This window comes from Urocitellus parryii, chromosome 6 (genome assembly GCF_045843805.1).
Source record: "Urocitellus parryii isolate mUroPar1 chromosome 6, mUroPar1.hap1, whole genome shotgun sequence".
NCBI lineage: Eukaryota > Metazoa > Chordata > Mammalia > Rodentia > Sciuridae > Urocitellus > Urocitellus parryii.
The window spans coordinates 119,539,416-120,109,213 of record NC_135536.1 but is presented as its reverse complement, the minus strand read 5'-3'; the positions used below and the strand labels follow the sequence as shown (position 1 = coordinate 120,109,213).

Sequence of the window (569,798 nt, the reverse complement as noted above, 5' to 3'; positions counted from 1 at the left end):
CTCCAATCCATTCCCTCTCCCCTGCACTTTGGGGGTCAGGTGTCCTCCTGGATTCCGCGGCCCCTGGGACTCACCCTGACACTACAGTAATCCCATGGCGTGGTCAGCGTCAGCCCTGCCTCCCTCCCAGGCTGTTCCTCAAGAGCCTGGCTCAGGCCTGAGTCCTGTTGGCAGTCCAGGACCCTGAAAAAGGACACAGAGTCTATCAGGAAGATGGCAGAATTGCTGGGCACGGTGGTGCAGGCCTGTAATCCCAGTAGCTCAGGAGGCTGAGGCAGGAGGATTGTGAGTTCAAAGCCAGCCTCAGCAAAAGTGAGGTACTAAGCAACTCAGTGGGATCCTGTCTCTAATAAAATACAAAATAGGGCTGGGGATGTGGCTCAGTGGTCAAGTTCCCCTGAGTTCAAACACCAGTACCCCCCCCCCCAAAAAAAGAAAGATGGCAGAATTAAAAGCAAGGGAAATTACCTTGTGCTGGAAAAGAGCATCCTCCTGATTCTTGGAGAGATCAGCAGTTGTCAAAAAAAGTGTTAAAGTAGGGTGGTGGCACAGTAATTCTGTACTTGGGAGGCTAAGGCTGAAGGAGAACAAGTTTGAGGCCAGTCTGGGCAACTTAGTGAGATCTTGTCTCAAAATAAATTTATTTATTTATTTGGTACCAGGGGTGCTAAACCACTGATCCATATCCCCAGCCCTTTCTTTTTTATATTTTATTTAGAGACAGGATATTGCTGGGTTGCTTAGAGCCTCAATAAGCTGCTGAGGCTGGCTTTGAACTTGTGATCCTCCTGCCTCAGCCTCTTGAGTCACTGGGATTATAGGCATGCGCTACCGTGCCTGGTTCAAAAGGGCTGGGCTTGCATCTCAGTGTTACAGTGCTTGCTTAGCCCGTGTGAGGCTGTGGGCCCTATCTCCAGCACTGTACACTAAAAAAGGTATTAATGTGGCAGCATCCAACCAACCCACTCTCAAGATGTCACCAGAAGATCTGCCACAGGGAGGCTTTCAAAGCAAAGGACAAGAGTAGCTGTTGTGAGCAGCTTGGGTCACCAGCAGCTAGTTACAGAGTGGAAGGAACTTCAGGCCCGTGCCCATGTCTACAACCCTGTGAGGCAGGTATTACAGCCCCATTTTACAGATGAAGAACCCGAGGCTCAGAGAGGTTGAAGAAACTTCCTGAGGGTCAAACAGTAGTCAAGATGCACTGAAATGGGAACCCAAATCTGCCTGGCACTGTGCAAGACACTGGGGCTCCCAGAGCTTAGAGCTTTTAGAAGCTCAGAGGTCATTCTTGTCTTTTGCCACGTGATGAACCAGAGGGCATCACATGATTTGTAATCTGCAGGACAGGAGCAGGGGCCCGTTGACCAACAGCCGCCCTCCTAGCCAGGCCCAGCTTGCTGAGCTGTGACACCTTCTTTGCCAAATTCCCTTTGCTTCAGCTCTTGAGCCAGAGCTACTCCAACATGTCACAGTACGCTGAGTCCAGGCCAGAGGGGCACAGCAAGCCGCAGCCACTGGCCAGCACTCACCTCTGCTGTGGACTTCTACTCCAGGGAAGAACCACAGGAAAGGGAGAAAGCAGCATCATCTCTGTCCCTGGTCTTCGTCTACTCCCATGGCAGCTCTAGGGCCACGTAAAGTCAACAGGGAATGCTCTGGCAGGGTTTTGCCTCACAGCAACTTGTGAACGCCCCAAGAAATCAGTGTGTGTGTGTGTGTGTGTGTGTGTGTGTGTGTGTGTGGTGTATGCGCACACTTGTGCTCTGGGGATTGAACCCAGGGATGCTTTAACTACTAAGTTACACCCCCAGCCCTTTTTATTTTTTTATTTTGAGACAGTGTCTCACTACGTTGTTTACAGCTTCACTAAGTTGCTGAGGGTGGCCTCAAAATTGAGATCCTCCTCCTTTGTCCTCCCAAGTCACTGGGATTACAGGAGTGTGCCACTGTGCCTGGAAAGAGATCAGCTGTGGCCTTCACATGGTGTTAGAGCTGCCACAGGAATATACAGACCAGGGACAGGTGGCCCCTGCCTCCCCAACATCCACACGTCACAGCGTAAGAGGTGCAGGCAGAAGAAGCTGCTCACCTTTCTGTGGATGTCTGAAAACCTCATAGTGACGGAAACTTTTAAAGGGGGATTTTAAAAGAATAAGAATACCAGAATTAGCTTTTTTATTTTTGTGATTTATGAAAGTGATTTTCATGCAGTAGTTTAAACACTGAGATGTAAAATTGACCCACTTCCAGAAAATGTGAACAGGGAATTTTGAATTACCTCCCTGACTTAGAGTCAGGCGTCAAACCATTGAAAACAAACAGGAATGGCAGGGGGACGGGGCAGGACAGCACTGCGGCAGGGGAGCAGCTGGGGGTCGGGAGGGCTGCCTGGGCTCCAGAGAAGTCTGTGCAGGAAGAGGAGATGTGTGCAGGGAGGGAAGGAGCCCTGTGAGGGACACCCTGGGGAGAGCGGGTGGGACAGGAGAGCCTCAAGGTCAGGCTGGGTTGAACTTTATCTTTAGAGAAAGAACTGCCAGCAGAGGAGTGACCAGGGTGACCAGGGAGGGGCCAGAGCAGGGGCAGGGTCTAGAGAGATCACAGGGTTCACAGGAGCTTCACAGGGGCAGGAGGATGAAGGCCACGGGCAGCTGGGACATCAGAGAGACCGGACTGGTCATGGCACCCTCTGGATGGGGAGTGAGGGGAAGGGAAGTGGCAGAGGGAGGAGAAGCCACCAAGGCCAGTCTGCAGTGTCTCAGACGGAAAGCATGCCACTCTTTCCTCTGCTGTGTTGGTTTTTTGTTTTTTTGTTTTTGTTTTTGGTGGCACTGGGAATCGACCCAGACTCTGGTTACGCAATGCTCTAATGCTGAGCTGCAGCTCTAGCCCCAGCCTCCAGGGCAGTTCTTTCTACAAACTTACCTACCCTCCTTCCTGGCGGAGGGTGGGGGCCAGGCCTGTCTTATCCCGTCCCTCTGCAGGTCCTGGGGTGGGTCCTGAGGGCCTGGAGTGCACGAGATGGAGGTAAAAGCTGAGGCTTTCACAGCTCCCCCGAGGGCTGTAGCCCAGAGTTACGGCCTGTGGCAGCTGGGGGCTGGAGGAGATGGGCCCGAGCACTCCCTGGGAGGCTTGCTGCCCTGGAAATGGCTTCTCTGCTCATCCACCCTTTCAGAGAGTCCAGCCTGGGGACCCCGGGGAGCTGTCTGGAGCTCTCCCAGAAGGGAAGAGGGCCTGGGTACCAATTGCTGTCTCCTGCAGGGAACAGAAGGCTGGTAACAATAATGGCTCCCATTAACTCATTCCCATGGTGACGGGTGTTCTTCATGGTCTCCCCTCCTCATCAGAGAGGGTGATATTTTCCCTGCTTTGCAAGGAAGTAAACTGAGGCACCACCGAATGATTAAGCAATTTGCCCATGTACACACAGCTAACTAGTCATTGTAGGAATTAAACCCAGGTCTCTCTGGGTGAGGGGCCATGCTGGATGTGGTCAATCAAACCTGGTGCCATCAGGAAAGCCAGAGATAAAAATCAGGACTCCAGCTCTGTAACCCTGCAGCCACCTCCAGAACCAGCCCCCAGGCTCAGCCTTGCCACTGGCACCTCAAGAGCTAGACCCATGACCAGGGTGCCACCCGACATGCTAAACCTGGGAGCAAGGACAGTAAGGCTCAGAGCCATAGTTCAGGTGGCAGCCCCAGGGAGCTGGCTGGAGGCACACAGCCTTGGCCCAAAGTCCACCCAGGATGGGGAGCTGTAGGCCTTTGTTAAAGGGAACAACTTAGCCCTCCCCGGCTGTGGGCCAGGCCTCCAACCCAAAGCTTGGTTTTTCAGGTCAAGTCATACAGACCAGGGGATTGAAAGAAGCTGCTCACAGACCCTGTGTGGTTTGAAGCTAGTGGCCTGGAATTCTCTTTGTTTTGGAGGGTGCTGGTTCCATCCACCCGACCTGCGTCAGGAACTCCTTCTCAAGCTCCCCCAGGGCAGCGTCTGACTGCAGCCACTGTCAGCAGACCAAGGCTCCTGTCCTGTTGCCATTTGCTGGTCTCTAAAGAGTTAAGGCCCTCCGTTCCCGGAACTGTTGAGAACCCCAGTGAGAGAGAACCAAACCCTCAATACGTTGTACCCACCCAACACTTGTGTAGGTTTGCTTAACAAAGACACCCCAAAATTCTAGGGGCTGAACAAGTCAAACCGAATTTTGAATGGACATCTCAGGGTTGGAGAGAAGTCTGGTCCCCTGCCTCCCACCCAATCAGGTGCTTACCCAGGGTGTGCCACAGCCTGGCACCTGCATTCTTAGCCCAGCCCCCTTTCTGCCTTGCTCTGTGGCTCCAAGCAAGTCCGTGGAGCTGCTTCTTCCCTCTGCACAACAGGAATAATAACTCCTGTGCACCCGCCCCTGAGAGGGTGGCTGGGATGACTAATGACATAATGGAAGGGAAAGCCCTCTGAGAACGTTTCAAGGGAGACACGAACCGAAGGCATCCTTATAAATAATAGATGCCCGGGGTGCTTTCCTGCCAGTGCACATTCAGCACTTCTGGGGCAGATGCCCAGGAGATGTGCGGTTATTTCATTTGTTGCCACTGATAGTTTGGTATGGGGAGGACGGTAGTGGGAGGGATATGTGCCCTGCCCCTTCCAGAACGGCAGGCCCTGAGCTCATCCCACCATACACTCCCATTTGTTCCCCTGTAAACAGTACCTTGAAGTCACCCAGAGCCAGGCAAGAGAGCACGATTGTTCCCCACACAGGAGGCCCATTACCTGCCTTCATCTCCCTTTTCCAATACTGGCCGAAACCTACAAATCCCCCATATTAACCAACGTGTAGAAAATCATAACTATTCTGAAGTTTTTTCTCTACTGCTAAAAAGTTTGGTATTATCTCCTGGTGAATATTTAATTTAATTATCGAAAGAAAATGATGGAACATTTGCTGCTAATTTATGGCAAGCTACCAAAGAGACAGCACTGACATAATTTTATGCAGAGCCCCAGGCTGCAGCACAGGGGAGTAGGCTGCCTATTCATCCTGAAACAAGCAAATGAAATTGACTACCCCGGAGATCAATCAAGTCATTAAACACTGTGATGAATGTGGCAGAATTCTTCAGTGCCTGAGATTTACAGGGCACCTTTCACCGAGCACTCCAGGAGCCTCCGCAACATCAATTTAGACCCCATAACTAGGAGGACTCACTTCCACCTTCACTGCTTAAAGAAGGGGCGGGGGCCATGTGAGGTGGCCCACACCCGTAATCCTAGCTGCTCTGGAGGCTGAGACAGGAGGATTCCAAGTCTGAGGCCAGCCTGGGCAACTGAGCAGGTCCTTCCCTGTATACCCCAGTTACATACTGGGGGTGTAGCTAGTAGTAGAGCACTTGTCTATCATCGAGAAGGCCCTGAGTTCAATCCCCAGTATGGGCCATACTCAGCGCCCCAAGAGGGAGCCAACATCAGGCCTGGACCCACAATGCAGTGCAAAGACAGCTACTTCCTGAGTAAGGAGTGGCTCAGAATGGAGAGGGTCAAAGTAGAAGGGGACTCGGAACGAGGGTCCAACACCTGCACTTCCCAGAGAAAGAACTTGAGTTGGTCATGCTTTTAGGAACTTCTGTGCTTTGCCATGCTGGGCCTTCTGCCTGGGATGCATTTTCATCTGGTTGATTTTGACAGCCATTCTGGCTGTGGCTATGCTGCTACACCTTGGTCCCTAAACTTCAGCCCACCCCAGCTCAGCTGGAATAGGAAGTCGTCTGTGCTTCCATAGAGGACTCAGGATGTGGCATGTGGTTGGCAGCAGATTTATCAGGTGCTGTAAGCTATACAGGCTTTAGTTCCCTGTCTGCCAGGTGGGAATCAACACTACACATTGTTAAAGCCATGATATTAAATGAGAGCTTTATATAAAGGGCTGAGCACAGCATCTTGGGCATAAAAAGCTCTAAAAAATGATTATTATTCCCTCCATCCACCCAGGCTGTATGAGATCTGCCTGCACATTCACAAGTTAAGGCTTAAAGATTACCTAGTTCAAGTCACCATTTCACACATGAAGAGAATGAAACCTGAAAAGAGACGGAAGGAGGCCAGGGTGCCTCTGAGGCAGTACAAGAGGCAGGATGAGAACCCAAGTGTCCTGGTGACCAGCTCAAGGCTCCCATGAAGCCCCACACTGGGAAAGGATCATGAGCTCACAGAGAGCCCTCAGAAGGGAGCAGCAACCTGCCTTGATCCACATGACCCGTTATGGGTGGTGAAGGAGGTGAAGCCGGGGCCGGGCAGCCTCCAAGGACCTCTTCTCACACTGCAGATGCCACACAAGTGCGTGCCAGTAAATCCTAAGTCCACCACTGCTCCTTGCTTCTAGTGACAAGCTTGCTGCTTTGAGGCAATGCACACCAAACAGTGGAGCCCTGGAGAAGCTGGGGTGTGGAGAGACAGCCAGGGATGGGGAAAAGGCCAAATCCCCCAGAGCTGGAGACCAGTGGGGGCCCACAGCTCCTCCAGCACCTCTGGTCATTACCCCTTAGGCCCACTTCTTCATCTACAGAGTAGGGGTGGTGACACTTTGGAGATCTTTTTTTTTTTTTTTTTTTTTAATAAAGGCACATAATATACCCAACACATAGGGAATTCCTAGTAAGTAACATTTGCTAAAAATTTTGGTTTGTTCCAATTCTACTACCTGCTCCGTGCCCTGAAGAAAACTGCTTCCTTGCCTCAGTACCTGATCTGAATATTTCCTCTTCTCCACCCACCACTGGGATTCCAGTCATAAAAGTGCTTTGTACACTAAGGATTATCTGGAAGTCTTTTTCATTTGGGCTCCCTGCAAAAATTAAAGAACCCGAGGGCCACATGAAATTGAAGCAGTGTATCATCCTCTGTGGACTTTTCACAAGGTTATCAGCCAAGCCTCTGGCTACCAAATCCATCTGTGACCATCAATAGGGTTCTCTAGGTTCCCCAGGTTCTTCAACCCACCTTTCCATAGACCACAACAAAACCTCTAGTCAAAGTCAGTGTGAAAAGCAGCCAAGCCGACCATCCCTTTCAGAGGGAGAACATAAAGTGCATTTATGGCTGGGCTTCCAGCCTCCAGCCCAGCCCAGACACACCCATGCTCTAGAGGGAGAGCCCTGCTCTCTGTAAACCTCACCCACAACGCTGGACCCACTTCCACGGGTTCCAGAGGCCCATCTGTAGCCCAAGAGGTTTTAGTCAAACCCATTCAGGACATAAGCTAAAGGATTCCTGCGAGAGCCTCCTAGGTGTGCCTCTACCTTCTCCTCCTTCACCATTGTCCTGAGTATACCACCGGGGTAGGTACTCCTCTAGATGAGTCCACCAGGTGACCAGCACACTGGTTTCATTAAAGAGGTTTGTGGCATAAAAGTTAACTAGTGAGATCAAAATAAAACACACAGACTCAATTACCTTTTTCTATGACCAGGTCCGAGACAGCTCTCACCTCTCTGGCTCACACCTCGAACCACCCGGTAGGGCAGCAAGGCTTACTCAGGGCTAGCAGGAGAGAGAGAGAGAGAGCACGCCAGGGAGTGGCCTTTTATTGGGGAACAAGAAATTCAGGGGAGAATTCCATCCAATGAAGGTCGAGGGGGGCAGCATTCGAAGGTCAGGGTCAGTGATTGGCCTCAGGGTCAGTGGTCAGTCACACCCCCACACGGACAGGCTCTCGAAAGTTCCGACACAGTTTGGCCAGAGCGCCTCACACCCAATCCGGGAGGTGCCCAATCACGTGCGAGAATGGCTTCCCACAGATGAGGTTAAGGGCCTTCTCAAAAACTGTCAATGGCTCCCTATTGCCAGGGAGTGCTTCTTAAGACTTGCTCAGGTGGCAAGGCCTCAGAAAGCTTGCAGCTCTTTGTGGAACACTCACTATACTGACATATTTAACTCTGCCATGCAAACAAGGATCTAGCAGAAGGTATTTTTAAGTATTCCACAAAGTCACCCATATGTCCATAAGACAAAACAAGAGCTGTGAAGGGCCAGGGCCTGCTGACCTTTGTTAATATCAGCTGCCCTTTGTCCATTCACTTTGTGATCTGCTCACACTCCAAAGGAGACAAGGGGTAGCAGAGTTTAAAATTATGCAAGACTTAAGATGGGTACATTTTGATGAACTTTTCTTAAAAATCAGGGAAAGATGTCTGTGGTATGACTTTCGTTTTACCATCACTGGTCCTGCTTCTGAAATGCAGTGTACCTTGAGGACAAAATCTGAGAAACACTGATCTATGAGGAAAAATGCCTCCTCAGCCTGTCAGTCAATGTCCTCTACAAACTGGTCTCAACCATCACTCCCAACCAACACCCGATTGCCACATTTCTGCCCTTCACTGCCTTGAGTACCATGTGAGCGCTCAGTTAAGTTTCCACTTCTACTCACTCCCCTGCATTCTTCCATCCATGAGGAAGGGCCATGCCCACCCACAAAGGGAGCGCTCTCTGTATGTACTGTTCACACCGAGGACCTGCAGGAACGGACAGTTTGATTTCCAATAAAACAGAGAAAAAGTGCCTCAAATTGCACCTTCTGGGATATATGAATTTCAATAATTTGCTCCCCCCCATGACTGACTTTAAAAAAACAACAACTTTATTTTGATTATCTATTTTTATGTGGTGCTGAGGATCTAACCCAGTGCCTCAAACATGCTAGGAACATGCTAGCCAAGCACTTACCACTGAGCTACAACCACAGCCCCCCATGACTGACTTTTTAAATTTTTCTTAATTGTCAATTGATCTTTTATTTTATTTACTTATTTATATGTGGTGCTGAGGATTGAACTCAGGGCTTCACACATGCCAGGCAGGCACTCTACCACTGAGCCACAAGCCCAGCCCCCCATGACTGACTTTTGAAGATACAATCTAACTGGGCACTGAGAAAACTTTCAAGTTGCATGAAATCCTGCTGGTGAGACCATCCCAGAACACTGTCTCTCCTTTTCTACCAGGGTCCCAAATGTACTCCGCACACTTGGCAGAAAGCACTGGTGCTCTTTACCTGAGGTTACCATGCAGCAAGTCTCCCTGTCCCTTGAGAGGAGGTGAGGGAGAATCACACCCTAACAAAATCACCACAATGGAGCCAGACTTCCTGGTTCACATTCTGGGTCATTTTTAGGCTGTCTGAATTTGGGTGAGTTATATAATCTCTCTGAGCCCCAGCTTCCTCATCTGTAAAACAGAGTAGTCATAGCATCTAACTTATACAGTGCTACTGAGGATGAAGGAGCAGCACATGTGTGAAGAGCCAGAACAGCACCTGGCACATGGCAACCATTACAAAGCTTTGTAGTGCATGGTGATGTTTCAGTTAGTGACAGATGGCATGTATGACAGGGTATCATAAGATTACAACAGAGCCGAAAAATCCCTATCACATGCGATACCACAGTACAACATGCTACTCATGTGTTTGGGTGATGCTGGTGGAAAGAAATCTATTGTGCTGCACAGTATAAAAGCTACACATGTGGTGACATACACTAGGTGTGTGCTAGGCTAGGGCATCTAGGTGTGTGAGTGCACGCTAGCAGAGTCACACAAAGATGAATCAACACCACCTTTCTCAGAACTTACCCCTTCATTAGGTGACACGACTGTTCTTAATGCTCTGATGATGATAATGAACTGTATGCAGTAAATGCTGGTTCACTGAACAGCTGCTTGGGGCTGGGCTGGACAGGGCAGCCATGACAACAGTGAGCAACAGGGAGAGGGACCGAGCAGCTCAACTTGCAGGCATGGAACCAGCCAAAGGCACCGCCCAGGATGCTCCTCCCTGAGCCAGCACACCTTCTACTGGGGCTGCTTCTTAACTGTCATGTTTCCCATCTCTCCTGCTCCCTGATGACAGTTCTCTTTATTCTATTTGCCAGTCAACTCCTGGTCTTTCTATGACTTCATATAGCTGTCCACGTTTTTCTGCAGACCTGGCCAAAGGCTCACCTGCCCCTGTCCTTATACCTGCACTCCACTAGCTTGTAGCCCCTGCCACACCAGGTTTGGGCTGTGCCCCAGGGCAGCAGAGAGTGCCAGAGGTGACCACACAGGCTGGTTCCCGGGCCTGGCTGCTTTCTCAAGAGCGCGAAGGAGGCCACCAGGAGCGCAGAGGAAAGAGCAAAGCATTCTCTGAGCAGGATTTTAAACATTTATAATAATATCAAACTATCTGTTTGCATAAGAGGTCATGCTTTCAAAGCAGCCCCTCCTCCACTTGTCCTCCTTTACAGACATAAGTCATAAAAACTGAAAAAATCTTAAAATGAATTGGAAAATTAAATTTATCTTAAGCCGACTAAATACTTAAATCTGACCTTGTTGAATGTATTTTCAACAAGGTCAGATTTAAGTCAGGTCTGCTTTTGTCACATTAGCAATGGTTTCTGAAGACTGGGATGTGTTTAGGGTAATATTCCTGCTTTGTAGCCAGCTTTTAAACTCTGGGTTTACCAACCTCATTCCCTTCTCCTATGAGATACGTCCTTCCATAATTACATTATATTGATCAGGCTGGTGGGAACTTTCATGTTTAGAATCTGCCTGAAACAAAGCACTCCACGAACAAGACAGGTGAAGGAAAAATGGTAAGTGGACTTTCACTCCCTTTCTTCTCTTTCTTTAAGAAGTTGCACATGTCTCTGATAGTAGCTTTAAAGCTGTAGTTAAGGCTTTATTACAGATTTTATTACAGAATTAGAAAATTTCAAAAAATAATTATTTGGAACTACACATAATTAAAAAGAAATATAATAATAGTCCCATAAAAAGCATCTGGCTGCTGTTAAATTTTTTCATCAAATTGTAAATTTCTGTGATTTCAGTTGAATACTCTGACATAGCGTTCCTTCTCGACACATGAGCATGATTCATTTTTTCTTTAATAGTTCGGTCATTTCAGGAACCACCTGCAAAAACAAATAAACAAAAAAAGCAGTAATAAGCAATTAGAGCCTTCACTGTGACAGAGCCCCAGCTCTTGGCAGCTCGTGGAGGCCACCAAAAAAGGTCCAACACTCATTACCCTAGGTACATGTATGACGACATGAATGGTGTGACTACTTTGTGTACAACCAGAGACAGAAAAATTGTGCTCCATTTGTGTACTATGAACTGAAATGCATTCTGCTGTCATATATAACAAATTAGAACAAATTAAAAAATTAATTTTAAAAAATTTTAAAAGGAGTACAACACTGAGTATCAAGTGCCACTCCCCACTCACCGCGGGAGAGTACAAACCCCTGAGCTGGCAACGCCCAGGGCCCACACACTCATGCCTAGGAGCCTTTCTGACACAACCACAACCACAGTGCTGTTCTAATTTAAAAAAATTTTTTTGGCTGGGAATTGAACCCAGGGGCACGCTACCACTGAACTACATCTCCAGCCCTTTTATTATTATTATTATTTTTTGCTTTGTTGCTGAGGTTGGTGTCAAACTTACAATTCTCCTGCCTCAGCCTCCTGAATAGCTGAGATTATAGGGGAAACTCTGGATCTGGTGTATTTTTTACCTTCTTGTTTTTCCCCACATTCTTCCTACCCTTACTTCATTCACCACTTCCCTTCAAAGTCCACACCAAAGTCACCATCTTAGTCAGGACTCCTGCCAATATCCTCTAGCACTTACTCGCTCATTGTTCATTTATTCATTCATACTTATTTCCTAAACATTTCAGTTGCTTTCTGAGCACATTACTATCATGTGGCACATAAATAAATGCACACCTGTAATCCCAGCAACTCCGGAGGCTGAGTCAGAGGATTGTAAAATCAATGCCAGCCTCAGCAACTTAGCAAGGCTCTGGGCAACCTAGCAAGACCCTGTCTCAAGATAAAAAATAAAAATGGGCTGGGGGTGTGGCTCAATGGTAAAATGCCCCTGGGTTAATAGAAATTACAGCAAAGGGAAACTGAGTTGATTCCTATTTTTAAAATTATTAATTACTAATCCTTAGTCTTGGCAGTTCAGTAACTACTAGCACTCCCAGTCTGGAGCTGCTTTGTGATGGCTTGGACAACAGAGCGAACTGTACATGGGAACTGCAGGGGAATGCCACACAGACATTCTGAACACCAGCCCAGCCACTTGTGTAAAATATCAATTACCCAGTCTTGCAAGGGGCTGTCGGCTGCCCTAGCTCACAAAGATCCCAGTTGAACTTGCCACTGATGAATATAGCCTCTCAATTATTTAAGAGAGCTACATTTCCATTAGGTGGAAATAATGTGTTCGTACAAAATTTATTAAGGAAATTGTCGACATGTTGTTTCTTCCGAATGTCACTTTGTCTCCAGCCTATTAAAAGGCCCATGTTTACCATGGAGCCAGCAGGCATTTGCTCAGGGGTGGCATTAAGTGCTGGCACCGCTTCTCCTGGCTTTCCTCAGTGGAGGGACCATGAGCTCATGCCAGTCACACAGATGACATGCTAACTGAGCCTCATGTGGGATCAATGTTTTTCGCAAAAAAATAGGCTAGAGCCCAACTTATTTCCCCAGGAGGTGAAACATTAATTTGGATTAGAATACACATTTTTTTTGTTGTTGTTGTTCTGGGGACTGAACTCAGGGGCATTTGACCACTGAGCCATATCCCCAGCCATATTTTTTATTTATTTAGAGACAGGGTCTCACTGAGTTGCTTAGTGCCTTGCTATTACTGAGGCTGGTTTTGAACTCATGATCCTCCTGCCTCAGCCTCCTAAGTCGATAGAATTACAGATGTGTGCTGAACACAGGTAGAATACACAATTTTTAAAGACCTTATAGAGGGGCTGGGGTTGTGGCTCAGAGGTAGAGTATGTTTGAGGCACTGGGTTCAATCCTCAGCACCACATAAAAATAAAATAAAGGTATTGTGTCCACCTATAACTAAAAAATAAATTTAAAAAAAAGAGAGAGAAAGACCTTATAGAATGTCCCACCACCACATTCCCCACGTTACACTTTTTAAATTATACCAACCTCAAATTTTCCAAGGATAACAAACAATGCCTTATTTAGGGAAAAGAAATATTTTAACTTAGGTTCACTGAGTGTCTAATGCACTGGGCATCTGAAAGTCTAGATTCTTTTTCCTTTTTTATTTTTATTTTTTAATATTACAGAGGCAGGTCACTACTCACTAAAATCAAAGAGGCAACTTAATTTAAGTTTATTCAATGGGGACTGAATAGACCCTTCAACAGAGGACAAATGGATATCCATAAGCAAAAAGAATAAAACTGGGCCCTAACCTCACATCATATAAAAAAAAAAGTTAAAATGGACCAATAATCTAAACATTTGAGCTAAAGCTTTAAATCTCTTTGAAGAAAGCATAGGGTAAATAGTCATTACCTTTGATTTGGCAATGGATCCTTAAATGTACTGTAAAAGTACAAGCAACAAAAGAAAAAATAGCTAACTTGAACATTGTCAAAATGAGAACTATACATTCAACAACTGAAAAAATCTATTAAACGAGAGAAAATATTTGAAAATCACATATCTGGTAATGATTTAGTATTCAGAAAATATAAAGAGCTCCTTCAAGTCAACAACAAAAAAAAGATATACCCAACTAAATAATGGGTAAAGGACTCGGGGATGTAGCTCAAGTGCAAGGCCCTGGGTTTGATCCTTAGTACTGGGGGAGGCGGGGAGGTGGGGACCTTAGACATTTCTTCAAAGACATATAAATGGCCAATAAGCGTAACATCATTAGACATTTGGGAAATGTAAATCAAAACTACAACTTGAGATATTACTTCACACCTACTAGGATGGCTATAATCTAAAAATAGAAAATAACAAGTGTTGGTAAAGATGTAGCAAAACTGGAACAGCTGTACACTGCTAGTAGTAAAGTAATGTGAAATGGTGTAATCTCTATGGTAGGCAAATCAGAGGTCCTTCAAAAAGTTAAACATAGTTGGGAGCATGGTGACACACACGTATAATTCCAGCAACTTGGAAGGCTGAGATAGGAGGATGGCAAGTTTGAGGCCAGCCTGGGCAACTTAGTAAGATCCTCTCTCGGAAAAAAAAAAAATCCACAAAAAAACAAAAACCCCACAAAAACCCTAAACATAGAATTACCCTATGATCCAGCAATTCTACTCCTAGAGATACACCCAAGGGAACTGAAAACAGGCACTTGAACAGAAACTTTTCACTACATCAGATCAGGAAAAAGTTTCTTAGATATAATTGTTGGAGTGCAGGTGACCCCCCCCAAAAAAAATAGATGAGTTGGACTTCATCAAAGTTTAAAATGTTTATGTCATAAAGAATGTGAGGACAACTCAACAAATGGGAGAAATGCTTATGTTTAGAAATCATTTAGCTGATAAGGAACTTGTTTCCAGCATATGTAAAGAACCCTTACAACTCAAGAACAAAAGGACAATGCAATTTAAAAATGGGCAAAGAATCTGAATAGAAATTTCTACAAAGAAAACAAACCAAGTGGCCTATAAGCACAGGAAAAGAAGTTCAACATCACTAGCCAAGAGAGAAAAGGAGCTCAAAACTACAGTGAGATACCACTTCTCTCTCTCTCTTCCTCTCTCTCTCTCATTCACACACATACACACACACACACACATACACAGCTACAATCAAAAAGACAGACAATAATAAGTGTTGGCAAGTATATGGGGAAAAATGGAGTTTTTGTATATATTTTATTGGAATGTAAAATGGCAGAACCATTCTCAAAAGAGTTTGGCAGTTAATATACAGTTACCATGTGTGACCCAGCAATTCTATTTCTTCTATACATATACCCCAAAGGAAAAAATGCATGCACAAAATCTTATACACAAATGTTTATAGCAGCATTATCCATAATAGCCAAAAGTAGAAACAACTGAAATATCCACCAAATGATGAATGGACAAAATGTGGCATATCCATATGATGGATATTATTTGGCAAAAAAAAGAAATTACTGACACATGCTAGCACACAGACAAACCTTGAAAACTTATGTGAAGTGAAAGAAGTCAGCCAAAAAAGGCCACATAGTATATGATGCCATTTATATGAAATGTCTAGGACTGGCAAATCTACAGAGACAGAAAGTAAATTAATGGTTGCCCAGAATTAGGGAGATTATGGGAATAGGTATTGTGGGTATGGGATTTCTTTTCAGTGTGATAAAAAATGCACTGGAATTAGATAGTAGTTTGCATAACTCTGTGAATATACTAAAAACCACTCATTCATTTTTAAAAAGTGAATCTTATAGCATGTGAATTATATCTCTGTAAAGCTGTTATATTAAAAGCAAAGTCAGGTAGTACACTATGCCCCCTCACTCTAACTCCTTTTATATTATTTTTATTGAGCACCTACTATGTACCTGGATGGAAGAGAATATAATCAGGTAGGCTAATATTTATCACAGACTGTATTGGGTACTATATAATCTCATTTAATCTTTCTTACAATCTTTAAGGTGGGCAGTGTAGTATCTGTGTTACAAAGGAGGAAACTGACATTTAGTGAGATTAACTAACCTGGCCAAGATCATTTATCTAGTATGAAGACCAACAGAGAATTTGAATTGAAGCTCTTAATCTCTGTATCATATACTTCTCATATTTTATGAAGGGGTGTGAAACCTGTCCTTTCTAATTCCTGATTATTGAAGGGTGAAGTAAAACAGTAAATACAAAAGAATAAAATATTATGCATACTAATTTTTATTCTTTATATGGTTACATTTGGTGAGCTAAATATCACCTCGGAAATTATTAGTCTAATAACTGTTAATTATTAATTATTAGTCTAATACTTGTTACATATGATAGTCTGCAATTTAAAATTTTTACACAAAATTAACTCTAGATCCTCTTTGGCTGGGCTTGGTTGTGTGTGCCTGTAATCCCAGTGACTTGGGAGGTTGAGGCAGGAGGATCATAATTTTGCACCAATGTCAGTAATTTAGACAGACAGTTTCAAAACAAAGTTTAAAAGGACAGAGTAGTAGAGTATGCTTGGGTTCAATTCCCAATACCGCCAAGAAAAAGAAGCACATACCTGGCTGGTTTTATTTGTGTAGTAGTAAATGAGACTCTGTACTTAAAACAGTATTTTAATATGTTCATAGTCATTAACTTGTTTTTTTTTTTCCAACCTCCATTTTAAGGGCTGAGTAATTTCTCTACCTTTGTATTAATCCAAAACATCTTAACTGCATTTCAGAACTTCTGAGGGTCAGGGATGTGGCTCAGTGGTAGACCTTGCTTAGCATGAGGCCCTGGGTTCAATCCCCAGTACCACAAAACAAAAATAGAAAGAACTTCTGAGCAGCATGGGGTGGTTGCTGCCTTCATACCATGCTAGCCAAACCCAAATAAGGTGCTGTCTTGGTCCCAACAGTCTCTCTCTAGTCAAATGTGGGTCTCTTACGACACCAAAAAGAGCTTGAAAAGAGCTTGAGAACCTGAGGTTGGAAATCCAGTTGTGGAAAGTTTCAAGGTCCCTGTTCACTTTGCTGTCTTAGGACTTTCTTTCATTTGAGATATCTGAGTTCACAGACTTTCTCTTTCCCTTTTCTCTCTCTCCTGCTAAAACTGAGGGCTGCTTTTAATGCAGGAGGCAGGGTCCAGTGCCATTCCCTCAACAACTGCTAAAAATACGCTCCTGCCCCAAGGCAGATATCCATCCACTGGATGAACACTGATAATTTCCAACTGTTAGACACTTCATCTATTTATCATGTAAGCCCCCCACGAGAGCTGCAATACATAGTGCACTGGCACACAGAAAAACACCTTTAAATAAGCAAAATCACTTACAAATGTATTGAAATATCCTCTTGTAGAAAACAAAAGGCAACCATAGCAGATGCCTATTTGCAAACATGTCAATATGGTACATGGTCAGGGTTTAGAAAATTTCATTTCACTTTTAAATAATAGAAATATTTACCCCTCTATTCACACCGTAGTAAGAACTAAATTCTTGCTACTTGAACAAATAGCTTAATGATTAAAGTATCTTTTTCTTGTGGGAAAGCAAATAGAGAGGTGATGACAGGGTAAGAGGAAAGCTCAGAAGTGAAGAGAGTGAGGAGCGGGAAGGAAGTGCTCTCCCTAAGCTTGTTACATGTGGAAGGTTTTACCCTCAAACACAGCAAGCAAAGCACTCCTGATATGCTGGCCTCAAGCGCCTGCTCTTCCCCTGAAAGGCTCCACCACTCTCAGCAACCCTGAGTGAGTGGCCCTGATGGTCTTTCTTCAGGGTGGCTGCCAAATACAATTCGAGGTGATGGCGACTCCAGTCACTTTGAGTTGTGTGCTAAGTGAGATGCCGAGAGCCATGCGGATATTCTAAAGACAATTTGGACTCCTTAAGGGGACAGTTATAGTGCCCTATATTAACAACACATATTTATTTGGGCAACTTAACTTTAAGTAGAGGAAAAAACTGTGTGATATATTAATAGTATGTACATAAACACACAGTCTTTGTTTAATAGCTTCATCCCTCACCAACTCTAAGAGATTCTTAGATGACAATCTAGACAACAGTAATTTCTCTCAAGTCCATCTTACCTTAAATAAATCTGCAACTATTCCATAATCCGCTACTTGGAAAATTGGAGCTTCTGGGTCTTTGTTGATAGCCACAATTGTCTATGAAATAAAAACAAAGCACTTGGTTTTTATCAAGAAAACATACCACACAGATTGGTGGTTCTATTTTTCACTTCCCTCTTACAACATACTAACATTCTTAAAATGTCTATCAAATAATATGAATTTGATACTTCTATGCCAATATTATAAATGTATTAGAAGTTTCTGGGTTGCATGATAGTAAAATTATCTCATACTCACCACTAGTTTGTCTCAATATAAAGAGTTTAAAAGTCACTGTTTTTAAAAAAAGTTTCAAGTTGTTCATGGACCTTTATTTTATTCATTTATTCATATGTGATGCTGAGAATCGAACCCAGTGCCTGACACATGCAAGGAAAGCGCTCTACCACTGAGCCACAATCCCAGGCCTAAAATCAATATTTATTTACAAAGTTCTTTTTGTGTGAAAAATAGTGTTTGGTTTTGGGTTAAAAAAGGGTAGAAAGTGTACACCCAAATTCACAGCCATTGTAGTTCAAACTATTGTGTCCTCCATATAGTCTGTCCCATTCATTACTTTAAATTATTATCATGGGTCTGTTATGAGAATAAAAAGCTAGTCTTGGGGCTGGGGTTGTGGCTCAATGGTAGAGTGTTTGCCTTGCATGCATGAGGTACTGGATCCGATCCTCAGCATCACATAAATGTAAAAATATTAAGAAAAAAAAAGCTAACTATCTTGTCAACCTGTTATTAAAGGAGAATTTTAAAAAATTAAGTCCTTATGTATGCAAAAAATAAATGTCATAAAACAAGCAAATTGCTGTATCTCTTACAAACTTGTCAAACACTTCTCACACTTCTTATAAATGTATTCTTAAAAATGAAAGGTGATGTGAGATTATTAACAGTGAAGTAAGAAGAAGTAATTCAACAGCTGGGGATATAACTCAGTTGGTAGGGTGCTTGCCTTGCATGTACAAGGCCCTGGGTTCAATCCCCAGCACTGTAAACAAACAAAAAACAAACAAACAAACAAAAAAAGTAGTAGTAATTTGGTATTCCCCATGGATCCTTCCAAGACCACTGCAAGTTTTTAAAATTAGAGTTCTGAATCAAATATGGTATTATTTTAATAGATATCAGAATAATTCAAATCTCTAGAAGTAAAGCTTTAACCTATTAGTGCACCTTGAAAACCACTAGTATCAATATATTAAGTATTTTGATATAGTCTGACCTAAAATACAGGCTACATGTAATTCCCTAAGCAGGGATCCTCAAAGGGATGGGCAGAATATGCCAGAATATCTGAGACTGAAGCATAGGATAGTCCAGGCAATGGCTAATCAAGAGATAATGGTGTTTCAGATAAATCTCAAATTCAAAGTCATAAGGACAAATACTTAAAATCACAGGCACTGATTTTCACTTAAGTGTTTCTCTTCTGGGAATGTATAGCCAGCTTCACAGCTATAAGCAGAGATTTATTTAATTAGTAATGGCTAACGATTCTCCTGGAAGTCACCTACTCAAAAAACTCCACAGTTTAATCATCTGAAAGCTTTTTAATCCCACTAAACAAAAGTTATTCTAAATGAGCACTTAATTGTGTAAAAGAATCACTATGGTGACTTAAGGAAAAAGATGTGGGTTGCTTATCATTTTTCAGATTACTAAAATGATATTGCTGAATTATCAACTGTAAACAACTATGATAAAGTCTTGCTTGTGTCTAAGAGCTTTCAACAGTTCCTTATAAATTCAAGCTCTTCTTCCTAACAGTTTTTAAATGCACATATCATATTCAACCATATTATTATGTATATAGTTAAAAGTGCTTTTATTACATTGACCCATTTGATGTAACAGTCAAATCTCGAATTCTTTCAAGTAAACCATGATGATAATTAAAATTGCAGCTTATATTAGACAATGCGACTGCTAGATTTAAGCCATTCTAATACCCCATTTTAGAACCTAATCAAAATAACAACTAGAAATCATCTGTCTCCCACAAAAGAAAGTGACAACAGGGACTGTCTTTGTCATTTAACTATCCCTAGCATCTATTACAAGGAATACAGTTAATAAATATTTGTTGACTGGATGGAAACAAAGTCTTAGCTGAACTTTATTCTCATGAATTGTCCCCCAACATGGGTCTCCTTACTTCATCTGTTCTCTATTTGTTTTGCATATACTATTGTTTGTTTATTTCACAATCTAGCCCTGTTGGCATGGGAAGAGAATTTTTACCAGGATCTTCTTGGCATGTAGAATTTTTATTTTAGGGAAACAGAATTCTAGATCTGTCTGAACTGGTCTACCTGAAGATATATTTTATAGCTGCTGGTATAGAATTTTTTTTTAAATGCATAAATCACATTTTTCCCTATTGGCACTGATGTTTTCAGAGCTTAGTAAAGAAACCTGCCATCCAACTGTGAAATCTGACTGGTTTTGGACCAATTCATTTAGAAGCTACAAAGAGGTAGTGCATGCATTTCTTCAAGTCAGAAGTTAAGCCTGTTAAAAGTTTTATTATCTTTTATATCAAGCTTCCATCTGAATGGATAAATGCAGTAGTGTCAGAGGCATCTCCGACTTCATGAAAGATAAGTTCATAATTCAAACTGTACATTGTTATGCATGAATTAATGTGTCATATTCTGAAATATATGTTCACAGAGTCATTACACAGGACTTTCAGAAGTAGTCCATGCAGTGAGTTAAAATCAAGTGTTCTGTCTCACAGCACACTTTTGGTAATTACTGAGGTATTAAAATAGCCAGACACTCCAACCCAAAGCGTGCCAGTCACATTGTTTGGTAATAAACCAGAAGAGGGACTCTCCTGACATATGAGAGTAGAACAATTAGGGGACAGACTGAAGGGACAAAGAGAGATTCAGGGATGATGACTTCACAAACCACTGAGATGGCCAGAACCTCATCAGGCTATTGAAGCCTAATGTTTTCTACACACAGAACCTCAGAGCTGAGGGCTGGGGATATAGCTCAGTTGGCAGAGTGCTTGCCTTGCATGCACAAGGCCCTGGGTTCGATCCTCAGCACCAAAAAAAAAAGAAAAAAAAAAAAAGAATGTCAGAGCTGAAGAGGATGCTCGTGGCCATCACCTGACACTTGTGTTCTGAGGCCCAGACAGGACATGCCATGTAGGAAGCTAGTGGTGGAGCCACCACTGGGGCCAGGCACCCCCATGACATAGCACTGACGGTCCTGCCAGCAGAACATCTTCAGGCGGTAAACAGTGGCTTCTATTTCGTTCAGTCCCAGCTTAAGTGAATATGAAGGGTTTAACTATACACACTGAAACTACACGGAAATGCAGTGAAACCTAAACATGGGTCTGAGGATGTGGCTCAGTGGCAGAGCGCTTGCCTGGCGTGCAGTAGGCTGTGGGTTTAATCCCCAGACCCAGAAGGAAAAAAAAAGTGAAAATTTTTTCTCAAAGCACCATAGTTATTATGTACAATTACCTTGCTGTCTTTCATCCCAGCTAAATGTTGGATAGCTCCAGATATTCCAACAGCAATATACAGCTCCTGAAGCAAGAGACCATATTATTAATGCATATTTATATTATACCATACCTCCCAAAGTGTTTGTCATGAGAAATTTTTAGGCAAAAGATACATTAAGTAAAATAGATGCAATATGCATTACTTAAATTATGCTTTCCCTTTTCCCTAATCTTAACCCAGTTCTTTTTTTCCAATGAATTCCTATAGCAGTGGTGGTATAATAATAGATTCATGAATAATAAGAATTGTTAAGCATTTACTATGTACCAAACACTGTGCTAAGCATCTTACAGCAACTGTCTCAATCTCACAAAAATCTTCTTGTTACCTGTGGCACTCATTTAGATATTACAGCGCAGCATAGGTGCTGAATCGTCCCATCCACAGTATGTACACATTGTATATTAACATATGCATGCTATATTCAAATATATTAAAATAGGTTTTGATTTAGCTGTCTGCCTTCTCTGAGAGTATTTGTGAAAATGGTAATTAGGTTAGCCTATCCCAAAAAACCAAATGCTGAATGTTTCCTTTGATTTAAGGAGGCTGATTCATAGTGGGGTAGGGAGGGGGAGCATGGGAGGAACAGACGAACTCTAGATAGGGCAGGAAGGGAGGGGGCATGGGGTTAGAAATGATGGTGGAATGTGATGGAAATGATGGTGGAATGTGATGGACATTATTATCCAAAGTACATGGATGAAGACACGAATTGATGTGAATATGCTTTGTATATAACCAGAGATATGAAAAATTGTGCTCTATATGTGTAATAAGAATTGTAATACCTTCTGCTGCCATTTATAAATAAATAAGTAAAAAAAGAAAATGGTAATTAGGAAATATTTATTAAACTTCATATTTAGGAAGAGTAGAAATACAAATCAGTGTCAAGAGGTTACACACACACACACACAAACACACACACACACACACACACACACACACACACACACACACAAAATTTCCCAGAACAAAAAAAAAATAACATTTCTCAAAGACATGGGCTGAAAATTTTCAGCACCTAACTAAAGGGACCCCATATCATAGTTTCTCAGTAAATGTTGATGATATTTACACCTCTCCCTGAGCTTCTTCCCCTAATATTTAGAAGAGAAAGATGACTGACTACTGTTCTATCCCCTTATTTAAAACTTTTAAAGTATGTATGTTTGAAAATTAAACTCACTACCATCACGGAAAACTGATTTAACAAGTGCTTAATTAAAGAACTTAGCTGTTGCATTCCACCTACTAGGTATGATTAAAGGTCTTGCTGAAAACATTTCCCATACATAAACTGAACCAACAAGCCCCAGCTTGGGTAGAAGGTGCACCTACCACGTAGCCAGACTGACACTATAGTTTTGTCACAACTGACATTAAGGCTTTCATCAAGATGGACAACATGAAGAAAGTCCTGAGGTGGCTCTGTCCTACTTAGTTTTATTACAGGACAGATAATTCCAAGCCAAACAGTGTCATGTGGTCCCAGCTTGTGTTCTGCACCCCTTGTGATCTAATTTAACAACTTCTCACTCCAAAACAAGAGAGCATTTCAATTAGGCTCTGGGAATAATGCTAAAGACTCCTAACATCATGATTTTTATAGCACCCGAGTGTGTATGGCCAATTCCCCATGCTGAGTCTTAGTTTTCCTAACTGTGAACAGAGGAGGAATGGTCCTGGCATTGGTGCTCTTCCAAAAGCCCCCAAGATACTCTACAGAGCATCCAAAGCTGAGGATCGCTAGGAGAGAAGACCCCTCAGCTCTCCAGCAGCTTGAATCCTGTGACTCAGTCCAGCATATTGGTAGTATAATCCTGGGCCTTCTCTTTAAAGGCATAAAATGCCCAAATGCTTCCAGAGCAGCTGGATACCTCTATATAACATAGAAAAAAAAATTAATATAGTCCCCAAAGTAAGTTATTCATCTAAAAAATGAGCTGAGCTTGTTTTCTGATTCAACTTGTTTTACAGTTACCCTCAAAAGCCTGAAGCAATGTGGTTTAAAGAGGCTGTCTCAGGGTGGGGAGGTCCCTGCAGAAAGTAAAATGTAGGGGTAAAAAGCTAACATAGGTTTCTTGTCTCTATCTTGAACCTACCCAGTGTGTCAATCATGCCCTGAGCAACTGGACAACGCAATAAGGCCCTGTCACTACACTGTCTCCTCAGACTCAGGGCAGTCGAATGAATGATAAACAAGTTTCTTTGAATATGCACCACTATTTTCTATTTCAGATATACAGGTAACTTCAATTGATGATTTTAAGGTCATTTCAATTTATTCTGACCAGGATTTCATTCATAAAGGGACACTCATTAAATTGTTAATCAAAATACATTTAATAAAATTCATGTCCAAGAAAATCAAGCCGACAGATTTTAGTATAATGATTTTTAAAGCAAGTTATTTAGACAGATAGAAAGGGCCTCACTAACCACTCGTCTAGGTATGCTCTTAAAGCAAGCACTGGAGAAGATCAATAGTCCTATAAATAGCCCTATAAATGAATCTTCTGACATATATGTCGGCATTAAAATGCAGCAAGTCTTAAAAGCTCCAATTCCATCATGAAATGCTAATAAAAATGTTGATTCACTCTGGCAGTAAACACAAACATAGTATAAATGTCTGCTTTAAACTTCTTGTCCCCCTCTCCCACAAAAATGAATTCCATTGACTTTAACTATAAATGTGCTAAAGAAATAACAGATTCCAGACCAAAGCCAAGTAAAGACAGGTGCCCGGGGCCATATCTACCTTTTTTTTTTTTTTTTTGACCAGCACAAATAGCCCAAAAGGACTTCATTTCACTGTCTGGCAAACATGGTTCTGGGAATAAAAACAAAAGCACTGAAACAAGAAGCCAGCAGGGATTTGGGCCGCTGCACTGGGGCTCTGACAGCTCTCTCAGGCAGGAAGGGAGGCTTTCTTCTTCCTCTTTAAAAACACGTACAGGCAATTAGACTAATATCCTAGATGCTTCCTCATGGTTCAGAAAGCATTTCTGTATTTCAATAATAATAATTAGTATGTACAAAATTCTCTACAGATGCTAATTTATGGAGCACTTCAGATTCTGCTTCACAACATAACAAGGCAATCCCTGCCCTGAGGCACCTTCCTTCTAAATCAGTAAAATAATCAGGAGAGAAAATGAGCAAAGATGTTCCAAAGAAGAACAGCAATTAAAGGTTCAAAAAGAGGAGGGATTAAAGAAAAGAACAGACACCAAAAGAAGGGGTAGTCTTGGAGATAGTCCTCGATGCTTTAGCAAAGGCAGGAAGGAAATCCAGGAGAGCAGGACAGATCCACCCACATGGCTGGGAGCAGTGCTGGCTGGTCACTGTGTAGTACCAGAATGGGGACCCTTGGAAGAAGCCAAGCCACCTGACGGGAAGAGGACTGCAGGGCACCATGAAATGCAGAGAAGAAACAGCACTCACCCAACACAGAGCACTGGCAAAAGAGAGCACAGATCCCCCTTCCTTTGCCAAAACCTGAAAAATACCATGGACTCTTCCAAAGAACTCGGGGCTGAGGTCTTACAATGGACTGAGCCACAGGACTTAGAAACTGCTACGTCTGATGTGGTTTTTAACAGGTTTGCCAGAGGAATATATTGCTGTGGTTAAAAACCAGGCTCTGCAGTCTCATGGCTTAAGTTCAAATTCCAGCTCTGCCAACTAATAATCAATCATTTAACATCTCATCCCCCCTTGCCATCTGAAAAACTGGGATTATAATAATTCCTACTTTGGGGGTTACTATTAAGGCTTCAGTGCTCACAGAATTATCTAGTTTCCTAAAATACTGGTGTGCCTCTCATGGATTAAGGTTTATTCAAATATTATTAATTCCCTCAGCCCACTGGGTGGTGGAGAGGGGTCCTAGGGTAGTCCCTGGATGACCACGAACAGTTGAGCAGGTTGTACACTGAACAACTCTAGAGGGAGGCACTATTCTAAACACTTACTGACCTGCATTTTTATTACAATAACTTTCCAACAGATGGCAGTACAATGATTTGAGAATGGGGTATGCTGTACACTTAAACAAAGTAATTACTGAATGGACTACTAGAAATGCTAGGCAGCCAGAATCCCCTTGAGGTACAAATATTATAATTTTCTAAGTGTGCTATGAAAGGGGAACAGTCAGTGGTGCTGGTGAGCTGATTTTATTGTTAATTAACATTCTTTTGTACTTAACAGTTAATAAAGGATAACAAATTTTCAGTCCCCTGTCCTCAAGAAGCTTACAGTCGAACAACACAGGCCAAGCATGGTCATAATAAAGGAAAATAGCAAAGAAGGGTGACAGGGCTCTGGTCTCTTGTGTAACCCCTCACTTGCACTTGCCTCTGGGGAGTGGGAAGGGTTTGAAGAGCAAGAAGCAGATCAGGGGGTGAAATATGTACCCTTTGCCAAACAGGACCCTGCTCTTGCCATCTACTCTCTGCTCCCTCGGGCTTTTCAAAAGGCTTTTTAAAGGTCCTACTTGTATGACAAAACTTCATGCCTGAGAATCAAAAAGGCGACCAGATTGAAATCTTAATACTTTTACAGAAATCTAACAATGGCTGATTCAGCAGTTAGAGAACGATGGTAGATGATTAGGTTTTGGCTCCACTCCTGCTTTACCCAACCTTGGGCAGGAAACCTGGATTCTAAGGGGTATTACCTGAGCCCTGCTTCAGTTCAGTGCTGAAACCATGGGGAAAGACATCCCTTAGCTGCACATTGTAATTTTAGTCCAATTTACTGTTAAGCCCCAAACAGATATTCAACATAAGTATCTTATAAGACACATATTTAATTTAAAATTTTAGTAGTCACATTAAGATAAAACTAATTCTAATGTAATCTCAGTTCAGATTTAACCACAAATCAAGTGCCCTCAAACCATATATGGCTTAGTGGTTACCAAGTTGGAGAGCACTAATCTAAAATAATCATAGAACATAAGCTCTACTAGGGTGCTATGGCCTAACAGCAGATCTAGAGACAGAATGGCTTGCACTGGCTCAGAAATCCATCTATAGATTGTTTTCAACTCAGCGAGGGTGGAACGAGAGGAAAATCAATGGTGTGGCAGAGCTGCAGATGAGGATCAGAGACAGGAGGCCCGAGCCAAAGAGCAGCCAGGGGACAGAGTCACCGACAGATAATGCAAATCCCTCACCCCTGTAGGGAAACCAACAGTGGCTGAAAACTAGGGTATAGGAAGTTTTATATTTTGAAAAGCAACACTCCAAGCACCAAATTCTTCTCTCTGGTAAATTGTACATTTTTTTTCTTAAAACTCTATAAGGACTTGAAAATTTTATCCTCAAAACCCCACAACTCTCAAAATAAGCACCTAAAGTATTTGAGTTGAAAAATTAAAACAGAAATTAAAAAATATTGTGGATGTGTAACCGACGTGATTCTGCAATCTGCATTTGGGGTAAAATTAGGAGTTCATAACCCACTTCAATCTAATGTATGAAATATGATATGTCATGAGCTTTGTAATGTTGTGAACAACCAATAAAAAAAAATAATAATAAAAAAAAAGAAATTAAAAAATAGTTGGAACAAAGCACCAAACATGGCAGAGTGTGTCACAACCTATGGGATGCAGCTCACATGATACTTAGAAACACATTTATATAACCATAGATGCACACGAAAAAACAGGAGGGCAAAAACTTGGTGGGCTACATTGGAACCTCTATTCAAATTCCTAGGCAGAACTGGCATAAGATGTTGGAGTAAATTTCTTAATAAATCTCTTAATAATTTCCATGCAGAAATACACACTCCAGATTCAGGTACCAAGACACACACATAGTAAAAAAAAATAAAAATAAATAAAGTTGAAATCATGAGTTTATGACAGACAAACTCATAAATTCACTTCTCTAGAACTGGAACAGTATTCTGCCTGCAGCAACTTCAGATCCTCTTTACTAATGGAGAGAATTAAACATTAACTTTTTGTTTATATGAAACATGGGGATGCTTGGAGTGGTTAAATCTGGAGCATTCGGAGCAGGAAAACCAAGTTAATATTGCTTCCTCTTTAAAAACTAAGGTTTTTAATTTCTTTTCTACCAACAGTCTCCCTTTCTAGATAGAGTTGGGCAAGAAATGTGAAAAACTGCATCTCTTTAAATGAAAAATTTTAAAACTTCTTACTGAAGTTAAGAGGTCCAATGTTGCTGGGTGCAGTGGCATGTTTGTAGTCTCAGTAACTCAGGAGGCTGAGGCAGGAGGATAAGTTAAAGGCCAGCCTCAGTAATTTAGCTAGACCTATCTCAAAATAAAAGTTAAAAAGAACTGGGGATGTAGCTCAATGGTAGCACACTCCTGGGTTCAATCCCCAGTACTGGAGGTGGGAGGGAGGGAGGGAGGGAGGAAGGAAGGGAGGGAGGGAGGTTGATGGCTATATGATTAAAAACAATATCCCTAAACTGTTTCAGATAGAACAAGAGTTCTAAAGAACAAAACACTTTCTCAGCCTTCTTTACTCAATAGACTCTAGGCATAACCTTAAATAGCAACTGTTACAGCTAAACATAATACATATAACACAGGATAAATGCCAGGTTAGGAGTTAAATGAATTTATCATAGCAAATAATGAATGCCTTTGAGCAGATTGACTGAACTCTATTTTCTAATTACTGAGAGCCTCCTGTGCATTAATCTTGCTATATTTCATCCTGCTGCTCATTTAAAAGACCAAACTATTTCCTCTGTTTGCCAAATTGTGTTTAAGACTCTTCTTTTTGGAAGAGGCCCCACAAGAGAGTACAATTCTCCATGGCTCTGTTCTCAGAACAGCCCTCTGCCGTGTTATGAGACTCTCAGGCACGATTCTGGCTAAATCACATTCTTGATTTGAAGCTGAAATTATGTCCCAACCATCAGACAAAATGTTCCTGCAGAGATGGGCTCATGTTTTATCACAATTCAAAACAGCTTACCAATCACCACAACTGCATACACTGCCCATGATTTGCCAGTAACCACACTGTATTTTAGATATATTATCTCACTTAACTACAACATCTTTATAGGGCAGAAATTATATGCATTTACTAGAAGACAGCAGTGGCTCAGGCAGGCTTGCTAAGTGTTCCAAGGGTATATATCTAGTGAAAGGCAGGCTTTTACTCCAGCCTTTATTAAGGTATTTTTGAAAAAAAAAATGGAAAGCATACGATGTACAATTTAATATATGTATATGTTGTGAAAGATTACCACAAAAAAGCTAATTAACATACTCATCACCTCACAGTTACCTATTGTTTTTCTTTTTTGGCAGTAAGAACATAAGATTTAATCTCTTAGTGCCCAGGGCAAGGCTCAGGGATAGTCAAGCATGCATAAGGCCCTGGGTTCTATCCTCAGCACCACACACACACAAAAAGATTTACTCTCTTGGCAAATTTCAAGGATTTGATCCAGCATTATTTGCTATGGTCACCATTCTGTACATTCAATCCCCAGAATTTATTCATCCTGCACAACTGAAACTTTCACCAACATTTCCCATTTCCCTCACCCCTTGGCAACCACCATGCTTTTTTTAACATATTCTTTTTATAACTTTATTTGTTTTTATGTGGTACTGAGGATTGAACCCAGTGACTCACCTGTGCTAGGCAAGCATTCTGCCACTGAGCTACAGCCCCCGCCCCCACCATGCTCCTCTCTTAAAAGGCACTTGTTAACTTCAGTCCTTTGATTCTATGTTCAGCATTTTTTCTACTATACCACACAATGTGGACAGCACTGCCTTCACTGATGTCACCAGTCTATTAAAACTCCAACAAATATATCTATATTAGATGGAAAAAAACTCTAAGATGAGATCAGATGAATAGCCAAATTACACATTTGCATATGTTAAAAAAATAGTACTGTCAATTTTAGCTAATTTTAGCTTTAACCCTGTGCTACTAGAAGTACTAGTCTGTACATCATTTCTAGGCTCCTTACCAGAAATATTGACTTGAGCAACACCCTTTAGCTTTATTTTCTAACAATGATTACATGTCAGTGAGAAGGCCTCTAGTGCAGATGTGCACCAGCTCCAAGGATACCAAGGAGACTGACTCACAGAAGGGGCAAAACTGAAATTATTTCTTGATTTAAAAAAAACATATATATTTTTGTTGTTGTAGTTGGACACAATATATATTTTTTATTAATTTATTTTTATGTGGTGCTGAGGATCAAACCCAGGGCCTCACATGTGCTAGGTGAGCGCTCTACTGCTAGCTATAACCCAGCCCCTATTTCTTGATTTTATAGTTGATAATGCTTGTTAGTTTTAATTTATGAGGCCTGTACTGAAAACTAGCTTATACTTTTTGGTTAAAATTTTGGATCTGGCTTTCAATGAAGTCAATAACTGGTTTCAAATAACTGTTAAAAAGAAATGTTGGGGCTGGGGTTGTGGCTCATGGCAGAGGGCTTGGCTTGCCTCATGCATATGAGGCCCTGAGTTTGATCCTCAGCACCACATAAAATAAACAAAATAAAGATTTTTTTAAAAAAAGAAATGTCAGGAAGCAAAGCCAGAAGATTTAGTTGGGAGAAGAAATGGTAGTCCTCACCTAGCCCCTGAAGATTTTTTACATAAGTGGACATTTCATGGCACAGCAGATGGACTGGTGCTTATTACTCGGAGAATATGTAGTTTGGACTTTTTGGTCTAAGGTTCTCTGAAACTGTAAATTCATCCGTAGATATAAATTCCTCCATATTCTTTTTACCAGCCCATCTTTTTTCCTAAGTAGAGGGAATCAAGTTAATATCTTTTTCACAACTAGCCTAATTATAAATATGCCAAAAGCAGACGGCAGTTTATACCACTATTGCGCCACTACCACGTATTTTATCATGTACCTATTTTTTGTTCAAAATGTTAATTTAACAACCCATTTGTTCAAATACAAAGTTAATTATTTTAGTTGTAGATGGACACAATACCTTTATTTTAAGTGGTGCTGAGGATGGAACCCAGTGCCTTCCTCAGTGGTGAGGACTCTACCACTGAGCTACAACCCCAGCCCCAAAGTTCAAATTTTTTAAAACATGAACATTGACTATATTGTGAAATGCAATTCAAAACTTAAATGTAAACCAGAAAAAATGAAATTTCAGCCCTTAAATTTTTCATACTGTTTTTTAATTGCAGATTTCAATTACACAGAATGTTCTGGATCTGAAACAAGTTTTTCTTAAGTGAATATTTTCTCATTAAAATGTAATTTTAATATTTAATTGATTTGCATTTACCTAATTAGCTTCTACAATAATTCTCAAATTTTTCATTATATGAAAATATACTTCAAATATATCTGAAAGTATACTTGGTCAAATATATTCAGATAGATAATTCATACTGAAAAACTTGGGTATATGACATCAAAATACTTTGATATATAAACAAGTCTATTACAAAAGTTGCATTTTAACAAATTATATACAAAGTTCACTTTGATATCAAATTTTAATCATTAAGATTCTTAACTGATCAAAGTCAAAATATGTTAAATTGTACATATTTATATTGGATTTTAGAACTGTGAGGAACCTTTGTGAGTATCTACATATTATCTCTTTATCAATAAAAAAATCGAGGCCACAGGAAACAGCTAGCATTAGAACTCAGGTTTCCCAACCATCACCACTTGGTAAGTGGGAAGAAGCTCATGAGAGTCATAAACAAACCAGAGAAAAATATCAAAAGCTTATACACAGAATTATCATTTGACCCAGCAATTCTACTTCTAGGTCTATCCCCGAAAAAACTGGCAACAGAGACTCAAATAATTAGACATTTGTATGAGTGTTCATAGCAGCATTATTTATGATGGCCAAGAGGTAAAAATAAAACAACCCAAGTATCCATCATCAGATGAATGACTAAACAAAATGTTCGTGAATTATTAGACTATTCTTCAGCCATAAAAAGATATGAAATTCTGATACATGGTACAACATAGTTGAAATCTGAAAATAAGTTAAATTAAATGTCAGTCACAAAAGGACAAATATTGGGGCTGGGGCTATAGCTCAGTAGCAGAGCATTTGCCTAGCATATATGAGGCACTGGGTTCGATCCTTAGTACCACATAAAAATAAATATTTTTTATGCCTTTATTTTAAAAATATTTTTAAATTATTAATGGACCTTTATATTATTTGCTTATTTATATGTGGTTCTGGGAATTGAATGCAGTGCCTCACACATATGAGGTAAGTGCTCTACAGCTGAGCTACAACTCCAGTCCCTATACCTCTATTTTATTTGTTTATTCCTTTATGTGGTGCCAGGGATCTAACCCAGTTCCTCACACATACTAGGCAAGTGCTCTACCACTGAGCCAAAACTCCAGCCCCAATAAATAATTTTTTTAAAAAACTATGATTCTACTTATATGAAATAACTAGAGTAGGCAACTTCACAGAGACAGAAAGTAGATTAGCAATTAAAAGAGGTTGAGTTAGACAGTAATAAAGAATTATTTATTGGTTAATGGATAGAGAGTTTTTGTTGGGGTGATGAAAATTTTTGGAAACAGTGATGATAGTTGCATAACACTGGGAAGATAATTAGTGTTACTGAACTGGACATTTAAAATGGTTAAAATGGCAAATTTTATATTATGCTTTCCCACAATGAAAAGCCATTAGAAAATGATCACTTTGACAGAAACCATCACAAAATTTTCTACTTTAAGAAAATTCTAGAATCTTGAGATTTTTTGATAATCATCAAAAATAAAAAGTTCACATATATTAACAGGGAATTATAACAGATATGCTATTTATGGGAATCCTCTGTACTATCTTCATAATTTGCCTATAAATCTAAAATTGTTCTAAAAATAGTTATTTTTTTAAAGCAACTTGAGTTGTGAAGTTCAGCCCAAGTTATACAAAACTTCCTTTAAGCACCTTCTGAAGTTTTAAGAATTGGAATAGAGCTGATAGTATAGAAAAAGGTAATGCCAGTCGAAAAATAATAAATTTACTCTGCATCCAACCTAACTGAAAATCCTCTAAAGCAATCTCACTGTAAGGAAATGGAATACATTCCCCTACCCCAAATATCATTTTCCAAATTCTCTTTCACACTAAGTTTGGTTAACATTAACATAGAGTTAAACTAAGTTATTAATATACTCTTTAATAATCTTAGTACTCTTCTCTTTGGCTCTGAAGTGAATACAAGTATTGAATCACATATGCCAAATGACGAATTATCCATTGAATAAACATTTCCATTTGGTACAGCATCTTAGGTTCTTTGACATTCATAGGCATTTCTATCATACCTTGAAGCTATACATGAGAAAATAAATTAGTTTTTGTATAAAAGAACCAAAGTTACATGGTGTTGGTTTCTCAGAACAGAAATTTAGAATAGTTTTATTCCTTTTAAGTTACCACACCGAGATAGCTACAACATAGACTTGCTCTCTACTCTTATCGATTTCCATGCCAGTTGTTAAATTAGATTGACTATCTATAAGACAAGTCAATTTATCATATCAGTGGCATGCTTTTAGCAGTTAACAGTATATATGTTAAAAAAAGAATAGAATCTCTGAAACTTCTAAAACTTTTAACTTTATATAATGAAATGGTAATGGATTAAAAAAAAACTTCAATGATATTAGTCCCCTGGAATAAATTTTTAGCAAAAGCAATCTAATAAAAATTAGCTGAGAAAACAAACCAAAGACATAGTTAGAACTTCTAATTTTTGGCAATTAAATTGCACAACCAAATAACTTACACATCCTAGCCACAGTTTATAAATTCTACAACTTCTCCTTTGTCATTTTAAGCTTCACCGTAAGGGCTTTGATCATCCAGGCCATGTAATTACCTTTAAGAAGCATGCTTAGGGTGTTTTCTGGACAGCAGGTCCATACAGCATTTCTCTTTGTCCTCTTGGGAATAGAACATCAATTGCTTTCAGCTAAATGCACTCACATATGAATATTTTAGTACAATTTAATGCTTCTATACCAACCCCAAAGGAACAGAGCATCAATTTGTGAACACAGTTCTCTTGGAGTTAAAAGCCAAGCTAGATAATGCAGTATGAAAGAGGTTGTCAATCTTCAGCTTTTTAGCAAGTTAGAGGACAGCTCATAAATTCAGTCCCAGTTGTATACAAATAACTCTATAAAGTTTGTTTCTATGAAGACTTCTCAACACTAGCAAGCTTTCAAAAGAAAACTTTCAAAAGAAAACAACAAAATTTATTGTTTTGGTAAATTCTCCCAAAACTATTTGTTCATCTGGTAACTATAAACTGACTCCATTCACTTAATCTCAGAATTATAAATGAACAGCTGGTCTGTTGGTAAAACACCAAAATACAGGCAAAGTAATCTATCCCCACTAAGAAGTTGCACCAACTGTAAGAACGCATTTCCCTGGCATCAGATAACAGGTTCTTTAATGGTTGCAATATGCTTATATGTTTTGATGGTTAGAAGGTAATGTTAGCATTGTCAACAAAGCTAAAAGAAAGCAATCCAGAAATAAATATAAAACAGGAACTACCACCAAAAATCCTGAGCCTTTAAAAAGCTATACTAATTAAATTCTAGTCATAAAATAAATCTGAAACTCTTAAGCTCAACAAATATTAATGTGCTAACAAAATCCAGTGAAAATGTCAAACATCAGTTACAGAAATAATTCAACGCTTGTTCACAATTTCAAAAGAAAAAAATAATCTCTTATTAACAAAAGAGAATTTGTAATAGTAACTAAAAATCGACAACGTATAACATATACAACATACCAGGCACAGTTTTAAGTGTATGTATATATGTATGTATATGTGTGTGTGTATATGTATGTATGTATGTATATAAGTGTGTATATATGTATACACATGTACTAATTTAATATTTACTGTATGAAAAGGGGACTATTATCATCACCATTGTACAGCTGTGAAAACTGGTATAGAGAGGTTAAGTGATTTGTCCAAGGTCAAACAGTATACAAATTGCAACGCAAAAGTGCAGAATCCAGGCAACCTGGCAAGAAAATCTGGACTCTTAACCATCTTTAACCATTTATGTGACACTGCCTTGTTGTGGGAATTTTTCTAATCTGATACAGGGTTATCTACCAAAAAGAGACAGTAACTATCAATTATATTCCTACATATCTATATATCTATATAACAAAAGTAGGAATCAGCCTGAGTACATATTTAAGCTGCTTATGAATCTGAGTGAGACTATCCAGTCTATTCAGCAGCTGTATCTCAGCTACTTTCCAGGTAAGATCATATCTTATGCTCCAATGTAACTACAAGCAAAAGCAACACAAAGAAACATCCATTTTGAGATTTTTTTTTCATCTCATCACTTGGTCTAACAATGCTTCACAGTCATTTATTTCTGCAGTTTCAGGAGCCCAGAGGAGGAAACTATCTATCTTTCCTTTGAATCTGATGAGAGCCCCTTTTCTAGCTTACTCCCATACACCTTGAAACTACTGAACAACAAATGGGATTACAGACCCCTGTCTCACCTCTCATCATCAAATCTCATATGGGCAATTCTTCTATCAGTATGCTTTCATCTTAAAAAATGGCTTTATAAGTAAATTATGGTCACAGGTAGAAGACCAAATGTTACAAAGATACAACTCTCTCAAAATTAACCTTTACGTCCAATGTTCCTCATTTAACTTTTTGCTATCTGAATATTTGTTACAAAATATATGGATATTAGCTAGTAGTTATTTGCATTTACCATCTCTCTTTAACATTTTCTCATTATTTACACTCTAGTGCACGTTGGAGCAGTGTACAAGAAATATCTGATAATGTATGGTAATCTGTCCAAAACACACAAACCAATGAATTTAGTAAGTGTTAAATAACTAAGCATCTGATATTTTAAATGCTTTATATTATGCAGAAAATCTTGAGATTTTTATATCAGGTATTTAAGAAGATTTTGAAACTTAGGGAAAATTATTTAAGGTTTTGCTTGGACTAGGAATTAGTTATTAATACTCGATTTTTAAGGTAATAAAATATAGATTTGGATACTTTGAAGCTTTATTGTTTACAAAATTTCTGGAATAGACTAAATTTGGGTAATAAGTTATATCTATGTTTCCTTTTTTTGAAAATCCAAGCAAGATAATTTTATTATGAATAAGAGAAAATTAAGACTCAAGCAAAGTACACTCTCAAGAGAATGAGTGGGTCGTCTCTGAGCAGAAAACAGCAAAGGAAATAGCGCTGCTTCCAAATTTATTGTTGTTTTATATTTTCCTTGAAAGTTGGGGTCCATTTTATGCAATCTTCACCAATCAGATTCTCATCTCCTCCCTCATGTTGGACTGGGGAGTTTTTAACCATAGTTGGTCCTCTCCAGAATTGTCATGGTGACCATCCTGTTCAGGGGAACTTTATCCACAAGCCAATCCTATGTTAACATGGGTATTGGGGTCAGTGACTGGACCAACTTTAGTTTACCTGTGCTACTAAAGAAAATTTCCTTCTGAAATACATTGAGAAACATGACTATATATCCTAACTTTACAGTGACCTCAGTAGATCCTGTCAGGAGTAAGCTCCATTGATCTTTTCTTCTTGACATATTTCTTAATTGGATCCCTTGGCTTCAACCTATTTATTGTCGGGGTTTGTATACCTGCTGTTCTGCAAGTTACTTCATTGTTCATTAAAGACAATTCAGAGAAACCCTATGATCCTGCTATGTTGTTGGTTCACGTTTCACAGCTCATTACTAAGTCTACTACCTAACAGCAATTGAATGAAAGGTGTGAGTTTAGGAGCTGTGTCCATTGCTAATGTGATACATTAAGTCAATTTATTTCTTTTAACTTTAGTTTCATCTTTGAGGTAAAATAAAGGGTTTTACTTTGATCCTAAGTTTGCTTAAATTTTCAATTAATTCTTATCTTACATCTAGTGGGGGGAAAAGCCCTTCTACATCCTATAGGGACATGAACTAAAAGAAAATGTGTACAATACATACAATCAACAAAATATTTTTAGCTAGACATAATTAGAGAAATGAAAATCAAAACTTCTCTAAGATTTCATCTCACTCCAGTCAGAATGGCAGCTATTAAGAATACAAACAACAATAAGTGTTGGCTAGGATGTGGGAGAAAAGGCACACTCATACATTGCTGGTGGGACTGCAAATTGGTGCAGCCAATATGGAAAGCAATATGGAGAATCCTTGGAAAACTGGGAATGGAACCACCATTTGACTCAGCTATCCCACTCCTCAGTCTATACCCAAAGGCCTTAAAAACAGCATACTACAGAGACACAACCACATCAGTGTTTATAGCAGCACAATCACAATAGCTAAACTGTGGAACCAACCTAGATGCCCTTCAGTAGATGAATGGATAAAGAAAATGTGGTACATTATACACAATGGAATATTATTCAGCAATAAAAGAGAATAAAATCATGGCATTTGCAGGAAAATGGATGGATCTGGAGAATATAATGCTAAGTGAAATTAGCCAATCCCAAAAAACAAATGATTTCTCTGATTTAAGGATGCTGATTCATAATATGCTGCAGGGGCGGAGATTAAATGAACTCTAGATAGAACAAAGGGGAAAAGGGAAAGGAGGGGAAGGGAAGGGGAATAAGGGTAGGAAAGACAGTGGAATGAAATGGTCTTCATTACCCTAAGTACATATATAAAGACACAAAGGGTGTGACTCTACTTTGTGTACAAGCAGAGATATGAAAAATTGTGCTCTATATATGTAATATGAATTGTAATACATTCTGTTGTCATATATAACAAATTAAAATTTAAAAAAAAACAAACTTCCAAGAATTGATAAGAAAAGTACAAACAATTCACTAGAAAAATGGCAGAAGATATGCATATGAAATATCCCAGGGATAGGACCATAAATGAACATTTAGCATATGAAGACACCTCACTAGCAATTAGGAAAGAGCACATAAAAAGCATAGTGAGATTTAATGGTTATCAGACTAACAAGACATCTTTAAAATGTGGTAAAATATGACAAAATTTACCATTCTGATCATTTTAAAGTCTACAATTCTAGATCATTAATTTATATTCACCTTACATAATTATCACCACCATCCATCTCCAGAACAGGATGAAAACAAAGGTGACTTAAAATTGTTGATAAATGTAAATTGGTATAACCACTTCAGAAACAATGTGTCAGATTCTAGTAAAGATTCCAGAAGATTCCCTAAAACTGCACAATTTCCTTCATTGGAATTTCTCTAGTTAAATACATACAAGAAGACACATGTAAGAGTCTTCATGGTAACATTATTTGGAAGAAATTATAAACTATCAAAATAAATACCCACTAATAAGAAAATGGGTAAAATGTGATATATTCATATGATGGAATACCAGATGTCAATGAAATACAAGGGAAAAAATGCCACCTGCATTAACAGATGAATCTCATACAAAAATTGACTAAAATAAGAGAAAACAACACACACTACTACCAACATAAAGTTTTAATGCTCCCCAACTTTTTTCATCATAGCACACAGAAAACAACATCTGTATGGTACACTGTGGCAGAGGAATAAGGCTGGTCTACTGTTCTGAAGGCCAAGAGAATCATCATCTGGCCCTCTATCATCCCCAGTATTCAAGTTGGAAAGCTCAGTTACATACTATTTAGGGGTCTGTAGAAACATAGTAAAAGCAAAAACTAAATGTAGTGGAATAATCATCATCAAGTGTAAGATACTTGTTACTATTGAGGGTAGGGAAGGATAAGCATTTAAGGAAGAAGATCTGACTTTCAACTGTATTATAATATTGCTTTTAAGTTTGGTGGTAGAAACATAATATTCACTGTTGTATTTCTACATGATTTTACATATTTATATAAATTCATATGTAAAAATTTTAATGAAAAGGAATTTAGTAAATGTAAACTACTTTTTCAAGGGTACTTTGAAAGGAAAAGAGACTGCTGGCTAAACAGGGGGTTCTCTTTCTGAGGTTACAAAAGAGGAGCCAGTAGAGGAGGGGAGACACTGAACCCAGAGGGAATGGGTAACAAATGGGACACTGTCCCAAAGAAGGAAGAAAATGATGGCTCCTGAAGACAGGGGGAGAGATTAGCATCAAACAAAGAAAGGATCATGCAGTTCTTTAACACATATGGATAGCATGGGTTTTTGTTTTGTGTCATTTCTGCTTTTATAGAGAGTATAGTAAGTTTATTTGTGAAGTAGAAGAAAAAGTCAATGTCTGACAAAAAGTGAATGATGATTAAAAAAGTGTTTTAAAATTTGGTGACATCTTAAGATAATATAGTATATTAAAGTATAATGTAGTATATTTAAGATAATGCAGTATATTAAAGAACAAAACCAAAATTCAGTTCAAGTAGACATATTTATGCAGAACTACCTGAGGTTATGCAATTCACCAATTTTTTTCTGGACAAGTGTTCTACATGCTAGTCATTCTGCAGAGACTCACTCCCTCAGAAAAATGAGAAAGGGAGAAAGAGCTGTGCCAGTAGCATAATACATATACCACCCAATCTCACTTCTTCCTGATAAAATTTCATTTGAAGAAGGGCCCTACAATTAAATTGACAGTCTGTAATTTTGCCCTAGCACAAGTCTAAACAGAAGACACACATACACAAATGCACAAATTTCTGCCCTTCATGAAAATGCACTTAATATTAGGCAACTGGCCCACATTCAGAGACATTATAAAACAGTCCTATGAAACTACTGTCCTATTTATAGTAAAGGTATTGTTGAGGATGTCAATCAATAGTGTCCTCTTTATGAGGACTCAAGGGATACATAGCTCTTTGATCTTGATACCAATCCAAATGATACTTCCCATGTGTAACAGTTTGTTTTTACCTTTGGGACACTGTTAATCAGGGCACTGATCTTGTTTCTCAATAGAAATTGGCTTCTAGAAAACCTAATGCCAAATTTGCAGCCCACATATAGCAAATGGACAGGACCACATATAATTTATTTAAAATATCTCCTCTAAGCCAGGCATGGTGGTGCATGCCTGTAATCCCAACAGCTTGGGAGGCTGAGGCAGGGGGATCGCAAGTTCAAACCAGCCTCAGCAACTTAGTGCGTCCATATGCAATTTAGGAAGACCCAGTCTCAAAATAAAAATCAAAAAAGGGATGGGGATATGACTCAATGGTTAAGTGCCCCTGGGTTCAGTTCCTGGTATAAAAAACAAACAAACAACAAGAAAAAAAAAACCTCTTGCCTAGTTTCAATACATCTTTTCTCAAGACCATTCAAACTGTCACCCACCACCAAGAAATAAAGGCAGAGTCTGGCTGCCATAAGTAGAGATGTGGGGAATAAGACAAGAACACTGAGAAACTCTTGAGGTCTAGGTACAGAGGATCTGCTAAAAAGTAAGGCTAAATAGGAACTGAGATCATCCCCTCACAAGAACTAAACCACAAAGGGATATGACAACATTCAAAACTTGACTCTAAAGTAGATCTATATTGGGGGGTGGGGGTACTGTAACTAATATTATTAGGCTAATAGATAAAATTGAAATATAAAATATAGAAAACAGTAATTTGAAAATGAACTGACAAAACTGGCACATAAAATATAATTACTGTGGATGTATAAGAGAATATTTTTGAGGTATTCACGGGTAAAGTGCCACTTTATTACTATTGTCAAAGTTCAGGAAAAATATATGTATATGCACATATGTGCACATACGTACACACACACACACACACACACACACACCACTGTAATATTTTGTAATTTCATTTTTTTTTGTTTAAAGATATTTCTTTCTTCTTCTTCTTCCTTCTCACTTCTCCCTTCTCCCTTCTCCCTTCTCCCTCTCCTTCTCCTTCGTACCAGGGGATTGAACCTAGGGCACTTAGCCATTGAATCACATCCCCGGTCCTTTTTATTTTTTTCATTTTTGAGACAGGGTCTTGTTAAGTTGCTTAGGGCCTTGCTAAGTTGCTGAGGTTGGATTTGAACTCGAGATCCTCCTACCTCAGCCTCCCAAGCCACTGAGATTACAGGTATGAGCCACCATACCTGGCTTGAAGTTACTTCTGAATAAAAAGTTAAATTAAAAAACAAGAAGAATCTTTTCATAATAATAAGATCTGAACTAGTAAATTCCAATTACTAGATCTGAATTATTAGAGGAAGCATGACTCCATAAGAATAGTATCCATAAGATACTAAAAAACTGTTTCATATATATGTGCCAAATAATCTTTCATATGTGTAAATTATTGTGAATGACAAAGCATTTAAAAGTCTAAAATCATAATATATTTTGAATATTACATATTTTCTCACATAAATAAAAATGAAAGTAAAATTATTATTTTTGAGAGGGTAACAACTCTGACTTTATGTGCTCCCTTACTTGAAGTAGAGAACTATTTACTACTTACCATCAGAACAGTGTTTATGTTTTTCCAAAGCCATTACAAAACAGCAACAAAACACAAAATAAAAGTTATCCTCAAAATAAAGTTGAAAGTGAGTAGAAAAGAAATCAAGTTTTACAAGATTCAAAAGACAGCCAGGCATGGAGGTGCACACCTCTAATACCAGGGACTTGGGAGACTGATACAGGAGAATAACAAATTCAAGGCCATCCTAAGCAACTTAGTGAGCTGCTGTCTCAAACAAAAGAGGCAGGGAGCTGAGAATGTTGCTCAGTAGTAACAATCCAGGTTCAATCCCAAATACTGGGGGAAGGGGAGATTCAAAAGGCTTCGTGATAGGGAAAACAGATCCAAATTAAATATGGATAAATGAAAACACTGTATTCAGCTTTACCTACAAAGAAACACGGCATTAGTACTAGATGAGAGAGATGTGGTTTATTAGTAGGCAATTCAAATGGGAAGAGATTTCTGGATGTTCACCAGTGTAATTCTTGCCAATATGGAATATGGCTGCCAAACCCCTAATGTAACATTAAAGAGCATTAATTAAGATATTATTAAGGGGATAATAATACAATCTGTATTAGTCAGAGCACATGGGGAAGTAATGCATTCATTTCTAGGACTCAGGACTCCTGCTTATCGACCTGAGGGAACAGCTCATACTGGACTTACCCTTCTGCTAAAACAATATAAAACCTGTTTAAAATTAGATAGATAGCAACTGCTTAGATACATTGGAGATCAACCCAGATAGGTAGCATCTGAGAAGCCAGAACTCTAAATGAGAGGGAGACATATTGAAATGAGTCTAGATTGCTCCTCTTTTCAGTTGGGGCATTTGCAGATCCTCCAAAGGGATAAAAGCCCAATCAGAAAGCAGGTATTCAGATAAAAATCTATAATCTTATTAATTGAGAAAAACACAGAGAAGACAGGATTTGTAGGAGCTATTTAAGCTGAAAATGAGGAAAAAGTTCCAAAAAGGAGAGGACAAATTTTGGATATCTATGTCACTCAAAACTCTGGCTGCCCCCTGCATTAAGCATATATGATGTGGACTCTAAGCCACCAGTTAGGACTAAAAGAACTGAACAAAGAAGACAGAGGTTGGAGTTAGAGTTCAGGCCCATTAACTGTCCACTCAAACAAAAAAAAATATCCTCAATAAAATTATAGTCCATAAATTCTACAACACATTATTCAATATCTCTACAATTTAACCCTTCAATATTAAATAATAATTCTAAAAAGATGGTCTAGATAGCCCTGTGAGCCCAAGATCTTACGGAGGGTCTGCAACTAGTTTCACAATAACACATATATACCCTTTTTTCTCTCATTCTCCCACAAGTATATAATGGAGTTTTTCAGAGGCTACCTGACTTTTGAGGAATTCACTATTCTGATGGCTAATAGAATACATCCATCTATATTTTTATGTTTCCTAAAAATTTTTAAGGTAGGACACTTTAGGTATAAATATATGTGTGCTTAGGGATTAACTCAGTTTGTTGTCAGTATAATCCAGCAATTTGTTCACTTAAGAGTTATAACTTATTAAGTTCTACTATTTCATTATTATTCAATGTCAGTATTTAAAATCCCAATGATTTCCTTGCACCTGCAAAGAAATGCAAGAAGCAGCATGCTTTGTTGTCTTAAATGGAAATAACGCTTACAATTTTTAAAACTTCAAGATATTTAAAATTTTCCTCTAAAACTATTATTTTAGATTTTGATAATATTTACACTAAAATAAACACAACTCACTTTTTCAACCCTCAGCTGCAATATCCATGTCTAAAAATGCTGAAAAAGATGAAACTGAAAAGAGTTCTCTAACTTATGGAAAAGAGGAATCTACCCTAAAAATGACTGTGTAAAATTATAAAGAAACAAAAATGAGTTATATTTCTCTTAGCTTTCTAGATGGTAATAATTTACTGTATCTTAGATACGGAAAGCAACAGCCATGTTAACAATCATTCAGAATTTAAAGTAAAATAAACTAGATTTTATTTGAACCTAGATGTGACATTGAAAAGCAGTTTATTTAACTTTCCAAACTTGAAAAAGTCACTGAAGCATCTTAAGTTATCAATTTTTCATTGCCCAAAGAAGATTAATAAAGGTAACTATCAATATAAGTAAAGATTAAGAAAAGGGACTTTGCTGTATATCTGTTTGATAAAAATTAGCAAAAGAAACTATGGCTCTGACACATTCCAATGTATAGTAACTTGCTCAGTAAGAGAGTTAGCTATAAACATCAATACTAAGTCAACATCATCTATAGATTGTACTGGTGCCTAACAGACAAATCTACAGACGTGATTGGGTTTGCTGCTCTACGTGCATTTATCCAGCACTACCACCAACTAATCACTGAAGAATAGATTTTTTTTTCAGTGTTGGGAATGGAACCAGGACTTCACACATGCTAGGCAAGTGTTCTACTGCTGTGCTACATCCACAGTCCTGAGGAATTATTTTATGTGAATAATGTGAATGCTTGGTAACAAACACAAGTGATGCTGAAATACTTAACATATTAAACAACTTTTTTGACTCTCATGGTATATACTGGAAAAAACTACACTGATATTTGTACTGATGATGTGAAAACAATGGTGGGCCAAACTGCTGCAGCCTCAGCATGAACAAAGGCAGTGGCACCAACTGGCTAGTCATCCTCATTATATTCTTCATGGCCACTTATTCCGTTGTTTAAAAAAAAAAAAAAAAAGAAGAAGAAGCCATTTCACTTAAGAATGTCCTTGATAAATGAAGCAGTAAGAATTATTAATTTCACTAAGTCTTGATCTCTGATTACTCATATCTTTAATATTCTGGGTGACAAATTGTGAAATACGCAGAGGGCACTTGTGCTGCATACCAAAGCACAATGACAGTCTTGAGGAACAACACTCATGATGGCTTGAGTTGTAAGCAAAACTAGCCACTTTGTCATGAAACACCATTTTTACTTCAAAGAACAACTGGTACACATTTGTGGTTTTGGCAGGCATTTTATTGAAAATAAAATAAACGTCAATTCTGAGAAAACAACTGAAAGTATTTCTTCTCAAGAACAAAATTTGAGCTTTTAAGTGAGAATCAAAATTAAAAAAAAAAGCTTGTATCCATGATTATGAACCTCAAAGACTCATCTGATGAGTTAATGAATGTGGGGGCTTTGGAGGGTGGGGGTGGGGGTGGGGTACCAGGGATTGAACTCAGGGCACTCAATCACTGAGCCACATCCCCAGCCCTTTTTTATATTTTATTTAGAGACAGGGTCTCACTGAGTTGGCTTAGAACCTCGCTTTTGTTGAGGCTGGCTTTGAACTCGCCATCCTTCTGCCTCAGCCTCCTGAGCCACTAAGGCTATAGGCAGGTGTCACTGTGCCCAGCTAATGTGGGGGTTTTTTAAATATTTTTTTTAGGTGTTGATGGAATTTTATTTTATTCATTTATTTATATGCCATGCTGAGAATTGAACTCAGTGCCTCACACATGCTAGGCAAGTGCTCTACCACTGAGCCACAATCCCAGACCTGTTTTTTTTTATATAATAATAAATGTGTTAACATTTGGAAGATATGAATAATTCAGTAAATCATCATTTTCTAAATGAACAATGTATAAAGTCACAAAATAGTAAAAGACTCATTCAAAGTGTAAGACACACCAGTGGATTTCAATGTAAGAGTATGAAAAGTACACTGATGTGGTGTCAGATTCTATACTACAAATAAACTTTAGGAAACTAATATATATCAAGTTTGGATACAATAAGTAAAGAATATTCATGATTATCTAAAAATGGTATCAAAATATTTCTTCTTTTTGTAAAGATCTATCTGTGTGATGCTAGATTTTCCTCATACTTTTCAAACCAATATATAATACCACCGGAAGCAGAAATGAGAATTAAGCCAGAAATCAAGCCAAAAATATAAAATGGTAGTACTATTCTCATTAAAGATGTTATTTATGTAACAAACACTTTTATTATTTTCAAATAAGTTAGAAAATATTTAAATTTTTCTGTTTTAATTTAATACAATAAATATTGATAGATATGATACACATCAACAAATGCCATACACAACCCAAAAATAAGGGGTCCTGTACATATGATGAAACAGGAAAAGTTGTTAAATATAATCACAAAAGAAACCAGTCCTCAAATTACTGAGATTTAGAATTAGCATATGTGGACTTTAAAGCAGCTATCTATGGTCAAGCATCTAAGGGAAAAGATATTTATAATGATTACCCAAAAGAAATATCAGCAGAGAAATAAAAAATTTAAAAACAACCAATAAAAAACCTAGAACTTAAAGAGAAACATACTCCACACACATCATAATCAAACTTCTAAAAGTGAAAGATAAAAGAAAATCTTGAAAGCAACAAAGAACTACATAGAGAAGAATAATACACATGATGAATGAATTCTCATTAGGAAAAAAATAAAACACCAGAAGATAATGGAACAATGTGTTCCAAATACTAGGGAAAAATCCACCTGAAAGTCTATGTCTAGGAAAATGTCTTTGAAGTAGGAAGTTGTAATAAAGATATATTCAGATTAATGAAAACAGAGTTTATTACTGTCATACCGGTACTACAAGAAATGGGGAAGTTCCTCAGACTGGAAGGAAATGATATAAGAAGGAAACTCATTTTCAGATGGAATTAAGACTACCAGAATGGTAAATATGTGGTAATAAATATAAAAAGTATCTTCTCCTATCTTAATTTCTTGAAAATACACAGAATGTTTAATATAAAAACTAGTATTGGGCTGGGGATGTGGTTCAAGCGGTAGCGCGCTCGCCTGGCATGCGTGCGGCTGGGGTTCGATCCTCAGCACCACATACAAACAAAGATGTTGTGTCAACCAAAAACTGAAAAATAAATATTGAAATTCATATTCTCTCTCTCTCTCTCTCTCTCTCTCTCTCTCTCTCTCTCTCTCTCTCTCTCTCTCTCTTTAAAAAAAAAACTAGTATTAGTAGGCTAGGGTTATGGCTCAGTGGTAGAGCACCTGACTAGCATGCATGAGGCACTAGGTTCGATTCTTAGCACCATATATAAATAAATACAAGGTGCAACAACAACTAAAAAAAAAAATTAAAGGGCTAGGGTTATGGCTCAGTGGCAGAGCATTTACATAGCACATATGAGGAGGCACTGTGTTCAATCCTCAGCATGACATAAAAATAAATAAAGGTATTGTGTCTATCTATAACTAAAAATTTATTTTTAAAAAAAGTAAAAAGAAAAAAAACTGGTTTGGGGAAAGAACTGTCAGAAAAGAAAGAATAATCCTAAAGGCTCATGAAGACCCAGAAGTAGTTCACATTCCTAGTAGAAACAGTGGAATGCCTCATAATTAATGGGACATTATGCAGAGTACTCTAAGGGACTGGCTCAGCAGAAAGGAAAAGTTAGTCATAGATTAAAGGCAGTTGCTCTGCTCAAACATAATGAAGCTCAAAGGCAAAATTTAAAAGGATCAAACTGCTTCAAGTAACTTCAACTGCATCTCAGCTCAAGAATGTGTACAGAAATACAAAAATGTCCAGCATTCTCCAAAGTAGAATGCACAATGTCTGGCATCCAAGAAAAAATTTACAGGCATGAAAAGGTGCAGTAAAATATGACTCATAATAAAAATTCAACTGACATCTATCCCAAAATGAAAAAGATGAGAGAACTGGCAAAGTGGTATATGAAAATTATAACAAGATTCTGAATGTTCAAGAAAGTAAAGATTGAAAATGTTAGGCAGAGATAAAAAGACCAAATCAAACTTCTAGAGATTAAAAACTATAATGTCTGAGATTAATATATATAGTAATATATATAATATATATATTAATTTTGATGTTTCAAATAAAGTCAACTTTAAGACAAAGATAAAGAGATAAAGAGAGGAATACATAATGACAAATGGATCCATATTATCAGGAGGACAATAATCATGAATATACAAATGCCCAATAATAAGAGTTTCAAAATACATCAAGCAAGAACTAGTAGAATTAAAGTAAGAAACAAAAATTTCACAATCATGATTGGAGATTTTAATACCTTCTCCCAGTCATCTATGGTATAACTAGACAAAAATAATTCAATAGGACATATAAGATATATAGTAGTCATCAGGAAACATTTTCTGGAAAGGGTTAGATAATAAATACTTTGGGTTCTGTAGTTCTAGAATCTCTGTCATAACTACCCAACTTTTCTGTTGTACAGCTAAGGCAGCCACAGAAAAATAAGGACATGAATGATCATGGCTATATACTTCAACAAACTTCATGTACAAAAACAGGTAGCAGTCCAAATTTGGCCTGTTGACTAATATTCACAGAACATCACACCTGACAAGCGCAAAATACACATTCTTTCTAAGAGCACACATTATGTTCACCAAAATAGTGCCTATGTTGGGACATAAAATAAATCTAAATAAATTTTAAGACTAAAACATAGTAAGAGCTATTCTCTGAATACTATGAAATTAAATTTGAAATCCATAACAGAAAGATATCTAGGAAAAAACTACAAATATCTAGAAAGCAAATTTTTCTAAATTAGAAAATACTTTGAGGGGCTGGGGTTGTGGCTCAGTGGTAGAGTGCTCGCCTAGCATGCATGAGACAACTGGGTTTGATCCTCAGAACCACATAAATGTAAAATAAAGATATTGTGTCCACTAAATCCTAAAAAGTAAATATTAAAAAAATACTTTGAGATGAACAACACAGCAAAATTTGGGAAATGCAGCTAAAGGGGTGCTTAGAGAAAAGTAGGCAGCTTTATTATTTACATTTAAAAGCAAGAAAAATACAAAATTAATAGAAGCATAGTAAACACAAATTATAAGGAAGAAATAAAAAATATAAATCAATAAAATGGAAAATGGGTAAAGAATGGAAAACAATTAACAAGCATGGAAGTTGGTTCATTGTTGGTATAACTGTTCTGGAAAAACTGGCAATTCCTCAGAAGGTTAAACATTAAGTTACCATATGATTCATCAATTTCATTCCTAGGTATATAAATAAGAGAAATGAAAACATGTGCACACAAATGTGTACATGAATGTTCACAGTAACATTATTTATAATAGTTAAGAAGTATAACAACACAGATGTCCACCAAGTGATGAATGGATAAATAAAATGATACAAAGAAATACTGTCAATAAAAAAGAATGCTACATAGATGAATCTTCAAAACATCATACTAAATAGGAAGAAAATGCAAAAAAACACAAATATTCTGATTTCATATAAAATAAAAAACTTCAAATAAATAAAATATTCTGACTTCATATATAAAAAGCAAATCTGTATGCACAGAAAGTAGATTAGCAAATTGCCCAGAGTAGGGGAGTTGGAAAGAAAATATGTATGGAGTTTCTTTTTGTTGTTGTTGTTGTTGTAAATGGATACAATATCTTTATTTATTTATTTTTATGTGGTGCTGAGGATCAAACCCAGTGCCTCACACTTGCTAGGCATGTACTCTACCACTGAGCTACAACCCCAGCGCCTGGAGTTTCTTTTTGAAGTAATGAAAATGATCTGAAACTGAGGTATACCACTCCAGGAATACAAAAAAAAAAAAAAAAAAAAAACCACTAAATTTAAACACTTTATATGGGTGAACTGTATAATATGTGAATTACATTTCAATAAAGGTATTATTTTTTTATATTTATTTTTTAGTTTTTGGTGGACACAACATCTTTATTTTATTTTTATGTGGTGCTGAGGATTGAACCCAGTGCCCTGCGCATGCCAGGCGAGTGCGCTACCGCTTGAGCCACATCCCCAGCCCCAAATATTTTTTTTAAAAAAAGGTTTGTTCTGTTCTTGAAAGTCTTCTGGAAATTTGAGATTATTAAAAAAAAAATAGAATTAAAAAAAAAAAGATACACACAAAATATCCATACCTAACTCCAGAGTTAATAAATCAGAATTCTCTGGGGAGTGTATGACTTACATTAAAGTCTTCAATGTATTTAATATATATATTTTCCTTATCAAAAAATTTAATAATTCTATATTCATAAGAGCAATGTTGAATAAAGCTTATTCTATGAGTTAATTCCATACAAAAAAGGATGCTATCAGTTACTCCCTGCCCTCTGTTATTAAACAACCACAAAAGCTCGTTTTCTGACAAAATAAGTAAAAGTTTGTCACCTCAACTCTGAATTTCTTGTAGAAGTATTTTTTATTAGGAGAGCTGATGATCCTTTATTCAGGCCTGAAGATGTCTACTTATGTAAGACTGGACAAGCAAGATTTCCACAAAAAAATATATGTGTGCCACACCTAATTAAATGCCATGGAAGGCTCAAGCTCATCTGCTCAATAAATCCACTCTCACAGCCAGACTAATGTAGTGTGACAAGCAAGCAGGTCACATGGTGTTTTGACTTAATTTATGAATAGTTTTAGTGCCTGTATTAAGTTTTGAGATCTTACCTGACTTCAAATGAGCTGAATAACAAAAAGAAGCCAAAAGAAGAAAGACGCTTCACTGGACTTTATCAAAATTAAAATAAACTCAGGATACATGTCTGCCAAATAATTTGTACACTTTATGTAAAGAACTCTTAAAAAGAAACACTAAGAAACAAGTAGCCCAATTTTAAAGGGCAAAAGACTTAAGCAGATAGTTCAAAACAAACTTCAAAGATAAGCCTTTAAAAACTATGTTATTTTGAAATTTTCAGTGAATAGGGCACTGAGATATATTTTTTAAATGGATATGATTTAATATCTTGTTTTGAAGTAATAAAAAACACATTTTGCGGGCTGGGGCTGGGGCTCAGCAGCAGAATGCTTGCCTAGCACGTATGAGGTACAGGGTTTGGTCCCTAGCACAACATAAAAAAAAAGTAAACAAAAATAAAGGTCTAAAAATGTTTTTAAAAAACCACACACTTTGCTTTTAATTACATAAAACACATTTTCTCATGCAATAAAGGTTTAAACTGGCTGAAAATAAGATTCACTAAAAACTGTTATTACCTAATAAATGTGAGCAGTCATTAGATATTATCTGTGAATTTTGAAATCAAAATTTCCTACTGTGCAAGTTTTGGGAAGATTTAACTCAAGAAGTAACATTCTAGTATCACTTATCTACATGAATCAGAATTTTGCTACAAATGTAGAAATAAACTAGGTGTTCAAGAAGATATAAGACAAAAATTGTCTTATATAAGATATAAGACAAAAATTGTCATTCACAGCTCCCAATTGCAAAATCCCTGGCTTCATTAAAAGAGGTTATAATTTTTACTGATTGATTTTATACTCTAAAGGCTTTCTGGCAAACAATATGAATTTACAAAGTCAAGTTAATAATAAAATAATGATGGGAATATAGCTCTTGCCTAGCAATGCGCAAAGCCTTAAGTTGAATTCTCAGCACTGTATATATACACACAAAAAGTAACAACAATAACAATAATAAAATGCTACTTTTGTAAGTTTCATAGTTAATGTTATGATATGATTTCATTTAATGAAATGTTCTGCTGGTCTGAAAAATTTGAAAAATAATTCTGGTTTAAAAACTACTAAACATTTTATTGAGATCAAGAAATCTGCAGCCCTTGTAGGAAGGAGACATCCACACTGGGCATGGCAAACTGCTCTGAAACATTTAGTAAGGTATAAATCACTGAGATTATTGTTCAACAAATACATTCAGTGCTTATCCCCACAGAATTCTGCATGGCATATTTTATGGCAATACTTACTGGTGCTACTATTTTTCCTGTCTGACCAACTTGCATGTCATTGGGAACAAAGCCAGCATCAACAGCAGCACGGGAAGCACCAACTAAGGAGGGAAAAAGGGTAATTTTTTTTCAAGCTTTATTATTTACCTAGTGATATATTCAACAATTGCAAACAAAGACATTAATAAGTTAGAAACATCTATTATAAAGGACCTACTTTTGAGAAAATCCCTGTCATGAGAATTCTAAATACTAATAGTACATTTTCCAAGAAAATACCTTCTACTTAATACACACAAATTTCAGATTTTGAATTTGACTTCTTTTGCTTGCTTTATCAAAAAGGCATTCATAAAACCTACATTATAATTCTATAGGATGTCACTATATAATGCTCCTTTAAAGAGTAATAACTTTAATAAGTAATAACTTCACAACTTTTGAATAAAGGTACTAAAATATTAATATCTCTTATGACCAGATGAAGAATTCTATATAACACAAGATAAAAGTTTAACCAATGCTTGCTCTCAAATAAGCAAATAAAAATTTAACTGGTTTTCTATCCTTATTCAATAGGAGTCAACAAGGAAACTTATCCTTAGAGTAAAACCACTCCTTCCCTCTGCAAGAATCAAGGATGAACCTCAGGCCTCTTCATCACTGGCTAGAGAGGACAAGAGGGAGCAATAGACAATATAACTCACTACCCCCATCACTCTCAGGCTCACCACCACTCTCTCTCTCTAGAGTCAGCCAGGTCTAATCACATCCTGCCCTTTACTTAAGACATCCTGCAAGAAGCCCCAGACTAGCCCAAGACCTTCATAATTCCTACACTGATCCTTGTAGCACTTTTCAAGCTCCCTAATCTGCAGGCATCTTTTATTCCTCCTCAATTCTAGGAACCCAGAACTGTGATTTCTGAAACTCATCCCGGTATCAGCAAGCCAAAATTCTTTTTTTTTTTTTCCTGTTCTAACTAAAACATACATATTCCCTGAGGACACCAACTTCCCTGCAATCCTCTCCAGCTGAGATAGCTTTGTCTGCCACCACCTTCATAACACTGGGCCTGGAGATGGGACTTAGAAAATTCTTCCTCTTTCCACCATAAAAGCCTTCAGCTGTGAAGCTCATGTCATCAGATTATGCCACCCTTTACTACTGTGTCATTGTCTATCAACCCGTAGGTCAATCTCCTTCATTTTACAATGACTATTCTGGTAATTATTATCCTCTGCAACCATCTCGATTTCACTGATTTTCTGCATTGGTTTCCTGTTTTCAATTTCACCCATTTATACTCTAATTTTTATTTATTATTTGTTTCTGCCTACTTTGGATTTGATTTGCTCTTCTTTTTCTTGTTTCCAAAGGTAGAAGCTCTGATGAGTGATTTTTTTAGCTTCTAATATTTGCATTCAGTACTATAAAAGACCCTCTCAGGACTACTTAGTCACATTTTGATGCCTTCATTTTTACTTAGTTCAAAATATTTAAAAATATCTCTGGATATTTCTTCATTTATTCCTGTGTTACTTAAAAGTGTGTTCTTCCACCTTCAGGTATTGAGGATTTCCCAACTAATAACTTCTGTTATTAATTTTTAGTTAAAATTCACTGTAGATTGAGAACAGACATGGTGTGGTCTCTATTCTTAAATTTGTTAAGGTGAGATTTACAGCTCAGAATGATCTATATGAACTTGAGAAGAGTGTGTTGTTGGATGAATCTGCAGATAACAATTATATCCAGATGATAGATGGAATTGAATTCAACTGTGCCCTTAACTGATTTTCTTGCCAACTAGCTTTGTCCATTTCTGAAAACAGGCTGAAGGTTGAAGTCTCCAACATCTATTTCTCCTTAAATTCTATCAGTTGAGGGGGTTTGTCCTTTTGATTTTTTTTTTTTTTTTTTTACTAAGGATTGAACCCAGGTCCTCATATATGCTTAAGCAAGCATGCTGCCAAGCACTCTACTACTGAGCTACATCCCCAGGCCTTTTTTAAAATTTTATTTTGAGACAGAATTTCATTTGCTAAGTTGCCCAGACTGGCTTCAAACTTGAGATTTTCATGCCTCGGCCTCCAAATTAGCAGGGGTTACATGTATGCAACACCAGGCCCAGCTTAAATGCATTTTTAAAAAATATTTATTTTTAATTGCAGTTGGACACAAGACCTTTATTTTATTTTTATGTGGTGCCGAGGATCTAATCCAGCACCCCACATGTACTAGGCAAGTGCTCTACCGTAGACACCACAGCCCCAGCCCCCTTTCTTAGCTCTTAATCTTACAGTGTCTATGGCTTAGTTTTGGTAATGCCTTTTTTTTTTTAATTGACATCCACTCCCTGATTTTATCCAATCTGTTGGCTTTAAATACCATCAAAATGTCACCAATTCCCAAATTTATAACACCAGCCCAAATTTCTCCAATGAACTTCACATTCCTATACCAAATGATTAACTGACATCTCTACATGTCTGTCTTAGACATCTCAAAATTTGATATGCCCAAAACTGAACTCATGATCTCTCTTTCTGGAAACTCTTCCACTTGTGGTTTCCCCATCTCAGCTAATCGCAACTAACTACAGCCTATTAACATCTAGGATACTTTCTCTCATAATCCAAATCTGATCTGTTGGGAAACCCTGATGGCTCTACCTTCAAGTATATATATCCAAACTAGCTATTTCTCCTCATATCTACTGCCATTATTCTGGTCCAGTAGCCTATCAGTATCTCTCACCTCCTAATTTGATCTCTCTGTTACTACATTCATCCCTCTACACCTTATTCTCAAAATTGCAGCTGAAGTGATCCTTTTAAAATGTATTTGGGGCTGGGGCTGGGGCTGTAGCTCAGTGGTAGAATGCCTGCCTTGCACGTGTAAGGCACTGGGTTTGATACTCAGCATCACATTAAAAATAAATAAATAAATAAAGATAAAATTTTTAAAGAAAAAAAAATTTAAATACATTTGCTCATGGTCACTCTTCTACTCAAACCTTCCAATAGTTCCCCATTTTATTCAGAGAAAAGCAACCTCCTTACAATGGCCTATGATGGCCCTGAGTGATCTAGCCCCACTATCACCTCCCAATCTTATATCCTATTACTTTCTCTTTTGCATTTTAAATTCCAACTCTGGACTCCTTGCTACTCACCAAACAGGTTAGATTTTTCCTACCTTTAACAGGCTTTTTACATGTTACTGGTCCTCTACCTAAACTATCTCCCTCAGAAGTGCTCATAGCTACAACCCCAGCCCACATATTCACTTCTTAATCCCCAGAATTTGTCAATCTTAAGTAGGTGGCAGCAGGTAAGATATAAAGTTCAGGATCTTGGGACAAGGAGCTTATCCTGGATTATCTAGGTGGGCCCAAGATGTACATGTACACTAATAACAGGGATGTAGATAAAGACCCAGATGCATAGAGAAAGTGATATGAAGACAGAAGCAGAGATTGGAGTGATGTTGCCAGAAGCCCAGGAATACTGGGGCAATGACCAGAAGCTGGAAAATAAGAAATTATCTACCCCAGAAAAAAGAGAGTCTCTATGGGGGAGTATGGCCTTGACAATACCTTGATTTCAACATACTCCTGGCCTCCAGAACAATGAGAGAACAACTTTGTTATTTTAAGCCATCAAGTTTGCAGTAATTTGTTACAGTAGCCAGAAGAAACTAATACAGGGTATGTCTTATCCAAATAGAGACCTAATTTCCACAAGGGCAGATACTTTTATTTATTTTGTTCACTGCTATTTTCTTAGGTCCTAAAATAGTGCCAGCCTTATGGCAAACATTTAATAAATATTTGTTCAATGCAACAATGAATGAAATAAACATCCTCAAACACCAAACTGGTTATAAAGAATCAGAATTAAAGCAATTATTATTTTGATGGGTATGTATATTACATAAGGAAAGCATAGAAAAACTGTAAATTATCCATGAAATCCTTAAAATTTGAGAAAGACAGATTTTTTTATAAAATAAGGTAAATTCATATGGTAATTGTATAATTTAAAACTAATGAAATATTTTAGATTTTTCGAAAAAAATTCCATCTCATTGATGTACTTTTAATAAGTCTTTCTTTTCTGTAAATAATTAATGATAATTCTGAAACAACTTTAAATGTTCTTCTATTTGTGTATTAGACTACCCAAAAGATGAAATAACAAGAAATTCCTGAATCTGTATCAGGCACTGAAAGTGACCTTTCAGTATTTTAAAAGTGAAAAACAAATAAATGAACTAGTAAGATTTGGCAAATGTAAGAATAAAAGTACTAGGACATCCTCTTCTCACTGAATTCTAGATCATTTATTGGAAGGCCTAAGAAAAACTATTTCAGAGAAAAAAACCTGAAAACCACAGAAAATAAAATAGCTTGCATCTGTGAGTCACTTATACGTAAATGAGTAATAAAGAAAAATGTTTCCAACAAAAAGGCAATATCATTCTACTGAAAATAACTTTACCTGCAGCATGAAGTTGATCTGCCAAGTCATACAATAGCTTAAAATTTTCTCCACTCTTCAAACCCCGACCTCATTTAAAAAAAGAATAAAAAAATACAGTAAACATAAACTCTGTTCCATAAAAATTTCGATATTTTTGCATACCTGAATAAATTTTAAAATTATATAATTGCTATATTATGCAAACCATGTCCTCTGTAAAACCTTTTCTGCCTTCTATGACACTGATATATTTCTCCTACAAAGTATTCAATGCTGCTACAACTAATTAGCTAGTTAAGCAACAGAGTAATCTCCAATATCTATTCTTCCCACTAGAAAGAAAACTCTTCAACTTCAGGTTCCATATCTGTCTAGGTTACTACTATATTTGCAGTATTTGATAAAATTCAGTATGTAGTATTCAATAAATATATTCTGAGTGACTGAATGAGGTTATTTGGATGGAAGTCACCCACTAAACTTTAAACTCTTTGAGAGTAAGAACACTTTGCCATGTCATTTTTATTTCTCCAGGCATTTTCTACAAGCCTGGCATAGAACAAATACTTCATAAACATTCCCTGAATATGTAAATAGGTCAAATATATCTTTTTCAAAAAATTAAATTTTTCTTCTCAATGTCACTTGCAATAGAAAGGTATCTGGGAGACTAATTATTTTGTTTGATGTTTAATTTGTAAAGATTTTAAAATCACAGTAGTTATGGCTGGGGTTATGACTCAGTGGTAGAGCACTTTCCTAGCATGTGTGAGGCACTGGGTTCGATCCTCAACACCACATATAAATAAATAAAAAATTAAGGTACATCAACGAACTAAAAAATATTTTTAAAAACTCCTTATTTTTTCAAAATGTCAGGCTATAAAATGTTTTTTTTTAAAAAAGGAGCATAATATACAAAAAGAAGCAAGTCTTGTGCAATATTAAGTTTTGATATTAAACATGAAGAACCTTTCAAAGTGTTATAACAAAGACCTAAACAACCCTGGAAGTCCTTTGAAAGCAGAATGAAGGAGCAGCATTATATGCAAAATGGCAATGAGGGTCCAACAGTTTTTCTATGATTCAGAAGCCAATCATGCACTGCAGAATAACATGGAAGTCTATCAGTAAGACAAAGTATTAAGTGGCAAAGTTAGAGATGAGATTTGTACCATGCTCCCCCTGGTGCCAATGACATAGATGTGCAACAGAAAATCCAAATTGTGTATTAAGCTCATAGTTTTATTTTCCTAATTGGTAAAATGGGAACAATACTTGCAATATCAGCTTCTTACATTTAGAGGGAAAAAAAACCTGCTCTGCTTTAAAATAACTACTTTAAAAAATTAAAATATTGCAAAGTTTAGTCATCTTCTAAGATTAATATTGTACTTACCACCAGACACCACTACTTTGGCACCAGTTAGCTCTGGTCGATCACTTTTCGTTAACTTCTGGTCAAGCCACTCTGACATTCCCACTGGCGAAGTACTTGATGCTACATACATTGATACATATGATAAAAAAAAAACTGATAATAATTTCAAGTCCTAAAATAATTATTTTTAAGAGAAACACAAATATATAATTCCATGAAATTTAAGTTTATTAATTACTCTGAATTTTTTGTGTTCTTAAATTTCATTTTATTTGATTATGAAAAGTCTTAAGAGGATAAGATTCTAGGCTTTGCCTCATTAGCTATAAGAAAAATCATTTAATTCTCTGAGTCAATCTATAAAAATCAGAAAAATCTCTCTATGGGGTTCAAATAAGATGCTATCTATGATAAAATGCACCTCCATGTATTTGCCATTATTACATTATTCTATTATATTGAATCATTCAAATATTATAATTAGAAATAGTGAAAAGAAAGTAAAAAGTCATAGGGCTCATCAGTGGAGCACTTGCCTAGCATGTGCGACCGCTGGGTTCAATCTTCAGAAGAAAGAAAGAAAGGAAGAAAGGAAGAAAGAAAGAGTAAAAAGTCCTAACATCAATGTAACAGATTAATCTTGATAGACCTCCTCTTTCACTCTCTTGATCTACCAAAGCACTATTTTAGTACCAAACATGATGTGAAAAAAACATAATTGTTTCTTATTTTTGTATAACCTTGGGAATATCATTTAGATATAACTTTTAAGAACTCTGCATTAGCAATTTAACCAGAAGTCATCTCTTATCTAATGGAATCTATGAACTAAAAAAAAGGAAAAAAAATAGTTTCCTATGAGGTTGGAAATGTAGCTCAGTGATAGAATGTAGGCCATGAGGCCCTGGATTGAATTGGGGTTGGGGGGAATCACTCACCCTTTTCTGAACTGGCACTACCTCCACTTGTTGCTGCAGCTTCAAAAGATGTTCCTCGGACAGAAAACACCTTCACTTTCTCATCACACTTCACTGTACATAAAGCATTTCCTGAAACACACAAATTATTTTTTTGAAAGCAATCACAAAAGGTAAAACACAAATATTCCTTCCAGGCTCAGAATTTACTTCAGAAAGAAAAGTCAATAAATATATATGGACCAGTTGTTTTCTATCTCTAATAAGTAGAGGAAAAAGAGGACTATAAGACTGAAGAGGGCTGGGGTTGTAGTTCAGCAGAAGAGCGCTCTCCTAGCACGTGCAAGGCCCTGGGTTCAATCCTCAGCACCACATAAAAATAAATAAATAAATAAATAAAGGCATTGTGTTCAACTACACCTAAAAAAAAAAAAAAAAAAAAGGACTGAAGAAATAGCTGGGCATGGTGGCACATGCCTGTAATCCCAGTGACTTGGGAGGCTGAGGCACAAGGATTGCAAATTCAAGACCAGCCTCAGCAATTTACTGAGGCCCTCAGCTACTTAGTGATACTTTATCTCAAAAAAGAGTGAAAAAATGTATCAGTGGATATCAGTACAACTCCTAATGTCTTTAAAAATAGGACAGGTGCTGAGAGCCTGGAAGCAAGAAATTGAAACACTGGAATAGTCACACTAAGAATATAAACAAACAGGAGGGGCTGGGGTTATGGCTCAGCAGAAGAGCGCTCGCTTAATGTGTGTGAGGCCCTGAGTTCAATCCTCAGCACCACATTAAAATAAATTTAAAAATAAAGGTATAATACCTTTGTGTCCAACTACAACTAAAATATAAATATAATTTTTAAAAAGAATATGAACAAAAAGAAATATTGAACAAAGCTTCTTTCTCTTAAAAACACACATTCAGTAACTTAAAAATATGAGCTGAAACAACTTAATGAGATTGTAGCTGCTATGCACGCTGAAGGAGGATATATATATATAAAACACTTTAGAACATAAAAAACAAGTTCAGATGGACCAAGATTTTAAAAGGATTTAAGACATTTCTTATGGATTAACAATCACATTTAGAATTACCTAAACAATGATCAAATATTTGCCCTCAAATGTTACTAAAGATGAAAGGTCTGATTTGAGAACTGACCATTTACACAGAAACATACAAGTTTGATCAGATGGAACAAAGAGTTCTCCGTCTTCTCCAACCCCACCAGAGACCAGTGTGCTCAGTAAAAGATCAATCAACTAAACAGGCACTGAAATGAATTTCTTAATGTACATGGAAATGGAGTAGGAAAAGCAAAGAAGATTGAGAATGCTATTAAAAAAAAAAGTTTTGCTTTCTCAGATGTCACTTATAAAATAAATTGAATCTAATTCTTATTGACTACTGGGAAAAAATCTCATTCTGCAAACTGAATGGGCAGGCACTGGGATCTCAGAGAAAATGCCATGTCATGAGCCAGCAGCAATGCTAGACTAAGACGATCCATTTAAAGCATAGTATGGCTTTAGAACACATCTTCAAGACTTGTTTATACTTTTTAACTGAAATTTAACATGTTGATTAATTATCTTTCTTGGGAACTCACCTGCATAAATAGTTCTCACAAATGTGTCAGGTGACTTGATTGCAATGATGTCAGAAATTGGGGCAACATCAAGTTTTGCTGCTATTCTGGGCAGAAGGTTCTAAAAGGAAAATGAGCTGTGAGTTACACACATACATACTGGTGGATGGCTATAAATTATGAGCAATGACATCTTCCAAATATATATTCAGTAGAAATTTAAATCAAATATTTCATATTTTACATGCATATTTGCATATACTACATTGTCAAGCACAGCTTTTTGGATAGACTTTGAAAGCAAGTGACTGTCTACCTTTACTCTAACTGGAGTTGTATGCATTTTACAGCCGTAAGTCAACTAAATTCAGTATGTTAAATTATGACTATTTGCTTTAATAAATATCGAAGTGTGACAGTTACGGATCACTGAATTTAGAAAAATTTAGAAGAATCAAATTTTCAAATACTTGAAAAGACTATTCTTGGATTTATTTACTAATGGATATGAGAGAAAATATTTCAGCAGACATTTCACCTGTTTTTGAAGTTATGATTTCATAAAAAGATCAAAACGAACCTGAACCAAGTAGCCTATGTATTATATATAAAAAAGAACAACAAAACACAAGTATATATCTGGAATTAATTAACATCTCTGGAATTAATACATGTGCTAATTTTTCTCTCACTGGTTAGGATCTTTGTGAAAGTCATGATCTCTCCAGGCCTCAGTATCTTCATCTCATAACGAAGATAATCTCTACACTTCTACTTTAAAGCTCTATGACCTAAAGCTCTAAAACAAAAGTTAGTTAATGAAGAATGAATCCAGTACTTTCTGGATTCAAGGTTCTTTTGTGTATGTAATTTTTTTAAGTGAGATGCTATGATTTGATTATACAAATAGAAAAGCTGAACCATACACTGATTTCCCCCAAATACCTTAGTTCTTACTCCTGAACTTGGTACAATACTGCACCGAGTGGGCACAATCTCAATATCATCATTCAAGTTCCTCTCTGTTCTCTAACAAATCTCCCAGTACTGTCCTGTAATTACTACTTTACTCTGCCTCCTTTCACATGCATGTAAAATTACACTATATTAAATGGCCCTAACATGAATTTTATTTTAGAATAATTTTAATATATGGTTTATATTATCCTTAAATAGATTTATGGGGCTGTGCCTTCTATTTCTCATGTTCCTCTCCCATATCTAACAAGTGGTTCTCTATAAACTGATGATAACAAGGATTGACAGAATGAGTTAATTTCCCTCCTGCTATTTTTCCAATATGAGAGGTTTTCTAATTTCCATTTTATCATTACCTATATTACACAGTAACTTTCTTACAACTGTAAAAAAAAAAAAAAAAGCTACTGAGAAGTATCTTAATTTGTAAAACCTCAATGAGAAAAAAATTAAGATCTCACAGAAAAAAAAAGAGTTTGGGAAAACAATTAAAGTGCCATTAAATGTAGTTCTAATTTGGTTAAATGAAAGGTTTTAGAAGACATCTACTTTATTTTTTTCATTTTTTAATATTTATTTTTTAGTTATAGGTGGACACAATATTTTTATTTTATTTTTATGTGGTGCTGAGGATCAAACCCAATGCCTCATGCATGCCTCACTAAGTTGCTAGGGCTGGCTTTGAACTCATGATCCTCCTGCCTCAGCCTCCTGAGCAGCTAGGATGACAGGAATGCACCACTGTGCCTAGCTAGACTATACATCTTTTAAAGTTTTAGAACTTTCTTAATTGCTTGAAATGCAATATCTTTTGTACTTTAAATGTTCTTTGTTTAAAAAAAAATCATCCTGGTGCTTAAAATCATGTTTTTCTGGGTCTGTCTTCTATCTAAATACCTGAGAGTGGATGGAATATGGATAAAACTATCTCTTTTTTAAAAGTACACTGACTTTTGATAGTGTAGGTTTGACCACATGGCTCCTGAGAAGAAAAAAGTGTTCTTTCCTTAAACAAAAAAATGAGATCCTAAAAATTCCAGCATACCAATATAAAAGTGTATCACCTTAAAGCCATAGTTGGTGTTATAATTTTGATCTTAAATGTCCCACAAAGACATCTGCTGAAGGCTTAGTCATCAGCCTGTGGCAGTATTGTGAGGTGGGAGAACCTTTAAGAGGAAAATTGTTGGGGTTGTGCCCTTGAAAAACATATTGGAACCCCTACCTGTCCTTCTTTATCTTTTTAAATCCTAGCTGGCAGTTCTGTCCCACAGTGTGCTCCCCACCAAAATGTTCAGCACTATGACAGGCCCAAAGGGACTGGGTCAACAATCAGAGACTGAAATCTCTGAAACCATAAGCCAAAAAAATCATTCTTCCTTTTAAGTTGATTTTCTCAAGTATTTTGTCACAGCAATAGAAAACTAACAGTTGGTAAAGGAACATAACCGATCTATTTAGCTTCTTCTAATGGACTCTTTTCTCCTTCCAAGCCCATTCACAGTCTGTGGTATCAGCTTCTATTATGTGATCCTTATTCTCAAAACTCCCACCTGTCACAACACACTAGTCAAAGCCAGAGGATTAAAAACTAGCTACCAAGACACAAAAAAACACCCTTGCTTGGTCTATTTTGTAGGTAAACTGTCATCACAGAAACTCAAGATTTATAAAGTTATTTAAATCATCCAACATAGAAACAATACTCTCAGAGATAGAATGGTCCACAGAGATCTTTTCACCCATCAGGTAGGGGCAGGGGAAGTGTTAAAATGTGTAATAGCAAGTTTTGGCAACTTAACTATATATATATATAGTTAAGTGTGTGTGTGTATATATATATATACACACACACACACACACACATACATATGTATATATGTGTATGTGTATGTATGTGTATACACACACACACACACACACACACTAAAATACAGAGTTCTTAACCCACCTATTTCACTTCTAGAACTCTATTCTAAATAAATACCAGTGCATGTATTCAAAGATGATTGCACAGAGATGTTTCCTTGCAGCAAAGTCTGTAAATGCAAAGGACCCCCAAAAATCTAAGTATTCTTGGTTAAATATGGAATATTGATACAGCCACTTAAAAAAAAACCCATACACATTATGAGCTTATATTTTCAAGACATACTCTTAAGTTAAAACTACTAATCACAAAATACTTGGTGCTTTATTATCCATTTTAGAAACAGAACTATACCTGAACATGTACAATTTTTAAATCTATAGAAAGAGACCTAAAACAATGCATAATGCATAATTGCTAACAGTTATACTTCTAAAGAGGGAAGGATGAATTGGGAATAAGAAGATGGGACTCTCAAGCTTGGTGCTGCAGCACACAACTGTAATCCCAATTACTCAGGAGGCTAAGGCATGAACATCACAAGTTTGAGGCCAGCCTCAACAATTTAACAAGGCCCTAAGCAATTTAGAGAGACTCTGTCTCAAAACAAAAAAAGATTGGGGATATAGCTCATGGTAAAGTACCCCTGGATGGTTCAATCCTGCTATCAAAAAAAAAAAGGAAGGTGGGACTTCATACCTTCCTTTCCATACTGCTATCCTATGTGCACCCTTTCTATGAATGTATTTGTGTATAACTTACTATTTTTTTAAGATTATAAACTATAGTTTAATGAAGATAGAATAAAAGAAAAGGGAGCTAAGATGATACGTGGCCAGAGAGAACAACAAAAATCCATGAACAAATTCTTGTTCTTCTGCTCCTCCCTCCCTTCCTCCTCCTCCTGTTTTTTTTGTTTTGTTTTGTTTTGTTTTTCCCCCTCATAAAGATGAAGTCTTGCTACATTGCCCAGACTGGCCTGAAAGTTTAATCTTTCTGCTTAAGCCTCCCAAGTAGATGGGATTACAGACACACATCACCATACCCTGCTCTAAATATCCATCAGTCACACAAGTAAACCACTTTTTAAGATAGGTTACTAACAGGAATCTGCCTAGTGCCCATTAACAGATGAATGGATAAAGAAAATTTGATATATACATATACACATGGAGTTTTATTCAACTTTAAAGAAAAATAAAAGTATGTCATTTGTAGGAAAATGGAAACAACTTAAAAGCATTATGTTCAGCAAAATAAGCAAAATTCAGGAGTCAAGTGTCTTATTTTCTCTCATATGTAGATGCTAGAGAGGAAAAAAGAAAAGAAGTGGGGGTGTCTTATGAAAAGCGAAGGAAGATCAATAAAGTAGAGGAAAGGGACCAGGGGGAGGGAGAAGGGAAAGGAAAGGGGAAATATTGTGTGCATGTGTGCATATATAACAACAAATCCCACCATTATGTACAACTAAAATGCACCAAAACTAAATAAGGAACTTGGCATGGTGGCACATTCCTTTAATCCCAGCAACTCTGGAGGCTGAGAAAGGAGGATTACAAATTCGAAGACAATCTCAGCCAATTAGCAAGACTAAGCAACTTAGTGAGACCCTGTCTCAAAATAAAAAATAAAAAGGGCTGAGACTGTAGTTCCGTGGCTGAGCACTCCCGAGTTCAATCCCTGGTACCAAAATATATGTTGAAAAAAAGATGGGTCACTAATAGAAACAACACACACATTCACACACACACACACACACACACACACACACACACACAGAAATGAACTGTTTTTCAACTATTTTAAAACAAAAATAATTTAACAATGGCCTTAATAGAGTTTTCTCCAAGGCAAAATTTAAAATCGTAGAGTAGCATTCTCATATGACAAAATCTTGAGAGAACAAAAGAGACCTCTGTGACAAAATTTGAAAATATGTAAATGGCATTTTAACAGAAAATTTGACAAAAATTTTGAAAGAATAAAGTGTAGCAAAAGTACCCCATTAATGTGGATAAATCTGGATCACCTGTCTAAACAAAGTCTGTTGTACATTTTTTTAAAATATTTTTTAGTTGTCAATGGACCTTTAAATTATTTATTTATATGCAGTGCTGAGAATAGAACCCAGTGCCTCACACATGCTAGGCAAGCACTATACCACTAAGCCAAAACCCCAGCCCCTGTTATACATTTTTAACACAATGAAATCTAACTCTTTCAAGTAGGTGACATGAGACTCCACATTCCCAGTCTTCTCACCTTTCCAAAGGCAGATGCTCCAGCACAGATGTGTGTGTAATTGAATTGCTTCTGAGTTGCCAAAATCAATGGTGTTAGTTCCTCTGAGAATTAAACACATTTGATAAAAAAGCATCTCATAATATTTTCACATTCATATAATCAAGCATAACTCACACTTTTCCAATGCAAAACCTCACCTGGAAGGAGGCCTTTGTAAGCATCATGCTGAGCCACCAGAACTTTTGCTACACCTGCTACTTTACAGAGATCTTGTGCCACCTGTGATTAAAAGATAAGTTTCTAATCATCCATCTATCAGAAATATCCAAATATAGGCACCATCAACAGCATAAAATTTTAACAGTTAACTACAAAAATCATTCCTATGAAAAGGGACACTTAGGAATAAAACAAATGTTGTTGTTTTATTTTTTTTAATCCTTAAACAAAGAAAATCTTCTGCCAACTGATCTAAGTATTCACCTTACATAGACTTTTTTTAAAAAATATTTTTAGTTGTAAATGGACATGATACCTTTATTTTATTTATTTATTTTTATGTGATGCTGAGGATCAAACCCAGTGCCTCACACATGTTAGGCAAGTGTTCTAACACTGAGTCACAATCCCAGCCCCAACTTCTATCAACAAAGAATTTCAACAAAAATTCTACCTTGAAAAACAAAAGTACTAATTGATAAACCAAAATCAACATTGCTCTCTCTCATATTAATAACGTAGTCAATACATTTTAGAATTAGGGTTTCCTAAAGGTGAAAAACAAGTCTTAAACATCTTACTTTAAAATTCACTGCATTTTACTGGATATTAAAATTAATAAGATGAAAAACAAGACTTAAACATCTTACTTTAAAATTCACTGCATCTTACTGGATATTAAAATTAATAATGCTGAGCAACAAATAAAATCTTATAATACAGCCTACTGTCAACTGCTGAGTTCTGCCCACATACATATATTTATCTATAATAAAACATTTGTCATATTTTCTTTTTTAATTTTTCATTTTTCCTCTTTGGAATCAAGATAGGTTTCTAAGGAAGCTTTTTGGCACTCAGATTTTCTATATATAGAAGGCAATCAGAATTCTCCCTTTTAGTATCTTTAATACAGCAGGATCAGTTTCTGTTTATCAGAGTCATACCAGACATATTACCATCTGTTTATATACCTCCAAGATGATTCAGGGATCCACTGATGAGTGGGCAAAAAAGGCTGTGCCCCCTTCCCACTCTCAATGGTCCAACAATATTCAATGAAGAAAGAATGCAACACAAAAGTCCACCTTCTGAAAGTACACTATCTTGTACAGGAGGCCCATTATTATGGATGCATCTGTATTTAGCTTCTCTAATTTTAAGAGAATTTCTAATTACAAAACCAAGTTAATTCCAAAGTAGCTATAGCTCCCTAGAAATAAAATTGGGACAGAGTTTTCCTATCAAATCTTCTCTCTCCCTTCCTCCCTTCCTTCCTTCCTTCCTTCCTTTCACCCAGGATGTTTTCCCACTGAGCCACATCTCCAGCCCTTTTTAAAAATTTTTTATTTAGAGACAGGGTCACACTGAGTTGCTTAGTGCCTTACTAAATTGCTGAGGCTGGCTTTGAACTTGCAAACCTCCTGCCTCGGCCTCCCAAGCTGCTGCACCACCATGCCTGGCTCAAATCTTTCTTTCTTTGGGTGGTGGGGGCAGGTACTGGGAATTGAACCCAGGGGCTCTCTATCACTGAACTGCATCCCCAGTCCTTTTTATTTTTATTTTGAAACAGGGTCTTGCTAAGTTGCTGAGGATCTCAAACTTGAGATCCTCCTACCTCAGCCTTCCAAGTCATTGGGATTACACATCTGACCTATCTTTTATCTTCTGGCACCTCACAAAAGAATCATTTTCTATTTATGATAAATAGCAAAAAAAAAAAAAACAATACAAAGTTGAAATTTGCCTACATTATTCATAGGCATTTGTTGTTTTCTTTAAGATTAGAACATGACATAACACTGTAACTAAGTAGATATCATTTCAAATATTGTTAAGACAATATTAGAATAATATTTAAAATTATAGCAAGACAAATCCAAAATTTGTATGTATATGAAAATTGAGTAAACAAAAAAGATAGTTCAGCCATATTGTCAGATGTTGTGGTTAATATCAACTATATAAGATTCAATAAATGTTAATAGTTATTAGGTAATGAGTCCACATTAACCCTAAACCTGCTAGGATATGTTCTTTGAAAATACCAATTTCATATAAGGAATTACACTAGCATTCAGAACCTGAATTATCACATGCCCTGCATTGATAGTTTAGTAAAAAAAATAAAATAAAATCGCCTAAGAAAAAACATACCCTGTCCAGATTTACTCTTCTAAGAGGTTCAAACTCTCAATCATCTACTTGGCTACTCCTTTAGAATATGAGAGGACTCAAATGGCATGAGCATACTGAAGTACTCATTTTCACAGCAGCTCAGTGCACAGACCCTGCAACCCACATTACAGCATCTTTCCTGAGGGTTGGTTTTCAAAGTTTTCATTATCTTATTTATAACAATGACAAGAACATTTTTTAGTACCAGCTATAATTTGGTAAGAATAATACATTTGAATTCTCCTACCAATTAAAAATTAACACCCATGATACTTTGTCGAGATTTACCACTTTCAGGAATTAGAAGCAATTAGTAAGTATATTCATCAACACAAAAAGGGATTGGCTATTAACCTTTAAGGGGACTCAAATATTATCATTCTACTTGGTACCTGATGGCATATGATGATGCCAGTGGAACTAAATCAAGTATTCTACCTCATTCCAAAAGATAAAATGCTTAGTGAGCAAACCTTTTAGTTCCTTTTTCACACACAGTAATGGTTGTGACACTGGCCATTTAATGGGGATTAGAGCCCAGTTTGGGTTATAGTCCTCAGCATAATTCTCTGTTGCCATCTTTTCCTGTCTCTTGATGGAGATTATATTTGCTATGGCTGACCTTAAAAATTTCTCACCTTGTCACATTTGGTTCCAGCTACTAAGCAAGACACTTCACCTCCAAGATGTTTGGCTGCAGTGATGGTATTTAAGGTAATAGGTGCTAGCGAGTCATCTGCATGCTCAGCTATTACCAGGGTACTCTGAAATCGGAGCAATGAAGCCTAAAAAGGGGGGAAAAGAAAAAAGTTATTCATAGGGTTTTTTTTTTACTCTAATTGTTAAGTTTCTGTGCTTTAAATAAAACTATTCTGTACTTAATACTCTGTAAATGTATTTCTGAAATACATTTATATCAATAGTAAAAATTGGGTTGTGTCTATCATTGTAATAATATTCTCACCTAATAAAAACTGAAATGCAGATAAGTTCTTTTTTATTTTTAGTTGTAGATGAACACAATATTTTTTATTGATTGATTGATTGTATGGTCTGAGGATCAAACCACACATGCAAGTCAAGCACTCCAGCACTAAGCTACAACTCCAGCCCCCCGGATGAGTTTTCTATTGCTAGAAAATGTTTAAAAATTATTTCAAACAATTTTGCCACTAGCCTATGTTCAATGTGTAACTGTTATATATACCTAAATTTAGAATCCTTAGATGGAAAATGTTAATCATCAGAGTAGGAACTGGTCAAATTCTACCACCAATTACACACTAAGGAGCACTATACTAAAGAGTATAATAAGTTCAGAAATAAAGGGTTTGAAAACAACTACTAAAGTTGATTCTTTTTTTTTTTTTTTTTTTTTGTACCAAGGATTGAACCCAGGGGCACTTAGCCACTGAGCTACATCTCCAGCCCTATCTATTTATTTACTTATTTGTTTGTTTATTTGTTTATTTATTATTTAGAGACAGGGTCTCACTAAGTTGCTTAGGGCCTCTTTAAGTTGTTGAAAATTGTTTTGAACTTGTGATCTTCCTGCCTCAGACTCCCAAATTGCTGGGGTTGTAGGTATGTGCTACCACATTTTGCACTAAAGTTGATTCTTATTGCTTTTAGCAAAAAACATTCAATACTAAAATTATAAAGGAAATCTATTTTTAAAATATGACAATAGCCAGGCATGGTGGTGCACACTATAATCCCAGCAGCTCAGGAAACTAAGGTAGGAGGATCGTGAATTCAAAGCCAGCCTCAGCAACTTAGTGAGGCACTAAGCAACTCAGTGAGACCCTGTCTCTAAATTAAAAATACAAAAAAGGATTGAGTGTGGTTCAGTGGTTATGTGCCTCTGAGTTCAATCCCCGATACCCAAAAAAAAGAAAGAAAGAAAAGAAAAAAAATGACAATAAACAGCAATTTTACTGGAATTTTAACTGCTCAAATATGCCTCTGAATTAAAAAGAAATACTTGTAGATAGTAACCCCCATGCTCAAAGATTTCACAAGAAATAAGACTTATGCATGTACATTATACAATAGAAGAATTTTTCAAATAATGAAGAGAAACAAAATGAAGTATGCTGATCATGAAATACAGTCAAGGGAAGGAAAGGAAAGAAGTTTAGGTGTTTCTGTCATGTGAAAAGATGAGGAAGGTCAGCACTACAAGCTTTAGAACTACCCTTGTGGAAAATGGCATTATGAAATGAGAAAATGGAACTGAGAATCAAATGGCATGGTTGTGTGGTTTAATTCAGCAAAAATTTTCAGCTCTGGAGTTGGAATAAAGAAAGCATAGTAAGGGCTGGGGTTGTGGCTCAGTGGTGGAGGGCTTGCCTAGCATGTGGGTGAGACAATGGGTTCAATCCCCAGCACCACATAAAAAATACTAAATAAAGGTATTGTGTCCATCTCCAACTAAAAAATTTTTTAAAAAAAGAAAGCATAGTATGAAATTTACTCAAAGCTAGAAACTTACAAGGAGGGTCTGAAGGCAAGCCAGAAATAAGACAATGGATAATACTGGTTACACAACTAATATGCAGTTTTCATAAAATTATGCTTTTTTCATTTATTATATTATAAATATCAATTGCTATGTTATCATATTCTTCACCTTTTTTGTTATCATAGTACATAGGCTTACCAGTGTAAGATCTGGATTATTCACAATATTTTATTATTATAAGTAATGCAGAGAAGACAATCCTCTTAATTAAATGTTTGTACTCAACCTCAACAGATGAAATTTCCTTCTGATGTAGAATGGCCCTTCCTCTGACTGGAACTTGGCCAGTTTACTTATTCTGGAAACTTTTATTTCCTAAGCCAGATTCTGTCCAACCTGCAGCAAGATGGATACCTAATTTCCCTAAACTACTTATCCCTACCACCTCATCCCCAGCTTTCTACACTTGCTTTACCCCCAAAGAACCAAGATCACGGCTTAGGGCCTGAGACCCTAGGACATGCAACAAGAGGTAGAAATGCTTCAGGGGTCACACTACCCTGAGGATGGAAGAAGAAAGAAGACATCATAGCAGGATGCAGTCACTACATTGTGGTACCAGTAGATGTCTTTTCTTATCTTTTTCTCACCTTATTGTTTACTCAAAGGTAGCAAGAAAAGGACAGAAAATGAGAATTGCTTACTGCCAAATCAAGTTCCTGTTTATAGAACGTTTTTCATTTTTTACAAATAAAAAATTTCTAGTAAGAAAAGAGGCAGCTCAAATTAAAAATTAGAAATCTACGGGGCTGGGGACGTGTCTCAAGTGGTAGTGAGCTTGCCTGGCATTCGCGGGGTACTGAGTTTGATCCTCACCACATAAAAATAAAATAAAGATGTTGTGTCCACCTAAAACTAAAAAATAAATATTTTTTTAAATAAATTAGAAATCTTTATGCACATCTCAAGATTCCTTTCTTGCTGGGTGCAGTGGGACACACCTGTAATCCCAGCAACTCAAGAGGCTGAGGCAGGAGGATCACAAGTTCCAGGTCAGCCTCAGCAACTTAGCAAGGCCCTGTCTCAAAATAAAAAATAAAAAGGACTGGGGCGGTGGCTCAGTAGTAAAGTGCCCCTGGGTTCAATTCCTAGTACCTTGCCCCCCCACAATTCCTTTCTTAAGACAAATTCCCAGAAATAGCTGATTAAGAAGAATAGGCAAGCTTTCAAGGCTTTTTATAAAGACTGATACAAATGGTTTGTCAATACTCTTGTATTAGCCAGGCCTGTAATCCCAGCACACAGGAGGCTGAGGCAAGAGGATCATAAGTTTGAGGCCAGCCTGGGCAACTTAGTGACACCCTACCTCAAAAATAAATTAAAAACTGGGCTGGGGTTATGGCTCAGCGGTAGAGTGCTTGCTGAGCATGTGCAAGACTTTAGGTTCAATCCTCAGCACCATATAAAAATAGTAAGTAAAATAAAGGTATTGTGTCCAACTACAACTAAAAAATTAAAATTAGTTAATTAATTAATTAAAAATGTCAACAGTGGAGCTCAATGGTAAAGTGACCCAGTGCAGGGATTAGGGGGTGTTTGCCAATTCATAAGAATTCACAATTTCTAGAATGGAAAGAAGTTCTTGGAAAGCAAATACCATACCTGTTCATTTTTCTAGGCTCAACATCTAATACAATGTTACTTTTAAAATTTACATCTGAAGAATTAATTATATTTTTTTCTCTTTTAATCAGAAGAGCACAATATAAAAGTCTTTCTAATTAAGAACCAATAACATAATTTATGATTTGATTATTTCATAAGAATTGCTAGTAACTATTACCAATATATATCAGACATCATATTTTTTATTATGCATCACACATCATTTACCATAAAAATTATGAGATTTCCATCACCATTTGAAGAATAAATCCAAGATTTGGTGGCAGAAGGCCCATATTTGCTGAAAATTATAGTTCTATAATAAAATAAGTTGGTTAGTTCTCATAAGGAAGTGTGAGACTTTTTTAAACTTCCAGTGAGAGTTGCATATGCTTTTTAAAAGATTGTTCAAAATTCAATTTCTAAGTAAACAACAAAATAATATAGTTGAGAACCCTTTCACATCAGGCACAGTGGCATATGCCTATAATCTCAATGATTCAAGAGGGTGAGTCAGGAGGATCACAAGTTTGAGGCCAGCTTCAGCAACTTAGCAAGACCCTGTCTCAAACAAAAAATAAAAAAGGAATGGGGATGTAGCTTGGTGGTAAAGCATCCCTGGGTTCAATCCCCAGCAACAAAACAAAACAAAAAGCCAACCCTCAGTTCATCTAGCAGATCAGATTTTTACTAAAAAACCTACATACATCAAAAGGGCATGCTATATAATCAGTAGACTTTTTTATTTTTATTTTTATTTATTTATTTTGTGTGTGTGTGTGTGTGTGTGTGTGAGAGAGAGAGAGAGAGAGAGAGAAAGAGGGAGGGAGGGAGAGAGAGGGAGAGAGAGAGAGAGAGAGAGAGAGAGAGAGAGAGAGAATGTGTGTGTCTGTGTTGTTTTCTTTTTGGTACCAGAAATTCAACCCAAAGGCATTCATCAACTGATTCCCATGCCCACCCCTTTTTTTATATTTTTATTTAGAGACAGGGTCCCTTTGAGTTTCTTAGGGTCTCATTAATTTGATGATGCTGGCTTATAACTCATTCTCTTCATGAGTCCTGAGATTTTTAAATGTAGGGGAAGCAGTATCTCAAATCCAGAACAAAAATCTGAAATCCAGAACTTCAGCTGAGCTCTCCATAGGTCTCAGAATAAACCCCTCAGTTGACTTCTTTACAATTTAAAAAATATTAAGCTTCCTTCTAAGTCAGTGTTTTTCCTTTCTGTCCTCAGATCTTAATTATGTGGCTAAATTCAGCAGTTAGCTGTTGTATGGAGCCTAATGATCTTTAAAATGTTAGTACTCAATCTGAAGCCTAATTTCCTCATATGAAATGGTGGAGGATGAACTAGATCATAAGTTTTCAAACTACCCTTCATAGAAGAGTTCCTGGAAGGCACCTCAGGAACCACCACACAGGTTAAGTTGGGATCAGACAATCAGGGCTGCTAGAACACACCCCTCAGCTTTGTTTTAACCAGATGTATTAAATTAACAATTATAGAGCACTGTACAAAGTAGTTTTACTTTACAGGTAGTATCTTATTTAAAACACATAAAAACTTTATGATGCAAGTACTATACCCTGACTTTACAGAGGAGGAAACTGAACTTTTGTGTGGTTACATATCTAGGAAGCATATTCTAACTCCAGGTAGTTTGACTCCAGTGTTTGGGTTCTTAATTATTAGCTCACATCAAAGTACCACCATTTATAGCTGTTTTAAATATGAGACCTATAAGATTTCACTTGGCAAATATGTTCCTGCTTTTTTAAAAAATATTTTTTAGTTATACACGGACACAATATCTTTATTTTGTTTATTTGCTTTTTATTTATGTGGTGCTGAGGATCGAACCCAGGGTCTCACACATGCAAGGTGAGCACTCTACTGCTGAGTCACAACCCCACCCCTATTCCTGCTCTAACAACAACAACAAAAAATAGCACTGGCCAGGCACGGTGGCATAAGCCTGTAATCCCAGCAACTCTGGAGGCTGAGGCAGGATGATCACAAGTTCGAGGCCAGCCTCACAATTTAGCAAGACCCTGTCTCAAAATAAAAAGGGCTGTGAATGTAGCTCAGTGGTAAAGTGCCCCTGGGTTCAATTTCTACTACCAAAAAGAAAAAATAAAATAAAAATAACAATAAAAAGAAGAAAGGAAAATATCAGGTAATATTTCTATCTAATAATCTTCTGTCACTCCAAAATCCTATTTTAAGTACGAGAGTAGTACAGAATAAAGAGTCAACAAGTACAATTCATTACTGAAAAAGCTGTAAAGCAAAATTATTTTTCATTTTATTATTTTATGACCCACTGCCTCTCTATACTTTAGGACCCTCTTAGTTATGGGAGGCCAGGGGCAGTGGCACATGCCTGTAATCCTAGTGACATGGTAGACTGACACAGGAGGGTTGCAAATTCAAAGCCAGCCTCAGCAATTTAGCAAGGCTGTAGGTAACTTAGTGAGACCCTGTCTCAAAATAAGAAATAAAAAGGGCTGGGGATGTGGCTCAGTGGTAAAACACCCTGGTTCAATTCCTAGTACCAAAACAAACAAACAATGGTTACAGGAGGAAAGACAGCCAAATTCTTAAACTTCAGAGATAACTACTGAAATACTTAACAATGTGACTGCCCAGAAAAGGAATCCCAATCTCTTCAAAACAGTGCTTATTAAATTAAAATATATTAAAGCAGGTCAGTGACATCCATAAATTTTTGGTCACTGGCCTTACTGGAATCCACAAAACTTGCCTTAGCAATATCACTATGCCTTCTTTGTCAGCATTCTCACCCTCCATGTCAACTATTTCAAATATCCTGATGTTTTTCGAGCTGCCAACCATAATGCACCTACTTTAAGAGGGCCTCACCTCCTCCTTCTCAATGAACCTAAAGCCACAGCAGAACCTGCTTCTCCTCCTGACAGAACACAGTGATTCCTGACCCTGCCCTATTACAATGGAAACAGGAGGGTCCTCCCTTCCTCCTGGGTCTTAATCCCTTCACCTGGGCTCTAGATACCATTCTTACAAATCTACTCAGATGTCTTTCTGCAATTCCCACTCAGCATTGTAGTGTTTCCAATCTTGCCCTTACCTCTCCTTCCTTCTCATCAACTTTAAAACATGTTTGAGGCTCTCCCAATTTTAAAGAACTCCTGTATTAAAGCCACTGCCCCACATTCCACTCTAGCCACTACCTTCTCTAATCCCTCATGTTTCATCATGCCTCAATTACTTGCATCTGGTTCCCGCCCCTCACTAAAAGTACCAACACTTTTCAAGCTTTACCTTACTTGTTCTCACTAATGTTTTAAATTATTGACTATTTCCTTCTGCAATCCATGGCTTAATTTACCACCTATATGAGAATGACTTCCATATTTTGCACATCTGTGTATATCTCCAGTTCAAATCTCTTTCCTAAGTGCTACAGACCTATAATTGGTTACATCTGCACATCTAAGTGCTCACTCTGCCCGTCTCATCAAAACATTTTCCAACTCAGCAAATCCCAACCTTACCTCATCTTTCCCCCATGTTCCTCCAGCCCCTCCCCATAATTCCTCTCTTCCAACTTCTTCAAGGGATGCACCACTCTCTACCAAGCTGTCCAAACCATGATCTCAACCCCCACATATGATCAGCCTCTGAAATCATAATAATTCTTCCTGCTAAATGGAGCATCTTCCATATTCATTAGTCCTTTCCATCATCAATACCAATATGCCATTATTCCTCTATTATTCTGAAAGTTTCCAAACCCAATTTTGCCCCCCTCCAATCCATTTCTCTATTCGTAATACAAATATAATATGTTATTCCCCTGCTGAAAATACTTCAGTTGTTTCCTGTCCCCTGAGCATATGGTAAACTAGACTCCTCAGGTTGATTTACCAGGCATTGATTTTGTGGCCTGATCTACCTCCCTAACCATACATACTTCACTCGTTTACACCTTATTTTCAGCTACCTAAACTCAACCCTGCTCTCTCTGACTTCAAGTCTTCCAACATATTATTCCCTCTGCCTAGAGGGCCTCTTACCTTGTTACCTGATTAGCCTTTAATTAGTTATTCTTAAGTTTTCTGCTTAAAGTACAATTCCTCCTAAAAGCCTTCATATGACTGCAGTGGTAAAGAGCACAGACTCTGTTATCCTGCCCAGGTCTCAATCTCATCTCTACCATCGCTTCTCTTTACCTCAGTTTCCTATAAAATGGGAATATGATGATCTCACATAATTGTTGTGAGGATTAAATTAGTAAATGTAAAGATTTTAGAATAATGCCAGGAAATATTAAATGCTTATTAAACGTTAGCTACATATAAAGCTTTTTTTGGATCTCCTACAACTAGTTATCTGTAGGAGTGCCTTCATTATAGCACTTACACAATTGCACTATACTCATTTGATGAACTTATCTTCCCCATCTAATATTGACTATAGGGTCATGTTTGATTTTTCTAATATTAACACAAGCCTCTACTTAAGTATCCAGTACAGAGCAGATGTCTAATTAATGAACAGAACATCTTTCTAAAATTTTCTTCACTAAAATAATGGGAAGGAATGCCAGTGATTGAGGGGAGATATTTGCAAAAGACATTCAACAGAGGACTGCTATCTAACTAAAATATACAAAGAACTCTTAAAACTCAACAGTAAGAAACAACTTGATTTTAAAATGGGCAAAGTAGGGCTGGAGATGTAGCTCATAATAGAGCAACTGTTTTGCATGCACAAGGCCCTGGTTTCAATCGCCAAAAAAAGGGGCAAAGGAAGTGAAAAGACACCTCACCAAAGATATACAGATGGCTGGTAAGCATATGAAAGATGCTCAACATCATATGTCATTACAGAATTGCAGATTAAAACAATGAGACTACTATACACCTATTAAAATGGCAGAAATAGGGGCTGGGGTTGTGGCTCAGCAGTAGAGCACTCCCCCTAGCACATGCAAGACACTGGGTTCCATCCTCAGCACCATATAAAAAAATAAAAACAAATAAAAAAATAAGGGTATTGGGGCTGGGGATGTGGCTCAAGCGGTAACGTGCTCACCTGGCATGAGCCTGAGCACCACATAAAATAAAATACAGATGTTGTGTCCACCGAAAACTGAAAAATAAATATTAAAAAATTTTCCCTCTCTCTCTCTCTCTCTTTAAAAAAAAATAAAGATATTGTACCCAACTATAATGAAAAAAAATTTTTTTTAAATGGCAAAAATCCAAAACACTGAACACCAAATGCTGTCAAGTATGTGGAACGGAAGCAACTCTCATAAATTTCTATAGGAATGAAAAATGGTATAGCCACTTTGGAAGATAGTTTGGTACTTTCTTATACAACTAAACATACTCTTGACGTACAATCTAACAATTACACTCCTTGGGACTTATCCCAAATGAGTTGAAAATTTATGTCCACACAAAAATCTGCACACATTCATTTATAACTACCAAAAATAGAAAGGAACCGAGATGTTTTTAATAGGGGAAAAAAAACTATGGTACATTTATACTACAGAATATTATTCAAGTCATGAAAAGACATGGAAGAACCTTAAATGCATACTGCTTAGTGAAAGAAGCCAGTCTCAAAAGACTACAAAAGAATGAACCCTAATGTAAACTACAGGCTTTGCATAACAATAATGTCAATGTAAGTTCATAGCTATGACAAATGTACAACTCTGATGCTATATATTGACAGTGGGGGTGGTAGTGGGTGTGTGGGTCAAGAATATATGAGAATTCTCTGAACTTTGATCAGATTTTGCTGTCAACCTGAAACTTCTTTAAGAAATAATCTACTTTTAAAAACACGTTGGTGATAGCTGAGCATGGTGGCACATGCCTGAAATTCAAAAACTCAGTAGGCTGAGGCAAGATAATCACAACTTAGAGGTCAACCTCTGCAACTTACCAAGACCCCCAGCATCTTAGCAAGACTTTGTCTCAAAATAAAAAATAAAAAGTTCTTTTGAGACTAGCTTTTTTCACTAAGCAGAATGCATTTAAGGTTCTTCCGTGTAGCTTAGTGGTAAAGTGCCCCTGAATTCAATCCCCAGTACAAAAATTAAAAAAAAAAAAAAACTTTATTGTTTTAAGAACATTATTTTTATAATTTTACTCTATAAATTGAGCTGTAAAAAGCAATTTTAAGACTCTAACTCAGCCATACTTCAACACTACTCCTTTGAACCACAGAGAATAACTAAAATTACTTAATTTTTTGAAAAATGATTATAGTTAGTACAACCGTATACACAGAAGTAAGAAATTGATTCATTATATACTGTGGATGCTTATAAATGTTTGTCACCACCTTTCAGTTATCTTCCTTTTGTATGTAGCAGGGTAAGTGCTTAGAGAAAATTCTTGAGACCTACAACGATCAAGGAATACCACTGGGCAGTGAGAGAAGCTGAACTGCACTACTGTCAAAACAAAGACTGCAGCTGATCCCAAGGGATTGCTGAAGCTGGGATGCGCCCTCAGAGATGGTAATTGAAACAGGAGAGGTCGGATATTTTCCTTTTCATATTATGTCTAGTTATTCTAGAACTATTTTTTCCTAATTTCCAGGGTTGCTTCAATGTGTTTCATATTACTTTAGATAGAATCCACATGGGTATAAGTTTTTAATTTTGAATAACCAAACTAATGGGCTTTCTTTTTTTTCCTACTTCAACAGAAGTAGAAATGATACCGTATTTAAAAAAGTAAAATACATATCTAATAAGAACACATATGAGGAGCTGGGGTTGTGGTTCAGTGGTACAGTGCTTGCCTAGCATATGTGAGGCACTGGGCTCAATCCTCAGTACCGCATAAAAAATAAATAAAGATATTGTGTCCATCTACAACTTAAAAAAATACATATGATATGAACAGAACCAAAACAATGATAAAGTGATTTAAGATAGACAAAATTCAAAAAACAAAATGACATTTTTAATCTAAAGAAAATCCTTCACCCTTACTATTACTTTATCTTACAATAAACAGTTTGAAGGACCTTAATTTACAAAGTACTTTCTTTTATTTAAATTTATTTTTATTAGTTCTAATCAGTTATACATGACAGCAGAAAGCTCTTGGATTCATTGTACACAAATGGAGCACAATCTTTCACTTCTCTGGTTGTACATGAAGTAGAGTCACACCATTCATGCAATCATATGTGTACCTAGGGTAATGATGTCCATCTCATTCTACCATCTTTCCTACCCTCATAAGCCCTCCCCCTCCTTCCCTCTGCCCAATCCAAAGGTTCCTCCATTCCTCCCAGGGCCTACAAAGTACTTTCACAGAGATGCTTTACTTTTTCCAGCTTCCTAACAAAATTGACTCTCTCCCTATCTTATGCTCCCCAAATGCCATATTCATTCTTACTCAATACTGACCACACTCAATATGTTTATTATCTGTCTTCAATCTATTTGCAGCACAAGGGCAGGGACAAGTGACTTGTTCTCCACTGTGATCTCAGTACCTACCTTTGAGCCTGGCCCATAGCTGGTATTCAATGAATGCTTAGAGACTACATAAAAAGTTTTCCTAAATAATCAAAAACTAAAAAGCAATTATTCCTATATCATTGATAACCATCTACACACACTTAAGGGCACCTCAGCAGTACATAAACTTGTTAAATCACTAAAACAGACACCCCATTTGCTTTTGGAGAATTATTTAGACTACTAAATAGACTTGGTTCCAAATAGCAAAATGTGAAAATTTTTCTTCTGTTTACCAGCTGCATACCTTTTTAAAATTGATGGGCCTTTACGTGATAGCATACTTCTTGAGGTTAGGGTTTAAAGAGGTCATAATTCTCTCTGCACCCTTTCAGAGACAAACCACTTAAAAATAACACCCATAGACACCAATTCTATTGCCTCACCTCCCTTCTTCTGTTTTACTAACAGCACCCTGGCTTTCAGTTGTAACACAACACTGAATCTGACCTCTTCAAAGTCACCAAGAACCATACTAAAGTCAAGTCTAATGAATACATTTGGCCCTTCTCTTATTTAACCTCAATAGTTCTTGACACAGTTTTTACTTCTACAGTTCTTTAGAGTTCTTCCTGTGACTTTAACTGCATGCTCATGCAATTAACTACCACAGATGCTGGAAGAAGAAAAAACAGCTGGAGTCCAATTCCCTACTTCACCCTGACAAACCCATTCATAACCTAAGCAGCTAGAATAATTTTAGCTTACTTCCCAGCAACGATCTTTGAAAACTAAGTGGGATGAGGGACTAGGATGGGGGAGGTGGAGGAAGGTTTTTTTGCTTCTTAATTTAAAAAAAAAAACAGTTATAAGCTATAAAATCTTTCAAAGTTCTTCTCAAAAGAATAAATCATATAATTAAAGTCACCTATCCCTATTTTAACATTTCATAATAATAAAATGTATATTGCATTTCTATACTTAAACTAAATACTTTAACCTCCTTAGTAATAAAATATAGCACCTTTAATCATAACTAGAAACATCATATGACATTGATTACAATATTAAAAACATAGTCAATTTACTTCATTTTAAAATCAGACAAGACTCTTAGACACATTGGCAGGCAGCATAATTTTACTAAATTCACCTTATGCAATAAATTTTCTTTTAGAGCCACACCAAAATTGGCTCTCTTTCTTCTTTTAAAAGAAATTAAAATTTGCATGTGAATTAGAGTTAAATCTCATTCATCAATGTTAAACAGTAGACTCTGAAAACTATCATGTTCCTTTTCACGAGTTTCACAGCTTTTCAATAATGATAGATATTCCTTCCCATCTGCCTAAGGACACTCAAACGACCCTGCAAGTATTGCTTCCCTCTCCACAGAATATTTATTTTTTACTTTTTGGCATCTTTTTATTAGTCATCAAATCCACTTAAAAATAAATCAACAAAATATAAATTTAGATTAGTCACCCTGCAAGAATATTAGTGACTAATTGTAGCTGGGCATGGTGGTGCACACCTGTAATCCCAGAGACCTGGGCAGCTGAGGCAGGAGAATCACAAGTTTGAGACCAACCTGGACAACTTAGCAAGGTCCTGCCTCAACATAAAAAATAAAAAGGTCTGGGAATATAGCTCAGTGGCAGAGACCCTGGATTCAATCCCTAGTACTACCAAAAAAAAGAAGTTAACTAATTGCAATTTCAATTGTCTGCCTCTCCATTTTCTCCTTAGTGTGTTCTCCAGCTCTATATTATAGATGTAATAACCACCTTTGTTAACAACTGACTTTGGGGATCCCTCCCCAAGACGAAGGACATTGCTTGGTAGCACAAATCAATCAAAACTGGAAACAGAATATAGATACTAAACAAAAGTCATTTAACTTACATTCTAAAAGTTTAATAATTTTTCTTTTTTAATTTATTGAAAAATTATAGTATTAAAAAACCAAGCTTCTAGAACTCATAAAAGAATTCAGCAAAGTAGCAGGATATAAAATTAACACCCATAAATCAACTGCATTCCTACACACCAATAATGAATCAGCTGAAAGAGAAGTTAGGAAAACTCTCCCATTCACGATACCCTCAAAAAAATATAATACTTGGAAATAAATCTAACAAAAGAGGTGAGACACCTTTATAATGAAAGCTACAGAATACTAAAGAAAGAAATTCAAGAAGAACTTAAAAGATGGCAAGATCTCCCATGTTCTTGGATAGGCAGAATTAATATTGTAAAAATGGCCATACCACCAAAAGCGCTCACTATACAGATTGAATGCAATTTCCTTTCTTTTCTTTTTCTTTTTTTGAGAGAGAGAGAAGAGAGAGAGAAGAGAGAGAGAGAGAGAGAGAGAGAGAGAGAGAGAGAGAGAGAGAGAATTTTTTAATATTTATTTTTCAGTTTTTCGGTGGACACAACATCTTTATGTGGTGCTAAGGATCGAACCCAGCGCCCCAAGCATGCCAGGTGAGTGCGTTACAGCTTGAGTCACATCCCCAGCCCTGAATGCAATTCTATTAAAGTTCCAATGATGTTCCTCATAAAAATAGAAAAAGCAATCATGAAATTCATTTGGAAAAATAAGAGGCCCAGAATAATCAAAGCAATCCTCAGCAAGATAAGTGAAGCAGGAGCATCACAATACCAGACCTTCAATTATACTATAGAGTTCCAGTAACAAAAACAGCATGGTATTGGCACCAAAAGAGATATGAAGACCAACGGTATAAAACAGAGGACACAGAGACAAATTCATGTACATACAGTTATCTCATACTAGACAAAGGTGTCATAAACATACTTTGGAGAAAAGATAGCCTCTCAACAAATGGTTCTGAGAAAACTGAAAATCCATATGTGGCAGAATGAAATTTAACCCCTATGTTTAATCCTCAGCATCAGATAAAAATAAATAAATAAAATAAAGGTATTGTATTCATCTACAACTAAAAATATTTTTTAAAAATCACAGGGCTGAGGTTGTGGCTTGGTGGTAGAGTGTTCACCTAGCATGTATGAGGCAAGAGGTTCAATCCTCAGCACCACATAAAAAAAATAAATGAATAAAATAAAGGTATTGTGTCCATCTATAACTAAAAAAAAGAGCTTAAAAAATAAATCAAATTGAACTTATATTATTTTCACAATGTAATAATCCCACTTTGAGGATCAAAATAAATACAGGTAAAAAGAGATGATAACTTACTAAATAAGAATTCCTGAATCCCTAAATATACAAATAAGCAAGAAGGGACTGTTACTCAGAATAGAATACTAACTAATAAATGTAAACAGTGGAATTAGAAAAATCACCATTTTGCATCACAGCAATAATTTCTCAAGCAAGATTCATCAACAAATCCTAAGACTAGTAGGTGATATTCATGAGAGTTACATAGTTTCAATGTATCTCCCCACCTAGTAAAATTACAGAGAAGCTGTTATTTACTTGACAGTGGAGAAACTTGGCAAACAACTTGCTACCTAAGTGACTAAAGTTAACATCACCAGTAATGGGACAAACTAACGCCAAGTGCCTCTTAATATGATGCACTGAGACAGAATGTTACTTTAGTGACATCCCTGCCAAGAGTACATGGCCAGAGTCTAATCATGAGGGAAATACCAAACAAAATGAAGTTGGGGGCTGGGGTTGTAGCTCAGTGGTAGAGCACTTGCCTAACACTTGTGAAGCACTGGGTTCGATCCTCAGGACCACATAAAAATAAATAAACAAAATAAAGGTACTGTGTCCATCTACAACTAAAAATATACATTTTTTAAAAAAACTAAGTTGGGTAACAGTCTACAAAATAGAAGACCTGTACTCTTCAAAAATGTCAATGTCATCAAAGTCAAAGAAAGGCTGGAGAAATTTTCTAACAAAGACTAAAGGGACAAGAAAACCACATGCAAGATATCTGGACCATACCTTAGACCATAAAAACAAAAATTGCTAAACAATATAAACAAGGTTGGCAAAATATGAATGTAGATGAGAACATTGTATCACTGTTACCTTTCTGATTTTTCCAATTATACTATGGTTATGAAACTGAAACCTTTGTTCTTTTGATATACCCTCTGAATCACTTAGGAGGAAAGGGTATATCTGCATTATAATTTCAAGTACTTTGGAAAAATAATAAGTTATATTATTTAATAATTATTAATAATTCCTGTCAATATATTTCCTGTATATATATATATATATATATATATATATATATATCAAGAGAAAGCAAATGTGCCAAACTGTTAATCACTAGTGAACCTAGAAAGGGAATTCTGAGAATTCTTTCTACTATTCTTGCAAGTTTTCTCCAATTTTGAAATTACTTAAAAATTTAAAAAGCTAAATGTGTTATGTGTATCTAGATGTCTGTATTAGAAGAGTTTCCACCATTTTTATATGCTTGAAATTCTAATCTAAAATATTCTTAATCAGTTTAGAGCAACTATTCTACTATTTGACTCCAAATTTTAAAAATAAGTCAAGGTCAAAGTCCTTGGCAAGCCACAAAAAAGGTTTGGAAATACTGTCTATGTATACTGGCCAACTGTGTAGGATATTAAGAATTACTTAAACTAATCATTCCACTTTTTATTAGCTCTCCAAAACTACTGAGTCCTAAATTCCCTCACAATTATGCCACAAGCGCAATCTGCCCACAAAACTGCCTTCCAACTCCTACAGAGAGGTATTTTACAACTCTGGCTCTGGTTCTTGGAATTTTCCCCAAACATGACATTTACTTCTGTCTAGATCTTTAAGGGGGTTAAAAAAAAAAAAAAAGACTCCTGAGGGAAAAACAGGACTCTGAGGTGAAAGATGTGAGTTGCTTGAACTTTTTGGAAGAGGTCAGGACTTTATGAAAGGAATAAGTACAAGGAAAAAAACTGTCTATAGACACCCCAAAAAGACCACCAGCTATGGAAAAATCTCAGTGGTACATGGGAAAATACATATACACTAAAAAAAAAAAAAGTGTGTGTGTGTGTGTGAAAGTTGCACAACATCAGGACATTTTTTAACCCAAAGTTAGCAATCTCTTTTACTGGTGATTGAACCCAAGGCCATGGACACGTTAGACAAGTGCTCTACCAAGGAGACACAGGCCCTTTATATTTTGAGACAAGGTTTCTTTAAATTGCCTAGGCTGGCATGGAACTTGGGGGTCTTTCTGCCCCAGTCTCCCAAGTAAGTAGGATGACAAGCGTCCTAGCGAGTTTAGCAACCTGGCTTCTCATTTAACCTAAATGTAAATTAGAAAACCCACAGAATCCACAATATAAATTGACCTGTAGTTTGTCAGTCTCCAATTACTGTTCTCCCACAGCATTAGGGCAAAAATATACTTCCTGTCAGTCCCTGACACAACAACAACAACAACAAAAAAAGACATGATGCAGCTGGGGTTGTAGCTCAGTGGTAGAGCGCTTGCCTAGCATGCGTGAGGCCCTGGGTTCGAACCTCCGCGCCACATAAAAATAAAGTATTGTGTCCATCCACAACAACAACAAAAAAGAAATGATGCAAACTCATGATTTGTCACTACCGAAAACATCAAAAACATACCACTATCCTTGACAGTTCCCTAGCTATTTCTACAACCTGGTTTAAAAGACACCTGCTTCTTCAAGGGGCTGGAGATGTGGCTCAGCGGTAGCGCGCTCGCCTGGCATGCGTGCGGCCCGGGTTCGATCCTCAGCACCACATACCAACAAAGATGTTGTGTCCGCCGAGAACTAAAAAATAAATATTAAAAATTCTCTCTCCTCTCTCACTCTCTCTTAAAAAAAAATGCTTTCTTTAAAAAAAATAAAATTAGTCAAAGCCATCAAACTGATCCACGGGCTTTGCACACACGATCACCTCGACTCAGCGCTGGCCCATTAGGCAGAAAGCAGAGCAGCGTGGCATTCCCCCCCCCCGCCCTCCCCCAAGCCCTTGACCACGAGTGGGTCAGAGCAGCCAGTAAGCGCCAAGTGAGTATGCTTCCAGAAATGTCGGGTTCCGGGCGGACCCGAGTTTTAAACTTTCTCCAGAGGGCGTTCCCCAGAGCGACATCTTGCTCCCTTGGATCAAGATTCACCGGGGAGGCAGCTGCAGGTGTGGAGAACGTGGCCAAGAAAGCCAAGTCCGGGCCAGAAAGGTGAGGAAGTGAGCAAGGGGAGGGCGGCTGGGGAACAGCAGGAACAGCAGCAGCAGCAGCAGAGCAATGCAGGCTCACTATTTGATCAGCCTGACGCCCGATCTTTGCTCCAAGCCTGAGGCCCCGGAGAAGTCAAGGGCAGTCCCTGGGCCTGGCCTGGGCCTGTCGGAGCTGTAGGAGCCGGTGACCTTCGCCAAGACCCTCACAGGGACGGCAGATTGAGGCCGGACAGTCATCAGCTCGGCCCTCCCCGACCGGACTCACCGCCCGCCGGAGCTGCCCTGGAGCCGCCACCCGAAACATAGTCTCTGCTCTAGTGGGCCAAGCTGTCACCTCGGCCTCAGCAACCTCAAGCCCCGCGAAGCTGCACCGCCTCCGCCAATCACCCTAACACTCGCGAGACGCGCGAACGAGAACGCACGCCCTCCGCTAGGAAATCGAGCTTGAGGCTCCCGCCTGCCCATTGGGCTGTCGCGCAGCCAATGGAGGCGGAGGAAAGTTAGGGGCTGGGCTCCGAGTGGGGCAAAGGTGAGGTAGTTGGCTGGGAGGGTGCGGGGGAGTTCCGGCGCCGGGCTGCCCAGGCGGAGCCTAGGAGGTGCTTGGGACCGAGGCTCAGACGGTCTCCCAGCCCTAAAATGGGCAAAGTTTTTAGGATGAACCGGCCAACTTCGCAGTTCCTTCCTGGCTTCCCTGCTCTCCGGATGAAGGCCACCCTTGCGCCACTCATTCTTTTGCCCACTCATTTATTCACAGTATCGGTGCTGCACTTGTGCCGAACACTTTCCCAGGCGAGGGGAACATAATAAAAAGATTCTTAAGGTATTGTCCTGTCCTGGGGGCCTTAGGAATTCTGGAGAAAACATAAGCATATTACTATTATGGGAAGAGGGGTTCACCGAACTGATTATATATGAGCTGGATTCTAGGAGATGCACATAGACACAACAGGGTAGGGAGATGGTGCAAGGACAAGGCGGAATGCCCTGTGCACGCCTGCAGGAGGCAGAGCGGCTGGTGAGGCGGCTGGAGCTGCCCAGGCAGAGAAAGGCTTTGAACTCCAAGCCCGCCTTGGCCCTCTTTTCTCCACTCTGCTGTTGCTGGGCAGTGCCTCCCACATCTTGACTTCAATACCAGTGACTACAAAATCTCCATATCCATCCGCCTTCTGGGATGTCTCCTCAGATGTCCCTCTACACCTCTAAACCTTTCCCAACCTCACAAACTTATCTTTATTTCGTCTTTAAAACCCAGCTCAAGTAGCATCCTTGATCCTCCTGCATGAATTAATCTTTTATTCTTCACTCTCCTGGTCCTAGGAACAAAGCGAGAACCCATCTTAAACATAAATCTGTACAGGAGCAATAGAATAAGGCCGTGGACCCCCCCTTCCCCCCACAAGTAGCTGTGGGAAGAGCCTTTTAATATTCCATTTATCATTGCATTTGCCTTCCAACCCAGTTTCTGGACTCAAATCCAAGTCTTATGGAAGTGGAAGAAAGAGAGAAGGATACTTTTAAGTTGAAAGAAAGAGAAAGCCCTGGTTTGGGGGGAGGGGTGGAGAAAGAAAGAAAGATTTTATTTAAAACTATGTTTTTAAAAATTGAGATATGAATTAACCTTCTTCTCTGTCTCCCCACCCATGACAAAGCAAAACACAAAAGGGGAGAGAAGCTTCCACACCCCTACCCCACCGGGCAGCTTTGGCACTTCCCAGGCTCCAGTGAATCAGCAGCAGCAGCCTTGCCCAGCAGAGGCACAATGCCCATGGGACTTGATGGTTCCGGGCAGAGCAGGACAGAGCAAAGGAAGAGACAGAAAATAGCTAAAGTCTGTAACAACTGACCAAACTTGCTCTGGGCACACATGAGATGCTCCCCAGGGACCTTGGAAGGGTATGGAATGTGCGTGCAGGTCAAGTACCAGAGAAATGTGTGTATGAAAATATTGATGTTAGAGGATTTTCCCCATAGATGTTTACGTGTGTGTTTTCTCACTCAGTTATGTGCTGTCTTGGTGGAAGGATGCATAGTTTCCATTAGCTGCCTCTTATTTGTGGCTGTTCAGCGAGCATTTGTAGAAATGTTTGTCCAGACGGAAAAGAAGAAAGAGAGCTGGAAGAGTTGCCACAGCCAGCCTTTGAAGACGGGCTTCACCCAGGCAATTTTAGGAGCAGCTCCTCTAGGACTCTTGCTGGAAATTGAAGAGGAAGGTTATTGGGAAAAACTATAACCCCAGCTGCTGCAGTTATTTGGGGATCACCACCACTGGTGCTCATTGTCTCCTTCCTCGTCATCCATTCTGAATGCCCTTCTCTCTGCTAGTATCTCCACCGGGTTCTGGTTTACCTGATGCCTTGTACTCTGGAGATTTGTGGTCCCTTGATGACCACCAGGCACTTCTCAAACTAGGATTGCTACACTTCACTTGCCTCTCTGTTGTCATGATTGGGCAAGAGAGTGCTAAAAGTGAATCCATCTTGGCCAAGATGTTGATGACTCTTCTTGACTTCTGGTTCCTGAACATAGGGTTCACAAAGTGCCCAGGTGGCATCTATAGCTTGTAGCTCAAGAGGACTCTTGCTGGGTCATCTGGTGGACGATTCCTCCTTTGGATACAAAGACCTTTAGCCCAGCAGGTCCCAAAGTCAGAGCATCATCTTTGATTCAAGATGTACATGGCACCAGGTGCCATGGCTCATGTCTGTAATCCCAGCAGCTTGGAAGGGTGAGGCAAGAGGATCGATATTTCAAAGCCAGTCTCAGCAAAAGTGAGGTGCTAAACAACTCAGTGAAACCCTGTTCCTAAATAAAATACAAAATAGGACTGGGGATATGTCTCAGTGGCCAAGTGCCCCCAAGTTCAATCCCCAGTACCCCCCCCCCAAAAAAATGTACATGGTATCCTCATCCTTGTAAAGTACTGACTCCAAGCCACTGCCACAATTGGGTTCTCAGCAGGCCATTCCAATACCTACCTCAGAATATCTACTTAGGTGCCAGGAATATCTAAATGGTAGAATGCTTAGGGAATCCTAGACTCATTTCTGCACCACCATTGCAGTAAATTGTTATGTGAGATCCAGTGCTGGTAAATATATACTTGACTCTCTCTCAGTGATACTAAGGTTCTGTGAGCAGGAAAATTAAACAGTACCTAGAATATATGTCAATCCCCATCAGGATGAATCATGGCTCTTCCAAGGTGGAAGGGGTTCAGTATATTCAACTTTCCTCCATAGGGCCAGTTGGTCTAGAGTGGGGTTCAATCAGCAGCAGTAGTTAGATTAGCCTCTATAAGTGGCAGCCCATGCTGTTAGGGAGACTGTCTCTGCCACTGTATGTGCCCTTAGTGTCTGCACTAGGTGGCTGATAACAAAGGCTAGCCAAGATCAAGTGGCCAGGACATTTTTGTCTTCTTGACTTCTTGGTACCTCTTCCATGGCGGCTTTATGGTGGGTGTTAACATTCAACCTCATGCTTCTATCCCAGGTCTCCTTGTCCTCAGTCTTCAAATCTTTCTGCTTCTAGGCCCCTAGCTAGCCAAGGAGGCCTTTCATCACTGTCCCTGAGCTCATATGCATTGTAAACTTGGGGCACCTCTCTGTCCACACAAAGTGGATGATCAAGTGCCCCTCCTGAAGCCCTGCCCATTCAAATGTTTTCCTTCACCATTCTCTTTCAACCCTGCCTTTATGTGAGGCTACAGAGCACTTGCCCTCCATTTTCAATTTGAAATCCCATTCTGAGCAGAACCCCCATAAGCCACATATGGGATTTTTCCTCCTCTTGTCAGCTGGTTGTAATGTATTGTGCATATAGCCATAAGTGGGAACTTGGGGAGAGGGGCTGGTATAGCAGCGGTCATGGGGTCTAGGATGCCAGCTCATGAACATGTGTGTGCCCTCTGGTCCTGGTTGTGCTCAGTCGCAGATGTACCAGTTCCATCCTACCCTGGATTGTTGCTGCCTGTCTGATATTATGATCTGGGTTTAACGGAACCCAGATTATTACAGATAATACCTGACATGTGGTCACTTGATTTCCCATAAGCAGACCCAATAGCACACAAGCACAACATTTTTTTCTTCAAAAGAACATAAATCTCTGCTGCAGATGGCATGACCTAGCTCTAATCCCATGGGGGCCTGTGTTGTAGTTTACCAGGCAGAGCTTGCCATAAACTCTACACAACACCTTTTTATGCCACTGATAACACTATTCAAACACAAATGGCCAAGTAGCAGGACTGCCTGCACTGTAGTCTGGACCTGCTGTAAACCTCTTCTGCTCTGAGCTCCACTTACAGCTAGTGGCCTTTCATGTCACCTGGCATATGGTCTAGGGCAGTATTTGTAGGTGGCATATACTGTGTCCAGAACCCAAAGAAACTTATCGGGCATTATGCTTCCTTCTTTTTTTCCCCAGTTTTTAAAAGGAGGATTTATTTAACAAGTTTCACTTGGTACAATACATCTAAATGGAACTTGTAACACAAGGAAAGATTTAAATCAAAGCCTCAGAATATCATTACAAACGACATGACCAAACTCCTAAGTATTGGTATTACAGATCAAAATTGTCTTAGATCTTAAAATAAAATGAAAGTGTACACTCACATGCCTTCCAGGATATTAAATCAAAAGCTAGAATTAATAAACATGTCAAATATTTTTACTTTGAGTCACAGACACAGCTCCTATATTTGAGTTTTACAGAAGACCATGTTTCTCAACACACAGCTAAAGTTTTCAATGTATTGTGGTATAAGGCCAACATTTTTTAAAAATATTTTTTTAGTTGTCAATGGACCTTTATTTTATTTATATGTGGTACTGAGAATCGAACCCAGGGCCTCACACATACTAGGCAAGCACTCTACCACTGAGCTACAAACCCTGCCCTAAGAGCAACATTCAACATAAGTGAAACTGCTTTAACCTAAATATGCTTGCTGCTTAGATATACTCCTACAACATTACTAACTTGAGGAAAGCTGGAAGTTGTTCTAACAGTTATGATCTTTGCTATTACATCCTAGATGAATGTTTCAGTGTTCAAAACTAATGAAAACTTAAAAGTTTTAAAACAATCTTGACTTCCACTTTACAGTAAGCATGAATCACAAGTGTGTAATGCGAAACTGTCAAACCTTAACTTTGTTTGTTTTCTTTAAAGAGGAGAAAGAAAGTTGACCAAGAGTGATCAGAATCATTTTATTTCCCACTTACCAATCATACTGGATATTCTAGACATCCCTCCCATTCTCTTCAGCTCCCATAAATGCACAGCTTTTATTTCTGTAGTAGCTGTTCAGTGCTCTTTCTCTCCCTACGCAAGGTTCGACTGATAGTCACTGGAGTTTTCTGCAGAACTTGGTCATGGCCACTCATACTACTCTGACCACCATAGCCACCTTATAAACACCATTCACCTGCTGGCTAGCAGGACCCCCATAGCTAGACTGATTGGATAAGACCATTCCTCCCATCATTTAGCTACCATAAGCACCACCACTTGCCCCTGCTCTAGAATTCAAAAAGACTTCTGCATATCTGTGTTGCATATTAGCTTTATCTTTTGCCATAACTGCCACAGCATCTTAATGAGTAGCAAATTCAACATCTGCCTCACCAGTTACTCTGCCATCTGGTCCAATTTCAATGTGTACCCTCATGGAGTTAAGAGGTGAGATAAAAATTGTAAATATCATTCTCAGTGGCTCTGTAAGGCAAACCCCTCATATGTACACAATGCCCTGTGGTTCTCTAGAAAAATGATCAGACATTCCTGAGAAGCAGTAACTGATGTCTCTTCCAAATCTATTAGACCCCATATTATAGCCACCATAGTCATCATAGCCTCCCTACCCTCCGCCACAGGCATATTGCCTCATCGTCTCAAAACCAGCTCCTCACCAATGCTATTATACCCTCTGCCAGCTCCTGGGCTATCATAAGGACCTAGAAGCTGAATAGCCATGAGCTCTCAAGGGGTATCATAGTGGGTTTGACTTCAACTTTGTTATTCTGAAAAGTACCTGTGCCCTATCCTTTCCTTGTGTTTCTTTAAGGTCTTTTCAGCTATCTCCTGTGATATGCTTCTTCTTTATTTATTCAGAGGTGCTTTACCACTAAGTCACATCACCAGTCCTTTTTATTTTTTAATTTTGAGACAGGGTCTCACTAAGTTGCTTAGGGCTTCTCTTAAGTTTCTGAGGCTTGCCTCAAACTTGTGATCCTTCCGCCTCAGCCTCCCCAGTCACTGGGATTCCAGTCATATACCACCATGCCCAATTTAATTTGTCTTTTTCTTTGGATGGGATATTCTGGCATGCCCCAATTCTGGACCCCTAAACATCTTATTTATATAACAGGTCCATAACATTTATAGGATTTATCTCCCACCCTATGAAATACATGTGACAGTCCAAGACCTCTGGTGTGCGAGCCACTTTTTGCCCATCAGACGGAGCGTGATGTCAGCCATGTAATGGATCATTGTGATGTTCTGTACTGTGTCCAGATGGTCCAGATCTCTTTAGGCCATGTTATGACAGATGCTGAAAGTTGATAATGGCCCTGGGGCAAAGCTGTAAATGTATACTGTTTTTGTTCCATGTGAATGCACACTAGTTTGGATCCACTTTTCTCACAGGGATAGAAAATAACCCATTTGCCAAATCATTGCCCACATAAAATGTACTTGAGACCATGTTCACCTGCTATAGTAAGGATAGTAAAGATACCAGAATTGGTGTGGTGGCTGCCACACAGCTACCACTTGTGTGAGATTGTGTACTTTACAGGTCTACTGTCATGTTCCAGCTTTAGTCTGATTTCTGCAGGAACAACACTGGTGAATTAAATGGGAAATGATCCTTAAAGTTCAAATACTTGAAGTTCATCTCATTGTTTGCTGTCAAGGAGGTCCTCCAGCTTTTATACATGGCTCTCAATTACCTGTTAATCATTCCTAGGCTTTTGTATTATTTTCCTAGGGCATCCTTGTGGAGGTTAGCAGTTGCCACCCGATGCCATTGTCCTTGTAGTTACTATCTCACCCGTATTTCTCAAATGTCCAGTATATTCCCTTTCGTGAGCATTCCATCTCAAACCAATAAAGTTATAACAATTGGACCACCACCTTATGCTAGAAGCTGTGGTCCAGATACCAGCCGTGATGGAGTCCTTGGTGCCCATCTGGCAAAGAGTAATATAGTTCCCAAACCCATCTTATCACTTGCCCTTCCAGACTGCTCATGTACTCTTGCTTCTTTTGGAAGCAGACTTTGAGACAAATTTAGATACAAGATAATTATTAAGGTATGCCCTTAGGATCCACCCTTGTGTGAGAAATGTGATGAAAGCAGAACTGGGCAGAGGGAGAAGCTGGGCCCATACACAGGCCTGAACAATAATCCAATGGAACATGAATTATTCTGTTATTGAGTGGCACAAAGTATTGTGCAGTGATGCCGAAAGAATATATGTGTACATTAACAAACTAACCACTTACCACACATTCCCAACTTTCAGGACAGCAGCCATCAGAAAAATTGGAAAATTTTAAGTAGAACATGTTATCTTATATGAGACATTTAAAATAGATTATCTCATTATATCAGAATTTCTTCATAAATGTAAAGAATAAAGATGAAGATGGCTGGGCATGGTGGCACATGCCTGTAATCCCAGTGACTCTGGAGGCTGAGATAGGAGCATCACAAGTTCAAGGCCAGCCTCAGCAATTTAGCAAGGCCCTAAGCAACTTAGCAAGACATGGTCTCAAAATAAAAAATAAAACAGTCTGGGGTGGGGGCTAGGGCTGTAGCTTAGTGGTAGAATACCTGCCTGGCACATGTGAGGCACTGGGATACTCAGCACCACATAAAAATAAATAAATAAAGATACTGTGTCCATCTACAACTAAAAAAAATAAATAATTTAAAAAAAAAAAGGTCTGGGGATATGGCTCAGTAATATGGTGCCCCTGGGTTCAATCCCCAGTACCAAAAAAAGAAAAAAGAAAAGAAAATGCAACCAAAGTAGGTTTCCAAGCACCTCATCTGTTCAACAAGGAGAATCATTTTACTAATAGTGAGCTGATAAAACTGTTTGAATATAAGCAGCTGAAAAAAAATGTGTCCTGAGAAAATTAACTTGTTTAATACTAGGAAGTTTTATGTGAGAAGAGGGGAGGACATGGGAACAACGTCTATCACCAATTGTAAAGCAAGCAAATTATTTCAAGCAGTTTTCCTTGGCTTTGGATGAGTTCACAGATATTACCAATTCTACTCAATATTAGTTGAGTAGAATTACTGTCTATATAACTGTTATTATTTGAATACTGTTTATTCAAAGATTCTAAGGCCAAGCTTAAAGTGATTGTAGGCTTGGCCTTTGTGAGGAGTCTGAATGGAATGATGCGATACTTTCAAATAAGTTGAGACAACACTGAGTCAGTGTAACCTGAAGAGGGAAATCGGCTAAGATATACTACCAACAGATGGTGCCAATAATATGTATGGAGTAGAAAAGGACAACTTTGAAAGCTTGTGAAAACATAAGGTGTGTAAAGCCTACAGTTATTCATCATGTTCATCACCAGGTACTATGCTGAAAATATCTTGAATCTATTGTGTGTTATTGTGTCACGGGGTCAATGGTGGACACTTCATTCACTCTCATGGACAATTGTCAGTTCTCTGAATTTTGGTCAGAAATAGAAGCTGAATATTCCGACTGTCCTAACACACATGAGTTGGATGGCTTAGCAGTAGCCCTAGATTGAAATTATACTCAGGTGTTTATAGCAGCTTACTTTATCATACCTGAAAATTGGAAAAAATCTAAATACCTGTTAACTGATCAATAAATCTATGGTCTGTTGTATTACATTGTATAACATAAAAAAGTCCATGCTCCTGATCCATGCAACAATATGGATGGATCTCAGAAGCACTATGGTAACAAGCCAGACTACAAAGACATACAACTCCATTTCTATGACACTCTTAAAACTGGAGGGACAGAAAGCAGACCAGTGGTTGCCACGAGCTGGCGTGAAAGGAAGGGATTGATGGCAAATGGGCATAAGGGAACTTTGTAGAGAGATAAAAATGTTCTACATCATGATTTTGGTACATCAACAGCTGTGTACCTTTATCAAAACTCCACAGACTGCTCGTTTAAAAATTAATGAATGTTATTAGATGTAATAAGTTTCATTTCAATAAAACTGACTAAAACACAGTCACGCGAACACACATCAGGTCACCAGTTTGAAACCTCTGCTTATATGACTTACAACCAGAATGTAGAGAGAAGTATAAATGTAAGTATTTTATTTTTAAGTCTGACCCAGATCCTACATTCACTCCACTGGCAAATCCTGTTAGCTCTAGCTTTCTGCTTCTACCAGGACCAAGCCACCATCCCCTGTCACTGGGACGACGACAGGAGCCTCTTAACTAGGCACTGAGCCTCAGCCTTACCTTCTCAGGCGATATGCTTCAAAACAAATAATTATCCTCTTAAAACATAAATCACCTTACACCATCTCCTCTCAAAACCCTCCCATTGTGCTGGGGGCCGAGGCGGGGGTGGGGGGGGGTGGGGGGGGTGGGGGATCCCAAGCTCCTTCCAGGGCTTCAAATCCCAGCTTGATCTGGCCCCTGGCTTTCCAATGGATCTCCTCTCACTCATCCTCCAATGCATAAGCATGATTCTGCCTTGGGGCCTTTGCATTTGCTATTCCTTCTGTTTGGAATGCGTTTCCTCCTGGTCTTCTCTGTGGCTGGCTCCCACTCTTCCTTCAGGTCTCAGCTTAGCTACTACCTCCTAGGAGAGGAGGCTTTACCACTTTATCTAATCTCTTCCCTATTTTGTCCATTTCTTTATTATGCTTTATTTTTCAAGGCAAGGACTTTGTTCTGCTCACTGTTGTAGACGTGGCTCCTAAAACACTATGTGGCACATGGCACAGGTAAGTACTCAGTGTGTCCTTGTGAATGAGCAAATGAATGCATGCGTAAACTGAGGGGCATTTCACCTGAGAAGCCTTCTCTGACTGCCTGGCCTGCACTTATCTCTCCTTCTTCCTCATTCCTCTGGCGTTTGCTGTTTTTGTTTGTTTGATTGTTTTCATCAATAGCTGTCTTGAGATATAATTCACACACCCTACAATTCACTAATTTAATATATGCAAATCAATGCTTATTCATATATTGTACAATCCATTGTATAATCCATCACAGCTTTTGAGTACTTGCATCAACTAAAAAGAAACCTCATACCTTCGAGCTATCACACCCCGTGGCCGTAGCCCCGTCCCCTTCCCAACAGAGTATTGATGTGGATCTAGAGAAACTGGTACCCATCACATTGCTGGTAGGAACCTTCATAAATGGTACAGCTGGCTTGGTAAATAGTCCAGCAGTTCCTCAAAATGCTGAACACTGAGTTGTCATATGACTCAGCAATTCCATCCCTAAGTATTTGCCTAAGAGAAATGAAAATGTATGACCCATTAAAAACTTGTACATGGGAGCTGGGACCATAACTCAGTGTCAGAGCCCTTCCTTAACATTTGCAAGGCCCTAGGTTTGAGCCCCACATGTAAAAAAAAAATGTGTACATGAATATTCATACAGCATTATTCATAATAGCCAGAAAAGTAAGATAACCCAAATGTCCATAAATTGATAAACTGAAAAAGAAAATGTGGTACATCCATACCATGTAATATCATTCATTAATAAATTCAGGTACTGGCACATGGTACAGCTAAGATGAACCCTGAAAACATTATGGTAGATGAAAGAAAGTAGTCACAAGAGACCACATACTGTGTTGCATGATCCATTCATGTGAATTGTCCAGAATAGGCAAATCCATGAGGTGGAAAGTACAACAGTGTTGCTTGGGGCTGAGACCAGGGAGAGAGGAATGGAAAACGACTGCTTACAGGTATGGGCTTTCTTTCAGAGACCATGAAAATGTACCCAAATTAATTGTGGTTATAGTGGCACAGCTCTGAGAATATGCAAAACAAGCAAACAAAAACCCCTTGAATCGTGCACTTTAAATGGGTAAATTTCAGTTCCGGTGGTGCACATCTGTAATCCCAGCTAATAGAAAGGCTGAGGCAGGAGGATTACAAGTTTGAGCCCTGCTTGGACAACTTAGTGAGACCCTGTCTCAAAATAAAAAATAAAAAGGGGTGGAGATATAGCTCAGCGGTGGAGTGCCTTTGGCTTCAATTCCCAGTACCAAATAAGTAAGTTTTTAAAAAGTACATATATATATATATATATATATATATATATATATATATATATTGCATCCTTGTGAATTTTATATTATGAAACACATGCAAACACTGTGAGAATGAAGAAAGGTTTTAAGTCCTCTCATTTATTTTCCATCCTTAAAAAAAATTAAAATTATTTGAAAAGCCAGTAATTTAAGTAGTCATCTGACAAAGATCTTGTAGCCATCTCACATGCTGATCTCCACTCACCAGTGCTTCAGGGCTCCGTGAACAAGAGCCACTGGGACACACTCAGCCTCCTTCAGTTCTTGGTGCCATCCATCTGGATGGCTCCAGTTCCACTTCCTGTGGCTGCTGCAGAAGTTCTGGATAGGAAGGAGGCTCAGGGATTTGTCTGGAAGCTCTGTTTGCACAGCAGAGCCAGCGTCTTTACTGAATGTTTGGAAGCTGGTGGAGATGAGACCCCAGAGTACTGCATCTGGGTGGTCCCCCTGCACCATTTCAGTGTGGGCTGGGGAGAAACAGGCCCATATTCCTGAAACCTGCTTCAGATTTTCCATGCTCCTTGGTGTTCTCAAACAAGCAATTATCTTGCAAGACATTTTGCCTTTCTACGTACAGCACGTGGAAATGGACCTACCTTCTTAGCAATGTCTGCCAAGGATTTCTTTCTTTGTGCTAAAAACACTCACAGATGATTCTGACCGTGCTGCTTTCAGATTCTCTTTTCAACGTATCTGTTCCTTCCCATGTGTTGTCATTTCTCTACTTGAAAATCATGACCATGAAACCTCGAACATTTCTGGGTTATGCAAACCGCTTCCCTTGGTATATTTTTAATAATCGCTACTCTTATTATTACCAGATGTTGAAATTCCAGACGATAACAGAGTGACAGACTTAAGGGAAAGATTATTTGAGCAAGAGAAATGTGATGATTTTTGTTCTCTGAGAGACAACAGGTGTGGGATCTGGGTTTGAATCCATTTTCTTTTATTTCGGGGTTTAACTGAGATGTTTCACACAAGCATCTTTGTTGCACGGATCCTGAGTCCTCCTTGGTAGATGAGGGAGGCCAGTGCCTTCCTCATGGGGAAGAAACATGTGGGATTCTATGAGGAAGGCAAAATTAGCAGCTTGAAACAACATTCACTACCTTATGTCATTTCTGGGGTTCAGGAATCATTGAGTAGCTGAGCTGGGTGGTTCTGGGGCTCAGGGTCTCTCATGAAGCTGCATTCAAAGCAGTGGCCAGGGCTATGGTCTCTGGAGACTGAAATGGGACTGTAAGATTCTCTTCTAGGTTCACTTGTGGCTATGGGCAGGAGGCTGCTGTTGCTCACCAAGAACCTCTTTATAGGGCTTCTCTCCGAAGTAGTGGAGGAGGGGGCTTCAGCCTTCTCTCACCTAAACTCAGTAATGAGATGCCAACACCGTTGCCACATTCTGTTGATCAATCACATTATTCAGTGTTGGCACAGTGTAGAAGATAACTACCCTCGGGGGAAATGGCAGGAATCAGGGATCACTAGGGGCCACTTTGGAACCTGGCTACCACCCATTTTTAAGGCCCACTTCAAGGATAGCTGGATAGCATTAATTCAACAACCATTTACTGGGCACTTATTGTGTGTAAGGCCTCTTCTAGGTCCAGGAATGTAGATATAGTCCTTGCCCTCAAGGGCTTTCACTCTAGAGGTTCATCGTAGGTATTCCAGAAAGAGAAATTTTCTCCCCAAGAGAAAGAAAAAAAAATCTTCCTAAAGGGAGTTCTTGGTAATTAAAGGCACAGCCATGATCCAAGTGCTTGGGAAAGTAGGGAACCCCTGCCAACCCCAGATGTGATCATTAAAGTTAGAGAACTCTGAAATTTTGGGCTTAGAAGCTGAGAATGTGTACTAAGGATCCCAGTGAAGTGACAACAACCATTATAATTGTCTGGGAGAAAAAGATGTACTAAGTAGGCTGTTGTAGTCCACAGTTGTGCAAGGGTGGTTTTTCCAAAACTGTTCTTTCAGACACTGGCTGCACCTAGAAGCATACTAACAAATAAGCTTTGAAACTCCTGAGCTCCTAAGTTCAATGTGAACACAGCTAAGGTGAGACCTCTATCTGAAAAGGACCTGTTCACTTTGTTAACTTCACTTTCAACATAAAGTCCATATAAACATGCACGTACTATATAAAAAGGTGACCTTGAATTTAAAATCTTCTAGAATGTACTTTGACTTTTCCCAGTTTGTTCCAATTAGTGAGATTTTACTTTCCTGATACTTTACTTGTGCTAAAATATTCATATTTCAGACTCTTAGAGGAGACATATATGATTCATGGGATTAATGGCAGAGGGATTTGCCTACATTATCAAATTAACCTTGCTTCTTGCTCGCCTTCCTAATGCTGAAGGGAAGTCTGAGATTTATCTATAAATATTGAAGTCTTATTCTGGGCTTAATAAAACATGCATATCTTTCCAATATACCCATGGACAGAAATGGATACCAGAACTTTCTCTGATGCTGAAGAGCCTTGCAAGTGCCCAAGAGATATCAGCCCAAGTTCCACTGGACGGCTGTCTTTCCCGCTAATGCCCTTGGCTGGCCTTTTGAGGGCACCTGGAGCCTTCGTGGTTTGGTAGGTCTTTGCTGAGTTTGCTCTCCTCTTCTAGTGCTATGGAGGGTGAAGGGGAGATGTCATCTCTTTTCTCATGGATTCCATGAAAGACACTTGTCCCAGAGTCTTTTCCTCCCTGAGAAAGGGCAGGAATCATATCTGCTTATTCATAGCTCTGCTCTCAGTGTTCAGAAAAGAGATTTCAAGGACTCTCCTTAGGAGTCTATCCCAGTGGTTCCCAAATTCAGCCCAGATGAAGCCTTCAGGAGAGCCTGAATTCTAAAATAGTGTGAGTCAGTGCACTTCTATAGTATGACAGTACCACATTTTTTTTTAACGATTTAGGGTTCATTTTTTCATTTTGTTTAGTTGTAGGTGAACATTTATTTATTTATTTTTATGTGGTGCTGAGGATCAAACCCAGTGTCTCAAATGTGCTAGGCGAGCACTCTACCACTGAGCCCCAGCCCCAGCCCCAACCCCTCTTCTGTTTATTTTTATTTCCCTTTTTGTTTTAGATATTATAAGTAAAATTTCAGTGTATAGCTGTGTGGTTAAATCTTTACATCTATGTAGTAGACACACATAAGTACTTCCTTGGGATAATTTTTAGCAGAAGTTTTGTTGGGTCAAAGAGATTCATGTGAAGACTTTGGCAAATTTGGTCAAACTGCTTTCAGGATGCTAGACAGTTTGACACTCCCTCCAATAGGCTGTCAGAGGACCAATTTTCTTATACTGTGCCAAAACTGGGAATTTTCAGATTTTCTTTTTTTTTTCTAAACTTTTGCTAATGTGAGAAACCAAACATGGCAATTCATGGGGCTTTAATTGGCTTTTCTTTGATTATTAATGTAGTAGACACACATAAAGTGGGCCCCCAATGAGTCATGCCCTTGTATAATACCCTCCCCTTAAATGCCTGTGACTTGTTTCTAATGAGTAGAATATGGCAAAAGTGAAGTGAAAGGAATTTGCAAATATAATTAAGGTCCCCAATCAGTTAACATTGAATTAATCAAAAGGGAGATTTTCCTAGGTGGGCCTTACCTAATCAGGCAAGCTCTTCCAAAGAACTCAGACACTCAAGCAGTAGAATCTCTCTTCCCCACCCCAACCCTTCCTCCCTTCCTGCCTTCCTCACTACTTCCCCCTTCTCCCTCTCCCTACCTTTGAAGAAGCAAACTATCATGAAATGAAGCTGAAAAAAAAAAAAAAAAAGATTCTGTCACCAATCTGAAGGAGCTTGGGGCTTGGGATCCTTCCCATCAAGGCTCCATATGAGAATGAACTTGGCTGCCCTGGACCTCAGGCTGGATCTGAGCACACTCAGCAGCCAGGCTCAGCATTCTGACTTACAGAGTCTATGAGATAGTGAATGCATGTAGTTTTAAGTCACAATTTGCAGAGATTTGTAATGCAGAATAAATATCTAATACCACTTACAAGACTACAATTTTCCATGTGTTATTGATCAGATTTTTTTTCTTCTTTCCAGCTCATTTTTTGTTAAGGGGGATGCTGGGGATTGAACCTGGGGCCTTGCACATGCCAGGCAAGTGCTCTACCACTGAGCTACATGCCACACCCCCCCCTTTTATAAGGATTTAATTTTTATTTTATTATTTATTTGTTTATTTATTTATTTTTATGTGGTGCTGAGGATCAAACCCAGGGCCTCACCCATGCCAGGTAAGTGCTCTACCACTGAGCCACAACCTCAGCTCCTGTTTTTTTTTGTTGTTGTTGTTGTTATTGTTAATGTTCATAATTTTCTTATTGGTATTTGAATTTTTAACATAGTGAGTTTTTTTTAAGGGTCTCATTGCCTTAGTCTATCATCAACAACAAATAGCTATTGCAAGCCCCTGTGTCTCTCCAACCAGGGCTGTCTTTTGTGGTACCACTTGGAAGACCCATTTTCATCCTGAGGTTATAGGAGAGTTATGTGCATTTTTACCTAGTACCTCTGTGGCTTTATCATTACTTTGAATCTTTAATTCATGTGAAGCAGATGTTGGTCAATGGTGGGTGCAGGGAAGTCCAACTTTAATTTTCTTCAAATGTATCAACAGTATCTGCCAGGCTGGAGAGGTAGCTAGATCAGGGGCAGAGCACTTGCCTGGCATGTGAGAGGCCCTGGATTCCATCCCCAGACTGGAAAAAGAAACAAACACACACCAAAAAATCATCCACTTTTCCAGTTAATTACTAGGAAATCAAAAGCCTATTTTTGCCATTTGAATCTGCTACCTTAAATTTATCAGGTCTGCTTTGCTGTCAAACTATTTTCATTATTAGAACTTCACAATGAATTTGAATATCTCAAGGGGAAAATCACCTTTCATTTCTCTTCTTTTATAAACATCCCTTACTATTTTCACACATTTTTTCTTTCACCTTGTCTTTGGAATTATTTTGTAAAATTCCATTGGCAATTTAATTTTATTTGTGCTACACTGGTTTATACTTATAGATTTATGCTTTTGTAGGTTATTTGGGGGAGAAGCAACCCCACCCTTCTAAAGAATGTGGCACGATTGTGTATTTGCTTTCCTTTATGTAGCTTTAGTCAAGATTGTTTTATTCATGAAGACTTACACCTTTCTTGTGGAATTGATAACAGAATTTTAAATATTTTCATTTGGAATATACTAATTCTAGTTTATTTTTTATAATTGTTTATGCTAAGCTATAGGAAATATATTTACTTTTTATACACTTATGCAACCATAAGTGGGCCACGTTTGGAAAGCATCCATGACAAGATTTTTCCTAGAGAACCAGTCTTAAATTTTGTAGTTGTAGATGGACAGAATGGCTTTATTTTATTTATTTTTATGTGGTGCTAAGGATGGAACCCAGAGCCTCACACATACTAGGCAAGTTCTCTGCCACTGAAATACAGCCCCAGCTCCCCAGCCCTTTTCCATATTTTATTTTGAGACAGGGTCTTACTAAGTTGCTTAGGGCCTTGCTTTTGCTGAGGTTAGCTTTAAATTAGAAATCTTCCTGCCTCAGCCTCCCCGAGCCACTGAGATTACAGGCATGCATCACTATGTCCGGCTAAGTTCTTAAATATTTATCGGTATTCACTGGTTTGTGCCTTTGCTCATTAGTCTAACTCAATTGGGAATCCCAAATTCCTTGTCAGTGATTGGGCAGAAGTAAGCTAATTTGGGCCAAGGGAACAGAAAAGAGTTTTTTGATGAGGAGAGGGTTCTGCAAAGATACCAGCTTCTTCTCTCACAGACAAAGAGACATATGCACCTAGATATTTTGGTAGTCATTTTGCAAGCACAAATAAGAACAGAATGAATGAAGCTGAGACTGTGGACAGTAAAGCAGAGGAACTAAGAATTGATGACATGGTTGTCCCCCCAACTCCAGGGCTGCTCCTAGCTCTGTGCTTGTTTGAGCAAGCTCATTTTCTGCTTATGCCAGTTTTAGCTGGGCTTTCTTTTACCCCAAAGCACTCATCTGACATGTGCAGTCTGATGCACGCAGTCCAGCCAGTGCCCAGCACGAAGTGGTTGCAGGGAACAAACATAACAGCACTTTCCTTTTCCCTCCCTGCTGAACAGGACATTTGTACATTCTGCCCTTGGCTACCAACCCTCTCCCTCTACACTTATAAGCCACTTCTGATGCTTTTTCAACCTTAAAGGCACAGATCAAGAAGCCTGTTTAGTGTGAGGAGGTCTCCCCCACACCCAGCTGTCTGAGCCTCACCATTCATTGCCTGTGCTGAGTCTGGGTCTCCTTCCCATTCTTCACACACCGCTTGGTTCTTGCCTACCCAGCCTCCAGCAACCCTTTGACTCTCGTGATGTTCAGTGGGTATTTGGTGATGAACCTCCCGGCCATCAATCTCTTCTCCTTCTTGCACTTTGCAAGATGTGGGTGCTGACATTTAGCAGAATGAGATTCCTACAACAACCAGAGGAACATTATTACTTTGTTCTGAAGGTCTTTACAAGTGTGAGGCATGTCCAAAGCAGCCATAAATAATTTATATTGTCCATAACTCAAGCTGATCAAAATAGACCTCATCGCAGTGATGTGGCAAAATCTGGTACAAGCTGCTTTTCTGCTGCCTCCAAACCGATTACACATTCAGAGCAGATGACAATCTGACTGGATTCTCTCCTGCAGAGGACTAATGCCCCATCCCAATCACATTAATCACAATCTGCCCATGATCAGACCTGGGATAATCCCATCGGACAGGAGGTGACAACCCAGATTCTATTATCTCATGTTATTATCTATTTTTGGAATTTACTGGTAAATCAAACCTCCACAAGATGTTTTTCAGTGAAAGAGAATCCATCGTAGTTCTTTTGAAAAATTGCTGCTTCGGCTAGTGCCAAACATTATGAAATTTACATCTCCTGTTTCGTTACAAGATAATGAATAAGCAAATGGGACAAGAATTTATGGTCCTTGTTATGAGAAAAAACCCACACATATTTAATTTCTTACAAATGTATATTGGAAAGAATAGAAGACATCTTTTAAAACCTTTAAAAGGACAATAACTTTATGATGAGATAGTCTCATGTTGAAGATGATATGATCAATCAATCTTCATTTATTTTAGCATCATATGGGCAAACATCCATGATGGGCAAAGAGACTCAAACAAGCCCCCAAAGTCTGCAAAACCTAAATCCACATACATTTATGCAGGATGAAGGAGCTTAGAACAATATTCCGTTTTCTTGCTGGGGAAATTAATTGAAAAACAAGCATCATTAGCACCAAGTCAGACTGAGCTCTGACAGCGTACAGTTCCTCTAGTTTGGATGTAGATACTGTTAAAGGACAAACAGGGCCCTAACCCTAAACCTGGCTCATTTGGCAAGATGCTGGCCACTCTGCACAATCACTGTCCAATCCTGGTTTAGTGCATCCATTCCTTTTGGATCTCAATCTCTCCCTTCTTTCTTACCTCCACTTCCTTCTCATTTTACCCAGTACCTGGATCTTGGCAAGGGGAGAGGTGCTTCTAGAAGAAAACAGAACACTAAAAGGCAGGCAGGCCTAGAGGCAGCAGGCCGGCTAAAAAGAGCCAAAAAGCTCCAGAGCCCTGGGCAAGCAGAGCTGGCTGTGTTCCCCCTTCTGGAAAGAGGGGGGAAATGCAACTTTCCCCAAAGCCAACAGGCACCCCTCCTCCCCACAGCCCACTCCTCTCCCAGGATCTAGGACTGGGGAGGCAGTTCCTGCAGCTACCTTCAGTGATTTGGGAGGAAACAAAGACTCTCCGTGTATTTTTTTTTTAAGGGTTCATTTGTTTCTTCTTTCTGTAAGACTCCATGTGGTACTTTTATCTGCCTCTCACATCGGTCCCCTCACCACTGACTTGCCCAAGGACAAGAGCACTGTGGCTATGGGCTTATTCGTTTTAATATAGAATAACCTGGGCAACCTTGGCCTGTGTCTGCCCACTATGAAAAAAACAACAGACAAAATCATGTCCATTTGGACAGATGCAAGGACCACCAGTTCATAACTCATCTCCTGAACTGATGTGGGGTGTGGGTTTGGGTCTCCATCCTCTTACTAATTGTATTGGTATGAGTTATTGGTTTATTGACTTAGGAGCTGCTAAGATTTAGAACCTTCCTCAATACTTCTTTCACAGAAATGTAACCTGTGCAGTCACATGGGCCCTGTGCTTCAGAAAGACCCCCTTGTTGGTTTAACATTGCCATTGCTGTGTTGGGGCTGAAAGAATCTCCAAAGTGTCTCTCAGTTTCCTGGTTCCAGAATTCTAGAAGGAAATAAGAAGAAGGAGAAGGGCAGGGTAAAGGATGGGAAGATTGACTCAGCAAACAGATAAAATAATAAAAGTTGGTATGTTTTGGGTCATCTGTCCTGTTTTTGAAATTTTCTTCCAGCCCCTGATTCCCTGGCTGAGAACTTTCCTGTCTTCTTTTCCCCTATGGGTCTTGTTTTGAGGCTAGGAGCTGCCATTAGTGGCCGGTGAATGACCACCTGCTTTCCACCAGGCCCCCCACCCCCACCTGCTGGGATCTTTGTACACTAAATCTTCTTTGGGGGGAATTGTGAACAGTTCATTTTTTTCTTTTTAGTTGTGTTTATTTATTTATTTTTATGTGGTGCTGAACATCAAACCCAGTGTCTCACACATGCTAGGCAAGTGCTCCACCATTGAGCCACACCCCCAGCCCTTGTGAACAGTTTTAGGCAGTAGTGGTGGAGTGAGGGAGGTTGGGGAAGAAAGAATCCAGGGAGACGTCTCTGTGCTCCTGAAACCTTTCTAGGAGGAGGGTCATAGCTGGTGTTAGTTTTGGAGCTTGTGCAGCGATCCCAATAAGGATAGGGTACTCTGAAGCTAGGAGGCAAAGAACCAGGGCAGGGCCAGATTGAAGGTGCCCTGTGGCTGTGCAGGGCAGGTATGCTTTTCTCCCACCCTAGTGCTAGACTTCTGGGGGTGGTTGTGACCCAGGAGACCCACATGGAGGGACCATGAAACTGGTTTTACAGCCATAGAGAAGTGAAGGTGTGAGTGATAAAGCCACACTCAAGTGGGTCATTAGTGGCCCAGTGATTTAAAAACCAAGGAAGCCAGCACGGTGGTACACACCTATAATCCAAGCAGCTCAGGAAGCTGAGGCAGGAGGGTTGTGAGTTCAAAGCCAGCCTCAGCAACTTAGTGAGGCCCCAAGCAACTCAGGGAGACTCTGTCTCTAAATAAAATATTAAAAAGGTGGGGGCTGGGGATGTGGCTCAGTGGTTAAGTGCCCCTGGGTTCAATCCCCAGTATCAAAAAAAAAAAAAAAAGAAAAGAAAAGAAAGAAAGAAAAAAAGAAAAAGAAAGAGAGAGAGAGAGAGAGAGAGAGAGAGAGAGAGAGAGAGAGAGAGAAGGGGCATCCAGACAGACCTGAGTTCACTGCCAGCTCTGACTTGCCCTGTGGCTGTGGCCCTGTAACTTTCCCTCTAGCCTCAGTTCCCCCTGGAACAAATGGTTTTAACACAACCTACCTGGTGACACTGCTGGAAAGCCTAAGCAGTTAACAACACAGGCTTTGCACTGGTGGATGCAGAACAAATATTGTCCTTCACTTGGCTTCCTGGCATGGAAGAGGCCACCTTCTGCCAAAGGCTCCTTCTGGTCTCAGAGGACTGGGTTTCCTGGTCAGGAAGGGGATCTTTCTCTGGGCAAGAGAGGGTTAAAGGCTGAGTCTAGGATTTTGCTTGGAGCTGCCTCCTCCTGGCCACTGGCACCCCTGATTGATTTACTTGCTCCTGGCAGGGTGAGCAAGACCTGTGGTGGGAGCCTGACCTGGGCCAGGGGTCCCCAGGGGGAAGCCACCTGATGGGGTGTACTTCCTTTTTCTATACCCAACACACACTGTAGAGACTATGTTCACATACACAGACATTACCTATGAATCAAGCTCATACTCAGAGCACACACGGCATCCCCCATCCTCATAGCAAGCACACATCAAATACACAAAGGAATCTCAGCTGACTTTATAAGTCCACTCACTTATAAAGACTTCTCCAACAAGCCCAGACCCACACAGGCACCAGGCACTGGAAAGAGGATCCCAACACACACACACACACACACACACACACACACACACACACACACCCCACAGCCATAATGATAACCATTAGAGTGAACGTGTTTCAAGCACTTACTATGTGCCAGGTAGTATTCCAAGGTTTTTCCAGTAGTTAAATTTTTACACAGGAGACATTGCTACTCTTATACCCCATATCGTAGATTAGGAAACTGAGGGCAGGAGAATTAAAATGAGATGCCTGACGTTACACAAGTGGCCTGGGGCAGCTCCGCGTGCAGAGATACTCTCTCTTATCCTCTTTCCCCATTTATTTGTGGAATGCAAATGTAGCATTCTCTCTACCCCTGACGCACTCTGCACACATTCATAGCTGTTCGGGGATCTAGTGGCCAGAGATGCAAGAAACTGTTGACAGAGCCTTTGGTAGGCAGTGACAAAGAAACAGACCAGTAGGACTAAGACGTTCCAAAGGTGGAGGCGGTGGTCGCAAACCTGCCCGGAAGATCCAAGAACGTTCACTGTGAGGTGGAGCTTCACTGAGTGGTGGTCCTAGTGAGCCCTCAGGGCCTAGCCCGGCTTTCTACAAAGCCTCTCCCTGCGCTCTGGGCTGCACCCATTTCCGGGGAGCAGCTGGGATCTTAAACCCACCAGCCTCTGTTTCTTAATAGATTGGCAGCCGCGCGCGCTTGACTCGGTTTTTGGGCTGACACACCCGCGGAGATCAGGGCTTGGGTCTGGGATTCCGGTGGACACTCTATCTCTAGGCGCTCACCCGCGCCCCACCCAGGCACGTACAGGTTCTCGATATGCCTTTTAATGGGAAAACAACAGACACCATGGTCGGACAAATGTTATTTATAATTCATGAACCGGTTTATGAACCCTTTCAAACAAAACCTACAGAGATTTTTTTTTAAAAGAAAAAAATATGCCTGGATTCTTCTTAGAATTCAGGGATTTTCTAAGGACTGACAAACCACTGTGTAGATAGTAAATTACCCCGCGAGCAATATTTTTTCCTCTGCTTATTGATGTTGCAGTTGGTTTATGAAAAATCAGAGTTTGTAAAAATCACTGTATTCTGGAAGTAGGACACACATTGGACCCCAGCAGTTTTCCTAGAAGGAGCTATGCAATTTGAGTGGGGAAAGAATAGCGGAGGTTTGATGTCAAATTGAAAACAAACAAACAAAAAGCAAAAAGACAAGAAAAAAGAAGAAGAAAGAAAGCCAGGAGGAAAAGGAGGAGAAAAAGAACGAGAAGAAATAGGAGAAGCCACGAATGATGCAAGGATCAAATTAGGACCCGTCCCCAGAGTTTTTGGATTCTTCTTCATTCTAGCGCTACCCACCTCCAACTTGTTTTTCTACAGGCAACTCGAGTGGTGAAGTCTCAAAAGAGTTGACACAAGTGGTCATTCCCTAACCTCTCTCTCTAGTTTGGATCCTGAGAACAAAAGCACACGAGAAAAGAAAGGTGACCAATTGGACGATGATGTTCACCTCCAAACGGTTCCCCTTTTCCCCAGGTCACTCGTCTCTACAGGGGATTTTTCTTCTTCTTTTTTAATTTATAAAAGAAAGAAGCTTCTAAAGGAGAGTCGGACCCATCTATCACCAGGTATCCATCACCTCGCTGGGGCCGATTGGGGAAACCGCCCAGCAAGCCCGAGAGGAAGCTCAGAGCTGCAGCTTGGCGCTGACGCAGGGTCCAGCTGGGATTGCCGGATCGGGGCGGGAGACCAGATCCCGGTAGATTTGAGGGGAGGGGGCTGCGCTCCATTGTTCACTAGGAGCCAATCAGGTTTGGCCTCTTCTTCCCAGCCAATCTCCCTTCACCCCCTCCTTCTACCCTAACCCACCCCGCCCATCAACCCCCTGGTCCCCATCACCTCCCCCTCATCCCTAGCGATTCTGGGGAAGCTTGGTGACGCCACAGGTCCCGCCCTCAGCTCCGGCCCGGGGCGAGTGCGTGCTGACGTCATGCTGCGTGCGGGCCGGTGCGGAGTCGTTCCTTCAACTCCGCGGGGCAGGAGGAGTTAGTTAGCAAAGAACCGAGGCTGGGCGCACGACCCTCATCCTTCTGCCCCTGGTCGCACACTTTGCGCACATCTCTTTCTGCATGGTGGATATTATTTTTCATTATCCTTTTCTGGGTGCTATGGGGGATCATTCCAAGAGTAAGTCTTTCTCTCTGTGTGGGTGTGTATGAGTGTGCTTAATATGCAATATTTCTAATGCAGAAGAATGTTTAGTGGATTCTACAAGTGGATTCTATTTGACAGGGTGCTTGAGGGGAAAAAAATAAAACGAGTGCATTTCTCCTATAGGACTGCTCATCCTTTGAAATCTGTTGTTTTGCTTTATAATTAAATACTGTTTCTCGAGCCAGATAGGCTGACCTCAGGGTGTGAATTCTGCTTCTGTTTTGCGCTAAAGCAATCCGATTTGATTTAGGGATGTGGGGTTTTTGTTTGTTTGTTTCCTTGTCTTTGGGACTCTCAAAGCTGGAAAGATTTATCTCGCTTGATCTGAGATATTTAAATTAAGACATGTCAGAAGAATGAGCAGGGACTCCACTGAAAGCTGATGTGTCTCTGTTGGGATAGGAGGGAGTCGCAGTGAATGGGAATGTGCTGGCGGAAATGCCGGGACATCACCGTTAAGTATTGATGTCGCGTCTTTGGTGCTGAACTATGTATTCACTCTCGTCTCACCCCAGAGCTTAGTTACAAGATATACTGATTCAACGACCGTGTTCAATGAATGTGATAGCGAAAGTATTTGGAGAGGGAGACGAAAAGCCTTCACAAAATCAGAATATTTTGTTTTTTCGTTTCCAATTTTCTGGACCATTAGAAAGCTCGTCTTTTCCTTGCGCTCACAATTCTTGAAAGAGTGAAAGAACGAGCGGATTGGGTTGGGGCTGGAGTGGCCGAGGACGGCCGGGGTCCGGGCAGCCAGGCCTGACGCGGGCCCTGCGCCCTTCCCCGGCAGAGAAGCCCGGGACCGCCATGTGCGTGGGCTGCGGGAGTCAGATCCACGACCAGTTTATCCTTCGGGTGTCGCCCGACCTCGAGTGGCATGCCGCCTGCCTCAAGTGCGCCGAGTGCAGCCAGTACCTAGATGAGACGTGCACGTGCTTCGTGAGAGACGGGAAGACCTACTGCAAGCGGGACTACGTAAGGTGAGGCTGGAGGGAGTTCGGGATTCCGGTACCGCCTGCTAGGGCCGGGCCCAGGCCTGGGATGGCAACCCGCCCCCCTGCTCCCACCAGGCCCGGGAGACGGCTGTCCCAACCCCGGTGCGTCGGCGCAACTCCGGGCCCAGGACCCCTGCGGGCAAGTCCCCCGCAGTCCCCAGTGAGCCACAGAGCATCTGGGGAGAGAGTCTCCCGGACCCCATAGCGGCGTGGGAGGTGAGGCCGGCTGCAGGCTCCACGCTGACGCAGCTGGTGCCTTGGGCCCCCAGGCTGTTCGGCATCAAGTGCGCCAAGTGCCAGGTGGGCTTCAGCAGCAGCGACCTGGTGATGCGGGCGCGGGACAGCGTGTACCACATAGAGTGCTTCCGCTGCTCCGTGTGCAGCCGCCAGCTGCTGCCTGGAGATGAGTTCTCGCTGAGGGAGCACGAACTGCTCTGCCGCGCAGATCACGGCCTCCTGCTTGAGCGCGCTGCGGCCGGCAGCCCGCGCAGCCCCGGTCCTCTCCCGGGAGCCCGCGGCCTGCATCTGCCAGGTAAGCCGTGCGCTCGGGCTGCGCCTCCCGCCTGCGTCGGTGTCAGTGGTGTGTGTGTGTGTTTTGGGGGTGCTATGCTCCTGACCCGAAGTGATCAGTTCCGTGAGGTTCCGTCTGCTGTGTCTGTTTTTCCGTATGAATGCGGAACTGTGTGCTGAGAGCCAGGCTGTGTGTTCTTCTGTGTCAGGCAGACATTGCATGTATGAATTTGGGGAATTGTGAATTGTGTTCTCCGTGACTGGGAACATGTGGGACACACTGCTAGGAGAAGCAGAAAGTGAATGCCAACAGGGGATTTTAAATGGTGCCTGTCGGAGGGACTTGTATTTGGAATTTCTTCCAGGAATATGTGTTATTGTCGGAAAGGAAAGATAGGTTTGCCTGGGGGTGTATATGTAAGTAATACAGCTCCCAACTGGGAGCTGGGAAGGCACTCAGCCAGTCAGGAGCCCACCGAAGGCCAACCATCCAACAAAGAGGTTTCTGTAATTTGTATTTTGAGGCCCAATTTGATGCACAACTTAGTCAAATGCTTCTTGGGGAGAGAGTATAAGGGCACAGCAGACTCCTGTATCAAAGAAAGCCCTCACTAGGATATTCTGTGTGCTAATCAGGAGCTGCCTAGAAACGGGATATTAATGTAACCATAGGCAGGCCGAGAAAGTGAGAAAGCTTGGGACCCCGGCCTCAGCTAGCCAGTGGCATTATAGCACAGATATTTAGATCAGGTTGAGCCTCTGGGTGCTGTGTGGCTTTGCAACACTCCTCCCCTCTCTGGATCTTTATTTCCTCCCTATAGAAAGAGGAAATTGGGCTGGATGAGTTATTTGTAAATATTTATCTGGACCTAGAAATGCCTAGGGGAACATTAATCAATACAGCGTGTATCCTTCAGTGTATATACCAGGTTTGGATAGGACTGTGGTACAAAATGAAGCAGATATTGAGTGCAACCCTGTCTGGGATCTGGAAGGGGCTCCCCTTTGTTTGTGGCGGGCTGTCTGCTGCAGGCTGCAGGAATCGGGCTATTTCCCAGGAATTGGGAGAACCCGAGGTTAATTGAGAGTGCCAGCGTTTTCCGCCCGCTGGGCCAGGGGAGTCTGGAGCCTTGGGAGAAGGGTCCTAGGGCTCAAAGGCCCCAAGGCAGGCAGGAAGGAACTGTGTAGGGCCCTAGAGGCCGGTCCTTGCCCCAGGCCTGGTTTTTGAGACGCGTGGCGTAGGCCTGACGGAATGGGCTCTGAACGAGGAGGTAGGGCCCTCACAGGACCCCAGGAGTGGGAGATCATCCCTCGATCCCAAAGTCGCGCCTCACCCGGGGTACGCTAGTTTCCCTTCTCCCGCCAGAGTCCCGGGCGCGCCTCCGGTCTCTTCCTCGGAAACTCCGACTTCTTTCGGAGGACTTTGCTAGTCCCTAAGGGGCCCTAGCAGCTCTCCTAGGGTCGGGTGAGTGGAGGAGGCATAACCTGGATAGTCACTGTGGTCCCCAGCCCCGGGAGATCGCAGCAGGGCAACTCCACCTGGGAGCACGGAAAAAGGGGAAAACGCAAAGTTCCTTTGAGAGAGGAACAATAAACGAAATAAAAGGGAAACGAAATCGGGCCCTGGAGGGCCCTGCCGCCCGGAGGTTAGTCTTTGGGCGAGTAGGTGGCTGCCCTTCGTTCACCTCTCGCCCCACCCTGTCCTCGCAGAGCCTGGGTCGGGCCGACAGCCCTCGCTGCGTCCACACGTGCACAAGCAGACGGAGAAGACGACCCGAGTGCGGACTGTGCTCAACGAGAAGCAGCTGCACACTCTGAGGACGTGCTACGCCGCCAACCCGCGGCCAGATGCGCTCATGAAGGAACAACTTGTGGAGATGACCGGCCTGAGCCCGCGGGTCATCCGCGTATGGTTCCAGAACAAGCGGTGCAAGGACAAGAAGAAATCCATTCTTATGAAGCAGCTGCAACAACAGCAGCACAATGACAAGACGGTGAGGGGCTGTGCCGCCAGAGGAACGGGTCGGGTGGGCCTCGGTTCCCACCACAGTATCTGTGCCCTTTTATGGGCGGGCTCTGGGGAGATCAAAGGGGAACCGGACTCTCCAATAGCAGGTGTTTGTACCATCAGAGCAAGACTTGCCTTGGGGTTTAAGGCTTCCTCATTAATTTGTCTAAGGTGGGGTAGTCTTGACCCAGTAGCAGCCCAGAGTTTGGGGTCCGAGGTACAGTGAGGAACCCTGGTTTCATGGGTGTGTGCAGCGCCTGGAATTTGGTCTGGCGTGTTGTGTCTTTCAGCATGGCTCGGTTTGAACACATCCTCTGCATACCCAGGGAGGGATGGTAGCACAGGCTTCTTCCCTTGCTAGGTGGCTGGCTCCCAGCACTGACTGGTTGCACATTTCGGGCCTCTGGTTATTTCAGTGGAAAGTAGGGCTCTTCCGCCTTCAGTAGGGTGTGCGCTTCTCCCCAAACCAGTGCAGGCCTAAAATTGTGAAGCTCCGTTTCCAAAGGTGGCGTAAAAGGCAAGTCCTAGCTTGAGCGCCCAGTGTCTTTTGCTTGTTCGCAGAGCCTGCAGGGACTTACCGGGACGCCCCTGGTGGCGGGCAGCCCCATTCGCCACGAGAGCGCGGTGCAGGGCAGCGCAGTTGAGGTGCAGACCTACCAGCCTCCATGGAAAGCACTCAGCGAGTTCGCACTCCAGAGTGACCTGGACCAACCAGCCTTCCAGCAGCTGGTGAGGCTCTGCCCTACCTCCCCGACCTCCGGACTCTTGGGGTGGGAATTTAGCCTTTTAGCTGTAGTGGGAAGGGGGCTAAAAATGGGACGAGGGGCTGGCAATGGGGAAAGTGCAGGGGGTCTTGCAGCCTCACCTAGCCCACAACACGCTCTCACCCAGGACTCCCTGGATTTAAGCGTACACAGGACAGATGGCAGCACCCCGCATCCCTGTCCTGGTTCCTCTGCGTGCTGCAGGGGACCTGCTTTTCCCTCCGCAGGGCTTGCTCTCAGCCGGCGGCTATCCCCTAGGGGCATTCCGTGACACTGAGAGCAAGGCTCGGAGGGCCAGCTCTGGTGTGGTTCACCTGCTTCATCCTGATGTCTCCACCCCACCCCAGGTCTCCTTCTCCGAGTCCGGTTCCCTAGGCAATTCCTCTGGCAGCGACGTGACCTCCCTGTCCTCCCAGCTCCCGGACACCCCCAACAGTATGGTGCCGAGTCCCGTGGAGACGTGAGGGGGGACCCCTCCCTGCCAGCCCGTGGACCTCGCATGCTCCCTGCATGAGAATCACCCATGCTCAGGCCATTCCAGCTCCGAAAATTCTCTCGCCTTTGTAATTATTATTATTTAAAGAGAGAAGACCGAGAAAAAACGGTCAGGACAGCCAAAAGCGCCAGGACGCAACCTGCTTTCACCAAGACTGGAGACCCCTGCTCCGAGGACTTTTATTTTTTTCCAAACCGGAATTTGGGATTTACTAGGGTTAGCTCTGCCCTCTCCTTTCCCGCGCTCCACTCCACCACCCACATAACCACCTCGGCGTGGAGAACATGCAGGGCTCTTCCCGGGCCGGGCAGGCTCCTGCCCCAAATCTGCCCAAGCGCTGCCCGGCGGCTTCGCCTGGGGTTGTGCGGGGAAGAGGACAGGGATAACTCAAAGGAACAGACACTCAATCCCCAAAGCGCATGATTGCTGGGGAAAAGTAGAAACAAGACTTTCCTTTAAAATGTTTAAATTATCAGTCGACGGAGGACAGAGTTGTGTGAGCCTTTGCCGAACAAACAAACGTAAGTTATTGTTATTTATTGTAAGAACATCCAGTTCATAGTGGGACGAATATTTTGATCTTAATAAAAAATAATCCAATGCCTAGACGCTCCTGTGTGCTGTTGGCGCAGCGGAAGGCTGGACCAATGCAGGTTCTAGGGTTCCTCTGCGTTCCACACCGGGCTCCAGGGCTCACTCCCTGGCTTCGCACGTCGCTGGCCAACGAGCTCCGGCTCCCAGCGGGCCGGGCCTGGCGGGGATTGGACGTCACGCGGGGGCGGGGCCGTGCGTCTGGAGCTGCGTGCGAGCACAGAGGCCCTTCCGGAAGCCGGCGTGTGCTCGCTGCCTGCGGCCTCTGGGGGCCTCGCGGAGGAGGTACGCGGGCACGTGAGGCCGCCTGGTTTGGCCCCCTCTGCACGCCCCTGGCGGCTTCGCGACCTACTCCTTTCTAAGCAAGCTCAGGCTTTCCAGGGCGAGTCTCATTCACTTTCAGCCACATCTCAATCCCGTGCCTCCCCAGCCCTAAAGCTGACTGCGCCTGGGCGCCCTCCGAGGCTGGGGCTTCGGGTTCTCGCTGCACTCTAGGCCTGCAGCAGTTGGGTCCTCTTGCCACTTATTTTCCCAGTGAAGGCTGGAAGCCCCGGACGCGTTGCCCATCAGCTCTGGCCTTGCCGCCAAGCATCGAGGCCGGTCCGGGGTGACCAGGGGGCCCGACCCCGGCCAGATCCGGCGGTCACGATGCCCGGTCCTCCGAGCTGTCCCAAAGTGGATGCGCGACATGATCAATCTCGCTGCATTTATTAATTCCCCAGTCTAGACAGAGGAGAAGGCCGGGCGGCGGCTCCTTATCTGCATTTGGCATCACCTGCAAGCGATACACTGAAGGAGCCACAACAAGCCCCCTCTAGGATGGCTGCTGCCGGGGAAAATAAGTCCACCCAGAACCAGTCTGGCGTGTCCTTGGTTTATTTTCTTTCCAGATCCGAAATGGAGGGGGTAGGAGATGGCCCGGGTGGAGGGGGCTGGGAATGGCCCCTGGATATGCCGTGCCCAGGTCACTTGGTGTGACATTTCAAACCCTTGCGACTTGTTTTCTTGAAAACTGACTTTCGTGATCGCAGGAAATAACCTAGAGATACTGAATCTCCAGCAGGCCCCCGGGCAAGCACACACACACAAAACGGTAGGCTCAGGTTTTACCCTTTACAAATATTTAACCCTTTGGCAGCCTAGGACAATTCTTTCCGGAGACCAGCCCTCACTTGATGGACTCAGGCAGTTGCCAGACTACCTACCAGCCAGTATCTCTGGCGTTGAGTTTCCATTTCCTTGTCCATAGAGTTGAATGACGCACAGTGCCTCCTTCTTTGTACAGGGGTTGTTGTGAAAGAGGGCCACGCCCTAACTAAATGGTGGACAGTTGCCATCCTAGCTTAGGTAAAAGCTAGTAAGGAAAAATGTGCCTAAGGGGCAGCTGCAGTCGTTGGATAGAGAGGAATAGGTGCCTTGTGTTAGAGAACCTTAAATTTAAGTGTACCTGGCCAGAGGCCACTGTGGGTTTTTCAGCAGAACTTTTGGCAGGATGTCTGCACACATACTCATCCACTCCCCCAGCCCAAATGGAGATGGAAGGCTTGCTGGCAATTATTGAAAGAAAATGGGAAGAGGTGGGAAAATTGAACCACGTTTATATCTTATTTCCTGAAAGCCAAGGTGATGCTAGCACAAATATTAAAAAGAACATTCCCCTTCTTTGGGATTTAGGAAATAGTGCTGCAAACTTAGAGATAAGGGAAAAGATATGCAGGGTTAATGAGGAACAGCTTTACCTCTCAAGTGCCCAGAAACGGTTTTAATAATCAGGGTTAGGTTCTTTGAGGCTTCATTCCCTTAACTTAGACCATTCCATCCCATGCAGAAATACAGATTTCTTCTTTAACCTCCTGACTGGCTATTGGACCAGGGACTAAACTTCCAATAAATCTTAATTTTGAAAACTTTTGATTTATTGGGTTTTCTTTTTTTGTTAAAAAGGAAACAGCAGGTTATTGAATAAAGAATTTCATTAGTCATTGTTAATTAGCTCTGAATTTTTGCTTTTGACAGGCTGCAGTATTTTAATGCTGTGAATTGAAATATCTACCTATTTAATTTCAATTATCTTTTCTCTCATCATCCATAGATCATAAACCTAATTCCTCTTTACAATATTTATATGAGCATTTTTTTTCAAATATTGGGAAACTACCCAGTTAAAGTGGTTACTGCATATTAAGATGCCTGTATCTCTCTTTATTACTGTGTCAAACATCATAAACTTTTTCTCTTGTTACTAGCCACCCAAAGGGTGCATTGTTTTCCTTGCTGGTTTCCAGGAAAAGGGTTCATTCTATAGCCTTCTTACAATGGTTTCCTGGTGAGGTGTCCGAGATCTATGGTTGGTTAGTTACCTCAATAAATATCAGTTTTACTGGTTCCCAGATCATCTTTAAACATCCTCTGTAATACAGTAGGGATTTCCCGGTAAATTAAATTACCTGTAACAATTACAAGTGTTGTATTTTATGCAACTGAACTTTTAACATGAGATACCCACTTGAGTAGTAAAAACTCAATTCAAGAAGAGACACCATAGATGGAAAATTGGAGTGAGTTATTTAGCTAGATATATTTCAGAATAAGATTTTCTCAGAAGATTTATCTAATAATTTGAGTAGCTCTATGAAATTGAGGCAGAAAAGGGATTCCCAGAGATGGAAAAGTTTATGGCACACAATTTAATACATATTGAAAGACTGCATAATTCTGGGAAATTCAGTCCCTGTGGCAGTATTCCCAATGAACTTTAATATTTAATGGGTGTGGAACAGAAATCAGCCTTTCAGTTTTGAATATAGAATATTGTAAATCTCGATTTTGTCAGAACTGCAAAGATGGTTTAAATAAGGCATTGTTTAAGATTGGTCATTAGAAAATTTGAGATTCTGCCTCTGCTGCCTAGGGAAGGGTTTAAACTGCCACATATTTAGTAAGCCTGTTTTCCCATGTGAGTGTTCACCAGAAGACAGCAAGAGAATTAGTTGAATAGCACCATGCTAGAAAGAGAAAACAATGGATGAATAATTATTTGCAGAGAAGTAAATTCCCAATGGAGTTGTGATAAAAGCAGGAAATTCAGAGTTTATTAAGCTGATGGAGGGAAGATTAGAGGCTTTTAAATGTGGGTCTGATTGATGTAAAGGTAAACTTTGTTGAAAATACTGAGATGAAGTGCAATAATGAGGATTGTTTGACCAATTACAGAGTAGCACCTTGTTGATGGAGACTGTGCATAGAAGAAGATGCAGATAAATAGAGCTAGATTGAGTATAGTAATGGCAGCAGGAAAGGGCATAAGAAAATAACTCCATTGAGATCCAGATGTGGGGAGTGGGGAGCAGCTCAAATTATAAAGCACTTGGGGCCCCAGCATCAAAGTTTCCAAAAGGCGGGAGTGCTTGGTGAGTGCAGCTTTGGGCCACAGGGAGAGTGGGTCAGGGAGTGAGCACAGAGAGGAGCAGGAAGGTTGAGAGTTTCCTTGAAGCAGGGTATTTGAGTGAAGGTGCGGTTTGAAGATTGGAGACCCCAGGGCTGGGTGGCGAGAGAGAAGCAGAAAGCGAAGGGAAAGAATAGGGAGAGTGAGGAGTGATTTCCCAGATTGAGACTTTGAGACTTCCCAAGAGCATGACAAGGAGACTTGGAAGACATGACCCAGGTGGTTTTCCCAGCTGCTCTGGGGAAGGTAGAAGGTGTCTAGGGGAGGAGAAGGTGAGGACCTAGGTCAACGAGGGCCGGTTCGGGATTCGAGGTCACAGCTCTCGCTACTGCCAGTAACTGCAGGGCGGGAGAGGCTCCGGAACCAGGCAGGAAGCGGCAGCTCTAACATCCTGGTGTGTGTGTGTGTGTTTGTGTGTGTGTGTGTGTGTGTGTGTATACACACGTGTGCGCCTGTTTGTGTGTGTGTGTGGGGGGGTGGTGGTGTGGGGGGGGGGTGGTGTGGGGGAGGACAAGCCCTGCTAAGCTCCGGGAGAAGCGAGTTGCGGTCCGGAGCAGGAAATACGGTTGGGCCACTGCGTTGAGCGTTAAAATGTTGCTGCTCCCCAGAGCCTTGGGCAGCTTTTTCCGATTTGACTCAAATTCTGGGCTCTAACCCCCCCCCCCCCCAAGTTGTTGCTTTTGCCTCAGTTGTACCCAGTTCGACCAACTTTCCAGGCTGGGTGGATCCAGCAGAGATCTTTCGCCTTGGCCCAGTGTTGTTCGCTTGTGACCCCCGAGCCTCGGGAAATCCCGGAGGCGGTCCCTGTCCCAGGAGAAATCCTGTGGTGGCACCGGCAAATTGGAACAAGATGTGCCCGCATTCACCTGGGCGTCGCGCTCTTCCATCTCGGGAGAGTTTAGAAGGCATAAACCCCGGGGGAGTTGGAGCTTAAATCCCGCTGGCTCGTCCCCGCGCACATTAAAGAAGGAATTGGAGACCTCCTGAAACTCGGAGACGGGAGGCACCAAGAGCCCTCGCAGGGTCCCCGCGGGGTGGGGCCGGGGTTTCTCTCTCAAACCCTCGCCCGCTCCGGGATGAGGGGCAAGGAGAGCATTCAATTAAATGTTGAATTGTGAATTCTGGTATGGTTTCTGGGAGGTTAATCACAGCTGTCTCAATTATTTATGGCTTTTTGGCAAATTTCCCGCCAGATAAGAAGTATATTCTATTGGGGAGCGTCTTGCAGGAAATCTTATAAATACTTGATGATTCATTTCAGCTACAAGGATCCCGTGCCCAGGCCCGAGAGCGCTGGGCCGGCGGGATTCGGAAACTCCTCTCCAGGTAGGGAAGCCGGCGGCGGCTGTGGGTCTGGGGAGAAGCCTTCGGTGACACCTGCCTCCGCCCCCTCCGCCGCGCTAGAGCTGGAGAAGGCCGGGGTCTGGCCTCGGCCTCCGGTGCTCGGTCCTGCCGCGCGGCGAGAGGCGATTCTGAGCGCCCCCCGACTGGCGGCGGCAGTCCTGGGACCGGCGCTCCGCGGCTGTGGCGCCACCCAAGTGGAGGGGCCTCTCGAAGGCCGGGATTTGGCCCTGACGCCCCCGACCTGGAGTCGAAACTTGCGGGCTGGTGGCCCAGACTAGGTCAAGGCCCTGAAAACGTGAGGGTCCTGCGGCGGCGGCGGCGGCGGCGGCGGCGGCTGAGCGCCCAGAGCACGGGCAGGACTTGCCTCCCCCGCCCCCGCTTTTAAAAAATTGGACCTCTTTATTTTCTCTGGATTTATAAAGTAAAAACAGCGTATTCATAACTTGGCAGATCTGTGAGGGTCCAAAAAGAAGTGTCTTGAATATTAAGTAGGTAAGCTTGCTTCTAAAAAAGGTGAAATTTATGTATTTTCAAGCCCGACTCCCCCCGCCCCCCAATAGTCTTGCGTTTAATCGTTTTTTTTTTTTTGGATCAGTTTTTTTCAACGAGATCTTTTTTCTTGGTAATGTTTGATTCTTATCTGACAGAAATTATTACTCACGTCACTCAACGAAGGCTTAGCACTGACCATTGGCTTTAGGTGGAGAAACCAAGAGAACGCATAGGAAAAGGTCAGCACCTCCCAGGTCCAGCCGTGAGCGGGGCACAGTAGTCTAAAACTTATTCAGTGCCATTGTGACCCTCTGTTTTACTTCTGCTTCGGTGTGGCTTCACTTCACAGTTATTTGAGAAAATACTCAAGGGTGATTGATGCTTTCAGGGCACTAAATTTTATTCAGAATAATTTCAGTTAAGCAATACTAACCGAGATCCTAGGTATTTTCTGCCAGAAAAGCTTGGGCAGACCAATTAATACAACGCTCTGAATTCACTTCAAATACACCCCAAACAATGCAAGTAGAATGTAAAAGTTGTAAACATCTTTGCTCTGAACCTTAAAAAGGAAAATTTAGAGCTGGTAAACTTTGATTAAATCTTTAAGATAACTTAAGAGCTGGAATTAACACTTTTATTTCAAACTTGTATTTTCTTAAGACAAAAAGTCAACACTGAAAACAGAATAAGTTATTTTATTACAAGAACAAAACTGACTTGCTAATTTTGTATCTAATTTTGCCCATATTACAAATGAAAATTATGTATTATCATAGGATGGAAGTTAAACACACTCCAAAATATTGTGTATAAATGAAATAAACTTGCAAAATTAGGAAGAATATTAAAGTATCTACAGTTATTATAAATAGTGCAAAGTATATACCATATCTACACTGTAGAGGGAGAGTATAAACACATGAGAAGGAGTTTTTTAAGGAACGTTTGTTTGAACAATTTAAAATATTAACAGGGTACTCAAACACAGAACCAAACAAAACATTTATTTTTTCTCTTTTTTCAAGAAAAACTGTCGAGCTTCTTCCCAGGCCTGCTGAGGAAATCTGTTAGCCAGCTCAAGATAGTCTTGGGAACCAAGACATTTTCCTGATAGGAAGAGAAAAAGATTAAATTAAATTAAGATAAAATTAAAAGAGATTAAATTTAAAATATTTCTTTGCAGTTTAAGAAATTAGACCTATTTTAATGAGTACAACACAGACATCACTTCAAATAAACCATTATACATTTTATGTGAATAAAGTGACTGATCAACCTCTATACCCACCTATCTACAGTATAAAATATATTTTAACTACAGTCCAGTTTGTGCTTCCAGAATATTGAGACATTAACCCATATGTAAAACACTATGGAAAAATTTGGTTTTGGACTCCAGAATTAAGAAAATAACTATGGAAAGTAAGTACATGAATGAAATAAAATTTCATATATTCTATCTTTAAATTAGTCTTGAAAGGGCAAATCTGCATATAAATGGTTGATTTTTTTTTTTTTTTTTGGTACTGGGAAGAGAACCCAGGGACTTATACATGCTAGGCGAGAGCTCACACCCCCCAGCCCAAATGATAATATTTGTTTTAAAAAAACACATGAATTTAGTTTAATATAAGTTTAAAATTGTCCGAATTTGGAATTCAATTGCCTCCCTAACAGAGAAGAGGGAATGGTTAAGAGCCTCACTGGCCAGCGACATAGGTAAAGCAAATAATCTCACAGCCAGGCAGTGGGCATAAAAGCTAAATGCTTTCTCGGCATTGAGAATGTGGAGCTCCCAGGAATTACTTTTATACTCAAGAGTTTTATCTGTGCAATGAACTCAAAATGTAAGCAAAAAGAGAACAGATGTTCTGTCCATGATACAAACTAGATAGGTGGAAGAATTTTTTTTTTTTAATCAAGTAAGCATAATATGAGCTGTCGTTAAGGTAGTGTTGACTCTTTCAGAAGAAAGCATAGACCAACTGCTTATTTGCTGTTCTGTGAGTCAAGTCTGCTGTAACTGGGGAAAGCATGAATAACCACGGAAGATGGTCCTTTGGAAAAGAAAGAAGGTCGAGACTTCCATAGGTCTCAGCCCACTAAGCAGATGGAGGCAGCTCCTGGGGACTGCACTTTCCAGATATGCTACAAATGGTGATTCATCTTTTTTGGGCAGGCGAAAAAGTAAGAAAAGAATATTTATATGTCTTACTGGCAAATACATAAATAAATAAAAATTCTGTACGATCAAAAATAACTTTATTAGAGGACTTTTCTAAGTATTTTCATATATTCAAAAATTTAAAAATTGTTTTGTAAGAAATAGTAAGAAGTTATACAGATTTTCCCCAATAGCTTAAAAAAAAAAAAAGGCTGTGACTGAGTCAGGGCAGAACTGAACTTGCACACTAATTCTGGCTTAGGCAAATGGTACTGATTATAATGTTGACTTGCATTTCTGAAGAGCTGCATAGCTTTCTGTTTACTGAGTACCTGAGTCAACAACATATGGCATTTTTTCCTAATATTGTAACAGTTTTAGTTATATTTTCTCCTATGTACATTATAATACCTGCCCACTGTAGATTACGTGTGTATGTGCGTGTGACAGAGCTCAAGGTTTCTCCAAGGGATTCTGAGTGGACACTTCAGAGGGTGCTATTGGGACGCAGACATCTGGATGAACACTTTAAATATTGTCAAACTAATGGAAGAATTGGTGAAAATCTTGACTAGGGTTCTTATTGACTGGAGATGCTACTGTGACAGCCAAAGACCAAATTGTATTTATCAATTACAGTCTGGGTGACAGAATATTTAAAAATAAAAAATGCAGTTTAAAATTCTAAATCTTTGAGTCTGGTCACAGGAAACTCTCAGTGAGAACACAGGGGTAAAAAAGTGCATAAATCTTTGGCCCTTGGATACTGCTAATTTAATGGCTTTTCTCCAGGGAAAACAATAGTTGTCCATTAAAAAGTCCAAGTACTTGAATTTAGGGGGGGAATATGGGCTCCTATCATTAATAACTTTATTCTTAACATGGGTAGAGAACCAAACCTATGTAATTCCAGCATTCATGTGAGCAATATAGGCCAATGTTAATGATATGATTATCTTCTGTATTTCAAAGTGGCTCTTTAGTGATTATTCACCATTTAGTATATTTGCCTGAGGTAAGAACACAAAGATGTTTTGTGCTTTTCTTTTACTTCCATAGATTTCTCTGCACATTATACTGCCCTTGGGTTTTATGACAAAATTGATTTCTTTACTCAGAGAAATATTTGGTATGTAAACCTCAAGTATTTAAGGTGAGGTACTAAATTAAATCTTTTTTAACAATTCCAGAAAAGAGGGTGCAAACATGTTCTTTTGGCTAACACATGACATTTAGTTTCAACGTACCTTTGGGCTGGTAAGACTGGTTATCTGTCTGACCTGGAGCCTGTGCAAAATCCTGTGTGAAAAGAGAAGTGTTTTTATACAAAAACCTTGAGTAGAGAGTTTCACTAAGGGAGGTTTAAATATACTTCTGATTCATGCAACCACTTTCACATGCATAATCTGGAACCCAAACATAAAGGCTAAAGAAAGTGATGTTACATAGTCCAGGTTCTCATAAATTTTAACCAAATAGTGATGACTTAAATCTTGTTAAATACTACCAGGATCCAGGTTGTTGCTTACTTTGGAAACTACAACTTTATACCTAGTAAACCTAAAATTTAAGCCAAAATTACCATTTTAAGCTACTGACCAATTTTTAAAGACTCTTTTTAAAAAGTACAAATATAGCTGGGTGTGGGTGTGCAAACCTGTAATCTCAGAGACTCAGGAGGCTCAGGCTGGAGGACTGAAAGTTTGAGGTCAATATCAGCAACTTAGTGAATCTCCATCTCAAAATAAAAAAATAAAAAGGACTGGTAAGGTAGCTCAGTGGTTGAGCGCTGCAGGTTCAATCCCCAGTAATACAAAAAATAAAAACAAACAAAAAACCAAAAACCAACCAACCAACAAAAACAAATATAACAACACTTATAGATGTTCTGCAGCTTTTTTTTTTTTTTTTCAAGTTATGGGGATTGAACCTAGGATCCAATTAATGCACACTGGGTAAGTAGTCTATCACTGAGCTAAATCTCTTACCAACTTAAGCTTTTTGTTTTGAGGTAGGGCCTCACAAAGTTGCTTAGGCTGGCCTCAAATGTCATCCTCCTGCCTCAGCCTTTCTAGTAGCTGGATTATAGGTATGTGCAACTGTGCATGGCTTCAGCTAAATATTAAAGTCTGGTATTTTTACTTTTAGATAGAAAGTGAATAATGTAGATTGCAATATGTAAATCTTCTGAAATCTGCAATAAAGCATCAGTTCCTATTTTTTTTTGTCTTTAGTTGTCAATGGACTTTATTTTATTTATTTATATGTGGTGCTGAGAATCGAACCCAGTGCCTCACACATGGTAGGCAAATGCTCTACCATTGAGCCACAACCCCAGCCCCTGAAGAACCATTTTATAAACTACAATCCAATGTACTGTCATTCTCCTGAACATATTTATAGAAAAAAACTTGATTTAACTTCACTAGTTTAATATGATACACAAATAAGCAATATGTGAAATTTTTATAGATCTGCAAAAATTTTATGTTAAATATGGATTTTTTGGAATAGAGAAAAGGATATTTAGAAGTACTTTGTAATCAATATCATATAAAATGGAAAAACACATGACCTTTACTTTAGATTCTGATATCATTTGTACTTTTATAAGTTGTTTTTTAAGCACTTAAAAGTGTGAGTGGCACAGGTGGCACAGATGCACAACTGTCTTTCTTCAATATCACTTTTTGGTTGAGGCTTCTGTTTTCATGCCACTAGAAGCCGCATATCACCTTCTTGCAGTCCCTGGCCCTGTTCCCACCTTATTGTTCTCTATAGCACTTACCATCATTGACATACTACGCGTTTGTTTGTTAGTTCATTTATTTATTTATATTCAAAGTAATATCTTTGAAGGGAGGAGCTTTAATTTTTTTTTTTTTTTTTGGTGTTGCTGTAGTCCCAGTGCCTAAAGCAGTGCCCAGCCACAGTACACATGCAAAAGTTACCTGCTAAATACAAGAATGAATAATCTGAATGGAAAGATGACACTTAAAAAATTCTCTACAATGTATCTTTATTTAACTTAATCCTAAAGCACTAAGAATATATGAAGAATTCTCTGTTGATATGATGGTTAAATAAGTTTTTTTTTTTTTTTTGGTTACTGGGAATTGATGCCAGGAGCGTTCTACCACTGAGCTACCTCATGAGCCCTTATTATTTTTCATTTTGAGACAGAGTCTTGCTAAGTTGCTGAGGCTCATCTAGAACTTGTGAACCTCCTACTTCAGTTTCCTGAGTCTCTGGGATTGTAGACATGCACCACTGTGTCTGCCTGTACTGTAAGATTTTAACTTATGCATAAGACAGTTTGAAAATCCAACATGTATATCTGAATGTCTAACTTGGAAACATTTTCAGAAAATGGAACCCAGAGTGAAATGTAATAAGCTGAAAATAAGACATTTATAAATGTAATTTAGTTGTTTTTATTAATTGTGATCTAATAGAGGGTAGTTTAGAAAATGTAAACTACTAATCATTATCTAAGGTAAAGAAGGGTTGGGGAACTCATTAGTCATCCTTTATGGTTCCCAAGCAGCTGGGCACTATCACGCTCTTTCCACAGTGGTCAATGTATATTAGCTAGAATAAGGAACAATATACTACAACAGAATTCTGCTTTCTGTTTCACTATTATGTAAAACGGAAAGCAATGTCTTCTAATCATATACGTATCAAGGAGCAAAAACAATGATTTTATAATGGAACATCTGAAAGATAATGGGATATTTTCAGAAAATAAAGATGTACAATGACACAAAAATCAGTTATTAGCTAATGTTAAAAGGACAGCCATGGGCTGGGATTGTGGCTCAGCGGTAGACCGCTCAACTAGCACGTGCGAGGCCCTGGGTTCGTTCCTCAGCACCACAAAAAAATAAATAAACAAAATAAAGGTATTGTGTCCAACTACTTCTAAAAAATAAATATTTTTTAAAAAGATTAAAAAAACAAAGAACAGTCACCTTGATATCTCTGTTGTCAGTTGACTTGAGTTAATTTAGATATGGCAGTTATTATTTTGCTACAGCACTAATTCTACAGCACCATAAGGCTGTACTTAGTTTTAGATTAAAAAAAAAAAATGCAGGGGCTGAGGGTGTGGGCTCAGCAGTAGAGCGCTCACCTAGCATGTGCGAGGTCCTGGATTAGATCCTCAGCACCACATAAAAATAAATAAATAAAATAAAGGTGTTGTGTACAACTACCACTAAAAAATAAATATTAAAAAAATGCAACATAACAGGCTTTTATCTGCCCCTCTTGGAATGCACATTTGTGAGAATCACATTTTAAAAATTACAAATAAACCAAAGTTGTAATCGTTTTTCCTTTAGCAATTGTTACCTGTTCCCTGTATCTAGACTTAGAGCAAGATGAATACAACAGTCAAAGCTGTGAAGAAGTCTATGGTCTTTTATATACATTTTGTAAATATGGGTTTCCATTTCACTAGTGGCAAAAACATCCTTTCCTTGCAGTTCTCCATGAAAAAATTAAATAATTTTTAACAACCCTAGTTCTATTACTGAGATTTTAGAAACTATCCTGATATTTAAGAAATCAATTTTTAAGTACAGAAACTGGTGAAGTTTTTCAAAGACAGTAAGGAGGAAAGAACAGTTGATTCACTTTTACTTTTCAGTTGCAGTAAATTTACACACAAAGCTAGAGAGTTCAGCATAATGTAGGAGGTACCTGAATGAATGTGGCCAGTAAAACACAGCTCATCTCTTGCTCCAGAATGATCTTGTTCTGAAGGTTGTTGTAACAAGCAGCAATAAGCGAAGGGAACAGCACTTTGATCAGCCGTGGGTCACTGAAATATTGGAAGGGCAACTGGCAGAGCTTCTGCAGCACTGTGGGGTGGCGGCCAGACTGCACGATTACCTGCGACAGAGGAGGAGCTCAGGTCCACAGCCAAGAGCCCCAGTAACACACCCCTCACTTCCCCCTCCATCTATGCAGTCAGAACATACTGAGAGAGTGTAAAACAAAAGGTTCCTAACTCCTTAACAGAGCTTAAGTTGAGTGATATTTTAAGTGATATTTGAAGAGAGCAGAAAATTTAAAATCTCATTTCCTAATTTGAGGAAAAGATTCCAAAAGCTTTGTAGCTATATAAAAATTACTGTAACCCATGATGAAGGGTGCAGTTTCCATGGAGAGAGGATGCCTATGAAATGCATTCAGTATACTCGCTGCTTTAACAAAGCACTCCCCGCCCCTTGAAAGCATAGAAGCCCCATTCCTTAAAAACCTGCAAAGAGCTCGCTCACAAGTAGTAAGATACTCTCTCCTGTGCCCTCCCCACTTCCGTCTTCCCTTAGTCTAGCTCACTGGATATACCAAATGCAGACAGAGGCAAAAAAGAAAGAAAGAGAGAGAGAGAGAGAGAGAGAGAGAGAGAGAGAGAGAGAGAGAGAGAGAGAGAGAGAGGGAATGAATAGGGGATCAACTAGAAGGGGAATAAGCTCAGCAAGCTCAGGCTCCAAAAAATCCTCTAACCCATACTTCTTATCTTTGTTCCCATCAGTGCCACTGAATCTAAAAGGAGAATTGTTTACATAAATGAGACTGTTGTCTTGAAACAGTCTAGGTTTACAACTGTGTACATTTTAAGAAATAGGGCAAGGCAATTAATGGGCTTGCAGGGAAGCCCTCCTGATTCATTCCCTCAGCCTACATGATAAACTAAGAAATGTCAAAATCAGATCTGTTTCAAGTAACTCTGATTAGACAGTTCTAATATGAAAGAGCTGGGTGACCCAAAGCCCACTTCATGGTACAGGAGGAAACTCCGAGAAGGTTAGGAACACTGTAAAATGTAAGGTCAGGACTGTAAATTGTACTTGGAAAAACACAATTTTACAGGTACACACCCAGACAGGACTGCATTCAAATTAAAACCAGAAGGACAGAATGAAACAGCAGAGGCAGGAGAAACATAAATTATAGGGATTTACAAGTTTTCAAAGTACTTTTAACAATACTTTAAGAACATACTCTTAGATGATAATGCAGTTTGGTTTAAGAACAAAATCAACAAAGTAATAGTTCACATATTTTTGTTCAATAGCTAAAATGACATCAAAAACCTTTAGAGAATGTTGATAGGGACTTGTTAATACCTTCAAATCCGAAAGGAATTTTAAAGACTTGCATTATGTGACAATTCCACACATGGCTGTGTGCTGCCATGTCTGATGTGGCTGAGAAAAGTATGCCCTATCATTTAGTTTATTGATAATGCATTTACTTAAGTTTTATTTTAATTATTAGATACATATTTTATAACACAGCCAAATGGTTGCCACTTTAGAATTTATAATGATACCATTATTAGAAGTCTTAATTCCTCTTTGGACAAAAATTAAGAATGCTTTTTTTTCTTTGAAATGCTAAATGCTATCATTGGATGATTTGATAACTGAAAAGATATTAAACTGGCCAATCTGGCTGGCACTGGCACAATGATAACTCCATGACATCAACTGCTGGTTCTTGGTAAATTAGCAGAGAACGTCAGAGATTCACCAGAACTTACTTCACTTGGCCTCCTGAAGCAGAGGGCAGGACTAATTATCTGTTGCCAGAATACAGAGTGAATTTAAAGATATCAACAGCAGTACAGTGAGATGACCTCCCAGAGACCACTATTTTTAAGCCTCCGGATTGTAGAATACACAAATGAATGTAGGCAGTTTCGTTACCTTGGAGCTAAGAAGTTCTACTCATAGGACCACCATATGACAGAACCAGGTTACATGTAAGGAATCTATAGGGCTGGGAAGACCTCCACCTTTCCTGGGCTTGGCGGTGAGCCAGAGTGGAACATCTAGTTGGTAATGTCGTTTGAATCACATTTCAGACATTGCGGGAGGGATGGAATCAGGAGGTCCAGGAATGGGCTAAGCTATAGCACTGAGATGTGGTGGGCTAATTCATGTGGGCTTGTGGCAGAGGGGTGGCAGGTGGATGTCATGGGCATGAACATTCAACTGAATTAGGCTAAGCACTTCCCTTTGGGGCAGGGAAGCAAGTCTAGGAATGCAAACATCCTGAGTTTGATGCTCTAGGCTTTAACCCCTAAGAAAGAGTTGCCCGAGGGGCTTTTGAAAGATTGGGCTGGAGGATGAGGGAAGAATGTCTCCATTTTGTGTGGAGTACATTGGAGCATTCCTCAAGGCTTCCCTGGAGCCATTCTTGTTCATTTACTGAAGAAAAAAGCATAGATAATACAGGTTCTTCTTTTGGTCTTCTAAGAAGAGACAAGTCATAATTTCGCAGTCTCCAAAGAAGGACATCTTTTATCTAAATGCCCTGTGGACCACCAATTTTTTTCTCTTGTATCACTGGTGAGGGGCTGTAGGAATGGGTGGAGGAGGGAGAGACAAACCCATGACTAATACTTCTTTTTTAGAATTAGTAATAATTCTGGAAGTAGTAGCTTTAGAAAAAGGAAAGCTGGAGCTGGCACATGTCATGCTCCTATAATCTCAGTGACTTGAAAAAAGAAAGCTGCATACTGGCCATGCATGCTATAACCTGGTGGAAAGACAGGGCCAGGAGGACTGACTGCCAAGAAGGAAAAGGAATCTGGTTTAAAAAAAAAAGAGAGAGAGAAAGAAAGAAAGAAAAAGGAGAGGAATCTGAGTAGACAAGTGGGCATGCTGATTCTTTCATCTGCTGCTGACCTTGGCCACCCACTAGGCCTCTGGCTCCAACCAGGGAGGACTAACTTCAGCAGACATTTACTGAATGTCTCCAGTGCTAAGTGCCAGACTAATATTATAGAGACACAAAGGGAATAAAGAAAGTTTCTTCCCTAAACACATGAATGAAGATGCGATATGATAGGAAGGATCAGGCTTTAACTCTCAGGGAGATGAGTTGTGTACACAAGTGACAATAATAAAAGGAGGCTGGGAAGGCTAAGGGAGTCCCATGGGGACCTCTTGGGACAAAGAGATTGCTCTTACCTAGGTGAATGAGGAAGGCTGCACTGAACATTAAAGGTTGGATCAGATTTGGGCACCTGGAAATCCTAAGTGGAAAACCCTCAAACATTCAATACTAGACTGTTAGTTGGCTTGACCTGCCATAACAAAGTAACATAGACTAGGGGGCTGAAATTAATTTCCCACAGCTCTGGAGCTGGAAGTCTGAAGTGAGGGTGTTAGCATGATCAGGTTCTGGGGAGGGCCCACTTCCTGGCTTATGGATGGTTGCCTTTTTACCATGTGCTCAAATGACCTTTTCTCGGTACCACTGGTTTATCCTTATGACCTCATTTATCCTTACCTAAATCCTAAAAGCCCTATCCAAATACAGTCACACTAGATTCTAGGGCTTTAATAAATGAATTTTGGGAGAACACATTCAGTTCATAGTGCAGCTCTGACTCATTTCTTATCACCACCCAGAAGGGGATTTTATTAGCAAGGTGCCATGGCTAACTAGATGCATTTCAGAGTCCAGGGGCTTTTCCTGGGTCACTGGCTCTCAGTGGTTGTAGGGCATGAACCTACAGGCTCAAGAGTGCTGACCTTTGGTGAGGGCTCTCAGTCTGGCTCTGTTCTGACACGCTATGGTCACTTAACATTTGAGCCTCAAGATCCTTCTATAAAAACAGGTAGATGCAGCCTTTAAAGTTTAGGTGAGGATCTAATGAGACAATGTTTGTGACCACAAAGTACAAACCAATGTTAGTTATGAATATTTGGTTGGCTCACTAGTTCTGCTATTCTGAGTCTGATCCTCATGTATTAGGACTACATGTCTCCTCCCAGTATAAGGCCTAATGAATGAAGACTTTCCATCATCCTACCCCATCCCTCTTTAGAGTAGAGGGGCTGGCAGAGACAGGCCCTCCTCTTTGGTTGGGACCTATCAGCAAGCTTCATGACACCTGAAATGTCATCGCTAAGATCTCTCCCTGGCCCTGCCTGCACAGGAAAGAGCTATGCAAACAGTGCTGGGGATGACAGCCAGGATCTTGTGGTGGCAAAGTAGGAAATGCATTCTGACAGCTCTGAAAAGAAAATCCCAACATAAGCACCATCCAAGAAATACAGGTAATGATACAGAGAAACAAAGGCTTAACTTACTGTGTGTGCATGTTTTGAGGCTGTTGTGCTACATTTGTCAATCTGAAAACAGCAGGTAAGAGCCAAAGCTAATAGGCTGGTGTTGTGGGCTCCTGATTCAGACCCAGAATGAAATTTCCCTTGAAGTACTTAATGAAATCCTGAAGCCCAGAAGTCTTCCTAGACATCATAGCCAAGCACAGCCTTTCGTTTACAACTCAAAGATATGGTGGCAGACACCACGTATCTAAGTGAATGTAGTTTAATCCCCAGTTCCAAGAGGGCAGAAACTGTCCTCTGCTGCTCTGCTAGAGGGCTAGGCACAGAGCAAATCCTCAAACATACGTAAATGAATGAAGTAAAGTGACAGAGAACCCTTGGTTAAAACACTCCTTGTAGGTGAATCATATCATTTTTTTCTCATGAGGCACAGATGTCATTTTCTGACTTGGAGGCCTCCATGGTATCTACATTCTGTTGCCTCAGGTATGTATAGCCAGTTCATAAAGAATGGATTTTGTGAGATGCTGTCTCCTTCTCTAGAGGGAATTTGGGATTGGGATCCTCAGGGTCCTGGGCACCAACTCAGAAATCCCTGTGTAGGTTAAAAGGAGAGGTCCAGAAAAGACCTTCATTCTTTTGTGGGTGTGACACTGATATCATGTGGTATGAAGGAACTTAAAGTCTTCTAGATTATTTCACTGACAGAATCTCAGCAGTAGACAACACAGCAGAAATCCCATAGAGTACTCAGGAGGCTCCTCTACATATATCATCTGAGTTGCTAAACTCTGAGATGGGTAAAAAGGGATTATTATGCTCTTATAAGGAGGAAACTTATACTCAGAAAATTCAAGACATTTGTCCCAGGTCCCTCAGCCAGTCATTGGTGAAGTCAGGCCTGTAAAACACTCATAACTCTGACTGTGGGCATCTTCTTACCTCCCAGGCCCATGCAGGGCAGAGAGCTCTCTATCACCAGGCCTATGCTCACTTCCATGACTGGCTGTCAGTCTGCTTCTTGCATGATGTTGCCAGGTCAGAAGAAGATGAGGATGATACACTGCCACTCTAAACAGACTAAACCAACTGACATACAGATTAAACTAACACAAAAGGCCTTTCTTCAAAGACACATCACTCTTCCTGGCTCAGTATCAAATAACGAGTTCTTGGCTATGTGCTGTGCAGTGCTGGGTTTGTCTCAAATTATCAGATATAAGAACTTGAAAGAGAGGAACAACAGTTGGTGATAGGGCTAGATTCTCAGGAGTGAACTGTTAGAACACGTGATGTAAAATGAACACTGTCTTGCAATGGCTGTGCAGTCAGCTGCCTTTGGCCTCAATAGATTCTGAGTAACTGAAAATCTGGTCTTAACTACATATTTGGGGGTTTTAAGGTATATTTTAATGAAAACACTTTCTTGTCATCTTTAAATAAAAATTTCTCCCCTGGTACTGGGGATTGAACACAGGACTTCATATATGCCAGGAAAATACTCTTTCACTGAACTATACCCCCAACCCCTTTTAAAAAATATTTTTATTTTAAGATAGAGTCTTATTATGTTATAAAGGCTATCTTTAAACTTGTGATCCTCCTGCCTCAGCCTCCCGAGTAGCTGGGATTAGTATGTGCCACCAAACCAGAACAATTTGCTTTTTAAATCTAAAGCTGCTATGGCATCAGGACTTAATTGTTTCCAGACCCATAGGTTTTCCATGCCGCTGCACGCTAATTTCCTAGTGCTCTTGAAGCCTGTGTTATTCATGTTCTCCTCTGTAGGAAGTCCTTGTGGCAACTTCAGGGGCTTGACTCTTATTAAACCTTTAACCACTTTCAGTGTTTTAGTCACTGAAGGGAATGTGCTTCTTTGATTACAACTATCTTTATTAGTTTTTTTTTTTTCCCAATGTGTATGTATGTCTTTTTGTAGTTTTTATTCTGGTAAAGACAGGCAGTTTATGAAGGTGTTGAGAATCCCCACCATATTTCATGGTCTGCAGGTGAAGTCTGAAATACTTTGTCTGGAATTCTTGATCTGGTGATGAATCCAAATGTACAAATGAGAGACTCCACACCTTCTCTCAATCTGCAGTACTCTGGAGGTCTCTGAATGAACCACAAGAGCAAAATCCTTGCCATATGCTGAGGGCCATTACCAAGTAGGTATTGACGCATCGTAATCCTTGCCAGTGTACCCCATGTTAAATGGACTCGCCTTGGAAATTTGCTGCGACCTTGCTTGTGTGTTTGAGAAAGATGACCCTGCTCAAGGTGATCGAGGGTGGATCCAGGTTTGAGGAAGTATCCTGCAGGTTTGAGGAAGTATCCCGGTCCTTGGGCTTAGGGTGTTCCTGGTTTAAGGCGTTTCCCGGTTTAAGAATATGGGTTTTAGGAAAGTTGAGGTTGAAGATTATTGCTGCTGGGATTAGGGTGTTCCTGTTGCTTGTTCCCGTTGAGTTCTCGTGAGATTCAAATGGGATTTGGAAAAAGCCTCGTGGAGTAGGATTTGGGATCAGACATATTGGAATTGCCCCTGAACGCGTGTGGAGGCTGGTGTGAGATCGGGAATAAAGAATTGCTGTTTGAACCTACAAAGCTGTGTGGTGCCTCCTGATTCTGGTGCCCCCCAAGACATCGGCAGCCATAAGTGTAGCAATTTTAAGAGGCAGTTACCACTAAATGTCTAGCCTCTGGTCTTAAAAATTTGAAACAAATGCTGTTGTATAAAATATATTAATAATATGAATACTTAGTGTGGTCTTGGTACAGTTTTGCCAAAAAGCTAAATATAAAACAGAAAAAAAAAAAGGAAAGTGGAAGTAGGGTACTGATAAGTCTTGCATTCTGGTCCAGAATGCAAGCAGCCTAAAGAGAGTTTGAAGACTTCCCATCTATAAAATGATAGCTGTCCCATTTACTCCATAGAGAGTGGCTAGCATGGCCCATCATATTACATAAATGGAAAATAGCCTAATTCTCCTGTCCCCTTTGAAGACTCCCGTTTTCCAACTGGGAACACCTGGAATGAAGTAAAAAGCCAGGAAAGGAGGAAGCAGACCTCTGAGCAGAAGATCAGTCTATTCATCAAGTATTTACTAAGCATCCATTCTGGCCAAACCTGGGGGGAGACACTGAGCAAGTCAGAGACATCCTGACACTGCACTGTTTTTCCACAAAATCCAGACCAGTTATTCACAGCGAAGTTCTGCAAACTCTAATTCAGTCTACCAATTCACATTTTAGAACCACGTCTAGTACAAGAGGGTCTTCTTGTCTCCAGGATCTTGGAAGCAGCAAATTAAAAAGAAGACTGCTGGAGACAAACTGGTAAACTGGCTTTGAGGAAGAAAATGGACTGACATGAATAAGTGAAAGGGTGGGAATGAAAATTATTTCAAGCAGAAATGAGAATTCAGAAAGTTGCCTGGAACCATGATGTAAGAGTAAACATCTCTACCCTTTTCAGTTGGTTTGAGAACAAACTATATTGTAATAAAATATCTTATTATAACCAATAACCTTTATTTAGTACTCTACACTTTTAAAATTTGTTTCCACATACATGATAATCCTCGTGTACCTAACATTGTAATAGGAAAGCACTTCATAAGGTACCAAAATATATATATTATATTAAGTATAATTTGTTTATAATGGCAGGAAGTATATAATATTTCTTAAAAATGATTGGAAATAAGGCTGGGGCTGGGGCTGAGTGGCAGAGCACTTGCCTAGCATGTGTGAGGCACTGGGTTTGATCCTCAGTACCACACACAAAAAAATAAATAAAATAAAGGCATGCTTGTCATCTAAAATTATAAAAAAAAAGATGGAAAATAGTTAATGTTAGACACATATTTGTGTTTTAGACACATATTTATGTTTTGACTACCTGCAAAATTCACTTATGAGAACAGTTTATTCCCTAACCATATCAAAACCATGACACTAAACAATAAACTAGAAAAAGGCTCTGTAGCAGTTTCTTGACCCCCTACCTATATAAAAGTTCAACCACAGTGTTCTATAAGTAAAATCCCTAGCTCTCTAGAGTTCACATACAAGCAAAACAAACACAACAGAAAACACTCATGTTCTGTTTTACCTATTTACATTCAATCTGCCGATTTTACTAAGATCTAAAAGTCAGAAGAAAAATCTGAATTTTCTCCTTATTTAAGGGGACTCCATCAATGGTTTTAAAAAGCTCTGTATTTTTTCCTCTATAAGGCCCTTTGCCAAGTTTCTTAAGACTTATGTTACTGGGACCCTAGCCCTGTTTCTATCATTGACCAGAAAACAACCATACCCAGCCTTGCTCCAGAAACATAATAGTTTAGGTAAAGACAGACTGATGTGAATCCTCAGTCTTTAATAGTCTGCAGGATATACTCTGTATGAGGAAAGGGGATATATGTCCTTTTTATTCACTGCTGCATCACCAGTCTGTGTCATAGTACCTAACATAGTTCCTGATGAATGATAGATGTTCATTAACTATTTGGGGGAATGAATGAATGAATGAATGAATGCTGGTTCTCTCACCTGACTCCTGCAGCTTGAACCGCCACACCAGTGCCCTGGCCTGCTCATCCCAAGTCTTTCAAGGTCCTTAGATAGTGCCATCTTTGAATTTGTTAGGACAGATGATGGGTACTTTGGGCAGCACCCTGTCTGAGCCACTGGCCTCTTGGCAATGGTATAGGTAGTGGGGGCAGGGTGGTGGGGCCACAGCAGTTTCCTTCAGCACACATTGAGAGATAGTCTGTCATACTTAAGACTAAACCAGTTTGGTGGGCCAGTGTGGCAGGGTGAATGGGGTGTGGAGCCAGACAGAAATGAATGCAAATAGTTAAATCTCACTAAGGCAAATTCTTTAAACTGATGAATTCTTGATTTGTTTTTTTCCTTTTCTTGTCAGAGACAAAATGTCCTCAACAGAGGGGCAAAAATAGGTGTCTAGACATCTAAATTCATTAAAAGAGACAGCTGAGAGAGTCTGTAAATCATTGGAACAAAGAATATTTTTCTAGTAGAGTAGAAACAAAGTCGTCCGTCGTCGCATTCTTCTCCACAAAACTAGCCCTGCTGCAATGCTCAAGAGGCAGCAGCTGTGGCAGCCAGGCTCCGTAGTGTCCTGGCCAAGCACTTCTTCCACATTGCTTAGTTTGTCAGACCTGGAGCAGAGGCCTAGGACAGAAGCAATATGATAAAAGGGTCCTTGAGGCCGGGGACCTCTACGTATTATATAAAGAAAATGGCATGCCCCTCATCATGGAATAAAAATTAGAGCAAAGAAACACAAATATTCTCTTGTCCAGCACTGCAAGCAAATTCTTCTCCTCCCAAACTGGCTTCTCCCATAATATGACTTTTAGGCTGAGAGTAAATGCACAGATCTTGGCAGACTGTGTGGGAGGGAGGCCTTGGAGCAGTAACCTTCTTCCTGGTGGTCCCAGGATTCATTGCTGTCTAGTAGCAGCAGAGCAGTGAGGAGGAAGGATGAGAGACAGAGAAGGGAAGGAGGGAAGGCAGCAGCTAGTGTCATTGGAGGCTAAAGCCAGTGGCTGGGGGCTTGGCCTCTCACATGCTCTGGAAACTAATGATCTGAGAGAAACAGGGCTCTGCTTGTGTCCTGCTGGGCCCCTGCAGAGAAACTGTAAAGGCTTTTAGCCAGCTTCCTATGAGAAGTAGGCCGTGTCAGGGTGCTACTAGCAGAGAGACATGAAAAGGGGCTCTATCCAGGTCCCTTCATTCTACTCCTGCAAAGGAGAATAAATGCTTCAGAACCAGGGATACTGCTCCCAGTACTGGGCCTTCAGTGGGGAGACCCACTGCTCGCCTACCCATTCTCTACATAGTGGAGGTGACACTGACTCAGGCTTCCTATCCTCCTCTTCCCAGTAACATTTAGAGGCTCCTCATCTTCTAGAGGATCATCCCCAAGTTCTAGTTTTGCACACAGGTCCCTCAGGCCCTGGCCTTGCCTGCCTCTTTAGTCTTAGCTCTTGCTTTTCCCCTATATGCTGAGCTTGTAGTCCTGGTAAGTGTCAGGCTATTTACATCTCAGTTACTATGCTCAGTTTCTTTCCTATGCCTCCAATGTCTTTCCTAACTCGCTACACAGTAAGTCTCTATTTCACTTTCAGGAATCAACTCAGTTGCAACATTTTCCAAGAGGGACTCTTGCATAGATCCAAGTGTGTTTATCATCTGTCCCCTGCTTTGCCCCAGGAAACAAACAACCAGAAGCAGGGATTTTGTCTATTTTGCTTTGCACTGTATCCTGGATGTCTAGAACAGTGCCTGGCATTTGCAAGCATTCATTAAATGTTTGCTGAAGGAAGGAAAGAGTCTCAGCACTGATGGCACTGTTTCTGGGCTACAGGCTCCACAGGACAAGCTCTGGGATGTATCCATTTCTGCATCTTCCAGAACATGGTTTGACACAGGGTGGGCATTTAGCTAAAGTTCATAAATGAGAGTAGAAAGGGTGCTCATGAGGACACCAAGCTCATAATACTGGCATTTCCCCAAGAACAGGTCACCTTCCAGTTTTCTATTTGAGGCTGGAGCCTTTTTCCTTCTTTCATGTGTTTATTCTGTAAGGAAAAGAGTAACCCCTTAAAAGAACCATGTTTTAAATTTCCTTCAAACACATCCTATAGCACAAGAAAGCTAGGTGAGATTATGTCAAACACTTGGCCAAACCTAAGAACCACAGGTTCTACAATTTGCCAGGGACTCTACTCAAAAGTGCTGTTTCCATTTTAATTTATACTTGAGAAAAAGCCCTGTCTGTAGAACACTGACCTTGGAATTTGTATAGACTTAACGTATCATCATAGATTTGAGGGATTACTCTATTTTAGATTTTCTATGTATTTGCATTATCTATGCCACTGGGGGGTGGGTGGGTAAGGTAAAGGGGGGGGGTCACAAAAAACACTGAATAATGCACTGGGAGGCCCAATTCCAGTGAGCTGCACCAAGTCCTTATCCTTTCTGGCCATGAGAGCAGTTGGGCTAGATTATCTCTGAAGGCCTGTGAGTTTGCAGAAATCACATAATCCTGTGCTATGAACATTCACACACAGATGTATTCTGTGCAGCCCATACCTCCAGGTACAACATTTAAATATGGTAAAAGAGGAAGAACATAGAAGGCATTTTTTTTCTTATGAAAGAATGAAAAAAGTCACTACGTATGACAACTTAAAATTCTCAATTAATACCTATTCTGATTTTCTAATTCAGCTTCTTTAAGAAAAGAGAACTGATCACTTACACACATACACACACACACACACACACACACACACACACACACACCGAACTGGAAAGAGTATGCAGGATATGTATGTAAGAGGATAGACAATATTTAATAATGCTTTAAGATACAAACATTCCAAGGAGCTTTGGACTCACCTATAGGAGAACTGGGGACAAACTTTCTTCACTATGGAGCTCCCGGGTGGTGCGAGAACAGTGGGTTAACATATGCAGAGCATGGACCGAAAGGTTTTCTGGTCACAACCTAACAGCTGCCAGAGACCATGGATGCATTCCATGGAGCATTTATGGGCTCACCAGCACTAGTCTATGACAATTTTATTTAATCATAAAAATATAATAGTAGTCAAATCTTTTTGTAGTTTCAGTTTACTGCTTTCTCAAGTGAAATAAATGGTCTCTCAGATTTCTTCTGCTTTCATCTCTCTGTTTTAAGTATAGTAGGATAAGGTTCCAATTAAGGCCCATTAAATGTTCACATTGATTCATGTGAGCCATTTTCCAGTTTCTCTTCCTAATGCAATCTCAGTGCACCTTTGAGTTATCTCTGTGGTGTGGTTTTAGTTTAGCCATCACCCATACAGAAGAGAATTATTTGGGTGTGAGGTCTCCCTCCCTCCTACTTCTGCAGCCCAAGGTGGTGAGTGGAGATTCTCCTTCACTGTCTTCCAGACAAGCATATGTTTATCACCTGTCAGGTATGTTCAGCTGAACCAGGCGTGCTCCTTGGTAAGGAAGCTGGCAGCTGGCCATAGCTAGACTGACTCTACCAAGCCCCTTGGTGGCTGTTGTCAGAGAAGAATGTCGAGTGACAACCCAGAGACCCTGCAAGAGGAAGATCCCCTTGTACTTTTATATCTTCTGGGTCCTCAGAGGAACCTTGTAGGCAGGGGACGCATGGAGCTTTTTCTATTTTCTCAATAGATGGAGAAACATGCTCTAACAGCAGAGTGGCTTACTTAAGGTGGCAGTCAGTGCCAGAGCTGATTGGAATGGATACTCAAAGACTTTCCTCATTAAGTGCAGGGAATCTGGAGGCAGACAATGATAATTTCGACAATGATGAGTTACCATTTGTTTTGGGTAAGGGAATATGCTAATCACTAGGTGAGTGATCTAATATACTTTGTACACCAATCCTATGAGGTGTCATTAATATGATCTCTATTTTATAGATGAGGAAATAGGTACCATGAAGGCAAGTGGTTTATTCAGGATCACAGGGCTGGTAAGAGGTACAGCTGGACTAGCACTTTGGTCTGCCTGGCTCCAGAGCCTAGGTTCCCCTCATCAGGCTACAAGAGCACAGACCTGTCCAGGACCCCAAAATACTAGTTCTCTAGCTAGGAGTGTGCATCTGATGGTAGACTGCACATTCCCAAAGGAACTATATGTGGAGAGATTTAAGGAATATATTTTGAAAAGCCCTCAGAAAACTTATTATTAAAATGAATGATATGGTGATTTTATAACTTTAATTGTAGATTTTCCCACTGTGTGCTTGCTTAGAGTTGGACATACTTGCCAAAAAATTTTTTCTCAAACCAATGCATAAAACATCAAAGTAGATTTTTTGTGATAATGCTACCAATCTGGGGAGCAAAGACCTCAAAGGCATCTACTCTCAGTGCAAGTAGAATGAACTTGGGACCTGTAAGAAGGATATGTCATCTTCTCAACAACCTTGTGAGTAGGACTTTTGTCTCTGTTACAGCTGGGGAAAGCAATACTCTGGATAAACTGCCCAAAGCCAAATACCCTGAGTAGAAGGAGGTGCTGGGAGGTACACCCAACTCTGCCTTCAAAGCTTCCCTTGCACATTGCCATTTTCTCACACATAGGACTGGCCACTGTTCCTTTGGATCTCAAATCTACTGGTTCCAGAAAAAACCTTAAATCAACATATTTATTTTAGAATAGATTAAATTATAGTGCCAAAGAGATGGCTAAAGTTAGCATTTAGCCAAAAGTCAGTTCCAGGAGATCTGGTCAATAAAACTGAAGTAAGGCATCTTTCAAAATCTAGGGCCATTTTAACCTTTTCTATATTATTATACATAGGAGAGACCTGTGTCATTTCCACCCCTAATATTCAACACATATTTATTAGGTAACTTCTAAGAGCCCAGAACTGCCAGGCACTGGCAACAAAGACCTGCCCTTAAGGTACTTACAATTAATTTAGTGGGGTAGAAGACACATAAATAAACATCATAGGGTAATAAATGAGTGAAGAAAAATAAAGGATAAAGGGAAAATAGTGACCACAGGGCTCATACACTATTTTAGGTACTGCAGTAAGGTACTCTGACATAACATTTGAGGAAAAAACCTTTGGAGGTAAGCCCCTCAAACCATGATGATTTATTCCTTCCCTCCCTTCCTTCCCCTTTTTCTTTCTTCAATGCTGAGGACTGAACCCAAGGGTGTAGTACCACTGAGCTACATCCCTGACCCTTTTTGTTTTGAGACAGGGTCTCACTAAGTTGCCAAGGCTGGCCTTGAACTTGGCATCCTCCTGCCCTCAGCCTCCCAGGTGGCTGGGATTACAGGTATGCATCACCTGGCCTGGTTCTATGCTGACTGCTGAAGGAAAAGTTCCAGGCAGAAAGCAGCAAGGATGATGGCTTGAGGCGAAAGACGTGGAAGGTGTGTTTGAGGAACAGTCAGGAGGTTAATGTGGCTAGGGTGGAGTATTTGTAATCACTGAACTTGGGAATGAAAATAACTAAATTATTGGAGTGTTGGTGTAGCCATAACTGCCCAATTCATCTTAGAATCATAAATTCATTCTCTATCACAGCTTGAAGAGCCTTCCAAGCACCTGGTCTTTTTTTTTTTTTTTTTTTTTTAACTATTGGGGGTTGTAGACAGGGGAGTCCTACCACCAAGCAACATACCCAGCTCTTTTTAAATTTTTGAGACAGGGTCTTCTAAGTTGCTGAGTCTAACCTCAACTTGTGATCCTCCTGTCTCAATTTCCCTGATGCCTGGGATCATATGCATACACCACTGCTTGGCCACCCTAACTATTTTTACAGACAGAAAACTAAAGCATTTAAGAGTCTTTGGCACAGTGCAGAGCAGATGATTATTACATGATCAGCACAGACTTCACTAAAGACAAGCTGAATGAGGCTGGTGGGCTAATAGGATCCTTTCCTTTCAACTACCACAAGACTACAGCTCCAATAGAATCTAAGGGCCCTAACCAAATGAATATGCAAAGGTGCTTATTCCCAATACAGTAATATGCAAGCAGTTGAATAATTTGTCATTCAAGTTAATTTAATTATCAGCCCACATTTAATTATCCAATACAAAATGTAAATAAAGTGAAGGGCTGACAGCATGTACTAATTATGTTCATTTTAATAATTAAATGGGAAGGAATTTAGAAAGAGTCATGAAAGTGCCATAAAATACAGGGAAGCTTTTGATTAAAACAACATTTTAATTAGAAACTGCAAAACCCTATAGAAAACACAAGGTTGGTTCCATCAACAATGGCATTCCTTTTATTATCTAGGTTTCTCTTCTGAAGTCATCCTTGATATTATGGGGCTCAGCCCTTCAAGTTAATAGACTAAGTAGGGCAAATAAAAAATGCCAATCCTTTATGTAAAGCAGTTTCCTAATCAAGCAGACTTAGGCTGCAGCAAGATTTCAGGAACCCCTGTCTTTTAAGACACAGGCTGTTTCCCCAGTAGGAAATTAAGAGTTCCCCTGTGAATAAACAGACCCTGGAAATTAACATGACTCCTGACTAATGACACAGAAATATTAATTGAACTGAGCATCATAATTTCTCCAATGGAATTCCTCTGATTTAGAGAAAGTGGCATCAGGCTAAATAAATTCACTTCTAGGGGCTGGGGTTATGGCTCAGTGGTAGAGCACTTGCCCAGCATGTGTGAGGCAATGGATTTGATTCTCAGCACTGCATATAAATAAGTGAATAAAGTAAAGGTGTGTGTGTGTGTGTGTGTGTGTGTGTGTATGAACATAAGAACAAAAGTGTAGTGGAAAGGGGGTACAAACTGGACTGCTAGTGGTGAGGCTGGGCTTTGCCAGAACCCTTCCAGGATGAAGATTCCATGAATCTGTGGCCGAAGGTAGGGTGAGAGCTTACAACTACACTTACCATGTCCCCTCAGCAAATGCTTGCTTAATGAATAACTGGGTTTTGGTTGGGGAGTAGAAAGGGAATTTAAGAAAACAATTTTTTTTTTAAATGAAAGCAAACAACCAGCTTTTTAGTTACAGAAAACTTCCCAACTCTACTGGATATGAGAAGTTACCACTGCAACAAGCTGAGGCGATCTCCTATATATTTTCCTCATCACACAGCCTGATTGGCCTGGAGTCCAGTCCTGGGCTAATGAGCACAGCCTTCCTGTGCAGGTGAAACCAACTGTGGTTGAAGATGGATTCAGAGTATGACAACTGTCAACTCACCTGTAAGAAGCCTCTGCTTGTCTGTTAATGGTTCCCTTCCATTCATATTGGGATAGCCAAGATCTACAGAGCTTTTAATGATAAGCTGCCACAAATTTTAATGACAAGCTGCCATTAATCTGTCTGGTGCTGACAGGATCTAGAATAGGGTCAGGAGGATTTGAAAAGCCACAAAAGGGTGTGGAATACCCATGAGATCAGAATGTTAGTCTGTGATTCCAGTCTCAGTCTTTCAAATGTCATAGACTCAATAGGGAGATCATCTAGTATAACTTTCCTCCTTCTTCCTTCCTTTCTTTTTCTGTGTGAAGTATATATAACATAATTTTCCAGTTCAAACATTTCTAGCCCTAAAATTCAGAGGAATTAAGTATATTTACAATGTTGTGCAACCCTCACCACTGTCCATTTCCAGAGCCAATCCACTTCACTCACAGTCAACAATGCTCAAGTCTCAAGAGATGAAATGATTTATCTAAGATCACACAGCTAATGGTAGAGCTGGGGCTAGAACCCAGGCCTTCTATTCGCTAAACTGTGCTCTCTGTACTCAATCACTCATTTATTTACACTTTCCTATAATTTGTGAATCTCCTGAGCAAGTCATACACATATGCCCCAGAAACTTCCATATCAGCATCCAGAGGGCAGATTGCAGTTTCTCAGTATATGAATAGGCATCATATACTACATCATATTCTACACATGACACTCCTGACACCAAGATATACTTCAGCAATCATTGGTGACACATCTGAGTTTCTTAAGCAATGTAAGATGAAATGAAAAGTACAATGACTTGGGTTTAGCAAGACTTGGATTCTAGTTGATCTTTCGATTCTCCATGACATTTCAGGGAGCTTAATTCACCTCTTTGAACCTTAATTCCTAGCTGGGTGATCCCAGTGATCCTGGAGGCTGATGCAGGAGGATCACAAGTTTGAGGTCAGCCTCAGCAACTCAGCAAAACCTTGACTCAAAAAATAAGAAGGGCTGGGAATGTAGTTGAGTAATATACCAATCCTGAGTTTAATCCCTAGTACCAAAACAAAAAACAAAACAAAACAAAACAAAAAACAAAAAAATCAAACAAAAAAAAATCAAAAGAATAAAACCCAACCTACCAACCAAACTCGATTTCTCACCTGCTTGAAACAGAAATAATTTCTTTATTTACAACCTCACTGAAGTGTTAATGAGGTGTAAGAGCCAACAGATGGGAAGTATCATATGACTATAATACACCTAGTAAAAGCATCTCTAAAAGGTGCAGTGTTTCAGCTTTTTGAAGTTACTATCTTCTCTATCAGTTTCTTATTGCTTCTCTAGAGAACTTTCTATCATGTTCATTCTTCTTATAGGTTGTTGCATTTTAGCACTTGCCCCAGAACTGCACTGACTTCTCTGATTTTCTCCCAGACCAGAAGTGTATGTCCAGATTAGTGTTCAGTCCTTCTGGGAGGCAAGATGTTGAAATACAAAGTCTGGATTTTTTTTTTTAACCTTTCTAATTTCTTCCTCAAAGTGAGCTCACCTCTCACAATGATCTCTAAACCTCACTGCATCCTCTTCCCCAACGGACAAGCAATAGGGTTTCACTCTCCTCCGTGTCCTCATACTGCCTAATGCTCTCTCTGCACATTTCATGTTCTTCCCCTTTCCCAACATGAACAGTCATCACTTTCTCACCTGGTCAATTCAGGTCTAATGTGCCATCTTCAAATATGACTCCCCTGATCCTGGTCCCTTTTCACTCTGGCAAGAACTCAAAGTATGTATTTTATCTAAAGGAGAGGATAAGTCTATGATCCAGCAGGATCATAATCTATGATCCAAGATTAGCAGAAAAACTCTCGGAATCCCACAGAATTCTGAGTTCTATCAGCTTATCACGACAGATTCGGTTCATGCAAGAAGTTTTAAATTATCTCTAACATGAAATGCACTAAAAGAACTGAACTTTTGTTATACACACCTATAATCCCAGTGGTGCAGGAGCATCACAAGTTCAAAGCTAGACTTGGCAATTTCCTGAAGCCCTGTCTCAAAATAAAAAAATAAAAAAGGGCTGGGGATGTGGCTCAGTGGATAAATGCCCCTGGGTTCAATCCTTGGTACTAAAAAACAAAACAACAAAACAAAAACAAAAACTGAACTTTTTTTGCTGCAGAACTGTAGAGTCAAATATTATCACACATGCAAATTAATTAGCTCTTTATAAGTGCAGTAGAATGTCACGATATATAGTAAACCATTTAAGTATAAAACAGGAAATTCTTAGGTAAACCACAAATGTCCATATAAGATAAAGCCATGAAGCCATCAAAAATTGATATTCATGGACTGAGGATATGGCTCAGTGGTAGAAGTGTTTGCCTAGTATGTATGAAGTCCTGGTTTTGATTCCCCAGCACCACAAAGAAAGATGTTCACAAAGAGTGATTCTGGTATAATGTAAAGTGCAGAACCAAGAACATAAGTACATGTACAGTATGACTTCAATTATGCAAAATTATTCATTTTATATAACTGGAAGGGAACCTGCTTTAGCTAAAAACAGTGGCTATCTCAGATAGTGAGGTCAAGAATAACTATGATCCCATTGTATTCTTTACATTTGTCCTGTATTTTTCACAATAAATATGGAACACTTTTGTAATCAGAAAAATAAAATACAAACTTTAAAGGAAAATAAAACTGCAATTTAGTAGACTGAATGGATGGAATCACACAGAGAAAAGTCCACAGGGGAAATTTCCCACAATTATTCTTCCCAGAGCAGCTTATAACAAACTGAATCTGCTGGGCCTGATATACAGAATGGACAAAACACCTCCCAAGGAAGGACACTGCCTGAGTGTTCCCAGGGTGGGAGGCGAAAAAGAGTTTCCATCTGTCCTCCTGATAACAGGGTCTGAAAAAAGGAAATATTCTATGTATGATAATTTTTCCAGTAAGGGCCTAGATCTGTCATATTCTAACAATGGGAATACCTTTCTAAAATGGACTGAATAGCTGGGTACAGTGGCTATAATCTGTACCTGTAATCCCAGCAATTTGGGAGGCTTGAGGCAGGAAGATCATAAATTTAAGACCAGTCTCAGCAATTTAGTGAGAACCTCAGCAACTTAGCAAAACTTCTCAAAATATAAAATAAAAAGTAGCTCAGTGGTAAAGCACCTGTCAGTTCAATTCTTGGTACCAAAAGCAAGAAGCCATAACAAAAACACAAAATTAAAAAATAAAATAAAATGGACTGAATATTCCTGAACCTTCTTCAAGGGAGTACACTGACTATGCAATTTGCCCTGTGCTTACTCAGGGTCAGTACTGGAAGCATCAACAGTCATCTGTGAAATAAAACATAGGACTTGGTGACCCTTTGTACCCAGGAGGCTGTGATTTCAAATTCTCGAGCTTGTTTTGTTTTTTTTCTACCCTTCCTCCGTGTCAGGCAGGCAATGTCAGTTCTCAATGTGCGGCTTCTCCTTGTACTTGGCTCTGGCAGCACAACCATCTCCTCTCCTCTTGCCCTGGTCTAGTTTACTGTAGGCTGATAAACCTAGTAAACAACTGTTTGAGATTTGCCTAAAAGTAAACTTTATTAAGCTTAGAGCAAAGTTAAGGGGTCGTTCAGAAATCTTTCTCTTAGTTACAATCTATACAATTAAGCTTGTTGTGTGTGGGGTGGGGAGGGGTTAGATAAATTAAGTTGCCAGAAATTTCCCTCTGATACCTTATGCCTTAACTCTTGTTTCAAAACTAAATAAGGTACTTTATTATTATTATTTTAAAAACTGTGTAAAAGATTCTCCAGCTTCATAAAGCAGCAGAACCCTATCTACTTGTTAAATCTTGCTCAGAAACCAAATAAATCAGTTAAAAGCAGAATTACTCTGGCAATTTAAGGAACGAGGCCCACATCCTGCCCTCTCAGTCAGCTGTCTACCAACTTGGAAGCTTCTAAACATCTAGGAAGAAACCAAGAGCCAAGAATGTTTTCATAAGGCAACAGACTAATATGTTTTATAAAATGATCCAAGCTGAAAGATGCAAAAGCTACCTTATCAAAACAACAACAAAAAAAATGGTGGCTAGAGTATCATAATCTATGTGGTCATGGTAAAGGAGTAGACGCTTCTGTGTGAATTAAGAATATTTTATTTAAAAGATTCTGTTTTTAAAATCCCTAAGAGGAGGCCTGGTGCAACCTAATGCTGATCAAAACTCTTTGACGAGTTGAAATTACAGACCTATGCCTAGAGCCTGGTTAAAGAGGTTCTTACAGGGCGGATGGGTTCCAGCAGGCTAGCCTGCCTTTTCTCACTCCAATACCTCACACTCTTCGTGTTAGGGAAGCAGTCTAAGGAACTTTCCAGGGCCTCTTACCTGGTTATCTGGGTGGTTGACAGTGAAGTAGCCCACACAGACGATGACCTCATGGAGGAGGCTTTCACAGGAGACTTGGCTGCAGTGGCCCAGCAGGGAGCTGGCCATGTGTCGGAATGCAAGGGACAAGCCCTCTGCCCCTACAATAGACTGACAAAGACAAGGAGCAGTTAGAATCCCCAGCCCAGGGAGAGAAAGGGTTGCAAATCACATAGAGAGACTGAGCACTGTGCATTTTGTGCCATGGGGCTGGAAAAGTGGTCATTATTTCTCTAGTACTATGCTTAACAGTTTAGTTCAGGGGTTTTTGCTCTAATAAATGACAATAATAAATGCAATGTTTAACCTAACAAGGAATAGAAAATAAAGCATAGCAGAGCAAATGATTTCTCAACGTGGAACAAGATGTTAGCTCTCTAAAGTATGGTTATTTATTCCATTTTAAAAAACTTAGTTTTTCTCATTATACAAATATTTTCAAGGTAGAAAATTTAGAAAAAATTACAATAGTAAAATTCACCTGTAACTGTACCACTTACCTAACTTCTAATACTTTCTAAAGAAGTATTTTCTTGTGATAAACATATTCCTAATTAGTTATATTCAAACAGGAAACAAATATAAACAATTCAAATAAATACCTCTATAAACTGAAGGCTCCCAAAAGAACATAAAAAAAAAAAATCAAACCAAAACAAAAAAAATCTGCCCCAAACCAGGAAGCCCCTCAGCTATGAGGCTTCTGGGATCCTTTCTCCAGACAGCCAAAGGGCTGTCGGCTGTGGGAGACTCAGGAGGAGAGTCTGAGTCTGCCTGTGCAGCCTGGAGCTTCTATTTAATAAACATGTCAAACAGACAGAACGACAGGAGGGCAAAGGGGAGAGGCGAAGCCTACAGAATACACTTGCAGCCCACACTGGAATGAAGCACCATGGTCTGCCTGTGGGAAAAGGCAGTGGTTAAACTCATCTTTTGATTTGAGGTCTCGGTGGGCTTGAACCAGTTCAGCTATATTGTGGTGTGGAAGTTTCAATGAATTCACTTTGTCTAACAGCAGGTCAAACAGCCCTTCAAGTGTTATTACTTAAACAAAATGACTGCAAAATTTTAAGAGTGTCTTCTGTCTCCGTTTCACTGCCCCAAGACCAAAAAAAAAAAAAAAAAAAAAAGTTTTCCAAAGAGACTTCAGGAGGGCTTTCTTCCTGTAAATCAAGCAGTGACACCTTCTTGGTTCAGCCCTTATTTAATTAGTCACGTCCAGCATGCTGTGACCCAGTGCCCTCTGTTTAACCTTCACTGATAAGAGCAGGTCAAGGGGCATGTAAGTTTGAATATAAAAATTAAACCAATTTTTCAAGGAAACTATATTTCCTTTTTAGCCAGAATTAATCGTCAAGTCAGTACATTGATTTGTTTCTTGAGACCACCTTCAATTGTAAAAACTGTCAAAGTGAATACAATATACAATACCCCTGATCTTAAGGCCATCTGTGCCAATATGAATTCAGAACAAAATCAGACTGTTAGCTAAAGGGGAATATATTTTGACAGCTTTATTTTATACCATAAAAGGGAAGAAGCTAAGAAAATATTCTAATGGATTACCTTTTGTTATTATCACATAATAGGCTCTCACACAAAATAAGGATATGGATTTGTGACTTCAAGGAAAAATGAAGAATTTTGGGAAATGCTGCATTCAGCTCTTAGGCTAACTGATATCTACTATATGGTTTAGGTAAGCTCTTCATCTTCAGAAACTGAGTCAGTTTACATGTCCTGAGTGTCTACTGTGTGCTGGCTAGTATAACCATAACATCTTTGTGATCTTATCTAATTCTCAGTCTTGTGATAAGGTAGGTGTTTCAAGTCAGCTTTATAGATGAAGATACTGAGTCTTTTTTTCCTAAATATTTATTTATTTTTTTAGTTTTAGATGGACACAATATCTTTATTTTACATTTATGTGGTGCTGAGGATAGAACCTAGTGCCTCGTACATGCTAGGTGAGTGCTCTACCACTCAGCCACAACCCCAGCCCCTGATGCTGAGTCTTCAGTGTTCAAATTACTTGTCTAAAGTCACATAATTTGAGGTGGTAGTATGATGGCTCAAAGTTTGGTCATGACAAGGAGGACATTTGATTCTGAGAATGGCCAAACAATCCAGGAGTCTGGTGGGAGATGCCTTCCTAATAGCTCTGAGTTCTTGTGATTTATGGGGCCCAAACTATCATCATGACTCATTTTATCTTGTCTGACTCTTCTTCAGCAGGTAAGTCCAGCAGTCTACATTCCAGCTAGATTCTTTGCAATCAAAGATTATGAAAAATCAAATTTTATCTAATTTCAGTTTCTTTGGGCCTCCCAGGTTGTTTCTCAGATTTTTCTCAGGTCAGACTAATGATGAGAAGGATACCTTCCTTCTACATAAAATCTCTTTTCCTATCCTTCACAAACATAGTTCCTGAAATCTTATTTTTGACATGTAAGTTGTTTTAATGAACTAGAATGAGTTTCATTGACTATGTCTATGATAAAAAATAGTATTTTTTCCCTCCAAACTCACCCATGGCTATACAGTGCAAATACTGTGTATCTGTTTGAGCATTATGTACTTGATCACTTCCATCTACATCACTGGTGTCTATGAGAACAGATGTGGTTCTTTAGCTTGCTAAATACAGTGTGACACTTCATAAACAGCCACAAATCTTTGACAGTTCTCCCACTGAAAGGTGGGGCATATTTCTCATTTCCCCTCAAAAATCTGGAAGGTGTATGACTGACTCAACCAAAAAGTATGGTTGATATATAACTATATGATTTCTGAGGCTAGGTCATAAAAAACTATGCAGGTTTTATCTATATGATTCTCTTGGAACACTTCTTTTCAGAAGCTTCCTTTTAGACATTCCTCTCAGGACAAAGATACCACATTTTGAGAAGCCCATGTCACACAGAGATAAGGAGTATACAGATATTGTAGCCAATAGTCCTAGGTGAGTCTAGTCTTTGAGCTAGTCCAGGCATTAAACACAAGAGTGAAGAGCCTCCAGATAATTTCAGCTCCCAACTATGTGAGGCAACCCAGCTCTTCCTTCTTTCCCCTCCTCTAGCTTTACGATCCTCTCAGTTGAAGTCCTGTCATCATGAAGCAGAGACAAGTTGTCTGGGAGGAACACTGTCTGAATAATGGACTCACGAAATTTGTGATCATAATAAATAATATTGTTAGCTTATGTTGATAAATTTATGTGTTTGTGTTTAAATGTATAAAAGTGGGAATAACATGCTAATCATTGGTAAATGTATTAAATGGAGTGGTGCTAGAAATTCTTGGCATCAGGGTCCTATCACATGCTAACGAGGAATCAAGAGAGAAACGTGCTGATCTTGGGCACCAAAAGGATGGCAGTTAGAACCTTGTAAGATCAAAGGAACAGAAGGAAGAGGAAAATCGCTGTAGGCTTTCCTGGCCTATACTCTGATACCTGGGAGTTATGGCCGAGAACAGAATGAGAAATAGTGAATGCAAGATCGACTAAAATAAGTTAGGAGAGGCAGAATAGAGACAAAGAAGAAGAAAAAATGGTAAGTAAAGAATTAAAAAAAACATGGAGTTGCATGAGAAATAGAAAAGAAAGAAACAAGGGTATTGGAGAACTGTGAGAGCCAGCCACGAAAGGCTATTCCACATGACAGGGAGGACATTTGATTCTGAGAATGGTCAAACAATCTTGAGTTTCTGTGGTGTTTTTTCCTCATATTTCTGGCAAAATTGGCTCAAATAGTGGACACATTTTGGGCTGAATACTGCAAAGAATTACAGAGGAGAAATCTTGGATTTTATCTTAGTTAGGCTAAAGGGTTCCATAAGTAAGCCTTTGATTTTTCTATTACTGGCCATTAGGCCTAAAGGTTACCAGGAGCAGGGCCAGTTTGGAGTTCAGAGATATCTTTTTTTTTTTTTCAGGGCTGGAGATTAAACCTAGAGCCTTGTGCATGCTGGGCTGGTGTTCTACCACTGAGTTACATCCTCACGCCAGTAGTGCACTTCTGTAAGTGAGACAGTACAGGAAGAACAGAACAGGGACCTAGGGCTCCCTGATACTCAGAGTGACTGATGGAATGGCCAACTTAATCAAGATGCTGTTTACTATTATAGAGCACTCTGAGGCAGTGTTAATCCTGATTAGAAGGTCCAGGAAACTAGAAGCTCAGAATCAGTTTTTAGAAATTTCCTTTTTCATAATCTTTGGTTGCAAAGAATCTAGCTGGAATATAGATGCTGGACTGCATATCCTGAGGACAAAATTAGGGCCCCTGATTTCCAAGCTGTTTCCAGACAGAATATAAGAAGCTTGGGTCTTCATAAAACCTAGATGTATGTTCAAACCAGAGGTAAGGATCACTGACATTTTCTGACAAATCTCTTAGTTTAGGTATGGCTATAAACTCTTGGAACTCTACATATCATGTAGTTAACACCTAAGGCTAGTTCAACAGCTTTGGAAATAGAAGCACACTAACCCTAAAGGAGGGATTTCTGTTCTTATGACAAATAAACTTAATTCTACAGTTGAAAGACATTAGATTCAATGTTATAACTAATTTCCCTTTTTGACCAGAATGACAGGAAGACATCAATTAAAGAATTGCACATTTGTCATAAACTACAGAAGTGTTTCTTCTATCTCAGAACGGTGAAGACCACTATTTTTATATATTTATATCTCTAAAACCCTTTTGCATTTGAGAAAAGTAATTTATCTAAATTATGAGTTCATCATCTGCCAAGTTTGTTCCTTTTTAATGAAATCATTTGACAGTTAATAAACTGAAAGAGAAAGCCTACTCCTTGGGTCTTGCTCTGTTCTAAAGGTTCAGTGTTTTTGAAAATTAAATTTCTATATGGGAAAAATATGTTTCTAAGCTGACAATCTGGTGTTATAGTATAAAGCAATTTTTCTTTCTTTAGCTATAAAAAATTTATAGGGGTCTGCACGTTTAACCACACGTGCACTTTACAATGGGAGCAAATCAGTTAAATCATCCATAAAAAGTCATATCAATGATTTTGGTTCTGTTTATATAGGATATCATTTCTTTAATGTTTAAAAGTTGATTGGATGATAATACCTTTATTTAAGAAGTTAAGACAGAAGGCTTACGTGTAGCAGTGTGGCATAGGATAAACTTTTGAGGTAGACAATCATGGGTAACTAGTTCTGGCTCAGTCATGTGTACCTCTGGACAAATTATGTAACTGCCAGTTTCTCCATCTGTAAAACTGGCATAATAATATTTTGCATGGTAGTTAAAATAACAGAGCACACATAGAGCATCTAAAACAGTTCCCAGAAGACAGCAGCTTAAAAAGGTATGCATATTATTTTAAAATAAAATAAAACTCCAACTGGTCCTGCTCCTAGTGGCCTTTAGCACAATGGCCAATAAAAGAAAAATGACAGTGTGTATAATATTGTTATCAATAATATTATATAAATATTTTATATATATTTATTATAATATATTAACTCTTGGTTGGAATACTAACACAAACCAAAGCTTGGTACCTGAAAAGTGGGAAGATCAAGAGCCGCAAAGCTGTTGAAGAAACGTAAACTCTGAATGGCCACTTGGATGGTGTTCTGGGTATAACTCTCCTTGGGACTGGCAGTGCTGGGGTCTGAGATGGTGCCATGGAAGAGAACACAGTAGAGCATGTGTAGAACTCCAGCCAGGTCTGTGGCCTGAAGAGCAGCTGTCAGCCCCGTGGGATCCTGGCGATTATTGTCAAATATGCTATATGACCTGACAAAGAAACATTCAAGTCTTTTAGAGAAATTTAGTTAAAGGATGTTAGCATTTTTATAGGTCAAATGGAACAAGACAAGCAGACCGTTAAAAGCAAACCATCTGAGTTGTGTAATGAGGTAACAAGAAACCTCAAGGAACAAATGCAGCCCTCGCCACCAAGTGTATTGTGGCTTCCCTTTTCTTCCCCTGGGAGACCAGGCTGCTGTAACAGTGGCATATGAGCACTCTGCAACCAGTGCTGAGGTTCCCACCACCCTCACTACACTTTGAAGGTGAAGTAGTTCCACTTTGTTCACTGCTTAGATCTGGGAAAACTGCACAAAGTCTGTGAGAACTCTAGGGAATCAGAGACCCAAAACATGTGAGTTTCCTTTCTGGATACATAAAGGGAACCTTCTCAGGGGAGGCAGCTACCAGGAAAGCAGGAATCCTCAAAAATCTGGCAATGTGTTGGGACATTTTACCTGCTTTTGGAAGCACTTTCTAACATCAGAGTACTGGGAGGACAGGTTGTGTTGGTGCCAGAGCCCCAGGAATAAATGTTGGATTAGAGCTATATAAGTGCACTGTGAAATAAGGTTAGCAACTGAGGCAGGCAGTGTTTTGGATGAGCAAGAGGCAAGTGCATTGACAAATGAATTCTTAAAATCAATAGTAAAGCTGCAAGGATTTGCTAAATCCACCTATATTCAGGTATACATGAAGCATCTAGGGACCAAGAGCAAACAAACATGGCTGCCAAACATTCATTCACCTCCCCTCTCCCCCTAGAAACTGAAATATTCCTCTTTAATAAGCAACCACCTTTTCCTAACTCATTGGCAATATGCTTTAGGTAGGGCCCCCCTTCTTATTTATTTATTTTTTTTGGCTAAGGGTGCCAAGGCCTAAGGTTAAGCTATACATTATTTCTCTGGCTGTTCAGCATGGTTCAGAAATAGCACATGTCTTACTCAGAGCTAGTGGGAGAGAGAAGGTTACTTTTGCTAAGATGCTTAGAAAGAAGTCCTCACTCTTTCATCTACTGGGTCTGAATGTGAGAAGATGCAAGACCTGGAGCTGTGATCCACACTCTGACCACTGCACAAACCCTCAGGTCTCTCAATGCTCTAAGTGGGCCAGTCACTTTCTTTCATGAGACTCAGCTTTCTCTCTGAAAGGGAAGTTATAAGGCCCCTCTTATGTCTTCCTTTAATATGGTATGGTATGTATAGTACTGAGCAGAAGTGATGATATGTCTTTGTCATGGCATGATACTATGCCCTAGTTTTGAACACTAACACAAGTTTTCTTTTATAGTTTATCATTCCTTTCAGCAGAAACCTGGGATGGAAGAGAGTCATGAAAGATCTATGCTCACCTCATCATCTTGCCCAGAAGCACTCAAAACACACCACAAATTAAATATGAATTAGGAGGTGTTGTTTGGCAAATTTCTAATATCCTCTCTACTTTTCTCAATTCCTAATTTATTTTTACCAAAGGGATAGTTTTGTTCATTTTAATTTGGTAGTTGCATCAAAGTAGAGTTTTATTCATAACCACTTCCAACATTTATTTCCCTGAATGTATACACAATTTCTAATACTCTAAGAATGTATCCTGTAATAAGACATCCTGATATACTCTGGTTCTCAAGAAAGAAGCTCTCTTATGAAATACTGTCATCTCATTTATATGGCAGGATTTGCTAAGTACTTTCAAATCTTTCATTTCACTTCATTCTTTTTACTTTTGCTTAGTGCCTCACTTTTGCTGAGGCTGGCTTTGAACTTGTGATCCTCTTGCCTCAGCCTCCTGAGCTGTTGGGATTACAGGAGTGTACCACTGCGGCCAGCCACTTCATTCCTTTGTTTTTTATTAATATTTTGTTTTAGTCGAACACAGCTTATTTATTTATTTATTTGGTGCTGAGGATTAACCCAGTGCCCAGCCTGTCCTAGGCAAGCGCTCTACTGCTGAGCCACAACCCCAACCCCCTCCTCCCAGCCATTTCATTTTTATTACAGTTTTTGATGGTTGGTAGGAAAGTATTATTCTTCCCATTTACACACAAAGCAACAAAAATATGCGCGTATCAGTTGAGATGCTTTAGGGCATACAAATTTGTAAGTGGCAAAGGCAGGGGTACCATGCAGGACTTTTGACTCCAAGGGCAGTGCTTTGTACAAGGACCAAAGCATCCAGTCCAAACAAGAGGTGATCTCTTGTTATCTCCTTGCTGTCTCTTACATCAAAATTTGCAATTAAGTGAATGTTGTTAAAGTACACACATTATAATGCAATTGTGTATCATCATGAGGAGACATTTTATCTTATGGAACTCAATAAAAACACAAGTTTAAGAAAGGATATTTATTTGCTTATAGGCACATCTGATTCTTTATACAAACTTATGTTAGCTAATGTCAGTTGGCCCTTACTTCCTTCCATTAAAGCTGAAAGAGTTAGGGGTCAGACCCTAACTAGAGACATGAGTAGAGATTAATGCGTCTGAGTTTATTATATAGGTTCCAAAAAGAGGCCTGTGTTTGTTTAAAACTGACTGCCTTTTAGAACCAGTGACAAGACAGAAGACATTTTTCCCTGAAGCTAATTTCTAATATGCTCTCAGAACCTCAAGAATGAGTGACACCATTGCTTGGTGGCAAGAATTTTACTGCTCTGTGATTCAGAAGGCTGACTTCCCTCTTATTGCTTGTACTGCTTTAAAATAAATTATTAGTATATTCTATTGCAGACATTCAGTAATATGGCTCTATCTTTTTATACTTAATCTTTTTGATCATTTATTAAATGACATAAATTCATTATTTCCTCTTCCAAAGAATAAATGCAAAAATAACTAAATAAATAAAGTAAAGGTCATCAGGACAGCTATTCTCTTGCATAGTTATTTAGGAAAATACTAATCTGACAGATTATAAAACAACACAGTCTCAGTCTTTTGCAAATATTCTCCTAATAAAATAAAAATGCTGACTGAGGAAAACCAACTAAGCATTCAAGAGCTCAGATGTGGGAATGGTTAAAAAAGCATAGAATACTGCTTCATGGAAAAAAATATGTTCATCTTAAAGTGAATAAACAGAATACAGGGGGACTGGGAAGGCTTATGTGCTGCTTTTGGCTTCTATGAGGACTAATGCAGACCTGACGGGACTTTAGAGAATGTTTACTTTTGATTTAGCTTGAAATACAGATAATTTGTCCACGAACAGGCTACTGGCTCCTGTTGGTCTTAACTGTCAGTTATAATCACTTTAAATCTAAATGTTTATAATAAAAAAGTAAAAGGCCTTATTCACATCAAGCACAAGTTATATAGATTTCTTTAAAAGTACATGAAAGATGTAAAAAATCAGATATGAAATTTTTCATACTACACAAAGATCTTCTAAATATTACTGAATTTTAAGGTGTTTTTGTTTGGACTCCAGGACTAGAGATCTTAGTGGGATATTCACTTCTGTTCATTACAGCTATATTCAATCAGGAAAAACCATAACTGGCCCATTAATATGCCTACACACTGTCTGAAATCCCTACTTTGCCTTAAATGAGACTACAGTTGGGCAAAAACAGCAGGGATTTGTGTGGTCATGAATCAAGGTCCATCCACTCCATCTTTAGTATTATAAACCACTCATATACCAGGCCTTCGTTGGTCTAAAATAAGAAGCTGGGGCAGTTTTAAAGTCCCTCTCCCCTCTATGTTCCTGGTCTGGCTTGGTAGCATCTTCTCTGATCTCTGTCAGTGTTGGGGATCTTCTAGACTACTCTCCTAGCTTCTTGGATTTTGGTTTTGTTCATGCCTTTAGTTCTGGAATCTCTGAGGCATCCTAAAAGAATGCCCCATTTTTAGCCTCTAAAACTAGAAACAGCACTCAAGATCTGCATAGTGTTGGAGTGAGATTAATTAACTTACTTTTCCAGCGATGGATGAGAACTTCACCGTTCAAGGAGAGGTGAACTTTTTTTGCAGAGGTATTCCAGTTTTTGGCTCTTATTTCCTGGGATAATCCAAGAAGCCAACCTGTTTCTAGTGACATCACAATTCACTATGTCCTTTCCTTATAAAGCTTAAATTTTGTGCAAGAAGTTACAAATAAACTAGTAAATGTATAATATGTAATGTACAGTATGTTAGATAGCATAGTGCTAGAAAAGAGCAGGGAACATGTCTTAGAAATGTAAAAGCAGTGGTGTGTGTGATGCTACTTTATATAGGGTGGTTGGGGAAAAGCTTTCTAAGGCATTAAATAGAATTCTATAGAAAGGGAGGAAGGAAGCCAGTGGATATCTGGAAGAAGGATATTTTATGTTGGGGAGCAGGAAATCCCAAGACTTGGAGGCAGGAGTATGCATGATCCTTCCAAGAAACAGCAAACAGGGCAGTGTGGAAGGGATGCATGCAAGGATACTGCAAGGATCTTACTGAGGGAGATGGGGAGCCACTGGAAGTTTTTGATCAGCGAAGTGACATAAACTGATTTAGGATTAAAAATGATCACCGTAGCTCATGGGTTGAAAAGTCTTTAGAAGAGCTAAGGCAGAAGCAGGGAGACCAATTAGGAGGTTGTTTCAACCTCCCAGGGGAGAGATGAAGGTGGATCAAGAAGGATGGTAGCCACGGATTTGGCAAGAAGTGGGTAGGTTCTGAAAATATTCAGAGGGGAAACCAACAAGATTTACTGATAGATTGTATATGAATGTGAGAGAAAAAGAAGTAAAAAATGGCTCACTGATTTTTGGCACAACTGGAAAAATAAGGTTGTTATTTACATAAATGGGGAAGAAGTGGAAAGAGCATGCCCAGGGAGGAAAAGCATTTTTTGAATTAGATATCTACTAGACACATCTAAGTGGAGGTGATAGATTGGTAACTGTGTAGAATAAGCTTCCCAAGGGTACAGACTTTTGTATCTTCTATTTCACTGATATACCCCTAGTGCTAAGAACAATGTCTGGTACAGAGAAGTAATTCAATAAACATTTGTTGAATGACTGACTAAATATATAAGCCTGCATTCAGAGTGGTCTGGGTCTGAGATATTTGGGAGTCATCAATACACAGGTGGTATTTAGGATACCCCAATATTTACAAGTTAGGAGATAAGAAGGAACCACCAAAGGAAACCAAAAATAGTAACTAGTGGATTAGGAGGAAAACTAGAAGAGTGTGGTATCCTAGAAGCAAAGTGAAGATAGTTTCAAGAAGGGGGAAGTAATCAGTAAAAAAGTTTACCCCAAAACAAGGGCTAAAAACAGGATGAAATATATAAAAATGATTTTTGAGTCCTATTTTTATATTTTATAAAAACTATCTGTATGTGTTTAGGATGGGAAGAGGGAGAGTGACCGGGGATTGAAATACAGTTTGTGAACAGTGAGCTGGAGTGGGTGGTTGGGGGACACTTGGCAAATTAGCTGCCTATCAGTTCAAAAGAGGAACTCTAGTGTTGATTACCGTTAAATACAAGCAATTTTGGCTCACAGGAGTACGACACACGATAAGGAAAGCTTAGTTCTGTTCCACTGCACTGTACGACTACTCTGACAGTGCTGTGTCCGGCTCCGGGTGCTGCACTGATTCAGGACAATGACACGTCAGAATGTTCCCACGAAAACTGATTTGTGTGGTAAAAGTATCTGAAAACAGTGTCATCTTACGAAGATTTGAAGGAAATTGGCTCAGAACTGGAGGACATGAAGATTATCTTAGAGATGGAGAGGTAGTACCCTTGGTATTTATGACCCCCAGAGAAGAGGAATTATCAAAAGGCAAGGAATAGATAAACTTATAGATTTTTTTCCTAATAATTAGAAAGTGAACTGGACAGTTTTGTCAAGTATTGCATTTTGTTCCCATCCTAGAAGAGGAGGAAGATCATGTCCAATGAAGCAGCAGAGGGCATTCAAACCTCAGCTGGGCATGAGACTGGATGATATCTAAGATTTTGTTCAATTCTGGAGTGTTGGGCTGGGGATAGTTTAGTGATAGAGCACATGCCTAGCATGTGCAAGGTCCTGGGTTCAAGCTCCAACACCACAAACAAAAATAACAATAATGCTGGAATGTTATAAACAGATATGAATCTACTTAGAACATTATAATCATTCTCTCTCTCATACACACACACACACACACACACACACACACACACACACACACGTGTGTGCCCAATACCTATCTATCTCCCCCTCAGCCCTTTCTTATGTAATATGGTACATGTAGAAAATAGTTTGTTTAATGAAAATCTAATTTGGGCTCTATTGAAGGAAATGGAGATGATTAAGCAGACAGGTAAAGGCAAGAGAAAAGTCAAGGTGGTGTGTGTGTGTGTGTGTGTGTGTGTGTGTGTGTATGCGCGCGCATGTATGAGTGTGCACTCTAAGATGGGGCATTTGGTTAAAGAGGAAAAATATAGGGGCAATTAAAAAGTGAGAATATTAGGTAGGGAGAAGCTCAGCTACATATAAGAATTTCCAAAGCGCTTGACTTTGAGTTTCAGTTGAACTCAAAGGAACTCAGGAGGAACCCTCCTGAGGAGAACAGGATAGATGGTGAAAACAGTTGCTTAGGATCCACAATCAGGAATGACAAGACCAAAAGAACACCAATGGGAATGGAAGGTAAAGGGAGAGGCTGCTAAAAGACTCCTGGGCTCTGGCAAAAGTCTGAAGGGAGACCTAGAAAGTGGCAGAGTTAAGAAGCAACCGGTTTAGGACAGTCTTGGTAAACTAGAGGTGAGTAAGAAAGAGAAGAGCGGAGCCTACAAGGTGAGAAGGCAGGCAGTTCTGGGTAACTCACAAAAGGATATTCTCCTAGATCTGGGAATTGTAGTCTAGGATTGTTGTCTCTCAGGTAGGACACTTCTGAATTCTCTAGCTTCAGTTTTCTCATACTGGAAAAAAAAAAGGGCACTGTGCTGATGAGCTGGTTTTGGCTAGTCTAACTGATACTTTGGGTCTCTCTTTCTTATCTTTAGGATTTGGCAGTTGGGCTGCAGGGGCTCTGCCAGAGGCTAGGATGTCTCTTGCCTGGAATAGGAACTTGCTTCTGTTGGGTAACTGGGCAAGGACTGTCCTATCAGAGGCTGTGTGATGATCACACAGTTTTTTTTTTTTTTATTAATAATTAGAAAGTGAACTTGATGGTTTTGTCAAATATTCCACTTTATTCCCATCCTAGAAGAGGAGGAAGGTCATATCCAATGACGCAGCTGAGGGCATTCAAACCTCAGCTGATCAGTTAGGAGGATCTAACTGATCCTTCTGGCTTTCTTTCTTGCCCCTCTAATCCATTCTTTGCAGAGTAAGCAAATGCTCTTTTTCCTTTTTAAGCCATACTCCTGTTTAAAATCCTCCAAATGGCTTCCATTATACTTAAGAGCAAAACCCAAATTTCTAATGTCTGTCCTCATTCTCTGGCCATTAGTTCTCTGACTTCATCTCCTACCACTTACTCATCACGTTCTAGCATCCACCGTCTGTTTCTGGAACACACCCACCTTAGGGCCTTGTCATTATTAGTTAGACTTCTCAAATGAACTTTTACACAGTTGTTCCCTTCTTAACTTTTTATGTCATTTCCCAAGAGAGGGCTTCCCTAACTACTACATCTATGGAAGACTCTGACCAAGTCACTCAGCTATATTACCCTGTTTTATTTTTTCATGTCACTTATCAATGACTAAAATGATCTTATTTATTTATTGGTTTATTGTTCCCTACTTCCTGTAAGACTATAAAAGCTCTACATGACTAGTATCTTATTTACCAATGGATCCACAGTATCTTTTTATTGTTTTTTCTTAGTTGTTGATGCACCTTTATTTAATTTATTTATATGCAGTGCTAAGAAACAAACCCAGTGCCTCACACATGCTAGAAACATGCTGTACCACTGAGCTACAGTTCCAGCCCATGGATCCCCAATATCTTGACAAGTGCCTAGTGCATAGCAAATGTTCAATAAATTAGTAATGAGAAAATATTTGCTAATAAAAGAATAGAAGGAAGTAAGGTAGACTTGATCTTAGCAAGGCATGCCAAAGGAATGAGGGCCTTGGATGTTTCCTTCATACTTTACATGAGGAGTGGATGGCCCTTCTTCCTGTGTTAAAAGTAGACCCAAGAAATGGGATCCTGGCATAGGTCAGTGGTACACATTGGTATGTACTAGCTCTGAAAAACTGTTTCCTGATACTTTATTTATTTCTAGCCTGGTGCGAAGTGCCTAAGGGTGAGGATATTTATATTTAGATTTTTTTTTCCCCCTAGGGAAATTTTTTTTGTCCGCTGATACTAGGGATTGAACAAAGGGGCACTCTACCACTGAGCTATCTCCCTGGCCTTTTTCTTTTTTTTTATTTTGAGACAGAGTCTCACTAAGTTGCCAAGGCTGGCCTTAAACTTGAGATCCTCCTGCCTTGGCCTCCCCAGCTGCTGGAATTTCAGGCATGTTTCACCACTCCTGGTTTAGGGAAATATTTTGATTGAAATCATACACACCATATAAACAAGGCAAGAAAACTAATGAACTTGAAATTACAGAACTATCGGGTGAGAGGTATAAATAGTATGTTCATCTCATAGTTCTAGGACAAGGATCTCTTTGAATCAGATAGGTCTGGACTGGATTCTAAGAAAAGTCAAAGATGACTAAGGTTTTGGATCTTAAAATCTAGCTGGAGCCAGGATCAGGGGTGCATACCTGTAATCCCAGTGGCTTGGGAGGCTAGGGCAGGAGGATTGCAACTTCAAAGCCAGTCTCAAATAAGCAAGGCCCTAAGCAACTAGGTGAGACCCTATCTCTAAATAAAATATTAAAAAAGGGTTGAGGATTTGACCCAGTGGTTAAGCACCCCTTGGTTCAATCCCCATTACCTGCCTCCGCCCCCTCAAAAAAAATCTTGTCAGATGACTGGAATAATGAGCAGAATAAAGCAGTCAGGAGGAATAGATTACTTTAGGTGAAAGCCAATGAGCTCAAGATCTGACATTAAATATAAGTTCCTGGTAGAAAGTGCCAGTAGGAATTCCAAGAGGAAATGTCTGCCAGTGCCTTGTTATGAATATGGTTTGTGCCTTAACCTTACTTGCTGTGGCTTGATTTACTTTTTTCCTACTTATATTCTTTTATTCCAATTTTGCACCCTCCCCGCAATGTATAGACTTTTGTTGAGATCTTTTTAGAACAAAGTGGTACAATTATTATCTATCTCACTTTAGTCAAGAGGTCAGAGTGACAAATGTGTTAGTCATTTGTCACTATCTTTCTTATGCCCCAATCTGTGCTTTACAACACAATACTACACAAAGGTTTTCCTTTTTAGATTCTGCCTCTTCAAAGTCCTTAAGTACTTTGCTTGCAGTTGGATTCCCAGCAAATGGGAATCCAACTGCAAGCATATCCTGGATACAGGCTGCTGCGCTCAGCCTGGTGAGCATTTCCATGTATCCAGGGTCTGTCTTCATCATTCCCTATCTGCTCTGGCAAGTGGGCTGGGCCCAGCTAGTCCCTCTTTCTCTGGCATAGTGTTTAGCACAATAGTGGACACTCATTTTGAACTGCACCAATGAAGTGATCATCTTTCCATCCCTGAAGTCAACTTGGGCTTATATTAGCTGGAATAGACCTTTCAGAAGTCTCTACACTAGCACTTGCCCAGACATGAGTATCAAGGCAGCCCAGAAGTTCTTGTTTCTGTATTACTTTCACTTTCTGGATCTGAAGGATAGGGGAAGTCATTCCTTATTATTAGTCTGGAGGCTGTTATGGCCCCTTGGACAGTGTGAGCAGGAATGCTGAATGCTTCTTGGGAGATAACCCACACTAGCCCAGGGCATATTAAAGGTGTCCACTAAATGTTGCCTTCCTGAGTTCCACTGACCTAGTTCTATTGCATTCACTTCACTGCTCATCTTCCAATGCCAGTAAACCTTTTGTCCAAGCCTTCTGACAACAAATGATTTAGGAGTTAAGACAGATGATACTAAAAGATAGGGTGACAGAACTAAATAAGACATTCCAGAGAGAAGAGAAGACAGCTGAGAACAGGATATTGGGAATTCATTTATCTTTGGGATAGATTGGAATGTACAGACTGTACGTACACACACACACACACACACTTTTTTTTTTTTTTTTTTGCATTATTAGGGATTGAACCCAAGGGAGCTCTACCACTGAACCATCTCCGCAGTCCTCTTTTTATTTTGAGACAGACCTTGCTAAGTTACCCAGGCTGTCTGGGAACTCTGGCTGTAGTCTTCAAACATATTTACAAAATAATTTCTGGTCTCAAGCTCTGCTAGGATATTTGTATTCCCTATTAAGGAACCAAGACTATTTTCCTCCCAATGAAGCTGGGTGGGACTTCATGACTGCCTGGGTGAACAAAATGGAGTGCAAGCAATGCTGTGTGACTCCCAAGACTAAGTCATTAAAGATGATATGGTTTCCAACTGATCTATCACTCCAGGAGGCTTGCTCTTAGAACCCAGTCATAACCCTTTGAAGAACTGCAACAATGAAGTGATCATCTTTCCATCCCTGTAAGTCAACAAATTAATATGTTTAGGGACTCCCCTGCTGACACCCAGCACCAACCACAGACATGTAGGAATAAGTACTCAAGATAATTGTGACCTCAAGGCCCCAGACAGGATAGATCAAAAGTAACCCATCTTCTCTGTAACTTGACAGAATTCCTGATCTATAGTCTGTGAAATTAATATATGGTTATTTCATACCACTAGGTTTTGGAGTAATCTGTATCACAGTCTACCAACTGGACTAAGAAGAAGAAAAGCAAAGGAAAATGTGAGGCATGGTGAGACCAGGGGATTTCAGGGAGAAGAGGAGGGTTAGTTTAGTCTGTATGTCACCAAGGAGCAAGCAGGAATAGTACTATCAGGGAGCCAGAGGGAGACAGGATTTCAGCTTGGCATAAGGAGGGATTTTTAAATATGAAAAATTCATCAGTGACAGAATAGACTCCTTAGTAAGTAATGAGTTCTCTGTCACTGGATATATTCAAATTGAGACTGGAAGGGTTACTGAAAGGATTCAACCGTGAATGGAGGACTGGAGAGATGAATTTAAGGTTCCTTTCAGTCAAAAGAATGTGGTAGCAGATTAGATCAGGGATAGGAGGGGGAATGAACAGAGATGATGAGGTCTGAAGCCTGAGGCCTGAGATAGCAGTGACACCACATAAAAAGAGAGACCTGAGAAGGGTTTCCAGACATTCTTTCTGTTTCTTTTGTCTCCTTCCCAGACCACTGTCAATGGCCCCTCCTATCTTCCCCCTCCTCTCTAAAATACTCTTTCCATGATGCCTGATTAATATTCCCAAAATACAATTCCTACCAGGTCATTTTCCTGCTCAAAGGTTTTTTAAAATTTTTTAATATTTTTAGATGAACACAATAACCTTATTTACTTTTATGTGGTGCTGATAATCGAACCTAGCACCTCACCTGCATTACCACTGAGCTATAACCCCAGTCCGACTGAGCTACAACTTCAGCCCTCAAAGGTTTTTAATGCCACTACCCACATCTTAGTAAATTATTTTATGTAGTTTACGAAGTATTTTTACATTTATTATCTCATTTGAACCTCATTATCCTCTGGAAGGCATTAAAATCACAAGTTAAACATCTCAAAATTCAGTTAAAGTACTTTATTCATTCTTTGTATATTTTTCTACTTTGATGTCTTTCCTTATAATATTTTCTTTGTCCACTTTTTTCTCAATTCTCTTTTTTTTATTAGCTACACATGACATTACAATGATCTTGGCAATGCATACATTTGAAACAATTGGGGTATAATTTCTCATTTTTCTGATTGTACAGATTGCAGAATCACACTGGTCATCAATTCTCTTTTGATCCTTCCCATCATTCAAGGCCTTGATTAAATTTTAGCTTCTCTGGAAAACAGGTATTCCCTCATTAAGAGTGATCTCTTCTTCCTCTGAACTCTATCAATAGTAGCCAACATTTACTAAACATTTACATGTCCCAGGCAATATGCTAAGTCGTTTTCTTTTTATTTCTGGTACTGGGGATTGAACCCAGAAACATGCTACCACTGAGCTAAGTACTCGGCCCTTTTTATTTTTTAAAAATATTTTTTAGTTGCCACTGGATTTTTCACTTTATTTATATGTGGGTGCTGAGGATTGAACTCAGGGCCTCACACATGCTAGGCAAGTGCTCTACCACTGAGCCACAACTCTAGTTCCAGCCCTTTTTATTCTGAAACCAGGTCTTGCTAAGTTGCCCAGGCCTCAACTTGTAATCCTCCTGCCTCAGCCTCTTGAGTAGCTAGTGCGTGAGCCACTGAACCTGGCAGTGTTAAGTGCTTTTACTGTGTTGTATTTGGTCTTCTTTATCACTTTCTGTCTTGTACCATAATATTTGTATATGCACCTCTTTTCTCCTAATAACTTACAAGATCCTTGAGGACACCTTCAATGTCTGAGTCATTTCTGCTTTCTCCCAAGACTAGCACAAGGCCTGGCACAGAGAAAGTACTACATAAATATTTGTTCAATGAATGAATGGATAGGCAGGCAGACAGAATTAAAGTTTACCTATACTTCAACAAATGCTTTGGAAGCATCCTTAAACACTTGAGAAGCACTCATTTATATCCACATAATTAATGGACTAAATTTTAAACTATTCTTATTTTATAGGACATAGGTTTTCTAGCTTTGGCTAGCACTTTCTGTTAGTGTAGTATATGGATGTGAAAATGAAGAATACAGGTATATATATCAACAAATTTCCTTTTGTGTTAAAAATATTCTAGAATTCAGAATAGCCTCTAACCAATCAGAATTACCAAGTTTCACACACCCTCTCTCTCATCAGTGTAGTTATAAGGATTATAAATTCTTTTACCATGGTCTAGTACCTCCCAACCATCATGCCTAACATAGTTATGAGTGCAGTAAATGACTGCTGATTAAGTGAAAAGCCTGTGTTGGCTGTAATTTATAATTACTCATTACTGTTCTGATCCTATTAGTTCTGTTAAGGAGTTAGCACCTTAAGGGGCACTCAGTGAGCCTCAGCCAATTAAGAAGTTGAGATACTGCCCTGAGATTCAAAAACTATGCTTTTCTTTTTACTTCTTCTAGGACCAAGAATAGAAAACTGGTAATAGTAAACACAGACTATTCAATTTGGGTTAAAAGATTAAGAATCATAGTTTGTGAACAATTCCCATTTTAACATTCTGGAGTAATCCTAAAATAAAATCAACTCATTCACCAGAGGATAATAATTTCACTTTTTACTGAAATAAATGCAAGTTCATTGTTCAAAATCATGCCTGGTACAGAAGTCATGGCTAGTGCTTTTCTCCCCCACACTGAAGCAAAGATTAACAGCACAAATTCTGACACCCAAATTGTCTGTCAGAACACCTAGGTAAAAATTAGAAGATTAAGGGCATAATAGGAGAGTAGGGCAAAGGCAGACCTGCTGTAATCACCATCACAAAGGCCTGGCCACCGGCAGACAGCAGAATGTTTACTCAAAGCCAGTGCTATCAATTAGTCTGCTTAATTATCTCAGGCTCTTGCCAGCTCAAGAGGCAATTTTTGAAGGCTTCTCTGGCTCCCCTTTGTCTTTTATTTCTGCTAGTCACAAAAGGGCTTTGAGGACAAGCCTTCCTGGACTCTTTGGCTCTGGTTGGTTTCTGGTAGCCAAAACAGGCATTATGTGAATTACTCCAACAAAGCAAAAACCACACAACTTTTCTTCTTAGAAATGGCTGTGGCCTCGTGCAGAAACTCTAATGAGTGTAACAAGATACTCGAACAGGTAACTGTAGTTTATAGTTTTGGAAAACAATTTCCATGAAGAAATGGTGAGCAATACAAAATAATATGCAGATATTAGAGGTAAAAAATATCTGAAGAGGTAGAAAAATTTCTGGAACGCCTGTGGTTTGGTGGTGTTTGGGAAATGTTGGGAGGCTGAAGGATGAGAGGAAGAACAATTAGGGGTCATTCAGAGTAAAAGCTTACACTACTACTATTAGGATTTCCTAGGTAAATTAAATCAGTAAACCACTTGGACTTTTTTCTAGAATATTTGCTTTTTTAGTAAGTCTTTTTTTGAGGTTTTTAAAAAATTTTATACATGGTTTCAATCAGGTTTGTTGAAGTTTAAGTTATGTCTATAAAGTCTATCCTTTTTATTTATTTATTTTTTAGCTTTCTTTTTTTAAAATAAATTTTTAAAAAAATTATATATAACAGCGGAATGCATTACAATTCTTATTACACATATAGAGCACAATTTTTCATATCTCTGATTGTATACATAGTATATTCACATCAAATCGTGTCTTCATACCTGTACTTTGGATAATAATGATCATCACATTCCACCATCATTAATTACTCTATGCCCCCTTCCTTCCTCTTCCACCCCTCTGCCCTATCTAGAGTTCGTCTATTCCTCCCAGTTCCCTCTCTCTATCCCACTATGAATCAGCCTCCTTATATCAAAGAAAACATTCGGCATTTGGTTTTTTAGGGTTGGCTAACTTCACCTAGCATTATCTTCTCTAATTCCATCCATTTACCTGCAAATGCCATGATTTTATTCTTTCTTTTTTTTTTTTGCTGAGTAAAATTCCATTGTGTATATATGCCACAATTTTTTTTATCCATTCACCTATTGAAGGGCATCTAGGTTGGTTCCACAATTTAGCTATTGTGAATTGTGCTGCTATAAACATTGATGTGGCTGTGTCCCTGTAGTATGCTGTTTTTAAGGAGAGTGATAGTAGGTCAAATGGTGGTTCCATTCAATCTCCATACTGCTGTGGCACAAGAATTAAAATCAAGAATCAATAAATGGGATGAACTCAAACTAAAAAGTTTCTTCCCAGCAAAAGAATCTATGAGGTAAATAGAGAGCCTACATCTTGGGAGTAAATCTTTACCCTCACACATCAGATAGAGCACTAATCACTAGGGTATATAAAGAACTCAAAAAGCTAGACCCCAAAAAAACAACCCAATAAATGGGCCAAGGACCTGAAGAGACACTTCTCAGAAGATGATGTATAATCAATCAACAAACATATGAAAAAATGTTCATCATCACTAGTAATTAGAGAAATGCAAATCAAAACCATTCTAAGATTTCATCTCACTCTAGTCAGAATGACAGCTATTATGCATATAAGCAACAATAAGTGTTGGCGAGGATGTGAGGAAAAAGGTTCACTCATATACTGCTGGTGGGACTATAGTAAGTCTTTTTTTTTTTTTTTTTTTTAGAGAGAGAGAATTTTTTAATATTTATTTTTTAGTTTTCAGTGGACACAACATCTTTATTTATTTTTATGTGGTGCTGAGGATCGAACCCAGTGCCCCGCGCATGCCAGGCGAGCGTATTACTGCTTGAGCCACCTACCCAGCCCCTGTAGTAAGTATTACTAATAGAAATTTGCTAAGGAATTGAGGTTGAAAAAGGACAATTATACTGGGGGAAAACCAAGAATATATTACTGATTTATTTAAAATTCAGTTACATAGATAGTTATATATTCTCACACATGCACACAAGGACTTTGGTCTACTTGGATAATCTTTAGGCATTTCTAGGACTGAACTCATGCTTCCCTTATGAAAAACTGTTTATTTTCCCTAATTTGGAGACTATATCATCTACCACTTAAAATTTTCAAACAGAAGTTTGGAAATCATTCTAGATTTCTTCTTCTTTTCATCTCCCACATCATCAAACCCTGTGCTATCTCTCCTACATTTATTCCACCTCTTCAAAATGTATTTGCTCCTCCCCATTTTCCATTGACCCTACAGGGACTTTGTTTCTTCTATTTTATAGGAGTCTCTTGCTAATCCTTCTGCCTCTGGGCCATTTCCAGTGATCCCTACACTTTTCAGGAATGCTCCTTCTATAATAGAAATTTGATCCCTCTTAAACAACTTCAGTATCCTTTCATAGCTCTTGTCTAGCCCTTGTCTTTCCTTGAGCCTCTGAAGAACTATCATTCAAGGAGCTCATTTAACAGCTCATCTCCTGCTACTCTCCATCACAGCAGCTTCAAACTGAACATGACATAAAGTCTTACATATCTGTAACTGTTGGTTTGGGTTGCCCCCAAAGCAGATCCTAAAACAAGGAGATGGGTGCAAGTAGATTATTTTGAGGAAGTAGGGAAGGAAATCAAGGATATGTTAATGAATGGCTTACTGCTGGGGACTCTCTGAGATAAGGTATAGAACACACCTCAGAATTGTCTCACTGATGGCTAAGGAAGCTGGAGTATTATCTTCTAATTCATTGCCTGAAAGTTACTCTGGAAGGTGTTAACTTCCCTGCACTCTTGCTAATAGCTCCTTATCCAGAAAACATCCTCAGGTAGAGAAATATAGGAAGATGTTGCCAGGTGATTGCCAGATGGGCCAAATAATGTCTGCTACACCAGAGAGTGCACAAATTCTCAACTGCACTGTTCCTCCATTTGCCTTGAATCCTTTAAGATTAAGCCTACTAAAACCTTTTTTGATCTCTTCTGGAAGTGTTTTCCTTCCTCTTCTGTGCACACACTCTTATACCACAGTTCTTTTGCTACAGTTATAGTTTATAAATCTGATCCCACACTAGAGTCTCGGCTCCCTGAAGGCAATACTGCTAAGTACCTAGCTTAGTACTAACCAATCTGGCATAGGGCAGATACTCTGACTGTTGTCAGAAAGGCATGATTGCACATCAAAGAAAAGGATCTGTTTTTCATCCATGGAATGAAGAAAATCTTCAAAGAAATGTAATACACACTCCTGCATTCCGAATAATATAAAAAAGTCAAGTGTACAAGGCAGAAGCACCAAGTCAGGAGTCTTGAGTTTTAATTCAAGTAGTTTGGCTTGGTGTTTCTGTCTATGAAAATGAGAGACTTGGATGACCTTTAGATTTCTCTCAAGTCCCAAAGACTTCAAGCGACTGAATATGTGAAAACTGAAGTCTACTAATGAACAACAAACACATATGGAAATGCTTATGTTTGTGATATTCATCCAGATTCAAAAGTATAGGTGACACAGATTTGAGATGCTGGCAAGTTTGATGGTATGTACAGTAAAACAGTCAAAGCCAAAAAGGGTCTCTTGAGTGAGAAGACACCATCAGGGAGGAACTAGCTGGGCAGCATGGTAGCTTTTATGATGCTGGCAAGTGCCTATGCCCCATAAATAGCCAATACTGTAGCTAGCTTCTGTATATCACAGGAATACTTAACCCTATGTAGGTAAAAGACCCCAAATAATCACTTTCTGAGTTCTCAGCTTTTCCATTGGAATACTGAATACAGGCCATGCTGCGCTTCCCTGACATCTCAGTTTTAATCTTTCTAGAATGCTGGTGAGAGACTGGGTAAGAGAAAAGATAAATAGGTGGATTTAGGGACTCTGTTCATAAAGGAGTAAAAAGTGTTGAGGATATTCATTTTAAAAGACATCCTCAGGGATGGGGTTATGGCTCAGTGGTAGAGCGCTTGCCTCGTCTGTGTGAGGCACTGGGTTCAATTCTTAGTACTGCATAAATAAATGAATAAAATAAAGGTCAGTCAACAACTAGGAAAAAAAAAGACATCCTCATAAAATAGTCTGCACAGGGCTCAGGATGTAGCTTAGTGGTAGGGTGCTTGCCCAGTATGCAAGAGGTCCTGAGTTCAATCCCAGCACCACACACTGCACACACATTTGTGCACGCACGCGTGTGCACACACACCCCCTACTCTGAGTCACTGGCATTTAGTGTACACTAAATATATATAGCCAATCAGACCAGCAGTAGTCTCTGGCACAATGACTTTAACCATGCCCAGGGTTATGGCTTCATAACTTCAGGGGGCTACTGTTTGTAGATGGCTCCCTTCCTTTATTTATGGAAGTACTTTGGAAGGAACAAAAAGGAAAATAAATAAATTTAGGAGGCTATAATTAAAAGCAGGTGAATGGTGAACACAAGCACTGAGGTTGTGTTATGCTGTGTTGAGGGTCTGACTCATGGACTCAAGGAGAATCACTTGATTCCTCTGGATCTCAGTAGAAGGACTGGATGAAATCAAGACTCTTTAAGGGGATTGAATCCAGAGGCACTTAACCACTGAGCCACATCCCCTACCTTGTTTTTTAATTTATGTTTTAGTTGTCTGTCTGTCTGTCTGTCTATCTATCTATCTATTTATGGTGCTGAGAAGTGGGTAAACCCAGTGCCTCACATGTGCTAGGCAAGTGTTCTACCACTGAACCACAACCCCAGCCCTCCTCAAAATTTTAATAAATGTCAACTTCTTAAACATAAAAAAACCAAGACAAATGACAAAGAAAAGACAAGAAGGAAAGGATGCCAAATGATACCTATATACCTATGAAATGACCCAGAGATGGTCCAAAAATTGAGTCTTACCTTCCAGTGACAGCAAAGCACAGCTTACATATTCCGTGTAAGAGTCCTGCAGCATGCTGCAGAAAAGTGGCCATCTTGGGATTTTCATCTACTGGGCCTTGCACGGAGAGGAAGCAGCCACACAATTTGTCAATCAGACCCATGTTTACCACATAGCTAGATGTAGGGGAGAAAACGGATGTTATCAATTTGCATAGGCCAGAAACATCTTGACTTTCCATGATAAATCTTATCATATACAGATTTGGACTGTCTTGGTTTGAGTAAAGCACTTCCAGTATCAATTTTCTTAGATTTCATCCTAAATAGTCAGCTATGTCAATAATCTTTTTTCTCTTTTGGTTATTGTAATTGTTATCTTTAAACAAAAATGATTAAAATGATTATCCAATCATTCTTCCTGATCTAAACAGTCCAACAACAGGTAAAGCAATTTATTCCATTGTACTTTTAAATGCCAAATTCAGCAAATGCGGGGATTTAGAAGCTATGATGATGTGACCAAGATATTCTTGTTACAACTTAAAATTCTAATTCCAACTATTGGTTCTCCATTTTATAAAATCTCATCACCATTCAAAGCATAACAAGCATTGAGAGCCTAATTGTTTTATATTCTGAAAAGTACCAGTCCTGAGGTTTGACAAAACATGAAAGAAGTCACTTTCACTTTTTTAGTTTAATAAACTAGTTAGTTTTGTAAAGCTGTTTATTAAACTGGGCTGATAATAGTGGCTCTTCTATTTGTCTATGAAGCAGGAATCATTGAAAAGAATATTTTGAAACTAAAAATGGCCTTGTATAAAAATCAATCTTCATTTAAAGATTTTATAAAGACTCTGTGCTACTGCATTTACATGTATGAAAAGGATAGGACTGAAATAAAGTAGTTCCGAAAATCAGCATGTTAACCCTCGGCATTATGTGCAAAGGAATCGATATCTCTGCTTATAAATACATTATGCTTCCCATTACTATTCATTTGCCAACACATCTTTTTGTAAAAGGAAGAATTTGATGAATAATTAATGTCGGTGGTCTCCTCCAAGTTCACTATTTAGAAGGTGCAAAATAATGTCCCCTTTCTCCTGTTACATTAGCAAATATATCCACCTGGGCTACTGAACTTCCTCTAAAGTTTTAAAATTGGGAAGTATAAAATGATGATCACAAGTCCTATTCTAGTGAAGGAAGCTGATTTATACACATACACATACACACACACACACACACACACACATTGAGAATCTTATTATAGTTTAAATTAATGAAATGAGCTTTTAGAAATGGCTCTTACCTTTGCACAAAACTTTTTTTAAAAATTTTTGTTTAATTGTAGATGGACACAATATCTTTATTTTTATGTGGTGCTGAGGATTGAACCCAGTGCCTCACACGTGCAAGGCAGGCACTCTACCACTGAGCTACAGCACCAGCCCTGCACAGAACTTTTTAATTTAAAAAGTATTTTACATTTATCATTCCAGTGAATTTTCCCAGGAACTCCATGAGGGAGCAGAATATGAAAGCTTTGGTTTCTGTTTGCTTAGCACATTCTGAGTTGCTGAATATGGTATTCTGACAGCAGGAGCTAGCATGTGCTCCAGGATAGCCAAACTACTTAACACCTGTGTCTTAATGAGTAGTTTCAGATGGGCACATGACCTGAGGAGGATTAATACATGACCATATCAAGAATCTCTTTCTGCTGGGATTATCTAAACCAAGAGACATGAGTCTGGGGGTTGCTGGTAGCCAACTTATTTGTTACATGGAGAATATCTGCTTATAAAATGAAGCCAAGTAGACACAGTAGAGTTAATAGACAAAGCTCTAATACCATACTTGGAGTGTTGGCATCGAGCTCCAATTTTTCCCCTACATAGTCACAGAATAGGTACCATGAAAAAAAATGCTATTATCTAATCTATGGTTAATATTGCCATTTCAATAATTATTGCAGTTATGTCCTTCACAGATTTCATTTTCCTTGTCTATGACTCTGTCAGGATTACGTGTTGAATTTACTATGAGATCTTTAATTTAAAACAGTTTTTCATTCTTTTTCTCTTATGATATTGATATTTTTGAAGAATACCAGCAAGTTGTTTTGTAGAATGTTCCCAGCTTGCATTTGTTTTTTTTTTTTTCTCACAATTAAGGTTATATACTTTGTTTCCTTTTACAGGTGAGAGAAAGTTTTTTTTTTTAAACATAGTTTCTGTAATTCTTTTTTAAATATATTTTTTAGTTTTAGATGAACACAATATCTTTTTTTAAGCATTTATTTTTTAGTTGTAGGTGGACACAATATCTGTATTTTATTTTTATATGGTGCTGGGGATCAAACCCAGTGCCTCACCTGTGCTAGGCAAGTGATCTACCACTGACCTACAGCCCCAGCCCCTAGTTTCTGTAATTCTTGTTCAAGAGCAAATAGTATAACTTGATTCACGTTATTATTATTATTTTATTTTTTTTTGAGAGAGAATTTTTTAATATTTATTTTTCAGTTTTCGGTGGACACAACGTCTTTATTTTTATGCGGTGCTGAGGATCGAACTCAGTGCCGCGCATGCCAGGTGAGAGCGAGTTACTGCTTGAGCCACATCCCCAGCCCGACGTTATTATTTTTTAAATTAAAAAAGAATGAGAATTATGCATTATGACTAATTAATATGTCTTAAGTTTCTTTAATCTATTGGTTACCTCTCCATCTCTTTCTCTTTTTAACCCTCTTTTCAAATTTATTTGTTGATGAAACCTGATTATATATTCTATACACTCTGGCACAAATTGAATTTTGCTGAGTATATGCTTATGGTATCACATAACATGTTTTTTTTTTCAACTAAGTCTTTCCTGTTAAATGATCTAGATTCCAGAGGTCACAAACATAATTTTAATGATTGAATACAGTGAAATGGAATTTTTTGGAACTTTTTGGTTGTTTTTAAAATTCACTATTATGAACCAGGTTGTGATTAATATTTTGTGTACAAATCTTTGCCAGATTTCAGATTACTTTCCAAAACTAGAGTTACTGAATTAAAGAGGTACACAAATGTTTAGGCTTCTTGATATGGGTACCTATATTATATTTTTAAAACTTTGAATAAAGCAGGGTATAAGAAAACCAAATTCACTATCTGAAGATTACATTACTATTTCCATCTGATAGAGAAAGAAACTGAGGTTCAAAGAAGGGCAAAACACTAGCCCAAGCAGGAGAGTTGAAACATTCTAAGATCTACTGACCCCTGGTAAGAGTCTTCTTTCCAGTAAACATGTTTTTTTGTGGGATATTTTTTTTGGGGGGGTTCCTTACTAAAGTTTAAGTTTTTAAATAAGGATGTAAAATTATTTCTGAGACTAATAATGACCATACTAAGTTACAACAATCTAGTCTTAAGATGAAAAGGGCTTAAGTGGGTTTCCGATACCAAGTCTTAGAACCAGAACCAAACCAAACCAAAAACCTCACAAACTTTGGACTTTGTGAGGTCTGTGGGCTTTTTTTTTTTTTTTTTTTTTTTTTAAAAACCCCTATTTTGGAGGCTATCTTTACACTATAGTCTTAAAATCTGGCAAATTCTCTGACCTTATTCTTTTTCACAATGGTTCTGGGTATTCTAGATCTTTGGCATTTCCACATAAATTCTAGAACTGACTTATAAATTTCTATCAGAGCCTACTAAGGATTTTGATTAGTACTGCATTAAATCTGTAAATCAACTTGGGAAGACATAGTGTTTTAATAATATTGAGTCTTCTGACCCATGGATATGATATATATTCTCTATTTATTAGGTCTTCTTTATTTTTATCAGTCATGCTTCATAGAGGTGTTGCAACTCTATCATGAGATTTATTTGGAGATATCTGATATTTTTGGATGGTTTTTATTAATGGCATTATTTTTTCAATTTTATTTTATTCTTTGGCAGTGGTATTGATCAAACCTAGGGCTTTATGCATGCCAGGTAAGCACGATATCACTAAGCTATATCCCCAGTCCAAGTTTTAATTTCTAACTATTTGATGGTATACATAGCAACACAACTGAATTCTGTACGAGTTTTATTTATATCCTCCAATCTTGCTGAAACCTCATTATAGTTTCAATTATTTTTATTTTTCTTGGCAGATTACATTGTTTTTCTACAATATGTAACATGACACTACAAATAACAAGTTTTATTTTTTACTAACTTTATGCCTTTTTAAAATTTCCCCTTACTGAACTAGCTAGCATTTTCAGCAACAATGCTACATAAAAATGGTGAAAAAGAACAGTTCTTGTGAATCATAAAGTACTGTAGATTTTCTTGTCATTTCCCACTTTTCTGTATGTATGCATATGTTTTAAATAACATGAATGTGTTGTATTCTGTAAAATACTTTTGCTGCATCTACTGATTATATAATGTCTTTTTTATTTTTGCAGGGTGGGTCAGTGTCAGGAAATAATTCCTCATGGGTTTCTGATTTCTGCATGCCTTATGAAAAGATGAAGTGACAGCTTTTTTGCTATATAATCTTTTCTGATAAATATCTATAAAAGGAAAAGCCTTAGAAGACAGAGATGTGAAACATTCTTCCTTTATAGCTTTTAAAGGGTAAGTTTGTTTGTTGTCCAGTGTAATAAAGACAATGTCCCTCTCCAGGTGAAGGTTCAGCAGATCTATTATAAAAGACTGGGACTTCTTAAGCTTGTGAGATTTCTCAGCTATGATGCAAACCCACTGTATGTGCAACATTCATCTGGGCCCACCCTCTATTATTCCTGTGAGATTTATGGGTGAGAATAGCTCAAACTGCTTGCTGTTTGTTAATAATTATTTTCTGTCTTTGACCCAGAAGCTTTCTGTCTTTTGCTATTATCCATGAAAATGTAGCTTGCAATGTTAGTTTTCAAGAAGGATATGGTTTTTGGTTATTAATATGGTAATTTCTGAGTGGTGAGACTAACCTTGCAGTCATAGAATAAGTCTCGGTCATGATGGATTATCCTCTAATATCTTGCTGGATTTAATTGTTATAAAGTTTTGTTAAGGATTTCTACATTTATGGTCACAAGGAATATTAATGTGTAATTTTCTTTTTTGGAATATTTTGGTCAGATTAAGTTATACTGGCATTAAAAATAAAGTGGCAAGTATTTCCTCGTTTCCTCTGAAAGACTGTATGTATGACTGGTATTACTTCTCTCTTAGATGTTTCAGAGAATTTACAAGTAAAGCATCTGGACCTTAACTTTTCTTTGTGAAAAGGTATTTTAAAACAGATTTCTATTTTGGTGGAAAAGTAACAACTTATAGATTCAGGATGCTTATCCAACCTCAATCATAATAAGCCTAAAGGAAACTACATCTAAGCAAATCACTGCCAAACTCCTGAAACTCAAGGAAAAAGAAAAAATGATTGAAAGTTGGAGAGAAAAAAGACATGTAACTTACAGGGAAAAAATGATATTAATAAAAGCTGTTTTTTCATAAGAAATGATGGAAGTCAGAGGAGAATAAAATGGCATCTTAAAGTGTTTAAAGAAAAAAAAACCAAAGATGTAACAAAACAGACTAAACAATACGCATAAGAAGTTGGCTGAGGCATATTAATATTAAACAATTAGATTCCAAAACAAGGAGTATTTAACACAAATAGATAAAAATAATGAAAAGAGGGCTATGCTATTCCATCTGTAAGACGTTAATAGTACTAAAACATATCTAATAACAGAGCTTCAAGATGCATGAAACAAATTTAATCTTTTATCATAGTTGAAGATTTTAACACTCCTCTTTTAGTAACTGCTAGAACTAGAAAAATAAAGAATAAAGAACTATATTCTAGTACAGTAGCCATTAGCTGTATTCTCATTTAAACTTTAAATTTATTTATTTTTTTGGTACTAGGGATTGAACCCAGGGATGCTCTACCACTAAGCTATAACCCCAGTCATTTTTATTTTTTTTAAATTTTGAGACAAGGGCTCATTAAGTTGTCTAGGCTGACCTCGAACTTGTGATCCTCCTGCCTCAGCCTGCCAAGTCACTGGGATTACAGGTGTGCCACCATGTCTGGTTTTAAAAGCTAAATTTAGAAAGTAAAAATGAACTAATGACTACTTTTGTGTATTTTTTCATTTGCAAAGTGTGTTCATAAAGTCATTTTGTTTGTCTATGGAAATATCTTGGAGGCTGAGAGACAAGATGGGCACACTATTGTAGCATGGGTAGTGGTAGCTTCTTGCTATGTTAAGGCAATGAGCTATTGAACTGAATAGTTCCACTGGTTCAGCATAGTTCTTGATTATAAAATACATAGTAACTCTTGATTTTGATAGATATAATACCACTTTAGTTTTGCACAATTGTTCTGGGAGTCATTCCTGGAAAATGAGCATAGATAAATTTATAAGTACTGAATTTTCTGTGTTAAATCCATTTCTGCTTACAATTGCCATAATAGTCACTTACAGTGATACACATCTATAATCCCAGCAACTCAGGAGGATGAGGCAGAAGGATTCCAAGTTAAAAGCCAGCCTGGGCACTTAGCAAGACACTGTCTCAAAATTAAAAAAAAAAAAATGCTGGGGATGTAGCTGAGAAGTAGAGTACCCTTGCATTTAATCCCCAGTATCATAAATAAATAAATATTGCTATAATAGTTTCTGTTTTCTGTAACTGAATTCTGGTTGACCAATATTTGATAAACAACATTCAGTCTCACTAGTAGTAAAATAAACACAATTTAAATGAAAACAACAACCAAATACCATTGCAAAGCACTGGCAAAGATTTGTGGAGATGGGAACTCTTAGTTTTTGGTGATGGGAGCTAATATTCGTACTTTGGAAAACAATTCTGTGTTACCAGGTGAAGTTAAACATGCACTTGTCATGTCACCCATAAATTCCTCCTTTAGGTATTTATCCTTAAGAAACTCTCAAATAAGTACAAAGTAAATTTCTATAAAGATGTCTACATCATTACTTGATATAGTGAAAAGTAAGAAACTATTGGAAATGGATAAACAAGTTAGAAATTTTTTCACAGAACAGAATAGAATTGTAGAGCAGTTAAAATGCATTAACCAGATTTATATGAATCAACATAAAGCTGAAAAAAAATTTCAACATGTTATGTTTAACAGCATTAAATCAGTAATTGACAAAACAGTATCAAAGCATATATGTAAATTTTAAAAAATCATGAAAATAGAAAGTAGAATATGCTCTTTATGGATACACATGAGTGCACACACACACACACACACACACACACGGAAATGATATACATAAACCCCAACATAGTGATTTAACTCTTGGGACAGAGTAAGGGAAAAAGGATGGAGATGCAGAGGCAGCTGCATCTGTATTTGGATTCTAAATAATAATATAAAAATCAAAGTCTAAAATAAAGAAAAATGTTATCAGTTAATTGTGGATACACATGTATCTATTATTTTGTTTTTATGTACACTGATATATTTCATAATAAAATATAGAATATTTAAACACTGAAAAACATACATCCTTGCCCCTTAAATGCCAGATGAGGAGAAGGAAGAGATGTATGTCAAAGTCTCCTCCAGCTCTGCTCTAGCTCTACTCAGTGGTACATGCTATAGCCAGCTCCAAAGATGGGGCAGGAACCTACTGACTCAACTTCACAACTGGTAAAAATGTCTAGGATGTAGCTGTGAGTGTACTGAGGTTTCTTGTCAGTTCATATTTGGGGAGGTAAGAAAGCAATTAAGGAATTGAATAAACCTGCTCTCTGTGCTACACTAGGCAGAATCAGAGATATGGCTGTGGTTCTACACATAGGCATCATTAAGTTAACTAACAATGCATTAACTGTAGGAAAACAATTTTCATCCAAAGTGGTTCAAATCAGAGAAGGACCAACATAGGGTTATGATTGAAAATCAACCTTTAAAAGACACACAATTTATTTGGCTGACAGAATACCACTACTGATTTTTTCCATAATGCCTTCCCTCCTTTAAGAAGGATTTGCTAACTATTAGATATGTGAAAATGTATATATTTTCTCCTGGAGGGCCCACTGGAATTGCACTAATGCATTAGCTTGTGCCTTCTGCCTCATCACAGCTGAGGCATGTGGCTAAGTTGTCTGGATGACAAGTATGTAGGGCTGCTGCATCACATGGTAGCCCAAGGGAGAATGCTGGGACAGAATGGTATTCATCAACAGAGTGGGCTAAGTTCTACAATGACCAAGAGGACATGGGGAAATTGAATGGGATCAAGCAACTGAGAGAAAGGGCAGAGAGGGTAAAAGTCAAGTGCTGTAAGATAAATGGTTGTGGACCCAAAGGGCCTGGTGCTCTCCAGCAATAAATATGCTTGGGGAAAGAGGGCAGGCAGATGGAAGGGATAAGTGAACAAAGTAATCAAGGGTAAGGAAGATACTGAATGAAACAACTGTTTCCAAGAAAGCACTACAAGAAGCCAGAGGAAATTTATGAACTGTGAAAGAAGTAAATGCAGAGGAAGGCATTCTCTTTCTCCTATTAACCTACCATAAGTTTCAGAGAGCAACAAATTGCAGGGATTTGGGGAGCCAGAGATCATTGCAGACCACAGCAGAGTCGCTGACTTGTGGAACAGGTAACTGATTAACAACAGATGGAACCCTACTGGGAAATTAAATGTCCTACCTGGTTCAAGATTCACTAAGGAAAAAAGAGTTCAAATGCCAAAGTAGGAGTAAATTTCCCTGGAGAAAATGAGACCTTGGAAGGAAGCAAGGCTGACCTTGAACAGGTGTCAGAAATTGTCACATTTGTTACTGGAAAGCATACAGATGCTGGGAGTCCAGCTAGATGTGAGTGCCAGTCTCAGTTTTCCTACTACTTTCTAGCTTATTTATTGCATAACCTTGGCCAAAGCACTTAAACCTTTTTGAGCAATTTCCTCATTTACAAAGTCTAAATTAGAAATCCTACATTTAACAGTGCTGCACAGGCTCTATTACAATACCTTACATGTAATGGGTGCTCCAAAAATGGTAACAAATTCACAACCAGAGATGAACTGAGCGGAATTCTCAGACTTTTTTTCAGTCAGAAAAAGTTGATATCAAGAACACTGTAGGGCTGCGGATATAGCTCAGTTGACAGAGTGCTTGCCTTGCACGCACAAGGCCGAGGTTCAATCCCCAGCACCACGAAAAAAAAAATACACCACTGTAAAGGCTCTGACACTATATACACTAATGTCGCATATCTAAATATCAAAAATGGCAGCAAGCTCTAACTATTAAGAGGATTTTCCTTCTCTATATAAAATGTGGTATATTTCTGTATAGTGTTGTGAGACACACTGCCATCAAGTGGGCCCTAAGGTTTAAGTTATTTTAATATGATTTTTTAAAAAACAGAATAAAGCTTTAAGAAATATAGGAATTTTACCTGATAAGGTCTTGAACTCGACTGTTAAAAGCATCAACTTGTGAGGATTTGTTTTTCATTTCCTGTGTTGATATTTTTGGTGTGGCTGGACGGCTGTTTCCATCTGGTCGATTGGCAATCAGGCAGCCGAAAACCACAGCAGTGACTTTGAGAAGTCCAGTTGTCAAGCCTTCAAAAACTTGTTTATTTGTATTTCTTCCCAAAATAGCATTATTTTCATCTGGAACATAAACCTAGAAGAAAAAAAAAAGAACAGTACATGGGTTTCAATAAAACCACCAAAAATGGGCAGAGATGATTAAGAACATTTCTAGAATCATAATTTTGGAATTCTACAGGAGACAATCTAAAATGTTCAAGAGTGTTGGCTTTGAAGTTAGATTGCCAGTTCAAATCTCAGCTTTGCATTCATTAGCTGGGTGACCTTGGGCAGGTTAGTATTTCTAAACTCCAATTTTCTCATCTGTAAAACAGGGATATTGACAGTACCTATGTTATAGATTTTTGTGAGGATTAAATGAGCTAATGAACATAAAATGCTTAGTATATGCATAGGCACAAAGTAAATTGTGAATTACATTAAAAATTTACATTAATTCAGAAAACAAAGCAATTAACAGACTGACAATATTGTTTCTTTTTGGAGTGAATTTTTAAAATATCTAAACTAAATTAATCTATTAGAGTAAAATTTGCATTTATTACCAAATGGCAAAGTTAGTTTTCCCTAGTACATGGGGTTCACACTCTGCTGTGTATAATAGTTTACGGGAAGTAACACAGTTATTAAAAGTTGACTTGGAGCCAGAATGAAGGCTTGAATTTTGGCTCTGCACCTATAGGATCTAAGTTCTTGCCTTCTATATGTCTCTACTTCCCAGAACTACTATGAAGTTCAAGTAAGAATGGAAATAAATTTAGTAAACTATTATATACCACAACACACTTAGCAGCAACTGGCCTTTGCTTTATTCTTTTTTAAAATTTTTTTTTGATTTTTTAGTTGTAGTTGGACACAATACCTTTATTTTTATTTATTTATTTTTACGTGATGCTGAGGATCGAACCCAGGGCCTTGCATGTGCTAGTCAAGCGCTCTACCACTGAGTCACAATCCCAGCCCCTTTGCTGTATTCTCTACCAGTTCTATCAAAGATAAAGGAATAATCAATCGCTTGACTCCAAAAGAGGATCTTTATAAACACAAGCAACTTATTGGTCATAACTAGTCACCTTTGTTGTATTCTTTACCAATTCTATCAAAGATAAAGGAATAATCAATCGCTTGACTCCAAAAGAGGATCTTTATAAACACTAGCAACTTATTAGTCAGAACTAGTCACAGAGTCAAACCCAATCACAAAGGACCCAGGAAATATCATTCTGTACTTGGAAAAAGGAAGAGAATAAAAGCATTTGGCACACAGCACTACCGACTGCATAGTAATATTGTTTTTTTCCATTATGACTATGTAAATATTTAGAGCAACCTACTTAATAAATGATGTCAATAGTTACTTTTTTATCTGTTATGGCTTATATATTAGGTGTCCCCCCAAAGCTCATGTGTGAGATAATGCAAGAAAGTTTAGAGGTGAAATGATTGGGAGAGAGCCAGATAGGGATTAACAGCATGGTAACTAGGGCAGGTACAGTATGGTCAGAGAAGGGGAGTCACTGGGGAGCATGCCTTTGGGGTTTATATTTTGTCTGTGATGAGGGGAGCCCTCTCCCTCCTTCCTGATTGTCATGTTCTGAGCTGCTTTTCTCTTCCATGCCCTTCTGCCCTGATGTTTTGCCTCATCTGGAGCACATAGCAACGGAGTCAACTGTCTGTGGACTGAGATCTCTGTAACTGTGAGTACCAAATAAACTTCTCCTCCTCTAAAACTGTTCTTTTGGTCACAGTGTCGAAAAAACAGACTAAAACATTATTCAAATTTTTGGCTTCACTGAGAACTTTTTATCTTTTGTATGTTGAGTTTCCTAATTGTGTATCATTGTCATTAACATTCATTGTCAGTCTTTTTTTGGGGATGGGTGGGAAATGTACCAGGGATTGAACTCAGGGGCACTTCAACCACTGAGTCACATCCTCAGCCCTATTTTGTATTTTATTTAGAGACAGGGTCTTGCAGAGTTGCTTAGCACCTCATTTTTGCTGAGGCTGGCTCTGAACTTGTGATCCCCACTGCCAGTTCAAATCTCAGCTGCTGGGATTACAGGTGTGTGCCACCGCACCCAGCTCAAGCATCTTAATGTAAAATAAATCAAATATATTTTTATACTCTTCTTATATTTTCTGTAGCTGACAACTTCTGATTTTTAATTTCATCAGGACTTCGTACTTAATTTCATAGACACCATTTTGTCAGTGTCTCATAAAGTACACACAAACTGAAAAACTTCCGTAAAATCTAGCAGTTACACAAAGCATTCACTGATACAAGAGGCCAAGCCTGCTGGATGAACCCAGGTACCCAGGTGCAGGCCTATATGCCTTCATTATTCTAATCAGTCTTTACTTTCTTACTGTGATCTCCTTTTTTCCCAACAGTCTCATTGAGTTTCACAGCTATTTCAATAGCCTAGCCTAATTTTTTTTCCAGTCACCAAATTTTTTCAGTTTTGTTGTGCTCTCACATAGTATTGGCCCTTTCACTGCTGAGAACAGTGTTGGTTTTTTTTTATTTGTTTGTTTTTGTACCAAGGTTTGAACCCAAGGGCACTTAACCACTGAGCCACATCCCCAGTTTTTTTTTTTTTTTTTTTTGAGACACGGCCTTTCTCAGTTGCTGAGACTGGCTATGAACTTGCGATCCTCCTGCCTCAGCCTCCCAAGCTGCTACAATTACAAATGTGTGACATTGCACCTGGCTAGAGTATTCTTTTGCATATAACCTTTGGTGGTGAAGTCTTTTTGTGTGTGTCTAAACAGGACATCATTTTATTCAAAAGATCATAAAGAAAATCTCCTCTTTGTGTAGATTTTTCTTTTGCTGGTTTTAAATTATTTCACAGACATCACTGCTATTTGCCAGAAGTAAAGTAACGCAGGAACGGTTTACTTTTTTGGGATACCTTCAATAAATGAAATGCATATTTACCACAGTTCTGATATCTGCTTATAGACCAAAACTTGAATTTAAATGTACTTTCAGCACAGCTGCCAGGTCAAGGGCATACTGCAAGTTGAGGAGCCAGTCCTTCAGAAAAGGTGTGCAAGCAACATCCTCCCCTCCCCCCTGCTCTGTAGAACACCTGGCTTACCTGTGTCTGGAACACATTCCTTTCTGGGGTGGGTGGTCTATGGAGGGCAGGAGAAGGTTAGCTACTCAGCATGCAGTAGTGCCTGTAACTACCACCTGCTAGTGTGTAGCAGGCCTGGACTGGGAAAAAAGAGCTTTGTAACTCTGGGCACTTCTGAATCTATCACCTCTGAGGCAGAAATCTAAAACCACATTTCTTTTCAAATGGATGAAAGGTTTTTCCTTTAGTATATTCCTTTCCTTTCTTTTTCCTTTTGATGCTAGGGACAGAACGAAGAGTTTGCACAGGCTAAGCACATACTCTAACACTAAGCTAAACCCCCAGCCCCTCCTGTAGTGTATTTCTTTATAATACATGGGTGTGATCATTGTCTTATTCTTAAAAGTCAGAAAATTACAAGATAATTTCATGCATATATTCTTACTGCATATTTTCTTTCTCCTCTCAATAGATATTTGACCTTCTTAAAATCTGTGGCTATTTCACGTAGTTTTAGGTATAAAAATAATCTTAGAATTACATCTTTTCATTTTATCTTTGGAGAAACCAAGCTCCAGAGGAGAGACTTTCTTGAGGATACAGAAATTATCAGGGCTGGAAATGTGCTGGTACAAATTCTCTAAACCTCCTCTAAGAAGAAACCTAATATTTTATAGGAGTAAACCCTGAGGCAAAGTGTTCTTAGTGAAATTAAATTAGAAGTCATTATCACTTTTAGGAACTAAGGTCATATTCCCCCCATTACCTCCCACTGCCAAAGTGGTTTCAAATACTCTTTACATTCTTGTTTGCAATACAGAAAGATACTTTTAATAATAGTATAAATCTATTGTTCTGCAACATCATTCCATGAGAGAGAAAATTAAATTGGTAATTAGTGGTAATTCAGTACTACTAATTTTTACTATTCTGAGGCTAGGTTTAATGTTTTCAAGTTGTGCAGTGTTTCACAATGGCCAGAATATGAATGAAGTTCGATAAGAATCAATAAAAAATTGACAAGAGCTAGGGATATAACCCAGTGGCAGAACACTTGCTTAGCATGTGAGTCAATCCCTAGTACTGCCAAAAACAAAACAAACCAAAAAACCTCCTATCAAGTCAGAGTGTGGAGAAAAAGAAGGCTGAAAATAGGGAGGTGCTCCTATAGCAGACACAGTTTCCTGCATTGCCAGTATCATTTTATTTTCTATAGTTATTAGACACACAAGTCTTTTTTGCCATTAATATTTTGTAAAACATCCATGTCAGTAGGGCATGGTGGCATACACCTACAATCCCAGCAACTTGGAAGGCTGAGACAGAAGAAGGATCACAAGTTTGAGGCCAGCAGGAACTGTGAGACTCCATCTCAAAACAAAAAAATAAAGCACCCCACTCAGTGGTATGTAGTGCAGTGGTACAGAACTCCTGAATTTAATTCCTAGTACTGCCAAAACAAAAGAAAACAACCCCCCCCCAAATTTGCAACAACTATAAAAAAATCTCAAAAAAATCTATGCCCATGGTTATCTCATGCATAAAAACAAAACTGATGAGAGATACTTATCTTCACTATTTATTTGGCTTGAATATATAAAAAGGAAATTACATAGGATTAGTTAATAGTTTTCCAACATGTTAAAAAAATTTTTCCCTTTCTTTTAATCTCAGGAACATTATGACGATATTCAAGAAGATGTTAAACCCATGTCAGAAATATCATTATCTTTTCTAATATATGTATGTTCTGAGTCTTTATTTACATGTTTTTTTTATGTAGCCAAAATTCCAATAAAATGTCAGTGAACTATAATGTATGCCTTAGTCATGATGCTTGAAAACTCTTTGCTATAAATATTGAATCATCTCATTCCTTTGCTATACACATTCCTGGTTTCTTATCTCCACAAACTAAAAGCCCCAAACCTCTGCCCTCATTAATTCTCTTTATTACTTAGTCTGTCATGTGCTCTTGTCTGCTATTTCCTCTACATGGAATACTCTTCCCCTAGGTATCCTTATGACTCATTCCCTCATCCTTTCTAGGTCTTTTTCAAAAGCCACCTATCTATAAGCTTTGCCAGGCTACTCTATTTAAAGTAACAGTCCTTTCCCCTAAATCTACCCTCTCTTTCCTGTTTACTCAGCTGTTTTTCTTTTGATAGTTACTTGCTGCCATATTTTTATTTTCTTTCTCTGCTAATCAGAATGTAAACTCCATGAAGGCAAGACTTTGTTTTGTTCACTGCTGTATTCCTAGTGTCTAGAACTTTACATATTGATATACTCATGTCTGTTGTATTCTGCTGCCTTTCCTATCCTCTACTATCCCCCCTCCCCTCCCCTCCCCTCCCCTCCCCTCTTCTCTCTCTACCCCCACTACTGTAATTCATTCCTCCCCCTTGTACTGTTTTTCCCTTTCCCCTCACTTCCTCTTGTATGAAATTTTGTATAACCCTGAGGGTCTCCTTCCATTTCCATGCAATTTCCCTTCTCTCTCCCTTTCCCTCCCACCTCTCATCCTTGTTTAATGTTGGTCTTCTTCTCATGCTCTTCTTCCCTAGTCTGTTCTTAGTTACTCTCCTTATATCAAAGAAGACATTTGGCATTTGTTTTTTAGGGCTTGGCTAGCTTCGCTTAGCATAATCTGCTCTAATGCCATCCATTTCCCTCCAAATTCTATGATTTTGTCATTTTTTACTGCAGAGTAATACTCCATTGTGTATAAATGCCACATTTTTTTTTTATCCATTCGTCTATTGAAGGGCATCTAGGTTGATTCCACAGTCTTGCTATTGTGAATTGTGCTGCTATGAACATCGATGTAGCAGTGTCCCTGTAGCATGCTCTTTTTAGGTCTTTAGGGAATAGACCGAGAAGGGGAATGGCTGGGTCAAATGGTGGTTCCATTCCCAGCTTTCCAAGAAATCTCCATACCGCTTTCCAAATTGGCTGCACCAATTTGCAGTCCCACCAACAATCTATTTCACTTCTACGTGGTGCTGAGGATCGAACCCAGCACCCCACGCATGCCAGGCAAGCGGGCCATCGCTTGAGCCACATCCCCAGTCCTGCTCTTTATTTTTTTTCTTTTTCTTTTTTAAAAATTTATTCGCTCTTTCTAGACATACATGACAGTAGAGTGTATCCTGACATATTATACATACATAGAATAAGTATAACTTGTACCGATTAAGATCCCATTATTGTGGTTGTATGATATGGAGTTACATTGGTTGTGTATTTATAATGAGGATAGGAAAGATACGTTTGATGCATTCTGCTGTCTTCTCTGTTCTCATCCCTTCTCCCTTCCCTTCATTCCCCTTTGTCTAGTCCAGTTACTTCTACTCTTCCCCTCGTTGTGGGTTAGCATCCACGTATCAGAGAGAACATTCTGTCTTTGGTTTTGGGGACTGGCTTATTAGATATACATGACAGTAGATGTATTTTGACATATTATAAATACATGGAATATAACTTATTCTAATTAGGATCCCATTCTTGTGGCTCTACATGATGTGTAGTTATGCTAGTCATGGATTCATATATGAACACAAGAAAGTTATGTCTGATTCATTCTACTGCCTTTCCTATTCCCATCCCTTTTTCCTTCCCTTCATTACCCTTTGTCTAATCCAATGAACTTCTATTGTTCCCTCCATGGCTCCTTGTTCTATGTTAGCATCTGCATATCATTTGGCCTTTTTTTTTTTTGAATTAGCTTATTTTACTCAATAAATAATACCTTATTTTACTTTAGCATCAGAGTCTTCAGTTCCATTCATTTACCAGCAAATGCCATAATTTCATTCTTCTTTATGACTAATATTCCATTATGCATATATACCACATTTTTTTTAACCCATCCATCTGTTAAAGGGCACCTAGGTTGGTTTTCATAGCTTAGCTACTGTGAATTGAGATGCTATAAACTTTGATGTGGCTGTGTCACTAGCATGCTAATTTTAAGCCCTTTGGGTAGATATACTGAGGAGTGGAATAACTGAGTTGTTTTTGTGCTCTCTCTCTCTCTCTTTTTTGTACCACAGATTGAATTCAGAGGCACTCAACCACAGAGCCATATCCCCATCTCTATTTTATATTTTAGTTAGAGACAGGGTCTCACTGAGTTGCTTAGCACCTTGCCATTGCTAAGGCTGGCTTTGAACTTGTGTTCCTCCTGCCTCAGTCTTCTGAGACTGGCTCTTTTTATTCTTTATTTTAAAATAATTACAGCTTAACAGAAAATGCCAAAAATAAAAGTAGAAAGGTCATAAGTACACTTCATCCAGTATTTGCCCCCATGGTTACATTTTATATAGTAAAATATCAAACCTGGAGCATTGACCCTGGTTAAAAAAATATATATATATATAAATAAAATTTTGTGTCATTTTGTCACATATGTAAATTGGTATAACCACTACCACCATCAAGAGATACAGAACTATTTATTTCATCACCACAAAAATATCTCTTTTTAAAGTCAGTCACACATGGCTCCTTCTCTCCCTCATCCCTGGCAACCACTAATCTATTTTCCACCCTTGTATAAAATTTTGTTGTTGTAATGTTATATAAATGAATTCATTCAGTATGACCTTTTGAGATTGAAATTTTTCACTCACTAAGATGCCCATGAGATGTAGTCAAGTGGTTGTATCGATCAAACAGTTCATTACTTTTTATTGTTGAATAATATTCCATGCTACAACTGTACTAAAGCTTAACCATTCCTCATTAAAACACATTTTGGTTGTTCTAATTTTCAGTTTTGACAAATAAAGTGGGCCATTTATAGTTAATGTATATAACTGATATACTAGGGACTTAAATTCATTTTTTAATTTTTTGTTCATTCTGTTTGTGGTCTTCTCAGCTTCTTGCAAATATATATATATCTTTTGGCACATTTGGGAGAGTCTTGGCCATTATTTCCTGAAGTACTTTTCTTGTCCTGTCCACTTTCTCCTCTCCTGTGAGACTGACAACATGAATGTCACAACTTTTGTTATATTCCCATCAGTCCCTTTTAAGTCTATTTTCTCTGTTGCTCCTCAAATTAAGTAATTTTTATTGTTCTACTTTCAAATTCATTAATTCTTTCATTCTTTCTCTCAATTCTATAGTTCAGTCTATGTACTGACTTAAATTTTTGTTTTTATGAGTTTCATTCCATTATTATTTATATACTCTGTTTCTTTGCTGAGACAATATTTTCATTTGTTGAAGTATATTTGTAACTGTGTGTTGAGGTATTTTCATGGTGGTTACTTTAAAATCCTTGACATAAGTGCAATGTCTTGTTTCAGGTTGAGATTCTCCTGGTTTTTAGTATGATGAGAGATTTTTAAAACTATATTGAAAAAGTTGAGAACTATGCTATGATTCTCTGGATCTTATTTAAGTCTTGTGTTTTAGAAGGTCTCCTGATAGGGGTCTGGTGGGAGGATAGGGAGTGGCACCTCATTACTGTCAGGTGGGGGCAGGAGTCCATGCTTTCCATTTGGCCTTTACTGACAGTCCCAGGATGGGGAAGAAGGTGGCTCATTATTATTGGGCGAGAGTAGGAATTCAGGCTCCAAACTTTGTTCTCTCTTGAGACCAGTGCATAGCGGTGCCATGTTACTGCTCCCTAAGTGGCCTCCATAGAAAGGGATAGGGCGTGTTACCACAGAAAGGTGGTAAAGTCCTGGCATCTAACTTGGTTCCTCTGACAGCATCTGGTGAGGGGAGTCTCATTATTTCTGGTGGGGATATAAACTGGGGCTTCCAACATGGTTTCCACTGACCCTGGGGGTAGGGGCAGAGTTCAATACTGTTGAGTAGGGATTAAGATCTGAATTTCTCATTCAGCCTTCTCTCACCCTACAGTGGTATAAGGGGATGGGCACTGTATGAGTGCTTAACCCCTTCTTTTAAAAAATCTTTTGTTCATATACCTTAATTCTAATTGATACATAGTAATTGTCAGTATTTATGGGTTATAATGTGACATATCACTACATGTAAACAATGTAGAATGATCAGATCAGATAACTGGTGTATCTACCAATCATCACACCATGGTGTTGGGGGAGAGGTACCAGGTGAGTGATTAACCCCTTCTTAAGGCCTCTGACTGTCCCAGAGAATAATACCCATAGTCACTACAAAGGGAATCCCCCCCCCCCTTTATACAGTACTGGGGATTGAACTCAGAGAAGCACTACCACTGAGCTATACCCATAGCTCTTTTTTATTCTTTATTTTGAGGCAAGGCCTTGCTAAGTTGCCCAGGCTGGCCTTGAATTTGCTCCAGTGTCAGCATCCCAAACTTCTGGGATTATAGGTGTATAGCCACCATGACCAGTGGGAATTTTTACTGTAAAAACAGTAGTGTTGAAAGAGGTAGTAGTGATAATAATAGCAGCTAACATTTAGTGAACACTTAATGTGAGATTCCATGCTAACAGCTTCATCTGGATCATCTCACTTAATCCACTTGATAGTCCCACAGAACAGTAGTATCGTCATTTCCATTTTCAGACAAAACAAAATAAACAAATAAAAATCACCAAAGAACTAGAAAAGTTTAAGTATAAGAGTCAGGATTTCGATCTGGGCAGTGTCACTTCTGAACCTGTGTCTTTATTATACAACACTGTAATGAAATTAATAAAGAAGACAAGTGAAAGTACTCAAAAACTAAAAAGCACTAAACAAATGTGAGGGATTTTTAGTACTACTTTTAAGAGCACTTCAATTAGTCACCACAATTAGGTAAATAAAAATTAAGGCTTCATCCACTGCTGATGAGTCATCTAAACACTGTTTCTCATGGCAAGAGCTACCCAAAAGCATGTTTCATATTCAGCAAAAACTTCAAAAGAAAGTTTTGGAGGTATGACTTTAGGAAACACTCAGATATATTATTTTCTCATAGGTTTTTGTTTTGTTTTATATTTTACACAAATAGGAAACTGACTTTTGCTTAAATCTCTTCAGGCAAGTTTCAGTAGAAACCTAGAGAAGAGATGTGCTATGGATAATCACTGAGCTATGCTATCTATCTATTTTACAAATGGAGATTAACATTCTGGAGGAACTCCTTCAGGTTAAGGGAGTAGTTACCTGTAGATGATGAAGTAGATGAATTCATGTGAAAAAGAAAATGTATGTCATCTCACCTATACTTGAAATTCTCTGATTCACAAAGCACATTAGCTTACAACAATCTTTTGTTAATTTATCAAACTTTTTTTTGAATACTATTTCCTCTTAGGCTCTGTGATAAACTTAATGGGTGAAGAGGAAAGACAGTCTTGCCTTCCAGAGTTTATAGGTAAGTAAACTGGAATTTGGATTCCAGGTGATACATAAACTCATGCTTTGTGAGGATTGGGGCAAGGAACGGAGTTTGGAGGAAGCAGCCCCTGAGCTGAGTCTCCCAGGAAGGGAGGGTAGGGTGGTGTTGATAAGGGGTAGTGAAAAGGGCAAGGAAACAGCGAGAGGAATCAGCAATATAGAAGGCATGAGAATCTGTGCACATTCAGAGGGCTCCAATTTGCTGGGGATGGTGAGACCATTGGGAAGGGAGACCACAGGACTTCACATGGTCTGGTATATTTCACTCAGGAGTCTGGCTCTAAATGCTGAAGGTAAGAGTTAAGTTAATGAAGGATTTTAAGCAAGGAAGTAACATGAATAGTTTTTCATTTTAGAAAGATGACTTTTGTTACAATGTGTAGGTTGTTAAGGAAGGGGGGATTAAAACTAAAACCAGGGAAGGAGGTCACTAAAATGTTTCCTTAAATGAAAGATGGTAAGGAATGAAGAACAATCTAATTAATTATATATTTGGGCAAAGAAGAGGAAGAAGAATGATGGTATGGATAGGTTTAAAATACATCCTAGGTGTCTGGCTTCTTTGGTAGTATTGTTTATCAGAATGGGGAATAAAGGAGAAATAAGCCAATTCCGGACATGCCAAATTTCAGGTACTGGATCAGTGTATAGTTGAAACAAAAACCATAAGATGTTCATGAGAATTATACAGCTTATGCAAGGGTGGTCACTCAAAAAAAAAAAGGAATCTTAGGGAACATCAACATTTACAAAATGGTCCACTGGGAGCAAAGTTCAGAGGGTGATTTTCCAAATCCAAAGATGACTTTCAACTTGGAGGCTACTGGTTGTATTAAAACACTTGGAGTGTAATACTAGGAGAGAAAAACCAAACTATAGTGGGCAGAAAGTGAGGGGATAGTATGCAAATAAAAAGAACAGGTGCAGACAGTACTTCAAGATGCTTGGTTATAGGGCTGGGGATGGATGAAGCTAGTGGCAATGCCAGTGATCTTTATTTTCCTTATGAAATTTTGCCTAATATCCATGTCATCATGACTATTGTATTATTCCAGAAATTAGGAAACTTTTTGTATAAACGGTCAAATAGTATATAGTTCATATTTTGAAGGCCATTTAGTCTCTGGTACAACTACTCAACTCTACTGTGATAGAAAAGAGCCATACTTAACAAATGCTGAATTCTTTTATAAATTTATTCACTTATAAATTTATTTACAAACAGGTGGTGGTTTGGTCTATGGGTTCTAGATTGTTAACTCCTTTGCTAGACTATAAGCTTCTTGAGAGCAAGCTCCACATCAGATTGTCTCTGCATTCTGTTATGCCTATTAGAGCATATTCTTGCCTAAAAAAGGCCCTCAAAATTGATTACAGAGTAAATTATGTTCACTTAAAATACGAGGAAAGGAAATGAATAGTCCTTCCTTTTATGTTATTCATATTAATGCACGGAGTTCAGAAGGTAGTTAGCAGTGTCACTTGAAAGAATGGATACAAAAATATATGAAACAGTGCAGTCCTAAGTTCCCTGGCTGCTTCCCCCCTTCAATAATTCGATCATTGTCTTTACACATTGCTGTCTTTTGGAGTCATTTTTCCATCCTAAAACTAAGGCAATAAAGTTAATAGTGTTTGTCTAGATTTAGTAATTGATAACATTTTGCCACATTTGCAAAAACACATTTTTCAAATTTAAAACTAAATTTTAGGGCTGGGGTTGTGGCTTAGCGGTAGAGCCCTCGCCTCGCATGTGAGAGGTCCTGGGTTCGATCCTCAGCACCACATAAATAAATAAAATAGAGATATTGTGTTCAATTACAACTAAGAAATAAACACTAAAAAAACCAAAAACAAACAAACAACAACAAAAAACCCCCAAAACCCCAAAACTAAATTTTATTGGGCCGGGTTGTGACTCAGCAGTAGAGCGATTGCCTAGCAAATACGAGGCCCTGGGTTCTATCCTCAGCACCATATAAAAATAAAAGTATTGTGTCCAACTACAACTAAAAAAAAATTTAAAATAAATAAATAAAATAAAGATATTATGTCCAACCAGAACCAGAAAAATGAATTTTTTAAAAAAACTAAATTTTATTGTAAAATACATCTTTTAGAAATGTATACTTTGAGGGTTGGGGTCGTGGCTCAGAGGTAGAGTGCTCACCTAGCACGAGTGAGGCACTGGGTTCAATCCTCAGCACCACATAAAAATAAAGATATTGTATACATCTACAACTAAAAAAATATTAAAAAAGAAGTGTACACTTGGATGCATCTATGTCAGAACCATCATAATCAAGATGAAGAACAATTTCATCACCTCTGAAAGTTCCCTGTACCCCTTTGAAGTCAATGTTCCCTTTCATCCCTGAGTCCCAGGAAGTCCTTGGTCTTCTCTGTGTCATTACAGATGACTTTGAGTTTTCATGAACTTAAACAACTCTAATCACACAGTAGCCAAACTTTTTAATTTGGCTTTTTAAAAAAACTCTGAATAGTAAATTCTATCAATTCAGAATATTTCATCCACATTGAATATATCAATAGTTTGTTTCCTTTATTGCTAAGTATCATTCCATTGTATGGCTATACCCCAATTTGTTTATCAATTCACCTGTTAACAGGGCATGTGTGTAGTTTGGGAATTTTTAGTTACTTCTGAATAAGGTTGCTAAGAATATTCCTGTACAAGGCTTTTTGTGGAGAAATGTTTTCATTTTTCTTGGGTACGTAGCTAGATGTGGGACTGCTGGGATGTAGGATAAGTGTATTTATAAGAAACTGCCAAACTTAAAGAATATTTCTGAAAACACGACAATTTGTTAAACTATATTGTCAAGAGAAAGCAAGTTATCTTTCAGGGAACACACCTACATACTAAAGTATGGTCTATGTTAAGACTTTCATTTGCCACAGTCAGAGGCGTTAATGAGACCTAATATTGCTGCTTTTCCCTCTTTAAACAGACTGCTTTCACAGGTGAGAATGAACTGAGCTAGAGCAGAGGCCAACCATAAAGAATGCTTTTAGTCCATTTCCCACATCTCATAAAACCCCAAGAAGAGCAGGAAAGGGCACAGAAACAGGGACTTGGCTGTGTGTGTGACCATTTTAACGTCTGGTGTTACTACTTTGTTTTCATTTACTGGAAAACCCAGAAGGCCTACTGCTTTATGCCCTGCAGGGTCTACATACAAACATGACGGATGCTGGGTTTTCATTCCATGCTGGGATGTAAACCCTAGGAGGGCAGGCAGAGATTGCTCATTACAGGGTGCTGAAAAAGGCTTCAGTGGAATTTCTCTGTATTTCCTTCCAGTTTCTACCCATCCCCCATTCAACCCACTGTATTCTCTTCCTTTTTGTTCTATTTCCTTCCTGAACCCCCTTCTTCTTATCCTGGGTCCTGCTTTGGTCTTCCTTTTTGTTTCATCCTCTCATATTCTCTCATCTCTCTGCTCTCAGTGTATTTGTACAGATGGGCATGTGTATGATTCTTACTCTTGCCAGGTGTCTTCACCTCAAGCTTCTTTTTTTTAATATTTATTTTTTAGTTGTAGTTGGACACATACCTTTATTTTGTTTGTTTATTTTTATGTGGTGCTGAGGATCAAACCCAGGACCTCACACGTACTAGGAGAGCGCTCTACCGCTGAGCTACAACCCAGCCCTTCACCTCAGGCTTCTAGTCTTAGTTTCTCTTCCCCCTCCCCAAAAGTAGCTACCTAGCTTTGTATCACCAGACTTGTTAGACAAAAAGGAATTGAACTATTCCCTTGCATGTTGAGGACAGCCTTTGTGTCTTCAGTTGTAGTAGTTTTCTCCTGCAGCTAGATCACAGTGTCTCCCACAGGGGCACTTGGGATACTACAGATTCCTACTTGGGTACTGGGATTGCCATTTTCCTGAATCTTTCTATTAAATTACAATAGTTCAGGTTGTGTTCAAATTAGCACAAAATATACATCGAACAGCTGCCATCTCCTTTAAGGAATTTCTATAACTTGAGTTAAATTCCTCTGCAATAATTTTTAAACATATTTCAGTTACAGGTCTGCATGATCTACTATGAAAGCACTTCCCTTTGATAAAAACAACCATTGCTCTATTAAAGAAACCTTTTTAAGTTGAGGGCTATATTTAAGCTCTAAGAAAATAAGATCTAACATTTAAATTATTCTGAGTGTTTAAGCCTTTGGGTTCAATGTATGCAGTTAATGAAACTGTGAAACTGTCATCAACAGTTACAAGAGAAATTAGAAAATATTTTGAACTGTATTTCAAGTTTCTAGAACATTTATTTATGTACTTCTTTAAAATATCTATGTGTTTGTGTGTGTATATAATCTCAAACTTGAGAAAACTGTACATGTATTTTAGACAAGACCGGGCATGTATGTTCAGGGCAGTATGGCCGTAGACTGCACGTGTTTCAAAGAACTTTTCCTGAACCTTGTGAGAACAGGCTGCTTGCATGATGCCCCTTCACCACTAAATACTTTTATGTACTTCCAAGAAATGGGCATGTTTCTACATTAGAATACCTCCAACATTGAATCTTTCCACTTTCTATACCTCAGATCCCATTTAAAATTCTCCAATTGTTGCAGTAATGTCTTTTAGAACAAAAGCATTCAGTTTAGAATCATGCTGCATCTAGTTGTCATGTCTCTTGTCTCTACTAGTGCAGAAAATTCCTTAGTGACCCCTGGAACTTGCACATTAGTTTTACACTTTTAAAGGTAATAGATTTGTTGCTGGGTACGATGTCACAAGCCTGTAATCCCAGCTACCTGGGAGATTGAGGCAGAAGGATTGCAAGATTGAGGCCAGCCTAGACAACTAGGTGAGACACAGTCTCAAAATAAAAATAAAAAGGGCTTGAGGATATAGAGCTCAGTGGTAGAGTGCCCCTAGGTTAAATTCCCAGTACCCATAGCACCCCAAAAGATGACATGTTCTTTTTTTTTTGAGAGAGACAGAGAGAGAATTTTTTAATATTTATTTTTCAGTTTTCGGTGGATGCAACATCTCTTTTATGTGGTGCTGAGGATTGAACCCAGCGCCCCACGCATGCCAGGCGAGTGCGTTACCGCTTGAGCCACATCCCCAGCCCATGACATGATCTTTTGAAGAATGCTCTACTACTTGTGTATGACAGACATTTCTTCATGATTAGATTTAGATTATGTATTTTTGGTTGGAATGTCATAGAAGTGATACTGTTTTGGGCTTGCTGTAGATTATCAGGGGGCAGACAATTATGATTTGTGCATTAGTGGTAATTTTTTTTTGATCCCTTGAAAAGATAGTACATCAGGATTTTCCTCTAGAAAGTTATTATTTTACATTGTAATCGATAGCAATTTTAGAGAGATACTTGGAAAGTATGTAAATAACTTTTTCCCTCATGAAATGTTCATTTTTCTTGGAAATTGTGTACCACATAAATATTTAATTAAATAAATATTTTTTCATTGGTAAAAATGGCAAAATGAGATTTGAAAAATAATAATATACACTTTATTTTTGTCCAATACATATAAACATTTAAGGCTAGACTTTCTTTTCTTTTACAGTTTTGTTTTAAATGCACCCCAAGGATTTTTAAGACTTTTTTATATTTATTTTTAATTCATTTTTTAATGTGGTACTGAGGATTGAACCCAGTGCTTCAAACAGACTAGGCAAGCGCTCTACCACGGAGCCACAACCCAAGCCCCTCAAGCATTTATTTTTTATTTTTTTAAAAATTGTTGATGGACCTTTATTTTATTCATTTATTTATATGCTGTGCTGAGAATTAAACCCAGTACTTTACACATGAAAGGCAAATGCTCTACCACTGAGCTACAACCCTAGCCCCTCAAGCATTATTGATACAGAGTATTCTTACTGTTCTTTTTTCCTCTGAGAAAAAGGTATAATTGATAATTGCTGAGGTATAATTGAGCAACAAATTTGCACATATATAAAGCATAACATTTGATGTTTTAATTTTATTATTGTTCAATTCTAAGGTTAAAGACATTTGTGATTTATTCAATCACTCTTTGAGTTTATGTGTCTCTAAAATTCTAAGTGTTTCTGTGGATTTTAAAAAATCTTTTGGTATTGATTTCAACCTTCACCACATTAAATTTTGAGCAAGCAAAGCTACAAATTTTTAAGCAGGCTTTTAAAAATATGCTGCATTTTAATTAATACAGTTCAAAATATTTTCTAATTTCTCTTTTAATTTTATAGATATATTACTGAATTCTAATTTTATTCCACTGTGTTCAGAGGACATACTTCACATGATTTCAAGCTCTTTAAATTAAGAATGTTTTATGGCTCAGAATATAGTCTACCCTAAGCATACTATATGCACTAGAAAATTAAATGTATTCTATCCTTGTTGGAATAGTGAGATCTGTAAGTATCAAGTAGGTCAAGATGACTGACACTATTTCTCTTTATATCATGTATGTCTACTGATTTTTTTTTCAGTTTAACTGCTCTTAACAGTTGATGAGAGATGGGTATAAGATATCCATCTGTGAGAATGGAGTTGTTTATTTCTTTCTTTTTGTTGGGGGGTATGTGGGGATTGAACTCAGGGGCACTCCACCACTGAGCCACATCCCCAGCCCTACTTTTTAGACACAGGGTCTCACTGAATTGCTTAGTGCCTCTCTTTTACTGAGGCTGGCTTTGAATTCCTGATCCTCCTGCCTCAGCCTCCCAACCCTGGCATGTGCCATTGTACCTGGCTATTTCTTCCTTTGATTCTGTCAATTTTTGCTTCCTGTAATTTGTAGCTCTATTATTAGGTGCATTTATGATTGTTATATCTTTCTGTCAATTTGACCTTTTATTTTTATTTATTTTATTTATTTTTTTTAAAGAGAGAGAGAGAATTTTTTAATATTTATTTTTTTTAGTTCTCGGTGGACACAACATCTTCGTTTGTATGTGGTGCTGAGGATCGAACCTGGGCCACACGCATGCCAGGTGAGCGCGCTTCCGCTTGAGCCACATCCCCAGCCCCTCAATTTGACCTTTTAATATACAATGTCTCTTTATGTCCGATAATATAGTGGTAATAAACTCCATTTGATAGTAATGTAGCTATTTTAGTTTTCTCATGTTTACTATATATGTCTTTTTTCATTCATTTACTTTCAACTGATATAGGTTCTGTATATTTTTATTTTAAATGCATCTCATGTAGGCAGCATAATTGTTGGGTCTTTCTTTTTAATTCATTTCAAAATTTTTTGCCTTGTTTTGAGGATTCTGCATATTTCATTTAATGTAATTATTGACACACTGGGTTCAGGTCTATTGTTTATTACTTTTTTCCTGTTTTCTGTTTTATTCTCTGGTACCTCTTTCCTTCTTTTGGAATATTTGGGTGTATTTTAGAATCCTATTTTAATTTATCTATTGGCTTCTAAGATATTTTGCTAGTGGTTTCTCTAAGGTATTACAGTATACAATCTTAACTTCTCTAAGTCTACCCTAAATTGAGACTATTATTTAATGTAAAATGTAGAAAGTCTGTAATCTTATGATCTCACTTTTTGTCCTCCTGATCCTTTAGAATACACAGTATCATATGTAGTGCAACTTACATGTCATTAATTCTACAAGATAATGTTAAACTTTTTGCTTTAAATCACTACATATATTTTCTGATAATTTAAAGAAATTTAGAAGAAAAAGATTTCCATGTTCACTGCTTTTCATTCTTCCCTGAAGATAGGAAATTTTACTGGGAATCATCTTCCTTGAGTCTGAATAATTTCCTTTTGTGTTAATAGTAGTGAAGGTCTGTTGTCAACAAATCCTGAGGTAGGTATGTATGTGTGTGTGTACTTCTAGATCTACAGTATGTTTACAAATATATGGTATAATATATATATGTATACATATATACATATATATACACAAAAAATGAAAATATGTTTCACATTTGTTCTTAAAATATATCTTTGCTGGCTATAGAATTCCAGGCTGATTTTTTTTTTCTTTCAGCATTTTAAAGATGCTCAGTGTTTTCTGGACTCTAATGAGAAGTGAGATGTTATCTGAATAATTATTTTCCTATTTACAATGTAGCTTACGTTGAAGATTTCCTCTGTATATGGAGTTTTTAGTAGTTTGACTATGATTTGCCTAGGAATGATTTTCTTTGTAGTTAACCTTTTTTGGATTTGTCGGGCTTTTTCAATTTGCACATTTGTGTTTTGCCAAATATGGAAAATATCTTAGTAATTTTTTTTAAGTGTGCCTCATTCTCTTTTTATCCTCCATCTGGATATTTAGCGACATGTAGGTTACAACGTAAGATAATGCCTCACAACTTGCTGAGGCTCTCTTCCTTTGAAAAATTCTCTATTCTTCAGATTAGACTAATTCTAATGATGTAAGTTCAATGACCCTTTCTTCTTTCATCTTCATTCTGCTGTTAAAACTCATCTAGTAATTTTTTTTGTAAGTTTAAATCTTTGGGAGAAATAATTTTAGACTTCTTCCAGCTTTCCTTAATGTTAATATCCTACAAAACTATAGCACAATTCCAGAACCAGAAAATTAACACTAATATAAAACAATAAACTAATTTACAGACCTTATAATAATTTTGTCAGTTTTTTCACTATTTTATTTTTCGTCTAGGACCCAATCCAACATACCACATTGACTTTAGTTATAATACCTTTTAGTCTCATGAGTTTTTCAGCCTTAATAATTTGAATAGTCTTGGTCAGTTATGGAGTTTGTCTAATGTTATCTCATAATTGGATGATGATTATGCATTTTGGTAGAATATTCCAGAAGTGATATTGTTTTATGTGTATTATATTATTGAGTACAGGATGTTGATATATCCGCTATTGGTGATGTCAGCTTTGATAATTTGGTTACAGTTGTATCAATCAAGCTTCTTCACTGTAAAAAAAAAATTTCTTCATTGTAAAGTTAATATCCTCCTTTTATGAAGGGGGATGATTACTTTGAGATTATGCAAATATCCTGTTTTGTTATCATTCCTGTGCACTATTTTTTGCATTCACTGATGATTCTCTCCTGTAATACTGGTTTGTCTAATGGTGACTTTTCTATTTTTTTTTATCATTCTTTCTCACATTTTAATTCAGTGAATTTTAAATTTTGGTTATTGTAGTTTTCTTTTGTAAATTTATTTTTTAGTTGTAGTTGGACACAATACCTTTATTTTGTTTATTTATTTTTATGTGGTGCTGAGAATCGAACCCAGGGCCTCTCAAGTGCTAGGTGAACGCTCTACCACTGAGCCACAATCCCAGCCCTGTTATTGTATTTTTCAGTTCTAGAATTTCCATTTGGCTCTGTATGTATTTCCTCTTTGATATTTCCTATTCATTATCAGCATTTTTCCTTTATGTCATAAAGCTTAGTCATAATAGTTTTTTTAATATCCTTGTCTGCTAATTCTAACATCTGTGTCATCTTTGTGTTGGCCTCCATTAATTATCTTCATTCTTAAAAACAGGTCATGGCTTTTTTCCTTTTTTTATGTTGAACAATCCTAGACATTACGAATATTATGCTGAAGGAATATGTATTCTGTTATAGTTCTCTGGTAAGTGTTTTTTTTTTTTAAAGTGGGTATATGACTGTTGGACTCAAACAGCAAGACTACTCATAGTTAATAGCTCAAATCTCAGTTTATTTTGTCTTTAGTTGAAATATGTGGAATCTGTCCTGCACATATGCTATTCATTTAGCATTATTAACATATTTGTAAATAATTAGGGGATACCCCTTTGTGGATCTCTCCTTTCTAAATATTCTCCACATCTCAAGCAGAATTTGATCATTCTTTATTCTTTTAAATCTTCTGATTCCTATAAATTTGTTAAGACTTACTTTATGGCCTATGGCATAGTTAACTGTGATTTTCCATGTGTGCTTGTAAAACAATGCATGATTCCCTAATCTCTTGTACATAGGATTCTATATACACTAAAGCATGTCTATTTTATTTAAACCGTTAATAACCTTTAATATTAAAGTTTAAAATCTTTAATATTTTTTGTTTGTTTTGCCTGTCAAATATTTGAAAGTAGTGTTGATGTAATCTTTACTATGATGGTAGATGTCTTAATTTCTCCAAGTAAGTTAATTAATGATTTTAGGTGATAGAGATAATAATGGTAAAGATATTATTTCATATGTCTGCAGTGGAAGGCAACGTGGAGTTTAATATGACCCATATTCTTTTATTAGCTAAAGTTTGAATACAGCTTTGAGAATAAAGCTCCATACCAGACACAACATCACTTAAATGTTCTTATCAAATTTAAATTAGCAGTGCAGCAAGTAATAATTTAGTAGTAAGAATGCTAGGTTGGGATTTAGGGAGCTGAATTTGAAACCCAATTACATAGGTGACAGGCTGTGGAACTTTGGCAAACACCTCACCCCACATATTGCCCATCTCTTTTCTCACTGTTCTTCTTTGTAAAACAAAATAGACTGAACTAGACCAGACACTATTAAGTCCTCCTCCCCAGTTCTGCAATTCTCTGTGCCAATAAGACATATGGCTTGGTGAACATAAACAAGAGTTTACATTTTTTATGATGGAGAAGGCAAGGTGTACTGGACAGACCAAGCCAACGTCACACTGTGAGAAAAGAAGGAAACAAGATGCAATTGGCATAGGGAAGAGTACTGTCACCTACGGTGTTGAAGGATTTCTGCTCCCATGTAATTAACTATGGAGTCCATGTTCTGGTTTCTCAGTATAAAAGTGGAAGAGTTCCAGGCCTTGCTGCTATAATGAAAATCAAACAGGCACCTGGATGGTTCTTCATATGACTAAGTGAAAAACAATCCCCTTGCTATTAAGATTGCACTTAGATTTCCTTTGTTTGTATCTAGGATTTTCTTGTCACTTTCTGAAGAGCTCACCAACAGCCTCTTTGATTCAACAGTATCATATCAATTATTTAAGGTTTGTACATCACTTTTCAATTAACAACCTCCTTGGCTCCAGAAAACACATACACACAATTTATCAGCATATTCTTTAAATATTTCATAAAGAACAGGTCACTATAAATTAAAAATAAGTCTACTAATAAAATATTTAATGCCTTTTAAAACACAGTGAGACATCAAGGAATTATAAATCTTTTCATTAAATGATTCTTTAGTACATCCCACCAAATGACAACATTAAACCTATATAAAATCAAAGTCAGAAAATTTCGCTTTGTTTCACTTGCATACTTAAGAAAGTGAGGACATATCAATTTAGCTTATAGGAAGGGAAATCCTGCACCGGGGCTCAGGAGACTAGGGTTCATTTCATGGTTCTGCCAATAGATAGCTGTGTGATCCCTTTTCCATACTGCAATTTGTTTATCAGTATATCAGGCTTTTTAAATCTTGTCCAACATTAAAAGCCTATCAATCTATTTTCATAGCACTCAATGCTAGGTTCACAACTTTTTTTAAAATGGTAAAAAAACATGTAACACAAATTAACCCTCTTACGAATGTTTAAGTATATATTACAGCACTGTTAACTGTATGCACATGGTTGTAAAACATATATCTAGTAACTTTTCCTCTTTCATAACTAAAATTTGATACCTGTCAAACAAAACTTCATTTTTCCCCACTGCCCTCAGTCCCTGGCAGCCATTATTCTATTTTGTTTCTGAATTTCATTAATTTAGATACTTTATGTAAGTGGAACCATGTCTTTTGTGATTGGCTTATTTCACCTAGCATAATGTTAAAGTTTATTTATGTTGGAGTATATGACAGTATTTCACTCCTTTTCAAGGCTTAGTAACATTCCATTGTTTGTACATGCCACATTTTCTTTTTCTATCCATTTGCTGATGAACATTTAGTTTATTTCAACCTCTTGGCTATCAAGAATAATGTTGCAGTGAACATGGTAGGGCAGCTGTCTACTCAAGATCCTAATTTAAATGCTTTTGGTGAAATATCCAGAAGTGGGATTGCTGGATCATATGGTAGCTCTATTTTGTAATTTTTTTGAGGAAGCACCATAGTCTTTCTCGTAGCAACTGTACCATTTTGAATTCCTACCAGTGGTGTAGAAGGTTATAATTTTGCCATATCCTCACCCCACTAATTGATTATTTTTTATTTAAAAAAATGGCCATTCTAATGGGTGTGAAGTGATAAACTTTATATTTTGATTTGCATTTCACTGATGATTTTTATTATCTTTTTATATACCAGTTGTCCATTTGTTCATCACCTTTAGAAATATGTCTATTCACGCCCTATTTTTAACTAGATCATTTAGGTATATTTTGCTATTAGTAGTTCCTTATATATTTTGGATATTAATTCCTTAGACTCTTTGAGCTGCTATAGAAAAATACCATAAACTGGGTAACTTATAATCAACAAAAACTCAATGCTTGCAGTTTAGTGGGGTGAGAAGTCCAAGATTGAGGTGCTGATATATTCATTATCTGGTGAGGGCCCACCAGAAAGTGGGTACCCACCACCAGAGATCTACCTTCTGGTTGTGTCCTCATATGGTAAAGGGGCAAGGCAGCTTTTGGGAGTCTCTTTTATAAGGACACTAATCCTACTCAGCAGTGCTCTACCACCATAATCTAATTACCTTCCACAGACCCCTCTTCCTAATGTATAACATTAGTGATTAAGTTTCAACATATGAATTTTGGTGAGTCACAAACATTAAGACTATAGCACTACTTATCAGAAATATAGTTTGCAAATATTTTCTCCTATTCTGTAGGTCATCTTTTCACTTTGTTGATTGTTTTCTTTGCTATGCAGAAGATTTTCTGTTCAATGTAGTCCCATTTATCTATTTTTGCTTTTTTGCCTGTGCTTTTGTTTCACTGCCAAGGTCAATGTTGTGGAGGCTTTCTCTTGCTTTCACTTTGGAACATTATCATTCCATTTCTTTCTGGCTGGATTTCTGCTGAGAAATTAGCTGGTAGTACTATGCATGTTCCCTTGTATTTGGCAATTCATTCTTCTCTTACTGCTTAACATTCTGGTTTTTACTTTGTTTATTTATTTATTTTGGATGCTAAAGATTGAATTCAGGGGCACTAAACCACTGAGCGACATCCCCTATTTTGTATTTTATTTAGAGACAGGGACTCACTAAGTTGCTTAGTGAGGCTGACTTTGAATTCATGATCCTCCTGTTTCAGCCTCCCCAGCCACTGGGACTATAGGCATGCACCACCATGTCTGGCTGGTTTTTACTTTGGACAACTTTATTATAATGTGATTTAGTGTGTATTTCTAGGTCAGTGCTCTATCACTGATCTATATCCCTAGCCCTTGGTATGCATTTCTTTGAGTTTATTTTATTTGGGATACTTTGAGCTTCTGAATCTGGATATGCATTTACCCGCCCCAGATTTGGAAAGGTTTTTGGCCATTATTTTTAAAAGTAAACTTTCTGCATCTTTTTCTTTTCTCCTTTATAACTTTCACAGTGCATATATTGGTTGGCTTCATTCTATACTACATGTCCTTTAGGCTTTCATCACTCTTTTAAATTATTTTTTCTTTTTGACCTTCTCACTGAATAATTTTAAATGACCTTTGAATTGCTGATTCTTTCTTCTGCTTCATCAAGTCTGCTGTTGAACCCCTAAGGTCAGTTTTTCAATGCAGTTATTTGCTATTCCAAAATTTATTTGGCTCTTTATTCTGTTTTCTATCCTTGTTGATATTCTCATTTTTCCCAATGTTTTCTTGAGATCACAGTGCCTCTTTATGACAGCTGTTTTATATTCTCTGTCCAGTAATTCATACAAAATCTATTTTTTTTTAGGACTGCTTAAGACAGATTAGTTTGTTCCTTTGTTAAGGCCATGTTTTCCTGTTTCTTTATGTATCTTATAACTTTTAATGGGATCTATGCATTTCAGAAAATATCTACCTCTCCTGGTCTTTATGAACTAGCTTCTTACAGGGGAAGATCCTCATCAATCATCCTGGCTAGAGGTTTTGGGAGCCTCTAAAATCTTTTTTTGGGGATGCAGCTTCTCTGAGTTACACATGCACTTTCTCAGGGAGAGGATGGCTACTTTCTTTTTCAAGAGGTCCATAATCTTAATGCCTTTGGACTTGGCCTTAACCTTCATAAGTTCTTTGGTTCTACAGAGGCAAGCCTCCTTAAGATAGTTGAGACAGACAGCAGTCCTTCAGATATACCTTTAAAAAGCTGGAATATAAATACATGCTCACTCTTCTTCCTTTGTAAGGGAGAAACCGAAGGCTGAATGCCTTCTCCTGGTCATGCCAAGCTGCAATGGCCTCTATGGTCCTACAGGCCCTCTGATGCTACAGTAAGTTGTCCCTGCTGTTGTTTGGATTCAGTTGCCACACGGCATCCAAACTATGCTGGGTCTCTCAGAGCTCTGAGTGAGGCAAGACAGAAATCACTTCTGCAGGCATCCTGTCAAAAAGCTGAAACACTGGTGTAAGTTCCAATGTTCTTTCTCTACACCTCCAAGAAGCCGTGAGCTTCTCTGCTGCCATGAAGTTATGTTGGCTTGCGAAAGGGTGGGTGATCATAGGTAAAGTGAAAACAGCTCTTCTTACTTGTTTCAATGTGGCTATTCTTGGCTTTGAGTTTGTCTGGGATACAGCAACTCTTAACTGGTTTCTGGAGTTCTCATAAAGATATACTGGCGAGTATATTCTTGTTAAATCAATGTCTTTGTGGGGGAATGAAAGCTGGGGCTTCCCATTCTGCTATTTTGCTTGTTTTATTGGTCTTTTTTTTTGCCTTCCAATGTGTATGTCTGATCTCCTTAAGGGGACATCTTAAGGCTTAGGTCCACTGAAGCGATCTAGGCTCAGAAAAGATGCTTAATAATTCCTTAATGAATGAAGATAGAAATCAATTTTAACATATTTTAAAGCTTTCAAGTTTCATGGAAGATAATTTGTGGGTGTTAGTTTCTATTCCTGGGGGAAACTTGTCTAAATAACCTGGTTTTGCAGGGATCCAAATAAATTCCCTGAGAGCTTATCCTAAAAATTCAAAATCTTCATTTACACTGCCAGAAAAGCATGTACTTTTATAGTGTTACAAGTGCTCACTTATATTTTATGAAAATAATAAATTCAGAATTATAGAAATTCTATTTATATTTGAGGCATAACCAAATCCATTTCTTTCCCAAAGCCTGCTAAATTCTCAAGTAGAATTCCTTCATGAAATCTTTAACAGGCACCTATTATGTGCTAGATACTCTACTATGTTTCCTGGGCTACTCTGTGGTTCTGATAACATTATAGCACTACTCATAGTTTGTCTCTGATATTTCGGTATGTAATTTCTTCCCTTCTTAACTGTGGGCTTCTAGAATGAAGGAACTGTATTAACGTACCTCTGTAACTGTGGCATCTGAACAGTGCTTTGAAAAGGATAATTGAAATGAAATATAAAAGTGCTAAAACAAAACTCTAAGAAGCTAGATTGGAAAAAAGATGTCTTCTAAAGCATCTGGATTTGCCAAAGAACCTGAAAGGCTGAAGTACCCGATAATCAAGTATTTTATAAATTCTACCAGATCACAATTAATTAGCCTCTTTTGTATTTTTCCTTTTCCTTCTGAAAAATGTGCCAATGACTATTTTCTTACCTCTTATTAAAGGACATGAATAAGTTAGTAGTCCATATTTCAATTACATGCACATTAAATTCAGCTAGCAAGAAAAATGGAAATGCACTCAAATGATTTCCAGAAACATAAAAACCACCATCACTAGTTAACCCAAACCAGGAAACACATCCTTTGCTGCTTACTGCCACAAACCCAGTCACAACAACATTAAAATTGACAGCTATAGAATAAAGAGAATAAAAGAAAAACAGGAAATGCCATATATAAGGAAAGGAAGGATAAAATGTATTTGGCAGCAAATGTCCTTGGATCCCAATTATGAACTAAGCAAAATTCACAGAGCAGAACAAACACAGAATATGGTGAAATCAATTGGTGAAGAGAGTAAAAGCCTTTCTGAGCGTTAAGAAATCTTGAGGTCACAAACAAGGGAATGTTATTCAAAGAAACTGGGGCATTTAATGAAGGACATAATCAAGGTACTTAGAAGCTCCTGGAATATGGTTGGAACTTAATAAATGATAGCTACTATGAAGAAGTCAGAACTAGTTCAAATGTTCCTCCTTGTGATGAACGCCTTCTTTTGTGCTCCCACCACTATGTTTGGGTCATCATCATACCATTCTTTTACTATGTGTTCTGGATGGAATGTTTGTATCCCTCCCCAAATTCAAATGTTGAAATTTCATTCCCTATGTGATATGCGGAGGTAAGGTCTTTGGGATGTAATTAGGTGTTATGGTTTAAATATGAGATGTCCCTCAGAAGCTTGTGTGTGATAAGATGGAAGATTCTTTCAGTAAGTCACCTTGTTCATTCTCTCACTTTCAAATGCCATTCTCTTCAGTTACCTGTTCTGTTCAAAGTAATGTCCCTTATATTACCAATAGAGAATAAGTTTTAAAGAGTAAGCTTATTCCAGATGATATAGCATGGAACAGTGGGAGAATGTAGGGTCTAGATTTTTGGTTTTCAATCTGATTTTGAAATCATTTTAAACCACCAAATAGGTTATAAACAGAGTAAAAAGTTCCCTTCACCCAGAATCCCCTACAAACCTCTTATAAAATCATAGCACAGTTAAGGAAAAGGAAAAAATGAATATTTAGCCAGTTTTCCCATTAATGGTCTTTATCTGGTCCAGGATCACATATTACATTTGTTATGTCTCCTTAGATTCTTCCATACAGTGATAATTCCACTTTTTTTTTTTTTTTGTATTCCAGGCAAGCACCCCTTCACTGAGCTACATCCCCAGCCTGAGTTCCTCACTTTTTTTCTTGTCTTTCAGGAAGTGGACATTTTGAAAAATACTGGTCAGTTACTGGTCTCAATTTGACAGACCTATGATTAACTCTTGGCTTACATCTATGTAGCCTTGGGAAAGTCAACCTCTTGGTGATTCAAGTTTCCTAATCTGTGAAACAGATAAGGCTGGTTTGAAAATTAAGAGAGGCAATATATATCAAAATACCTGAGATATAAGGCTAACCAACAAATACTAAACTTTCTCTTTGTGTTGTCTTTCAACTATTTTTGAAGATTTTTTTTGATAAAATGTCTCACCCATATTTTAATGACTTTTGTGATAAAACCATATATAATTTATTTAGTCTGTGGCAGATGATTCACTGACATCACTATTGCTGTTTGTGTAATAGTCCTGCTCTATATCTATCTTGTTTTATTCTCCTGTACTGCTCTTCTCTCTCATTGTCAGTATGCCTGCCTGTAAGGGCTTCATAATTACCTTTCTGATTTCTAGCCTGCAATATATAAAGATTAATTTATTCACTCATACATTCATTCAATGGTATGCTAAACTTACCAAGTGCCAGGTCCTGTATTAGAATCTCAGAGATAGTGATTAGGTACCTGCTGTCCTAAACACTTTCATGGCTAATGTTGGGGAAATGGACAAGTAAATAGTGACAATTCAATGTAATCAATTCTGGAGAGATGTAATATCTAGAATCACATAAGAAATATTCTTAACCTGGAACTGGGGAAAGAATCAGGTTAGAGAAGATTTAATCATGAAGGCACCATTATGCCTATTAGAATCTGCAAAACGTGTAAGAATTAACCAGATGGAGGGAGGAAGGGAGCAAAAGTTATAGAGTGTAAGGAAGAGCTATTAGAACTCTGTGCTGAGTAAAAGTAAATCAGTTCTGAAAAATAAATGTCCTATGTTGTAATCTTGCAGCTTGAGAGGGATTTTGTGCCAGTACCTCAGGGACTCAGAAACCTCACCAGGAAACTTCTGGCCTCAGAGTTCTGTTCTGGAGATTGTGGATGACAGACCTAAATGTTTGGGTATTCCACTGAGCTTACCTCTTTCAACATCTGTGAGCTGAAGTAAAATTTTAGATTATAGTTGGCTGTTTGCTCCTATTTTAAAAGTATAACAGGTTTGTCCCTACAGAGGAGTTTCTAAAAAAAAACATGTAAATGACTATCAAAAAATCCTTTTCAAACTGACCTTTTAAACTAAGCTGGTGAGAGGTTTTGAGGTTTTCTCAGCTTTCTTCCCTTCCATAGAACTCATTCCTGTGGCTTCAGAGGTTTGGCACTGGGTCCACCAGGTTCCAAAGCCAAATCTAACCATGCCAATTTGTGTTCTTAGCAAGTGTCACACATCTATCATCCATTAAATATTAAATGTATGAGAATTCAATACACATTTTCTTAAATTAAGGGTTTTTCCTACTGATCCCTATTTTACCCGCCTAATCATCTTCACTCCCCCCCCCCCTCCAATATGGAGAGTAAATAAACAGAATTCTTTTAGTTTTCTCCACAGGGAATATTTCTCAAACTTTAACTGCTTTTAATTTTCAAAGCAATAATATTACATACCATCAACTGGTGTATCAGGAGGTCCATTAAGAAGGTAATCTTGTTACTAAACAGAACATCGGTGCAGTTTTCTGAACAGTTATTACAGGTGAGGTTGTAAACATTGATTGCATTGCAAAGAGACCTAATAGAAAGAGAAAAACAGCATTTGTAAAACACGAGAAGCTCTTCTCCAAACAATTTAAAATACATAAAATGAACTGCCAAAGGAACAGGCATGGGATGGAAATTAACTCTAAAAATAACAAGCCAAGTACTATAAGATACAAGGCCTATCAACTAGATATAAAAGCACCTAATTTTCCTCCAAAGCCCAGGGTTCAGTAGTAACTAACATCTCTTATTTATTTCTACTGGTTGCAACTGTAAACAGTGAAAACATATTTATTAGTCTATTTGACTATTTCTTAATAACCTAAGACTAAATATCATCTTTGATCCTTCAAACAATATCCAGAAAAAGAGGGCTGGGGCTGGAGCTCAGTGGTAAAACACTTGCTTAGCACATGTGAAGCACTGGGTTTGATTCTCAGCACCACATTAAAATAATAATAATAATAACAACAACAACAATAATAAAAAATATCCAGAAAAGAGACGGTTATCAGATCTGATGGTCTGGGATAAGGGCAGAAGACAAAAGAAGACAGCAGACATGAGGAGAAACTAGAGACTTTCTATGTGAGGCAACACCTTCCCTGGAGGCTGTTTGGGTAGAAGAGGACATCATTCCGATGGAGCACAATTTGGTCATGGGCCCAAACAGTTTAAGGTCAAAATGATCAAAGAAATATTTTTGCCTATAGGATTAAAAAAATATGCCATCATCCAAAGAAACTTTTAAAGCAATACTCTCAATGGTCATGGCTGGCCCTTTCCTGGGTATTTTGAATACTGTGACTGAAAGCTGCATTGCCTGAGTGATCAATGTTTATTCTGGCCTATCTGAGTAAATCTCTTGCTTAAGTCCCATAAATGTTTTGATTTAGTTCTTTATAACCAATCCTCTAGGATGGTAAGTTCTTAAAGTGTGATCCATGGATCATCAGCATCAATATTATCAGGGAACTTGTAAGAAATGCAAATTCTCAGGCTTCACTTCAGATCTAGTAAACAGAAACTCTGGGAGTGATGTCAAGCAATTTGCATTTTTTTTTTTTTTTTGGTACCAGAAATTGAACCCCCAGGTGTTTTACCACTGAGTCACATCTCCAGCCCATATTTATTAATATCAATAAAAATGACAAGGGTTGGGACTGTAGCTCAGTTTTAAAGCACCCCTGGGTTCAGTCCCCAGTGTGTGTGGGTGGAAGGGGGTAGTCGGGGGAGGAGAAGCAGGAGGAAGAGGAGGAAGAGAAAAGAACCAGTGGGGTAACCTGTGCTACTTTATTTAATTTCCTAGTCTCTGATTGAAGCTTCAGGTATCCATTATGTGGTTTCATGGGTTTGAGATAGTTAAGGGGTGGTAGTTAAGGGGTGGTATTTTCTTTCTTTCTTTTTTTCTTTTCAATCTATTTTTTTAATTGATTTTATTATTATTTTTTCTACCTAACCTTTGTTGGTCTCAGAGGGAACAGCACCCCCAGTGGATCAGACTGATATTGTTTTTTGGAGTCAACCTAGAAGTCTTGGAACAATTTTCTAATACCTAATGTATTATTCTAAATTCCTCTTCTAATTAGAATATTTAAATTGAGAAATATTTTTAAAAGACTGTAGAGTGCCTCACCCTATGGACATAAAATTTTGGTTCAACAATATCTTACTATTGTTGTGTCCAATTTTCAGTATTATAAAACATGCTTTAAGTCAGAGGTAATAGTTGCAATCCACAAGAAGAAAAAAGTTCCAGCTGATGGAAACAGAAAGAACATTAAGTGACAGGCTAGTTAATATATCATAGAATTTGGAAAACTCAGGCATAGGTGCTACACTTTCAGGTCTAATACACAAATCACAAACTACTGAACTGGTCTATTAAAACAAAAACAAAACAAAACAAACAGAAACCCCTAAAGCAAATAAAAATAGATCACTGGGCACCATACACCGTAGCCTGAATGGACATTGTGACTTTGGATGCTAGACACAGCTGCCTCAAACTCTTAAATTTCTAGAGTTTGGGATGTCCTTACTTCTTTACTTCTTTAGTTTCATAGTAAAAACATGGAGTGGATATGCTGGGTTGTAAAGCCTGGTCATGCCTGCATCCTAGATACAATTCTCAGGGTGTAGAGCTGGGGAGACATCTTGTGCACCTTGGAAACTCTGCAAACATAGGATAGTAGATGAGAGCTGGGAGGCTTAACAGCACAACCCATATCTGCAAAGGCTGGTGAATAAATCATTTTGTACCATTCTGCCTGCTGTTTAGGATAATTTTCCAGTAATGAAAGTATGGATCAAAGGAATTGAACTTTTTTGGTGGCAGGGGGAGGGAGGATATACCAGGGATTAACCAGGGGCACTTAACTACTAAGCCACATCCCCAGCCCTTTTTATATTTAATTTTGAGACAGGGTCTCACTAAGTTACTTCGGGCCTTGCTAAGATGCTAAGGCTGGCTTTCCTCCTGTCCCAGTCTCCTGAGTTACTGGAATTATAGGCGTGTGTCACTGTGCCTGGCAGAACTGAACATTTTGAAGGCTTTCTGTAGGTATTGTCAAATTCAAACTGCCCTCCAGAATAAAAAGAAAACTTAAATCCATTTTTACTCCCAGAAAAAGATTTTCCCATGTTTTCACTAACAATGAAAAACTTCTTTAAAATAAATCTTTACCAATTTGATAGCTAAATACAAATGGTATTTTTAAAGGTTTTATTCCTTTTACTAGTAGTATTATTAAAGGGTTTTTAAAAAAGTATTTATTTGTTATAGCTATCTTTATTTTCCTGAATTATAATTGTGTGCCTTTTACCCATTTTTCTAATGGGATTTTTGTGTTTTTCTTATTGATTTAGAAGTTTCTTTATTGATAATCACATTAACTATTCCATCATATGGTACAAATAACTTTTGCAGTATGTTGCTATCTAAATTTTTTAGTTAAAAAAAAATTTTACTTGATATGAAGTCTGCCAAGATTTCCTTCAGTACATCTGGATTTCCTGTCAGATATGGAAAGGCCTTTCTATGTTCAGATTATAAAAATATTCTTTTATATTTAATTTTGGTACTTTTGTGGATTTTGCATTCTAATCCATAATATAAACTTGTTTTAGAAATAAAGTATAGAGGAGAGATTAACTTTATTTTTTTCAAAATACAGATGTTATGTATACTTATATTTTGTTTTAGTTCTGAATTTTTATACTTTTATTAAAGATTCTCGTCTTTTAAAATGATTTATTAAATTTTCTCATTATAAATACACAAAGGGTTAATACATGTTAGTACTTTCTTCTAGTCTTTCAATTTGCTTAGGTTATTTTAAGGTATTTTTAATATATAGAAGCTGAATAATTTTATGTAGTCCAATGATTTTTCTTTGTGGTTTACTTTTTTCTGCCTTCTTTTTATGTTTCAAAAGTTCTTTCTCACAATCAGATAGGGTAACAAATACTCATTTATTTTTTTCAAATTGTTACTGTGACAATTTTATGGTTTTATAAGCCACTTAATTCATTTTGAGTTTATTCTGGTATATAATATGAGTTAAGAGCCTCAATTTATTTTCTCAGTAATGATATGACTGAGTTATCTGTTCTTTATCCACTGGTTTGAAATGTCACCTTTATCATGACTATATGCAGAATATATTCCCTGGTTTCCTAATTTATAACTCTATTTGTGTGCCAATCACATATTCTTTTGTGCAACATAGCTTTATGGCAGAGTTAACATACAAAACTATAATCCCCAAAGGCTTTTAAAAATATGTATGGGGGTATTATATTTAGAATGATGTGTAGAACATCATATTCCTATAATAATATCATTTTTCCCTTTGTTTTGATCTATATTTTTATGGCTTTGATTTTTAATTTCTATTTTTCCATTTTATTAGCAGAATTCCTACTACTTGTCTCAAATCTCTGGTAAACAATTAATGAGTTATAAATAAATATACATAAAAAAGTGAACAACACATGATCTGGGAGTATGTCCTACCTAATGCCCTCTGTGCTCTATGTTAAAGAAACTCATTTACTTGGAAATGGAATGTCCATCTGTACAATCTGAATGCTTGCAAAACTCTCCCAAGAAACTTCCACAAAGAATGGGAAAAAAGGGAGGGAGAGCCAAACATTTCAGGGTCAGAGAAAAACCTGTCCACTCAGTAAACTTGTTTGAAAAGACAACCTGTATTTGAAGAGCACCTGTCTTAGTGCACTTCTTTGAACCCAGCCTGGGTGGTCTGTCCAGGCAGCTCTCTCTGTAATTTTAAACTCAAATGACTAGAAGCACATTTTAACATCAAACAGAAGGCCGCAGAATTTGAAAGTATATTTTGAGAAGACATAAAAATCTCACTGTCCATTCTGTCAGAAGTATGTGGTGGTTGGGGAGTTTGAAATACAGCTTTTCTGCCCCAAATAATTGTGAATGCATGAGTGAATTTTTGTATCAGAAAATCTCTCACTAAAAATGTTCCTCTGAAAAGACGAAAAGAGGATAAAAAAGGATCATAAAACCAAATCTTTTGGAGATGAGTGCAAGAACTTATTTTTTACAAATAGGGGAGTATATAGAATACTAGTACATATCTAAGACATTAAGAAATATTAAACAAAAGCTCCAGAGTATTGCAGCCTAGATGGATTAAAAAGTACATCCTTATGCAGTTGCAGTGGTTAAGAATTTTCAAAAACCGTGGTTTACCTAAATCTATTGCCTTATACCAATGTCAAGAGAGTAAACATGTAAAAGCAACTGCCATCAGCAATTTCACAAAATATACATGAGTTGAATGGATGGCTTCAAGTTTCTGCACAGCAAAATTCTATACCAAGTAGGGACAGCAAGTGCTTAGAGTCACATAAATACAGCTGCAAAGGGAAACTTGGAATCTTCATCAATTACTGCTTTAGCCCTCATGCCAGAAAGGGATTGGTTTGACTGGATAAACAGTAAAGGTACAGATCCTCACAAAACATACAGGATGATTAGGAACTGATATAGAATTAAGTTGAGAAAAGATATCTAGACTGAACTAGAACATAGAGTTGGACTTTTACCAATTCCTTAATAAAGCCCCACTGTATACTATTTTGGTGAGAACCTTTGGTATCATTAGGCATTTAATAAATGGCATACTGTGTACGTGCATTCAGTATGCACATACTGAATGAACTGTGCTTTGTGTTTATTAAGTTCCAAACTAAAATAACTTCTTTAGACATTATTAGAAAGAATCACTTGAAACTAGTCAGATAAAACAACAGGTAGAATTCTTTTTTTTAATCTTATTTTCTTTGGTGGGGTTCTTTTTTTGGGGGGGTGTCTTATTTGGAACTGGGGGTCTAACCCAGGGCTTTGCAAATGCAAGGCAGGCGCTTTGCCACTGAGCTACATCCAAGCCCAAACAATAGGTAGAATTCTAAGCAGTAAGTGAAACCACTAAGTAAGTGAGTGGTTCCCTCACAGAATGGGACCTGCCCTCTCAGTCTGGCCCTGCCAGAATGGCCTAGCTAGAAGTTGCATTCTAGAGGCGGAAACTGAGACGTGTTAAACCACTGTAAACTGTTCTGTTACATAACCAGGTAAGATTCTTGTTTGAGTCATCCTGTTTGGATGTCTTCAATGCAGAACAGTTTGGCTGAGCACAGTGATGTCTAACAAAAGGACTTCCTTGTTTTAAGCATTATATACAAGAATATGCAGCTGCTGTGTATCTTAATGCACTGATTAACTGCATTCTCTACTATTCTTGACCACATAAACCACTATTCTTTTTAAATGTTCAATTGAATTTGATCATTAATATTTATTTATTCTCAATCTATTTATTCTTGGTACCAAAAAAGTCTTATTTTTCGTAGCCATCAGGTATATTTTTAAGACCCAACTGAGAAAATTGTGAAGTATCAAAAAGTCTTGAAGTCAATTTATTAAAATAAGAAAATTCTTTTTGGTCTTTAAAAATTAAAGCATATATGGGCTGGGGTTGTGGCTCAGTGGTGGAGTGCTTTCCTGGCATGCGAGAGGCTCTGGGTTGATCCTCATAAAATGAAATAAAGATATTGTGTCCCACCTACAACTAAAAAAAATAAATAAAAAATTAAATTATATCTGATTTATAAATTATATTGGAAGACAAGATATTACATTAAGGTTTTCATTAGCAGTTTGGGGAGGAGACATAATCTAACTTACTGATTTTGTACAAGAGCTTAATTATAAAAATATTATATCATATCTGGGTACTATGCTAAGTAAGTGAAGTAGGTAACAAAGAAAAAAAAATCAGACACTAGTCCTGATTTCAATATATGTACACACACACACATACACACACAGACCCTTTCTGGTTAAAATCTTTTGTATTATGAAATAAAACATACATACAGAAAACCACATGAAATAAATACATAGCTTAGTTAATAAAAAAAACACTCTTGTAACCACAATCCAGGTCTATAATTTTGTTATTAAAAAGGTCTAGTTATACCCTCTCTTTCCCTTCTAAACTGCCCACTCTCCTGACATTTATAGTGATCATTTCCTCACACTTTATTCTTTTATCATCTAAGTGTACAGCTCTAACACCAAGTGTATATCCACAATTTAGTCTTAACTACTTTTTACTGTCTGTGTAAAAATTTTTTAGTATATCTTTTAAGTTTTTTTATCTGTAGATTTTTCCTCCATCCCTCTCTTTTCCTTAAGATTTTCCTGACTGCATACACATGGTAAAGTTCAACATATTCTTTTTCCTCAGTATTTCCTGAAAATTGGAAGTTGGATCCAGAGATTTGCTCTTACTTATATTTATCCCTTTTGGAAAGACTACACGTGGTAGAATTCTTTGATCAGGAGCCAAATTATGTCAGAGTGTCATTCTTTTTTTCATCTTAGCAGTCACTGATGATTAAGCCTAGGGCTATGAATTCATTGAAGAATATAAAACTATGATTATGATATTCTACTATTTTGTCTTCATTCATGGAATGAAATACATTTAAAAGGAAACACTTCTCCTCATTTTTTTTTTTTTTGCCCCAGTGGTACAGTTCCATCTAAATATTTGAGACTTTTATGTATCTAGATTTTGACATATTTAACTCGTCTCTTGTCAAACTCAGAAGATAATCATCTAATTTTATTTTAACTATCATTATAGACTCGTGGATTGTCAAAGATTATCTACAAGAAATTACAGCTAAATCATATTTAATTTTGCGAACTAGAAGCTTTCTCCCTAAGATTAGGAATAAGGCAAGAATGTCCTCTCTCACCACTTCTACTCAAAATCATACTGGAAGTTCAATGTAGTATAATAAGGAAAGAAAAGGAAATGAAAGGTACACAGATTGGGAAGAACACTCATACATTGCTGGTGGGACTGCAAATTGGTGCAGCCAATATGAAAAGCAGTATGGAGATTCCTTGGAAAACTGGGAATGGAACCACCATTTGACCCAGCTATCCCTCTCCTTGGTCTATACCCAGAGGACTTAAAAACAGCATACCACAGGGACACAGCCACATCAATGTTTATAGCAGCACAATTCACAATAGCTAAATTATGGAACCAAACTAGATGCCCTTCAGTAGGTAAATGGATTAAAAAAATGTGGCATATATACACAATGGAATTTTACTCTGCAATAAAAGAGAATAAAATCATGGTATTTGCAGGTAAATGGAGGAGTTGAAGAAGATAATGCTAAGTGAAGTTAGCCAATCCCCCCCCAAAACAAATGGTGAATGTTTTCTCTGATATAAGGTGACTGACTCATAGTGGGGTAGGAAGAGCCAGCATGGGAGGAATAGACGAACTCTAGATAAGGCAGAGATGTGGAAGGGGAGGGGAAGAGGGTTAGCAATGATGGTCGAATGTGATGGTCATCATTATCCAAAGTACACGTATGAAGACATGAATTGGTGTGAACATACTTTATATACAAACAGAGATATGAAAAATTGTGTTCTATATGTGTTGTAAGAATTGTGATGCATTCTGGGGTCATATATTTAAAAAAAGCAATTAAAAAAAGAACAATAAATTAAAAAATTAAAAACTCAATAGAAAGCATCACCAACAGATTAAATCCCTTGGAAGACAGAACCTTACACAATGAAAACAAAATGTATAATCTTGAAAATAAAGTTGATCACACAGTGAAGATGGTAAGAAACCATAAGCAGAACATCCATGAATTATGGGATAACATGAAAAAACAAAATTTAAATAATTATTGGGATATGGCTGAGGATGTGGCTCAAGCGGTAGTGCGCTCGCCTGGTGTTCGTGTGGCCCGGGTCCGATCCTCAACACCACATACAAACAAAGATGTTGTGTCCGCCGAAAACTAAAAAATAAATATTAAAAAAAATTTCTCTCTCTCTTAAAAAAAAAGAATTATTGGGATAGAGGAAGGCACAGAGTTACAAATCAAAGGAACAATCAATCTATTCAATGTAATAATTATAGCAATTTTTCCAAACCTAAAGAATGAATTGGAAAATAAAATACAAGAGGCTTACAGGACACCAAATGTACAAAATCACAGCAAATCCACACCAAGGCACATTATAATGAAAATGCCTAACACAGAGAATAAGGAGAGAATTTTAAAGGTGACAAGAGAAAGGAGTCAGATTACATATGGGGGAAACCATTATAGCATATCTGCAGATTTCTCAATCCAGACCCTTGAAGCTCGAAGATCATGGAATAACATATACCAAGCTCTGAAAGAAAATGGATGCTAACAAAGAATCTTACATCCAGCAAAATTAAGCTTTAGATTTGATGATGAAATAAAAACCTTCCATGATAAACAAAAGTTAAAAGAATTTACAACTAGGAAGCCTGCACTATAGAACATCCTCGACAGAATATTCCATGAGGAGGAAATGAAAAACAATAATGAAAATCAGCAAAGGGAAGTATTACACTAAAGGAAAAAACAATAAAAGGAGAAACCAAGTCAAGTTAAATACCAAAAAACAAACAAAAATGATTATGATTACAAACCATGTCTCAATAATAACCCTGAATGTTAATGACCTAAACTCATTAATCAAAAGATATAGACTGGCAGATTGGACTTAAAAAAAAAGACTCAACAATATGCTGCCTTCAAGATATTCATCTCAAAGGAAAAGACATCCACAGACCAAAGGTAAAAGGTTGGGAAAAAAACATACCATTCACATGGACTGCGTAAACAAGCAGGAGTTTCCATTCTCATATCAAATAATGTAGCCTTCAAGCCAAAGTTAACCAAAGAAGGCCATTTCATATTGCTTAAGGAAACCATACATCAACAAGATATAACAATTATAAATATATATGCTGTCCAAAATGGAGCATTTATGCTCATCAAACAAACTCTTCTCAACTTCAAGAGTCAAATAGACCATAATACAATAATACCGGGTGACTTTAACACACCTCTTTCATCACTGGACAGATCTTCCAAATAAAAGCTAAACAAAGAAATTACAGAACTCAATAATATAATCAATAACTTAGAGTTAACAAACATGTACAGAATATTTCATCTATCACTGAGTGAATACACTTTCTTCTCAGAAGCACATGGATACTTCTCTAAAATAGACCAGATATTAAGCCACAAAGCAACTCTTAGCAAATACAAAAAAGGTAGAGATACTACTCTGCATTCTATCAGGTCATAATAGAATGAAATTAGAAATCAATGATAAAATAAAAAATAGAAGCAACTCCAAACCCTGAAGACTAAATAATATGCTATTGAATGAACAATGGGTTGCAAAAGACATCAAAGAGAAGATTAAAAAATGCTTAGAGGTAAATGAGAACACTGATACAACATATCAGAATCTCTGGGACACTATGAAAGCAATACTAACAGGAAAATTCATTGCATGGAGTTCATTCCTTAAAAGAAGAAAAAGTCTACAAATAAATGACCTCAAATTATATCTCAAAGCCCTAGAAAAAGAACAGATAAATACCAAAAGCAGTAGAAGACAGGAAATAATTAAAATAAGAGCCAAAATCAGTCAAATTGAAACAAATGAATTAAATGAAAAAATTAACAAAACAAAAAGTTGGTTCTTTGAAAAAATAAATAACATTGATAAAAGCCTTAGTCATGCTAATGAAGAGAAGGAGAGATTAGTCAAATTACTAAAATCCATGATAAAAAAGGAAATATCATGAGGATACTACAGAAATACAGAAGATAATTAGAGACTATTTTGAAAGAGAATGTTGAAGGTATCAACAAATTTCTAGAGACATATGACTTACCCAAACTGAATCAGGATGATATACACAAGTTAAACAGAAGCAATGATATAGAAAACCCAATCAAAAGCCTACCAACCAAGAAAAGCCCACGAGCAGATGGATTTACAGCTGAGTTCTACAGGACCTTCAAAGATGAACTAATACCAATACTCCTCAAATTAGTCTATGAAATAGAAAAAGAACACTTCCAAACTCATCATATGGGGCCAGGGTTTGGAGTTGCTTCTATTTTTTATTTTATCATTGATTCCAAAACCAGACAAAGATGCATCAAGGAAAGATAATTTCAGACCAATATCTCTAAAATGAACATAGATGCAAAAATTGTCAACAAAATTCTGGAAAATCGAATACAAAAATATACTAAAAAGATAGTAGGGTTCATCTCAGGGATATAAGGTTGGTTCAACATACAGAAATCAATAAATGTAATTCATCACATCAATAGACTTAAAAGATAAAAAGCATATAATCATCCCAATAGATGCATAAAAAACATTCAACAAAATACAGCCTCCCTTCATGTTCAAAACACTAGAAAAGCTAGGAATAACAGGAACATATCTCAACATTGTTAAATCTATCTATGCTAAGCCCAAGGCCAACATCATTATAAATGGAGAAAAATTGAAGGCATTCCCTCTAAAAACTGGAACAAGACAGGGATGCCCTCTTTCACCACTTGTATTTAACATAGTCCTTGAAACACTAGCCAGAACAATTAGATGAAAGAAATTAAAGGGATACCAACAGGAAAAGAATTCAAACTATCACTATTTGCCAATGACATCACTGTATACTTAGAGGATCCGAAAAATCCCACCAGAACACTTCTAGAACTAATAAATGAATTCAGCACAGTAACAGGATATAAAATCAATGCCCATAAATCAAAGGCATTTCTGTACATCAGTGACAAATCCTCTCAAAGAGAAATTAGGAAAACTATCCCATTCACAATAGCCTCAAAAAATAAAATAAAATACTTGGGAATCAACTTCATGAAAGAGTTAAAAGCCCTCTACAATGAAAACTAAAGAATGCTAAAGAAAGAAAGAAGACCTTAGAAAACGGAAAGATCTCCCCTGTTCTTGGATAGGCAGAATTAATATTGTCAAAATGACCATACTACCAAAAGCACTATACAGATTTAATGCATACCAAACAAAATACCAATAGAAATATAAAAAGCAATCATGAAATTCATTTGGAAAAATAAGAGACCCAGAACAGCCAAGGCAATCTTTAGCAAGAAGAGTGAAGCAGGTGGCATCACAATACCAGACCTTAAACTATACTACGGAACTATACTACGGAACTATAGTAAAAAAAGCAGCACGGTATTAGCACCAAAACAGACATGTAAACCAATGGTACAAAATAGAGGAAACAGAGACCAACCCACATAAATACAGTTATCTCATACTACACAAAGGCGCCAAAAACATATATTGGAGAAAAGATAGCCTCTTCTACCAATGGTGCTAGGAAAACTGGATATCCATATGCAGCAAAATCTCCCACCATTCACACAACTCAAAGAGGATCAAGGACCTAGGAATTAGACCAGAGACCCTGCGCCTAATAGAAGAAAAAGTAGTTCCAAATCTTTATCAACATCAGGTTAGACCCCTACTTCCTTAACAAGACTCCTAAAGCGCAAGAAATAAAATCAAGAATCAATAAATGGGATGGATTCAAACTGAAAAGCTTCTTAGCAAAAGAAACAATCAGTGAGGTGAAGAGAGAGCCTACAGAATGGGAGCAAATTTTTACCACATGCACATCAGATAGAGCACTAATCTCCAGAATTCATAAAGAACTCAGAAAACTTAACACATATACAAACAAAAAAACCCAATAAATAAATGGGCTAAGGACATGAACAGACACTTCTCAGAAGAACATATACACTCGATCAACAAATATATGAAAAAATTTCAATACCTCTAGCAATTGGAGAATGAAAATCAAAACTAAGATTTCATCTCACTCCAGTCAGAATGGCAGTTATTAAGAATGCAAGTAACAATAAGTTGGCAAGTTTGTGGGGAAAAAGGCACACTCTTACACTGCTGGTAGGACTGCAAATTGGTACAACCAATCTGGAAAGCAGCATGGAGACTCCTTAGAAAACTTGGAATGGAACTACCATTTGACCCATCTACCTTTCTCCTTGATCTATACCCAAAGGACTTAAAAACAGCATACTACAGGGACACAACCACATCAATGTTTATAGCAGCACAATTCACAATAGCTAAACTGTGGAACCAACCTAGATGCCCTTCAATAGATGAATGGATAAGAAAAAGTTTGATACATACATACACACACACACATACATACATAGTGGAGTATTACTTAGCATTAAGAGAATATAAAATCATGGCTTTTGCAGGTAAATGAATGGAGTTGGAGAATATCATACTAAGTGAAGTAAGCCATTCCCCAAAAATCAAAGGCCGAATGTTTTCTCTGATAAGTGGAAGTTGATCCATAATGGGGATGGGCAGGGGAGCATGGGAGGAATGGAGGAACTTTGGATAGGGCAAAGGGGAGGTAGGAAAGGGAGGGGACATGGGGGTAGGAAAGACGGTGGAATGAGATGGACATCATTACATGTATGAAGACACAAATGGTGTGACTCTGCTTTGTGTACAACCAAATGTAAAATTGTGCTCCATTTGTGTACTGAGTCAAAATGGATTCTGCTGCCATGTATAACAAATTAGAACAAATAAATTTGAAAAACAACCCCATGAAATCATACAACATAAAGAGTGAACCCTAATATACGGATTTTAGTTAGTAACAATATATTGTCATTGGTTAATCATCTGTAAAAAAATGGGCCACATCTAAGCAGAAAATCATCATAGGAGAAATTTAGGGCAGGCAGAAAGGCAGAACATAAGGGAACTCTGTACTTTCAGTTCAATTTTTCTGAATATCTAAAACTACTGGAAAAAGTAAGCAATTAAAAACTCATGCATTCAAATATATTTGATGGGTTTTAATCTACTGCAATTCTTATTTGCGTTAAAGCTCAGTTTGTCACATCTTTTGGTTTCCTGACCCTTTGGCTGAACCCCAGTAGTTTTCTGAAATTTCACTTTATCTGAGATGACAAGAGGTTTCATGCTCATTCCCTTCCCCAGACCTGGAATCAGCCTGTACTTTAAACAGCATTGGTCATAAAAGTTCAAATCCAAAATCTGCCCCTAGTAATTTTCAGTTCTACTGGGGTGGGCCATGGTTTCTAGACTTCCAGATGAATAAATCTGGGAATTTCCCTCCCATACCCATTCTTCCACTCCTAAGATAAAATATTTGTGAATTTCACCAAATTCTGGACTAAGGAATTTTTTCCTTTAATCTTTTTATAGTAGCTCTTCGTCTATATCTATAATTACTCATTTGCTTTATGCTACAGTACAACATGTTAACAGTTTCAGAATATCAATATTTATAGTACCATTATCAATTATGATTACTGAAAAGTTTCAAATGTTTTGGCACATGCCATATCCATTTCCCATTTCTAATTATTTTAATCATTATACTAACTACATTGTCAGAACATACAGTCATTTCATACTATACTCTCTCAATCTTTATTAGTTTTAGTGATATAATTTAATGTTCACTACCAGTCCTTGTGTAAATGTATCTAGTCATTTTGCTTGTCTAAAGCTTGTTCTCCATTAGATTCCTTAGGAAAGGCTCATGGGACCAATAATCTTGAGTTATTGCAAGTTAACAGCGTGTTTGTGCTTTTTATAAGGGAAGATCAATTTGGTCAGATGTAAAGTCTTCATATCTTCTTTTCTCGTGTATATTTAAAATGTTACTCCATTTTCTTCTGAAATAAAATACTTTAATGTTATATTAATGCTATGTTTTCCACTTATAAGTCATAATGTGCATTTGGTTATGAAACCATCCAACACAGATAAATAGCAACCTACCCAAATTACTCTGGGGATGTACCCTTTCAACTCATGGCTCTCACATGTCTGTTTTATACTCCAATGGTTACCTTATGCCTTTTTTCAGAATGTCATATAAATGAAGTCATGTCCTATTTGAGTCTTACTTCTTTCACTTAGCACACTGTATATGAGATTCATCTGTGTTGTTGCATGTATTAGTGTTTCTTTAAAATTTTTATCTTATTGTGACAGAAACATGAAGCCTATTATCAACAGATTTTTTCCATTTTTATTGGTGCATTACAGTTGAGCATAATGGTGAGATTTGTTGTTATATATTCATACATGCCCAAGATATAACAATACATCTTGGCCAATATCCTTCCCTGGTATCTTCCCTTTCCCTCTCATCCTCCCTTCCTGTTGCCTTTTCTTCTACTTTACTGATCTTCCTTTGATTTTCATGAGATTTCCACCCTGCACCTTACTTTTCCTTTTTCTTCTCTAGCTTCCACGTATGAGAGAAAATATACAACCATTGACTTTAAGAGTGTGGCTTATTTTGCTTAACATAATGTTCTCAAGTTCCATCCATTTTCCTGCAAATGACATAACTGCATTCTTCTTTATGGCTGAATAAAACTCCATTGTGTATATATACACCACATTTTCTTTATCTACTCCACCATTAACGGATACATAGGATCGTTGGTTACATAGTTTGGCTATCATGAATTGTGTTGCTGAAAACATAGACATGCATGTTTCACCACAGAATGCTGACTTTAATTCTTTAGGATAAATACTGAGGAGTTGTACAGCTGGGTCCTGTGGTGGTTACCATTCTTAGTCTTTTGAGAAACGTCCATACTAATCTCCACAGTATTTGTACTAATTTATAATCCTACCAACCAACAGTGTTCAAGTGTTCCTTTTTCTTTATGTCATTTCTAGCATTTATTTCTGTATTTTCAAAGCCTACCTATCATTCTTAAGTGGAGTGAGATGAAATCAGTATAGTTTTTTTTTGTTTTGTTTTTTGGTACCAGGATTGAACTCAGGGGCACTCAACCACTGAGCCCCATCCCCAGCCATATTTTGTATTTTATTTAGAGACAGGGTCTCACTGAGTTGCTTAGTGTCTTGCCATTGCTGAGGCTGGCTTTGCACTCTAAATTCTCCTGTCTCAGCCTCCTGAATCATTATAGTTTTGAGTTGCATTTCCCTAATTACTAAAGATGTTGACCATTTTTTCATGTATTTGTTGGTCATTTGTATTTCTTCTTTTTTTTTTTTAAAGAGAGAGTGAGAGAATTTTTAATATTTATTTATTTTTTTAGTTCTCGGCGGACACAACATCTTTGTTGGTATGTGGTGCTGAGGATCGAACCCGGGCCGCACGCATGCCAGACGAGCGCACTACCACTTGAGCCACATCCCCAGCCCTGTATTTCTTCTTTTGAGGATTGTCAGTTCATTCACCCACTTATTAATTGGATTATCTGAATTTATTTTAGTGTTCAGTTTTTTGAGTTCTTTATATATTCTGGATATTAAACCACTGTCAGAAGAGTAACTAGCAAAGACTTTCTCCCGTTCTGTAGGTTCTTTTTTCATATTCTTGAACTTTGCTATGAAGATTTTCAATTTGATGCCATCCCATTTATTAATGCTTGGCATTACTTCCTCAGTTTTTGGGAGTCCTACTGAGAAAGACATTGCCTGTGCCTAAATGTTAGGGTGCTGACCTCATGTTTTCTTCTAGGGTTTGCACAACTTCTGGTTTAATTCCTAGATGGTTGATCTAGTTTGAGTTGACTTTTGTGCTGGATGAGAGATCTAGTTTCATTCCTCTACATATGAATAGCCAGATTCCCCAGCATCATTGTTAAAAAAGCTTTTTCTCCAATGCATGTTTCTGGCACATTTGTCAAAGATGACTACATCTGTGTGGGTTTTGTCTCTTCTATATTGTGTGTTTTATTTTATGCCAGTACCATACAGTTTTTGTTACTATATCTCTGTATTATGGCTTGAAGTCAGATTTTTTTTTATTTGGTATGGGAATTAAACCCAAGGGTGTTTAATTATAGAGTCTCATTCCCAACGATTTTATTTAGAGACCCGCTCTCTAAGCTGCTTTAGGGCCTAAGTTGCTGAGGCTGGCAATGAACTTATGATCCTCCTGCCTCAGCCCCCCAAGCCTCTGGGATTACAGGTGGGATTACAGGCAGGCATGGTAGTACCTGGCTAAAGTCAGGTTTTGTGATGCCTCCAGCATATTTTGGGCTTAGAAATTCTTTGGCTATTCTGCGTCTTTTATTCATCCAGATGAATTTGAGAACCTTTTTTCCCCCTAGTTCTACAAAGAATGTCATTGCTATTTTGATGGGACAGCACAGAATCTGCCTATTGTTTTTATTAACACGGCCATTTGAACCATATTAATTCTACCTATCCACAAACATGGGACATCTTTCCATCTTCTAATGTTTTCAATTTTTTTCTTCAGTGTCCTAAAGTCTCCATTGTAACCTTCACTTCCTTGGTTAGATTTATTCCCAAGTATTTTAATTTTTTTAAAGATGAGCAAAATATCTTTATTTATCTATTTACTTATTTATTTATATGTGGTGCTGAGGATTGAGCTCTCCCAAGTATGAGGCATGTGCTCTACTGCCGAGCTATAACCCCAGCCCCAAGTATTTTATTTTTTGACGTCATTGTGAACAGTTGTGTTAACTTCTTTCTCAACAGATTCACTATAGGTGAATAGGAAAGCCACTAATTTTTGTATGTTGACTTTTGTCCTGATACTTTGCTAAATTTCTCTGTCAGCTCTAGCAGTCTTTTGGAGGAGCTTTTGGAATCTTTTCAGTATAGGATCATATCATCAGTAAAAAGTGATAATCTGACTTCTTTTTGTGTTTTTATTCCTTTGATTTCCTTCATTGCCTAACTGCTCAGTCTAGAATTTCTAGTGCTATATTGAATAGGAGTGGTGAGTAGGGACATCTTTAACTTGTTCCAGATTTTAAAGGAAATGTTTTCATTTTTTTTCCCCATTCACTGATGTTGGCTTTGGGTTCGTTGTATACAGCCTTTACAACGCTGAAGTACATTCCTTCTATCCCCAGTTTCTTCAGTGCTTTTATCATGAATAGTACTGAGTTTTTCAAAGGCTTTCTCTGCATCTCTTGAGATGATTAAGTGATTTTTCTCCTTAATTCTATTTATGTGATGAATTACATTTATTGGTTTGCATATTGTTAAAACATTATTGCAACCCAGGGATAAAACTAAGTTGGTCACGATGTATAATCTTAATAGATTGTTGACATGATTTGCTAATATTTTATTAAGGATTTTTATATCTAATATCATAAGGATATAGTTTTCTTTCCTTGATGTGTTCTTATCTGGTTTTGGTATGTGACACTGGCTTCATAGAACTAATCTGAACGTGTTTTTATCTCTATTTCATGGAATAATGTGAGAAACATTGGCATTGGTTCTTCTTTAAAGGTCTGGTAGAATTCATATGGTCTTGGATTTTCTATGTTGGAAAACTTTTATTACTGCTTCTAACACATTGATTATTGGTCTGTTTAGTTTTTATGTGTCCTCTTCATTCAATTTTGGCAGGTCATATGCGGCTAGAAATGTATCCATTTCTTTTATGTTTTAGACTCCATTTGCATAGTACATCAATTTCCAGCATTTCCATTCAGCCTGCAGCTGTCTTAGCCTGTGAGTGTTTTGCAAACAACATATAGTTGGTTCTTGTCTTTTTTCCCCCTTTTAAATTTTTAAAAAATATTTTTAGTTGTAGGTAGAAACAATAACTTTATTTTTTTATGGGGTGCTGAGGATCCAACCCAGTGCCTCACATGTGCAAGGAAAATGGTTTACCACTGAATCACAACCCCAGCTCTGGTTTTTGTCTTTTATTCATTCTACCAACCTATGTTTTTTAATCGTAGAGTTGAGATCATTTATATTCAATGTTATTATAGACAGATGTTTATTAATTCTTGCCATTTGGATTTATCTCTAATGAATAATTTGGTCCTGCTTCTCATTTGCTTTGATACTCTTCAAGAGATTTGTTAAATTGTGAGCTCTGGGGTTTTGATTTTTTTTCTGTATAAAATATTATTTTAAGAATTTTCTGAATTGCCAGAATACTAGTCATTAATTCTTTTTACCTTCTGCTTATCATGGCATGTTTTTATTTCTTCTTTGATTTGAAAGGATAACCTTGCTATATATACCAATCTTTGTTGACAGCTATTTGAAACACATCATTCCAAGTACTGAATTTTAAAGATTATGCTGAGAAATAGGAAGTAATTCTGATTGGTTTGTCTCTAAATGTGACCTGATATTTTCCTGAGGCTTTAAAATTCCATCCTTGTTCTGTATGCCAGGCATTTTAATTAAGTGTCATGGAGAGGTCCTTTTTTGATCTTATCTATTTGGGGTTCAGAATGCCTCCTGTATCTGGATATCAGTCTCATTCTCAACATTTGCAAATTTTTGTTATTGTTTCCCTGTAAAAGGTATACTTGCCATCACCCTGAAACTCTCTTAAATTCTAATGATTCTTAAATTTGGTCTCTTAATGTCATTCCAGAGTTTTTGTACATTCTGTTTATGACTTTTTTTCTTTTAATACTGTCTGAAAGTTCAAGGCTGGCTACTTTGTCTTCTAGCTGTGAGATTCTGTCTTCAGCATGATCTACTCTATTAGAAAGACTTCCAAATGAAAATTTTATTAGATTTATTGTGTTTTTCATTTCTAAGATTTGGTTCTTTTTCAATATCTCTTTCTCCTATCTAAATTTCTCACTCATATCCTATACTGACTTCCTAAATTCATTCTGTTTATTTTGTGGGTTTTCTTGAAATTCATTGATTATTTTTACAGTCATTCTTTTGAATTCTTTATCTGATATTTCATCCACTTCAGTATCTTTGGAGTCAGTTGCTGGTGAATTATGAACTCTAGGAGGTATCATATTACCTTATTTTTTCATAATTCTTACATTTCTGAGTTGGGTTTTATGTATATGTTGGGATGAATTTCTCTTCAACTCTTTATGTGTGAACTGTTTTAGGGCATAGACTTCTCTTGCCGAAGTGTCATAGAGTAGTGGAGACTGAAACTCCTCAAAGCTTTGATATCCAAAGACTTTGTGTTAATACTCTTTGTTCTTGCTATAGGAGTAGATGTGTATGAATGGGACCTAAAACATACCCATCACAGGTTCTGTTCTTACTGGGGGCCTGGCCATTAATTTGAGGTCTTTATCTCTTCTAGTTTTTAAGTATAGATGAAGTTTGAGTGTGGTTAACTTGTTTGTGGAACAAGGTGTGCTATCTTTTGGCTGAATTTAGCAGCAAAATCTCTACTGAGAACCATAATGACTGTGTAGATTCCCAGTACCTCATAGAAAATGGAAAACTATAGCACCAACCAATGCAAACAATATACTTTATTAAAATAAATAACTGGTGCCTAGTATGACATCTACACTACCACAAAAGAAAGAATGACTGGGTCAGCAATTGCCAATAGCCAAAACAAGTAACTTGTAAGTAGATCTGGCATTAAAGAGCAGATATCCACTGTTATCCACAGTATAGTAAATGCAAAAACATGGATGGTGGGAGCAGGAGTTATAGAAGTCTAATAGTTCCAAAAATACAGTAAAAATACAGTTCAATAAGAGAAAAGAAAATGTGATAGGAAGGTAGAAGAAAGATTAGAATGTCCAAAATGTGAACAGAGAGAATGCAGAAGAGTTGTAGCAAGTGATGGTTATAAAGGTGGAGAAAAAAATAAAGTAAGCAAGAGAGAACAAGAGAAGTTTGCTGTTAGTAGAATAAGAAGAGAAAAAGGAGAAATAAAAACAAAACCAAAATAAACAAACCAAAAAACCCTAGCCCTTAGAAGACAAGGAAAAATAATTATTATTAAAAAATGCTACAAATGAGAAAAATAAGTATATATGTGTGTGTATACATGTGTGTGTATACATGTATGTACGCGTGTGTGTACATACACCAATCAGCATATCAAGAATTCTTAATGAAAAATGGAATATTTGTCTCCAATGAGGTGGTCAAAACAGTATAGAAGATGAATGGTCTCCGCCTATGTTTAACTGTCTTTCATCCTGTTTGTTCCTGGGCTATGTAGACAGCGGGGAGCTGGGAGTTTTTAACCCTTTTATCTTCTTGTGTTGCTCACCAAGCTACTACCTGAAGTGGCCTAGAATTGAAGCTGGTTCCAATAGCTTTGAGCTTCCCTTCTCACCAGTATAAGGTAGGATGTAATAGGAAGTACTGTTGGTTGAAGTTTTGTCTGGACAAACCAGATTGTTGTACTCCCAAGGTAGGACTGCTGTGGAGTTCTGAGAGGAGTTCCTGCAGCTGGGGCCTAGGTCTAATTAGGCCTTTAGGCTTTGTTGGGTGCTATCTGTAACGGAGAGATAAGATCAATATATCCTTAGGGCCAGGCAGATGCTAATCTCTGCTGGGAGTCTGGATCTCAGAACTCCCTAGAATTCTACTCAAAAGACAGGGGAACCAATTCTACACACATTTTGTTGTCCATGAATATACTCCAGGCTCAGTCCCTGAGTGTATTCACACCCACCTGTTCAGTTTCCTAATTCTCTTCAGCTGGTCACATGAGCCACCAGATTCAAAGGGAAAGCAAGTTGCACTCCCCTCCATTTTTTTCTGACTTGAATTCCCCTGGGTACAATCTTCTCCATGCCTATTTCACTCATGTTCTACTAGGTGCAAAGAGCATGTGTTTGCCGGGTCAATATGGGCAATGTTTGTGATGATTTCCTGGGCTCCCACAGTAGCAAGCTGCAGCCTGGACTCTTCAAGATGGCTCCCACCTTAGCTCTCTGCTTCAGTTAAGAAATACTGAGTATTTTCAAATATTGGTTTGCTGTGCAGTTGCTGCATCAGTTAAATTCAGGCTGCATTTCTGATTTACAGGTTTTTCTATGACAATTTTTTTTGGGGGTGTTTCTCTGTGTCATCCCTCCCCTCAGCACAGTATCAAGGGCTTTTCAAAAAGTTAACAGAACTGCAATATTACATGATCCATCAATCCCACTTCTAGGTATTTATACAAAAGAACTGAAATCAGGATCTCAACTGGTTTGGCTCCATTGTACTTTTTTTTTTAGTTCAATGCACCTGAATTTTTGAGTCTCTAAGAGAATCAGACTGATATTGAATTTCATCGAAATCCCTCTTTCACTGAACTAACTCACTGAGCAGCAGTGCTCCCACTGCTTGATTCCTGAGACATGGAGTAACTGGAAATGCAGTATTTCTTAAATCTGCCATCTTGAATCCTCTCTCTCAAAAGATTTTTAAGTGTACAGTTCAATATTGTTAACTTAGGCATAAAGTTGTACAGCATATCTCAAGAACTTCTGACATTACTGAAATTTCATACCTATTGATTAGCACCTTTCCATTTTTTACTTACCCTTAATCCTGGAAGCCATGGTTCTGCTCTCTGATTCTATGAGTCTTAGATACCTCCTATAAGTGGGATCATGTTAATATTTGACCTTTAGTGACTTGCTTATTTTACTTTGTTTACCCATTTTGTCATAAATGGTAAGACTTCCTTATTTTTTTAAGGTTAAATAACATTCTATTAAATGTGTACAACCCATATTTAGGCTGTTTCCATTTTTTTGACTTATGAATAGTGATATAATATACATAGAAATTATAGAACCTCTTTGAGATCCTGACTTCAATTCTTTTGGATAATTACCCAGAAGTGGGATTGTTGGATCATGCAATACTGTAGTTCTACTTAACCTTGAGGAGCCCTTGATACTTTTTTTTTTTTTAATAGAGGCTGCACTATTTTTCATCCTCAACAATAGAGTATATGGGCTTCAATTTCTCTACATTCTTACCTTTTTGGTTTTTTATGCCATTTCTAATAGTTATGAGGTGGTATCTTTATTTTTTCATGAAAAAAATAACAATCTTGGCTTTATTAAAATTTAAGACTTCTTACAAGTCACTGATGGAGAATGTATTTGTAAGAGGTACATGTGATAAGGGACTGTTAACCAAATATTAAAGATCTCTTAAAACTAATCAATAAGAAAACCAACAACCCAATTTAAAATAAGCCAAAGCTCTGAACCAAAAAAGAGATATAGTTGGCAGCATGTGAAAAGAGGGCTCATTTCATATGCCACTAGAGAAATTCAAATTAAAACTCTGAGACACAACTGTACATACACCCATTTAAACATCAAAAAAAATACAGTTCACAGATTGGAAGAAAGTGTATACAAAACATAGCTGATAAGAGTTTGCTGTCTAGAATGTATATAAAGAAGTCTTACAACTCTGATGAAAAGGAACCAAATTTAATAAATATTTTTAGAATTTTTGGATTTTTAAAATTTCTTCTTTTTATACATAACAGTAGAACATTCTTTGGCAAGTTATATATAAATAGAGTATAACTTATTCTAATTATGATCCTATTCTTGTAGTTGTACATGATGTGGAGTTGCCCAGGTAGTGTATTCAAATACAAGTCTAGGAAAGTTGTTTCCGATTAATTCTACTGTCTTTCCTATGCCCCCCTCCCTTCGTTTCCCTTTGTCTAATCCAATGGACTTCCGTCCATCCCCTCCCTGCCCTCCCTTATTGTGGGGTAGCATCCACATATCAGAGAGAACATTCAGCCTTTGGTTTTTGGAATTAACTATCTCACTTAGCATGATAGTCTCTAGTTCTATCCATCTATTCAACCATTTACTGGCAAAGGCTATCCATTTACTGACAAATGACATTATTTCATTCTTCTTTATGGCTCAGTAATATTCCACTGTGTGTGTGTGTGTGTGTGTGTGTGTGTGCATGTATACATAAACATACATACATACCACATTTTCTTTATCCATTCATCTGTTGAAGGGCTGTTGTCAACAGTGATACTAAGTATTTTTTTCACACACCTATTGGCCATTTGTATATCTTCTTCAGAAAAATGTCTATTCAAGTTCTTTGTCTATTTTAAATAAACTTTTAGTATTTTTGCTGTTGAATTGTAGAGATCCTTATGTAGTTTGGGAATCGATAACTTACTTGACAAGTGGTTTGCAAATATTTTCCTGTTATGCAGGTTGTCTTTTCACTCTGTTTCATTTGATGTGCAAAAACTTTTTACTTTAATACAGTCCCATTTATCTTTTTATTTTTGTTGCCTGTGCTTTTGATATGTTTATTAATTCATTGCCAAGATTCATGTTATAAATGTATTCCTTTGTACTTCCTCCTAGGAGTTTTATAGTTTCTAATCTTGTATTTAAATCTTTAATTTCTTTTTTGGTACTGGGGATTGAACCTAGGGGCACTTAACCACTGAGCTACATCTCCAGCCTATTCTATATTTTATTTAGAGACAGGGTCTCACTGAGTTGCTTAGGACCTACCTAATTTACTGAGGCTGGCTTTGAACTCACAATCCTTGTCCTTCAGGCTGCAAAGCTGCTGGGATTACAGGTGGGCGCCACTATGCCCAGCTCTTTAATCTATTTTGAGTTGATTTTTGTGTTTGGTGTAAAGATAAGAGTCCAACTTTATTCTTTTGCATGTGTATATCCAATTTTACCATTTCTTTGGAGATGGAGTATCCTTTCCCTGTTTTGTATTCCTGACAATCTTGACAAAGATCAGCTAACTGTGTACCTGGATAAATTTATTTCTGGAATTTATATTCTGTTCAGAGGTCAATATAACGCTCTTTATGCCAATATCATACTTTTTAAATCACTAAACCTTTGTATATATTTTGAAATCAGGAAGTATGATATCTCCAGTTTTGTTCTTTGTTTTAAAATTTGTTTTAATTAGTTATATATATGACAAAATAATGCATTTATGCACTTTAATGTATCATACATAGATGGGATATAATTTCATTTTTCTGAGCGTACCTGTTGCAGAATCCTAATGGTCATGTAGCCAAATATATACATTTAGTAATAATGTCTGTTTCATTCTACTATCTTTCCTATCCCCACATCCCCTCTCCTTCCCTCCCATCACTTCCCTCCACCTAATCTAAGGTAATGTTGTTCTTCCATAGTGCCCCCCACTATATTGTGAATAAGCATCTGCATATTAGAGAAAAATTTGGCCTTTGGTTTTGTGGGACTGGCTTATTTCGCTTAGCATGATATTCTCTAAATCCAACTATTTACTGGTGAATGCCATAATTTCATTCTTCTTTAAAGCTGAGTAATATTTCACTGAGTATATATACCACATTTTCTTTATCCATTCATCTATTGAGGGACAGCTAGGTTGGTTCCATAGTCTAGCTATTGTGAACTGAGCTGCTATAAACATTAATGTGGCTGTGTCACTATAGTATGCTAATTTTAAGTCCTTTGGGTATAAGGAGTGGGATAGCTGGGTCATATGGTAGTTCCATTCCCAGTTTTCTGAGGAATCTCCATACTGCTTTCCTTAGTGGTTGCACCAATTTGCAGTCCCACCAGCAATGTATGAGTGTATCTTTTTCACCAATCCCTCGCCAACATTTATTGGTGACTGTATAAGAATACAGTCACCAATAAATGTTGGTGACAGAATGATTGCCATTCTGAGAGGAGTGAGATGAAATCTTAAGAGTAGTTTTGATTTGCATTTCTCTAATTGCTAGAGATGTTGAATACTTTTTCATAAATGTGTTGATCAGTTGTATTTCTTCTTAAGTGTCCGTTCAGTTCCTTTTATTATTTATTTCCATTTATTGGTTGTGTTATTTTTTTTAGTGTTAAGTTTATTAAGTCCTTTATATATCCTTGAGATTAATGCTTTATCAGAGATACATGTGGCAAAGATTTTCTCCCAATTTGTAGGTTTTCACTTCACATTATTAACTATTTCCTTTACTGAGAAACTTTCTAATTTTAATCCATCCCATTTATTGATTCATGATTTTACTTTTTGTGCTATAGGAGTCTTGTTAAGGAAGTCAGATCTTAGGCTGAAGTGGTGAGGATTTGGACCTATTTTTTTCTTCTATTAGGCACAGGGTCTCTATTCTAGTGCCTAAGTCTCTGATCCATTTTGAGTTGATTCTTGTGCAGGGTGAAAAATAGAGGTTTAACTGCATTTTGCTATACATGGATTTCCAGTTTTGCCAGCACCATTTGCTGAAAAGACCATATTTTCTCCAGTGAATGTATTTTGCACTTTTGTCTAGCATAAGATAACTGTAATTATGTGGGTTTGTCTCTGTGTTCTCTATTCTGTACCACTGGTCTACAAGTTTATTTTGGTGCCAATACCATGCCATTTTTGTTACTATAGCTCTGTAATATAGTTTAAATCTGATATTGTGATGCCTCCTGCTTCACTTTTCTTGATAAAGATTGCTTTAACTATTCTGGGTCTCTTATTTTTCCAAATAAATTTCATGATTGCTTTTTCTATTTATATGAAGAATGTCATTGGGATTTTAATAGGAATTGCATTAAATCTGTATAACACTTTTGGTAGTATGGACATTTTGATCATCTTAATTCTGTCTATTCAGGAGCATGGGAGATTTTTCCATCTTCTGAGGTGTTCTTCAATTTCTTTCTTTAGTCTTCTGTAGTTTTCATTATAGAGGTCTTTCATGTCTTTTGTTAGATTGATTCCCAGTACTTTATTGTTTTTTGAGGCTATTGTGGATAGAGTAGTTTTCCTAATGTCTCTTTTAGTGGATTTATCCCTGATGTATAAGAATGTATTTGATTTATGGGTGTGGATTTTATATCTTGTTACTTTGAATTCATTTATTAGTTCTAGAAGTTTTCTGGTGGAATTTTTTGGATCCTCTAGATGTAGAATCATGTCATCAACAAATAGTGATAGTTTTGATTTCTTCTTTACCTATTTGTATCCCTTTAATTTCTTTTGTTTAATTGCTCTGGCTAGTGTTTCAAGGATGACATTGAATAGAAGTGGTGAAAGAGGACATCCTTGTCTTGTTCCAGTTTTAGCGGGAATGCTTTCAATTTTTCTCATTTAGAATGATGCTGGCCTTGGGCTTAGCAAATACAGGTTTTACAATGTTGAGGTTTGTTCCTACTATCCTTAGTTTTTCTGGTGTTTTGAACATGAAGCTATGCTGTATTCTGTCAAATGCTTTTCTGCATCTATTGAGATGATAATATGATTCTTGCTTTTAAGTATATTAATATGATGAATTACATTTATTGATTTCCATATGTTGAACCAGCCCTGCATCCCTGGGATGAATCCCACTTGATTGTGGTGCACTATCTTTTTAATATGTTTTTGTATGTGATTTTCCAGAATTTTATTGAGCATTTTTCCAAATATCAGAGACATTGGCTTGAAGTTTTCTTTCCTTGATGTGTCTTTGTCTGGTTTTGGAATCAGGGTGGTATTAGCCTCATAGACTTGAGTTTGGAAGGGTTTCCTCCCTTTCTATTTCATGAAATACTTTGAGGAGTGTTGGTGTTAACTCTTCTTTGAAAGTCTTGTAGAACTCAGCTTGGGCTTTTCTTGGATGGTAGGCTTTGATAGTATTTTCTATTTCATTACTTGATATTGATCTGTTTAAATCATGTATGACCTCCTCATTCAGTTTGGATAGGTTATATATCTCTAGAAATTTGTTGATGTCTTTTCTATTTTTATTAGAGTATAAATTTTCAAAAAAGTTTCTAATTATCTTCTGTATTTCAGATGTGTCCATTGTGATATTTCATCTGTATTTTAGTAATTTGAATTTTCTCTCTTTTTTTCTTCGTTAGCATCGCTAGGGGTTTATCTAGTTTATTTATTTTTTTCAAAGAGCCAAATTTTTATTTTGTCAATACTTTCAATTGTTTCTTTTGTTTTGATTTCATTAATTTCAGCTCTGATTTTAATTATTTCCTGTTTTCTACTGCTTTTGGTGTTGATTTACTCTTCTTTTACTAGGGCTCTGAGATGTAGTGTTAGGTCATTTACTTGTTCACTTTTTATTCTTTTAATGAATGCACTCAGTGCAATAAACTTTCCTCTTAGTACTGCCTTCATAGTGTCCCAGAGATTTTGATATGTTGTATTAGTGTTCTCATTTCCCTCTAAGAATTTTTTAATTTCATCCTTGTTTTCTTTTACTATCCATTTCTCATTCAACAGTGTATTATTTATTTTCCAATTGTTACAATATTTTTCATTTTATCATTGTTCTAATTTCCTTTCATTGTGGTGTGATAGAATGCAGTGTATTAGCTCTGCTTTTTTTTTTAATTTACTAAGAGTTGCTTTGTGGCATAAGATATGGTCTATTTTAGAGAAGGAGCCATGTGCTGCTGAGGAGAAAGTGTATTTGTTTGTTGATGGATGAAATATTCTATATATGTCTGTTAAGTTTAAATTATTGATGGTATTTTTTAGTTCTATAGTTTCCTTATTTAGTTTTTGTTTAGAAGATCTGTCCAGTAGTGAGAGAGGTCTGTTAAAGTCACCCAGTACTATTGTACTGTGGTCTATCTGACTCTTGAAATTGAGAAAGATTTGTTTGATATACACAGATGCTCCATTGTTTGGGGCACAAATATTTATAATTGTTATGTCCTGCTTATATATTTCCCTTAAGAAGTATGTTATATCCTTCTTTGTCTCTTCTGATTAGTTTTGAAGTCTACTTTGTCTGAAATGAGAATGGAAACCCCTACTTGTTTACTGAATCCATATGAGTGATAGTTTTTTTTCCCCCAGCCTTTCACCTTCAGCCTGTGGATGTCTTTGCCCACGAGGCAAGTCTCTTGAAAATAGCATATTGTTGGATTTTGCTTTTTAATCCAATCTGCCAGTCTATGTCTTTTGATTGATAAGTTTAGGCCATTAACATTCAAGGTGATTATTGAGATACGATTTGAATTCCCTGTCATTTTGATTTATTTCTGATTTTTGTCTTAGTTTCTCATTTGGTTGAATGTCCCTTTAGTATAGATCCTACCTTTGCTGGTTTTCATTTTTTTTTCACTTCATCCTAATGGAATATTTTGTTGAGAATGCTCTGTAGTATAGGCTTTCTAGTTGTGAATTCTTTTTAATTTTTATTTATCATGAAATATTTTAACTTCATCTTCAAAACTTGAAACTTAATTTTGATGGATATAAAATCCTTGGTTGGCATGTGTTTTCCTTCAGAGCTTGAAATATATCATTCCAGGACCTCCTAGCTTTGAGAGTGTGGGTTGAGAAATCACTTGAGATCTGAATTGGTTGCCCCCTATACATAATTTGTTTTTTTCTTTCACAGCTTTTAAGATTGTATCTTTATTCTCTGTGTTAGTCATTCTCATTATAATGTGTCTTGGTGTGGGTCTGTTGTAATTTTCTACATTTGGGGTCCTGTAAGCCTCTTGTGTTTGATTTTCCATTCCATACTTTAGGTTTGGGAAATTTTCTGCTTTTATATTATTGAAAAGATTGTGCATTCCTTTGGTTTGTATCTTTGCTCCTTAATCTATCCCAATAACTGTTAAATTTGGTCTTTTCATGTTATCCCATAATTCTTGGATGTTCTGTTCATGGTTTCTTACCATCTTTTCTGCATGTTCAACTCTACTTTTCAGATTATATATTTTGTCTTAATTGTCTGAGATTCTGTCTTCCATATGGTCTAGTTTATTGGTGATGCTTTCTATTGAATTTATAATTTGGTTCACTAATTCCTTCATTTCGAGGATTTCTGTTTTTTTTTTCACGATTTCTAACTCTTTATTGAAGGGTCTTTCACTTCTTATACTATCCTTTACTTCACATATCATTTTAACTATATACAATCTGAACTCCTTCTTGGATATTTCCCACTAAGGCATCTATTGCTTCCTTGCATTAAACCAAAATGATGAGTTCAATAACTATCTATAGTACAAACATAATATTTGTTAAAATGATTTACAATTTCAAATGGTAGATGAGAGAACAGAGGTAGTGTAGTATGGAATATTCACAAGGGAGGAAGAGAGAAGCTAGAAGTAAAAATTCACAGGAAGAGTAGAAGAGGAGCTGACAGAGATTGGCTGTTGGAGAATATGTAGAATGAAAATCTAAGAAAATAGACTCAAGAGAGAGGAAGAATACAAATGTAGAGAAAAGACATAAGAATACAACAAAAAGGCAAAACAACCTTCATATATCATTGTGCTCTACACACTGATGCATAAAAAACATCCTGTTCCACATATGGTAAAGAGGTTAGTGAATCAAAAAATGAAATAAAATAAATCTTGCTGGAAAGTTGAACTGTCTCTGTCAGTGTTCAACAATTTCTCAGCTCTGCTTCTATGTCTCTTGGGATCATCAAACCCAGATCAGCCGAGGCACACCTAGTCTATGTTCCACCGATCTGGGCTTTAGATACCTCAGGCACAGCCATGTTGAAGTTCCAAGATCTCAATGCTGCTCCTACTTGTAGAGAGACCACCAAGGGATACACTCATGCAAAGGAGCAACTCTGAGAAGTAGCATCAAGAAAAGGGCCACCAGCATTCTGAGCAGGAAGACCCCCGGCTCCTCCAAATCTGCAGACACCCCCACACTGGACCTGCAGGTCCTAGCTGGAGTCCCCAGAAACAGGCTCTTGTAGTGGTAAACCTGAAGGCACCCAGGCCCCAGCTGCTGTCCCAAAATGGGTGCAGCCACATGTAACCAAACCTGGAGTCTCCCCTGAAACAGTCCTCTAGGCCATGGCAGTAGCGGTAATGGTGGTGGTTGTTGGCAGCAGGCAGTGGGTAGCAGTAGTGGCGGATGCATCAGGAGCAGCTGCAATTGCAGCTGTGGGGGCAGCATCACCACATGATGAGCAGCAGTGTTGGCTTCAGTTGCATCCGAGGCAGTGGTTTCTTCTGCGGCAGCAGTACCCGGAAAGAAGACCTCCAGGTGATCTCAGGTTGGCAGCAGCGGAATCAGACGCAGCAGCAATGGCAGTAGCGGTGCAAGCAGCGGTTGATTGACAGGAGACTTTCAGTTCAGCGGCAGCTACCACGGAGGGAGCATGGAAATTCTCTTGGCAGAGGTAACCAAGGTAGTGCCCAGAGAAGGGACCACCCAGCACGGCAGCCGCATCTCTGTTCTTTGTTTTTGGGCCTGTTGGTCCTTTATATTGCTGAGTAGTATGTCACCGAATGTTTTACAGTTTGTTTACTCATTCACCAGGTGAAACTATTTGGATTATTTCCAGTTTTGGGTGATTATGAGTTAAGCTTCTATAAATATTCATTTGCAAGTTTTTGTGAGAACATGTATTTTTATTTCTTTGGGATAACTACCTAGGCATGGAATGGCTGGGCCATACATTAAGTATATGTATAACTTTATGAGAAACTTACTATACACTCTTTCCAAAGTAGCTGTATCATTTTGTTTCTCATCAGTGATATGAGAATTTTAACTTATCTCTCTGCTCATAAGTACTGCCGGTATTGTCAGGCATAGTGGCGCAGGCCTATAATCCTAGCAGCTCGGGAGGCTGAGGCATGAGCCAGCCTCAGCAAAAAGCAAGGCCACTAAACAACTCATTGAGGCCCTGTCTCTAAATAAAATAGAGAAAAATAGGTCAGGGGATGGAGCTCAGTGGTTGAGTGCTCCTGAATTTAATCCCTGGTACCATGAAAAAAAAAAAAGAAAAAAAAATACTTGATATTATCGGTTTTATTTTTTAAGCGATTATGGTTGATTGCTAAAGTAGTTCAATATGGTTTTAATTTGCATTTCTTAAATTCCTTGAACATATATTCATGTGCTTATATGTTATCTGTATATGTTCTTTGGTGAAAAATCTATTCAAGTCTTTTGCAAGTTCATTAACTGCCTGTTTTATTTGATTTTTGTGTCTACAACATCTAAGACACTTTCTGATCCACAGCAAGAACTGAAAATATATCTTGATGACACAAATCAATGACTACAGTATTTTATTCTCCCAAAACAGGTTAAAAAAAAAAACCTATCAAACTTCTCAGGACAGAAAACACATGGAAAGTTTATGATCTTTAAAATTTAAAAACAAGCAAAAACAGTTTTCATCTACAAACATAAAGACAGTATATTAAAAAAGAGTATACAAAAAAATAATATCAAATCCATCTTCTGGTACATCTTCATAGAAAGAATGACTTTATGTAGTATATGTTGCTAAAATACTGACTTTTGATTTACAGAGAAACATGGAGAATTATAGTTGGTTAACAGAAAAAAGACTGCTGACTTATGTTTATAAAGTTATTTACTGTGGCAAGGGAGAAAATTTTTGTTGGTGTTTATTTTGGGTCTGTTGTATCAAATAGATTTTAAATGTATGGTACTGACTGGAATAAATGTGTTAAATAGAACTAAATAAAAATAGTATTTGACATGAAAAATGTACTTATAAAAAGTAATATATGTGGTCTCATGCATAAAGAAATATTTTAATGATCTTATTTTATTGACCAAATTAAATATATTAAATCAGTACAATTAGATAAAGAAGTCTTGATTAATAAAAAAAAGTTTTCTCAGAAGAAAGCTTGGGGAACGAATTTTGTAAAACATTTAAAGAGGAGGAAATTATTCAATTTTGATTTTTGTGACCACAGAGAAGCTGAACTTGGGACACAATCTTGGAGTTTTTATTGCAATGAATAATTGTGATATGTGGATATTTTGTGGGTGAAGGGATTTTTTAAAAAAAAATCTATGGCACTGTGTTAACTAGTAAGTAATGTATATACACTGCCTTCCCAGCCTTGCCGCCCTATTCTTTTCCATGCTGGAACACTTACCAGCAGGAGGGGACAATGAATGGGGGAGGCAAAGATGCTGCAACAGCAAATCAGTTCAAAATGTTTTTTTTTTAAATGAGATGTTAATAATGCTTACTAACCAACCACTGTGGCGATATAAATTATTTGCATCCTACACTTGAGTTTAGATCCCAACTTAATATAATAATCACAGATAATTATTATTTTGCATATCATATAAAATGTAATATTTCAACAATACCAAAATTAATTTTAAAATCAAACTAACAATACCTCAGAGAAAAGAGTAATAAATTTCAACTAGATGTGTTATTTCAAGAATTTCTGTTTAATTGGTTAATTCAACACAAATAGAATAAATAATTTAATTATTCCATAGAGACATATTCTGATTTTAGATGGGAAATCATATTTATTTTAAGCACCAATGTAATTAGACTTTCTGCATTTCCTCAAATTAATCTCTGCCTGAGAAAGTGTTGTTTCAAAGATTACAATAATACATTTAAAAATGTAGGGTGAGCATCAAATTAATATATTAATATTAAACTCTAAAGCTAAAGCATTATTTTTACTGCTAACATAAATTTGTTAATATAAGACAGCTATGATTAGCAAGTCTTTGGATATGTGTTTAAGTAGGATCTGGTTATGTAATTTAAAATTCACAGATGAACATGCTGGCTCTGGAGAAGACCCCAGGTGGTCTGCAGTTTTAAACAGCAGATTAAAGTTGACACAACTAATTTCTTTACTTTAATCTTATTAGTGGTACAACAGCTGTCAACTGTAACTATCTCTGTAAAGCCTTTTGAGACATAAACAAAATACCTCAATATGTCAAATGAAGAGGAGTATTTATCAATCATTATGGCTAATTAGCTTGCAAAACTTTTTTTTAAAATTTTTATTGTCTACTGAGGAAAGTTATTCAATTTTAGTAAACCTTTATTTAAAAATATTTAAAATTACATTAAAATAATCCTGCAAGGAATAAGCAATTGTTTAACAGTAGATTGTATTCTACATTTCACCTGCACTTGCAAATATTGTTTTATTCATGTTATGAGAGCCCATAATTTAGTAGACACCCTGAGGTGGGTATATGAGTTCTAGTTCTATAATATCTACATCTATAACTTATGGGAAGTAAATCCTTTGATGAAATATATGTCAAATTTTCCACCTGATTTGAGTTCTGAAAAAGGTGTTTCAGGTACACAGACATGTTATTTCTTTTCTAAGACTCATAAGTACAAACAGCTACAAGTGGATTCTGGTTCACTTTTCCCAGTTTCTGTTAGCTTTTTCTCTTGTCTTTAACCTGTCAGGTGAAAAAAAGGACTAATTTCACAGATCACTTCTTGTACCCACAGTATTACAAAACAAACAAACAAACAAAAAACTCCCAACAAAATGTAAGTCCCAAATCCAAAACCAATCAACCAAACAATACTCTTCCCCAACAAAAGGTAAAAACTAAACAAACAGAATAACACTAAACACTCAGCAATTCACAGAAATGAAAACAGTATTTTTAATAATATCAATTAAATTGTATTTTACTTTTATTAAACAGTGAAAGCTTATGTTCACAAATTAGGAAAAAAAAAGTACAAACCGGACCTTCACAGATTCCAACCCTGAACTAAATATAGTACTTTTCTGCTTATACTTTAAATAATTTTGTTTTATTGTATTGTGTGGTATAGAATACCTTACTAATTTAGTTCTATCTTCCCAACCATGATGTAAGCTCTTTGAAGACAAAAATACCTGAACACAGAAGAAAGTCACAAAATATTAAAGATTGATAGTACCTCTTGGGTGATAGATACCAAGCAGCCAATAAAGATAGTGAAAGGAGAACACCAGATTAGGATGCTCTGTCTAGTTCAGAAAATTAGTTTAGCTTTAATCTCTTCATTCATATAAAATCACAATTTCGTAAAAACATGCCAAAGACTCCGGCTGTTGAATAAATGTAATATACTTGATAGCTCCACATGGAAAGCAAGTGCCACAATGTAGATTGGGTTATGTTAGAAAAGTCTCAATTTTGCTGCTTTTATCAGAAAACATGAATCTAATGCCTACTAGTACAATTTTTCCTTATCAAGTATGAGTTCAATCTTTAGTAGCAGAACTGGCACTTCAGGTAAAACAACAACACCTTCTGGAATAAAGTTTTGCATTTCTTTTCAGTGAAAGAGAGGGGGTGGGGGAGGAATAAGAGACATGCAATGCTCTGAAAAACCCGCATAGCGTACTGTAGCGTACTGGAGTATGTCGTGTTTGTGGGTAGATAGGTAATATGGAGTAATTTTTGGTTTCCTTGAAAAGAATGAAACTGCAATTTGAAAAATGCCTGCCTCAGAATGATATAAACCAATGATTTTATTCTTTGTGTTAAGCACTGTAAGATGATTTAACATTTGTCTTCTACAAACACTGTATTTTTTCCCTAGCAGTAAACTACACTGATAAATCTATCAATAAAGGCACATTATTAACCTAAAAATATAAAAACCTTTATCTTGTAGCTACAGAATTAAAATCCTGCTAGAATTTGAGGGGAAAAGGGAGAAAGTGAGGAAAAGAGGCATCTGTGGATGGTTACTCTTATGATCTTTTCACCTTCTGAACATCTGAACCTTATCTTCATATTAGGCAGCAATCTTCTAAATTTCAGATATAGCACTGGTGAAATGATTAAGTTTCTCATGAACAATTTTCTTTTTAAATTAAGAAGTTGGAATGTGGCCATTATGATCACGTCTGAGACAGCAGGATCTGAGAAAATACATTTTTCTTGTTTATAAAGTGCTAATTCTAAAATTAATAATGAGATATTTAATCTGGGATCCAATGGCTTGTAGGAAGGTAATACTTGAGCTACAAAGAATCTGAGGAATAATGTTATCTATTCTTATAGAACTTATATAATATTCTTAAAGAATCATGCATAATATATTTTCTTTGATTTTTAAGATAAGCTCTTCACTGTAGATGCATTATTTTAAGTGTGTTTACTTTGGGATTTAGAAAGAGCAAGTTTAATATACGTCATTTCTATATAGATTCTTCAAATTGTGATTAGTAGAAAAAAAAGAAAGTTAAGTGAGCTCCAGCTTATCAGAATGCCATTTAATGTTCATAAAGAACTATATCCTAGGGAACTCACAGTTAACTTTCTCTATTCACTCCTACTTTCAAAGGTAGGCATTCATACTTCCTTAATATGAAAGGACTTAGAAAAACAATTACAAGGTTCCAAGAAAGGCTCATAGCATAGTCAAATATTTTCAATACAATGTAAAGTTAAAAGAACATGTAATATTTGTATTTAAAAGTCTCAGGCTCTTTTGGTTGGAAGGGATGAAAATCTACTCAAAATATTTCAAGTAAAAAGAGCTATTTATTGTAAGCCTACTGGGGACTTTCAGGTGAATAGAGGAGAACATGAACCATCAGACCTCAGGAGGACAGGAACAATGCCAGCTCTGTGGACTGGACCTGCTTTCATTTCCAGGTCCGGCCTCCTCTTTTTTCTTTTTGGCCCCAAAAGGCCTTCCTTAGTCCTGCTAAACTTGGGAGTACACACAGCCCAGTAATGGCCATCCCAGAAGTTTTTATACATACTTTTTCAAGTTCAAATACCCAAGGAAAAACTGACTTGAAGTTATGCAATTTCCTAACTGCCAATTCCTGAGAGAGAAACTTGATTGGCCCAGTTTAACTTTTCATACTGGACTATAAATCCTATATTATTGGTTGCTCTATAGATTGGTTCTTCTTGAATCAAATGTCCCCTCTTTTGAGTTTAATCAGCTATGACCAGTAAAGGAAGCATCACCTGGTGTAAAATACAGCTGCTTAAGCATGGGTACAATCCCTAGAACAACTGGTATTCAAAATCCTCTGGAAAAAAACAAAAACAAAACAAAAGGACACAAGAAAAGAAAAAGAGCTAAGGCAATAATGTCAAGTCAAAAAGAGAGGTGAAAGAGTAATAGGAAAGGAAGCTCATAGGGAAAACTCGGAATGTCTGGACTGTGCTGTAAACTGAAGATAAAGATAAAGATTTTATAGTAGCTGAGCCCCACAGAGAACAGCCAAATGACTCAAGAAACCATAATAATAAAGCAAGTACATGAGCCAGGCATCTCAAGATACTAAGTCCAGAGACACCAGATATATAGCAAAACATTCCTTTTTTGAAGAGTCTTGTGTGTAGTACATGGGCGATTATTTCATAAAGGTAACATAGGAAGGGCATTACGAATTTTTAGAACTTAATATATCTCACTTTTTCATGATTAAGTTCCCTAAGGACAGGATCTATTTCAATCTCATTCTCATGAGCACACATGCGTACTACTGATCCTGTGAAGGTAATCCATAAAAATGGTTGCCTTAGGCATTGGGACTGAGAGCCCAAGAGTATGTATCTGCTTCTGGAACACAATGACATGTCTCTTTTCCACTCTAAGATGAACTACACCAGCCTCTACACTAGCCCAAGAGAAAGGAAAAAAAAAAAAAAGGTTTTGGGGACAAAATCATAATAGTCATAGGAGAGCAATTCTGAACATTTCTGCTGCCATTTGGAAGGAACGAGCACTGTTTCTAAAGGAACATGACAGTTCTCTCAGGTGGCAGTCGTACTCCAAATGAGTGTTCCCAACCCTCATCTGGTAGTGAACCATATATGTGGTTGCTGGTGACTGAGAGTAAACAAAGCAATACACGCAGAGCATCTAGCACATTCTAGGCACTGAAGACACTCAATAAAAATTAACTTCTGTCTCATCAACTCAAAGATCAAGTAGATGCAATACTGTCAAGTGGGTAAACTGCATAAAGTCACAAGTTTCATTTTATTTTACTTGGGAGAATCAATTTGTGATATCTTGCTAATGATAATTCTAGTAAGTAAAGCTCTGCTTTAAATCATTCTAAATTTATTTTTTATTATATTCAATTAATATTGCTTTACTTAATAGGGCTCATTTGCTATGGGCAGAAAAAATAATATACTGTAAAAAAGTAAAAAGCACCTTTATTAATTTGTGTGATATGAATACACAGGTACACTTTATAAAAGCCACAGCAGCAGGAGCAGACCTATTTTTTCCTCAAATTAAAATGGGACAATCTTACCCTGATGGGTATGCTCTGATTTTAAAACTGATAAGCACAAAGACCAAAAGTTTGTACTTGGAAATATCTCCAGTCAAGCAGACTACACTTGTCTTAAATCAGGCAAGGCAATAACCTAAAAAACTTTCTCCCAACACTTAACAGTTTACAAAGAGCTCCTACATACATCATTTGAACTGATCCCCCTTATAAGCACTATGAATTGAATACGATCATCCCTGTTTTACCAGATGTCAAAACACATGCAATGAGATTAAACCACTTGCCCAAATTCGTTCAGCTAGTAACTGGTAGAGGTCAAACTAGAACCCCAGTTTGTCTGAATCCAAAACCAATGCTGTTTCTATTTTACTAAAATGTCTCTCAGGGAAAAAGATAAATTTTTGGACTTTTTCTCTCCTGTTGTATTCCAATGGACAACTGACATATTGCCTTCACTATATTAACTAAATAGTAAAAAATTTTCTCAGTGGTATAAATGAACTTTTATCAAAACATCTCATTTAAATCCTCTAAATAAGAGTCTCCAATAAAGCCCAGAAATTGTACTTGTTAACAAAACAGGAATACAATACTTCTAAAATAACCCTCTATACTATTATATCTCAGTGGCCAAGGAGTAAAAGAATTAGGAAAGCAGAGATGAAATCCAAATGCTGTACAGGATCCTTATGACAAAGAACAATTTATAGTTAATGACAAAAGTGCTATTCAGTTCCAACAACTGGTTGGTTGGGAATTTAGATTATGGAAATCTTAGCCTTAGAGTGCTTTTCTGTACATGGAATTTCTTCAAATTTCAGTTTGTTAATGTACTTACCTCCTTTTTTACACACAACACAAAAATTAAATTTTCTGAGGTTTGTCTATTCCTCCCATGCTCCCCCTCCCTACCCCACTATGAATCAGCCTCCTTATATCAGAGAAAACATTCGGCATTTGGTTTTTTGGGATTGGCTAACTTCACTTAGCATTATCTTCTCCAACTCCATCCATTTACTTGCAAATGCCATAATTTTATTCTCTTTTATTGCCGAGTAACATTCCATTTTATATATATATATATATATATATATATATATATATATATGCCATATTTTAAAAAAATCTATTCATCTGTTGAAGGGTAGGGGAAGGGATGGGGCAGGAGGTTGGAAATGATGGTGAAATGTGATGGACATTATCCAAAGTATATATAAAGACACGAATTGGTGTGAATATACTTTGTATACAACCAGAGATATAAAAAATTGTGCTCTATTTGTGTAATAAGAATTGTAATGCATTCTGTTGTCATATATAAATTTTTTTAAATTAATAAAAAATTAAATTTTCTGTTATTAATATTCATTTCTATTTATTTCTGTTCAATTTCTGGAAGCAAAACTGCTCAGTAGTTCACCAATTCTTCTTGACCAATGATTAGAGTAATTTGTAGACAAAGAGGTTTCCTTATAAAGGCTTTTGCGGCTCAATTTGAATTTTGTAAGTGAAATCAAGTACCTCTGTTTTCTCCCTAATAGAGAGTGTAAGCTTTTACTATTCAAAACCAAATATACACATAATTTTCCTGTGGTCCCCCATATGGAAATCATAGGGCAGAAATGACTCACACATGGAATGTGAAAGACAGATTTAAAAACTGTACTTACTTAGGAGGAATTCGTGAAACTGTGTTCACATTTGTGGCTGGGGCCACTACTTGAAGGATGTGTTCAAGGGCTGTTAATCCACCAGCAACTTGAAATGCAATCTGATCTGCCACATTCTAGACAGAAATACAAATGAAGTCAGTCCAATTTCCCAGGGATGAAATTACAACCAAATGAAATATTTATTTGTAGTAGGGAATATTCTGTTAGTTTAATTACCCTACAAATATACGTTGAATGTTTTCTTAGAGCAAAGAAATACAAGTTAACTGTGGTGAAAATAAGAGGTATGGTTGCTGTCCCTCATGAAGCTTAAAATTTGGTGAATGGAATCAACATTAGTTACATAATTATAGATAACATTACTTTAAGTACTTGATGATAAAAGATTTTTAAATGAGATTAATGGAGGAAGCAATTATATTTTGGGGAAAGGGTCAGGAAAGGTTTCTATATGCAAGTTAAGGTTTTAAGTCAGGCAAAAGAAAGAGGGAAGGGGGAGAAGAACTTCAAGGCAGGATAAAAAGCCATCTTATACAGAATTTTTTAGCAATTACTTACAAAATCACATCATTTTGTAATCTTAATTACTACCTAAGAAGATAAATTGACTTCACAGATTTTTCTGGATTAGAATGTTTTTCTTCAGTAGTACAAGAAATCTAATATGTAACCATTTTAGCTATATATTTTCTCCTCATTTCAGCTACCTTAGGGAGAGCACTCAGCAAACATTTCAGAACTCAACTGTAGCTGAAATGGGAAGAAAATATATAGCTAAAATGGTTAGATTATTTTTATACTATGTCTGTATTTTATACAATTTTTGTGTGAAGGAACTTCTTCACTTTCTTTGCATGTCTTGGCATGGGGAAGAGAAGAGCAATTCTCTGCTACACCATTTTGGTTTTCAGCATAGGCATCATCTATGTAAAAAAAAAAAATAGGATGCAACCTATTCCAACCTGAATTGTGTCCCCCAAACTTCAAAAACCCTAGTACTTCAGAATATAACTATATTTGGAGATAAGTTCTTTGAAGAGACTGTTAGGATGGAGTACTAATCCAACATGTCTAATATTTCTTATAAGAGGAAGAAAAAACACTAGGGGCACGCCTTACATACAGAAAAGCCAAGTGAGACACAGGGAGAAACAGTCATCTATGAGCCAAGGAGAGAGGCCTCAGGCGAAACCAAACCTTTGGCATCTTATCTAGGACTTCAAGCCTCAAGGATTGAGAGAAGATAAATTTCTGTTGCTAAAGCCACCCAGTCTGTGATTCTTTGTTATAGCAGCTCTAGCAAACTAATATAACCCCACCATTATAATACTACCTTTTACCTCTTCTAATAGCATTCTACAGTTCAACAAGCCTTGAAGCTTCTTTGAAACACTAAAGTGTGTGTTTGTTGGTTGGTGATTGAGACGGATAGGAGAGAGATATGAATATGTAGACTCTGTCAAACATGTGTGCCTGATTCTTCTGATGTTCTGGGCATTAATCTATCAATTAATGGCTCCAGCATGTCTGGAGTTTGGCAGTATAATCAAGTATGTATATTAATCATTGCATTGTTCCTTCTCTGTGCACAGTAAAATACATTTTATGATTATATAAATCAATATGGAAACTAGATAGGAACCCACACTTTTGGTGGGGTGGTAGAGAGCAGTACTAAGGTTTGAACCCAGAGGCTCTTAACCACTAAGCTACATCCTCAGTCCTTTTTGATTTTGAGACAGGGGTTTGCTAAGTTGCTGAGGCTGGCCTTGAACTTGTGATCCTCCTGCCTCAGCCTCTGGAGTTGCTGGGATTATAGGCATTCACCAACATGCCCAGTAAGAATACATACTTCTAAGATTAAAAACTAACAATTAAAAACTAAAGAGAAGAATTGCTCTTCTCTTCCCCATGCCAGAAACATACAAAGATTGTTATTAAATGAAAAATATTTTTTGCAATAAAATTTACAATCAGAAATTTTAAAAAGCTTAGTCATTTATTTAAATTGTAAATGTTGCTACCATTCTTTCTTCCTTGTGATGTGACAGCAATATACATAGAAAATAATAATACAGCCTTTTTATTGTCACGTATGTACACAGAAAACTGCAATAGTCATAATCCTATAGCTGGATGAGTTACAGCTAATTTACATATTCCAAAAAACTCCAAAATTAAAAATAAAGTTTTATAGCATGCTATCACAGTAATGCACAGGGATCAAGGTTCAACTCTCAGCAGATCCTCAAAAATATATTTTCCTAGACTCTTCCTTCTTCCTCAGTTTTCACACTGATTCAGTCTCCAAATTCTGATAATCCTACTTCTGTTATAGCTCTTGACTTCTTCCCATTCTATTAATGCCATGTCAGTTTGCATTCTCATACCCTTTTGCTTGAGGTATTACAGCAACATGCCAATTAGTATGACTGGGTCCAGGCTTATCCCAACCAGTCCATTCTCTATAGCACTGTTTCTAGGATAAAAGCTAGTTTTCTGTTCTTAAAATTTTTTACTCCATTACAGATTGATTCTTTTGTGTAATATAATACAAATGAAATACTGATAGAAGTAATAAAGTATTTTATAGTATAGAAGTATTGAAGTGGTTTGCAGAGTGAGAATAGGTTCAGTTTTAGTAGCTATGGCCAAATAGCCTTGTGATTCTTCCAAAAATATTTGAAAGATTTTGGAGCCCAGATTTTATATAACATTTGGTATAAGAAACAGAAAATCACCTTGTCAATTTGCTAAAACTTTTGATTTGTGTATTTATCTCATCATGTTTTGGTAACAATGGCCTGGCACTGGCCTGCAGACTGTATATGAGTAGTCCTGCTTTGGATGCTTGTGTATGTTATAAGGAAATATTTTCAAGAGTAAACGGGATCACATCTATTTGCTTAAAATACCCCAATGACTTCTTTTTCCCTGTCTATAAAAGGCCCACATACCTTTGATGATTCTTTAGAATCTGACCCTTCTTTAACACTCATCTTCCCTGCATGTTCCAGCATCTCAACCAAATTCTTCATATGCTTTTGTGTTTTGCGTATACTGGTCCTTCATGATCTTCTACCATTTCATCTTTGTCTTTACACTAAATTCTGAGCTTGCTGAAGCCAGAGATGATGTCTACTTCATCACCATACCCCCAACACTTATCAAAGGGGACTGCACTCAGTGCTCAATCAAGGGTTTTCAATGATAGTTTGAGAGGGAAGACGGACAAAGATACTTTTACATGATTGTAACTAAGAAAACACAGTCAATAATTTATCTAGTATGATCCTAGGATAAATCCTCCATTCTTCACTTCATAGAATATTTTTCCTCTGTGACTTAGCTTCATGACTGAAGAATGAGATTCAGTTTTGCAAGCTGAAGGACATGTTCATTTTGAACCTCCATAAAAACCATCAAGAAAGGAATGAAACTCTCCTCCTATGCTTTATTGTAGTGTAATGCCTTTATGTATTGGTATTTCTCAGTTCAAAAACAAAGTATATCATACTTCAAGCCAAGCAAATGCATCCATTGATTGGTCTATATGTCCACAGGGAAACAGCAACAGCACTGCTGTTCCTATAGACCTTCCACAATGGAAAGGAACTGAATCAACATGTGGAAGTGGAGGGGGAAAAGGACTGAGTAAAAGCAGACCATTTTAATGTATACATCTATGCCTAAAAAAAAAAAAAGCCCCAAACTTAAAGTCTTTTATGCTGTTCCAACAACATAGATGTGACCTCATGAAAAACTTAAGTCATAGACTCTAATAGACATTGAGCAGACCAAAAATCAGCTAGTTTCAGGAGGATAAAACCCATTCAAATAAAGCCAATTAAAAAAAAAAACCCTAATGTACTATTGGAAAATGAAGTTTAAATTTTTCATTTGCAACTTTTCAAGGAAATAATGCAAAAAGGCAAAACTAACTGTGAAATAAAAAAATCTTACAAATCTTCCCTAGGAGTGAAGCAAGGTTCTGATTATGAACACTTTGGGGCTAGAGATGCAACAAGTCACCCCTGCATTCTTTTTTCATAGAGCATGGCCAGATTGAGGTATTGCTCACTATCCTCCTAACTTCTCCCTCATGTCCCACATCAACTTCTACCCATCTCATTGGCTCTGTCCTACTTTACAGTCCCATTTTCTTGTCTGTTCCTTAAGTGTAGTCTGACTTCTTTCCCTGCCCTAGTCCTAGCATAGAACAGCAATGGTAAATATCTGATGGAGGAGTGATTCAACAAAAGAATGAACAAATGAAAGGATATCTCTCAGATAGCAAAAGGTCCCATGAGATATTATAGATTAACACAATATAGAGGTGTATACATATAACAAGTAGGAACACTGCCCACTGAATCCCACTTCTTAATAGCTCAGAAGAACAGTTCATCCCCCTCTCTATATATCAGAGATAAATGAAACAATCCTATGATATCTGAGATGACTTCTTTAACTTATGGGTAAAAAAAAGGGGGAAATCAAGCTACTTCAGTAATGAGTCACCCCAATGCTGAAAGGAAAGGAGGAAGCAAAGAAGGAAGGAGGAAGGGCTTCTCAAGCATGTGACATTGAACACAAAAGAAGTTCAGACAACAATCCAGGCAGACCTAAAGGATGCACAAAGCTTCCTATCTTCTGTTCCTTCCTAGTCCCACCACACAAACTTTTTGTGCCAATCAGTTGGTATTTCCTGTATATGGTTCTCTTTACATTTCTGGATGCCTTACTTAATGCCACAGTAGGAGTGGATGCTCCTCAAATACACTGTCTTATACTTGTCCCATTTTTCTCAGTATCCAGAAAAAAAAATACTTTACCATAATTATTCTCTCCATCCAAACTGTCACCTTCTCCACCTGTACTGTTCAAATGCTATCTTTCAATCCTTTAAGACCCAGATCAAATGTTGCCTCTTCCAGTAAGCCTTCCTGATCCCCTCAACTAAAGTCAAAGCTCTCTGGATATTTAACTGTATTTTCTTTTGTAGCCCTTATTATTTTCTACTTTTCCCAAAGTTATTTGTATCTATGTATTAAATTATAAAGCCTAAACTCTTCTACCTCAACCTATCCAATCAGGATGTATGCACTGTAGGTAACAAGCTAAGTTTGTTCAATCATTAAAAATATCTCTTTCTAGAAAGGTGAACTAAGTAGCTTTCCTTCTCCCTTTTATTTCTTTTCTAAACACTCTGCATTCAGACATGTGAAACTGGAAAACACTTTCATAAAGAGCTTTATAATTCTGATTTGATTGAGAAAAAATACCTCCAAAGATGAAATATTTGGTTTTCCTTATGAATGTGGCATAACACCTTAATGGATCTGCCTTCCCTTGCTCTCTCCCACTGTGAGACTGACAACTAATAGGATTAGCAGTTCCATTCTAATAACCCAGCTTAGCTAAAGGCTGGCAAAAAAAAAAAAAAAATGACAGCCTCAATCTGAAGTACATGGCCTGGGAATCCATCCAATTATTAACTAGAGTAACTGTTATTACCTCTCCCAATCAAAGGAGAGGCAGCTGTTAATCTTTGGTGGCTTGCAAGGGCTGGTGGCCTTTGTATGTGACTTTTCTGTAGACAGTAATTATGTTCTTTGTGATTATGGAGGAAGGCCTCCCTAACCTTTTAGACAGAGGTGGCAGATGGGAAAAACTGTTTGCATGTTCATTAGCAGGATAGGCTAGATTTGTTCTGAGCATCTGTGGTACCTTAAGAACTGTTTAGAGATAATACAAGTGTTTTTGGCAAGTCCATAAATTTGCTACCCAGTAGTCCAATTTATAGATGGGGATCCTGGAGTAAAATTTTTTATGGTTCTGTTCCCCATATGGAAAACGTTCTTACCCTTAAAGGACATCATCCTATTCCTCTATTATTTTTCACCTGTAACATTAGTTTTAAAAGAAATAAGCACTTATAATTCTAGCTACTCTGGAGGCTGAGGCAGGAGGATGGTGAGTTAAGAGGCTTAATAGATAACCCCCCCCCCAAAAAAAAAGGCAGAATGAACCGGTGGTCCTCTTTCTATTTTTCCTTTATAAGATTTGGATGCCAGCTTTATTGGCTTCTTCATATTTCCATAACCTACATAAATGTCTATGTTCAGTTATTCAGCTACAGGCAATAACACTTAAAGGACTCAGGTTCTGGGGCAAGGCTATCACAAGAATGAAATTATAAACTTGTGGGAACATGGTGCCAAAAGGAGTGAAATTATAAGCTACAGTTTAGGTAATATGGTAAGAGGACCTGAGAGTGCTGGAAAAGACTTCTCAAAAGATCAAAGGACCAATTCCTTTGTGATGCTAATTAGAGGTTGGACCCTTTGGAAAACTCTCCCACAAGGAGTGGGACTGTGTCATTTTTGACCCATTTGGAGTAAGGGAAGAGAGAGTAGGGTGAAAGAGGGTGATATAAAAATTGAAGGATAGAAGCAGGACATAAGTCTTGAATACTCTTTTGAAGTAGTTTTGAGATAGAGAATCAAAGGTTTGTAAGGAGTTCACTGCTACAATTGAACAAAACTCACATAAAGTACTTTTATTTTCCCTATCCTGAAGCTCTCCAAAGCTGTGTCATGCCCACAAGCTAGTGACTGACAGAATTAAAAATAAATGCAATACAGATTGATTAATACTATAATAAAGGAACAAAGAAGCTGCACGCATGTGGAAGACATAGTTCCTCTGAGTAGCTTTTTAGGACATAACTGGTATCAACATGATTTATTTTCAGAGCTATGATGATATGAAAAATTAGAAGACGAAGGACCCAAGTTAAGGATCTATATATGAGGTTTCCTGTACAATTTCTTTATCTTTCCATCTTTCCCAAATTCCAGGTTCACCACCCACTAGTTTACAGCAGGACCTGAGAAGTCTTAGCACAGCAGTTTCCTTCTTTCCTCGTCCTAGCATCTCAAGTGTCTTGACTGTCTCAAAGCTTGGAGGTAAAGCAAGTTTGAGATTATGAAACTGAAGAGAATTTGCTTTGGGCAAGGACAGATGAACCAGTAATATGTAAAAACTCTTCCAGGTCTAACAGCTTTCAGGGGGCTGGACCTTAGAGCTCAGAACTTTTCCTCAGAGATGACAGGGGAAAGGAAAAAAGTATTCCTATAGTACCCTGATTTCTCTCCATTATAACACTTGGGCTTCTTTACTGATTTTTCTATTATTTAATTATAAACTAGATCATGCTAATTATCTATTTACTTAATTGCAAACTAGAGAATGAGTATTCTAACATCTGGTGCTATACCAGATTTAGCAAAAAAAAAAAAAAAAAAAGCAAGTATTCAATGTTCACTGAATTGAAGAATTAAGGTACATTCTAATTTCTGACACTCTGACATCAGAAATTCCATAAGAGGAAAGCCCATCAACTCATGATGGGGGTGGTGTCTAGAAACACCATGTGCTTGAGAAAGTCAATGTAGGAGTACAGGTAAATTAGAAACTGTGGAAGGGGCTACTGTCCTACTTGTCTGGGCTGACAAGTGAACGCTGACCCTAGTATTAGGCCTGCTTGAAGGGGATAAGCCCAGAAAGGGAGGCCAGAGACAGGAAGGTCAACTGCAGGGCCTTTGCCAACCATCTTTGCTTACATCCTGCCTTATTCATCTTGGCACTAGCTCTTTTGTCCTATTCTCAGGAAAAGTAGAAAGCCAGGTCCTCCTATATACTTAAGGAAGGAGGGAAAGCACAGTTTTAAGAAGTAGAAACAAATTTATGGTGAGAAAAAGAACCCAAATTTTACTTTCTCAGAGTTCCAGCCTTGAGGGCTACTGAGAGCAACATTTCAGGGTCTATCATGTGGCAGGCCCCAGGCTGTTCTCTCACACTTTCTCACGATAATTCGATAATTCGAGACAGGAGGCAGGAATTGATATTCCTTTCACACAATAAAGAAAACTAATCTTAGAGGAATCAGTTAATTGCTCAAATTAACACAGCCAGCAGAGGCAGAGCTGGGAATGTGAGTCTAGCTTTAACTGACTTCTGATAGTGTGATGGGTTTACAACAAGAATGTTGTTGGAAAATCTAGTGTATGGCTACATATATTATATATGTTTGACTTTTGGCGTACAACTAAATATTCCAAATTTGCAAAATCTTGATCTCAATATTACTAGAATTTTTAAAAATTTACTTAAGAGTTGCAAAATATAGTAGAGAGTTTCTGTATGTCCTAATCCAGCTTTCCTTTATGTTAATCAACCATGGTATACTTATCAAAATTGAGAAAGGACATTGGTAGGACACTCCTAAATATATACTACAGCCTTTATTTGGATTTTCCCACTGATTCCTTTTTTTGGTTACAGGACTGAATCTCCATTTAGTTCATCCTATTTAGAAGACAAGGTAGCATTACAGGAGGGATCCTGAGCTCTCTTACAACATTCCTAGCAGCTTAAAAAAAAATCTTGAGATAATCCAGACTCAGAGAACGTAAAGGAATGCAAGTTTGATCATCACAAGTAAATAAAAAGGAAATGAAAGAGCTAACTAGATTCTAAAAGACTGAAACATGAGTAGTTCTTTTAACTAGTGGTGCGGTTCTTGAGACTGTCAGGAAATGTGAAGAAATGTGTACACTGCAGGAGGGAAGCATGGCTTGGGTAAGGCAGAGGGAATGTGGGACCAAGGTTAGAAGACATCCCAGATGGCATGGCTCAAGATGGGCTTCCTACAGCTCCAGTTCCCACTGGCTTTCAACATTTTTTCTTAACTAGAGCATTCTTTCAAAAACTCTTTTTTCCCCTGTATATAAGTGAATGGGAGCTCATCCCTGTAGGCTCAGCCACCAACTTCAGCATAGATACTCTTTCAGGTAAGCCTTTCTGCATGTGCCCATGATAAGATATTTACTGCAAAACAGTTTTGTTTTTTTCAAGAAGCACTTGGGTTATGAGAGCCTGGTGAGAGGGAACAAAGAAGGTCAAACACAGCTGATTTTAGAAATGGCCTGGCAAGAAATCACTGGGTCTGCTTAATTTAGTCTAGAGGAAATGAAAGGAAGGAAATGGCTAGTGATAGGTTTCTCAAATGGATTATCTGGAGCCTGTTTTCTTGTTTAGACCTTTTTATTCTCCAGCATCAAAACAGGCCTACAGGAGAAAAACTGGAGGTAAAAACAGTGCAAAGGAAGATGGCAAATAGCAGCCTTTCAGACTCATACTTCAAGGTACCCAGGTTAACCTATACTTTGGGCATGGAGGAAAACTGATTAACATTGCTGAACGTCTCTTCTCCATTAAAATGTGGCACATGATGGTTATAAAGTTGAGAACAGTTTTATGAACTTTTTCAGAATATATGTTCTTTCTTCTTGATTTTGCTAAAAAAATGAGCATATGTTTACTGAAGAGTTAATATAGCCCCAACGAATTCTACCATTAGAATTAATGTGCACTAGTAACTTGTAGCTGGTGAAAATAAGATCTTTACTAAAGGTGAACTATTTAAGGCAAAGGTGAACTTATTTAAGGCAAACAAAACTCAGAGAAGTCATTAAGTCTGGAGAACATGGGACCATTAGAGAATCTTATTTTTTATGCAAACGCAAATATAAAGCCCTTTCTCATTACAAGGAACACTCTTGAAGTTCATTTAAAGAGAAATTTGATGATTAATTTATATTTTCTCAAAGTTTTTAATATACAGTCTGAAACAGCATGCAAGTTCATATCCCCATAATATGAGAAAGTAATCATATGAAAAATAAATGTGAAACTCCTAAAAAGAACCTATACCTCTAAAAATATTAAATGGTACACAATACTAGGAGGCCTCTTTGGCAAGGACAGAAGCGGCAAGGATCTGAGAAAGGTAAGCAGAAAAGATATACTGCATGGGGGAAATCAGACAGAAAGACCATTTAGGGTTGCTAACTTAATAACATAAAGGATTGCATAATGATTCACTACCAGCTGTAGCCCAGACCAATAACTATCTTCTAGATTGCAAGCACCTGTGAGCAAGTACTGTCTAAGACATCATTTAGAGTCTGAAAGCAAAGGGGATACGAGTGTAGCCTATAATAATTCTACTAGAGTTTGAGCTCCAATTCTTCCACTTATTACCACAAAACATCAGCTCAATTACTCATCCTCTTGATGCCTCAGTCTTATTATTCATAAAACAGGAATCAAATTGCTAATTCAAGTGGTCGCTGTAAGTATTAAGTAAGTTAATCTGCATATATATATATATATATAAATAAATATATATATATATAAATAAATCTCCTCTTCTTCATAGCCCCTTATTTCTCCAGCTAAGTATTTAAAATATTTTCCCCAGTTAATATTTTCCCCAATATTAACTCTTACTCCAGAGGTTTTTTCAGCCCTCACATTTCACTTCCACCTCATTTGATGCTAAGTGACAGACACTCATTTCAGGAGACTTTTAATGTTCTTGGGGAAAATCCTGGGATCTTTGTGATATAATAAAGTTGTACTATAGTATGAATCTTCTTATAAATATGTTTATTTTAACTAAGGATCTACCTATTCAATTAGTCTATTCGTCTCAGCTCCTATGAAAGGGGTCTTTTCTTCTCTGACCTACTACATCAATGAACAACTCTATACTTCCTTAATCATAATAACCATTTAAATTCTAATTATTTAATTGTTCAAGTGTAGAGTCTATAGCTGTCTTATTAACTGCTATTTCCCATGTGTTTGGCACATGAAATCATTAACAATTGTTGAGCTCATATACACCACACACACATAAACCAGGCACTCATTTTTAAGTACTGCCTTGCAAAGACTGTCTCATATAGTATCACAACAGTTGATACAATTATTATTCCCGTTAGTTCCACTTACATGGGGTTACTAAAGCTCAGAGAAGATAAGTAACTTGCTTACGATTATATAAACAGTGCTAATTTACAAGCCAAACCCAGATGTGTCTGACTCTAGAATCAGAGTTTTTATCCCACATACTGTATTTCTTTTCTCATAGCATGCACTTTTTAGACTTAAAACTTTTAAAAAAATAGTTGGATACAATATGCTTTATTATTTATTTATATGTGGTGCTGAGGATCGAACCCACGCCTTGCAACTGCTAGGCAAGTGCTCTATCGCTAAGCCACAATCCCAGCCCTATATTAAAAACTTTCTAGAATTAAAACGTATGTAAAATGAAATAATTAATAAAAAGATAATGTTGGGGGGCGGGGGCAGGGGCTGAAGCTGGGGCTCAATGGTACAGCACTTGCCTCACAAGGGTGAGGCACTGGTTTCCATCCTCAGCACCACATAAAAATAAATAAATAAATAAAGATGTTGTGTCTATCTACAACTAAAAAAAAAGTGTTGGAAAGGTTCCCTATACTAATGCTAGCACTATACACATGATAAACTACTAACTTCTAGATTAGAGATGGTTCTACATATTTCTTCAATAGATGAGAGAATGACATTCCACAGAATATATTAAAGTAAATTAGTTTTGGTAGTTTGTAAATGTATGTGATCTGCAGTCCTACTATTTTTCTGATATATTTTATAACTCACTGTCTTGGATTCTATAACAGGCTTGTTATTACGTCAATTCAGCCAATGATCTCTCTAATACCTAGAATATATAAGGAATATCAAGTTGGTATTTTAGAACACCAAATCTAAAAAAAGCAAAAATCTCACATAAGTAGAATCTGTCCTTTTGATTATGTATTCAATAAATAAATGATATAAATCATAGGCTTTTTTAGATTTAAAAACACATCTAATTGGTCTTTGAAATGGGTACAATAAAACCTGGAATATATAAGTGAAAGCGAATAGAAACAGTAAGTAAATGTTAGTATTATAAGCCTTCAAATTAACACCAATTTCTCCCTCTGAATAGACTGACTTTGTGATGTAATTCTCAGCATCATTAAATTTGCCAAGTTGGTCATTTTTGTAAAGAAATCTATTTGGCCCAAACGGGCATCTGTTTTGCATGTTTGGGGATTTGCTTGCCGTAAGGCAAGAAATAGACTAGAAGAAAAAATAAAATGGTGGGGTTTTGTTTTTGTTAACAAATATTTTCAGACTGCCAATTATGTGTTTCTTAAGCAGCAGAAATGCTGAAGTACACTGTCTCAAAATAAGAAATAAAAAAGGGCTGGGGATATATGGTTCAGTGTCCCTGGGTTTAATCCCCAGTACCAAAGGAAAACAAAAGAATATGTTTATGTGGTGAAAGTGGGTGTGTATTGGGGGATAAGAGGAGGCAAAGGAGTAGGGTGGGAGACAGCTGGGTTTTTAGGGGATAAGTTATATAAGAAATAACAGAGTATGGGACCCAATCAAGAGACTATAGCCATTGGAAAAGGTTAGTATGGCATAAGAGTGGGTATTATGGTTTGGATATGGAATTCCCCAAAAGTTCATGTGTGAGACAATACAAGAACTTTCAGAGTCAACCTAATCAGTGGATCAATCCACTGATATGGATTAACTGGGTGGTAACAATAGGCCAGTAGACAGTAGGGTTTGGCTGGAGGAAGTAGGGAATGTGTCTTTGGGGTTTATATTTGTCCCTGGTAAGCAGAGCTCCCTCTCTACTTTCTGGTTGTTACATTCTGAGCTGTGTTCCTGCACCATGCCCCTCCACCATGATGTTTTGCCTCACTTGGGACCCAGAGCTATGGAATCACCAACCATGGACTGAATGTCTGAAACTATGAGCTAAAATAAACATTCCCTCCTCTAAATTGTTCTTGTCAGACATTTTGGTCCCAGTGATGCAAAAGCTGACCAAAACAGTGGGGAATATTGATGCCACAGAAACAGGAAGAAAATATATTTTGTAGTGGCCCTTGTATGCAAAGATAGTTTCAATCTAATTCTGAAGCAACATAGAGCCAGCAAAAAGTTTTAAAATAGGGATTGACAAGCCTAGCTTTTCACTTTTGAAAGTAGTTCTGGAAACTACAGAGAGGACAGTCTGGAGAGAATTAGGGGAAAACAAAAACAAAAACCAAAGAATCCAAATAGGTTATTGCATTTCAATTGAAAAATTACTAGGATCCCAATATCAGCAGTAGTAATAATTCAAATGAAGAAGAAGGGTGACTGACTATTAATTATATTTATAAGAATCAGACTTGATGGTTGGGCACAGTGGTGCACACCTGTAATCCCAGTGACTTGAGAGGCTGAGGCAGGAGGATCATGAGTTCAAAATCACCCTTAGCAATGGCCAGGTGCTATGCAACTCAGTGAGACCCTGTCTCTAAATAAAACACAAAATAGGCTGGAGATGTGGCTCAGTGGTTGACTGCCTCTGAGTTCAATCCCCATTACCAAAAAAAAAAAAAAAAGTACCCAACTTGGCTGCTGACTATATATATGAGGTACAGAGAAAGAAGAGTAAATTTTCAAACAAAATTTGGTTTTTAAATCAAGAATCTTTTACATATAAGACAAACTGTTCTGATACATGATCAGAATATCCTTCTTGAAATAGATTAAAATTCATTTGGGTAAATCAAGCATAAAAAGAATCTAATAATTTTGAGGTAGTATCTCAATGCTAAATGAGTTAGGTAGTAGTCACAGGATGCAGAACTCCAACTGGGGCTGGAGGGTGGTGGTGAGAAGCACACCCTAATGCTTCCTTTTCACAATGCCGAGTTAAAAACATTTCTAGGGCTGATGTTGTAGTTCAGTGGTTGAGTGCTTGCCTCACATTTTTGAGGCACTGGGTTCGATCCTCAGCACCACATAAACAAAGATTAAAAAAACACTTCTAAAAACCATTTTAATTTTCATATGTAATTTCGGTAAGTAAAACACTAGCTACAGGGTATTTGTACACAGGACTGAAATTTGGACAAACTATACTGCATATGTCATAAATTAGTGATCAGAGTGCAGTACTATAATTCCATGGAAAAGTTAAAGGAGTATAAAATCTAAAAGGGAGAGAGAAAGAAACAGAAAATATACCGCTATTTCTAGGAAAGGAAATTTTTCTTTCAATGAATGTCATACATGAGTTGCCATGTATCCCAAACAATAAAACAGACTTAAATTTCTCTTTAATTTGCATGTATAAGGATTCCTGTGGCATTACTGTATAGGTCCCATTGTTCTTTAAGGATTTTGTGTCCTTAAAGAACAAAGACACTTATATAGCAGTATGGGTTTGGTATTTCTACCATGAACAGAGCAGTAAGGACAACATCAAAGGCCACCATCAACTGTACCCAAACATAGAATACCTGGAACAGTTTAAGGGGGAAGGTAGACTTTAATAATAATTGTATGACTGTGTGCTTTGTCTTCCAAGACTTAGCAGCAGCCATAAATGCAGACACAATGTGAATCTAAGCTCTGTAAGCTACCAGCTGCTTAGACATCATTATGTCCTTCTCAGAAGGTGTATTTCTGACCAGAAATATAGTCATCATATTTCAGATGGCTTGTATGTGGCATTGCCTCATAGCCAGTAGACTACAGCAGTTATGTAGTTATGTTGCCGTTGCTCCACTTTTTTAAAAAACTTAATTTGATGTTTCATCTGCAAAGTCTGATTTGTCTTGACTGAAATTCCTAGTTATTACTTTCCTGATTGGTTACTATTCAAGATACTGACTACCCCTTGTGTTCTTACATTAGTATTTTATGTCTTACTATCTACTGTTGCTTAACATTTTCATTAGTTTTATTCAACAAACATTTATCAAGCACATTTATTGCTTTAAGTTAACCAACCTATAAGAAGTAATTTTCATTAGTTAATAAATCTAAGTGATAGGAAGAGCCAATTTTTCATAGCTGAACTTCAGTAATCCATTTGTATGCCTATGTTATAATTAGGTTATCACAAAAACACATAAATGATATACCTCATGCCACGTATATACAAAGAGGAATACACAAAGATGATCAGAGAGAAGAAGCATAGTCTGGCCATAGATTCATCCAAGTCCCCATTTTAATTAGATAAGAAATCTACTAAATTTGTGTTTGTGGCAATTGATGATACAAAGAGTGTATACTAGTCTCAAAGTCCTCTATCAAATGTACTCAGCAGTCTAATCACAGTGTGTCCCCAGATATGAGGCAGTTTATCAGAAATCTTGATTATAAGGCTATTAATGTATTATTCATAAGAACATTATACATCTTACTGCTTATGTATAGAGACTGCTTTGTACCAGCAAGAATTTAATGTAAATTATAGAAATAAAAAAAATCATTCGTTTTTGACAAGTGGTTCATATAACATTTCTATTTATCAAAACAGATTACTAGTATATACCATTACTTGTCATTTACATGGGGTTTTCTATTCTAAAAGATTCAAATACATTGTCACTTTACTTTTATTATTATTGTCTAAATATTAAAAATAACTTAGGTCAAGAAGTATAAGTTAAATATACCTAATCTAAATTACAAGAAAGATTCATTCCATATGGTTTATTTCAATTTGAATTTGGTAGAGATCTTTCTCTAAACACTGAACAAAGACTAATTCAAGGATTGCTGACTTCAATTCTGTCAATAAAGCCATTGTTTCTCTTCAAACAATGTATTAGTTTTTAAGTTTTATGTTTTGAAGAAAGAATAGTAAAATGATAATATTCAAATTATTAAATCTGGAGCTCCTTTACATACAGCATATATACCAGATGTGAATATTTGGACAGAGAAATAGATTGTTGAAACTCACATACAAGACTTGAACCTAAGATTTATAGACTAAGGGTAGGAAATAAGTATTTCAACCTTAAGTGTAAATGTTAATGAAATGCTGGGGGCAGGAAGGGAATGGGAGAATTAGGGGAATGATGACAAAAAAGTGTGTAGTTTCTTTAAGTGGGGATGAAAGTGATGCACAACTCTGTGAATTTACTAAATTCCACTTAATTATTCATTCATTCACTCATTTATTTAGGAGAGGGGGTCTGGCTATGTTCTCCAGTCTGACCTCAAACTCCCAGGGTCAAATCCTCTTACTGCCTTAGCCTTCTGAGTAGCTGGGACTACAGGTGTGCACCACAGTCCAGTGAAGTGTGTACTTTAACTGTGTGCACTATATGGTTTAAAAATTGTATCTAAACAAAGCTCTCAAAAATGTTAACACAATAGTTCAATTAAAAACACTTACTGAAATACTGATTTTCTTCACATTTCTACCATAAGAGTTAATGCCTTTAATAAAAGTGACAAACTGCTTTAAGTAAACATGATACATTAAATTCAAATTAGGAGAATATTATTTTACAAAAAAATATTTTTAACTTTACAAAGCCTTCAAACATATAACCTAACTAGAGTTAAAAGTTTTATAAATTAATAAATCAGAGTTATATATTTTTCCCAAATGAGAAAAACTGAGAATCAGAGTCTCTGATTCTATGTTTGATTATGTTTCCAATATTGGCTGCAGAAGTTCTGAGCTACTGGTTCTCAGGCCAGTCACTGATTTTCTTTAGGGGAATTTGATAGAACAGCTAACAATCAAAAAAGACTTTCAGAATTTATGTGTTTCAGAATATGTGATAATAAAAAAGACCCAAATTCCAAAGGCACCTAAATTACACTCAGGGAATCATTCATTCATTCAACATTTTAGGGGCATACATGGAATGACATATACTGACGTGGATCTGTGTTAGGAAGACAGTTACAACTAACTTCAGGTATTATACAGATGCTACAATGGAAGTACAGAGTGCTCTGAAAGCATAAAAGAGCAGTCATTACTATTTGCCTTTAAAAAAATGAAATTATATGCTTAATGCATGGAAATAACTATAGCATCATGTTGTCATATCCCTGGACAGGATGATATACTTTTAACTTCTGTATCTTAGGGGGAAAAAAAAAGAGGTGCATAAATCAATTATCAAAAATCCCAGTTGTTGTCATTGACCTTGATGAATTCACTTAACCTCTTCTACCTTACTTTCCTCACATATGCCATCAATTTCTGACTCTCATAAGACTGAAATAACTGTCATTTTGAAATAGACACTTTTTCATAAAACTATAGTGTGAAATTTCTTTAAAACATTAACATAATCAGCTTTACACAATTTTCCTTATCTTAGTGGCCTGATTACTCAAATAGTTAACTTACTTTACCAGCAAATGTAAAATTTTAACCATTTTGTTAGACAACATGCAGTACCATGATATAAAACGAAAACAAAGACTCAGATACGTGAACCAGCCATCCATGTGACATTTATATGCAGTGTATAGATGATACTAGTTTACCCTGTGGAAGATGAAAAGACACTCTATTTTGAGGAGACGAGTGTAAGAGAGAATAAAAATAAGTAGCTATAAGCTTAGGTAAAATCTGATACTTTCCCAGAAAGTGGTGCAGAGAGTTATTTGACAGTTCAAAAGGAAGGGTGCAATCATTGCGCCTAGGAAGATATTTTCATTTGAATTACTAAGCATTTATTGATTCCACTATAAGCAAGTTCAACATATATTTAAAAATACATTCACTTATAACTTTTATATAGTTACTTTTCCTCTGTACTTTCATGATACTTAGAAAATAAGTCGATTCCACCTTCTGCTTACAAAAGTTCATTCTGTTCTTTCAGGATATTTAAGACAGCTTCTGGAGGGAGTTTTCTTTTTTCTTTTTTTGCTGTTCATGTAAAGGCTTACCAGTACATAATAGTGGATTTATGAAATGAAAAAAGAATTGCAACCTAATTCTAAAATTTCTTGAGAATAAATATGAATTCCATCTATAGGTTTACATGGAAGAAAGATCTTCCAAGTGACCTGAACCACTCAAATAAGGCCACAAAGGCCCCATAAATTGTGAAAAATTAATCACAATTACTGGCCATACTAATTTTGACTAAGCTAATATGACAGATTAAATTGGGGGGGGAGTAAATTTAGATTTTCTATATGTGTACCTAAAGTAGAAGAATTCCCTGTTGAAATATCTATTTTAATTAACCAGTATTAGAATTTTAGACAGTTAAAGATTTTCAAAGGTAGGTTAAGTCATTCACTCTCCTAAACTCTGATTCTACTACTTGTATCAGAAAGTTTTTTAGAATACCTTAATGTCAAATTACGTACCCTCCATCTTATTGGGCACTACAATATTAATTTTTCCAAATAAAAACATACTTTATTTAAACATTGTTAGTGATTAATAAATACACTGATTTAAAAAAATAATTTCTAGGCTCATTATTCATATGCCATGCCTTTCCTCTTAACTCATTTTTTTCGTTGCTTTCATTTGCTCTTTTAGTGTACTTAGATTTGTCTTTGAATGTCTAAAAATGTCTTAGTTTGCCTTCACTTTTGAATCATGTTTTACAAGACATAAAATTCTAGGTGATAACTATGCATTTTGAATCTACTGCTCTCTTGCTTTCTTAGCACTTGTTATTGCTGACAAGAACTTTGTTATTGGTCTGCTTTTTAAACAATCTATCTCTACTCTGCTATTTTTAAATACTTTCTTCTCTGATCATCTGCAGTTTCACTATGCTATGAACTCATGTTTTTAAAATTCTTGAACATACTCAGGTGTTACACATCAAATACTGCTAACTCGACTTCTGTCTCCACTCTTTCCTTTTGGAATTCTCAATACATGTCTTTGGAGCCCAATAGTCTATCATTCTTAACTATCCTTTCACATTGACTCTATTTTTATTTCTAGATTTTAATTATTTTTCAGATTATATCTGACTTTGTTTCTGCCTAATGTTTTCATACTTTCCTATTGTTTTAAAATGAGTGCTTTTCCCTGATTGTATAACTATGTCAAATGGATTCTCCTGTCATGTATAACTAAAAAGAACCAATAAAAAGATTAAAAAATTAAATGGGTGCTTTCATTGACCACAGTAAATATATTTTTTAAAAAACTTTTTGCAAATAGTTCTGAAAAATTAATTTCATCTGTTATAAATTCTCATTCCATTAACTTTTTTTTTTTCATAGTTGCATGATTTTCTTTCCTAACAGGCACATTTGAGTGAGAGGTTCCCCCCCCCCCCTTTTACATGTTTCATTCTGTCTCCATATTCACCCTTCCTTATCTAGCAGCTTCAGAGTTGCATTCCCTATGCACCCAGGACTCCAGGTCACATAAATGTATATTCAGAGGCTGGAGCTCTCACAGTGATACTGGATACCGCATAATGAGTTACTGAGCTGGCAGGTGGCTTTGTTCATTTCTTGGTTGTGAAGCAGTGTGTTCTCTTTTTCCCTAGGTCTGAAGCTTCCTATAAGCTGTTGCACTAAGCAGTGTTTAACAGCAGTTTTTATTCACCTCCATTCATGAGTGGAAAAGATGCAACCTCTAACCTTAGGCTGTGAATGTGGTTCTGTATGGGGCATTTAGCTCCTTTTTATTCAACAGGAGCCCTATTCCAGTCACTGTAGTCCGCCTAAGGATAGGAAGTGCAGCAGAATTATGGCTCTTGCCATTTTTACTACTTCATGGTTTTATTTATTCCTTTTCTGGTCCACCGAAATGCCACTTTTATTTTTGACCTATGTTTTCTTTAAATATAATATTTTTATATTTTCTTTAAATATAATATAATATTTTCTTTAAATATAATATTTTTCTTATTTTTATGTACTTGGAGTAGAAGGGATATTATTGTGGTTTTTTTTGGGGGGGGGGTTGTACCAGAAATTGAACCCAGAGGTGCTTAACAACTGACCCACATCCCCAGCCTTTTAAAGTTTGGAACCATGGATGAAGTAAGCTTACGGTAATAGGAATGAGAAATACTTGTGTTTGAAAAGTACTGAAAGACAGAGTCAATGTTGGCTGGAGGAGCAAGAGAATAAAGGAAGCTAAAAAATTAAATATGGATGGTGGTTCCATTCATAATCAGTTGTACACAAGAGAAAAATAACAAATTCCATTTTGCACATGTGGATATGCTTGTGACAGGGTCTTACTTAGGGCCTCACTAAATTGCTGATGCCGGTTTTGAACTTGCCATCCTTCTGCCTCAGCCTCCCAAACTTGTATATAAACTTATTGTGTCAACACAACCCAAAACTTTCCCCAATTATCTGAAAATGCTGTCTTAACACTGGCCTACATCACACTTTGCTCTTTCAAATTCTCCATTACTCTAACATGTACCTTTGTCTTTGGAGACTTTACTTTCTGTAAATCCAGGGGCAGTAAACTTTTTCTTAAAATACCAAAAAGTAAATATTCAAGGTTTTTCAGGCCAAGAGACAAAATCGAGAATATTATGTAAAATTGCCATTTTTTGCAAAATCCACTCTTAGATTGTGGGACATTAAGAAACAGTAAGGGGTCAGATTTGCCACATGGGCTCTAAGTTTGCCAGTCTTGGTATTAAATAATAATATTCCCCAGGTTTCCCTCCTTTCTCCTATCCTTTCTTCACTCTATTGATTATCACCCATTTCTACTTTTCTATTGCTTACTGTATTCAAACTGCTCCATCCTAAATCTACATTTCTAATCAAGTCGTCTTAGTAAGCCTCACACTTTACAAATAACTTTTTACTAGATAGCTTTCCACTATTTGAATATTTCACAAGCATATCAACATGTGCAAAATGGAATTTATTATTTTTCTCTCATATACAAGTGATTATGAATGGAACCACCATCCATATCTCATTTTTAGCTTCTTTTAATCTCTTACTCCTCACAGCCGACATTGACTCTGTCTGAATACTTTTCAAAGAAAGTATTTCTCCTTCCTATTACTGTAAGCTTACTTCATCCAGACTTCCAAAAGCTATATGCTTGTTTTTTTTCCCTCCAATCTACTCATTACTCTGCAGTCTAAGGGATCTTTCCATAACTCCTTTTTTGAAATCTTTCAGTGGCTCCCATTGTTTTTACTGGCCTTCATATCAGTTCCCTGATTATCTTTCCAGCATTACTACTTAACCACTCCCTCTCCTTGCTATGCTTCAGCCAGTATAAATGAACAAAGTACTTCATTCTCTTCTCTGTTTCTCTAGGTCTGATCAAGTGCTATTCTCTCTGCTTGAAATGGTTAAAAACTTCCTATTTGTATCTGTCAAATCTTAGCTTCATGAATGTCTTCTCTGGTATCCATCACTGAATATATGCTGTCATAGGACTTGTATTTACCTTTGATCCATTGATTGACATAAGAAATTTTTATTAAACACAGAATACAATCCCTATTTTTGTGGAAGTTATATTCTAGTTGAGATACAAAGTCATTAACAAATCAATTTTAAGCAGCAGTTAAAGAAGATCAAGACAACACTTGAGTAAACACCTGAGGAAAGTCATGTAACTATCTGGAGGAAAAGATTTCTGGCAGAAGACTGTCACTTTGCAACCCATGTTTCCCAACCTTTTAAGCCAGAACTATTTAACTTTCTTTTCCTTTTTTGAGGTGCTAGGGATTGAACCCAGGGCCTTGTGCATTCAAGGCAAGCACTCTACCAACTGAGTTATATCCCCAGCCCCAAGCCATAACTATTTAAATGTGGTCTTAAGAGAAAAAAATTGAAGTATCAAGTACTGACTTCTACTGTCCCCAAATACCTGTTTCTATGGCAAGTTTATTAACCTCTTGGTGGTCGTATTAAGGAGGATCTTGTACTTCCTAAGGTTTTTTTTTTTCCCCACACAAATGAATTTGATGAATATTTAGAACCTGCACATTGGTTCAGAGTCTGCACCAGGGGAAATGGAGAGTGTTTGCTGTGAATGGCTATGTCTCTGGAAACCATCATCATCATATATGAATTATGTACAGGTTAAGTATCTCTTATTTTAAATGCTTGATGCCAGAAGTGTTTCAAAATTCATATTTTTTTTCAGTTTTTGGAATATTTGCATTCATAATGAGATATCTTGGAGATGGGTCCCAAGTCTAAACATGAAATTCATTTGTTTCACATAGATTTTATACAAATAACTTGAAAGTAATTTTACAGAATATTTTAAAATAGTTTTATGCATTTTGACTGCAGTATATCATGTAAAAGTTTCCACTTGTGGCACTATGTTCATACTTGCAAAAAAATTGAATTTTGTAGCATTTCAGATTTTGAATTTTTGGATTAGGAATGCTCAACCAGTTTCATGGTTCACAGAACAATCTATAGTGCTAAGGAAGGAAAAAAGAAAAGGAAAAAAGCAGAGCTGGAGGGAGGTGTGTAGAGATGGAAGAAAACCTTCAAAAGACACATTTCTTATAATTGAAGAGCTTTAAAGATGTATATTTCATATAAACCACAAATAAAATGATTAAGTTTTGAACTATACAGATAAAAACAATTACTTAATTGACTATAACAAAAATTTAGAGAAGTTTGTGAATCTCAGAATAAAAAAGTTGATTATAAGTAAATTAACTTTAGTGTTGGGGTGGTAGCTCAGGGGTAGATGCTTGCCTAGCACATGTGAGACACTGTATTTGATCCTCAGCACTATACTAAAAAAAAAAAAAGTATATTAAAAACTTAGTCTTCGTTATTAAAAAAATAAGTTAACTTTAAAAAATATGGCATTCCTCATAAATAATTACCAGAGTTGAGGGCATGTAGATTCTGAGGTAAAACCTGCTAGAAGAATCTATACTAAAGTTGGTAGAGGAAATCAAAAGATCAAAGAACTTGGGAGAAATGTCTGATTTCCTTACTAGGTTGTGAAAACTAAGGTTGTAGTTGATTCATCTACTCTGACACTGCACCAACTTCTGATTCCGCTTGATGAGAATGTGTAAAGGCAATCTGAAAGCTCTCTGATGAGGGAACTGAGGAGTCACATACAGATACATGCTCAAGCAAGGGGTAACAAAATAAACTCCCAACTTGTTTTAGTCAGGATATCACAGCATGGTGGCAAACTCTTTTCATATTGTAGTTCACTGCTTATTTGCTGTGTGACCTTGGACAAATGTCTCAGTTTCCTCGTTTGTAAAATACAGATAATAAAAGCAACAGAGTTGTAAGGATTAAGTGTTGGTATACTAAAAACTCAGAATGCTACCTAGCACACAAGTATTAATGATTAATAGTTTGTGGCTATCTAATAAAGTTGATCTCATATGTTTTCTTTTATTTCCCAATGTCTTCTGGCCCTGAGGAAAGGTGGCTTTCAACATCCCACAGAGACAGTCAATGAACTGGATTATTAAGTGTGTTCATGCTCTTTCACTCAGCAGATTCTTTATCACACTAGCATCAGAGCATGATAGAGAAGCACAGAACATTAAAATCTTCCCTCAGCAACAATACATGTTTTCTCTGCAATGGAGTAGACTAGATCAGAAGTTCTTTCTTATACCTGCTACAGGTACCTCAGGTTTCTTTGTCCTCTTCTAACTCTGATCAGCCCATGAGCTTTGATTTAATTTCTATAAAAGGATCTGCTCATATGAGAAATGGGGTGAAGATGAATCTCTGGAAACCATGAAGTATTCTGCAAATATAAACATTATTACTAATAATATAGGGCTGGATGAATGATTCATCTACTCTTACACTGCACCAACTTCTGATTCCGCTTGATGGAAACCATCTAGCCCATATACTATTTTTCTATAATTGTGCATTGAGATAATCAGAAGGAGGAAAAATACTGCTAAATTCTGCTTGAATGATGCAACCATTGCCTTGAAATCCTATAGTGTTTCTCTATTTTTTTAAGGACTTTTTTTTTTTAGTTGTAGATGGGCACAATACTTTTTGTTTTATTTATTTGTGTGGTGCTGAGGATTGAACCCAGTGCCTCATGCAAGGAAGACAAGCACTCTACCACTGAGCCACAAACCCAGCCTACTTCTGTATTTTAGTTGAATAATCATTTAAAACTCCCCATTTGTTATGACTATACAACTGCTTCAGCAGGAAGGAAGCTTCCACAGTGTGGTTCCAGAGACTACCACAGATGCACACTAAGAAAAGTGAAGATAAAAGGTTTGCCATTCCCCAGGACACACATCCATGAAATAGCAAATCTGGAGTAAAAAGGCAAGAATTATTTCTGAGGCCCTTCTCTCTTATCATAGAGATGATAGGAATGAAGAATATATGAATAATATTCAAGCTCTGTTAAGATTATTTTCCCCATCATTTACTTTCCTTTTTAGCACATTCTTCCTCTTTCAAGCCTGCAGGCTAATGCTGACTTTTCATTCATCAATTTCTGCATTATTCATTCATTTTTTTAATAAGTATTCTGAAGACCTATACTTCTCACCATCCTTTATGGTAAGATTAAGGATGGAATTAATCATAGATTTTCTGAAGGAATCTGGCCTTGAAAATAGCAGACATAGATAAGCATAAGAAATGATAGCCTATTACAGAAGGAACACCACAAGGAGATGGAGAAAGGTTGGATGAGGCAGATATGATACAGAAGATGCTTCTCTGATTTACAAGTAGAGACACCCTTATAGAAGCAGGGAATGAAAAAATAAGCAAAGAAAGGCCATGAATGCCATGGTTCTAAAACAAGAGAATGATGTTCTAAACTAACTAATTCAAAATTTCTTAAATCCTATTACAGGCAAAACACTGTGCTTTGCACTAGCACGATTAAATAAAACATTTCTTATCTTTTAGGAAATTCGAGTCTAGCAGGGAAACAAACATGACAAATTAGTAACTAATATGATGCAGCAGAAATGATGTATTGTGCTGTGATGACAAAGCTGAACTAAGATGGTAAGTCAAAAAGGAGACTCAGGGAAGGCTTCCTAAAGGAAGAGATTACTAGGATTATTTTGAAGAATAAATAAGGACTGGTTTTGGGAAATGGCATGTAGGCAGTCAAGAAGAACATGTACTGTTTAAAATTCAATATTTACATACAAATATATGATCTGTAGACATATCTCAAGCAATATTAAATTTATTTTTGTATTTCCCTCATCCTTGCTCAATAAATGATTATAGAGTAAATACCTGAAATTGAGGAAGAGTCTCTAGCTTTTAATAGTTGAAATGACCACTTACAATAAAGGCATTCCTTCTCTTTAAGAATTTCTGTTGACCTACTTTTTCTGGTCTAATGTGGACATGCCAGGAAAGAATATTACCACAGAAAACACATTCTATATGTGAATTTCCACATTTCATTTTTGGAAGAAAGTTATTAACCAAAAGAGTAATATTACCACTTCCATTGCTAGAATGGCTTCTCCTCACCCTTCAACCATCATCACTGCAAAATAGTTTTTCAGAAGACTAATTTAGAGCAATACATAGTAACTAGTATAAAAATTCTGGGCTATCCATCTTCTCTTGCTGTAATTGGTCACTATAGTGAGCAGGCCTGACAGTTTGCAGATTAAAATGTAAACACTGGGCTTGACTCAGTTATGTCGAGGCCAACCATTTCTGACAGTCTCTGCAACGTGATAAACACCGTCTGTCTACAGTTCCCCTGTATTTGAAAGTTACGACAAACATTTTGCTGAAATGTAAACAACTGACATCATGACTGGTGAAGCAGTGGGCTGCAAATTTATCTAAAATCAAGAAAACAAAGATCTTGTTTGACACTAGATAAACCATTAGTGGTCACCAAGGGAGCAACTTTGGGAGGTCATAAGTGTTGTCATCAGTCTTCAAAAAATATGCACCAAAGATATTGCCGCAACTTATTTGAGGCAAGAATAATATCAGAAACAAAAGGGTCAGAAGCCAGTAGAAAAGGAGTAAATATTTCTCTTTACAGCTTTCAATTGAAAAAGAATTAAAAAGTCTGTTAACTTTTAATTTCCGGTGTTGCAATGATTTTAAGTGGAAAAGCAAAGAATAAAATTTGCAACTAATTTTTATAAAATTTAATGAATCCCATCTTTTATTGCCTCAATTTTATGAGATAATTATCCTTACTCCTATGTATGGCTCTTCTGAAAAGTATGGAAGTCCAACTGGATGAACAATTGTCTTGAAGACTTTATCTTGAAATTAATATGGCAATATAAATCAGTCTTATTTTTAAATTATAAATTATAAGGTTGGAATATATCTGACTTAATATTTTATTAGTCTATAAATGTTTATAATTCTTACATCTTTATTCTCAGGCTACATACACTTTGAACTTAATGGTGACTTCAAACACTGGGACAAAATATGTTAAATTTTTAAATTTCTAAGCATGTAAACAAACATTTAGAAATGAAATAGAGATCACTTCAACACATTGTAACAAATATATGCAATGTCAGACCCCAAAACCCAACATTTATGTTTTGATAATCTATAATAAGAGCCAATTAAATTACTTTATACATTTTATATAAAACAATTCATATTACAATATATTAAACTATTCATTTCTTCTAATGGATTTACTTTGATTAATGTTTAGTCATTCTGAAAATATTTTGAATATGTAAAATGCACTGCTTTTTAAAAGACTGCAGGAGGCAGAAATCCTTATTATGTAGATACAAATAATCTGTACTATTATCTTATTTATAAATATCAGCTAAAATGAAAACTGATCTAACTTTATTGATATTGTACCATTGTATTTTCAATCAAAATCACTACATTCCTTTTACAAAACATGCAATTATAAAATTGGAGACAAAAGGGCAAATATTTTTAACCTCGTCTAGTTCTTCCTACTAGTTAGTTGGGTCTTATTTTTCATAGATATTGATTTTATGTCAAGTCTTCTATGGTTTCTTTTAAACTGTTACAGCCATCCCCAAACCCATACAGTACTAGCTAAAAAGGAAGTACAAGACTATTCTCTAGTTACAGCACAGTTCTAATTCTTGAATAAATCTGCATGCCAGTTTTTGTCTGTTTCTTTTCCTCCCTGGTGAAGCCTGGCAGCTTATTCTTCTGTTTCTACCTTATTCTTTGTTCTTTGTACTAGCCAAGATGCTAAGCCCTGTTTTCCATCTATGACATTGGTAACACTAGAATAACATCAGGTAAATACTTAGTTGTCCAGTTTGGTCACTAGGGGCCATATTTTTCTAGCTTCCTTCACAAAATCTGTCTTTGCCTAAAGTACAGAATGCATATCATGGATGGCTTTGATTTAAATTCCTGAGGTAGAGGGCAAAATCCCTATACTAATCATAATATGAAAGCAAGTTCATAAAACTATTTATTTTAAAGCTTAATAATCTTTATAGGCAAGAAAGTCTTCTAAAAAAGTACTATAAAGTTGTACATTTGGCCTTTTCTATTCCATCCTCAAAAGAAATTAGAAAAGCATATGTTAAAATTTCTATAAAAGCCTTTATAAACATAAATTACATTAGATTACTTGTAAACTTTTTTTTGAGTTAACTGAATAATCTTATCCACTCATTCATTTTTTGTTTTTTTTTCAGTAGGTCTTTATGGTCTTTACTTTAATAAAATGTCAGGCCTAAGTTCTCGGGATCCAGAGACAAAAGGATCTTCAATGACTCAAAAATTTTATAATATGACAAACAAGTAAATGAACTACTGCAATATAGTAATGGTGCTCAACCCCAGCTATATCTTGGAATTATTGATGAAGATTTTTATTTAGTTGGTCTGTGCTGATGCAAAGCCTCTCTTTATATTTTTATGATCAAAAAAATCCAATACAGGGGCTGGAGTTGTAGCTCAGCAGTAAAGTATTCTTCTAGCACTTTTGAGGCCCTGGGTTCAATCCTCAAGCACCACATAAAAATAAAATAAAGGTATTGTGTCCAACTACAATTAAAAATAAAATATTTAAAAAAACTAGTACAACAAAGGAAGAGAGACTCTCCCAGTCCTGTGTGTGTGTGTGTGTGTGTGTGTGTATTTTTTTTTGGGGGGGTGGTACTGGAAATTGATCCCAGTGGTGCTCTACTACTGAACTATATTCCCCCAGCCTCTTTTTAAATTTTTATTTTTGAGACAGAGTCCTTGCTAAGTTGTCTACATGGTCTTGAATTTCCAATTCTCATACTTCAGACTCTCCAGTCTCCAGGTTTATAGGCATGTGCCACCACACCTGACCTGTAATTACTCTTATTTAAAACTTCCAAAGTTGAGGCTAGGGATGTGACTCAGCCCCAACAGATATGAGCGGTAAGAGCTATGAGAAAATTAAACAGGAACAGATAGGACAAAGGAAGGATAGCTCTTCTGGAATGATGACAAATAGACAAGGTGTGTGACTGTGTGGACACAGAAGGATGGCCCATTAGGAAGGCTCCCAAAGAATATGACACACAAATTGGTCTTTTAATGATGGAATTTCCATTTTTTAATTTGTCACAGAGGCTTCAAATCAGAAAATGAGGATCTACCATGGACATTCCAAACTCACTGTTAGGATGGTGACAGTTTTCACTATAGTCTTTCTTTCTTGGTTAGGTTAGAATTCTCAAAGAAGGCACTGCACTCCTTTCTTTCTTCAGCTAAACAGCATTTTACATCCTTCATGATTTACCCTAACCTGGGGATCTTAAGAGACAAGAAAGAACACAAGCCTCTCATAAAAAGTGGGAGTACTGCAATATGCATAGTATAATTCCACTCCTAGAAATGTATATACTACAAAAATACACAAGTACCCAGAAAGATCTGTAGAACATAATTTCATTCAACTAATTCTGCCATTAAATACTACTTTTCTTTTGAGAAAAATTTAAGAGTATAAGGTAAAATTTTGAAGTTTTTCTTTCTTCAAAACTTCAGTGTCTAAAACATCATCTTGGGGATGGTGTGATAATTCAGAATGTTATCAGAACATTTTTCAGAAACTGTGGCCTTGAAAGTTGTTATGTGTCTGTACCCTTCATTTATATTCATATACTACCTATAATAAAATGCATAGCTCAATGTAAAATATAATCTTAACTTGGGCCATGAAAATATGTTCAAGTCAAACACATTTTGTGGATCTGTACAATTGAATTTAACATTTATGATTAGAGATTGGTTGGTTTATCATGCCCATGACATGATCAGACCATCATCCTCTGATAAGAATATAGGACATTACAATTTTAATCTATGCCATTAAGGCCTTTACACGTTTGACGCATCAATACAGTACATTCACGTGTTTCACAAACATTTTTGGAAATATTATTTTGCTTGGACTATTCTTTAACCTGCAAACATTGCTGAACTGCAGGAATGCACCAAGATTTCACTAACTGGATCTACTTTGCATTCAGGCTCTGCATGAGTTACAGAAGCCCTGTTTCCTTAAGAGTAGATCAGTTAGCCAGGCACAGTGGCACACGCCTGTAATCCCCAGTGGCTTGGGAGGCTGAGGCAGGAGGATCACGAGTTCAAAGCCAGCCTCAGCAATGTCGAGATGCTAAGCAATTCAGTGAGACCCTGTCTCTAAATAAAATACAAAATAGGTCTCAGGAGTAAGGGTCACTTCCACTCTATGGACCTTAAGTACCCTATGTAAATGACAGAGTTGGCTAAATAACATTAAGGTTATTCTTATAATTATAAGGTGATTCTTATAATTATGTTTGTGGGGAATAGTGAGGAAATGTTTATATGTTACACATTCTAGTACACATTATTTCAATAGAAAAAACCAGAATATTTTATATTTAAGTTTAAATACACACATGTATCTTTTATTTGAAATATTTGTAATTGCAAACTTAAATGAAAAAGAGCTGCTATCATGAACCTTATATTTTGTAAGCACAATTCAGTATACATCCCAGGCCATTAGCAGGGGAAAATCAATGCTACCAACTTATACATATTGTAGACTTGTATGGATTTGCTCTTTCTACCCTTCCCCCCACATGATGGCATATTTTTGTTCTCTTTAGGGAAATTCAATTAACAATATTAGTCGTCTTCTGTGTCAGTGATAGACATTATAGAAATCTTCCTCACCACCCAAAGACATGTAAGATAGGCTTGCTCATTCCTTGACTTTCCAGTTAACAGGAGAATTACTGCCTCTTCTATAAATGACTCTATATGCTTCTTGTCATAAACATGGTGACAGCTCCTGAAATCAATCTTTCATGACCTTATTGATTAGGACACTTAGAAATAATGAGACTTCACTGGTAGCAGAGTAATGCTTAGAAAAAGGAAAAAAAAATACTCCAATGGGGGCTTGCCTATTAACACTGCCAAAATTTATCTTCCTATTGCTCTTTTCCTATTACAGACATTCACCTAGAAATACATAAGATAAAAAGTTAATAATCAATTTTGTGGTTCATGTATTTCCTCTTAATACATGCTGATAACATTTTTTTTAAATTAAGAAACTAAATTGATTTGAAAACAACTTTGGATCGCTGTCTTCCTAACCTGTGAGATCAGAGTATGAATTCTAAAAGAACCTGAAATTTTCTGAGTCTAACTATAGGATAAAAGCTACTTAGGAAAAATCTGGACATCTCGAAAGGAAAACCTTTAAAAACTGTTTCACTTGTCTGAGTGCTTTCTGCTTAGCTTACATGATCATACTTGAAAGCAAAATACAAAATAATTTTATAATTGGAGGTAACACTAGAGTTCTTCTAATTCAATGCATTTCTCATATATTGCAGATAAAAATAATTGTAGCCCAGAGAAGGCAAGAGACTTGTCTCAGGTTAGACCTGAATAGGGTTAGAATTAGAATCCAGAATTTCCATACGAATTCTGGGATAAGACAGTTTCACAATGTCCTTTAAAATGAGAACTTACCTGGCTACAGAAAAAGGAAAAAGAATTTCATTTCTTTTACTGCCTCTCCCAACTCCAATACTGGGGATTGAAACCAGGGGCACTTTCCCACTGAGTTACATTACCAACCCTTTTAAATCTTTTCTTATTTTGAGGCAGAGACTTGTTAATTTGCTGAGGCTGGCCTTGAGTCTAAGATTCTCCTGCCTAAATCTCCCAGATCACTGCGATTATAGGTAGGTATGTATCACAGTGCCTGGCCCTTTCTTTTAATATTTATGTGAACCTTAGGATATCTAAAATATGGTTAGGAAATACAATCATGTTTTATTTAAAATATGGGATGGCAGAGATGTGTGCCTATGTATAGCACTAAGCATGCCACAAGTGCTTAATTAATACAGGCATGCCTCTGGGATATTCCTATAGTTAACATTTTTCAGGTATAATGCCTCTTGGTTTTTAATATCTAAACTTCACAAAACATACTTATCACAAAATGCAAAGATTTTCAGTTGATATGTACATGAAAAACACTCTAAACTCAGTATATTTTAAACACACTATGTATGTTGTTACATTTTGAACATAATTGTAGACTATAAAAGTTTGTAGATATTTTACAAAGATGATGTATAATATACTACTGCACACAGAGAAAAATATTAACAATATAATTACTTTGATATTTTATACACTTTACATCATGATATGCATGTTTATTACTTATATACGCATTTTATTGTGTTTTAGCCAATAAGAAATTGGGAAGTGAGCCAATCCCAAAAAAACAAATGCTGAATGTCTTTTCTGATATAAGGGGGGTGACTCCAAATGGAGTTGGGAGGAAGAGCAAGGGAGGAAGATTACCTCTAGATAGGGAATAGGGGTGGGAAGGAGAAGGAGAAGGGGAATAGCATGGATGGTGAAAGGAGACCCTCATCATTATACAAAATATATGTATGAAGATGTGAATTTTGTGTCAACATACCTTATATACAATCAGAGATATGATAAATAAATTTAAAAAACCAATTTAAAGATGGGTAAAAGATTTGAATAGATATTTCTTTAAAGATGATACACATATGGTAAATACATGAGAAGATGCTTAATATCATTAGCCAACAGGAAAATGAAAATTAAAAGCTATACGAGAGAGACTCAACATGGTGGTGGGCGGGGAGGCAATGCTTTCAGTACCTCCTCAACCACAGGGACAGAGAGACGCATTATAACATTCAGATTCTACCTGCTAAGAAACTCCTAGCAAAATTCCACTGAAGTGAGACCTGCTGGGGAATTTTGGGATTATTGGAGGTGACAGACTGCCCCAGACTGGTGAATCTCTGCCACGAGGCACGGAGGTCCGGGCCCACTGCTGCTGCCTGGCAACCAGCACAGTAGGAGGCGGTTCAGCAAGGCAAGGCATAGAGACCCTATGAAGAGGTTGCTAACCAAGCCTTCATGAAACAGGGAACCAGAACTGAAACCAACTGAGACTGGGTCAGACCAGAGACAGGCCAGACCCACCCCTCCCATCGGACACTCCGGCAAGGAGTCTGGTGCCTGCCATAGCAGAGAGCTGAAGTCACCAGAGTTCAGCGAAGGGGATCCCTTCCCAGCTGAATCGGCTTTAGCAGGTGTGTGACTCCCACCCCCACCAGATACATACAGCTGGGAAACCTCAAAAATCTTGCCCCAGAGCTCCGTGGGCGTGACTGTAGGGGCCGAGGGCAGCAGAGGGGATTCCCGATCCCCAACTCCCCCTACCACCAGCGGCGACACCCAAGGTCTTAGGCGCCAGTTCCCGGGGGCGAGCACACCAAAGGGGTCTGGACAAATTAAACTGTCGGTTCCCAGATCACCGCTCCACAGCCCTGGGGTTTGGATGAATGACAGAGAGAGTGCTCAGTCATTCGGGAAATAGGGCACACAGTGGGGCTGCAAGTGTAACCAGATCCTTGGAGATCGCCTCCAGTGAGCAGGGGTCTGTCTGGCTGGCAGGAAGAAGGGGGGTAGGGGCTGGAGAAGAGAACAGGCTCTGGACTAACAGGATTAGAGAGACGCCCAGGAGCCGCATTACAAGGATGGCTGCCGGCACATAGAGGGCAGAAGCTCGGCTCAGAGGGCACAGCTCTGCCTACTAGAAGAGAAGAAAATAGAACTCTAAGACTTCATTTTTTTCTTTTCTTCCTTCTTTCTTTTCCTTTTTCAATTTTTATTGTTCTTTCCATTCTCCTATTCTACCTATCTCTCTCTCCCTCTTAATCTTTAAGAACTCTTTCCTTCCCCTTCCCCCTAACTTTCATCCCATGAATTACGTCGTTCATTACGTGTAATTTTCTAAATGCAAATAGGTGATTGCTTCGAGGAGGTCTATAGGGCTCCTAAATACCTAGCTATTACCAAATACCATGACCCAATCGCCTATTAATATCCCCCTTCAGTAGAGCAAACTTCCAAAGTAGGCAAGACATACTAACCCTCATACCATCATAGCACCTAACCTAAACATAAAGTCCTAAGAGCAAACAACAAATTACTATATGCATACAGAATCAGTAAACCTTTTATGAATCGAAAGAATTAGCTTTAAATTACAATAAAGCCCAACATTTCTAGGCATAGTCTCCCACCACAGAGACCACAGAGATATAAAAAACCAAAACAAATTTATAGGAGAAAACAGAAACACAGCAGTAAAACAAAGTTGGAAAGTAACGTGAACACCATGAAAAAAACAAGGGAAAAAAGGATTACGAACAATACAGGACAACTTAAATTTACTGGAGAACCTAGAGGCATCAGAAAAATGGACAGAGAAAGAACTCAAGGCATACCTGACTCAGATGGAATGGAATCTTAAAGAAGTCATTAGACAGCAAGTCTAAACAATGAAAGAATACTTTGAAAATGAATTGCATAAGCAGATTCGAATAGCAAAAATGAACTCGGAGATTTTTTTTAAAAAAATCAAAGAGTAATCCTAGAAATGCAGGAAACCATAAACCAAATTAAAAACTCAAACAAGAATATTACACATAGACTAGATCAAATAGAAGTCAGAACATCAGATAATGAAGACAAAGTTTATCAACTCGAAAAGAATATACTCAACACAGAAAGGCTGGTAAGAAATCACGAGCAAGGCATCCAAGAGAGAGCCGCTGCCCGCGCCTGCAAGGTAGGCAGACCTGCGACCGACCAGCAGAGCAGGCCCAGGGGCCCGCCAGCGTGGTAGACACGTCACCCCAATTGGAGGAGGGGCAGAGCAGAGCCGCTGCCCACGCCTGCAAAGTAGGCAGACCTGCGACTAACCGGCAGAACAGGACCATTGTCTTGCCAGTGTGGTAGACACGTCACCCCAATTGGAGGAGGGCCAGAACAGAGCCGCCGCCCGCGCCTGCAAGGTAGGCACACCTGCGACCGACTGGCAGAACAGGCAGAGCGGCCCGCCAGCGTGGTAGACACATCACCCCAAATAGAGGAGGGGCAGAGCTGCTGCCTGCGCCTGCAACGTAGGCAGACCTGCGACCGACAGGGAGAACAGACCCAGCGGACTGCTAGCGTAATAGATACATCACCTCAATTGGAGGAGGGGCAGAGCTGCCGCCCGCGCCTGCAAGGTAGACAAAACTGCAACCTCGAGAACAGGCCCAGCGGCCCGCCAGCGTGGTAGACAGATCACCCCTATTGGAGGAGGGGCCCAGCCGTTGCCCGCAAGGTAGGCAGACACGCGACCTGGAGAAGGGGCTCAGCGGCCCGCTGGCATGATAGACAGATCACCCCAATTGGAGGAGGAGCACGGCCGCTGCCCGCCCCTGCAAGGGAGACTTTGCAACTATACAAGAGCAATATAAATATACAGGGGGAAAATTCAATAACACAACAGTTTCACCAAGAAGAAAGAAATGCGAGCAGTATGAAAAGACAAGGAAAGAAAGGACCACAAGCAATGCAGGTCAACTCAACTTTAAAAGAGCAGATGGAATGTCAGATAAGATGCAGCAGATGGAATGTCAGATAAGGAATTCAGGATTTACATGCTTCAGATGATCTAGAGTCTCAAGGAAGACATTAGATAGCAAAATCAGACAATGAAAGATCACTTTGACAATGAATTACATAAACAAATCCAAGAAGCAAAAGATCAACTATATAGGAAGATAGAGGTTATAAAAAACAAACAGAAATCTTAGAAATGCAGGAAGCAATAAACCAACTTAAAAACTCAAATGAGAATACTACCAGCAGAGTAGAACACTTAGAAGATAGAACATCAGACAATGAAGACAAAGTATTTCAACTTGAAAAGAACATAGACTGCTCAGCGAGACTCTTAAGAAACCATGAGCAGAACATCCAAGAAATATGGGATAACATAAAGAGACCAAACTTAACAGTCATTGAAATACAGGAAAGTATAGAGGTCAAACCAAAGGAATGAGCATTCTGTTCAATGAAATAATACGAGAAAACTTCCCAGACTTGAAGAATGAGACAGAATCCCAAATACTAGAAGCCTACAGGACGCCGAATGTGCAGAATCATAAGAAATCCACACCTAGACACATTATAAAGAAGATGCGCAACATACAAAATAAGGAGAGAATTTTAAAAGCTTCAAGAGAAAGGAGGCAGATTACATTTAGGGGTAAACCAATCAGGATAAGAGCTGATATTTCAACACAGACTCTGAAAGCTAGAAGATCCTGGAACAACATATTTCAAACGCTGAAAGAAAATGGGTTCCAAACAAGAATTGTGTATCCAGCGAAATTAAGCTTCAGGATGGAAGATGATATTAAAACCTTCCACGATAAACAAAAGCTAAAAGAATTTGCAGCTAGAAAACCATCTTTTCAAATCATCCTTGGCAAAACATTACAAGAAGAGGAAATGGAAAATAACAATGAAAACCAACAGTGGGAGGTAATACAGTAAAGGGAAAAAATAATCAAAGAGGAAAAACAAACCATGTTAAGCATCATAAATAAACAAATATGGCTGGAAGAACAATCCATATCTCAATAATAACCCTAAATGTTAATGGCTTAAACTCACCAATTAAGAGACACAGGCTACTAGAATGGATCAAAAAAATAAAAAATAAAAAAGATCTAACAATATGCTGCCTAAAGGAGACACATTTGATAGGAAAAGACATACATAGACTGAAGGTGAAAGGTTGGGAAAAATCATATCACTCATATGGACTTTGGAAACAAGCAGGAGTGTCCATACTCACATCAAATAAAATAGATTTCAAGCCAAAGTTAATCAAAAGGGATAAAGAGGGACACTACATACTGCTCAAGGGAACCATACACCAACAAGACATAACAATCATAAATATATATGCTCCAAACAATGGTGCAGGTATGTTCATCAAACAATCTCTTCTCAAGTTCAACAGTCTAATAGACCACCATACAATAATTATGAGAGACTTAAACTCACCTCTCTCACCACTGGACATATCTTACAAACAAAAGATGAATAAAGAAACTATAGAACTCAATAATACAATTAATAATCTAGACTTAATTGACATGTATAGAATATACCACCCAACATAAAGCAGTTACACTTTTTTCTCAGCAGCACATGGATCCTTCTAAAAAATAGATCATATATTATGTCACAGGGCAACTCTTAAACATTATAAAGGAGTAGAGATAATACCATGCATCTTATCTGATCATAATGGAATAAAACTGGAAATCAACGATAAAAGAAGGAAGGAAAAATCATGCATCACTTGGGGAATGAACAATAGGTTACTAAATGATCAATGGGTTATAGAAGACAACAAGGAGGAAATTAAGCAATTCTTAGAGATAAATGAAAACACAGACACAATATATCAGAATCTATGGGACACAATGAAAGCAGTTTTAAGAGGAAAATTCATTGCCTGGAGTTCATTCATCAAAAAAAGGAAAAACCAACAAATAAATGATCTCATACTTCATCTCAAAATCCTAGAAAAAGAACAGCAAAACAACAGCAAAAGAAGTAGAAGGCAAGAAATAATTAAAATCAGAGCTGAAATTAATGAAATCGAAACAAAAGGAACAATTGAAAAAATTGACAAAACTAAAGTTGGTTCTTTGAAAAAATAAATAAGATCGACAGACCCTTAGCCATGCTAAGGAAGAGAAGAAGAGAGAGAACTCAATTACTAACATACGGGATGAAAAAGGCAATATCACAACAAACACTTCAGAAATACAGAAGATAATTAGAAATTATTTTGAATCCTTATACTCCAATAAAATAGAAGATAGTGAAGGCATCGATAAATTTCTTAAGTCATATGATCTACCCAGATTGAGTCAGGAGGATATAGACAACCTAAACAGATGTATATCAATTGAGGAAATAGAAGAAGCCATCAAAAGACTACCAAATAAGAAAAGCCCAGGACCGGATGGGTATACAGCAGAGTTTTAGAAAACTTTCAAAGAAGAACTAATACCAATACTTGTCAAGCTATTCCAGGAAATAGAAAAAGAGGGAGAACTTCCAAATTCATTCTATGAGGCCAACATCACCCTGATTCCTAAACCAGACAAAGACACTTCAAAGAAAGAAAACTACAGACCAATATCTCTAATGAACCTAGATGCAAAAATCCTCAATAAAATTCTGGCGAATCGGATACAAAAACATATCAAAAAAATTGTGCACCATGATCAAGTAGGATTCATCCTTGGGATGCAAGGCTGGTTCAATATACGGAAATCAATAAATGTTATTCACCACATCAATAGACTTAAAGATAAGAACCATATGATCATCTCTATAGACTCAGAAAAAGCATTTGACAAAGTACAGTATCCCTTTATGTTCAAAACTCTAGAAAAACTAGTGATAACACGAACATACCTCAATATTGTAAAAGCTATCTATGCTAAGCCTCAGGCTAGCATCATTCTGAACGGAGAAAAATTGAAGGCATTCCCTCTAAAATCTGGAACAAGACAGGGATGCCCTCTCTCACCACTTCTGTTCAACATAGTTCTCGAAACACTGGCCAGAGCAATTAGACAGACAAAAGAAATTAAAGGCATAAAAATAGGAAAAGAAGAACTTAAATTATCACTATTTGTGAGTGACATGATTCTATACCTAACAGACCCAAAAAGGTCTACAAAGAAACTATTAGATCTAATAAATGAATTCAGCAAAGTGGCATGATATAAAATCAACACGCATAAATCAAAGGCATTCCTGTATATCAGTGACAAATCTTCTGAAATGGAAATGAGGACAACCACCCCATTCACAATATCCTCAAAAAAAATAAAATACTTGGGAATCAACCTAACAAAAGAGGTGAAAGATTTATACAATGAAAACTACAGAACCCTAAAGAGAGAAATAGAGGAAGATCTTAGAAGATGGAAAAATATACCCTGTTCATGGATAGACAGAAGTAACGTCATCAAAATGGTGATATTACCCAAAGTTCTCTATAGGTTTAATGCAATGCCAATCAAAATCCCAAGGGCATTTCTTGTAGAAATAGATAAACAATTATGAAATTCATATGGAAAAACAAAAGACCCAGAACAGCAAAAGCAATTCTAAGCAGGAAGTGTGAATCAGGTGGTATAGAGATACCAGATTTCAAACTATACTACAGAGCAATAGTAACAAAAACAGCATGGTACTGGTACCAAAACAGGCGGGTGGACCAATGGTACAGAATAGAGGACACAGAGACCAATCCACAATATTACAACTATCTTATATTTGATAAAGGGGCTGAAAGGATGCAATGGAGGAAGGATAGCATCTTCAACAAATTGTGCTGGGAAAACTGGAAATCCATATGCAACAAAATGAAACTGAATCCCTTTCTATTGCCATGCACAAAAGTTAACTCAAAATGGATCAAAGAGCTTGACTTCAAATCAGACTCTGCGTCTGATAGAAGAAAAACTTGGCTCCAATCTACATATTGTGGGGTCTGGCTCCAAATTCCTTAATAGGACACCCATAGCACAAGAGTTAATAACAAGATTCAAAAATTGGGACTTACTTAAACTAAAAAGTTTTTTCTCAGCAAGAGAAACAATAAGAGAGGTAAATAGGGAGCCTACATCCTGGGAACAAATCTTTACTCCTCACACTTCAGATAGAGCCCTAATATCCAGAACATACAAAGAACTCAAAAAACTAAACAGTAAGAAAACAAATAACCCAATCAACAAATGGGCCAAGGACCTGAACAGACACTTCTTAGAGGAGGACATACAATCAACAAGTACATGAAAAAATGCTCACAATCTCTAGCAGTCAGAGAAATGCAAATAAAAACTACACTAAGATACCATCTCACTCCAGTAAGATTGGCAGCCATTATGAAGTCAAACAACAACAAGTGCTGGGGAGGATGTGGGGAAAAGTGTACACTTACATTGCTGGTGGGACTGCAAATTTGTGCGGCCAATGTGGAAAGCAGTATGGAGATTTCTTGGAAAGATGGGAATGGAACCACCATTTGACCCAGCTGTTCCCCTTCTTGGACTATTCCCTAAAGACCTTAAAAGAGCGTACTATAGGGATACTGCTACATCGATGTTCATAGCAGCACAATTCATAATAGCTAGACTGTGGAACCAACCTAGATGCCCTTCAATAGATGAATGGATAAAACAAATGTGGCATTTATACACAATGGAGTACTACTTAGCACTAAAAAATGACCAAATCATGGCATTTGCAGGGAAATGGATGGCACTAGAGCAGATTATGGAAATGGAAGGAGACCCTCATTGTTATATAAGATTACATATAAGAAGAGGTGAAGGGAAAGTGGGGGGGGAAACAAGGGAGAGAAATGAATTACAGTAGATGGGGTAGAGAGAGAAGATGGGAGGGGAGGGGAGGGGAGGAGGGATAGTAGAGGAAAGACATCAGAATACAACAGACACTAGTATGGCAGTATGTAAAAACGTGGATGTGTAACTGATGTGATTCTGCAATCTGTATAGGGGGGAAAATGGGAGTTCATAACCCACTTGAATCCAATGTATGAAATATCATATGTCAAGAGCTATGTAATGTTTTGAACAACTAATAAAAAATAATAAAAGCTATACGACTGCTTTATACCCACTTACAAAGACAGTAAGAAGAATATGAATAAATGGTAAACATCAAATACAGCTTGTGGAAATGCAGAATGATGCAGCCATTGTGGAAATTTTGCCAGTTTCCTGAAAAGTTCAATATTGTACAACCTGGCAATTCTACTTTTAGAAACGTAGCTTGAAAGACCACAAAATATGTCCACAAAATATTTGTACAAAAATGATTATAGCAGCATTATTAATAGCCCAAAGTAGAAACAACTCAAATAACTATGAACAAAATAAATTGTTGACTACAAGGTCTATTGCTGTATACATACAATGGATTATTTTCAGCAAGAAAATCAACAGAATAGTAATACATGCTACAATATGGATGAGTCTTGAAATTTATGTTAAGTGAAAAAAGCCAATCACAAAAGGCTACATTTGTATGATTCCATTTATAAAAAATGCTCATAACAAGCACATTTATGTTAACAAAAAATAGCTTAGTGGTTGCCCAGGATAGGAAGCATAAGGAGAAATAAGGAATTATTACTAATGCATACAGGTTTCTTTTTGAAGTGATCAAAATATTCTATTTTTTTTTTCTAAAACAAAAGTAGTTTACTGTCTCACAGTTTCAGAAACTGGGGGGTCCAAAATCAAGGTGTGGGCAGGGTCATTCACCCTCTAGGGAATTCTTCCCCTTTCTAGCTGCTGGTGGTTTTCTGTCCATCTTTGGCATTCCCTGGCTTGCAGCTATGTATGTCCCATCAACGCCATTGCTGACATGTGGCCTTGTTTGTGTGTTGACCATCACATACCATCTTATTTATAAGGAGATCAATTACATTTGATTCGGTGCCCACTCAACTCTAGTATAACATCACCTTATCTAATTATATCTGCAATGACTTTATTTCCAAATAAGGTCACATTGGGTATTAGGAATTCATATTTATTTGGTATTGAGAGATTTACACTATTCAACTCATAACATCCTCTTGTACTTATATCCAACTTTTTTTTATGTGTAACATGTCATTGCAATTTTTTTACAAAATTATTTGCTCTTTTTAGATATACTTGACAGTGGAGTGTACTTTGACATATAATACGTATATGGGATATAACTTATTGTAACTAGGATCCTATTCTTGCAGTTGTATGTGATGAGGAGTTCACTGGTTGTGTATTCAAATATGCAAAGTTTTGTCAGATTCATCCTTTGGTCTTTCCTATTCCCATCCCTCTACCTTACTTTCCTTTCCCTTTGTCTAACCCAGTGAACTTCTATTCCACCCCCCCTCAACTCCTTTTTATGTGTCCGCATCCACATATCACAGAGAATATTTGGTCTTTGTTTATTGGGTTTGACTTATTTCACTTAGAATGACAGTCTCCACTTCCATTCATTGACTGGCAAATGCCATAATTTCATTTTTCTTTATGGCTGAGTAATATTCTATTGTGTACATATACACCACATTTGCTTAATCCTTTCATCTGTTAAAGGTCATCTAGGTTAATTCCATAGCTTAGCTATTATGACTTGAGCTGCTATACATATTGATGTGGCTGTGTCATTGTAATATGCTGATTTTTAAGTTCTTTGAGTATATACCAAGGAATGGAATAATTTTCAAATGGTGGTTCCATTCCAAGTTTTTTTTTTTTTTTTAGTTCTTTCTATATCCTGGAGATTAATGCTCTGAGATGAAGATAGCAATGATTTTCTCCCATTCTGTAGACTCCCTTTTCACATTCTTATTTGTTTCCTTTGCTGTGAAAAAGCTTTTAAGTTTGATAGCATTGCATTTATTAATATGATTTCTTGTGCTTTAGGAGTCTTGTTGAGGAACTCAGTTCCTAAGCTGACATATGGAGTATTTGATCTACATTTTCTTCTACTAGATACAGGGTTTCTGGTCTAATGCCCAGGTCCTTGAACCACTTTGAATTTTGTGCAGGTTGAGAGATATGGGTTCAACTGCATTCTGGTACATATGGATTTCCAATTTTCCAGCCCAATTTTTTGAAGAAGCTACCTTTTCTCCAATATATTTAGCTTACTTTTGTCAAGTACGACACAGTAGTATTTGTGTGGATTTGTCTCTGTGTCTTCTATTCTGCTCCATTGTTTTTTATTTCCATATTGGTACTAATACCACACTGTTTTTGTTACTATAGCTCTGTAGTATAATTCACGGTTTGGTAATGTGATGTTTCCTGCTTCACTTTTCTCACCAAGGATTGCTTTGACTATTCTGGCCTCTTATTTTTCGAAATGAATTTCATGACGGCCTTTTCTATTTCTATGAAGAACATCATTTCAATTTTAATAGGAATTCCATTAAATCTGTATAGCACTTTTGGCACTATGACCATTTTGACAATATTAAATCTTCCTATCCAAGAACAAGGGAGATCTTTCCATCTTCTAAGGTCTTCTTTAATTTCTTAACTTTTAGTGTTCTGTAATTTTGTTTGTAGAGGTCTTTTACCTCTTATGTTAGAATGATTCTCAAGTATTTTAGTTCTTTTTGAGGCTAATGTGAATGGAATAGTTTTTCTAACTTCTCTTGCAGCTGATTCATCATTGGTGTGTAGGAATGTAAATGATTTATGAGTGTTAATTTTGTATCCTGCTACTTTGCTGAATTTGCTTATGAGTTCTAGAAATTTTCTGGTAGAGTTTTGTTGGGTCTTCTAAATATAGTATCATGTCATCAGCCTATAGGGATAGTTGGAGGTCTTCTTTTTCTATTTGTATCCATTTATTTATCTATCTATCTATTTATTTATTTATTTTTTACTAATTGCTCTAGCTAGTGTTTCCAGAACTATGTTGAACAGAAGTGGTAAAAAAGGGCATCTCTATCTTCTTCCAATTATTACAAGGAATTATTTCAGTTTTTCTCCATTGAGGATGAAGCTGGCTTTGGGTTTGACATATATAGCTTTTATAATGTTGAGGTATGGTCCTATTATCTCTAGTTTATGAAGTGTTTTGAACATGAATGGATGCTGTATTTTGTCAAATTCTTCTGTATCTATTGATATAATTTTATGTGATTCTTGTCTTTAAGTCTATAATGTGGTAAATTATATTTATTTGTATTCATATGCTAAATCAGCCTTTCATCCCTGGAATGAAATCCACTTGAACATGGTGTGCTATCTTTTTAATATGTTTTTATATTTGATTTGCCAATATTTTAGTAAGAATTTTAAAGTCTGCTACAGAAAATTGGCAGGTCATATTTGGAGGAAAATTAATCCTGATCTCAGCTGATTTCTCAATGGACACCCTAAACGCTAGGAAGTCTTGAAATATATATATACCAAGCTCTGCAAGACAAAGGGTGACAACCAAGAATACTATACCAGTTAAATTAAATTTCAGATTTGATGATGAAAGAAAAATCTTTCATGAGATACACAAGTGAAAAGAATTCATGAGAAATACTGCACTAGAAAACATACTCTATAAAATATTTCATGAAGAAGAAATAAAAAATAAAAGGGAAAAACAGCAAAGGGAGGAACTACATTAGGAGAATATTATGAAAATGGTCTTTTGGAGAAGTATAAACAAAAACATAATGTAAAAATGGTTTCAACTTTTTTACTTGAGATGTTTGAATAAAACTGGCACTTGAGGAAAGTGTCCTATTTTATCTAATAACTATGAGTAACCTCCTTTAGAACTGTTTTAAGGAAACATGGTTTACCACAGTGCATTGAATCTCAGTTTGGTTTGTCATGCCTAGATCTCTCTAGGCATGTAATAATCTCTGTGTTCCCAAGAAGAAACAACAAACCACCACCACCACCATGACACACATATATATACACACATATACAAAGTGTGGGGGAAAAATGTGTGGGACTGATTCAAAAGTCAACAGTAGTCTAATGATCTATATTTCTAGTCAATGAGGATACTTTTTTGAATGGGGACTAGTACAATGCTCAGTCAGCCAATACAAATCTTATTCTTTTCAACTAAATTGTAATGTGTTATAACTCTCTAAACAGAAGACAGTATATAATTTTTAAGATTTGCAACATGGCTTAATATGAAACAGGTTGATGTTCAGTTATACACTTGTTAACTGGAATAGCCATTTTCTAAAATTCATATTTTATATCATTTCATATTCTTCTATTGTTATATATTTTATTTTAGAAATATGGTTTAAAAATAATATTAGAGTTGGATTCAAGATGGTAGGTTAGAGGAAGGCTGAATTTCCAGTTGGCTCCATGGCTCAAGATTCAAGCAGAGGGAATACTGCTTCTCAGGGAGGTGGGTAAAAGAGGGAATTCACTAAAATTCAGTATGGGACAAAGTCTCTTGGCGAGGAGAGATTTAGCCCTAATCAGGAATTCTGGTGCACTAAACAAAGAACTATAAAGACTATATCAGAGCCAAGCTGGTTGTGTCTGGGTGCCAGTACATAGCAGAGGTGGTGGATAACAAACACAGAGAGAAAAACCCATCAGACAAATCTGGCATAGAAAAACCTGCAGAACAGGAAAGCAGCCTGAACTTAGTTGTTCCAAAGGCTGCACAGCTAATGTGTTTAAAAAGTGCTTTTTGTTTCTCAATTGGCAACCAGAGAGCTGACACAGGGAGCCATACTGAAGACCACACTGCAGTTTGCTGCTGTGGGAGCCTGGGAGATCATAACAAGTACTGCCATAATATTCTGGCAAGCACCTGCTAAGTGGCCTAGGGTGCACCTAGAAAAACATAAGGAGATACCATTCAACAAAGTCCCTAAGGCCTGATTAGGGCTAAATTTTCTACTTAGAACTCCACAGCAGCTGCAGTCTGGGAGTTCAGTGATCTAGTCTGTTTGATCAAAACTCCAATCAACAGTACTTTTCATTTTATGCTACCTTTTATTGGTGAGAAGGGAAGTTTAAAGGTATTTCACACACTTTCAGTTGTAGACCATTCCATCTGGTAGCTCGGTGAAGAATACAAAAAGAGGACAAGTTTAACAATCCCCAGTCCCTGCTCTAAGGGGTGCACAACCAAAAGGGAATGAAAAAAGCACAGTTGGTCATAGGCAGTGATCTTCCATCCTTGACAATTTTGACCACAACAGTGGAGAAAATTCTTTCCTTTTTCATGAAGAAACATCTTTCTTTCTTCCTTCATTGTGTATTACTGTATTGTTTCATACACATACACACGTTTCTTTTTTACTTATTTTAACGTTTTTTTTTTTAAAGATACTGTTACTTTTCTTTGAAGTTGTCCTTTGAGTGTTAGGGTTTTTATTTATTTTGGTTTTGTTTTGGGTTGTTTCTCTTCTTTCTCTTTCCCGATTTCTTGTCCCTCTAATAGCCAAATTCATTTGTTCTCTCTTCCTTTACTTATTATTTCTCCTCCTTCTTTATAGCCATCACTCAATACATCTCTTCTACTTTCTCTCTTTTCACATTTTCAGCATTCTAAGCTTTCTTTTACCTTTTTATCACATTTTTTATCTTATTAAACTGCATTTTTACCATCTTTTAGAACTATTTGGTTTACATAACTCTTGCCTCACCATTCATGTTGTTGCAGTGATTAGTACTATGGATGGTGTAGTTGACACCTGTTGTCAACTTTAATGCCAGATCTAGTTCACAACTCTTTATTATTTTTGCTGTTGGCAACTGCTCAATTCCTGTTTTTGTAGCAATTAGTGTTGTAGATGTCATAGAAGACAATGGGTATTTATTTGGATATTGTATCTTGTCTGCTGCTATTGTTACTATTATTTGCTTCTCCCTTTAACTGAGAGAACTAAGCTTGGAATCTGTCAGGACACTAGAGGTTCACTGGGTAGCTCTTCTGATGACCTAAATCCAGCCAAGAGACAGTGTACCTTGCTCCACATACAAAATAACCATGTTCAAACTACAACAACACTTTGTTATGAAGAAGAGAAAAGACAAAAATCCCAATCTAAAAGCCAGGCTCCAAGTAGGAATGGCGGGGAAGGCCCACAGGTTTCATTCATGACATTCATTTCTATAGCAAAAACAGAGAATTAACATGAAGCTGTGGGCACATCTACAAGGGGTCTTAATCAAGGTACCCTTTAGACAGAGTTGCCGGGTAAAGAATAATAATCACAGAGGATGTACTCTGCTGTGCACAACCCACCTTCCAGATCAACAAAGAGGATCCTACAGTAAAGTAGAATCTTCAAACTCTGTTCATAATAAACACTATATCAAAATATAGTGTATAATCATCACCAAAGAACTAGTAGGGAAAGTATACTACAAAATAAATCTGGGAATATAAGAAAAACCTGATATCCTAGAACACTTGGCAAGAGAAGGCTGTGCTCTCAAAAGGACCATGCATAAGCAAAGAGAAATCTAACCCAGGAGATGCATAAAATCCAAACAGAAATATAAGAAATATGAAAAAAACAAGGTAACATGATGCCTCCTAAAGTTTATAATTCACCAGCAAGCAACTCCAAAGATATTTAAGTAGATAAAATATCAGATAAAGAATTCAAAAGAAAGATTATAAAAATTAAAAAAGAATTCTAAGAGAACATAAAAAGTAAATGTAACAATCAAGGAAGTCAGTATAGAATATGAATGAGAAATTTAGTAAGGAGTTAGAGATATATAAAAAAAAGAATCAAACAGAAATCTTGTCAATGAAAGACACAATAAATCAAATAAAATGTTCATTTGAAAATATCTCTAATACAGTAGACCATCCTGAAGACAAAATCTAAGAGTTGGAAGACAAAGAGTCAGGCATTGTACTTTCTGACAGTATGAAAGAAAAGAAAATAAGTAACCATGGTAAGAATTTACAGGAACTCTGGGAAAACATTACAAGACCAAATTTAAGAATCACTGGAACTGAAAAGGGTTGTGAAATGTAGAATAATGGCAGGAATAACCTCTTCTGGGCAATAATAACAGAAAAATTTGCAAACCTTGAGAATGAGATGGACATCCAGATATAGGAGACATTCAGAACCCCAGGTAAACAAGATCAAAAAAAGAACTCTCCACTACACATTATAATTAAAAAGCCTAACACACAGAACAAGGACAGAATTTTTAAAACCTCAAGAGAAAAACATCAGGCCATGTTTAGAGGTAATCCATTCCGAATCACTTCTGATTTCTTAGCATAAACTTCTGAGCCCTAAAGGAAAAAAATGTCACACAAGATTGTTACATCTAGCAAAAATACCCATTCACAACTGAAGAAGATATAAAAATCTTCTATGATAAGCAGAAACTAAAGAATTAATGCCTACTAAGGTGGCATTACAGAAAATACTTAAAGAAATACTACACACAGAATAAGAAAACAAACTCCACAGTTCACAATAGACAAATGTTATTTGAAAAGTAGCTAAGCAAATGAGAAAGAGGACCAAATTAAACATTATAAGTAAGTCAATATGGCAGGAATCCTTAAACATCTCTCTGTAACAACACTGAATGTAAATGGTGTTAATGATCCAATTAAAAGATACAGGCTGGTAGAATGGATTAAAAAACAAGACCCAACTACATGTTGTTATTAAGAAATACAAAAATCTGAATTAATCTGTAACAAGAGATTGAAGATGTAACTTAAAAACTCCAAGGATCATATGACTTAATTGGTAAATTCTACAAAACACTCAAGGAAGAATTAACATCTCAAACTTCTCGAACCCTTGCAAAAAATAGAAGAAGGAATACTTCCTGTTCCTATAAAGCCTGTATTATCCTGATATCAAAACCAGAGAAGAAAACTATGACCAGTGTCCCTTATGAATATACAGACACAAAAATTTAAGACAAAATAATTATCATGAACTTAAAAAAACATGGAAACATGAGAGAAAACATATAAAAACAAAATACTGTGATTACAATTAAGCATCTAATGGACTGTTTTAAAAGTATATTAAAACATTACATTTAAGGGCTGGGGATGTGGCTCAAGCGGTAGCGTGCTCGCCTGGCATGCGTGCAGCCCGGGTTCAATCCTCAGCACCATATACAAACAAAGATGTTGTGTCCACCGAAAACTAAAAAATAAATATTAAAAATTCTCGGGCTGGGGATGTGGCTCAAGCTGTAGAGCGCTTGCCTGGCATGCGTGCGGCCTGGGTTCGATCCTTAGCACCACATATAAACAAAAATGTTGTGTCCGCTAAAAACTAAAAAATAGATATTAAAAAATTCTCTCTCTCTTTAAAAAAAATTTTTCTCTCTCTCTCTTAAAAAAAATTACATTTAAGTTTGGATAGTAACATTACCCCAGAAACTTTCTGTGGTTTATCAGTAACATGAGACATTTGTATGCTGTTACTATAAGTAAACACTTTAAGCAGATGGACTGGACATGGAGTTTGTCCAATTTCATTTCCTGACTTTTTAGAATCCTGCCAAATTTAAATAGAGATTCAGCTGTGAATCTCTTGAACCTGAATAAGTAAACCACATCAATAGCAGCATTTACCATTTTAATGGAACTGAGAGAAGTTAAATCACAGTTTACTTTGTAATATCAATTACAAACTCTGCCATGCCTTGGAGTTTTCACAACTCATCTTGTAAAATTCTACTAACAGATACCTGTGGAAATTAGAAGGATAGGAACTTCTCATTGTGAGATTTAATTTCACACCCCTCCACAACTGGATACTTAATTTTTTGAGCACCATTGTAAAAGATCAGTTTTCCACACTGCGTTCCAGTGCTTCCTCTATCATAAATCAAAAGTTTGTAAATAGTCTGATTCTTTGCTAGTTTCTAATTTTTCCCATTTGTACTGTTCCTTTTCCTTTTGCCAGTAATTGTATACTTCATTTTTGAGCAGTATAACTTTATAGTTTATTATAAATCACTTCTAGTTTATTAGTTTTCCCTCAGGTATACTAGTATGTTATGAATGATTAAAATTTAGTTGAAAACAACAAACTGTTTTCTAAAGTGGTAGTACCAATTTCAGATTATTAGTATATAAATGCTCCCTTTGCTTTAGATTTTTGCAAAGTTGGTATTTTTGACCTTTAAATTTTTGTCATTCAGATATGTGAATTACATTATACATTAAACTTTTAATTTGGATTTTCCTGATTATTAAAGAGTGTGACTACTTTTACATTTCTTTATTGGCTGTTTGGAATTTTTCCTTAGGGGAAACATTTTCCTGTCAGCCCTTTTCCTACTGGATTCTTTGTGGGTCCCCCCCTCAATTTGTAGGAATTCTTTACATTTTCTAAGGGCCACCTGGTTGATTATACATGTAAAAATTTCTCATTCTGTTGTTTTTTTATTCTCTTTCTGATGTCTTTTTTAAACAAAATTTTCTATTTTTGATATAGCTAAATTTATCAACATTTTCTTTATTGTTAACATCTCTATATCTTTTTGTGGTCTGGGCAAAACCTCAAGGCCAAGAAAATATTTGTTTATATTATCTCCTAATTTTTTTAACATTTGGAATTAATTTCTGTTTATGATGAGAGGTAGAGGTCAAGTTTCATTTTTTAAAACAAGGATATTTGATCATTATAGTATCATTCTTTGTAGTGCCTCCTTTTTTCATATTAACAGGAAATTACCTTACATGTCATGGGTCAAGCAAATGCATATGAAAGAGACTGTTTGTGAATTCAGTTTTACTTCTTTTTTCTCTATCTGTACTCCAAGAGCACAAACCTTACTTACTGAATTATATTTTTAAAATCTAACTGGCACATAGTATTGTACATGGGGTACAGTGTGACATTCAATACAGTATATAATGTGTAGTAATCAGATCTGGGTAACTAGCATATCTATCACCATAGCCGTATATCATTTCCTTGGTTAGGAACATTCAAAATCCTTTTTAAAATGTTCAATTAACTGTAGTCAGGAATAGTCATTCTGTTGTACTACAGAACATTACAAGTCTCTTATCATCCCTATATCCATTAACCATCCTGTCTCTACTATAAGTTTATAATGTTATGATACCTGATAAGCAAATCCTCCTACATTTTTCTAACAGATTTTACCATTACTGATTCTGTGAAATTCTGTAATTTTAGAATCTGCATTTCAATGTGTAAAATATAAAGTGCTCAAATTTTAATTGAGATTTCAGTGAATTAAAAAAAATCAGTTGAGAGAAAAGAGAAATATATATACTAAGTTTTTCAATCCATAAACATAATAGATGTATGCCTAGATGTTTAATATTCTGAGGTCATATATATAATTGACTTTTACATACTGTCCTTATATCTAACAGCATCGTTAAATTTATTAGTTCTAATGATTTATCTGTAAATTATTTTGAAATTCTATGTACAATTTATGTTACTTACTAATAAAGATTTCACTTATTTTTTTCTTAAGACCTTATGGCTTTTATTTTTTCCCATTAATTAGAATAACAATTTTGAGAAGTATTAATAGCAGACATTCTTCTTCTGTTTCCGTTTTCAAAGGGAAAGTTTTCAACATATCACCAGTAAACATGATTTTGACATATATGTATATATTAGATTCAGCTTGTCAGATTAGGGAGATTCCATTATATTCCTGGCTTAGTTTGAATCTTTATTATGACTTGCTACTGAACTTACTAAATGCTTCTACTGCATCTTCTGAGATGATATTTTTTCCTTTCTTCTTTTAATAAAATAAACTATGTTAAATCAACTTGAATATACTGAATAAATCTAGCTTTGTAGTGATGTATTATTCTTACCATATATTATGATTCACTTTGCTAAAATTCTATTAGGAATTATGAATCTGAGTTCATGAATGGAGCTGCCTTATAATGTGATTTTCATTAGTTTTAATATGATCTTAAACAGGCTTTGCAGTGCTTCTTGAATCTGTGGACTGATTATAAAATACTGGAAGCTTCTTAATGATAGTCACTTCAAAGGCTGTTTCTAGCTGGGTACCTTTGTATACTCTTGTAATTCCAATGATTCGGAAAGCTGATGCAGGAAGATGGTTAAGTTCAAAACCAGCCTCAGCAACTTAGTGAGGCTCAAAGCAACTTAGCAAGACCCTGTCTCAAAATAACAAATAAAGAGAGGTGGAGATGTGCCTTGGTGGTTAAGTGTCCCTGGGTTCAATCCCTGGAGGAAGGAAGAAAGGAAGGATGGAAGGAGGGAGGGAGGGAAGAAAAAAGGAAGCAAGGAAAGAAAGAAAAAAGAAAGAAGAAAGGGAGAGAGAGAGAGAGAGAGAGAGAGAGAGAGAGAGAGAGAGAGAGAGAGAAAGAAGCACACGTGTGACACGTACACACACACACGTACACAATAATAAAAATAAAAAAGGACTGTTTCTACCATAATGTATTCTAATGGAGTTATGATTATATATAAATTATGCACTTTCACAATCTGTTCTGTATTTTTCCTTGTTTTTTTCCCTCCAAGCTCAGTCTGAATTCTTTCTTACAATCTATTTTCTACTACACTGATTCTCTCTTCACTTGGTTTATTCTGCTCTTACATCATCTACTGTTTTCTTAATTTTGATTATGCAAATGTCCAGTTCCCCAAAATCCATTTTCTCTCAAATGAGCTACATACCTTTTAAAAAGAAATCAATACATTCTGGAACATGGTAAGCATAATTCTGGAGCTCTGTACCTCTGTTTCTTTTGATTTTTATTCTTGTTGTTTTGCTGTTGTACAGGCCTAATTACCTTACTGTGCCAAATACTGTGTTTGAAAAAAATTTTTTTAAAATAATTTGAGACTTAGGTTTATGTCAGCTTTCTCCAGAGTAAAATTTCCAGTTGTTTCTGTTAGGTGCCTGGTATACAAATGGTTCAAGATTATTAAAATCTTTATTCAACAGTTGAGATTTTCCTAGACACCCTGATAATTTAAAGCTGAGCTGCTGTTTGTGCAATGAGTGCTGTACTTCCTGTCTACCCTCTTTCCATGAGCTGCCCTTTAATATCTTAAGCCAAAACATGAGGTTTCCTCCCACAGATCTTACCAGTGACAGTCCTAGTCTCCAACATTTTTTTCCGCACAAGTTCTACAACAATGTAAACAAAATACTTTGACCTCTCATCGATTTCTTTTGGTTCACCAATTGTACTGGGTCCCCAAATGACAAATTCCTGGATCCTGACCCAACACTTCACTGCTTTTTAGCAATTCAGTTCCAAATTACATTTTGGTCTAGCTTCATTAATTGACACTAGTGAGAAGACAGCTCTGAATTACCTACTTTTTCATTACTACTAAATCTGTTTTTGTAGATATTTTTAAACTTGTCTTTTACTTTCTTAAAAGATAGCAAACACCGTTTTATATTCTATTACTAGTAATTGTAAAGTCTACAGTTCTATTTTCTATTTGTTCTTACTCGTGATTCATTCAATTTTTTTTTGTGTGTGTGAGTGTGTGTTTGTTTAACTGAATCTACTTGTCCTTCTAAAATTATCTAATGTAAATTATCTGAGTAAAAATGAAGGATTTATATTTCTTTTTTTCACGTTCCTAAGGACCTCACTAATCAATCTGGTATTACTTCAACTCAATTCACCATTTGAAACAAAGAAGGTTATATAAAATTGGGTTCAGAGCTAAATTATGGTTATAATTAGACACTGTACCAAGATTCTTTCTTCATATTCACTGAGGTTGCATGAGAAAGTTTAAGATTACACGAGGGAGTAGCCTACAGCGGTCTAATCTTTAAGGATGAAAAACTGGGAAAACCTATTAGAACTCATACCCTAGCAGCTTTTACTTTTCTCTTTGCCCCATAAGGCTTGCAAACCATAAGCCATAGTTGCCAGTCTGGCAAATGCTCATAGGGCATTCAGTTATAAATACAACTTTCTAAATTTTTACCTTTTGTTTGATGTAGTAATTCTTTAATTTTTTCTTAGCTCTTTGATGCTTTGTTTTCTATTTATTGATTCTTTTCAATTATATATAACATTAGGATATATTTTGAAAAATTATAAAACCATGAAATTTAATTTGTTCTCATGCAATCCCTAGTACTGCCCCTTTTCCTCCTCCTCTACCTCTCCCTGTTCCCTCACTTCTACTATACTGATCTTTCTGCGATTTATTTGTATTACTGTCTTGTGGATATATATAACAGTGAAATTTACTGTGGTATATTCATATATAGACTTAGGAAAACTAGGTCAGTTTCATTCACTATTCTTTCCTTACCCCATCCGTCCTCCCTTCCCTTTGATCCCTTTCATTTACTCTACTCCTCTTTCTTCTATTTTTTTAATGCTCTCTTGTTCCCCTTATTCTGGATTAGCTTCTACATATCAGAAAATATTCTACCTTTGACTTTTGGGGACTGGCTTATTTCACTTAGCATGATAGTCTTCAGTTCCACCCATTTTTGGGCAAATGCCATAATGTTTTTTTTCTTAATGGCTCAGTAATACTCAATTGTGTATGTGTCTGTGTATTTCATATTTTATTTATCCAATCATCTCTTGAAGGGTTTGTTCCATAGCTTGTCTATTGTGAACTGTGTTGTTATAAACATTGATGTGGTTGTGTCACTGTAGTATTCTGATTTTAAATCTTTTGGATATACCCTAAGGAGCAGGAGAGCTGGGTCACATGGTGGTTCCATTCCTAGTTTTTTGAGGAATCTCCATACTGCTTCCAGAGTGGCTGCACTAATTTGTAGCCCCAACAATAATGTATGAAGGTACCGTTTCCTCATATCCCCACTAAATTTATTGTTAGTTGTATTTTTGATAACTCCCATTCTGAGTGAAATGAAGTCTCAATGTAGTTTTAATGTGCAGTTCCCTAATTGCTACAGATATTAAACAGTATTTCATATATTTGTTGATGATCTATATTTCTTCTTTTGAAACTCGGCACCAAATAAAACACATAACCCAATTAATAAATGGGCAAAATAACTAAATAACCACTTCTTTGATGCTTTTTAAGACTATATTCCCCACCAGCAGTTTTTGATGATTTTCATGAGGCAAGAAAATACCCTAGGCCAACCAAATATCTATAAATAGGAGAGGTTGAAGATTTTAAAAAGTATAACACATGCAACAAAGCTTACAGACTTTTAATTTCTAAATGGAAGCAGAGAACACAAAAAGTCAATAGAGTCTTCAGATACCTAAAGTACTACAAACCCAGGTCTTTTCCTTTTCTTGATACCTTCCATTGTAAGAAAGATTTTATGCATCATGAGTTCAATCTGTTAGGTCTAAAGTAGCTCTCAGAACTTCAGAAAAATTATCTAAGGAAAAATTGTTCAAAGCAATAACAGAAAGCATCAGCATTTTGAGGTCTAAGTGGAGAAAGACCTAAAGACTCATTTCTCACCATTCTTCTTTGAGTGCTTGCCCAAGCTCCTCCAGTCCTACCCTTGTCACTTCTAGGCTGTCTTAAAATCTTTCACTGGGTACATGGCATAGGTTTTATTGATTTTGTTACTCCAGGCAGTTTTCCAAACAAAAAAGAATGGTTATTTATAATTTCTAGACCAAAATCATAAATATCATCAGTGAATTACACTGAAATGTCATTAAAACTCTACAGAATAGAAGTCTTTATAAAGTGACTGTGTCTTGGCCAGGTGAAAAGGACATTAGTTATAAAAGTAGCAAAAGGACCTTATTGTGGGTAAGCTAAAACTCTTAGGTGGTCTTAACAGTGTATACTCTGAGGACAGCTTTATAGCAAGGCTCCTGACACAGACCATTTAGACTGGGAGCCAGGCTACATTTTTCTCCCTAAAATTATATGGAAAATCAGTTGTATTCCAGTAAATTGCCCCTTTGTGAATGAAATAACCTTACTTAGATTTTCATACTGTATAACTTTTTATACAGATCATTTTACTTTTTCCTTGAATATTCTGTAAATAATTCAATCTAAAACAATATCCTTGAGATTAGGAATTTATAGTGATATCTTCAAGAAATTGCCTGGAAATGTTAAGTACCCTTTATTCTTTATAAAAAATAATTTCTATACACTAATTTTGAGAAAGATTAGAGTTTTTCCTGGCACATCCTATTTCAAAATACTCCCATGTCTGCCAACTACCAGTTTACGAATTCTCTGACATCCTTAAAGGGATGTGTTTTACAGGAGAACTGACTTTATATTACTCTCCCATGATGCCACAATGCCTGAAATAAATATGCTGCTTTCAATTCCTACAGGGGATTGTATTGTCTGATGCCAAACTGCAGGTGAACACACTTTTTAAAGTTGGTCATATCTAACAACCCAGCAATTTCACCCTAAGGCTTATGCCCTAGCCTACAGCAGTGATTCTCTAAGTATGTTCTCTGGACTAGCATCATTAACATTAAATGAGAACTGGTTAGAAATACAATTCTTCTATGTTAAATGAACTCAGCCAAACTCAGAAAATCAATGGTCATACCTTCTCTCAAATGTGGAAGCTAGGGAGAAAAAAAAGGGGGAGGGAGAGTGGGGATCTCATGAAAACAGAAGGGAGACTACTGGAGTAGAGGAAGGATACTGGGCAATAAAATTGACCCAATTATGTTATGTACATGTATGAATATGTAAAAACAAATCCCCTTATGATGTAAAATTTTAATGCACCAATAAAATGATAAGAAACATAAAAGTCCAAGTCTTCTTGGTGATTTCGATGTCAGATTAAAATTGTACTGTACTAACAATTAAGTATTCACTACACAATATAGAAAATGCATGAAAAACAAAAACAACATTTAGAACTGCTGGGATAGTGCCTCAGTGATAAGAGTTCTTGCCTAGCATGTATGGGGCACTGGGTTTGATCCACAGCACCACAAAAAACAACAACAAAACAAAACCCCAAACTTAGAGCCATGCCTTTGACTGGGAAAAAAAAAAAGGAATCACCGAAGTCTATGGTATGAAATTTTATAAGCATCAAAAACAAACTGAGGCCTGGGACTCTACCTCAGGGGTAGAGTGCTTGACTAGCATGTGTGAGACACTGGGTTTGATCTTCAGCACCACATAAAAATAGATAAAATAAAGGTATTCTGTCCATCTACAACTAAAAATATCTCAAAAACCTAAATATTATGTTTTTTAAGAATAAATTTAGGGCTGAGGTTGTGGCTCAGTAGTAGAGTGCTCGCCTAGCATGTGTGAGACCCTGGGTTCAATCCTCAGCACCACATAAAACTAAAATACAGGTATTGTGTCCAACTACAACTAAAAAATAAAATAAAAAAAATAAAAGAATAAATTTATATGATAAAGCAGTTAAACTAGTTTTAAAAAACAAAGAAATGATACACCTTTAATTCTGTACATTTTACCATACAGGAGGTAGGGGGATAGGGTAAGTAAGGATCTATTAACTATACTGGCAACAATGTAACTCTTATTTTGGGTAATAAGTATATAGCTGTACCTGTATATATGCTAATTTATTACTATACACTCTGTATATATCAACTACTACATAATAAATTTTAAACCAGAAAACAAAAACAAACAAACAAACAAAAAACTATGCAGGTAATACCCAAAGATGGCCATTACTTAAAAAGAAAATAAGAAACCACCTAAGTGTTATAAATTACTTCAGTTGTGATACATTCAGTTACAAAGAATTTATAAAGACATGGGAAAATATTTTTTATAAGTGTGACCAATATGAAAAATGTACAGTGGCTAGGGTTGTGGCTCAGCAGTAGAACACTCACTTAGCATATGAGAGGTCCTTGGTTTGATCCTCAGTAACACATAAAAATAAATAAAATAAAAACTATTGTGTCCAACTACAACTAAAAAACCTATATTAAAAAATGTACAAAATTAGAAGAAAATATAATAAAAAGTTAATGGTTGATATTATTATAGGAAGTTTTCTATCTTCTTTACATATTTAATACTTTCCTACTGTGAGTAATATATGGTTTTAAAAAATATTAAGGATTTTTTTAACTGTCATTGAAACATTTAATGACTCCAAGTATTCAAGAAAACTGTCAAACACTCTGTTGTAAACCGAGGAAACTGGTGGTTTGTAGAAATCTGGTTGTGAAGTTACCTATCTTTAAAATTGTTATTCATGATTAAATAATTTCACTTATTTGTGTGGTAAAACAAAGAAACCAACAAACAAAAAAAAAAAAAACATGACTGAGAAAACCACCAGCTTAAGAGGAATTTAATTAAAACAACTGAAAACCTCTAAAAAGCACAAACAGTAAAAAAACACCTACCAATTGTTGAGAAGCTTCTGAAAACACAGAAGGCATTTATTGAGGATCTGCCTTATGTTCTCTCATAGTGAGACAGGACCACAAAGATTAAGATTCAAAAGCTAAAGGTTAGTTACATACCTCTTTTTCCAATATTCTAGTGATCTCCCCTAGTGTCCGATCCAGAGCAGAAACCTTACTGTTTGCCCATGATCCACTGTCTTGTACTTGCAGTTGTTTTAGAAGATCTTTGGCTAATCGCTGAAGTCTTCAATACAAAATGAAATAATGACATAAATGAATTAGAAAGAATACATACTTCATTTTTAGACCATATACATTTCATTTTCCTAAATATTTGAAGTTCAAGTTACTTTTGGGTATTGATTTAAAAATACTGCATAGAACACCTGAGGGAAAAAAAAAAACAGACAACTCAGAGGCTGGTTTTACTTTACATACAAGACCCCCAATCTACTTCTTATGGCTCAAAACACATTTAGAAGACAGTATTATTCATCCATAGGATTAGCTAGAGCAATTGTTGCCTTCAATTTCTGTGTGATCCTCAAAGAAGATTTGGGCATAGAAGAAGGTAAAGATAATGATGAAACAGGAAGAGTATAAGAAAAAAAGGGTTTTTTTGCTATATAAAAATTTTTGTTTTAAAACGACATAATTCTAAAATTTAACTAATTAATCAAATATTAAAATATGGGCTGGGGTTGGGGCTCAGCAACAGAACTCTTGCCTTGCACGTTTGAGACCCTGGGTTCGCTCCTCAGCACCACATAAAAATAAATAAGTGAAAAAAAGGTATTGTGTCCAACTAAAAATTAAAAATTAAAAAAGAAAAAATATGATGAACTAAATTTAAAAAAGAACTCTTCTTAATAATGAAGAGGGTATTAGAAGATGGAAAGACCTACAATGTTCTTGGATAGGCAGAATTAATATTGTCAAAATGACCATACTACCAAATGAAATCTATACATCCAATGCAATTCCCTTCAAATGTCAATGACATTCTTCACAAAATCATAAAAAGTTCTAAAATTCATAAAAAAATACCCATACCCAGAGTAACCAAAGTAATTATCAGCAATATGAACAAGGCTGGAGGCACCACAATGCCACATTTGAAATACTATAGAGCTAAAGTAACAAAAACAGCATGGTTTTGGCATAAAAACAGTGAAGATCAATAAAATAGAAGAGAAGACATAGAGAAAAATACACACATATAGTCATCTCATCCTTGACAAAAGTGTCAAAATCATATGCTGAAAAAAAAAGATAGCCTTTTTAAGAAATGGTGCTGGGAAAACTGGATATCCACATATACAATGAAACTGGTTGATGAAAGTCAACTTCAAAGTGAATCAAAGATCTAGGAATTCAAACAGAAATTTTACAACTGCTAGAAGAAAACATAGAGTCAACAATCCAATATACAGGCTCAGACAAAAACTGAGTGCTGGGAATTGAACCCAGGAGTACTTAACCACTGAGCAACAGTCCTATAATTACATCTGGCTTATTTCATTTAGTATAATGTTCTCTAGTTCCATCCATTAGTTATATCTATATTTATATGTAGATATAAATATATACACATTTAGAGACAGGATCTTGCTGATTTGCTTAGGGCCGCACTAAGTTGCTGAGGCTGGCTTTGAACTCACGATACTCATGCCTTAGCCTCCCTAGCTATCACCATGCCCGGCCAGATCTTCATATTTTGATTTAAATACTCAAGGAAGGTTTGGATATTATAAGGACTACAAACTCTCAAAAGGTTGAACTTTCCATGTTCCCATTTATAGGTAGCTTGGTGTTACTTAAGCTAATAAAACACCTCACTTGCTTTTCACTGAGAAATACTACATGTTACCTACATTGTAAGATTCATCAGAGATGTGACTCTAGTAATACTTCTTGGTAGCCCATACTTTGGTTTTCACACACCTCATTGAGTAATCTTTTTCTATTTTCTGGTTATTTGCTTGAGCATCCTCTGACAATTATCTAGTGATCCCTAAGATAACAGTTCAACTTTTCCCCTAACGTCTGTCTTCAATTCTTGATTATGATAGATTTCATAGGACATCACTATAATTATTTTCTTACAAGTATCTTACATTCCCTCTCTGTTGTTCTGTTTGTTATTCCTATTATAAAACCCCAAGCAATGTAACAAAATGTATTTAGCTCTTCTTGTGGTCCAGGTACCATTCTCAGTGCCTTGCGTTAATTTATTTAGCTGGATTAATATCAGCTTTTTCAATTTCTGAATCTGAAAAAAAATGTACAGCATGCAGAAGGCCAATATGACTACTGACTGATTCATGATCTCATTAAATATCTCTAGTCTTCTCAGTTTCCACAAACTTGCTCTCTTCAAAACTCTACCCACTTTCTTCAAAATTCCTCCCTTTCTTTCTCTTGCTTTAAAATCTTACACTTCACTCAGAAAACGGAAGCTACGGGAACAAGAAAACCCTTGTTTTCTTCCATAAAATCTAAAAGCCTATCTGCATTTTCTCCAAATATAATTCAGGGAGGGCCCATCATCCTCAGTAGGGCTAATACCTCCAGAGAAGCTCTGCAATGAATCTGGTCTTTCTGTATCTCAGTTCCTTTTCTCCCTGCTTTTGTGTCTTTGGACAACTGCTTTTCATTTCCTCCTCTTGATTTCCTCTTCTTGAAATGCTTTCTCCATCCTCAAATTACCTTTTAAATTTCAGTTCTAGGCCAAATATCTACTCTCTTTGATTTGAATATTCCTTCCAAACACTCATTACAAGTCAACTGAATACTTATCCAACTAGTTGTTTAATGTGTACTTCTTCCATGCAAAGCTTTCTATATTAATAAAAATGTTCTTTATTTGCATTGTCAAACATGATAGCTGTTAGCCATTATGTGGCTATTGAGTGCTGCAATATGGTTAGTATGACTGAATAACTGAATTTAAAACTGCATTTTATTTTATTTTAGTGTTTTTGGCAGTGCTAGGGATCAAACCTAGGGCCTTGCCCATGTTAGGAAAGAATTCTACCACTGAGCTACATTCACAGGCCAATTTTAATAATTTAAATAGTAATATGTGGCTAGAGACTATTCATTGCATTGGATAGTGTAGAGCAGGATTTTAAACTTCATTAGGGAGGGTCCTTGTGTACATATTTACTACTTTAGCCTTACTACCTAACATGCTACTTGAACAGAAGTGTGCTCAATAAATATTTAATGAATGAATGGTATTCTTTAATCTTTTTTTCAAAATTTGAGTTTCATATTTATTCTTTTTTTTAACTGTCAGAATCAACTTTATTATAACTCTGGAGATCAAAAGTTTATAGCAATCACATAAATGTTTAATCAAGGGGGATAAAAAAAACCTGCTGCATCTCAGCAGGGTTTAAACCTCTCAAGCTTCTTTTTTTTTCAGGTATTTAATTCTTTCTTTATTTTTAGTCATACATGACAACAGAATGAATTTTGACATATAATACATACATGGAATGTATACATCAATCATATTGTCAATTCTATTCTGCTGCCCTTCCTATCCTCCTTTATTCTTTAATCTTAAAAATATCCCTTAACCTCAAAAGTTAAAAAATACTTTCATATACATGATTTTGTTTTATCCACTGAATAACACTGGCAATTAGTATTATCCCTATTTGAATAACAAAGAAACTGAAGCTCAAGGAAGTTAGGTGACTTTACCAAGGTCACACAGTTGGCAAAACATACTACTGGGATTCAAAACCTGAGTCTTTCATGTTTAAATCTCATGCTTTTGTCTCTATACTTTATTGGTTAACTCAAATGAAGAAGTTTCATTCACAAATGAATAACTTTAGGATACAAATACATCTAAAAGTTTATGTAAAGTTTAAAAAGTTATCAAAGAATACAAGAGCAACCACAGCTCAAAATAGCACCAGTGAGCCCCAGTATAAACTTAAGCATCTATATGAAGTTTACTTTGATAAGTTAAAGAAAGAATACAAGCTCTAAAACTAGAAGAACCTACATTTGAATTTTGGCTTCAGCACATGAAATGTGTATAAACCCTGGGAGGTACTCAATGTCTCTGCATCTTAGTTTCTTCACTGCAAAAGTTGGGATTGGAGGAAAATTGTGTGTGTGTGTGTGTGTGTGTGTGTGTACACACGCACAAGCTTTCAGAGCTTTTAAAGATCAGAGATAATACCTAATAGCATGCATTAAAGTAGACATCCAATAAATGGTCAACTATTATTACTATTCCTTAACAGGAGGTCTCATTCTAACAAAAGGGAAAAAGGAATACAAAAAATAATAGTAACTAACTTCTTTTTCCTTGTAATCAAATGTGGGCAAGAGTCCCATCCTGATTAATGTGACTGATCTTACTATTTCGAACAATACTGGCATCAAACTTCATTGTGGGATAGAAAAGTAGCCACTTCAGGTTTTGGTTGAATAAAGTCTGCACACTATGTAACTAAATATCTACCCATAGCAACACAATCTAGCAGTATTCTGACCAAGAATGCTCACATTCCACTGAGAACCAGAAGTACTTAGGGAAGCACAAGAACCATTTTAATTCACAGAATGAAAGAAGCTTATATTTCACCCTGAGGTAAATAAAATCTGGGGTTCACATGAACCTACTACCTTCAAGGAAGAATGCCAAATCAAGGGGATGCTTTGGAAACATGAACGAAACCCCTGTCTCATTCCCTGCCTCCACAAAGTCCCATAAATAATATAGCTTCTCTCAAGACAAACAAAACATTAGACTTTGGTGTACACTGTAAGTATCGAGTATTATAGAAGTAAAAAAAAAAATTTAACTGAAAGTTAAATTTTCCCCATAGTGCAAGAATGGGAGTTGTTTATAGAGTGCAATTTTTAATACAGAAATTGTTACTTGGGTTACTTCTAGAAGATCATTTTACTAGCATGAAAAGAATAAGTGGAAGCTTCCTAACTCCTTACCTAGAACAGGAGAAATCTGTCAGGTAAGTGGCATTGTTGAGAATGTTGGAAGATCAGATGTTTTCTTCTCAAAACTTGCACAAATTCTAACAACTCTATGGGGGATTCCACTAGAATCATTTGGAAGATTTGTAAAAGTGTACGAAAGGAGTCTGAGTCTACTCTAGGAGCATAGTTCTTTAGTATGATAGAAAGATGTCAATTTGTTATCCTTTTTTTAATCCCTTCTGTTTAAAAAATACAGTATATGAATTTATGGCTATTAGCTCCCTATTTTTAAGCAATGCTTATATTTCTAAATATAAAAGCTTAAGAAATAAGATAGCTTTAAAGTTTTCTGCATATGATGGAAAAAAAACAGTGTACATATATATTGCCTCCTACAGAGGCCATATTCTCTTTTTGCTTGCCAACATTCCTTCTTGTTGGTGAAAGATATCATCTTTCCTTTTTTATGAACCTTCAATCCCCAAACTTAGATGGGTATGCTAGATGTCCTTGATGTTATCATATATCCTGAAACTAGGCCCTCACTCTCAATGGAAACAGCTAGAGAATGTATACATCACACACACACACACACACACACACACACTCACACACACAAACACCTTATTTATCTCTCTATATTAAAAAATACAAGTTAACACTGACACCCCTGATTACAATTCACTACAGTAGAACTTTTCTATTCTCCCTGGAGATCTTTTTAACACCCCTCAAGCAGCAAGCAACTCTCCCTTTACCCTTCTTAACATATTTACTGATTTGGCCAACTCCCCTTCATCTTTGTTTCTATAAGAAAGCTGTTTTCCCTGCTTTGATTCTCACTGCTCATTTTGAGCTCTTTAGTGCTTCCCACTGCACTTGGGTTTTGGTAGCCTTTACCAAGCTATCCGCTCACAGACCCTGTCAGGAAAACCTTCCATAGAAAGGCCTTACTTACTCTGCTTTGACTTCTCATACCAGACTACAGTACCCTACCCTCAGGGAAGCCCCTTCCTCCTTCCTGGGACTATGAGGCTCCACATCATGCCACCATGCCCTTCTCACCCTAACCAGGCATCTCTTCCACTAAGCCACTGCTGCCTGGACTGAATTTTTCTGAAAGGAAGACAGATAACTGGAGGAACAGAAAGGGCTATTTACATTGATTAGTTAGAATAATTTTATAAAAAGAAATTTCATCTACTGCTTGGTTATCAAGTTCACATAAAAAAAAACAAGGAAAATGTTTTATTTTTCCCCTTGTTTCACTACTTTACAAAATAAGAAGCTGGTTTCATATGACTTTTCCAAAGATAATTAAAAAAAAAGATAAAATACATTGTAAGTTCATATATATAATCCAAAATCAGCCCTAGAGGGATTTTACCTGATCTCTAATGTTACATCTATTTTTTCTGGACTAAGAACTCAGGTTCTCAGAGTCAAAGGGGATGAAAGAATTCAAGACTCCATAATCTCCTTTACTTTATTCCATGTTACAAGCACAACAGTTTAAGAAGAACGTTATTAATAATATCATCACTGGTTCATAGAGAATGATTATATTTGGTCATATGTTTTCTCCATTCTCCTAAACCATTTTTAAATAGTGACACTATTAAATTATTTAAAATACAACCATTTTATACATATTCTTTTCCTTCAGGCAATCAGTTAACCTTATAATTCTACATGAATCCACAACTTCAATGTTCATCCTCAAACCTCATTTTCATATTAAAGTTATTTTGGTGGTCTGTAGTTCATTTTCTCTCAATTTTTTTTTCTAAATGATCTCTATTTTTTTAGAGAAGTTTTAACTTCATAGCAAAATTCAGCAGAAGATACTTTAGGAATATCTAAGATCTAAGAAAAAATCATGTGTCAAGATTTGTAACTGAAAAAAATGGTGTTTGAGGACATAAAATTATAAAAAACAAAGAACTAAGGGAATATTGTTTATATGAGGCTTTCCGGAGGGACCTAATTGAGAATAAGGTTCAGCTGCTTTTCTTAATCTGGATCCCTGCACTTTTCAATGAAAACATGTTAGTTATTTGGGAGTTCTCCAATCCCTACTTACGTCAGTCCAGCTGCTTCTCTCTGCTTTCTGCCACACTGGTACCAATACCACGTAGATCTTGTGGCCATTTGCTTCCATTCCCTTGCCTTTGCATTTAATAGACACTTGGTAATGTACTTTTGTTGTAAAGTCATGTGAGATTAGACCCCAACTTTCTTAGTAAGACTCATGTAGCACAAGAATTAAAACCAAGAATCAAGAAATGGGATAGAATCAAACTAAGAGTTAGTTTCTTCTCAGCAAAAAAATAAATAAATAATCTGTGAGGTGAATACAGAACCTACATTCTGAGAGCAAATTTTTACCCTTCACATATTAGATTGAGCACTAATCTCTAGGGTATATAAAAAACTCAAAAAGCCAAGCACCAAAAAAACCCCCAAATAACCCAATCAATAAATGGGCCAAGGATCTGAACAGAAACTTCTTAGAAGAGGATATACAATCATCATCTCTAGCAATTAGAGAAATGCAAGTCAAAACCACTCTAAGATATCATCTCACTCCAGTCAGAATGGCAGCTATTATGAAGACAAACAACAATAAATGTTAATGAGGATGTGGGGGAAAGGGTACACTCATACATTGCTGGTAGGACTGCAAACTGGTGCAGCCAATAGGGAAAACAATATGGACAATCCTTGGAAATCTGGGAATGGAACCACCATTTGACCCAGCTATCCCTCTCCTCTGACTATACCCCAAAGGACTTAAAAACAGCATACTACAGGGATACAGCCACATATAGCAGCACAATTCACAACAGCTAAACTGTGGAACCAACCTAGATGCCCTTCAGTGGATGAATGGATAAAAAAAAATGTGGCATATATAAACAATGGAATTTTACTCAGGAATAAAAGAGAATAAAATCACGGCATTTGCAGGTAAATAGATGGCATTAGAGAAGATAATGCTAAGTGAAGCTAGCCAATCCCCAAAAAACCAAATGCTGAATGTTTTCTTGATATAAGGAGGCTGACTCACAGTGGGGTAGGGAGGGACAGTATGGGAGGAATAGATGAATTCTAGATAGGGCAGAGGTATGGGAGGGAAATGAAGGAGGCAGAAGATTAGCAAGGAAAGTGGAATGTGATAGACATCATTATCCAAAGTACATGTATGAAGACACAAATTGGTGTCTTCATACTTTATATATAGAGATATGAAAAACTGTGGTATATATGTGTAGTAAGAATTGTAATGCATTCCGCTGTCATTATCTTTTTTAAATCAATAAAAAAGGAAAATATAATGAGAGGTGAAACCAAGTCATATTAAATAATAAAACAAATGAAAATGGCTGGGATTATATATCATGTCTCAATAATAACACTGAATGTTAATGGCCTAAACTCACCAAAAGACATAGACTAGCAGATTGGATTTTAAAAAAAAGACCCAACAATACACTGCCTTCAAGACACTCATCTCACAGAAAAAGACATCCACAGACTAAAGGTGAAACGCTGGGAAAAATCATACCACTCACAAAGACTGCGGAAGCAAAAAGGAGTTTCCATCCTTATATCAGATAAAGTAGACTTCAAGCTAAAGTCAAACAAAAAGGATAAAGAAGGACACTACATACTGCTCAAGGGAACCACACACCAACAGACTTAATTATAAATATATATGCCCCAAACAATAAAGCACCTATGTTCATCAAACGAACTGTTCTCAAGTTCAAGAGTCAAATAGACCACAACACAATAATTTTGGGTGATTTTAACACATCTCTTTCATCACTAGATAGATCTTCCAAACAAAAGCTGAACAAAGAAACTATTTACAAATCAACAGTACAATCAATAATTTAGACTTAACTGACACACATAGAATATTTCATCATTCAAAGAGAGAAAATACTTTCTTATCAGTAGCACATAGATCCTTCTCTAAAATAGACTATATGTTATGCCACAAAGCAACTCTTAGAAAACATAAAAAAGTAGAGATAATACCCTACCTTCTATCAGATCACAATGGAATGAAATTAGAAGTCAATGATAAAATAAAAAATAAAATCTACTCCAATGTCTGGAGACTAAATAATATGCCATTGAATGGACAATGGGTTGCTGAAGATATCAAAGAGGAGATTTAAAAAATTCTTACAGGTAAATGAGAACACTGATACAACATATCATAATCTCTGAGAGACTATGAAGGCAGTACTAAGAGAAAAGTTCACTGAATGGAGTTCATTCCTTAAAAGAATAAAAAGTCAACAAATAAATGACCTCACATTACATCTCTAAGCCCTAGAAAAAGAAGAACAAATCAACACCAAAATCATTAGAAGACAGGAAATAATTAAAATCAGAGCTAAAATCAATGAAAGTGAAACAAAAGAAACAATGGGAAAAAAATGACAGAAAAAAAAGTTGGTTCTTTGAAAAAATAAATAAAATTGACAGATCCTTAGCCATGCTAACGAAGGGCAGATAAAACTCAAATTACTAACATATGTGATGAAAAAGGAAATATCATGATAGACACTACAGAAATACAGAAGATAATTAGAAATTATTTTGAAAACTTTTACTTCAATAAAATAGAAAATATTGAAGGCATTGACAAATTTCTACAGTCATAAAATTTGCCCAAGTTAAATCAGGATGATATACACAATTTAAACAGATCAATTTCAAGTGATAAAGTAGAGGATACAATCAGAAGTCTACCAATAAAGAAAAGCCCAGGACTGGATGCATACACAGCTGAGTTCTACAAGACCTTTAAAGAAGAACTAATACCAATACTCTCTAGTTTATTTCAGGAAATAGAAAAAGAGGGAGCACTTCCAAACTCATTCGATGAGGCCAATATCACCCTGATTCCCAAACCACACAAAGACACATCAAAAAAGAAAATTTCAGACCAATATCTCTAGTGAACATAGATGCAAAAATTCTCAATAGAATTCTGGCAAATCGAATACAAAAACATATCAAAAAGATTGTGCACCATGATCAAGTGGGGTTTATCCCAGGGATGCAAGGTTGGTTCAACATAAGAAAATCCATAAATGTAAGTCATCAATACACTTAAAGACAAGAATCATATTATCATCTCAATAAATGCAGAAATAGCATTTGACAAAATACAGCATCCCTTCATGTCCAAAACACGAGAAATATTAAGGATAAAGAAACATATCTCAACATCATAAAGGGTATCTATGCTAAGCCCCAGATCAACATCATTCTAAATGGAGAAAAACTGAAGGCAATTCCCTCTAAAAACTGGGACAGGGATGCCCTCTTTCACCACTTCTATTTAACATAGTTCTTGAAACACTGGCCACAGTATTTAGAAGAAAGAAATAAAAGGGATCCATATAGGAAAAGAAGAACTCGGATTGGCACTATTGGCTGATATGATATGATTCTATACCTAGAAGACCCGAAAAGTTCCATCAGAAAACTTCTAGAACTAGTAAATGAATTCAGCAAAGTAGTAGGATTTAAAATCAACATCCATAAATCAAATGAATTTCTGTATATCAGTGACAAATCTTCAAAAAGGGAAACTACCCCATTTACAATAGCCTCAAAAGCAAAACAAAACAAACAAACAAACAAAAACTTGGGAATCAACTTAACAAAAGGGTTTAAGATCTATGTAATGAAAATTACAGAACCCTAAAGAAAGAAATCAAAGACCTTAGAAGATGGAAAGATCTACCTTGCTCTTGAAATAGGCAAAATTGTATTATCAAAATGACCATACTACCAAAAGCACTATACAGAGTTAATGCAATTCTGATCAAAAATCCCAATGACATTTCTCATAGAAATAGAAAAACGGCTGGGGATGTGGCTCAAGCAGTAGCACACTCGCCTGGCATGCGTGCGGCCCAGGTCCGATCCTCAGCACCACATACAAAGAAAGATGTTGTGTCTGCCGAGAACTAAAAAATAAATATTAAAATATTCTCCTTCCCCCCCTCTCTCTCCTCTCTCATCCCTCTCTCTCTCTCTCTCTTTCTCTCTCTCTCTCTCAAAAAAAAAAAGAAAAAGAAAAAAAAAAAGAAATAGAAAAAGCAGTCATGAAATTCATCTGGAAAAATAAGAGGTCCAGAATAGCTAAAGCAATCCTTAGCAGGAAGACTAAAGCAGGTGGCATCACTACACCAGACCTTAAACTATATTACAGAGCAATAGTTGTGGTGAGCCGTTTCTGTGTACTGTGGCCGCCATTACAAGATGGCGCTGATAGCACCGTGGCCTGTGATAAACAACTCCTTATTCTGGGAGAGTTGGCACGTAGCTGTAAATCACCCTATGAGAAAGATCCACGTGGCAGTTGTGCATTGGGGCTTTATCTGCTTTATTAGGGCTGGGGCACGTAGCAGTAGTAGTAGGAGTAGTAGTAGCAGGAGTAGTAGTAGTAGTAGTAGTAGTAGTAGTAGGAGTAGTAGTAGAAGCTAAAAGACATGTCAATACAAAGGCCTGAATAAACAGCTGAGAGAAGAAAAAGTATCAAGGACCTGAATAAACTGCTGAAAGAAGATTCCTGAGTTGCGTCTTCCTTGCGGGCAAGGGGTCGCGACAAGTGGCGCCGAGACCCGGGAACCAGAACTTTCAGTCAGTCAGGGGTGGTGCACCGGTTAATCCCAGGTAAGTGGGATCTGCTATGAAAGCAGGGATAGTCCCATTAAGTGGGATCCGCGTCCAAAGCGGGGTCAGCTCCTCTACAAAGAAAGAGAGAGCCTCATATTTATTGCAGCTGCACTGTGTACTTTCACTTTTGTTTTCTGTGTTTCTTTTGTTGTGTCATCTCGTTTTTGTTTTTTGTGGTATCTCTTGTTGTTTTTTGTGCGTCTTTTGTTGTTGTGTCATGGGTGCCGCGTCTTCAAGTCCGCTCCTCCTGGCCCTAGATGACCTGTTACGTTCCAAGGGCCTGGAAGTGAAACGTAGTACTTTAGAGAGATTTTTACAGAAGATAGATATTGCTGCACCGTGGTTTGCATTCTCGGGCAGCCTTACTATACCTAGCTGGGATAAATTAGGCAAAGACCTTGACTTTGCTTCTGAGCAGGGCATATTAGAGGGTGGGGTAATACCCCTTTGGAAGATGGTCCGTAGTTGCCTCACAGATGGCAGATGTCAGGAAGCACTTACTAAAGGACAGGAAGTTTTAGAGCAATTACATGAGGAGAAGTCAGAGACGGCAGAAAGTGAGGTATCTCAGGAGGATGGGAGTGTGCGGAGCATGAAACAGGGGAGGAGGCGGCTGTCTCCGGCAAGAAGTGAGATATCTCAGAAGGATGGGAATGTACGGAATGTTAAACAGAGGAGAAGGCTCTATCCGGACTTGACTGAGTTAAAAACTCCCAAGGACACAAGTAGCTCGGACAGTTCTGAGGAATTAGATCCACCCTAGCCGCTCTCAACCCCGCCTTCTCATCTTCCCCCTCCCTATCAGGCCCACAGAAAAGTCTTAATTGACCTTCTCCAGAATATTCACCATGGCTTATTTTAGGACTTTCAGCAAAAGAATCTCTACAAAAAGGTTTAATGTAGATAAACTTCCTATTTTCATGTTGCCCTGTTTTATTTGGCTACTGTCTGAAAAAATCAGCATTCCAGGCACTGGACACTCCCTTACTAGTTTTTCACAAAAATATGTAACAAGGCCTCTGGCCTTGAGCTGGGCTTCACAGTGCTGACTACATTTCTAAGATAAGGGAGTTACTAACTGGGCTCCAGGGTAACAGCTGGCAGGAGAAAAAACTGGAAAAGGAGATAGAAGAACTGGAGGGTCGATTAAAAAAGTCAAGATTTAAAGCACCTACGGCCCCGATGCAGTCATGCTCCCTCCTTGTAACCCCGATTGGGACAAGGACAACCCCAGAAGGCTGGGGGGTGTTCAGTGGCAGCCTAAGACGGCCCAAACTTCCCAGTAATTGAAAACTTGGATGCCGATGGACAGCCGGCCAGAGTACATGTTCCTTTAGCCTTTAAGGATATTAAACAACTAAAGGAGGCAGTTACTAATTACAGACCCCTGCCAATCAGCCAACACCTAGTGACTGGCAACAGCTTTGCATGGCTGTGTTGTCCGGAGGGGATTTTTTGTTGTGGAAAAGTGAAAATCAAGAGAGGTGTCGCGAGCTAGCCCGAGTCAATCAGGACGCCGGCTTCCCACGGCATAACCTTGAAATGTTAACAGGCTTGGGACTATATGCTATCATAAATCAACAAACTAATTATAATCCTGGGGTCTATGCTCAGATAGCTACAGCAGCCATTTAGGCTTGGAAGGCTCTACCTATTTCAAATGCTAAAACAAAAATTTCAAAAATTGCTCAAGGACCCTCTGAGCCTTATTCTGACTTCCTTGCCTGATTGATACAGGTAGCAGAAAAAATATTCCCTAACTTGGAACAAGCCATGCCGGTCATTAAGCAATTGGCTCTTAAATATGCAAATTCCTATTGCCAAAATGCCATTAAATCTACCAGAGCAAAGAGTGTTGATGACATGATTCGAGCTTGTAAGGATATTGATGGAGCTCATATTACAGGACAGGTTCTGGCCGCTGCCCTCAAAACGGAAACAGGGGCCCGACCCGGGCCCCGGAAGCCTAGGTGTATGGGGCAATCCAGGGACGGAATGGTACCCCGGGGAGTGGGCGACTTCGTCACCTCCCACGGACCAACCCCTTTCTATCTGTAGACTCCCTAGGGGAACGCCAGGAAGTACAGGATGTACAACTGCAACAGCAGGTCGCAGAGACAGAACAAGCTGCTACCGCAGTAAGATCTTGGCCAGGCGGGGAAAAATGCAGACAAAATCAAACAAAATACAATCGGCTAAGAAAACTTGGAGAACTTTTGCCCTGAAAATGGGCACCAGACTCCATGTTGTTTGCATCACCATGGTAACCATGGGATGCCTGGCCGGCATAGCTGCTTCCTGGTCCCACCTCCCACACTTTTGCGGGCTTCTGATTGGTTCTTCCACAGTCACTCAGACAGGACTTCTGGTCCCGCCTTCCAGCCACTAACCTGTACTGCTGTGTTTCAGATTTCTACCGGAGCTGCTCAGAGCCTGTATTTTTTAAAAAATGCCTACCTGTAAATGCTAATGAAAGATATCTTTTTCAGACAAAATTTAATTCCACAGGTTTCTATGTTACAGTCCTAAATTTAAGCTAATTCTAAGTTAAATAACCTGACTTTTTCTCTATAGTTGTGTTACTAAATAATGTTCTATTGATGGGAGATATCAAATATGCTTCTTTATATTTTACTTTTAATTTTGAAGGTTATGAGGATGCATTTGCTCGCCACAGGAACAAGCCGGCAAAGTTCCTGTGATGACCAAAAAATCCTTATTTTCATTGCTAACTATAAAAATAAAAATGTATACTCAAGGATCTTATTTCAGTTACATCAAGTGACGTCACATAGAAGAGTGCACTCCTAGTTAAAAATAAATTTAAATGGATCCAAATATTTTAAGACCACGTGGTTACATGAAGTTAATACAATTATAAGTTATGTTCTTATTCTTTATATATATATTTTAGATATTTAGATAACCTATATTTGTTAATCTATAAATTAATTAGCACATGCCTAATTGATTAGTTAATATATATTTGCCTAATTGTTTTTCTTCAACAGAAAACCCATAATTTATGTTTTATATTTACATTTATCAGATACTCTGCCTTTTCAGTTACAGATATTTGAGATAAATGCGTTTACTATAAATTTGCTTTTAAATAAAAATACAATCAAGTAATTTCTACTTCTCAAGGTTATTGTTCAAACTCATATAATGATAAATTATTATAATTATTTCTCCAAAATATCTAAAGGTTTTAACTTTATTTTCATTGATATTTCTTCTCAAAATATAATAATTTGTTTATAGATTCTAAGGTTTTCAAAAATTGTTCCAAAGTATAAAAAGAAATTTAAAAAAAAAAAAAAAGGCACACATGCCTCCTCCTGGATAAAGAACCTTGGTGTCCTGTGATTTTTTTATTATTTTTTAACCTCGACGTCTCTCGCCGGACTCGGTTTCCGTTGGCCGGACTTGGCATCTGGAGGTCCTTACCGAGATTCGGAAAGCAGAGGTAAGCGGAGGAGGCTCACCTTCTAAGGGAGAAGGGGGAAGATTGGATCAAAGATGATTTAAAGAGACAGGGTACGTACCATGGGTAACTCAACAGTGAAACTTCGTCTGGCCAACGAAGTTAAAGAACTGTTAAACAAACAAGGAACAGGAATAAAAACCAAGACAACAACTAAATTCGTTGAAGCTATAGCCCAGGCTTGTCCTTGGTTTCTGACGGGAGGCTTTCTTAATAACAGTGATTGGGATTTGGTAAAGCAGGATCTCCAAAAGTTGTTGAGGGACCAAAGTCCAGATAGAGTCCCGATTGCTACTTTCTCTCTATGGAGATTGGTAAAGGATGCTCTTTTAACTGATAAAGTGAAGATTAAGGAGCAGCTTGCTGAATGCAAACAGGCTCTTAATCAGGTCCAAACTGCTGCCACTATTAATCAGGTTATTCAACAAACTTCCACCATACTCGATTCTCAAAATAAAGTTAACCAACATCTTTTGTCAGGGATTTTAGCTGCCAACCAAAGAATAGATTTACTCCAAGCTCAGGTAGAAGAATTGGCTGACTTGGTGCTTTTAGGTTGTGTTGACCAACATGCACATTTATGCATAACCTCTGTCAGATTTAATAATTCCAGGAATGCTTCCCGCATCATCGGAGAGTACTTGGCCGGAAATTGGTCCATGGTGGCAGAAAATTTGATCCAGTCTCAACTGACTCAGATAGCTGTTTTGAACAACACCCATGTCGTACCAGTGACTTTGGGACAATTCACCCTTTGGATTTCTTCTGCCTTTTCCTTTTTTAAGGAATGGGTGGGAATAGGCATTTTTGGTGCAATGTGTTGCTTTGGTATGTTTCTCTGCTTGTAGTTTCTCTGTCGCCTCAAGGCCCGCAGTGCTCACGATAAGGCTATGATCATACAAGCTCTTGCTGCTTTAGAAAATGGCAACTCGCCACAAGTCTGGCTTGCGCATCTTAAACAGTAAACCTTTGACATGGTCGTTGCACCCCAAGTTATTATAACATTGCACTGGGATCGACATGTCTTTCTTTTGTCATTCTTCTAATGTTGAAACTTCTACCATATCTTTCCTTTGTGCATACCTCTCCTCCCTGCCTTTCTGCACTAGGATCTTTACTAACTAATCTTACGGTTCAACTACACCTGCCATTTGATGGTGATGGTCATGGGTCCTGTATATGGAGGCAGTTAAACATTTACCATGACAATGTCCTGTTGGCCACAACACGCTGAGCTGATCTTGTAGTACCCAGTGACGGGCAACTTCCACGCTTGCACTGCAACCTAAGACAGGGGAATGGGGCCTCCCCAGAGACGGGTAAGCAGTGCAGGGGCGGTGGACGACCTAAGACAGGGGCTACTTGATTCCCTTTGACATGCAATAAACAAAAGAGGGGAACTTGCTGATAGCAGGCCTTCCCTGGCCCCCGGGGCCCAGCCCCCAATTCCTTGTTCTGCATGTCGAAGTGGCCAGCTCACTAGGCCTCCTGTTTTTCCGCCTGAGACACATGTATTCCACGGGAACGTCTTGGCCTTTATCTAACAATGGCAGATGTCACGACCGAATTTCTCCCCCTTTCTACTGTCCGTGCCTTTCTTTCAGGGTGCTGCCAACTTGTTTGTCGTCTTATTTCTAATCAGTCACAGTTCAGCCTCAGCTGTCCCCCTTCGTCTACCATCATCACGATACAGGATGCGAGGCAAGGCACTGCACTTGAGTGATCCTTGAAGTGGACCTCAAGGGGAGCATGTCCTATTGCATGCGGGTTGGACGTCCACGCCCCGCCCCACGAAAAAAGGCGTCGGCTGATATGGAGCCAGATCTGGGGAAGGCGCCTCCTTAGGGCTGAACCATATGCAGCCACTTCTGCACAGTGGGATAGGACCTCTACTCTCGCCTGTATTGTCTTAGTAAAACTAAAAAGGGGGAACTGTGGTGAGCCGTTTCTGTGTACTGTGGCCGCCATTACAAGATGGCGCTGATAGCACCGTGGCCTGTGATAAACAACTCCTTATTCTGGGAGAGTTGGCACGTAGCTGTAAATCACCCTATGAGAAAGATCCACGTGGCAGTTGTGCATTGGGGCTTTATCTGCTTTATTAGGGCTGGGGCACGTAGCAGTAGTAGTAGGAGTAGTAGTAGCAGGAGTAGTAGTAGTAGTAGTAGTAGTAGTAGTAGGAGTAGTAGTAGAAGCTAAAAGACATGTCAATACAAAGGCCTGAATAAACAGCTGAGAGAAGAAAAAGTATCAAGGACCTGAATAAACTGCTGAAAGAAGATTCCTGAGTTGCGTCTTCCTGGCGGGCAAGGGGTCGCGACAAATAGTAACAAAAATAGCATGGTATTGGCACCAAAACAGACTGGTAGACCAATGACACAAAACAGAGGACACAGAGACTAACACACAAAATTACAATTACCTTTTATTAGACAAAGGTGCCAAAAACATGCATTGGAAAGACAGCCTCTTCAACAAATGGAGCTGGGAAAACTGGAAATCCATATGCAACAAAATGAAATTAAACCCCTATCTTTTACCATGCACAAAACTGAAGTCAAAGTGGATCAAGGACCTAGGAATAAAACCAGAGACCTGTGTTTAATAGAAGAAAAAGAAGGCCCTAATCTCCATCATGTGGGATTAGGCCCCAATTTCCTTAATAAGACTCCTTTGGCACATGAATTAAAACCAAGAATCAATAAATGGGATGAAATGAAACTAAAAAGTTTCTTCCCAGCAAAACAATCTGTGAGATGAACAGAGAGCCTACATCTTGGGAGCACGTCTTTACCCCTGATACATCAGATCAGCACTAATCTCCAGGGTATATAAAGAACTCAAAATGCTAAGAACCAAAAAAACAAATAACCTAATCAATAAATGGGCCAAGGACCTGAACAGACACTTCTCAGAAGATGATATACAGTCAATCAACAAATATATGAAAAAGTGTTCATCATCGCTAGCAATTAGAGAAATGCAAATCAAAACTAAGATTTCATCTCACTCCAGTCAGAATAGCAGCTATTATGAATACAGACAACAATAAGTGTTGGTGAAGATGTGGGGGAAATAGTCCACTCATACACTGTTGGTGGGACTGCAAATTGGTACAGCCAATAGGGAAAGCAGTATGGAGATTTCTTGGAAATTTGGGAATGGAACCACCATTAGACCCAGCTATCCCTCTCCTTGGTTATACAGAAAGGATTTAAAAACAGCATACTACAGGGACACAGCCACATCAATGTTTATAGCAGCACAGTTCACAACAGCTAACCTGTGGAACCAACCTAGATGCCCTTCAATAGATGAATGGATAAAAAAAATGTGGTACATATACACAATGGAATATTACTCAGCAATAAAAGAGAATAAAATCATGGCATTTGCAGGTAGTGGATGGAGTTAGAGAAGATAATGCTAACTGAAGTTAGCCAATCCCAAAAAAACAAATGCCAAATGTTTTCTCTGATATAAGGAGGGTGATTCATAGTGGGGTAGGGAGGGGGAGCGTGGGAGGAATAGATGATCTCTAGATAGGACAGAGGGGTGGGAGGGGAAATGGGGTTAGAAATCATGGTAGAATGTGATGGACATTATCATCCAAAGTACATGTATGAAGACACAAATTAGTGTGAATATACTTTGTATACAACCAGAGATATAAAAATTGTGCTTTATATGTGTAATAAGAATTGTAATGCATTCCACTGTCATATATAAATAAAAAATATTTTTAAAAAGAAGCATGAAATGATGGCATTTGTTGGTAAAGGTATGGAAGTGATGATTACCATGTTAAGTGCAATAATCCAATCCCAAAAAGCTGAAGGCCTTATGTTCTCTCTGATATTAGATGATAATAATAAGAGGGGGAGGAAGGAAAACAAGTCCATAGGATTAGACAAAGGGGAATGAAGGGAAGGGAGAGAAATAGGAATAGAAATAACAGTAGAATGAACTGGATATAATTTTCTTATGTTCATATATAATACACAGCCAGTAAAATTCCACATCTTGTACAACTGCAAGAATGGGATTCTAATTAGAATAAGTTATACTACATGTATGTATGATATGTCAAAACACAATCTGCTATCATGAATACTTAAAAAGAACAAATAAAATGTTTAAAAACTTTTAAAAGTACAATAAAATAAAAACTGAAAGGTAAACATAAGTACAACAGAAAAAGAATTATAATTTCTGAATCTTTAAAGATGAAAAACAAAGATCTTATTAATCTTAGAAAAGAAAATAAAGTAAGGCATCTAGGCACAGTGACACACACCTGCAATCCCCACAGTTCAGGAGGCTGGGCAGGAAGATCACAAGTTCAAAGCTAGCCTCAGCAAGGGTAAGGCACTAAGCAACTCATGACACCCTCTTAATAAAATACAAAATGGGGCTGGGGACATGGCTCAGTGTTTGAGTGCCCTTGAGTTCAATCCCTGGTGGGGGGCAGGAAAGAAAGTATGGCAAATATAAAGCACAAAATAGGATGGTTAGAATGTGTCCACAAGAATTAGAGAATACAATAAATGTGAAGTGGTCAAACTTATAATTCACTTATTAAATTATATAGACACTATATTGGATAAGAAGCAAAATCTACCTATATACTAACTACAAGAGAGAGAGCTGAATAAAACTTATACACAAAGGCTAAAACTTTACCTCTATATACCAAATAAGGTATATGTCTTTTTATAAAAATGCTAGAAAATGCTAATAAAACATAGTGAATATGGCAGTATTAATACAAAACTCAAGCAGAATTCCTCAGCATTAGAATTCTAGAGCTACTGGAATTGATGAATGAAATAACACACTAACAGATACAATAATCAGAATATTTATGCACATACAAATCACATTCTAATTTTATAAAAGCAAATCTGTTAAGAAAGTATACAAAGATAAAACGGAAAGCTGCTGTGAGCTCTAATGAAACAGAGAAGCAGCCACTATTAATCAATGACCCACAATAACCACAGACCAGTCACACTACCTACTGGTTGTGATAAAGAGAACTACCTGAGGACAGCACCCACATTATATAAGCTAGACCAGAGGAACCAGAGTGTGCAATCTGGTCACCCCAGCAAGTTACAGCACCAATGTAATCAAAACAGATAAGAAAATGCTTTAAAACTGTACTACAGCATAAGCCCCAGAGCTTAAATGAAAATGATAGTGGGTGAAATACTGAGAGATTCTAGAACTAAGTTTTAAACCTGAAATGATGAAGAAATTATTAAATTGGACCAAATTTTGAAACTGGAAGTTTGAAGTGACAATTATGTCTGGTTTTTCATTAATGAAGAAAAACTGTTTATACATTTGAATGAAAAGTTTGTAAAAATAAGGGAGGGGCTGGGGTTATGGCTCAGCAGTAGAGCGCTTGCCTCCCATGTGCAAGGCCCTAGGTTTGATCCTCAGCACCACATAAAAATAAATAAATAAGCAAATTAAAGTTCTTTTGTACAACCACAAAAAATAAATATTAAAAATAATAAGGGAAATATAATTTTTCTAAAATTATTGTATTTAGGAGGAAAGAGTCGTCATAATTATTGGTGAAAGTGCAAGTATACTAGAAAAAAATTTACGAAGTGCTACTCAAATCAGAATGCAGGTATATCTGGGTCCAGAAATTTCATTTCTAGCCTGGTTATATAATTTGCAGGGCCCACTGAAAAGTGAAAATACAGGGTCTTTTGTTCAGAACTATTAACAATTTCAAGACAGCAAAAGCAGAGAAATAAACTCAGTGTTAGAACCATTCCAAGTACATTATTACATACCAAGGAAGCAGGCTCTACTACTTAACCTGAAAAATAACACACACATATATACAATGTCATATACATAAGGATGTATACTGCAGCACTGTTTGTAACAGCAGTAACAAAAATAATAAGAAGGGAAAAAACATATGGATGACAACAGAATTCTTTAATACATTATGGAAGAGCAAAATAGTGGAAAATTATATATCAGTACCAAACCAAAAATGTACACAAATTTTTAAAAGAAAAAACCAGGTTGTCAATGAAAAGGTATAGAACAATTCTAGTAAGAAAGATAAAGGAGTTAAATATAAGCATGACTGTGTGTGTGTGTGTGTGTGTTATTTAGTAATAAAGTTGTTCAAAATTAAAAAATATCTCCTTGAAGGATGAGGAAGATATTTTAGAAAAAAATAGGCATTTAAATTATTACTTTACATAATTGTTTAAAGCAGGTTAGGCAAATTATAGTCCATACATAGAGAAAACCAGTCCACTGCCTATTTCTAAAATGTTTTTCTACTTGTGCATTATAGTTACATATAGGAATGTGATTATTTTCTGTCTACATTTTTTTATTGGTGCATTACAGTTATACGTATGGATGGGATTTGTTGTTTCGTATTTGTACATGTACACAATATAACAATATAATTTGGCAGATATCACTCCCCAGCACTTCCTCTCTCCCTAACCCACCCCACCTTGGTCCATTTCCTCTGCTGATCTTCCTTTGATTATTAGGATATCTGCCCGCACTTATCTTTTTCCTTTTTCCTCTCTACCTTCTGTAAATGAGAGAAAACATACGACCCTTAACCTTCTGAGTTTGACTTATTTGGCTTAATATGATTGTCTCTAGTTCCATCCATTTTCCTGCAAATGCCATAATTTCATTTATTATGACTAAATAAAACTCCACTGTGTATATACACCATATATTCTTTATCCACTCATCCATTAACAAATATCTAGGCTGGATGTTTGCACAGCTTGGCTATTGTGAATTGTGCTGCTATAAATATGAGTGTGCATGTTAACACAGTAGTAAGATGATTTTAATTCTTCAGGATAATTACCAAGAAGTGGTATGGCCTGGGTCATACACTGTTTCCATGCCTAGTCTTTGTAGGAGCCACCATAATGATTTCCTTGGTGGCTGTACTAATTTACAGTCCTACCAACAGTGTAAAATTGTTCCTTTTTCCACATCCTCTCCAGCATTTATTATCATTTGTATTCTTAATAACTGCCATTCTGACTGGAGTGAGATGAAATCTCAGTGTAGTTTTGATTTGCATTTCCCTAATTTCTAATGATGTTGAATATTTTTTCCATGTTAGTCATTTGTATTTCTTCTTTTGAGAAGTGTCTAAGTAGTTAATTTGCCCATTTATTAATTGGGTTATTTGATTTTCTGGTTTAAAGGTTTTTTGAGTTCTTTATATATTCTAGATATTAATCCTCTATCAGAAGAGTAGCTGGTATAGATTTTCTCCCATTCTGTGATTTCTCATTTTACATTCCTAATTGTTTCCATTTTTTCTGCAGAAGCTTTTAATTTGCAGTAAGTGAAAAAGAAAATTACAAATTGTAAAGTTAGAAATCACTATATAATATATAATGAAATTTAAAATTAACCAAAACTAATAGGGAAAATACTATACTGTCAAAGTATTTTAAAAATTATTTCTAAATCACTCTTAGATATAAACTAAAACCAAATCAGTTACATGAAAATATTCTTACTACCTAAAAATTAAGAAGAGTAAGTAAAGGAGTTGATGAAATCAAAGTAACAATAAAATAGAGAGCAAGAAATTCCTTTAATATGCTTTGAAGCAATTTTTGGAGAAGATCAATAAAAAAGTCTCTGAAAATTTTATTCAAGAAATAAAAGCCAATAGTAAAAAAACTGAAGAAAAATATGTACTACAAATTAAGAAAAAAATGATATGTGCACAAAGAGACATACAACAGACCAAAAATTAAACTTCTTAAAAAAGAAACAGCAACAGAAAACATTCTAAAACAAAAATAATGGCACTGAATCACAAATAGGTGCTGGATGTTGTCAAATGCCTTTTCTCCATCTCCTGATAAAATCATGTGATCTTTCTTTTGTAACCTGGTTATGTGTTGACTACATTAGCCAATTTAAGAATGTTAAATCAGCCTTGAAAACCTGGCATAATTCCCATGTGGTCATGATGTTTAATTCTTTTATACATTACTGGATTCACTTTTTAATATTTTGTTAAGGACTTTTGCAAGAGACACTGACAAGGGACAAGAGACATTGGTCAGTAGTTTTGTCTCTAGTCTCTGGTTTGAGTAATAGGTAATAATGCTGGCCTCATAGAATGAATTAGACATTATTCCTTCTACTCATAATTTCTAAAAGAGAATATAAACAATTGGTATTTATTCTTAGATGTTTGGTAAAAATCAACAGTGAACACATCTGGGCCTGCTAATACTGTGTTTTCTAAAGTTAGTAACTATTGATGAAATTTCTTTAATACAGATATAGGCTTGTTCAGATTGCCTGTTTTTTCTTGTGAAAGTTCTAGAAGAATGTGTCTTTCAAAGGAATTGATTCATTTTGTCTAGGTTATCAAATTTTGGAGCACAAAGTTGTTCATAACATGGCTTTATTATTGTTTTACTGTCCATAGGATCTCTACTGTTATCTCCTCTTTCTGATATTACTCTGTATTTTTTTTTCATTTTTTATGAGTTAACATAGCTAAAAACATATCAACTCTATTTTTCCAAAGCAACACAGTTTTGGGATTTGTTGATTTTTCTCTATAGATTTCCTGTTTTCAATTTCTACTGAAAATAAGATGTTTACTCTAATTTTACTACTTGTTTTTTTTTTTCTACTTATTTGGATTTACCTGTTTTCTTTTTCTATTTTCCTAAGGTGGAAACTTAGATTATCCATTTTAGACCGTATTCTTTTTTTTAATATTTATATTTATATTTTGTTTTAGTTTTAAGTGGACACAACATCTTTATTTTACATTTATGTGGTGCTGAGAATTGAACTCAGTGTCTCAAGCATGCTAGGCGATCAATCTACTACTGAATCACAACCTCAGCTCCCAAGACCATATTCTTTTCACTTCAAAATTTATTTTTTAGTTGTACACAATACCTTTATTTTGTTTATTTATTTTTATGTGGTGCTGAGGATCAGACACAGGGCCTTGCACATGCTAGGTGAGTGCTCTACCGCTGAGCCACAGCCCCATCCCAGGCCCACCCCCCTATTCTTTTTCTAATACTTACATTTAAGGCTATCAATTTCCCTCTAAGCATTTTTTACATGACACCACACAGATTTTTTTTCTTTCTTTTTTTTTTTTTTTTGGTACCACGGATTAAATTCAGGGGCACTCAAACACTGAGCCCCATCCCCAGACCTATTTTTTTGTATTTTATTTAGAGACAGGGTCTCACTGAGCTGCTTGGTGCCTCATTTTTGCTGAGGCTGGCTTTGAACTCTCGATCCTCCTGCGTTAGCCTCCCGAGCCACTGCAATTATAGACATGCACCACCATACCAGCCTACATCCCACAGATTTTGAGAGGTAATATTTTAATTTTCATTCAGACAAAATTATGTTAAATTTTTTTCTTTAATCTTTGAGCCATGTGTTATTTAGAAGTAGGTCATTTAATCACCAATTATTTAGTAATATTCCAAGTATCTTTTTGTCACTTATTTCTGGTGTAATTCCAGCATAGTCTAAGCAGAACAGATATTATATAATTTCTAATCATATATATTTGTTAAGATATGTTTTGTGGCCTTGAATGTGGTCTGCCTTAGAGACTATGTTTCATGTAAGCTTGAGAATAATATGTATAATCTGCTGTAGTTGAATGAAGTAATTACCAACATTTATTGGCTAGTCAATCCTTTCCTTAATGATTGAAATTCTACCTTTCTCTCTGTATCAGTAATCTACTGCTGTGAAACAAACTACTGAGTTAGTGGCTTAAAATAACCACTATTTATTTATTCCCGGCAGTTTAGTCTGGCTTTATTTAGCAAAGTAATTCTGCTCTAGCCTAAGGTAATTTTTTTGGCAGATATAGTCATCTGGTAGTTGGCTAGGCACTTACCGGACCTGGATGACCTTACTACCTTGTATGGAGTGGTCTGATCAGGATAGCAAGGATAACTGAGCCTGATCCAGGCTTCCTTACATGAAACTCACAGAACAGTGAGTAAGTGAAGGGAAGAACAAAAGCCATAAGCACTGTGAAACCAATGCTAGGAAGGGACATATCACTTCTACAGCTTTCTATGAGTCAAAACAAGTCACAGGATGAGAACAGTTTCAAAAAGAAGGGAAACAGAGTATACTCGTTGGTAGAAGAAGTGACAAGTTATACTACAAAGAGGCACACCTCCAGGAATGGTTCAACAATTTCTGGTTATCTTTTCAAACATATAAAGTCATACCCAAAATTTCCTTAAGCATTTGGATCTACTTGTAGATTGTTTTAAAATCTATTCCAAAATTTATATTTTTATTCATGTGTCAAATACTCTAAATATTATTAAGTATTTGTTAGCTCAGTCAGTACCTCCATTCTTTTTGAAAAACGTTCCTAGAAATTCTCACATTTTTCTTTATGCTCTTTCAAATGATTGTAGGTAAATGGAAAAAAGGGTTATTATTTTATAGAGATTATATTATACTTGTAGAAATATATTAATTTAGTGTCTTGTGTCTTCTATCCAAGAGAATGATTTTTCTTTTCATTCATGCAAGTTTTCTTTTATATCTCTTATAAGCATTTGAAGATTTTCCTTTTATACATTTCTTCACATTTCTTGAGTTTATTCTCATATACTTTATTATTACAATTATCAATGATACTTATGTGTTCTAAATGGTTATCACAAAGAAAAGCTGTGAATTTTCATATCCTGAATATCATTTTACATAATCTCGGGCAAATTCCTCTCTAGAACTTAGTTTTCTTAATTAACTTCACAGAGTTGTGAGAAACGATGCAGTTCATATAAAGTCTGATATATGGCAAGGGCTCAATAAATTTTACTTATTATTATTATCATATTCATTGGGTAATCAGCCATCTTACTGAATTGATTTCTCTTGTTCCCACCGATTTTTCACTTGGGACTCTGGGATTTGAGACACACAGTAATCATAACCTTGGTAATTCTGTTCCTTCCTTTAATAGTTTATCTTTTTTTTCCATTTTCTTTTAGCATTGCAGTGGCCCTTATTTCCAACATAATAATCATAGAAGTAGATATCTGATGTGTTACCTTACTTCTGACAGGCAGAGTATATCTATTGTAATGTAAATAATGGCTACATTAGCAGTCTGTAGAGTATCTATGCCAACAAGTAGTTACAGATACTCGTCAAATTGGGGCATTTAAGTTGTTTCTTCATTTTTTCACTAGTAAAAATAACAGTGCAACAGTCATTTTCATATAAAAATATTTGAGTACATTTTGCAGTATTTCACTGAGCAGCCTGAAATCCGAAGTACTGAAGTAGACTTTCTAAGTGACTAATAATAATACACTTTGCTTTTCAACAAAACACTTATACTCCATCAAATTATGTGAGCACAATTCTAATAGCACCTTTACTAGAAGTATTTTCAAAAGAAGCAAAATGATGATTTTTTTGCTTATTTTTACATTTATACCAAATGATGTACTCTAAAATCTTTAATCTTAATCCAAAATCTCTAACTTCATTGAAAACCTCATCAGAATTAGAGAATCATAATTAGAATCATCATAATTAGAACTATCCTAACAGACATCTCCTCAGAGTAAGCATGAGTACAACCACACCTTGCTGACCTGATTTGTTAGTACAAGGTATCTAAACCTTGGCACTATTGACATTTCAGATGATATAATTCTTTGCTATAGAAATCTGTCTTGTATACTGGAGAATATTTAGCAGAATCCCCCATCTCTACCCACTTAATGCCAAAGCATCCTTTCCCTAAATTGCTCTAATGAGAACTACCCAGTCATGGCCAAATATCCTCTGGCAAATTCGACTCCAGTTGGATACCATTGTCTTAAAAGAATGATGTATTGGGCTGGGGATGTGGCTCAAGCGGTAGCGCGCTTGCCTGGCATGCGTGCGGCCCGGGTTCGATCCTCAGCACCACATACCAACAAAGATGTTGTGTCCGCCGAGAACTAAAAAATAAATATTAAAAATTCTCTCTCTCTCTCTCTCCTCTCACTCTCTCTTTAAAAAAAAAAAAAAAAGAATGATGTATCAATCAGAAATGAAGCCCCAGGTCATAAACATAATATGGTGGTTCAGATACACTTTGCCATAGGCAGAGACCAAAAAAACAGTAGAAGTAAAATGTGGGATAAAATACTCACTTTGCTTTATAGGGTGACTCAGACCCAGAATTTTTTGTTTCCATTAAACTCTCATATTCCTTGGCCCTAAAGAGAAAAAAAAATTGTTAGTTGTTGTTTTTATAGCAATCCAAAACCTTAACTTTGGTTTTCCTTTCCAATATGAAATTATGTTGTTAAAGTGATAAATTAACACATGGATTTCTGAAACTGCCTATTTAAATCACTGTAAATTTTATCATGAAAGGTGAAAAACATATCTTTCCTCATAAGATACAGAACAGACTGAAAAAACACTTCTGAGTTTATAGACTTGATTCAGGTACTCATTTTTCAGAAATGTAAGAATAATGATAATTAAATTCAAAGGTCTATTAAATTTCTACAAAGTAGCTGAGGCAGTTGCCTATGTGCCTGAAGTAGCATTTACTGCAAAAATAAATACAGGTAAATAGTCATATAATTTTAGAAATAATTTAAAAGACTATGGAAAAAACTGACCAGACCTTCAAAGATTTGTTTTGTTTTTCTTATTTATACTGACTAAAGCAAAGGTCGATAAAAATCTAAAATAACACTTCCTTGCCATTGTTTAACTAAGCCAGACCTAACAGTCATCAGGTCATGAAAGACAGGTCTCACTATAACATCCATTAATTTTGATATGTCTATTTCTTTTTCTGGAGAAAAACAAAGAGGAAAATGTTAATTTGAATGTTAACTATTCATCCAAAGACTCCTAGCCTCAAAGAATTAGTTTAGTGACTAAAATATGGGGATAATGTAACACTAAAAAAATCCTTTCAGATAGTCTATCCTAATTAACTTATGATTTTTAAAGATAATGATCTACTTGATTGAAATTTTAATTTTTTTTAAGAGAGAGAGAGAGAATTTTTTTTTTAATATTTATTTTTTAGTTCTCGGCGGACACAACATCTTTGTTGGTATGTGGTGCTGAGGATCGAACCCAGGCCGCACGCATGCCAGGCGAGCACGCTACCGCTTGAGCCACATCCCCAGCCCCTGAAATTTTAAATTTTATTAGTGAATTGCTATAAATTAAATTCCTTCTTGGTGGGGGGTGCCAGGGATTGAACTCAGAGGCACTTGACTACCAGCTCACATTCCCAATTATATTTTGTATTTTATTTAGACAGTCACACTGAGTTGCTTAGAGCCTTGTTTTTGCTGATGCTGGCTTTGAACTCATGATCCTCCTGCCTCAGCCTCCCGAGTTGCTGAGATTACAGGTGTGCACTACCATACCTGGCTCAGTTTATTTTTTTATTGGCATTTTTTACATGCTATTTTACCAATCTCAAAGAATTGATCTTATCAATTTGCTTATTTGCTGTATGTGTATGATAAATTAAAATAAGTGTATCAACCTCATTTTCCAGGGGGGGAAATAGTATTCTAGCTCTTCAAATTGAATTGCTCCCCCAGCATGTCTACTTCATCTGATGACAAAATCTCTTAAAATTTTACTCTATGCAGAGCTGAGGATCCAGCCCATGAGCTTTGTGCTACCACCGTCACCAATTTCCAATAATTTGTAGTTTCTGTTTTTATTTACTCCTTAAAACCTCTTAGGGCAAATAATGTCTTTTTTTTCCCACCCTTGGTTCCAAAGAATTAATTTTTTTTCTTTATGATTTTTTCATATTTTGGGACAATTTTTTGTGGTATAATTTTTATACAACAAATTTTCTATTTTAAGTATATAATTCAATTAGTTTTCACAGTTGTGTACTCTAATATAATTGAAACTACAATCATAATATATTTCCAATACCCTACAAAGTTTTCCTTTGTCTCTTTGTAGTCAACATCTTCTCCTACCCTCTTGTTTGTAGTAACCCTTCATCTTCCATCTAGAATACCCAAAACTAGTATAATCAAGGCTGTATTATATATACTGTATTGTGTCTGGATAATTTATCATAAAATTCTTGAGATTATTTTATACTGTTAAACGTATCTTTTATTTCCTTCACTTGCTTAATAGTGTTCTGCTATTGGTGTACATCACAATTTGTCATTTGTCAACTGAACATAACACTTCTTTCCAGATTTGAGGTACTATGAACATTTGCAGAGAAGTCCCTGTGAAGGAAAATATCTTCATTTCTTTTGGATATACACCTGGAAGTGGGATTATAGGGTTGTATAATAAGCACACAATTAACTTACTGAAATATTTTCCAGAGTGGTCATTTCAATTTGTATTTGTACCAACAAAATATGAGTTATAATTGTTTTAGCCTTTGCCAATACTTGCTATATTAAGTCTTCTTAATTTTAGCAATTCCTATACATGGGTTTTAGTTTTGCACTGTGACTTATCATTTTCCTAATGAACAATGAGTTAAACAATTTACTATGTTATTTATGAACTGCTTACTTGAAATTCATCTTCAACAATGAATTTTGTTCCAATCTTTTGCCCATTATCAAATAAATTAGCCCTTATTTTCAGGCAGGGTTGGTGAAGCAGGGTTCTGACTCATCTTTTGCTTTAAATTTAGAGTTTACTGATTTATGCTTGAAAAATATCCCATTTCCATTTCAGAATTAAAGGGTCAAATTTTGGTCTTTTGTGTCTTGGTGTGTGTTCAATATTTATAAATGTTCTATGGAAATTTTAAAAAATTTGTTCTTTTTAGAGAGTAGAGTGCATTGACATACATACATGGAGTTTCACAGATTATATATTCATATCTGAACAAAGAAAGTTATATCCTATTCATTCTATTGTCTTTCCTATTCCCAATCCTTACCTTTCCTTCCCTTCCTTTGTCTAATCCAATGAACTTCTATTCAACACGCTCCCTGATTCCATCTCACTCCAGTCAGAATGGCAATTATCAAGAATACAAGTAACAATAAATGTTGGTGAGGATGTTGGGGGAAAGGTATACTCATACCTTGCTAGTGGACTGTAAATTGGTGCAACCACTCTGGAAAGCAGGATGGAGATTCCTTAGAGAACTTGGAATGGAATCACCATTTGACCCAGTTATCCCATCCTGGGTCTACACCCAAAGGACTTAAAATCAGTACACTACAGAGACACAACCACATCAATGTTTAGAACAGCTCAATTCACAACTGCTAAGCTATGGAATTTTTACCATATAAAGCCTAATGTGTGAACACAGGACTTCTTTCCATTTTATTTTAGATCTGTTTTGATTTCCTTAATCAATATTTGTAATTTTTTATTGTACAAGTAAAACAACACCTTGGTTATATTTCTTGATTATTTCATTCTTTTTTGAGAGAGAGAGAGAGAGAGAGAGAGAGAGAGAGAGAGAGAGAATTTTAATATTTATTTTTTAGTTTTCAGCGGACACAACATCTTTGTTTGTATGTGGTGCTGAGGATCCAACCCAGGCCGCATGCATCCCAGGCGAGCACGCTACCGCTTGAGCCACATCCCCAGCCCCTTGTATATTCTTTTATATATATTTACTTATATTTAGTTGTTGATGAACATTTATTCATTTATTTATTTATTTATTTACGGTGCTGAGAATTGAATCCAGTGCAAGGCAAGCGCTCTCTGGAGAGCTACAATTCCAGCCTCTATACATATGCTTTGATCGTTACCACCTCCGTCTTAACTTTTCATGCTTTCCTTTCTCTAAAATACAATACTTTTTCTGTGTCTTGTTTATTTTTCAGAACATGATATTCTCCAATTTCATAAATATTTCTGTAAATGACATAGTTCATTTTTCTTTATAGCTCAATTGTATGTGTATCCATTCATCTACTAATGGTTACTTGGTTTGATTCCACACCTAAGCTATTGTAAGTAGCAACACAGTAAACATAGGTATGGCAAGCATCTCTTATGTATGTTCACTTCATTTCCTACAAATATGTACCCAGGAACAGCAAAGTTGGATCACATGGTAATTCTGTACTCATTTTTTTTTTTTTGGAGGATTCTCCATACTATTTTCCTCAGTTTCTAGACCAATTTACATTCTCATCTATAATGTATAAGAGTTACTTCCCCCCTTCCCCCACCATCTTTGCAGCATTTGTTCTGGTTTTGATAACAATCATCTGACTGGAGAGAGAGATAATTTAAATATAGTTTTGAAATGCATTTTTCCCCTAATGGACAAAGATGTTGAGCATTTTTTCATCTAATTACTGACGATTTATACTTCTTCTAAAAAGTGTCTGTTCAGATCACTTGACCATTTACTGATTGTATTACTTGTTCTTTTTAGTGTTCAATTTTTTGTTTTCTTCATATTCTTCAGATATTAATATTCTCTCAGATGAATGGCCAGATTAGAAATTCTCCAATTCTAAAGTTGTTCCTTTACTCTGGTGATATTCTTTGGTATGCAGAGATTTTTAATTTGATGTAATCCCATCTGTCAATTCTTACTTTTTTTTCTTGAGCTACTGGAGTCCTAGACAGGAAAATATTACCTCTTCAATATCCTTCAGTGTTTCCCCTATTTTAACATCTAGTACTTTCAACGTTTGTGGTGTTATATTAGGTGTTTCATTCATTTTGAGTTGATTTTTAAAAAGGGCAAGACACAAGGCTATATTTTCAATATTTTACACGTGGCTATCCAGTTTTCCAAGCTCTGTTTGTTAAAGAGCCTGACTTTAGTCCCACAGTTTTTTGGCATATCTGTAAAGAATTAAATGGCTGTAGATGCATGAGTTTATTTCCAGGTAATCTATTCCATTTATTATAAAAACCAGACACATTGCCAATATCATGTTGTTTGCTAATATGGCACTGTGGTATATGGAAATCAGGAGTAATGTTATCTCCACCATTACTTGTTTTGCTCAAGATTGTTGGCTATTCGGGTTATTTTTGCATCTATATAAATTTAAGGATTGTTTTTCTTACTTCTCTGAATAATAAAATTGATGTGTTGATAGGAATGAATTAAATCTGTAAACTGCTTTTAGTAGTATGACCATTTTGACAATATTGATCTTATCAATGAACATGGTGGGTCTGTTCAACTTCTAGTGTCTTCTTAAATTTCTATATTTGGTGCTTTAAAAATATTTTTTATTAGTGCATTACAGTTAATCATAATAGTAGGGTTTATTCTGACAAAATCATACAAGCATGGAATACAATTTGCTCCATGTCAGTCTGCATTGTCTCCTCTCCTTTGTCTCACTATTCTCCCTCTACTGGTCTACCTTCCAGTCATTGTTTTTAAATTAGTGTTTTACAGATACACATAAAAATGGAATTCACTGTGGTATATTCATATATATATGAAGAATAATTTTGTTGATTTCATTCCACAGTTCCTCACTTTTTCCATCCCTCCTACCTTCACTCAGTAGTTTCACTGATCTTACTTCTATTTTCCTCTGATCTACTCCACATTTTGCCCTAACTTCTGCTTATGAGAGAAAACATTCCATCCTTGACTTTCTGAGTCTGGCTTATTTCACTTAGCATGATGTTCTCCAGCTTCATCCAATTACCAGTAAATATCATAATTTCATTCTTCTTTATGGCTGAGTAATACTCCATCGTATATATATCTTCATCATTTGTTGACAGGCACCTGCGGTAGTTTCATAACTTGGCTATTATGAACTGTGCTGCTTATAAATGTAGATGTACCTCTCTCAGTACAGTATGCTGATTTCCGTGCTTCTAGGTAAATACCAATGAATGGGATAGCTTCATCATTTGGTGGTTCTATTTGTAGTCCCCTAGGCTTTCCAAAGTGGTTGCACTAATCTGCAGTCACACCAACAATGTAGATGTGTACCTTTCCCCCCACATCCTTGCCAGCATTTATTATTTGTATTCTTGTAACAATGGAGTAAAATAAAATCTCATTGTGGTTTTAATTTGCATTTCCCTGATTGCTATGGATGCTGAACAATTTTCCATATGTTTGCTGACCATTAGTATTCTACTTTTGAGAGATGTCTACTTAGTTCGTTATCCCTTATTGATTAGGTTAGTTTTTTTTTTTTTTTTTTTTTGAAGGGGGCAATGTTAAGCATTGTTTTGGTTTTGGTTCTTTATATATATTCTAGACATTAATCCCATGGTGGGAGGACTAGCTGGCAAAGATTTTCTCCTCTTCTTTTGGTTCTCTCTTTGCAATCAATCATTTTCTTTTCGGTAGAGATGCTTTTTAAGTTGACATCACCCCCACTTATTACTTTTATTTCTCAAGCTTTGGGGCTCTTGTTAAGAGCCCAAACAGGCAATACCATTATGTTGGATTTCATCTAACAGTTGCAAAGTCTCTGGCTAATTCCTAGGTCTTTGATCTACTTTGATCTGACTTTTACGGAGGTTGACACATAGGGATCTAGTTTCATTCTGCTACACATGGGTATCCAGTTTTCCCAATACCATTTGTTTAAAATGGTATTAATAAAATAAAATTTGTTTGTTTTTTTCTCCAACACACATTTTTGGCACTTTGTCAAGTATGAGATAACCATGTGAATCTGTCTCTAGAGTCTCCCAATCTGTTCCATTGGTCAGTATTGTCTATTTTGATGCCAACACCATGCAATTTTGTTACTATAGCTCTGTAGTATGATTGGAGATCAGGTATTGTGATGTCTCTTGGGTAATTTCATGCTCAGTGTTTAATTAGCTATTCTGGTCTTTTATTCTTCCAAATGAATTTAAGGACTGCTCTAATTCTGTTAAGAATATCATTTGTATTCCAATGAGGATTTCATTGAATCTGAATAACATTTTTGGTAATATGGATATTTTGACAATATGAATTCTGCCTATTCAAGACCATGGGAGGGCTTTCTATCTTCTAAGGTCTTATTCAATTTCTTCCTTCAGTATTCTGTAATACTCATTGTAGGGTTGTTTTTTTAAACCTGCTTGGTTAGGTTTACCTCTAAGTATTGTTATAAGGTTATCAAGAGTAGAATAGTTTTCCTAATTTCTTTCTCAACAGATTTATCAAAGTAAATGTAAGAAAGCTATTGATTTAAGCATGTTGATTCTGTATCCTGCTACTTTGCTAAATTTGTTCATCAATTCTAGAAGTCCTCTGATAATGTTTTTTTAGTCTTCTAGATATAGGATCATGTCTTCAACAGAGATAATTTGACTTATTTTCCTATGTGTATCCCTTTAATTTATTCCTCTTACTTAGAAGTTTAAGGACTATGTTAAATAGGATAAGAGTGGACACCCTTGTCTTGTTCCTGTTTTTAAGAAAAAATGCTTTAAGTTTTTCTCCATTATTATATTAGCCTTGGTTTTGTTGTATAGACCCTTTATAGTGTTGAGGTAAGTTCCTTGCATCCCTTATTTCTATAGTGTTTTAAACATGAATGGGTGCTAAATTATTTTTCTGCATCCATTGAGATAATCATATGATTCTTGTTTTTGACTATTTATGTGGTAAATTACATTAAATAATTTGTATATGTTGAACTGAACTTGCACCCCTGGGATGATATCCACTTGATCATAGTATTCTATCTTCTTAATGTGTTTTTTAATATAGTTTGCCAGTATTTTATTAAGGATTCTTTTCATCTATGTTTATTAGGGATATTGGTCTGAAATTTTTTCTTTGATGTGTCTTTGGTTTTGGTAACAGGGTGATACTAAATTCACAGAATGAATTCCCTATTACATAGAATAATTTAAGAAAGACTGGCATTAGTTCTTCTTTAAAGGTCTGGTAGAACTTAGCTGAGACTCTATCTGGTGATGGGTTTTTCTTTGTTGGAAGGCTTTTAATAACTGTTTGAATTTCATTACTTGCTATTGGTCTGTTTAGGTTTTCTACATCTTCCTGATTCCATTTGGGAAGGTTAACATGTGTCTAGAAAACTGCCAATGTTTTCTAGATTTTGCAATTTATTGGAGTATAAGTTTTCAAAATGGGTTTTAATGATCACCTGGAATTCAGAGAGTCTGGTGATATTCTCCTTTTTTATCTTCAGTTTTTGCTGATTTGGATATTCTTGCTTTTGGTTAATTTAGCTAAATGTTTATCAATCTTGTTTACCTTTTCCAAGAATCAACTTTTTCTTGAACTGATCCTTTGTATTTTTTTTAATTCTAAATTTAATTTTGGCTCTAAAATTAATTACATCCTGCCTTTTCTTCATTTGGAACTAGTTTCTTGTACCTTTCCTGGGGACTTACATGATCAGAGTAGATTATTTGGGATCTTTCTTTCTTTACCATTGGCACTCAGTGCTATAAACTTTACCCATAGAACAGTCTTCATACTATCCCAGAGATTTTTTCAAGCTGTTCTTACAAAGGCAGAATTATTATTGTCAAAATGACCATACTATCAATACTATACAGATTTAATGCAATTCCTATTAAAATTCCAATGACATTCTTCATAGAAATAGAAAAAGCAATGATAAAATTCATTTGTAAAAATAAAAGGCCTAGGGCTGGGATTGTAGCTCAGTGGTAGTAGAGTGCTTGACTAGCACATGTGAGTCCCTAGGATCGATTCTCAGCATAACATTATAAAATAATTTAGGTAATGTGTCCATCTACAACCAAAAATTTTTTAAAAAGGCCCCAAATAGCCAAAGCAATTTTTCGCAAGGAAAGTGAAACAGGAGGCATCACCAAACCCAACCTTAAATTATACTACATAGCTCTAGTGACAAATGCAGCTTTGTAATGGTGCCAAAATAGGCATGATGACCAATGGAACAGCATAAAAGACACAGAGGCAATGTTAAATAGGAAAAGTAAAACAGTATAAATACAGTTAACTAAAACTAGACAAAGGCATCATAAAGATATATTGGAGAAAAAATAGCCTCTTCAACAAATAGTGCTGGGAAAACTGGAAATATACAGGGTAGAAGAATGAAATCAATCCCCTATCACACACTGCACAAAGGACCTAGGCATTAAACCATAGAATCTGCATGGAATAGAAGAAAATGTACACCCATGTCTCCATCATATTGGCTTAGAAACTGACTTCTATAAGATTCCTAAAGCACAAGAAGTAAAATCAAGAATCAATAAATGGGATGATATCAAACTAAAAGGTCTTTTCACAGCAAAGGATACAGTCAAGAATGTGAACACGAGCCTACAGAATGGGAGAAAGACTTGCCATATTCACCTCAGATAGAGCATTGACCTCCAGGATATAGAAACAAAAATTCAAAATACTTAACACCATAAAACCAAATAACCCAATCAATAAAAGGGCAAAGAACTAAACAGACACTTTTCAAAAGAAGAAATATGAATGGTCAACAAATACATGAGAACAACATTTGACTTCTATAACAATCAGAGAAATGCAAATTAAAACTACACTGATATTTCAACTCAATCCAGTCAGAAGGGGAATTATGAAGAATACAAGTAAAAATAAATGTTGGCGAGCATGTGGGGAAAAAGGAACACTCATACAATGCTGATAGTACTGCAAGATGGTACACCTACTCTGGAAAGCAGTATCGAGGTTCCTTAAAACACTAAGAATGTAACCATCATTTGACCTATTGCAGAATTCTTGATAGAGGGAAAAAACATGGTGACATTCAGCAGAAAACAGTGTTTACTAGTGCCAGCACTGGCTGAGTGAATTTGAATCCCCAAAGGCTGAGTACCACATGTATTGGTGTTGCCTTATGTATATACCCCTTGCTAATATCTCTTTCATTTACCAACTCTTTACCTCCCACATTTTGATTGGGCATTCTATTTCTATATCACAGAGTTGTAATGAAGTTACAACAGAATTGTGGAATGTGAACAATGGATACTGATGGTGCCATGTCAACCTAGGCATATATCCAAAGGATTTAAAATCAGCATACTACAGTGATGCAACCACAATGTTTAGAGCTGCACAATTCACAATAGCTAAGATATGGAATCAACCTAGGTGTCCATCAATAGAAAAATGGATAAAGAAAATGTAGGGATGGAAGATGGTGGCGAATAGAGTGTGACACCCCTGTGTACCGTGTCATTGCACAGGTGATTAGCGAGTTTAGAACGGCCAGAAGCTATCTTGTAAGAAATGTCCAGCAAAATTGGGGTGCATTGAAACCTAGAGGAAGAATTTCAACACCCGAGGATCAGTCACTGCGGCTCAATCCAGAGTGAACCTAGAGATTCGGGGTTATTGATCAGCAGCCAGCCTGAGCCTGCGTGCTGACATGCCAGCAATGCAGAGAAACGGTGCTACAGATTCTGTGGGGTCCTGCCAACTGTGCCCTCACAGTGCTCGAGGATGAGTTCTGGGTTTGAGACAGGGGAGAGAAACAGTCCAGATCTGCTCTCCACACCAGACACCCCACCGAGAAAGCCAGCGGCCACCATATTGGAGAGCTGATGTCACCATCGCCAGTTTCTGACAGATCCAATACCATCACAGCAAGTTCAGCAATAGAATGGGTGTGTGACATTTAGCCCTTCACCCATTCAGCAGGGAAATCGCATAAAATCTCTCCCCGGCTTTCCGGGGGCATGATTATCAGAGTAAGCGTGAATAGAGGCATGGGGAAAGGTAAAGGCACCTGACCTCCAACTCTCCCCCTCCCACCAGCAGGGAAACCTGTCTCGCCAGCTCTCGGAGGAGTGGCTATCTGAGGGAATCGAAAGAATAGGGGGCCGGGTCACAATAGCCGCGCTCCACATCCAGAAAACTGCAGGCCCAGAGTGTACCTTGAACTGCGGAGAGGTACCACACTGGGGAAGGCCTGTCTGGAGGGAGAAGTGAGGAGACTAGAGGCCCAGGAATAAACCTAAGTGAACAGGATTAGAGAGACACCAGGTGGAGGAGGAGGGAGCAGCCTAATACGGATTGTTTCCTACAGCCGAGGGCAAAATCTTGGTCCAGAAGGCACAGCTCCACCTACTGGAAGTGAAGAAAATAGAAGCCTAACAGTGCTTTTTTTAAAATTTTTTTTAATAGTAATTTTTATTTTATTTTATTTTATTTTTTTAATCATTTCTTCTTTTCCTTTTCTATTTTTTTCTCTTTCTCCCTTCTCTCCCTCTAGCTTTCTTGGTTTGCTTCCTTATCTTTTCCCTGTCTTTCCTCCCAAGCATGACCACTCCGATTACGTGTAATTTACTAAATGCAAATAGATAAATATTACGAGATGGTCTATAGTCCGCCTAAGCCCTTAACTACCCCCAAGTACTCCTGTCTATTCTCTTGTTAATATCCGCCTGCATTTGAGCAACCCCCCAAAGAAGTCAAGATATACTAACCTCCATACCATCATATCTCCAGACCTTAACATAAAATTCGAAGTTCAACCCTTAATTCTCTATATGCCATCAAAATCTATAGGTCGTTAATGAAACTAATGAATTTACCTTAAATCACAATTAAATCCAACATCTCTAAACATTGTCTCCCAACACAAAGGAGAGATCCTGGAGTATACAAAACCAAAACAAATTTATAGGAGAAAACAGAAACACAGCAGTCAAACAGAGTTGGAAAGTAATGTGAGCACCATGAAAAAACAAGGGGGAAAAGGATTACAAACAATGCAGCATAACTTAAATTTACAGGAGAAACTAGAGATATCAGAAAAATGGACAGATAAAGAACTCAAGGCATACCTGACTCACAGAGAATGGAATCTTAAAGCAGTCATTAGACAGCAAGTCCAAACAATGAAAGAATAGTTTGAAAATGAATTACATACACAGATTCAAGAAGCAAAAAAAATCAACTCTACCAGGAGATAGAGATTTTTAAAAAAATCAAAGAGTAATCCTAGAAATGCAGGAAACCATAAACCAAATCAAAAACTCAAATGAGAATATTATAAGTAGACTAGATCAGATAGAAGTCAGAACATCAGATAATGAAGACAAAGTATATCAACTCGAAAAGAGTATATTCAATGCAGAAAGGCTGGTAAGAAAACATGAGCAAAACATCCAAGAGATATGAGATGTCATAAAAAAAACAAATTTAAGAGTCATTGGGATAGGGGAAGGTATAGAGGTCCAAACCAAAGGAATGAGCAATCTGTTGAATGAAATAATTTTAGAAAACTTTCCAGACATGAAAGATGGAATGGATTGCCAAATCCTGGAAGCCTACAGGACCCCAAACATACAAAACTGTAATAGACTAACTCCAAGACACATTATTATGAAGATATCCAACACAGAGAACAAGGAGAGAATATTAAAAGCTACAAGAGAAAGGAGGCAGATTACATTCAGGGGTAAACCAATTAGGTTAACGGCTGATTTTTCATCACAGACGTTGAAAGCAAGAAGATCCTGGAACATGTATTTCAAACGCTGAAATGTAATGGATTCCAACCAAGATATTGTATCCAGCAAAATTATGCTTCAGGTTTGACAATGAAATTAAAATATTTCACAATAAACAAAAGTTAAAAGAATTTGCAGCCAGAAAACCAGCACTGCAAAGCATTTTGGGCAAAACACTACAAGAAGAGGAAATGAAAAAAAGCACCCAAAACCAATAGTGGGAGGTAACTCAGTAAAGGGGGGGGGTAATCAAAGAGGAAAAACAAGCCAAATTTAAATAAATAAATAAATAAACAAACATGACTGTAAGTACAAACCATATATCAATAGTAACCTTAAACGTTAATGGCTTAAACTCACCAATCGAAAGACATATGCTAGAAACTTGGATTAAAAAAACAGATCCAACAATATGCTAGCTTCAGGAGACTCATATGATAGGAAAAGACATACAAAGGCTGAAGGTGAACGGTTGGGAAAAATCATACCACTCATATGGGCCTCGGAAGCAAGCAGGAGTGGCCATACTCATATAGAATAAAATCAACTTCAAACCTAAGTTAATCAAAAAGCATAAAGAAGGACACTATATACTGTTAAAAGGAAATATTCACCAATAAGATATAACAATTATCAATTTGTATGTACCAAACAATGGAGCTGCAACGTTCATAAAACAAACTCTCCTCAAGTTCAAGAATCAAAAAGACCACAACACAATAATTATGGATGGCTTCAACACACCTCTCTCACCATTGGACAGATTCACCAAACAAAAGTTGAATAAAGAAACTATAGAACTCAATAACACAATCAATAACCTAGACTTAACTGACATATATAGAATATATCAACCATCATCAAGTGGATATAAGTTTTTCTCAGCAGCACATGGATCCTTCTCAAAGATAGACCACATATTATGCCATAGGGCAACCCTTAGTAAATATAAAGGTGTGGAGATAATACCATGCATTTTATCTGATCATAATGGAATGAAACTGGAAATCAATGATAAAGGAAGGAAGGAAAAATCCTGCATCACCTGGAAAATGAACAATATGTTACTGAATGAACAATGGGTTACAGAAGACATATCAGAATCTATGGGACACAATGAAAGTAGATTTAAGAGGGAAATTCATTGCCTGGAGTTCATTCCTCAAAAAAAGAAAAAAAAAAACAACAAATAAATGAGCTTACACTTCATCTCAAAACCCTAGAAAAGGAAGAGCAAAACAACAGCAAATATATCAGAAGGCAAGAAATAATTAAAATCAGAGCAGAAATCAACAAAATTGAAACAAAAAGTAACTATTGAAAAAATTGACAACACTACAAGTTGGTTCTTTGAAAAAATAAATAAGATCGATAGACCCTTAGCCATGCTAACGAAGAGAAGAGAGAGAACTCAAATTACTAACATACAGGATGAAAAACACAATATCACAACAGACACTACAGAAATACAGAAGATAATTAGAAATTATTTTGAAACCCTATATTCCAATAAAATAGAAGATAGTGAAGACATCGATAAATTTCTTAAGTCATACGATTTGCCCAGATTGAGTCAGGAGGATACACACAATTTAAACAGACCAATAACAAAGGAGGAAATAGAAGAAGCCATGAAAAGACTACCAACCAAGAAAAGCCCAGGACCGGATGGGTATACAGCAGAGTTTTACAAAACCTTCAAAGAAGAATTAATACCAATACTTTTCAAGTTATTTCAGGATATAGAAAAAGACGGAGCTCTTCCAAATTCATTCTATGAGGCCAACATCACCCTGATCCAGAAACCAGACAAAGACACTTTAAAGAAAGAAAACTACAGACCAATATCTCTAATAAACCTAGATGTAAAAATCCTCAATAAAATTCTGGCAAATTGGATACAAAAAAATATCAAAAAGACTGTGCATCATGATCAGGTAGGATTCATCCCTGTGATGCAAGGCTGGTTCAATATACGGAAATCAATAAATTTTAATCACCACATCAATAGACTTAAAGATAAGAACCACAAGATAAGATCATCTCCATAGATGCAGAAAAAGCATTCGACAAAGTACAGCATCCCTTTATGTTCAAAACACTAGAAAAACTAGGGATAACAGGAACTTACCTCAACATTGTAAAAGCTATCTATGCTAAGCCTCAGGCTAGCATCATTCTAAATGGAGAAAAATTGAAGGCATTCCCTCTAAAATCTGGAACAAGACAGGGATGCCCTCTCTCACCACTTCTATTCAATTTATTTCTCGAAATACTGGCCAGAGCAATTAGACGAAAGAAATTAAAGGCATAAAGATAGGAAAAGAATAACTTAAATTATCACTATCTGCAGGTTAAATGATCTTATACCTAGCACACCCAAAAGGGTGTACAAAGATACTACTAGAGTTAATAAATGAATTCAGCAAAGTGGCAGGATATAAAATCAACACGCATAAATCAAAGGCATTCCTGTATATCAGCGACAAATCTTCTGAAATGGAAATGAGGAAAACCACCCTATTCACAATATCCTCAAAAAAAATAAAATACTTGGGAATTAACCTAACAAAAGAGGTGAAAGATTTATACAATGAAAACTACAGAACCCTAAAGAGAGAAATAGAAGAAGATCTTAGAAGATGGAAAAATATACCCTATTTCCCTTCTTGGACTATTCCCTAAAGGTTCTCAGCACCACACAAAAAATAAATAACATAAAATAAAGGTATTTTGTCCATCTACAACTAAATATATTTTAAAAAGAAGAAATGTATAGAACAATATCACATATAAATATTAGAGATAAAACAACAGTTTTCTGACTTTAACAGTATCAACCATCTAGACAAAATTGACACTAAAGAAACTATACCTACAAGCACAATTATAAATGCTTTTCAAATAAATAGGCAACACTGATCAAGGTAAAGCAGATGATGGGAACTAAAAACAATCCTCAATGAATTTTAAAAACTGAAATTAAACCAAGTATCTTCTCTGATTACAGGAAATTAAATCAGCAATCAAAGCCAAAAAGGTGCCTGGAAGGTTCCTAAATGGAAATAAACACACACTTCCCCTTTGCCCCCCAGTACTGAGGATTAAACTCAGGGCACTTTACCACTAAGCTATGTCTCCAGACCTTTTTATTTTTATTTTGAAACAGGGTCTCAATAAGTTGCCCAGGCTGATTTCAAACTTGTGATCCTGCTGTGTCAACTTCCCAAGCAGCTGGAATTACAGGCATGTTCTACTATGCCAGCTAGCAACACACCAAGCAACCAATGGGTCAAAAAGCAGAAAATATTTTTAAGTTTATATAAATAAAAACACAACATAATATATTAAAATATGCAGACTGTGACTTCCATTGGTATTAGAGGGAAAGTGACATCTATGATTACATATCCTATAAAAAGTAGAGACGTTTCAAATAAATATCACCTAATAATTCAGCAAAAAGGGAGTATTATATATAAAGTAATGGAAGAAAAAAATTATAATTTTCAGGCATAAAAGATAGGATGCTACTATATATACTATAGGTATTAAAAGAAAAAATGAGAATTCACTTTTGAAAATTACTTTTCTTAGAACAGTGTAAAGAGCAAAATTGGAATCTAAAAAAAATTTCCACATAACCTCTACTCCTACAGATGCATAGTTGCCCTCTTTATACAAATATACCACCAGAGTGGTAAATTTATTACAAATTGTAAACCTAAATAGACACTATCACCCAAAGTTCATAGTTTACAATACAGTTCACAATTGTTGTTATATGTTCCTTGGTTTTGGACAAATTTATAATAACATATATATCACTATTACAGCATTAAAATGAGTAATTTCATTGTCTTAAAATATCTGTGCTCCGCTTATTCATCCCACATAATTGATATCTTCACTGTCTCCATAGTTTTGCCTTTTCAAGAATATGGTGTAGATGGAATCATACCACATGCGGCCTTTTCAGATTGGCTTCTTTCACATAGTAGTGTGCGTTTAAGGTTTCTCCATGTCTTTTTATGCCTTCCCAGTACATTTCTTTTTATTGCTGAATAATGTTTCACTGTCTGGACATACCGTAATAGGTTATTTATCCATTCAATTACTGAAGGACACACAAGTAGCTACCAAGTTTCAACAATTATGAATATAGTTGTGCAGGTTTTTGTGTGAACGTGAGCTTTCAACTTCTCTGGGTAAAGATCAAGGAGTGCTATGTCTGAATCATACAGTGAAAATATGTTTAGTTTTTATATAGAGCTTCCAAGCTGTCTTCCAAAGTGGCTGTTCCATTTTAAATTTCCATCAACAATAATTGAAAGCTCCTACAACTCCATTTGTTCACTAATATTCAGTATTGCCAAAGCCATCATTTACTGCAATCCCTATCAAATGCCAGGCAAGGATACTGCAGGAAAAGAAATCTAATTTTTGTTTGCTTGTTTTTTTTTTTGCAGAATTAGAAAAACTCACTGTAAAATTCATATGGAATCTCAAGGTCCACATGAACAGCCAAAATAATCTTGTAAAACAAAAAAATCTAGAGGACTCACACTCCCTGATTTCAAAACCTAATCCTGACCTTTTATAGGCCTATGCTAACGTGGATATTTCTGTCTTAGTGGGGTTTTTGTGTTTGTTTCAGTACTGGGGATTGAACCCAGGGGTGCTCTACCACTGAGCCACACCCCTGTTCCTTTCTGAGACAGTGTCTCACAAATTGCTGAAATAACAGTTGTGCAACACTACACCTGGCTATTTTTGTCTTAGTTTTCAACCACAACAAAAAAAGTTTAAAAAGTGAAATGAAGAAAAAAAACTACAAATATAAAAAAGAGGTATAGAGTAAAAATATAAAGGAAGAAAAATCTTTCCTGGATGTGGTGGCATGTGTCTGTAATCCCACTGACTCAGGAGGACACTTTAACATGCCATGTCTTTAAACCCATGAACATGGAATGTTTTCATTTATTTATGCCTCCTTGAATTTTCAGAAATTTTTGCAGGTTTCATTATACAAATCCATATAAATCTCTCAGTTCCTTGTTTAACTGCTTCGTACTTCATTCATTTTGATGTTATTGCTAGTGGAACTGTTCTCTGAATTTTATTTTCAGATTATTCATTGCTAATATATATAAATGAAGCTGATTTTCATACATTGACTTTGTATACTGATACTGGGCAGAATTTGTTCATTAAAGATAACAGGTTTTGGGGGTAGAATCTTTGGTGTTTTATACACGTACAATCACGTAACCTATGAACAGACTTATCCCTTTCCAATTTTGATATCTTTAATTTTTCTTGTCTTACCTAATTGTTCTGGCTAGAATTTCCACTAGTATGTTGAACCGAAGTGGTAAAAGCAGAAATCCTTGTCTTGTTTCTGACCTCAGAGGAAAAGATTTCCCCAATGGTTATGATGTTCATTATGGGGTTTCATATATGGCTTTATAGTGCTCAATTTGTTTAGGTCTATCCTCAATTTGTTAAATGTTTTTACATAAAACAGTGTTATATTTTGTCAAATGTTCTTTATGAGTCAATTCTGATAATCACATAATTTTCTCCTTCATTCTGTTTGTAGTATATTACATTGATCAATTTTCATGTTGAACAATCCTCGAATTCTAAGAATAAATCCAATTTGTCTTGATAATATCCTTTTAATATGCTGCTGAATTCTATATGGTACCATTTTCTTTACAATTTGGCATCAATGTTCATAAGAGACATCAATCTTTAGATTTCTTTTCTTGTGATTTTTCTGCATGACTTTTGGTATGAGGGTAATACTAGTTTCACAGAATTATTTGGAAAGTATTCCCTCTTCTTTATTCAAATTTCCATTTTATTCATACATCATTTTCTTAATTTTCTCCATATCTCCCTTTAGTTCTATGACTGCTGTTTTCTAAGTCTAGTAGATCAACCATCAGGTATTTTTCAGGGACAATTTTTTATTTATTATTTTTTATTATTATTTTTATTTTTATTTTTTTCCTTTGAATGTGCCAAACTTTATTTCTTTTTGTGCCTTGTGTTTTTATGTCGTTGTTCAAAACTGGATGATTTGATTCTAATAATGTGGTGACTCAGTAAATCATATTTCCCCTATCCCCAAAGTTTGCTGTTTTTGTTACTGCTTTTGTTTCTTGTGGTTGTTATTGTTTTGTTACATTGTTTCTGTTCTAAAGACTGGCTTGCCATATAAACTTAAGGTCCTCTTAACTATTTTCTGAACCTCAGGTTTCTCTAGCATGTGCAATCCCTAATTTTTCCCTATATACAACTGATTTTGAGAAGGTAACAACCAATCAACAATATATGAAAAAATGTTCATCATCTCTAGCAATTACAGAAATGCAAATCAAAACTACCCTAAGATATCATCTCACTCCAGTCAGAATGGCAGCTATTATGAAGACTAACAACAATAAGTGTTAATGAGGATGTGGAGAAAAAGGTACACTCATACATTGCTGGTGGGACTGCAAATTGGTACAACCAATAGGGAAAGCAGTATGGAGTTTCCTTGGACATCTGGGAATGGAATCACCAAATATGCTATTTTTAGGTCTATACCCCAAAAACTTAAAAATAGTATACTACAGGGACACAGCCACATCAATGTTTATAGCAGCACAATTCACAATAGCTAAACTGTGGAGGCAACCTAGATGCCCTTCAGTGGATGAATGGATAAAAAAAAATGTGGCATATATACACAATGGAATTTTACTCAGCAAAAAAAAAAAAAAAAGAATAAAATCATAGCATTTGCAGGTAAATAGATGGTGGTGGAGAAGATAATGCTAAGTGAAGTCAGTCAATCCCCCCAAAAAACAAATGTTTTCTCTGATATAAGGTGGCTGACTCAGTGGGGTAGGGTGGGGGAGCATGGGAGGAATAGATGAACTCTAATGAACTCTATGAATGATAGGGCAGAGGCGTGGGAGGTTAAGGGAGGGGGCAGGGGATTAGCAAGGATAGTGGAATGTGATAGACATCATCATCCAAAGTACATGTATGAAGACAGGAGTTGGTGTAAACATACTTTATATACAACCAGAGATATGAAAAAGTGTGCTGTATATGTGTAATAAGAATTGAAATGCATTCTGCTGTCATTTATTTTTTTTAAAAATAAAAACAAAACTGATTTTGAAGGTTTTATTCTTCATATCCAGCTCTTAAAAAGGGAAAATGGGAAACAGAAAAGAAGAAAAAAAAAAGCCACCTTTTAAGTCCACTGTTAAGTCACTTCAACCAGAGTTGTAGGGATTCTATAAACAAATGAGGGGCAGTATGCAACAATGAATGCAAGCCTCTTTGTTTCCACATGTCTGGGCATTAGTAGCAATCAGTCTTCAGAACCTAACATTTAGAGGACAAAGTCCTTTTTGCTCACCTTGGCTGCCTTAAAACTGCCATGTACATGTAGTTGCTATAGCATTAAAAACTGAAATTGATTGAAATTAACCCACTTCATCCTCTAAGCCTTTACCTTAAAGTTACAAACCTTAAAAAGTCTTCCAGTTTCCAAAATATTTACATCAGAGAGATTCTGCCAATGCAAATGGTGTCTAGGTGGGGACAGATTCCCATCCCCTTACCTCTAGGATTTAGATTCTTTCTTAGAATTTCCATCTTTCTGTTTCTATTGCCCCTCTGTTCTTGCATATGTTCATTTTATCTATCAGACCTCTGGGTGTATTAGTTATCATTGTTTTAAAGTCCAAATCTGATAATTCTAACATCCCTGCCATATTTGAGTCTGGTACTAATGCTTGCTCTGTCTCTTCAAACTGTGCACTTGCCTTTTAGTATGTCTTTTAATTTTTTTCTCCATAGCCAGACATGATGAATTCTGTAAAAAGAACTACTGTATGTAGGGTTTTAGTAATGTGGTAATAGGTATGGGCACCCAGGATGCATTCTAAAGACCTATAATTAGTCTCTGTCATTTAGTGAGTCTTTGCCTCTAAAATGGAAAGTCATGTGTTTCCTGGTTGCTGCCTCACTACCCCCACCCTCCCCAGGTACGACAGGGTGTCTAGACTGGGCAAGGGAGAGGTACTTCATCATCTGCTCTGTGGAAAGTTACAGGAAGTCTGAGTTAGCATCTTTCCTTCCTCTACATAGATACCTAGAGCTAGCTAGAGTTGCATATTTCCTTTCCTTCACGGTCAGTTAGTGTCTGATAAAACAAACCCCAGCAAGTTAGGCTCTAGTTAAACAGTTTCTCCTTACAGCAGAACTTTATTATAACAACAGAATGCTATAGTACATTTTTAAATGGCTACTCAATCAGATCTTCCTGCTGAAAGCTGGAGGAAAACTTTTTTCCAATATTCACTGTGAAAATTTTTTCCAATATTCACTGTGAAAAACTCCTAGAGGTAAAACTCTAGAAGTTTTAGAAGAGCCCCCATGACTGGGTGACCCCAGAGAGTAATTACTGAATCTCAGACTTATTCACACTGATTTTTCAGTGATTCATAATTTATACTTCTACGGAAGTTTCGGCTCATAGATTTCTGTTCTAGCAAATTGTGATTCTCTATATTTGCTTGTATGCCCAATTAGGGGACAGTGGATTATTCTATGATGTCACTATGGTTATGGATATAAAAAAAGATATTGGTTTTGTTCAGCTTTTGACTTGTTAGAACAACAAATTGCTTGGAGTAACAACTTCCAATTCCTAACATACTGAACAAGAAACAGGAAGAATAGGAATAATTTATGCAATTTTATGCTAATAAATTCAACAGTTTAGATAAAATGGATAACCAAAATGAAAGATATAAGTTACCAAAAACTAAAGAAATACGGACTATTACTTCATTGGTGAATTATATATGTATCATTTAAATAAGAGAGAAGCTCAGTCTTACAGAAGTACAGAAAATAAAGGCGGAAACAATCCCAACTCATTTAATGAGACAGCATTCTTTTTTTTTTACCAAAACCAAAGACTCAGCCAGGCATGGTGGGGCACGCCTGTAATCCCAGGGACTCAGGAGGATAAAGACAGAGGATCCTGAGTTCAAAGCCAGCCACAACAAAAGCAAGGCACTAAGCAACTCAGTGAGATCTCGTCTCTAAATAAAATACAAAACAGGGCTAGGGATGTGGCTTAGTGGTTGAGTGCCCCTGAGTTCAATCCCCAGTACCACAAAAGACAAAAAAAACCCCAAAACGAAAAACAACCAAATACTCAACAGGGAAATTAAACACCCATATACATCATGAGCATAAGTGTAAAAAATCCTCTACAAAATGTAAGCAAATTAAATACAACAATATATAGAAAATACATTATGAACAAGTGATTACTAGGAATACAATGTTGATTTAACATCAAAACTCTAACTGAATTGTACACTTTAAACAGATGACTTGTATATAATGTGAATTATATCTCAATAAAACTAACTTGAAAATAATAAGGCACCACTTATTTAAAAAAAAATCTTGAAATATATAGAAAAAGTATTTGAGAACACGGAACATCAATTTATGACAAATATTCTAAAGGAACTAATAAAAGAAATCGTCCTTAATCTGATAGAGGACATATACAAAAACCCTATAGCTAATACCATACCATAATGATGGAAAACTGAATGCTTTCCAGTTACAATCAGGACCAAGGCTTCTATTTCAAATTGTATTGAAGATATGGAGCAGCACAATTAGATAAACAGAGAAAGAAATAAACAGTATACACATTGAAAAGAAAGAAATAAAGTTTTTATACACAGATATTTATGTATATACAAAAATGACTTTGTATTTACAAAACAACAAATAATAATTCATAGTCAATTTGATCATATCACTGGACATAGGTTATGCAAAAAGCAATTGTCCTCCTCTACACTAGCAAGAAAAAAATAAAAAATGAAATAAAAATATCACTTTCAATGGCTTCAAAACCAGAAAATACTAGGGGTGAACTTCATGAAATACTGATAAGACTTATATACTGAAAATCACAAAATTGAGAGATATTTAAAAAACTGTAAACAAATGCAGAGAAACACCATAATCATAGATCGGAAGACTCAATATTATTGGGATGTCAGTTTTTTTCCAAACTAATCTAAAAATTCCATGCAATCCTTACAAAATCCCAATAGACCTTTTTAGAAAATAAAAAGCTGACCCTGATATTTATATAAAAATGCAAATTTCCTTGGATTAACCAAAACAATCTCAAAAAAGATAAAGGATTTCTACAACTTTACTTGAAGACTTTCTGGAAAACTATGGTATGGTAATCAAGTCTGTTTAAGGATAGACAAATCAGAACTGGGGTTGTGGCTTAGTGGTAGAGTGCTTGCCTCGCATGTGTGAGATATTGGTTTTGATCCTCAGCACCACATAAAAATAAATAAACAAAATAAAGGTATATTTTTTTAAAAAGGGATAGCCAAATATATCAGTGGAACAGAAATGAACTCAGAATCCAGAAACAGACCCACAACAATATGGCTGATTCATATTTTTTTTTATCAAGTGTTCAAAAGAGAAAACAGATTAATGGGGAAAAAATGTTTTAAACAAGGTGCTAAATTGGTGTAATGGAAAAGGAAAATCTTTTCAACAAATAGTTCTGGGACAATAGACTATTTATGTGGAGAAATAAACCCCTAACTATATTTTATATCATTGCCATTAACTGATGTGAGATAAATAATAAGCCTTAATGCAGAAACTGAAATTACAAAGCTTCTAGAGAAAATTCTGAGAAGGCTTTCTTTTAACCTTTGGATCTTTTAGATAACCCAGAGAGCACTAGGCATAAAAGGAGAAACACCGATAAAATAAACAATATCAAAATTAAACTTTTGCTAACTGCAAGCTATCATCAAGAAAATGTATAAGCAGCCATGTATGGTGGCAAATGCCTGCAACCCAGTGACTCAGAAGGCTGGAGCAGGAAGATCACAAGTTTTAGGCCAGCCTCAACAACGCTAAGCAACTTAGCAAGACTCTATATAAAAAAATGGGGAAGGGTGCTGGAGGTATAGCTCAGTGGTTAACTACCCCTCCCATACCATCCCCAATACCAAAAAAGATAAAAGAAAATATATAGGCAAGTTCCAGAGTAAGAAAAAATTTTTCATACATATCTGACTAAAAAAATTGTAGTTAGAATATATAAACAACTCAATAGTGAAATGATAGATTAATTTTGTAAATGGGCGAAAATCCTTTAACAGACATTTCACAAGGGAAGATAATGAATGATTATGAAGCACATGAAAAGATGCCCATGAATCACTAAGGAATCACAATTAGAACAAAAATGAGCTATTACAACATTTCCACCAGAATTAGGCTAAAAATTTAAAATTAATGGTGGCAAATACTGGCAAGACTATGGAGCAACTAGAAGGAACTTCCATAGACTGCAGATGGGTGAATAAAATGGTACAACCACTACGGAAAACATTTTGTCAACTATACTTCTCTAAGTATTTACCCAAAAGAAATGGAAACAAAATTCACCCAAAACTTGATAGAAGATTTATTTATAAATGCCCCAAACTAGAAATTCAAATGTTTATCAAGAGATGAGCAAAAAAATTGTGATATTATTCATATATGGATATGTTCAGCAATGAAAACACAGGTAAATCTCAAAAACAGTATACTCAGAAAAAGCCAATTGCAAAGGAGTATGATTTCAAATGTATGAATTTTTAGAAAAGGAAAAAGTCCTAATGATAATGACAGAAAGCAGGTAAGTGATCGCCAAAGGGTAGAGGTAGCAGGAGTTGACTACAAAGAAACTCTGTGGAACAATGGAAAATTCTAAAATTTGAAAGGTCTATGGATTCCACAGATATTTAGATTTATTAAAACTCAACAAACTACATATCTTAGATCTCTACATTTCACATAATGTTATATCTTCATGAAAAAAATCAATAAATACAGGTATTTATGCACTAAAACAGTTACAAATGCCAAAATACTAGCAGCTACTGAATTATAGGAATTTTCCCATGATTATTTGTATTTTTAAGATTTTCTTTAATAAATAAGCACTACTTATGTGAAAATTTTTTTTAAAAATCAGGTCCTCAAGCAAATCCTCACTAAAAAGGTGACATCTGAACAAAGACCTAAAGATGAGAGAGTCAGCTATATGGATATATTTTAGAAAAGCCTTCTAGGATCAAGAAACTGTACAAGTCCTGAGATGTCTAGAAGTGACATGCTCTGACTTAGCATCTTAACAGGTTTACTCTGGCTATAGTGCTCAGAATAGACAGGGCAGAAAAAAGGAGTAGTCAGAGAACTACTACAACACTCAGGTGAGAGATGGTGGAAGCTTGGATTTGGGGAAAGCAGTGAAGTTAAAATAGTTAAATTCTGAATATACTTTAAGGCAAACCTAACATCTCTTGCAGATGGATCTAATGCAAAGTGTACTAGAAAGAGAGAGGTAAAGGATGACTTTAACTAGTTGGGACCTAGTCAATTAAACTACAGTATCATTTACTAATATAGAGAAAACCAGGAGATGAAGTTGGGTTTTGGGGGAGGAAGACAGTACAGGTTTTTTGGACATAATAAATTTGAGTGAAGATATTAAATGCGTAGTCATCAGCAACTACAAAGTATGTGAAGTCACAGGATTAAGTGAGCTCACCAAGAGAATGTGTACATGAAGAAGAAATGGGAACCAAATAAAGGCTCATGTGTCAGGAGGTCAGGAGGTCAGCAAGTTCTTAGCATAAACTAGAAATCAAAGTCAGTAATACCCTGAAGTAAACTGTTCAAACTATTCTTAGGAAAAAAAATGAGTTCAGAAATAACCAAGAAAGCCTTTTCTATTCTTCATATAAAAGAACACTCTCAAGGCATCCTTGATACTGTAAGATGAAGTGGATACCTTGATAGATTCAAATCTGGACATGAAACTACAAAGAGAACTGCATCATTCAGCATCCTTCTAGATCTATATTTTTATAATCCCATAAGTCAAGCTTTTCTATCTTTGAGATGTTTGGAAATAAAAATCTAAGGGCATATTCAGAATACTCTTCCTCAAATAGCTAGGGTTTCAAACAACACACATAAGTCATCAGATGACACTCAAAGCTTGTGAGGTAATGATCGACTACATGGCTGTCTGATATTCAGATGTCGCTTTGGAGGCCGATGATAAACTACAGGTCTGACAACTCACTTTCCATTCTAAGATATTTCTTGAACTTTTTTTTTTGTTGTGACAGGCAACCAAATTGATTACACTCAGTCATCGGGGGTTGACACTACAGCCAGCAGACTTCTATTTGTTGATTGCTATTGATTTTCTTTGATACATCATTTAAAAATCAATAGTTGGAAAGAAAAATAGGCTTGGTTTACACATACTTAAATGTACTATTGTATGCTGGAGGAGGCACAAGTTTGGCAGGGCTTTGGCATCCAATTATAAGAAGAGCTCTTAACAGGTGAAAGCAAGGGCTTTAGATCGATATGCAGTTTTCTTTCTCAATCAAAGAAAGTGGCTATAAATTAGGCTCATCAGTGTTATTTCCAAAGCTTTCTTAAAACAAACAACTTAATTTTTTTATCTTCCTCAGATTTACATTAAAGGATACATCACTCAGAGTTTTTGTTTTGTTTTGTATTGTTTTTAAGAATATTCAAGATACCTGGAGTTCATCCGTGCTTTTATCTTTTTGGCTTTTTTTTTATTTTTTTGCCGCTCTTCTCCATCTTTCAAAGGCTCTGGTGGAACTGTACTTTCAACTACAATGTCAACAATATACTTCTTCAAGGAAAGATGCTCCTGCAAGATACATTAATAAAATGGTGATTATTTTAAAATAAAACAGGATTTCTACAAACTAGTGAATATACAAGATTATGCAGATGAAACTAAAAGTAGTGTCTATGAAATACTAGTTTCTAGAATTACTTTGGAAAATGTCCATGACATTGTTTTCTTTACTTAAGATTTTCACTAACTCATCAAACATTCACTGAACACCAGCTAAATGCTAAGAATTCAAGGATAGTCCCTGTTTATAATATCACTATGTGTAAGAGGTAAGACATCACACAAAATTATAATACAAAGCCGATAGCCAATTAGAGATTTAAATTGCTATAGAAATTCAAAATAAGATGACTGTTCACCAGGGGTAAGGAGGGAAAACTTTAAGATGGAAGCAGTGTGACCACTATCCTTTGAATATGAATAGAATTTGAACACACAGATGTCAAGTGTGTATGCATCTATTGGGGATGTAAATAGGGTACAAGGGCAATCTCAGAGATAAGAAAGTAAAATGTGGTATTGACAACAGTTTGGCAGGAGTAGATAGAATGTGACCCATTTCCTTCCTCATCCATCTTACAGATTTTTTGGTTTATCATGTTAACTGCAAAACTGCAGATACTCAATTCCTTTGCCCCTCTCTTCTTTTGTACCTGCATGGCAAAATTCCAATCCTAAATCCATATCTCTACCTATTCTGTGTCTATATCTAGAGCAAATTAACATGGCTATAATTGCAAATCACACTGACTGTTCTTACTTTAAGTTTATGACATTATACCTCAAGTGAGCTCTAGAATTGCGAGGTAACAAAGCAGACTTAGTCTGGTCAATTCACACACACTCGCCTTCCTAGAAATTATTTTAGACTTCTCTTCAAATTTTCAATACCTCTTATTCTCTACTTCCAACTCGCAGTTCCAATTCTCAGTTCAATAGAACGGTTATTTTGCTGACAACAACAGCATTACTCAGAAGAGAACTTCCATATTCTCTCGTGGTCAAATTGAACAACCAATATGGACCTGTGCCTTTATGCTTTTTCTCCTTCTACACTCAAGTTCTTACTAGGGCCAAGTCCTTTATAGTAGACTGGATCCTATTCCTTTTTCCCCATTTATATGGATATGCTTCTTATTTTCAGCATCATTGATTATTCACTTTCTGCTAAAATTCTTTCTACTGAAATCACCTCAAAAGAATCCTTGTATATGCCACTTCACCTACCCTTTTGTACCAAAATGTGTTGAATGTATATCCTGTCTTCACTTAAATCTTATTCTCTCCTGAACTCTTTTCAGTCTAACGTTGGCTTACCATACTTACTCTGTAAACTGTCTCTGTCACCAATGGCTAACTCTCAGCTCTCACCTGTCTCTTACAGATCACTTCGGCCTCCCTGACGTTTTCTTATCTATGCTTCTTATATCAATGTCCTCCTAATTCACTGGCTATTTCTTCTAAGTCTCTTTGCTGGATCCTTTTCCTCTTCTTGATCTCCAAATATTGCAACACACCAAAGCAATCACCACAGATGTGCTCTTCTCAATCTAATTCATTCATCAAGGGCAGTGATTTAAAATATTGTGTATACAAGGACACTACTCCAATTTTTATCCCTAGTCCTGACCTCTCTCCTAAATTCCATTCATGTACATAAAAATATGTCCTCATTGGGCTGGGGATGTGGCTCAAATGGTAGCGCGCTTGCCTGGCATGCGTGCAGCCCGGGTTCGATCCTTAGCATCACATACAAAGATGTTGTGTCCGCCAAAAACTAAAAAATAAACATTAAAAAATTCTCTCTCTCTCTTTAAAAAAATATGTCCTCAAACTTTCCACTTAGGTAAAGAATGTCCATCATCAAAATTTCCAAAGTAATTTTTCCATCAACGCAATTCTTTTATGAAATACAACCCAAAACTCATCCCCAAATCCCTCCACTTCTCTACCACCATCACTAGTTTTAAGTCACCATCTGTATAGTCTCTTAATTGGTCTCTTAGTTTCTAATTTGACTTACAAATTTTTTCTCTATAAAAGGAACCATTCATTTTTTAAGGTATATATCAAATCACATCATTCCTCTTAACAAAACATGCTTTCTCATCACACGTAGGGTAAAATACAAATTCCTTCCATGATTTCCAAAGACCTACTGAAAGGGTAAAGTTTCTAAGCTGCAAAGCCTGAGTTAAAATGTAAAGGACTAGGTATTGTAAAGTTTCTGAACTGCACACAGAACCTGAAATTCCTGAGGCAGTTAAGACAATGCCCATTACTGACCATTTAGTTGTTAAATAATGTGGACCCTGTGCAGTTTGGCACGTAGGCATTCAGGGCCCAAACCAATCAGTTTGAATGTATCCCCTCCTTAGGAATGACCTATCACCCCCGCCCGACCTGTTCCCGCCAATGAATGCACTAATCATGATTAGAAATTGTTGTTTGATTTTCCCTCGGTGTATGTTGATTTGTTAAAGGAGACTGTGATGAATGTAAAGCCCCTGGCCTCCCTAAAAAAAGTGTACTTAAGCACTGCTCAACCCCTGCTCGGGGCTCTTGGCCGCTCTCCCTTCTTGAGTGAGCCTGGAGCCCCAGAGCGCTGGATTGGATCCTCAATAAACCCCCTTTTGCTGTTGCATGAGTCGGTCTCTTGGTGGTCTCTTCCTCCGATGTTCGCCGGACCCTTACACTACAACATTGACCTCTCGAGCATTATCTTATACTACCCTCTCCCTTCTTTACTAAAACTACATTCACAATGGTCCTCTTGTAGTTCCTCACATTCATTAGACATATTACTATCCAGGACTTTTTTGCCTTTGGCCAAGAATATTATTCTTGCAGAAATATGCCTGGTCTGAGCAAAAATGAAAACTCAATCTTAATACCCTATATTATTTAATATATTCTTATTCTATTTATTTTTTCTTTAGAGAACTTGCCAACCCCTCACATATTCATTTGCAGTCTCCTATATGAGAATATAACTTTCACAAGGGCATTGTCTTTGTTTTATTCACATATGTCTTTGTGTCTAGGAATGTGCCCGGCATATGGCACGCCCCAATATGCATAAACTAAATGAAGGAATAAAAAGAGAGTAATGTAATAATAATATTTATAAGAGTTTATTATGCAATATACATTGAGCTAAGTGCTTTATATAAAATCATTTATTTAACGCCGGGTGCAGCAGTGCACACCTATAATCCAGTGGCTCAGAAAGCTGAGGCAGAGGAACCTGAGTTCAAAGCCAGCCTCAACAAAAGCAAGGCGCTAAGCAAGTAGGTTGAGACCCTGTCTCTAAATAAAACACAAAATAGGGCTGGGGATGAGGCTCTGTGGTTGAGCACCCCTGAGTTCAATCAATATATATAATTTCCTTAATACCTTACTGTTTCACACATTAATAATTTAAAATTTTCAACATAATATTCCTATAGTTAATATTTTAACAAAAAGTCAATTATTCCATTATGATCAAAGCAGAGAAATGAAATTCCTGGGTTATAGACTGCACATATTTTTAAGGCTTCTGAAAATTATTCCCAAAATGACAAAATGAGAATTATGTACCCCTAAGTGATTTTCTAGTGGTTTACCTACTGTTCCTATTCTAAATCCGTTTGGTAGCTGAAAAACTGGAATCAGCACACTCAATCATGTTTGTACTTTGTCTTCTGTGACAGAATGAATCATTTGTCCAACTTTCTGTAAACACATTTAAAGTTTTTATATATTTCCTTTTTTAATCATTTGTTTATTCTAATTTGTTATATATGATGGCAGAATGCAATTTAATTCATGCTACACCTTTAGAGCACAATTTTTCAATTTTCTAGTTGTACACTATATTTCCTTTTTTGATGTATTTGGTTTTTGTATTTTGCTCTTATAAAAAAAAAGGATGCATTGTTGGGTGCAACACAGAATAATTAACAGTTGTATCTGTCTATTAAATCTGTGACTGGATTAAACAGGAAGTTTTGACATGGTTCCTTAAGACCATGTCAAGCATATAAAAAGGTTTTCCAACTTTGAGGCAATGGTTGAGTAAATTATGGTGTATCTTCAAAAGGAAGTTATTAGTCAGTAAAATTCTCATAAAGCAGGAATCTGAGAAGATGGTAGCATTTGTAGAGGTAGTTTCACTGGAAGTCTGAGGAGTTGCAGGAAAAGGAAACTAGATTCGGGTCAAGTGAGGTCCTTGCAGTACATGATGGAAAAGAATTTCATCATGTGCTAATCAGAGATAGAGATTTATACAAGAAAGCAGAGAGACTTTCAAGGGAGAATGTAGACTATCTTGAGAGGAAAAAGGTCCTCAATTTGGGGTTCCAATACTTATAGAAGGGCAGTAGTTAGGGGCTGGACTGGAAGTGGAGCTGAATAGAGTAATGCAATTTTTGCCAGTTTTTCCAGCACTTGTGCAATGCCCACAAGTTACAAAATTTTCGTAGGCAAGGTCTTGGGTCTAGGACAAAAGTTAAGGGCATAGGCTGGGTTGCTTACAAGTTGCAAAAGTTCATGAGTGTTTTCTGTATTCCAATGGTTCCTGGGAATTTCCTTCATTTTCAAAGTTCAAGGGCATTCCTTGAGACCCAATTTTTCTCTCCTCCCCTCCCCCTCTCCTTCTCTCTGCATACACATACACATACACATACACACACACACACACACACACACACACAAATACATACATAAAAATATACATTCCCAAACCCCAATTTTAATTTAGTTTTAGACTCTCTCTGATCCCTATGTAAAAACAAAAAGAGCAATCAGATAGGAATGCAAAACCTATAAAAATATTTACAACAAAAATAAGTGACAAGAAATTCCCATGACCCCCCAAAAGATTGGTGCAGACAAACTACCATTACATCAGTAGGGGTTCAGTGTCACTGTAGCAGCAACAAGAGGCAAACAACAGGTGAACAATGGATATCGGAACAAACAAATCCTAAAAAAGGAACAGTTATTCAGTGAAGATTTCAACAGGCCAATGTAAGAACAGCATCTAAAAGTGAGAGGAATTTTGACCAATTGCAGTTGAGTGAACAATGCCTGCCATTAAGAATGTCTGCATGGAGGGTAGTCCCTCTGAACTTTCAAAACTGAACAATTTGGGTTTCCTTCCAGAAGGGGGTCCTCACAGGAGAAAATGCTGGAAAAGGAATTTAAATTGAGCAAAACAGGAATAACAAACGAAAAAATGACTAGATAAAAGCAGAACAGGGAAACAGAACCAGGAAATTTCAGAAAGCACACTACTCTATACTCCACAAAAACAATGTAACAGGAGTTCTATGAAGTTAGAATAGCTACCCTTAATCAATCTCCTCCTAAAAGCTCGATTCAACTAATTTCATGTTAAAATAAGCAGAAGAAAAGTAACAAGGTCAATGCCAAAGTTATTTATTTTTAAAATCTTTTTGGTACCAGGGATTGAACTCAGGGGCACTTGACCATGGAGCCACATCCCCAGCCCTATTTGGTATTTTATTTAGAGACAGGGTCTAAGTTGTTTAGTGCCTCGCTTTTGCTAAAGCTGGCTTTGAACTCTCAATCTCCTGCGTCAGCCTCCGGAAACACTGGAATTATAGGTGTGGGCCACCACACCAAGCACCAAAGTTATTTTTTAAAAAATTAACAAAAGAGTTCTTCTTTAAAGGTTTTGTAGATCTCGGTCGTGTATCTATCTGGTACTAGGCTTTTCTCAGTTGGTAGGCTTCTGCTGGCATCTTCTATTTTATCACTTGATATAGGTCTATTTTTAAATTGTGTATACCTTCCTGGGTCAATCTGGGCAAATCATATGACTTAACAAATTTGTTGATGCCTTCAGTGTCTTCTATTTTATTGGAGTATAAGTTTTCAAAATAATTTCTAATTATCTTCTGTATTTCTATAGTGTCTGTTGTGATATGACCTTTTTCATCAGGTATGCTGGAAATTTGAGTTCCTCTCTACTCCTCTTTTTAGCTTAGCTAAGGGTCTGTCAATTTATTTTTTCAAAGAACCAACTTTTTGTTTTGTCAATTTTTTCAACTGTTTTTGTTTCGATTTCATTGATTGCAGCTCTAACTTTAATTATTTCTTGCCTTCTACTGTTTTTGTTGTTCATTCCTTCTTCTTTTTCTAGGGCTTTGAGATGTAATGTGAAGTCATTTGTTTGTTGACTTTTTCTTCTTTTAAGGAAAGAACTCCATGCAATGAACTTTCCTCTTGGTACTGCTTTCATAGTGTCCCAGAGATTTCAATATGTTGTTTCTATGTTCTCATTTACCTCTAAGAATTTTTTAATCTCCTCGATGTCTTCTGTAACCCATTGTTCATTCAGTAGCATATTGTTTAGTCTCCAGGTGTTTGGGGAATTTTTACTTTTTATTTTGTCATTGATTTCCAATTTCATTCCATTATGATCTGATAAAATGCATGATAGCAAATACTTGCTAAGAGTTGCTTTGTGGCATATTATAGGGTCTATTTTAGAAAAGGATCGATGTGCTGCTGAGAAGAAAGTGTACCCGTGTGATGCTGGTTGATACATGCTATGTATGTCAGATAAGTCTAAGTTATTGATTATATTATTGAGTTCTATAGTTTCTTTATTCAACTTTTTTTGGAATATCTATCAAGCAAAGACATCAAAGAAAGAAAATTTTGGACCAATATCTATAATGACTATAGATGCAAAAATTCTCAATAAAATTCTGGCAAATAGAATACAAAAAAGTACCAAAAAGATCATGCACCATGATCAAGTGGGATTCATCCCAGGGATGCAAGGTTGGTTCAACATACAGAAATCAATAAATGTAATTCATCACAAAATAGACTCAAAGATAAGAATCATATAATCATCTCAAATGTAATCATTTGACAAACTACAGTACCTCTTAATATTCACAACACTAGGGGGAAAAAAGGGATAACAGGAATATATCTCAACATTGTAAAGGTTATCTACACTAAGCCTCAGGCCAACATCATTCTAAATGGAGAAAAACTGAAGGCATTCCCTCTAAAAACTAGAACAAGACAGGGATGCCCTATTTCACCACTTCTATTTAACATAGTTCTTGAAACACTGACCAGAGCAATTAGACAAAAGAAATTAAAGGGATACACATAGGAAAAGAAGAACTTAAATTAGCACTATTTGCTGATGATATGATTCTATACCTAGAAGACCCAAAAAGTTCCACTAGAAAACTTCTAGAACTAGTAAATGAATTCAGCAAAGTAGCTGGATATAAAATCAACACTCATAAATCAAAGGTATTTCTATGTATCAGTGACAAATCCTCTGAGAGAGAAATGAGAAAAATTACCCCAATAGCCTCAAAAAAAAAAAAACTTGGGTATTAACAAAAGAGGTGAAAGATCTATATAATGATAATTTCAGGACCCTAAAGAAAGAAATCAAAGAAGACCTTAGAAGATGGAAAGATTTACCTTGCTCTTGGATAGGCAGAGTTAATATTATCAAAATGAACATACTACCAAAAGCATTATACAGATTTAATGCAATCCCGATCAAAATCCCAATGAATTCCTCATGAAAATAGAAAAAGCAGTCATGACATTTATTTGGACAAATAAAATACCCAGAATAGCTAAAGCAATCCTTAGCAAAAAGAGTGAAATAGGTAGCAATGCTATACCAAAACTTAAACTACACTACAGAGCAATAGTAACAAAAACAGCATGGTATTGGCACCAAACAGACCAGTAGACCAATGGTACAGAATAGAGGACTCAGAGACTACCCACAAAATTACAATTATCTTATATTAGACAAAGGCACCAAAAACATGCATTGGAGAAAAGATGGCCTCCTCAATAAATGGTGCTGGGAAAACTGGAAATCCATATGCAACAAAATGAAATTAAACCCCTACTTCTAACCATGCACAAAACTGTTAATTCAAAGTAGATCAAGAAGCTAGGAATCAAACCAGAGACTCTGTGTCTAATAGAAGAAAAAGTAGGCCCTAATCTTCATCATGTGAGATTAGGCCCCAACTTTCTTAATAAGACCAAGAATCAAGAAATGGGATAGAATCAAACTAAGAGTTAAATAATCTGTGAGATGAATACAGAACCTACATTCTGGGAGCAACTTTTTACCCTTCACATATTAGATTGAGCACTAATCTCTAGGGTATATAAAAAACTCAAAAAGCCAAGCACCAAAAAACCCCAAATAACCCAATCAATAAATGGGCCAAGGATCTGAACAGAAACTTCTCAGAAGAGGATATACAATCATCATCTCTAGCAATTAGAGAAATGCAAGATATCATCTCACTCCAGTCAGAATGGCAGCTATTACAAAGACAAACAACAACAAGTGTTAATGAGGATGTGGGGAAAAGGGTACACTCATACATTGCTGGTAGGACTGCAAATTGGTGCAGCCAATAAGAAAAGCAGTATGAAGATTTCTTGGAAAACTGGGAATGGAACCACCATTTGACCCAGCTATCCCTCCCCTCGGTCTACACTCAAAAGACTTAAAAACAGCATACTACAGGGACACAGCCACATCAATGTTTATAGCAGCACAGTTCACAATAACTAACCTGTGGAACCAACCTAGATGCCCTTCGGTAGATGAATGGTTAAAAAAAAATGTGGCATATATACACAATGGAATTTTACTCAGGAATAAAAGAGAATAAAATCATGGCATTTGCAGGTAAATGGATGGCACTGGAGAACATAATGCTAAGTGAAGTTTCTCAATCCCCAAAACCAAATGCCAAATCTTTTCTCTGATATAAGGAGGCCAATTCATAGTGGGGTAGGGAGGGGGAGTATGGGAGGAATAGATGAACTCTAGATAGGGCAGAGGTGGGAGGGAAAAGGAGGGGGCAGGGGATTAGCAAGGATGGTGGAATGTGATGGACATCATTATCCAAAGTACATGTATAAAGATATAAATTGGTGTGAACATACTTTATATATAATCAGAGATAGGCAAAACTGTGTTGTGTATGTGCAATAAGAATTGAAATGCATTATGCTGATATTTATTTTTTAAAAATCAATTATAAAAATTTAAAAAAAGAACAGTAACTTTACCAAGAAAACAAACCAAAAAAAAAAAAGTGCAATCAAAATATAATCTTTGGGGCTGGAGTTGTGGCTCAGTGGTAAAGCACTTGCCTAGCATGTGTGAGGCACTGGGTTTGACTCTCAGCACTGCATACACATAAATGAATAAAATAAAGGTCCATCAACATCTAAAAGAAAATGTGTTAAAAAATGTAACCTTCTTTTTCAAAATGAAGTATATAAAAATGGTATAAGGTATTAGAGAAATATAAATCACAATTTTAAAATTCAAAATATTCAGAAATTAGATCATAAAAATCAAAGATTGCAAAAATAAAAGAAACCACTTGAGAAATGAAAAACTGAACACACAGGAATGAATAAATACAATAAATAAAGCCTCAAAATAAAGGCTGCGGTTGTGGCTCAGCGATAGAGCACTTGCCTAGCATGTGTGGGGTGCTAGGTTTGATCTTCAGCACCACATAAAAATACAATAAAGGAATTGTGTCCAAATACAACTAAAATAAAATAGTTTTTTTTTTTAAGTCTCAAAATGTGAGAAGGAAAAAAACAAGACTAAAGAAAAATTATTAGAGACTAAATGGAAATACTAAAGATAGGCAAAGATGCAAGATACAATAAGAATCCTTGAAAAGAAGAAAACCAAAGCAAGGGACATACATATACATACACAAATGTGTACACAGTGTGAGTATGTATATATGTGTGTGTATGCAAGTGTGTACATATTATATGACATACACACACATGTCATGTATATTTTATCAATTTCCTGATTTTAGTCACAAATACCAACCCAACAGTAATAAAAACCCCAATGATGCATCTGAATATCATTTCTCAGTAAAATTAACTAGAGCTTCTGTCAAAATGGCTGATGACAAGTCTAAAGAAAGGAAACTATCAAATTTGGTTATGACAACATCAAAGGGCTTAAAAACAAACTTTAAGAGGCTCCCACAACTAAAATATAATTTCAGCTTTAAATCAAAAGTATTTAAATTCAAGCATTCATAATTATGTGCATGTGCACACACGCATGTGCACACACACACACACACATCAGACATCCTTGTCGTTATCCAACAGGGAACCAATTTGTTGTTTTGAAAATTAACACTGTACTCCCCATACAAAGTGTACCACTCACTTAAAAACATCTTTAAATGTACTACAAATATGTGAAAATAAAAATATACAATTAAAGTATTCCCAAATCCATGAATTAATGGATCTAGGTACTGACTATCATCAGTGGATACAGGGATCCACAAAAAGGAAGACAATCAGATATAATATTTAGCCCAATGAAAAAACAACTCTAATTATAGTTTTATCAAATGATCAAACCTGACTCTGACCAAGTCTCTAGATTCACTTGCTGGTAGGCGGAAATTAGGATGGAGAAAATAGTGTACTATACCAGACTCCACACTAATAGAGCTGTTATCAATTAACTTAATTTCTTCACTAGGGACTGCATTTCCTAATCCGTTTTGTAGTCAGAGGTGGCCAGGTGACTGCGTACTCATAAATAGAAAATGAACACACACTCAGTGTTTTTAAGATCCATTTATTTAATCAGGCATAGTGATGAACACCTGTAATCCCAGTGACCAGAAGTTGAGATGGGAGGACAGCAAGTTCAAAGACAGCCTTAGCAACTTAGTGATACTCAATCAATGATAGAGAACTTGTTGAGCATAAGCCCTGGGTCAATCCCCAGTATAAAATAATAACAATCATCATCAACATCATCATCATCATTATCATCATCATCAATTTACCTTCTTCCTTTTCTGCAAGTTGAACACAAAACTATAACATAGCTCTGATCATGAAGAAAACAGCAATCTTAGGGGGTCACAGAAATAAAAAATAGGTTTTTGAAAAAACATATCACAAAAAGGTACCCTGCCCAATTTTTCTGCTTACCACAGAACTGTACTGTAAGAAATAAACATCTTAATACCACTATATTTTGGATGCTTTTACAACAACCTAAATACTGCAATTACGCAAAAAAATCCATATATATATATAAATATCTACTTTGGGTATTTAAGTATATAAATGTGTGTGCAAGAAGGGTCGAGTATAAATATTAATACTTAATACATAAATGAGTGTGCAAAAAGGGTCAGAGTATTAAAATTTTCACTAAATAACTGATAAATTCTTATTGGAAAAGAGGAAGTTTAAAACCTATTACTTTCAGGGGCTGGGTTTTTAGCTCAGTGGTCGAGCACTTGCCTAGCACATGTGAGGCACTGGGTTGGATCCTCAGCACCACATAAAAAATAAATAAAAGAAATAAAGATATTGTGTGCATCTTTAAAAAAATCTTAAAAAAGAATATCACTTTCAAAATCAGAAAGAAAGTCTCTATAAAAAGAAGTCATTCTGAAATGCTATCTGGAATTGGCTTCAAACAAGATTCCAGAAGATTGAATGAAATGTCAATGAGTCACAATTCACCTGAATTTGTCATTGTAAAGTTGGGTAGTGAGTACATGGAGATTCATCATACTATTCTGTCTTTTGTTACCTGTTAAAAACTAACCACAACAACCAGTTTAAAAGATAGTCATTTCATGAGTACTAATAACATGCACAAAAAAATTTAAAATTCCTAATTTGCCTTAACAAAACAGTAAGTGAAATTACAACATTCATATTTCTCCAGCTGAACTTTTTTTTTTTTTAAAGAGAGAGTGAGAGAGGAGAGAGAGAGTGAGAGAGAGAGAGAGAATTTTTAATATTTATTTTCTAGTTCTCGGCGGACACAACATCTTTGTTGGTATGTGGTGCTGAGGATCGAACCCGGGCCGCACGCATGCCAGGCGAGCGCGCTACCGCTTGAGCCACATCCCCAGCCCTCTCCAGCTGAACTTAAAATCAAATTGGTACATTTGGGTTCACCATTCAAATACTGAAAGCATATATTACAAGTTTGAAACTTAAAAGGAAAAAACAATCTTGTTTAGAATGTAAAAATAATGAGGAGGTGCTTTACTGACATAAGATTCATTGCCTTCCTATCCTGATTCTCTTATGTCTGAGGTTACGCAACAGGGCAAAAATTAACTGCCAACTACCTGAAACTCCTAAGTGGCAGTGCTTATCAAAAGAGTCATGTTCTGCTTTCTGGAGCTAGTTTGATATGAAACTTCAAATGCTCTTAACCTAATTTCACAATCAAATCTCTCAAGACATGAAGTGCACCAGCAGGATCTATCCACTAGCTAAGAGGTTGTAAAGTTACTCTCACTAGGGTAGGTCCAGAATATAGTATACCTGCATAATGCCTGGGCACCTATGTGCCCAGGAAAGCATCAGTTCTCACTGTATCCTCACAGATAATCCTTTCCTTAATTTTAAAAGTATATATAAATTTGTTATGTTAAGGAATTTCCCTTAACTGTTAAATAGCTGAAGAAACAAATAGAAACCCTGGGATTGCTTAAATGCCTACAGTAAAAAAATTGTAATTGAGTTAATTAATTGTTCTTATCTAAATAGAAGGTATTAAAATTACTTGAAATACTTAAGAACAATTTGTTTCCAAGATTGGATTTCTTAAATTATTTTTCTCCTCCCTATTAATGGCTCTAGATTCCTGATAAGGTGTGAGCTGTGTCCTGAACCATAGGACCTAATCTTTGAGCTCTGATTCCTGGTAACAGCCTTACTTGACAACCCATCCCTACTTCCACTGCCCTGAACTGGCTAAATATTTGAAAAATACAACAATCTCAACTCCTCTTACTTCAAGTGATGTTTGCTTCAAGTCATCTGTAGTTCTAGCCATCAAAAAACATAAGCACTCTTAACACTCTACCTTGCTAAAAAATCACCTACTTTCCCAGCTGAATCTACTTAACATTTAATAAATGCTCAGTAAGAATAAATAAATAAATAAATATTTGCATAATTTGACTTCTACAAAATAAGAGAATCTTTCTGTATTTATTTCCTTTTGGTAATTTTGTAGAAGTCAAATTATGAAAGTATTTATTTATTTATTTACTTATTCTTACTGAGCATTTATTAAATGTTAAGTAGACTGGCTGGGAAAGTAGGTACCTTTTTAGCAAGGTAGACTGCAGTGAGATTTACATTAAAATATCAGCAGTAGGAGCTGGGGTTGTATATCAATGGTAGAGCACTCGCCTAGCATGTGTGAGGCACTGGGTTTGATTCTTAGCACCACATATAAATAAATTAAATAAAGATCTCTTGATGACTAAAAAAAAAGCAGTAGATAATTCTGTAAATTACAACACATACATTAAAATACTACACAGATTTATTAACTTTTAAAAATATTAATGCTACTGAAATTTCTATTGCATAATGCTAAATAAAAATTCAGGATTCAAATGTATATGACACAGTTAATGTAATGTATAAATGTGTAAGATTTAAAAATTAGTTAATATAAAGGACAGGAAATAACTAGATAAAAATGTTAACAACAGGCATTACTCTTCTTTCCTGTTTTGGTGATTTTCTACAATGAATATTAATGCTTAATAGTTATAAAATTAATGCTATTAAAGACATTCAAGGAAAAGCAAGCTCTTCAAAGAAAAGAGTCCATTTACATAATTTTATAATCATTATATAGTTGCTAAAGGATTATTCTGTAGAATAATGAGCATCAATGAGAAAAAAAATCCCTATTTTATATCTACTTACCATTCTAATTATTATGATACAAAAATATACTCTTCCATACAAAATAGTTACATGCTTTACTTATTTTCAATATGTGAATCTGATTAGGACCCAAAAATCTTTCCCAAAGTCCCTGAATCTTCTATCTTCTAATACAAGTTTTAAAAACACAATTTCTAGCCTCATGGAGTTCTGTGTTCAATTCAAGTCTTACTCTCCTAATAATAAGATCAGAACTTAATCTTAGCCATATTTGATTCTATTAATTGTAAATAAGATTATAATAGAAGACACTACTTTTCCTTTAGGTATGAAATCCAGGTTGAGAAGTAGAAACAGGAGTAAACTAGTGGAAAGACCCACACCCCGGTAAAGTCTGCAACTCAAAACTGAGTGACTTTTTTCTGCGTTTCAGTCTCCTAACAAATAGAATAAAGAGCTCAAATAATTCTAAAGTCCCTTTTTCTAAGATTTTTAAATATCACTGAAACAAGCACAAAAGCTAATTAAAGATGGCTAATTACATGTACACTAAATTCTAAAGTAACAAATAGATATAAGAAAACTAATACCTATGCAGACATGATCTCATCAAAGTTTATATCCTTCTTATTCTTTTAATTACCTTTTATGGCATACTAGACTAAAGCACTGGCCTTTCCAACATAATTTACTATTAAATGAAATAATTCATACCAAGGTTTATGACCTTGATATTCTATCAAATTCTTCCTAAGGCTCTCATATTTCCTTATTTTTAATAAAAAAAGACATAAAAAATGAGGTATGGATAGGTTCACAATCTTTGGGAAGCAATGTAAAAGTTCTAAAAATAGCATAAGTAAAAAAATATAAAAATATAGGATTTTAGTAAACTTCCATTTTTAAAGCTCTCTCAAAAATGTTGCCTCAAAATAAGCATGTTTCATAAAATATAGCACACCAAAGTAAATATTCTACTTCCCATTTTTAAAACAAAATTTTAAAAATTTAAAGTTTATAACTGAGAATTTTTAAGGATGTTATTCTTCACAGATCAAAAGGACTTATATGGGGCTGCAGTTGTAGCTCAGTGGTAGACCACTTGCCTAGTACATTTGAGGCCTGGGTTCAAACCTCAGAACCACATAAAAATAAATAAATAAAATAAAGGATTTGTGTTCCATCTACAAGTAAAAATATATATTAAAAAGGGATTTAAATGAATACTTTGGAAAAAGAATAAAAAAATCATAAACAATAATATAAATGTATTTTTTATTTGAAAATCAAAAGTGTTTTTAATAGAAACTTACTGTCATAGGAAAACCGGGAAGGGTTAGAGACCTGAGGGGTTGGAACCTGTGGTTCTTATTTCATTGGATGAGGAGGAGGATAAAGTGAAGGAAGATGAAGATGTAGGAGGGTAGGAAGGAGATGAATGTATTTGAGAGCGAAAGAACTGGAAGAAGATGGAAAGTTGGGAGAAGGAGAAAATATAGGAATATTCAATCAAAAGCAACATGAGGAGCTGGGGTTGTGGCTGAGTGGTAGAGCACATGCTGAGCATGTGTGAGACCTTGGGTTCGATCCTCAGCACTGCATAAAAATAAACAAATAAATAAATGAAGGTCCATCAACAACTAAAAAATACTGAAAACGACAACAACAACAAAATGACATTTTCAGACAGTACTTTACCGCATATTTTGAATAGCATCCTCATAGATAAAACAAATTTAAAATAATATTATTTAGCTTAACTTACTAAAATGTAACTCAACACCTACTCTTTGTCAGGGGTTTATGTTAACTCTGTAGTTCAAGAGAAATGTGAATCTCTAGATGTCACTTTAATTCAGAATAAAACCAAAAGAATCTGTAGTAAACGATTCTTTTGATCTGGATCATTCCTCCATAAAACTACTGAAGTAAATAATCCTCTAGATGAGTTCAGAGGAACTCTTTAAAGCTGATTTGTAATCACTTGTTTTGGATGGCATTAGCTATATCAAAGTATTGATATTATCCAAACACTATTCAAAAATGAAAGCACCACAGAGAAAAAATTGTTAATTAATATTAAAATGAGGGTGTTCAGAGATTCAAGAAACTGGTAAAATTATCAGAGGTTGGCACACATGACGTCATTTACCAATGTTTCCCTGGTGATGACATAATGAGAGAATACAAGCAAGTGGTCAAGAAATGATTCAAAATATAAAATTAAAAGTTTAGGAAGTTTCTTTATATTTAAATAAAGTTTAAAAATTTCTCAAACAGTAAATTTGAGAAAGTATGAAATACAATGCCTTTTATCAAAATCATGCCCACTGAGTTGGCTTAGTTTGGAAAAATTACTCATTTAGCAATGACAACATTTTAAACTACATAAGCCTTTTAAATTAAGATTCAAATGATAAAAGATTTAAATGTGTTAAGATTCCTTTCTATGGATGTAGGATACACTTATGTTTTTTATCAATTACAATCTATGTATTATATTGTTTGGAGTGACAGATGAGAAAAATGAAGCTAATGAAATACTGTGAAACAGACACCATACAAAAGAGAAAAGGTCATCTTCTGATCAGATGACAGTACACCATCTGTCCCCCTGCCACTCAGTGACAATTACAAATACTCCATCAGTTTTCTGGTAGATGGAAATGATGTATGAGGAAAAGCCTTCTTTTGCAGATTCTGATGTTTCTTTCTGATCTAATCTAAGGTTTAACAGATGACTCAAAGAAAGGACCAGAGTTCAACATACTTATTAATTTATCATGCTGGGAAGACTGAGAAAGATCTGAGCTCAATACTGCCACTAGAAATGGTTCAGCTATATTGAACCAAGACTTATAATGGAACAGTATGTTCACAGAATGTTCAGGTTTCAAATAAAGCAACTTGGATTGTTATCATCTTCATCCTCAGATATCATTTCAATATCAAAGTACCAATAATACCACTTATCATAACTAACATCACTGTTTCAACCCAAAATCAGTCAGGTAATGGTCATAGTCAGAACTCAATATCTCAGTGGCTTCCACAGTAAGAGTATGAGTCAGAAGCTTCACATCACACTCAACAGCACTGGAGTAAACATTCCATTTAAATGTATTAACTTTAAAATGTTTAAGAAACAGACACAAACAAAAATATAATACATAGTTTACAAGCTAAAGGATAAAAAAAATATATGCTACCCTAACACTAGAGGGAAAAAAAGTGGGATGGCTATATTAATATTAGTCAGGTAGATATCAAAGAAAAAAATATGACCAGGAATAAAGAATGTAATTTTATAATAAAGGGGTCAATCACAAGGAAATAACAATCCTTGGCATTTAAACAACTAATAACACAGATAAAACTACATGAAACAACAGCTAATACGACTGCCAACAGAAATAGACAAATTCACAAAATTGATGACTTCCAGAATCCTCCTTCAAATACCTAGAGAACAAGTAAGCAGAAAATCATCAAGGATGCATAGATGAGCAAACTTCTGAAGTGATGGATATGTTCACTATTGTAATCATAGTGTTAAAGTTTTATGAATGCATGGATATGCCAATATTTATTAAATTATACAACTGAAAATAAGAACAATTAAATGTACAACAGTTGTATTTCAAATTTCATTAAAAACAAATTCCTAAAAAAGGGCTGTTCCTAATCCTTTAAGTGAAAGAAGTAATTCAATTTTCAAATTTCTTCATAAATACTTTCTAAGGAAAATAACTTTAACACATTCCAATACTATAAAACATTGTATCTACATAAAAAACAAACAACATATAAAAACACAAATGCTGTAAGACTAATTTATTTTTTTAATATTTATTTCTTAGTTGTACACAATACTTTTATTCTGTTTATTTATTTTTATGTGATGCTGAGGATCGAACCCAGGGCCTCACATGAGCTAGGTGCTCTACTGCTGAGCCACAACCCCGGCCCCTGTAAGACTAATTTAAAAGAACAAAATCAAGCCAGAAGCTAAAACCAAAGGGAGGATAAAAATAAAGGGATAATAAGTGAAATTATTGACTAAAAGGGTGACAAAATACAAATAACATAGGGAATTAAAAGAATACTATTCATAGTTATATGAAACTGACTTGAAAACAGTACAAAAATAATTTTTGGAAAATTCTCACACCAGAAGAAAATCATGGACAAATAAAATATTTTAATAGTTTCATTAATAAAACTACAGAGCTGTTTTTTAAATCTTCCCACAGAGAAAAGTCCAGGACCAGATGAGTTTTACAGACAAATTCTGCAAAGATATCAAAGAAAAGACAATACTAATGTCACACAAATAGTTCAGAAATTTAAAAAAGCATAAAATGTTACTAACTTATTGTATGTGCATAATCCTGACACCAAAACCAGGGAAAGATGATGCAAGAAAGGAAAATTATAAAACTGTATCACCCATGAATTTGAATGCATCAACAGTGAGTAAAATACTAACAGTATATTAAAAAGATAATATGCCACTAACAAAAGAAGCTTTCCAATGATAGCTTATTATTAAAAAATTACTAGATATAATTCACTACATTGAAAGAATTAAATTATACAAATAACAAAAACACTCAAAAAAATAGAAATAGAAATTTCTCTAAGTGAAAAAGATTATTAAACATATAGAGCAAAAATTACTTTAAGAAGAAAACATTAGAATCAGAGTCTTTAAAATCAGAAGAGATAGGATGTTTGTTATCACTACATGTGTTCAACATTGTTAGTACAGATGCGAAATAGTGTTGTAAAAAAAAGAAATTCACCAGAGAAAATTTTTTAAAGTATATCAAAATAAATTCTCAGAAGGAAGTAAAACAGGAAATAGTAAAGCCAAAATATTAATCAAAGTGCAACAAAGAAGGATCAACAAAACAAACAACCACATTTATAAAAATTCATATATCTGGCAAGAATGATAAAGATGAAAATAAAGACAAATAAACAATGTTAGAAAAGAAAGAGAAAATAAGAGATTTCTTTTAATATCATAAAAGAATACTATAAAATTCTTTTGCAAATACTTTGGAAAACTTTTAAGAATAAAATATGTAACTTCCTGGAAAATGAAAAATTCACCAAAATACATGTAGTAAATCATAGAAAGTCCAAATGTAATCTAAGAAATAAATTTCTATTGTAAAATCTGCCCAGCCTATTAAGATGGCTACTATTAAAAAACAGAAAGTATTGGCAAGGATGTGGAGAAACTGCTAGTGAGAATGTAAAATGATATCACCATCGTGACAAATAGCATTTCTCAAAACTTCAAAAATAGAATTATTATATGATCCAGAAATTTACTTCTGGGTACATACCCAAAAGAATGAAGAGCAAAGATTCAAACAAGTATTTGTATACTTATGTTCATAGTAGCATTATGTGCAATAATCAATAGATGGAAGCAACCCAACTGTCCAGCAATGGACAAATGTCTTAACAAAATATGGTATTTGAAAAGGAATACAACTAAATACAATAGAATGTCCACCCTAAGCAAGAAAATTCTGTCACATGCTATTAACATGAATGAATCTTTTTTTAATATTTATTTTTTGTTTTAGATGGACACAGTATCTTTATTTTACATTTTTTATGTGGTGCTGAGGATTGAACCCAGTGCCTCATGCATGCTAGGTGAGCGCTCTACCACTGAGCCACAACCCCAGTCCCATTAATGAATCTTAAAAACACTATATTGATGGAAAGAAGAAAGTCAGAAAGGACAAATACTACATGGTTCTACTTATCTGAGATTCCTGGAGACAAAAATTAGAAGAAGGGTTGTCAGATACTGGGGGAAGAAAGGAATAGGGAGTTACTGTTTTTCATTTTACTGCTCTTCAAGATGCAAAATATTCTGTAGATGGTGTGATAATAACATAAGGTAACCAAACTATACACTTAAAAATGATGATAAAAGATGTAACCTATGGCTTTGAAATCAGCAAGTGTAAGATCTCTACCTTTTTTCTCCTTTCTCAGGATTGCTCTAGCTACATAGGGTCATTATGATTCCATATGAATGTTTGAATTGCTTTTTCTATTGCTCTGAAAGACATCATTTTAATTTAACATGGATTACACTAAATCTGTAGATTCTTTGGGTAATACTGACTATTTAACAATATCAATTTTTCCATTCCGTGAACAAAGGGTATCTTTCCTAACTTATTAATGTCTTCTTCATTTTCTTTCATCAATGTTTTCCAGTGTAAAGATCTTTCATATCCTTGGTTAAATTTACTCATGAGCATTGTATTCCTTTTGATTGTATTGTAAATGAAACTCAAATTCTTTTTTCAACAGTTTGTTGTTAGTGTACAGAAACAAAACTCACTGTGGTAATAGCTAATAAATGTATATGTGTATTAAAACATCACATTTTATATCTTGTATACAAACGATTTTGTCATCTAAATTTCAAAAAACTAGAAAAAATAGCTGATAGTAAATTTTAAGTTCTGTGTATTTCACCACAAAAGGACCAAAAAATTTTTGAAAACACATAACAAGCACATACAAATTCTCTATTTGTGTAATAAGAATTGTAATGCATTCCGCTGTCATATATAAATAAAAAATTTTAAAAAGGAACATACAATTTTACTGACACATTAAATAAAACATTCAAGGAAGAGATAATTTCTAGTTTATGCACCGTGTTCTCCAGAAATTTTTTAAAAAGAAAAGAACTAGGAAAAACTAACTGGTTTTTATATGAAGGTTCTACAACATTAAGAAAGGAAAATACTAGATGATTACAAAAACAAATTTATGTGTTTTTAAGAATCATGACAAAACAAGTTTATAATTAGAAAAATTAGGGCTGGGTTATAGCTCAGTGGTAGAGGGCTTGCCTAGCATGTGTGAGGCACTGGGTTCAACTGGTAGCACTACATCAATATAAATAAACGGTTATGTCCTTATACAACTAAACATTTTTTAATTAGAAAAATTACTATATTACACAAAAAATGAAAAGAAACCTCTTCCCAATTAAATTCTGCTGAAAAGTGCATTTCTCTTTAACTAAAGCAATTTTAAAAAGAATAAAATGGAGAAAATATCTAATACAAATTAATATTTATTTGTTATTTTTCAAATCTTACAAAACTAGAGATAGTAGGGAATTCCCTTAACTTGATAAAACACTTATAAAAACCTGTAAATTGATTAAATTAAAATTACAAATTGATTAAACTAAAATTCTACTTTTAGTTTAATCAATTTGCAATTTTAGAACATTGATTAAAAAAAAAAGAACAGTAAAACCAAGTCTTAATTTTATTCAGTTCAATATGCCAAATTAGGGTCAAATTTTACTGCTAATCAACAAAGCTGAAAATCTGATAAGAGTCACTTAACCATTCTTTAATTCTCTATTTGGGGGTCACTTCTACTGTAAGAGTAAAAGAAACTGAAGTTAAAGTGTAAACCACCAGGCATTGTAAAGTTTACAAGCTGCAGGGCCTGAGTTAAAAAGTGAAGGACCAGGTATTGTTAAATTCCTCTGTTAGGACAATACCCGAACTGCCCAGTAAATATTCCTCCTGATCCTCTGGCTGTTTAATAACTAAGGGCTCTGTGTAGCCCGGCACGTAGGCATCCAGGCCCCAAAACCAATCAGTTTGAATGTGTACCCCACTTAGAAGTGACCAATCACCCTTGCACAGCCTGTTCCCGCCAATGAATGTACTAATCATGTCTAAGAGTTGTTGTTTGATTTTTCCGCGCCTCATGATGATTTGCCCTGATGTATGCAAAGCTTCCACCCTCCCCAAAAAAGTGTACTTAAGCATTGCTCAACCCCTGCTCTGGGCTCTGGGCTACTCTATCTTCCTGAGTGAGCCTAGAGCCTCAGCGCGCTGAATTAGGATCCTCAATAAAAATCCCCTTATGCATATTGCATGAAGCCGGTCTCTTGTGGTCTCTTCCTGCGACATTTCGCAGGTCCCTTACACTACAACTCCAAAAAATAAGCTTGAGTTTAAAACTACACACACCTTATCAAACAAACAATCTGATCAAAATGGTCCTAAATAGAATCCAGTGTTTGAACTCGTATAAAGGTGATCAAATGACACTGTAACATTTTAAAAGAATAAAAAATAATTAAGGGTGTAATTGGTTCAAATACCCAAATTTGCTATAATGTTTTTTTCTGATGCGGATGCATCCATTTTAATTTCAATGTAAATGTATTTTTTAAATGAACAAGACAAAGAAGAATCCTGAGCAATACAGACACAATCTCCATTATCCTCTTACCTTCCTTAATTTAAAAAACTGTGTTTACTTCCATCAAAGATACCTAGGTACACAATTTCACCAGAACAAACAACAACAACAACAACAAAAGTTTCTTACTTATCTCTTCACTTATTTCCCTAGTCCAGAGGCAACAATTTTACCTGATAAATTTTTTTCTTTCTGTTCCTTAATACATATTCATACAGCTACTTCTTCACTTTTCACTTTTAGCATTATCTTGTGACTTCACACTATGGAACATAAAGATTTAGTTCTATTCCCTACACATGGTTCCAAAATCCACATTTATATTTTTCTGTCCTTCCAACTACCAAAAAAAAAATAGTGTTATATACGTGGTAGAAATATGGGGATCACTACATTAATAACTGATGCTGAAATACTTTGTAATCTAAAACAAATAATTTGACAGTGTTATGGTTTAGATATGAGGTGTTCCCTGAAAGCTCTCATGTTACTGCAGGAACATTCTGTGAGGAATGATTAGATTATGAGAGCTGCAACCTAATCAGCCCATCCTACTTTGAATGAACTAAATGGAGGTAACTTTAGGCAGGTTGGGTATGGCTAAAGAAGGTGGGACAAGGGGACATGCATTAGAGGGGTTTATCTTCCCTGTGGTCCTTTTCCCTTGCTCTGCTTCCTGGCCACCAAAAGCAGAGCAGCTTCCTTTCACTATGACCTTCTCCCTCGCTCTGGGCCCAAAGCAATGGACTCAGTAAACCATAGAAAAGACCTCTAAAATTATGAGACAAAATAAACTTTCCCTTCTCCAAGTTGTAGGTATTTCGGTCACAGAGACACAAAACTAACACAGAGAAAGAAAACTAAACTGTTAATGTGAAAACTATTTTATAACTTTGTGATTTTTCTGGTAGATGTAGCTTCTCTGCCAATGGCAAGAAGATATAATAACTATTAAAATTATTATAAAAATATTTCTAAAATTCAGTAATTCTGATTGAAAATGGGCATTCCCTATTCATCAAAAATGTCCAGTTTGGAATTAAAATATTAGATGAAGGGGGGTTGTGGCTCAGTGGTAGAGCGCTTGCCTAGCATGCATGAGGCACTGGGTTCAACCCCCAGTACCACATAAAAATAAACAAATAAAAAAATAAAGGTATTACGTCCATCTACAACTAAAAATATATTTTGAAAAAATATTAGATGATGAATTTCAAATAAAGACCCTTAATGAAAGTAAGAACATTTAGAATCAATTATTTATTCAGAAAAATGAAGAGAATCTAAATTAGGCAGGTTAAGTGCCCAGCTTGTCATCTTTCCTTATTGTTAAGGCAAAACTGTTCATATTCATAAACTCCTATGGAAAAATTCTTTTATTCTTTCAATTCTCCCCCAATGAAATTGTCATAGTATGGATTTCAAGATTAGGCACATGTAAAAATTCTTTGTAAAAAAAGTACATATGAGTAGCTCAGGGATACAGCACTTGCCTAGCATGTTTGAGGCACAGGGTTCAATCATCAGCACCTCATGTAAAATAAGTAAATAAAATAAAGATCTATCGACAACTAAAACCAAATTTTTAAAAAAATACATATGACAAAGTTTTGAGTGTATGTTCAAGGAGAAGCAGCTTGATTTGTGCAAATTTGCCTCATCATAACCTTGCTTCAGATCCTCATCATCCAGCTGAAAGAAAGCAGTTACAAAATAATCATATGGTTGTTCCAGATTTTAATATCATCCATGGCGACAATTCTGCAAGCCCTTAAAACGGCTACAGAAGAGACAGATGAGAAACTATTAACTTGAAATCTATGGATACATAAAAGCAGCCAAAATTCCCAATCATGCTAAGATAAAAGGATCCAGAATAAAAATAAAAATAGCTTAAGGGGTTCTTTATATATTTTATAAAGCAACAGTGTTCACATATGTAGTTAATTAATTGCCTAATTAGCATAATTTTTCTAGGGAGAAATACAATTTCATAATTCCAAAATCACATTTGATTTTAAACATCCAATAAATTATATTAATTTAAAATCTTTCATGAAGATCCAGTTTATACTTTTAGGAATAAAATGAAAATTAATTATTGGTGTCTATATTTAAGTATACAGCATAACAGAATTTGCATAATTTACAAGCCTTGAAAGCAAAGGAGTACCACAAACACATAAATATACAGACTCAAAATTGAAAAAAAATCCACAACTTTGTAACTTCATTCTCCATACATGATTAAACATACTTGCAACTTGCACCAAAAAATACTATCAATCTCTTCACCTAGTATGAAAATAGGAAAACAAAGAAATTAAGCATAAAAACAAATGTTATTGTTTCCCTGGAAATGCATATAAAAATTTTAGAATGTATTTATATAACACCTATTTTTGACCTTTAAAAATCATATACTTTTCTCATTTGAATTCTAAGATAATGAAAGAAAAAAAAAAACATTCTAAGAGTAGTTTTGTGAATCTCGAGAATACTAGAAAAACTCCCCTGTTAAATTATAATAAAAATATCAAACAATAAAGCTTTCTTACTCAGCAGCCACCTATTATGTTGAAGAGGCTTAAAATAAAATGTGTCAAAGATCAAGAGTAAGTTATCTGAGATGTCAAGTGCATAGGGTCAAAGGCACAATTTTATTAGGTCAGAGGTGATATAAATAAAATCTTATATGTCAGAGAAGAAGGGTCACAGACAAGGTGTATATAATATAAAGACGTCACAGATGACAAGTAATAACTTTAAGTAAAACAAGTGTTTACTATAGATATATTCACTGATTAAAAATGAAACTTCTAGGTAATATAAAATAATTATTCTATATAATAATTCATATGCTATATTGCACACTACTTTTTAGGAAGAATGTTCTATCACCAAGAATATCCACATGAATTAAGCAACAAATTTTAGAAAATGTAATTCCTTTGAACTCAAACAGTACACAAAATGAACACATCAATGACATCTGAAATTAGAATGATTAAATATCAGATCATGATGATAGTGATAAAAAATTAGATATCATTACACCATTATTTTTTCCAAAAATCTAAAATTTCTAATATTCTTTCCCTCTTACCCTTTCTCATTGAAATAAAATTTACATTTCAATTTATATAACAACATAATCAAGAAAATTTTTCAAAAATTTTTGTAAATATTATATTTACCTTTTTGTTAAGGGAGCCTAACCTCAAATAACTTATATAAATGGAAGAATTTTCATCATAATGGAAATTATCTTACAATTGAGTCAGTATCTTCATTACAAAGTAAATTATTCCACTTATAAAAATCAATTTTTTAAATTTTTTTTTAGTTGTAGTTGGACAATACCTTTATTTATTTATTTTTATGTGGTGCTAAGGATTGAACCAGTACCTTGTACATGGTAGGCAAGAGGTCTACCACTGAGCCACAACCCCAGCCCTATAAAAATGGATTTTTAAAGGGTATTTTTCAAAGTAGAACACATAGATAGGGAACTCTAGTTCTTTATTCTTTTAATATATACTTTTTAGTTGTTGATGGACCTTTATTTTATTTATTTATTTATTCTCAGTGTTGTGAATCGAATCCAGTGCCTCACACATGCTAGGAAAGCACTCTACCACTGAGCTACAATCCCAGCCCAGGGAACTCTAGTTCTAAACAGCAAACTCAAAGAGAAAACATGAACATTTATGAAAGATTTAACTAAGAAAAAATTCTATACTACTGAGTCTTAAAATACAATTTGAATAAAAGGCAAAAATTTATTTGAGCCCAAATAGATAATTACATCCATGTTCCACTTCACTTGTATTAAAAATACTTAGATTTACAAAGGAGAAATATAGAGGCCCACTCCAAAGATATCGTCCAGTCACGCATATAATCTTTCAGTTCAATTCAACTCAATTTAATGCATAATTATTAAAAACCTTAACTATGTGTCAAGCTTTGTGTAAAACATAAATATATAGGAATTAAACACCAGAAACTTTTCATTCCAGCCACACTGAACTGGCTTGTGGTAGAATAATCTTCCAACTCCAAAAGTTGCACAAAATATACAAAGCAATTATTAAGGCATTAAAGAATAGCTAACATGACCAGAACCTCGGAGACTACAATCCCTAAAAGGAGAGAAGCACAGGAAGCAAGCTCAACATTCACCCTAAACTTTTCCTTAAGGCATTATGTCAATAACACCCTTCTCTTTGGCATGGGAGAACAGTGCAAGCTGGTAGATCAATGAGCTAAGGAGACAGAATTTAGGTTGATACTTGAGGGGGAAATTCTTCTAGGGTAGGAATTACAGCAAAGTGAGCCCAAATAACATGTACAGTTGTCCTCCCCACACAATGAGAAAACAGCAGTTTCATTCCTTCTATAGATAAAATTTATTAAGGAACCAATGATGGAACTACTTGCTTTCTGATAGCATCCCAACCATAGCAAATCTTCTCTTCTTGAATATTCTCCAAAATGACCTAGCATAAGCCAAATTCTAAAAGACCTTTCTAATACCCTCTTTCTGAAAAGCTCTACAACTCCCCATGGTGTATGTTTTAACAAGTCAACAAATCCGATTTTATTCAACTACAGATGTGTTCCTGATGGTCTTTGCCTAGAGGGAGCTGACAAAAATCTAAGAAAAATAATGAACTATAGCCAAACAAAAACAAAAGGAATCAATCTTACACACTTAAAGATGAATGAAGTCAGATACAAAATAGTAGATACTGTGTGATAACATTTATATGACATTCAAAAATAGGCAGGATTAATTGATAGTGCTAAAAGTCAGAATAGTTAAATTTGGGAATGTGACTGGGAAGGGGCATAATGGGAACTTCTGGGGTACAATAAATGATCTATCTTTATCTTAACTTGGGTTGTAGTATTATTAATGTACACATATGTAAAAATTCATTACCTATAGTACTTTATGTCTGTGTACTTTACTAATTTATGTCACACCTCAATTTTTTTTTAAGTTCAACATACACATGCACCTACACACAGGTAATGCTTTCAACCCACAACAATTTATTCTGGGCATCTTAAGAGATACCTGACAAACATGAATTTCTCATTCTTGAGCAGCTTTAGAAATTTTTTTTCATAAATAAACAAATTCATAGATTATCTAGCTGTACAATCCAGGTCATAAAAACTGAATGAAATATTTATAAACATATTTATACAAATCTAAATTCTACATAAACAATAATTATAGATGAATAATGCATTTTCCAAAACTTTCTAAGTGCTTTATTAATACAAAATTATCTGCTTATATACAATATATACTGTTATCTGCTTTCTAAGAAATTTGGTATATTACTAAGTAATTCTTGACTTGCATTACTAAAATATAAAAAAAAACATAACTTTTTATTACACAAAAATTATGAGAGTATTAAATTTTTGTTTCTAATTATTAAATAAATATATACATTAAAATGATACATTTGCATACTTATTACATAGTTATTAAGTGCTAAATAGTTTTAGCTAATCAAAGAAATACATACAAACATGGAATTATTCATAATAAAAAAGCATGTACTAGATACTCAATAATTAAGTGTAAATAAACAAAAGTAAAGCATACCACTTCTTCATCTGAAAGTTCACGCCCTTGGATGCTGCTATTCTCTCTCACAGCTTGTTGATGTTTTTTGCCTTTAATGTGGCTAAAAAGATAGACCTCTGAAGAAATCTAAAAGCATAAAATCAAAGCAATGCAATCAATAAAACTTTTTATCTAATTTTTAATATTACGTAGTTGATTTATTACTCTAAAGTTAAGATCACTCTAACATTTACATATTAGGCTTAAAAATACTTTCCTTAGAACACAATTCTGAGAATCCTCTAAAAGACATAAGATCAAAAAAGGCATGGGGCTGGGGACAAGGCTCAAGCGGTAACATGCTCACCTGAGTTCGATCCTCAGCACCACATAAAAATAAAATAAAGATGTTATATTCACCGAAAACTAAAAAAATAAATATTTTTTAAAAATTTTCTCTCTTTTCTCTCTTAAAAAAAAAAAAAGGCATGGGCTGTGGTTGTGGCTCAGCAGTAGAGCGCTCACCTAGCGTGTACAGGGCCTGGGTTCGATCCTCAGCACCACATAAAAATAAAATAAAGACATTGCCAACTACAATTAAAAGAAATATACATATAAAAAAGGCGTGTCATCCATAATAGCCAACCTAAGAGGAAATAATTTACTCTAGGTCTGAAGGTTCAAGTCTCAGCACTGAAAATGTTGCTTTACTTTTTTGCTTCCAATACCCAAGTACATTGGTTAAGGCTTGCATTAAGCAGGCATACATCCATTTTGGGAGCACCCAACTGCTTTGACACTTTGCACTGCCATTCCTAAATACTATTATTTGTACATACTTTTCATTCAAAATCATGAAAGAAACCCATGGTACTCAGGAGAAGTCTAAGCATAAATTTTAAAAGATTAATGAATGCATTTGCATGGTTTCATAAAGTTTAATAATAAATTATAATATATCACCATAATATTGACAATGGCAACCTACCAGGACATTGCAGAGAGAACACTGTTTCTTTCTTTCATAAGGAGTAAGTTTGGGGGCATAATCAGTATTTGCATGTCGCCCACTACTTAACTCAGCAGCTTTTTCTTTCCTTTGTTCAATCTGTTCCATGTGCCTCCGAATGCTTTCATCATGCTGCAGGTGAAGTCAAAGTGTGCAAATTTCAAAAACTACTCAAAATTATACTAAGAACTTAGAAAAGAACATTTCCATTAAAGCTTCCAAAATAATGCAAGAATATTTTATTTCAAAATCAACTTGTACAATGAAGACAAAGGTTTTACATGAAGCCCTTTAACATCTTCCACATGCACATTTCTCATAGTGTGTTCCATAAAATATTAGTAGGTAAGAGAGGTTCCACAGTCAAATAAATTTGGAAAACAGCAAGTTAAAGCTGAACAGGTTTTTAACATAGAAAGTTACAAAGTCCCTAGCATGTCTCTATGCTCTATGACTCAGTAAACTTGGTTTATAGGAGGCAACATTTTACAAATTATATGCCTGCAACACACTTTTGAGAACTTTTCCTGGAACACACTGTGGGAAATGTGTGCCCACAGGTAAAATTCATGCTTACTCACATATCAAGCAAGGCTCTTCATAACACAGATCTCTACCTACTACCCTTGTTTCATTTCTAGGTGCCTTTTGCCTCCAGTGACTATCACAGGAAAGTCTTATAAAGAGCTACTTTAGACTTATGTCTTTATGCTCATACTATTTCATATGGCTAGAATGCATTCCATTCATCTATAATTTCTCCTACCTACTCAAATCATCCTTCTTTCAAGATTCAGCTCAGGAATTCCCTAAACTTATTTCACATTCCTCTGATACCACTAAGATTAGACTAAATATCCTCTTCTGTACTTCCACAGAACTCCCTGTGTGCCTCGATCTATATGGAAATTATTTGGTCACATCTGAATCTCACACTAGATTATGAATTTCCTGACAATGAAATTATATCTTACTAATTCATAAATACTTGCTGCACTAAATTAAAATTAATAATAATAAATTCCTAGGACAATATAAATAGTAAAATACATTATTCTATTTTAGGGGGTTATTATCCCTCTAAGGGAGCCAAAGTGTAAATAACTATGATAACAATGTAAAATAGTCATACACTAAAGACTGCCCACCTGTTGTTGTAACTGCATAAATTTTCTAGAAAATATCAGTTTATCATAAGCTCCCAAGCTACAATTATATAATTCCTAAGCACTGAAATAAGCCATAAGAAACATCATTTTAGTTTATTTCTAAATAATTAGAATCTATGACTATCAGAAGCCTAGCAGTAATATCTTCAAATCATCAATAAATTGTTTAGTAAAAACAGGAAATGTTAAACTTCATTAACATTTTTTCCACATTTTTTCTTTCTATCTTCCCCCAAATAAATTTAGTTTCCAGATAGCTGAGTTTGAAACAATCACAGTGCAATCATATAACACTTGTCTAAAAACTGATTATAGTGGCTGAGGCTGTAGCTCAGTGGTAGAGAACTTGCCTTGTACATGTGAGGCACTGGGTTCAATCCTCAGCACCACAAAAAAATATTTTTTTAAAAAAGACTGAATACAAATAACTTAATTTTTGTTCTATAGATAAAATTTTAATATCATGTTCCATTAAAAACTCTAAAATTTCAAATAAAAAATAATATCCCTACCTTGAGCTGAATTTTTTTCTGTAGCTCTTCCATGGCTTCTTGTTGAGCAGCTGTGAGTGCCGCCAATCGTTCTTCCCTGTCTCTATAAGAAGAGAACTGAAGTTATAAACTCAACTGCTTAGAATAACAAATCTCATGAGGTTAAAAAATATAATTAGGACACAATGATTTATAGATTCTAAAAAACTATTTGAAAATTATTCTTTTCTGAGTGCCTACTGATTCTCAGGTATACTGTTTACTAGATATCACTAAGTATACTGCTCACTAAAGCAATAAAGTTTTTCTTTGTTTTGTTTTTGTTTTTTTGGTACTGGGCAGCAAAAACTAGCAGCTATGAGAATGGTTTCTGGACCCAAGCATGGATTTAAATATTTGCTCTGAGACTGTCATTAAAATATGAGGAATAATAAAATAATGTTTTACCCATGAAAAAAGAACAGAATGCTATTTATAAGAATGGAATAATCAGGAATACAAGCATTTAGAAAATTAAAATATAAGGAGAAAATTTTTAAAACTCACTAAAAAAAAAAACCTGAAAAACCTGAGAAAGTCTTCTGAGAAGCAGAATAAAAATTCATGAAAATACAAAACAGAAGTGAAAAAATAAGAAAATTAAAAGGCCCAACATCTGCTTAAAAGAATTCCATACACACACACATTTTTCTCTCTAATATATATTAGAGAAAAGTGGGTAGAATAAAATATTTTTAAATCAAAAGTACTTCACAGAACTAAATGGTCTGGGTTTCTAAACTAAAAGGTACCACCATTACAATGAATAGAAACACAAAACAACAAAAAAACAGGGAAAAGATCAAATGAGTGTGGAGTTTCTGAGACTGTCAGAAAGTTCTTTTAAAAAAAAAGAAGAAAAAGAAGTAGTAGTCAGTCAAAAGAACACAGGAAGCAACTAAAAAGAACTCCCAATATTCAAAGGCAAGATAATTTGGGCAACAATAAATAACTTGAATGAGAATATAACTCAAAGTGTAAAATAAATATAAATGAATCCATACTGGTGTTTTTAAAAAGAATTTAATAACTAAATATACAATGAAGTGCTATGATTAGGATGTGGTTTCTTCCCCATGGGTTCATGTGCTGGTCCCCAAATGTGGGAGGTGATAAAACCTTTAAGAGGTGGGGCTTAGTGCAAAGCAAATTGGGGCAGGGATGGGGTGGGGGTGGAGGTGGGGGTGGGGGTGGGGGGTGCCCCTAGAAGGAATTAATGTAATTCTCAAGGATGCTGGTTAGTTTTTAAGAGAGAGTTGTAACAAAAAACAAAACTGGCTCCTCCTTGCATTCTGGTTTCTTGTCCCTCTCACACATATTCCCACCATGATGCTATCTACCATGACATGTTACAGCCAAAGGGGGTTCTGGTCACGGCTGGATCCATGCTTTTGGACTTTCCACCTGTAAAACTGTGTGATACATAAACTTATACAATTCTCTGTCCCAAGTATTTTGTTATAGTAATGAAAAACTGACCAGCAGAGAAAAAATAAATATCCTATATAGAAGAATTCCAAATAACAATGTTGGTATTCTTCTCTTAAGGAGAGTGACAATAACTTCCCATTCTTTAAGTTTGGGCTATGTTCTCAATAGCCTGATTCCAAAGTAAATAGTAAAGAGAAATCTTAAAAGTAACTATATAAGGGAGAAACCTGGCAAACACTACTTCAGTTAGATAATTAAAGTTAACATGAACTTTTGATATGTTAAGAATAATACTGGGGCTGGGGATGTGGCTCAAGCGGTAGGGCGCTCGCCTGGCATGCACTAGGCCCGGGTTCGATCCTCAGCACCACATACAAACAAAGATGTTGTGTCCGCCAAAAACTAAAAACTAAATATTAAAAAATTTTTAAAAAAAAGAATAATACTGGATCACTGTATTCTTCCTTGCAAAAAGCCATAACCCCAATCTAACCAAAAGAAAAAACTGAGACAACTTCTAATTGAGAGACATTCTATAAAAACTATCTGGCAATTATTTCTCAAAACTGTCATTAAAAACATAAAATTATGAAAAACTATCACACCTCAGGAGCCTAAAGAGAATAGCAATTAAACAGAAATAACTCCTAAACACTTCAAAAATTTAATAAAATATATTAACATACAGAGTAGGATAAACACGAAGGGAGCCCTAGAAAAATGATATTCACACTGATAAAAGACAAAGAGAAAAAAATATTTTGAAAGTACAAAGAAAAAGACAACTCAGCAAATGCAAATAAACAATATGATTAATGGAGGAGTTTTTGTCAGAAACAATAGAAATCAGAATATTCAAAACACTCAAAGAAAAACCAGGAACTCTATATTCAGCAAAATTCATTCAAAATGAAGGCAAAATTAAAATATTCCCAGATAAATGAATATTAAGATAATCTACAGAAAGGAAAACTCCCTGACAAGAAAAACTAAAGGAAGTCCATTTGGCTAACAAGAGGGAAACTCAAAAGACACAGAAATTAAAGTACATCAGAAATGATGAATATGTGGGTAAATATAAAGAAATGTGTAATTTTCTTCTTTTATTCTACCTAGTTTCTTTTAAAAATACAAGACTGCATAAGAAATCATTGTAATGCTGTATTTTCAGCTGACAACATATACAGATGTAAGACATTTGACAATAACATAAGGGAAAGAATACATTAAGTTATATTAAAATAAAATTGCTGTTTAATCAAAATTTTTTGTTTTAAATTGAAGTGATATGTAGTAAGTCAAGATGAATATTTGAAGCCAGAGAACAACCATTAAGCAAATAATTAAAATAGCACATCTTAAAAAAATAAAGAAATTTAAATGATTCACCAAAAATACTGGTTTAATTAAAAAACAAGGCAATAAGGATGAACCCAAAAACCTTTGAGAAAAAGACAACAAATAGCAATACAGCAAATACAGCCAGGCACCATTGCACATGTCTGTGATCCCAGGAACTCAAGAAGCTAAGGCAGGAGGACCACAAGTTCAAGGACAGACTCAGCAACTTAGCAGAGCCCTAAGCAACTTAGTGAGACCCTGTCTCAAAATAAATGAAGGGGTGGGGATGTGAGTCAGTGTTAAAGTACCCCTGGATTAAATTCCCAGTACAATTTTTTTAAAAAAGGCAAATATAAATCCAATCACATTGACAGTTAATTACATCAAGTAGGAATGGATTACATATCACAAAATCAAATGGCAGAAAGTAGCAGGCCAGATAGAAAAGCAAAACCCAACTCTATGTAGTCTGTAAGACATGTTTGAGATACAAACATATAAGTAGAATGAAAGTAAAGTGACAGAAGACATACCATGTAAACAGTAATTATAGTTTTATTTATATACATAACAAAGAATTTTTTAAACCTAAGAAACATTTTTTAGAAAGCAGAGGAATATTTCAAAATAAAATTGTCAATGTCTCAGTCAAACATAACTATAAATTATATGCACTTAATGAAGCACCAAAATATACAAAACAAAACCTTGAAAACTAAAACATAAAATAAATGATTTAACTATTAAATTCACAGATTTCAATAATCGTCTCTGCAGAGCTGTTAAACAGGAAATCAATGGGTACACAGGAAACAACAACATCAACTAACTTTAACTGATATGTAGAGAATACTCCATCCAACAATAGTATAGAAATACTTTCCAAGGACACAAAGAATATTCTCTAAGACACTCAGTATCCAAGGCTGTAAAGTAAGTCTCAATAAATGAAAAGCACTGAAATTATACCTATTCCTCAACTATAAAATATTTCATTAGAAATCAACAAAAGAAAAAAAATTGAAATGCCCGAATATTTGCAAATATACTTCTAAAACCTTATGAAAAAGAAATCATAAGAAACATTACAAAATATCTTGAATTAAGCTATTATTTACACCAATGTCTTTGAATACTTCCCTTTTCTTTAAGCTAGCCAGAATCAAATTCTCTTTTTTTAAACCAAAAATTTTCTCATCCAATAAAAAATTTCAAAAAGTTTCCATTTTGACAGTAACATCCTAATATTTGGAAATCAAAATTGAGTATATTTTTGTATTTATGACTATTTCTGAAAAATATACACAGCAACAAATATTTACTTAGTACCCAAATTCACCAAGACCCAAACAGATACCAAGAAAGCAAATGAGATACCTAGCTCTTTCCCTGGCTGCATCTTCACGGGCTTTTTCCTTTTCTTGCCTCTGTTGTTCAATTCGGGCTTCTTGTTCTTTCCTCTTCATCAACAGTTCTTCTACACGAGCCTGCCGTTCTGCCTCTAGAGCTCTCTTGCGTTCCTAATGTTCAAAATATTTTAAAGGTATTAGAACTATGTGTAAAACCAAAGTGATTAAAGGCATATACCTTTGACACAAACTTATATATTCAAGCCCTGACTTATCACTAGGCACACTGCTTCTCAGAATTTAAACAAAAATCAAATAAATCATTACTAATGATATCTTGTTTTCATATGTCATTTGCAATGCTACGTACAAAGAATAAGTGCTATTTTAAGCAAATATATATCCCCATATGCTCTTTGGGAATCTAACAGATATTTTTTGATTAATCACTTTTAAAGCCTTTTGTTAATAAATAATTGAAGAAAAATCTAAATATAATAGGGAAAACTCAGAGTTAACAGATTTTATTTCTGACCTAAGCTTTCATAATGGTATTAAGTGAAGAAAGTTGGTAGGTAGAAGAAAGAGGCAATAAAATAACGCATAGGAGTGATGATGGGCACTGGGTCAGATTCCCTGGTTTTGTTTCCTGACCCTATTACTCACTAGCTAGGTAATTCTGGTCTTCTTAGTTACATTCTTTGTACCTTAATTTCCTGTAAGCTAAATAACAATAAAATATACTTCTTGGAATATTGCAAAGAATATATGAGATAATACACACAAAGCATTTACCATAGGGCTTTCCTAATTTTCACCATTAACAGACAAACTGATACATTTATTTCAATCTATCCTTGTTTCCCAGCTCACAAAACCTTTTTGATTCATGGGATATACTGATCAATGCTCTAGTATTGCTATTTATACAGCTTTATGCAAGTTGCTTTCCCTTAAAGATCCTAAATTACTAATATAGGTTAAGTACCAGCATGATACTTAGCCATAGTAAGGACTCAATAAAGAACAGCAATAATCAGGGGGCTGGGGATGTAGCTCAGCTGTTAAGAGTGTTTGCCTCACATGCACAAAGCCTTGGGTTCAATCCCCAGCACCACACACAAACACACAAAAGAATAGCAATAATAACAACAATAGCAGTCTCAGTCCAGAAAACACTGAGGAAAGTTTCAAATATTTCTAATAGTTAACTGAGCTCACAATGATAACTTCATCTCCACAACAACCTCTACCTACTGGGGGGGGGGATTCTAAAATAGTAAACGAAAGGGTGGGTGGGTAGGTGGGTATATGTATCTCTTTTTCTGATGATAGGGGAGGGCAAAGGGTTACTAAGAATTGAAGGGAATATGTTGATTTCAGAAGGATATATCTGTCACAATGCAGACTGGTAAAGGCATGCAAATAGAGCTTAAATACATTTTTTAGTGTCTTGTATACTATTCACGAACTGGTTATAGTCACTTTTCATCATTAATCAAGAATATGTGTAAAGTTGTTTAGTTATACATGATCACAAAAATGCTTAAGTTGTTTGGGATTAAGCATTGGGGTTGTAGCTCAGCAGCAGAGCGCTTGCTAAGCTAATTTCTTTAATAGGTGCACCTTATATTTTTAAACACAAATTAGCTTGGCACTCATTAAAATAAGATACTGAACTCAAACTAAATATAGATCAGAAATGAACATGGGAATACCAACTAATGCCCACAAATGGCAAAGAGTAACTAATAAACTGAAAAATGTATTAATATTTTAATTTCCTAAGTCATCAATGAATAAGCAGGAAACATTAATATTCCCAATTTTTAATGTGACAAAGCTTTTCATGATCTGCACCCTAACTATATGCAGTGTCCCTCATACCTCCTGAATGAAATGCCATCCCATACTACATCATTTGCGCCTGTTTTCATTTTTTAAAACGTGATTGAATAATCATCTCTCCATGAAACTTTTGCTGACTTTCTCATGTCCTCTTCACTGTACACAAATAAGGTATTCTCTCCTCTTTACTGCAGCATTTATCTGAATGAGTTGATGTTTTTTTATGTATGTCTCCCCATTGTAAACAAGGATATATATTTTTCATATCCTCAAGACCATCACAACATATGATTTGTAGTAATTAAAAATGAAAAATATCAGAACAAATAAAAGTTAGACAAGATAAAATATTAAACACAAGAAATCTGCATTTGTATTTGAAGGTTACAAATTTGTTCCCTATACCTTAACAAGTCATAAAAGAGTCTATGGACAAGCCATTTTACCAAGCAAGTATTATTTAATGCCTTAACCTTTCTTCCCATCCTGAAAATAGTAGCAACTTGCAGTTTGCTGCACAGGTTAAAAGTTAATTAAATTCAAGATCATTGTACTGTCATGTAAAACAAATAAAAAAATTGCTGCTAAAAAAAGTTAATTGACCAAAAATGTTATTTACATGTATAAATATGTAACAGTAAGTCCAACTATTATTAAAAAATGATATTGTACCAATAAGAAAATCTTAAGCTAATTATCTGATGATCCTACCCAATAAGTGACAGGTATTCCTTCTCATAAGCAAAGAGACTACCAAATTCATTAAGGCTATATACTGGTCCCAAATCAGTCTTTTTCTTTCTTTCTTTCTTTCTTTTTTTTTTTTCATTATCTTAAGTAAGAGAAGAGCATATTCTTGCCCAATCCAATTAGAAAAAACAGATGATAATCTGTCAGAGCAGTTTAATGCTTTACCTGGTCAAGGCTAGAGATTCTATGACTGCCATCTACTGACAAAAAGCACTGATTATCTTATCTTAAAGAGTAAACAGTCTTTTCGTAATCAGGCTTTATGTTTCCAAATAGTGTAATTAATGCACCATTGGGAATAAAACAAGGTTTTCCTCCTTTGGGGATCCCTCAATACCTCTTTCAGAGCCTAGGATATGACAGCAACTCAATTAATGCTTGCTGAATGAAATCCTACCTGCACGGCTTCATCACGTGCTTGTTTTTCTTCCTGTCTTCTCTGACGCTCTTCCTGTAACTCATTAAGCCTCTGCTCATATTCTTTTAATTTCGATAAAACATCATGGCGCTTATTCTGGGCTTCCAGGGTATTTATAAAGGCAATTTCATTTACCTTTGATAGGAACAAGGAGGGTTCAAATCAATTTAATTCTAAGATACATTAGAAGAAATTTAACCATAATTTTATATATAGTATATAAACCAGTGATAAGATGCAGGGAAAAAAAAGAAACAATTTAAGATTCTTACAGAGACCATCTTATGAAGGCTCTAATACAATTATAGTTTGAAGTTCATTTAATTAGGTATGTTTGTGTTATTCTAATGAATTTGAGAGGATAAAAGTTAAATTATTTTTTTGACATATACTGAATAAGTGGCAAGTGCATATGATACTGAACTATATACACTATATACACTATATCCTCAACTTCACATGTATTGATTCTTAACAGCCATACAGACTAGTAGATCATACAGATTTTATAAGTACAGATAACTATAAAACTCAAAAAAAATCATTTGTTATTAAATCTTTCATTCTTGAAACCAGAGGGAGAGTACACTACAGTGAAAACAGAAGAAGGAAATGGGGAAGTGAACACGAAAGCCTACTCTTCCGCAGAAGAGACTTCAGAAATCTATGTAGGACAGAATGAAACCACTCAAAATTTTTTAAAAATCTCAGACATGAAAGTTTGAATATAGTTCTCATGAAATTTTCCAATCTCCATGCCACAAGGCCACTTTTATAAGTAGATTAATCAGATAACCATCTTTTGAACTGCCCTGAAAGTACAAGACAAACAAGTATATTCAAGAAAAAATGTGTACATAATATTTTAGTCTTAAGGCACTAAGCAAAATAAATAAAATTCACAGGAAATACATATGCAAATACTAACTTAAAAAAACTCTATCTGGAAGAAAACATAACTCAAAAAAAAAGCAGAAAATACCCTATGGAAACTTTGTAACCCTGAAGACAAAATATTTTAATAATAGGCAATCTGGACTTCATAAAAATCAAAACATTCTGTGCATCAAAAGACACTAGTAGCCTGGCGCAGTGGCGCACACCTATAATCTCAGCAGCTTGGAGGCTGAAGCAGGAGGATCATGAGTTCAAAGTCAACCTCAGCCAAAGCACTAAGCAACTCAGTGAAACACTATATCTAAAAAAATTCAAAATAGGGTTGGGGATGTGGCTCAGTGGTCAAGTGCCCCTGAGTTCAAACCCTGGTACCGAAAAAAAAAAAAAAAACATTAATACCAGAATAAAAAGGCAACTCACAGGATGGGAAAAAATATTGTAAATCATATATCTGAGAAGGTACCAGAATTTAGAATACATAAGAGAATTCCTAAAACTCAATAACCAAAAATAAAATAAAATAAAAATGGACAAATGTCTTGAATAGACAGGCTCAATACTGACATACAAGTGGTCAATAAGCACATAAGAAATTGCTCAACATGGGGCTGAGGTTGGGGCTCAGCAGTAGTGTGCTCACCTAGCACATATGAGGCACTGGGTTCAATCCGCAACACCACATAAAAATAAATAAAAATAAAGCTTTTGTGTTCAACTACAACTAAAAAAAGTTTATTAAAAAAAAAGGGGATGCTCAACATAACTTACCATTAGAGAAATGCAAATCAAACCTTTCGTACATTAAGATGACTATCCAAAAACAGAAAATAATGAGAGGTAAAAAGGATGTGGAATAGAAGCCTTTGTGTATTGTTGGTAGAAATGTACAATGGTGCAATTGCTGTGCAAAACAGCACTGTTCCTCAAAAAAATTAAAAGCAGAATTACCATATTATCCAACAATTCCACTTCTGGGTGTAAACACAAAAAAACTCAGTGCAGGGATTCAAAGATTTATAACCCATGGTTATAAATAAGAGCTAAAATGTGGTTGAAACTCAACTTAAATGGATGAATGGATAAGCAAAATATAGTTATACTTAAAATGGAATATTATTCAACCTAAAAGGAAAGAAATTCTGATGCATGCTACAATATTGAGAACCTTAAAGACATAATGTAGGATAAGCCACAAGTTACAAAAAGACAAATATTATATGATTCCACTTATATGAGATATGGTGAGCAATCAAAATCATAAATAACTAGAAAGCACAAAGGTAGAAAGGAGGAATGAGGCATTATTGTTTAGTAAGTGTAGAGTTTCAGTTTTACAAGATAAAACGAATTCCAAACATGGATGGTAATGATGGTCACACAACATTATATAGGTATTAATACCACTGAACTGCATATTCATAATTATTAAAATAAAAAGTTTTATGTTGTGTTCATTTTATACAATAAAATGGAAAGAAAATATGAGACATTGCATCTACTAAAATGGAATGGCTAAAATTAAAATATGTAACTATGTCAAGGGCTGATCAGCAAGTGATATAACTAGAACTTGCATTCATTACTGGCACAAATATAAAATAGTTCAACCAATTTGGAAAATTGTTTTTAAAAAATTAAACATGACCTATCATAACTCTTCCAATGCACTCCTAGGTATCTACAAAAGAAAAAGAAAAATACATCTGCAAAAAGAGTTGCAAATGAATGCTCATAGCAGTTATACTTGTAAAGATAAAAACTGAGAAGACTTTCATCAATAGGTAACTGGATTAACAAATTATGATATTTCCATACAATGGTATGTTTCTTGGCAATGAAAAGGAAAGAACCAGAGATACACAAAAAGCAGATGAAATTCAAATAGTTATGCTGAGTGAAAAAAGCCAGAGGAAAGTGTATGCTGTATGATTCCATTCATATAAAATTCTAGGAAATACAAACATCTATGGTGATAGAAAGCAGATCAGAAATTGCTTGCTAACAGAGTCGGACAAAGGAATGAATTACAAAGAGGAATTATTTATTATGTTCATTGTACTGATAGTTTCAGGGACATAAACATGTCAAAATGTCATCAAAATGAATACTTTACATATGTGCTGCTTTTTCTCTGTCAATTGTATCTCAATAGAGCTATAAAAATATATGGCTTGTAGAATTATAGTAAGGATAAAGCAAGACATTGTACCTAGTAAATTTTAAGTGAGCCAGTAAAATGTCGTATTATTCTGGTACAGAATAAACACTTGATAAATATTAACTTCTATTACTATAAACAACTGAAAAGGGTACTTAGCTAATTAACTGTATAAAGCAACTATCCTATACCTTAGCTTCTTCTTCTTGTGCTTTTTTCACAATTGCTTGTAACTGCACCTCTCGTTTAAATTCAGCATGAAGTAATTTTTCTTCCATCATCCTACGTCGTTGATCTAGTAATTCTTCCTTCCACTTTCGAACATCCTTCTCCTATGTGTGGAAAATTATCACATCTTTAATTTCAAAACCCACAGTAGCTCATCAGAAGTGCAAATAGTTAAATAGTTTATAAAATACAGTCTAAACCTGGAAGGATATGCAGGAGTATGAATAATGATTAAGGACACAAAATATAAAGCCAGTCTCCCAGTGTCCATAATCTACCTTGGCCACCTAGCTCTGAAACCTGGGCAACATTTTTAACCTGGGTCTCAATTATCGTGTCTATAAGAATGAAATAATAAAAATATTACCTATCTCATATGGTTATTTTGAAGATTAAGTTAGTATATGTAAAAGTCTCAGAACAGTGCATCAGACATGACTCTCCAGAAATATTTTTGGTTATTATTGTAATGCACCAAGAGTAAAATGAACAAAGTGCACATTATGTTCATAAGCCTTAATATTTCTATGATATAAAGAATCAAAAGAAATAAGTAAATTCAGAGATTAGAAAACGAAAAGAAATCTGAAAAAAATCACAATATTTGCATTCAAATTATTCTCTAAAGGAACAGAGAGGGTTTTGCCCATGGAGTCAACATAGACAGAGTAAGTACCTTTAGGACTGGGGGTGTGGTTCAGTGATAAATCCTTGCCTAGTATATAGGAGGCCCTGGGTTCAATACCCAGCACAACAAAAGACAAAACAAAACAAAACAAAACAAAACAGGGGGGTGGGGGGAAGTCTGCCTTTAATTCCTTAAAGCCATATACAGAAATAAAAGACTTGTTCTGTGATCCAGGAAATAAGATTCAGTACCAATAAGGATAAATTATAGAAAATCATCAGCTAGAAAAAATCATGAGTTGGAAAAAACTAACATTCCAGTTGAATTTTATCTAAATAATTATGTGTTCAATCACATAAAAATGCAGTGACATCACTAGAAGACAAAAGACGGTCCTCAAAACCTTAGTTCTGCAAATTATTGGTCATGTGCCACTAAAAACAACACTCACCCTCTCCAAGATTCAGTTTTACACCCTATAAATTGGAGGTCAATATGTTTCCTGTTACGGTAGAGATTAGATGAATCCACATATGTAGAACAGTGCTAAAAACAATAACCCATCATACAAATGGAAGGTGGAACTTACCATTGTAATTAATTAAGGAACACCTACATAGATAAGAGAATTAAACCAGAGAACCTCTAAAATCATGTACAATTCATTCCAGTAATCTATAATTTGTATACATGAATAACTGAAGATCATATTTTATCAGAAAATATATTACATACTTTTGCTTATAATAAATAACATAGTGAGAAGAAATATGGTTGTTTTACAGTGTAAACTTAAGCTAAAAATGAAGTAACATAGTAACTCTTATAGAACCCCAAAATATGGAGACTGATTTTTATATCTATTTTATATCTTCATTTTTTTATATCTATTCATTATATCTATTCATTATATCTATTCATTCTGAACGAATAATTATTAAGATTCAGGTAAAAAAGAAAATCACAAAATTTTCTTCAACTTACAACAAAATTTGACTACTAAGTAGATTATAATGTTACCTAGTTCATTTTTATAAATATTCATATCATTTGGCCGAATTATATCTCAATAATGCAAATCTTATGATTAGTATGCATGGTAGTACTCCATAACAAAGGAGTTCACTTATAACTGCAATATAGTGATCACACAACCTTTGTCACATTGTTAGATATTTATAGCATACAATCTCCAAGATATTTCCCAATGATCAAAGCCACTTGGTATTAAGATCCTTGCATAGAGGATGTGGGAGAAAGGAACATTATTAGTGGGACTATAAATTAGTATGACCAAAATAGAAACCAGTATAAACATTCCTCAAGAGTAGAAAGAAATTATCATATGACCCAAGTATACCATATCCTGGTATTTATCAAAAGAATTTAAATCAGCATACTATAATAATACATGCATGCCCATATTTACAACAGCACAATTTACAACAGCCAAATTATAGAACCAGCATAGCTGTCCATCAACAAATGAATGGATTAAAGGTAATGTGGTATATTGGGCCAGGATGTACCTCAGTAGCAGAGTACTTGCCTAGCAGGCATGAGGCCTTGAGTTCAATCCTTGGTGCCTCCAAAACAAACAAACAAACAAAAAAGTGTAGTATATGTACACAATAATGTTTCATTAAGCCATAAAGAAGAACTATGTCATTTACTGGGAAATGGATAAAACTTGAAAGCTTTTTGTAAGTGAACTAAGCCAGATTCAGAAAGCTAAGGGTCATGTGTGGAAGTTAGAAAGAAAAAAGGAAAAAAAGGGTAGGCGAGGGAAGATCTAATAAAAATAGAAAGGAGATAAGTAAAGCAAATGAAGAGGAACAAGGGGAGGTAAGAAGAGTGGGAAAGGGGAAGTGCTGGGAAGTAACTGACCATATTACGTTCTGTTTGTGTACAAATATGTAACAACAAATCCCACTATGATGTCAAATTATGATGCACCAATTTAAAAACTTTTTTAAAAAGATTTTTGCATAATCTCGTCCCTCAATGTATGAGGATGATGACCCCCCGCCCCCCGTGCAAAAAAAAAAAAATATTAACAGTGAAGTATAGCTTCCATTTTATCAACTCTTTTGTGCTATCACCCTTCCCCCCTCTCCCCATCTCTGATTCTTTCTATAGGGAAACCACCAGCCATATCACAAAGATTTCTAAACTATATAAAGGCCACCTGACAAGAAAATGAGAGTTCTAGTCAATAGCAAAAGAGAAAGTGAGGCCTGCAAATAAGTGCATGAGTGAGTTTGGAAGTGGATCATTCCACCCCAGATCACTACTGCCCTGAATGAAAGCCTGAATGCAACTACCCAAGAGACCCCAAGCAAGAATCACTAGGCAGTCCGCTCCTAGCACAAACTGTGAGCTAATAAACATTTCCTGTTTTGAGACACTAAATTTGGGGGCTGCGATTGTGGCTCAGAGGTACAACACTTGCCTAGCATGTGTGAGGCACTGGGTTCAATCCTCAGCACCACATAAAAAAATAAAATAAAATAAAGACACTAAATTTTGGGCTCATTTGTAATACAGCATAGATAACTAACATAGTACTCATCTACATCTGCCGATTGACAGTAACAATAATAGTGATCATCTATACCTGTTCTATGCTACTATTTCACATACTTGCCTCATTTAAGCATCATAACAAGTTAATCACTATAAAATTCATTTTATAGATATAGAAACTAGAAATGCAGGGTTGGGGTTGTAGCTCAGTAGTAGAGCACTTGCCTAGCACACATAAAAATAAATGAGTAAAATAAAGGTACTGTGTCCATCTACTAAAAATGTATTTTTTTGAAAAGGTAAGAAAAGAAGCTAGAAATGCTATTTTCAGTATCTTACCTAAAACATCGGGATTACAAGGTAATATCATGATCAGAATTGGGTCAGCCTTCTCCAAAGCCCAGGTTCTTTCCACCCACTATACCACATTGATCAGTTTCTACCCTGCTCTAAATACTCAGACTGTCTTCTATAAATAATTAGTACCCCACTTATTCAAACCTGATCACCTTTTTTAGTTATAGTTGAAAATGATGGCTTTTTAAAAACTCTTTTAGATTTATATCACACTGCATGAATATATTTTCTAATGAAAAAGATCTTCACATTCCAAGAATAAACCAAACTTTTCCTTTGGTGTTTTGTTTTTCATTTTGTTAACTATAGTCATGAAGCTATATATTACACCTTCAGAAATTACTCATTCTTGTATAACAAACTTTGTACCCTTGGCCAACATTACCCCATTTTCTTTCCCACTAGCCCCTGGCAAGCATAATCCTAAATTTTTTTCCTATGAATTCAACTAATTTAGATTCAACATATAAGCAAGATCAGTCGGTATTTCTTTTTCTGTGTCTTGTTTCACTTAGCTTAATGCCCTCTAGCTCTACACATAGTAAAACAAATAGCAGAATTTTATACTAAAGTTCAGTAATATTCATATTATTATACCTTTGTAATATAAAGTCATTAAAAGTAATGCCTCCAGCCTTTGTTTGTCTTGCTCAAAATTACTTGGATTCTGTGTGGTCTTTTGTGGTTCTATTTGAATTTTAGAATTGTTTTCTCTATTTGTAAAAAAGTAAAAAAGCCACTGGGATTCTAACAGTGATTGTACTTAGGGTAGTAGGGACACTGTAATTCTTCCAGTTCACAAACATCAGATGTCTTTCCATTTACTTGTGTCTTCTATATTTTCTTTCATCAATGTTTTACAATTTTGATTTACCAATCTTTCATCTTATTTCATTACCAAGTATTCTGTTCTTTCTGTTGCTAATGAAAATACTGGATTCTTTCAATAACTTCCCTTTTAGATAGCTGATTGTAAATGTATAAATACCCAACTGGTTTTTGCATGTTGCTTCTATACCTTAAAACTTTACCAAAACTATATTCTTGCCTTTTACCAAGTATTTCATCGAAATTTTTCATTTTTTCTCATTCAATCATGATATTAGCTATGGATTTTTCATGTATGAATGTCTTCATCTGTTTTGTGCCTCCATAACAGAACACCAGAAACAAGATGATTTATAAAGAAAATGAACTTATTTTTCACAGTGACACATAAGTGTTCATAATAGTCCTTATCATTTTTTTAAAATTTTTGTCATCCATGGTTACATCCATTCCAATTTTGAATCTCTTATTTCTTCATAAATATAGTGAAGAGCTTCTTGATTTTCTCTCCGAAAAAAAGCCACTCAGGGAAGTAAGATGACAGATTAGAGGAAGGATACACTTCCTAGCAGTTTCTGAGTACCAGACTTACAAAGCCAACAGACTCTTTCCCGTCAAGTGCGTAGCTAAGAGGATTCAGTTAAACTTAAAACTAGATAGTAAAAGAAACCACAGAGACACACAAAGTTAGAAACTTCAAACAGAATGTAATAAATAATACATTAGAGATGCGCCAACTTAGCTGGTGGCAGCAGCAGCAGCCACTGAGGGGAGGAAGGGGCATAGGCAGAGATAGCTTGGTGGTTAACCAAAAAAAAAAAAAAACACAAAAATTTGGCTTGGGAGAACCTATGGATTACAGAGGGAAGCTGATTTTAATAAATACAGAGTCAGTGAGGAGAGGGGTTCAGCAAAAACCAACCAAAAAATTTTTCAGGCACCTGGGGCAATAGTTCTGAGGAAACCAAGACTGCTGACCCAGAAAATTACTATGGCCCAGGAACTATCTATAAATGCTGCACAGCAGCAAGCAGAGACATAAGACCAGGAATTCACAAAAGAAGAAGCCAGCAGTCACATTTTATGACGTCTTGAGTAAGCTTCAACCAGAGTGACTGAAATAGGCAGAAAGGAAATTATACCTGGCTCACAGAGACACCAGATACCAAGGGCGGGAAAGCTCCCTTTGTTGCTGGCACCCCACAAGAGTTATTAGGAAGACACCTAAAGTGGCCACACAGGAGCATCCATACTACATTGTGGATACCTGGTAGTTCATAACCATAGTGGTGAAGGTGAAAATTATGAAGGGTTGTTCCTTACATCCTAAAAATGAATTTTACTGGAGGCCCCAGAGATGCAGACATCCAGACATCCAGCTGAGACCTGAATATTCCCAGCAATACAAGGGATGGATTAAATCCCAAATATCCAAGAGACAAGTTCCAAAGTTCAACCAAGACAAAATTTCAACTACTGGAACTTTCAATTTAGAACTCTATATCACCTCCATTAAAGGACTACACAATTTGACATCACTCCCCAGTCTATCCCATTCCATACTGGGAAACTGGAAGCTGAGAACTACTACACTCAGTGGGCAGCTAGGTGAGAAACACAAAAACACTGAACTTAACAACCCCTAGACCTTGATCCAAATGTTATAGAGCCAAAACTAAATATTAAAGAATGAAAATCCATCCCTGCCAACAGTTTTGACCACCACAATAAAATCAAGCCACTTTTTTCTCATAAGGTGGCAATGAAGATTGGTATAACCACTCTGGAAAGCAGTAGCAAAAACCTTGGAATGGAGCCACCATATGACCCTGCTGTCACACTCCTCAGTGTTTATCAAAAAGAACTCAAATCACCATACTACAGCAATACAGCCACCTCAATGTTTAAAGCAGCACAATTCACAATACCAAATTATGAAATCAGCCCAGATGCCCATCAATAGATGAATGGATTAAGAAAATGTCGCATAGGGCTGAGGAATGTGGCTCAAGAGGTAGTGTGCTCGCCTGGCATGTGCGAGGTGCCGGGTTTGATCCTCAGCATCACATACAAAAAAAAAAGATTCCATCATAAAGAAGAATGAAATAATGGCATTTGCTGGTAAATGGATGAAAATGGAAAACATCATGCTAAGTAAAATAAGTCGGTCTCAGAAAATCATGGGTGAATGCTTTCTCTCATATGTGGAAGCTAGAGCAAAATAAGGGAAAGAAGGAGGAGCAGATCAAATATCATAAAGATATAGATAAGATCAGCAGAGTAGAAGAAGGAGATTGAAAGGAGAGAGGAGAATAAGAAAGGGAGCGAATGAGCAAAAACACATTATGTGCATATATAAATATAACATGGGGTTTATCACCTTTATATATAAGTAGAAATTAAAATAAATAAGTGAAAGGAAGATCAATAGAGTAGAGGAAAGAGAACAGGAGAAGAGAGGAGAAGAGGGGAAAGGGGGAAAACAGGGACTGAATCAAATCCATGCATGTATGATTTTCTCAAAATGAACCTAACTACTATGTATAACTATAATGCTCCAATGAGCATTACAAATGAACCCTTTACTCTTTTCAAACTTGCTATATTATCTTTATTTTTTTTTTACTTTTTTTTTAAAGAGAGAGTGAGAGAGGAGAGAGGGGGAGAGAGAGAGAGAGAGAGAGAGAGAGAGAGAGAGAGAGAGAGAGAGAGAGAGAGAGAGAGAGAGAAAGAGAGAGAGAATTTTTAATATTTATTTATTTATTGTTTTAATTCTCGGCGGACACAACATCTTTGTTGGTAATGTGGTGCTGAGGATCGAACCCGGGCCGCACGCATGCCAGGCAAGCGCGCTACCACTTGAGCCACATCCCCAGGCCCACTATATTATCTTTAAATAAACAACTCAGTTTCATTTATTTTTTGTACATTTCATTTACTCCACTTTACTTTTCCAACCATTTACTAATTTTGTGTATAGTTTCCTCTTCTTTTTCTAGATTCTCTAGTTGGAAAATGAGGTTGCTTTTTTGAGACCTAGCTATTTTTTTTAAATGTAGACATTCATCTTCATAAATGTTCCTCTTAATACTTACTTTTACAACATCTCACAAGTTTCAGTATTGGTTTTTTCATATGCTCCAAAGCATTACTTAAGTTCTCTATTGATTTTCTCTTTTACTAGTTGTTCAACAGTGTAGTGTTTAGCTTCCATGTTTTTGTTAATTTTCATGTTTTCTTTTTGTCAATGATTTCTAGGCTGATTCCATGTGGTCTGTGAACATACTTGGTATGATCTTCTTAAACCGCTCAAGATTTGTTTTGTGACAAAACGTGTGATGGATCCTGGATAATGTTCCATGTGCACTTGAAAAGAATAAGTACTCTGCTACTTTTGGGTGGAAAATTCTGTATATGTCTATTCAGTGTAAGTGTAACTAAACTGGCTATTTCCGTATTGATTTTTCAACTGAATATTCCATTGTTGAAATTGGGGTTTGAAGTCATTTACTGTTACTGTACTGCTATTAATTCCTCATTTCAGATCTGTTAATATTTATTTTATATATTTATATACTTTGATGTTGGGTGCAAATATAGTTTTATGTCTTGAATTAACTCTTTTATCATTTATTCAATGACTTTTCTCTCTAGTGACACTTTTTGACTTAAAGTCTATGTTGTCTAACAAAAGTTTGGCCACTAATTTTTGGTTAAAATTTGAATGTACTATCTTCGTTCTGTCCCTTCACATCCAGTGTATGTGTGTTTTTAAATCTAGAATGAGTCTCATATAGATAGCATATGACTGGGTCTTATTTTTTTTTTTTTTTTATTTAGGCACTCTATGCTTTTTAGGGAATGTGGGTGGGGACAAAAAGGATACTGGGAATTTACCAAGGGACAATTTACCACTGAGCTACATCCCCAGTCCTTTTTATTTTTTATTTGGAGCCAGGGTCTCATTAAATTGCTTAGGGCCACACTAAATTGCTGAGGCTGGCCTTGAACTTGCAATCCACCTGTCTCAGTCTCCAGAGCCACTAGGATTACAGGCATGTACCACCACACCCAGCCACTACTATGCTTCTTTGTTGTGCTGATTGTTACTGGGAATTAAACCCAGAGAAACTACTGAGTCATGTGCCAAATCCTGTTTATTTTTTGTTTGAAGACAAGATTTCCTAAGTTGCACAGGCTTGCCTCCAACTTGGAAACAAGCTTTTGCCTCCTGTGCTGCTGGCATTATAGGCACATATCACTGTGCCGGGCGTTCTGATAGGATAATTTAATACATTTACATTTGAAGTTATGTATTAATTGGTACAAACTCATATTGCCATTGTGTGACACTTTTTCTGTTTGGCAGTTCTATTGTCTTTCTCCACTGCAGTCTTATTTTACTGTTTTTGCTCTCGTAATGGTTCGTTTTTCTTTACCTTTAATGTCTTTGATAGGTTTTGCTTTGATAGTCATAGCCCAAGTTCAATTGCAAACAAAAACTATACTTTTACCTAAAAACACACTTTGTGTCTTACTGTAGGAGTTAACCACTTTTTACTTGTAAATCCACTACCAAATTTTTGTCATTTAGGTTATTCTTGATACTTTTGTCCTATAATTTTCAAACTGGAGTTACTATTCGTGCACCATTTTAGTGTTAAGTTCTGTATTTCACAATATATTTACCCCAAATATTAAAATTTATTCTTTTTTAAAATATTTTTTTAGTTGTTATTTACTTATATGTGGTGCTGAAAAATGAACCCAGTGCCTCACATATGCCAGGCAAGTGCACTACCACTGATACACAGCCACAGCCCCTTTTACATGTTTTCACATTGCTGTTTATCATGTTTTCAATTTCATTTTAAGAATTCTGTTAAGCATTTCTCCTAAGGCATATCTAGTGGTGATAAACTCCTTCAGAGTTTAATGTCTAGAAGACTTAATCTTCCCCAAATTTTAAAGGTTAGCTTTACAGGGCATAGTAATTATAGTTGGCAGCTTCTTTCAGCATTTTGAATATGTTGTTGTCTCATGGCCTCCAGGTCTGTAAGGTTTCTGTTGAAAAATTCAGTTACTGTTTTGGTGAGGGGGTTCTCTTGTGTGTGACAAGCTGCTTCTCTTACTTGTTTCAAAATTCTTTGAGTTTTCATAGTTTAGTTATAATTAATGAGTCTGGGTGTAGATTGGAGGGGGGATAATAGAAAAGTTGCCAGGGATAGCCTCAAACTTTCAATGCTTCTGCTTTACTTTCCTGCATAACTGAGATTACAGGCATGTGTGACTGCACCCAGCTGGTGTAGACTTATCTTTAACCTGTCTGGTGTTCTATGGACATCTAGAAATTTTTAGTTATTTCTTTTAAAAAGCTTTTTGTCCCTTTCTCTCCTTCTTAATTTTATGATGCATATATGGTTTGATAAGGGTTTCACATAATTTCAATAACTTTTCTTCATTTTTTTGTTCTCTCCTCTTACTTATGTTTCAAATGATCTCTTTGGATTCTGATTTTTTCTTGTGCTTCATCAAGTCTGCTATTGAAGCTCTCTATTGCATTTCTTAATCCAGTCACTGAATTTTTGAGATATAGAATTTCTTTTTTTATGCTTTCTTTCTTGAACTTCTTCTGTTCTTGTATTGTTTCCCTAATTTTTATAATTATCTGTGTTCTCTTGTAGCTTGCCAAATTACCACAGAATGATTATTTTGAATTCTTTATCAGGAAATTTGTGGATCTGCACGTATTTAAAGTCAGTTACTGGAAATTTATTGTGTTCTTTTGATAGTTTTCCTAATTTTTTTTTCATGTCCTTTATATCCCTGCCTTGCTTCCTGTGCATCTGAAGCAGCAGTCTTGTGCAGACTTTATGGACCAGCTTTCGTAAGAAAAGACCATAAGCTGGGGTAGGGGGTTATGGGGCCACTGACAACAGTAAGAAGGCAAATAGGGGAGTGTTTGCTGCACCAGGTCTAGTGGCGCATGGAACACCATGCACAGAGGTGTACAGCACCTCTTGAGTCCAGAACTGTGTGCTGGTATGGCAGTTCAAATGCTGGTATTAAAGACATCAGTAACTGTTGTATTCCCCAGTTGCAAAAACTGCCAGGTACTTGCAGTACCTCAAAGGCTACTGAGATTCTCGGTAACAGTTTTCTGTTAAGCCGTGAACACATCTGAGTAGTTGAAGGTTGGGGCAGGTGGTGGTAGGGGCCTGGGCAGAGCTACCAACATGCACAGCTCCAGTGTTTGCCTGCATGCACATATACAGCAGGATGGACCATTTGCATGCCACCTATACCACCAGCAGCATATGTATACATAGTTACAATAACTAGGGGCAAGGGTGGCAGCTTGCTCCCCTATGACAGAGGCTGGTCATGGGCACATTCATAATATTAAAAATTAAAGCCAACAGCAAGTACAGAGCTGGCCACAGACAGCCATACATTTAAAAAAAAAAAACAAAAAACTAATAACCTTAACCTCAAAACTGTCCTACAATATGATTATACACTTTGGACCAGACTACACAAGGATACCTTGCAATGAAAATGGCAAGAGACAAAGTTTAGCTTCATAAATCCATGCCAACCCTTCAAAATATCAATTTATGAGATAGTTTAGAAAAGAAAAATTCAGTGTAGGAAAAATACATTCTTTAAAAAAACAGATAACCTTATGGAATTCAGAGAGAAATGCCTTTATATCCTAGAGAATATAATTATTTTTATGGTTTGTTTAACTCCTCTGAGATCAAAAAATAGTCTATTTGAAAATATGCCCACCAACTTAAAGACTATCACACTTTCCTAAAAATAAAAACTTACCCTTTCTAATAATTTCTGAAGCTTTAATGTTTTTTCTTCACGCAACTTCTCCCTTAGCTGCTGTGCTTTCATTTGTTTCTCTTCATGTTTCTTCTTAGATTCTGCAATTGTTCTATTAATGTAAACAAAAGAACAAGAGACACAAATGTTTACATGATGAGGCCAAAAATAGTGTTCTTTAGACTTCAAAGGTCTTAAAGTATACAAAACTCAATTTGGACTAGCATTTCAGGAAACTATTATCACTTTTCAATGGATCTGGAACTGTCCTAAAGTAATGTGCCCAAAAAGGTCATAAGCAACTCTATTTAATAGTTAAGAGCAGCTGGTTTCCCTTCTGTGAAACATTTCAAATTAATTTTCAAAGGCCAGACCTTTTACGAGATGGTGAGGAAAGTTTTTCATGCATGTGAATTCCATGCCCTGGAGGTCTAGCAGGTTCCTCTTCTACAATATCCCCCCAGGATGTATTTTGGCGCCAAGACTCACGAGCTGTTCAGAAAAAAGCAAACCACTGTTACCCTTTAACCACATGGTTCTCTAAAACCAATATTTTAAAACAAAGTTTTAAAAGTCTATAGCATTCCTACCTCAAATTATTTATTTTACACAGAAACCACACATAATAAAATAACTTATTATATCCCATTGTACCTACACATCAAATATACACAGAGACAGACACACACACAGATAATACCTTCATAATCTGCAAGAACATCATTCCAATCCATAGACATACCACAGAAAGATACACTCCCACTGCCCATGCTGGCCTAAAATGCAAGGAAAGAAAAACAAATTTTCAAACACAATTTATATAAACATATACGGGAAATTTTTCTACCATTTCTTAATATATTTCACTTAAGTAATACTTTGAAATCAGGAAAATGGTACGTACTTTGTATAGTTACAATAATTACCAAATTAAAATACCATAGACTATACGTTTTAACAAGTTACTAGTCATTAATAAAGACAAAAGGAATAAAAGACAAAAGGAACATACTGACATTATACTATTACAAAATCAACACTGACATAACATACAAAGCACACATTAGCAGAGCATTAGCAGAGTCTTTGTTGGGCATTAAACAGCACAAAAATATGTGAAATATAAAACTGATGGTTACTTTTATTCTTTAACAAATTCACTTCTTTAACCTGAGCACTGAGTAACAGCACTGCAGTGCATCATTTGCTACTTGTTTGAAGAATACAACATGTAAAAACCTTAGATTCTTCGTCAGTATAAATGACTATTTGGGTAAGGTTGAGATTTTACTTTCTTTAAGACTCAAAGTCTTAATTTGTAAAATGAGAATAACAACTTTTAACGTGGAAGTTGTATCCCCATAAGAAAATATTTAGCAATGGTCAAGTATTTTTAAAAAACCATTTGCTATTGTTTATTATGTAAGTCTAAATCACCATGAGAATAATAATAATAATTACTATCATTATTATTACTGAAGATTATTTTTAAGAAAATAATTTTAAGTAGGGCTGTATTAACTCAAAGCCTTTCTGGTCCTAAGAATTTTACTTCTGTATATAATTCAAAAATTATGTTAAAAATTATAAAAGCTCACAGAAAAATCACTGTCATTGTCAGTTTCAATGTTAATATCATTGTTTTCTTCAGCTTCAATTTCTCTAGTTAACTGTTCTTCTTCAGCAATAGCACTAGCAATGGCTTCTTCATTGGCCTTTTCTAGACGATCTGCTAGCTCTTCTTTTTTTGCAAGGACTTCTGCCATGGACTATAAAGTTAAAAATAAACGCGAGAATCACTGGACTGAAAAGTTAAATAATCACATCTCTCTTAATCTTATAATCATGAAATCAATAGTACACACTGAATAATAAAAATGCATCTACAATCATAAATCTTGATCCAATACAGGCTCAACCACTTGCTAGCTGTGTGATTCAGAAGTTTCTTAAAATGAAGAGCACATTTATGATTCCATAAAATGGAACAATAATCCATGACTTACCTTCTTTATCAGACAGCTGTGTATGAGAAACTGTAAAGTTATATAAATAACAGGCATTATTAATGACAAAGTATGAATTTCATTTGAATGTCAAAATTCAAAACAGTTACAGATTAAATATCAAATAGTCTTCTAAATGGAAACATTGAATGAATAAATGCTATACTATTGATGATATACTCTGAACACATATATACCTAATGTGAAAATACATTAGAAGACGGTAGTCCCTATAAGGTGCCCTTTCACCCAGAAGGAATTTGTTTTTATTCATGCTTTTAAAAGAATTGTACTCTTAATTTTAAAAAATGCATTAGAATAATTACAAATAATATGATTCAATGATCATGTAATAACCATGAGAAGCTTAAGATATATATTATAGACCCTACAGCAAATACTGAAATAACAAAGCCAAGAGTTATGTTAATAAGCCAGTAAAGAATATTAAAATGACATTCTAGAAAACAGAGAACAAAGACTATAGGTCAAATGAAAAACAATTCATAAGACTATAGATTTGAACAAACCATATCAATAATTCTATTACATGTAAATAGTCTAAATACCCCAATTAATAGGTACAGATTGTCAAATTGGATAAAGAGCAAGACTCAAAAATGTTTCCTATAAGAAGCCTAATTTAAACATTAACATACAGATTACAGGGCTGGGTTGTAGCTCAGTGGTAGTGTACTTGCCTAGCATATATGAGGCACTGGGTTCCATTCTCAACACCATATATAAATAAATTAAATAAACGTCTGTTAACAACCAATAAAAATTTTTTTAAATACAGGTGCAAGTAAAAAATCTAATTAATTAAGAGAACACCAAAGTATTATTGGGAAAAAAAGAATACTTATGAATTAATATCACAGATTTCATAGCAAAAGGTATAACCAGGTATAAAAGATTATTTCATAGTAATAAATGGGTCAACTTCATGAGGAAGAAAAAATAGCCCTAAAAACTTAACAGAGCTAAAAACAAAATAGTCCTAAGAAATTACCAACTTAAAAATAAATGGGACAAAAATGACAGAACTGCTAAAGTAAATAAACCAAATGACAATGTAAAATCATGTAACCACTTTGGAAAATAGTCTGATACCTCCTCAAAAGTTTAAGCATAAAGTTTATATGACCCAGCAATTCTCCTAGATACATATCCAAGAGAAATAAAAATGTATGTGCACTTAAAAACTTGTTTGCAAATATTTAAAATGCATTAGTCATTATAGCTAATAGCCAAATAACAGAAACACCTAAATGTCCACCAACAGATAAACAGAATTTGGTGTTATCCATACAATAAGATACTATTTAAGGGCTGGGGTTGTGGCTCAGTGGCAAGGTGCTTGCCTAACATGTGAGAGACCCTGGGTTCCATTCTCAGCACCATGATAAAATAAAGGTCCATTGACCACTAAAAAAATATTGTTTAAAAAATGATACTATTTAATTATAAAAAAGAATAAATTACTAAGGCTAAAACATGGTTGAACCTTTAAAACATGGTAAATGATTTTTCACAAAGACCCATAAACTGAATTTCATTTCTACAAAATGTTCAAAACAGACAAGATATATAGAAAACAGATTAGCAACTGTGTAGGGTTGGGAGGGTGGGGGTGGGAATGACAGGTAGTAAACAATTTCTTTTTGAAGTGATACAAATGCTCTACAACTAACTATAGGGATGGGTGCACAACTCTACGAAGATACTAAAAAACATATAATTATAAGCTTTAAATTGATGAACTGTATGTTAGGTCAATTTGTTGAACCGTTATGTTGGGTCAACTGTAACTCAATAAATTTGCTTTAAAAATACGGAGCCGGGGTTGGGGCTGGGGCTCAGCGGTAGAGTGCTCTCCTAGCATATGCAAAGCCCTGGGTTCAATCCTCAGTACCACATAAAAAATAATGAATAAATAAAATAAAGGTGTCATGTCCAACTACAACTAAAAAATATTTTAAAAAAATACAGATCTAGAATTACAGAGTTTTCAAAATCCTTCTCTAAACTGACAGAACAAGTAAACAGAAAATTAACAGAGTTTTATAAGAGACCTGAATAATACTATCAATGAAAAGTGACCTAGGTATATTCCCAAGAGAAATGAAAACATTTAAAACAAGGATGTATTCACAAATATTCATATCATTTTAAGTCGTAGTAAAAAAGCTATAAGCAACTCAAATGGCTATTGGTTTGGGGGAATTAAATGAATGAACAAGCATATTCTGTTACATGTATACAATACAATACTACTAAAGGTGATGAAAAGCATGAACTATTAATGAACAACTACATGGATGAACCTCAAAATGATTATGCTGAGTAAAATAAGCCAATCAAGATTATGAGATTTCATTTATACAAAATTATGAAACTTCTTTGATGTATTCTGGATCATCCACAGAGTCAACTATCTTAATACTAAAATGAGCAATAGGAAGAGATGGGCAGAAATAGGAAATCTTTCAACATAAACCTAAATATAACCAATTCATTTTTAAAGATTTTGCAATAGAGATGGTAAATAAATTTTTATCTTAAAGACCAGCTGTTTAAATTATTCTGTAAAGAAAAAAATTTTAAATAAGTCCCACAGGCAAAATATTTCATCTATCAGAATGCAAGATATTATTCGGAAGACTTTGTCATAAGATTACAGGATTAAGGATAGTTTCTCTATCCCTCTCCCCACCTTTTTTTTTTTTTTTTGGTTGTTGTTGCTGCTGCTGCTGCAGCAATGCTAAGGATCAAATGCAGAACAAGCAAGGGACATGGATGCTAGGTTTAGTTTCTCAACCTTGGGCTACAAAGCATTTGGTTAAATAACATATAAAATAAATTATTTTGAACAAGTTTTTTTACTCTCTTAGTCTCCTTTTCTTCCTGTATAAATCAAGAATCCTAACTACATCAAAAGAGTAATATAAAAAATGTTAAAAAATAAATAATATATATAAAATGCTTTGTAAAATACTAAGTAATAAACAATACAAGTTATTATTATTGGGGTTTAGGCCTTTAAAGTATATTTACTCAGAATTCTGATAAGTTGTTCTTACCAAGTGAGCAGCACTCACATTTGAAATATCTGAAGGATCCATTTCACTTTCTATCCTTGCTTCCTCTGCTGGAAATTTATCTTCATTTGTTTGCAAAGGAGGTGTGACAACTTGCTGAGATTCTAAAACATTCTCTGTATCAATGTGTACAGCAGGTATTTCAGAAGTTTGCACAGAACTGTCTTGACTACTGCCAGAATTTTTGACATCCAATGTACTCACTGTGAACTAACAAAACATATTAACAGAATAAATTAGAGACAATAAAAACATTCACCAACTGTGTGAGTCTAGAAGAGCTGGTTCTACTTAATCAAGTATAAAATAACTTACCTAGATGACAGACAACTCATTTATCTTTTTTTTGGTACACTTCAAGGGCAACAAAAGGAGAAAACATTAAGCAGCACAAATTTTATTTACATGCCTACTATACATTGAGTATTGTGCAGAAAGTAAGCAATAAAATTTGCAATCATATTCTCTAAAAGTAGGCAATTCTTGATAAGTATTTCAAATCCCTCACAAAGAAATCTAGTTACAAGTATAACACTTTGAATATGTAACTCATCCAACTAAAGGCATTTACAAGAACTTTCCTGGAGGTGGTTTGATACCACCTCCAGGGTATTCAGTATTTTAAAAATATCCTGAAACCATTTCTTATCAAAATATATTTTGAGGCATTTAACTAAAAAATTATAAAACTTGACCCGTTCAGATAATACTAACATGACCTCAAAGTACCTTTTTTAAAGACCCATAGGGTACATGGTTAAGAATTCTCGGATTGAAAAGAAAAAAGCATGAAGTATCTTATCATGTGATTTGTATACTTCAGATTTAGACATCCTCCCAATTTCCCTTTCCTTGAATAGTTAATACATAACAAACAGTAATATGAAAATAATATTAAAAATAGTAACTCTGAATTAAGTCAAACACAAAGGCATTTTTTTACAACTTTCTAATTCAGTAAACATAACCAAGCATTTATTTTCATTTCCTAACAAAGAATACTATTTTGTTTTCTGATTATACTCCAAGTCAAAGAACTAAAATTTAAAATCGTGAATTTAAAACTCACATCACTTCTTAAATAAACACTAGATAAACACTGCAGTGGCCATAAAACCTCCAGTTTTGATTAATTATTTATACAAATATTAAACTTACCCAAGTCTTATAAACTACTTTGGATATTCTACTATTGGTCAGAACTTAGTGTTCCAAAGTGTTGATTTTAGCATCAACATTATTTAAATTATATCACATTGTTTATATTGTTATCAACATTATTTTTATGTCAGTCACCATGGTTTATGATCTTCTTGGCAATATTTATATTAGTATTACTGATGTTTACAATATAGTCAACTGTTTATTAAAAACTCAATATCATTTATGTAACAAAATCCAAGCTAAATTATTATAAAGTACTGTTGAAAAAGATATAGATATACTAATTCTATTTTTAGAATGACAGTGAAAAAAACAAATATTATCATCATTTGGCCACCATTAACAGTGAACTTTTATACTGAAACATTTTAGCAAAATAATTCTAAAGTTCTACATATGTTATTCCTGAAATCCCAATATCATGTAAGCTTATTCACTATATAAAAAAGAGTAACTTTTGTAACAAATTATATTTCTTAAATAAAGTACTGTATCAAAAATGCTAGATATTTCTTATGTAAAATTAACCAGTGATTTCTTCAAGAAGTGTCTCCCCATTAAAGAGTTTCTTAAAGATACATCCAACAAATATGAACTGATTACTTAACCATGTATCCAGAATTCTGTTCCATGTAGTCAAAAATTAAGAAACTACATAAGATACTGTCCCCAAGGAGCCTACAATCTCACATGAGCATAAAACATACACAGATTAGAATTATAGCACATCAAATATAATGTAAGATTAAGAGCCATTATCATCATTTGAAAAGAAGACCAGGAAGATGAAGAGCATTTCCAGTGACCAAAAAAAAAAAAAATTTCTGTTCCTAGGAGAACTTTAGATGGTAGATATTATTCTAAACTGAAAATATTACAACTATTTTGCACCTGATTAATTTAAACCACTTCATATATATATATGCATATATTTTTATATTTTATATATATTACATATTCATATTATATATAAATATATAGGAAATATATAGATATATTTATATATTCTTATGTATTTATATATTCTTTATATATTCTTATATATTTATATGTATCTTCATATAAAAAGATATGAGAATTCATATAAGTAAAATAAACACTAGACTAATAGAACACATATTGAATCTATTAATTTTTAAATTATATCAAATATTAACATTTGTAGGAAGTTAAAGTAGAACAAGCTCAAGTGGTAGCGAAAACCCGTAATCCCAGCAGCTCCAGAGGCTGAGGCAGGAGTATATAGCAAATTCAAAGCCAGACCCAGCAATTTAGCAAGGCACTAAGCAACTCAGTGAGACCCTGTCTCTAAATAAAATATTTAAAAAGGGCTGGGGATGTAGCTCAGTGTTTAAGCACCCCTGGGTTCAATCTCAAGTGCCAAAAAAGGGGGGGGGGTAGAACAAGCTCAAAATCTCATTACTGGTTTTTAATAATATTCCAGAAGCAGGAAAACATTACCTTAACCAACTAGTGAAAGTTAACAACAAACCTGGGCAAATTGCCATCATGTGTCTCTCAATGTGATACTAATTACATTCTCTTTGTTACTGTCAGAAAGAAATAAGCCAAACTAATTTAGGAAAAACAATAAATAAAAGTATAAGAAACCCTGCACTTTACTCTTCCTAACTCTTAATGTCATCAGAAACAAGGGCTGGGGATGTGGTTCAGTGGTTAAGCACCCCTAGTTTAATCCCCAGTAGCAATTTAAAAAAAGAAACAAACAAACAAGGGCTGAGGAACTATTCCCAATGAAAAATATTGAAGAAACAAAACTAAATATACTATGTTATTTTAGACTGGGTCCTGAATGAGAAAAAATATATATTAAAAAGGAGTTATTGGCACAAGAAAATTTTTACATTAATTATAAATTAGATAACATTATATAAAAATATCAAAATTCCCTGAGTGTTATAATATGGTTATATAAAGAATTTCTTTATTCTTTGGAAATACATTCTATATTCAAAGCATGTACACATTCAATATATACAATATGTATGCAATACATGCTATACATTCAAACATGAATGTCTGTATTTTAATCTCAAATGTTTAGTATATAACATATATGTGGCATGTAATGAGAGCAAAGAAAAAAATGTATTAAATGTTAATTTGGAAATCTAAGCAAACAATTTCCTGGAGGAGAGTTCACTATTCTACACTTGAAACTTTTCTATAGTTCTCAAAATTTTCAACGTAAAATTTTAAAAATGAAATACAAACTTGAGATAATCCAGGACATAAAGATCGTTTTCAAAAAGATAATGTAAAAAAGAAAAAGTCTTCAGAATATATTACCTGAGTTCTTTCAGCAAGGGGATGATCAGAAGAGTGCAATGAGTCTTTAGGCCGAGATTCTATAGTATTAGAAGGTCCATCTCCAATAAATTCACCTTTCTGTACACTTTCCTCAGGTAAAAGACATACATTTTCCTTATCACTGTCATCCTTTGACCTTATCAGTTCTGTTATTAATGAAACCTTTGGCATCACTGCTGTTGATCGGGAACGAACAGGCCTTCCTCTCTGAACAGTTTCCCACCCTTCAGCATCTTTCCGTTCTATGCAATTAAGAGAAGAAAATAAATCAGAATTTTGTTTTTCTACTTAACAAGATCAACATAAAAATTTTTACTTCATTACATATATTTAAAACTTTCATAATTCCATGTTGTACTGTACATATTATAAAGATTCAAATATATTTTATACTACATATTTACATACCCTTGCTACATACTCATTCACAAAAGTTAATGAATGGCTTGTGACTTTTCAAAATTTCTTTAGATGATAAAATATTTCAAAATCTACAAAAATAGAAATATTTTCCAATTTTATTTCTATTAAGTATAACTAATATGCAAAAAGACATTAAGCATTACACAAGATATATATCTTAATATATGTATAAACATAATTACTCTCTTTTACGAACAGCAAAACTAAGATTCAGATTAAGACTAAAGTAAGGCCATACAACTGTTAAGTAATAATAAGCATTTAAATGATGTAAATTCCAAGTACTTTATATATAATAATCTTTTAAGCTTCACAAGTCATAAGGTCAATACTATCATCCCATTTTAGCTATAAGGAAACCAAGACAAACAAAATAATTGTTCTAAGATCATTTACCTAGTAAAGGTAAAGCCAAAATAATTGGTCTAAGATCATATACCTAGAAAAGGTAAAGCCAAGATACAAGTCTAGGCACACTGGTTCTGGTTTTCATGCTCCTGTCAACTATGCAAAAATTGCCTCTCCAACTGGGCATGGTGGCACCCGCCTATAATCCCAGCAGCTCAGGAGGCTAAGGCAGGGGGATTGCAAATTCAAAGCCACCCTCAGCAACTTAGTGAAGTCCTAAGCAACTTAGTTACCTGTCTCAAAATAAAAAGTCCCCATCTTAAAATAAAAAATACAAAGGGCTAAGGATGTGGCTCAGTGGTTAAGTTCCTGGTACTTAAAAAAAGAAAAGAAAACCCTTCCTCCCCTTTCAGAATCCAGACATAACTCTAAGGCCCAAGTTCTTTTCTCTATCTCAGCAATAATAAAATACCATAAGGGATCATAAAACTATGGCAGTTTTACTATATTATATATAATTCACCATCAACAAAAAAATGTAAAGTAAATAAGCCAATATTCTGCTCAGGCTCTCATACAAATCAGCAGGGCCCCCAAGAAATCTAACTTTCTGCTGCAATCACCATTAATGAGGCAGAAAAGGAGGAGGAAGCCAGGTTTGATTGGCATTTATATTTCCACTTCCAGTATCCTGATCCCAGCAGAAAGCTAAGATTCCAAACCAATTTACAGCAACAAAAGGACATGAGTTAGACCTCCCTCCACTTCTCCCTTCTGTATTGTCAATGGGGCAGTCAGGGACCTAAGTAAGAGCCAAGACTGTGGTGCAAGCCAGAGCCCCTCTTTTGTTGGAAAGGTGTCACACAGTGCAAGAATATATTCAAGAATCTGAGACAATAACAAAGAGTTAATATTTGAGTCAACAGAGTCCCAGAAAGAGAGCAAAGGTTTGAAAGGATATTTAAAGAAATAATGGCTAAACACAACTACAAACTCAAGGAATTAAATGAATTCCAAACAGCCCAAACTAAAAGAAGCCCATGCTAAGACATATAATAATTAAATGTATAAAAACTGAGCATCATAAACCTTTGGAAACTAAAGATGAAGAAAAAATATTGATAGCCATCAGGGAGAAAAGACTATTACCTATTTCTTAAAAAAATCAATTCTTGGGCGGAGGATGTGGCTCAAGCGGTAGCGCGCTCGCCTGGCATGCTGAATTCGATCCTCAACACCACATAAAAATAAAATAAAGATGTTGTGTCCACCGAAAACTAAAAAATAAATTTTAAAAAAATTCTCTCTCTCTCTCTCAAAAAAAATCAATTCTAATAACAGCATATTTCTCATCTTAAACAATGGAGGACAGAAGGAAGCTGCACATTTCTAAAGGACTGAAAGGATTACCAATCATGAATTTTATCTGATGAAAATATCCTTCAGAAAAGGGAAATAAAAGCATTTTCAAATAGAGGAAAACTAAGAGAATATATCACAGGGAAAACTATCCTTAAAGAATGACCCTGCACTATGTGAGTGTATCTTTTCCCCCCACATCCTTGCCAACACTTATTTTGCTTGTATTTTTGATAATTGCCATTCTGGCTGGAGATGAAATTTTAGAGTAGTTTTGAATTGCATCTCTCTAACTGCTAGAGATGATAAACATCTTTTCATGTGTTTATTGGTCAATTGTATTTATTCTTCTGTGAAGTTCTTGTTCAGATCCTTAGCCCATTTATTGATTGAGTTATTTGGTTTTTTTGGGGGGGGTGTGTTAAGTTTTTTGACTTCTTCATGTATCATGAAGAAGTTCTCTATCTGAGGTGTGTGTGCTAAAGATTTCCACTATGGAAAGCAGCATGGAGATTCCTCAGAAAACTTAGAATGGAACTACCATTTGACCCAGCTATTCCACTCCTCAGTTTATTCCCAAAAGACTTAAAATCAATGTACAGTGACACAGCAATATCAATATTTATAGCAGCTCAATTCACAATAGCTAAACTATTCAACAGATTCCCTTCAACAGATGAATGGATGAGGAAAATATGGTACATATACCCAATGGAATATTACGCAGCTTAAAGAAGAATGAAATTATGACATTTGTAGGTAAATGGATGGTAGTGAAGAATATCTTGCTAAGTGAAATAAGTCAATCCTAAAAAAACAAAGACCGAATGTTTTCTGAGATAAGCAGATGAAGATCCATAATGGGGGGGTAGGGGGTTGGGGAAGAATGAAGGAACTTTGGATTGTGCAGAAGGGACTGAGGGCAGGAGCGGGGCTGTGGGAGAGGAAGGACAGTGGAATGAGACAAACATTATTACTCTATATACGTATAATTACACTAGCGGTGTGACTCTGTACTATGTGTAACTATAGAAACTTGTGCTCCATTTCTGTACAATGTGTCAAAATGCATTCTACTGTCATGTACAACTATTCAGAACAATTTTTAAATTTTTTTTTAAATAAAAATTTAAAAAAAAAGAATGACCCTGCACAAAAAATTCAAGTGGATCAAAGATTTAAACACTAGAACAGAAACCCTATGCCTAACAGAAGAAAAAGCAGGCCCAAAACTTCACCATGTTGGCTTAGGATCCTGACTTCCTTAACAAGAAACCTAAAGTGCAAGAAATAAAATCAAGAATCAATAAATGGGATGAATTGAAACTAAAAAACTGCTTCTCAGCAAATAATTAGTAACATGAAGAGACAGCCTACAGAATAAGAGAAAATCTTTACCACATGCACCTCAGATAGATTAATCTCCAGGATATATAAAGAACTCAAAAAAAACTAACACCAGCTGGGTGTAGAGATACATGCCTATAAACCCAGCAGCTCAGGAGGCTGAGGCAGAATGACTGCAAATTCCAAGGCAGCCTTAGCAATAGCAAGGCACTAAGCAACTCAGTGAGACCCTGTCTCTAAATAAAATAAAAATAGGGCTGGGGATGTGGCTCAGTGGCTGAATATCCCTGAATTCAATTTTCACTACCCCCCCAAAAAAAACTTAACAAAAAAAAACTAACCCATTCAATAAATGAGCTAAGGAACTGAACAGACACTTCACAGAAGAGGAAATACAATCAATCAACAAATATATGAAAAAATGTTCAACATCTCCGGCAATTAGAGAAATGCAAATCAACACTACTCTAAGATTCCATCTCACTCTACTCACAATGACAATTATCAAGAATACAAGCAACAATAAATGTTGGCAAGGATGTGGGGAAAAGGTACACTCATATATTGCTGGCGGGACTGCAAACTGATGCAACCACTATGGAAAGCAGTATGGAGATTCCTCAGAAAATTTGGAATGGAACCACCATTTGACCCAGTTATCTCACTTTTCAGCATATACTCAAAGAACTTAAAATCAACATACTTCAGTAACACAGCTACATCAATGTTTATAGCAGCTCAATTCACAATAGCTAAACTATGGAACCAACCTAGATGCATTTTACATTTGCTGGTAAATGGCTGAAACTGGAGATTATCATGCTAAGTGAAATAAGCCATTCCCAAAAAACCAAAGGCCAAATGTTTTCTCTGATATGCAGATACTAATACACAATAAGGAGGGGATAGGGCTAAGGAAAAACAGAGGGACTTTGGATTAGACAGAGGGGAGTGAAGGGAAGAAGGATAGTAGCATGCATCACACATTATTAACCTATATAAGATATGATTACACAACAAGTGTGATTCTACAACATGTACAACAAGAAGAATGAGAAGTTATATTCCATTTATGTATGATGTGTCAAAATGCATTCTACTTTCATGTATAACTAATTAGAATTTTAAAATTCAAGAGCCAGCTGTGATGGTGCACAACTATAATTCCAGTAACTTAGGAAGCTGAGGCAAAAGGATCACAAGTCAAAGCCAGCATCAGCAACTTAGCATGGCCCTAAGAAACTCAGAAAGAATATGTCTTAAAATAAAAAGGGCTGGAGGGTTGGGGCTATAGTTCAGTGGCAAAGCACTTGCCTAGCATGTGTGAGTGAACATAGATGGGCATGGTCAACAGGCTGAGGAAGAAGAATTTCAAGTTCAAGGCCAGCCTCAACAATTTAACACAATCCTGCCTCAAAAAAATTTTTAAATGGGGGAAAGGGGTAAAGATGTGTCTCACTTATAAAGCACCCCTGGGTTCAATCCCCAGTACAAAAGAAAAAATAAAGGAAACAAATTAGAAGTATGGCTTTTATATTTCACTCAGTGGTATATGTCAAGATAAACAGACTGTGTGATAATTCATGTATAATATAATACCTAAAGCAACTATTAAGAAAACTATGAGAAAATGTGTTCCAAAACACTTTAAATAAATCAAAAGAAAAATCATAAAAAATGTTCAAGTAATTCATATGAAGACAAGAAAAGCATAAAAAAAGAAACAATAAAAATTTTAAAAATGAAAAGATTTCTTATTATATAAGTGTCAAAATACAGAAATTAAATGACCAAGGCTGGGGTATTAAATGACCAAGTTAAATGACCAAGTATTTATGGAAAAAACAGAACTGAGCTAAAGAGCAGTCCCCTTATCAACAGGAAATACATTCTAAGGTCCTCACTGGATGCCAAAATTATTAATAGCACCAAACCATATAAATATACTATTTTTTCATAAACGTAACTATGATAAAGTTTAATGCCTTTTCCATCTTAAATAAAGGCTTATCATGCACTGTGGCTGTAAAGATTACAATTTAATATGTGACAATAAAACTAACATGAATTACTTTTTCTTTCCCAATAATTTCATGGATAAAATATTCTTTTTTTAATTTGTTCTAATTAGTTATACATGACAGTAGAATGCATTTTAACACACTGCACACAAATGCAGCATAACCTCTCATTCCTCTGGCTGTCCACAGTGCTGAGTCACACTAGTATTATATATAGGATAATAATGTCTGTCTCATTCTACAGTCTTTCCCATTCCCACTACCCCACCCTTCCCCTCAGTCCCCTCTCCATAATCCAAAATTCCTTCATTCTTCGTTACCCTAACCCCCAGTATGGATCAGCATCTGCTTATCAGAGAAACATTTGACGATGTTTTTTGGGGATTGGCTTATTTCACTTAGCATCATATTCTCTACTTCCATCCATTTATCTGCAAATGCAAATGATTTAATTCTTTTTTTAAGTCTGAGTAATATTCCATTGTGTATATGTACTGCATTTTTCCCACCACCCCCCCACTTTCTTATTAAGTTCAAGGAACTACTTCATTGCTTCTCTTTGACATACCTGAATTGCCAGCATCAATACTTTTGTGCTTTGGGGCCATTATTAAGTAACTTAAAGACTGAATACAGGAACTACAATACTGCCACAGTTAATCTGATAAAAGACAGCTACTAATTGACCAATGGAGATGTAGCATACACAACATAAGATATGCTGGACAAAAAGATTACTGGATTAATGGGTAAGATGAAACAGGATGGAGGAAATTTACTTCACACTACTCATAGTAACATGCAATTTAAACTCATGATTACTTATACCTGGAATTTTCCATGTAATATTTTCAGTAAATATGGTTTACTGCAAGTAACTGAAACAGTAGAAAGCAAAACCACACAAGCGAGAGGGACTACTATTTGCTATGTGCAAGAATCTCATTCTACATGAGGATATAGGTAGGCTGACAATAAAAGAAAAAAAGATATACCATGTAAACATTAATATAACAGATTGATATTACTATAGTGGTAATATACTTTTAGAACAGTAAAATCCAGAGCAAAGAAAACTAGTAGAGGTGAAAAATCAGATAATGATAAAACTATCATTCCAAACTAACATAAAACATTCTAAATAAAACATTCTAAATACATTCTAAATATGTACATACCCAACAACAGACACTCAAGATAAATGAAGAAAAAACTGATTTGAAAGGAAAAAAAGGCATCCAAAATTATAGTTGAGGATTTCTAAACCACTCACTCAGCAACTAATATAATTATCAGACAAAAAATCAACAACTATATGAAAGAATTGAACAATGCAATCAACCAACAAGAGGTAATGACACACACAGAACAATTTATTCAACAGTTAAAAAAAATGTTTTGAAAGACCCTCAGAATATTTACCATACTAACTCATATTCTGAGCCACAGAATAAACTTCTGCAAACACAACTTAAATCATACAAAAAAATATTCTCTGACCATAATGAGGTCAAACTATCAATTAGTAACATTTACAACAGGAAAATATCTGACCTCTTAAAATTAAACGCCTTCTACATAGTCAAAGAGCATCAAGGAAGAATGAAAAAAAATTAATACATAAAAATAAATTCAAATAAAAAGATGACATACCAAAATATTAGATATAGCTTAAAAGCAAGTCTGAGAGGGAAATTTATCATGCTAAATATTTACAGAAGGTCTCAAAGCAGCAAGCCCCTAACACATACACACACACACAAAAAAAAAAAAAAAAAAAAAACACAGAAAATGAAGAACAAAAAAACCTGAAGCCAAATGGGGGGGGGGGGTAGTAATTAAGAAACAATGCAAATTGAAAACAGAACAACAGTATGAAAAATCAATGAAATAAAAATCTTATTCTTTAAAAAAATCAAAAATGACTTCTAGCAACACTGAGAATGATGAAAAACACAAATCACATCAGGAATGGAATAGGATCATCATTATAGGTCATGCATTTATATAAAAAAATTATGAGAAAGAGACACTACAAATACCTTTACAGTCATAAATGCAAAAACTTGGATTAAATGGACCAATTCTATAAAAACCACAAAAACTCAGCCAACATTCAATGGATAATCTGAGTATTCCTATAACTACTGAGGTGAACACTTCATTTAAAAGAAATCTCCAGGACCAAATGGTAAGCATACTATTCTAGAAAATAAAAGTGGAGAAAACACTTCTCAAATTATAAAGTTGGCATTACCCTGACAATATTATACAAAGATAGTATAAAAAGTTAAACTATTGGGGCTGGGGAATGTGGCTCAAGTGGTAGCATGCTCACCTGGAATGCATGCATCCCGGGTTCGATCCTCAGCACCACATACAAAAAAACAAAGATGTGGTGCCCGCCGAAAACTAAAAAATAAATATTAAAAAATTCTCTCTCTCTCTCTCTCTCTTAAAAAAAAGCTAAAACTATCTACCAAAATCTCCCATGAACTTATGTGCAAAAATCTTCAACAAGATATTAATAAATCAAATTTAATAATCCATAAATTAAACCATGACCAAGTAGAATTTATTTCAGGAATAAAAACCTGTTTCAATAATCAAAAATTAATCAATGTAATCCAGCCATTGTCCGGAAGCTAAACAGCAGAAATCATATGATCAATTCATATGATACATAAAAAAGTATTTCACAAAATAAGCCAATCCTCAAAAAACAAAGGGGGATTGTTTCTCTGATATGTGGATGCTAACCCACAATAGGTGGGGAGGACAAGAATAGATGTTCAGAGGATTAGACAAAGGGGAATGAAGGGAAGGGAGAGGGATAGGAATAGGAAAGACAGTGGAAAGAACCTGACACAACTTTCCTATGTACATGTGTGAATACATCACAGTGAATCCCCCCATCACGTATCTCCATTAAGACTGGGACCCTAATTAGAAATAAGATATATTTCATGCATGTATGTTTTTATCAAACTGGACTCTGCTCTCGTGCATAATTAAAAAGAACCAAAAACCAAAGTATTTTGCATTCACTCATAATAAAAACTACCTTTACTTCAATAGAGGAGAAATTATTCAACTTGTAAAAGAGCATCCACAAAAATCTCACAGCTAACATCAAACTTAATGATACAAGACTGAATGCTTCCCCCTGGATCTGGAACAAGGCAAGGTTGTCTCCTTTCACAATGTTTCTTAAAAATAGCACTGAAAATCCTAGGCAGTAAAAAAGGCACCAAAAGAAAGGAAAAAATTGTCTGTATTTTTGGATAACATGATTGTCTACAAAATCCCAAGGAATATTCGTCAAAACTCCAAGAATTATTATATGGGCTCAGTAAAACTGCAGGATATAATCCAATCCTGCAAAAAGGTCCATTGAATTTCTATGTATTAATAATGAACATGTGAAAACACTTCACAACTACACCAAAGAAAACTTATTAATAAATCTAACAAAAGGATACAGAATGAATGTCCTGAAAAATTACAAAATAAATGAAAGAATACCTAAATAAATGGAGATATACACCATGTTTATAGATTCAAAGATTCAACACAGAAAAGATATAAATTCTCTACAAACTGATCTGTAGTTCCAATGTACTATCAACATCCCAGCAAAATTTTTGACACAGATAATCCTATTCTAAAATCTATACAGGAAGGCAAAAGACCTAAAATTGGCTAAAACAATTTTTAAAAAGAAAAATAAAGGGGCTGGGGATGTGGCTCAAGCGGTAGCGCTTGCCTGGCATGCGTTCAGCCCGGGTTCGATCCTCAGTACCACATACAAACAAAGATGTTGTGTCCGCCAAATACTAAAAAATAAATATTAAAAAAAAATTCTCTCTCTCTCTCTCCCTCTTTCTCACTGTCTCTCACTCTCTCTTAAAAAAAAAAAAAAGAAAGAAAAATAAAGCAAAAGCAATCACTCTACCCAGTGTTAAAGATTACCAGTAAGTTAAGAATACTCAAGCTGGGCACAGTGGCACACACCATAATCCCAGCAGCTCGAGAGGCTGAGGCAGGAGGAGAGTGAGTTCAAAGCCAGCCTCAGCAACTTAGCAAGGCCCTAAGCAACTAAATGAGATCTATCTCTAAATAAAATATTTTTTAAAAGGGCTGGGGATATGGCTCAGTGGTTAAGCATCCCTGGGTTCAATCCCCAGTACCAAAAGACCCCACACACACACTAAAAAAAAAAAGCCAAAAAAGAATATTTAAGACTGTACAACTAGTGAAGCAACAGAGTCATTAAAATAGAATACAGAGCCCAGAACTATGCCTACACAAATATGACCAGCTGGATTTTTATAAAATTCAAAAGTGTACCTCCATAGACAAAACAGAAATAAAAGGTGAACTTGACCTAAAACTCACACCATCCTACCACATTTTCTGTTGCTATTACAAAATACCTCAGACTAGTTAATTTTTAAAAGAAAGTAGCTTGTTTAGCTAACAGTTCTGAAAGATGGAAAGTCTAAGGGCTTTGTGCTTTTTCAAATAATGGTGGAAAGTGGAGGGCAACCAAGAATGTATTAGAGAGAAAATACAAGAGACAACCTCACTTCATAAAAAGCCTATCTTGCAAAAATGAACCCAATCCAGCAAGAAAGGCATTAATCTCCTTTAACAACTTAATCATCTCTTGAAGATCCCACCAACTCTCAATAACATTAGATAAGGAATCAAATTTCAATGAGTTTGGTACAGACAAACCATGCAAATATTTTATACAAAACTTAAAATGGATCACAGATTTAAATGTAAAATGTAAAGCTATTAAACTTTTAGGAAATAAGAAAAATCTTCAGAGTCTATGGTCACACAGTGATTCCTCAGATTTAACAACAAAAGCATGATCCAAAAAAGAAGGTTAAGCAATTATAACTCATTAAAATTGGAAACCCTTGCTCTGAAGAAAATAACAGGCTGATTTAAAAAAAAAAATCTGTCAAAGGACTAGTGTCTATAATACATAGAGCTTCCTTAAAAATCATAAGTAATATTACAAACAAACCAAGTAGAAAATGTGCAAACCCCAAAAACCACCTTTCACTGAAGAGGATAGCAAATAAAAATGTAATGTTCAACCTCATTAATCATCTCAAGAAAATGCATACTAAAACTCCAATGTAGATTAGCTACAATAAAATATTACAACAACACTATATGTTAGTAAAGCCTGCAGGGAACGTGTGCTTAAAAGGGTTGTAGGTAAAATGAAGGAAGAAAATGTACCCAGAGGTTCATTGCCAGAGTGCCTGCAGGTTTGGTTACACACGGCCACCTCCGTCTTGGGACATCGGCCAGGGAATGGGGGGCCAGGGTACCTGCAGTTTGCCACCACTGCCATCTTGGGGCAAAGCTGACTCCAGGGCCTGGAGGTCTGTTATCAGGGTGCCTCAGGATTTGGCTGCACCTGAGGTCTTCCAGCTGGGAGCGCTAGCCAACCAGAATTTTGCTGCTTCACTGCAGGGTAGCTCCTCTGTATGAGCAAATCCCTGGTGGTCTCTCTGCAAGCTGAAATGGCATTAAGATCTTGGGACTGCAACATGGCCATGATTGGTGGATCTGAAGCCCAGATCCATCAGATAGTGGCTGGGTCTGCATGTGCTGGTCTGGGCCAGGAAGAAAGCCAGGCTCTCCCCAGCTCTGGGGTTCCTGGAGTGCCCAGGGATGGATGGGGCTGGTTATAACAGGTCAAGGGTTGAAAGAAGGTGTGAAGGCATCTATCTATCAGCTCACCTAGCCTGCATCCATGGAGAAGGGAAGCTGAGAAAGTTTTGAATGCCAGCAGAAACAATTGTTCGTTTTCCCCTCAAGTGTTTTTTTTTTTCCCCCTCTCTCACATCTCTACCATATTTGAATCGAAGTGTTTTTCATGTATCAGTTTATTGAGGACTGGGATATATGAATAGTATTTTACAGTTTTATTGTGTATTTTTATAGTTGTCTTTTATTTCTTTTCCTTTTTTTCTTCTTTTTTCATTATGTATATATATTTTTCCTGTCACATATCTGTTTCCCTGGATTCTCTTTCTCTCTTTTCTCCTGCTAACAGCTAACCTCTATCAATTCCGCTCTCATTCTTCCGATAAATTTTTACTTCTATCTTCTCTCCTCCTCCATCATGGGCATTACATCCTACACCACTTCTGTTCCATTATTTGAAAGTGTAAATAAACCCTTTTAGCAAACTTACTGCTTATATTGTAGACAATAATTGAACACATTATTTTGGTTTATTGGGACAAAAATGTAGATGTCTTAATAGGAGCTATTAGATTTAAGGTTGTATATTATTCAATTGCATCCTGATAATATTGGTCTGCCCCTTAAAGGTAAGGTACTAGAGAATTTTGGGGACCCTGGGGGTCTACAAGGTAGAAACTGTACTGCCTCAAATGCATACTGCTAGATGGGAAAACACACAAACAACATTTAAAAACAAGGGGAAAAAGTGCCCCAAACAAACCAAGATGCTCCCTTAATAGAATACCTTGACAACATAGTAGAAAAATGTCAGAGAAAGAGTTTAGAATGTACATAGTTAAACTGATATGCAAAGTAAAGGAAGGTATAAGAGGTGAAATCAGAGAGAAAATACAGGAAGTGGAAGTGACAAACCACTTCAACAAAAAGGCAGAGATTCTAAAACAAACCAAGCAGAAATCCTTGAAGTGAAGGAATCAATAAACCAAATTAAAAATTCAATGGAAAGCATCACCGACAGACTAGACCACTTGAAAGACAGAACCTCAGGAAACAAAGACAATATATATAATCTTGAAAATAAACATGACCATGCTCAGTATAAGGCAAGAAACCATGAACAGAACTTCCAAGAATTATGGGATAACATAAAAAGACCAAATTTAAGATTTATCAGGATAAATCAAGGTGCAGAGATAAAAACCAAAGGAATAAACAATCTTTTCAATGACATAATATCAGAAAATTTTCCCAGCCTAAAGAATGAATGAAAAATCAAGTACTTACAGGACCCCAAACATACAAATTAGAGCAGATACACACTAAGGTATATTATAACAATAACAACTAACATACAGAACACAGATAGAATCTTAAAGGCCACAAGAGAAAAATATCAAATTAGGTATAGAGGGGAACCAATTTGGATTTAAGCTGATTTGTCAACCTAGACTCTCAAAGCTAGGAGGTCCTGGAATAGTATATTTCAAGCTCTAAAAGAAAATGGATGCCAGCCAAGAATTTTATATCCAACAAAACAGAACTTCAGATTTGAAGATGAAATAAAGACCTTCCATAATAAACAAAAATTAAAAGAATTTACAACTAGAAAGCCTACACTCCTGAACATTCTTGACAAAATACTCCATAAGGATGAAATGAAGAGGGGAAAAAAACAGCAAACGGTGGAACTACACTGAAGGAATAGTCAATCAAAAGAGAAACTAAGTCAAATTAAAAAACAGAAAAAAACAAAATGACCAGGAATACAAATTACATGCAAACAATGACCTTGAATGTTAATGGCCAAAAGCATCCATCAAAAGGCATAGACTAGCAAGTTGGATTAAAAAACAAGACTCAACAATTTGCTGTCTCCAAGAGACTCACCTCATAGGGAAAGACATCCACAGACTGAAGGTGAAAGAATGGGAAAAAACATATCAATCATTTTGATCATGTAAACAAGCAGGGGTTTCCATCAGATAAAGTGGAATTCAAGCCAAACGTAATCAGAAGGGACAAAGAAGGAAATTTCATACTGCTTAAGGGAATTAGACATTAGCAAGACATAAGAATCATCAATATTTATGCCCAAACAATGGAGTATCTATGTACATCAAACAAACCCTTCTCAATTTCAAGAATCAAATAGAATACAACACAATAATACTGAGTGACTTTAACATTCCTCTCTCACTATTGGAAAGATTATCCAAACAAAACCTAAATAAAGAAACTATAGAACTAAATGATATGCAATCAATAATTTAGACTTAACAAACATATATAGAATACTTTATCCATCAACAAGCAAAGACACTTTCTTCTCATCAGCACATAGATCCTTCTCTAAAACAGACCATAACTTTGGCTACAAAGCAACACTTAGCAAATAAAAAAAAAAATACAGATAATACCCTGCATACTATCAGATCATAATGGAATGAAATTAGAAATCAAGGACAAAATAAAAAATAAAAGCTACTCTAACACCTGGAGACTAAATAATATACTACTGAATGACGAATGAACAGCAGAAGAAATCAAGGATGAAATAAAGAAAAAATATCTGGGGGTAAATGAGAATACTAATACAAAGTATCAAAATCTCTGGGACACTATAAAAGAAATACTAAGAGGAAAGTTCATTGCATTGAGTTCATTCATTAAAAGAATAAAGAGTCAACAACTAAATGAACTAATATTACATCTTAAAGCCCTTGAAAAAGAGGAAAAATTCAATGCCAAAAGCAGAAGACAGGGGTTATATATAGCTCAGTGGTAGAGTGCCTGTCTAGCATGTGTGAGGCACTGATTTTGATTAACAGCACCTTAATATAAATAAATAAAATAAAGTTCTATCAACAACTAAAAAAAAGTATTTTTTTAAAAAAAAGCAGAAGACAGAAAATAATTAAAATCAGAGCCAAAATCAATAAAATTGAAATGAAAAAAAAACAATTCAAAAAACTGACAAAACAAAAAGTTGGCTCTTTGAAAGAATAAATAAAATTGATAAACCTCTAGCCATGCTAATGAACAGAAAGAGAGAAATAACTCAAATTACTAAAATAAGTGATAAAAAAGGAAATATCATGATGGACACTGCTGAAATACAGAAGATAATTAGACACTATTTTGAAAATTTATGCTCCAATAAAACAGAAAATCTTAAAGACATCTATAAATTTCTAGAGACATATGACCTACCCAAACTGAATCGGGAGGAAATACACAATTTAAATATATTAATTTCAAGCAATGAAGTAGAAGACACCATCACAGATTCTTATCCAAGGTCTATAAGACCTTCAAAGAAGAATTAACACCAATACTCCTCAAATTATTCCAAGAAATAGTAAAGGAGGGAATCCTTCCAAATTCATTCTATAAGGCTAATATCACTCTGACACCAAAACCAGACAAACACACATCAAGGAAAGAAAACTTTGGACAAATATCCCTGTTGAACATAGGTACAGAAATTCTCAATAAAATTCTGGCAAATTGCATATAAAAACATATTAAAATGAGGGTCAGGGTTATGGCTCAGTGGTAGAGTGCTTACCTCATGTATGAGGCACTAGATTCAATTCTCAGCATATAAATGAATAAAATAAAGGTCCATCAACAACTAAAAAATATATATTAAAAAAAGATAGTGTACCACAATTGAGTGGGGTTCATCCCAGGGATGCAACGTAGATTCAGTATTAAGAAATCAATAAACATAATTCGGGGGCTGGGGTTGTGGCTCAGCAGTAGAGTGCTCGCCTCGCACATGCAAGACCCTGGGTTCGAGCCTCAGCACCACATAAGAATAAATAATTGAAATAAAGGTATTGTTTCCAACTACAACTAAAAAATATTTTAAAAAAATAATAAAAAAATAAACATAATTCATCAGATCAACAAGCTTAAAAACAAAAATCAGATGATCATCTCAATAGAAGCAGAAAATGTGTTTGACACAATACAACACCACTTCATGTTCAAAACACTAGAAAAACTAGGGATACCAGAAACATACATCAACATTGTAAAAGCTATAAATGCTAAACCCAAAGCCAACATCATTCTAAATGAAGGGAGGAAAAGCATTCCCTCTAACGGAACAAGACAAGAATGCCCTCTTTCACAACTTCTATTCAACATTAACCTTGAAACTCTAGCCAAGAGCAATTAGACAAGAAAAAGAAATTAAAGGGATATGAATATGAAATACTAATTGCCAATGATATGATTCTATATTTAGAAGATCCAAAAATATTCAACCAGAAAACTTCTAGAACTAATAAATGAATTCAGCAAAGTAGCAAGATATAAAGTCAACACCCATAAATCAAACACATTCCTATACATCAGTGACAAATCTACTGAAAGAGAAATTGAAAAACTACCCCATTCACAATAATCTAAAATAAAATACTTGGGAATCAATCTAACAAAAGAGGTAAGAGACTTCTACACAACACAAAAGAAAGAAAGCAAAGAACACCTTAGAAGATGGAAAGACCTCCCATGCTCCTGGATAGGCAGAATTAATACTGTCAAAATGGCTATACAACCAAAAGTGTTTTACAGATTTAATGCAATTCTTATTGAAATTCTACATAGAACTAGAAAAAGCAACCATGAAATTCATTTGGAAAAATAAGAGACCCAGAATAGCCAAAGCAATCCTTAGGAAGAAGAGTGAAGCAGGAGGCATCACAATAACAGACCTTAAGCTATACTACAGAGCCAGAGTAACAAAAACAGCATGGCACTGGCACCAAAACAAATATGTAGCTTGGTTGGTAGAGTACTTGCCTCACGTGCACAAGGCCCTGGGTTAAATCCCCAGCAACACACACACACACACACACAAAAAAAAATATGTAGACCAATGGTACAGAACAGAAGACACAAAAACAAATCCACATAAATACAGTTATCTCATACTAGACAAAGGCACAAAAAAAAATTCACTGGGAGAAAAGATAATCTATTCAACAAATGGTACTGGGAATATTGGAAATCCATATGTAATAAGATGAAATTAAACACCTATCTCTCACTATGCACAAAACTCAACTCATAGTGGATCAATAACTTAAGACACTATAACAGAGACCCTGCGCCTAACAGAAGAAAAAGTAGGGCCAAATCTCCATCATGTTCGCTCAGGATCTAACTTTCTTAACAAGACTCTTAAAGTGTAAGAAGTAAAATCAAGAATCAATATATGGATGGATTCAAACTTAAAAAAAAAAAAACTTCTTCTCAGCAAAGGAAATAATCAATAACGTGAAAAGAGAGCCTACAGAATGGGAGAAAATCTTTACCATATGCACCTTAGATACAAAACTTCATACCACAAAAAAAAAAATCAATAAATGAACTAAGGAACTGAACAGACACTTCACAGAAAAAGAAATACAATCAATCCACAAATACATACAAAAAGTATTCAACATCTCCAGCAATTAGAGAAATGCAAATCAAAACTACATTGAGATTCCATCTTACTCCAGTCAGAATGGCAATTATCAAGAACACAAGCAACAATAAATGTTGGCGAGGATGTGGGGAAAAGGTACACTCATACATTGCTGGTGGTGCAACTGCAAATTGGTGCAACCACTATGGAAAGTATGGAGATTCCTCAGAAAACTTAGAATGGAACCACCATCTGACCTAGCTATCCCACTCCTCAGTTTATACCCAAAAGACTTAAAATCAACACACTACAATGATGCAGCCACGGCAACATTTATAGCAGCTCAATTCACAACAGCAAACTATGGAATCAACCTAGGTGCCCTTCAACGGATGAATGGATAAAGAAGTTGTATATGTACACAATGAAATATTACTCGGCCTTAAAGAAGAATGAAATGATGGCATTTATTGATAAATGAATGGAACTGGAGAACATCATGTTAAGTAAAATAACCAATGTCCAAAAACCAAAGTCAGAATGTTTTCTCTGATATGCAGATGCTAATTCACAATGGTGGGGAAGGGGATGCTAGGGAAGAATAGAGGTACTTTGGATTAGACAGAGGGGAGTGAGAGGAGGGGAGGGAATATGGGGGTAGGAATGATAGTAGAATGAATTGGATATTATTACCCAATATGCATATGTGACTATACAACCTGTGTGATTCTACATCATGTACAACCAGAAGAATGAGAAGTTATATTCCATTTATGTATGATGTGTCAAAATGCATTGTCATGCATAATTAGAACAAATAAGAACAATAGGAGTAGGTCAATTTCTGAAGCTTTATCAGTAAAACTGAAAATCTACATTCATATTATCACATGAATCACTAAAGGTAAGGAAATTAAGTTCCAGGAAAAAATATTTACAAAATGTTTATTCTTTTAATTGGCAAATTAACTCATTATCTTATTTTTTTTAAAAAAATAGTGTATTCATTGTATAAACAAATATGCAGTGATTTAAGGTAAAGATATCAGACAAAAGCTATGATCTTTTATTTTAAAGATCTGGCTCTGGATGGGCACCGAGGCACACATTTGTATTCCCAATTTTGGGGAAGCTGAGGCAAGAGGATTGAAAATTTGAGGCCAGCTGTACAAATGTATGAGGTTCAATCCTCAGTACCACAAGGGTGGGAGAGCAAAGGTGAGATAAAGGTCTGAGTTTGAAATCTTTAAGGAGAAAGTGTGTTTATATTTGTGATTTTTTTAATGTTTAGTCTATGAAATTTCTGAAATCCACAGTAGAGAGAAAACAGCAGAAAGAACCCTATGTTTCAATTATTGAAGCTTCAATGTCTATCTATATTTTGCCACATTTGTTTCCTTTTTAAATGCTTTTTAATTGGCACATAGTAACTGTATGTATTTACTGGATATATTGTGACATTTCAGTACATGTATATAAGGTGTAATGATCATATCTTGGTAACTGTCATATCCACTGTCTCAGAAATTTATCATTTCCCTGTGCTGGGGACAAAATCCTATCTTCTAGTTATTTTGAAATGTTCAATGAGTTTTCGTCAACCATCATTTACTCTACTGTGCTACAGAACCTTAGAAGGTTTTCCTCCTAACCAACTGCACCCCTGTACTCATCAACCAGCCTTTCTTCATTTCCCCTCCCCTTCCCTTCCTGAGCTGTGGTAACCACTATTCTACTCCCTCCTCCTATGAAATCGACCTTTCAGCTTCTGCATAGAAGTGAGAATATGCAGTATTTGTCTTCCTGTGCCTGACATATTCACTTAATATAATGGTCACCAATTCCTCTAATGTTACTGCAAACAGCAGGATTTTATTCTTTTTCACTTGAATAATATTTTACCCTGTAATTTCACATTTTCTTATTCATTCATCAGTCAGTGAATACCTAGGTTGGTTCCATATCTTGGCTATTATGAATAATGCTGCAATAAACATGTGAGTACGTAAGTCTCTTTGACTGATTTCAATTTCTTTGCTTATATATCCAGCAATGTCACAGCTGGCTCATGTGCTGATTTTACTTCTAGTTTCCTGAAGAATCTCTATAGTATTTTCCATAATGTCTGTACTAATTTACATTCCTACCAACATCTTTCTCCGTGTCCATATCAGCATTTGTTATTTTTTGTCTTTTTGACAATAACCATTCCAATTCAGATGAGATGATATCTTACTGTGGTATTCACTTCCATTTCCCTGATGATGAGTGATGTAAAGCTCTTTTTCATTTACTTTTTGACTCTCTGCATATCTTCTTTTAAGAATGTCTGTTCAGATCATTCACAAATTTTAAAATCAGATTATATGGATTTTGCTACTGAGTTTTATGAGACTCTTAATACCAATCTAATACCAATCTCTTATCAAAAGCATAGTTTGTCCTTCCCCATTATTTTTTCTGAAAATATTTTAATGCAAATCTTAAACATCATATAATTTTCCCTGTTCCCAACCATGTTCTACACAAGCAGTAGAAATGGGGTTCCCCTCTGTGGAATGGGCTGGCTGCAAAATAAAGGCTAAGAGAAGTAGAATGACTGAAAAAAAACACAGGACACAGAAAACATCTTTAAAAAGCGGAGCCAGGACAGTACTAGCCCAATCATTCAGATGGAGCTTCCACATTAAAAAAGGCCAAATGGAGGCTGGGGTTGTAGCTCAGTGGTAGAGTACTTACCTTGCATGGGTGAGGCACTGTGTTCAATCCTCAGCATAACATAAAAATAGATAAAATAAAGATATTGTGTTCATCTGCAACATACATATACATATACATATATATACACACACATATATGTGTATGTATGTATGTATATATATATAAAAATTTTTAAAGGGCCAAATGGAGCCCACGCTTGCTTTATTTATATCGGGGAACATCCAAGGCCTTCCATAGAATGTTCTTCACCAAAAAAGGTAGGTGGGCTGCCCAGTTTCCAAGCAGTTACACTCATCTCTGGAGCTACTGTGAGGGATCTTCCTAGTAGAGCAGAGATAAAGCTCATATGCCTTGAGCAATCTATTGCATGAGAGAGCCACAGGTAGTTTCCAAGGTAAAACCTAAAATCTCCTTTTCTGTCATACCAAGAGGAGACCCTTAAGTAATTCACAGGTGGCTTCACGCACCCTGTAAATATTCAGCACATTTTCACAGATACAAATTTCTTTAAAATACAATTACAATATTCAACAAAACTAACAATAATGACTTAAATCATATACTATTCAATCTATATTCAATTTTCACTGATGTTTAACTTTATCAATACTTGGTACATAAAGATTTCTGTTTATATTTAAATATATTTCATGCAAATTACAAAAGAACTGCATGATGAATGATAAAAACACAAATCAAGAAGAAAAAATTAAATTATAAAATTAAAGAAGTTTGGACTAGGGTTGTAGCTCAGTGGTGGAGCACTTGCCTATCCTGTATGTATAAAGCACTGGCTTCAATCCTCAGCACCACATAAAAATAAATAAATAAATAAATAAATAAATAAATAAATTGTGGGGGCTGGATCTGTAGCTCTGTGGCAGAGTGTTTGTCTCACATGCATGAGGCTCTGGGTTCAATTCTCAGCACCACGTAAAAAGAAACAAATAAAATAAAGGCATTCTGTCCATCTACAACTGAAAAAATTAAAAATAAAAATATTGTGTCCATCTACATCTTTAAAAATTTTTTAATTAAAAACTGTTTTTAAATTAAAGAAGTTTAACACAAGATTTTAGTTTCCAGTTAATTTAACTGACTCACTCATAGAAGTACTATGATTACTCACTTTATCTTTTAAAGGAAAGAAAAACAGATCTCTTTAAAAGTTTCCTTATAGAAAGAAATACTGCTTAAACCTTGGAGCTATTCCATTAACCAATAAGACAGCCAACACAAACACTATCGTATAATAAAAAAAAAATTGAAATAATAATTGAAACAAGTAAAAAGTATATCAAAATAAAAACTATAACAGGTCTCTTAGAAATTGAGAAAATAGTTACAGAAAAAATACAATTTTAATGAACCTTCAGTGAAAACTATATTGAAAAATTATTCCCATAATAAAGAATGTTTAAGAACAGCAAATCATGTGATTAAACTGTCAGAGAACTCCTAAAAACTTAGAATAATGTTAGGATAGAGGTGCATAAAGCTAAAAATTATATTTCATTTCAAACTTTTTACTTGTACATTTTTTTAATATTACAAATGCCATTAATAAAGTTACAGTAAATTCATATCAATACAATCAAATAATTGAAGAGCACTTAAAATAAACCCAGCCTGACTATAACATATTATCATTTTTATTTATCACAGTATTTCATTAATACTTTATTTAGACTATTTACATCAATGTTCAAAAGATAATCTTTTATTGTAATTTCTTAATTAGGTTTTTATAGTAAGATTATGCTAGCCCATAAAACAATCTCTTTTATTCTTATGAAGAATTTCTATAAGATTTATATTATTTTTATCTTAAATGTTTGGAAGAATTTGCAGATGAAGTCCATCTTGAGCTAGAATTTTCTTGTGAAGAGATTTTAATTTCAGACTCACATTTTTAAAAGGTTATCTGCAAGTCCCTTCAAATTTTTCTAATTATTGAAATGCAAATTTCAAGTTGCTTTTTTTCAAGAAATTTGTCAATTTCTTTTAATTTTCCAAATTCCTGTATGCTGCTGCTTATAATTTCCTTTTACTATCATTTTAATATCTATAGATAATCTCTAGTCACATCCTCTATTTCATTGCTGGTATTATATCTTATCTCTTTTTTCTTGATCGGTATAACTAAAGATTTGTTTATTGTATTAGTCTATTTGGCTTTGTTAAATGTCTCATTATCACCTAATATATTTTCCTTCTTTTAATGTTCCTTGATTTAACTAGTTCTTTTGTAACGAGAACTGAATGTAAAAGACATAAACTGGATTTTAGCTTTATTTCTTTTATAATATATACAATTAAAGTTAAAAATTTTCCTCAAAGCATAGCTTTATCTCACAACTTCTTCCATGTTCAATTGATTTTATCAAATTTTCATTGCCCTTTCTGATTCCACATAAAATTATTTTCCAAAATTAAAAAATTTCAGAATTGTATAGCTATTGTAACTGTAATTTATTTCTAATTTAATCCTTTTGTGATCCATGACAAAGTACTTTCCATCACCTGAAACCTGCTAAGGCTGGTCTAATGGCTTAGCACATTTTAGCTTCCGTAAAAGTTCCACGTGTGCTTGAGTATGTATTTAGATTTACAGTTCCAGCAATGACAGAGTAACTTGTATGAAAACTGGCCCTCTTCCTGCCAATAAAAACCATAAAGGCTACACAAAATATATAAATGGACTGTTTAAAGGCTGTGGAAAGCAACCAATATAAGCAAGTTTTAAGAAACTACAATTCTTGAAACAGGAATAACAACATTAGACCCACATTCACCCTAGCATTTTGCTTGAAGACATTTCAAATTCAGAAAGCAGGAGAAATGATTCCTTGCAAAAACCAGCATTCCCAACTGACTGAAACAGAATTAGGAGTTCAGGAAGTCTAAAGCAACTGGGACATCAGGGGCAAAAATCTCAGAAAGCGGGGGTGCATGGGTACTATAAGGAAGTGAGCCAAAAAATCTGCATTCAATCTCCCTTAACATGCCTGACAAGTGCTGGACTTTGCATATTCAGGGCAAAACTCCAAAAAACCTACAAACCTAGCAGAAAGCAACAGCTGGAAAGCTAATGAGCAGAACAGATTTTACAACAATTATATAGTGCTAAGGAAACAAAAGTTGGGATCCAGGGATGTAATGGGCTTTACAAATATCCTATATTTTCAGCTGAGACCCCTAAAGGAACAGGAACAAAACTAAAATACATCAACCTTAATAACATCACAAACCAAACCTTGACAGGATTAGGATGGTCTGATTATACTCTAATCTTGCCAAACACACACTCCCACTCCCATATACACACACACAGAGACACACACACACACACACAAAAAAAAAACTTTTAAAAGAAGGCTCTATAATTTTAAATATATACTGTTAAAAATTGTGAGATATGTTAAAGAAAAGGTGAAATAACTGAAAACCTACCAGAAATGTTTATAAAGTAAACCCACAAGTTGTAGAGTCATTTTAATTTTCAGTCATAGATGTTTTTAAAAAGCTATACATGAAAGGGGCTGGAGTTGTGGCTCAGTGGTAGAGCATTTGCCTCGCACGTGTGAGGCATTGGGTTCGATCCTCAGCACCAATATAATTAAATAAATAAATAAACAAAATAAAGGTACTGTGTTCATCTACAACTAAAAAAATTTTTTTAAAAATTAAGCTATATATGATAAATAAGTCCAAAAACTATGGAAAGATGGAGACTATCAGCAGACATTTATTTCATAGAATCAGTTTTGAAGACCAGTAGCTTATGATCTATATCAAATCTGGATGTGTTCCTCAGGTATGGTTTTTCTTGATCTGAAAAACCTGGGTATTAGGTGGGAGAAGAGGGCTGGAAGGGGAAGTGAAGATGAAGGTCCCCAACACTAATTTCTAGAGAGTCTTTCACTTATACCCCTGTTGTAAATACACTACTCTTACCTTCTAATGTGCGTGGTCCTTTGGATCAAACACTATCTTTCCTACCACCTCTAAAAAATAAACCTCCAATATTCTTCTGGAATGAGAGCGGAATAGTCCTGCTACAATTCAGATTAAGTGGAGGAGGGTTCAGGAAACTAAACTCCTTAAAGTACCACCCTTCCACGTACCCTTACTTCCAAAAATAAATATAACACCAATCTTCCAACTTTTGGGCATTCTGTGATTGCTTTTCAGTTTTGTCTCTTTTTTGCATCTTGGGATTCACCTAACTCACTGAAATTCTGTTACAAGCAATCTTTCTTCTTTCCGACTTCCAAAGAATCTGTTCATATCATCTTTTCTCCTTTTTCTTAAGCTGAATTTTTAAATCCTTTTATATCATTTTAGCTGGGCTTGGGAGTAAGCAAATTAAAGGCATGTGGTCAATCATTTTCAATTAGAATTATTTTATAGCATATAGTTATAAACTTCATTACAATAGCTACCATTATTACCAATTATTTGAGGTATATGCCATAACTCACTGAGCACAACAATGCACTAAAACCCCAAAACTAAAAGTGAAGGTGTTCTAAAACAAAATTTTCCAATACCATAATACCGTTTCCTTAAGCACAGTTCATTATCTATCATCATCTCTCATTTCATCTCAACCAAATGGATTTCTCATAAATAATCTCAAAGTATTCATTTAAACAAAGCCATAAGTGCTAATTTTATATAATTACTCTAAGGTTTTTGCAACTTTGATTTTTATAACAAGTTTCTCTCAGATTGTTTATAGATACAGAAATTAGAGAGTATTGATTTCATATTTTCCTACCTCTTTCTCAGAGAAGGAACTTGCTATGATTTGAATGTGGTTTGTTCCTCAAAGGTTCATGTAATTGAGGTCTGGTCCTCAGTGTGGCAGCATTAAGATGGTGGAAGCTTAAGAAGTAGGACCTTAATGGAGGTGATTAGGTCACTAGGGGTTACTTCCCTTGAAAAGGATAAGGTAATTCTAGTGGGATCCCAGTGGTTCCCATAAATGTGGATTGTTTAAAGGCGCTCGGGGGCGGGGGGGGGGGGGGGGGGGTGGGGACGAACTTGATGCATACATTGCTCTCTGGCTTCCTGTCTCACTATATGATTACTTTTACTACCATCATGATGATATTATCTACCATAAGGCCCACTTTAAAGGCCTAACTGATGGGGTCACCCAATCTTGGATTTTCAGTCTCTTGTAAGCTAAATAAATCTCTTTGTAATCTACCCAGTACTTTGTTACAGCAACAGAAAACAGACAAATACAGAATTTTTACCTACTAGCAAGGTGCTACTTCTCAGCCTATATGAAGAAACCAAGTACAAAATGTTGGGTGAAAATAAAGAATATTATTTGAAATAAGCCAATACAACTTGCTAATACCAAAATCCAAAACAAATCAAAGTATATCCATAATACAAAGATAGCAAGGCCTTTGTTATGTGCACCAAAATATGTCTTTCTGAACCAAGAAGTTTCAAAGGGCTCTTCCACTGAAGGAAAAAGATAGCATTTTCTGAAGTTCCCCTTTACTCATAACAAACTCATTATTACTTATTATCATTCTCACATCCCAGACTCTGAATATATTTTTTAAAATCCACAGATTTCTACAGAAAAAGATTTTATGAAGGAAATTCTTGTGAGATAAATCATACCCTCATAATGACACACTATCTATTTATTTGTGTTCCTTGATTATTCTGATAGCTTAGAGAATAAATGTTTGAACAACCATAAACAGATTATTCTGAAGTACCAAAATAATCAAATATTAAAGAGCTAAAATTGTAATATGCTACTTTTAAAGAGTATATTCTGCCTAAAGAATGGAGCAGACTGTCATTTTCTTCTCTGGATCAAAACAATTGTAAAATATTATATAAATAAACTAACAAAGATATTCTTCTTAAAGGGTATACAGTGTAAACCTAAAACTAGAATGATCTCTACTGGCTAACACACTGTGCTAAAAAATGGTTCTGCTTAGCTTTTAAGAACTTTTTGTGGAGCTGGCAACTCTCCCCCCCTCCAGTGCTGGGGATGAAATCCAAGGCCTTGTGAACACTAGGCAAGCTCTAAACTAACACACACCACAGTCCCTATTCTGCAGTGTATAATCACACAGAAGATGCAAAAGGATAAATACATAATTCTAATGAGACCAATTTTAAACTGTGTAAATATTTTTGAATATACATTTATCTACTACATAAAAAAGCTAATTCAAGGTCACTTGCCATTTTTGCGGGAAGTCTTCTGCACTGCCATTGGTGGACAGGGCTGAGCAGGTGCTGTATCTGAAGAATTGGTAGAGCCTGCATGATGAGCCTTTACTTTGTCAGCCCAACTGACACCTGTGGGAGCCACACGTGGAGCAGCCACTGTGCCAGGAGAACCCCTATGGTGATAAATAAATACAGCTAATAAATTAAATATTAAAGTAACAATTTTAAATACATACTTAATATATTACATTTTAAATTAATTGTATGCATGTATCTATTATACTATCACAGATATTTAAGGTGACTAAATTCACAGATTTATCTTGATCTAAACTGGTAAATCATTAATTTTTATCTAGCTACGAAGAAATGGAACTAAGGATAATAAACAAGACTTACTTGATCACTTAAATAATTCATTGAAGCAGGAAATATAAAAAAAAATTCAGAGTTATAAGGAACATGGGAGAGTAGGAGGAGGCCATATTCCAGGCTGCTCCATAGCATGAGACCATGATAGTGGAAATACAGGTTCTCAGTGAGGTAGGTGAAAGAGGGATTTCACTGGGATTTAACACTGGACACTTAGAGCACAATGTGAACGCAGAAGTCTGGACACAACAAAATAAAGAAGAAAGCCCACCATAAGCAACAGCTGCTGGAGCCAACTCACCATGGCCAAAAGGGAAGGGGACTAAAGAAAGCCATATTTCAGGTGATTGCAAGGTATGTCTTGGTGCAGAGAAATCTGAGATCAAAAACAGTGCCTAACATTAGACCAGAGTCCTTGCGCCTACTAGAAGAAAATGTAGGCCCAACTTCTCATCATGTTGGTATAGGAACTGATTTCCTCAACAAGAATCCTAAAGGTAAGAATGAAAATCAAGAATCAATAAATGAGATGGAATCAAACTAAAAAGCTTCTTCACAGTAAAGGAAACAATTAATAACATGAAGAGAGAGCCTACGGAATGGTACAAAAACTCTGCTACCTGCACCTCAGATACAGCATTAACCTTCAGCATATATAAAGAACTCAAAGAACTTAAACCAAAAAACAATAACCCAATGAATAAATGGACTAAGGAACTGAACAGACACTTCACAGAAGAAATACAATCAAATCAACAAATATATGAAAAAATGTTCAACATCTCTAGCAATTAGAGAAAAAATGCAAATCAAAACTACACTGAGTTTCCATCTCATTCTCCAGTCAGAATGGCAATTATCAAGAACACAATCAACAATAAATGTTGGCCAGGATGTAGGAAAAAGGTACACTAATACATTGCTGGTAGGACTGAAAATTGGTACAATCACTATGGAAAGCAGTATGGAGATTCCTCAGAAAACTTGGAATGAAACCACCATTTGACCTTGTCATCCCACTCCTAGATTTATACCCAAAGGACTTAAAATCTGCTGAGGGCCATTGCCAAGTAGGAATGACGCATCGAAATTTCCTTGCCAGCGTACCCCATGTTGCTTAGAGGAAGGACTCGTGGAAATGGACTTGCCTTGGACATTCGCTGTGACATTGCATGTATGAGAAAGGTGACCCTGCTCAAGGACCAGGGTGGATCCAGGTTTAGGGAGGATCCTACTGGATTAGGGCGGATCCAGGTTTAGGGTGTATCCTGCAGGTTTTAGGGAGTATCCCACTCCTTGGGTTTAGGGCGTTCCTGGTTTAGGACAATCTGGGTTTAGGGCGGTTCCAAGTTTAAGGTTATTCCTGCTGGGAATAGGGCGCATCCTGCTGCCTGAGTTCCCCTTGAGTTCTCCTGGGATTCAGGAAGTATTTGGGATTCAAAGCCTGGTGGAGTACGTGAATTTGGGGGCAGAACTTGGATTTCCCCAGAACGTGTTTGTACAGGGCCGGTGTGAGTTGGGGAATAAAGGATTGCTGTTTGAATCTACAAAGTGTGAGTGGCTCGTGATCTTGTGCCCAGCCAGACTGCGGCAAAAATCAGGATACTACAGTGACGCAGCCACATCAATGTTTATAGCAGCTCAATTCACAATAGTTAAACTATGGAATCAACCTAGGTGCCCTTCAACAGATGAATGGATAAAGAAGATGTATATGTACACAATGGAATATTACTCAGCCTTAAAGAATAATGAAATGATGGCATTTGCTGGTAAATGGATGGAACTAAGCAAAATTGGTTATTATGCTAAGAAAAATAACCAATGTCCAAAAACCAAAGTCAGAATGTTTTCTCTGATATGCAGATGCTAATTCACAATAACTAACGGGTGGAGGAGCTAGGGAAAAATATAGGTACTTTGGATTAGACAGAGGGGAGTAAAGGGAGTGGAGCAGGTATAGGGTTAGGAATGATAATAGAATGAATTGGAAATTATTACCCTATGTGCATATATGCTTACACAACTGGTGTAACTCTACATCATGTACAACCAGAAGAATGAGAAGTTATATTTCATTTATGTATGATGTGTCACAAAATGCATTCTACTGTCATGTATAACTAATTAGAACAAAAAGAAAAAAGAAAAAAGAAAAAAAGACCCAGAGTAGCCAAAGCAATACTAAGAAAGAAAAATGAAGCAGGAGACATCACAATACCTGATCTGAAATTATACTACAGAGCTGTACTAACAACAACAACAAAAAAACATGGTATTGGCACCAAAATAGACATGAAGACCAACAGAATAGAATAAAATATGCGAAGAAAAACTTATCTGATATTTGAAAAGGGTGCCAAAAATATATCTATGTATATATCCATATATATATATAATAAAATTAGATTCCTATCTTTCACCCTACACAAAAATTAAATCAGAATGGATCAAAGACTTAGGAATTAGACCAGAAGCTTTACAACTGGTAGAAGAAAACACAGGGTCAACACTCCATCATACAAGTGCAACACAGACTTCCTTAAGAAGACCCTCAAAACACAACAAATAAAACCAATAATCAGTAAGTGGCATGACATTTAACTAAAAAGCTTCTGCACAGCTACAGAAATGATTAAATGCATGAAGAGAGAGCCTACAAAATGGGAGAAAATCTTGGCCAGTTACTCTTCTGAAGGAGATTTATATTCAGAATATACAGAAAAAATCAAAAAAATTAACACCAAAAAAAAACCCCAATAACATCAAATAACCCAATCAATAAAAGGGCAAAATTTAACAGAAACTTCACAATAGAAAAAACACAAAATGCCAATAAATACATGAAAAAATGATCAACACCTCTAGCAACAAGGGAAATGCAAATCAAAACTAAAATTTCATTTCACTCCAATCAGCGTCAACGATCAAGAATAAAAATAACAATAAATGATAGCAAGGTTGTGGGGAGAATGGAATACCTGTATGTTGTTGGTGGAACTGCAAACTAGTACAACTAATCTGGAAAGCAGTTTGAAGATTCCTCAAATAACTATGGATGAAACTACCATAACACCCAGCTATCCCACTTCTGGGTATTTTCCCAAAAGATCTAAAATCAGCAAACTACAGCAACACAGCCACATCTATGTATTCAGCAGAACAATTCACAACAGCAAAATTATGTCAATAACCTAGGTGGCCATCGATAAAAGAATTAAGAAATTGTGACATACACAATGGAGTTCTAGTCAGCCATTAAAAAGAATGAAATTATGGCATTTGCCTGTAAATGGATCGAAATGGAGAATATCATGTGTAGTGAAATTAGCCAAACTCAGAAACTCAAAGATTGAATGTTGGCTCTCAATGCTGAATTTAGACTAAAATAAAGGAAAGGGAGAGGGAAGAATAAGATTACATAAGGAATCAATCAAATGCAAATTAATACTTGAGCAAAACGAAGTCTCATAGAATAGAAGAGGGGGTAATACAGAAAAGCAAAGGGGGAAGAAAAGGGGAGGAATCATGAACTGAAATTGATTTCCATGCATGTATGAGTTGTTGAGATGAACCCAACTATTGTACATAACCATAAAGCTCTAATAATGATAAAAACAAAAAGCTAGAACAAAGAATTTTGATTGTTTTCACAATAAAGAAATGAAAAAAAAATTGAGGAAATAGATGTTTAACCTGATTTATATATCAACAATGTATACATCTACTGAAAGATCACATGGTACCCCATTAATACGTACCCTTTTAATGTTTTTATATATCAGTTAAAAATAAACTGGCAGGGCTGGGGCTGTAGTTCAGTGGTAGAGCACTTGCCTAGCATACATAAGGCACTGGGCTTGATTCTCAGCACTGCATACAAATAAATAAGGGTCCACTGACAATTAAAAAAATGTTTTTAATTAAAAAATAAATGAATTGGCACATAATTTAAAAGTTCAATAATATTATAAAAGAAAATAATAAATTTTCATAGTACCATAAACTTTTATTTTTGCTCATGTATTTTAATAATATAAATTTGCTAATCTTGACATAGAGAGTAGTAAAACTGGGTTTTTCTTTGTGTACATTTCTCACATGATACACAACATGATGCCTCACTAACAATGTTCAATTCTGATTCCTTAAAGTGAACTGGTACTATTTTCGACAAACTTTCATAGCTGTCTAGTCACTCATTTTGTAGCAACTTTAACAGTATATCTTTATCAAAGTTTCCCAAAAATTCTCTTATTTTTCACAAAAACAATGACTCTTTTTGCCCTCATATATTACTGGTTTGCTTAATACTTAAATTATGAGTTAAAATAATGAACATAGCTTGTATACATCAAGTTTCATAATTACTAACATATTCAGAATAAACAAAACTCAACCAACATGAACAGAAGGAAGTAGAAAACCTAAGGGTAGGAAACCTGTGAGCCACAACTGTTCAGCAAGCTGAAAGAAACCGATTTCCAGTGATGAGAAATACTGTCAATTAACCCAACAATATGGAGAACAGTATGAGAAATTTTACCACACATTCACTGGAGGCTTTCAATGCTAAAATAAACCAAGTACTACTTTGAACCACAGACCACTCAAATGCACTAAAATCAAGTTAACTTAAAATGATGCTTGTGTGTAGAAATATTTATTTTCGTTTGCTTACATTCATTACCCTATTTGACTAAGGTCTAATTATTATAAATTTATGAAGTCCAGGAAACTTCATCAAAGGCAATGCTATCTGATAATTCCATAAAGAAGCTTAAAAAGAAAAGTTTGATTCTATTGAATAAACAAACATTTGAACTTCTTTTACTAAGGGCCAGCTACACTTCCAGAGTGCTTATAATACAGACATATGGCAAAGATCTTGCCTCAAAGATGGTCACAGAAGGGGAAAAAAAGATATTAAAAAATTATAACACATTGCGAATATAACAATACAACTTATATCCAAGGTTTACCAGTAATAAGGTGAAAGTTGTTAACTGTGAAAAGGTGGGAGTTGGGGAAGAAAGGTTCTCAAAAAAGGTTAGGTTTAAAAGATGCAAAAGCTAAGAGTAGTGGCACACACCTATAATTCCAGCAGCTCAGGAGGCTGAGGGCAGAGGATCACAAATTCAAAGCCAGCCTCAGCAATTCTGCGACGCCCCAAACAACGTAGCAAGATCCTGTCTCAACATAAAATATAAAAAGGGTTGGGGATATAGCTCAGTGCTTAAGCACCTCTGAGTGCAATCCGCCAGCACAAAAAAAAAAAAAAAAAAGACAAAAGAGAACTTTCCGAGCAAACTACTTACTATCCTTTCATTAAATATTACATGTTAAGACTTACTCTAACAAATTTAGAGTGCAAACAAATTTTTCTTAAAAATAAATCTCCCCAGGGACATTGGAAGAAAACAAATGAGAAAATTTTTAACATCACAGCTACTAGAAGTAGCAATAACATTTGAGGCAAACAAAGACTGACCAAAAAACCTTTAAAGGAAAAGCTGGAGAGTGAAATCTCTGCATAGGGCTTTGAAAGCTCCAACATATTCTTAGAAATGGACATATTCTACAAATAGACATGTTACATGCATGTTCCTCCAAAAATCTGAGAGGCCCATAATGTCTCATCTCTGACTAACCTTGAAGCTTTGGGAAAATGGGAAGAGAGAGCAAAGGCAGCGTTGGATACTACCAGAGCATACTGACAGTGTGTTCCAACAGACACACAGAATTATTCAAGGACTAAGAGATTTATTGGCTCAAGGCATTTAAGGAAACTTCTGCCAAATCATTAGCTGATGAGTAAGCTAACTAGCAGAGGTTTTGGAGGCCATAAAACAAAGAAAAATCTTCACAGAATTACTTTAAGAAACTCACTAAACTGATAGTAACAAATAAACATGCATAATAACAATCCTAGCGAAAAATGAACAGAGCCTAAAGACCTGTGAGACACCAATAAGAGTATCATCATATGGTCAGGTGCAGTGGTGGACGCCTGTAATCCCAGCAACTTGGGAGGCTGAGGAAGGAAGATTGCAAGTTTGAAGCCAGCCTGAGTAATTTAGCAAGGCTGTAGGAATTTATTGAGACCCTGTCTCAAAATAAAAAATTAAAAGGGCTAGGAATGGGGCTCAGTGGTATAACAGCCCTGAATTTAACCACCAGTGTCCCCTACCCCCATAAAAAAGTATTGTCATATGTATGGTGGATTCTCAGAGAAAAGGGAAAAGAAAGAATATTTTAAGAAATAAGGGGCCAAAAATCAAAACTACACTGAGATTTCATCTAATACCAATCAGAAAGTCAGTCGTCTAGAATACAAATAATAAAAAATGCTAGAGAAGATGTGGAAAAAAGAAACACTGTTACACTGTTAATACGATTGTAAATTAGCACAACAAAAATGAAAATCTGTAGGATGTTCCTCAAAAGACTAGGCATGGAACCACCATATGACCACATTATTACACTCCTTGGTATTTATCCTAAAGAATTAAAGTCATCATACTACACTGATACATGGTTTCACAGACTAGATATATAAAAGAAATAATGGGCTGAAACTTTCCAAAGTTTATGTAAAACAACTAATCTACACATCCAACAGAAACAGTGAACTCTAAGAACTCAGAGGTCCACACACAGATACATCATCATCAAACTATTGAAAGCCAAAGATGGGAAGAGAATCTTAAAAGCATTGAGAAGTGACCCATTATATTAAAAGCTCTTTGATAAGAATAACACCTGATTTCTCATTAGAAACCATGAAAGCTAGAAGGCAGTGAAATAACATATTCAATCTACTAGAAGAAAAAGTCTATCAACCAAGGATTCTATGTAGTACAAAACTATTCTTCCAAAACTGAAAGATAAGATATTCCTAGATAAACAAAAACTGAGAAAAATCTCTCACCAGTAGACCTGCCTAAAAAGAAATGCTAAAGGGAGTCCTTTTTAGGCTGAGAGTAAGAGGACAATGGACATTAATTTGAATCCATAAGAAGAAATAAAAGAGCACCAGTAAAAAACTAGAAAAGGTAACTTCATAGGTAAATATAAAAGACCGTAAAAATGTAGTTTTTGTTTATAACTCTTTTCTTCTAACTCATTCAAAAGACAACAGCATAAATTATAAAACTGTGGTATTAGTTGGTTTGAGTATTATCTCTTTATTAATAATTTTGATTTGTAAAAAAAAAAAAGAAATTGCTAGTTTATCACATGAATAATTTTGCATGAAATAGGCTAATAGGTTTTAATCTTTGGAACACTAATTATCTTTGAATATATCACATTTCCTAAAAGTTAAATAGTAATTCTACTGAATTTTTAAAAATTTTTATTCAGACAATTTCAAACATATATACAATGTAGGAAAACACAGCGTGGTAAACCAACTTCTTCCCCCTCTGGCTTGAAATTATCAGGAAGAATGTGCCAAAAATACACATCCTGAGATAAGTAGGAACTATCCAGAACAATCAAAATTCATCCTTGTCCACCTAGAACAACATGTCCTGCAAGACCTGAACTCAAAAATTCAAATACTTTGAAAGGTCCTTCAAAGTTTAATGAGAAGTGAAGCACATACAAATGAGACTGATCTGACCTGGGCAATCCTAAACTTCAAAGGATCAGCTTGCCATGCTAGGCTTCTGTTTATTCCTCCTGGGTTTTTTTTTTCTTTTTTTTTTTTTTTTTTTTTTTGGTGGGCAGGTGGTACTGAGGATTGCCTCAGGAGCACTCAACCACTGGGCCACATCCCCAACCCTACTTTGTGTTTAATTTAGAGACAAGGTCTCACTGATTTGCTAAGCACCTTGCCATTGCTGAGGCTCCCATTGAACACATAATCCTCCTAACTAAGCCTCCAGAGCCACTGGGATTACAGGCGTGCGCCACCTCGCCCAGCTCTTCTTGCCTATTTGTGAGTAAATAAGTTGCTTTGCCTGACTCATTATGCAAGTATTCTGTCCTTCCAGTCTCATCAAGTAATGAGTTTGTGCAAAATCTCCTACCAGAATAGAAACCTTAGCAGAAACTGTTCCCTTCCATGGGTTGATATTCTGCTTTAACACACAAACATAGACATGAATATTTTTATAGTGAAATATCATTTTTGGAATACTATACCTACATTACCTATAGACAATAATGTAATGTAATACAGTCTTTAGTAGGCTTTTTTTGAGTTTATCTTACCCAAAATTTAAGCTTCTTCTAGCATTTGATGTTACACTTATTCTGTCTGTTGATGGACTTGGAATCACATGACGTCCTGGAGACATCTTCTTTACTTCCCATGCCAGTGATGTTGGTCTGCCAATTCAATAAATACAGCAGATTAGATTAACAGAAAAGGGGGACACAAACTAATCTTTTTCTCTTGGTTATCAATGAGTCCTTATATAGTCTCATATGGTTAATGAGACCATAATCAGGTCACAGTTTTGCCATATAGAATTGCTTATCAGAAAGTTAGCATATTACCAATGAGAAATCACCAGTGATGCATGGCCCAGGATTTTCCCCACAGTTCAGCAGAGGAAAAGAACTCTACTTGCCTCAAAAGAGTTATAAAGTTACAGAGACATGAAATATATTTCTCATAATTTACAAGCTTACATGTACCTAGTACCTAGTTAGAAAACATTCAAAGGCAATGGTATTAATTCAGGTTACTTTGTCCAATATCCTGAAGAAATAAGTTTATGGAACAAGGATCAAGACAGAAAGAAAATGGTAAAGAATAAATTGAGAACACATGTGAAAATATGAAGTCTCTTTCCTCTACCTCTTAATCACCCATGAGAACAAGAGCGAGGATATTTTCTTTATTTAAGAATTAAACCTGTCTTTTTCTAGTTTTATATTTCATTACCATTGCTCTCTGTTGGAAAAAAACTAAGAAATGTACCTTAACTTCTTTTTTTTATATAATTACACATGACAGTACAATGATCTTGATATATCATACATTTGAATCAAATGGGGTATAATTTCTCATTTTTCTGATTGTACAGGTTGCAGAGTCACATTGGTTATACAGTCACGTATATACATACAGCAATAATAATGTCTATTTTATTCTGCTGTCCTTCCTATCCCCCCCTTCCCTTCCCCTCCCATCACTTCTCTCTACCCAATCTAATGTGACACACTTCTTTTTTTTTTCCCCTCACAACATCATACATGTATTCTGTAAAACGATGAGGGTCTCCTTCCATCTTCCGTAAAATTCCCCTTCTCCCTCCTTTTCCCTCCCACTTCTCTTCCCTATTTAGTGGCAATCTTCTTCTCATGCTCTTCCTCCCTATCCCATTTTGAGTCACCCCACCCCCTTATATCAGAGAAGACATTCAGCATTTGTTTTTTAGGGATTGGCTAACTTCACTTAGCATAATCTGCTCTAATGCCATCCATTTCCCTGCAAATGCCATGATCTTGTTATTTTTTAGTGCTGAGGAATATTCCGTTGTGTATAAATGCCACATTTTTTTTATCCATTCATCTATTGAAGGGCATCTAGGTTGGTTCCACAGTCTAGCTATTGTGAATTGTGCTGCTATAAACATTGATGTGGCTGTGTCCCTGTAGTATGCTCTTTTTAGGTCTTTTGGGTATAGTCTGAGAAGGGGAATAGCTGGGTCAAATGATGGTTCCATTCCCAGCTTTCCAAGGAATCTCCATACTGCTTACCAAATTGGCTGCATCAATTTGCAGTCCCACCAGCAATGTATGAGTGTACCTTTTTCCCCGCATCCTCACCAGCACTTGTTGTTGTTTGACTTCATAATGGCTGCCATTCTTACTGGAGTGAGATGGTATCTTAGAGTAGTTTTAATTTGCATTTCTCTGATTGCTAGAGATGGTGAGCATTTTTTCATGTATTTGTTGATTGATTATATATCCTCTTCTGAGAAGTGTCTGTTCAGGTCCTTGGCCCATTTGTTGATTGGGTTATTTATTTTTTTGTTGTTTAACTTTTTGAGTTCTTTGTACACTCTAGAGATTAGAGCTCTATCTGATGTGTGAGGGATAAAAATTTGTTCCCAGGATGTAGGCCCCCTATTTACCTCACATATAGAAATAATATGCTGAGAAAAAACTTTTTAGTTTGAATTTGTCTCATTTGTTGATTCTTGGTTTTAACTCTTGTGCTATAAGTATCTTATTAAGGAATTTGGGGCCTGTTCCCACGTGATGAAGATTAGGGCCAACGCTCCTTGCAGAAATAGAAAAAGCAATCATGAAATTCATCTGGAAAAATAAGAGACCCAGAATAGCTAAAGCAATTCTAAGCAGGAAAAGTGAAACAGGTGGTATCATGATACCAGATTTTAAACAATAGTAACAAAAACAGCATGGTACTGGCACCAAAACAGGCTGGTAGACCAATGGTACAGAATAGAGGACACAGAGACCAATCCACAAAATTACAACTACCTTATTTTAGACAAAGGTGCTAAAAGCATGCAATGGAGAAAGGATAGCATCTTCAACAAATGGTGCTGGGAGAACTGGAAATCCATATGCAACAAAATGAAATTGAATCCCTTTCTCTCATCATGCACAAAAGTTAAGTCAAAATGGATCAAGAAACTAGGAATCAAACCAGAGATTCTGCATCTAATAGAAATGTACCTTAACTTCTATTCCTCCTTTTCCACTGGCACCAGAACCAATCTCAGATAACAGGGTGCAAATCTCTAATGAAAAGTTCTCCCTAAGTATATCTTCTCTATTTCTCAGATTCTATCACTTCCCTTGGTCTCTCACTGCTTATGTTCCACTCAATCTAATGATCAGGATTTTTCCTATATCATCAAAAAAGTGATACTATTAGAAATAAGAAATTTCAGATAAAACATTATTCAAAAGTCTAAGTATTTTAACAATGTATTATCAAGTGACCTTTCAGAAAACCTATTAACAAAGTATACTCCTATCAAATGACATTTCTCTTCAACCTTGCCAATAGGTAGCATTCTCTTTTAAAATTTTAATTGAGAAAATAGTATTTCACTGTCTTTTCAAGTTTTATATGTTCATTACCATAAATAGCAAGGCTGAATGTTATTACCAGCCATTTGGATTTTTCTTTTGGGATTCACATATTGGCATCTTTAGCCCATTTTCCTCACTGGAATTTGTATCATTTTCCAATTGGATAGAAATAGTTTACCAATACTGCTATTATTACTATTATGGCTGTAAATCCATTGGCATTAGTACTGCAACTATTTCACCATTTTTTTTATCTTTTACACAGAAAGTCATTATTCTCTTGTTAAATCAGAAGAATCAATGTTTTTATTTGTAGTTTATACTTTTATCAAGTCCTTACCTATGATACAAACATATTTATATTTATCAATATTCCCTTCTTTATTTAAGAATTAAACCTTTATTTTTTGTTTATTTGATATTTTATGTGGTGCTGAGGATTGAACCCAGTGCCTTACCCCTGCTAGGCAAGCACTCTACCAGCGAGCTGCAACCCTCTCTTCTTTATTTATAATTTTATTTTTTAACCTTTAAATCTCAAGTATACTAAAATGAGTTTTGATGCATAATTTGAAGAATATGAGACAAATGATTATGTCTGCAGGAAATTTAAAGTTGCTACCCATATCTGGGAGCTGCCTTTTAAGTAAAACAGAAGAAATGCTGATAGCTGACTAAAATAAAGATGGTCAGGTACATTTTTGAATCATGGGGTCAGGACAGGGATGGTAACTACATAGTTTAGGCCTGGATTTGGTCTCTGAATCTTTTTCAATATGATTTTCTTAAAAAAATCTATTTTTAATGCAGTAGTGGTTACATTTAGGCAATTTTGAATATTAAAAAAACTCAAACAAGTTAAACAAAAAGTGAAAAGAAAAAGGAAATAAAGATTTACTGTAAGGATACAAACTATGAAAGATCAAGGACATCTAAGGGGAGAGAAAAAACAGAATCAGGACTCATGAGAATTAGTCCTAGAATAGATCTAGGCTTTAAAGCAACAACATTGAGCTCTTGTTGACCACATGATTTCTCTCATCTCTGCTTCTCTCTGTCAATTTATCCATTTTCTTTCAACCTGCACTCCTCTACTTATCATCTCAAGGGCAATAAAGCTACAGGCCTGTATCAGAATAATGATCTCTTAGCTTGGTTTAACCCAGGAAGGAACTCACTTCCAAACCTATTACTAAGGACAGGGGTAAAACTATTTGGTATAAGAAAAAGACACCTACATCTGACCCATCCAGGGACTGTGGATGAAGCAAGCAACCAAAATTTGCATCATGACTTGGAACAGTGACACATACCTATATCCCAGAGCTACTGGGGAGGTTGAGACAAGAGGATCATGAATTTCAAAGCCAGCCTTCATAATTGAGCAAGATCCTTTCTCAAAAAATAAAAAGGGCTGGGGATGCAACTCAGTAGTAAAATGTCCCTGGGTTAAATCCCTAGCACTGAAAACTAATTTTTTTTCATCATGAGATGCAAAAATATTTTAAAAGATCCACCTATCACAATTTTCCTGGATTTGGTTTCCTGTGAATTCAGTTCTCTGGATTTTTATCTTGGGATTCCTTTAGCCACTTGATTCCCAGGAGGTTAACAAATTAGGATGAACCAAAAGATGCCTTCTCTAGTAAAAGGTTCCATCCACTGAAACTAAACCAAGGTTAAATTCAAAATAAGGTGGCAACAAAGTCCTGTTTTCTCCGGGTAAAAAGGAATCCTATTCATGAGAGCATCACTTTCATAATTTAATCACCTCCTAAAGGTCTGGACTCTTTATACTATCACATCAGCAACTTAATTTCAACATATGGATTTGGGGGACATATTCAGGCCACAGCAGAAATGATACCCTTCAGGAACGCAGGAACTGTTTCTGTCCTTTTACACTACAACAGTCCCTGAGCCTGTTATAGAACATTCAGATATTGTGTGCTGATTCCAAATTAATCTAAAGTTTTCTAAAGAAAATTTCATATTTCACTACTCACTTAATCAAAAATCATCAATTTTATTCATAGTCTTTCACCATGACAAGATATGGCTGTTTTAATTTACTCCCCTCATCTGAAAGACCAATCACTTGGAAAAACCCATCATATACTTTAAATACTTCTACATCCTCTATGAAATCTCTCCTGATCTATCCTCCAAAAGAAATCTGACCTTCATTGAACACCCATAGTTATTTTCTGAACTAATAGATTCTATTTTATCATACCATTAGACAAGAAATTTCATGAAAGTATAAATGTGACATATACAGCAATTAAAGGTCTATACCAAATAATGTACCTTGAACCTGCAGGTACCCAATAAATGTTTGTTGTTAAACCAAATGAGAAATTCAGCACCCAACTTTTATGTTTTTACAAGTTTCAAGTAAATCTGAGGTTAAGGCCATCAACAATTTCAATGATTGCTATTAAAGCTGCTTAGTACTATAAATACAAATATCAGAGCAAATTACCTGCTTTGAGCATCAGTCTTCTCTAGCTTTTCCTGAAGTTGAATCCAGTCAATCAGTGCTTTGAAATCTCTCACATAATTATCCAGCATCATTAACACCTCCTAATTTAAACAAACAAAAAAAAATTAACTTCCATTTTAAGAGAAAAACATTTTTTAAAAAACTATTAGAGTGAAGGACTTACAAATTAATGATGTTTACACTACATTCATTGAAGAAGCTGAACATCTGAATTGCCCACTGATCTAGTTTTTGTTCTCTTTGGGTATTTTCCCCCGCCTCCATTTTCACTTTGGTTAAAAAAAAAAAAAAGAATATGAAGTCAAGAGTCTAAACACCAAGAAATGGTATTGATATGCCTACTCAGGACCTCTCAAGTAGTAATCCTCTTAACCTGTTAATTGTAAAATTAATATACAGAAAAGTGCACAAAAGGGGCTGGAATTGTGGCTCAGTGGTAGAGCACAAGCCTTGCATGTGTAAGGCACTGGGTTTGATCCTCAGCACCAGATAAAAATAATAAAGGTACTGTGTCCCATCTACAACCAAAAATATATTTTTAAAAAAGTGCACAAAGGCTGGGGATGTGGCTCAAGCAGTCGCTGGGTTCGATCCTCAGCACCACATACAAATAAAATAGAGATGTTGTGTCCACTGAAAACTAGAAAACAAATGTTAAAAAAAATTCTCTCTCTCTCTCTCTCTTTAAAAAAAAAGTGCACAAAACATACATGTGCAGAAAATTACAAAGAAAAGAATCCATGTAAAACACCACAAAGGGCACAAACAAACAAATTACTACAAAGCAAAGATGCATGTAAACATCACCTATGACAAATATAATAGTACCAATCTAAAGTTCCTTGGCATCTCCTCCCAATCCCTAAGTCATTTGTCTTCCAGGGTACCACAGCCTTAGCTTCTACCATGTTATCTTATCTAATTGCCCTGGCTGATACTGAATAAAGGGGTTAAGAGGGGACAACATTGTCTTACTCCTGATCCTATAGGGGAAAGATTTCAGACTTTCAAAATCGAGTTTGATGTTAGCTGTGGGTTTCTCATATATACCATTTATCAGGTTGAGGATGATTTCTATTTTTGAACTGGGTACTTAGAACACTGGTTTGTAGGTTTTTGTTGTTGTTGTTTACCTCAAATATATGCATTTTAATGCTATAAAGTTTCTCTTAAGCATGACATATTACTTACTGTTCTTATTATCATTCAATTCAAATTTTTTCTAATTCCTGCTATAATTTTTTCCTTAATAAATGAATTATTCAGAAGTATTTTCCGGAGTTTCTTCTTTAGGAGTTCTATCTTATCATGGATTAAGCCCCTATAATTCTTCATCACCTAAGAATCCCTCACTATCTTAAGCTTTCAGAAGATTTGTTATAAATCCGCTAGATTTTCTAGTTACCTTCAATGGGAGAATTTGCCTAAACTACCTCATCATCACTACTGGAAATAAAAGGAAGATTTTTACCAGTGATTTGGGTAAAGAAATACATGGCATGTTCATCCAATATACAGGTGAAACAAAACTATGGTAGACAAGAGAATCAGAAAACAGGAAAAATAAATCTGTACTATTCAATATGATAATCACTTCCTACTAGAGCTACTGAGTTCTCAAAATGTAACTAGTGTGAACTGAATTAGGCTCAGACCATATGTTACCCAAGCTGGCCTCAAACTTGTAAATCTCTTGCCTCAGCCAGCCCCCCAAGTAGCTGGGATAACAGATATATACCACTGTCCTGCATATATATACTATCTTAATAATGTTCATATTGATTACATCTAGAAAGAATACACACATAGACACACGTATATGTATGTGTGTATGTAAATATATACATGTTTGTGTATGTGTATATGTATGGACAAGTATGTATGTGCATGAGTGTGTGGGTGTATCCCAAGTATTAGGGATTGAGCCAGGACCTGGTGAAAGCTAGGTGAGTACTCTACCACTAATTCACATCCCCAGTGCCCCCATGCCCCATTCCCATTTTTTTTTTTTTTGATTTTCAGAGAGGGTCTCACTAAGTTACCCAAATTGATCTTAGATTTGCAACCCTCCTGTCTCAGCCTCCCAAGTAGTAGGATAACAGGTGTGCACCACCATGCTATATATCTTAATAATGTTCCTACTGATTGCATCTTTAAAGAATATTTTGATACATTAGGCTAAATAAAATATATTCTTAAAATTAATTTTACCTGTTACTTGTAATTTTTTAACATGGTTAATAGAAAGTTTAAGAGTACATAATGGTTTGCATTATATTTCCAATAGCAATCACTGTTCTAGACACTCTAAAGTAATTTTAGGAAAATCTAAAAAGATGGGATTTTATGATGAAAAAAAAATCAGGTTTACTCTTCAATACTAAAACTAACTCCAATACAGTACTGAGAAAGTTGATCTTTTAACACAGGGCACTTATAAAAACAAAAGACCTGAAACTGTAAAATTACCAGGAAAAAAAAAAAACAGGGGGAAGTTCTATGATATTGGTTCCAGAAATGATCTTTTTAGATAAATCCCCAAAAACACAGACAACAAAGGTAAAAATAGACAAATGAGATTACAGCAAACTAAAAAGTTTTTGCAAATCAAAAGAAACAACAAAAAAAGGTGGGGAATGAGATGGACATCACTGCCTTAAGCACATGTATAAAGACGTGAATGGTGTGAATATACCTTGTGTACAACCAGAGATATGAAAAATTGGGCTCTATATGTGTAATATTAATTGTAATAAATTAGAATAAAAAAATTAAAGAAAAAAAGAAATAACAGAGTGAATAAACAACCTATGGAATAGGAGAAAAATATCTACAAACCATACATCTGACATAGGGTTAATATCCAGAAAAATATAAGGAATTCAACTCATTAACAAGAGTACTCACTTTAAAAATTGTTAAAGGACAGTTATCAAATAAAGTTATCAAATGAAGATTTACAAATGGCAAACGTAATGAAAGAGTAACAAACATCACTAATCATTAAAGAAATGCAAATTAAAACCACAGTGAGGGGCTGGGGCTGTAGCTCAGAGGTAGAACACTTGCCTTGCGTGTGTGAGACCCTGGGTTTGATCCTCAGCACCACATGAAAATAAATACATAAAGTAAAGGTACTGTTGTCCTTGTACAACTAAAAACAATTTTTTAAAAATACAGTGAAATACCACCTCACATTTTAGGATAGCTTTTATTAAAAAAAAAATTTAAGATAAACTGGCATATTGTGTATACCTTTAATCCCAGTAACTCAGGAGGCTGAGGCAGGAGGATCACACATTTGAGGCCAGCGTGAACAATTTAGCAAGATCCTAACTCAGAATAAAAAATAAAAGAGGGTAGGAATGTAGTTCAGTGTAAGAGTACTCCAGGGTTCAATCCCAAGTACTGAGGGGGTGGGGGGCTGGGGTAGAAAGGGAAGGAAGGAAGAAAGAAGAAGGAGAAAGAAAAGAAAGATTAGTGTTGACAACAATGTGGAGAAAGCAAATGTTTGTACACTGTTCGTAGGAATGTGAATTAGTACAGCCATTATACAAAACAGTATAGAAATGCCTCAAAATTAAAAATAGAATTACCATATGATCCCACAATGCAACCATTGGATACATACCCAAAGGATCTAAATATATCAAAGAGATATCTGCACTTTCATGTTCATCATGTCATTCTGCACAATAATCAAAATACTGAATCTATGTAAGTGTCTATCAATGGATGAATGAATGAAAAAAAAATGTGGTGTGTGTCTGGACACACATACACATATACACACAGGCACAACACAAATGAACTACTACTCAGCCTTTAAAAAAAAAAAGAAGGAATCCTGTCAGTTGTAACAATACAGTTAAACCTGGAGGGCATTACATTAAATGAAATAAGTTAGGCACAGAAACACAAATAGGAAATCTCATTTGTATGTGAATTCTAAAAGAAGGTGAACTCATAGAAATAAAGAATAGAATGGTGGTTAACAGGAGCTGTGATGAGCAGGAATGGCTGGGGAGATTCTGGTCAAAGGAAAACAGACAGCAGGAGATCTACTGACCACTGTTAATAATAATGTTTTATATTCTAGAAGTGTTATGAGTAGATTTTAGGTGTTCTCTCCACAAACAGAGGATAAGCAATATGAGACGGTTCACATTTAATTACCTTTATTTAGCTATTCATAACTTACGAATATTTCAGAAATAATTTCTATGTGATAATTAAATATAATTTTTGCCTATTTTAATTAACTAATTAAAAAACAAGACCCAATTATAGGTCTACAAGAAATACAAATTCAGTATAAAGACACAAATATATTAAAAGTAAATAGATGAAGAAAAATACACCATGTTAACACTAATGAAAAGAAAGCAAGAGTAACTATTAATTTCAGAACAGTTAAAAGCTAGAAAAGTTATCGGGGATAAATAAGGCACCACACATTCATAAAGGGGTAAACTCTTCAGGAAGTAGAATAATTCTTAATATATACATGCACCTAATAATACTTTGTCAGAATACACAAGGCAAAAACTGAAAGAACTGCAAAGAAAAGTGGATGAATCCAGTACTGTACTTGGAGAGTTCAACAACTATTAGTAATGCACAAAATCGGCAAGTAGAAAATCAGTAATTAGCAAGATCATCAGTCGATTGGACAAAATAAATATCCACTGACTACTTCATCTATCAACAGCTGAATACACATTCATTCTGGGCCAGAAAACACATGTTAAAAAATGTAAAAGAATAGAAATCATATAACGTCTGCTCGAAAACCACAATGGTCTAAAGCCATAAATCAATGTCAAAATTAAATAATACTTTTCTAAATAACTCGAGTCTAAGAAAGCAATCTCAAAAGGAATTTCAGAATATTTTAAACAAAGTTAAAATGAAAACAATTTATCAAATCTTATGTGATGCAGCAAAAACAGAACTCATGGGGAAATTCTTAGACCAAACGCATATACTAGAAAATAAAAAATATCTAAAATCAATCAGTTAAGTTTGGTCCTAAGGAAACTAGAAAAAAAAAAGCAAATTTAATCCAAGATAATAATAAATAATAAAACTGGAATAGAAATCAAATGAAATTGAAACAGAAAATCAATCAAGTTAACAAAAGCAAAAGCTGGTGCTTTGAAAAGATCAGCATCTAGCCAAGCTAAGGGAGTATATGAATTAAATGAAAGCACTGACATCACTATAGACTCCAGTCATCAAAAGTATAACAAAAGAATAATATGAACAACTTTATGCCCATAAATTTGATAATCTCAAAAGAAGCAAACTGCAGGAGCCTGGGTTGTGACTCACTTGCCTAGCATGTGTGAGGCACTGGGTTCTATCCCCGGCACCACATAAAAAATAATAAAAACAAATAAATAAAGGTATGTGTCCATGTACAACTAAAAAATATTTTCAAAAAAAGAAACAAACTGCAAAACTTCACACACAAGGCTGGGGATGTGGCTCAAGAGGTAGCGCGCTCGCCTGGCATGCGTGCGGCCCGGGTTCGATCCTCAGCCACATACCAACAAAGATGTTGTGTCTGCCAAGAACTAGAAAATAAATATTAAAAAAAAAAATTAAAAAAAAAAGAAAGTAACTCCTATAGTTACTTTAAAAAAAAAAAACTTCACACACAAAAAAATCTTATAGACCTATGAAATTAATTAATAATTAATAACGTTCCAAAGCAGAAAGCACTGACCCAAATGCATTAAGTGATGAATTCTATCAAACATTCAAGGAAGATATGATACCAATTCCTTACAATATCTTTCAGAAGACAGAAGCAGAGGAAATACCTTCTAACTCATTTTATAAAGCTAACATTAACCAGACAAAGAAAACTAAAAGTCATTACCTCTCATAAACACAGAAAATCAAAATATTAGCAAATCAAATCCAACAATGTATACAAAGAATTAACCACCATGACCAAGTGAGATTTATCCCAGTTATGCAAGGCTGATTCTTTGAAAATCAAAGAAAATAATGCACCACAAGAAAAATCATATGATCATTAATAGATGCAGAAAAAGCATTTGATTAAAACCCAATACCCATTCATGTTGGGGGGAAAAAACTCTCAATGTGTACGAAGAGAAACTTCCTCAATTTGATAAAGAATACCTATAAGAAACTTACAGCTGACATATACTTATAAGAAACTAGAAGCTGTTCCACTACGATCAGTAATAAGCTAAAGATGTTCTGTATCACCAAATCCTACCTAATGCAATATGGAGGGGAGAGGAAATAAAAAATACACAGAATGTGAGTGAAGAAATAAAACTGTCTATGTTTGCAGATGAAATGATTGTCTATGTTGAAAAGTCAAACCTGGAACTAATAAGCAAGTATAACAAGATTGCAAGATACAAGGGTAATGTACAAAAGCCAATCGCTTTCCTAGATACTAGTAACGAACAAACGGAATTCGAAATTTAAAACACAATACTAGATGTTAGAAAGATGGCAGGATTGGAGGCTTCTGGTTTTTCTTACTCTCACGATGCAACGAATAAACATCTACCCATGGATCAAATGCCACTGAGGGATAGCCAAAAACCAGTTAAAAGATTTCCACAGGCCAGGTAACTGAGAAAATGTCCACATCAAAGTGAATAGAAAAAGCACCACACTAACACCACCCTGGGCAAGGTACCTTATAACTGGGAAGGAATCCTCAACTCCCAGCTTCTCCCTGAAGAAAGAGGGAAAAGGGGTTAAACCACACCTACACAGCCCCAATTTTATGATTACCACAAGAAAATCACCCAGCTCTGGGAGTGAAATTGCCTCAGTATTCCTGCGTCTCCAAGATCACAGAGAACAAAGAGTCGATTTTAAATGAGTACGAGCTCACTTCCAGCAGCTAACACCCTAGGATCAAGGAAGAGAGAAAGGTAAAATCTCCCAGTTCCTGTTTCCTCAAGGTTTGTATGCACATTTTTCCAGCTGCTGCCTAAGGACTGGATTTAAAACTAGCCTTCATCTGAGAGCTACTAAGTCAGGTAAACAACAAACTTCTTGGAGCCTGAAAGGGTATGTGGGCAATTCCTGACCCTTTCTCCCACAGACTTAAACAACAATAAAACTAAAACTAAAGATTCTCCTTAGAAGGAGTTTGTGCCTGTACTGAGTGCTCCAGCTTTTACAGCTCCCACCAGATGAACTGGCTCCTAAATCACCTACCTCTAGGAATTGATGGGGTTCTACATTTGTGAATTTTCCTAAATCACTGTGATCAAGAAGATAATTTGTAATTGGGTACCCTTCCAGTAGGTATACTCCCAAGCTTAGCACTCAGAAAATAAGCAAAAACTCCAGGCTTCCAGTTTCTCCCTGAAGGGGGCTAACCACACACATGTGTCTTGCTTGACTTTTCCAGCTGCTACCTGTATGTCCGGTCATTAATTAGCCTGCATTTGGGGGCCAAAAAAAAATCAATCATTAGTCTTCTCAGACCTGAATGAACATGTGGGTACTTCACACATCCTATGGAATTGCTGTAAAAATATAGCCAAAGAGTCAGCTACCCCACCTATCTTTGAGGACAGGGCAGACATCTGTGAGGCTCCTCAGGCCACCAAAAAAAACAAAACCAACAGGCTAAAAGATCTTGCAGTCTGAACAAGAAAATACTGAAGCACCACATTTAACACCTCAACATTTTCAGTTGTTTTTTTTTGGGGGGGGGGGGAGGATGGTGAGGTTGGTACTAGGGATCAAACTCAAGGCCTCAAGGCAAGCATTCTATCACTGAGCCCACATTCCTAGCCCTCCAGTTGTATCTTCAGAAAGTACCTTTTATCTCATTTGTCTGAAGGCATTAAAAGGATTTAGCCCATGGTAAGCTGGTGGCCACTAAGAACAAAGATAAGTTTAGATAAGCCCAAAGCCTTAAGAGGCATCTAGAATCTGGCTGAGCTGTTAAGATCCATCTCCTACACAAGGCCAATATGACAAGACTGGAAGAGGCAGATTCCTTATTTAGTGCAACAAATAAGGATATTTACAAACAATAAAAATGAAAGAAACAAACAAACATACAAGCAAATATGCTCCAAATAAAAGAATAAGATAAAGCTCCAGACACTGGTCCTAAAGCAATGGAGATACATAATTTAGCCAACAGAATTCAAATGAATACTCATAAAGATGCTCACCAAGGTAAGGAAAATACCACATGAACAAACTGAGTATTTCAATAAAGACAGTATAATAATTGAATTTAAAAATGCAATCTAGTAGTTAGAAAGCAGATCAAATGAAGTGGAAGAAAAGATGGCAAATTCAAAGACAGGTTACTGGAAACCATCCAACCTAAGAAATAAAAAAGCAAAAAGATGAAGAAGAGTGAAGACAGCTGAAGGAACTTAAGGGGCAGCATCAAGTGGGAAATGTAAGTACACTACTGGCGTTAAAGAAGGAGAGAAAAAAAGAGAAAGAAACAAAAAGTTTATTTTTAAAGAATAAATAACAGCTAACCATGGTGGCACACACCTGTATCCCAGGCACTTCAGGAGGCTAAGGCAGGAGGTTCACAAGATCAAGGTCACCCTCTAAAATACAGTGAAACCCTAAGTAACTTAGAACTTGTCTCAAAACTTAAAAATAATAATAATGATGATAATGATGATGAAAAAAGAGGAGGGGGCAGGGGATGGGGATGTAGCTCAGTGGTAAAGCACCCCTAGGTTCAATCTCTAGTACCAAAAGCAAATAAAAAACTTACTTTAAAAAAAAAAAACACAGCTGAAAACTTCAAAAACCTGAGGAAGAAAACAGAAATCCAGATCCAGAAAGCCCAAGTGATATTAAATGACACAAATCCAGTCAGAATTACACCAAGACATGTTTATGCTCAAATTGTCAAAAAGTTAGGATTTTGAAAGGAGCAAGACAAAAGTGACTTCTTATTATAGTCCCCCTACCCACTATCAACAGACTGTTTACTAGAAACCTTATAACTCTCAAAGGAGTGGTATAACAGATTCAAAGTACTAAATAAAAAGTGTCATGAAAGAATATAAGGTCCAGTAAACCTGAAATGAAGACTTTCACAGACAATGGTTAAGGGAGTTCATTACCACTAGACCTGCCTTACAGGAAATGCTAAAGAGAGTTCTTCGTGTGGAAACGAAAGGATACTAAACAGCAACATGAGATGTTAAGATTGAAATTTGCCCATTAAGATTGAAATTTGCTGGAAAAGGTAAAAATGTAAACAAAAAATGTTTTAAAAGAACCACTATTATGTATAATTATAATGCAATAATTAAAAAAAAACTCAAAAAATAATATTTTATGACTATAATATAGTGGTGGATATGTCAATTAAGATCCTACCATAAAAATAAAGGACCAGCTAGGACAACCCCACCTACCCGCACAGGATCCAAGGTCCAGCCCCAGGCCTAGGACAACCCTTCCAACCAGAGAGGGACCAAGGCCAAGGTAAGTCTCCAGACCACCCAGCAGACGGGCAGACCCACACTGGAACCCAGGCCTACCTCACCTCCATCTTGGGACACTGCAGCCATCCCCATACCTCTCCCCACAAAGTAGCCTCCACCTTGGGACAACAGATAGGGCCTGGAGGCAGCTGAATCTCCGAACAGACAACCCATCCTTTCAGCCCTATCTCTGAAAGTGGTTGTATCGATATTGGGACACCCCACTGCTATCTTGAGTTACCACCTCCATTGCCACCGCCACTTTTAGATGTAAGAGCATTTATCATGGGATACTGGCCAGGGTCTAGAATTCCACACCAAGGAGAAATACAGGTAATCTGCAGGGACACTATAAGATTATAGGGTGGAAACTGCATACCTCAGATTGGCACTGCAAGAAAGTAAGACCCATAGACAACATGGAAAAACAAGGGAGGAAGTGACCCAAAACAAAGATACTACAATAATCAAATGCAGGGAAGCGGGAAGATGGGGGCGAATGGAGTGCATCACCCCTGTGTACCGCGTCACTATGCGGGTGAATGACGAGTTAGAACGGCCAAAAGCTATCTTGTTAGGAATTTCCAGCAAAATTGGGGTGCACCGAAACCTAGAGGAAGGATTAACAGAGTGAGCATGAGTAGAGGCGTGGGGGAAAGGTAAAGGCACCTGACCTCCAACTCCTCCCTCCCACGAGCCGGGAAAACGAAACATGTTTGGCCAGCGCTAGGAGGAGGGGCTAGCAGAGGGAATCAAAACAATAAGGTGCCGGTTCCTAAAAGCCACACTAAACATCCAGGAAACTGCAGGCACAGAGTGTAGTTTGAACTGCCGAGAGGCATCACACTGGGAAGGGCCTGGCTAACAGGAGAAGCCAGGGGACTAGAAACCAGGAATAAACCTAAGCTAACAGGTTTTGAGAGACACCAGTGGGGGGATGAAGGAGCGGCCTCACACGGATTGTTTCCTACAGCCGGAGGGCAAAATCTTGGCCCAGAACGCACAGCACCACCTACTGAAAGCAAAGAAAATAGAAGCCTAACAGTGTCCCTTTTTTCTTTTAATTTTTTTTTTAATTTTTTACTTTTAATTTTTTTCTTTTCTACAATTATACCATTTTTAACGTAATTTTTATTTTACTGCATTTTATTATTTTTTTATTATCATTTCCTTTTCTTCTCTATTCTTTTCTCTTCTATTCCTCTCTCCCTCTCTCTTTCTTGGTTGACTTCCTTACCTTTTCCCCACCTTTCCTCTTAAGCATGACCACCCAGATTACGTACAACTTACTAAATGCAAATAGATGAATACTACGAATCGGTCCATAGTCCGCCTAAGCCCTTAACTACCCCCAAGTACTCCTGGCTATTCTCTTGTTAATATCCGCCTGCATTTGAGCAACCCCCCAAAGAAGCTAACATATAGTAACCTCCATACCATCAAAGCACCCAACCTCAACATAAAATCCTAAGTTCAAACCTCAATTTTAGACATGCCATAAAATTCTGTAGGCCTCTAATGAAACTAATGAATTTACCTTAAATCACAATTAAATCCAACATCTCTAAACATTGTCTCCCAGCACAAAGGAGAGATATTGGAACTATAAAAACTAAAACAAATTTAAAGAAAACAGAAACACAGCAGTCAAACAGAGTTGGAAAGCAACGTGAGAACCATGAAAAAATAAGGGAAAAAAGGATTACAAACAATGCAAGACAACTTAAATTCACAGGAGAACCTAGAGGCTTCAGAAAAATGGACAGAGAAAGAACTCAAGGCATACCTAACTCAGATGGAATGGAATCTTAGAGAAGACATTAGACAGGAAGTCCAAACGATGAAAGTATACTTTGAAAACGAATTAAATAGGCAAATTCAAATGGCAAAGAACGAGCTATACTACCAACCAACAAAAGCCCTGGACCAGATGGATATACAGCAGAGTTTTACAAAACCTTCAAAGAAGAATTAATACCAATACTTTTCAAGTTATTTCAAGAAACAGGAAAAAAAAAAAGGAGATCTTCCAAATTCATTCTATGAGGCCAAAATCACCCTGATCCCGAAACCAAAGACACTTCAAAGAAAGAAAACTACAGACCAATATCTCTAATGAATATAGCTGCAAAAATCCCCAATAAAATCCTGGCGAATCGAATACAAAAGCATATCAAAAAAATTGTGCACCATGATCAAGTAGGATTCATCCCTGGGATGCAAGGATGGTTCAATATACGGAAATCAATAAATGTTATTCACCACATCAATAGACTCAAAGATAAGAACCATATGATCATCTCGATAGATGCAGAGAAAGCATTCGACAAAGTACAACATCCCTTTATGTTCAAAACATTAGAAAAACTAGGGATAACAGGAACTTACCTTGACATTGTAAAAGCTATCTATGCTAAGCCTCAGGCTAGCATCATTCTGAATGGACAAAAGTTAAAGGCATTCCCTCTAAAATCTGGAACAAGACAGGGATGCCCTCTATCACCACTTCTATTCAATATAGTTCTCGAAACACTGGCCAGAGCAATTAGACAGACGAAAGAAATTAAAGGCATAAAAATAAGAAAAGAAGAACTTAAATTATCACTATTTGCAGATGACATGATTCTATACCTAGAAGACCCAAAAGGGTCTACAAAGAAACTACTAGAACTAATAAATGAATTCAGCAAAGTGGCAGGATATAAAATCAACACGTATAAATCAAAGGCATTTCTGTATATCAGCGACAAATCCTCTGAAATGGAAATGAGGACAACCACCCCATTCACAATATCCTCAAAAAAAAAAATAAAATACTTGGGAATCAACCTAACAAAAGAGGTGAAAGATTTATACAATGAAAACTACAGAACCCTAAAGAGAGAAATAGAAGAAGATCTTAGAAGATAGAAAAATGTACCCTGTTCATGGATAGGCAGAACTAACAACATCAAAATGGCGATATTACCAAAAGTTCTCTATAGGTTTAATGCAATGCCAATCAAAATCCCAAGGGCATTTCTTGTAGAAATAGATAAACAATTATGAAATTCATATGGAAAAACAAAAGACCCAGAATAGCAAAAGCAATTCTAAGCAGGAAGTGTGAGTCAGGCGGGATACCGATACCAGATTTCGAACTATACTACAGAGCAATAGTAACAAAAACAGCATGGTACTGGTACCAAAACAGGCAGGTGGACCAATGGTACAGAATAGAGGACACAGAGATCAATCCACAAAATTACAACTTTCTTATATTTGATAAAGGGGCTAAAAGCATGCAATGGAGGAAGGATAGTATCTTCAACAAATGGTGCTGGGAAAACTGGAAATCCATATGCAAAAAAATGAAACTGAATCCCTTTCTCTGGCCATGCACAAAAGTTAACTCAAAATGGATCAAGGAGCTTGATATCAAATCAGAGATACGGCATCTGATAGAAGAAAAAGTTGGCTACGATCTACATACTGTGGGGTTGGGCTCCAAATTCCTCAATAGGACACCCATAGCACAAGAGTTAATAACTAGAATCAACAAATGGGACTTACTCAAACTAAAAAGTTTTTTCTCAGCAAAAGAAACAATAAGAGAGGTAAATAGGGAGCCTACATCCTGGGAACAAATCTTTACTCCTCACACTTCAGATAGAGCCCTAATATCCAGAGTATACAAAGAACTCAAAAAATTAGACAATAAGAAAACAAATAACCCAGTCAACAAATGGGTCAAGGACCTGAACAGACACTTCTCAGAGGAGGACATACAATCAATCAACAAGTACATGAAAAAATGCTCACCATCTCTAGCAGTCAGAGAAATGCAAATCAAAATCACCCTAAGATACCATCTCACTCCAGTAAGATTGGCAGCCATTATGAAGTCAAACAACAAGTGCTGGCGAGGATGTGGGGAAAAGGGTACACTTGTACATTGCTGGTGGGACTGCAAATTGGTGAGGCCAATTTGGAAAGCAGTATGGAGATTCCTGGGAAAGCTGGGAATGGAACAATCATTTGACCCAGCTATTGCCCTTCTTGATCTATTCCCTAAAGACCTTAAAAGAGTGTACTACAGGGATACTGCCACATCGATGTTCATAGTAGCACAATTCACAATAGCTAGACTGTGGAACCAACCCAGATGCCTTTCAATAGATGAATGGATTTAAAAAATGTGGCATTTATACACAATGGAGTATTACTCTGCACTAAAAAATGACAAAATCATGGAATTTGCAGGGAAATGGATGGCATTAGAGCAGATTATGCTAAGTGAAGTTAGCCAATCCCTAAAAAACAAATGTCAAATGTCTTCTTTGATATAATGAGAGCAACTATGAACAGAGCAGGGAGGAAGAGCAGGAGGAAAAGACTAACATTAAACAGAGACATGAGGTGGGAGGAAAAGGGAGAGAAAAGGGAAACTGCATGGAAATAGAAGGAGACCCTCATTGTGACACAAAATTACATATAAGAGGTTGTGAGGGAAATGGGGGGAAAAAAGGAGAGAAATTAATTGTAGTAGATGGGGTAGAGAGAGAAGATGGGAGGGGAGGGGAGGGGGGATAGTAGAGGATAGGAAAGGCAGCAGAATACAACAGACACTAGTATGGCAATATGTAAATCAGTGGATGTGTAACCGATGTGATTCTGCGATCTGTAATTGAGGTAAAAATGGGAGTTCATAACCCACTTGAGTCAAAGTGTGAAATATGATATATCAAGAACTATGTAATGTTTTGAACAACCAACAATAAAAATTAAAAAAAAAAACAAAAATGAACAAATGTAGTTCATCAAACTAAAATTCTTCTGCATAGCAAAGGAAATATTCAACAAAATGTAGAATACACCTGGGTATGGTGGCAAACACCTGTAATCCCAGCTACTTCGGAGGCTGAGGCAGGAGAATTTCAAGTTCCAGATCAGTGCTATTATCACACACAAAGATAAACAATGTAAGGCTATGAATGTATTAATTTGCATAGCTGGAGTAATCATTTCATTGTGTACATTCATATCAAAACATGTTCTACACTTTACATACAACAAGCATTTACACAGTAAATAAACACAATACCATCTACATTAATATTCAAAAAATATAAAATACTTAGGTATAAATCTAACAAGATATGTAGAAGATCTATGGTGAGTAGGAAGCAAATGGGAAATCTCTGTACCTTTCTCTCAATTTTGCCGTGAACTTAAAACTGCTCTTAAAAAAATTATTTTAAAAAGGTAAAGAAGGAAGAAAAAGAAACATGTTAGAAAATTAATACTTAAAATTTTACCAACATTTCTTATGCAGCTGATAAAAAGCTAAATATGTCAAAGGCAACTCCACATGGTTTAAAGCTAGTTTTCTTTATAATATGATAGGCTATTTGTCTTCTGTTATCAAGTGCAACATTTATACAGACACTAAGCTTCCAGACAAATTTTAAATTGGCTAAATCTGACAGTGAAGCATTTTGAAATCAGCTTAAATAAATAGATAACCTGTGCCCATTGTACACATTCATGATAACTACCAATACTGTGCTCTAATTTTCTTCTTTAGATAGTCTAAAATTACTGGGTTGGGCTGGGGTTATAGCCCAATGGCAGAGCGCTTGCCTTTCACGTGTGAGGTACTGGGTTCAATCCTCAACACCACATAAAAATAAATAAAGATATTTTTTAAAATGATATTACTATGACAATATATTCTGTACACCCAGGAGAAAAAAAAATTTAGCACTGATTAGTTATGTATCTAAATGGTGGTTTAAATTTTAAAGAAAAGAGTATAAAAGCACAGACCACTTTTTTTTTTTTTTTTTTTTTGCTCAGGAAAAAGAACTAATATTGAGTGAGACTGTATGTGTAAATATTGGTGCATCAATCAAAGTTGTCATTTAGATGCATAAGACAAAGAAATTTAAACTGTGTTCACTTTACCATCTCATGCCATTCTTAACTTAGCATAAAGACACATCCGTTTCATTTACTTAAGACAACTTTCAAATAGTCTCAGAAAATGACCATCAGAAAATGCCAACCACCTATAAATGTTATAATTTTTATAACAAATACATTATCTTTCCATAGCTAAGTCTTAGGTTAACATTATAGAATCAATAGCAAAGACTTCAAAACTTTAAATACTCTATAGAAATCAGGTATGACTATTAATAAATGTATGCTAAGTTATTTCCAAATAAAATATAGTACCGCTCTTACTAGTCATAAAAGTTACATTCTACTTTAAAAAGACTTCTTAACAACAAAGTATTGTTTATTTCCTTTCAAACTTAATCCTTGATGCCAAATCACTGGTAATAAAAATATTCCATAATCAGGAAAAGGACAAATTTTAAAAATTTAGTTGGCTTCCTTCTCTCAATTTTACTAATATAATTCAAATTGTTTAATTAAATTTGTTCAACTTAAACCACCTACATTAAGGCACAGAAAAACTTAATTTGGAATGGCTTATTTTGAAGGTTTTTCTACTGATTTCCCTCATTGCTTAAAAGGAAAAAAAAAAAAAAAAACGTTACCGGGCTGCTGTATTTCTGTTACTAGTTGGCGCAAAGTACAGTTGGTGGCTTAAACAGCCTATTTTAAGGAATGTTTAGCTCCACATTATCAAAAATGATCAGAGTGATACCATGCAGCTGTAACCTGAAACGTGTTTTAAGAACAAGGGAATACAAACAAGACAAGCAGCTGGGGCAACCTCATGGTCACTGATGCACATCTTTCTCCCCAAAGCTATGAAGGCCATTTTGTCAAGGAGAATGAAACAGAACAAAAGTGGCTCTGAAAGTAATGGTATAGGCATTCAGATAACTACAAATAGATGTACAGCTAACATTACCAATTAGTTTACCAATTGGCTGCAACAGATTCAATTGGTTTGTAATTAATTCTAGTTACTGGCGCACAGAGCAGGATGGTTGGCGCCATCCCTTTGTCCTCCTGACACCCAATACTAGTGTAGAGGTTCTTATGCCCAGCACATCAATACAGCCCTCAAACTCAGCTATAGGAATGCACACAGTGGTAGACTCTTGTGGTAATAAAGGGATGGAAATATGAATCATACAAGAAGTCATTGACATAAGGGAATGTTTATGAAAAAAGCACTTTATCAAAATAGACACAAGTTTTTTAAAGTGTATTTTTAAAGAATTTAGTTTTTTAAAAGACACTACTGAAATAAATAAAAAAAGATGCTACTGATGATTTCAGGAAATCATCTGAAAGCAAAGTGTCAAAGAAATCAATTTCAAAACCATGTTATCTTCAATCCTCACTCATTTCTTTCAAATATTTGTCCTTAATTTTCAATACACCTGGGGAATTTTTAATATACATGGGGAAAGAATACATAACATATTCACTACTCAAAAATTTGTAAATGAAAATTTGCTAACTGAAATCATTTTCCCGTAATCTAATTCTAAGCAGCACTTCCAAAGGCCAGTGAAATTTGAAGAAGGTAGAAATACAGATATTTTATTATAATTACCAACTAATTTTTATCTCATCTCATTTGCAAGTTGCTTTCCCTACATGTTTTTCTCTTATGTAATTTCCCACTGCTATGATTTGGATATGACATCAATGTGTCCTCCCAAACGCTTATGTGTTAAAGGTTGGATCCCTAGGTTGGAGGTAGTAAAAGGTTGAGAGATAGGGTCCAATGGAGATCTTTAGGTCAGTTATGGCATGCCCTCAGAAGGGACCAGGAGATCCTAATCCCTCTCTAGTTTCAAATGTGATTCCTTCCAGACCCACACTCCCACCATGATATGACAAAGCAAAGAGGACTCACAACCAAACTAATTTGATGCCAGTGCCATGCCCTTCCACCCCCAAAACCATGAGTTCAATAGCCCCCTTTTCTTTTTAAATTATACTTTGCCTGCCTGATATTTTGTTTTGATAATAAAACACAAAAACATCCACTAAGAAAAATCAGACTTAATGCAACTAAGAATGAATGGACAAAGATGATTAGTTATAAAGCTCAAAATCAACATAATGCCTGATTATCTAAAAGATGATACACACTGAAATGTATACAAATGAAAAGATGATACCTGGGATTTTCTTCAAAATAAATAGGTGCAAAGAGGGTAAGGTTTGTTAGACATCAAACATCATTGGTTATGGGCTAATGATTTTTGGATATGGGAGCTATCACACTAGTATACCTACTTGTACACATATATAAAATTTTCCAAATATGAAGTAATCAAAAAAGGTATTATCCACAAAATTGAAAAAGACTGCAAGTAAGCCAACATTTTCTACAACCAAGAAAGATTATGATGATTAGCACCTTAATTTGTTTATAACACAAGTTAAAGGTAAACTGATTATTCTTTAATAGATTTGAGAGACTATGAAACACAATAAAAATAAATAATTTGGTGCTTAATTTTTAAAAAAAAAAGCAAAATGCAATTCAAATACCCCACAGATGTCTACATAGTTACCCCCAAACAACTGCTTAAGGTATTCTTTTGCCTAGAATATTCTCCCAATATGAAATTAAATGTAGGGTTGAAGGGGCCTCAAATTTCATCTAATCCAATTTGCCCATTTATAGAAAAAAAGGTTAGATAAGGTTTGGTAGTTTTTTCCAAAGTCACATGACTAGATTAGAAGCAACAGGGGAAGGACTTTTATTCCATGAAATCTCCTACTCTCCCTTCATAGGCTAGTGCGCACACACACACACACACACACACACGCACGCACACTTATGATCCTATAAGCCAGAAGTCACCTCTCTAACAAGCATTATCAAGTATAATAACTAAAATTAATACATATTAAAAACTCAAAAGTGCCATACAAATAAAAGTCTTCTCCTTCTAACCATATGTATTTGTATTAGTACAGCTCACTTTCTAAGTTACTGTTGTCAATGTGTTTTTTTTAATAGCTTCATTGAAGTACCACGCACAGAGAAGCAAAACTTATTCAGAAAGACAAATACTGATTATACTTTCTTCTCAGAAAATTAAAAATCTCAAATCACTTCAATAACCCAGAAGAGTAATACAACAGAATTATATCCTTTGCTACCAGGTATGCCTTGTAGTCTAATCAGCAAGAAGAACTGTCTTCTATGTTATAGTCATTATCTGATAAAATAATTATAATTTAAAATTAATAAAAATAATTTTAAAAATTAAAAAATTCTCAATAAAAGTGTAAATAATGCAATATAATGTCCACAGAAAGAGCACCATGAATATTCTGTTGATATGTAAATAAAAAAGAAAAACTGGCATTTAAATATGTTGATGTTTGACCTAAAGCATTTTTATTATAGTTACAACGTGCTTAGATTCATAAGTAACACCCAGAACATTGTACGTTGTAATAAATATTCAGTAAGTAGTTGTTGACTAAAAGTAAGTCCATTTGCACTAAAGTCCTTAGCTCTACTATCTTACCATATAATTTCAGACTTGCCATTTACTTTTAGTTTCTAATCAGTAAAATAAGAGAGTTGGATTATATTATTTCTAAGAGGATACTCACATCTCATAATTTATGGACCCATTTATTTCTATTACCAATTATATATATTTTTCATTTTTTCTGACAAAGTTAAATAATAACATGTCTTTCTATTTCTCTATTTTCTAAAGGTGAAGTTTTAAAAGAAATATTTTTTAATTATAATAAAGAATCAAGAGCTGTTCCTTTTATAGGAACTTCTCTATCTCCCAGGATTCTTGTAAAATTCATTCTTTTGATACTTCAAAGACTCAACCCTATTAAATAATTTCACGATAAATCTTGTACAGAATGCCACTCTACTGTGAACAAAGCTCATCTATGGAATTAGCATTAGTGTAGCCATTAGGTTATTTGAGCTTAAGTTTTATTATCCTATATCAAAAAATACCCATAATAATTTTAAAACAAAAACACCACTAATTAAAAAAATCATTGTGCCTAGAGCTTACCAATGACAAACGACACCTTAAAAATTAACTACCAATGAGAGATTCTAGAAATACTCCCAAATATTTTGACGTTCCCTTAAATTTTTACTAGAATACCACAAACTAAGTTTAAGACCCAAGCATTATGTTTTTATGACATATATCCAGAAGTGTGGCAGAAACCAAAATAGCAGATGACACGGTCTTCACTAAAGATTTTATTGAAAATTTCAATTTTATTGAAAACACAAACCAACAATGAGCAATGAACTAAATACATCCAAAAGAAAAAAGAGAGAGAAAAGAAAGAGAAACCACCAAATAGTTCTATAGCCCCCCCCAAATGATTAAATTATAAGTTTACTACTCATTAAGAAAGAAAACCACAGAAGTTAATAAGAATCTTCAAATACATATATTACTAAAGAAACTGTTTTATTTGTATATTACTAGGAACTATGTATGTGTAACCTTGCAAATTGTTCAATTTTGTCTATTTGGGGGGGGAAGGGATAAGTAAATTATACTTCTTAGTTCACTTTAATGTAATTAATGACAATATAAAGAACTCAATCCCATATCACCATTTGTAGCACTTCAACTAAACTCAAGCAAGCTTCAGAGAATATTCATCTGAGACATTAGTTTCTACAACAACTCAAAGCATAGCACAGGTGAGTAGTGTGGAGTTAATTATGGTTTCTGATATTATTATTATTATTACCAATGCACTTAATTAGTAATGCAAGCTCAGTGATAGTATGTCTTCATGGATTACCTTTGCAAAGCATCACTTAAATCACTCTATTAAATACTAAAGAAAATAATAAGCAAAAGAGGGAAGAATGTGGTACAATTGCATAATGCAGCAGCTAGGTCTCACCTGAATTGTTTCGTCCTCTTCTTGAAGCAGAAAATAAGTCTCTTGCCCAAGAACACTGGGTAAGATGTTCCTGGTGGTCAACCCTTTTTGAAAACATATTTCCTAAAAGTTTCAAGCCCTCTCTTTGCTACCCAAGGATATCAGTTCAAACTTCAGGTCACCAATAAAATCCTATGAAATGGTCTTCACCCAAACATCATAATTTAATTGTCACTTAGTAAATACTATAGATCCCACATTTACCTTTTTAATGTTTTGCCTTGCTTTTATTCAATTATCTTAAGCAGGCTTGAGTTTGTGCTGCAACTGAGCAAAATTGTGACCTGTTACTGGAAGACACACAAGACCAGGCAAATGGGGGTTGGGTAAAACCTTCGGAGACAAATTAACTAAGTCCTTCCTGGGATGGTGATGTAAGATAGCACTCGCTAACATTTCAGGGAGGAGGTTAAATTTCCAACTCTCCATGATGATCATGAAGGGATGATGAAGAAACCATCATGATCCTTTCTCATCTATGTTAAGATAGCAGAGTTTAAGTGGAAAACTTGTTGAACCAGGATCTGCAATTTATCTTTTTCCAGTCACATCTTTAAGAATTCGAGGAAAGTTCTCGAAACTTTACTCAAAATAATATATATGATCAAAATAATTTTGTGAAACTTCTGGATGATTCACAAATAAGAATAATATATATATATATATATATATATGATCAAGATAATTCTGCAATACTTTTGGGTGATTCACACACATGGGTCCAGGAATCCCAAGAAAGAATCTCTACTCTAGTGGATAAGAAAAAATATCCTATTTAAATTTTTCCTTCAGACTATTTTTTTTCCTATAGTTGCATTTCAGAAGGTTCTCTCTCAGTCCTGCAAGCACATATTCCCTCAATAATAGAACAAAATACTTACACTCCAGAAACAGTTGTCATCACATGCCTAAAAAGTGCATCTCTTGGAAATCCCAAACAACAGTTGTTTCCATAAAGCAGGAAATTCAAATCAAAAGAGTTTTTACAAAACTGAAGTGGCAGTTTCATCAGACTCACAGTTACCTAAGGCCACTGTAAAGATACCCCAATATTCAAGATGATAACATCCAAACTACTTCTCTCTAGAGTATCCAAAACTCATATCTACGAATGAAATGACTAGAGAAGTATATCTGTAGAGGTACTCAAAATATGTATCAAATGAGATCAACAAAAAGAAATAGGTAGCACTAAATTTTACCCTCTAGTTACTATTCTTGAACCAAACTGACTGAAATAAATACTCACTTCTCAACATTCTATTTCCTCTCTTCAGCTAAAAGCTTCTAAGTGTCTACAACTAATATTACATCCTACAAAGTCTCAGGGCAAAGTTAAATTCATATTGTTGGATAATTCCAGTTCCCAAATGAGTCACTAAGTCCTTTTTTAATAAACAGTCCCCATGTGGAATTCCAAAGTCTCCTAAATTATAGGAAGTGCTAGAATTTGGGTTTAGATCCTGAGGTCTTGATCTTCATCTGAAATGAACGCATAGGAAGATTAGCAATGATTATACCAAGCCTGGAAAAATCAATTAAGACCATGTAGGAGAAAGTTTTAAAATCCAAAAGGATGAGTCTATTCTAGATTCAAAACACTCTAAATACAGAACAAAAATACCTTGCAGCAGAGTAGTAATATGATCAGAACTGCATTTCAGAATGATTGTCATTGGTAAGAAGAACCATAAAAGGGGAAAAAGCTAGAGGGGGACATACCAAGAAGAAAAATAAAATAGTTTACCAGAGTAATAAGGGTCTTAAAAGGGCAATTCATTGACACTAGGAGGAGGGAAGATGCTTATGAAGGCAGGGGGGAAGAAAGCAAAAAAAAAAATGAGTGCATAGGAACTTTGATAATGACAAAGAAAACAAGGGTAATAGGAGAATGGTAGTTTCATCAAGAGATATAAAGAAATGAGAAGAAATCTTTTAAAGTGAAAGTATGGAAGCAAGAAACAGTGCCATACCCCTCAGCAGGCTGAGGCAGGAGGATCACCAAGTTCAAAAGCCAGCCTCAGCATGTTAATGAGGCCCTAAGGGACCTAGCAAGATCCTATTTCTAAATAAAATATAAAAGGGGGATGAGGATGTGACTGAGCGGTTAAGTTCTCCTAGGATGAATCCCCAGTACCAAAAAAAAAAAAACAAATAGAAGTAGTAGTAGTGAAAGTATGGTATGATGCCTATTCTTAAGAAATAATTATGTTACCATAATTTGGAACTTAGTCCAGATAATTAAGTTTGACCAACTTTAGTAGTATTGTGACCTGACAATTGCACTCTCAAGTGAAGAAAAAGAAGAAATAAAAAGAAAACACTATTGGTTCTACTGACAACAACGTATATGAGAACCAGGTATAAGAAACAAAGTGTTGTCCACCAGAGATCATCAATTAGTTATAATAGACTAAAACATAGCAGCTCATTCATCTCTACAACTTAAACACTCATAAAACAATGTTTTGGGAAATGTTATATACATAGGGGAAATTAATTCTTTAACCAAGCAAACAGCAAAATTTTATCATAGACCTACCATGCACAAAACAGAGTGAAGAATAAGAAGCTAGAATAAGGCTAGAAAGACCACCTACAGATATAGATAGAAGAAAAGATACCTATTAATGTAAGACAATATAAGGTAATCAAAGACAACTCCTATAAATACACAAGTAAACTCTTAATCTGCTACTGCTGTGGTGAATCTCAAGGTTTCTGCCACAAATTTCAATACCTGAGTATATTTTTAATACCTAAAGTATAAGAGGCAAATCAAATGAAAAAAAATCAGAAAAAATGGAGGAGCTACAGTTGTGGCTCAGCAGTAGTAATGCTTGCCTAGCATGTGTGAGGCACAGGGTTCAATCCTCAGCAGCACATAAAAATAAATAAATAAAATAAAGACATGAACAGTACAATAACATTTAAAAAATGAAATTCATAATGAAAAACACTGAAGAATAAAAGGGCCATTTTTGATACTGAGAAAATGTTAAACTCACAATGACAATATAACTCCTATGATTCTTTATAAAGCTAATGACAAGGAAACAAAATGTATAGATAAAAAGTTCTTTAAAATTCAAAAAGAGTGAAACTGCAGTAGTTTGAGAGATTTTAAAACATCTCAGTATCTGAAAGATCAAGTAGGTAAAAAACTTGTTAATATTGGGAGAACCTAAATAACTTTAAAATATAAATATAAATCTATCACTTTCTGTCTACAGGCAAGCTACAGTATACACTCCTTACACATACAAAGAATATTTGTAAACAGTACTTTTCTACTTTCTTCCTACCTAACAGGCTTCTCCTACAGTCATTTTCTTCCCTATTAGCCTAGGTTACACAGTCTAACTACTCTCTTATCCTTATTCTTATTCTAACTAACTCTAACTACTCTCTTATTCACTCTCAACTATATTACTCCACTAAAATTCCAATTTCTCTGAATAACTGGAAGAAGAATCTGAAGAATTGGAATGCCTGAAGAATTCCAACCCAAGAGTAATCTACCTACCCACCACCTTTGTGCCTTTTTTCCTAAGTATCACTAGCAGGAGAGGGGAATCACGTAACTGTGAAGACTGGAGCCATTGCAAATGTATATGTAGTCTTATGTGTGTACTTTCTCTGTACAGTACACATATTTATAGAGCATCTACTAAGTTCCATGCTAGTACTAAGTACTAAAGACAGAAGGAGAAACAAGACAGTGTGGTTTCTGTACTTTACTAAACTAAATATGTAATTATTTAGTTTCAATTGTGGTGAGTGCTTCTAAAGAAAAGTATATATTGTGAGAGCATACTATAGTCTGAAACATTAGTATAGGCTCTCCTGAGAAAGTGACACTTAAACCACAATATAAACTATGAATGAAAGTTAAGTAAGAGGAATGGAGGAGGTGAGGAAGAACTGGGCCAGTATAAGAAAGGAAGAGTGTACTGGACAGAAAAATTAAAACATGGAAAGGCCTAGAAGCATGCAAGCATACAGTATGTTTGAGTAACTGAAAGACTGATTTAAATTAGGCAGAAAGGAGAAGAGAAAAGCAGTGTGAAATGAGTTACTCATGCAACAAGACACTAAAGATCTGAAGGTCACGTCAAGGACTTTTCATGCTAAAAAGAAACTTTGAAAATCTATAATCAAAGGAGAAAGATAGTCATGTTCATCTTTATGTATCATTCAACATATAGTGTGGAAAATGGATAGGAAGAAGGCAGAGTGTCCTATGCAGTTGTAATCTAAGCATTTTATCATGGCATCTTGAACTAGAAGAAGAACTAGGATGTCAGAGGGGAGAATTAGAGAATGGAATGGATTGCAAAGATTTAGAAAGCAATTGTGAAATAAATTAGTTCATTGGACAATAGCTTCCTGAGGTTAAGAGAGAAATCAAAGATGTCTCCCAGGTTTCAAGAATAAACATCTGAGTGGAGGCAGAATTTTCCATTCAGGAAAGAGAAACAAATCTCCAGGTTTATGATGAGAAAAAGAGAGTTAAACTTAGTTTTATATATGCCAGTTTAAAGTGTTGGAAGATATCCAAGTCAAGAAGCCAACTAGGGAAGGTGGACATAAAGTTCTGAGTATCATAAGAGAGGCAGATATAGGCTAGGGTTATAAATTTCAGAATCACCAGCAAAAGAATGGTAAACTAAGCCATGGCCTGAATAAAATTTCAGAGAATAAGTATATATTAGTGAGACAAGGAGGAAGCCTGAAGTGAATCTTAATGATCCTAACAATTAAACGTCAGGTGGCAAAGAAAAAGTCAATACAGAGGACGCAAAAATAACAGTCAAACAAAAGAACAAGAAAATTAGTAGAGGGCACTCCATAAAAGCCACAGGAGAAAGTTCTCTAAAATGAAGGAATCAGTCAACAGTATGGAATGCTGCTCAGAGACCATGGAAGAAACTAAAAAACATCTACTTGGTTTAGCAATAAATTGACGAGCAACCTTCACAGGAGTTAACAGAAGCTCTATAGGACATGACACCAGATTAAAGTAGACCAATGAGTATAGGAAAATAAGAAAATGGAGGCAGCAAATACAGAAAACACTTTCATGAAACTTGGCTAAGAAAGGAAGGAGGAAAATGGCATGGGGTTTGGGGAATAAACTAAAGAATAAACAGAGAGGATCTGGGATTTGGGGTTGCTTTGTTGTTGTTGTTTTGTTTTTAGGATGGAAGAGAAACATGTTCAACGCTGATGAGAGAAGATGCTAATGAGGAAAACAAGAAACTATACAGAAAAGAGAATTTTCTTAGTTGTCACCTTCCAGGTTGCCAAGTAATCCTGTGGTTCTAAAAGTCAGCCTTCTCTATCAGTTATTTTAGACCCTATTTCCTCAAACCTCCAACCCCATATACTTCCTACTTTTAAAAAATAATAAGAGCAGAGAATTTCAAACTCTTACCCACAAATTTCCACCTTGATCCCATCTGTTCTTGTTCCTATTGAATGTCAAAGAGAAATGGCTTTCTCTTAACTTCAGTCAACCTTGACCACAATACTCTTATGACTTTAGGAACATTACTATTCTCTTAGTCTTATTACTTCTATGATTATTCCTTCTCTGTCCCTGGACTCATTCTCATTTGTCCATCTGTGACTCTTCTTTTTCCTAATTATAAAGTTTTTTTTTTAAATGGATCTTTCATTTTCATTTATTTATTTATATGTAGTGCTGAGGATCAAACCCATGGCCTCACACATGCCAGGCAAGTGCTCTAGCAACTCCAGCCCCTTATTTTCTTTTATATTGTATGTTATACCTTTCAAAACATTTTCTCGTGTCTCCATTTGATCCCTAACTTGTTGAACTGCAAATCTCAACTGACATATAAACATAAAATAAGGGTTTTTCCCCATAACTACTCTGTTGAATCCTAAATCTACTAAGTATGATCAGTAAAATTCCAAAATTTTTCAGTCATATTCAATGATCAAAGCATAGTTTTTAAATTCTATCTATGGACAACATGCCTCATTAGCACAAGTGAGAATTCCACAGCCTCTACCAGATGCCTGTGGTGGGAAAGGGCAAGGCTTGTTCTTACTGGCTGTCTCCTCCGTTCCTCCCCCATGCTTCTGCTCCCACTCTCCTTCTTTTACAAACTTACGTCTTCTTCCATAAGTAGCAGCTGTAAGAAAAGAGCAATATTCTACTTACAAAGCTTGCCAAACATTAGTGATGGGTCTGCCACAGTCATCAGCTGACCTTTTCTACAGGGCTCAAATTATGCCAACTGCCAACTGAATCAAGTGCTACCAGGAAGCATCGCATCCATGGTTTTTCTGATTCAGTCTGAAGTCAGTGGCTTCTAACTAACCTATGTGCTGATGGTGATTTCTGCACAGGTAGCACACATGATCTCTAGGCAGCATGCAGGTTCACCCTTGTTCCTGCTGCCCAATTCCATCAGAATTTTGCATACATTCACATAGCCAAGGATTACCTTAGGAAGCCCCTCAGCCTTTAACATCTTCAGTTATGTTTATGCTCCTTCTCTCACATAAAACATAAATCTCACCAGTTTCCTCTTTACTTGATCACAGAGAACTCCTTCAGAAGCATACTACTACCCTAGAGATCCTTCAGACCCAGCTTACCTAGAATACTCTAGTAAGCCTATTGTGCTACAAAATCTCTTAGACACACATAAGCATCAGTCTCTGTATCTGAGGGTGCCCCCAAACTTCTGGGAATATGCTTCTAACTCTCCCCAAGTTAAAATGAAAACAGGGAAAGGAAAGTAAAATGTGTTCCCAACATTCTTTCCCTCCCCCCAACTCTTTTAACACATTCAAGACACACCAAAATCATTCAGCACATCAAATATCCTGGCAGAGAAAAGATGCCAGTCCCTCCTCCCTGCAGCCACACCCACAAACTTCAAGAACACTTCATTAAAGTTTCATCTCATTTTTTTGAGAGCATAAGTTGATGAGATAACCACCACTTCATTAACTGTACATAGCCCAAAAGGCAATCTCCTCCAAGCCCACCCTCTAGCCCATTTTATAAGGGGGCAAGAGAAACATAGGGATGGTGATTAGAGTATGGCTTTGCTGGGATGTCAGTTCCTAGCAAGTCAAGCAATGAAACAGTTGATGTCATAACAGACACATCCTCAAACTCAAAAAAGTGAAGAATTTAGCCTCTTTTAATTACAGAGGGAAGTGTGGTCCGTATTCCTGGGTAAAAAGTAAAAATATTTTTCACGAACATGCTACACTTATCATGTGAATTGCATAACAAAGATGGTACTAACTACACTTTACATATGGGACACAAAACTGAACTGTGGTTATTTAATTAAGGCTAAAACACAAAAAATCACAAATGAGGATAAATCCTTTAGAGCATCAACAAAAACAAGAATTGAATCTACATGCAAAATGAAGGGAAATCCCTGAGTTACATATCTACAAAGTACTAACCAAATGAGGATATAGATGGCAATGCTTTGATAACTAAAATAGAGAAATATGTAAACAAAAAAAACACTAGTTATTACCCAGCATATGCTTAGACCAAATGTTAAACTGTATCAATTTACATTACCAGCTGTAAGTCCTAGAGAAGGCCAAAAGAGAAAATAAGAATAGCTTTCTCCCAGATTTTACTTCTCAGCATAAGTCTTTGAGAATCTTGGCATAGTACAAGCATTCCTCTCATTTTCTCAAAACCTTCTCCATCTTTTAATCTACATCTTACATAAAAAAAAATTCTATTACTATTAAACTTTCACAAAGCTTTAGATAAATGAGTGACAGAGCCAGAAATAAGTTACAGTTCTAGCTTCCTCAAACACAGAAGTATCAGAGGCAGATGCCAGAGTTTCTGCTTGCTAAATGAGACTCGATTATAATTAGTCAATCTCACTTCTCTAAAGAAGTACATATTTGGGCTGGGGCTCAGTGGTAGCACATTTGCCTGGCACTTGTGAGGCACTGGATTTGATTCTTAGCACCACATATAAATAAATAAATAATCAATGTCTATCAACAACTAAAAAAAAATTTTTTTACAAGTAGTACATATTTCCCAAACAAATTTTTTTGGTTTGGTTTTAATTTTTTTTTTTTTTGTAGTTGTAGAGGGACAGCATACCTTATCTTATTTCTTTAATTTTTTTAAGTTTTTGATGGACCTTTATTTTATTTATTTATACATGGTGCTGAGAATCGAACTCAAGGTCTCACACGTGCTAGGCAAGTAAGCTACTGCTGAGCCCTTATTTATTTTTATGTGGTGTTGAGGATCGAACCCAGTGCCTCACACATGAAGTGCTCTGCCACTGAGCTACAGCCCCAGCCCAGTCATATGTCATTTTTAATCACAAAAATCAAAGAATCTGGTGAATTGATTGATCTCTATGACTGACCTGGAGATGATCTAGACCCACATGCTCTTTTTTAGAAGCTAAAACCCAAAACTAAGTCAGTAGTGTCTTCCATTGTAATCTGCTAACTCATTATTCTTTAAGGATATGATTTTACTTAGAAGTGTTTCTCTTAAAACATAAAAAGTTTTTACATATTGACAATAATAATATTAATTGTGACTACCATATCATGTATTTGGACAATTTCAACTACCGCTCATTTTGAAACTTGGTTTTGATGAATATTTTCAAACTAGTCTAAAATTCATTTTTGTTCTTTCCAATTTAAGAGAAAACACAACTGCTGTCTCTTTGACCCTTCATATAATTCTAAAGCTAAATAATGAATTCCAAGGGTTTCAACCATATTCACACTTAAAACAGAAGTTATCTCTTTAATAATTATATGAAGACATATTGCTTTGGTTTTTCTCAAAATAATTTTTTCAATAAAAAGTAATATAATATATAATTAGTATTTACTAAAATGCCAGGCTTTCTGGTGAATTTTTACAGATAGACTATGTTATATGTCTGTTTAATATCCTATTATAATCACAAGGTTATCTAAAATTAGAAAACACACCTTACGATGACATCCCAATCCCACCCAGGATTGTTTATGGTTAGCCATCAATCTCACTTTTCCCTGACCAGAGTGAATTAGGAGAATGATAAGTATCTCAACGGAAAGGGAGCAGTGTTCAATTAAAGACATTAAACATGAAACCAAAGAATGTGAAAATCTCACTAGTGCCACCTACTGTACCAACAGAGAATGCAAATAAGAAAGATTTTTAAAATTTTTGTGTGTGCTTCTGTGTGTACATCCCCCAATATTTGATTCCTTCCTCAGGATTATGTATCAGCTTTCTACCAAATCTTTCACAGAACATAAAAGCACCATAAAAATCAGATCATGCCAAAAACAAAGACTTTAAAATCAAGAAAAGTTCAAGCACAATGTTCATTTTAGTGTAAAATCAAAAGAAAAATTTTTCCTAAGAAGTAATGAAATAAAATGCATATAGAATTTATTAAAACTAAAATAAGTGAGGTAAACGATCAAGGAAGATGTAGCAAAAATTGGAGCATAAGATGAAATGAAACACAAACCGCAAAGCATAACTTTGCATAACTTACCTTACATTCCACCACACTCTGATCTGATTCACAAGTTACGTAGATTTCATCTACTGCACGTCGAAGATTGTCAAAAAGAAATGCCCAGTACCGAGCTCTAAGATCAATTTTCCGAGGATGCCTTGTTTTAGTGGGACTTTTATCAAAGTGTTTATCTCCAACTGCAGATGTTATCTTACAGTCTATTGCAGTATTCTAGTCAAATAAAATACATGAAAAAAATATAAAGCTTTCAGGGACTGTTGTTTTGTATAAAGCACATTTTCAACATAAATACTTTTATCTAACATCGTGCTTGAGTTCCTCAAAACAAAGTTTCTCACCTTAAAGTTTCTCACTGTAAAATGGACAGGTTTATAAGGTCAATTTTTATTTTAGACAAGTCTTACTGAAGATTATGATGACTTAGGTGACTCAACATTTAGCAATGGGAGTGCTAAAGTTATTCCTGATTTACTGGAACACATGTATGGCACATTCACATATATTAACAAATAATAAATAGCAATGTCAACATTTTGAAATTGCTTGTATATATTCATTTACATATTCCACGTACTAGTTGTACTTGGGTGTAGTGTCATCTTTCTACATTTGTTGTGTGGATTTTTAAAAACCTATCTAGTTCATGAGACTTACCAATATATTTCACATCTTTTTACAAGCAACTTTTCCCAAAGAATCACTTTTCTTCTTACTGAAGTACATCTTTAACAGTTCTTCATTAAGAATTTGTAAATGGCTGCTATAGTTTCAAAGATTTCCCAAAATCAGTGTGTTGGAAATATAATCCCCAATGCAACAGTTTTAAAAGGTGGGGATCTTTAAGGTATGATTAGGTCACACGGGCTCTCCCCATATGTATAAATAAATGTCATTACTGTAGGAGTCAGTTTGTTATCATGGAACTGGTGTTCTCTTCCTTCTTCTTGTGCACATGAAAGCACACTTTCTTGACATATGATACCTTCTTCCACAATAGGATTCAGCAAGAAGGTTTGCACCAGATATGGCCCAATGACCTTGGACTTCTCAGCCTCTAGAACCTTGAGCCAAATAAACTACTATTGCTATGACATAATGCAAGCAAAAAAAAAAATGAACTAAACAATAAAAAACATGGACTAAAACAATAGTAAAAATTTAGTCTTACCATATAAACTGGCTATATTTCACTCTTACACTTAAATGATCATTTGACTAAGCACAGAATTCTGGGTCAAAAGTTATTTTGCTTCATAACTTTGAATCATTACTCCATTGGCCTTTCATTGATAACAATTCTATTAACCTGTCATTCCCTAGCAGGTTTACTTCCTGACAATTTTAAGGACATTTTTCCTTAACTATGATGTTTTGAAGATTCTCTAGAATGAATTTGAGTATAAACCTATTTTATCCACCCTACTCAGCTCCAGTTGAAGCCCTGAAGCTCTTGAGAATTCAGAAAGTGAGGGATATTTTCAATACACCCATTATTTATTCTCTACTTTCAGAAGACTTAGTAGACATGTTATTAGAATTTCTCAATCTTAAGTTCTCTTTCACATTTTCCATTTCTGTAATTCTCCAAGTTATATTTTAAGTTGTCCTCCAATTCACAAATTTTCTTTCAGTAAACTCTTTGTCCCATATATTGTTTATTCCATTAATTGAAGATTTTCAAAATTTCACTGATAACACATTCATTTCTAAGATTTTTATATGGGTTTCTGTTTAATTATAAATTTTCAAAATTAATATTCACCTATTACATTTCTAATTTCTCCATCTTGCATTATAGTTATTCTAACACTCATTGCTTTAAAAGTTTAAAAGTTCTCTTTAGAAAAAATGTCATTTCATTACCATCTCATTTGTGGAATACTCTATTTTATGATGCTACTTTCCATATGTGATTTGATATTTTACTTTGCAAACTTATTTTGAGATCGAGTTTCTGATCTTTTTACCTTTTTATTTTCTTCGCCTTTATGGTTACCAACAATCTAGCCCACTATTGTTCCACTTCCATGGGTCTTTTATTGGGGCCTTGTAAATCTTTACCTTTAAGAATATGACTGTTATGGTTTAGATATAAAGTGTCCCATAAAAGCTCATATATAAGACAATTCAAAATTTTTCAGAGATAAAATGAATAGATTATGAGATGTGTGACCTAAGCAGTGGACTAAACAATAGAAAACATGGACTAAAACAATAGTAAACATTTTTTTTAATTTTAGTTATATATATACACAATGTGATACTGAGGATCAAACCCAGTGACTCACACATGCTAGGCAAGTGCTCTAACTGAGCTACAACTCTATCCCCTGGATTAATTATTGATGTGGATTAACTGATTAGTAACTATGCACAGGTAGGGTACGGCATTCCCATTGGAATTGATCTTCTAGAAATCTATCCATTTTGGTTTTTCCCCCAACTCCTCTTACCTGTCAATATACATATTTGTTTTCTTCTCATCCACCAAGATTTTTATCTTACTTTTTAAAATATTCTATTTCCTTTTAAAAATTTTATCACTGATGCCTCTGTGTGTGGGGAGTGAAAATTATTTGTAAACTCACAGTGATATCTTAATTAGAAGTCCATGTTTTCCTCTTATAACATTTTTGTTTTATACAATACATCTAGTATATTAAAAAATACCAAACTAAAATAACACATAACATATATAATGTATATAAATAAAACAACAATGAATTTAAAAGATAACTATACTTATGAATACTTTCCCAAAATTTAGGTAATTTGTGTTTTCCACAAATTTTAGTAAAGGAATTTGAAAACTTTTAGAGACAATATATACACTACCCTACAAACCTAAAGGCTTCAGATTAACACCAAGAATGAAGAAAAAGGAACTGTAGCAGAAGGGTTAAAATTAAAACTATGGAAACTGACAACCTGACTTCAAATACTGGCTGTGTCACTTACTAGCATGTTACATAGCCTCCTTGCCTCAGTTTCTTTTTGTAATATAACTTCACTTTTGTAAGTGAGGACAATAATAATGTCTACACCAAAGGGTTGTTATAAGTACCAAATAAATGTTAATAAGCATTATTATTTATAAATACTTAGCACAAACTAGGTACACATGAGTATAATATACACATTTGTTAAATTTAAAATGCTACATTAAATTTTTACATGAAGATAAAGTATACAATAAGTACTAAAATATTATATTTTATAACTTACAATATATTCAGGAATTTAAATTAAAAGTAACTAAATAAAAAGTAATATACGCCGTACCTGCTTAGTAGTTTTATGAGTGCCTTGAATTGTCCTCTTAGATTTTCCACCAGTTTGACACTTAGGTTTCCCTTCAAGGCAAGAAACAAATAAATAAGAAAATATTTAGAAAAAGGGGAATGAAGGGAAGGGAGGGAGAATGGGAATAGGAAAGACAGAATGATTGGACATTACTAACTATGTGCATATATGATCATACAACCAATGTAATTCTACATTATGTACAATCAGAAGAATGAAAAGTTATACTCCATATATGTATAATGCCAAAATATATTCTACTGTCATGTATAACTAATTAGAACAAATTTTTTAAAAAAAATAAAAAAGTATTACTATTTTAAAAAATAGAAAACACAAAATTAAACTGTAGGTAATTAGATAATATAAAACTAAACTACAATAATTATCCAAGTATAATAACACAAAACTTCCATCCAGTGAACAAAAAACAGTACAATCTATGCATGATCAATGGAAACTACTGATGATACAGTTTTTTTTTTGTTTTTTTTTTAATAAAGGTAAATTTCCAAAGTCCCAGAGGCTGCTTTTTTTGAATGGCTTTCTCAGAATAAGAATAAATCAACTTCTAAAGAAGTCAGATAACCAGATGTGGTAGCACATGCCTGTAATCCCAGCAGCTCAGGAAGCTGAGGCAAGAGGACTAAAAGTTCAAAGCCAGACTCAGCAACTTAGTGAGATTCTGTCTCAAAAACAAAACAAATCAGTCTGTGGATATGACTCAGTGGTTAAATGCCACTGTGTTCAATCCCTAGTACCTTATAAAAATGAACACACACACACAAATGAATTACAGAAGTCAGATAATCTGACAATTTTTTTAAAAAAATCAAGTTACTGAAAAATACTTCCTTTACATTTATTTCAACAATAAAATTAAGAATATTTTTACCATAATAAAAAATTTTAATTTTTTTAAAAATATTTTTACCATATAATCCCAATATTTTATTTTTATTAATTTCTCTGCTTTATGAAATACACAGTTATATTTTGCAAAGGTTAAGGATTGCAGATTTAGCTCAGTGGTAGATCACATGCCTAGCATACAGAAGGCCCTAAATTCAATACCCAGTGCTTTAAAAAACAGAGGGTTTTTTATAGTCAGATGTCTCATTCTCTAACATGTACATAAGAAAAACTTCTTTTTTCTTCAAAATAATTTTGAAGCAGGGCCCTGATGAAGAATAAGTGATATAAGCCATAACACACAGGCATTTATCCAACTCCCTCACTGGTCTACCAGACATAAAGGCAGAAAAATTACACTACATAGCTCTTCATTCATTCTGTTTACAGAATATACCAGCCAGAATTTTTAGAAAAGCCAGCAGAAAAAACAGCTTGGAACAAACATCAGAGGAAAAGAAAGAACCAAAGAAGAGAGCCCTTGTTTAAAATGGAACTATCATCCTCAGAAATATTTGAGTATACATATATACATTGTAGCCATACTATAATAACAAGCTGCTATTATAGAAATTAACATTTTTCGAGAGAAAATAACTGTCAACCAAGATTACTACATCCAACAAAGCTATCTTCAAAATCAAAGAGAAATAAAAAACTAACTCCAAAATAAGCAGATACCAAAAGAATTAATGACTATTAAACTGGTAGTATAGATGACACTTAAAGGAAATACTACATACAGAACAAATTAAAAACTAACTCCAGGGCTCAGGATGGATAAACCTCATTGGAAGCACAGATAAGCATATGAGAAACAGGACCAAATTAAACATTAGAAATAAGTAAAAATGGCAAGAATTAATAAACATCTCTCTAGAAAAGCACTGAATATAAATAGTCTCAATTCTCCAATGAAAAGGTATAGACCAGCAGAATGGATTAAAAAACAAGACTCAACTATATGTTGTTTGCAAGAGACTCACCGCAAAGGCAAAGACATCCACAACTGAAACAGAAAGGACAGAAAATGATACATCATGCAAATGGAGCCTGAAAACAAGCAGGAGTGGCTACTCTCACATATGACAAAGCAGATTCCAAAGGCAAAATTAATCAGGAGAGACAAAGGTCACTTCAAATTAGTAAAGGAAACAATAAAACAAGATAAAACAACAGTCAACATGTATGCCCCAAATGTCAATGCATCTAAATATGTAGAATAAACATCATTAAACTTAAAGATTCAGATAGGCCTCAATATAATAATTCTCGGTGATTAAACACACCTTTCTCACCAACAGAGATTCTTCCGACCTAAAAAACATTAATCAAATGAACCTAACAAACATCTACAGATTGTCAGTTTAAAAAGACAGATGTTGTGTTCAATAAATATAAGAAAAGAATTTTGGAAGGGAAGGAAGAAGTATAGGAGCAAGAGTAAACTATTGATTTTTGAATTAATATCTATAAGTCTAAAAATATTTTTTGAAAAAATTACTCATTAATAACCAAAAAGGAAAAATTTATAGTGAAGAGACTTGGTAGACATATGAACTAATTAAAGTTAACATCACTGATAATGAGATAGTGTGATAATTTGATGCATGTATACAACAAATAAATTGGGGTAATTAATATTTCCATCTTCTTAAAACATGTATCCTTTATTTGCACTGGGATCCTTCAAAATCCTCTCTTCTGGTTTTGTTGGCGGCAGTGGTGGTGGCAGTGTTGGTATTTTATTTTTGTGGAGCTGGGGATTGAACATGGTACCTCACACATGCTAGGGAAGCACTCTAGGCTACTTCCCAATTGTTTTTATTAAAACAAATGGTAACTTGTAAACTATAAGAATTCAGGAAAAGAAAAAAATTTAAATCTCTTGTAACTTCTCATTTGCCAATCATAATAATATAACAAGTGCAATTTCATTGTTATCTGAAACAGCAAAGCTAACAATATCACTTTTATTAAGCCATTTGTATATAAAAGCAATTAAAAATTATTTGACATATACTAATTTTCTCAAGAGTTCTAACTGTGAACATCCAACTTTCAATCTATTTATCATTTAGAACAAAATATATCCTTCCAATTTTTTCTGTTCTGTTTTGTTTTGTTTTGTTTGAGATGGGGTCTAGCTATGTTGCCTAGGCTGGCCTTGAATTCCTGGGCTCAAGGGATCCTTCTGCCTCAGCCTCCAGAGTAGTTAGAACTACAGGTATGGTGCCTGTCTATCATAGTTTACAACAAAGATGAAACCAATTATTTTACAATACATACCATCATCATCCTTGCTTTCCAATGGAACACTCCAAGCTATTAGGTTTCTTGCTGTGCGACCCTCCTCTGCAACTATTCTCCTTACTTTATCATGACTATTGGAACGCTGGAACGAAGCCTACGTATAAAAAAGAGAAAATTATTATGCATTAGATAAGTCAATATACAGACCATATTTGAGAACATTATTTCCCACATTTTCTCAAAAAGGAGACATTTAAAACTAATTTGGAATTTAGAAGGTGGTTAAACAGAAAAGAAAGTCAATCGTAATTTTTTTTAAAGCTTTTAACTTTAAAAGCTTTAAAAAATTATTTCAAGAATAAATATAATCTAAGGTTTGAAAAAGTGTCCAAAGAAACATAAGCACTGCTGTGTGTCCACATCAGCACCACCACTTACATATTAACAGGTTCAAGGGAAACAGACCACATTTTACAAACATGCTATAAATTTCCTCTGAAAATTCTCTGCACAATAAAATGTTTTTTAAAACTCCTTTTTTTTTAAAGTGAATTTCCAGGGTTGGGGTTGTGGCTCAATGGTAGAGCGCTTGCCTAGCATATATGAGGCACAGGGTTTGATCCTCAGCACCACATAAAAATAAATAAATAAAGTGAATTTCCACTCAGCTGTTAACTGCATGATTAATTCTAAGCTACTGGGATCTAAATAGTAATTACTAAAACTGACATATTTAAAATGCAAATTGTAAAACTCAAACTACTTTACAAAATGTATGTGATTTATTTCCTACTGTAGACCCACCCAACCTACAAGCAGCACTAAATGACAAGTTTAGCTCCACCAAGACCCTGAGCCAGCTGGGACCCAGGCCCAATAAAACAAACATTGGTTCCCCACTAATAAATGCAAATATGAGCCAGATGCAGTAGTACTGTCACTTGGGAGGCTGAAGCAAAAGGATCACAAGTTTGAGGCCAACCTCAGCAACTTAGCAAGTCCCTGTCTCAAAATGAAAAATAGAAAGGACTGGAGGTCTAACTCTGTGGAAAGAGTGTCCCTGGGTTCAATCCCAAAAAAATTACATATGCATGTATATATTTATCTATTGATAAATAAATGTACCTACTTGTTAATTGATAAATATTTACACGCATACACACACTACAGAAAATAACCTGTTTTTATAAGCCAAGTATGTATGGGAAGAAAGGGATCCTAAAGAATCCACATGAGCAGAGAATCCCATGCAGGCAATTGGCCTCTATATCAAACAAGTTCACCACTGGGCCCAGCATAAAATTCCAGTCCAATTAATGTGTGTTTTCATGCCCTCTCCTAATCCTTCTCAGCCTAGTCAGCATGTCTGGAATCCTTAGGCAACAATACATTCACTGGAAAAGAAGCATTTTCTTTGCAAAGAAGCATTCAAGACAGTGAGAAAATGTAAGTTGACCCTTAAACAACACAGGTTTGAACAGAGCAGATTCACTCATGAGCAGATTTTTTTTTTAATTTCCAACAATTTGAAGAAACTTAAAGACAAACCATACATCCTATAAATATTAAATTTAAAAATTAGATATGTCATGAATGCATAAAATATATGTAGACAATAGTGTATCATTTACTATCATAAATATACAAATATCTGTTATAAGAAGTTAAAATGTATCAAAACTTATACACACAGACTATAGTATTCACAGTTGAAAATGTAAACAAATGCAAAGATGCAGTATTAAATCAGAACTGTATAAAATTAAGTGAGGCAAAATTCTCAGCTCTAAATATCTACAATATTTTACTTATCCAATTCAAAATATAGTTTCAGAATTGTTAACCTATATCCCTATGAGAAACATATTTACTAACTAGATTATGGCATTTCTGTATAGATCTTGTCCTTAGCTTTTTCCTGTATTCTATGAAAGTACTGTTTTCCAAAATCATCAAATTAGTTCTTATTCCCTTCAATATGGTTATATTATTTACTTGTAATATGATACTATTTACATTCCATTTTGGGTTCTCCTCACCTAGTGGTTGATTTTTAATTCTTGATTATTTGGGGAATATGTTAAGAAAAAGCAACATATTTCTCTCAAAGGAACTTAGTAATGACTAGTATAACTTCAGAGGAAGAATAAACTCTCTGAACTCTAGAGCAAGGGTTAACAAACTTCTTCTACAAAGGGTCACATAATTTTTTTAAGGCTTTACAGCCTGTTGAGTTTAGATGCTGAATGTCTCAAAGGTTCATGTGTTAGAGAACTGGTCCCCAGAGGGGCACTATCAGGAGGTAGAGTATTATTTAGGAGGTAGGCCTAATGAGAGGTTATTAAGTTATTGAGGGTGTGTCCCTACAAAGGATTTTGAAACCCCAAGCTCATCCAGTCACTTTCTCCTTGCTTCCTGGCTGATGAGATGAGCAGTTTCCTCCACTACTCACTCTCCCCCCATTGCCATCTGGCACATCCACCAAAGAAGGCTCAAAGCTGTAAGTTCACTCAATCTCTGGAACTTCCAAAACTGTGAGCTAAAACAGACTTTTTAGCTTTATAAATTAAATGTTTCAGGTATTTTATTATACAGACAGAAAGATGACTAACACAGTCCATAAGGTCTCAGTAACATGTACTCAAGTTTGTCATTTTATGGGAAACAGCCAGACAATTGGTGAGACTGTGTGATGAGAAGCCAATTATGAGATAAACAGATATTACTTTTTATTTTGAAATAAATTCAAATTACAGACAAGTTACAAATTAGCCAAAAGAATATCCAAAATATCCTCATATTTTTGTGAGACATTTGAAATATAGTTATGATAGTCCTTGCCAGTGACACATCAATATGTATTTCTGATATGCAAGGAAACTCTCCTGTATTTCCCAGTTTTTACAACTATCAAATTCAGGATATTATCAAAATTATTACCTAAAATACAGTAATTATTTAAATTGCCCAAAGACAATACTTTCATAATATAAAAAGAACTTGATAAAATACACTAGCCCAATTCATCCAGAAGCTCTATAAACTCCGAACAAGATAAATTTAAATACCCAATCAGAGAGAAATTTGAAGATGGCAGAATGGAGCTAGGTGGCAATCCCTGACCTTTCCACAGCATACAAAGGAGGCAGTGAAGACTGATTGGAGAGAACCATAGGTTTATACCTAGATTAAGGAAATATGGAGAATAGTATCAAGTTTTTTTTTATTAAGTTCAACAGTACATGGCTTTGCTCTGAAATAATTACAGTAAATAGGGTTCAGTGGCCTCTCTCAAAGTGGTGCTGCTGCTGGCAACAGCTTAGGACACACATTGAACATTAATCCCCAGATATTCACTCAGCCCAAGGTTCTTAAGAGAAAGAAGCTCTAATCCCTTGCATAAAAGAAGCAATAATCATACCAATCAATGGTATTTTGGTATGACCACACAAGCAGCATAAAAACAAACAAACAAACAAACACCCCACAACACTTCAACACTAACGCCAATGACACCATAGTGGAGAAAATACTGGAGGAAGAATTTAGAAACTTTATGGTTAAAATGTTCAACCAGCTTAAAGAAGATATGAGGAATACACTTAGAAAGTATAGGCTGTGAAAGATCATTTCAATAAAGAGAGAGAAACCAAATGGAAGTTCTGAAAATGAAAGACTCAATAAATCAAATTAAAAATTCAATGCAAAGTGCTAGCAATAGATTAGACCACTTTGAGGCCCTGAAGACAAAGTTTTGAAAATAAAGTCAATAATAAAGAACAGATGTTAAAAGACTATGACCAGAATATTCAAGAAATCTGGGATAACATCAAGAGACTAAATATAAGAATCACTGGGGGCTGGGGTTGTAGCTCAGTGGTAGAACATTTGCCTTGCATGTATAAGGCACTGGGTTCAATCCTCAGTACCACATAAAAATAAACAAATAAAAAGTAAAGGTATTGTGTCCATCTACAATTAAAAAAAACATTTTTTTTTTTTTAAGAATCATTGGGATAGGGGCTGGGGTGGTAGCTCAATGGTAGAGTGCTTGCCTTGGATACACGAGGCCCTGGGTTCAATCCTCAGCACCACATTAAGTAAAAAATATATTTAAAAATAGAAGACTCATTGGGGTAGACCAAGGTGCCAAAATACAAAGTAAATGAAAACACAACCTTTTCAATTAAATAACATTACAAAATTTTCCAAATCTTAGGAACAAGATGGAAATCCAAATATGAGAGGCATATAAAATAGGATGCAAAAAGATCCTCTCCAAGACTCGTTATAATGGAAATACCTAATATGCAGAATAAGGATAGCATTTTTAAAAATCACATGAGAAAAACAGCAGGTCATGTTTAGAGGTAAACTAATTTGGATTTCAACTGATTACTCAATCCAAATCCTAAAACCCAGGAAGGCATGAAATAATATATACCAAGCCCTGAAAGAAAACAGGTACCAACCAAAATTATAATATCCAGCAAAATTGCCCTTCATAATTTTTGATGAAATAAAAACCTTCCATAATAAGCACAACTAAAGAATTCATAACCACTAAGTCAGTACTATAAAATATACTCAATGAAATGTCCCTTGAAGAAGACATGAAAAATAGAACTGAAAACAAGCACAGGAAAAACTTCTACTGGAAGAATAGTTTATTAAAGGGGAATCAAGTACAAATTTAGCATTAAAATCAAAATGGCAAGAAATAAAAATCATCTCTATTAATAATGTAAAAAGTCGGGCAGAGGTTGTGGCTCAGTTGTTAGAGTGCTTGCCTAGCACATATGAGGCACTGGGTTCGATTCTCAGCACCACATATAAGTAAATAAATAAAGTCAATCAACAACTAAATAAATTTTTTTAAATGTAAGAAGTCTACAAATTCTTCAATCAAAAGATATAGATTGGCAGATTGGATTTAAAAAACAAGACCCAATCAAACAATGTTTATAAGAGATTCATCTTATAAAGACATCCACAGATTGAAAGTAAAAGAATGGGAAAAGATATATCATGCAAAATGGTAGCTATAAGCAAGCAGGGGTAGCTACTCTCATATTACACAAAGTAACTTCAATCCAAAATTAATCAAAAGAAACAAAGAAAGTCATTTCATACTGATTGAAGTAATACGATATAATGACTATAAATGTTTATTTTTCAAACAGCAGTGCATAATAAATAAACCACAATACAATAACACTCTTTCACCACTGGATACACCATCCAGACATAAACTAAGTCAAGATCCTTCAGAACTAAAAAACACTATGAATCAAATGGACTTAACAGACATCTATATAATATTTCATCCATCAACAACTGAACTCACATTCTTCTCAGCAGTACATGTAACATCCTCTAAAATAGATGATATTTTAAGACACAGAGGAAATCTTAGCAAATACCAAAAAAGATAATTCCTTGCAATGAGATTAAAATGAAATGAAATTAGAAATCAATAAAAAACAGAAACCCTCTAACACCTGGAGATTAAATAATGCACTTTTGAATGACAAATGGATCACAGGAGAAATTTTAAAAATTTAGAAACTAATTAAAATAGAGATTACAACATATCAAAATCTTTGGGACTAGGCCAGGCACAGTGGTGCACACCTATGATCCCAGTCACAGAAGGCTAAGGCCGGAGGATTTCAACTTTGTGACCAGCCTCAGCAACTCAGAAAGGCCCTAAGCAACTTGCTTAAATATTGTAAAGGTTATATATCAGCAAACCCAAGGCCAACATCACATTCTACAAGAAAAATTGAAAACATTTCCTCTAAAATAAGGAAGAAGACAAGGAGGTCAATACTTTTTAAGGTGGACACATATCTTTTTACTTTATTTTTATGTGGTGCTGAGGATCAAAGCCAGTGCCTCATACATGATAGGCAAACACTCTACCTCTGTGCCACAACTCTAGACCAAGGATGTCAACTCCTACCACTCCTATTCAGCAGTCTTGGAACTCTAGCCAGAACAAGCAGGCAAGAGAAGGAAGTTATTAAGAGATACAAATAGGAAAAGAAGAAGTCAAATGATCTCTGCAGATGTCATGATCCTATATTCAGAATACCCAAAAATTCCCACCATAAGATTTCTGGAGCTGATAAACAAATTTAGTAAAGTAGCAGGATAAAAGATCAACATACATAAAGCAATTGCTTTCCTATATGCCAATAATAAATCTGCTGAAAAAGAAATTAGGAAAAATATCCCATTCACAATAACCTTAAAAAAACAAAAAGTACTGAGGAGTAAATCTATCCAGGGAGGTGAAAGACCTCTACATTGAAAATGACAGAACACTGAAAAAAAAGAAATCAAAGATGACATTAGAAAGATGGAAAGACCTCCTATTATCTTCTATGGGTAGAATATTATCAAAGTGGGCATACTGCTGGGGCTGGGGTTGTGGCTCAGCGGTAAAGTACTCGCCTGCATGCATGAGGCACTGGGTTCCATCCCCAGCACCACATAAAAATTAAAAATAAAGATATTGTGCCCACCTAAAACTAAAAAATAAATATTTTTTAAAATTGGGTATACTACTAAAAGCATTATATATATTAAATGCAATCCACATCAAAATATCAATGATGTTCTTCATAAAACTGAAAAAAAAGTTGTAAAAATAATTTGGCAGAGGAAGACACCCAGAAAAGCCAAACAGTCCTAAGAAAGAAGAACAATGCTGGAGGCTGTCATCACAAAACCAAACCTCATATTATACTACAGAGCTGTAGTAACAAAAACTGCATGGTACTAGGCATCAAAACGGACACAAAGACATGGACTAGAAGACAGAGATAAACTCACATAGATAAAGTAATCGATACTCCATAAAGGTGCCAAATACATACATTGAAGAAAAGAAGGCCTTTTTTAACAAAAGGTGCTGAAAAAAACTATATATCCACATGTAGAAGAATGAAACTAAACCTCGATTTTATCACCCTACACAAAAATCAGGTTAAAGTGAATCAAAGACCTAGGAATTAGACCAGAAAGTCTGCAACTGCTAGAAGAAAATGTAGGCCCACTCCTAACATACTGGCACACACTGACTTCTTTAGCAAGACTCCTAAAGCACAAGAAATAAAACCAAGAATCAAAAAGTGGGGCAGCATCAAATTTAAAGCTTTGGCAGAGCAAAGAAAGAACATGAAGGAGAGAGCCTACAGAATGAGATAAAATCTTTGCCACCTGCTCCCCAATAGGGGATTAATATCTAGAATATATAAAGAACTCAAAAAAGTTAACAGCAAAAAAAAATCAATAAATGGATAAAAGAATTAAACAGAACTTTCTCAAAAAAAATACAAATGGTCAATAAATACATTAAAAAAAATGTTCAGGGGCTGGGGATGTGGCTCAAGCGGTAGCGCGCTCGCCTGGCATGCGTGCGGCCCGGGTTCGATCCTCAGCACCACATACCAACAAACATGTTGTGTCCGCCAAGAACTAAAAATAAATAAATAAATATTAAAAATTCTCTCTCTCTCCCCTCTCTCACTCTCTCTTTAAAAAAAAAAAAATGTTCAACATCTCTAGCAGTCAAGGAAATTCAAAGCAACTACACTGAGGCTAGACATAGTAGTGCACACTTGTAATCCCAGTGGCTTGGAGAGCTAAGACAGGAGGATCATAAGTTCAAAGCCAGGCTTAGCAACTTAGGGAGGCCCTGAGCAATTCAGCCAGATCAAATAGAATATAAAAAAGGGCTGGGGTGTGGCTCAGTAATTAAGTGCTCCTGGGTTCAATCCCACCCACCCCCCAAAAAAAAACTATATTGAGATTTCATTTCACTCTAATCAGAATAGCAGTTATCAAGAAAACAAATAACAGTAAATGTTGGGGGGAAAGGTACACTCATACATTGTTTCTGGGACTGGAAATTAGTGCAACCATTCTGGAAAACTGGATGGAGATTGTTAAAAAAACTAGGAACAAAACCACCATATACCCAACTATCCCACTCCTTGACATTTATCTTAAAAGATCTAAAATCAGCATATTATAGTAATACAGCTACATCAATTTTTATTGAAGCACAATTCACAATAGAATAACTGTAGATCCAGCCTAGGTACCCGTCAATAGGTGAATGGATAAAGAAAATGTGGTATAAATACACAAGTGAGTTGTATTCAGCCAGAAAGAATAATGAAATTATGGCATTTTCTGGTAAACAGATGGAACTGGAAAACACCATGCTAAGTGAAATAAGCCAGACACAGAAAAAAAAAAAATCAACATTCAAATATACGTAGAAGCTAGAACAAAATAAGAAAAAAAAGAAGAAAAGGGAGAGTAAATTCCATAAAAATAGGAGATCAGTGTAGTAGAGGAAGATGAATAAGGAGGAAGGAAGAGGGACAGAAAAAAGGAGGAAAAGTGGAATGAATCTGACCAAACTTTCGTATATACATACATGAATATAACACAGTGAATTTCACCTTCATGTGTATCCATGACGCACTAATTTAGAAAAATAAATAGAAGAAAAATCAGAGTAGATGAAAGGAAATAGGGGAAGGGAGGAAAAAAGGAAAGGGTAAGTACTGGGGATTGAATTGGAGTAAATTATATTTCAAGCTTTTATAATTATGACAAAGTGAATCCCAATATTATATATAACTCAAATGAATTTTTAAAATTCTAAAAAAAATGTAAACCAGGTGGGGTGCAGTGGCACACACCTCTAATCGTGGCTACTCAGGAAACTGAGGCAGGAGGATCACAAGTTCAAGGATAGCCTCAGCAACTTAGCAAGACCCTGTCTCAAAATTAAAATTTTTTTAAAAAGGACTAGAGATGTAGCTCAATGGCACAACGCTCCTGGGTTCATTCCCTTACATCCCACACTCAAAAAAAAAAGGTACACCAGAAAACCTGAATTTTAATTTTATTCTGACATAAGCAAGTCTACTGAGAGCCTTAAATAATAGTCTTTTTATTGCAAATATATATAACAAAATATATATGTTTATATGTGTGTATATACAAATGTATAACTGCTGTGTGGCATACCTTTAATACCAGAGGCAATGATAAAAATAATGGCTGATATTTATTGAGGGAAAAAAATACCTAATCACATTACAGAAAAACTGATAACCTAAAATAAAGAGAAAAATCTTAAGAGTACACAGAGGATAGGAAAATAACAACTCACTGCCTTTAGAGAAACAGCAATAAGGTTAACAACTTTGCATTGTATAGGAAGTAATAAAAGTAATAACTTATTACAAAATTATTTCTTAAAATATCAATAACTTATTGCCTATTCAATGGAACAGTAGAGTCAAAATCCTGACTGAAGGAGGTTCAAGGAGAATAATGAGGACTGAGGCTGTAGCTCAACGGCAGAGCACTTGTCTAGCATGTGTGAGGCGCTAGATTCAATCCTTAGCACTACATTAAAAAAACACTTAGAATAAAGGGATCCTTTCCAACTACAACTACAAAAAATGATTTTTATAAAAAGAGGTATAGTGAGAAAATGGAGATCAAACAATAAATCTAAAAAACACTTTTGAGTTCTGTCATAAAGAACACAAAGGGTTTTTTCCTAACATAAAATAGTTTTAAGGTCTGGGGCTGTAGCTCAGAGGTAGAGTGCTTGCCTAGCACATGTGAGACACTGGATTCAATCCTAAGCACCACATCAAAATAAATAAATAAAATAAAGATATTGTGTCCATCTACAACTACAATATATTTTTAAAGGAGTTTTAAAACAGGTGATATAGATCATATTTTTATGTTGATGAGAGTGATCCAGGAGAAAGAAAAATTGTGTTGTTAGTAAAGAGGGAATAATCTCTTGGGTGCTAAATCTGTGGGTTGCAAGAACTGAATTTAGTGCACAAATTAATGAACTAACCAATCCAAACTACTAGAAAAACAAAGAGTGACCCCCTCTACTTTCATACTCTTCAATGAGAGTCTAACCCATATTTCCCTTGCCAAAACTTAAATTGTTTACATCTTTAACACAAACACTGGTATCGACAATTCCTTCATTCTTCTAATCTTGCCCTGGATATCCACATAGCATCTACTTACCTAATTAAGCTTTCAACGGAATTCATTATTCTGACTGCCGTCCAGCTCCTCTGTTCCATGTATATTTGCAAAATTCTCCAGCCATCTCTTCTCTACTTTATTGCCATATTTTCCAATGAAGAAACACCATAAAACCTCTTCCATTAGCTTAAACACATCTTCCAGTGACTGTAAGTTCTAACTTACATTGCCATCTATTGTTTAGGTTACCGAAGCACCATTGTAACCAAAAGCATCTCTACTTGTTCCTGGCCAAATGAACTAGTTTAAATAGATGTACTACTTCCAGCTCTATTTCAGATAACTCCCTTATACAAACAGAAAATCTTTTATAGATATATATCACGTCATAAAATTCACTATTTCAGACGTTAGATTCTAGTTCAAGAGTTTTCGTTAATTAACGTGTTTCCGAAAACTAAAATGGATGGCCACAAGATACCAATGTTCCAGTAATACTAAACAAGAAATTCAAATCTAATATTCTTTTTTCTATTAAAAAAATTCTTGGGGCTGGGATTGTGGCTCAGTGGTAGAGTGCTCGCCTAGCACGGGCAGGACCCGGGTTTGATCCTCAGCACCACATAAAAATAAAAGCATTGTGTTGTGTCCATCTACACCTAAAAAATAAATATTAAAAAAAAATTCTTTCTTCCACTTTACCATAAATTTTGCAAAGTTAATTCTTTTGTACTTAGTACACACAGAAATATATTCAAAAAAAGTTACCACCTCATATGTAAAAACATTGCTATTCATCTTACTATATCTGAAACAGATGTTTTCTATAATAAATGCTAAATTATTCCTTTCAGTAAAAACTCAAAGTCTAATCATTTTTACTAATCCAATTCCTGTGAAATGTCAATAGTAACTTAAACATAATAGTTTTAAGTATTTTATTCTAAGTGTCAGGGTTTGAAATTCAATAACTTTATAGATACCTATTTCAAACAGAATTTTACATAGGTTCTTTTCTTACAGGAGACTTAAACAAAATGTATATATTTTCATCCAAAGTCATAGTGTGCCACCTAGTGCTACATGAAGATTTTACAGATGTTTGTTCAAATACTAAATGTTTAAATTAGTTTCAATTAAAAGCAACAAACTTCAGTGCTGAATAAAAATTTTAATGTTCAAATCTTGCAATATACAAAGAAAGCAAGTATTCTGAATGTTTACCAAACAGTCTATTTTTCTGAGACTTGCTCCCAGGCTGAAAAAAGAAACTTCCCACTTTCTTAGTTCACAATAAAACTAAATAATTTCTATTTTAACAACCTTTCCCATAACCTTAAAATGATAACAAACTTTGTTTGCTAAATTTTTATGTTCGTGCCTCCAGAAAACTTGACATACTTGCTTCGAAATCCATCCATGCTTACCCATAAAATGAAATTCCAAGACCTTTTTTAAAATGGTTTTCTGGCTTTCCAGATAATTCAGTAAAGAATCTTCTCTTCAATTCTCACTACCAAAGTCCTTCCTATTTTTGAGTAACATGAAGACAAGATTACCAATCAGTGGATACCCAGAGTACATTAAAATTCTAAAAATGACACTGTTTGCATAGATTCTTTTTCTTTTTTTTTTTTTTATTGTTGGTCATTCAAAACATTACATAGTTCTTAATACATCATATTTCACAGTTTGATTCAAGTGGGTTATGAACTCCCAATTTTACCCCGTATACAGATTGCTGTATCACATCAGTTACCCTTCCATTGATTGACATATTGCATTTCTCTTGTCTGATGTATTCTGCTGTCTGTCCTATTCTCTACTATCCCCCCTCCCCTCCCCTCCCCTCCCCTCCCCTCCCTTCCCCTTTTCTCTCTCTACCCCTTCTACTGTAGATCATTTCTTCCATTTGTATTATCTTGTCTTACCCCTCCTTTCCTCTTATATGTCATTTTTGTATAACCCTGAGGATCGCCTTCCATTACCATGCGATTTCCCTTCTCACTCCCTTTCCCTCCCACCTCTCATCCCTGTTTAATGTAAATCTTCTTCTCAAGCTCTTCGTCCCTACCCTGTCCTTGTTTACTCCCCTTATATCAAAGGAGTCATTTGGTATTTGTTTTTTAAAGATTGACTAGCTTCACTTAGCATAATCTGCTCTAATGCCATCCATTTCCCTCCAAATTCTATGATTTTGTCATTTTTTAATGCAGAATAATACTCCATAGTATATAAATGCCACATTTTTTTTATCCATTCATCTATTGAAGGGCATCTAGGCTGGTTCCACAGTCTTGCTATCGTGAATTGAGCTGCTATGAACATCGATGTTGCAGTGTCCCTGTAGCATGCTCTTGTTAGGGCTTTAGGGAATAGACCGAGAAGGGGAATAGCTGGGTCGAATGGTGGTTCCATTCCCAGCTTTCCGAGAAATCTCCATACTGCTTTCCAAATTGGCTGCACTAATTTGCAGTCCCACCAGCAATGAACAAGAGTGCCCTTTTCCCTGCATCCTCTCCAGCACTTATTGTTGTTTGACTTCCTAATGGCTGCCAGTCTTACTGGAGTGAGATGGTATCTTAGGGTAGTTTTGATTTGCATTTCTCTGACTGCTAGCGATGGTGAGCATTTTTTCATGTACTTGTTGGTTGATTGTATGTCCTCCTCTGAGAAGTGTCTGTTCAGGTCCTTGGCCCATTTATTGATTGGGTTATTTGTTATCTTATTGTCTAATTTTTTGAGTTCTTTGTATATTCTGGTTATTAGGGCTCTATCTGAAGTGTGTGGAGTAAAGATTTGTTCCCAGGATGTAGGTTCCCTGTTTATCTCTCTTATTGTTTCTTTTGCTGAGAAAAAACTTTTTAGTTTGAGTAAGTCCCATTTGTTGATTCTATTTGTTAACTCTAGCGCTATGGGTGTCCTATTGAGGAATTTGGAGCCCGATCCCACAGCGTGTAGATCATAACCAACTTTTTCTTCTATCAGATGCCATGTCTCTGATTTAATATCAAGCTCCTTGATCCATTTTGAGTTAACTTTTGTGCGCGGCGAGAGATAGGGATTCAGATTCATTTTGGTGCAAATGGATTTCCAGTTTTCCCAGCACCATTTGTTGAAGATGCTATCCTTCCTTCATTGCATGCTTTTAGCCCCTTTATCAAAAATAAGATAGTTGTAGTTTTGTGGATTGGTTACTGAGTCCTCTATTCTGTACCATTGGTCCACCCGCCTGTTTTGGTACCAGTACCATGCTGTTTTTGTTACTATTGCTCTGTAGTATAGTTTGAAGTCTGGTATCGCTATACCGCCTGATTCACACTTCCTGCTTAGTATTGTTTTTGCTATTCTGGGTCTTTTATTATTCCATATGAATTTCATGATTCTTTTATCGATTTCTACAAGATATGCTGTTGGGATTTTGATTGGCATTGCATTGAACTTATATAGGACTTTTGGTAATATCGCCATTTTGATGATGTTAGTTCTGCCTATCCATGAGCAGGGTATATTTTTCCATCTTCTAAGGTCTTCTTCTATGTCTTTCTTTAGGGTTCTGTAATTTTCATTGTATAAATCTTTCACCTCTTTTGTTAGGTTGATTCCCAAGTATTTTATTTTTTTGGGGGATATTGTGAATGGAGTAGTTGTCCTCATTTCCGTTTCAGAGGATTTGTCGCTGATATACAGGAATGCCTTTGATTTATGCGTGTTGATCTTATATCCTGCCACTTTGCTGAATTCATTTATTAGCTCTAATAGCTTCTTTGTAGACCCTTTTGGGTCTGCTAGGTATAGAATCATATCATCTGCAAATAGTGATAATTTAAATTCTTCTTTTCCTATTTTTATGCCTTTAATTTCTTTCGTCTGCCTGATTGCTCTGGCCAGTGTTTCGAGGACTATGTTGAACAGAAGTGGTGAGAGAGGGCATCCCTGTCTTGTACCAAATCTTAGAGGGAATGCCTTCAATTTTTCTCCATTCAGAATGATGCTGGCCTGTGGCTTATCATAGATTGCTTTTACAATGTTGAGGTATGATCCAGTTATCCCTAATTTTTCTAGAGTTTTGAACATAAAGGGATGCTGTACTTTGTTGAAAGCTTTTTCTGCATCTATCGAGATGATCATATGGTTCTTATTTTTAAGTCTATTGATGTGGTGGATAACATTTATTGATTTCCGTATATTGAACCAACCTTGCATACCAGGGATGAATCCTACTTGGTCATGGTGTATAATTTTTTTGATATGTATTTGAATCCGATTCGCCAGAATTTTATTGAGGATTTTTGCATCAAGGTTCATTAGAGATATTGGTCTGTAGTTTTCTTTCTTTGAAGTGTCTTTGTCTGGTTTCGGAATCAGGGTGATGTTGGCCTCGTAGAATGAATTTGGAAGTTCTCCCTCTTTTTCTATTTCCTGAAATAGCTTCAAAAGTATTGGTGTTAGTTCCTCTTTAAAGGTTTTGTAAAACTGTGCTGTATACCCATCCGGTCCTGGGCTTTTCTTAGATGGTAGTCTTTTGATGGTTTCTTCTATTTCCTCTATTGTTATTGGTCTGTTTAGGTTGTCTATATCCTCCTGGCTCAATCTGGGCAGATCATAAGACTCAAGGAATTTATCTATGCCTTCACTATCTTCTATTTTATTGGAGTATAAGGATTCAAAGTAATTTCTGATTATCTTCTGTATTTCTGAAGTGTCTGTTGTGATATTGCCTTTTTCATCCCGTATGCTAGTAATTTGGGTTCTCTCTCTTTTTCTCTTCGTTAGCATGGCTAAGGGTCTGTCAATTTTATTTATTTTTTCAAAGAACCAGCTTTTAGTTTTGTCAATTTTTTCAATTGTTTCTTTTGTTTCAATTTCATTAATTTCAGCTCTGATTTTAATTATTTCTTGTCTTCTACTTCTTTTGCTGTCGTTTTGCTCTTCTTTTTCTAGGATTTTGAGATGAAGTATGAGATCATTTATTTGTTGGTTTTTTCTTTTTTTGAGGAATGAACTCCAAGCAATGAATTTTCCTCTTAGAACTGCTTTCAATGTGTCCCATAGATTCCGATATGTTGTGTCTGTGTTTTCATTTAACTCTAGGAATTTTTTAATTTCCTCCTTGATGTCTTCTAAAACCCATTGATCACTCAGCAACCTATTGTTCATTCTCCAGGTGATGCTTGATTTTTCCTTTCTTCTTTTATCATTGATTTTCAGTTTCATTCCATTATGATCAGACAAGATGCATGGTATTATCTCTACCTCTTTGTATTGTCTAAGAGTTGCCCTGTGACATAGTATATGGTCTATTTTTGAGAAGGTTCCATGTGCTGCTGAGAAAAAAGTGTAGCTACTTGATGTTGGGTGGTATAGTCTATATATGTCAATTAAGTCTAGGTTGTTACAAACCATGAGAAACCATACAACTGGTGCAATTTCCTACCATTACAGAACAATGAGCTAGAATCCTGTTTAGTAATTTACAACTATGTCAGTTCTTATTGATAATTTCCTGCGTTTCTAAAGATAAAACCATAGATGAACTGAGGCAATCTAGACTACTATGAGAAGAACTATTTAGATTTTTTTGGGGGGGAGAGGGGTCTCTGTGCTAACAGATTAGCCTACATTCTAAATAATACACATGTCTTACCAATTCTATTTCTCAAACGTGCTTTGAAAACTTAAATCTAGTACTACCATCCTAGTCCAAGCCATCATCATCACAGGACAAAATTACAACAGTCCCTGTGACAGACTATATGCTAACCAAAATCACTTGTTTTACCAATCAAAAATAAATAAGCAAAAAGAAGATCAGTGGAGTAGAGGAAAGAAAACAGGGGGAAAGAAGAAGAGAAGGAAAGAATGGAAGAATGGGGACTGAAATGGAGTAAATCAAATTCTCTGTGCATGTATGATTTTGTCAAATGAACACAAATTCTATATTTAACAATAATGCTTTAATTTAAAAAAAAAACTTAGTTTTTCTCTTGTCCAAAGCTAGACAACAGTTTCCAGACTTTCTTGCCAATAGATTTCTATGTGACTAAGTTCTGTACACTAGAATATAGAGAGAAATCAGGCCATTTCCAGGTCTGGCTTATGAAAAACACTTCCTGTATCACCATCTACACCATCAGCACTGTCTCCCTCAGTTTCCTCCATTTCCTGGTCAGATACAGAGGCTTCCTTCAGCCCAGAATTCTCTAAAGGATGCTGGAGTCAAAAGATGGAAGAAGATTGGTCCCTGAATCATAATATGGAACTCACATGCTGAATACCTGCTCTGAACTATTAAGTAATAAGAAATAAACTAATCTGTTTCTTCCTCTTCTGATTATAAAGGGCTAGATAATTGAAACCAACTATCTAGCTGAGAAAAAACTGGAAAATAATTTTTTAAAGCCTCTGTTTAGAAGCACCAGAAAAAAAATAGAAGCAGTGAGAAATTACAGAGCCAAAATTGGGGAAAAGAAGAATTGAAAGAGGTGAAACCAGCAATCAGGGCTGCTTTTCCCACAAAGGGATCTGCTGATTCCAAAAGAGGCAGCAGTGGAAGAGAAGCTGAACCAAATTTGACAGACACTTTAAAACAGGGAGACAGAATGTGTCCAAAGCCATCTCAGGTTTTATGTCAGGCTCAGAAGTGTTTCACCCCAGGAATAAGGGTAAACCAGCTCACTAGGAGCTAGTTTTGAATCATCTCCATCTCTAAATGGATTAGAATAAACTGCAACCACCTGTGCCCCTAGCCATTTGTAAAAAACAAAGGTAAAGGCTGGGGTTGTGGCTCAGTGGTAGAGCACTTGCCTAGCACATGTGAGGTACTGAGTTTGATCCCCAACACCACATAAACAAACTAAATAAAATAAAGGTATTGTGTCCATCTACAACCCAAAAAAAAATATATTAAAAAAATAAGTAAATAAATCTTCCAAGGAAGAAGATATTATCTCAGGCACCAAATTATCTAAAATATTCATATAGACAGATGATCTTTGACTTATAATGGTTCAATGTGGTTTGTTTTTTGTTTGTTTGTTTGTTTTACTATATGATGGTATGAACAGATACACATTTGATAGAAATTACGCTGTGAATTCTGATCTTTTTCCTGAGCTAGTGACATACAATATGATACTCTCTCATGATGCTGGGTAGCAGTAGTGGGCTACAGCTCCTGGTTTGCCACATAATCACAAGGTTAAACAACTAATACTCTACAATTTCAATGCTGCTAAGCTACAATATTTGGTAGGTTAGGTGTATTAAATGCTTTGTTGAATTAATATTTCAACTTACAGTGAGTTTATTGGGGCATACTCCACTGTAACTCAAGAATCATCTATAATGTCCCACATGATCAAAATCTACCAGATATCCCAAACACAATGGAATGTGCCTTTAGTCCCAACTACTCAGGAGGCTGAGGAAGGAAAATAAATTCAGCCCAGAAGTACATGGACAGTCTTGGAAAGACAGCAAGACCCCACCTCAGGGAGGAAAAAAATTATCAAGTATACTAGAAAACAAATCAAATGACTGAAACCCTAGAAAAAATATAGAAAATAGAAATATACTGACACATGACCAAAATTAGGGAGTTAGAAGAATATTTCAAGTTAACTCTGATTCTAAAATATTTAAAGATTGAAATTTTCCACAGATAACTATCAAAAAGAAACTATAAAACTGAAAATTTTTTAAAAAGCAAAATTAAGAACTCAATAGTCAATAGATGGACTTAACAAGAAATTAGTAAACTGGATTAAAACATCCAGAAAATAAAATAGAAGGTCACACACAGGATCAAAAAATGAAGTGTGAAAAAGGAAAAGCAAAAACGGAATTAAAGCTAATAAAACTATAAATTGCATATTTTTCATTAAAGTGCATTTTTTTGACCAAAGAGTAGTTTAATAACGAACGAAAACATGACACTGAATGCATATTTGCTTGACAAACTTCTACCCACCTTAGTTCTTAAAGTGGAAAAAATATTAATGCAATTAGAAAAGAAGGTTTTGACAAAAGCTAATATTCCAACCAAATCTGACCCAATTGATTATTTGGGAGAATATTTAATAAGAAACAATCTTTGGGCTAGGGTTGTGGTTCAGTGGTAGAGCGCTCGCCTAGCACATGTGAGGCCCTGGGTTCAATCCTCAGCACCACATAAAAATAAACAAATAAAATGAAGGTATTGTGTCCAACTACAACTAAAAAAATAAAATATTTTTTTAAAAAAAGAAACAATCTTTATTATATCAAAGACCCAGAAATATCTAGTTAACAGAGGGTGATGAGAAATGTCACAGAAAACTTGAAAACACATATTCCTGACACTATCTGCAATGGGTACAATTTGTACTGTTTTCAATTTATTATCTATTTCCTTTCACTGAAAATCTTATGGAACAATGATATAAACACAAACAGAACTTAAAAGAAGTGATTTTATTGCTATTCAAAGAGTATTTACTGAGTTATTATATGTTTCAATTTTTTTGAACCACTATGAAGACTAATTAGGTCCTTAAGATGTTCTTTGAATTCAGAGATTTAATTGTCTCTCTAGGACTTCAAGCATACATTTATTTATCTATTTGTCTCCCTGCACTGGAAAGTAAGCTATAGGACAATTGAGACTACCTTAAAGTTTAACTTTCCAGATAGGTGAAATTTCTTCTGGTTCAAAAAACAAAACATAAAAAGTGGAAATTTTTTCTTCCATTCTGATCCTCCATCCAGTATTCTACTTGTGCCATAGCTATATACTGTTTTTAGTTTTCTGAGGATCTGTATAGAGTTCCCTTAAGTACAAATTAGCACATACAAATATGAATTCTTAATTTTCTTCCTTTTTAATGCTATAAAAGTAAGTGAGTTACCAATATTTCCCCATTTTCCATTTGCTATAAGATGCATTTTTTGAAAATTAAAAATAAGAAAAAAAGTTTCAAACTGGTATTCTAGGAAGAAAATAAAATATTACTGAGGTTAAGAACTCAATAAAATGGGTTGGGGAAGGGCATGGGAAAAATGGAGGAACTGTTATTGGACAAAGGGGAGGGAGGGAAGGGGAGGGGGTATGGGGGCAGGAAAGATGGTTCCAATGAAATGGACATTATTATTACCCTAGGTACATGCATGACTGCACATATGGGGTGTCATTACAACGTGTACAACCAGAGAAATAAAAAGCTGTGCTGCAATTGTGTACAATGAATCAAAATGAATTCTGCTGTGATGTATACCTAATTAGAATAAATTAATTAATTAAAATTTAAAAATAAACAAAATGGGTTTGGCCACAAATTTAGATAAAGCAGAAGAAAGGATTGGTAAACTGGAAAATATGACAGTAGAAAAAAAATCTACATGAAAGCATAAAGCAAAAAAAAAAGAAAGAAAAAAAACAGGAGCTATGAGACAAAGAAAAGGTCTAATATGGTATAACTGAAGATTCTAAAAGAGAGAACAAAAAAAATGAGGCAGAAAGAAATATTTATATTTGAAAGGAAATGACTTTCACACTAATAAAAGATAGCCCAAGTCTTCCTAAAGCAGGATAAACACAAAGCAGGATAAACACAAAGCAGGATAAACACAAAGCAGCATAAATACAGACAGCCACACCTAAGCACATTACAGAAAAACTGGTTAAAACCTGAAACAATGGGAAAATCTTAAGAGCACACAGAGGGGGTTAAAAATTTATTACTTCTAAAGGAGTGATCAACTCTCAGCTGATTTTTCCAACAGAAAAAAAATAAGTATCAGTAAACAATGGAATATCTTTAAAGTATTAAAAGAAAATTCCTGCAAATCTAGCCTGGTAAAAATAGTCAAAATGAAGTCAAAACAAAAATACCTTCAAACAAACAAACTTGAAGAAAATTTGTTACCAAATTGATTTAACTATCAGTAAAAGAAAAAAAGAGTCAGAAGTGACGGCACATGCCTATAATCCCAGTAACTAGGAAGGTTTAAGCAGAAGGATCACAAGTTTGAGACCAGCCTAAGCAATTTAGCAAGACCCTGTCTCAAAATAAAACATTTTAAAAGGGCAAGGGATGTGGCTCAGTGGTTAAGCACAAGTGAGTTCAATCCTGGTTCAAAAAAAAAAAAAAGAGAGAGAAAAAAAGAGAAGAAAAACCAGGGAAATTGCCCTAGGAAGGAAGAATCCCAGATCAAATAAGCAATGAATGAAGAACAATACAAAGGATAAAAATAAGGGTAAAAGTAAGAGCATGATTATTATACAACAGAAATACTAATTTAAAGTTTATAAAATATAAAAAAGTATATAACAATATCACAAAAGGCAGAAAAGTAGTAAACAGAATTAAAGTGTGGTAAGGCCTTCACAATTATCCACAGAGTGACCAAAGCAGTAACAAAAAAGACTTACTAAATCAATAGGGAATGATGTGATCTCTAGGGTATTTAACTCACCAAAACAATAATAAAATAATATATAAGTAGCTAATAGGCATGGAAAATTAAATAAGAAAATTTGAGTAATGTAAAAGAAAGTAAGAAAGCAGGGAGGAAAATAAAGGAAGGAAACAAACTGAGTCAAATAGGAAACAAATATTAACAAGGTAGTTTTAAACATAAATTTAAACCTAAACCAATAGTAACATTAAACAGAAAGGATAAAATAATTAAAAGGAAAAAAAAGAAAAGAAGAAACACAACTTAAAAGAATGGGTGAAAAGGATATACCATGCAAACACTAACTAAAAGAATGGAAACTCTGCCAATATCAAGCAAAGTAGATTTTAAATTAAAAAATGCTACTAGAGATAAAGAGTGATACTTTTTAAAGTGCAGTATCCAACCTAAATCTGAAATATGAAAACACAGATTTTAACATCTCTTTCAGATGTTGGCCAAGGAGGAAAACAACAAATATATTGAGCTGGGGTCGTAGCTTAGTGGTAGAGCACTTGCCTAGCACTTGTGAGGCAATGGGTTTGATCCTCAGCACCACATAAAAATAAATAAAGGTACTGTGTACATCTACAACTAAAAATATTTTTTAATAAAAGTATAGAACATATTAACAAGCCTGACATATTTGACATATTGAAAACCCACCACTCAACAATGGAGAATACACATTTTTTTTTTAGTGTAAGAAATTTTCCAGACTGCCAATCTCCTAAGTCATAAAGCAGGTGTCACTGCATTTGAAAGTATAAGTTTGAATATTTATTAATACATATCTAATAACTCATGAATCAAATAAGAAATTCATTAAAAAATTACTATCACCAGAAGTAGAATATTCTACTCACTAGAAGTAGAAGAGACAAAGTCCATATATTCTAACATTATATTCTATTCATTGTCTATTGTTCTCAAGTCAAATGGAAAGCTAAATTATCATTTTAAGTTTTGTTTTGTAATTTGAGCAAGAGTAATTAAAATGTTATTTTATACTTTGAGGGATTTGTCCAGTGACGAGGGTAGATATGCTAATGGTACTGGAATACTCTCTGTGTCATTGCTTTTTGTGGAATATGGTATGTTTGTTCATGCCAATGACTAAGTACATTGATTCATGAGTGTCTGGAATTATTTGTATATAAATACATATATATATCTGGGCTCTTTATCTACATTTTACTTTTTAAATTTTTTTCTCCTTTTCAAGTACCTACCATAACTTGAGTCCCATTTTAAGGCTCTATATATAATTGTTGTTCAATAAATGTCTGCTTATTAAAAAAAAAAAAACAGGAAAAAAAGAAACACAACAAAAACTGAAAATATTTTCAATTAAATGATAATAAAATTATAGCAGGTCAATATTTGTAGGATGCAGCTAAAGCCATGCTGGAAGGGAATTAACTGCTGTTTGGATGTTTAATGTCCACTAAATGCTAATGTACTAAAGGCTTGGTTTGCAGGGTAGTGCTACTGGAATGTGGTAGAACTTTTTAGGAGGAGGAACTTTATTGGTGGTCCTCAGGTCACCGAGAGAGTGCTCTCAAAGGGGACTGTGGGATTTAGGTATCTGTCCCTCTCTCCCTCCCCCTCTTTCCTCCTCTCTTTGCTCCAAAAATGTTGCCACTCTGATATGCCATCATCTGTGCTCCCACCAGAACTGAAACAATGCAGGCACCATGCCTCTGAACCTCAAAACTATGAGCTAAATAAACCTTTTCTAATTAGCTAGTTGCATTGGGTATTTTGTTGTAGTTAATGCAAAGTTGACTAATACAAAACTGTGTAGCCTTAAATAACATATTAGCTAGAGGCTAAAAATCAATAATAATAAGCCTCTATTTCAAGAATCTAGAAGAAAGTATCTTAAATCCAAAGAAAGAAGAAAGCAAATAATAAACAGCAAAAATCAAGAAAATACAATATCAAAACACATGATAGTGAAAAAAAAAATCAATAAAACCAGAAGTGGCTTATTTGAAAACACTAAAGAAATTTATACACCTCTTGGCAAGAACGTTTCAGCAAAAACAAAAGAAGGCAAAAATACCCAGTATGAGGAATAAAAAAAGATCATCACAATAGGTTACAGCATCTCCAAAAATTAAAAAGATAAAAGATATTAAAAATTACATTATCAGGGCTGGGATTGTAGCTCAGTAGTGGAGCAGTTGACTAGCATATGTGAGGCATTAGGTTCAATCCTCAGCACCACATAAAAATAAACAAATAAATAAAGATACTGTGCCCAACTACATCAAAAAATAAATATTTTTAAATGATATTATTAATTAATTTGTAAATTTCTATGAAACTGACAAATTGGTAATCTAAATTGTTATTGAAGAAATTGAATCCCACAAAAGAAAATCCAAGTCCCAATGGGTTTCACTAGTAAATTCTCCTAATAATTTAAGAACAAATTAAATTAAATTATTTTAAAGAAACAAATCCCAATTCATTTTGTAAGGCCTGCAGAACTATCAGAACCTAATAAGACAATACACTAAAGGTAAATTTTAGTTTAAGGTCTTTCAAAAGTACTATGTGAAAATTATACACACACACACACACACACACAACATTCACACATAAATATATATTTGCAAACAGAATCCAGATAACATATCACAACCAAGTTAACTTTAGAAATGTTAAGGGTGGTTTAACATTTCCAAATCAATTAATGAAATTCATTATAACAAAAGAGAAAAGCCTTGTATTCTTCTCAACAAATGAAAAAAAAAGTAGGAAATAAAATTCAACACCCATTCATAATAAAAATTCTTAGCAAACATTGCATTTATGGTATAATATTTTTAAAGGGGCAAGGATACGTACCATCACCACTTCCTTTCAACAATGTACTGCAGGTCCCAGCCTGTACATTTTCTTCTTTTTTTTTTAAAAAAAAAAAAAAAGAGTAATAGTAGGAAAAGTACAAGATAAAACTGGAGCACCTTGTTACACTTTTAGAAAGCACAGAAATACTCAAATAATAATAGGGTCATATCAAAAAGATACTAGAGGGGCTGGGGTTGTGGATCAACGGGAAAGCATTTGCCTCACACACGTGAAGCACCACATAAAAATAAATAAACAAAATAAATGTATTGTGTCCATCTACAACTATAAATAAATAAATAGATACATAAATGATAAAAAAAGACACCAGAGTCAGCTTCAAAGAGCACCCACTGCCTAAATGAGGAATATTTTGGGGATCAAAATGTTATAATAGATTACAACATTAAATAAATTTTTTAATTTTTTATTTGTTTTAATTAGTTATACATGGCAATAGAGTGCATTTATGCACTTTGATATACAATACATAAATAGGATATAATTTCTCATTTTTCTGAGTGTACGCATTACAAAATCATATTGGTCATGCAGTCACACATATACATACAGTAATAATGTCTGTTTCATTCTACCATCATTCTACTATCCTCTCCCCTCCCATCACTTCTCTCTACCTAATCTAAGGTAATGCTATTCTTCCCTGGTGCTCCTCCCCGCCTTACTGTAAATCAGCATCCACATATTAGAGAAAATATTTGGCCTTTGGTTTTGTGGGATTGGCTCATTTCCCTTAGCATAATATTCTCCAACTCCAACCATTTACTGGCGAATGCCATAATTTTACTTTTCTTTATAGATGAGTAATATTCCATTGAGTATATATACCACATTTTCTTTCACCATTCATCTATTGAGGGACACCTAGGTTGGTTCCATAGTCTAGCTATTGTGAATTGAGCCGCTATAAACACTGATATAGCTGTGTCACTATAGTATGCTTTTTTAAGTCCTTTGGGTATAAACCAAGGAGTGAGATAGCTGAGTCAAAGGGTGGTTCCATTCCCAATTTTCTGAGGAATCTCCATACTGCTTTCCATAATGGTTGCACCAATTTGCAGTCCCACCAGCAATGGATGAATGTACCTTTTTCACCACATCCTTGCTAATATATATTGTTGCCTGTATTCTTGGTGATTGCCATTCTGACAGGAGATGAAATCTTAGGAGTAGTTTTGATTTGCATTTCTCTAACTGCTAGAGATGTTGAACACTTTTTCATATATTTGTTGATCAATTGTATTTCTTCTTCTGTGAAGTGTCTGTTCAGTTCCTTAGCCCATTTATTGATTGGGTTATTTGGGGGGTTTTGGTATTAAGTTTTTTGAGTTCTTTATATATCCTAGAGATTAATGCTTTATCGGAGGTGCATGTGGTAAAGATTTTCTCCCAATCTGTAGGCTCTCTCCTCACTTTATTGTTTCCTTTGCTGAGAAGCTTTTTAATTTGAATTCATCCCATTTATTAATTCTTGATTTTACTTTTTGCACTTTAGGAGTCTTGTTAAGGAAGTCAGATCCTAGGCCAACATGGTGAAGATTTGGACCTATTTTTTCTTCTATTAGGTGCAGGGTCTCTGCTTTAGTGCCTAATTAAGTCTTTGATCCACTCTGAGTTGATTTTTGTGCAGGGTGAGAGAGAGAGGTTTAATTTCATTTTGCTACACATAGATTTCAAGTTCTGCCAGCACCATTTGTTGAATGGCTATCTTTTCTCCAGTGAATGTTTTTTGCATGTATGACATAACCATTTTTATATGGGTTTGTCTCTGTGTCCTGTATTCTGTACCACTGGTCTACAAGTCTGTTTTGGTGCCAATACCATGCCGTTTTATTACTATAGTTCTGTAGTATAGTTTAAGTTCTGGTATTGTGATGCCTCCTGCTTCACTTTTCTTGCTAAGGATTGATTGCTTTAGCTATTCTGGGTCTCTTATTTTTCCAAATAAATTTCATGATATATATTTACTTATATTGTAAATAGAACTTACAAATTCTATTTTTATGAAGACTGTCATTGGGATTTTAATTGGAATTGCGTTAAATCTGTGTAATGCTTTTGGTAGTATGGCCATTTTGACAATATTAATTCTGCCTATCCAGGAGCATGGGAGATCTTTCCATCTTCTGAGGTTTTCTTCAATTTCTTTCTTTAATGTTCAACATTAAGTAAAATTTTAAAAACCTAAGTCCAGACAGATATTCACACAGATAAATAATTGAAAACAATACAAAAGTTTAATAAATGTTATCATCAATGAATTCTAAAACTAGTGACAATGTGATAAGATATAGGATATTTATACTGCTAGAAAGTATTTCTCCCAATTACTAATTTCAAAAGAGAAAACAGAAACTTCAAGGTAGAAAAGACTATCAATATATTAACCAAGTGATCAAAGTAGGATGCATTTGCATCATAAACCTCCTAATATCATACACAAGAACACATCATTATTCATGGGATAGTCTGCCAAGAATGCAAAAGCTGAATCTAATCATGATGAAACATCATCTAAATGGAGGGAAATTCTTCAAAATAATGGTCTGGTACTCCTAAAAACAGTATAGTCAATAAAGACAAAAATGGCTGAAAAATTTTCCAGATTAAAGGAGATCAAAGACTTTTCACCATCAAGATAAAAGGAACTATAACAGACATTGAGATAATGACAAGCTTGCAATATGTGCTGTGGACTATATAATTATATTGTATGAATATTAAATTTCCTGATTTCAATAACCAAATTGTGGTCATAAAAGAGAATGTGCTTGTTCTTAGGAAATACACACTTAAGTATTTAAGGCTTAAGGAATATGTTGACTTCAAATACTTTCAAACAATTCAAAGACAAATAAAAATAGAGTTTATGACCAAATTATCCTCATTGTAGGAAATTCTCAGGATATAGCAGGAAAATAACCCTAAACTACAGACACAAAAGATCAAACCCTTAGAACTGGTGGGGGAGCCAGGAAGGATGAGATAGAAAGACATAGATAAATGCACTACTGCCTTATATCCAGAAGAGAGAGCTCTGCTCTGAGCCCCACACTTAAAAAGTTTCCACCTATCAAAACACATTAAAACCCAAACATAATCAGTAATTAATTACATAAAGAGAAATTGCAAAATGAACTGGGTCCTCCAGGTCAGACAATGGAAGAAAAGAAGGGCAAATCACAGCCTCTAGTTGAGTAAACCAGAGTAAGAATATCTAGTTTTTTTTTGGCCACCCTGTGTCTCCCCAAGGCTATGTATTCCACATATAACATTCCCTCTTCAGGAGGAAGTAGATACTTAGAACTGCCTGAAAATCTTGAATTGGAAAAGTAAAGTGTGCATGATGGGAACCTGTTTGCCTCATTTCTCTGGGGAGTTCAACCGCATTGCTCCTCAACCTAGATTCAGGAACTATACTGGCCTAACTGTCCTGCCTGCCCCAGGAAGAGGAGCATGGTTCCAAAAGATGTAGCTGGGTAAGAAAGCAGGCCAGGCACTAGGAATGAGCTGATTTGTAACTTCAATATTAAAACATGGAAGAAGTTGTCTATACTCCTACCAGGTGTTAGGGGAAAGCCTAGGGAATAGCAATGGTTCCATTGCTATTAAATTTAAAAATATTAAACTTAAACAAATATTAAATTTAAAGATTTTTTTTTTGTTATTGATGGACTTTTTTTATATATATATGTGGTGCTGAGAATCAAATCCAGTGCCTCATACATGCTAGGCAAGTGCTCTCTATGACTGGGCTACAACCCCAATCCTAAGAAGATTTATTAATAAACGAAAAATAGATGGCAGGAAGCGGGGAAAAAAGAAAGGAAACAACATTAAGGTTAATGCTTAAGAGAATTTGATCACTTACCATCATTCTTTAATTCTCTTCTGTGCCAAGAAGATCATTTAATACATAAACCCATGGGGTATGACTCCTATAATAAAATATATGTATGCCTTTAGTCATAACATTATCAGAAAATCATATGTATTCATAAAAAGATACAAATCTTATCTCCACAGGTTTTATTACTTAAACACAATAAAACTGTTCCTTTTCAATGCCTGTTAGGATATAATATAGCAGGCTTTAAATACTCCACACTGAACCATACCTATGCTCTCTAAAATATAAAATGGTAAAGAAACAGGGTTAATTACATGAGTAGCATAGATATCCTAACACAAAGGCATCAAATTTTTCCCCAGATTTTTTTTACTGGTGCTTAATAGTTGTACATAATGGTGGGGTTTGTTGTTACATATTCATACATGCAAACAATATAACAACATAATTTGGCCAATATCACTCTCCTGCATCAAGTTTTTTTCAACTAATAAACACACAAAACACACACACACACACACACATTTACATTTTAATCCAACTCACATATATTTCACTGAAAGAAAGGCTTCATGAAGTAATATTTATTTCTATTGTGTGAGATGTACTCTGATACATAGAATCATACATACTCTTCATCTCAAAGTAAAAAAATAAGTCTTCAGAGTAGCCTACCACATGTTAAATTTTCTCTCTTCCCTTACCTCCCCTTCCTCATATTCATTCCATTCTAATTACACTGCCCTCTTGTTAAAAAATATTTTTAGTTGTGGATGGACACAGTAATTTTATTTTATTTATCGTTCTATATGGTGTTGAGGATGGAACCCAGTGCTTCACATGCTAGGCAAGTGCTCTACCACTGAGCCACAACCCCAGTCCCACAGTGTCCTCTTTATGCTCCCTAACAAGACACACTGTAACCTCAGGGATATTTATATCTGTTGGACCCCTATCTGGAATACTCAACATTTACTGTCTTCCCACAAAAGTCATTTTTCAGTGAGGCCTTTACAAGTAACTTCAAAATTGCAATGCTTCCAGACCAACAAAAGCTACAGGAGCACATCACTACTAGAAAAATGTACTAAAGAGGAGTGAGTTGTGGCTCAGTGGTAGATTGCTCCTCTAGCACACATGAGGCACTGGATTCAAACTTCACCACCACGTAAAAATGAAATTAAAAAATTGCATCCACCTACAGCTAAAAAGTAAATATTAAACAAAAAGAAAGAAAGAAGGAAGGAAGGAAGGAAGGAAGGAAGGAAGGAAGGAAAGAAGGAAGGAAAGAAGGACGGACTGACTAAAAATAACTATAAGTTAAGCCTGGCATGGTGGTTCATGCCTGTAACACGAACAACTAGGAAGGTTGAGGCAGGAGGATCCCAAGCTTGAAGCCAGATTGGGCTACTTAAGGAGACCTTGTCTTGATTAAAAAAAGGTTGCAGATGTAGCACACTGCTTGCCTAGAATTTGAAAGCCCTGAGTTTAACCCCTGTATCACAAAAATAGTAATAAAAAATAAAAACAATAAGCCAGGTAGAGTGACATACACCCTTGGTTCCAGCTTCTTGGGCAGCTGAGATAGAAAATCACTTCAGCCCAGAAGTTCAAGGCCAGCCTGGACAACATATCAAGACCCTGTCTCTAAATAAATGAACAAAAAATAAAGTGTAACTCCAGTAATTAGTAATGAATACACAATGTAAAAGAAATATAATTTGTGATATCACTAACATAAAATGTTAAGAGAGAAGTTACAATATAGTTTTCATGTGTAATTTAAGTTAAGCTGTTATCACTCTTAAAATACACTAATAACTATAAGATGTTTCATGTAACCTCATGGCAACCACAAGAAAAAAATGTAGTAGATAGACAAAAATATCAAAGCATACACAGCAAAAATAATCAAATCACAAAAGAAGACATCAAGAGACTAAGAATTTAACAGAAACTACAAATCTGTCAGAAAACAATTACCAAATGGTAGTAAGTCCTTTCCTGATTGTAATTACTTTTAAGTGTAAGTGGATTAAATTCCTTAAACAAAAGACATAGAATAACTAAACGGATTTTTTTTTTAAAGATCCAATGACATGCTTGCTATAAGAGACTAGCTTTCAGAACACACATAAGGCTGAAAGAAAAGGGATAGAAAAAGTTATCCATGCCAATGGTAACCAAAAGAAAGCAAAGGTAGCTATACTTTCATCAGACAAAAAAGACTTTAAGCCAAAAATTGCCACAAAAATGTCAACATATAATGATAAAGAAGTCAATTAATCAGGGCTGTGGTTATGGCTGAGCGGTAGAGCGCTCACCTCGAATGTTTGATCCTGGATTTGATCCTCAGCACCACATAAAAATAAATAAATAAATAAATAAAGATATGGTGTCCATCTACAACTAAAAAATGAAAAAAATAAGTCAATTAATCAAGAGTACATAACAATTATAAATATAAGTCCAAAATCAGAGCACCTGAAGATACAGGAAAAAATTAACATAATTGAAGAGAACATTACAACAATAATAGTAGGGGGTTTCAATATCCTATTTTAAATAAGGTTAGATCAGGTATAAAAATCAAAAAGGTAACAATGAACTTGAACAATACTGTAAACCAAATGAACCTAACAAACAAATGCAAAATATTCCACTTGAAACAGCAGAATACACATTATTGAATTGTAGTATTAGATCCTCAGCACCTCATAAAAAGATAAATAAAATAAAGATACTGGGCTGGGGTTGTGGCTCAGCGGTAGAGCGTTCGCCTCGCACGTGCAAGACCCTGGGTTCGATCCTCAGCACCACATAAAAATAAATAAGTGAAATAAAGGTATTGTGTCCAACTACAACTAAAAAATAAAAAATATTTTTAAAAAAGATACTATGTCCATCTTCAACTTGTGAATATATGCATATACAAACACACACACACACACACACACATATATAAGAAATATCAAGCATCTAATTTTACAACTCAAGGAACTAGAACAAGAATAAAATAAACCCACAGTGAGCAGAAAGAAGGAAATAATAAACATCAGAATAGAAATCAATTAAACAGATCATAGACAAACAAGAGAAAGATCAATGATTTTGAAAGTTGTTTTTTGTTTTTGTTTTTGTTTTTGTTTTAAGACAAACAAAATTGAAAACCCTTTAGCTAGACTAAGAAAACAAAATAATCAGCCACAAGCAGGAGCACACACCTGTAATCCCAGCGGCTAGGAAGGCTGATACAGGAGAATAGGGTTCAAAGCCAGCCTCAGCAATGGCAAGGTGCTAAGTAACTCAGCAAGACCCTGTCTCTAAATAAAATACAAAACAGGGCTGGGGATACGGCTCAGTAGTCAAATGCCTCTGAATTCAATCCCCAGTACCAAAAAAAAAAAAAAGAAAAAAAGAATCAAATAAGCAAAATTATAAATGAGAGACACTACAACTGATACCACAGAAATACAAAGGATTAGAAGAGACTACTATGAACAATGATATACCAATAAAATGAATAACTTAGAAACGGATAAATTCTGAAATGAACACAACATGCCAAGAATATATCATGAAGAAAAATTTAGGAGCTGAAGTTGTGGCTTAGTGGTAGAGCGCTTGCCTAGTATGTGTGAGGCACTGGGTTCGATTCTCAGCACCAAATATAAATAAATAAAATAAAACCCCATTGTCAACTAAAAAATATTTTTTAAAAAATAAACAGAGCTGGGGATGTGGCTCAAGTGGTATTGCACTCGCCTGGCATGCGCAGGGCGTTGGGTTCGATCCTCAGCACCACATAAAAATAAAATAAAGATGTTATGTCCACCAAAAACTAAAAAAATAAAATAAAATATGAAAAAATCCTCTCTCTCTCTTAAAAAAAAAAAAAAAGAAGAAAAATTTACCATAACAAGAGAGACTAAATCAGTAGTTTAAAAACTCAGGCTGCAACTGAGTACAATGGCACATGCCTATAATACTACTGACTGGGGAGGCTGAAGCAGAAGGATCACAAGTTTTAGGGGGAAAAAAAAGTGTGGGAGGGGGCCCTCACAGGGGATACTGTTCAGTGGTGGAGCACCACTGTTTTCAATTGCCAGTATTAGGGGGGTGGGGGTCAGGAAAAAAAAATCTCAGGCTGGGGTATAGCTCAGTCATAGAGAACTTGCCTAGCATGTACAAGACCCTGGTTTCAATCCCAAGCATCACAGAAAAAGAAAAAAGAAAGAAAAACCTCAAAAAAGAAGAGCTCAGGATCACACTGGCTTCAATGCTAAATTCTACCAAACATTTAAAGAATGTTTTCAAACTCCTTCCAATAAAGAGGAGGGAACTTCCAAACTTGTTTTATGAGGCCAGCATTAGTGTAATAACAAAGTCAGATTTGGGCATTACAAAATATAAAATTACAGGCCAATATCCCTAATGAATGCAGATTCAAAAACGCTCAACAAGGGGACTAGGGCTGTGGCTCAATGTTAGAGCACTCAGCTAGCTTGCACAAAGCACTGGGTTCGGTCCTCAGCACCACATAAAAATAAAATAAAGGGGGGCTGGTGATGTGGCTCAAGCGGTAGTGCACTCGCCTGGCATGTGCGGGGCTCTGGGTTCAGTCCTCAGCACCATATAAAAATTAAAAAAAAAAAGATGTTGTGTCCACCAAAAACTAAAAAATAAATATCAAAAAATTTTTAAAAAATTATCTCTCTTGGGGCTGGGGATGTGGCTCAAGCAGTAGCGTGCTCACCTGGCATGCGTGCAGCCCGGGTTCGATCCTCAGCACCACATACAAACAGGGATGTTGTGTCGGCCGAAAACTAAAAAAATAAATAAATATTTAAAAAATTCTCTCTCTCTCTCTCTCTCTCTCTCTCTCTCTCTCAAAAAAAAAATTTTCTCTCTCTTTAAAAAATAAAATAAAGGTGTTGTGTCCACCTACATATATTAAGAAAAAAAAAACACTCAACAAACCTCTAGTAAAACTAGTTGGAAAAAAAAAAGAAACAGAAGTCATGGAGTGGGAGTTATCCCTGGGATTCAAGAATATTTCAACACACTTAAGACAATAAATATGATACACCATATTAACAAAATAAAGGACAAAATCTTATGATCATATGAGTAAATGCAGAAAAATGCATTTAACAAAATTCAACATACTTTCATGATAAAAACTCTCAAAAATTTAAGTATCAAAGGAATGAATCTCAATATAATAAAGATCATATTAGGATTTTGGAATCCAACATGGCGGCCGGCGAGGAAGCAGCGTCTCCAACGTCTCCACTTTAACGGGATATGAAAGACTCATCGAAACAGCTGCAGCCTAGCTACGGAGGAACTTCTACCATAACTTCCTTAAGAGGAGAGCTGCCGTGAACTGGTAGGTTTACTCGAAGTGACAGGTTGCCCCAGAGAAGTGGATCTTGGAAGGCCACGCGGGCACAGAGGTCTAGTCCCCCAACCATCAGCCGCTCCGGCAGGCGGCTCCCCCTGGAGGCCTAGCTCTCGCCCTGGGAGAAGCGGCCCCACCCGCCCGCTTCCTAACCTGGCAGCCACAGCTACTCAGCGATAAAGGTGCCCACGTGGCGGGTGCAGAAGTTAAGTCCTGTAGACGCCAGCCACCTTTGCAACCCCCGGGAACCCTGAGTGGCTTGGCCCGCCCCGCCCGAACCGGCAGTCCTCCGCCATACGGGCTCCCCCGGGAGGCCTAGCTCTCGCCCTGGGAGAAGCGGCCCCACCCGCCAGGTTCCTAACCAGGCAGCCACAGCTACTCGGCAATAAAGGTGCCCACGTGGCGAGTGCAGAAGTTAAGTCCTGTAGACGCCAGCCGCCTTTGCAACCCGCGGGAACCCTGAGCGGCTTAGCCCGCCCCGCCCGAACCGGCGGGTGCAGAAGTTAAGTCCTGCGGACGCCAACCGCCTTTGCAACCCGCGGGATCCCTGGGCGGCTTGGCCCGCCCCGCCCGAACCGGCAGTCCTCCGCCATACAGGCTCCCCCGGGAGGCCTAGCTCTCGCCCCGGGAGAAGCGGCCCCACCCGCCCGCTTCCTAACCAGGCGGCCACAGCTACTTGGAGATAAAGGTGCCCACGTGGCGGGTGCAGAAGTTAAGTCCTGCAGACGCCAGCCACCTTTGCAACCCGCGGGATCCCTGGGCGGCTTGGCCCGCCCCGCCCGAACCGGCAGTCCTCCGCCATACGGGCTCCCCCGGGAGGCCTAGCTCTCGCCCTGGGAGAAGCGGCCCCACCCGCCCAGTTTCTAACCAGGTGGCCTCAGCTACTTGGAGATAAAGGTGCCCTCCTGGTGGGTGCAGAAGTTAAGTCCTGCAGACGCCAGCCACCTTTGCAACCCGCGGGATCCCTGAGTGGCTTGGCCCGCCCCGCCGGAACCGGCAGTCCTCCGACATACAGGCTCCCCCGGGAGGCCTAACTCTCGCCCTGGGAAAAGCGGCCCCACCCGCCCGCTTCCTAACCAGGCAGCCACAGCTACTCGGCAATAAAGGTGCCCACGTGGCGGGTGCAGAAGTTAAATCCTGCAGACGCCAGCCGCCTTTGCAACCCGCGGGAACCCTGAGCGGCTTGGCCCGCCCTGCCCAAGCGGCGGCGGGTGCAGAAGTTAAGTCCTGCAGACGCCAACCGCCTTTGCAACCCGCGGGATCCCTGAGCGGCTTGGCCAGCCCCGCCCGAACCGGCAGTCCTCCACCATACGGGCTCCCCCGGGAGGCCTAGCTGTCGCCCAGGGAAAAGCGGCCCCACCCGCCCGGTTCCTAACCAGGCAGCCACAGCTACTCGGCAATAAAGGTGCCCTCGTGGTGGGTGCAGAAGTTAAGTCCTGCAGACGCCAGCCACCTTTGCAACTCGCGGGAACCCTGAGCGGCTTGGCCCGCCCCGCCCGAACCGGCGGCGGGTGCAGAAGTTAAGTCCTGCAGACGCCAGCCACCTTTGCAACCCGCGGGATCCCGGAGCGGCTTGGCCCGCCCCGCCTGAACCGGCAGTCCTCCGCCATACGGGCTCCCCCGGGAGGCCCAGCTCTCGCCCTGGGAGAAGCGGCCCCACCCGCCCGGGTCCCAACCACGCGACCGCAGCTACTCGGCGATAAAGGTGCCCCCGCAGCGGGTGCAGGAGTTAAGTCCTGCTGATACCAGCCGCGTTTGCAAGCCGCCGGCACCCAGTGCGGCTTGGCCCACCCCGCCTGAACCGGCAGTCGGCCTCCACCATCCGGGCTCCCCCGGGAGGCCTAGCTCTCGCTCCGGGAGCAGCCCCCTGCAAGCTAGGGGAACCTTTGACCCATCGGGAGGTTAGGCCCAGCAACCTGCGGAGTGATAGAGGTGCCCCTCGTACCTGCTGGGTAGGCGGACCTTTGACCGACCAGCAGAGCAGACCTAGGGCCTCCCAGCGTGGTAGACGGATCACACCAATTGGAGGAGGATCACAGCCACTACATGCCCTGCAAGGGTGATTATTCAACTATACAAGAGCAATATAAATAAATAGAGGGAAAATTTCAAAACACAACAGTTTCACCAAGCAGAAAGAAACGCCAGCAGTATGAAAAGACAAGGAAAGAAAGGACCACAGGCAATGCAGGTCAACTCAACTTTAGAAGAGGTAATAGGTGCAACAGATGGAATGTCAGATAGAGAGATCAGGATATACATGCTTCAGATGATCTGGAGTCTCAAGGAAGACATGAGACAGCAAAATCAGATAATGAAAGATCACATTGACAAACAAATCCAGGAAGTAAAAGATCAATTTCACAGGGAGATAGAGGAAATAAAAAACAAACAAATAGAAATACTAGAATTGCAGGAAAAAATAAACCAACTTAAAAACTCAATTGAGAATACTACCAGCAGAGTAGATCACTTAGAAGAGAGAACATCAGACAATGAAGACAAAGTATTTCAACTGGAAAAGAACATAGACAGCTCAGCAAGTCTGCTAAGAAACCATGAACAGAACATCCAAGAAATATGGGACAATATCAAAAGACCAAATTTAAGAGTCATTGGGATACAGGAAGGCACAGAGCTCCAAACCAGAGGAATACACAGCCTATTCAATGAAATAATACGAGAAAACTTCCCAGACTTGAAGAATGAGACAGAATCCCAAATCCTAGAAGCCTACAGGACGCCGAATGTACAAAACCATAAGAGATCCACACCTAGACACATTATAGTGAAGATGTCCAACATACAGAATAAGGAAAGAATTTTAAAAGCTACAAGGGAAAGGAAGCAGATTACATTTAGGGGTAAACCAATCAGGATAACAGCTGATCTCTCAACACAGACTCTGAAAGCTAGAAGATCCTGGAATAACATATTTCAAACACTGAAAGAAAATGGGTTCCAACCAAGAATCGTGTATCCGGCAAAATTAAGCTTCAGGTTAGAAGATGAAATTAAAACCTTCCATGATAAACAAAAGTTAAAAGAATTCGCAGCTAGAAAACCATCTCTTCAAAAAATCCTTGGCAAAACATTGCAGGAAGAGGAAATGGAAAATAACATTGAAAACCAACAATGGGAGGTAGGACAGTAAAGGGGGGAAAGTAGTCAAAGAGGATAACAAATCAGGTTTAGTAACATTAACAAACAAATATGGATAGAAGTACAAACCATATCTCAATAATAACCCTAAATGTCAATGGCTTAAACTCACCAATTAAGAGACACAGGCTAGTAGAATGGATCACAAAACAAGACCCAACAATATGCTGTCTACAGGAGACGCATCTGATAGAAAAAGATATCCATAGACTGAAGGTGAAAGGTTGGGAAAAATCATACCACTCATATGGACAGCGGAAACAAGCAGGCGTGTCCATACTCATATCTAATAAAATAGATTTCAAGCCAAAGCTAATCAAAAGGGATAAAGAAGGACACTTCATACTGCTCAAGGGAACCATAAACCAACAAGACATAACAATCATAAATATATATGCCCCAAATAATGGTGCAGCGGTGTTCATCCAGCAAACTCTTCTCAAGTTCAAGAGTCTGATAGACCACCATACAATCATCATGGGAGACTTCAACACACCTCTCTCACCACTGGACAGATCTTCCAAACAAAAGTTAAACAAGGAAACTATAGAACTCAACAACACAATTAATAACCTAGACTTAATTGACATATATAGACTTTACCACCCAACATCAAGTAGTTACACTTTTTTTTCAGCAGCACATGGAACCTTCTCAAAAATAGACCATATACTATGTCACAGGGCAACTCTTAGACAATATAAAGGGGTAGAGATAATACCATGCATCTTATCTGATCATAATGGAATGAAACTGAAAATCAATGATAAAAGAAGAAAGGAAAAATCAAGCATCACTTGGAGAATGAACAACAGGTTGCTGAGTGACATATGGGTTATTGAAGACATCAAGGAGGAAATTAAAAAATTCCTAGAGTTAAATGAAAACACGGACACAACATATCGGAATCTATGGGACACATTGAAAGCAGTCCTAAGAGGAAAATTCATTGCTTGGAGTTCATTCCTCAAAAAAAGAAAAAACCAACAAATAAATGATCTCATACTTCATCTCAAAATCCTAGAAAAAGAGGAGCAAAACAACAGCAAAAGAAGTAGAAGGCAAGAAATAATCAAAATCAGAGCTGAAATTAATGAAATTGAAACAAAAGAAACAATTGAAAAAATTGACAAAACTAAAAGCTGGTTCTTTGAAAAAATAAATAAAATTGACAGACCCTTAGCCATGCTAACGAAGAGAAGAAGAGAGAGAACCCAGATTACTAGCATACGGGATGAAAAAGGCAATATCACAACAGACACTTCAGAAATACAGAAGATAATCAGAGACTATTTTGAAGCCTTATACTCCAATAAAATAGAAGATAGTGAAGGCATAGATAAATTCCTTAAGTCTTACGATCTGCCCAGATTGAACCAGGAGGATATAGACAACCTAAACAGACCAATAACAATAGAAGAAATAGAAGAAACCATCAAAAGACTACCAACTAAGAAAAGCCCAGGACCGGATGGGTATACAGCAGAGTTTTACAAAACCTTTAAAGAGGAACTAACACCAATACTTTTCAAGCTATTTCAGGAAATAGAAAAAGAGGGAGAACTTCCAAATTCATTCTACGAGGCCAACATCACCCTGATTCCGAAACCAGACAAAGACACTTCAAAGAAAGAAAACTACAGACCAATATCTCTAATGAACCTTGACGCAAAAATTCTCAATAAAATTCTGGCGAACCGGATTCAAATACATATCAAAAAAATTATACACCATGATCAAGTAGGATTCATCCATGGGATGCAAGGCTGGTTCAATATACGGAAATCAATAAATGTTATCCACCACATCAATAGACTAAAAAATAAGAACCATATGATAGTCTCGATAGACGCAGAAAAAGCATTCGACAAAGTACAGCATCCCTTTATGTTCAAAACTCTAGAAAAATTAGGGATAACAGGATCATACCTCAACATTGTAAAAGCAATATATGATAAGCCACAGGCCAGCATCATTCTGAATGGAGAAAAATTGAAGGCATTCCCTCTAAGATCTGGTACAAGACAGGGATGCCCTCTCTCACCACTTCTGTTCAACATAGTCCTCGAAACACTGGCAAGAGCAATTAGACAGACGAAAGAAATTAAAGGGATAAAAATTGGAAAAGAAGAACTTAAATTATCACTATTTGCAGATGATATGATTCTATACCTAGCAGACCCAAAAGGGTCTACAGAGAAGCTATTAGAGCTAATAAATGAATTCAGCAAAGTGGCAGGATATAAAATCAACACGCATAAATCAAAGGCATTCCTGTATATCAGCGACAAATCCTCTGAAACGGAAATGAGGACAACTACTCCATTCACAATATCCCCCCAAAAAATAAAATACTTGGGAATCAACCTAACAAAAGAGGTGAAAGATTTATACAATGAAAATTACAAAACCCTAAAGAAAGACATAGAAGAAGACCTTAGAAGATGGAAAAATATACCCTGCTCATGGATAGGCAGATCCAACATCATCAAAATGGCGATATTACCAAAAGTTCTCTATAAGTTCAATGCAATGCCAATCAAAATCCCAGCTGCATTTCTTGTAGAAATAGATAAAAGAATCATGAAATTCATATGGAATAATAAAAGACCCAGAATAGCAAAAACAATACTAAGCAGGAAGTGTGAATCAGGCGGTATAGCGATACCAGACTTCAAACTATACTACAGAGCAATAGTAACGAAAACAGCATGGTACTGGTACCAAAACAGGCGGGTGGACCAATGGTATAGAATAGAGGACACAGTAACCAATCCACAAAACTACAACTATCTTATATTTGATAAAGGGGCTAAAAGCATGCAATGGAGGAAGGATAGCATCTTCAACAAATGGTGCTGGGAAAACTGGAAATCCATTTGCATCAAAATGAATCTGAATCCCTATCTCTCGCCTTGCACAAAAGTTAACTCAAAATGGATCAAGGAGCTTGATATTAAATCAGAGACACGGCATCTGATAGAAGAAAAAGTTGGTTATGATCTACATACTGTGGGAGCAGGCTCCAAATTCCTCAATAGGACACCCATAGCGCAAGAGTTAACAACTAGAATCAACAAATGGGACTTACTCAAACTAAAAAGTTTTTTCTCAGCAAAAGAAACAATAAGAGAGATAAACAGGGAGCCTACATCCTGGGAACAAATCTTTACTCCACACACTTCAGATAGAGCCCTAATAACCAGAATATACAAAGAACTCAAAAAATTAGACAATAAGACAACAAGTAACCCAATCAATAAATGGGCAAAGGACCTGAACAGACACTTCTCAGAAGAGGACATACAATCAATCAATAAGTACATGAAAAAATGCTCACCATCGCTAGCAGTCAGAGAAATGCAAATCAAAACTACCCTAAGATACCATCTCACTCCAGTAAGATTGGCAGCCATTAGGAAGTCAAACAACAATAAGTGCTGGAGAGGATGTGGGGAAAAGGGCACTCTTGTTCATTGCTGGTGGGACTGCAAATTGGTGCAGCCAATTTGGAAAGCAGTATGGAGATTTCTTGGAAAGCTGGGAATGGAACCACCATTTGATCCAGCTATTCCCCTTCTCGGTCTATTCCCTAAAGATCTAATAAGAGCATGCTACAGGGACACTGCTACATCGATGTTCATAGCAGCACAATTCACGATAGCAAGATTGTGGAATCAGCCTAGATGCCCTTCAATAGATGAATGGATTAAAAAAATGTGGCATTTATACACAATGGAGTATTACTCTGCATTTAAAAATGATAAAATCATAGAATTTGGAGGGAAATGGATGGCATTAGAGCAGATTATGCTAAGTGAAGCTAGTCAATCTTTAAAAAACAAATACCAAATGACTCCTCTGATATAAGGGGAGGAAACAAGGACAGGGTAGGGACGAAGAGCTTGAGACGAAGATTTTCATTAACAGGGTTGAGAGGTGGGAGGGAAAGGAAACGAGAAGGGGAATCGCATGGAAATGGAAGGCGATCCTCAGGGTTATACAAAATGACATATAAGAGGAAAGGAGGGGTAAGACAAGATAATTCAAATGGAAGAAGTGATTTACAGTAGAAGGGGTAGAGAGAGAAAAGGGGAGGGGAGGGGAGGGGAGGGGGGATAGTAGAGAATAATACAGACAGCAGAATACATCAGACACTAGAAAGGCAATATGTCAATCAATGGAAGGGTAACTGATGTGATACAGCAATCTGTATACGGGATAAAATTGGGAGTTCATAACTCATTTGAATCAAACTGTGAAATATGATGTATGAGGAACTATGTAATGTTTTGAATGACCAACAATAAAAAAAAAAGAGGTAAAAAAAAAAAAAATAAAAATAAAAAAAAAAATAAATAAATAAAAAAAAAAAAAGATCATATTAGGATAAACCCACAGTTAAACATCTTAAGTGAAAAACTAAATGAATTTCCTCAAAGATCAAGAGCAAGACAAAGATGCCCACTCTCACCAAATCTATTCAATATAGAAATCCTAGCCAGAGCAATTAGTCAATGGGGGAAAAAAACCAGCAGCATTCAAACTGGAAAAAAGTAAAACCATATCTGAAGATGAAGAGTGTGTGAGTGTACATGTAGTTATATATAGAAAACACTAAAGACTCTACCAAAAAAACTGTTTGAACAAATACATTCAGAAAAGTTGCAAGACACAAAATCAATATAGAAAAAAATCAAGTGTTTACTAACACTATTACTATATATTAACAATGAACTATCCAAAAAAGAAATCAAAACCAAATTCCATTTCAATAGCATCAAAAAACAATGAAAAGGAACAGGAGTTTGCTGCTGCAGCTGCAAAGCAGCTTGAGTATCAACAACTTGAAGAAGATAAACTTTCTCAGAAATCATATAGCAGTAAACTCTCTCGGTCTCCATTAAAGATTGTCAAAAAACCTAAAAGCACGCAGTGCAAAGTGATATTTCTAGATGGATCAGATATTCCTGTGATGTGGAGGATCACTAGGCAAGGCTAAGCTGACGTGGATCTGGGGTGAACAGTCTGGGCCTCTCAGAACACACACCGAGCCCGGACCGGCTGAATTCAAGCTCCCGTTCGCCTGCTTCCCGCAGACAAACAGCTGCGACTCAGCACTAATCCATCCGGCTGAAACAACTGGTCAGCCTTTCTGATCCTACGGAGGTAATGCCAACCGAGCCTTCATAGGTAGCAGCCACAGATTTGAAACGGGGCTTGGGAGAGACAGTAAGGACCCACCCGTTGCATTGGTCACCCAGCAAAGGGAAACGAACTGTCACCATTTGCAAGAGATACCACCGTGGCAGAGAACTGACGTCATCAGACTGCGGCGGAGAAGATAACTTCATTGAATCCTGCGGCTACAGCATCAAATAAATTTATAGGAGTAAACAGTAACTCAGCAGTCAAACAGAACAAGAAGTAACATGAGCAGCTTCAAAAAGCAAGGAAGAAAAGTAGTACAAACAATGCAGGACAGCCTAAATATTCAGGAGGACCTAGAGTCATCAGAAAAATGGTCAAATAAAGAACTCATGGAACACCTTAGACAGATGGAATGGAACCTTAAAGAGGATACGAGACAGCAATTTCAAGCAGCGAAAGAACACATTGAGAATGAATTACATAAACAGATAAAAGAAGAAGTTAAGCATCTTTATCAGGAGATAGACATTATAAAAAATAATCAAACAATAATTCTAGAAATGAAGGAAATGATAAACCAAATTAAAAACTCAATTGAGAGTATCACTAACAGAGTGGATCAAGTAGAAGCCAGAATGTCAGATAATGAAGACAAAATATATCATCTTGAAAAGAGTCTAGCCAACTCAGAAAGGCTGGTAAAAAATCACGAGAAAAACATCCAAGAGTTATGGGATAACATAAAAAAAAACAAACTTACAAGTCATCGGGATAGAAGAAGGTACAGAGATTCAAACCAAGGGAATGAGAAACCTGCTGAATGAAATAATTACAGAAAACTTTCCAGAAATAAAAAAGAAATCAGATATACAAATTGAAGATGCACACAGGACACCGAGCACACAAAATCACATTAGACCAACGCCAAGACACGTTGTTATGAAGATATCCACTACACAGAACAAAGAGAAAATATTAAAAGCTACAAGAGAAAGGAGACAGATTACATTCAGGGGTAAACCAATAAGTTTAACAATAGATTTTTCATCACAGACACTGAAAGCAAGAAGATCATGGAACAATGTATTTCAAACACTGAAAGACAATGGATGCCAACCAAGAATTCTGTATCCAGCAAAATTAAGCTTCAGGTATGACAACGAAATAAAAATCTTTCATGGATAAACAAAAGTTAAAAGAATTTGCAGCCAGAAAACCAGCATTGCAAAGCATTTTGAGCAAAACACTACACGAGGAAGAAATGAAAAACAATAACCAAAACCATCAGAGGGAAGTGCCTCGGTAAAGACAGAGGGCGAGGGGAAAGATAATCATGGAGAAACAAACTAAATTTTTTTTAAAAAGGATAAATAATCAAACATGGATGGAAGTACAAACCATATATCAATAGTAACTCTGAATGTTAATGGCTTAAACTCTCCAATAAAACGACATAGGCTGGTATCATGGATTTAAAAAACAAATCCAACAATATGCTGCCTCCAGGAGACACATCTGATTGGAAAAGACATACACAGGCTGAAGGTGAAAGGATGGGAAAAAATATACCATGCACACGGTCCTCGTAAGCAAGCAGGGGTGGCCATCCTCATATCGAATAAAATCGACTTCAAGACTAAGTTAATCAAAAGGGATAAAGAAGGACATTATATACTGTTAAAAGGAACCATTCACCAACAAGACATAACAATTATCAATATTTATGCACCAAATAATGGCGCTGCGACATTCATAAAACAAATTCTCCTCAAGTTTAAGAATCAAATTGACCACAACACAATAATTCTGGGTGACTTCAACACACCACTCTCACCATTGGACAGATCCTCCAAACAAAAGTTGAATAAAGAAACTATAGAACTCAATACCACAATCAATAACCTAGACTTAACTGACATATATAGAATATATCAACCATCATCAAATAGATATACTTTTTTCTCAGCAGCACATGGATCCTTCTCAAAAATAGACCATATATTATGCCATAGGGAAACCCTCAGTAAATATAAAGGGGTGGAGATAATACCATGCATTTTATCTGACCATAATGGAATGAAACTGGAAATCAATGATAAAAGAAGGAAGGAAAAATCCTACATCACATGGAAAATGAACAATATGCTACTGAATGATCAATGGGTTACAGAAGACATAAAGGAGGAAATCAAAAAATTCTTAGAGATAAATGAAAATACAGACACAACATATCGGAATCTATGGGACACAATGAAAGCAGTTTTAAGAGGAAAATTCATCGCCTGGTGGTCATTCCTCAAAAAAAGAAAAAACCAACAAATAAATGAGCTCACACTTCATCTCAAAGCCCTAGAAAAGGAAGAGCAAAACAACAGCAAATGTAGCAGAAGGCAAGAAATAATTAAAATCAGAGCGGAAATCAATGAAATTGAAACAAAAGAAACTATTGAAAAAATTAACAAAACTAAAAGTTGGTTCTTCGAAAAAATAAATAAGATCGACAGACCTTTAGCCATGCTAACGAAGAGAAGAAGAGAGAGAACTCAAATTACTAACATACGGGATGAAAAAGGCAATATCACAACAGATGCTACAGAAATACAGAAGACAATTAGAAATTATTTTGAAAACCTATATTCCAATAAAATAGAAGATAGTGAAGACATCGATAAATTTCTTAACTCTTATGATTTGCCCAGACTGAGTCAGGAGGATACTCACAATTTTAACAGACCAATATCAATGGATGAAATTGAAGAAGCCATCAAAAGACTACCAACCAAGAAAAGCCCAGGACCAGATGGGTATACAGCAGAGTTTTACAAAACCTTCAAAGAAGAATTAATACCAATACTTTTCAAGTTATTTCAGGAAATAGAAAAAGAGGGAGCTCTTCCAAATTCATTCTATGAGGCCAACATCACCCTGATTCCGAAACCAGACAAAGACACCTCAAAGAAAGAAAACTACAGACCAATATCTCTAATGAATATAGCTGCAAAAATCCTCAATCAAATTCTGGCGAATCGAATACAAAAACACATCAAAAAAATTGTGCACCATGATCAAGTAGGATTCATCCCTGGGATGCAAGGATGGTTCAATATACGGAAATCAATAAATGTTATTCACTACATCAATAGACTTAAAGATAAGAACCATATGATCATCTCGATAGACGCAGAGAAAGCATTCGACAAAGTACAGCATCCCTTTATGTTCAAAACATTAGAAAAACTAGGGATAACAGGAACTTACCTTGACATTGTAAAAGCTATCTATGCTAAGCCTCAGGCTAGCATCATTCTGAATGGACAAAAGTTAAAGGCATTCCCGCTAAAATCTGGAACAAGACAGGGATGCCCTCTATCACCACTTCTATTCAATATAGTTCTCGAAACACTGGCCAGAGCAATTAGATGAAAGAAATTAAAGGCATAAAAATAAGAAAAGAAGAACTTAAATTATCACTATTTGTAGATGACATGATTCTATACCTAGAAGACCCAAAAGGGTCTACAAAGAAACTACTAGAAGTAATAAATGAATTCAGAAAAGTGGCAGGATATAAAATCAACACGCATAAATCAAAGGCATTCCTGTATATCAGCGACAAAACTTCTGAAACAGAAATGAGGAAAAACATTCCATTCACAATATCCTCAAAAAAAAAATAAAATACTTGGGAATCAACCTAACAAAAGAGGTGAAAGATTTATACAATGAAAACTACAGAACCCTAAAGAGAGAAGTAGAAGAAGATCTTAGAAGATGGAAAAATATACCCTGTTCATGGATAGGCAGAACTAATATTATCAAAATGGCGATATTACCAAAAGTTCTCTATAGGTTTAATGCAATGACAATCAAAATCCCAACGGCATTTCTTGTAGAAATAGATAAAGCAATCATGAAATTCATATGGAAAAATAAAAGACCTAGAATAGCAAAAGCAACTCTAAGCAGGAAGTGTGAATCAGGCGGTATACCGATACCAGATTTCAAACTATATTACAGAGCAATAGTGACAAAAACAGCATGGTACTGGTACCAAAACAGGTGGGTGGATCAATGGTATAGAATAGAGGACACAGAGACTAATCCACAAAGTTACAACTATCTTATATTTGATAAAGGGGCTAAAAGCATGCAATGGAGGAAGGATAGCATCTTCAACAAACGGTGCTGGGAAAACTGGAAATCCATATGCAACAAAATGAAACTGAATCCCTTTCTCTCGCCATGCACAAAAGTTAACTCAAAATGGATCATGGAGCTTGATATCAAATCAGAGACTCTGCGTCTGATAGAAGAAAAAGTTGGCTCCAATCTACATATTGTGGGGTCGGGCTCCAAATTCCTCAATAGGACACCCATAGCACAAGAGTTAACAACAAGAATCAACAAATGGGACTTACTTAAACTAAAAAAGTTTTTTCTCAGCAAGAGAAACAATAAGAGAGGTAAATAGGGAGCCTACATCCTGGGAACAAATTTTTACTCCTCACACTTCAGATAGAGCCCTAATATCCAGAGTATACAAAGAACTCAAAAAATTAGACAATAAGATAACAAATAACCCAATCAACAAATGGGCCAAGGACCTGAACAGACACCTCTCAGAGGAGGATATACAATTAATCAACAAGTACATGAAAAAATGCTCACCATCTCTAGCAGTCAGAGAAATGCAAATCAAAACCACCCTAAGATACCATCTCACTCCAGTAAGATTGGCAGCCACTATGAAGTCAAACAACAACAAGTGCTGGCGAGGATGTGGAGAAAAGGGTACTCTTGTACATTGCTGGTGGGACTGCAAATTGGTGCGGCCAATTTGGAAAGCAGTTTGGAGATTCCTGGGAAAGTTGGGAATGGAACCACCATTTGACCCAGCTATTGCCCTTCTCAGACTATTCCCTGAAGACCTTAAAAGAGCATGCTACAGGGATGCTGCCACATCGATGTTCATAGCAGCACAATTCACAATAGCTAGACTGTGGAAGCAACCCAGATGCCCTTCAATAGATGAATGGATAAAAAAAATGTGGCATCTATACACAATGGAGTACTATGCAGCAATAAAAAATGACAAAATCATAGAATTTGCAGGGAAATGGATGGCACTGGAGCAGATTATGCTTAGTGAAGCTAGTCAATCCCTAAAAAACAAATACCAAATGTCTTCTTTGATATAATGAGAGCAACTATGAACAGAGCAGGGAGGAAGAGCAGGAAGAAAAGACTAACATTAAACAGAGACATGAGATGGGAGGGAAAGGGAGAGAAAAGGGAAATTGCATGGAAATGAAGGGAGACCCTCATTGCTATACAAAATTACATATAAGAGGTTGTGAGGGGAATGGGAAAATAAACAAGGAGAGAAATGAATTACAGTAGATGGGGTAGAGAGAGAAGATGGGAGGGGAGGGGAGGGGGTATAGTAGGGGATAGGAAAGGTAGCAGAATACAACAATTACTAATTGGGCATTATGTAAAATTGTGGATGTGTAACCGACGTGATTCTGCAATCTGCATTTGGGGTAAAATTGGGAGTTCATAACCCACTTCAATCTAATGTATGAAATATGATATGTCAAGAGCTTTGTAATGTTGTGAACAACCAATAAAAAAAAGAAAAAAAAACAATGAAAACACGAATAAATCTAACCAAAGAAGTAAAAGATCCCTATGCTAAAAACCATAAAATACTGATGAGACAAATTGAAGACAACAAATATATGGAAAGATATCCCATGTTTATGGAATAGAAAAACTAACATTGTTAAAATATCCATACTACCCAAAATGGTCTACAGATTCAATGTAATCCCTATCAAAATTTCAATGTCACAAAAAAGGGGAAAAAAATTCTAAAATCTGTATGGAGCCACAAAAGACCCTAAACAGTCAAAGAATCTTAAACAAAAAAGAATAAAATTGGAGGCATCAAACTACCGATTCTAAAACATACAACAAATGGAAATCAACAATGAGTGGGGAATGGGTAAGCAGGAGGCCTCAGTGGATTCCTTAAAGCATCTACTGCTAGAAAAGCCTATGGCCCTCACAGACCCTGAATCTTGTCTAGTAGCTTCTGGATTACCTATATTACTGTACTGCCCCAGAGGACAAGTCCAAACCATGTTGTGCTCTCACCCATCCAGGATCCTGCTGTACAGTTCCATCTTGGGACTCTGTCCACCTGGATTATAGCTACATAGTACACACCACATGTTAAGCCACAAAACAAGCCTCACAAATTGTTTAAAATCCAAATCACATCACACATGTTCTCTAACCACAATGGAATAAAGCTAGACATCAACAAGAGGTATTGTAGAAATTATATAAATATTTGGAAATTAAACACTATGCTCTTGAACAACCAATGGGTCAATGAAGAATCAAAAGAAAAATTTAAAATTTTTCTTGAAATGAATAAAAATGAAAACATAACATACCAAATCCATGGGATATAGCAAAAGCAATACTAAGAGAGAAATTATAGCAATCAACACCTTCATTAAAAAAGAAAGATTCCAAATAATTCCTACCTAATAATGCAACTCAAGGAACTAGAAGAACAAACCAAACCCAAAATTAGTCAAAGTCAGGAAATATCAAACATCAGAGCAAAAAATAGAGACTTTTAAAAAATGTAAAAGACCAATGAAATAGTGTTGATATTTTGTAAAGATGAAAAAAATAGGCAAACCTTCAGCCAGACTAACCAAGAAAAAAGGCTCAAATAAATAAAATCAGAATGGTATTACAACCTATACTACAGAAAATACAAAGGATCATTAGATACTATTATTAACAACTTGGAAAAACTAGAAGTGGTGAAATCAACGTCTGAATATATATAACACGCCAAAATTGAACCATGAGGACACAGAAAACCTAATGAACCAATAATGAATAACTAAAATTATATTGATAATTGAAAGTATCCCAACAAAGAAAAGCCCACGACTGGAGGGCTTCACTGCTGAATTTTATCCAACTTTTGAGGAAGACTACCACAAATTCTTCTCAAACTACTCCAAAAACTTCAGAGAGAGAATTCTTCCAATCATTCTATGAGATAAGAATTTCTGATACCAAAACCAAACATGGACAAAACAAATATAGAAAACTACAGACCAATTCCCTGACAAACATAAATGCAAAAATTCTCAACAAAACACCAGCAAACTGAATCCAATAACACATCAAAAAGATTACACCACAAGATCAAGTAGGATTTATCCCAGAGATGCAAGATTGAATGCAATAAACATAGTTTCATATCCACAGAATGAGGGGCAAAAATCATATGAATGTCTCAATAAATATAGAAAAACATGCAATAAAATCCAACATTGTTCCATGTAAAAATCCTCAACAAATTAGATATAGACCACTCAATAAAGGCTACATATGAAAAATCCATAGCCAACATCAGACTGAATGGGGGAATGACTGAAATCATTTCTTCAAATATCAGGAACAAGACAAATATATCTACTTTCACCACTCTTATTCAACATAGTATTGGAACTCTGTCAGAAATAAGGAAAGGTTTAAATAAAGGATATCCAAACAGAAAAGAATAAGTCAAATTATCTGCTTGTAGAAGACATATTAGAAAAACCTACATATAAAAAAAACCTAAAGACTCAACCAAAAAGCAATGTTAGAAATACTAAATACAGTAAAATTGCATAATACAAAAATCAAGCCAGGCACAGTGGCACACACCTATAATTTCAGCGGCTAGGAGGCTGAGACAGAAGAATCACAGTTCAAGACCAGCCTTAGCAATGGGGAAGCACTAAGCACTCAGTGAGACCCTGCCTCTAAATAAAATAGAAAACAAGGCTGGCTGGGGATGTGGCTCAGTGGTCGGGTGCCCCTAAGTTCAATCCCCAGTACTCGCCCCCCCCCAAAAAAAAATCAACAGCATTTTATATATCATAACAAAATTTCTGAGAAAAAAAATGAAAAAAGCAATCCCAATCAGAGTAGCTACCCAAAAAAAAGTACCTAGGAATGAATTTATCCAAGGAAGTAACTAATCTCTTCAGTGAACATTACAAAACATTATTGAAAGAAATTGAACAGGACACAAAAACCTGGAAAAACATCCTAGATTCATGGATGGGAGGAATTAAAATTGTTGAAATGCCTATGACTAACAAAAGTGATTTATAGATTTGGTGCAATTCCCATCAAAATATCAAGGATATTATTTACAGAATTAGAAAAAGCACTCCTAAGAGTTGTATGGAACCACAAAAATTTTCAAACATCCAAAGCTATCCTCAGCAAAATAAACAAAGCTAGAGTCATCACATACAATGCATGACTTCAAAACATACTATAAATATGCAAAGTAACCAAAAAAGCATGGTACTGGCATAAAAACGGACATAACCCAATGAAACAGAAAGTAGAACCCAGAATAAATTCACATATCTAGATTTTCAACAAAGGAATCAACACTGGAGAAAAGAGTCTCTTTAATGTATAGTGCTGGAATATGCAAGTATCTATCTGTCACTATACACAAACATCTACTCAAAATAGATCAAAAGACTGAAATGTGAGGCCCATAGCTATGAAATTTATGGAAAGAAGCATAACAGAAAAGCTTCCTGACAATAATTTGGGGGGGTATGACCCCAAAAGCACAGATAACAAAAGTTGACAAATAGGATTGAATAAAACTAAAAAGCTCGTGCAAAGAAAACAGAGCAAAAAACTGACCTACAGAGCATGACAAAATATCTACAAACCATACTTCTGATAAGGGTTAATATCCAAAATAGACAAGAAACTCAAAAACTCAACATTAAGAAAGCAAATAACCAAATTAAAAGATGGGCAAAGGAGGGTTGGTGCTATAGCTCAGTGGCAGAGCACTTGCCTAGCATGTGTGAGGCACTGGGTTCAATCTTCAGCACCACATAAAAATAAACAAATAAAGGCATTCTGTCCATCTACAAACTACAAAAAAAATTAAAAGATGGCAAAGGACCTGAATAGATGGTGCCAAAAGGAAGACACTCAAGTAGCCAACAGGTATATGAAAAATGCTCAATATCATTAATAATCAGGGAAATGCAAATTAAAACCATAATGACATCTCACTCCACACCTGTTAGAATGGCTATTATCAAAAAGATAAAAAATAATGGCAAGGATGTGGAGAAAACAAATTTGTACACCACTGGTAGGAATGTAATTTAGCACAGCCTTTATGAAAAACAGTACAAAGTTCCTCAAAACATTAAAAATAAAATGACCATATCATCCAGCAATCCCACTTCTGGGTATATATCTGTTATGGGTTGGATGTGAGATGTCCCCAAAAGCTCACATGTGAGCAAGAAGGTCTGGAAGAGAAGTGATTGGGTTATGAAAGTCTTAACCTAATTGGTGAATTAATCTCCTGATGGGATTAGCTGAATGGTAACTGAAGGCAGGTAGAGTGCAGCTGGGAGAGGTAGGTCTCTGGGGCCATGCCTTTGGGATATGATATATATTTTATATCTGGCAAGTAAAGTCTCTCTCTGCTTCCTCATCGTCATATGAGCCACTTCCCTCTACCACACTCTTCCACCATGATATTCAACCTCATTTGAGCCCTGAGGAATGGAGCCAGCTGTCTGTGGACTGAAACCTCTGTAACCATGAGCCCTCAATTAACTCCTATAGTTGTTCTGGTCAGGTTTTTTTAGTCACAGCAGTGAGAAAACTGACTAGAACAATATCCAAAGGAAATGAAATCAAAGAGATAATCTAAAAATCCCATGTTCGTGTCAGCATCATTCACAAATCCAAGATATAAGATCATCAATGGATGAATACATGCATGGAATACTATTTAACCATAAAATGAAGGAAATCACTATTTCCAACAATGCAGATGAATATGGAAGATATTATTCAGTGAAATAAGCCAGACACAGAAAAATAAACACTGTATATGATCTCACTTACATATAGATCTTTAAAAAAAATAAATAAACTCATAGACACAGAAAGTAGAATGGTAGTGACTAGGTACTGGGGGAGGAGATGGAGAAATAGGGAGATGCTGGTTAAATGGTTAAATTTAAATGATTAAATGGCATGTTTCAGTTAAGACAGGATCAATGAATTCTAGAAATCTGTAGTACAGCACGGAGATTGTAACTAATAATATATTGTATAATTTTAAATTGCTAAGAGATTAGATCTTAAATGTTCTCACCACAAAAAAAAAAAAAGGTCTGTGTGGTAACTGAAGCTAATTAGCTTGATTTAATCATTTCACAGCCATATACATTCCTATAAAATGTACTATAGATACATATAACTTTTGTCATTTATACCTTAATAAAACTGGGGGGACTGACACCTCATCTATTTTCCATCTTCCCTTACATTATATATTTACTGATGGTACTGTCTCCTCCTACAAGAATGTAAGCTCAATGATGCTTACTGATTTTGTTACCACTATAGCCCCAGAACATAGAACAATGCCTAGCACTGAGCAGGTATTAATTAAATAGTTACTAATGATCATACACAGCCCTTACTATAGAATTTTTGCCCTCCTTATTACTTTCTTTCCACTCACTATATATTCAAAGTCTACCAACTCTTGAAAGCTAGCTCAAAAGTAATCTTCATGAAACCTGCCTTTTTTTTTTTTTAAGTAGCACAAGGAATTGAAGCCAAGCCTGCAAGTGCAAGGCAAGCACTCCACCGGAAGCCATAAAGCCTACTCTTACATCCCAGCTGACAGAGATCTTCACCTGGACTCCCAATCAACTCTATGTGTATTCTTTCCCTCTAAAAGTTGGGGAAATATTCAGTGATTGAGTGCCTCTGAGTTCAATCCCCAGTACCAGAAAAAAAGAAAAAAGTTGGGGAAAAATTTATTTTGGAAAGAGATCATCATTGGAATCAACGAACGAAATTTTCATCTAACTTCTAAGTAACAGTATTCTCATCTATAAAAATGAATGAAATTTAGGTATTTGCCCAGAGAAATAAAAACATATTTTTCACACAAAGACCTATATATAAATATTCACAGCAGTTTCATTCAAAATAGTACAAAACAAAGCTGCATGTGGTGGTACACACCTATAATCCTGGCTATTTGAAGGCTAAGGTAGGAGGATTGCAAGTTCAAGGCCACCTAGGAAATTTAACAAAAGCCTATATCAAAATTAACAACAAAAACAAAAACAAAAAAATAGAGAAATGGGGACAGAGCTCAGTGGCAGAGTGTTTGCCTAGCCTGCATGAGGCCATGGGTTCAATTTCCAGTACCACAAAAAAGGAAAAAAAAAAAAAAAACTAGAAACTCAAAATATCCATCAACAGAAACATACATTTTCAAATTGTAGTTTATCCACATAATGCTATTCACCAATAGGAATCAACTGTTGATACACACAACAAAACAAATACCACAGATATCATGCTTGGAAAAAGAAACTACACACTCACCAATAAGTCAATGGTCAAAAAGACAAAACGAGTGCTGGAGAGAATGTAGAAAAACTAGAATCCTCTTCACACACTGCTGTGAGAATATAAAATGCTACAGTTGACTTAATAAACCTTCTGACAGTTCCTCACAAAGTTATGCACAAAGCTACAATGAAATCCAACAACTGCACTCCTAAATGTACACTCATGAGAAATGAAAACGTAAGTCCAGACAATTACTTGTATGAGATAACCACGAGAATGGGAAGTTATACTCCATGTGTCTATGTCAAAATAGATTCTACTATCATGTATAACTAAAGAGAATTTAAAAAAACACTTGGACAAGAATGTTCATGCCAGCATTGTTCATAATACCCAAAAACAGAAACAATCAGGTATCCATCAACCGATGAATGGATAAATAAAATGTGGTATACCCACACAATGGAATACTATTCAGTGATAAAAAGGAATGAACTCCTGATATATACTACCGTATGGATGAACCTTGAAAACAATATGCCAAACACAAAAGGCCAGACATAAAAGACCACATATTATGAGATTCCATTAGATATATAAAATATATAAAATATAGAGAGTCAAAAAACAGGAGGGCTGGGGATGTGGCTCAAGTGGTAGTGCGCTCGCCTCGCATGCGTGCGGCCCGGGTTCGATCCTCAGCACCACATACCAACAAAGATGTTGTGTCCGCCGAGAACTAAAAAATAAATATTAAAAATTCTCTCTCTCTCTCTCTCTCTCTCTCTCTCCCTCCCTCCCTCCCTCCCTCCCTCTGCTCTCTCACTAAAAAAAAAAAAAAAAAAAACAGATTAGGGCTGGGTCAGAAAATAAGATGGGGGAGGATAGGGACCAGAAAGGGGGAAGAAATGCTAATGGTTATGGGATTTCATATTGGAGTGTTGAAAATATTCTAAGATTTACTGTGGGGGGACTGGGGTTGTGGCTCAGCGGTAGAATGCTCACCTAGCCTGTGTGACACGCTAGGTTTGATCCTCAGCACCACATTTAAATAAAGTTATTGTGTCCAACTACAAATATTAGACAGATAGATAGATAGATAGATAAGATTAGATTAGATAGATAGATATCTCTGTAAATAAATAAAATTAGGGGCTGAGGTTGTGGCTCAGCAGTAGAGGGCCTGCCTAGCACATGCAAGGCCCTGGGTTCGATCCTCAGCACCACATAAAAATAAAGGTATGTGTCCAACCAACTACAACTAAAAAATAAATATTTTTTTAAGTTAAAAAAAAATATTTATTGTGGTAACAGATATACAAATCTGTGAGTACATTAAAAAACCACTAAAGTCAGGGCTGGGGTTGTGGTTCAGCGGTGGAGCACTCGCCTAGCACATGTGAGGCACTGGGTTTGATCCTCAGCACCATATAAAGATAAAATAAAGGTATTGCGTCCACATACAACTAAAAAAAATTTATATATATATATATATATATATATATATATATATATAGAAAAGGGATACCTCTCTTCATCTAAGTTTGGGTACATAGGTGGACTTTATGGTACATGAAATATATCTCAACAAAGTTGTTTTTAAAATAAGAAGGAAAAGAAACCTATGTCCTAATTCAAAATTTCAGTTATTTTCTTCATATTTACCATAATTATCACTCATGTTATTATTTACATAGCTTTTTCCTTTAAATTGACCTAAAGTTTGTAACACTATCAGTTAATAAAAAATATATATAAATATGGCAAAATACTGACAGTGGTACTCAAATAAATGAAATTTAAGAAACTTGGTTGAAGCAAAACAATTGCCAAGCAGAGAAATGGAGCAGAAAAAAAAATTAAAACAAATCAGTGAGCAGACATGATTACTAAGAATCACTGGGCAAAAGGTTTCTGATGAACTGCCAGGGATGAACTAAAATCTCACTGTTCTTATCTTGCCCTTTTTAGTACAAAGAATGTCTGTGGAGATAACTGAAAGTCCTAGAGATAAAAATGTGAAAATGGGCTTGAGTGCCAGGAAAAGCACACCTCTCTTCATCTGAGTTTGGGTACACAGGTTGTAAAAGGACAAGGCATAAATGGCAAACCCAAAGTAGTAAGAAAATCACCGGCAGCATTACTTTTAAAAAATAGAGGCCCATCACCAGCTGAAGCTAGAACAGCATATCTATGAATTGTTTCAATAATACCTGACAAAAAGTTTAAAAAAAAAAAAAAGGTCTTTAATCAGAGTTCTCCTTCAATGTTCACAAAATCTATCACTTACTTTTCTGACCCTTAAGAAAACCTATTTGCCTTTCTGAGTCTGGTACTTCAACAATTATACTCAAAAACTATGAATAATTTTTGCTTTTCCATGTTTTGCTTATTAGGGTAAAAATGAATATTTTGAAGAGTAATATGGACATTTCATAACTCCTTGTTATTAATGAGGTTTGCAATTACTTCTATATATACTGCCATTGATATCAACCAAGAGGTATTTAATTTCTCCCATAATAGTAACATGCTCCAGGGCTGGGGATAGAGCTTGGTGGTAGAACACTTGCCTGACATGGGTGAGGCACTGGGTTTGATCCTCAGCACCATATAAAAATAAATAAATTCTGTCCATCTAACATTTACAACTAAAAAAACAATTTTTTAAAGTGGCATGCCCCATTGAAAATACAAAAACTCTTTTTCCTATTCTGAATCAAAAGCAGATCTAACATATTGCAGTCTTTACAAGTGAAATATGAAGTCTGAGATTTACTTTAAAACAATTTGGCAGCAAGCAGATTTTAGAAGACAAGATTGTCCACAGGCAAGTAACTGCTCAAACAGATTAGCCAAAGCAGCTCATTATTCTACTGTTTTTTCATGTTTTCAAAATACATATAATAAACTGTGCCTTAGGAAAAAATCATTAAAATGTAGCAACTATTTAGCAAAACTTCAAGATAACTTTAGTGTTTGTCATAGAGAACATTTTTTTCTAATACGTTCTTAAGACTGGCACCACTACTGGACTATTAAGTCTTTTCACTGTTTATATTCCACAAGACCTATTATCAACCAATGAAAACCAAAAATGGCTATGAACAATATTACCATCCAGCAGAAAACACCAAACAGAATTTTGTTATTTATTTTAATTATTGTTGTACAAGCCATCTTTAGTTTTCACATCTAAAATTTCAAAAATGGCAATTCCACAATGGGTATCAGATTGCACCACTGGAGAGAAGTCTGTTAAACTTCCCAATTACGCCAGGTTAAGTGTTTAAAGAATGTTCACATGTAATTCCCAAAGGATTTTTGCTTCGCCTTTAAAGCCAGGTTGGCTTGTTGTCAGGTATGAAAGTGAAAAAAGAATTTTAAGTCCCTTCATCTTACTGATCTTTAAAAAATTGCTGAGTTAAATGGGGCATAAACAAAATCTTACTATCTAATCAATCTTTTGGTATTTCTTAAATATCTATGAAACACAAAGGAAATACATTTTTAAAATCTGTCTAAAACACTATCGCTGGGATCTCAATCATCAAAATTACTTATTTATAAGCACATTTGTAGGGAAACCCTGATTATGATCCCATGGTTGTTGAACAAACCGGCAAGTGTTTAACAATACTACTATGGTCTCAATCTTTATGTCCCCTCAAAACATATATGTTGAAATTCTAGCTCCCAAGGTATGAGTTTATTTTGTTGTCATCGGTCTGTTTGTTTTTCAGCACTGGGGAATGAACCTAGGGGCACTTTATCACTGAGCTATATTCCCAGTACTTTTTGAGACAGTCATATTAAGCTGCTGAGGCCAGCCTGGAACTTGTGATCCTCCTGCGATGTCCCAACAGCCCGCAGTGATGGTATCTGGAAGTGAGAAGTTTGGGAAGTAATTAAGTCAAGAGGGTAGTCCCCTCAAGAATGGAATAAATGCCCCTGTAGAGGCAGAAGGGAGACAGGTAGACGGTGTCATCTATGAACCAAAAAGCAGGCTATCATCAAACATGTAATTTGCAGGCATCCTGATCTTGGACTTTCCAATTTTTAAAAAGGCAGCTCAAGGGAATAGGGAAAAAGGCAAAGAGCAAGCACTTACTAAGGGCTTATCAAGAAGCAGTTCTAAATACTTTACAGAGAACTCGTTTATTGCTATTAACAAATTTATGAGGTGGACATTATCCATTTTACAGATGAGAAAACCAAGGCTCTGAAAAATTAATCTGCCAAAAGTCGAGTGGTACAACTGGCATTGAAACTAAGATCGGTCTGCCTTCAAAGCCACCATATCATAGTTCCTCCCACAAAGGTAACTTTCCGAATCACCCTTGTCTAGCATGTCTGAGTTCCAGGGTTTGATCCAAAATAAAAATTTTTTAACTCTTGAATTATTTAAAAATATTAATTCTTTAGATAATAGTTTTCAAATTATTTCAATATTTGTTATAAATCAATCTGCACTCAACAGTTTGAGGAATAGTCATTGTGAACAGAAAATTCAGAGACAAAGCACCAGAATGAGATACTGGTTAGATTATCAACCTTAGTTTAGAAAGCTTAACGCCAGCTCTCACTACCAGGTGATCTAGAGCAAGTAATAATCTCTTTGAGCCCCAGTTTCCCCATTCATAAAATGTGCACAGCACCTATCCCATCCTGAGACCTCAAATTTTTGTTTATGTGAACGAAATCGACTTGTAAACTAAATTACAATACAAATAAGGAATTAGATCTATCCAGTAAGATGACTATAATGAATAGCTATTTTCATCAACAATAACTTGGCACAAAGGAGAAAGATAATCCACTAGCAACAGGAAACTGCTTTCAGGCAGGCGGAGCCCAGCCTCAGCGGGTGCCGCTTGACAGCAGCAGGTGCTGCTTGAAGGAGTGATTTTCTGCCTGCTTTCTAACAATTCCTTCGCTCACAGGAGCCTGTTCCTAGTCTACCCAGGTTCCTAAGCGCGACTGGAAATCCAGGTGGGGAGGAAGGCGCAAATGAAGATTTGGGGAAAGGGCAGAGGCAGGAGGCTGGGTCCTACCACTCCCAGGTGCGAGGCCTTGGTTAAACTCTTCAGGCCTAATGTAAGCATTTGTAAGATGGAGAGACCATTCCCGCCTGCACCCCTGCAGAGCTAAGACCAGCGGAGCAGGGAAAGCAAGGTAAACCCGGCTGACAATGAGATGATGTTAGCGATCATCTGTCAAAGGAGGGCAGAGAAAGGATGCTCCTCCACAGGCCCCTCGCAATTCGGGCTTTCCAGAAGGCTCGACACGCGCTACCACAGCGACCCCCGTGAGGCAGCCTCCCACGCAGCCCTCCACCCGCGTGGTGCTCAGTCCCAGGTCCCCGGCCGGAGCCGCCCAGCGGGCTCAGACCCGGCCCACCCGCCCCCAGGCCTCCTCAGCGGACCCCAGGGCGCTCCCAAGAGGCCACGGCTCCCCTCCCCCCGCAACGCTCCCGGCCCGCTCCGCCAGCACGCCCAGGTGAGCGGAGGCGGTGAAAGGGTGTACCCCGCCGCCATTTTGTCCCCTTGGTCCCCGCAACGCGTCCAGCTGGCCCGAGCCCCCGCCGGGGCCCGCCCGGGTCTGCGAGACGCGCGCCCCTCGCGGACACTCACCCCAGGCCGCCCTGCGCAGTTCGGGGCGGCTCCGAGCGTCCCGCCGAGAAAGGGGCGGGGTGGGGCGGGGCGGGGAGGCCTTGAAGGGGCGGGGCGGCTGGCCGTCGCAGCACGTGACTCCAGCCGCTGCCTCGCCTCTCCCTGCTCGGTGCTCGGCCGGCGCGCAGGCGCAGCCCTGTTCGCGCGTTTGGGGCTCCGTGGCGGTAGTGAGGGGTGTGGATGTGGCTGGCGGCCCCCGCCCGGTTGCTTCCCCAAAGCAGCTCCCTTCTCTAGATTGCGCTTCCGTCTCTGCTTTTGGCCACACAACCTCCTTTCTCGGATTCAGTCCCCTCCCTCCGCCTGCTTTATCACCGCAGTTCACAGATTAAGGACCTAGAAATCCGCCTCACAAAAATCTGTACAAGTGAAAGTGCTTCACAAAAGCACACGGGACTACGCGAGCACGGTTTAGCCCCCAGCGCAAAGCTCTATTCGGACCCTCCGAGTGCCAGGCGTGGAAGGCTGCAAGTACCGAAAATCTAACAAGATATGTCTAATCTGCTTCGGAGAGTGCATAACGCGAATGAATAACATATTTAACCATATTTAAACCACAGTTCTGGAGTTCATAGAAAAGAGATTGCGCAAATTACCAATCGAGTGTTTCCCACCACTTTCATCCAGTTGACCCACAAGCTCTATCCTTCGCTCGCCCTGTTTTCCCGCAGCAGCGGGATGCCCTAGTGTCTGGCAGTTAGTGTAGAAGCGCTGTGGAGGCAAAGGACATGTTGGTGGCAATGTGTGTCCCTCCTCTTGTCTTCTTAAAAACTCATTCAGTTATTCAACAAATGTTTATAGGGCACTACTATAAGTCAGATGTTACTCTAGGTGCTTAGAATTAATTTTTTTTTTAAAGACCCCGGGGGCGGGGGGAATCTGGCTTTTTGGAGCAGGGTAAAAACAATAAATGTAAACATAATAAATTATACGATAAAGTGGTAAGCACTAAGGTAAACAAAATAAGTAGATTAAGGGGGGTGGAGTAGAGAACATACTACAACTTCATAAAAGGTGGTCAGGGGCTTACTCATCAATATTCCTTTCCCCTCTCATTCCCATAAGCATTTAAACAACCTCAAGGCTGTCATGCTAAAATCTCCCACCCAAGCCAGACTCCACTTCCACCTCTCCTTCCTTCTCCTTTGTGACCTGTCTTTTGCCAATATCTCCAATTCCTCAATTACTACTCAAGTCTGGACTTACTGCACTTTCATTAATGCCCCCACCACCTCCTGGAAATCATTTTTTCCCCCAAAGTCACTAGTATTTCCCCACTGTAGTGTAGATGCTGTGGATGTTATCGTCACAACCAGTCATAGTTTGGATTTTCAATATCCTCCCTAAGACTCCTATGTTGAAGCTTTGGTCCTCAACCAGGCCTATTGAGAGGTGGTGGAACCTTTAGGAGGTAAGACCTAGTTGGAAGGAAGTCAGGTCATTGAAAACATGCTCCTGAAGAGGATTTGGGGAACCCCAGCCCCTCAGTTTCTCTTACTTGTTGCTTCCCAGTCTCCATGAGGCAACAGCTTTCTTCCTCAACTGTACACTCTCAGCATGATGTATTGCTTCACCATAGGCAACAGCACCAAGCAGCTATGAACTGCAACTATGAGCCAAAATAAACTTTTCCACCTTATAAGTTGGTTATCTCAGGTATTCTGGCACAGCGACAGAAAACTAATGCGACAGAAAACTAATGCAGAACCTAACACTTTCTCTGCATGATAGTCCTCTCTGCAGGAAACTCTTTCCTTATCTTTCATTTTTACTCTCTCAATCTCACTTATCCATTCCTGCTCCATCTCTGTTGAAATCTCCCTATATTTCTCCCATCCTTTAAATGTTAGCATCCCTCAGGGATAGATGTAAAATCTCTCCCACTGGACACTCTCTTTATACATGATCACTGCCTTTTACACAAGTCTGTTAGTATCTTTGTGCTCCTGATTCCCCAATATCTCTCTCCAGTTTTGATTCCTATTTCTAAGATCCAGGCTCACATAAGTAACTACCTATTGGTCATCTCCACTTGAATCAACATAACAGAAATTTTAAAACCACCTTTCTTATGTACATATAAAACAGCTTTATTGGGATATAATTTACATGCCACACAATTCACCCTCCTAAAGTATACACATCAATGAACATTATTATATTCACAGAGTTAAGCAAATTCCACTAAAATCAATTTTAGAAATTTTCAACACCCTAAAAAACCATCTACTCCTTAACAGTTACCCCTTAATTTCTTCTCAACCCTCTCAACCACAGGTAACTATTATTTTTCAGTATACATACATGTGCCTATTCTGGATATTTTACAAAAGGAATTATAGTTTGGGGTTAGCTTCTTATTCTAGGTGAAAGAATGTTCAAGGCACATACATTTTATCCCTGTTTATGGCTAAATATAATATGGTAAATATGCCACCTTTTATTTACCCATTTATAGGACATTTATGATATTTCTACCTTTATCAGTTAAAGGACATTTCCACATTTTGGCTATTATAAATAATGCTGCAATGGACATTCATGTACAAATTTTCAGGAGTATATATGTTTTCATATCTTTGGGGTATATACCTAAGAGTAAAATTGCTGGGCTATATCATAACCATGGGTTTAACTTTTTGAGCAATTGCTGGACAGTTTACCAAACCAACTGCACCATGTATATTCCCACCAACAGTGTATCAGGATTCCAATTTCTCCACATCCTCTCCTACATTTGTTATTTTCTATATTTTTATTACAGCCATCCTACTAAGTATGAAGTGGTATTACATTGTAGTTTTAATTTCTATTTCCTAAAGAACATATTTTCATGTGCTTATGTGACATCTTTGAAGACATGTCTATTCAAATCCTTTGCCTATATTTTTTTAATTTGGTTGCCACTCATTTTCTTTTCCTACAAAATCTGTTCCCATTATTACTCTGTTGAATGTTCTGGTTCAGCACCGCTTCCTTGGCCCCACTGATGGCACACTTGACCATGTGACTTGCTTTCACCAATAAAATGAAAGAAGGAATGTCAATTCCAACTGCAGCTTTAAAAGCTAGCTTTTGGGTTCACTGTTTCTCTTTTCTGTCTGCTATAAGCAATTTGTTTCAGAGAAATGCTCTTCTATTAGCATAGGTTCTAGAGTAAAAGATAACATGAAGCAGAACCACAGTTAATCCCCAATGGATTTGTAGCATTTGCTTTTATAAGCCATTCAGATGCTTGGGAACATTTATAACTGCAGCATCACCTAGCCTGTTCTATATGCTGTCTGACTGGCTCCACCTCCCCCAGGGTCCTGGACATGACCTACAAGGCCCCAAAGATCAGGCTTGTTGACCTCTACCTCCTCATTTCTTGGTCATTCCTTTAATCACCCCATATTCTGGACAAAATAAAATATATTTGAACCTTGGAATTTACTTTTTCTTCTCTCTCTCTCTCTCTCTCTCTCTCTCTCTCTCTCTCTCTGTCCTCCCATCCTGGACCTTTGCCTAAATTTTTCCTATTACTGAAATATAACAGACACCTTTGCCTAATCATTTTCTATGTGCAACACAATACACACAAAAAAATTAATTTTGTCTGACAACCACCCTGAGAATTCAGTAATGTGTCCTATTTTACAAATCAACAAAGGTCATAAATCAACACCCTTCTTTGACTCATTAAGCTATAGTAATAGCTAGAAATAGTTAAATACCACTGAAATAGTTAAATATCACTTACTATGTGGTCAGCATCATGTTAAAATATTTTTCAAGGATTATATTTAATGCATGTAAATAAATTGCATGCACTCCAAATGTAAACTAGAGATATCCCACAGCAGTTTAAGATTCTGAATTTGGAGTCAGATAATGTAATTGTGTTATCCTCAGCTAATTACTAAACCCCTCCAAACACTATTGTCCTCATCTGTAAAATCTAGCAATAAGATGTACTTCAAGACCAGGTGTGGTGGTACATGACTGTAATCCCAGTGACTCCAATGACTCAGGAGGCTGAGGCAGGAGGCTTGCAAGTTCAAAGACAGCACTCAGCAATTTAGTAAGACCCCATCTCAAGACCCCATCTCAAAATTTGAAAAGATAAAAAGAACTGGGGATGTGGCTAAGTGGTTTAGCACCCTTGGATTCAATACCCAGTACAAAAAAAAAAAAGATATATTTCAAAGGTGTTTTGGGTTTGTTTTGTTTTATGTGTGTGTGTGTGTGTGTGTGTGTGTGTGTGTGTGTGTACTGGGGATTGAACCCAGGAGCACTCAACCCCTGAGCCACATCCCCAGCTTGTTTTGTTTTTCCTTTTGTAGCAGGTTCTTTCTAAATTGTTTAGGGCTTTGCTGAATTGCTGAAGCTGGCTTTGAACTCCCAGTCCTCCTGCCTCAGCCTCCTGAGCAACAGGGATTAGGCATGCTCCAATACACCTAGCTTCAAAGGGTTTTTGAGTATTACCTGAATCAATTTTTAGAAAGCACTTTGAACAGTTTAGTATATGGAAAGTTCTCAGATTCTACCAGCCACTATGTTTATGTTCTCATCTAACCTTACAACACACATGAATTAGGTACTACTATGTACATTGGCCCTTTGTTTCAACTGTCCTGTCCTTTCTCACCTCTTGACTTCTAATACGTTAATCCTTTCAGAATGCCACTGCTCCTTTTTGCCACTGGACAAATTCCCTCCTACCTCTAGAACTTGCCTCAGTCCTTCCTACTCTCTCTCAGAAGACCTGTTTATTCTCTTTCCTGGACTGTATACCAACTCCTATAGTTAAACCCCTTTGAAAGTAAAGAACTCACTTAAGTGATCCAGGAACTAAAATACAGATTCCTGCAGAACCAGCCACTCTACCTGTCTCAGGAGGATCCCTGGACTTCTCTGGTTCCTTCTGCTTTCATTCTGTTCTATCCCAGCCACCTGCTCCCTCTGTCCACTCACAGAATCTTCTCTCTAGTTTTGCTGTCATGGCCATCAGGGGTTCCTTTTTCCATCAGTTCTGATTGAACTACACTGTACAATAAAACAGCCACTGAACACATGTGACCATTTAAATTTAAATGAATTACTTAAAATCCTCAGCCAAGTTTTAAGTACTCAGTAGCATATGTATACATGTGGCTGTTTCTACTGTACTGGATGGTACAGAGGGTTCAGGAGGCTGAAGCAGGAGGATCACAAGATCAAAGCCAGCCTCAGCAATGTAACAAGACCATGTCTCAAAAAATAAAATGTTCTGTGGATGTAGCTCAGTGGTAAAGCACCCCGGGTTCAATCCCCAGTACCAGATTAATTAATTAGTTAATTAACTTAAATTATTCCATTATTACAATAAATAAATAAAAATTATAAAATTTTTCTAGAGATAATGTTTTAGCATTTTATTCAGGTTGCTATGACAAAACACCATGAACTGGATAGTTTATAAACAACAGATATTTATCTCTCACATTTCTGGAGGCTGAGAAGTCTACAATCAAGGTGCCAGCAGAATAGGTATCTGACCTACTTCCCAGGCCATAGGTAGTCATTCTTTTGCTATGTCTTCACAGTGAAGGGACAAGACAGCTAGCTCTCCTTGGTCCTTTTTTTTCTTTCAGTTATACATGGACACTATCTTTATTTTGCTTATTTATTTTTATGTGGTGCTGAGGATCAAACCCAGCGCCTCATATGTGCAAGGTAAGCACTCTGCCACTGAACCACAAACCCAGCCCTCTCCTTGGTCTTCTTTTTTTTTTTTATATACTTGTTGATGGACCTTTATTTTGTTTATTTTTATGTGGTGCTGAGAATTGAAACCAGTGCCTCACATATGATAGGCAAGTGTTCTACCACTGAGCCATAACCCCAGCCCTCCTTGGTCTTTTTTAATAAGAATTATAATCCTACTTATGAGGGTTTCACCCTCTGGTCCTAATCACTTCCCCCCCAAACCACCTCCTAATACCATCTCATGGAGAGTTGGGATTTCAACATATGAATTTGGGGGGAACACATTTAAGGTATAGTAGATACTTATTTATTGTCATGTCACCCAAAATGGGAGCCTAATTCTCCATAGTTGTTTTTTCACCTAAGCTCTACCATAGGTCATGGGCCCACTCATTATTTGGCTGTCCCTGGATCAAGTGCCCACTCTTAGCCCAAACAGCTATGGCAGGAATGTGTAGGGTTGGGGAGAATGCCTGGAAATGCTCACATGATAGCAAAATAAGACTGCCTCAGCATGGAAACATATCCCATGGCAGGTCATAAGGTAGAATTCTGAGCCTGGTCTGCTCAATAGAATCATGCTGTCTTATATCTGTTGATGAACACAAGTCCTGCATCACCACCTTTTCCCATCATTGAATACCTAAAGCCAAAGAATATCTAGCACCTAGCCTCCGTTTAGCATAGCACCTAGCACTTATGGGAACTTACTAAGGGTTTATAGGGTGAATTTAAATTGTAGGAGTTTGGGGATGAGAGAAGACATCAGTCTAAGTAGATTTTTTTAAAAAAATAATAGCACATGTGGGATTTGACTCGGATTTTGAGATAAAGACTAGCTTTAGATATGCAAACAGCAAAGTGAAAGGCTATCTAGAAGAGGCAGTAGTTGAATAAAGGCTTGGAAGGAGGAAAATAAAGGATACAATTGGAAATAGAAAATAAAGTGTTAGAAGATTATACTGAGCTGGTCATTCAGCTGTTCCATTTGATCCCTTTCTTCTCTTGAATTCTGCTCTGAATTCCAGGGAACTACATTCCTGGACTCTTGTGCCACTTGGGGAGACTCAGCCAATGAACGATACTAGGGGAATACAGAAGCACCAGGAAAAGTCAAGAGATTTCTCCTCTCTTTTTCTCCCACAGACATCATCTCCAGTGGGTAATGCATTTTCGCCATGGCTCCACCCCGAAATGGGAAGCTTCTGACTAACAACTTCAGCTTTGAGGTTCTGGTAACAACACCTCTTGTTCATTAGAGGTTGAATTTGCTCACCTGTGTCAAGTGGAAACAGGCTGAAAATAGAATTCTAGTAATCTATGCCAGGCAATAATTTAAATTAGCACCTGTAGTTGAAGAGAATGAAGAGGCAGTTAAAGGTAAGGCAGTTGGAAAATTCAGAGCTGCTCTACTCTACCAAGTGCTAGCAATATTAATTACAAGGACTGTGGAATAGGCTGAACAACTTCAGAAGTCTATACACTTAAGACAGGTTAGGAAAAATAGAAAGGGTAACCCCCCAGGCTTTAAACTCTCAGCTCAAGGTATTGTCAAAGAACCAGAAAACTTCTACAATGACCCAAAGTATCTCTTATTTCTTAAGAGCAGACCATGACAAACTATCAGAATCAAATTTATTTGAGAAAATTGCTGAAGTAAAATGATATTGAACTCACAGCTTTCCTAAGACATCAATTACAAAATAGTGGAACTCTGAGACTTATGGCAACACATGAGGTGATCTCAGACCAGCCCTCTAACTATTCCTAAGTCTCCCTTGCCAATACTTCCTCTCCTACCAAAGGAAACTGACTGTCCCTCATTGAAAGACTCTAGTGATCCTGTATGAAGCAGTTGCCTTGCAAAGAGATGACCCCAAACTAACCCACCACCCCTCATTTTCTCCAGACCCACTTCTAAAGACAAATCTATCAACCCACGAGGAAAATGGAAGGCCTATTCCATGGGCAAACAACAACACCTAATATACCAAAACCATGACAATATTTGTATTTACATCAGCAGTCACCTGGAAGACATATGTGAGAATAGATTCTGAGTGTGTTGTATCGGAAAATATGTAAAAATGGACCACATAAATTTACAATATGGATGTGCTTGCTTGAGAGTCTTATTTTAATATGCTAAACTGAGCAACTAGAAGCTTTACTCTTGGTTTTTCTGGTTCATTGGTTGAAAGTAGATGCAAGAGTGACCTGCATTGAATGAAGCTAAAATGTCAGAACATCCCTCACATAATGTGGAGAAAGAAATGCAAACAATTTCATATAAAAGGGTTAAACCACAGGATCATATACGAAAGGGTCAAGGTTATGAGAACGAGTGGATTTATTAGGTATAACTTGCTCATTCCCTTCCTGTTTCCAGGAGACATGAAGGCACTGAGAAAACCTTCATATTCCATGGCATAATCATCACTTATACATATATTCATGAGTATTCCATGCATTATAATCTTGCACCAAAGACAGATTAGTAATAAATGATTTTAAAGTAATCCAGCACAATCTGTTTAAGAAGCTTCACATAATGGACACCTTTTCACACCAAAAAAAAAAAAAAAAGGTAGAAAATCTGATAATCTGATGGCTCTACGATGAAATAGGGGGCACAATTACCATAATTGGCAGCAGAGGCCAGGTGGCAATCAAAATGTTTTGATCATCAGGGATCTGTGGAGGTACTAACCAATGACAGAGTGAGTCCCTAGGAATGAAATAGATAGGCAACCTACTGAAATATGACATGATATATTCAACTGAGAAAAATATAGGTCTAATGAGCAGAAACCTGACTTGAGTTGCCACAAAAGGAAGTTAAATCCTCTTATTTGGTTCCGGATCTAAATTACTTCACATACTCAGTGCCCAGGGATTGGAGCAGAAGTTGGGTCCTTTTGAAGAACACTGCAAAATTGTCACAACTACATACCACTATTATTTCTCCATGATTTTCTCAAAAGGACTACAGCTATTAGCAGAGTGAGTGTGTGCTGAAGAAAGGGACATTACTTAGAATTTTGAGGAGATTATTACATATTTCTCTGAGTTTATGCTAATCCTTGGGGACCCTGAATATATTGAGGGCTCTGGGGAGGTGAGGTGATAAATGAATTTTATACCCAAGTCTACACACTCAATGGGTTTTGTAGTCTCATTCTGAGGTTATTTCTTCTGCATGCATATTTGAACATACTTGTCAACCAGAAGAATTCCTGCACTAACTCCTGACCCATGAAGAGAGGACTAGTATGATAGGTAGAGCCAATGAGAAGCCCCTGGAACTGCCCCTCTCTAATAAAATAGTATCCCAAAGGAATACTACCTCCCTATAGGAATTTCAAAGATTAGTGTCACCATCAAAGATTGGATAGATGCAGGATTAACAATTCTCATCACACCTCTACTTAATTCTTGCGTTCGACTAGTGGCAAAACTAGATGGGACATCTGAAGCATCTGATCCAGATATGGTATCTTTTGCTGGATCAAATCAATATAGTCCTGCCATCTAGTATGCAACCTTTCATCTAGCAAATCATTTTCCTTTATATCAGCTAGCAAGGTAAAAACAAGAAGCAGCATTTTTTTTAACCTATCAGGAACCACTACAACACATCTTTACTTTACAGTGTTACCTCAAGGCTATGTAATTGCTCAGACTCTGTCACAATGTAAGAACCTTGATCATCCAGACATTCCTTAGAACAGTTACTCTGATCTACCACAGTTATCACTGTGCTAATTGGTTTGGTGCTAATTGGTTTGGTGAACAGGAAGTAACAGATATTTCAGACGCCTTTTTATGGCACATGCATGCCAGACTCACCAAAATTCAGGGAAAGGAATATTGATGTATCCCCACATAGCACTGACAGCTCCTTACAGCCAAAAAAGTACCAAACCCAAAATATCAAGATTGAAGAAGAGGATTCCTGCTATAAACTATAATAAAAGACAAGTTACACTTTGCACATTCCAACACTAACAAAAAGATATGTGTACTGTAGTGGAATGTATTTTGCTGACCCATTTATTGAGAAGCCATTTCCTAGAAAATAAACAGTTTCAGCAACTATTCAAGCCTAATAATCCAAAAGATCCAATATGTGTGTGTGGCAAGTAAGGATGCTTTATGGTCCCTCTGGCAAACCCTATACGGGATCCAAATAGGGATCCAAAGTTCAAAATCCCAGGATTTGGGCACAATGAATGCCATGTTTTCCTCTTTAGAAAGAGCACAATATTCTAGTAAATATAGTCTTGATAACATCAAGATTGATGAACTGGCCATCATGAACTTCCGTAAGAACAGGTATGCATACCAATAAGCCATCTTCAATTAAAAGTGGTATGTGAAAGATCAGGCTTAAGTAGGTCAAGAAGACACAAGGAAGTTGCACGAGCAAGTGTCTAGGACCCTAAAGGCTCAGGAGGATTTTCTTGTAACCACTTTTTAGAGAAAAAGAAACCTAGGCTTGCTTTAAAGATGGGTCTGCACAATAGGTTGGCAACATTTGGAAATAGATTGCTGAATTCCTCCCATTCCACTCAGAAGTGACTCTGAAAGAAAATGGTGAAAAGCAATCCCTTCAGTGGGAAAAATTTGGGGCAGTACATCTGGATGCCCACTTTACCTGGAAGGAATCGTTAGCTGGGGTAGAGATCCTACTATGATTCCTGGATAGTGACTAATGGTTTTACCTATTGCTCAGAGCCTGGGAAAGAATAATATTAGAATATTGGTAACAAAGAAATGTAAGGGAAAAGTAAATGAGTGGACATCTCAACGTTGATGAATAATATGAGAATATTTGTGTCCCATGTGAATGCTTATCAAAGGGAATCCACCAAACAGTAAGCCTCAATAATCAGGTGGTCAAGAAGACCCATTCTGGGAATGTTGGTCAGCTTCTTTATTCGGCCACACCAGTCCCTGTTCAGTGGGCCCAGGTATTACTAGCCATGGCAGCAGGAGTGAGGCTATCCATGGGATCAACAACACGTACCTTATTCTCCAAAGCAGAAGGCCCAGCCTGCCCACAGCAGAGGTGAACACTGAGCCCCTTAAGATGGCACCATTGCTCAGGACACGGAGGGGACATGTTGATTACACTGGACGTCTTCCATCATGGAAAGACAGAAATTTGTCCTCACTAGAATAAACACTGTTTTCTTTCAACACCTAAATATGGCTCTGCAGGAGTGTCACCTGTGGGCCTATGGCATATCATAATCCTATGATTCATGATCATCTTATGCCATAGGAAGTTGCCTCTCACCAAGGATCTCATTTGGAAGCAAAAGAAGCAAGCTCATGCTGTTGACTAATACTATCACATACCCCACCATCTAAGAAACAGGGAACTGATAAATTGGTGGAATAACTGACTGAAGCCATAATTGGACATCAGTGAAAAAATGCCCTTCAAGATCAAATGTGCTTTCCTATAGGATGGAGTGTATACTTTGAACCAATGACCAACAGATGGTGCTATTTCTCTTACGGCCAAAATACCCAGATTCTGGGAACTGTTAGACCTAATGACCCATGTACAACATTTAGTTTACTTTCTCCACACCTTAGATTCTTCTGGTTTAAAGTTATTTGTCCCTGTGTTACTTTTGGTTCTTCTCTGATGAAAGGGTCTTGAGTGCAGGTAATTTATCTAGAGGTGATCCCAGTGAGCATAAGCAGGAAAGGAGGAAAGTGAGTCAGAGACAAGGTGGATAAAGATGAGCAGGTGACCCTTGTGGCAACTGAAGCTCAGTCTCAAGAAGAACCCTCAAGAAACAGTGTGGAACAGTTTTAGAATTGTGTTTTGGGGGACTGGAGTTGTGGCTCAGTGGTAGAGCACTTGCCTAGCATGTGTGGGCGGATCTGGGCCAGGCCTGGGCTCCCGAGGTAGTCTGCTGGTCAGAAGGGGCACTGGCTTTGATTCTCAGCATCACTTACAAATAAATAAAATTAAAAAGTCCATCAACAATTAAAAGAAAAAAATAAGAAGAAAAGAAAGAAGTGTCCTTTTGGAGGATAGGAAAGCAAGGCATATGCCTTCTAACTCCAATCCCCAGGAGAGTAGCTCTGACATTTCTGGGTTACACTTTCTTTTGGTAGCATGCCACAGAAAACCCACAGGAAAAGGGAGACGAGGGATAACTGTTATTATATAGAAAGCTCTATTGCAACTGTGGGCAAACTTGGATGGACTGAGGGGACACAGAGAGGCATCTACCTCAGCTGCTACAGTTCCAAGCTGTATGGATAGTATGCTTTAGTCACCCAAGTATATAGTAATAATATCATTGACTGAGAAGTTGAAACGGACACCTGAGGGAATGGAAGGCCTTATCAAGAATGTGGAAAAGCCCCTTCCAACCAGCAGACTACTCCGGGAGGTCAACCCCAGCAGCCCAGATCCACCCACACCAACCTGTGCAAGGACCAGGCTCACAGTAGGCCCGGGTCCATCCCTCCACCAGCAGATACCCTCCGGGTCAGGAGCCCAGCCTCTGGCACAGGACCGCCTCAGGACTGCCCCTTCCCACCAGCAGACTACCTCAGGAGCCCAGGCCTGGCCCAGATCCGCCCACACTGACTTGCTGCGCAGGACCCAGGTCCAGTGTAGGTCCGAGTTCACCCCCCCACACCTGGGAGCCTAAACCTAACCTACTTCCATCTTGGGACACTGTAGTCATCGCCATAGACTTCCCCATGTAGTAGCCCCTAACTTTTTGACAAGAGATAGGGCCTAGAGGCAGCTGCATCTCAGAGTAGGCATCCTAAAGAGAGTTCGAGGCCCACCCTTTCAGCCCCATCTCTGTAAGACATTGCTTCCATCTTGGGGCACCTCAACTATTATTTTGTGTTACCTTGGCTATTGCCACCACCACCTTTAGATGCAGTAAGCATACATTGAGGGACACCAGCAGGGTCTGGAAGCCTGACATCAAGGTGAAGTACTGACAATCTGCACGGGTATTACAAGAATATAGGGAAGAAACTTTAATATCTCAGATCCACACTGCAAGAAAGGAAGACACGGGCTGGGGATGTGGCTCAAGTGGTAGCGCGCTCACCTAGCATGTGCGGGGCACTGGGTTTGATCCTCAGCACCACATAAAAATAAAATAAAGATATTGTGTCCACTGAAAACTAAAATTAAATAAATAAATAAATAAATATTAAAAAAATTCTCTCTCTCTCAAAAAAAAAAAAAAAAGAAAGAAAGACACATAGAAGACAACATGAAAAAACAAGGGAAGAAAGTGCCCCCAAACAAACCAGGATACTGTAATAACAGAACCCATGGACAGCACAGTTGATGAAATGTCAGAGAAGGAGTTCAGAAGGTTCATAATTAAAATGATCTGTGAATTAAAGAATGACCTAAATGACCAAATACAGGCAAAAATTGATAACTCCAACAATAAGATAAGAGAGCAAATACAGGGAGCAAAAGATTACTTCAAAGGAGAGATAGAGACTCTTTAAAAAGAAAAATAGAAATCCTTGAAATGAAGGATACAATAAACCAAATAAAAAACTCATTAGAAAGCATAACCAACAGATTAGATCACTTGGAAGAAAGAATATCAGATAATGAAGACAAAATATACAATCTGGAAAATAAAGATGATCACACAGTGAAGATAGTAAGAAATCATGAACAGAACATTCAAGAATTATGGGACAGCATCAAAAGACCAAATCTAAGAGCTATTGGGATAGAGGAAGGCACAGAGTTTCAAATCAAAGGAATGCACAATCTCTTCAATGAGATAATATCAGAAAATTTCCCAAGCATGAAGAACAAATTGGAAAACCAAATGCAAAAGGCTTACAGGACACCAAATGTACAAAATTACAACAGATCTACACCAAGGCACACTATAATGAAAATGCCTAGCATACAGAATAAGAATAGAATCTTAAAAGCTGCAAGAGAGAGGAATCGGATCACATATAGGGGAAGACCAATTCGTATCTCAGCAGATTTTTCAACCCAGACCCTCAAAGCCAGGAGATTGTGGAACAACATATACCAAACTCTGAAAGAAAATGTATGCCAACCAAGAATCTATATCCAGCAAAACTAAGCTTTAGATTTGATGATGAAATTGAAATCTTCCATAATAAACAAAAGTTAAAAGAACTTACAACTATAAAGCCTGCACTACAGAACATCTTCAGCAAAATATTCCACAAAGAGGAAATGAAAAACAATGAAGAAAATCAGCAGAGGGAGGAATTACACTAAAGGAAAATCTAATCAGAGGAGAAACCAAGTCACTTGAAATACCAAAAACAAACAAAAATGGCTGGGAATACAAATCATGTCTCAATAATAACCCTGAATGTTAATAGCCTAAACTCACAAATCAAAAGACATAGACTAACAGATTGGATCCAAAAAAAAAAAAAAAAAGACCCAACAATATGGTGCCTCCAAGAGACTCTTCTCATAGGAAAAGACATCCACAGACTGAAGGTAAAGGGTTGGGAAAAATCATACCACTCACATGAACTGCGGAAGCAAGCAGGGGTTTCCATCCTCATATCAGATAAAGTAGACTTCAAGCTAAAGTCAATCAAAAAGGAAAAAGAAGGACACTACATACTGCTCAAGGGAACCATACACCAACAAGACTTAATAATTATAAATATATATGCCTCAAACAATGGAGCATCTACATTCATCAAACAAACCCTTCCGAAGTTCAAGAGTCAACTAGACCACAACACAATAATTTTGGGTGACTTTTACACACTTCTTTCATCACTAGATCTTCCAAACAAAAGCTGAACAAAGAAACTATACAACTCAATAATACAATCAATAACTTAGACTTAACTGACATATATAGAATATTTCATCCTTCAATGAGAGAATACACTGTCTTCTCAGCAGCACATGGATCCTTCTCTAAAATAGACCATATATTATGCCACAAAGCAACTCTTAGCAAATATAAAAGAGTAGAGACACTACCCTGAATTCTATCAGATCATAGTGGAATGAAATTAGAAATCAAAGATAAAATAAGAAATATAATCTACTCCAACACCTGGAGACTAAATAATATGCTATTGAATGAATAATGGGTTGCAGAAGACATCAAGGACGAGATTTTAAAAATTTAGGAGGTGAATGAGAACACAGATACAAAATATCAAAATCTCTGGGACACTATGAAAGCAGTTCTAAGAGGAAAATTCATTGCATGGAGTTCATTCCTTAAAAAAAAAAGTCAACAAATAAATGACTTAACACAACATCCCAAAGCCCTAGAAAAAGAAGAAAAATTGAACACCAAAATCAGTAGAAGACAGGAAATAATTAAAATCAGAGCTGAAATCAGTGAAATTGAAACAAAAGAAATAATGGGGAAAATGACAGAACAAAAAGTTGGTTCTTTGAAAAAATAAATAAAATTGACAGACCCTTAGCCATGCTAACAAAGAGGAGAGAAAACTCAAATTACTAACATATGTGATAAAAAGGAAATATCACGACAGAGACTACAGAAATACAGAAGATAATTAGAAGTTATTTTGAAAACTTGTACTCCAATAAAATAGAAAATATCAAAGGCATTGACAAATTTCTACAGTCATATAATTTGCCCAAATTGAATCAGGATAATTTACACAATTTAAACAGATCAATTTCAAGTGACAAAATAGTAGATGCCATCAGAAGCCTACCAACCAAGAAAAGCCCAGGACCAGATGGATACACAACTGAGTTCTATAAGGCCTTTAAAGAAGAACTAACACCAATATGTCTCAAACTAGTTCATGAAATAGAAAAAGGGAACACTTCCAAACACATTTTGTGAGGCCAATATCACCCGGGTTCCAAAACCAGACAAAGACACATCAAAGAAAAAAACTTCAGACCAATATTTCTAATGAATATAGATGCAAAAAATAATAAGAAGAAGAGAGCTCATGTATAATGGCATAATTTGAAATGAACATACTCTATATACAGAGATACAAAAAATGTGCTGTGAATGGATAATTATGAATGTAATGCATTCCACTATTGTCATGTATGTAAGAAATAAAAAAAATTCTCAATAAAATTCTGGCAAATTGAGTACAAAATGTATCAAAAAGAGTGCACCATAATCAAGTAGGGTTCCCAGGAATGCAAGGTTGGTCCAACATACAGAAATCAATAAATGTAATTCATCACATCAGCAGACTCAAAGATAAAAATAATACAATCATCTCAATAGATGCTGAGAAAGCATTTGATAAACTACAGCATCCCTTCGTGTTCAAAACACTAGAAAAACTAGGGATAACAGGAACATACCTCAATATTGTAAAGGTTACCTATGCTAAGCCCCAGGCCAACATCATTATAAATGGAGAAAAATTGAAGGCATTCCCTCTAAAAACTGGAACAAGACACAGATGCCCTGTTTCACCACTTCTATTTAACATAGTTCTTGAAACACTGGCCAGAGCCATTAGACAGAAGAAAGAAGTTAAAGGGATACCCATAGGAAAAGAAGAACTCAAATTGGTACTATTTGCTGATAATATGATCCTATATTTAGAAGACCTGAAAAGTTCCACCAGAAAACTTCTAGAACTAGTAAATGAATTCAGCAAAGTAGCAGGATATAAAATCAACACCCATAAATCAAATTCATTTCTGTATATCAGTGACAGATCTTCAGAAAGGGAAACGAGGAAAACTACCCCATATATAATAGTCTCAAAAAAAATACTTGGGGGGGCTGGAGATGTGGCTCAGCGGTAGCGCGCTCGCCTGGCATGCGTGCGGCCCGGGTTCGATCCTCAGCACCACATACCAACAAAGATGTTGTGTCTGCCGAGAACTAAAAAATAAATATTAAAAATTCTCTCTCTCTATCTCTCTCTCTCTCTCTCCTCTCTCACTCTCTCTTTAAAAAAAAAATACTTGGGAATCAACAGAAGAGGTGAAAGATCTATATAATGAAAATTACAGAATCCTAAAGAAAAAAATCAAAGAAGACCTTAGAAGATGGAAAGATCTACCTTGCTCTTGAATAGGCAAAATTAGTATTATCAAAATGACCATACTACCAAAAGCACTATACAGAGTTAATGCAATTTCGATCAAATCCCAATGACATTTCTCATAGAAATAGAAAAAGCAATCATGAAATTCATCTGGAAAAATAAGAGGTCCAGAATAGCTAAAGCAATCCTTAGCAGGAAGAGTGAAGCAGGTGGCATCATTATACCAGACCTTAAACTATACTACAGAGCAATAGTAACAAAAACAGCATGGTATTGGCACCAAAACAGACTGGTAAACCAATGGCACAAAATAGAGGACACAGAGACTAACCCACAAAATTACAATTACCTTATATTAGACAAAGGCACCAAAAACATGCATTAGAAAAAAGATAGGGGCT

At 36.5% G+C, this 569,798-nt stretch overlaps 3 protein-coding genes and 1 pseudogene across 7 annotated transcripts; 1 reads left to right on the top strand and 3 right to left on the bottom strand.

Moving 5' to 3' along the window:
• Positions 1 to 10,694: 10,694 nt before the first annotated feature.
• Positions 10,695 to 84,540, bottom strand: Etfa (electron transfer flavoprotein subunit alpha). The gene is made up of 12 exons (XM_026400546.2): positions 84,401 to 84,540; positions 66,983 to 67,129; positions 64,145 to 64,226; positions 63,966 to 64,048; positions 58,877 to 58,976; positions 57,280 to 57,390; positions 56,360 to 56,461; positions 54,979 to 55,047; positions 50,492 to 50,574; positions 21,131 to 21,196; positions 17,601 to 17,681; positions 10,695 to 10,955 (listed from the first exon to the last, which is right to left on the bottom strand). The coding sequence occupies exons 1-12, from the start codon at positions 84,437 to 84,439 to the stop codon at positions 10,917 to 10,919; spliced, it is 1,002 nt and encodes a 333-aa protein (XP_026256331.1). The 5' UTR covers positions 84,440 to 84,540; the 3' UTR covers positions 10,695 to 10,916.
• A 4,923-nt stretch (positions 84,541 to 89,463) lies between these two features.
• Positions 89,464 to 90,222, bottom strand: LOC113190974 (heterogeneous nuclear ribonucleoprotein H-like; annotated as a pseudogene).
• A 17,486-nt stretch (positions 90,223 to 107,708) lies between these two features.
• Isl2 (ISL LIM homeobox 2) lies at positions 107,709 to 112,534 on the top strand. The gene is made up of 6 exons (XM_026400556.2): positions 107,709 to 107,766; positions 108,584 to 108,773; positions 109,058 to 109,320; positions 111,009 to 111,292; positions 111,868 to 112,035; positions 112,418 to 112,534. The coding sequence occupies exons 1-6, from the start codon at positions 107,709 to 107,711 to the stop codon at positions 112,532 to 112,534; spliced, it is 1,080 nt and encodes a 359-aa protein (XP_026256341.1).
• A 6,296-nt stretch (positions 112,535 to 118,830) lies between these two features.
• Positions 118,831 to 552,641, bottom strand: Scaper (S-phase cyclin A associated protein in the ER). 5 transcript variants are annotated; one of them, XM_077799448.1, is made up of 33 exons: positions 552,479 to 552,546; positions 526,529 to 526,598; positions 521,794 to 521,860; positions 494,586 to 494,703; positions 491,364 to 491,434; positions 488,097 to 488,291; positions 458,153 to 458,253; positions 452,863 to 452,979; positions 444,283 to 444,443; positions 418,651 to 418,913; positions 415,159 to 415,386; positions 411,668 to 411,838; positions 410,770 to 410,845; positions 410,444 to 410,561; positions 410,070 to 410,181; positions 398,860 to 399,000; positions 395,593 to 395,748; positions 392,626 to 392,768; positions 388,459 to 388,540; positions 386,757 to 386,909; positions 385,808 to 385,915; positions 358,013 to 358,149; positions 332,069 to 332,134; positions 304,811 to 304,937; positions 247,721 to 247,836; positions 208,719 to 208,842; positions 179,602 to 179,834; positions 170,158 to 170,313; positions 151,431 to 151,668; positions 145,853 to 146,002; positions 125,313 to 125,504; positions 121,853 to 121,904; positions 118,831 to 119,548 (listed from the first exon to the last, which is right to left on the bottom strand). In XM_077799448.1, the coding sequence occupies exons 3-33, from the start codon at positions 521,797 to 521,799 to the stop codon at positions 119,445 to 119,447; spliced, it is 4,215 nt and encodes a 1,404-aa protein (XP_077655574.1). In that variant the 5' UTR covers positions 521,800 to 521,860; positions 526,529 to 526,598; positions 552,479 to 552,546; the 3' UTR covers positions 118,831 to 119,444. The 5 variants fall into 5 exon arrangements, with proteins under 5 accessions (XP_077655574.1, XP_077655577.1, XP_077655575.1 ...); XM_077799451.1 differs by having other exon boundaries at positions 415,177 to 415,386; XM_077799449.1 differs by lacking the exons at positions 526,529 to 526,598; positions 552,479 to 552,546 and adding an exon at positions 552,586 to 552,641.
• Between the last annotated feature and the right edge of the window lie 17,157 nt (positions 552,642 to 569,798).

Bases quoted from the DNA above. Each gene is read 5' to 3' on its own strand.
- Etfa (XM_026400546.2), bottom strand. From the start codon at position 84,439: ATGTTTCGGGTGGCGGCTCCAGGGCAGCTCCGGCGGGCG. The intron at 50,575-54,978 runs GTAAAGTTATTT...TTCCCTCCTTAG, and splicing joins AGATCAACTTCATGCTGCAG to TTGGTGCTTCCCGTGCTGCT. The intron at 17,682-21,130 runs GTAATTGTACAT...TTTATTTCATAG, and splicing joins CTGGGATGAAAGACAGCAAG to ACAATTGTGGCTATCAACAA.
- Isl2 (XM_026400556.2), top strand. From the start codon at position 107,709: ATGGTGGATATTATTTTTCATTATCCTTTTCTGGGTGCTATGGGGGAT. The intron at 107,767-108,583 runs GTAAGTCTTTCT...CTTCCCCGGCAG, and splicing joins TATGGGGGATCATTCCAAGA to AGAAGCCCGGGACCGCCATG. The intron at 109,321-111,008 runs GTAAGCCGTGCG...CTGTCCTCGCAG, and splicing joins CCGCGGCCTGCATCTGCCAG to AGCCTGGGTCGGGCCGACAG.
- Scaper (XM_077799449.1), bottom strand. The intron at 304,938-332,068 runs GTGAGTATTTTA...TTTGTATTGAAG, and splicing joins GAGTCACCCTATAAAGCAAA to ACTTCAGCGATTAGCCAAAG. The intron at 125,505-145,852 runs GTAAGAGGCCCT...CCTCTGTCGCAG, and splicing joins TCAACCACCCAGATAACCAG to GTAATCGTGCAGTCTGGCCG.